This window comes from Cydia splendana, chromosome 19 (genome assembly GCF_910591565.1).
Source record: "Cydia splendana chromosome 19, ilCydSple1.2, whole genome shotgun sequence".
NCBI lineage: Eukaryota > Metazoa > Arthropoda > Insecta > Lepidoptera > Tortricidae > Cydia > Cydia splendana.
The window spans coordinates 3,870,840-4,408,101 of record NC_085978.1 but is presented as its reverse complement, the minus strand read 5'-3'; the positions used below and the strand labels follow the sequence as shown (position 1 = coordinate 4,408,101).

At 39.4% G+C, this 537,262-nt stretch overlaps 20 protein-coding genes, 4 long non-coding RNA genes and 2 other non-coding genes across 28 annotated transcripts; 18 read left to right on the top strand and 8 right to left on the bottom strand.

The window, feature by feature from the left end:
- The first annotated feature begins 6,098 nt into the window (after positions 1 to 6,098).
- On the top strand, positions 6,099 to 16,097 carry LOC134800192 (protein nessun dorma). The gene is made up of 10 exons (XM_063772682.1): positions 6,099 to 6,233; positions 6,307 to 6,487; positions 6,848 to 7,061; positions 7,699 to 7,928; positions 8,882 to 9,042; positions 9,922 to 10,132; positions 10,671 to 10,843; positions 11,436 to 11,543; positions 12,136 to 12,290; positions 13,697 to 16,097. The coding sequence occupies exons 1-10, from the start codon at positions 6,198 to 6,200 to the stop codon at positions 13,791 to 13,793; spliced, it is 1,566 nt and encodes a 521-aa protein (XP_063628752.1). The 5' UTR covers positions 6,099 to 6,197; the 3' UTR covers positions 13,794 to 16,097.
- Positions 16,098 to 20,104: 4,007 nt separating this feature from the next.
- On the top strand, positions 20,105 to 20,719 carry LOC134800357 (uncharacterized). The gene has a single exon (XM_063772857.1). It carries the CDS (start codon positions 20,105 to 20,107, stop codon positions 20,717 to 20,719), a length of 615 nt encoding a protein of 204 aa, XP_063628927.1.
- A 1,209-nt stretch (positions 20,720 to 21,928) lies between these two features.
- LOC134799758 (uncharacterized) lies at positions 21,929 to 22,631 on the top strand. The gene is made up of 2 exons (XR_010145457.1): positions 21,929 to 22,186; positions 22,489 to 22,631. It is a non-coding gene; the product is annotated as an uncharacterized LOC134799758 (long non-coding RNA).
- A 6,315-nt stretch (positions 22,632 to 28,946) lies between these two features.
- LOC134799899 (aldo-keto reductase AKR2E4-like) lies at positions 28,947 to 38,440 on the top strand. Its single transcript, XM_063772334.1, has 7 exons — positions 28,947 to 29,080; positions 31,882 to 31,977; positions 32,177 to 32,344; positions 34,457 to 34,573; positions 35,706 to 35,873; positions 36,318 to 36,518; positions 37,979 to 38,440. Exons 1-7 carry the CDS (start codon positions 29,045 to 29,047, stop codon positions 38,165 to 38,167), a joined length of 975 nt encoding a protein of 324 aa, XP_063628404.1. The 5' UTR covers positions 28,947 to 29,044; the 3' UTR covers positions 38,168 to 38,440.
- Positions 38,441 to 41,871: 3,431 nt separating this feature from the next.
- LOC134800292 (uncharacterized) lies at positions 41,872 to 46,702 on the top strand. The gene is made up of 2 exons (XR_010145525.1): positions 41,872 to 41,949; positions 46,582 to 46,702. It is a non-coding gene; the product is annotated as an uncharacterized LOC134800292 (long non-coding RNA).
- A 5,033-nt stretch (positions 46,703 to 51,735) lies between these two features.
- LOC134799757 (uncharacterized) lies at positions 51,736 to 54,894 on the bottom strand. 2 transcript variants are annotated; one of them, XM_063772167.1, is made up of 4 exons: positions 54,563 to 54,894; positions 54,320 to 54,421; positions 52,640 to 52,925; positions 51,736 to 52,408 (listed from the first exon to the last, which is right to left on the bottom strand). In XM_063772167.1, the coding sequence occupies exons 1-4, from the start codon at positions 54,707 to 54,709 to the stop codon at positions 52,365 to 52,367; spliced, it is 579 nt and encodes a 192-aa protein (XP_063628237.1). In that variant the 5' UTR covers positions 54,710 to 54,894; the 3' UTR covers positions 51,736 to 52,364. The 2 variants fall into 2 exon arrangements, with proteins under 2 accessions (XP_063628237.1, XP_063628236.1); XM_063772166.1 differs by lacking the exon at positions 51,736 to 52,408 and having other exon boundaries at positions 52,490 to 52,925.
- Positions 54,895 to 58,439: 3,545 nt separating this feature from the next.
- LOC134799937 (bleomycin hydrolase) lies at positions 58,440 to 76,285 on the top strand. The gene is made up of 10 exons (XM_063772375.1): positions 58,440 to 58,559; positions 59,893 to 60,007; positions 61,402 to 61,539; positions 64,263 to 64,383; positions 65,125 to 65,252; positions 67,289 to 67,416; positions 67,496 to 67,594; positions 69,201 to 69,321; positions 70,221 to 70,331; positions 74,496 to 76,285. The coding sequence occupies exons 1-10, from the start codon at positions 58,504 to 58,506 to the stop codon at positions 74,616 to 74,618; spliced, it is 1,140 nt and encodes a 379-aa protein (XP_063628445.1). The 5' UTR covers positions 58,440 to 58,503; the 3' UTR covers positions 74,619 to 76,285.
- Positions 76,286 to 79,167: 2,882 nt separating this feature from the next.
- LOC134799906 (uncharacterized protein F58A4.6) lies at positions 79,168 to 81,581 on the bottom strand. Its single transcript, XM_063772343.1, has 3 exons — positions 81,062 to 81,581; positions 80,021 to 80,135; positions 79,168 to 79,489 (listed from the first exon to the last, which is right to left on the bottom strand). The coding sequence occupies exons 1-3, from the start codon at positions 81,415 to 81,417 to the stop codon at positions 79,205 to 79,207; spliced, it is 756 nt and encodes a 251-aa protein (XP_063628413.1). The 5' UTR covers positions 81,418 to 81,581; the 3' UTR covers positions 79,168 to 79,204.
- Positions 81,582 to 81,998: 417 nt separating this feature from the next.
- LOC134799923 (eukaryotic translation initiation factor 3 subunit A-like) lies at positions 81,999 to 107,461 on the top strand. The gene is made up of 22 exons (XM_063772362.1): positions 81,999 to 82,189; positions 82,422 to 82,650; positions 83,212 to 83,386; positions 84,401 to 84,589; positions 86,086 to 86,194; positions 87,055 to 87,259; positions 88,185 to 88,351; positions 88,755 to 88,892; positions 89,374 to 89,578; positions 90,204 to 90,303; positions 90,472 to 90,701; positions 93,004 to 93,196; positions 94,736 to 94,840; positions 96,039 to 96,168; positions 97,822 to 98,024; positions 98,880 to 99,031; positions 99,757 to 100,001; positions 104,360 to 104,429; positions 104,839 to 105,006; positions 105,378 to 105,465; positions 105,642 to 105,981; positions 106,522 to 107,461. The coding sequence occupies exons 1-22, from the start codon at positions 82,141 to 82,143 to the stop codon at positions 106,566 to 106,568; spliced, it is 3,537 nt and encodes a 1,178-aa protein (XP_063628432.1). The 5' UTR covers positions 81,999 to 82,140; the 3' UTR covers positions 106,569 to 107,461.
- Positions 107,462 to 111,229: 3,768 nt separating this feature from the next.
- On the top strand, positions 111,230 to 158,781 carry LOC134799898 (uncharacterized). Its single transcript, XM_063772333.1, has 2 exons — positions 111,230 to 111,393; positions 157,234 to 158,781. Exons 1-2 carry the CDS (start codon positions 111,388 to 111,390, stop codon positions 158,209 to 158,211), a joined length of 984 nt encoding a protein of 327 aa, XP_063628403.1. The 5' UTR covers positions 111,230 to 111,387; the 3' UTR covers positions 158,212 to 158,781.
- Positions 148,289 to 148,392, top strand: LOC134800407 (U6 spliceosomal RNA). The gene has a single exon (XR_010145529.1). It is a non-coding gene; the product is annotated as a U6 spliceosomal RNA (small nuclear RNA).
- Positions 158,782 to 160,669: 1,888 nt separating the features above from the next.
- Positions 160,670 to 173,095, top strand: LOC134799925 (phagocyte signaling-impaired protein). The gene is made up of 14 exons (XM_063772363.1): positions 160,670 to 160,900; positions 160,989 to 161,213; positions 161,678 to 161,871; positions 163,091 to 163,389; positions 163,864 to 164,081; positions 164,347 to 164,516; positions 164,861 to 165,029; positions 165,311 to 165,433; positions 165,763 to 165,932; positions 167,269 to 167,459; positions 168,808 to 168,985; positions 170,234 to 170,357; positions 170,788 to 171,002; positions 171,717 to 173,095. The coding sequence occupies exons 1-14, from the start codon at positions 160,834 to 160,836 to the stop codon at positions 172,068 to 172,070; spliced, it is 2,697 nt and encodes an 898-aa protein (XP_063628433.1). The 5' UTR covers positions 160,670 to 160,833; the 3' UTR covers positions 172,071 to 173,095.
- Positions 173,096 to 179,898: 6,803 nt separating this feature from the next.
- LOC134799945 (uncharacterized) lies at positions 179,899 to 460,815 on the bottom strand. Its single transcript, XR_010145486.1, has 2 exons — positions 460,699 to 460,815; positions 179,899 to 181,912 (listed from the first exon to the last, which is right to left on the bottom strand). It is a non-coding gene; the product is annotated as an uncharacterized LOC134799945 (long non-coding RNA).
- On the bottom strand, positions 186,030 to 231,442 carry LOC134799855 (TBC1 domain family member whacked). The gene is made up of 7 exons (XM_063772254.1): positions 230,846 to 231,442; positions 211,336 to 211,457; positions 209,014 to 209,206; positions 189,223 to 189,406; positions 188,192 to 188,386; positions 187,456 to 187,688; positions 186,030 to 186,145 (listed from the first exon to the last, which is right to left on the bottom strand). Exons 1-7 carry the CDS (start codon positions 230,980 to 230,982, stop codon positions 186,136 to 186,138), a joined length of 1,074 nt encoding a protein of 357 aa, XP_063628324.1. The 5' UTR covers positions 230,983 to 231,442; the 3' UTR covers positions 186,030 to 186,135.
- On the top strand, positions 196,411 to 200,271 carry LOC134799854 (uncharacterized). Its single transcript, XM_063772253.1, has 2 exons — positions 196,411 to 197,327; positions 200,122 to 200,271. The coding sequence occupies exons 1-2, from the start codon at positions 196,556 to 196,558 to the stop codon at positions 200,133 to 200,135; spliced, it is 786 nt and encodes a 261-aa protein (XP_063628323.1). The 5' UTR covers positions 196,411 to 196,555; the 3' UTR covers positions 200,136 to 200,271.
- On the top strand, positions 232,198 to 233,026 carry LOC134799756 (large ribosomal subunit protein uL18m). Its single transcript, XM_063772165.1, has 2 exons — positions 232,198 to 232,447; positions 232,625 to 233,026. Exons 1-2 carry the CDS (start codon positions 232,281 to 232,283, stop codon positions 232,974 to 232,976), a joined length of 519 nt encoding a protein of 172 aa, XP_063628235.1. The 5' UTR covers positions 232,198 to 232,280; the 3' UTR covers positions 232,977 to 233,026.
- On the bottom strand, positions 233,994 to 234,634 carry LOC134799853 (protein mago nashi homolog). Its single transcript, XM_063772252.1, has one exon. It carries the CDS (start codon positions 234,483 to 234,485, stop codon positions 234,045 to 234,047), a length of 441 nt encoding a protein of 146 aa, XP_063628322.1. The 5' UTR covers positions 234,486 to 234,634; the 3' UTR covers positions 233,994 to 234,044.
- Positions 235,353 to 247,468, top strand: LOC134800312 (uncharacterized). Its single transcript, XM_063772812.1, has 6 exons — positions 235,353 to 235,827; positions 237,385 to 237,519; positions 238,206 to 238,515; positions 241,019 to 241,192; positions 241,932 to 242,171; positions 242,796 to 247,468. Exons 1-6 carry the CDS (start codon positions 235,524 to 235,526, stop codon positions 243,967 to 243,969), a joined length of 2,337 nt encoding a protein of 778 aa, XP_063628882.1. The 5' UTR covers positions 235,353 to 235,523; the 3' UTR covers positions 243,970 to 247,468.
- On the top strand, positions 265,119 to 360,347 carry LOC134799922 (uncharacterized). The gene is made up of 24 exons (XM_063772360.1): positions 265,119 to 265,194; positions 303,378 to 303,433; positions 303,776 to 303,957; positions 304,034 to 304,409; positions 325,444 to 325,780; positions 327,761 to 327,916; positions 328,760 to 328,945; positions 329,816 to 329,940; positions 330,625 to 330,784; positions 331,573 to 331,668; positions 332,564 to 332,688; positions 334,551 to 334,692; positions 335,854 to 336,036; positions 338,648 to 338,779; positions 340,267 to 340,404; positions 340,914 to 341,076; positions 343,031 to 345,655; positions 348,039 to 348,143; positions 348,641 to 348,756; positions 348,919 to 349,054; positions 352,241 to 352,342; positions 353,471 to 353,594; positions 354,816 to 354,972; positions 356,307 to 360,347. Exons 2-24 carry the CDS (start codon positions 303,390 to 303,392, stop codon positions 356,394 to 356,396), a joined length of 6,000 nt encoding a protein of 1,999 aa, XP_063628430.1. The 5' UTR covers positions 265,119 to 265,194; positions 303,378 to 303,389; the 3' UTR covers positions 356,397 to 360,347.
- Trnac-gca (transfer RNA cysteine (anticodon GCA)) lies at positions 303,671 to 303,742 on the top strand. The gene has a single exon. It is a non-coding gene; the product is annotated as a tRNA-Cys (tRNA).
- Positions 361,119 to 374,533, bottom strand: LOC134799754 (inositol oxygenase). 2 transcript variants are annotated; one of them, XM_063772163.1, is made up of 7 exons: positions 374,438 to 374,533; positions 366,794 to 366,971; positions 366,003 to 366,211; positions 364,662 to 364,798; positions 363,609 to 363,743; positions 362,773 to 362,868; positions 361,119 to 361,580 (listed from the first exon to the last, which is right to left on the bottom strand). In XM_063772163.1, exons 1-7 carry the CDS (start codon positions 374,447 to 374,449, stop codon positions 361,472 to 361,474), a joined length of 876 nt encoding a protein of 291 aa, XP_063628233.1. In that variant the 5' UTR covers positions 374,450 to 374,533; the 3' UTR covers positions 361,119 to 361,471. The 2 variants fall into 2 exon arrangements, with proteins under 2 accessions (XP_063628233.1, XP_063628234.1); XM_063772164.1 differs by lacking the exon at positions 374,438 to 374,533 and adding an exon at positions 367,514 to 367,556.
- On the bottom strand, positions 385,144 to 390,001 carry LOC134800311 (nucleoside hydrolase-like). The gene is made up of 7 exons (XM_063772811.1): positions 389,877 to 390,001; positions 389,292 to 389,391; positions 387,964 to 388,132; positions 387,116 to 387,223; positions 386,629 to 386,753; positions 385,807 to 386,002; positions 385,144 to 385,286 (listed from the first exon to the last, which is right to left on the bottom strand). Exons 1-7 carry the CDS (start codon positions 389,999 to 390,001, stop codon positions 385,156 to 385,158), a joined length of 954 nt encoding a protein of 317 aa, XP_063628881.1. The 3' UTR covers positions 385,144 to 385,155.
- LOC134799852 (protein suppressor of white apricot) lies at positions 410,013 to 430,357 on the bottom strand. Its single transcript, XM_063772251.1, has 16 exons — positions 430,111 to 430,357; positions 429,371 to 429,540; positions 428,164 to 428,324; positions 427,065 to 427,281; positions 426,537 to 426,598; positions 425,534 to 425,744; positions 422,857 to 422,985; positions 421,200 to 421,350; positions 419,405 to 419,517; positions 417,719 to 417,993; positions 416,922 to 417,210; positions 416,328 to 416,470; positions 412,817 to 412,907; positions 411,570 to 411,618; positions 410,921 to 410,956; positions 410,013 to 410,482 (listed from the first exon to the last, which is right to left on the bottom strand). Exons 1-16 carry the CDS (start codon positions 430,302 to 430,304, stop codon positions 410,038 to 410,040), a joined length of 2,736 nt encoding a protein of 911 aa, XP_063628321.1. The 5' UTR covers positions 430,305 to 430,357; the 3' UTR covers positions 410,013 to 410,037.
- LOC134799926 (eukaryotic translation initiation factor 4E transporter-like) lies at positions 436,962 to 478,271 on the top strand. The gene is made up of 25 exons (XM_063772364.1): positions 436,962 to 437,509; positions 443,579 to 443,750; positions 445,758 to 445,836; positions 446,870 to 447,098; positions 447,770 to 447,896; positions 448,326 to 448,418; positions 448,675 to 448,743; positions 449,208 to 449,307; positions 450,042 to 450,200; positions 452,311 to 452,418; positions 453,348 to 453,459; positions 454,096 to 454,224; positions 454,908 to 455,020; positions 456,205 to 456,288; positions 456,679 to 456,792; positions 457,729 to 457,843; positions 461,987 to 462,108; positions 463,562 to 463,664; positions 466,774 to 466,934; positions 469,058 to 469,162; positions 471,259 to 471,336; positions 471,640 to 471,702; positions 472,770 to 472,785; positions 472,911 to 473,000; positions 473,464 to 478,271. The coding sequence occupies exons 1-25, from the start codon at positions 437,230 to 437,232 to the stop codon at positions 473,646 to 473,648; spliced, it is 3,006 nt and encodes a 1,001-aa protein (XP_063628434.1). The 5' UTR covers positions 436,962 to 437,229; the 3' UTR covers positions 473,649 to 478,271.
- A 206-nt stretch (positions 478,272 to 478,477) lies between these two features.
- On the top strand, positions 478,478 to 520,967 carry LOC134799946 (uncharacterized). Its single transcript, XR_010145487.1, has 2 exons — positions 478,478 to 478,559; positions 519,929 to 520,967. It is a non-coding gene; the product is annotated as an uncharacterized LOC134799946 (long non-coding RNA).
- On the top strand, positions 503,330 to 519,415 carry LOC134799857 (uncharacterized). Its single transcript, XM_063772255.1, has 8 exons — positions 503,330 to 503,507; positions 503,618 to 503,684; positions 503,769 to 512,658; positions 512,895 to 512,995; positions 514,272 to 514,457; positions 514,673 to 516,870; positions 517,431 to 517,838; positions 518,361 to 519,415. Exons 1-8 carry the CDS (start codon positions 503,338 to 503,340, stop codon positions 519,376 to 519,378), a joined length of 13,038 nt encoding a protein of 4,345 aa, XP_063628325.1. The 5' UTR covers positions 503,330 to 503,337; the 3' UTR covers positions 519,379 to 519,415.
- Positions 520,968 to 537,262: the final 16,295 nt, after the last annotated feature.

Here is a 537,262-nt window from a genome sequence, read left to right as displayed (position 1 = left end):
TGTTCAAAGAATACAAATACCAGCGTTTTACCTACCAATAAAACGCTTATTAAACAACTTACTCATTCGAAGCCTAATAAATGAGAGTGGCAACCCTGTTTTTCGTGACTATGTTGGTTGAAGTGCCGTTTTTCAGTACTGGTCACCCTACATTCCCGCCATTTGTTTCCGTTTAAAACCCCACCATGGCAGCCATGACGGATTCTCGAATTGAAATCGAGCTTCATTGCGTCTTATTTACACCAGGCAGCGATAGAAATAGGCTTCGAATGAGTAAGTTGTTTAATAAGCGTTTTATTGGTAGGTAAAACGCTGGTATTAATCAACTGTACGTCATTCGAAGCCTAATAAATGAGACGTGTTTGTTATCGTCTGGTGGGGTTTATTTATGATTTCTAGCCAATGTGATGAAATGATTCTGAAGGTACTTAATATCCCAAGTGATTCCTTGGGCCTATTGGTAAGTATCATGTATGAAAAGCAAAATTATATGAAAAGGTATGCAGTCTTCAGAATCATTATGTTTCACTAGAAAAATAACTGGTAGTAAGTATTACTTGGTATTATTGACTGATATTGAACTGACAGACAAGTGTATAATTATGTATGTTCACTTACTACCTATTATGATTTATACAAAAGAAACCAAGCTAAGGAAAATCATATGCTCTGACGCTTAGTAAAAGACACTTAGCTCAGTTTCTAATCAGGGAAAGCCGGGATAAGCACAACTTGTGAGAAATTAAATGCAGACATCCAGTACAATAAACGGTATTTATTGTCATACTCACAAAAAACCATATAATGCTAAGTTATTCAAAAACATCAGGATTTAGTTAGCACATAATACCTAAATGTTTTATTTTGAGAAAGAAACACTTGTGAGATACATCAATCACTGTTAATATTAGACATATTTTAAACCAATCTCCTTATATTTATAACAGTAATCATTAGCTATCTGTAAGGATAATCACATTATCCCTTCATCCGGCAAACTCCTGCAGACGGCCCAGCGGGAATATGAAACTTTAATTAATTGACAGAAACTATAAATTGATAAACTACTACTACTAACTAGCGGCTCAAAATTGTGTATGCCAGCTGAGGGATTATATAATACAATGACAACGTATTTATACATAAATCTAATTAATATTTACATGTGTTAGCTTCTTTAGCTCATTAGAATTGATTAATTATTACATTCTAGTTTCCTACAATTATTCATAATTACTACTTCTGAGGGGTTAAATTCTTTGTGATTTAATAACTTTGCTACAATAACAATACAGCAATCTAGAGATCATCTCAAGCTAAAACACATTTTAGACTTGGACCATGTCTGTTTACACAAACCAAATGTACAGAAAAATAAACCAACATCATTTTAAAAAATCGCAAAACACCAAAATGGTGTTTGTAAACAAATAAATCAACACGTTATTGTTTATTCTTGAGAAAAACTTAATGATATTTTCATTATATATATATGTAAATGAGGTTATATTTATAATCAGTCATTTTAGTATAAATTATACTATTATATAGGCACAAACGAGGATACCCCAGGTGTTTGGGGCAAATTTATTGGTTGGATTTCACGGCGGTAAAAGCGAGTGAATGTGTCCTGGCTACGCCAGTTACCTTGCGCTAAGATGTCGTCTAGAGGTAGTTGTAGCACCCAGTTTTTGGATGCCACCGCCGGCCGAAGACTCCCTGGGCTAGCTTTAATGCCTGCCTCGTTTAACGTCCGTTTCACCCACCCAGCAATCACTGTACGTGATGCGGGTTTTGGTGGTCCACAGCAAGTAAGAAACAGATTGTCGTTATTACACACACTTCGCCGGTCTGCAGACAATGTAATGACCCGCTTCACCCAGTGAACTGGGTCAATAGTAATGTTGTTTTTATTGCGCAATAGGCGCCAGCCAGATTGCCTTTGCCTCTCATTGTCTGTTTTGGAACCAAACATTGGAAAAAAGGACACTGAATCTTCTTCTATTACACATCGGTTTTGATTTATTGACAACAATGTGAGGTCATGAACCCTACGTCCTGAACATAGCAACAAAAGTGTTGCCGTCCTTTTGGAGCACTGAAATAAGTTATTTTCATCGCAATTATTATTTATGAGATAATTAGTCAAAATATCTGTATCCCAAATTGGTAGTTTATATGTTTCGCGTGGTTTTTGAATAGCTATTGATTTTAGAATTTTCTTTACCAAAATATTTGAGCTTAGCCTGTCTGATACATCGGGATTACATAAAGTAGCAATTGCCGATTTATAAACTAAAATAGTGCGATATGATAACTTATCTTTTTGGTACAAATCAGAGAGAAATCTAGCTAATTGTGACCCACTAGGATCATAAGGAGACGATAAATTATTATCTGAGCACCATTTTAACCATTTACTCCATGCATTTTTATAGGTCTTTAGAGATGATTCGCGCCAACCTGATTGTAAAAGTAATTTTTGTTCTGGAGTCCAGTCTGTTAATTTACAAGTCCACCCCCACATCTCCAGACTTGAAGAGTCATTTCGTGGACTTTCTTGGGGGGCAGACCCGTTAGCGTATCTACTAGGACCCGGTGAAGGCGGTGTATTGTGAAAGGAGGGCTCAGGGATCTGTTCCGTATATCTGGCTTCCAAAATACTTTCTCCCACTTGGGAGCTACAATCAGATAGGTCCCTTTGGCAGAATTCAGGTGAGAAAGTACTTTCGGAATTAGGAACGGCGGAGGGAAGACCCATGCTAGAGGAAAGTCCCAATTTCGGCTGAAAGCATCGTGAAACAGTGCCTTTTGATCCAATATGTCCAGACTGACATACTGTGGTACTACATGAGCTGTTTCTGATGCCATCAGATCGACACGGGGCACTCCCCATTTTTGAAATATGACTCGTGTTACCTCGGGAAGAAGATGCCATTCTGGATCGGTCCTGAGACGAGATATGTGGTCCGCTTCTCCATTGAATCTCCCTGGTATGTGGTGAGCCGTCAGGTAAATGTTGTACCGGTCCAATACTTTGAACACTTTCCTGGTTATGCTCATCAGGCTGGTAGACTTCGTCCCGCCTTCCTTCCTCAAGTACGCTATTGTCGTCTTGTTGTCGCATTGTAACATCACAGACGAATCCTTTAGGTAAGGACCTCGTTCTCGCAAAACGTGGAACACAGCGAGCATTTCCTTTTGATTGGAGTGTAGGAGAGTCTCCTGCGGTGACCATCTGCCCGATAGTTGCAATTTGTCTAGCCGCGCTCCCCACGCCAAGCCTGATGCATCGGTCGCCAGAAAGTGATCGATTGGTGGCTTGTGTAGGGCAGACGGGTAGTTGTGATGTCTCAGCCACCACTTTAATTCTTTTAGACCCTGTTTGGGGACCTGATAGCGGCGAGAGAAATTGTTGGCCGGTAAGCTTAAGGAAAATTGGATTAGCTCTCGATGGTTCAAGCGACCTCGTGGCACTACAAAACTTGCGAAGTTTATAAGACCTATGAGGCTTTGAATTTCTTTTAGTCGAACCGATTGTCGAGACAAAACATGAAGTATTTTCTCTTTCAACGCCGTGCATTTTGCATTTGGGAGGCTTTTTATCCCGTGCCACGGGTCCCATGTGATCCCTAAATATTCTAGACGTCTTTGTGGGGTCAGTATGGACTTCGCATAATTGATCTGCCATCCTAAGGTTTCTAGGAGGTGTACAGCCTCGATTGCTTGTACAGATAAAGTCTGCTTGTCTTGGTGGGCTAACAAAAAATCGTCTAGGTATACTATAACCCTGAGACCCCTTTCTCTTAATTTTTGGGTGACCCAATTCGACAAGCTGGCGAATACCTTCGGTGCCGTGGCCAATCCGAACGGCAATGACGTCATCTGATATATTTTGCCTTTGAACATTATTCGTAAGTATCTTCGATGTGACTCCGCAACGGGGAGATGAAAGTACGCGTTGGATAGGTCGATTTTTACTAACCAATCGTGTGGTTGAATAAAATCTGGTATTCGTTGAATATTTATCAGTCGAAACTTGGACACAATTAGGTAATTGTTCAAATTGCGCAGATTGAAAATCGGACGCATTGTCCCGTCTGATTTGGGGGCCAAAAACATTGGGGATATGTAACTTGGGGATGGCAACACCGGTTCCAGTGCCCCGATTCGTAAAACGTAGTGATTATATTCTCTTTGGCCCCGATTTTTATTAATGATTTTACAGCTAACTTCATTTCGCATGAGAATTTTGTTTGATGCTTGTGATTTATCTTTGGCCAACAAAGAGGCACTTTTTGTTTCAGAGGTAATCGATACCCTCGAATCATTTTTATTAAGGAGTCTGGCGCCTTCATTTGTTCCCAAATATGAATGAATTCTAGAAGGCGACCCGCTATGAAAGTCTGCGCGACCGAGTCAGAATTTTCGCTTGCCTCGAAACCTTTTGTTGTCTCGACGGCCTCTAACGCTAGAATTTGGCATTTGTTCGTCATTTTTCGGGGTACTACGATTTTTATTATATTTCCTATTTTGTTTGCCATCTCGATTTTGCGAAAATCGTTGTGGCATATAATAAGGCGCCTGCTGAGAAGGCGGATTCATGAAATATCCTTGCGGAGGATATTGGTAGTATGGGAAACCATGCGCTGGTGGAGTAGGCAAAGGTTTGCCAAAATAGCCCGTATTAGGACAATTATTTGAGCCCTGCGCGGGCTGTCTAGCACGAGACGGTCCAGCTTGCGCAGCCGGCCAGTTAGACTTTGATGAAGTTTGACTTGGTAACGGCCAAAGGGTTTTCGCAATCCCGCCGTTCTTCTCCAGCTCAGCAGATAGCAATTGTTTATCAAACAACGCTTCGCACGTTGGCGGAATCTTGCGAAGGCCCGCGCGAATGAATTTATCCTTCACATACCTTAAAATACCGTCGCGCCTTTGTTGAATTAAATCTGCTCTATGTCCACATGCCATTTGGAGAAGGTCCACAGAAATTTTATTAAAAGACCCACTGATAAAAATTTCATTAAGTTTCTCTCTTAAAACAGCTACAGTAACATCTTCAGTAGATGTGGAAATCCACGAGAGTAAAGACTCTAACCCAGATTGCAACGATTCCTTTTGTTTAATTAATGCCTGAGTAATGGCGGCAAAGCCCTTCTCAGTAACACTAAGCGAGATATTTCGGTCGTACGGTTTAAATTCATCGTTACACTCGGTTTCGATGAAACCTGGGGTCGAGCTATACGTCTTCTGGACTTCCGCGTATCGCACGTCAGCCCAATCGGGTGCGCCAAAATGCTGGACAGTATTTAAAAAATCAACATGAGCTTGGCATGATTTAGGAACTGTCGGTTCTTTTACAGTAGTACTAAACGGTAAATTAATGCTTAAATCTGCCGATTCAGATGTACCCGCGCCACGTGGTTCATTGTCGGGACAAAGTTCACCGCTGACATTCAAACTGATATTATCGTTCCCATCTTCCGAGCTAAGATTCAACGAGGGCACGGGCATGGGCGGCGGAGCATGTGGGTATACCATTGAGGATAAAAAGCGTTTTACCTCACTCACCTCTTTGGCGAGGTTATGAACCATACCGTCTTCTCGACGTTTCCTTTTTGAAGATTTGTGTGGCGCTCTCCGTTTCCTCTTTGAAGGCCCTGGTATTGACGGATCCACCGATTCCATGCTCGCTTCCGAGCTATCTGACGATGAGGAATTACTCTCGTCGTCGCCCATTGTACGTACTGAAAAACAAAACTAATTAAAATCTATCATACGAACGGTTACACCGTTAAAATGAAGCTCGATTTCAATTCGAGAATCCGTCATGGCTGCCATGGTGGGGTTTTAAACGGAAACAAATGGCGGGAATGTAGGGTGACCAGTACTGAAAAACGGCACTTCAACCAACATAGTCACGAAAAACAGGGTTGCCACTCTCATTAATTAGGCTTCGAATGACGTACAGTTGATTAATATAGTTTGCGCAAGTATTTTTATTAATTTTAACCATTTTATCGAAGTATCCGAACGTGTTCACGTTGACGTTAAATTGGGTTGGGTTGACAGTTACGTTTTTCAAACGAACGGAAAACAGACGAAACGGCTCAAAGGCGGGTTTTGGAATAATTAGAATGAATTAGTGAGCTATTAGAATAATATAATTTAAAACTAATTTCTACAGGCGTTATACTATGTTAATTAAGACTCAAACGGATTCTAATTCAAAAGTAAGTATCTCGTTCATGGATTCGTTTTTTCCCAGTGTTCAAAATGAAACTGAGGTTGTTTTTGTTATTGTAGATGATGTCCGTGTATAATTTCAATCGGAGCGACAGCGAGATCCTTCAAGAGTTGGTGCGCGTGTTCAGCGCGGGCCGCGGGACCGCCCGCGAGCAGTGGAGTGCGCAGGCCGAGCTTATAGTGGAACCCATTGGTTGGGATGCTTTGTGGAAACTGTCGAAACAGTTTTGCAAGAGGTTTGGTAAGTCGATTAATACTCAAAAGTTTTGGTTCTTGTTGCTAAGGAATTTTAAAAGTGCTTCACATAGCTGTATAATTAAATGACAACTTTACACTGTTAGCAGAATCTATAAGTTGAACCACACATTTGTGTTAGGTACAGTGAAAATGCTATGCTTTCTTGGCTAGTTTATCATGCTGTAATAATCGTCTAGTCAAGTGAAATCAATATGCAGCATGCAGAATTTAATAGTTTTTGATTATCTTTTTAACACCATCAAATGTATTTTATGACTGATGCTAAAAATCTTATAAGAAGTTTAGTAGTTACCATGTCTCTACATAACAGAATAATTTCAAATAGCTGATTTGTAATTTTCAGAGGTCAGATTCCCATGCATAGCATATGTGTCAGTGTCATCCGTGGACTTTGAAGCACTGTCGGCATCTGTGGAAGTACTTAGTGTGCAGCATGAAGCTGTGTCACTTCCGGAGACAGTCGAAGATGTGCCGTTGATAGAGCTTTGGCCGACCACTCAGCAAAGGGAGCAGTGCATTAATGATGCTACTACAGCAGAATTTATTGATCTGTTAAGGTAACTTTTAATTGATGATGATGCATTCCTGTTATCCCTCATTAGGGACATAGAGCTTGCAGAAGAATCCTCCATTTGTCACGATCTTGAGCGGCTACTTCCAGCTCTTTCCAGCCGAGTCCAGTAGAGCCAGCCTCTTTCTCAACTGATAGCCTCCATGTAGTACAAGGCCTCCCCGACCGTCTACTGCCGGCCGAATGCCAACGGAGGGAGGAGTAACTTTTACTGGTTACTTATAATTAAGTTTCTAAAAACATCTTATATTCTAAATTGTGATTCAGTTTTAAATTCACCTTTGAGCTAACCCTGGTTGTGACTGTTTTATTTCTATAAATATATATCAGTCTTGTTCCAATTTCTTGTCTTTTAATGCTCTAGTAAAGTTTAGTTAAATATGTATGTATAAGATGATTGCCATGGAATTACCTTATCAGAATACTATCCTTTCCATCCCGATTTGATTAAGCGTTTGCCTTAATTCATCTGTATGGCAAATGAATTCATCTGAATTGCTCTTGTATTACTGCACTGAATACAGACACACAAGTTCATGGTAAACTCTCTTTCTTCATTATTTATTTCTCAACAGTTTGTATCTTTACCTGATAAATTATTGACATAACTATTCATTTCACAGATTCTACTACACCAACATCTGGATGCCTTGGGACGACCAAGACGACAAAGTAGTCCTTCCCAACACCATCGAAGACCGCATGCAACTGTGGATGGACCTGCACAACGGCACCATACCCAACTGTGTTGCTCGCACTATAACTCTGCTGCGGAGCAGTGCGGTTAATGCTTATGAGAAATTGAAGGAGCTGGACTCGTCTATTTGTGACGGGGGATTAACTGATGAAGATGGTAAGCTTCTTTATTATAGCTTGACCAGAAATTTTTAAGCTTTTTTGTAGTTCAAACATTTTCCTGTACAATATTTTTTTAAGACTTCCTCGTAAATGGAGATATCTTCTTGTAGCTATGGAGAAATAAGTGTACGGTCCCTGAAGCACCTGCTGCACCTGTAAACCCACCATCGAGCATCGTAACTTAACAGTTGGGGACCCTCATGGACTGAACATTAGCCCTAGTCTCACCAGCTGAGTGATAACAGAGCCTAAATCAGGACTTTCCGGGTTCCATCCTCAAGAAACCCAAGATATTCTTTTTGGTGACCTAAACCAACCAAAACCCAGAATGTTCTTTTCACCTCAGCAGCTCGAACAAGGGTACTTTGCTTCTTAAAAACAGTGAGCAAAATGCGATTTTGCTCACTGAGTCATTTTGTCTCACTCAGTGAGCAAAATGCGATTTTGCTCACTGAGTTGTCTCATTCAGTGAGCAAAATGCGATTTTGCTCACTGAGTGAGACAACATGACATTCAAGTGACCTTTATAGTCAAATGTCATTTCAACATGCGGGGTCTAATACAAGTTCGATACTTGGGTTCTATTATCTCTGTCCCTCTAGGTATGTTCTCACTGCTTAGGGTGAAAAATGTTGTGTACTACACGAGACCAAAGTTATTTACATCTCGTGCGCTTTTGAATCCCTTACTACGCTCAAGATTCTAAATTAGATTCACTCGCTACGCTCGTGAATCTATTATAGAATCTTTCGCTTGCACGGGACTCAAAATAAGCACTCGAAGAAATATCAAACTTTGATCTCTTGTTGTACAAATAACTATTGTTAACAATATTACGTATCTTGGCTAACAACAATACAATTCAGGTTGCTCTAGGTTCAGCCTGTCGTGTAGGTAATTCTGTGCTACTTACACCTAAATAAATGTAGTTAATACTCATGGTTACAGATTCCCTCCTGCCGCCGTCATACATTTCCCTGTGTGCCGAGATGAGCGCCCGGCTGGACGGGCTCATGTCAAAATGGACGCTATATGAGAACCCACTCATCCGGGAGCAGTACCTTGCTAAAGCGAGGAGCAAGTGGCAGAAACACAAAGCACAAAAGAATGTGAGTATAAAGTTATTGCGAAAAGAAGACTGGTTGCTAAGAAGTTTAAAATTATGGTAATTGTTGCCTCGCACGCATCCGTAAGGCATGGAAACAAAGTTATGAATAGTTGGGTGCACACAGAGCGAGCTTACGCGCAGGGCAATATCCTCGCGCACAAAACGGCCAGCGTAGCGCGCCTCGGCCGAGGCGGCGCGCGCGAGGCACGTGTGTGCGCGAGGATATTGCCCCGCGCGTATGCTCGCTCTGTGTGGACCCAGCTGTTGACAAAACTCCGAAATAATATATTAAGTACATTTTCACTTCTCATGCTCAAAAAGTGCACCTTTATGTCGTGCGTAGACGACATAAAATCGCATTTTATGCTCTAGAGCATAAAGTAAAGTCATCTATTACGACCCTTATTGACTTAGCAATAAAGTTCAAATTCTGCCATACAAACTGCCAGCCCTGCCGGCGCGCCCCCGACCGGCGCTCTCCCGATCGGCGTGCCCCGCGCCTCCGACCGGCCCAAGAACAATTTACTTTAGTCTTGAATAAATACGTTAAAATAACCTAAAATATTTGATTTTTTGTATATTTTCCTCGCAATCGAAGTGAAAAGCAGAGTGTACAACAAGGGCATAAATGTCCATTTTTACCCTCGTCTACTATTCTTAAAAATTGCCTCGCGATAAAATGGGTCACTTTATGCCCTTGTTGTACAATCTACTATTTTACACGGGTTACTTAAAACAAAAATTGCTTACGCGTCGGTTAACCAACGCGTTCAATAGAGTGATTCTTGAGGAAGATTTAGGTGTATAATTTGTTAAGGTTTTGTTTAACCCGTGCGAAGCCGGGGCGGGTCTCTAGTTCATTTATATAATAATTTTCCAGGTGGTAGCTCTCTGGCAAGGCGGCCCAATCTCTGAATTTGAAGAGATGTCCAAATTCCTCCGCTCCCGGGTGTCGAAGGAGCAGAACCTCAGCGTGCTGGTGTCTGCGGAGGAAGGCCTGGCTCTGGAACCCGAAGACATGGTCGTGTGTAGTCCCAACTATGAGCTGCCTGAGATGCCGTTGTCACAAATTTCGCTGTGCAGTTTTAAAGGTAACTTAGGTTTTAAACTAAGTTACAAGGTAAAAGAGCCCGAAAAAACACCTTCACTGATATGTTGCGACTTCAAACTGATGTCTCTTCTCTTTTACCTTGTAACTTATATATATATATATATATATATATATATATATATATATATCGGCGCGCGTCGATACGAGTGGAATAACTGGAAACTGCCGACCTGTGCGTTATTTATACGCTTTAAAGTGGGGCTCCCATACAACAAACGTGATTTTTTTGCCGTTTTTTGCGTAATAGTAGGGAACCCTTCGTGCGCGAGTCCAACTTGCACTTGGCCGGCTTTTTCTTTGAAACTAACGTAAACTGCTATTGTATGGGAGTGGCTTTTTGGGTTCGTGTATCTCTTTGCGTTTTCCAGCTTTGTTGATGGTTTTTTTATTGTTTTAAGCCTTTATAAGTCAGAGGGAATATATTTCCCACCTGATTTTGAACTTTTTTTCAAAGTGATGGGGTTCAATTTTGCATAATTTCTAACACCCGTATGCCTTATAAAGGGTTAACATTGCAGGCGCCACACTCAGAGCGGCAGAGATGCGTACCTGCCTACTGCAGCTAAGCGAAGACTGCCGCCTGCGAGACTTAACCCTCAACTGCGCGCTCGTCAACACTGTCGTAGTCATGCGTGCTGGCACGCTGCACATTGCCAACTGCGCGCTGTCTGACGATTCAGATACTTGTCAGGTATGCTTAACCCTCTACCGTCCTGCATTGGCGCTATAGCTGAGTCAGTCACGAAAATTACCACCCTCAGCGGCAGAGATGCGAACCAGCGTACTGCAGCTAAGCGAAGACTGCCGCCTGCGAGACTTAACCCTCATCTGCGCCGTCGCCAATTGCGCGCTGTCTGACGTATCTGATTCTGATAGTTGCATGTATGTTTATCTCCGTTATAAAAACTATCTTATGTCTTTTTCCATGACTTAAACTATCTCCATACCAAATTTCATCTAAATCGGTCCAGCGGAAGGGGTAACAGACAGAGTTGCTTTCGTGTATGCGTAGGACTTAAGGGACACATAGCCCTACCTACTTCTATTACCTATTTACAAGTTGAAGTCCAATATACTTCAAGTCTGAAAATGCAGCCCATCGATAAGTTCATATCGCCAGGCCAGGCGACAAGCAAAACTCACTAATTACTAAAAAAAATATTAAACAAAAATCAAATATTGAGTACTAATATGGTTCACTGTGGCTATGACCGTGTGGTGGTAATTAGTGAGTTTTGCTTGCCACCTGACGATATGTTACACTGTTTATTTATTTATTTTAGAGTGACTTCGCGCAGGGAATTGTAGCGATGTCCGGCTCAAAAATACTCATCGAGAAGTGTACGTTCGACAACTTCTACTCGGGAATAGTCGTACATAAAGGCGCTCAGGTAATTTCTACAAGCTTTTATAAGTTATAAATTGATTACTTGATTAGCTAATTCATTTAGAATCAGTTTTAGCAAAGGCACGAAACGTCAACCTAATAGAAACAGAAAGTGGCCATTTAAATTTTGTAATAAAGCAACTACGTACGTCGAATTTGGCCTTGGTAGAGCCGTTTTGTTGATAAGATGAATGTCTAACTTAACTAAAGAAAAGTCCACTTAGCTATAAAAGAGCTTTTACAGGCGACAACCATCCTTATTTCTATGGTAACGATTTATCCTCCTAAGGCCCAAGGTTCTACCTCTTCAGTTCGATAAAATTTAAATCCTATTCAATTGGAACAGAGTCGCTTTTGCTTTGTTTCGTTCAATTTTCGAACAACGCAAAATCAACTCTATTTCTTACACCATACAGGTTCAAATTTCAGTGGCAAATTTTGGATTTTCATTTGTATGGCTGGGCAGGCTGGGCCTTAGGAGGATATTTGGCCGCCTTTATATTATCTTCTTGGCGCCGACTGCACTGAAAATACATTTTAAAATTTAATTTTCGAGACCATCATTCGTTTATACCCCACATTTATAACACATTCAGGTGGAGTTAAGAGGCTGCAGCATCAGAAAATGTGGTGTCGGCATCCAGATCTACTCCGGGTCGTCGGTGCTGCTCAACGACACCAGCATCTCTGGATGCTCAGAGCACAGTGTGCGCTGTGAATTAGACAAAACAGCTGCCAAGGATCTTAGCAGGTTAGTACAAACAGCTACACTCTTAACATTGAATAATTTCACGGTCTAGACTCACTTGTTTTAGTCACTCGCGCGACATGTTTCGGAGAGCCTAGGTCTCCTTTCTCAAGCACTGACAGTGCGAGCAGCGTTCACGACGGCCGTGTATCGCGTACTGCGGCTCGCCGCGTCGCACGCTGCGCGCCACTGCACACTGCACTGTGCTGTTTGGTGCACTGTCAGTGCTTGGGAAAGGAGACCTAGGCTCTCCGAAACATGTCGCGCGAGTGACTTAAAACAAGTGAGTCTAAACCGTGAAATTATTCAATGTTAGTATGTCTCACAATAGTTTAAATTCGAGAACACTCTTAAATGTCCATCGGTGGACCTTACGCCTTTTGTAATAAGGTTTACGAACTGTCAGTTAACAGTGTGGGCGATGGTACTTCACCAATTATGTGATATTTGCTATTTCACAATCCATTTTCTGTGTTTGTAGTAACATTTTACAGATGTAGCGCATAATTGTTTTCCATCGTACTTTCTTGGAAACGTTCGTATTTGTCATGCTACTTCAGACAACCTCAGTACCTACTTTTTATATTGAGACTGACTGAAATAGCAAGACACGTTCGTAAATTTCCGTGAAAATACGATGGAAAATAATTATGCATTACATCTGTGATTGGTTGTATAAAGAGTGTAAAGTCTAAGACAAATTCTTGCTTTGACAGCCTAAGTAGATGGCGACGACGTTGACTACACTATGCGGTAACTTGTCAAAAGTTGATATAGTTAGACCAAGAAAAGTCTGCAGCGATTTTGATAGCCCACGCAATGCAAGTATTATTAAACCTCAAACTTTTATGAAATTATGACGTATAAGTAACACTTGCACTCCGTGGGCTATCAAATTCGCTGCAGACTTTTCGTGGTTTAACTCAAATTCAGTCACCACAAGAAATATATAGTGACAGCTACTTCGTCGAAGTCGGGAGATTTATTAAATATTAATATTAATTATAATCCTACACGGTGTCTCACTGCTGGGCCAAAGCCTCCCCCTCGATTTCCATTCGTCTCGGTTTTGACCAATCTCCGACCAGTCGTTACGATATGCGTCCAGGTCATCCCGCCACCTCCGTCTGGGCCTACCAGGGAGGCTACCGCGAAAACCGAAATTCTCAAATTGCGGGGATCTTTCTCTTTTACTCCAACGAAGGCGTAATTAGAGTGACAGAGAAAGATGCCCGCAATTTACAAACTTCGATTTCGCGGTTATAGCCCAGATCCTTGCCCGTCTTGCGGCACCCATACCGTGGTTATTTTGGCCCACCTGTGGGTGCATGCGGCAGACATGGCTGGCCTAATAAATGTTAATATGAAGTAAATACATATTCACTAACAAGTCCTCATTTTCTTTCCAGTATTAAAGAGCTCGAAATAATGCCGAACTGCAGGATTGGTTCCGGCGACATCAAGAAGGAAGTTCTCATCGTTTCACAAGATGGCAACTTATTATAAACCTTATGGAGTGCATATAGGGTGTATTTTCCACCTTTTGCTCGGCCACGGAACGCGCGCTCCAAGCGTCACGCTCTGAGGGGCTACCGCGAAAAACGAAATTCGGAATTTGCGGGGATCTTTCTCTTTTACTCCAATTGAGATTGAGATATTTATTGATAACATAAATAATTTTACACGTCACAAAGCTATATACATTACATAATTATCAATTTATCACTAGATTAAATGAAGGCGTAATTAGAGTAACAGAGAAAGATGCCCGCAATTTTGCGAAACTTCCATTTTCGCGGTAATAGCCCTGAGCATGTCTTTCATTGGCCTTGGATTACCCATTGATATATGTAATAACTATTTTTGGTATAGTAGTGTAGTAAAAAAGGTAGTGGACCCCGCAGTAATTCCTCAGCCAGAAAAAACTTTACAGTATGATAAAGTATCAATAAATAAAAAGTATTGTATAAATTTCCAAAGAATAATAATAATAGAATTAAAGTAAATACCTAAAGTCTTAAATCGTTAATATCTTTTTACGGAAAAATGCTCCGTTCAAACTTTCTTCACCAGACATATTCATGTAACGTATTGCAACAATATATAAAATATCAAAAAAATATCCCAGCAGAAATACCAGTATTAATAAAATAAAAATTTTTGGCGTGTCTTGGACCGGAAAATTGCTCAGTCTAATTTTTTCACTGGAATGCCATTTTATTGCCGTTTTATACCTACAAAATGAAAATCTAAAAAATTTCCACTCAGTTTTTAATAGTTCTATAATACATACATTTCGATACGCTTTTTTTTGGATTTTTTTACCCACTGCGCCAAATTATATTCTAAGATCATATAAGAAGAAAAAATGACAGAGCAATTTTCCGATGAAAATGAGCGTCAAAAAAAGGAAGTATCATATAAAAATATTCTCATGTTTGTCAAAACTTTTAGATTTTTTTCTAGTATCACATACTGATACAAATAACTTATTTTGTAAAATAATTTTGGACTGAGGAATTACTCGGTTCAATATATAATCAGATTTGTGTTTTTACCTAACTTAGGAGTGTTTTTTTTTTGGATATTTATATGTTAGTCTCGGCTCATACTATACAATAACCAAGCTAAATTTCATCGACTGAGAAATTAATGCATGGGTCTCCATACAACAACTTGCTTCATTCACTACACTAATAGGATCCACCCCGTCATAGCCAAAATCGCGAAAAAAAAGTTTGCCGAAAAAAATTAAATTTATTAGGCATGCTGTATGAACTTGAACATGTTTTTCACTTTACCTAACGGTTGAAAACATCTTGTATTGTAGTTATATGTACAAGTATACGGTATTTGTATTTTTTTAGTTAAAAGATACCACTTTATTAATTGTCAATAAGGACGATTTCTGATTGTTTCGGTCAGTAGTGCCTTATTGCCAATAGAGCCAACAGACTATGTACCCTTTTTCTTAAAACTACATAATTGATGGCAGCATGTTTTTACACCACTATGTGGGTTTTGTTTTAATTAATTCTAAATGAACTTAAAATTACGGTTAGCCCTCATACCCCGAATTAATAATAAGCCCGTGCGAATGATCGCACGAGCGCTTTTTCAACGCGAGTTAAAAAAGTGCTTGAATCCGTCCACACGCTAAATGCGATTTAACGACCAACGCTTAAAGTCGAAAATCCAACAACGCTTGATAAAAAGCGCCACCGCCATCGTGTGAACAAATACACATGTTTCCATTTGTGTAATTCAAACGCGAGTTGAAAAAGCGCTCATGAGAATGAGGGCTTAGGGCTAAACTTCACAATGATAGTGATAGCATAGACATGGCATAGACAAATACATATAATGTTTTATTGGCTACGTAGAGAAATTTAAAACTAGGGACCAAGCTAAATGTTAAAATTGCTTTAACAAACTTTGCAATATTTTTTTATGTTACTTGTGTTTAGTTAATAAAACTTTTACGACGATAACTCTTACACGTAGCCAATAACTGAATAAATATGTCTTCCTTTTATAGAATGTGTTTTTTTTTCTTCATGGTATGCCCTCCTAACCGTAACAGGGTGGATTTCAGCACAAAAAATTTCACCATACAAAAAATTAATTTTTTAAAATGTTTAATTTAACACGATTCTAGCTGGGTAAAGTAATGGGGGGCTGTATATTGAGGATATGTATGGTATTTATACAATCATTTGTGGCTTATATTTGAAGTTATCGCTTTCGGAAAATAAAAACGCAAGATGGTGATGACAACCATGGTATGGTAATGACCTAATGACTCTTTTATAGACGGTAATGACACTGCATGTACGGTAATGACGATTTGGGAACTAATTTACATATGTATTAAAAACGTATTAAAAAAACAAAAACTTTTTTTAATTGTAAGACTTTAGAACTTTAATAAACATTACAAATAACATGTTTTTGAACATAAGACTAGCTACATAAATTATTTTTAGAAAATTATAAAAAATACATTTTATTCATATAAATAAATATATAACAAGTATTTTTATTGTATAATTTTAAATAATTTATTTTCCGAAATAGGCAATTTATGTATTCATTTATTTTTTTGGGTTTTTTCAATGTTAAATCATATTAACAATATTGTACTCTTATTATCAGTTTAAACCCGCATCTTCTTTTATCTACTGCATAACTTGGTATTTATGTCATATTATAAAATTACTGGCTTACCAATGAGCTTAATTTTTATGATATATTACTTTTTTTTGATAGTTTGATTCATTGCACAAGTTTGTAGTTTTGTTGTTTTATTAATTAACTTTAAAAATAGCTATAATGATTTAAATCCATATATATGTTGGTTAATAGCTAAACATTAATATATAATCAGTGTTTTATAAGTTGCAAGACCCCTACTTGTAATGCATGTCATAAGTTACAAAATGTTAGGTATTGGGTCCGGTGACTACCCAATGGTATAATTATTAATTGCTGTAATTATATACATCAATTAATATAATATTATCAAAAAACATAAAGCCATCACGATAGTGAGCCAGTACCGTAGCCTATGGTCGCCTAAAACTTAATATATGTTGCTTGTTTAAATACTTTGTTTTAACACGACTAACATGCAATTACAGACTCTAAGTTGCACGATTTACATTATTAGATTATAAAAAAAAAACATTTGTATGTTCTAAGTTCTAAATGACCTAAATTTTGCCTACTTCAGTCAAAATGTTAATTAAAACCTAAGCATCCTCTAGTGTGAAAGAAATAGTTATATCTTCTTCTACATTTATTCTACATTTATAAGGTAGACATTATATAGTGTTAGAAGACATAGAGAACGTTTTTCAAACATACAGCTTAATTTCATAATGAATTGTAGCAAAATAACTAGAAAAGTTTCTGAGAACCGTCATCACCATACACATGAAATCATCACCGGTCGTCATTTTTTCCCGGTGATGATGGGTATGGTGTTGACGATTTGAGAGTTTCTTGTTTTTATTTCTAGAATACGAATAATAGTAGTTAATGTCTATGCTACACAATAAACTTCATGTAGTTTGCCATTCATTTCAGTAATTATTTCTAATATATCATTTGTAACTTTTTTAAACCAAAGCATAACGGTGATGATGCTCTGTTGTGACAAACTACGTTTTACAAATTTGTTCGTAATATTTCTCACGATTCAGTGATGTGACTTTATAGTGAAATCATTTTTGGCATTCTATACTAAAGTGAAAAATAGGGCAAGGACCTTTAGCGGTATTTCGTTGTTCATACACCGAGATAAGCTCACATTGACATTACCATGACGGTGTTGACGAATATTCGTGACAAAATTTTAAATATTTTTAAATGTACTTTCTCGGTGAAGGAATTGGGGGCTATTCATAAATTACGTCATTTCAAATTAGGGGGGGGGGGGGTCTGGACATCGGATGACGGTAGCATGAAGTAGGAGGAAATGGGGTCATTTGAAGCATGATTTTTGGATGATTATAGGGGGGGGGGGGGTCAAAAATCGCCAAAAAACGATGACGTAATTTATGGACAGCCCCTTATTGCATATTTTTTCATGTGTTAAACAACAACATGGAAAAGATATAAGTAAAAGAAAAATCGCCATCGTACGATAGGTATGCTATAATTTTCACTGCAAACAAAAAGGTTCAGATTTTTCCGGTCGACGGTGATGATTTTAGACACATAAAACATTTTATATAAAAAAAACTATTAAGTTATTGGAGATGGTAATTGAAGGAACATGAAGATAATAGTTCTTAAAAACATATAAAAAAGTTGCAACTCGCACAACCTACTAGTTTTTTTTATAAAGACCGAACCATAAGTTTTCGCTGGATTTTGAAATCCACCCGACTGTGTGCACCTTTCCCCCCGCGAAAAATGGCAGAAAGATTTGTACGGTGAGATATCGCTTGGGCCCCTCCCTTCCGATGTGTCGGAAGCCGGTGTTGCTCGAAGTACTGTTGTGATGCCAGGTGCGGCGGAATTTCCTATAATAGTGCCAAGGCTCCAACGTTGTCTGTTCTCTTTGACGGTGCAGCAACTAGTATCACTTCTCTCTCTCCTCTCTTAAAAATCTCTTTGTCAAAAAAGGACAACCATACTGTTGACAAGATGAACTTTAAATCAAAGTGTTACCGTTTTGGCTGGTGTCAAGTTGTATGTTTGCGTAAAAACGTGTATGTGTGCTCTTTTAGGGATGTGAAAAGTCGATTTTAATCATGTTATATATCGATAAACGCTACACAGCGGAACGAAATAACGATTAGTTAAATAAAAGCTTCGATGTCTTCGTTAACGTAACGTAAACGCGAAAATCGAAATTTAGTTATCTGCCTCTATCGCACGAATGCATGAGTGATAGAGAGATTAGATAACGAAATTTCGATTTTCTTGTTTCGCGGTGGGCCATGTGATTGACGTGACGTGTGATGTATCAATGTGGTTTGTTTACTGTATGTGCCACAAAGGTGACATCTACGCAGAGCTTTGCTTCAAAAAAATTTTTTTCATCAAACCCATACGTGTGGGGTATAGGTCTTAAAAAATGATATTGAGGTTTCTAATATCATTTTTTTCTAAAGCCCCCTCCAGTCTATGCGCGTGAATCGCGGGCGAAGCCGCGAACGCGAGTGTGGAGTCGATTTCGCTGTCTGCGAAAATCGACTCCACACTCAATGATAAAACCAAAAAATATATATGATGTACATTACCATGCAAACTTCCACCGAAAATTAGTTTGAAAGAGATCTAGTAAGAAGTTTTTTTTTAATACGTCATAAATCGTAAACCGCAATTTTATTATGTTACTTGCTGCTACGGAACCATTCATGGGCGAGTCCGACTCGCACTTGGCCGCTTTTTCTTTATTGTGGTTATCAGGCGACTTAGTACGGTCACGTTTTTATCCCTTGTCATCATGCCTGTCACGTTCTTACAAGTATGTAAGTGCGAAAGGTACGCGCATAGTGATAGTCGATAAAAATGGAACCGTGCTGAGCCCGCAGATCACGATTTTATCGTCACGTCCCAGCAGGGAACGAAGGGATAGTTTAGGTTTTTAAGTGATTACAATACATAAATACCTACTACAATATGTGTTCCGCAATAATTGAATGTAGAATCTTTATGTAGTTACTGGTGCATACAAACTTAATATACATAACTAGAAATTGAATTATATTATATTATAATATATTCATTATCCATTAGCATTTCAATTATGTTCATTTTAACGAAGATATTGAAGCTTCAATTAATCGCTATTTCGTTCCGCTGTGTAGCGTTTATCGATATATAACATGATTAAAATCGACTTTTCACATCCCTAAAAGAGCACACATACACATACACAGCCTGGGCGCATCAAAAAAGGCAACACTTGATTTGAAGTCCATCTTGTCAATAGTATGGTTGTCCTTTTTTGACAAACGGCATTTTTAAAAGAGCGAGGAGAGAGAAATGATACTAGTTGCTGCGCCGTGAAAGAGAACAGAAAACGTTGGGCCCTTGGTAAGCTCCATCGCACCGATTGACAGCTGTCATTTTCAAATTATGACAGTGGACGGCAATGTAGCCAGTCGATGAAATAACAAAAATGCGGAAGCAGTGCTTTAAAAAGACACAGATTTTTAAGGATTTTCATGGAAATGTGGCGCTCACTGCACACAGCATATTATTCATAATGCAACTTGTAACGCATAAACCTCCCCACCGCAGTCGGTTAACTCGCCTCGCTGCGCAATGCGACCACTTCGTACCATGCAGCCTGCAACGGTATGGTGGAGCGCCTGCACCGCCAGCTTAAGGCGGCCATAATGTGCCACACCAATACTCACTGGACCGAGGTACTACCACTGGTGCTGCTGGGCATCCGCAGCGCCTGGAAAGATGACTTGAAGTCTTCAGCAGCCGAGCTTGTATATGGGGAACCCCTGCGCCTGCCCGGTGAGTTTTTCGCGCCTACGTCGGACATCACAGTAGACTACGCTGACTTTGCATCCAGACTACGAAACCACATCTCGAATTTGAACCCAGTACCAGGATCTCGGCACGTTCAGAGAGCATTCTACGTACCAAAAGACCTGAGTACTGCAGACTATGTATTTCTGCGTCAGGGACCTGCCAAGAGAGCCTTAGATTCCCCATACACAGGTCCATATAAGGTGCTGCGGCGAGGAGACAAGACCTTCAAGATCGACATTAGAGGTAAAGAGAATACAGTAACAATAGATCGACTCAAACCAGCATACATGACCAGAGATGATGACTCCAGAGGTTCCAGCCCAGTCCAAGCTCCAACCACTGCTACACCGGTCCCTGTGGAGCCTGCTACTACCAGGAAGACGCGCTGCGGTCGATCAGTGCGCTTTCCAGATTACTATCGACCGTAGCAAGCAACGGTCTCGGCGGGGGAGTAGTGTGGCGCTCACTGCACACAGCATATTATTCATAATGCAACTTGTAACGCATAAACCTCCCCACCGCAGTCGGTTAACTCGCCTCGCTGCGCGTGCAGTTGGGAATAGCACAGCAGACCACGTGACCGGTTTGGACTATACAGCGGGCGGCGCTCGCGCCGCTACGGCAGTGCAATCTCATCCACGACGGCGAATGCATGTCCCTTTTGCTACCGATCCGCTTTGTACGCGAGTGCAGTGCTTACGCCTATTTTTATGTTATTTCGCTTTATTTCGTGTTCCTTTCTTCTGACTGTAATCTGTGCTTTCTATCTTGTGCCTGTGCTTTCTTCACGCTTGTTTGTTGTGCTTAAACTGTTTAATTATACATAGTGTGTCTACAACGGACTTATTATTTAAACGCCCGGTAGGCACCCTATAGAAAAGGTGCATTATATTACCTCACGCCCTTCATCTACCTCTAAAAAAGCGTAACCACATTCATTTAAATTCAATCTTAAAGGATTCCATTGCAAAAATTCGTTGATAAACACGGAAATATGGGACACTTGACAACACTGGCGCACGTGTGCAGCAGTCTGTAAGCTAGGATCGCACCGTTTTGACGGTTCGGTGCGATAGTGTGGAAGCCCACGCCAGTACGAGCTATTCCTAGAATCACTCCAAGGTCGCGGTGCGGTGCGATAGTCTGTTACGGCCTTTATCTTTAGTTTGAGGTTTAAAGGCCGTAACACACTATCGCACCGCACCAAGGTCATTGTGTGGGGAATCGATAAGTAAGAGCGAGAAAGAGATATCGCTTTCTTGCTCTTACTTATGGGTGCGTCGCACAATGACCTTGGTGCGGTGCGATAGTCTGTTACCACTATTATAGCCATAACACACTATCGCACCGCACCGCGACCGTGGTGCCGCGCACCCATAAGTGAGAGCAAGAAAGAGATATTTCTTTCTCGCTCACACGTACGGGTGCGGCGCCTCGTGCGCCTTCGTGCGGTGCGGTAGTGTGTTACGGCTTTTAAGCCTGCTTTACACCAGGTACGGGTATTGTGTGCAAGCACTTTATTTTAAGGTGCAACACTGCTTGAAATTTAAAAACACTGAGTGTGTCTATGGTTGACAGATACATATATTATTATTTATTATACTCTTTGGTTGACAGTTTCGAAGTTTTCGAACTGTGGCGCCGCTGGTTTTTCTTTTGCACTTTTCGATTAGGATTTTGCTTGAATTTACTTAAAACATTAGTAACATTTTCATTTTATGGAGTTAAAACGGCTAAAAAGCTCAATTATTCTTCTTGTATTCGATTCGGAGGAGAAAGTAAGGAAATTGGTTTTCATGTATATTTGAGACCTTAGATTGCCAGAGCAGGCAGAGCAAGCGTTATAAGTATTTTATTATACACACCATGAGCGTACCAGAGAAAATAGCAGCAGCGTAAGTATTAAGCTCAGATAATATTCAGACAACTGTAGTGTCTGTAGTCTTGTATTAACTAAAGCTCTTGTAGGCCTTAGCCGTAACCCCATTATAAGATTTTAATTCATCGTTTTTATACACAACATATAAATTAGATACAAACACATAAGTATTGCATAATGATTAATAGCGAGAGAGATTCCATACGTGAGAGATTCCATGTCCATACCTCAATGACCATGTCTTCATTTTTTTTCTTTGCCGGGCTAAAAGTAATTTGTATTAACAATCAAATAGTATTTTTGTTATTAATTTTACAGAATTCCTATGCAACTGCTGTCGGGCCCGGCCGTGAAACTTGTTTATACAATAACCTGTAGTGGCGAAAAACATACTCTTGTTTCCATCCCATTTGTCGTCAACAATTTGATTGAGATTAGATTCAAATGGGATTATTCCAAAATATCTGCAAAAAAAATTAAAATAGTATGCAGTTTTTCATCAAAGAGGCTAGTTTGTGAGAAATGTACCACAATCAATGTGGATTTGAGAAGCGATAGATTGAAATATGTGAAGACGGACTTCTGTCCTCCAGAGCGTTGGTCAGACTGGCAATGCATGGCCGAGATAACGCCACAGTTGCTTCCCAATCTCACCGCCTATTATTACACTACATGTGACTACTATATTGCTGCATTGAAAGTGAAAACGGACATGATTTCTTCTAAGTTGTATGAAGACACAGATTTCACTGACTTCAACTTAAGTACCCCTGACGGTAGTGTAGCTGTCCACAAAGCCTGCCTGGCTGCTCACAGCGACGTATTCAAGCGCATGCTGGCTGGAGAATGGCAAGAGACAGAGGAAGGCCAGATAACTTTGGAAGGAGTTACTCTGGTAACTCTGCAACATTTAAAGGACTACATTTACCTGGGTACACTCCCTAATAATGGGCTTAAACCCCTGCTATTGTTAGCAAGATGCTACCTTATTGAAGATCTTCAGGAACGCTGTATTAAAAAACTAGCTCAAACAGCTACTTCGGAAGATTTATACTCGCTACATAAATTTGCCTGTGAGAATAACATACCAGAGTTGACTTTTGCTACTTTGCAGCTGACCAGGGACTCTGTTATTACTAATGCCAATGAGGTTAAAAAGATGAAGTTGAATTAAAGATTATCAGTCTGTCATACTGCCACAAGATGGTGCTCATGATGATTTCACTGCGAGTCAGTTCAGAGTGGAGTCTTACTACCTACTACAATTTATGATTATTGATAATGATAACATAACTTAGTTATAATTATATTTTGACAAGATGTATATTTGGACAATTATAATTATAACTAAGTTATGTTATCAATAATGCGGCTTGCGGATTATGAAAATGAGCATACCAGGATGATGAATGGTGCGCACTTGAAAAATTGATCTCGTTATTTGATAGTTAAAGTAATCATATTTTTGTTAATTTCATGTAAAAATCGTTTGTCAATTGTTTGTCGTTGACCATGTCACTCATTATTATATTTCGTTTCATTAAAAGTCATATTATTAAGTGTAAACCATTTTTTTTATTCATTAGGAACGGGATATTAGACTACAGTTCGTTTTTATAATATTTAGTTTTTGTTGATTATTTTAATTATTTATATAGGTACTTATTATTTTTAATTCTGATTAATAAATTATTTACTCCTACTCACAGAAAACCGCCTATAGTCTATATCTACTAACTATAGTCTGTAGTATGTATCTTTAGGTATTTAAAAAAGAGTAAATAAAATCTACCCTCAAATGGCTTCTTAAGCCAGTTGAGGGTAGATGAAAACATAACATGATCAAATAATATAGGTTAAAGTCAGGTCGTTCAGTGACAAGATTCAGGCGGTTTTGTATTTGGTTTGTTAATCAGTAAATGTTATAACTACCCCAAAATTTACAATTTTTTTGTTTGATTTTATTTAAATACCTAAAGATACAGAGTATAGCTAGGTAGTAGCTATAAAGGACTCATTATGAATGGAATTCATTCAAAGAGGCCATGCACTTTTGCAGCTGGGTGTAGGCCCCGGTTGACGGTAGGTAATAATATACAAGGGAGCAAAGTTGGCGTTTACCTCTCGTGCTTATATTGAGACCGGGGCAATTCGGAAATTGACCCACGAGCGTAAAACGTTAAGTAGAATCTTGAGAGTTGCGAGAGTTCTAACGCACGAGCATAGGGTCCCGTTTTAGCCCTTTGGGTAGGGAACCCTAAAAAAACTGCTTTCCCCGACGTCGTTGCGCTGTGTTATTGTATAACTCGGTAATCATTTACCTACATAGAACAACCTCATTCATGTTTCTGAGTTTCAATTATCATTAGATCAAAAGAAACCTAATGATTAATCGAATCAATTTGTCATAGGTGATTTTTTGTAATAGGTACCATCAGCCGCAAAAGTGCATGGCGACTTAATCAATGAAGTCATTCATAATTTCTCCATGCAATTTCGCAGCTCACTGTACTTTACTTGTTGATCTAATCAACAATTAACCGTTACCGTAACCACCAATAACCTATGTAACCGTACCCGTAAGCGTTATTGTGGCCTCTAATCTTAGGGCTTGTGCACGAATCACGCGATCGATAGGGGGAGGGGCGGTCACGAAAAAATCACGATAGATCACGTTGGGGGAGGGGGGTATAAGGAAACCTCACGTGTATTTTTCTACAGTGAAAGAAACTAAGAAAAATAAAAAAACCTACCACATGAGTAGATACTTTTTCTCGTTTTCGTTAAACATAAATCTTCACTCTGCACTTCAAAATAGCGAGTATATTTAACGAAAATAGAAAAATAAACAAGATTTTCTATATACAATACTATTTATCTTAAAATTAGGTCGAATGAAAAAAAATCAAAAAAATACACGTGAGGTTGTGTGGGTGGAGGGGGGTAGCCAAAAACCTCACCAAATATCACCAAGGGGAGGGGGTGTCAAAAAATAGCCGAAAACACCTCGCGTGATTTGTGCACAGCCCCTTATCGGAAATTTTTAGAAAATCAGGTTTTGTTATTAGGTATGTACCTATATTAGAGGTTGTGTGTTGCTTAGGAATAACTGTATATTTAAGTTGTGTATTTTAAGTGAATATAGGCAATTATAGATATAAGGAGCACTAGACTGTCTAAGATGTTACAGAATTCCTTTACATAGGTAGGTATAGGTACTTTATTAATTACAGAAAATATTAATACCCACTTAACTCATTCTGCCACTATTCAATCGTATAAGAACGTCATGCTCAAATGGTCAGAAAAAATGAATATAACTAACCGAGCGAGTGCGAAGCGTCATGCGATGCGAAGCGAACAACGTCATGCTCTAGTCGTCAGAAAAGATAAATGAATAACTGACCGAGCGAGTAGCCTAAGCAAATTAGAAAAATCTGCGGAAAAAATTCGTGTAGTTTTGAAAATTGGTACAGGCATACCTTGTGGTGTCCAGATAAACATACTAAAAGTCCTCGAGGGTAGGGGGTGTAGAGGGGGGTTGAAGGTACCTTTTTTAGGGTTCCGTACCCAAAGGGTAAAACGGGACCCTATTACTAAGACTTCGCTGTCCGTCCGTCCGTCCGTCCGTCCGTCCGTCCGTCCGTCCGTCCGTCCGTCCGTCCGTCTGTCACCAGGCTGTATCTCACGAACCGTGATAGCTAGACAGTTGAAATTTTCACAGATGATGTATTTCTGTTGCCGCTATAACAACAAATACTAAAAACAGAATAAAATAAAGATTTAAATGGGGCTCCCATACAACAAACGTGATTTTTGACCAAAGTTAAGCAACGTCGGGAGTGGTCAGTACTTGGATGGGTGACCGTTTTTTTTTTGCTTTTTTTTTCGTTTTTTTTTTTGCATTATGGTACGGAACCCTTCGTGCGCGAGTCCGACTCGCACTTGCCCGGTTTTTTTTTCATATTTTTGCTCATATCTCGAATATTTGTACGAATAGCATTATAATTACTTCGGACAAAAATTTTAACATAAAATTTACTACAAATATGGTTATGTTTATTTTTACTCTACAATCAATACTTTAGGAGCTACAGGCTGTTAAATTTAAATAAGTGATAAAAAATAGACGATTTAAGAAAACGTCGTTTTTTTGTAATTGTTCATCATAAATACAATAAAATAAATACAAATACAAATAAATACAAATAAATAAAAAAATAGTTTAGAGTAAGCAAGCTAAGCGACCTGCTGATAAAATAAATAAAAAATAGGCCACGAGCATGTCGGTCCATGCTCAGTGTACGGTTCCGTAGTTACCCGTCTGTCAAAATAGACTATTTTCCAAAACTCAAAAACAGCTATAGTCGCACCAAACAAAGTCTGCAGCGGATTTGATAGCCCACGCAGTGTAAGTTTTATTGTATACGTCATAATTTCATAGAAGTTTGACGTTTAAAATGACACTTGCACTGCGTGGGCTATCAAAATCGCTGCAGACTTTTTACGGTCTGACTATATACCGATTAGGTTCGCTATATTTTTCCTTGAAAGTCTTTACTAAGCTATGTGTTCACGATTTTTTTCATATTTTTTAGACCCATGGTTCAAAAGTTAGGGGCACTAAAGGGTAAACACAACATTTTTTCTTTCAGATCGATTATTTCCGAAAATATTAAGTTGATAAAAAAATGGTTCCTGAAGACCCTTATTCGTTTTAAAAGACCTATCCAACGACACCCCACACTATAGGGTGGAAGCGAAAAAAATTTCATCCCCACTTTAATGTAGGGCAGCCACCCTAATATTTTACCTAGTTTTCATGATTAAATTTGACACGAATATATAAATTAGTTACGCTGACAAAGTCGTAAAATATAAAATAGAAAAAATATTTTTTAGGGTGGCTGCCATACATTAAAGTGGGGATGAAATTTTTTTTGCTTCCACCCTATAATGTGGGGTGTCGTTGGATAGGTCTTTTAAAACGAATAAGGGTCTTCACAAGAACCATTTTTTGATCAACTTAATATTTTCGGAAATAATCGATTAGAAAGAAAATAAGTTGTGTTTTACACTTTAGTTCCCCTAATATTTAAACCATGGGTCAAAAAAATATGAAAAAAATCGTGAAAACATAGCTTAGTAAAGACTTTCAAGGAAAAATATAGCGAACCTAATCGGTATAGCTGTTTTTGAGTTTTTGAAAATAGTCTATTTTGACGGATGGATAACTACGGAACCCTACACTGAGCATGGCCCGACATGCCGTTGGCCGGTTTTTTTATATTTTATCAGCAGGTTGCTTAGCTTGTTTATTCCAAACTAACATTTTTATTTATGATGAAAAATTACGAAAAAACGACGTTTTCTTAAACCGTCTATTTTGTATCTCTTATTTAACTTTAACAGCCTGTAGCTCCTAAAGTATTGATCGCAAAGTAAAAATAAAAATAACCAAATTTGTAGTAAATTCTATTTTAAAACTTTTGTCCGAAGTAATTATAATGCTATTCGTACAGATATTCGAGATATGAGCAAAAATATGAAAAAAGGTACCTTCAACCCCCCTCTACACCCCCAGCACACCCCCTACCCAGGGGCGTATTTTGAAATTTGGCGCCCCGGGCCAATACGTTTTGCCGCCCCAGAAGTCAAGGAAGAAAAACAAAATGCAATCCGGCATGCCGCCCCTGGGGGTTGGCATATGCCGCCCCTGGAGGTTGGCGCCCCGGGCCATGGCCCGGATGGCCCTAGGGTAAATACGCCCCTGCCCCTACCCTCGAGGACTTTTAATATGTTTATCTGGACACCACAAGGTATGCCTGTACCAATTTTCAAAACTACACGAATTATTTCCACAGCTTGCCCAAATTCGGCTTAATTTGACGTGGCTAGAGTGCGAAGCTCGAGCGAAGCGTCTCCGTTTAGCTTGGACATGGATCGGTTGTTCGTTACTCTTTAGGAAACATTTCTCAACTGATTCTCTTAAAACGTTGCTGTAAGTAGTGTAAGTAATAGAATCGGCGTTTGGAATAGGTACCTACACCTCATAGAGCTACTAGTGTATCCGACTATACTCATTCCGCTAGGTTTTATGTGGAATAATGTATTATACTCGAAACGTTAATAGGAGAATAAATAATAAATAAATATTATACTTACCTACATATTAGGACATCCTCACACAAATTGACTATAAGTATAATCCTCACAGTAAGCTCAAGAAGGCTTATATAAAATTCTTATAAGTAAATACGTATAAAACACCCATGACTCGGGAACAAATATCTGCTTACTATACAAATAAATGCCCTTACCGGGATTCGACCCAGGACTATCGGCTTCATTGGCAGGGTCACTAACCGACTAGGCCAGACCGGTCGTCATAGGAGAAATAAAAATTATTATCCTTCGCAATTTTATTATTAGGGTTCCGTACCCAAGGGTAAAAATGGGGACCCTATTACTAAGACTCCACTGTCTGTCTGTCACCAGGCTGTATCTCATGATACCGTGCAAACCGTGATAGCTAGACGGTTGAAACACGGTTTTCACAGATGATGTATTTCTGTTGCCGCTATAAGTAACAACAAATACTAAAAACAAAATATAATTAAATATTTAAGTGGGGCTCCAATACAACAAACGTGATTTTTTTGCGTAATGGTACGGAACCCTTCGTGCGCAAGTCCAACTCGCACTTGGCCGGTTTTTACACGTATCTATAGTTGTTATACGACATGTATCACTATTGACTATTAATCAAACAAGCCATCAGGTTCGTGACCGGTTTCTTGGTTGATAATGTTGATATAATATGTGAGGGCGTTTGCCGCGTTTGCACAACCAGTATACCCGCGGTGCTCTCAAGATGTGGTTCGCGATTCTACTGTGTTTCGGAATTCAGGTATCTACTCGTAAGCTTATCTAGTTTTATATGTTCTGAGTCAATGGCAGAGGTCAAGTTGGTATTTAATAACCAAGATAATGACCAACTTATTTTATTTTATAATTATAGGTATTGATTTCTAACAATTTTGATTCTCGTAGAACTTCTTTGTTTCTGAGTTATCTGCATTCTTATTAAACTAATGAGCTAATTTTAATGAGATTTGGCATGGTCTGGACTTATTTCCCCTGTGGGAGGAAGAGAAAATGACACAGACCAAACCGGGAAAAGGGGGTTGTCATCATAAGTATAGGTAGGTAGACTGCATGAGTTAGGTATTTAGTTTAGAAATAGGTACTTGAGTATTTTCATTTTCTTTGGAATTTTAGGACAAATAATAACAGGTATGTGTTGACTAGGGTGTCTATGATAAAAATCATAGAGCGAAACGCGCGTTATTTCGTAGTCGACATCTAGCGTCCTGTAGCGGAATTTATCAGTAGTGCTAGTTGACAATAGATGTCTCGGCGAACGAAAACTCTAATGCTCAACATTTTTCAGCTAATACCTATTATAACCGGATTAACTGAAATTTTCAATCCCTTCTGCTTATAATATTAGTTGTAAATTGTTTTAGTAGTAGCAGGTAGTAGGTACATTTTTCGTCAGTGACATCTGGTGTCAAGTAGGGGTACTGATAGTCCCACTACTTGACGTTAGATGTCGACTACGAAATAACGCGCGTTTTGGTAAGAAAACTGATGTATGGAGTTACCACTCTTTCTTTACTTATAGTACTCGTATGATAAAAATGCTGAATCCTGTCAGTAAAGTGTTGTTACATATACCAGAAACCCGAGGAGCAACAGACACTTCCAAAAATTGTCATAAATTCATTGTCATTTTACGCTCTTAAGTAATTATAGAATAAAATAAAATTAGGTAGGTATATCCAGGACGATTAAACAACAAAAATGCCTGTAACACAGATGGGCGTGAAGACACTATACTTACGGGTTCCGTTTATGCCATTTGGGCTACGGAAACCTATAAACAACTTAAACATAATTATTGGCAAAAAAATATTATAGCGTCACTGAAAAGATTTCCAGTCAGCTTGGTGTCAAGGTACCTTGATGGTAGTAGGTATTAGGTATAGAAGTTATTGATTCTTGTATTGGATTGTTAGATGTTATTCCGGTTCGTCGCGGGCAATGAACTATACTTAACAGCACATCTCCAATATACGGCGATATTTATATCCCTATTTTGAAAACTTTAAATGGTCAGCTGCAGAAATATCAAAAGTCGGGTTATGTATTCTGAATTGGCTTCTGCATAGATCCTCTTCTTTTGCCTGGCTCCTTCCCATTTACTTGGGGTCGGCCCTTCCAATCATGCGTCGCCAGGTCGGTCGGTCCTGGGCAGGACCGTCTTTACCATAAGGGCACACGGGGCCTGTGCCCAGGGCCCGTGCCCAGGGCCCCCATCCTCGGGGTAGAAGATCATAGTAAAAAATGTTAGTTCAGTTCGCTTTCTTTACTTTCCAAAAGGGCCCCAAATTCTTATGTGCCCAAGGGCCCCAGCATAGTTTAAGACGGCCCTGGTCCTGGGTCGTCTCTGGTCTTAGATTTCCATTCTTCATGTCTTTTCTTACAACTGCCATCCAGGTTGTCAGGGGTCTCCCTGGTCCCCGAGCTGCAACATCATATCCAGGACTTTTTTGGTCATGTGTTCTGATGGTCGTCGCATCACATGGCCATACCATCTTAATCGACTCTACGAGTTCTTCTGCATATATATGCAGATATCTTCTGCATATTATTTTCTTGTCTTTGGATATCCAAAGACAAGAAAATAATAAAGTTCTGTTTTTCAGAAATATATCTAGGATTGCTTTCTGTCCTCTGAAATCTAGATACCGCCCTTTTAAATAGTTCGGTGTTAATAGCGGACAGCTCTAAGTATCTACAATTTGGGTACGAGTATACGTGGGGTATACTTATTAGCTTGAAAAATAAATATTTAACTTATTTCGAGGCAAATAGGTACCTTTATAATAGTGCTTTCAGATTGCTTACTGTTTAAATCCTGATAACAAACCACGAAATGAATTGAAACCATTGAAGAGTAAATATCTTGATAAGATAATAGGTAGATACCATCGCCCACACTGTTAACTGTACATCGGTGGACCTTATGTCTTTTGTAATAAGGTCCACCGTTGTACAGTTAGGAGTGTTGCTGTTTGTACTGTGACAGCTGGCAAATGCAGCGAATGTGAAAGTAGTCGCCGTGTTCGCTTTGTGATACTCTGACGTAACAGTTGCACTCGCGGAGGTAAGTACTCGCCGAAATTGTGCTTTTAAATTACTTTCTTCATTCTTACTGTCACACTGCATACGGTAAGCTGCATTTAGGGTTTGCTTTAATCGAATATTATTGTCATACGTATGACGGTTCTTTTTATATCATAATACGGGACTGCTTCCGGACAACACAGGTTCCATAAAAATTTTACTTAGGTACTAAGTATAGCCATTTCAAAGTATCTACATATAGATAATGTAGTTAGATGATGTATGCTAATGTTATTTACTCAATTGACATGTAGTACTCCTGCTGATTTTTATTTATATGTTTTACAAGTAAGTATGTACCAAAATCTTTTAAACTTGTCATCAACTCGTGTGTTACTCCACCATAGCTGCAAGCGCCCATAGGCAGCAGTGGCCGCTTAACATCAGGCTTGTTTTCCACCGTCGTGGTATAAAAAGGATATCTTCAAGTTACTTATTCAAAATACCCTATTGTTCTAGACCATAATGGCGGGTAAGGCCCCTATCATCGAACTAAACGACGGGAATAAGATTCCAGTCGTGGCTCTTGGCACCGGCAGAGGTACCGCGGCAGATGTAAGTACACTTAATTTACTATACCTATACATAGCTAAATAAAAAAAAATAGACGTCCGACTGCTTGTCACTGTCCCAGTAGGTACAGTACCTAAGCTGCAGAGATAACTGAATATGTATATAATTGTGAAATAAATCTTAAAAAATTAATGAAAGCGTACCTAATAAATGGACTTACTTTGTATAATATTTCCTCCAGGCTCCAATCGACGAAGTTCGTCAAGCAGTGCTCTGGGCTATCGAAGAGGGCTATCGCCACATTGACACTGCTGCCATCTATGAGGACGAGCCGCAAGTAGGACAAGGCATCGCCGACGCCATCGCCAAAGGCTTGGTCAAGAGGGAAGATTTGTTCGTAACCACTAAGGTGAGATTCGATATTTCCTCCAGGCACCTATCGACGATGAAGTTCGTCAAGCAGTGCTCTGGGCTATCGAGGAGGGTTATCGCCGCATAGACACTGCTGCCATCTATGAGGACGAGCCACAAGTAGGACAGGGCATCGCCGACGCCATCGCCAAAGGCTTGGTCAAGAGGGAAGACTTGTTCGTCACCACTAAGGTGAGATTCGATATTTCCTCCAGGCACCTATCGACGAAGTTCGTCAAGCAGTGCTCTGGGCTATCGAGGAGGATTATCGCCACATAGACACTGCTGCCATCTATGAGGACGAGCCGCAAGTAGGACAGGGCATTGCCGACGCCATCGCCAAAGGCTTGGTCAAGAGGGAAGACTTGTTTGTCACCACTAAGGTGAGATTCGATATTTCCTCCAGGCACCTATCGACGAAGTTCGTCAAGCAGTGTTCTGGGCTATCGAGGAGGGTTATCGCCACATAGACACTGCTGCCATCTATGAGGACGAGCCGCAAGTAGGACAGGGCATTGCCGACGCCATTGCCAAAGGCTTGGTCAAGAGGGAAGACTTGTTCGTCACCGCTAAGGTAAGATTCGATAATATTTACTCCAAGGTGCCTAGCCAAGGTGACAATCGCATGCGCTACGACGACGAAACGCTTTGTGTCTCTCTATCACTCTTCCATATTAGTGCCACATTGACAGTTGCGTTTCGCTCGCTACGGAGCGTAAGCGATAGGCATGTTGGCTACACACCCTGAGGAGATGAACATGTTCCACTAGGATCAAAGTGCATTGCAAAATAACTTAAATAACCGTTATCACTTCATCTTCCTGTCATGCCGGCTAAACAAGTAACTTTAGAACTTTACTATATTTCGTAGCAATTTCAGACTGAGATAAATTGTACCTAACTGCCGCCGATGAACGATAATCTACAACGATTTAATGTCATACACACGATCGATAAATCTGCGAAAATCGGTTTGCACCAGAATAACCGCTACAATATATAGTTACGCGTGTAGTCGGCATTAGAGCTATTTTGCGTCAGTTTCGTGAAATAGGTAATTATTGCACACGGTGGCCTCAAACTCGGGCAGTCGTAAAATTTCTGTGAAAAAGCTCACATTTTTATTTTTTGACAGATCGCTGTAATCGTACGTACTTTATTTTTATACGGGGTATTTCATTGAACTGCAGCAAACTGCAGTATAAGATATCAAATGACATCAATTTCACCGAAATCGGCTAACGTAAACCATTGGACGCGCGAGGTTTATGTCAATCGTACATAGACAAACGCCAAACGAAAAGAGAAATGCATCGGGATGACAGATGATACGAAAAGATAGTCTAATAAAACATGGTCTTCTCTTCCCAGAGTGAGACAAGCCTACGTCACAATAACATTGCCACTTTGTATAGCGCTATCGCATATTATCATATAGCGCTGTCGCATGATGACCGTAGGCTTGTGTCACTCAGGTGACCTAGAAAAGACGGGAAGAGAGTACCAGGCGGAGTATATTATTATATCATGATATTCATGATTCATGATTCATGATAGGAAAAGTCACGTGACTATTTCCACATATCCTCCTGAGACTAAATGTACATTACAATGTACATAATCGTGCAATCTAATTTGAATATTTCATGAACCACATAAAGTAGCATTTGTTTTGTTTCATTGTTTTTAAACAAACGAAATTCGTTCCAATTTACTAACAGAATAAGGTTCAAATTAAAATTTTGAAAACTTTATATGCTGGATCTTACGAGGTTATCTAAGTGCCGTTTTCCATTAATGATTGTCATCTTGGTCTTGGCACAGAATAAGTAATAGTACTACCGTACAGAAAGGACACTTCCTACATAACTGAAGTTTGACAGCGATTCAGGGACGAATCGTGCTATCCCTTTCTAATGTATGGCACTATCCCTTTCGGCTATTTAGGGTTGTCAAAATTCAAGTCATTATCTTATCTGTGGTTGAGCACGCAAAAGGACGTCAAGTGGTGCCAACCCTAATAATTGCTCGGAGCAATGCTGAGCCGAACGGAGCCGAGTTTGCCCGAAGTTAATTTAGAGTTAATTAACAATTTGCAAACGTGTTTCAGCTATGGAACGACAGGCACGCCCAGGACCAAGTGGTGCCGGCGCTTCGGGAGTCCCTCAAGAGACTCTGCTTGGACTACGTCGACCTCTACTTGATCCACTTCCCGATAGCACTGAATGTAAGTTTTTTTACTAATTTTGTTTTCGGCAGCGCCGTTTGCTTAGAAAATAACGGTTTTCCTAAACAACGTATGCCACTCTGCGGGCGCAGCACGGTTCCATTTTTATCGCATGTCACCACTATGTGCGTCCCTTTCGCACTTACATACTTGTTAGAACGTGACAGGCATGGTGACAAGCGATAAAAACGCGACCGTGCTACGCCGCCAGGTGTGTAAGCGGGACATCGATATAGCTGCATAGCGCTGTTTCTCTCACACGCCGGGGCGATGTGATGACTCTTTGAACGCCACGCCTATCGTGCGCGGCGCGTAATTGAACCTTGTCGGAATGCACGAAGGTTGATATTGGGCTGTATTAAGCCCCCCATTCACACTCCTTCATTGTAGTCCGCCTCGTCGTCCGCCTCATTATGTAGGACTGTGTATGGGGTCGCGGACTAAGTACCATCCTGCAACACCCAAGTAGGATGCCTCTTGGGTCCTACAAATCCTGCAAGCCCCGCCCACCGCTGCAGTCCGCCGCGCAGGATTGTTTGTGGGTTGACGTCCTGCGCCTGCGTAGCGGACTGCCGTGTTTGACGTATGACAATAGTGCGCGCAATTTTTTCTAAATTTATAAAGAAAATCGCTGTTTGTGGGACCAAAAATCACCCAATCACTTCAACATGGAGGAATAGCCATTGCAACAATTATTACCAATACTTAAGAAATATGACGGAGAAATATGACTCTCTGGCGAATTTTTAGCAGTTTCTTCGCCCACACTCTTTTTTATTCTTTATCCAATAACAAGAGCCCTGTCCTGCGAGCCGGACTACAACGTAGGAGTGTGAATGGGGGGCTTTAGCCGCCCGCGTCAGTTGACGTATTTGTCGGTCAAAGCAGGCGTGGCTCACTCCGCGATTTCGTCGCGTTGCTACAAGTACATGCGGCCCACACCAATTTTGGTGTCTAGTCAGTAGTTACCGCACACCGTTACGGAACGGACGCCTGCTCGCGCTTGCGCCACCTAGCGGTCATGTATGTCGTAATAGATGCGTTTTGTTAGAGAGTAAACCTTCTGTACCTTGGTACATAATATTATTTTTTCTGTAGTCAAAGGGTAAAGCGTAAATTTAACCAATTTCAGGCTGACGGGTCGCCCTCGAACGTCGACTACGTAGAAACGTGGAAGGGCATGGAGGAGGCCAAAAAGCTGGGTCTCGCCAAGTCCATTGGGGTGTCCAACTTCAACAGCTCTCAAGTGGATAGACTGTTCGCGAACAGTCAGGTCAAACCTGCTGTCAATCAAGTAGAGGTATGTACTATATCTAAATAACAGGTAGGTATTAACTTTTTTAAATTACTTCAAGGAAAAATAGAAGAAATCTGCGATTCGGGCAAGATTCGAACTAGCGTCCTTTTAGAACACCGGTCTCTTAGAATGTTTGAATGTTAGAATGTCTTCAAGGAAGGTCTTAAGAATGTTCTATCTTAACGGCACCGAAGTCTCAAGTTATATAATTCACCAGTAACAATGTGCTATGAGATGCCATAAACTATTTTTATCAAGCAAATACGTCTTCAACGGATAGGTACCTACTACACATTTTTTAATTAAAGGAAAATAAAAGAAATAGGTATTAGTTATGTGTAATTTTTTGTTCTGCTTTGTTTTATGTTTAGCTGCATCTTTATGATGTATTATATTCTTTCTTGAGCGTGTTTTCATTACCCAACTCTTAAAAGTCATCAATTTCAGGTGAACCCAACTCTAACGCAGGAGCCCCTAGTGTCCCACTGTCAGAAACTAGGTGTGGCCGTGATGGCATACAGCCCGTTCGGATTCCTCGTCTCCCGTAAAACTGAGGACTCCCCTCCACCCCGCAGCGACGATCCTACACTCGTCGCCATTGCAAATAAATACGGGAAGAGTACCAGTCAAGTTGTGCTGCGGTATCTGGTAAGTTTCTATACAGTCCGTTCGAATTCCTCGTCTTCTGCAAGACTAAGGACTCCCCTCCACCCCGCAGCGACGATCCTACACTCGTCGCCATTGCCAATAAATATGGGAAGAGTACCAGTCAAGTTGTGCTGCGGTATCTGGTAAGTTTCTATACAGTCCGTTCGAATTCCTCGTCTTCTGCAAGACTAAGGACACCCCTCCACCCCGCAGCGATGATCCTACACTCGTCGCCATTGCCAATAAATACGGGAAGAGTACCAGTCAAGCTGTGCTGCGGTATCTGGTAAGTTTCTATACAGTCCGTTCGAATTCCTCGTCTTCTGCAAGACTAAGGACACCCATCCACCCCGCAGCGACGATCCTACACTCGTCGCCATTGCCAATAAATATGGGAAGAGTACCAGTCAAGTTGTGCTGCGGTATCTGGTAAGTTTCTATACACTTAAGCCCGATTTAGACGATGCGAGAACTCGCATGCGAGTTTCATACCATTGCGGGTTTTGATTGGTCGGTTGAATTGGACGTAATCCACAGTCCGCAATGTAACTAAAATCGCATGCGAGTTCGCGCGCCGTCTAAATCAGCCCTAAGTCGGTTGCACCAAACTGTTTGTCATCGTTAAAATCTTCGCTAAATTGTATTGCATGGAAAGTTTCATAGAAAACCGCCAAGGAGCGCCGGGTGACGTTGATCAGTCTGTCAAATGTGGTTGGTGCAACTGGCACTTATACAGTCCGTTCGGATTCCTCTTACTCAAGACCCCAAAATCCTCAAATTCAAACCTATTTGATAAATTAATGTAGTCCCACCTAGGGCTCGCGGTCGCGTCCGGTTTTCGGGTACCCGTTGCCGGGGCCCCGTTCTCGTGCTACACGAAACCGGATTTGTGGCCCATTCGAACCGGGTAGGTAATTAGGATCCGTGTAAGTAATTAAGATCCGTGTACCCGTGTTACCCGTGTGTCCGGATCCACGGATATTAATTACACACGGGTCCGGCCCGTTCTCGACGTAAAGTGACGATGACGATCGATCGCGTTCTTTATAAGAGCGAAGAATCTTATACCTTTAAACGAGCAATTTAACATTTAATAATGATACCTCTTAAATATTTGTTTAAACTCGAACCGGCCGGGGGAGTCGGTGCGCCGGCGCCGTGTATTCAATACCCGAACGGAGCCGAAGTCCGCGGCTCCGGAGCCGAGCGTAGATCCGGAGCCGAACGCACTACACGGGCACGGATCTTGACGGGTTCGTGTAATTCGGAGGCTTAGCACCGCCGGGGCTAAGAACACGGATGCACGGGTTGGCGTGTAGCACGGATATTGGGAGCCCTAGTCCCACCTCAAGTGCCACAATTACGCGTACCTATTCGTACGAATGTGAGTGACAATAACTACCTACCTTTAGTGTTGTCGCTATACTAAAAAAATAATGATATAACTTTTTCTCTAACAGCTCGACCGAGGTCTAATCATCATCCCCAAGTCCACGAACCAGAAGCGGCTGGCGCAGAACCTGGACCTGTTCGACTTCAAGCTGACCGCTGAGGAGGTGGCCGCCATAGGACAGTTCAACAAAAACGTTAGGGTCATCGACCCGAAGACCTGGAAGGATTATCCTAACTACCCTTTTGAGAGGGATTAAGTTTCATTTTAAGTGGAGTCCAGTCTAAGTTAATAAAATTATCTAATGGCTTTTTCCGTCTGTCCGTAAAAATGTCCGTCCAGACAGAGATTTTCATCACATAATTTGTAGTTACTGGTTGAATTAAAACTACAATGAACTTTTCGATTAATATGTAAATGCTATGTCACTTTACGAGTGTACGCGTCAATGTACCTTTGCCTCTTTAGATAGTAGATACTTAATAATGATAAGACATTTTATTTTAAATAAAATATATTCAGTAATAATTAACCTTAACCTTGTTTATATTTATCCTACAATTGACAAAAGCCAGAAGAATATGAGAAAGACGAGAATGATTTATTAATAACTACTGTAAATATTGAAATTCAAATGACAAATTGACCTATTCACTTAAATCGTACTGACATCGACAAACGACATATGAAAAGAGAAACATCGATTGGGATGACTAGATGCTACGAAGTCACGTGACCATTTACATATATTAAAGTTTTGATTGGCGTTTACTATCATCGAATGGCATCTTGGCGACGCCCTCTGGAACTCATTTGTTTAATAATCATGGAATAATCTAGATTCTAATTACTTAGTCCATTTTATCTCGGTCCATCCAGTCCATCTTATATCATATGGTATAGGTAATATAATAGCAGGTAGATTTTAATGCAAGTGCGCATACGTAGTGATTATATTCTCTTTGGTGCGCATGGCCATTATCCGAGAGTTATCCGAGATAAAATCGTTATAAAATCAAGAACAATATAAAAATAGTATTACATTACGATACAAGTGCGAAAAGTAGGAAATACGCAATGAGTGGCGATAAATTGAAACACGACCGAAGCGAACCTTAAATCGACACGTTGCGAATTACCTTTTCTCGCGTGTATTTTACCTACAACGTTTTACGACATACGCACGTATATACAGGATGATTCATGAGACGTGAGCAGGACTAATCCTGCAGACTCAGTAACTGATAATTGATCGATCGCCGTCGTATTTAGGTGAAACAACCACACTTTTTCCTATTTTTTAATTTTTTAGTAAGGACAAATTTAATTCTCTGCAATCATGGTTACCCTACAAGACCTAATTAATAAACATAAAACCTCTTTAAAGTCTTGACCGTAATGACAGCATTTTGATTACGAAGAAAATAAACTGTCAAACTTGAGTGAGATACGAGTTTTCAAAAGTAACCAGACCGTGATGACATTCAATTTGACACAGAATATCGATAGTTTATTATTCTAATTTTAGGGTGACCATGCAAGTCGTAAATAAATTAATACCTTTTTTTTTCAACACGACTAGAAAATTAACGTTAACCTCACTAATACTCATACGAAAAAGTTGCTTATAATTTACGAAATGCGCAGTGTTAGTCCTGCTCACGTCTCCTGAATCACCCTGTATAGTGCTAGTTACCGCCCTAGGGTGGTAAAGGTAGCACCATATGTACTGTAATAGTACATTGTGTATTAAGGGCGGGAAATAAGAAATTACGAACGAGTGTCAATTTTAAGCCCGACGCGAAGCGAGGGCTTAAAATGTTCACGAGTTCGGAATTTCTTTACCGCCCGTGGCACACACAATGTTTTTCATCACACTTGTAAGGAAAAAAAGGAGAATTAATAAAAACAAACTTCTGTATAAAACACTTTTCCGCCCTAGGGCGAAAATTTCAATTTCCCGCCCGCAAGCCCTACGTGTAAATAAGTGTTTTTCATCACACTTGCTCGGAAAAGATTTTTTCCGCCCTAGGGCGAAAAATTCAATTTCCCGCCCGCAAGCCCTACGTGTAAATACATCTTTTCCGAGCAAGTGTGATGAAAAAATTCTTTAAATTCTTTGTAGTATGCTATTGACTGTACGTTATTTACGTTTTATTTATAATCCGTTCCGAAAACAGCTAAATTGACAGTCACCTCATCCTCAACAACTTAATGGCTGCATCGTAAAGATAAATGCATGATATTCAATCACCCTGTGTCATTTCAGGCGATTATTATGTGATCACAATTATCTCAATGCGTTGCAGTGTGTATATATAAGGCGTGGTTGGATGCACTTGCACTTACTGAAAAAGTGATAAACAAGCAACATGTTCAAGAGTTTCCTGATTTTGTTCGTTGCTGTGCTTCTCATCGCCAGCGTAAGTGTTAGTATATACAATTTATTTATTTTAAATTAAAGAAAAAAAACACTAGTCTGTGCGGAAGGAGACGAGTCGTGAAATGCGTAGGATCCAATACATTCTACGATTCTTCTTTTTCCGCACGGATTCTAGTTTGGGCGAGATGCAAACTTGGCTTTGGTACCAACTGAGCTAGTTCATTTTTTTAGCCTAATGTATATAGCTGAAGTTTGGCTGAAGTTAGACTAAGATAAGATAACTCTGCAACGATTGTGACGGCACTGTGCAAGTGTTATTTACACATCATCATTTAATAGAAGTTTGACGTTTAAAATATGACTTGCACAGTATGGGCTATCAAAATCGCACGGGCAAGCACGCATCTTATGATTTTGTATAATATATCATGATGTATAATTGTATACAGTTTTAATACCTAGTTGTTGTATTTAAATATTGTTTTTACTCCCAGGGTCATGCAGAGGAGCAACAGAGTAAGTCTATCAAATTTCTGAAAAATAATTAATATTTAGTTTTATCAAGTTTTATTTAGTTTGATATTCTTTCACTTATCTAGTAACCCATACATAACCCAGCCGGCTTCGTCGAATAATCCGAGTGGCCGACGACCTGCTATACTTACTATAAGTAGTATAGTACCTATAGTACCTCTATTGATGAAAAAATCCTATTCAATAGGAACAGTATTGCTTTTGCTTTGTTCCTTCAATTTTCCAACAACGCAAAATCAATTCTATTTCCTACACCATAGGTTCAAATTTCAGTGGCAAGTTTTAGATTTTTTATTTGTCTGGCTGGGCCTTAGGAGGATATGATAAAAATGCAAAAGTAAATGCTTTTGGGTCTGAGATTTAAATAAATGCGACTTTTTTTTCTAGGTAGCAGCGGTGGTGGCGGTGGTTCGGGAAGTGAGTCTGAGGGCCTACCGCGAACGACGTTCGACGTGTTGCCTCCCTGTCACACTTGCGTACGATTTTACAAGTACGACAGAGAGGCAATACTTCGAATTCTTTCGCGGTAGGCCCTCTGCGGTCTTCATTTTTCAAAACGATGTCGTTGTCCAAATTTTTAACATTAGCGGCAGTACCTAATGCAGTCGGCAGCATAAAATAACACTTGCACAGTCTGTGCTATCAAAAAGGCTGCTTGATCTAACTTTAGTCAAAATTGTAAAAGATAGCCACACATCTTGAATTTCGTCATATTTGGCCCGATCATAATGATTTTTATTACATCTCTGTCTAGCCCTATGGTTGACTGGCAGAGAATGCCTTTAGGCATTAAGTCCGCCATTTGTACATTTTATTTCTATTTTGTGCAATAAAGTTTAAATAAATAAATAAATACTTAAATAAAATTCAGTCGAAATCATAAAAACTGCAGCCATCTTGAATTTCCACATTTTTATTTAATCGTGTCGGAAATTAAAATATAGTTTCTGGCGAACCGCGTCCGCGAGTTCTCAGTTCGCCCTTTGAAGCAAAGTAGGCATATTTTACAGTCTTCTTACATTCTTGTGTTGAAATAGGCGCAGGCGGAAGTGTGGGCGGCGGGTTCGGCGGTAGCTTTGGCGGTAGCGCCGGCGGCAGCGGCGGCTCCAGTGGCGGCACTCAAGGTTTGCTCTTTATCCACCGCTTCTTCAAATCTCCATACTAACGTACTTGGGCGTTTTCAGAAATAAATATCGAAAACCCGATTCTCACAGATCCCGGTGTTTTTGGGTTCTTTCAACTCAGAATCACTAGCATATTCAATTCTGATGATAAAATAAAATGTCCCAAAAATTTGTATGAAAATTGTACATTCCACTACGTCACGCACATACAAGTAAAAAAAAATTTCATACTAAAACGTGACGTAATGGAATGGACATTTTGGGACATCTTTTTTTAATGGTGGGATGGAGAATGCTGTCAATTCTGAGTAGAATGAGCCCAAGAACGTCCAGATGTGAAAGAATCAGGTTTTCAATATTTATTTCTGAAAACGCCCACTTAGTCCTTATTTCCTCTCTAGATATTGACATTATGGAAAGAATCTTTAAAAATTGTACAGTAGGTATAGGTAGTATAAATTATCTCGGATGAATTTTTCGGGTTCGGGTGCTAATCCGTTAAACAAAAGCCTTTGTATCTTTTAAGAGCGCTCTACAAGCACGTGCCAAAGCAACCATTTCGTTTAAAAATTTAAAAAGCAATTATCGTGATAGTATTAAGGTTCAAATTCATGGGACAGCTCGTTGAGAGAACAATCAGGGTGGTCTTGTTTTTGGAGATAACAAAACGTGTTATCTCCGTTATGGGCTATTTTATGAATTTGAACCATATAAATACACTCGGCGTCACGGAAATCGCACACCCACGGATTTTTGTTTCAAGCCGTTATAAACCTTATGTTGTTGAAGGTAAAGTATGAGTGTGTGGGATCATTTTAAAGAGAATTTAACCCTTCATTTAAAAACAATGCAATAGTTACTAAAGAGTAAAAAAAAGGCACCTTTTTTAATAAGAAATAAAAATCGTATATTCATGCAAAAAAATCAACAAATTAAAACACAATAAAATCAACAAATATCGGAATACAAATGCCTAAAACTAAACTTAAAACCTAGTGTTGCCTCCTCTGGCCTTAATGACTGCCTCCATGCGAGCCTTCATGGACCTCACGAGAGACACGACGTATTCTTGAGGAATAGCATCCCACTCTTCAATGACGGCATCTCGAAGCTGTTCCAGGGTCGCAGGTGCAGGATTACGTGACCGCACCTTCCGTTTTAGCTGATCCCAAAGGTGCTCTATAGGATTCAGGTCCGGACTCCTTGCTGGCCACTGCATGACGGTGATCCCAACCTGATCAAGGTAGTCCCGAACAATCAACGCTGTGTGGGAGCGGGCGTTATCCTGCATGAATGTGAATCCAGGACCGACAAATTCGGCGTATGGAACCACATGGTCCTCCAGGATCTCTGTGATGTACCGATGAGCAGTCATGGATCCCTGGCCTCGACCACCACCAGTGCGGGAAACACAAACGAGCTCGGTTTTGCCGGCGAGGGAAATGCCACCCCAGAACATGCAGGATCCTCCTCCGTATCCGACGGTTTCTTCAAGACAGGCCTGTGGATAACGTTCCCCTTGCCTCCTGTACACTTTTCTGCGCCTATCGTTGCAGAACAGGCACACCCTGGTCTCATCGGAGAAGAGGACAGCCTTCCATTGGTCGACCGTCCAATCCTTGTGTTCGCGAGCAAACTCACGTCTGACTCGCCGATGCTCTGCCGTCAATTTGGGACCCGTAGCCGCTCTATGGGGCATGATCTTCTTCTCCCGCAACCTTCTTCTTACTGTAGAGACACTCACCACCGTTCTCCGAACTGCTTGCAGCTGTTGCTGCAGCTGGACAGCGTTGGAGAAACGGTTCCGCAAAGACGTCGACACAATAAAGCGGTCGTCTCTTTCGGAAGTGCAGCGTTGTCCTCCGGATCCAGGCTTCCTGGTGAAGCTTCTAGTCCTCTGGAATCGATGAACTGCTCGGAGAACTCGGAAACGGCTTATGTTGAGTTGCCGAGCAACCGCAGACTGCGTCATTCCTGATTCCACCAGGGCTACTGCTTGAGCTGCTTCTGCTTCCGTGGTATCCATTTTCTTGGGGTGTTTTCTTTCTCCAGCTGTTCCGGTGTGACCTCTGTGAACTCTGGATACCGAATGATCCATATTCCACTTTTACCCCCCCCCTTTTAAACCTATCCAAGGTAACGCAACTAGCGACCCTTACAACGCGTATTGTAGGTGTTCTTTCAGAACGCCGTAATTTCGTGATTATTATTATTTTTCCCAAAAATGCTTTACTCATGTTTTAATGCTTATTAATTGTGCTTTTAAATGATGTAGATGTCGCAGTCGGATCGTATAATCCGCCGTATTACATTACGGCTAGCCGTTTTCAAAAACAGGGGCGTTTTGAAATGCGGCGGTTTAACGATTAGCCGGATTGAATGCGGCTGAATGAGAATCCGCCGGAATGTATTCGGCGCCATACGTTCTTCAACACGGCTAGCCGTAATGTAATACAGCGAGTCATTAGCCGCCGCTTTGACAGTTTTTAGTTCCCATTTTTAACACCCGTGGCGCTGCCTGACAAACGCTGGGGTGTCCATCAAATCTGGAGTTCGTCGGACTGTTTCTTTTCAAAAAACATTTCTTTCGCAACTTAACTAGACGGAGCCCCGCTTCGCGGGGCTCCTATTTGTGAGCGGTTTGCCCTTCGGGCATCTGAAGCTACCTAACGAACCTAACCTACCTACCTATTGATTTAGTGAGACGTCCGTGAAAACATTACACTTTGGGGAAAAAAGCGTAGGTAGGTAAGTAGGTTAGGTTCGTTAGGTAGCTTCAGATGCCCGAAGGGCAAACCGCCCAGAAATAGGAGCCCCGCTTGCGGGGCTCCGTCTATTTAAGTTGCGAAGGAAATGTTTTGGAAAATAAACACATGTAGTGCGGTGGGACCATGGTAAAAATAAATTAAATTGCAAACATTGTCAAACTCCGGTTACGTAGGCGACCGAAAGAACTGGTCACTCTACAATCTAAAATAGTAGTACGATGCGGCTAAACGTTGGCCGCCTTATTGAAGAACGTATCGCAATGACAATCCGGCTAATCGTCGAACCGCCGCATTTCAAAACGCCCCTGTTTTTGATAACGGCTAGCCGTAATGTAATACGGCGGATTATACGATCTGACTACGACATATATATTGTGAGGGTATAATACATATGATAAGAGCTATATTCGCTTAAAACAAAAATCGGTGGGTGTGCGATTTCCGTGACGCCGAGTGTAGAATGGTAAGTTTGCTTTTTAAACGGGCTTGTTCCCGTTACTTATGTCGGGGCTAATATTAGACGTAAGTAGTGTAACCATCACTGCATAAAGGAAACAATACCTTTTGTTTAACAGATTAGGGTCCGAGCCCGAAAAAATCACCTGAGATAATTCATACTATACTTAATCCATATTTCCTATGCTATCCTGGCATTATGGAAAGAAGCTTTTAAAATTTTACAGTAGGTACATCTGTTCTGTGGCCTATTTTATAAAGCTACAAGTTACAATTTACAAGCGGAAGTCTCGTTCTAACACATAGGGTTAGAAAGAGACTTCCGCTTGTAAATTGTAACTTGTAGCTTTATAAAATAGGCCACTGGTGCTCCATTACGAGACCCTGTGCTATAATAAGACATTACGCAACTGGGTCAAACAGATCACTGTGTTATGTCTTTCCTGTAGACATACACAAGAGTTAAGGGCTATAAAGGTTAATTTTCTTATTTAACCCTTATCCACGTGAAAAGGTCCTCCTTTTATTTAGAGAACTATGATAAAATCATTGCTTACACGACCACAACCTGTTAACTATAGCCCACAGGAGAGAAAAATGTGCTGTTCGCGATAACACACTAGTTTTCTCTCCTGTGGGCAATAGTTAACAGCTTGTGGGCATGTAAGCAATGATTTTATCATAGTTCTCTAAATAAAAGGAGGACCTTTTCACGTGGATAAGGGTTAAATAAGAAAATTAACCTTTATAGCCCTTAACTCTTGTGTATGTCTACAGGAAAGACATAACACAGTGATCTGTTTGACCCAACTACGTTGAAAATTTAAAGGGCCATATGTACTGTAAAACTGTACGATACACGTGCGAATAGGTAATTAGCAACTCGTGTCGATATAAAACACTCTCCGGTCGTGTTTTAAAATACGTTACTCGTTGCGTATTTGCTATTTTTCACACTTGTATCGTAAATAATATGATTTAGTATGACTACAATATACTTTACATATACAATTTTGAGTTGTTTCCTCATACTGACTGGTAGAATTGACATGGAAATGACAATTTTTAATGATGATGAATATTTAATAGCATTTGATTTTTAATGTTTAAATACAATAAAGTTTGTGTTTCACTCGGTAGCAAATTTTGTTTAGGCACAAGGCCTTGAAACCCTCGCAACTCGCATCGCTATTAAAGATTCCACTTGCCCTGTCAATACCTAGAATTTTTTAGAATTTTATGGTCTAGATGGCCTGCTCTTTAAGCCAAATCTCATAGAACAAAACTAAAGAAAGGGGCAAGATATGATGGCGCCATCTATGCAAACCTTTGACAGTTGCCAATCCCATTGCAGCGAACTATATTCACTATAATATATGTAAAACTAACAGGTTATATTTCTTTACAGGGTGAAAAGGATGCTGCACTATGGCCCTCTAAAGCACAAGTAACTAACACTTTTTCTTTATGCAGGTAGAAACCATAACCACACTAACACAATGTTTGAAATAAATGTGAAATTTAAAGATTTTGATATTACTTATTTATCACTTACAACGTCACCTGTAGTCTCGAAAATATTCAATCAGCCAAAGTAAATTGCATAATTAAATAATAATGAATTATATCTTCAGTAATGATAGCGATAATGTACCGTTGATAAAGAAAAAAAAAGGAGGAAAAGTTGATGATCATTGATCACAATAAGGTCAGTCAGCGGAACAAAAAAAAAGTAGGTACGTAAACATTACGTTATGGTTCACTTGACAAAATACGGATCACGGTTTCAATTTAAACAAAAAAAATATACGGAACATATTTATTATTATTCTAAAATTTGTAACTTCGTGTCGTATATTCATGTAAATAGATTCAGTAAATCTTTATTTTCTTATCAAATGGGGTAACTATATGCATGAAGGGTAACATTAGTCATTAGACAGCAATTATGAACGTGCGGATAGAGAGTCATATTATGTATTGTTTCCCTTAAATTCCACGACTCTTCTCTTTTTGCACAGACTCTATTAATATAATAGCCGCATTCATATAATAGAGAACTATTTGCCTTGTCTAATATCTGCTGTGTCTAATAACTGTCTCCACGATTAGGTACCTTAAATTTACAATACTACTCGCTTAGTAGGTACTTATTACTTAATGTCTATTATATTTGTAATACCTTGTTACCTTACGCACTTCCAGAAAAATAATTGTACTGAAATATGGAAAGGTACGGTCAGTTTTGGTATCCCTTAAGAATTTATAATTAAAAACAGCTCTCGACTCTACTCTTATGTATTCAAATCAAAACTTACTTATTTATTTGACTTATGTACATTAACTATATCTTAAAGACCATTTGCTGTGTCGCTTAAGCTAACTTCAAACTCGGGTAAATCCATTCGAGCCTCTCAGCAAATATCTACGCTATTACCTTTTCTTAATACCAAAATCGCATAATCTGACAGATGGATTTACCCGAGTTTGAAGCGACTCATTTATTTATTTGTACTAATTAATAAGTTAATAAGCTACAGCAGAATTATCATTCACATAATTATTAAACTTCTCCCTATCATTATGTACTTCTTCGTCATTGAACATCTGGTCCAATTCCACAGGATCTTCGGGGGCATATACTACATTGCCTTTAAAGTCATCGTTATAATCCACTCCATTTGCATTATTGGCTGCCTGGGCCACTGCATAATTATAAAAATGCGGTCTTAAATCCTTATATTTGTCATATAAATTACTATCTAAAGCACTCGGCGCATGGTTTTCATCGGTATCATAATCTTCGTTAACACTGTATCTTTCTCCTTTCGGTGCATCGTCGTAGTCGTTGTTTTCCTTTCGGTCGTTCGTTTCGGCATAATCCTGCACATCGTCTGCATCATCACTGTTCACTCTTGCATCTTCTTCGTTTCTTATAGCTTCACCACTATTCAAGTATATATCTGAATCAGTTTCATCTTCTTTACCATTCACTTCTACATTTTCTGCAGAATCGTAAAAGTTGGAGGCTGATGGTAATTGTTCGTGGCTTCCATCACTTCTTTGCTGTTCAATTTCCGCACTATCATTGGAATCTTCATCCAAATTTTCCGCAGAATCGTAAAAGTTTGACGCTGACGGTAATTGTTCATGGTTGCGATCCCTTTGACGTTTTTGAGTTTCCGCACGATCATTGGAATCTTCTCCGCTTTCTACAACTTTATAACTTGCCTTTACTTCATCAGTTCCTGCTTGACCCACATCTTCAACGTCGATGCTTTCATCATCCAAAGTTGACACGGTAATGACAGCATCGTACGCCTTATCTGGATTGCCCATAAACACAATAACAACGTACTTGTAGCCAGGTCCACCATCAACGATATTCGCTTTTAAGTCATTGTCGAAATCTATTCCAGTGACTCTTACATGGGCTATGGTATCACCTTCTATGGTCGCTGGATACCTTAGAGCCAATGAACCACCAGGCACAGACACTCTAAACTGTTTGGAATTCGTTTGTACTTCTTCGTTACCGATGTCTAGTAGAAACGCGTATGGATACTTGTGATACGGATTAGCAAAGGTCACTGTTTGATGAATAATTAAAGAATACAAAAGTGCGAGAAACATAGCGGATGCTCTGTAACTCTGTATAGTGAGAATGATGGGTTTTACAGTAAATAGGTACTTATATAGATCGATGTCACGCCCGGTGGCTGTTGTTTTTGTGTGACCGTGACTGGCAAGGCACAACTTGTAGGTAGATACAATGGTACATTCAGGAAGAGTGAATTTCCTTATTGTAGTTTAAGATCTATAAGTTTTGTAGCAACGTAGGACTTACCGAAGTTAAGCACCTATTTTGAGGAAACTTTTTTGCTACTGGCGTAGAACATCCGGTCATATTGTGTGTGCTGATTTTCCACATTATTTTAGCGCTTTCCCAGTTGTATTCTGAGTCTGGGTTCTGCTCAGCTACAACATACAGTACTTAGGTACATACCTTATCCAAAAATATATAGCGGATAGACTTCACCTACTTACCATACCTGCCACATTTGACCCTTTAACTCGGAAACCTAGTCAGGTACCTAAATAATTCTTCTTGTATAAGGTTCACTACACCTTACCAAAAAATTTTAGGCGAATATTTTTTGAATTTCTTAGACTTTGGAAAATAAGATAATTATAGGTGCATTGATATGTTAATTGTGATTTGTGTTGTATTGTTTATCGGTAGATGGTCTGGAAGATCTTTAATGATAAGATCGCCTTTTTATCTGTCTCTTTCATTCATGACTTGTTCTTCTTTAATCTTCTTACGGAGGTGTGCCAATAAAGAGTATTCTGTCTACTATCTTGTATTTATGTTCTTGGTGTGTTCACCCTACTCCCGCATGAAGAGAAGACAGGGGGTAGTATAAAACTAAGTAGGTATTTTTGAATATAAAAAAGTACGCAAATCACAGCTTTTATTGCAATGAATAATTCTACAATCGTAAAATATAATTCCATTCGTGTTTGACACCAAACGTCCGTGTATCACAATGCTTAACAACAAATTTCATTTTTGAATCCTTTTTATTGAAAATGTAAGAATCATTTTTGAAGGAATAATATATGTTACTTAAACTTAAAAATGACAGTGTTTGTAGAGGTATCAGTAGGTACATCATTCTACATATATGTATAAAGGAAATACAGATTAGAATTACCACAATATATAGATTTATAGATTTGAATAGGGCAGAAGTACGTTACCGTATGCGGCCACGGACCCACGGCAGGTACCGGGTACCGCGGGCCCTTTGTAGCCAATTATTGTCTAAATTTTATAAAAAATAAATGTAAGTACTTAATCGATTATTTACCATTACAAACTCAATTCGTTACCATAAAAAGCTTTAAAAACTCTAACTAAAGATTATTTTAATAATTTTCTATAAGAAAACCGCATTGCCGCACTGCTGGACAAACACCAACCCCCAGAACAAGCAGGCTTCCGACCTAGCTTCTCGACAAACAGACCACCTGCAACCTGCAAACCATCAATCAAATAATAGAGAAGTCCAATGAGTTCAAAATACCACTCTTGCATTTGTGGATTACAGTAAGGCGTTTTGACAGTGTTAAACACTCTGCCGTATTTTCTGCTATGCGTGAATAACAAATCGATAACACTTATGTTGAACTCATTGAGACCATTTACCGCAATAGTACTGCAAGTATCAAACTGCATGTTCCCGGCCCTAAATTCCGCATCCAAAAAGGAGTCAAACAGGGCGACCCGCTGTCTCCAAAGTTGTTTACCTCTTGCCTACAAGAAATCTTCCAGAAGCTGGCGACCAAGTGGGAAAGAATGGGCATTGACGTTGGCGGAAAAAGGTTGACAAACCTACGTTTCGCTGACGACATTGTGTTATTCTCCCACACTGCACCCCATCTACAGAAAATGCTACAAGACCTTAGCACGGCAAGTCTTGAAGTCGGACTCGAAATGAACAGGACGAAAACCCAGTTAATGACCAATGGCGCGAAACGTGGGGTCACGGTAGATGGGCAGGATACTTATACAATATGTTGACGAATACACCTATCTGGGCCAGATAGCATCCTTCGATAACAGGCAGTCCAAGGAAATCGATCGACGCATCGAAAACGCCTGGAAGAGCTTCTGGTCCATGAAGGTGTTAATGAAGGGCATCCTTCCACTAGCACTAAAACGCAAACTCGTCGACATGTGTATTCTGCCTATCCTAACCTACGGTGCCCAAACTTGGTCATTAACAGAAGTCCAAAAGTCCCGACTCAAGATTTGCCAGCGAGCAATGGAGCGCAGTATACTCGGAGTCCGTATAGAATCGATCGGGTAAGGAACACAGAGCTGCGCTCCAAAACTGGAATCGCAGATGTGGGTGTGAAGGCCGCCAAGCTCAAGTGGGATTGGGCGGGACATATCTGTCGGATGCACCCGGACAGATGGGCTAAAATAGCGACCGAATGGGCACCACAGATCGCCCGAGGCAGAGGCAGACCAAAAATGAGATGGCGAAACGACCTGGACTCATTCTGTGGCGACTGGCGGGAACATGCACAAAGCCGTGACGAGTGGCGAAAGACAGGGGAGGCCTTTGCCCAGCAGTGGGACACAATATAGGCTATAAAAAAAAATATTTATTAGAATTTTAACTGGCCAAAAAGGGTAAAGTGGCCAAAAACGGTACTTCTGCCCTATTTCATAATATTGCCAAGTAATTTAGGTATATATATATATATAGGTTAGGTAGGTAGGTTCTAAACGGTGACCAACAAGCGCTGACAATTGACATTAAGCGTAGGTACCTACTTATAGTAATACTTTTGGATTAACCTTGTCTTTATTTCCTTTAAGTAATTCGTATTCTATATGTAAAGAAGTAAATAAAATTAATATATGTATACATAATTACCATTTCATTTAAAGAAGATAATATTGCACTAATGTTAATAGGTACCTAAGTATATTATAATTATGGCAATTGCTTGAATTTAATATATATCTTAATTCTTTATTAAGTAAATTAGATTTATTGCATGTTTTGATTATGTCATTTCCATAACTATATAGGTAAATAAAATGCTTAGTTATAAAGGATTCAACAACATGGAAGAAAAGCGAAATTTAGCAATAGACAAGCAGATACAAGGGTAACAAGATTCTAGAACATTCAAGATTAAAGATTAGTAGGTATAATTATTTATATACATGTTTAATTAACTGTAATATTGTCAAGAAGTGTATTCACATTTTCTTTAACTTGGCACTCTTTATCCTATTGCAAAATTGTATCACGTACGTGCAGTGCGACTGACTCATATAAGGCGCGGGGGTATTCGCGGCGCATCCGACAAATCTAGGCGCACAGATACAATATGTCCATGTCGGCGGCCGATCGTAAAATCAGGCAAATCGTAATGTTCCTGTGTAATGTTTTGACGGTAGTCATATTAAACCAATAGATAGGTGGTAGGATAGGTTCGTTAGGTTGCCCGAAAGGCAAACTCTAAAAAATAGGACTCTGTCGACTCAGGGAGCAAGACAAAGATTTTCACGTTTAGCGATATGCCTAGGAATTTCACGATCTGCCTGGTCTTACGATCGGTCGTCGACATCCATACCTTTACCTTCTAATCTTCCATCTGGTATCTTCATCGTAGGGTCTCTCGGCTGAACAGGCCCTTCACCATAGCTCCTACACGCCGTAAAACAAAGTCTGACATGATTAGGGCGTTTGTGCACTTCAAATATTAAGTACAATTTTCAAATTAGCAAGGCAGTATATGTAGATAATTTTAATATTTCGCGGCACACTATCGTAGAAACGACCTCATTTGCTTATTCTGATGAGACATAGAGCCCTGTGCTCTTACAGCTTTTTCAAGTAAATTCTCAAGTTTGTTAGTTTGACCCGTCATTTTCTCACCCGCTTCCTTAAAAGCCGCGGCCGTGGAGTCGTTTTTCTGCATAGTTTTCAAATCGTCTAACGCGTTGTTCAAATTGCCGCCATCTTGTGAATTTCCCGCGCGCGGCGTCATCTCGTTGTCACCGGGACCAAGGTCTTGGTTTATAGAGCCAAGTTCAGTCCTGGCTGGGACAGAATCTTTGTCGTAGTTTGTTTGGCCGACGTAACTCTGTTCGCTGGAGTAAGATAAGTTGTCTTTTGCTGATAGTTTAACGCGGAAGAAATTTGTTAAGCTACCGCAGACGCCCTGGAAATTAAAATTTTATTTAAAAAAATAAATGTATATATATTTTACATGGCAATACTCAATCCACAGGGGAATATCCAGGGATATAACCGCGAAATCGAAGTTCGTCAATTGCGGGCATTTTTCTCTGTCACTCTAATTACGTCATAATGAGAGTAAAAGAGAACTATCCCCGCAATTTGCGAATTTGGTTTTTCGCGGTAGGCCCCCAGAGGCATTTGTAAATTTGTACGTAAGTGTAAGGCCAAGCGCGCACCACGACTTTTTGTCGCGCGATAATTTAGTCGCAGAAATGTAACGTATGAGTTTATATGGCAGTGCGCGCATATGCGACAAAAAAATCGCAGCGATTTTAAAATTGTGATTGTGATTTGTCACATTCTTCCGCGACTGCTCGCGACGCGATTGTCGCAAAGTGAATTGCAGCATACGGAGTTGTATGGCCCTGCCCGCACTGCGATAATAAAATCGCACCATTCGCACCCCGGACCTCAGTCGGCACTTCGCTCTCCAAGCCTCAACATGTCGGAACCTGCTTCTCCGATGGAGTCTCAAGATGAGACGCTAGATGTTGACCATTTAATTATGGAAATAGAAGGAGATCACCTTTGTGGTATAAATACTCAAAGTTATACGGCGATCGCATATTAAAGATACGTTTCATGACAAACGACTGGTACGAAATCCATGTTGAGAATGAACAAATCGTCGACTTTTTCATCGCAGTGCGCGCAGTGAATTTTCTGCGATATATTACAGCGCGATCCTAAAATCGTGTCGCAAAAATTAAAATCGTGGTGCGCGCTTGGCCTAACAGGGAGGCAACACGTCGAACGTGGTTCGCGGTAGACCCTCAGCTTTTTTGCCTGTGGCGGTGCAGTGAAAGTCGCATTTTAGGAAATCTACAGAAACTACTCTTTAAATTCACTTCATATTAAAATATGATCGACAGCGCCATCACATGTTCCACAGCGGTATATAGGTACATATTATACAAATAACGGTAGGTACGCACTGGTCGTGAGACTTAACGTTTAAGTTTTTCGTGTGTGGATGGGTATTTACATCGTACGGTCAACAGCAAAAGTAAGCAATAAAAATGTCCTAGATAAGGTAGGTATCTACAGATTATAATTATAATCCTATACTATTAGCCCTAAGATCTCTCTATAATTTGCATTTGAATGCGCTTTCTCTATCATTTCAAGAAGATGGATGCAAAAGAAAGTATTAAGTAAGTACCTAATGCAAAGAGTGTCAAAAGTCGGCTAAACTTTCGCAAATTAGAAAATATACGGAGATAATTATAATTTTTTTTAAGTATACAGGTACCGAAGCCTTTCTTTTTTTTTAATTTTAATTTATGAAAACAAATATTTTAGACACAGGCTTACCTTCAGTCGATTAATTTTCGTTTGCGTAGAATTTAAAATAGAATTTAACTCGTTGAGACCACTACCAGTTTGCTGGATATTTTCATCTAGCATAGCCGTATTCTGAAAAAAAAAACAAAAGGAGTTTAAGACGCAGTAATAACGCTAATTATAATTTTAACAAAATACCTAGAGTTTAATTTAGTGCTAGAATTTTTATATTATAAGCTACTAGCACGTCCGTAACAATAAAGTTAATGTTACCTCACTGATAGTAGTCTTGATATCCACTTCTTCAAATTCCACTATATCCAAGTGTTTATGTTTTTCCAAAAACTCGTCTTTGTCAGGCTTGGGTTGCCCAAACAGTTCCGCCCGAATACATGCATCTTCATATGCCTTTAACGACATTTTCACAACTGATGGTGATGAAAACTAATCTTTTATTTAGGTTGGGACGACTTTTCCAGTCCTTGACCTAAATTTCCGTCTGATGTGTATGCGGAAAAGTCACAGACTGGGATATTATCCATTGGGATGCTTGACGCCTTAAAATAGGCGGGTTACATGTCTAAGTTATTGATTTCTTCGCTTAGATGAGTTTGTTACATGACTTTAGGTAAAGTAATGGATTCTGAATTAATGTTACGTAAGATTCTTGAAAAAATCGTTGCTGCTAACATAGTTTTCGTTCATTCCATTCTCTCGATATTAATTCTAAGTTAAGTATACCGCAGTGGTCCAAAATCGGATCTTGTGTTCAAATTTACCGCTTCAAAGGGAAATCACAGTGTTGCCAGTATTAAGTTGAATACCTTTTCGCTGCTTTTAGTGTTGCTGTCTTCAATCTAAAAATACGTTCTCGACTTCTGTACTTGTTTGAAAAGTCGATTATACAATGGTTTTGCCCTGTTATTTAATATATAATACAAATTTCTACATTGTTAATTTTATAAAAGTTTCCTTTAGTTATATTTGTAACAATTATATTCGAACGCACATTACAAAACGTCAAACAACATTCATCCAATGAAAGCGATGATGCCAAAGAAAAGGATAGATAGTTGAATAATTACGAGAGAGAAAGAGTAAGTTGCTCCATAAATTTTGTGCAACATCACCGGTTTTCTTGTTCCGTTGGTCCGTTATTTAATAAAATATTTACAATTGTTTCAGTGTTTGGTGTTGTTAGACGTTCCTTTGGTTCATATTTGATAAGAAGAAAGTCTACAATGTCGTCAAGTAAGAACGCTCTTATTATTTCATAACCTTGTCTAGGAACTCTAGGACTAATTTTAATTCATTTTGTTTTCTGAAGTTGGCAAAGTAAAGTTAAATATTTAATCTGAATAATCAGTAACTGTTCTCTTACAATGCAGCTTTATTTACCCTACATTTACCTTTGTTTGCGATCCATAAACACTTGTTGTTTTGATTTGAGTTATGTCTTGTCAGCTGATTAGAATTCAGAATGTCAGACTCAGATTCTATAGTCGCCATCAGATATATCGGAGCGGCCAAGGTGTTCACAATATCTGAACACGCACTCTAGCGCTATGACAATAGAAGCGTGTTCAGATATTTGTGAGCGTCTTAGCCGCTCCGATATATCTGATGGCGACGTACCTATTCTTCTTTACAAATCCTTTTGTGACTGAATATTTTTTTTATAATAAAATACCAAGTATAAAACCTGCTTTGTATTCTAATAAATACTGGTTTAACTGAGTTTGATATTTAGGTTTGATACTTTGTTGCATTGTCAAAGGAAAATAAATTTGAGTAAGTAATAGTTTGCTATTTTACTATAAATTATTAAAATCCTTTTTTGAACCTCTCATTATGAGATGAACAGATTGATTTGGACTCAAAGAAAGATTTTTAAGAAATTCTTGTTCTACAGTACATGTGTAAATAAAAATGCTATAAAGATTTTACCAAGTGAGTTTACTTCTCTTTGACAATATAGAAGTGTAGTGAATATAAATAAATATGGAACCATCTTATGAAGGAGATCTGACTGTGCAGCATGTATCGGGTTTGTACTATTGACAAGGAACTTATGGTAACTTTACAGAACTCTTGGCTTTGACTTCAGTAAAAAATACATCTTAATTTGCTTGAGGAGGATATTGGGAAAGGCTTCTCCATACAAACCTAGTCCCCATTTTCCTCTGTGAAAATATCCAATAAATAAAATTAAAAAATATATTATTACACAGATTGATGTATATAATGACTCTCTATTTTTTTAGTAATATAATATTTAGGACTGAAAAACAAAGTCCAAACTAGTCAAAGTATCTATTTTGCATAAGGTAATATACCTTAGTCAGCGGCGGATTTGCAGTTTTGGCCGCCCTAGGCACAAGGCCCTGTAGTCAGGGCTGTCTTAAACTATGCTGGGACCCTTGGGCACATAAGAATTTGGGGCTCTTTTCGAAAGTAAAAAAAGTGAATTAAACTAACAATTTTCTACTATGATCTTCTATTTATTATGGGTAGTCAAATATACTGTTACTGTCTGTCCTTCGGGGCCCCCTGAGGATGGGGGCCCTGAGCACGGGCCCTATGAGCACTTATGGTAAAGACGGTACTGCCTGTAGTAAATACTAGAGCCTGCACCTTTCTCAGCACCCATCATATAGACTGCTGCCCCTAATATCTGGCCGCAAATATGCCACTGATAATCATATTTTCTCCTCTCTAGAACCCCTGAGTGTGGAAACATTGACAGAACTGAGAAACAAGTTCTATGCGGACCCCAAGAATGAGCTGGCTCAGAATGTGTGCACCCGTTTTGACCCGTTCGAGGTGGCTATCAGCAAACGGAGACAGGATAGCCAGCTACATGTGTTTAACATCAAGGTAAGAAGTTAAGACTGATTGGATTTTGTCCCATCACCCACACTGTTAATGGTCCATTGGTATACCTTATTTTATTATAAAAGGCATAAGGTGACCTGATGGTCAGTTTGCTGTTTGTACCATGTTCATATAAATTGAAAGAAGTCAAAACTGACAAAAGTAGAGATGCACCGGATATTCGGATACTATCCGGTATCCGGCCTATCCGGCCATTATTTTAATATCCGGCCGGATACCGGATAGTGACATTGCTTGATTTCGGAGTAAACAAATTGGATTTAAGAAACAGTCACGGTCATAATCGTACTTGTTTATTATTTTAAAACAATTTAAACATTCCACTGACTTGCACGCACACTCATTTCGAACCTAGAAATGTATCCGGGCGAACGTTCACTAGGAAACAGGTCAAACCTGCAGAATGCGCACCTGAAAAACCAAAATGTAGGTACAGGTCCGCTGATCGAATATTCGGTGGCCGGATACCGGATATTCGGCCGATGGTCAGGCCGAATATCTGGTATCCGGTATCCGGCCAAACAACTATCCGTTGCATCTCTAATCAAAAGTATGCAAGGAGAACTGAAAGATTTGACTTTTCATGAATACGAACTATCTGTTATGTTTATCAGGCGTTGAATGATATCAACAGTAGCAGTGTATTTACAGATTCAACCCTCGAATGGGTTGTAAGTTTTTTTCACTGGTACAGTCACCTGCAATAATATTTTACACAACGAAGGCAGCATATCTGACACGATCTTATTTGTAGAGTCATAAGAGCGTGTCACATATTTTTGCGGCCTTCGAAGTGTAACATATTATTGCAGGTGACTGTACTGTTGGAAGCGTAGGTTAGTACAGTTTCAGATAGTACCAGCTTTTTTCAGCGAAAACCGATAACATTTCATTGAACTCATAACTTAACTACATGCTCAATTTGACATAAGAAGCTTTTGTATTCTTGTGATAATAATCTTTGTATGGAATAAGTTTTTTTAGCTGTCTCTGAAATTCATAAACAAAAAGGCATAGAGTAGCAGTACATATTCATAATTTAATACCTACATATAAATGTAGATAAAGAATATTAACAAACATTTTTATTTTAAAGATAGAATCGGAAGGCAAGCCGGTGACGAACCAGGAAAATTCCGGGCGCTGCTGGCTTTTCGCTGCCCTGAACGTCATGCGGCTGCCGTTCTGCAAGAAATACGCCATCGACGACTTCGAGTTCTCGCAGAGGTAACTTGTTTTAGGGGAGGTTATCAGAAGGCAAGCGGGTGACGAACCAGGAGAACTTGGGGCGCTGTTGGATCTTCGCGGCCCTGAATGTCATGCGGCTGCCGTTCTGCAAGAAATACGCCATCGACGACTTCGAGTTCTCGCAGAGGTAAGGGAACCTCTCGCAGAGGTAAGAACCTCTCGCAGAGGTAAGAACCTCTCGCAGAGGTAGGCGAACCTGTTGCAGAGACAAGAAATTAGTCTTTAGGGGGGTTATCATTATCAGAATATAAGTTGCTGTATCAGAAGTGTGTCACTTCACATTTAAGGGCGTTACCACACCCATCGATCCATGTCGACGTCGATCGATCGATCTGTCTTGGTAGAAACTATCCCATCGATCGATTCGTGTGGTAACCTGGTAACACCCTAAGACAATCACAGCAAACAGCAACAATCGGACGCCTTATGTTAAAAAAAAAATACATTTATGTCGAGTGGGGTATCGATCACTCTTGATTTTTAATGATTATTTAGGATCCATAACGATTTATTAGTTAGCAACCATTCTCATTTTAATTTTCGTGGTTTATTTGTTATGCTGTCGCGTTGTTGGTGGTTTATGTTTGTGGTTGATATGTAATTTACCGCAACATATGTCGCCTGTGGTAACTGTTATTATAATATTCCATTGTTTCCTGCATATATCAGTTGTCCTAGTTAAATTTATTGCCTATTGTACAAGCGAGATATGGATGCATACCGCGTCCAGTTACCATCGGATATATATAGGAGCGGTCGAGGTGCTCAGAAATATCTGATCACGCATTCTAACGTCTTGATGATAGAGGCGTGTTCAGATATTTGTGAGCGCCTTGGCCGCTCCCATATATCTGATGGTGATTAGTACATATGTAATGTCTGAGCACACCAGGTGTTCTCAAGGAATAAACGTCTCTTGTTCCCAAATACCAACTTTCATGCATTCCAAAAAGGTTTACGATGTCGCACCGCGCTCAATAGGCGTGGTGTTTAAAAGGGTTAACCTTTAAACTTTATTCCCTAGTGTAGGCAATATTAAAATTGTCAATTCCCTTCGTTCGAAAAAGCGAGTTATTTCGTAGTCGACATCTAGCGTCAAGTAGCGGATCAGTACTGCTAGTTAACAATAGATGTCATGACGAACGAAAACTCTAATGCTCAACAATTTTCAGCTAATATTATAACCAGATTAACCGGAACTCTATTTTCAACTCCTTCTGCTTTTAATATTAGTTGTAAATTGTTTTAGCAGTACTTTTTTTCGTTAGATTAATTTTAAAATTCCACTACTTGACGTTAGATGTAGACTACGAAATAACTCGCGTTTTGGTAAGAAAACTGATGTAAGGAGTTACCACTCTTTCTTTTTACTTATATTTCTCTATGCTTTATATCAAGTCAATGGCGGCGAAAAAGTCAATAGTTTTGTCTATACGTAAACATTTTTTTTCTTGTTCCAGCTACTTGTTCTTTTGGGACAAGATCGAACGGTCCCACTACTGGCTGAACAATATTGTCGCCACCGCGAAGCAGGGCGAGGAGTTGGACGGCCGGCTCGTCAACTTCTTATTAAAGGTAACTTCATTTCAAAAGTTATTTTTTGTCATAAAAATCATTTATTTACATACAAGATCCTATATATAATGGTACTACTAAACGAAGTTAATTTATTTTATAAAGTCGTCTAAAAACTGATATCCTGTAAGATTTAAGAATTGGGTCAAAATTCTTGTCGTTTTTTTTGTTTCTGACCACTCTGTCACGCTTCTATTTTAGTCTTTATCCAATGAATAAGAAAATTTGAGTGTTATTGTGTGTTTTTCTAGCTGTAGATTATAATTCTCTTGAGAAAATTAAATATTTCCCCCCATACAAAAAGCTCCACTCCGTCACATTTTTTGGGGACGAAAAACAAGACAACAACAAGAATTTTAACCCAATTTCGATCTAAATTTAGGCTCTCGCCGCGACCGGAAATGATGATGATGATTTAAAAACTAACTCCATACCAATATTCACATACATACATTGGTTCAGGGGTTACTTAACACAGTTACTTTCGCATTCATATTATTAGTTGTATTTTTGTATTTATTGGAGTGATTTTAAGAAGACGTATGTTCACCTAATAAAAATATTCTGTAACAAAATAGATTCACCTAGAAGAAAATAAGTGTGTTTCTTCTCGCGGCTGTTTAAATATGACACGGTAAATAAATGCATTAGGTATTATTAAGTAATTCAAGTATCATATAAATTCATATAGCACGTTCAAATACTTCAATTACAACGTAACAGTATACACATGTTTCAGATAACACTGATAACAGATATGCTTCACTTTATTTGATGAGCATTAGGTTACTAATTTTCATTTTGTATTTCTTCTACTAATTGATTTTTTTTTATCAGATGTTCACTTATGCAAAAAGTTGTTTTTAGAAATGTTGTGAGTGCACGTATTACAATGTAGTGCATAATTATTTTCCATCGTGTTTTCACGGAAACATACGAACGTGTCTTGCTATTTCAGTCAGTCTCGGTACAAAAAGTACTGAGGTTGACTGAAGTAGCATTACAAATACGAACGTTTCCGAGAAAATGCGCTGGAAACAATTATGCACTTTATTGTACAGTCAACAACAGAGCTATGAATACAGGCAAAGTGTCAAAAATATGTATACAGTACTTTATTGCCTGTACATTAAGGTCGTGTATACATATTTTTGGCACTTTGCCTGTATTCATAGCTCTGTTGTTGACTGTACGAAAAGAAAGGTATATTGGTTACATCAGATAAAATAAATATGATACATCATTACATTAGTACTGTTACTTTCAATTTTAAATCATTTTGAACGGCAACAGAGTTGGATGTATTGTGTTGTTCGATTTTGGAACAAACCGTTAAGGCTCAATATGTATTTGTTCTCTAGAATCACTGAAACAACCATTTATTTGTTCAACAGGACCCAATAAACGACGGCGGGCAATGGGACATGATCGTGAACCTCGTCAACAAATATGGCGTCATGCCTAAGAAGTGCTTCCCCGAATCATTCAGCTCGAGAAAGAGCTTACATATGAACGCGCTCATCAAGACTAAGGTTCGTGGAGACAGGATGACCGAGGCGATAAACATTTCATAAATTGTACTTAAGAAATCGGAAGGGTTGCGAAAGGTCGCGTGTCCTATAGATTAACCACCTTATTAGGGTTCCGTACCCAAAGGGTAAAACGGGACCCTATTACTAAGACTTCGCTGTCCGTCCGTCCGTCCGTCCGTCCGTCCGTCTGTCACCAGGCTGTATCTCACGAACCGTGATAGCTAGACAGTTGAAATTTTCACAGATGATGTATTTCTGTTGCCGCTATAACGACAAATACTAAAAACAGAATAAAATAAAGATTTAAATGGGGCTCCCATACAACAAACGTGATTTTTGACCAAAGTTAAGCAACGTCGGGAGTGGTCAGTACTTGGATGGGTGACCGTTTTTTTTTTTTTGCTTTTTTTTTTGTTTTTTTTTTTTTTTCATTATGGTACGGAACCCTTCGTGCGCGAGTCCGACTCGCACTTGCCCGGTTTTTTCAGAAACGCGCTACAAACCTCAATTAGCTAATAATCGTTTGGCTTTATATATCGCCTTGACTTATGTATTTGTAAGCAAGGGATAAAACATAATTTAACTAAATCAAGTCCGTAAAGTTTTATGAATAAGGGGGTAAGGCTTCAGACACTGGTTCCAACAAATGATACTAGATACAGGAGCGACTACGCATATCACAAAGAAGACAGTAGTTTTGAGACAAAATTATGGCGCATTTTGTAAATTTATAAGTTAGAATTTTACACAGGTGAAGCGCGCCTCCAACGCCGTATCTTAACAACTGTAAACTTTTATATCTTTATAATATACAGGGTGGAAAGGCACGACGATCCTTCCCGGAAGTATTAGGTCGTTTAAGTGATACAGAGACTATTGGTAATGGTAAGAATCGTTAATTGAGTAAAAAATAAAAATTGCAAAAATACTACTTTTTAACTGTGGTGATAACCCTATAGCATGTGCACATGACGGCTAGATTAAGGATCTCCGTCGGGAAAGCTCGGGACTTTACACTTTTTTCCGATCGTTGACAGTATCGCAATGATGTATGAATGACGCATAAATGTCAAATAAATCAAATGCATGCAAAAATATTACAAACAATTTTATTACTTTCTTAGATAATTACTTTTTTCCAATATTTAATACTATCTTCTTTTCACATACGGTGTTCAAATGTACCTCCGTGTATTACAACGCCGCCGCAGCCCGTACCCGAGTATGTCGATGCACATGCGATATAGTGTATGCTCTTCGTCATTTATCCTCCGCAGAAAGCACCAATTAGCCTTTGTCTCATTTCGTCCGCAGTTTCACATTCCGTTTGGTTTGGTACACCATATCTTTTACACAGCCCCACAAATTTAAATAGCCACGAGCATCTAACATTTTTATTTGAAGAATATGACATTCAATAAGTATAGTTCAATGAAAATTTAATGAAGTAGCCCTTGGATTTTGCTCGAAATACCGCAGCACTCGCTCTTCAAGTCTTGGTGCAATGTGAACTACACCTCCTCCCCGTTGGTCGTTTTGGCCCGTTCGTGGTACTATGGGCTCATTATTTGCCACGCGATCAATGGCCCGTAAAATTGACATACGGCTAGTTGGGTGTGGTGGAGGATATCTTTGTCTGTAGCGTCGTAACGTCTCGGCGGCATTATAATTACACTCCCCGTATAACATAAGCAAATTTAGGTAATCGCGGGCTCCCAAGGGCATTTTGGAACTAGGTTTTATCGCGTAATTTGCAATTTGTGGCACATTTAATTTCAAACATCAGACGGTCTGTCTACAAGTCTGTCTATTTCCTACCACGCAAGAAGGTTTGTTAGTTAGGTATTTAAGAAGTATTTATTCTTGATTTATTCTTAGTATTTAATTTTTGCAAGTTCATTTGGTGCAACTAACACAACCTACTTGTTATTTTTAATTATTTTAGATAGTTTCCAATTATTCGAAAATAATTTTGTGAAACGTGTTAAGAAACTAAAACCTTTTTATCAGTCAAGGAAACCAGAGATATTTATAAGACGATTGCGTACTTTTGAGTGGTTGTCAATGTCACCATTTGAACTGTCGTTGTAAACAATGTTGTGGTTAGTATTATTAATATTAAGGAATAACATAACTATTTCATTCAAGTATTGAACAAGTGGAACCACTAAGAAAGCGAAAATCCTGCAATGATTCTTACCGTGCTGTAAGCAGACCTAAAAATGGTTAGATGGCAACAAATTAGCATAATTTCCTGTCGAATACTGATTGTTTACAAGTAAGTTCATTGACCCTGTCACCTGTTAGGGTTAGAACAAAGTAGTTTTTTGCGTGGATGTTTAAAAGGTCATAATTTAGAAACGGTTGCCCATATTAACATAGTTTCTATGGAGAAAATATAGAGCTTAGGCTAAACTATCTCCCATTTCCGGAAAGGATCGTCGTGCCTTTCCACCCTGTATAGGTACTAAATCGAGTTAATTTAACGTAGCTACTGGTAAAAAGTTAACACTAGTCCGATTGTATTTTGGATTTAAATTTGTTTTGACAATGTTTATTTTGACAAATCAAAATTGTATTTTTCTTAATAATAAATTTCATTTGTAGGCGGTCAAAGGATTTTTAATTCAATTAACTTATAATTTCCAGTAACATATATGGGTCCATGAATAGAATACAGTTTTATTATACATAGTCTATAAAGTTGATAATTTCCGTTCCAGCTTCGCGAGTTTGCAAAGGAGCTACGCGACTTAGTGGCCAAGAAGGTGTCTGATGATGACATCCAAGCAGCCATCAACCGACAGATTGGTGTCATCTACCATATCGTTGCCACTTGCCTGGGTACGTTCACATATCATATTTCAATATTTCGTATTACGCTGCGTCTTACGTAAGCGAACAACTCGCGAACGCGACGCGGCGCGGCGCGGCGGGCCCAAGGCGTTCGCGTTCGCAACGAGATCGCCCGTTAGCGTTATAGTACGCTGCGTTATACGTAAAGGAATACTAAAGACTCGCCAAAGAGAATTTGAAATAGAGGAATATTGTAAAAGTACATTATGTAGTCAGTACATTTACTGCCATCTTTCGACACAAATGATTAACACTTTTAGAACGCCATATGACTTTGATCCTTATTTTATCACTGATATGTGTTAAATTTGGTAAATGTCAAAAAGTATCGCCATCTACTCGAGAGTAGGCGAAAGGTATGGCGCCATCACTCGAAAAGATGGCACCATACCTTTGGCCTATCATCGAGTAGATGGCGATACTAGGTAAATTGGTTGTTTGATATTTCCGATTTAGCTAGAACCTCAGAATAAATAATAGTACTAGGTACAGAAGATTCACTCTCTAACAAAACGCGTCTGTTACGATTAGGACAGATATGACCGCTAGGTGGCGACAGCGCCACGCGCGGCTTATGGCTAGCCACCAAAATTGGTGTGGGACGGATGTACTTGTAGCTACCTTGCCTTACCTTGTAGCTACCCTTGGAGTGAGCCGCGCCTGCTAGAACCCTAAATGGCATAACAATCACGGAGCATGACTGTACATAAGGTAACTTTTTGTCGACAGGAACTCCCCCGGCGAAGTTCACCTTCGACTTCTACAATAAGGAGAAGGCGTACAACACGTTCGGCAGCCTCGCCCCCAAGGAGTTCTACGACAAACACGTCAGGCCGCTGTTCGATGTCGACGATAAGGTATAACGATGAATGACTACAGTAAATATACTCCCCCGGAGAAGTTCACCTTCGACTTCTACAATAAGGAGAAGGCGTACAACACGTTCGGCAGCCTCGCCCCCAAGGAGTTCTACGACAAACACGTCAGGCCGCTGTTCGATGTCGACGATAAGGTATAACGATGAATGACTACAGTAAATATACTCCCCCGGAGAAGTTCACCTTCGACTTCTACAATAAGGAGAAGGCGTACAACACGTTCGGCAGCCTCGCCCCCAAGGAGTTCTACGACAAACACGTCAGGCCGCTGTTCGATGTCGACGATAAGGTATAACGATGAATGACTACAGTAAATATACTCCCCCGGAGAAGTTCACCTTCGACTTCTACAATAAGGAGAAGGCGTACAACACGTTCGGCAGCGTCGCCCCCAAGGAGTTCTACGACAAACACGTCAGGCCGCTGTTCGATGTCGACGATAAGGTATAACGATGAATGACTACAGTAAATATACTCCCCCGGAGAAGTTCACCTTCGACTTCTACAATAAGTAGAAGGCGTACAACACGTTCGGCAGCCTCGCCCCCAAGGAGTTCTACGACAAACACGTCAGGCCGCTGTTCGATGTCGACGATAAGGTATAATGATGAATGACTACAGTAAATAGACTCCCCCGGCGAAGTTCACCTTCGACTTCTACAATAAGGAGAAGGCGTACAACACGTTCGGCAGCCTCGCCCCCAAGGAGTTCTACGACAAACACGTCAGGCCGCTGTTCGATGTCGACGATAAGGTATAATCATGACTACAATAAATAGACTCCCCCGGAGAAGTTCACCTTCGACTACTACAATAAGGAGAAGGCGTACAACACGTTCGGCAGCCTCGCCCCCAAGAAGTTCTACGACAAACACGTCAGGCCGCTGTTCGATGTCGACGATAAGGTATAACGATGAATGACTACAGTAAATAGACTCCCCCGGCGAAGTTCACCTTCGACTTCTACAATAAGTAGAAGGCGTACAACACGTTCGGCAGCCTCGCCCCCAAGGAGTTCTACGACAAACACGTCAGGCCGCTGTTCGATGTCGACGATAAGGTATAATCATGACTACAATAAATAGACTCCCCCGGAGAAGTTCACCTTCGACTACTACAATAAGGAGAAGGCGTACAACACGTTCGGCAGCCTCGCCCCCAAGAAGTTCTACGACAAACACGTCAGGCCGCTGTTCGATGTCGACGATAAGGTATAACGATGAATGACTACAGTAAATAGACTCCCCCGGCGAAGTTCACCTTCGACTTCTACAATAAGGAGAAGGCGTACAACACGTTCGGCAGCCTCGCCCCCAAGGAGTTCTACGACAAACACGTCAGGCCGCTGTTCGATGTCGACGATAAGGTATAATGATGAATGACTACCTACAGTATATAGACAAATTAATTTTTCACATCACCTATTCGGAAAAGGGCTTTTTCTTCCCCGCTAGGAGGGATCAAAATAGCACTTTTCTTCCCTGCTAGGAGGGATCAAAGTTGTACTTTTCTGTTCTAGCTTGCTTAAAAATAAGTCGTAGTCATGGAGAGTCGCGAAGTCTACAGCTCACAGAGCCACTAAATAGTAAATAGAATAGGGAGTATTACTGCAATGTTCTGCAGCCAGAGTGCAGCACTTTGTTTAGTAATCCATAGAGTAACTTATACATACTAGGTCTGAAACAGTTTTTTGACAAGTTTTCACTATAACGTTGATGCATCAAGGCGGTTTGTTTACAGGTGGCCTACCGCGAAACGCGAAAATCGAAATTTCTTTATCTGCCTCTCTATCGATCGAATAAGCAAGAGTGATAGAGAGGCAGAAACCGAATTATTTTTTCCTATTTAGAAGTTGAAAAACATTTTTTTTTTGAAACAGGTCTTGTATTTTTTATTATTCCCATATATTTTTTACCTTTCCAATTTATTGCGATAAATTGCTCATTTCCTATCTATTTAACTAGATGTAGTTATACAATTCAACATGTGTCAACAACCCTATTGATGTTATACAGGTGTGTCTGGTGAGCGACCCTCGAGCCAGCAACCCGTTCGGGAGGTTATTCACCCTGCAGTGCCTCGGCAACGTGGTCGGCGGCCGCCAGACCGCCTACAACAACCAGCCCATCGAGACACTCATACAGTGAGTATAGCCGTTTGTCTTTCCGTATATAGTGAGAGTTAAACGAACTCGCACTTGACCGGCTTTTTTTAATTTCCAGAGTGGTGAAGGACAGCATAGCGGGCGGCGAGGCAGTGTGGTTCGGCTGCGAGGTCAGTAAACGCTTTGAGCGGAAGAACGGACTCGAAGACTTAGACGCGTGAGTACTTATTGTTGGTAGTAATGAATAGCACCTATTGTAAGACACTATGTCTGCGCCAATCAATACTTTGCGGGCCAAGTGGTTAATGCCATTATCAAAGAGAATTTGAAATAGAGAGATACTGTCATGGTAAATTATGTAGCTACAGAACATTTACTGCCATCTTTCGACAGAGGATAAAACTTTTAGAACGCCATTTACTTTGATCATTATTCTTTCACTGATATGTGTTAGCTTGTTAAATATTAATGCCATATACTTACTCGAGCGTAGGCTGAAGGTTATGGCGCCATCGCTCGAAAAGATTGCACCATAATTACCTTTAGCCTACAGTGAGTAGATGACGTTAATATTAATATTTAAGGGGCTCCCCGACGCCAATGACCTTCGTTCTGAATCCCTTAGTTTTTTGTAGCTTATCATAGTTATCATATTAACAGCAACGGCTTTAAGCAATATAGTATCCCATATTTACTTCAAAGTCTTCGAGATATTTGGCATCAAAGTTGCACAATTTTAGGCTAAAAAACTGGTTTTCTGGCCATAACTTTTGTGTTAATTAGTTTAAAATTAAAACCCTAGACACATTTTTCGAGACGTCAAAGACGAACCCAAATATGTAGATTTACAGATCCTTAGCAAACTAGATACGAAAAAAGTGTTTTTTTAGACAATGATTAAAAAAATCATAAAAAAATAGGTATTCATTTCTTTCAAAATCCGGTAGACCAAAACGGAGATAAAAGATTGAAGAACCGATAACCGTTTGTCTTATAATTCTATCTGTAGTGCAAAAAAAGGAGATACGATTCAAAATTTGTAAAAAATCGATGAAAACCTCGGTAACAAGTTAACACATATCAGTGAAAGAATAAGGATCAAACTCAAATGGCGTTCTAACAGCGTTAAGTATATTTACAGTGGCTACATAAGTTACTTTGACAATCCGCCTCTATACACTATATTCTCTTTACCATTATTATAATTGCCAACGTAAATCTGTCTGTCTGTTACCTCTTCACGCTTTAACCGCAGAACTAATTAAGATGGTTTGAGTCTCGGGGAAGGACGGTTAGTTTTTATTCCGGAAATCACCCCAAGGGGATGAAAATGGAGTAGAATTTAGAATGGAAGTGTTAAGTTATGAGATAAATTGTCCTCTTATTTGGAAAATGAGCCAGAGGACTATATATTTATTATTAGCTTTAGTAAACTAACATGTAAGGTGCTCGACGCGGTCCCAGTACATGTCATCTTGAAACTTAGGTCATTGTCAATAGAGGTGACAGCAGGGTGTCATCTATTGGGCATTAGCATGTCGAACACTAGTACCACCACCTTAGATCAAGTTAAAATTAACAATAAATGTACCATCATGTTTTCTTTATTGAATAAATGAATTGAATTAAACAGACAAAGTTGCTCGGTTTTCCTAGGATAGCGGTGCCGTCATATAGCGGCCGTCTCCATACAAAATTATACGGCTAAATGTGGATGGTGTAGTATTTTGTATGGAGACGCCCGCTATTTTACGACACCGCTATCTTAGGAAAACAGAGCTTAAGTGACTGCATAATTGATTACAAGTTGATTATTATTGTAGGCATGATTACAAGCTGGTGTTCAACACGGAGGTGCAAATCGGGCTGCAGAAGGCGGACCGACTCCATTATGGGGACTCGTGCATGACGCATGCTATGGTCTTCACCGCTGTTGGAACTGATGTGAGTATTGTCCTAATGTTATATTTTTTAAATAAAGAAATAAATCAAAACCAAAATATTACTTTGCTAATCCGTGAAAACATAACGTGCTAGTCAATCAGTGCTAACCCGTTATACTTACTTGCGTATTTTTTACATGCAATTAATGTTCCCACCCTCCCACCGCAAAAATAAATACACAAATAAATATAACAAGCCACCACCAAAAGAACAATACTCGACACGTGTTTCAACTCTCTACGAGGCATCCTCATTTTTTTGTTCTTGGCTTGTGATGTGGATATGTACTTGTTTGTGTAACTAATTTGTAATTATATTTGATCTTTGTATATTTAATTTTTATAAGTGAGAACCTGTAATTGGCTCTGTAAATATATTGTAGATTTTATAAATGTTTATACCCGTTGGTTTTCCATGTATGTAATAAAAATAAATAAATTAAAAAAAAATTCTCTATCTTAATATGTATAAATTTTTTAACATCATTTGTTTTTGAGATACCGCTATTGGGTTTATGAGAGCAGTAACGTATTTCCATTCTCGTGATTACAGGGGCCCATTTCTCGAACGATATTAGTCTAATATTATTAGTGTGTTGTCATGACAACCCATACGATTTGACAGTTCGTTAACTAATAATATTAGTCTAATATCGTTCGAGAAATGGGCCCCAGAACTGAAATTCAAATTCGATGTATCTGTACTAGTGTTTTTCCAAACAAAATTTCCATAGTTACGGTTTAAACTATCTCAGGGTCCAACCGCGATTTATTAGGCTATATTTTGACGCACAACGAACTCTTAGAAGTACGATTATTAGTGATGATTAATTATGATGAAAACCGAAGGAAGGTACATAGCTATAGGAATTTAAATGGTGTTTATTTCATTGTTTACAGGAAAATGGCAAGCCGACCAAGTTCCGGGTGGAAAACTCGTACAGCGACAAGGAGTACGATAAGGGATACCTCCTGCTCACCGAACCTTGGTTCAGAGAATTCGTTTTCGAGGTAAAATTAATACAGTCTCAATTTCAAAACATAACTCGTAGATAAATATGTTACACGTGTTATAGTTTAGGGGTCGTCCAGAAATCATAATGATTGTTTAGGGGGAGGGGGGCAGGGTAAGAAAAATATGACGAATGATCACGATGGGGGAGGGGGGTTCAGGGAAGATATCACGAGTAATTTTTTTTCAAAGCGCGAAAGCCAAAAACAAAGTTTTCAATTCTTTATTGATAAAAATAGAATTTTACATGTCAGGTAAATACAATGCTTAATGCTAAGTCTAATATTACTCAGAAATTTAATCAGATTAAGAGCGCTCTTACAAGAAAAGTCGAAATAATGCAAAATTGATGATACTAGTCGACGAAATTCAGGAGTTTGCGCTCATTATTAGAAACAATGAGTGCTTGTTCCAGTAAAAGCGTCTTCTTATCTTTATAAATATCGTTGTAAATATTAGAAAAAGGACTTAATAAATTAGTAATGATTTTTTTTCTGATGGTCGTTTCCGAAAAACCCCGTGAAGCACTGAATGGCGAGCTCTTATTTGGAAATGTTGAGAATTTTACTCTGCTAAACCTGGCTATTTTGTATTACTAATACCCTGTACTTTAGGCATATCAAACTATATTTTTCCTACATACCTTTGAGAAAGAGAAAATCAAAGTAAAACGAACTCGATTTTCTCTCCGAAACAAGTGTCAATTCCTACGAAAATCTACTTAATATCGAAGTCATTTTCATACTCAAGCAATCTGCAACGTTTGCTTATACTGTTGGTATACATTAGTGTTTATGAAATTCTACTATAATTTTTTGGCAATTTTTTGAAAACTACTCTATATTACCGATGACGCGCGCTGCGCCAGCTCAGTGCCGCGGCAGAGCTTGTAGAGGCAGGACGTGTGTCGGTCGGCTCCGCACATTTTCAACGGCGACGACGAGGTTTTTTATCATTGTGTGCGGCGGGCGCCGTGTAAAACGCTATACTGTGTGCGTGTAAACCGCAACGAGAGACTTTGATCCTAGCACTGTTTTTATAGTATTATAATTTATAATGGTACAGTTTAATAAACTACCGGACAGGATTAAAAATATTTGAAACGACCTGACATTCTATATGTATTTATTTGACTCAAGATAGTACTCAGGGTCTGATGATGGAGCCGGAAGGTGGTCACCGGTACCAATCAACCATGCAACTAAACCACTTCGTGTTTGGGCTCGTTTGATTCGGCTCAACAAGATCTTTGACTTAAGATAGTACTCAGGGTCTGATGATGGAGCCGGAAGGTGGTCACCAGTACCAATCAACAATGCAACTAAACCACTTCGTGTTTAGGCTCGTTTTATTCGTCTCAACAAGATCTTTGACTTAAGATAGTACTCAGGGTCTGATGATGGAGCCGGAAGGTGGTCACCGGTACCAATCAACCATGCAACTAAACCACTTCGTGTTTAGGCTCGTTTGATTCATCTCAACAAGATCTTTGACACAAGATAGTACTCAGGGTCTGATGATGGAGCCGGAAGGTGGTCACCGGTACCAATCAACCATGCAACTAAACCACTTCGTGTTTGGGCTCGTTTGATTCGGCTCAACAAGATCTTTGACTTAAGATAGTACTCAGGGTCTGATGATGGAGCCGGAAGGTGGTCACCAGTACCAATCAACAATGCAAGTAAACCACTTCGTGTTTAGGCTCGTTTTATTCGTCTCAACAAGATCTTTGACTTAAGATAGTACTCAGGGTCTGATGATGGAGCCGGAAGGTGGTCACCGGTACCAATCAACCATGCAACTAAACCACTTCGTGTTTGGGCTCGTTTGATTCGTCTCAACAAGATCTTTGGCACAAGATAATACTCAGGGTCTGATGATGGAGCCGGAAGGTAGTCACCGGTACCAATCAACCATGCAACTAAACCACTTCGTGTTTAGGCTCGTTTGATTCGTCTCAACAAGATCTTTGACACAAGATAGTACTCAGGGTCTGATGATGGAGCCGGCAGGTGGTCACCGGTACCAATCAACCATGCCACTAAACCACTTCGTGTTTAGGCTCGTTTTATTCGTTTCTATAAGATCTTTGACACAAGATAGTACTCAGGGTCTGATGTTGGAGCCGGAAGGTGGTCACCGGTACCAATCAACCATGCAACTAAACCACTTCGTGTTTAGGCTCGTTTGATTCATCTCAACAAGACCTTGGACACAAGATAGTACTCAGGATCTGATGATGGAGCTGGAAGGTGGCCACGGATACCAGTCTACCATGTAACTGAGCCACTTCGTGTTTGGGCTCGTTTGATTTGTCGCAACAAGATCTTTGACCCAAGGTAGTACTGAGGGTCTGATGATGGATCCGGAAGGTGGTGACCGGTACCAATCAACCATGCAACTAAACCACTTCGTGTTTGGCTTCGTTCGATTCGTCGCAACAAGATCTTTGACACAAGTTAGTACTCAGGGTCTGATGATGGAGCTGGACTGTGGCCACGGGTACCAGTCTACCATGTAACTGAACCACTTCGTGTTTGGGCTCGTTTGATTTGTCGCAACAAGATCTTTGACACAAGGTAGTACTGAGGGTCTGATGATGGATCCGGAAGGTGGTCACCGGTACCAATCAACCATGCAACTAAACCACTTCGTGTTTGGCTTCGTTCGATTCGTCGCAACAAGATCTTTGACACAAGTTAGTACTCAGGGTCTGATGATGGAGCTGGACTGTGGCCACGGGTACCAGTCTACCATGTAACTGAACCACTTCGTGTTTGGGCTCGTTTGATTCGTCGCAATAAGATGTTTGACATAAGATACTACTCAGGGTCTGATGATGGAGCTGATGATGATAGACAGGTACCCGTCGCCACCTTCGCGCTCCATCGTCAGACCCTGAGTACTACCTTGTGTCAAAGATCTTGTTGAGATGAATAAAACGTGCCTAAACACGAAGTGGTTTAGTTGAATGGTTGATTGGTACCGGTGACCACCTTCCGGCTCCAACATCAGACCCTGAGTACTATCTTGTGTCAAAGATCTTGTTTAAACGAATAAAACGAGCCTAAACACGAAGTGGTTTAGTTGCATGGTTGATTGGTACCGGTGACCACCTTCCAGCTCCATCATCAGACTCTGAGTATCACCTAGTGTCAAAGATCTTGTTGAGACGAATCAAACGATCCTAAACACGATGTGGTTTAGTTGCATGGTTGATTGGTAATGGTACCTTCCAGCTCCATTATCAGACCCTGAGTACTGTCTTGTGTCAAAGATCTTGTTGAGACGAATCAAACGAGCCCAAACACGAAGTTGTTTAGTTACATGATAGACTGGTACCCGTGGCCACCTTCCAGCTCCATCATCAGACCCTGTGTATCTTCAGTGTCAAAGATCTTGTTGAGACGAATCAAACGAGCCTAATCATGTTACTACATGGTTGATTGGTATCCGTGACCACCTTAATCATCATCAGATCCTCAGTACCAGTTCGTTTTTAAACCCTCGTTGATACAAACTTTACAACCTATAGGTACCAAATGCAATGACGAAACATGTAAATAAGCGAGTAGGTACCTATAATTTCTTTCGAATATTACTCGATGGCGATTACCTTCATAAGTACGAGTATGGGGCTATTCATAAATTACGTCGTTTCAAATGGGAGGAGTGGGGGGGGGGGGGGTCTGAAGCTTGATTTTTGGATGATTTGAGGGGTGGGGGGGGGGGGGTCAAAAATCGTCAAAAATAGATGACGTAATTTATGAACAGCCCCTATGTACATTTGCACTGCATTTAGTATTTTCGTACTTACCAAATAACAGTTTTAGAACTTTAAAAGTTAAGTACAGTTAGTGTTGTTATGGTTGATTTCAATATGCTTCGCGAAGGATCAAGAATGTTTAATCCATCATTGTAGTGCGAGTGTGGTAGAAGGGATCGGCATACTGAGCTCGCACGGCCTGCCGCAGCGCGTAAAATACCTAAACTCGCTCAACGCCGAAATGTAATAGCGCTCTTAAAAATCTGGTCTATTTTATATGCGTATTTGCTCAATAAAAACATTCATCGCACCAACTTTACTATGCCTGTTTTTGAGAGATAGCATCTTGAATATATACGCAAAAATAGGCCAAATATGATCATTTGTTTTTGTACAGGTGGTGGTAGACAAGAAGTACGTGCCAGCGGAAGTGTTGGAGGTGTTCAAGCAGACGCCGCAAGTCCTGCCGGCCTGGGACCCCATGGGCACCCTGGCGTGCCCCCTGTGCTCTGAGGAATAACCATAACGGCCGTGTGGCAACAATGGTGTACCTGTTGCGGGCGGTTTTTCGTTTACATGATACTATAGCACAATCCACTGTATACATTAGAGATGCCACGAATATTCGGCAACTATTCGGTATTCGGCACTTTGCCGAATATTTGGTTTGCCCCCGAATGTTGCCTTTGACTTTCATTAAAATTAAAGCTGCGTTTTCATTTAGTGTTCTGGGTGCCTCGCCAAGGCGACAATTGCTAGCGCTACGACAAAGAAGCGCTTTGTCTCTCTATCACTCTTCCATATTAGTGCGACAGTGACAGTTGCGTTTCGTTCAGTTTGGAAACACTTGCTTACTTAACGCAATACCAACTGGCGACAGAGATCATAATACCATCTCCTTTACCCTTGTTAAGACCAACCAAGAGTGAAAGCGATGGCATTGTGACCTGACTCGCCACTTAGTTTTGCGGCAAGTATAATAGTGATTGGGAAGAGCAAACATTTGCTCAACATAAAATATTTGCTCAGAACACTAAGTGGCCGTATTAGCTGCTAAAAACCCCAGTAACAGCCGTATTTGAACTCTACATCAAGTAATGATAGGGTATAAAATCGAATGAAACTTTTGGACCACGAAGTATACGTATTATATTCCGTGCAATAGCTTAAATCATCTTATGTTGTGTTCATTATAAATAAGTCTGTATGATGGAGCAGACCACATTGCCCATAATAGTTAAATATTTTCGTTACACCAGGCGGCTTAGCACGGTCGCGTTTTTATCCCTTGTCACCATGCCTGTCATGTTCTAACAAGTATGTAAGTGCGAAAGGGACGCGCATAGTGATAGTCGATAAAAATGGAAACGTGCTGAGCCCGCAGGATAATGTGTTCATATCATGTTTTCACGAATCATGATAGTATGGTATTATGATCCTACAGCAATAGTTAAGTATAGTCTGTCGATTTGTAACTGGCCCCGAGCCGATAATCCTTTGTCTATTGTTAAGTAAAACCGCACGTGCCTCTCTCTACCTCTAAAAAAGGGTCGTGTAATTCTCTACGGTTAGTGAATGCTGGCGAGTCGAACCAGTCTAAAATGTGTCATCCAGATGCGTAACAAAGGCGCGTTATCGGAGAGCGCACCTACACTGGATTTTTGAACATTTGACTAGCCCGCGCTAAGGTGCCAATTGTTAATTAAGACCCTTTTTTGCAGGTAATTAGCACGTGCAGTTTTACTTAACAATAGACAAAGGATTAGCAGTTCGGGGCCAGTTACAAATCGACAGACTATACTAATCTATGCCATTTCCTTGTTTTACAGACCGGATCTTGTATAATGAATGTGAGACCCACAGATGATCAATATTGGATGATACCACATAATTCAGATAATTTAGGTGGCTCAAGTTAAGGCTGCTTGCGACTGATTTTCTATTACTTAAGCTACTTAAGTAAGAATTCATACTTATTAACTAGATTTAGTACCACTTTTAGTACCAAATTAAGCTACTACTAGAAAACTTACCAACCGTCTGTTATATACTGTCTGAATTAAGTGGTAGGCATTATTTTGTTCAAGTTGATCGTCTATTATGGTCCTTGCGGTGCCGTGAATTTTTACTTTTATACAGCAGTGTTTGTAATGACGAGTTGTTACCATAATAAAGATATTAGTATAATTGTTTTTTTATTAATTATCAACCCATTGAGTGCCAATAAAAATGCCTAAATAGGTACCACACCATAGCAGAACACCTATAGTGTTCTAGCATATCTAGACTGTTTAAGAAACATTTATTCACGAGATTAAAATGATTCGATTGATAAACTAATCGGATTACGGTTTTTTTTCCGCATTTTCTTTCAGAAATCGTCGTTTCAGTCGTTTCGTCTGTCATATTGTCGTTTTACCTCTAAGAAGCATTTTCGCTACATACCGGGAAATCCATGTTACCGGTTACGACCGTAGCTCAGCGGTGAATGTGTTAAAAATTAAATGAACGCATTTTTATAATTATGAATCACTTTTATTTACAGCACCAATATAAATAACAGGGGAACGTAGGTACAAATGATTATTTCGAATATCACTATTGAACAAGTTATCAATATTATCTTCGCCAAAGAGAATTTAGAGGAATATTGACAAAGTAAATTATGTAGTCAGTATGCGTGATGGCGCCATACCTTTGGCCTCGAGTAGATGGCGATACTTTTTTAACATTTAACAAATTTAACACATATCTGTGAAAAAATAAGGATCAAAGTCAAATGGCGTTCTAAACATGTTAATCATTTGTGTCGAAAGATGGCAGTAAATGTACTGAATATATAATTTACTTTGACAATATGTATTCCTCTATTTGAAATTCTCTTTTCACTTTGTCTTTTGTCTCTGTCTTTGTCTTCGCCATATGACTAGATTTTCTTTTTCCTTCAATATTCAAGTGATCATCGTTTATAGAACAATACCCTAATGCACTCACGCACGCGCACATAAAGTTCAGAATACCATGTTTATTTTTAGATATTTCACGTAAACCAAAGTGATATTCTTATGTTAAGAAGGCAGGTCTAAAACGTATTAAGGTAGGTACTGTGACTGCAAAAATATTTATGTCGAAATAGGGGTAGATTAATTGGGATCCTATGACAAAAGCTATTTAGGTTTTAGAGAAATTACAGCTTTCGGCCACTTGTATAGATACACTCACGGATTTTAATTATTGAGCCATTTAGAGTTTACATTGGACAGCCCATACCATTAGTATTGTTGGTATAGACCACCAAATTAGCTTGAACAATATGTATATATGCAAAGACATATGTAACTTCGTATAAGACGAATAAAGTCTAAGGAAAAAACGTGCCTCGGAATTCAAGTAAAAGTCATTCTCGAATAGATGGCGCACACACCTTTAGCCTATCCTCAGCTAGATGGCGTGACGACACCGTTTCATATTTAACAATTTTAACACATAGATATCAGTGAATGAACATGGATCAAAATGATATAAAAATAATAAAATCATTTATCCATATATATACATTTTTTGATAACTCTATACGTTTTCATTTTGAGTTTTAGTCGTGTGTCGATAGATGGCAGTAAATTTACAGTGACTACAAAATTTACAATGACAGGACCCCTCTATACTATCTATTCTTTTTGATATATGGATCAACAATTAAAGTCTGAGACCGCACGTCCGTTGTTTTCGCCGGAAAAGTATATAAACCAAATCAATAAAGTATATCGCATAGTGCTTTCATAAATAAGTAAACAAAATCATAATTCAATAAGAAAGATTTATTACAACAGACAGTAAACAGTATATTAAATCAAGAGGCGTATAATAGGGGTTACACCTTTCAGGTGCCTAAGGAAATAATACATTATTATTTTCCTTATTATATAACTGGAATTAAAAATGGGGTATTTGTCATATAAATTTGTTTCAGCGAGTAGCAAGGGAACATGGTGATTTTAAATCTAATAAGGTATATTGGGGTTATTTTGAATACCTACAAATATTAGCAATAATTCATCAATCTGATGTATTCGGCATTTCCTGAATACACATTGTATAAATTTAAGTATGTAATATCCCATTTATAATACAGTTATATTTATTCTTTTCAACACTGAGTACTCATGACATGAACTACTTATAAGACTTTCATTATCGTTTTTCGGATTTAGTGTACATAAAACTAAACAAACATGTCCCTGGGTTAACTTTATTAAAATACTCTTACAGGCAGTGATAATAGTCAGTTTTCATTTATGACAATTCAAGTTAAATACGTATTTCAATCAATACACTGCTTTATATCTCAATTGAGTAGCTTAACTTCAAACTCGGGTAAATCCATCTGTCAGATTATGCGATTTTGGTATTAAGAAAAGGTAATAGGGTAGATATTTGCTGAGAGGGTCGAATGGATTTACCCGAGTTTGAAGTTAAGAGCCCATCAACGTGCACACTAGCACCACTGCTAAATATTAATAATAATCGTGATTATTTAAATTTAACGACAGGTATTTAAAAAAGGGGGTCCGCTACGTACTGTATTGTGTATTTAAGTACCTTTTGAATACATCAAACTGGTTTTTATGTTGCTGGATTCGTCGATCTATGAACTCAAAACAAAAACGGCCGTTTTAACTTTGGACGCATAGATTGATGAATCCAGCAACATAAAAACTAGTTTGATGTATTCAAATACACAATACAGTACGTAGCGGACCCCCTTTTTTAAATACCTGTCGTTAAATTTAAATAATCACGATTATTATTAATATTTAGCAGATGATGTATTTCTGTTGCCGCTATAACAACAAATACTAAAAACAGAATAAAATAAAGATTTAAATGGGGCTCCCATACAACAAACGTGATTTTTGACCAAAGTTAAGCAACGTCGGGCGTGGTCAGTACTTGGATGGGTGACCGTTTTTTTTTTTGCATTTTTTTTCAGTTTTTTTTTTCATTATGGTACGGAGGTTTTTTAAATACCTGTCGTTAAATTTAAATAATCACGATTATTTAGCAGTGGCGCTAGTGTACACGTTGATGGTCTCTTAAGCGATACAATTACACAATTTTACCATTACCTCCACTTTTACCAGAACTATTTTTAATCGCCCTTAGATACTTCAATTTCGCCCAAACGCCTTGGCACATACGCACCAACCTCTTATCATGAGTAAGTCTACCAAATGCGTGGATGTTCCTCACAATATGCCTTGACAGTTTGAGTTTGCCTTTCTGAGCATATGAGAGTGCAGAATACAGCTTGCTTCTAGCTGCTAAGGCGTCATCTCCGAGCATTTGGGAGAGTTTATATTGCCGTATTGATATCCTGCCTGCTTCCTCTGCCTGTAAAAAAAATACAACAATTCGCTTTTATGGTACATTTGGCACAATCAAAAAATCAGAATGAAAGCAAGTCCATCTTGCTTAAATTAACAAAGTGTAGCTGATTGGTCAGATCAGAATCAGAGTCCATACAACAAAATTACAATACAATACCAATACTCTTCATACACCTCAATAAAAGAAAACAGAAATACAAGCAGAGTTAAATTCCATTTTTTTTCAAGGATCTGCTCTCTGGAAGTAAATACTTATGAATTTTAAAGTGAACAAAGGGTTGTGGTTTTCTTTTTTTTTATTACTCAAATACATACACAGCATTACAGTTACAGTAAACCCAAGGCACTGCCACTTATAAATTCGCAGTCCTCTTTAGGTGCTTTCAGAGTAGCCATAATTGTTGGATGCAGCTAATTTGATTACTGTAAAATTTTCCTGAAATATCCGAGAGCTTTTCAAACTTTTTAATTTTCTTTATCAATTTTTTTTTTCAACACAAAGGATGTCATAAACATGAACAGGAAAGCAACTTACACAGTCCTCAAAGTAATCTCCAAGAGCTGAGTAGGCACCTCCGAGGGTGGACAGCCAAGAAAATGCATTCTCTATTTCTACCCTGCTCCACACTAGTTTTAGTATCCTTTCATTCCTGGAATTATTGAAAAATTATAAATAAAGCATCAGCTGGCCTTGGCTGGGGGGAGCTGGAGGAGGGCACGCTGGACTGTGAAAAATGGAAATCCCATCCGAGAGCTTTATGTCCCTAATGAGGGATAACAGGATACCATCATCATCATCATCAATTGCCACAGTGAACATGTCAAAGCAGCGGTCGGCAACCTTTTAGCAGCCAAGGGCCACATAGTAGTTTAATGAAGTTGTCGCGTGCCGTGCTTTGTTAATATTTATGACTTTATTAGACATTGTTGTTTGTCAATATTACATACAAAATAGCCAGAGAGGCTCGTGGGCCGCAAGTGGGAGGTTTGCGGGCCGCTTGTTGCCGACCGAAGTGTTAAAGGGTGGTATTTCACCTGTCCAATTTCTTTGTTCAATGTCAGTGCGTCTCACTCTCTCATTTAAGCAAAATGTGTGACACAGTAAACATTGGACAAAAAAATTAGATAGGTGGAATACCTACCCAAAGGACATGATGTGAGATGAAAAGTCCAGAGTAAAGATTGTTTCTCCCTATTTTGCTTACAATTCAAAAGTCATATATCAAATATCAACATTTATTCAGCAAATAGGCCACAAGGGCACTTTTACATGTCAACATTGAATTTACATACAAGCAAAAATAATAACAAGACATTACCAATTTTATAAAATACCATGTATAGAATTTAGAGAATATACCTACAATTCGTGTGTGGGAAGATATTTGATGAAGATTCTACTCAAAATAGTTATTATTGAATAGATTTAGCCAGTGAGTTTTTATAATAGTAGTAATTAAATAATCTTTTCTGGTTTTATTGTTATATATGTATATATAACAATAAAACCAGAAAAGTACGTTAAAATTTATGCAAAATGTACCTTCAAACAGTGCAAAAAAAAGTTTATTCTTACCATGCGTAATCTATAACTTCTGAGTCAGGTGGCTTCAGAATTAATTTTAATAAGGCTGTCCCATTCTCAGGATTCCCACAACGCTCATTCAAATGATTTACCACATTAGTCCTATACACCGCAGAATTCAAACATTCTCTCACAAATGGCTGCAGAAATAATGCATTTGCAACCAATCTTAGTGACTTGGTTTTGCGATCTCCATCACATCGTTCTACGTCGAATTCCCACGCATCCCCGGATTCTACACCAAGATTATCATAATACTTCTTGTCTGGGAATACGAATAATTCCTCAGACATATAACAAATTGTATAATTACTACGAAATAGGCGAATTTTAGTTACTAATGGCATCTTGACCAGGTTATATTTTTGTCTGATAAGGAAATGATATTTAAATGCTGGTGAGTAGAGATACAGCACTATACGTTATTTTTGTTCTGAAACGATGTCTAGTGTATGTAAAAATTAACGATAAGCAAAAATATTCGTTTTTATATCCAATCCATGAATGAAGTTTCGCGCGTGACTGTCAAAAACATTTGACACTTAATTTGACAATGAATGTACGATTGGATACATGCACAACGGAAGTATCATGATTTGATTTTAGAGAAAGTTCAATAAATTTTTCTATTGTATCAAAAATATCATATTTTTATGTATATATCAATACATAAAAATATTATTAGTATATATTTTTTTATAAAATAACCAAATTTAATTTAATTATATGAAATGAAAAGAATTGTCTCATCGTGCATGGGTGCTTTAAGTAACCGGAAGTCACTCTGTTTCCCTTGCGTAAAATTAGAATGACGCGGAGCTAGTGCGCTTTTTTCCTGTAATTCTATTGGTTGATAGCAAGTACTTTTGACGAACGATATTAGTAATTGGTTGAAATTACACACAAATAGTCTAAAGGAAAACGGAGGAACTGACATATGAAGACAGCCATTTTGTCCTGCAGCCTGTCAGGCCGGTGACTTGGAAAGGAATAATTTACGAATTATTCCCTTTCACCAAGACTAAACGTCCCAGAATTGTGTTAATGAAGTGAAAAGTGCAGTGTAAATCATGGCGCGATACGGTCAAAGACCGGAAAATGCCCTCAAACGGGCCAATGGTGAGTTCAAGTTTCATGCAATCTTACCACGTTGCACGTTATATCTCTGACCCAATCTCTGACCTTTATTTCGTAACAGACCCACCTTCTTAGCATTATCCACACAATTAGTTAAATATGGAAATTCTAATAGCAAATTAGATATAGTTTGACCTTGATTACGGATTTGTTATTAAATAGTTATTAACATAACCAAACTAAAAATGCCTTTCTTCGGCGTCTCATCTCACAGAGTTTATGGACCTGAACAAGCCCGCTCGGGCGCTGGACACCTTGCAAGAGGTGTTCCGCAACAAGAAATGGGCTTACAACTGGTCGGAGTCGGTGCTGGAGCCCATTATGTTCAAGTACCTGGAACTGTGTGTGGACCTCCGCAAGTCGCACATCGCGAAAGAAGGCCTGTTCCAGTACCGGAACATGTTCCAGTCGGTGAACGTTGGATCTTTGGAACAAGTCATTAGGTAAGCTACTGGATGTATTATCTCATATAAATTGGTGTAATTTTCCTGTATGCATTAGGTCATTTTGTAAACATAGTATGTTGGAATGTATTCAATGAATGAACTGCATTAGTGTAAATTCAATCCTAGCCAATTTCATCTACTACATAAATTCAGTTCATAATTAAATAAAAAACAGTATTTAACATGGCTAGCAGCAACCTACATTATTTACTGCTTTTTTTGCACAAAATAAAAGTTGTGTTGTTTTGTTTTATGTTGTTTGTTGAATGTTTTTATTGTTGTTTCTCATGTGCCTAAATATTTTGCTCTCTTTCCTTGGCGCTATAATACACAAGGGATTTTATTTTGTTTTCAACATAGTTTTTTTCTTCAAAGGGTGGTACTCCATCTGTTCAATATCTTTGTCCAATGTTTATTGGCATCTCACATTTTGCTTAATCAGAGAGTGAGACGCATAGTAAGGGAATACCACCCAACGCTACTGATAATTACTAAATCTTCACAATGTGTCTAACAAATATGTACTTTAGAAGTAATACATAAATTCTGTATCCACAGAGGCTATTTACGAATGGCAGAAGAGAGAACGGAGGCCGCCCGGGCGCAATCCACACAGGCTGTCATCGACACTGATGATCTTGACAACCTTGCTACACCTGAGAGCATCCTACTAAGTGCCGTGTCCGGGGAGGATGCGCAGGACCGCTCTGACAGGACTATACTTACTCCATGGGTAGGTATTTTAATATTATTAAACCATAGACAACTTGATTTGGTTTTAATTCTATTTGAGACATTTTGATGAAAGTTTGATTGTTTACTCAAGGACATTCGGATATAGTCTAGCAAAAAAGGATCTGTCCTCAAAAAATTGTCATACAAATCTCTCAAATCCCAGCCATAGACAATGTCAAAACTTCAAAGTCCCAGGTTATATTTTTAATCAGTTTCTTTTTACACTAGTGCCAAACACTCATTGCTTCCTCGGTGAAGCAAGTGAGAGCCCTGACTTAGTATTTTCAGGGCCCATCGGCATGGTATATTATCTCTAGTATAGTATGCCTCTGAAATAAATCCCATTTCTAATAATTCCATTGTTATGAGATGGTAGGCCTCAGAGGCACAGCAAATATGGACTAAACGCGGCAGAATGCACCACTATTATGTATTCTGGGTTCATTTATGTCTCTACAAAATTACATATAATTTTTTAGTTGAGTGGTCGTAAGTTTATTAAAATTGCCAAGGTTCTAAAGATTGTGTATTAAATCTTGGCAATTTTATTTTAACTTTTTTTTTTATCTTAAAAAAACTTAACTTAAGATAATATTTATTTAGATAATATTTCTTGTATCTATTTCCTTCTATAATGCCTAAACTAGTACACAAAATAACTATGTAGGCTAAACAGATCTGAAAAGAGGCAGGAGAAGCATAGTATAATTTATTTCAGCTATGCACAGGAGAAAGTTGCTGCTTGTTGTATGACTGAATCATAAGGCTGGCTTATTTATTAGGTACTAGATGACCCGGCGAACTTCGTTTCACCTACCTATATCTATCTATTTTTTTGCACTTTCTTAATTTTTTCTTTCATAAGACCTTCTCCTGAAAATAACAAACACAACACAATTAGAATCAGCGATATTGGTCAAGCCGTTCACGCGTGGTGCCGTGACCAAGGGAAATAGGGATTTATTTTTATATATATACATATATCACTGTAATTTTTAATGTCATTCACCAGGTGAAATTCCTCTGGGAGTCCTACTGCCAATGCTTGGAGCTGCTCCGTACGAACGCGCACGTGGAAACCCTATACCATGACATCGCGCGTATGGCCTTCCAGTTCTGCCTGAAGTACTCTCGCAAGACTGAGTTCAGGAAGCTCTGTGACAAGCTGAGGAAGCATTTGGAGGATATCTGCAAGCCCACTGTAAGTATCTTACTATAGAGTAGTTCTTAATAACCCGATGAGTGAAATCACATGGAAATCACCCTGCGAGTATTACTAACGCCCCAATTGATGATATCGCCCATCTTACGCAACAAATAAAGTTAGAGCTTAGAGCCCCTTAGCACAGTCTGAAGATGGTTCAAACGAGAAAATCAAAATATGTTACAGTAAGGTGCAAAGGTAAGTGAACCCCTGTAAACAAGTTTCCATGCAGCTGTACTGTACATACAGCTGCCTCCGAAATAAATCCCATTCGTAATATCTCCGTTGTTGCGACATGGTAGGCCTCGGAGGCACATCATTCTGTTGGCTAGACGCGACAGGCCGCCATACTGGCGTTCTGCGTTAATTTATGCCTGCACAAATGAATTAACATTAGAGAAAAGAGTATGATAGATGTATGTATGTATGTCACTTTATTGCACATAAACAGGTTTACATAAAACGGAAAACAACAAAACAAAAATAAAAATGTTATGTACAAAGGCGAACTTATCCCTAAAAGGGATCTCTTCCAGCTAACCTTTGAGAAAATGCGAAAGGATCAAATACTAACAGGTGAAAGACAATTTAATATGGACAAATAGCAATATGAGAATTTTGGATACACATAAAGGAAGACGAGAGCAATAAGTAAAGAGAAAAACTAGTACTACATATTTATAAATACGCATATAAACTATAAACATACCTATATATAAACCTATATATACTTACATATAATACACATATACATATATGTATACATAAGCATATATATATATATATATATATATATATATATATAAAGTATTCAGTTCTTACTACATCAGGAGTCTAAAAACCACAACTTTTTCAACTTCTCCTTGAGTGAGGCAACAGATTGCGATTTCCTGACGTCCACTGGTAGATCGTTTCACAGCTTAACTGAGTAGGCAGTGAAAGACCTACAGTACGCACGCGACTTTTTCGATGGAACGGCTAAAGTCAGATTGGCACTAGATCGCAGACGGTGACCGCTAACAGTAGCCAAAAAACTAAATCTTTCTGAAAGATACGTAGGGAATGCGGGATTAAATAACACGTTAAAGAGTAATGACAGAACATGCACATCCCTACGACGACGTATCGGAAGCCAGCCAAGCTGCGAGCGGAAGGCAGACACGCGATCGTACTTACGCAGCCCAAATATATATCTAATGCAGACATTTTGCAAGCGCTCTAGCTTGTCAAGCAGTTCTTCCCTTAGGTCCAACAAAAGCAATGTCCCCATAATCGAGGAGTGGCAGTAAGAGAGAGCGAGCAAGACAGATTTTAGTAGTAAGAGGAAGAAAGTTTTGCAGTCGCCTTAGAGAGTGCAGCGAAGCAAATAGCTTCCTACTGACCTCCGATATATGCGGCGTCCATGAGAGTGTCTGGTCTAGGTCTATATATCATTTATGTGCATTTTTTTGTTATTAGTATTCCAAATATACTAACAATGATCATAATTCCAGGTGCAAACCGGCAATGTGAGCATCTCCAAGCCGGAGACTCAGCAGCTCAACCTGGAAACCAGGCTGTTCCAGCTGGACAGCGCCATTCAGATGGAGCTTTGGCAGGCAAGTTATACATGAATTACCAATCATCAGTCATAAACCAAAAGGACTTTTTACAATGATGGCATATCTGAGTGTTCTGACCTGTTACTGGGTGACAGGAAACAGTATTAAAATCTACAACCACTTTTACAATAAAAAAAACCGGTGCGAATCGGACTCGCGCAGGAAGGGTTCCGTACCATTACGCAAAAAACGGCAAAAAATCACGTTTGTTGTATGGGAGCCCCACTTAAATGTTTATTTTATTCTGTTTTTAGTATTTGTTATAGCGGCAACGGAAATACATCATCTGTGAAAATTTCAACTGCCTAGTATCACGGTTCATGAGATACAGCCTGGTGACAGACAGACAGACGAACAGACCGACAGACGGACAGCGAAGTCTTAGTAATAGGGTCCCGTTTTACCCTTTGGCTACGGAACCCCCTAAAAATGACTCGGGAACAAACACCCAAATAATGATCAAATGATGACCCACCTCTTAACCAAAAAGAGTTTATCAATATTTTTGACCTATAAAGAGTCCGACATGTTAGTATACAATGTACTATTTAAAGTTACTACCTACTGCTCTCCATACCAAGGGGTAAGTTAAAAGTCCTCTATAATATGAAAAATTGGTTTAATGGTCAAATAACACTAGACCCTACTCATAATGTGGTGTGCCTGCCGGTGAGTAAGGTTGCCAGAGCTCAAGGAGGGTGTGGAGTGTTAGGGTCGGCAACGCGCATGGAACACCTCTGGAGTCGCAGGCGTCCATAGGCTAAGGAGGCTTACCATCATGCGAGCCGTATGCTTGTTTGTAGTATAAAAATAAACCTTTTTATTGATTTATTTAAAAATATTATATTCCTTAACAGGAAGCCTACAAGGCAATTGAGGACATACACAGCCTCATGAACATGTCCAAGAAGACCCCTGTGGCCAAGACCATGGCCAACTACTACGGCAAGCTAGCCCTGGTCTTCTGGAAGGCCGGCCATTGTCTGTTCCATGCTGCAGCTCTACTAAAGCTTTTCCAGCTGTCTCGAGAGATGAAGAAGAACATCACCCAGGAGGAGCTGCAGAAGTGAGTAGACCATGACCATATAAGCTAGCCCTGGTCTTCTGGAAGGCTGGACACTGCCTGTTCCACGCAGCAGCTCTACTAAAGCTTTTCCAGCTGTCTCGAGAGGTGAAGAAGAGCATCACCCAGGAGGAGCTACAGAAGTGAGTAGACCATGACCATATAAGCTAGCCCTGGTCTTCTGGAAGCCTAGCCACGGCCTGTTCCACGCTGCAGCTCTGCTAAAGCTTTTCCAGATGTCTCGAGAGATGAAGAAGAACATCACCCAGGAGGAGCTGCAGAAGTGAGTATATGTCAGCTGCAATAGTATCAGGACAACGCGTGAAAAGTATCTACTAATCTACCATACTACAGTAAAGCTATCATAGTTTGGTAGTTTGTTCAGCACATTGTTTAACATGATACTGAAAGTAGCTGGGTCAAAATTCTTTTCTGACCACTCTGTCATGCTTCTATTTTTGTCTTGTATCAAATAAAAATAAACTTGAGTGCTATAGGATGTCTTTCTAGCTGTAGATTTATAATTATAATTTTCTTGATAAAAATAAAAAACTTAATTTCACCCCATACAAAAAGCTCCTCCACGTCACATTTTTTGGGGACAAAAATCAAGACAACCAAAAGAATTTTGACCCAACTAAATCACTGCATTTCTGCAACTTAGGAGTAGGTGCACATATTTATATCTTATTCAAAAATTTCCTAAATATTCAGAAATGAATTAGTTCTGCAACTTAAAAAATAGTTTATAATTTATTACCCATATAAATTTTACGTTTTCGCGTTTTTCATAGTGTCAAAATATCTCTAACTCGCGTAGGAATCATTAGCACTCATTCCTCAAAACTGATCGAAATATGTCGAGCGCTGATCGAATAATGCGAGGGACTAGTTTTCAAGTAATTTAAACAACTCGTTTGTTTACCAGAATGGCGTGCCGCGTGCTGGTGGCCGTGCTGTCGGTGCCACTGCCCTCGCTGCACCCGGAGTTCGACCGCTTCGTGGAGACGGACAAGAGTCCCGTCGAGAAGGCGCAGCGCCTCGCCGTGCTGCTCGGCCTTGCCCAGCCGCCCACCAGGACCAGCCTGCTTAAAGGTATACCAAATTGCAGTTTTAATTCTAGTTCTCAAGAGACCTGCTTGACAATAATCAGAAAGAAGTTTTATTGTATAACAAATGCCTCTAAGAAATAATTACTTAAAATGCAGTCTTTGGTGTTGTTATATTATGACTAATTTCTTTTTCAAAATGACTTGACGCACAAACAGTTGGGAGCCCCTGATTTGCATAGTGGACTCCTGTGAAGTGACTTCGTGGTCATGATCATTTTTTAAGAGAACTTTTGATTTAGTTCCTTGTAAAAATATCTACAACATTGTCATTTCACAGTACACTACATGGTATCATCACCAGGTACCATTGACACATGTTTCTCTTGAAAATCACATCAATACCATTCAGCGGGGTAAACAGAAACCTAATTGTATTTTGTTCACAGATGTGGTCCGTCTCAACGTGGTGGGACTGGCGTCTCCGCAGCTCCAGCAGCTGTATGCTTGGCTCGAGGTCGAGTTCGATCCTCTGACCATCTGCCACAACGTCAAGGGAGTCATCAAGGCCCTGCAGGAGGAGCCCAGTAAGTAACACTTATTATATATTTATCTTTTAAACCTTTTGTCGTATAATATACGTAAGTAACTTTATTCTAAGACTGAGAAGTTTAAAACTTGACTTGACAGGCTACATAGTTTATTCTTGGATTTCTTGGAAAGTTAAGCTAAGTATTTTAAAAAATACGAAAGGTTACAATTGTCTTTTTTTTTTCAGTTAAAATGTAAATCACAGAATGGAAGAGAGGAAACTAATATCGTGCTGATATGCTAATATTTGCTTTTTAAACAGTTTTAGTACATTACTCAACTAGCCTTGTATAATAAAGAAATAAATAATCGTACTGCTCCAAACATGCTGATATGTCGACCAAATATGAAATAGCACATATGCAGTCTAATTCCATTTTATTAAGGGTTATAAACGAAAAATAAAGGATCCGAACTTGGCCTTGTTCATAGGAACATTTCTTGGGTCAGACATATAATTTATATTTTCTCCAACAGACTCGCCACTGGTGCAATACACGAACGCCCTAAACGACGTAGCGCTAGTGCGGCTCGTCCGCCAAGTGGCCCAGTGCTACGCCTGCGTCCAGTTCCCGCGCCTGCTGCAGCTGGCCGCCACCGACGACCTGTTCCACCTGGAGCGCCTGCTGGTGGACTGCGTGCGCCACAACGACATGCAGATCCGCGTCGACCACGCCAACAAGTCAGTCCGATAACTTACTTACCTCTAAGACCCACGTGCACCATCCCCCTAACCCGGAGTTAACAGGTTAAACCGTTAACCCAGTGTCAAATTGTACTGATAACCATGGTAACTCCAAGGTGAACCAGTTAACCCCGGGTTAGTGGAATGGTGCCAGTGGCGCTTACAGATACAAGCGACGTGGAAAGTACGATGCCCACCGAACGGCCGGAGTCAGCGCGCATTTTACAATTTTTACATTTGTACGGCCGCAAGCCGGTCGGCTCCACGCGAACGCGGCCGGCTCTGGACGGACGTCATCGCTTCTACCATACATAATGTAATGTATAGGCACATTGAAAATGCGCTCCAGCGCGGCTCGACTCCAGCCGGTCGGTGGGAATCGTATAAGATTTGCGAATAGATATATATATACCAGCTCGCGCGCTATACAATATCATTTAATTTTGATTAATACTTGAAGGACGAAGACGAATATCTTAGGTTGGTATTCCACCTGTCCAATTTCTTTGTCCAATGTTAGTGCGTCTCACTCTCTCATTTAGCAAAATGTGAGACGCAATACACATTGCACAAAGAAATTGGACAGGTGGAATACCTGCCTTATGAAACTATGATTGTTTAGGTGCGTGCACTTCGGCGTGGAAGCCGGTGGCGGCGAGTGGTGCTCGGCCGCCGACGAGGCCTGCGGCGGCGCCATCCTGCAGGCCACGCCCGCTGAGGAGGTATGAACTTACATTTTTTTACCTAGCAGACCTCGGATTTACTTTTTAGACTATGGAGTGTTTGTAAAAATGCTACCTCCAGGTTTAACCGGTTAATCCCGGGTTAGTGATTGGTGCAAGTAACCTTAAGAGTAGGAATTTGAGTTGTACTAATATGTAATCTTCCAGGTCCGCGAGCAACTAGTCCGCGCCGCCGAAGTGCTGTCCCGCGCCGTACAGACGCTCTTCCCCGCGCGACGCCGTGCCGAGCGCGAGCGTGCGCGCGCACACATGGTGCAGCACTACCACGAGCACAAGCACGCCGAGCACCAGCGCGTGCTGCAGCGGCACAAGATCATCGAGGAGCGCAAGGAGTACATCGAGCGGCTCAACACCGTGCGCGAGGAGGAGGAGCTCAGGTAACCGAGCACATGGTGCAGCACTACCACGAGCACAAGCACGCCGAGCACCAGCGCGTGCTGCAGCGGCACAAGATCATCGAGGAGCGCAAGGAGTACGTCGAACGGCTCAATACCGTACGCGAGGAGGAGGAGCTCAGGTAACCGAGCACATGGTGCAGCACTACCACGAGCACAAGCACGCCGAGCACCAGCGCGTGCTGCAGCGGCACAAGATCATCGAGGAGCGCAAGGAGTACATCGAGCGGCTCAACACCGTGCGCGAGGAGGAGGAGCTCAGGTAACCGAGCACATGGTGCAGCACTACCACGAGCACAAGCACGCCGAGCACCAGCGCGTGCTGCAGCGGCACAAGATCATCGAGGAGCGCAAGGAGTACGTCGAACGGCTCAATACCGTGCGCGAGGAGGAGGAGCTCAGGTAACCGAGCACATGGTGCAGCACTACCACGAGCACAAGCACGCCGAGCACCAGCGCGTGCTGCAGCGGCACAAGATCATCGAGGAGCGCAAGGAGTACATCGAGCGGCTCAATACCGTGCGCGAGGAGGAGGAGCTCAGGTAACCGAGCACATGGTGCAGCACTACCACGAGCACAAGCACGCCGAGCACCAGCGCGTGCTGCAGCGGCACAAGATCATCGAGGAGCGCAAGGAGTACGTCGAACGGCTCAATACCGTGCGCGAGGAGGAGGAGCTCAGGTAACCGAGCACATGGTGCAGCACTACCACGAGCACAAGCACGCCGAGCACCAGCGCGTGCTGCAGCGGCACAAGATCATCGAGGAGCGCAAGGAGTACATCGAGCGGCTCAACACCGTGCGCGAGGAGGAGGAGCTCAGGTAACCGAGCACATGGTGCAGCACTACCACGAGCACAAGCACGCCGAGCACCAGCGCGTGCTGCAGCGGCACAAGATCATCGAGGAGCGCAAGGAGTACGTCGAACGGCTCAATACCGTGCGCGAGGAGGAGGAGCTCAGGTAACCGAGCACATGGTGCAGCACTACCACGAGCACAAGCACGCCGTGCACCAGCGCGTGCTGCAGCGGCACAAGATCATCGAGGAGCGCAAGGAGTACATCGAGCGGCTCAATACCGTGCGCGAGGAGGAGGAGCTCAGGTAACCGAGCATATGGTGCAGCACTACCACGAGCACAAGCACGCCGAGCACCAGCGCGTGCTGCAGCGGCACAAGATCATCGAGGAGCGCAAGGAGTACATCGAGCGGCTCAATACCGTGCGCGAGGAGGAGGAGCTCAGGTAACCGAGCACATGGTGCAGCACTACCACGAGCACAAGCACGCCGAGCACCAGCGCGTGCTGCAGCGGCACAAGATCATCGAGGAGCGCAAGGAGTACATCGAGCGGCTCAATACCGTGCGTGAGGAGGAGGAGCTCAGGTAACCGAGCACATGGTGCAGCACTACCACGAGCACAAGCACGCCGAGCACCAGCGCGTGCTGCAGCGACACAAGATCATCGAGGAGCGCAAGGAGTACATCGAGCGGCTCAACACCGTGCGCGAGGAGGAGGAGCTCAGGTAACCGAGCACATGGTGCAGCACTACCACGAGCACAAGCACGCCGAGCACCAGCGCGTGCTGCAGCGACACAAGATCATCGAGGAGCGCAAGGAGTACATCGAGCGGCTCAACACCGTGCGCGAGGAGGAGGAGCTCAGGTAACCGAGCACATGGTGCAGCACTACCACGAGCACAAGCACACCGAGCACCAGCGCGTGCTGCAGCGGCACAAGATCATCGAGGAGCGCAAGGAGTACATCGAGCGGCTAAACACCGTGCGCGAGGAGGAGGAGCTCAGGTAACCTGATTGGCATTGGTATAAAAGAGATAGAGAGACTTTGACGCTGTTAAAGTGTAGTAATCATGCGAAAAATATCGCTATGCGTTTTTCCCCGAGCGTGCGAGCAATCAGGGAAGTGATAGAAAATTCCCCGGGGGTCCAATTTGTCTAGTAGTGTTCCGAATGGCCGCTAGTTGGAATCTTGCTCGACACAGTAGAATGTTCTACATTTTGTTCATTTAACAAGTTATCATTTCGTGAACAAAATACAAAGGTTACGTACGAAGTACCTAATACAAAGGTTAAGAATAAATTCACTCTAAATACTAAATTATAATTCTATTACGAGTTATTTTCGTTGTAATTATAGGTTTCTGAGCTATTTGTAAGCATCCATGATAACTTAGCATTTTTATTAATAATGAATTATTGTCTTCGATAACTATTAATGAAATAAAACTATTTAAACGGATTATTATATTGAAGGAATAATTGTTCAGGCGCCAAGAGGAGCAGCTCCGCATCGCCGCGGCGGCCGAGGCGCGGCGCCAGGAGGCGGAGCGCGAGGAGCGCGAGAAGCGCCGCCACGCCTCGGAGCTGGCCGCCGTGCGCGAGCGGCATCTGCGCGAGAGGATCGCGCACATCTCGCAGAGCGACGTCGGCAAGCGCGTGCTGTCCAAGCTTGATGAAGAGGTACACACATACACATACACACTAGATATACACACCCTGAGGATAGACACACATGCTTCAGACCTGCTAGCGATTCATTACCTTCTCGCGCGCGAGTTCATACGAGAAGTCAAATTATGGGGGTCCCTTTGTTTGACATAAAGTTTTAAGTCATAATGTATTGCTTGTCATATTATCATTAGTCCTAATTCTGAAACCGTTAACCTTTTCGGGATTTTTGTAAGGTTATCCTATAAATATGTTTATGGTTTGTTTTGTGGCAATCCTGAAAAGTTACGCGTTTTTACAAAAAACTTGAAAAAACTGATTATGACTAACGAGAATGCGGACAAATAATACATTATAACTTAAAACTTTATGGGAAACAATAGAGACCCCAATACGGTATTATACTGAATTTAAAATAAATTATTTTACACCATGCATGAAATAAAGCACCAGATAATTATTAGAAAAACACATATAGGAGTTATTTTTAAAAACACGTTCTATTTAAAAAATCGGATAGAAATATAAAAAGTAGGTGAGTTGACCGTGACGTCACGATGTAATGTTTCATATAAATTCCATATTAGCAAATCGTTTTGACAGTTCTAAAAAAGTAACAAAGTTGACTAGTAGGAAAATGCCCTATTCATGCTAGACGGTCAGGAATGGTATCATCTACGTGAGAGAATCGCGCACATCTCAATATAAGTTCCAATTTTTTTCCTACAATTGTACACTGCCTCCGAAATAAATCCCATTAGTAATGTCACCGTTGTTACATAATGGTAGGCCTCGGAGGCACATCATTCTGTTGGCTAGACGCGACAGGCCGCCGTACTGGCGTTCTGTGTTAATTTATGCCTGCACAAATATCTGGGCCGATTATTGTCGATTTTTTTTTATTATTGTAGATTTTTTTTGTTGGATTTGGATATTATTTGGCTGATTTGAAGAGCTCATTCAGGGTGGAATAAATACGAAATCCCAACTTAGGACTTGGTAGGTACTAATAAAATGTTTCTGTGGAGTTACAAAAGTACGTAAAGGGGCCCACTGATTAACAGTCCGCCGGACTGTATCGGCCTGGAAGTTAGAACAAAATTTTGACAGTTCCGAACAACTGACAGGCCGATACCGTCCGGCGGACTGTTAATCAGTGGGCCCCTTAACTCAGTGGAAGATTTTATAGGTGAAATTGCGCTTAATTTGTATAAAATACGGAACTACCTATCCACGCAACCTGAAAAAAAATAATCGATAACAAAATATAAATCTGACTGTTACTTGTTGTTAACTTTATGTCAACTACTACTATGGGGTCGTCCATTAATTACATCACACAATTTAGTATTTTTAAACCCCCGCCCGGGAGGGCCCCTTGACCTTCATAGGAAAAAGATAGGTTTTTAATACACGTACTGTCGTCACACTTGGCATGACCTCCCGTCCTCCTGTTGCTGTGACGTAATTTGTGGATGAGCCCTAAAGGTACCAAGAAGATAAGAATTTGGAAAATGTATCCAATTAACAAGTTAATGTATTTAAATGTAGGTGCTGAAGAAAATGGACGCGGAAGCGATCGCCCAACGCGAGGCTGAAGAGTTAATGAAGGAGCGCCGCGAGCTGCAGGCCAGGCTCAAGTCTCAGGAGAAAAAGGTAACTGCCATTCCTAGACCTTAGACCAAAGGGTGGTATTCCACCTATCCAATTTCTTGGTCCAATGTGCATTGCGTCTCACTCTCTCATTATGTAAAATGTTATGGCAGTGGGGAGACACTCCTTTCGTGCAAACTCGGCTCTATTCGGCGCAGCATTGCTCCGAGAATTTATTAGGGTTGGCACCACTTGACGTCCTTTTGCGTGCACGACCACAGATAAGATAAAGACTTTAATTTTAACAACTCTAAATAGCCGAAAGGCATAGGGCCATATATTAGAAAGGAATAGCATGATTGTTCCCTGAATCGCTGTCAAACTTCGGATTTATAGGAAGTGTCCTTTCTGTACGGTAGTACTATTATTTATTCTGTGGTCACGGTGCATACCTGCACATTGCCTCCGAAATAAATCCCATTAGTAATGTCACTGTTGTTACCTAATGGTAGGCCTCGGAGGCACATCATGCTGTTGGCTAAACGCGACAGGACGCTCTATAAGCGTTCTGTGTTCATTTATGCCTGCACATTTTTTTCCGTCTATTACCGAGTGAAGTGAAATAACGTACATTTAGTAACAGCACTAAACTTAGTGTTTTTACTAACCCCCTTATTCATAAACGTTTACTAAAGTTGACAAGCCGATAATAATCGTTTGTCCCTTTCCGACGTATTGGTATGATGGAAAGGGACAAACGATTATTATGTGGCACTTGTGGGATTAAAAAAAAAAAATATCGGCTTGTCAACTTTAGTAAACGTTTATGAATAAGGGGGTTAGTGCGTAGTACCCAATGTTACCGTGTTGTACAGTCAGCAGCAGAAGTTGCTAAGCGGGCCAGGTGTCCAAAATGATCTTAGCGCGACTTTATTGCTAAGAGAATAAGAGCGTGTCAAGGTAATTTTGAATACCTCGCCCGCTTAGCAACTTCTGCTGCTGACTGTATTGAGATATTAGTGAAAATAAACGCATCGCGCTTGCGAGTTGTACCGTCTAAATAAGGGCTGATTGACACGGCGCGCGGACTCGTATGCGATTTTAGTTACATTGAGGACTATTGGTTACATCCAATTCAGCCGACCAATCAAATACCGCAATGTAATGAAACTCGCATGCGAGTTCTCACACCATAAATAGGCCTTAAGCCTTAAGACTCGACACATTTAATACTATAATAAATCTTCCTATATCATCGTAGGTGGACTATTTCGAGCGCGCCAAACGGCTGGAGGAGATCCCTCTGCTGCAGAAGAGTTTAGAAGAGAAGCAGGTCCAGGACAAGGCCTTCTGGGAGCAGCAGGAGAAGGAACGCATACAACAACTTATCGGTAAGTCGACACTTCTGGGAGTACGTTTTCAACCATTATTGACTTAAACAACGGACCACACGACTGACACGTATAACTGACAGTTATTCATCCTTTCTCCGTACATATTCCTTGCTTGAAGCTTTGAATATTACCTAACACAATTTCTTGCTATAAAAAAACCGGCCAAGTGCGAGTCGTACTCATGCATGAAGGGTACCGTACCATTACGCAAAAAACGCACGTTTGTTGTATGGGAGCCCCAGTTAAGTAAGTAAGTAAGTAAGTAAATATTCTTTATTGCACCAATAATTATACATTTTACATACATGTAAAACTACAAAGAAATTTTAACGGAAAAATAGAACCAGGTAACAACAGGCGGTCTTATCGCTAAAGAGCGATCTCTTCCAGACAACCTTTGGGTAGCAGGAAATGTAGAACTCAAACAAAAGTCAACAGGTAGTGCACGGAGCAAAATATGGAGACTATTAAACACAAACACACATATTACAAAACTACTTATATTAGTATTACAACAAAACCTAATACACAAATAAATATACAATATATATATACATAATACATATTTATACTTACATATATACAATATATAAAATTGCAACTTAAGGCAGGCTTTAGTTAAATATTTTATTTTTTTCTGTTTTTAGTATTTTTTATTATAGTGGCAACAGAAATACATCATCTGTGAAAATTTCAACTGTCTAGCTATGACCGGTTCATGAGCACAGCCTGGTGACAAACATACGGACATATAGACAGACAGACGGACAGAGGAGTATTAGTAATAGGGTCCCGTTTTTACCCTTCGGGTACGAAATCCTAAGAAGTGATTGATCACTCAGATTTATAATTAGTTAAATTGGGTTTTCACTTATTGTGGCCTCCGAAATAAATCCCATTGCTAATGTTACCATTGTTACGCAATGGTAGGCCTCGGAGGTAAACCATCATGTCGGCCAGACGCGACAGGACGTTTCTTGGCGTCCTGTGTTAATTTAGCCTACACAAGTTTTTGACTGGTATCGGATAAAAGAAAATATTTTTTAAGGATGTTATTCGGTCCTTGGATTTTTCACGTTAGAGTTAGGTAGAAATATATGACTAATATCAAGTAATCGGAAATGCTAATGCTGACCTTATAGCTTCGACTCCTATCTTTTAGTTGGTGTGATATGGGCCTCACGCATAGAGCATTAAATAACCAGAGTCGCCTTTAAGAGCCTTACCCCTTTGCCGAAAACCTTGCACAATTGTCCAAAGTTTTGTATGGACTGACGTTTATCTGACATGGCTATTTGTACGTTACGTACAAATAGCCATACATTTGACTTGCCCCTCCTCTGCAAAAATCGGCAGACTGATTTGTACAGAAAGTCTGTCACCAAGGCCTCACCAGTTATTAAATGCTCTAAGGCCTCACGTTAGCTATAGATGTAGTAATAATATTCCATCGTTTTTTCACGGAAACGTATGAACGTGTCCTACCATTTCAGTCAGTCTCGGTACAAAAAGTACTGAGGTTGACTGAAGTAGCATGACAAATACAAACGTTTCCGAGAAAATACGATGGAAAACAATTATGCAATACATCTGTAGGACTCCCCGTATTACTTACAAATACAAAATACAAATGCAGGCATTTACTTGCAGAGGCGCGCACCCGCGACGTGGCCACGGCCGAGCGGCTGTCGCGCATGCACGCGCACCGCGACGAGTTCGTGTCGCGGCTGTCGGCCGAGCGCGGCGCCGCGCACCAGCAGCGCCTCAAGGCCTTCGCCGACAAGCTCGCCGCCGAGCGCGCCAAGCGCCGCCGGGAGCGAGCGCAGCAGCGCGCCGAGCAGCGCCGGCAGGAGGTTATTGCTTTACACAGTTACAGTTGCCGGGATATCCATGGGGTTGGCGACTGTCAGAGGTTTGCATAGATGGCGCCATCATAGCTTGCACCTTTTTCTATGAGAATTGGCTTTTAAAGGGCTGGCATTTACGGCATTAAATTCCATTAAAAAAACAAAAATTTGACACATTTCTAGGGGTTAACAGGGCAAGCTATGCTGGCGCCATCTGCTAAATACTTCGACAGGCCAACCCCATTTTGATCACAAGCTCAACGATCCACGTCCATGGAACTCCATTGACTAATTCCGTTGCACCGATAAGGCATTATGCTTGCGCGCGCATATTGTGCATAACGCGGTGCTAATATGTTACTCGTGACACTACAGCTTCCAAAATACCGCGTGGCAAGAAGATCCCTAGCTAATTATCATTTGCCTGAAAACTTTTCGGCCTTAAGGGGCCCACAAATTACTAGTTCGCCGGACGATATCAGCCTGACAGTTAAACGCAAAAGGTGACAGTTCCGAAGAACTGGCAGACTGATATCGTCCGATGAACTGGTAATCTGTGGGCCCCTTTAAACTTTTTTTATATCTCATATACTGAAATTGATATATGTTTAATTTAACCACAGAATAAATAATAGTACTAGGTACAGAAGACTCACTCTCTAACAAAACGCGTCTGTTACGATCAGCACAGATATGGCCGCTAGGTGGCGACAGCGCCACGCGCGGATTATGGCTTTCCCCAAAATTGGGGCGGAACGGATGTATATTTAGCTACCTGTAGCAAAGCGACGAAATCGCGGAGTGAGCCACGCCTGATTTAACTAAATTGTTTAGTAAACTAAACCCGATTTTTCCCTATAGTGGTTGGCAGAGAAGCGTCTCGCAGAGGAGCGCGCGGCGGAGGAGGCGCGCCGCATCAAGGAGGAGGAGGAGCGCAAAGAACGAGAGGAGAGGGAGAGGAAGCTGGCGGAGGAGCAGGCCGCCGCCCGCGAAGAGAAAGAGAAGAAGGAGAGGTAACTACGCTTTTAATATTTTGATATTTGTTAGCGATGAAGAATGGCTATTCTTGCCCGCATGGAGGACGGACGTGATGACATGTTAGAATACCTCGTAGTATTTTATAGTTTACTTTAGCGTATCGAAATAAATATTATAGTTGAGTTCGGAGTTCATACATGAAAAGTACGCAATCATAGTTTGGTATACGAAATCTTAATTAATCCATTACAGTAGAAGTAGAAAAACTATTTTTCAATACCGTCTAATGGAAATTAACAGGGTGCCTAGCCACGATGCCAATCGTTTACAGTTTCGTAGCGAACGAATCGCTAATGTGTCACACACAAATATGGAAGAGTGATTAAGAGAGAAATCACCGTTTCGTTCGCTACGGCGCAAACGTTTGGCATCTTGGCTAGACACTCTGATGTTTTATCTTAAGGGGCCCACTGATCACGGCCTGTCAATTGTTCGGAACTGTCAAAATTTTGTTCTACCTGACAGGCCGATACCGTCCGGCGGACTGTTAATCAGTGGGCCCCTTTATAGTTATCATGTGGGTTGTTGATGTTTTGAAGTGGTTTTGAATTTGAACCATGGAATTACTCTGTTAAAGGAAGTGCTTTTTGCCAGTTTTTTTATTGTGTATACACGACACAAATAACACAATAACAAAACCAAAAACACGAATCTAATAAAAGTAAGTAGTCAAAACCACGTAATCATTATATTGTCTCAGGGAACACCAAGAATACCTAGCCCGCGTGGAGGCCAAGGCCCGCGCCAAGGAGGCCGAGGTGCAGCGCCGCCTCGAGGAGCAGCGCGCCGCCGCCGCCTCCTCCTCCTCCTCCTCCTGGCGGCGCGGCGACCCCCCGCCCGCGGCCGCGCCCCGCGACAAGGACGGCAAGCCCGACGACAAGGACAGCGCCTGGAGGAGCAAGGGAGACGCCAAGGATGACAAGAAGGCGGAGCCGTGGCGCCCAGGTTAGTCCACTATAGGTACTTAAGTAGGACCCTCCGCGAGACAGGGATGGCAAGGAGAGCGCCTGGTGGAGCAAGGGAGACGGCAAGGATGACAAGAAGGCGGAGCCGTGGCGCCCAGGTTAGTCCACTATAGGTACTTAAGTAGGACCCTCCGCGAGACAGGGATGGCAAGGAGAGCGCCTGGTGGAGCAAGGGAGACGGCAAGGATGACAAGAAGGCGGAGCCGTGGCGCCCAGGTTAGTCCACTATAGGTACTTAAGTAGGACCCTCCGCGAGACAGGGATGGCAAGGAGAGCGCCTGGTGGAGCAAGGGAGACGGCAAGGATGATAAGAAGGCGGAGCCGTGGCACCCAGGTTAGTCCACTATAGGTACTTAAGTAGGACCCTCCGCGAGACAGGGATGGCAAGGAGAGCGCCTGGTGGAGCAAGGGAGACGGCAAGGATGACAAGAAGGCGGAGCCGTGGCGCCCAGGTTAGTCCACTATAGGTACTTAAGTAGGACCCTCCGCGAGACAGGGATGGCAAGGAGAGCGCCTGGTGGAGCAAGGGAGACGGCAAGGATGATAAGAAGGCGGAGCCGTGGCACCCAGGTTAGTCCACTATAGGTACTTAAGTAGGACCCTCCGCGAGACAGGGATGGCAAGGAGAGCGCCTGGTGGAGCAAGGGAGACGGCAAGGATGACAAGAAGGCGGAGCCGTGGCGCCCAGGTTAGTCCACTATAGGTACTTAAGTAGGACCCTCCGCGAGACAGGGATGGCAAGGAGAGCGCCTGGTGGAGCAAGGGAGACGGCAAGGATGATAAGAAGGCGGAGCCGTGGCGCCCAGGTTAGGCCCACTTGCACCATTCCACTAACCCGGGGTTAACCGGTTAAACCTGGCATTACCATGGTTACCAGTACAATTTGACACTAGGTTAACGGTTAAACCGCTTAATCCCAGGTCAGTGGAATGGTGCAAGTGGGCCTTAGTCAACTCTAGGTTTGCACTAATTTGGTGTTATTGAACAAACGTAATAAATTATTGTTCACGCATGTTGCTAAGGGTGGTATTCCACCTGTCCAATGTCATTGCGTCTCACTCTCTCATTAAGCAAAATGAGATACAATACACATTTGACAAAGAAATTGGATAGAGTTAGACCGTGAAAAGTCCGCAGCGATTTTGATAGCCCACGCAGTGAAAGTGTCATTTGAAACGTCAAACTTCTATGAAATTATGACGTATAAATAACACTTACACTGCGTGGGCTATCAAATCCGCTGCAGACTTTTCTCGGTGCGACTCTAGGTGGAATACAATCCTAATTGGCCAATAGACTACCCAAACGGCTGAGAAATAATTGGGATATAAATTAGTGTCCGACCGAAGGTTCGGTTTCGGCCAGTTTCGGCCAAAAAATCATGTTTCGGCTGTAGTTTCGGTTTCGGCCAAAAAACGGCCGAACCTTTCGGCCGGGCCGAAACTTACGAAATGGTACTTCGTACTATGAAACTAAACTATGTGACAAATACCAAAAGTTGGGGAATAAGTAGGACAACATTATATATATTAATATGTACCTACATATACTGATTCATGTATAGGTGCAGAAATTAATTGGTTTATTATAAAACACAATTCCACTAATGAGGGCGCCACTAGACGGTCGACGCAGTCTTAAGAGGCTGTTAATACCTATAACGCGCACACTGTCTAATAACTAATTGTATCGGAGTAAATGAGATAGCACTGTCGTATCCCAACAAACAATTAGGCGACACTTAGCACTTATTTTATCACCTAAAGACATATAACGGCTGGAGAATAGCTATATACTCTAAGCTTACAGGCTCTGGTGACATCAAGGTCTTTAAGAAGTCCATGTATAGCTTTAAGATCCACAGCAGCCGTTTTGGCGGCTATAATGGATCTTAAGCAGCTAGTGTTATAGCTCAAAGTGAATTCTACCACCTTAACATCTATATGAGTAATAAGCAGCTGCAATTTTCACTTAAGGTTCTAAACAGGCGATAAAAACTCTTTTATAGCTCCGTTACTCGCAATCGCTTCTTAACTCTCTTGTCTCACTTACAGTCGAAAAGAGAAGTTATGAGTCACTTTTATATATCATGTAGTCGCAGACGGGCGTTATTCAATACCTTAGTACATCTTATAGTGTTAATAGAGTCTTACTTACAACCTAAGCCTATAGCGCCATGTTAATATGACCGATGAATCAATAAGCAAAACAAAAATTGTTAATTAGAACGTAAATACTTAATAAAAATCGATAATTTTACTCAATATAGACATAATGTTAGTATTGTTGTATTTAAAACCGGACTTCACGTATATTGTGTAATTTTGCGAAAATTAAATACGGTGGACCACAATTTAAAAAATATTATATTCAGATAAATATGCAAAGGATCAGAGGCCCTTTAAAATTTTGTTAGTAATACATATAGTTATTGACAGTGTAATTAATTTCGCCATCATAAATCCGCAGATAACACCGGCATCGGTGAACTAAAATAATTATTTGCTTTTATTTATCCGCCATTACATTTCACTTCAAGCTGTCACAGTGCAAGCTTACAAATAATAATACAAAATGGAAACATCTGCAACCAAAGCAGTCAGGGCTAAGGAAAAAATGTGCAATTACCTTCTTGAGTGTTACAAATATTGACTTTAAATGCTAATATACCATCTAAAGCTGAAAGTATCAACTATATAGCTCTACACTACTACTCAAACAGTTAGTAGTCGCTTATTTGGCACCCTTTTAAATCCTAAGTTGTTAATCAACGCTATTACAGCACTACTTTAGCGCTCTTCTACTACAACAGTTTGTAGTCACCTATATGGAACCCATATAGCTCCTAAAGAATTAATTAACACTATTGTAGCTCCACTATACCGCTCTTATGTCTCTTTTTTTATCCCCTAACCCTACTGTAGCACTGTTATAAATCTTACGGTGATAAAATTTGTGCCCAATCCGGGGTTAAAACGGGGTTATAGCCGGCTATAACTCCTATTTTTAGAGTACTAACAACACCTAAAGAGTAAATAGGCGCTTATATAAATCTCTTGTAACCCTTAAATTTAGCGCCTAATGTTAGTTGGGATGTTACTGGGCCTGGGCAAAGGAATAATAAGAAAACTCATCATCTTCCTCGCGTAATCCCGGAATTTTTGCCACGGCTCATGGGAGCCTAGGGTCCAATTGACAACTAGGTAGGCAACTCGTAGGCACTAGTTTTTACGAAAGCGACTGCCATCAGACTGACCTTCAAACCCAGAGAGTAAACTAGGCCTTATCGGGACTAGTCCGGCTTCCTCACGATGTTTTTCCTTCACCGAAAAGCAAATAGTAAATATCAAATGATATTTCGTATATAAGTTCCGAAAAACTCATTGGTACGAGCCGGGGTTTGTACCTGCGACCTTCGGATTCAAAGTCGCACGCTCTTACCGCTAGACCACCAGCGCTCAAGGAAATAGAGTCAGACCAAGAATAGTCTGCAGCGGATTTGGTACCCCACGCAGTTCAAGTGTTATTTGAAACGTCAAACTTCTATGAAATTATGACGTATAAATAACATTTGCACTGCGTGGGTTATCAAATCCGCTGCAGACTTTTTTTGGTCCGACTCTATCTCGCTTTTTAATACAATGGACATTGGTTGGAGTCTGTGCTCAACTACTTATCCTGAAGCCTGAAGCACGGCTTTGACTTCGCATGAATTAAAGTTCGCCTCACTGGGGCACTTCGGACGTTTAGGCCCAGGTGAAGATCGGTACCCGGCCTTGCGATATTGTCAACAAAAAATTTCGCGTTTTTGGTTGACCCTGTATCTGCATGTTGGCTTGACTGGTGAATGAATAGAGTTAGACCAAGAAAGTTCTACAATTATTTTGATAGCATACGCATACGCAGTGCAACTAGTGCAAATGTTATTTATACGTCATAATTTCACAGAAGTTTTGACGTTTAAAATAACACATGCACTGCGTGTGTTATCAAAATCGTTGCAGAATTATCTTGGTCTAACTCTAGTAATTTTCTTAAAAAACTGCTTAAGTAACATCAATTTCAAGGACATTGGGTGTTGACAGCCCCATAATATGTGTGTAAAAGTGGTTTTATGACATTTTTTCAACGATTTTAACAAGTCTAAAAAAGGTTCGGTTTCGGTTTCGGTTTCGGCCGAAACTAGAGCCAAAGCCGAACATTCGGTTTCGGTTTCGGTTTCGGCAAAAAAACATGTTTCGGTCGGACACTAATATAAATACAAGATTTAGGTTTCACATGATGATAAAATTATATGAAATCAATGAAAGAAATGTTAACTATAGTTTATTGTTTCAGCGCGCGCGCGCTCGCCCGGCGCGCGCTCCCCCGAGCGCCGCGCCGCGCCCGCCCGGGACGACAGGGACAGGTAATGTCACTGCTATCTCTGTCCGAAACACTACTCGACTCATCACTATCGTATCAGTTGAAACATGTCCCCTGATGAGTCCATCAAAAGGGCAGTTGCCCTTACCAAGAATTTTCAGAACTGACTTCACTATAACTTCTATATGACGCTAGCTGTAGTAAGAACAAGATATTTATGCGAAGATTTGTAAATTGTAATATAGGATTCTCGCATATAAATACCGACGAAGCGAAAAGAGCTCACTTCTCCACACCCCTGCAGTATATATTCAACTGAGAAGTGAGAACACATCATCTTACGTTTTCAGCCAAAAACTCCACTAATTTCTTGCGCAAATGTAAACGCCAAATATGTTCTTATTTCCATCCTTACATTGTCACATTAAAATTCATGTATGTTCCTCTCCCAGACGCGACGAGCGTGGTCCCCCGCGCGACGAAGGCGCCTGGCGGTCGGCTCGCGACGCACGCGACACGCGCGACACTCGCGAGCCGCGTGACACCCGGGACGTACGCGAGCCGCGTGACGCGAGGGAACCGAGGGACTCCAGGGACACAAGGGAACCGGAACGCGACAGGTAGGCTTCTGTTACACGTGATTTACGTGACTCAACAGGCCCCAAGTCATGGTCAGGAGACAGATACACAATTTGTGTGTTTAATTGTTTGACTCGACGAAGCTCCGCTTCCTTTTTACGACTAGGGATTCCTCCCGGTACTGAGTTTGTATGACGAGAACTGGGGAATCCCGGTTCCGGTATTGTATAGAAAACCAGTACCGAGAGCATTATATTTACGACCTGGCTAATAATAGGTCATGTGATGTGTCTTTGGCTTTTTTCGCGGACCATATTCGAAAAGACTACTATAAATGTTCTGTCGTTCGTTCTTACTGGAGTTCGCTTCGGTTACTTGTAGTGTTTGTATTAATAAAGCTTGTTTGGTGCAGGCCGCGCTACGGCGGGCGCTCCAGCGGGCCCGGCGCCGACGGCGGCAGCTGGCGCCGCGCACCCGCCGACCCCCCACCAGCTCCTTCCGTAAGTCACACACACTAACTAAACACTACGTTAGCGTTACTTTCAACACAATAGAAACAAATTAATGTAAAAATCCAATCCATTACTATAATGTTTACAAAATCTTAAATTCAGCACACTACAAATTAATCTGCTTTTAGAGCTAAGCAACTCTCACACTAATATATATTTTACAGCAGGAACGATCATCAGCCTGGCGTACTAAAGACGCACCACCTCGCGAGGACCGCTACCGCGACGCCCCGCGTGGCGACCGCGACGGCCCGCGCGACCGTGACGGGCTCCGCGACCGCGACGGCTTCCGCGACCGCGGCGGCGACCGCGACCGCTTCCCGCCGCGCCGCGACGATGGACCCCGCGATCGCGACGGCCCGCGACGTGACGACCGAGATGGACCCCGGGACCGTGATGGACCGAGACGGGATGATCGCGACGGGCCGCGGCGAGAGGATCGCGACGGACCGCGACGTGACGACAGGGATAGACGCCCGCCGCCGCCTCGTCGTGAGGAGAAACGTGAGTACACTTATTTTATTTTTGCACAATTTAATTGTAAGTATTCCTATTAATAGGTACTACGAAGTAACGCGAACCAAATCATAAAAAAAATGTATTTACAGTTTAAAAAAGTAACCTTAATTGATTAACAAAGACGATGAAATAACTCGAATTTTCTATTATGATCTCAAATGGACATATACAATTGAACATCGATATATTACCAAATATTATAAACAGAATAGTGAATAAATTCATAAACACGACCATACTCGTTCTTCAAAAGTAAGTGTTTGTCTATTTTTTGTCATTTCTGCCACAGAAAACTAAATTAACAGACATACGAACACGTCTAGGTATATATTTTATGTTTCAAATCTCTATTTCATCATCTCTATGAGCCGCATATTCGGTCATTATTCGGTATTCGGCATATTAATCAATGTTTAATCATAATCATTGATGTTTGGCAACGATTGTAACGATTTTATAAGTCTGTCAGTTCAGTTTTCTGTGCTCCTCTTGACCACCATATTGAGCGTTTTCTCATTGTTACAGCCCGCGACCCCGACGGTGACGACTGGCAACCGGTCACACGCCGCTAAACGCACCCAAGGGTTCAGTATCACCCGAGACCACTTTGCAAACTCTACCCTGTTGTGTACGGTACTAGGTTGAATATTGTATAACTGTCTAAATTTACATTCGCCGATAGTTTTGGCTCTATAGTGTTGTGATTGCTTTAATATTCATGATTTTTGTATTATTTTCACATGTTTAGATGATTTCACATTAGAACGTATCGTACACCGCCAGTGTTACAGTGTAAAATACACGCACATGCATTACAATAGAGTCCATATTCGTAACGTAAAATGGCGTCTTTCTACTTCGGTGCTGGCGCCATCAGTAAGCTTGTAAAGTGTTGTGAGGCTTTAAGCCTTGTCTCTTGTACACCTCTCTTATGTAATAAAACTAATAAAGAACAGATAAATGAGATATATAATTATCTCTTAGTGATAAATGGCGGCATTTGCCAATACACTTAAAATAAACATTAAACACGCATTTATGTCACGTTCGCTACGTGCGTGTTAAAGAAACATGGTTCAAATGTTTTTATATAAATAATAAAAGGGGTAACTTCATATGAATAAAAGTCGTACAGATGTAGTGCATCATTATTTTGCTTCGTATCTTCACGGAGATGTACGAACGTGTCTTGTTATTTCAGTCAGTCTCGGTACAAAAAGTACTGAAGTTGACTGAAGTACCATGACAAATACGAACTTTCCGAGAAAAATCGAAGGAAAACAATTATGCACTACATCTGTATTGACTTGGCTTTAACCCTCACAACGCTATTGCCAATCCAAGTGGTTGTTAAAGGTCTCATACTGAACCCCTTTTTCATGTAATCCGATTCAGACTTATGTTTAATTGTATCAATGCTTTTACTAACGATGTAATAAACATTACGTTGACGTGTTTGGGCATATTTTGTCTTACTTATTTCCTACATAACCCCTTATTATTTACTTCCTAAAACATCCCAAAACTCCTATTTCCTGAACTTCTACGGTACTAGAATGAGTGCTGACTTTTTTTTAAATAAAATCCTGTGTCCTGGTGGATCCTTTATATTAATTAATAGCACTGTCAGCCATGTATAATCTACATCAAAGATGTGTTTATATGATTCGCCTAATTATTATTAGATTAGATATTACAAAGAAGTGCAAGAGTATAAACTTTGACCTCGAATGTACAAGTATTACGACTGTTTTAGGCTGCTGAGCTTGCTAAACACAAATACCTTTTAAATCATCCTATAACATCCAGATGTTAGATCTACATTTCAATTATGTAAATGTTTTGCCCAAACGCTTCAATGTTTCTTTACATCGGACGCATTTACGTTTGGTATAAGGGTTATTTGTTATTTTTACTTCAGTGCCTAATAGTACCTACTTATATGTCATATTTTGTCACAAATTGCTTCATATTTGTATGTTATCCCATAATAAATTGTATTTTGCCGGCCAGATACTATCAGTAAGGCTGATAATGACATTACTTTTAGGGAATTACTAGTAGGTATCAAAGCAACTACGATATAGTGATAACATTCGGTGCGGTTTGGTAATGTCATAATGTAAGACTGACATTCGATTGTTATTTTTGAAATAGCCAGTATAAATAAGTACCTATAGTTCGTTTTTTTTTAGCATTAGAAAGAACTTGAAATAAGGTAAGCAATCTTGACATGTATTTTAATTGAAAAACGCTTTTTAAAAATCAATAACTATTATGAAAGCAGAAGAATATAAATGAACGTATTAGATTCATAATTGTTACATAATTGCCGTGACTTATTTATAAAATGTGTTTTTCAATTAAAAGACACATCAAGATTGTTTACCTTATTTCTAATGCTAAAAAAAACGAACTATAGTAGTGTTTTGAATGAACTGATGTGAAAATTCGAATGAAACAAATTAATGACAAGTCATTTTTACTGATAGTGTAGGGTCCACATATGTATAATTTATGTAACCGATTTAGATACTTTTTTGACGTTTTGCTGATAAGTGAGCATAACCATTATATTCTATGATGCCATGGTAAAAGATGCCGAACTTAAACATGCCGTAGATAGTTCTTAATAAATACATATTATTGGTTCAAATAGTTGTTTTTTTTAATCACCCTAATTTATGATAACTATAAGAGAATAGAGTGCGTTGTGAGAGAATGGATGAAGATTGGAACGTAAAAAGAGCATACCAGCAGGAAGACGTCCTATCGGACGCCCCAGATATCGCTGGTGCGACGTGGTGGAGGCAAGGCAGATCTGCACGAACTTCGAGTCAACAATTGGCGAGAGGTCGCACAGGACCAAAAAAAGTTATACACTCTATTCTGATATTCTCTTTGGTCTTAGTGTGCTTCCTCTCTGTTGTGACCCCATAGTGGAAGCACGGACTCCTGAAAAAAAGCTTCATGACCCCACATTGGGGGCACCAGGGCAGGGAACGTGTTAAAACCGACAAGTTAGCCTGAAAAAATTTGCAAGCCTTCAACTCACGTGAACGCGTGTTGGTAAATTGTATTGTATTGCATGTTGATAATTAGAATAACTGCTTGCTAGTGAATCACCGCCATCAATCCATTCTGAGTTATTACTGTTATTAGACGAAAATGTTAGAGTAACCTTTATTTATTCCTTATAATCCTTAGTTCCTAATCTTAATCATAATGTATAAAATAAAATTTGGTTTTTCAATTCATTTTTGATGCGAGCTTCACTGACTGTATACCCAGCCGTGGAATTGGGCTACTTAATGAATGTCTTCATTGTGTCCATGCACTTTTGCAGCACGTTGTAGGTACACCACACCAGCAGATAAACTTTTTTCTTTAAAAACTGATGAGAAAGTTGGATTTTATCCATAAGGGTGGCAAAGTAATTTGACTAATTTGTTGCAACTTTTGAGTTGTTACCTCGTGTAAGTCGCGGGCAAAAGCTAATAGTGAGTAAAATTAGTGAGTACCTAGTAGCGTAACAGTAATGATAACACGAAGGTAATATATTATATACATTAGTGCTGCTATTAATGATTTTTTCACTTCTCATGCTCAAAAAGTGCACCTTTATGTCGTGCGTAGACGACATAAAATCGCATTTTATGCTCTAGAGCATAAAGTAAAATCATCTATTACGACCCTTATTGACTTAGCAATAAAGTCCAAATTCTGCCATACAAACTGCCAGCCCTGCCGGCGCGCCCCCGACCGGCGCTCTCCCGATCGGCGTGCCCCGCGCCTCCGACCGGCCCAAGAACAATTTTCTTTATTCTTGAATTAGAATTAGATTTTTTGTATATTTTCCTCGCAATCGAAGTGAAAAGCAGAGTGTACAAAAAGGGCATAAATGTCCATTTTTACCCTCGTCTACTATTTTGGTCTTCGCTTCGCTCAGACCAAAAAATTGCCTCGGGTGAAAATGGGTCACTTTATGCCCTTGTTGTACAATCTACTATTTTGTACCCACTTCCTGGTAATAAAGTCTTAAACATATTATAAACTAGCTGTAATTAAACTAGATTTTTATGTTGGTTGTATATTGTACATACATACATATAATCACGCCTATTGTAACATATGAAATTATTATTACCAGACATTAAACCATCTAGAAGGAGCGCACTCCCGTCTCAAATTTCGGCAACGCACTTACAACCCCTATGGTGTGGCGAGTGGCCATGGGCGACGGTAATCGCTTATCATCAGGCGATTCTTCTGCTCGTTTGCTTCATATATTTATATGGAAAAAAAATATATATATATATGACGCCGAGGTGTTATTCAAGTTCTAGCACGGTAGGTACCTACCATAAAACCGGTAACAAATGGTCCAGTATGGCAACTATGACCCCCAAGTTTAACACGTAAATAAGAATCAATACCTACCAATCTTTTTTTTGGTGTTACTTGAGTTTTATCCTTATAATGAAAATGATTTGCCTGAGAATCTACTTTGGAACAATATTCACACCTGAACGCAGATTTTTGAGTTAGTTTGTGTGTTTAAATGTCTGAGATTGTATAATGTCGGCAAATTGTGGGCACTTTCACTTTTTTTCGTAAATCCATTAACTTTTGGGTTATTTCTACTCAGAATCACGAGGACTACCGATTAAAAAAAAATGTGTCCCAAAAAAATGACAGTTTTGTGACTCATATTCACATACGATGCACATATCTACATTTTGTATGGACCGTCACAAAACTGACACCCAAAATTTGTATGAAAAACTGGGGACACTTTTTTTCTTTGTCTTATTCAATAGTAGTACTCGTGATTCTGAGTCTAAATAACCCAAAGTTGATGATTTTTCGAAAAATAGTAAAAAAAAACCCCCATTTTTTCTGAAAACCCTATTGTATGGAGTGTGTGAGATTGTATGCAGACTTCCACTAACAGTGCGCGCGCCCATTGCCTAAACTAGTGCAAACAACTAGTCCTTGGTGAAGGGAAAAACAACATCTGCCTTATGAATGAATTTAGACATAAATATTTGGCGTAACTACATAGGTGGATAGATTATTTATAAATATTTTAGAAGCCTTTCAGACCATTAATAACAATAAATCTACACCTATAAAGCAATCAAAACAAATATATGTATTAGCCATATCAAGTCGAAAGTGGCAGGGCAACCTGGGCAACTGAATCGCTGGCGAGAAAGTTTGCCTTTTCGAGCAGTCGCGAATCCAGCGCCGCCGTGGCACGACGTACGTTCGGATACCAGTGATACTTCGTACCGGCACCGGAACTAAATACTAGTGAAATACTTTACAAATACTCTATTGTTGTTCAGTGAAGTTCGTGAAAAGGAGTATTTTAGTGTCTGTGGAAAAATGAACGTAAGTTTGTTGGTTAACTTTTTAAATGTTGGTTTCAATACTTTCAAGGTTTTCAGCTATTCGGTCGTTCGTTTTGGTCTTTTTACGGTTTCCGTTGTTTTATTAAAAGTCAAATAAGTTTAAAAGCGTTTTTTTAGAAATATCGCTTGTTTCTTGCTTTCAGAGAAAGTTGAATGAACGAAAACTAAAAACAGTGAAAGGAGTTTTATTTTTCGTCTGTTATTCAATCACGCGTGTTATAAAATAATAAAAAAGTAATTAATTCATTTCCTGCTGCATTCTGCACAGGTGAACCGACTGATTCACCGACTGACTGACCGTACTGATTTTAAAGTTGATTATTGAATAATTAACTGTTGTGTTGCTTCAGAGCACTTGTATTAAAGCTGAAGGTTGTTGTGTTATTCAAATGTCGGCTCCTGAAGTTATTAACTATTGGTAATTAAAACTAAAAAACTTTATTAGTACAGGTTCAGTAACAACTCCGCTATTTTAACAAGACATTTTTGCTGTTGCATCTATATTGATCCGGTTCGAAGGACCAACTTTTAGTGTTCGGTTCAGCTTCATGTTTTAATGTTTTTGTACAGTCAGCTGCAAAGAAAAGGGGTGCCCTGCATAGAAGTTTGTATTATGCAAAGGTCGTCCTAAGCCAATAGTATGGCTCACGGTACCTAACGTTGTACTACGTGTACATTTTTTGTGTATGCAATGTATGCATGTTTATATTGTTTATTTAGGTAGTGACTAATATACAGTTCACGATGTTTACTGTTAGGTAAACCATTACAATCTTACATCGACAAACAACAAACGAAAAGAAAAAATGTATCGGGATGATAGATGCTACGAAATGTCACGTGACTTTTTCCATACATTATTTAAGTTTCGACTGGCGTTTTCTATCAACGATTGTCATGTTGGCTAGGTGTTTCTAACGTAACAGATAACCAATAGTATGTGCATTACGATACAAGTGCGAAAAGTAGGAAATTCGCAACGAGTGGAGTGTTTAAAATCGCCACGAGTTGCGAATTACCTTTTCGCACGTGTATTGTACAAGGTTTTACAGTACATATGGCCCTTTTTAAATTTTTGACATAGGCACGTATTGTCCTTAATCCCGCCCTAGGGCGGTAAAGTAGCACCATATGTACTTACTGTAAAAAGCATTTGCTAATCTAGAATGAACTATAAATAGAAGTTTAATCAAATTATTTCTGCGAATATAATTTAAAATCAGTTGAATGCAGTTCGCGACCGTTTGACTCACGGCTGAGTCACGGGTCACCGCCAACCCCGCCACTAAGGAAGCAAATTGTTCGAACGATGACCAAATTATTTAATATTTATCCTTAATTGAATTGTTAAAAAAAAACCGGGCAAGTGCGAGTAGACTCGCGCACGAAGGGTTCCGTACCATAATGCAAACGGCAAAAAAAGGTCACCCATCCAAGTACTGACCCCGCCCGACGTTGCTTAACTTCGGTCAAATATCACGTTTGTTGTATGGGAGCCCCACTTAAATCTTTATTTTATTCTGTTTTTAGTATTTGTTGTTAATAGCGGCAGCAGAAATACATCATCTGTGAAAATTTCAACTGTCTAGCTATCACGGTTCGTGAGATACAGCCTGGTGACAGACGGACGGACGGACGGACAGCGGAGTCTTAGTAATAGGGTCCCGTTTTACCCTTTGGGTACGGAACCCTAACAATGTTAGCGCTAACTCATTAAAATTAAAGTTCTTCAATAATTGACTCTTTTACAGTTTGGTATTACATAATTTATATACATATATATCGTATTGTATATTACTATTTTTAACATAGCAGGTTTTCTAAGTAACTAACAGGTTGTTATCGGTTCATTGCCCTCTAGATCTAACAATCTAAAGAAGCCCCATATAAGATACCTACTTAATGAATTATACATTTTTCAGTAAGGCTTCCATAACGAATTTAAAAACACCCGCTTACTTTATAGAGGGCCCGTGAATATCAAAAATCGTAATTTTTTTGTCCATCTTTATCGATCTCTCTAATACGTATAAGCAAAAGTGATCTCGTCAAGTCAAGAGTTCTCAGATCTCGTACCTGCGAAAGTTTGTTTTATCTGCGGGAGTAACGCTCTGCCTTTCAGACAATAGGGAGTATTACTGCAATGTTCTGCCGCCAGAGTGCAGCACTAATTTGTTTAGTAAACCATAGAGTATATAACTTATACATACTAGGCCTTAAACAGTTTTTGACAAGTTTTCACTATGACCAAAGACATATGTAATCTATTCTTTTTGCTACAAAGACATATGTAACTTCGTATCTATTCTTTTTGCCAAAGACATATGTAACTTCGTATAAGACGAATAAAGTCTAAGGAAAAAACGTGCCTCGGAATTCAAGTAAAAGTCATTCTCGAATAGATGGCGCACACACCTTTAGCCTATCCTCGGCTAGATGGCGTGACGACACCGTTTCATATTTAACAATTTTAACACATAGATATCAGTGAATGAACATGGATCAAAATGATATAAAAATAATAAAATAATTTATCCATATATATACATTTTTTGATAACTTTATACGTTTTCATTTTGAGTTTTAGTCGTGTGTCGATAGATGGCAGTAAATTTACAGTGACTACAAAATTTACAATGACAGGACCCCTCTATACTATCTATTCTTTTTGCTATGACATTGATGCACCAAGGTGGTTTGTTTACAGGTGGCCTACCGCAAACGCGAAAATCGAAATTTCTTTATCTGCCTCTCTATCGATCGAATAAGCAAGAAACCTAACTTTCGATTGTCGTGTTTCACGGTAGGCCATGTGATTGACCTAGTGACGCATGGTGTGTCATTGATGATGTGAATGAGGTTTGTTTACTGTATGTGCTAGTGGTGCCACCAACGCAGAGCTTTGCCTCATATTCCCTATTGTTACAAAGGTGGTATACTATCGACAGTGCGTTCTGCCTCGTTGTATAACAGCTAGCCATGCGTGTAAACATACGAAACCGCATAGGAAGCGGATTCCTGCGCCCGCGCCGGCGCCGCTCGCACACGAAAACGTGACGTTCCGTTATACGTACGTAGATAATACTAAGATGTTAAGATAAGTACCTATGATGGCACTCATCCAAGCAATATAACAGCCAGTTATAGGTGTTTACAATTTTTTTTATAACTTAATAACGTAGGAAATACAGTTGTGTAACATTGTTGCATTGATTATTAAAATAAACACGCTCCATACAAGGATTATCCAACGTTTTTCAGCAATTCGATAATAATACGTTGAATTGCTGATACGTAATACTTCCAATTTATTCGAGTTAAACGGTTTCTTACGTAGTGTTTAGTATTACACCTTCAATACATAAAACATTAACTTAGGAGTCCTTAACCGCTTTAGCATGTAGTACACCAAGCCGCAAAATTGCATGGCCACTTTATGTATGGATTTCATTCAAAAAGTGTCCGTGCACTTTTGGTGCTCGCTGTACCTATATAATGTACATTTATTAATTTTATTATCTTTGCTGATGCCTTTTAGGTAGCCTATTATTACCTACCTAACAGTAAGTCAACTGTATACACACCGCCATAAATGATCCCTATCTCTCGATATAAATTCCTCAATATTTTGTCAACATTTGGTAACTATTTCGTACTGAATTGCCCTTTACATAACGGCGAGTGAAAGGTCGAGCCTTCTGCGGAAACATTTACGGCTATCATTAGAGCAATATTTAGTAAACATTCGGAAGTAGGGTAATCACTGCCTTATGATTATGACTCTGTGTCTGTTTTAGGAATTTATACGTCTTTTATTGCCTAAAATGTGGTTTGGTATACATTTCATATATAGCCTTATAGCGTCAGCCTTACTGTTACATATTTAAACTGTTTTATTATAAGTACATCTCGCGAACGTAAATCATTTTTTGCTGGGTTTTATGGCTGAACATTTTTGAATGTATTTAATGCATCTTGAACACAGTAAATAAACTTATAACTGGCTTACCAATAAGTTATAACGTATTTATTATAAGTAGCTGAATCAATTTTAATGTAACATCTTATGCCATCTTGAACGCAATTGATTCAACTTATAACTGGCTTATTAACGTGTATGCGGTTTACATTTCATAGAATCATGTAAACCCTACTTTATTAAGCTAAATATTCTCACGCTTCCCTGTCTTTATATTTATGAAGTCGCATTATATGTTAAGTATAACCCTCACCAATTCTCCTATTTCAATAGTTATCGCCAACAACATAGAATACAATCTAGATCATCTAAAACAGCGTTACTAGCAAAAATCTTTTTTGGAATGGCACCAAAAATTTATAATAAGCTACCAAAACAGATTTTTAGAATTAATGATTTAAATAAATTTAAAAAAAAATTGTATGATTTCCTAATAACTAAAGCATACTATTCTATTCAAGATTATTTGTCAGACTCAGGAAACTTTATAACCTTTTAATTTGTATTTTTGTGTATGTTTTAAGACTTAGTTTATAATTACACGCTACATGTGCTCTGTAGCTATTTGTGTGCCATGTGGCGAAACATAGTTTTACTATAATCTATGTGTAAGACCTACTGTTGTACATACCTATGTTTAACAAATAAATAATTTGGAATTTGTGTTATAATATTTATATTTATTAGTCAAATAAGTAACACAGCATTACAGTAAAACTAAGGCACTGTGAAACTACAAAATAAAATACAATACAAAGAAACTACAAATAAAAACCAAAGACAAATTAAACAGTAGATTTGGGCGACGAACTTTAATTAAAACTTATTTAACTTTTTATAATTATAACTTATTTATTATATTACGTGTTTCATGTTACGAGTTTCATATTTTTAATTAAGAGCATGGTTTGTTTCCGCACGCAATCCGCACAATTAATATTTATAAGCTGAAAAGGCAACAAAAATGTGGATAAAAACATAATTAGGTACCGTCATTATAGCCAACATTGCCCGCTTTTTTTGAAAAAAACACGAATTTCTCAAAAAAATTATATCACAACACAATATGATTTTATTTTGCTCAGCACGTCCACAGTGATAAAACGCATCTGTTTAATTGAAGAAAAAAAATTTAAATCATGTTTTTACCCACTTTTTTGGCGTTTTAGAGGGCGGGCAAAGGTATCCGGGGTTTGCGCCAACATTGCCCACGTCAATTTGGTGTTCAAATACAGCTCGTATGCTGATGATGTCTAAGGATCATTTAAAGGTTTTGGGCAATCCTAATACCGTCCCCTGTTAATAACTTGGCGATAAGAGTAAAAACTTTTGAATAAATTTGGTGGGCAATGTTGCCTACCCGTTTTTGGCCATTTCCATACAAGACTCACCTAAGCAAAGGCTAGGGTTGTCACTTTAGAGAAAACCTGTTACAATAGTTTAATGGCCTAAAATATGAAGTTTGCTGTATTTTTCATGCGTTAAAGGGATAAAACATGTCATCCTATGTTCACTTGTAATATACCTATAGGTACATAGTAAGAAAGGGCTACGCTGGGACGGTAGGACAGTGCAAAATTATGTACCTGCTTTTGATGTACTTATAAAAAGAGCGAGCTCATCGCCAACAAACTGTCCCGCAGTTTGGCGAATTTTTGTATTGTGGTACGCATATTTTATATTTCCATGTTATTTTCAATAAAAAAAAAATCTAAAAAAAGGATAATAAGACCAATCAAATACAGTATATATTTATAAACTTACTTTAGTATACAAACATAACCTTCTTCTACTTGCGAAGTTGGGTAAATTTATCTAAAGTGACAACCCTGAGCCGTTTTTGTCAAAGGGTTCTGAATTTTTTCTACTTGCATTAATTTTTCAACAATTTTTTGCCTGCCGAAAACCCTATATTTGACAACTCGCTGAAAATTCCCAAGTCTAGTTGTGCACATGTTTGGTATATAGTTTTGTCACAAATTTAACCAATTTTCTGCTAAAAATAGCAGGGTGGCCATAAGTATTTAAAAATTTTCTACATTGACGAATTTGTTTAAAATTGTCGTTTTGGGCAAAGTTTCCCCTGGTGGCAAAGTTGACTATAATGACGGTACCTATTGGAAGTTACGTACTAAAAAGATGTATCGTGAAAATATCCGTCTTTTCCCAATTATATTAGTCTGTATCTTTAGGTATTTAAATAAAATTAAACAAACAATTTGTACATTTTCGGGTAGTTAGAACATTTATTGGTTAACCAACCACATACAAAACCGGCTGGATCTGTCACTCTACGACCTGACTTTAACCTACTTTATTTGGCTTAAGGAACCATTTGAGGGTAGATTTTGTTTACTTTTATTTAAATACCTAAAGATACAGAGTATAAGTACTAGCACGGTCTAGTTTTCCCTATGGATTGATAGTTAATACGAAATACGAGGACAGTCGCCGTGTTTCCTATCGTAAAAAATCTGTCGCGACCGCTGTGCTCCCCTGAATATCTGCGAATGTGAAGATGAGAATGAGGAATGTCTTGTGCATTGTATGTTCCAATTCCAACCGATGAATGTAATAAGCAGTATTGTACAATATACATATTATCCTTCAACGGCTCTAAAAATATTATAAACCACTTAGTCGGATCATGAGAATTGCGAGGACACGAAAGTCGTGACACGCGTCTAAAGTCGTTTGGAGACTTCGCAAATCACGACTGACTGAGGTATTTTTACGGCTTGTTTCAAAATTAAACGGGCTTGTCATGGAATATTTGACTTCTGGGAATAATTTAAGCAACGTTATAGACAGTTTTGAATGATTCGCGGTTAGTTTTACTAGACTTAGGTATAGGTCCATATCCCGGTCGATAGATATATCGACCGGGATATGGACCGTTATTACCTTTAAGTATTGTTTTCAAGCTCCCTATATTTCGACGCAGTTACCTACATGCATCTTGTTCACGGGTATCGGGAGCGCGAAAACAATACAAAAGGTAATCATAATCACGGTCCATAATCCATATCCCGGTCGATATAAGTCTAATGTTTTAGACATTTACATGAGGAGATTATGCGGGCAAAATATTGAAATAAATGGACGCTTTAGGTTATATAGGTACTTTGCTTATACATAAAAGTTATTTTTTTGACATATAATGGACATAATGGGTCAGTATATTACTCGTACTATATGCTATTTCTACCTGCACAGGTTCTTGTAATTGCTATTTAAAAAGTTCAATTTATCGATTATAACAAATTATAATAATTAATAAATAAATAATAAGAGAATGCTTGGCAGGCGGAAATTAATTTTATTAACACGTCTTAATTAAAGTTATTAATTAAATACTGTTTGCGAACGTAAGCTACCTAATAATTAATTTATAATGACAGCTTAGGCATTATCGTTTATTTATTTCAGTGGCCCCGTTCACGTCTCTTTTTAAACCAATATTCTTGAATGCGAGTCCTTAAGCTGCTAGCCTAGCTTAGGCATTAAATTATTCAACTGAATATTTTTGACAGGTCGTGGCATTGAAAATGTTTTGACTATACCAGCCATCTGAGCCATTTTATCTCAAAATTGGTTATCCGCCCAAGTTGAATTTTTATCTTATAAATCTTATAATGTATTTCCATTGGCACAACTCGATAGGTCGCCGGTAGCATCGCCACTTTTCATAAAAGTGGTTTATACGAAAACGTTCCCAACCCGCCTTGCGATTATACAGTCACCTGCAATAGTATGTTACTCTTCTAAGGCCACAAATATATGTGAAACGCTCTTAAGGCTCTACAAATAAGATCGTGTCAGATATTTTTGCGGCCTTCGTTGTGTAACATATTATTACAGGTACATAGTGTAGGGAGGGACCCAAAAAACGTTTCGACGTTGTTTTTTCCGATTCTATAGCGAGAACAGCAAGCTGCATTACTTTCAATCGTATTCCATTAGTATGTGAGAAGATAACGTAAGTATACGTATGTATCGTTTTTATGTCTTGAGAGCATTTTATTTTAAATTCATTATCTCACGTCTGATTTCGCCATTCAGCTCCAGAAATCGCGTGCAAGCAATCTTAATACCCATTTCCGTTAAAACACTAAACAATGTGACTTAAGGAAAAGCAAATCCTAAAATCATATAGGTAGGTAGCAGTTAAGGCCCCGTAGGTTCATGTTCGTCTCTCACTGAGCGTAAGCGTGAGCGAGATACGTGAGATTTAGCGTGCTCGGGACCGCGGATATCATGTTTTTGAATTTTAATTTGTTGTAAGTTTGAACAAAAAAAGTAATCAATCAGTTCCCTTAAAAATAAATTACGCATTTTTGGAAGCAACTCATATTTTTAGCTTATAGGAGTATGCGTGCAAAAATAGTTACAAATTTTTAAAGTGCGATTCAGACCTACGTTCGAAATTATTTTCTATCGACCCTTTTGGGTTCGAATCAAGAAAGTCACTAGAGAAACACCTCAAGATTGCTAATTAAATTTCTGGAAACCGTATTGTAATCTAAAAAAGTGGTACGATTATTCAAAAACTCCGCTCTCTGAACCTATGGCACCTTAACCACAGATAAGCAAATTTATTAAGTGTGTCATTGTCCAATTTGCAAGCGTACAATGGATGATGTAACATCCTAAATTCAGTACTGCCAACTGCCACGTTTTTAGACCAAAAAGATTACTATCCGCCGTTCGCACCATTGTGGGGCTGGTTTTGTCTAATTGTTTTTACTTAGTGATAATTTTATCACTAATTAATTCCCACAATGGATTTTGCATAATTTGTCAACAGAGGATTTTTTGCGCTTTTATGTTGGAAATAAATCTCGGGCTTTGATATTGTAAAAAAAACCAAAAGCATATGACTTAATGTTTTTCAGTTAAATAGATTCTATTTAGACCGGACCTTCAAACTTTTTGTCCCGGGGGTCAATATATACAGGCCTTCGGCTCACCCGCTCAATTCGACGCCCAAATTGTATGGCCCATTCGCTTCATTTCCGCGGGTCAAACAAAAGTCAGACAATTTCCGCTGAACCTTATGTATTTACCTAGGTGATATAATGTGTTAGGTATCCTTTGACATTGCTTATAGATGCAATTTACTAATATAGTACGTAATTTAATTTAATTACTAAATGTTGGTTACATTTAGTAAAATATCACACGTACATTACGTAAGTTAATTATTTGCATAGCGTACAGATTGCTTAACAAAACTAGGGCTTGGAGCAAATAAAAATAGAACTTGAATTAAACACATTCCTTCCGATAGAAACACGCACAAACAAATCAAACTTACGAAACTTACCATCGGACTACAATTATTCCATTAGGCTAAAAATAATTTCTTATTATTCAACTCGTAGTTCGTACAATGGCGTGACCCAGTTAACTTTTCTTACTCCATGCGGCTTACGTTAATTTTCTAATCAATACGACGGCACTCTTTTATTTATAAAGATATGAAATTGCGGCGGTAATATCGATGTTATTTTATTTTAATTGATGCCTAAATTATAAATGTGACGGCTGGTGGGTCACTTAATATGTAGGTTCCTAAATTATTTACTTTGACCCTCGACCGACTGGTCACTTTCATGCATAAAATGTTAGGTAGGATGTTTAATTTACTACTGATTTTAAATGTTACAAAAGCTTTTTATCAAAAAAATCGTTTTTGATATAAGTACAAGCTTTTATCGCTGACTGTACTTTCCTTTAGAGTTCGTATGGCCACTTCCGGCGTTCATCACCGGATCAGCTCGATGGTACCATAAATTGCATTGTCAGATTGTCACCTAACTCACGCAGGTGCTTGTAACTTGGGACAATCGTAATACATTGCCACTCCATTGCAAACTACTCTTATGTGACTATCGTCCCCAAAGAAAATAAAGACAACTTTTGCCATGGTCTAATAAAACATGGTCTTCCATTCCCAGAGTGACACGCGATTACGTCACAATAACATTGCCACTTTATTTCAACATAACATGTTACATGGGTACATTATACCTATGGTTAATAAGTTAAAATATTTCTTTATAATTTTATAATTTTCATTTATATGTATTTTAGCTTAAATTTTACAATAACACGTCATTTTTAATTACTCGTTAGCAATATCTTCCGATTCACGAAAGAAATTTCAGACTTTCGGGTAATTCTGTTTATACTACTGGCAACACAGGATAGCGCTGTGGACATTTGACAATTCGGATCTAGATAACTTCATGCCCTGACCGTCATCCTTGTCGAACGCGTGTTAATTGTTATTTCCTTCTCGCTCAGTGTCAGCAGTCGCAGTGTTTTCCAAACTTTTCACGTCGTAAGCTTGGTAATTAATGTGTAACTGTGAATTAGTTTTTTAAACGTTTGTCTTGTATAGATAAATAAAGTTTAATTTAATACATTAGATTTGTTTTATTTTACTATGTTTCTACATGAATAACTTAAAATGAATGCCGTTAAAATAATTTTCACCGTTGGTTAAAATTCTCCCACATTTCAAAGTTTGAGAACCTGTAAACAGCATGATGACGTAGGCGCGTGTCAGTTAGGTCATACGCGAATCTCGGAATGGAGTACCAGGCGGAGTATATTATTATACCATGACTTTTGCTTTCAATGTTCATGTACCTATAAAAAGCATATATATAATAACACTTTTGAACTCATTATAACTAACCTAATCACCTGTCTTTGTTATCGTCTCCATAAAAGCTACATTAACCTTTTTCACTGTTGTACAATCAAAGCGATGGCTCCTCCTCTAAAACAAAGCATAGTTAGCAGAACAATAGACGTCAAACATGTAATTAACTCATTAAACTCATATATTGCATCTTTATATTCTCTTTATGTAAATTAAGTTCATCCAGCCTTCGTTTCGACACTAGAATACAAGACTCTCTCGTATATTTACTCAGCTGTAAGAAATATATTATGTTGATCCTTTGTCGCTCTAACTCACTTTCAATATGTTTACTTAGTGGAGTCCTCCTACTAAATCTCTTAAAACGAAAAGGTGTTAATAATACGTCTCACAAGTGTAAGAATTTGAATAACAACCAATATAGTTTCTCTGGCAGTAATATTGGCTGATAAATTCGTTCCTTTTAAGGTTGTTTTACATGAGGTAGGTATAACATTAGGTGTAAGAGTCCGTGACATGAATATTTCTGTAAACCCACTTATTTTGCTCCAAAACTAACTCCAATTCAGGCGAGGCTCCTTGAAGATGAAGATGATGACTGATTAAATAAACGACACATGCTCCAAAATCACTATAGGTACCTTATAAAACAAAGTCCCGGCCGCGTCTGTCTGTTTGTGTGTTTGTATGTTCACGATAAACTTAAAAACTACTGAACGGATTTTCATGCGGTTTGCACCTATCAATAGAGTGATTCTTGAGGAAAGTTTAGGTCTTAGAGCATTTAATAACTGGATTGGCCATTAAGAGCTTACCTCTCTGCCGAAAAACTTGCACAATTGTGCAAACTTTTGTATGGACTGACATGGCTATTTGTACGTAACGAACAAATCATGTAGAAATAGCAATACATTTGACGTCCCCTCCCCCACAAAAATCGGCAGACTGTTTCGTAAAGAAAATGACAGCGGTGACATCTCCAGTTACTAAATGCTCTAAGGTTTAGGTGTATACTTTGTTAACCCGTGCGGCCCGGGGCGGGTCGCTAGTATTTGATAAGAACTAAAGGGCTCGACTATTTGTTTTAGATATTTTTGGACGCTTTACAGTTACACTGTTTCAAAACAATTAACTGGTGACCGAAGAGCTGGCGGCTACCTCGCACAACGTATCAGCATTGCGATACAGCGAGGAAATGCCGCCAGCATCCTTGGTACAATGCCTCAAGGGCCTATTTTAGATTTAAGCTAGTTATTAATTTCGTTTAGTAGTACCACTGTATATATATTGTATGTAAATAAATGTTATCATGTTAGTAAACAATATAGGCACCTAACCTACTTTAGTTTACTCGCAAACCCAAACTATCAGACAATAAGTACCGATGTGAACTAATAGTTTCTCTCACAATTCTCACATATCTTCCAGTCTCCACAAAAGAATAGGTATTGTCGCCGTCGCCGCCGTGCAGGTCAGGATCTCGACGACTCAAATAAAAAGCTTCAATTCTTAGAGAACTGATATATTCTTCCAATGTATAGGTACTGGTGCGGTTAAATGCAGAAGTGGTGTGTTATTGGTATGGAGGCTGATGAGAGAGTGATTTGCAATATTTGATCAGTACAAAAAGGAGGTTTAAATTTAGGTGCCTCTAATTGGCCGCGATACAGTGTATGTGGAGCGCTCCTATTGGTGCTTTAGAAAAAGCTTCCGAATACTAGCCGAGCCCGATGGCTGCGTTTAACTAGGTACTCTACTGCATTAGGAATATATTGAGGTTTTATACAAATAACAGTTTGCGTTCGCAACAGGTATCAATCCCAAGTCAAAGTCCGCCTGAGGTCGTCCCCACTTCCGTGCACATTTTCCCCCTCCGTGCGTTGCATTGTTGAGGCTCATTGTTCTGATCTTCGGCTACTTGGGGAGTCAGGCGGCGTCTCATGTGAGCGACTTTAGTTTCATACGAGCTGTATAATTAGAACCATCGTAAACGAGATGGTACCTAATAGTCTGTATAAAAATCTGTGGCAGCCAAGCTTACCACGAGTGCAATTTTCTTATCAGCAATCGTTGGTTCCAATCCATGGCTTGTATTTTTCGGAAATCACCTACAGAATTTGTTATTTTCCACTGGTTTTTGACTTAAGTAGATGTCTTAGATGCATACGAATAGTAGGTATTAGGTACCTATTAAATCTACACAATGTCATGTTGACCGTGAAACTAAGTACCTACAACTGAATATAAATTTGTATAAAATATACAAACGAGTTCAATCGGAAACGCTAATTAGATTGGAAAGATGATGATCCAATTATTCAACACAAGCAATGCTACCATCAAACAACCAATACTTAAAATGCAGCATTTATTCAGGTTAGGTACATTAATCTTTGACTTGTATTTCGTTTTAACAAGGGGACCTAGGATTGTACCCTGAGGCATACTATGCATTTCCTACAGTCGGAACTCATCAACTAAGAGATCACGCACGGAACATCATCTCATCAATAGTCATTGTCACTGTCAGAATGAGAAGCACTGCACACGTATCACTTCCTGCTTTTACCTTGCGAGTACCTTAGGGTATAACAAGTATAACAGGTAGTAGCAATTAACCAGGAGGAAGCGTTTGACAAAGCCGTCCAGTGGCGTGACTAACCGGCATTACATTAGGCAACTGACAACACCCTTATCCTGTTGGCATAAGACCGTGTTTACGTTGCGTAATGATGTGTGTAGTTTTGTTAACGAGTGGAGCGTGCGCATGCGATTAATCGCGCGAATGTGCGTAATTTCTCTTTTGGTGCCGGTCGGACATTTCTTTTTTTCCTTATTAAAACACTAAGAGACAGTTTTGACGGTAAGCAGATAAATATTCCACACAAGTGAAGGGTGTCGTAAAACATGTACACATGTATAATCTATACATAGGTATACTTCAGTAGGCGCAGTCACCTGGAATGTAACGTCTGCACATCACAACACAACGAACCATCAGTATCATCAGCACCTTACGGTCAGATCTTTTTGATAGTTACCTAATAGCCGATATGGAGCTGAGAGTCTGAGACGAAATGGGACTAATCTGATTGGATTGAAGAGAAGAATAGCAGCAACTTTTATGACGTACCGGATGCGGTGACGAAAAGTATACTAGAGTCAGACCGAGAAAAGTCTGCAGCGATTTTGATACCCACGCAGTGCATGTGTCATTTTAAACGTCAAACTTCTATGAAATTATGACGTGTAAATAACACTTGCACTGCGTGGCCTGTGTGGGCTATCGCTGCAGAATTTTCTTGGTCTAACTCTAGAAGTCGTTAAAAGCACGGCACACTATTCAAAAAGACGTCAGATGTTTATAATCTTCAAACAAGAAGGAATTATTGTAGCTGTTATTTCAACTGTTAGTGTGTTAATGTTCATGTACCTATAAAAAGCATATATATAATAACACTTTTGAACTCATTATAACTAACCTAATCACCTGTCTTTGTTATCGTCTCCATAAAAGCTACATTAACCTTTTTCACTGTTGTACAATCAAAGCGATGGCTCCTCCTCTAAAACAAAGCATAGTTAGCAGAACAATAGACGTCAAACATGTAATTAACTCATTAAACTCATATATTGCATCTTTATATTCTCTTTATGTAAATTAAGTTCATCCAGCCTTCGTTTCGACACTAGAATACAAGACTCTCTCGTATATTTACTCAGCTGTAAGAAATATATTATGTTGATCCTTTGTCGCTCTAACTCACTTTCAATATGTTTACTTAGTGGAGTCCTCCTACTAAATCTCTTAAAACGAAAAGGTGTTAATAATACGTCTCACAAGTGTAAGAATTTGAATAACAACCAATATAGTTTCTCTGGCAGTAATATTGGCTGATAAATTCGTTCCTTTTAAGGTTGTTTTACATGAGGTAGGTATAACATTAGGTGTAAGAGTCCGTGACATGAATATTTCTGTAAACCCACTTATTTTGCTCCAAAACTAACTCCAATTCAGGCGAGGCTCCTTGAAGATGAAGATGATGACTGATTAAATAAACGACACATGCTCCAAAATCACTATAGGTACCTTATAAAACAAAGTCCCGGCCGCGTCTGTCTGTTTGTGTGTTTGTATGTTCACGATAAACTTAAAAACTACTGAACGGATTTTCATGCGGTTTGCACCTATCAATAGAGTGATTCTTGAGGAAAGTTTAGGTCTTAGAGCATTTAATAACTGGATTGGCCATTAAGAGCTTACCTCTCTGCCGAAAAACTTGCACAATTGTGCAAACTTTTGTATGGACTGACATGGCTATTTGTACGTAACGAACAAATCATGTAGAAATAGCAATACATTTGACGTCCCCTCCCCCACAAAAATCGGCAGACTGTTTCGTAAAGAAAATGACAGCGGTGACATCTCCAGTTACTAAATGCTCTAAGGTTTAGGTGTATACTTTGTTAACCCGTGCGGCCCGGGGCGGGTCGCTAGTATTTGATAAGAACTAAAGGGCTCGACTATTTGTTTTAGATATTTTTGGACGCTTTACAGTTACACTGTTTCAAAACAATTAACTGGTGACCGAAGAGCTGGCGGCTACCTCGCACAACGTATCAGCATTGCGATACAGCGAGGAAATGCCGCCAGCATCCTTGGTACAATGCCTCAAGGGCCTATTTTAGATTTAAGCTAGTTATTAATTTCGTTTAGTAGTACCACTGTATATATATTGTATGTAAATAAATGTTATCATGTTAGTAAACAATATAGGCACCTAACCTACTTTAGTTTACTCGCAAACCCAAACTATCAGACAATAAGTACCGATGTGAACTAATAGTTTCTCTCACAATTCTCACATATCTTCCAGTCTCCACAAAAGAATAGGTATTGTCGCCGTCGCCGCCGTGCAGGTCAGGATCTCGACGACTCAAATAAAAAGCTTCAATTCTTAGAGAACTGATATATTCTTCCAATGTATAGGTACTGGTGCGGTTAAATGCAGAAGTGGTGTGTTATTGGTATGGAGGCTGATGAGAGAGTGATTTGCAATATTTGATCAGTACAAAAAGGAGGTTTAAATTTAGGTGCCTCTAATTGGCCGCGATACAGTGTATGTGGAGCGCTCCTATTGGTGCTTTAGAAAAAGCTTCCGAATACTAGCCGAGCCCGATGGCTGCGTTTAACTAGGTACTCTACTGCATTAGGAATATATTGAGGTTTTATACAAATAACAGTTTGCGTTCGCAACAGGTATCAATCCCAAGTCAAAGTCCGCCTGAGGTCGTCCCCACTTCCGTGCACATTTTCCCCCTCCGTGCGTTGCATTGTTGAGGCTCATTGTTCTGATCTTCGGCTACTTGGGGAGTCAGGCGGCGTCTCATGTGAGCGACTTTAGTTTCATACGAGCTGTATAATTAGAACCATCGTAAACGAGATGGTACCTAATAGTCTGTATAAAAATCTGTGGCAGCCAAGCTTACCACGAGTGCAATTTTCTTATCAGCAATCGTTGGTTCCAATCCATGGCTTGTATTTTTCGGAAATCACCTACAGAATTTGTTATTTTCCACTGGTTTTTGACTTAAGTAGATGTCTTAGATGCATACGAATAGTAGGTATTAGGTACCTATTAAATCTACACAATGTCATGTTGACCGTGAAACTAAGTACCTACAACTGAATATAAATTTGTATAAAATATACAAACGAGTTCAATCGGAAACGCTAATTAGATTGGAAAGATGATGATCCAATTATTCAACACAAGCAATGCTACCATCAAACAACCAATACTTAAAATGCAGCATTTATTCAGGTTAGGTACATTAATCTTTGACTTGTATTTCGTTTTAACAAGGGGACCTAGGATTGTACCCTGAGGCATACTATGCATTTCCTACAGTCGGAACTCATCAACTAAGAGATCACGCACGGAACATCATCTCATCAATAGTCATTGTCACTGTCAGAATGAGAAGCACTGCACACGTATCACTTCCTGCTTTTACCTTGCGAGTACCTTAGGGTATAACAAGTATAACAGGTAGTAGCAATTAACCAGGAGGAAGCGTTTGACAAAGCCGTCCAGTGGCGTGACTAACCGGCATTACATTAGGCAACTGACAACACCCTTATCCTGTTGGCATAAGACCGTGTTTACGTTGCGTAATGATGTGTGTAGTTTTGTTAACGAGTGGAGCGTGCGCATGCGATTAATCGCGCGAATGTGCGTAATTTCTCTTTTGGTGCCGGTCGGACATTTCTTTTTGTCCTTATTAAAACACTAAGAGACAGTTTTGACGGTAAGCAGATAAATATTCCACACAAGTGAAGGGTGTCGTAAAACATGTACACATGTATAATCTATACATAGGTATACTTCAGTAGGCGCAGTCACCTGGAATGTAACGTCTGCACATCACAACACAACGAACCATCAGTATCATCAGCACCTTACGGTCAGATCTTTTTGATAGTTACCTAATAGCCGATATGGAGCTGAGAGTCTGAGACGAAATGGGACTAATCTGATTGGATTGAAGAGAAGAATAGCAGCAACTTTTATGACGTACCGGATGCGGTGACGAAAAGTATACTAGAGTCAGACCGAGAAAAGTCTGCAGCGATTTTGATACCCACGCAGTGCATGTGTCATTTTAAACGTCAAACTTCTATGAAATTATGACGTGTAAATAACACTTGCACTGCGTGGCCTGTGTGGGCTATCGCTGCAGAATTTTCTTGGTCTAACTCTAGAAGTCGTTAAAAGCACGGCACACTATTCAAAAAGACGTCAGATGTTTATAATCTTCAAACAAGAAGGAATTATTGTAGCTGTTATTTCAACTGTTAGTGTTCCTGTAGCTGTTAAATGTAATTGTGTGATAGACCGTCACTTTACTTATTTTCGAAAGACGCGATGCGAGTCACAAAACATGACGGCGTAGGCTAGACTGCACGGTTCGTTTCAAATTGAAAAACGAAAACACATTTAGAAACTGTAGCACAGCGCAGTTACAGCTCTAATTCTGTGTAGTTACAAACGTAACTATCGAATGGTCATGAAAACAGTCACGCACATCACAAACCGTTATACAAATTCACAGGAAACCGGACAATCTCAGGAATTATCTTGGCATCTTTTCCCAGAGTTGTGTAACATGAGTGTCCGACAATAATTATGCCACTTTCACTGTCGTCCGAATCACAATGGCTCTCGTCAATCCGCCATAATGCAGAACAAAAGAACAAAGACAGGTGACCATTTTTCAAAATGGTGCGTTGCGTAAGATGCGTTCATGTGTTTTGAAGTGTTCAAAACAAATAAATGCAAACTTTGACATTTTCCCATGCTTATTTGTTTTTATTTACACTAGTGCCCTGTTTATCAAAAGCTGTCAAAAAGGGACTTCCACTTGTATTACAAGTTACAAGCTTTTGATAAACAGGGCATAGATCTAGTACCTAACTAAATTCTGGTTCCTATTTAAATATATATTTGTCTGCATATTAGTTCATGCTCTTCTCATAGGTACCTCGAATTAAAAATGTAAAACTTATGACAAATTTACAACTGTATTGATTTTAAACCTTTCTGAGAAATATCGCTAATGTAGGCATCTATAACCTATCATCACGAATTTACCCTATGACATATTTATCATAGAAAATGGCACCTATATAATTGAGAACAACAACACTTAAACAATTATTCAGTCTTCGTTTTGCCTTGGATAGTAGAAACTTTTACGTATCATAACTAAATCGATATAATTAAATCAGCGCGAGACTTTACCGTGATTTTATGTCTACCTTGACCCTGACGGCAACCTACTTTTACGCGGGAAAGTTTTATAATAAGTCAACATTACTAATGGCGCTAAAATATGCGTATCGCCATCTTTCTCGTTAGTTATAAATCGTTTTCTAATGTCGCTGTCGAGAAACCGAAGCATTTCTCCTTGCAAAATACATGGGAGAGATAGTACTTAGCCTGTATGATTTGTGGTGTCGGTCTGAGAAAGGGTAAAAGCTGGCTGTATGCACGATTTGAGAATTCTACTTATCTGTGGCTTTAAACTTTAATGGCGGGTGAATTAAAAAGTTGTCACGAGTTCAGTTCAGCAGACATTATTTACTTTTTGCTTTCACTCACTGTTGCGAATTGGATAATCGAATTTGGTCAATTTAAAGTCGAACGTTTTTAACAGCGAATGTGTCATTGAAAGAATGTAAGAAAAAAAACCTGGTTATTGGTTTTCGTATTCAATTTTGGGACTAACGTTATTTTTAGAGGCTGTGTGGAAAGAGAAGAGTCGTGGAATGTATGGGGCCCAATTCATTCCACGACTTTTCTATTTCCGAACAGACTACCGACAACCATTTTCAAAATCTGATTACAAATGTATAACAATTAACATCTAAGTATTCCTTTGATATCTTACGAATACTTAAAGTATAGGCTTATTTATTTAGTCCTTGAACCTTGTGTATCAAACGAGCTAGCTAGGTACTTTGGCTACAAACGACTTGGATAAAAATAAGAAAACAGGTCCAGTGGCAAAACAAAGCAAAGCGATTTTGTTTTGAACTTGGTAAGCATATCGGGAGTAGCGTAGTCAAACCAGTTCTTTGGCGAGTATGGTTTGATCAGTGCCCAAGTAACACACAAGCAGGATAATAGAGTAAAATTATCATCTTATTCAAATTAAAATTGCATAAATTTTGTGTATAAGCGGTGGAAATTACTAAATTCGGAATAAGAAAATATGTGGGCCTAGTGGGGCCTAAATGCTGAATAAATTTTGCATAGTATCGGTTTTGCATATTAAAGCTGAATAATACTTATTTCTTACACAGTTAGTCAGACATTATTCAGCTTAAAGCATTTGTGGTTACTAAAAGCTGCATAATAGCAGCATTAGCAGCAATTAGCTGTATATATTTTGTGTCGTGAGATATTAAGCAGACAATATTAAGAAAAATGTGATAGTGGCTACTAAATGCTGAAAAGAAGCGTCGGTGAAGACTTTCAACTGTATAAAAGCGGTTGCAGTTTCTGTTTTAATGCTACTTTTTGAATAAAGGTGGACGTTATTACTGGAAGCTGTAATGAAATCCACATATTATTTGTTATTCAGTAGCTGCATATATGGGTTAGTTATGGCTTTTATAGACATAACGTCTGAATAATAAATACTAAAACAACACTTATACTTAAGTTATAGCGATTTTAGTACACATATACTATCTTTTCTTGCTAAAAGCTGCAAAATGAACGCAATGAGCAGCGCTATTCAAACTACTGCTTAGTATTAACAAATGCGCGGTGGAGAGGGTTCCGTAGCTTTATAAGTTTATACACGGTCAACAGTGCTACTTGAGCCTGTTTGCTTTGAGCTTAAGCGTGTTTTTATTTTATTTTGAACGCATCTTGCGTATTTATTCTTTAATCCAACCATTATTTAAAAAATCGAGGTTTAGTTTTCTTAACAATTCTCTTCGATTGGTTATTTTACACAAGATGCATTGTCGTTTTAATGACGTAAAACAATTGCTAGCTACCATCGTAAACACTGTTAACTGACCATTTGCATACCTTACTGCAACGAGATAAAGTTTACCAATGGCCATTTAAGGTTGTTGCTAGTTTGCAAACAAGGTGGCAAATGCTAGTTATTGATATTGTTGTATTAAAAACTTGTAGACTGGACTGGGTATGTGAAAAATAAAATAATCACCCCCATTAAAATATAGCGAAATCGGTTCTCCTGTCGATTTTGAACGGACTGTTTTTAAGTTTCAAGTGGGTCTACTCATACCCATCCCACACTATACTCGTACTCATACCTAAACAATACTGCCCATACCAAACTATACTTGTACTCATACCCGTGATACCCGCTACTAATATGCCCGCACCTTCGCACCTATACCATATTCATATTCATACCATACTCGTAACCACACCATACTCATACTATACACATCTTCGTACTCACTTCGTACATCTTTGCGTATACCTTTACCTACTACATATTTGTCGGAACTGATAACGGAAAAAATAACTGTGTAGTCTGCCGTGCCCCCAGATTTATCATATAACTAAAATATTATATTGCGTTTATAATATTAGTAGGAAGTAGGATTGAATATTGCCCGTGTTACATACCTATAATGTTTCTCATAAAACTAGTGAGGATCTATGTGGTTTTTACCATTTGTGTATAGAACCCTAATATGCTTTAAGATTGCGAAAACAATTACTATTATACTGATGTTATTCAAAACTTGTTGTTCTAAAACCATTATTATCTAACATGTAGCTTAGTAACGCGAATAATGTGAATGCCTATTCAGAAATTTAGCACATAATAGCTGTGGCAGCAGCTTATATTCAGCACAGTCGGACGCCATTACGGTTGCTCATATTCTAACCTCTAAAATTAAATAGGAATTTAAAATGAACTGAAAAACCCATTTATATTCATTTATAAAACTACTTTATCGTAGCATAACTTGTTAAAGTACATTTTCTATCACTAAAACATCTAAACACCGCAAAAAAATTACAAGTTTAAATGTGGAGTACTATACATTTTCTATATTTACTTTCTAAACAGTGCATTATTTACGCGGCGCTTTAAAATTTTAAATAAAATGTATATATATATTAACAGTAAAGTCGCATGCGCAATGAAATTGATGTTATGTAAATGTCGTAGTCAGATCGTATAATCCGCCGTATTACATTACGGCTAGCCGTTATCAAAAACAGGGGCGTTTTGAAATGCGGCGGTTCGACGATTAGCCGGATTGTCATTGTGATACGTTCTTCAATAAGGCGGCCAACGTTTAGCCGCATCGTACTACTATTTTAGATTGTAGAGTGAACAGTTCTTTCGGTCGCCCACGTAACCGGAGTTTGACAATGTTTGCAATTTAATTTATTTTTACCATGGTCCCACCGCACTACATGTGTTTCTTTTCCAAAACATTTCCTTCACAACTTAAATAGACGGAGCCCCGCAAGCGGGGCTCCTATTTCTGGGCGGTTTGCCCTTCGGGCATCTGAAGCTACCTAACGAACCTAACCTACTTACCTACCTACGCTTTTTTCCCCAAAGTGTAATGTTTTCACGGACGTCTCACTAAATCAATAGGTAGGTAGGTTAGGTTCGTTAGGTAGCTTCAGATGCCCGAAGGGCAAACCGCTCAGAAATAGGAGCCCCGCGAAGCGGGGCTCCGTCTAGTTAAGTTGCGAAAGAAATGTTTTTTGAAAAGAAACAGTCCGACGAACTCCATTTTTGATGGACACCCCAGCGTTTGTCAGGCAGCGCCACGGGTGTTAAAAATGGGAACTAAAAACTGTCAAAGCGGCGGCTAATGACTCGCTGTATTACATTACGGCTAGCCGTGTTGAAGAACGTATGGCGCCGAATACATTCCGGCGGATTTTCATTCAGCCGCATTCAATCCGGCTAATCGTTAAACCGCCGCATTTCAAAACGCCCCTGTTTTTGAAAACGGCTAGCCGTAATGTAATACGGCGGATTATACGATCCGACTGCGACATAAACATCAAATCAATACATGGGTAATGTCCTTATTGTGTATTCACTTCAGACACTACACTTTGACACGAGTTCACAAATTAAAATGGAAGACAAATCATACCCAAATAGCTGCATATATTTTCTGTAACAATGCACTTTTGAACCAAAAGCTGCATAACGTGTGTCTAACTGAGTCATTCTATACAAAGCTGGATAACTTTGGTTTAAAAGCGGTATAGAAGCTTTTGACAGCCTCTATACAAGTGTTATTCAGCGATTCAATGTGTGGGCACACACTTATACAGCTATTACATTACTGTTATTCAGTAATAAGCGGCGTGGGCTAGCCCACTTTGCGCCCAAACCTTCTGTATAACGTCTGTATAAGCGCTTATACAGACGTTATACAGCTACCTTATTCAGCATACAGTACGGAATGCTCTATTATTCAAACAATATTCAGCTACTTTGTGTTACTTGGGTGGATACTGGATACTGCTAGCGCCTCAATAATAACTTTATTAAGCATTTTTAGGTTCAATATTAGGTTACGGCCTACCGCCACTAATACTAATCTGTGTTCGACTGCCCTAACTTGTGATGTGTCATTTTAGTACAAAATATGGGTACCTATAGAAAACTGGCAAATCGAACCGTCATTTTAATACCTAGAATGATAAGATTATTTTTAGGATTAGTCAGAAATTTTGTGATGTAGCAGCGCGATGGTTTTCGTTAAAAGTCCAAATATACTTTTGGTGCCGTTGAATCACCGACTGACATTAGACCCGAAGTTATCAAAGCCAACTAATTAAAGCATCAGACTGTAATATGTGCGGTAGCACCTATCGTAGATAATAATATTACAATTTTTAAAAACTGTCTGCCTAGTATTAGGTACGCAGTTCCATTCACTTCGGAAGTGCTAAATTAAGCGACAGGGCGAGGGCAGTTCAGCAACAAGTTCTTGGAAATTACGGACATAAACGGCTGACTGATTACAATGTCGGTCGGCGTCAAAGATATGTTTACACTTTTGCACCTTACTCCATATTGTAAAGGCGACACATGTAAACATATCTTTGACGTCGACTCTATCTACATACAACGTACATAGTCAACATACTATATATGCTCGCTAGTTATTATATATCGTATTTAGGAACAGATAACTTGAGAAATAGCGAGGAAACCATATTTATGGCGAAAATGACACATTCTGCATCACTACATTTTATAAAACAAAGTCCCCCGCCGCGTTAGGTATGTCTGTATGTATGTTCGCGATAAACTCAGAAAAAACTACTGATCGAATTTTTATGCATATGATGGATGCGATGTATAATTTGTTAAGGTTTTATGTAAATCCGTGCAAAGCCGGGACGGGTCCCTAGTATTAAACTTGTTGAAGGAAAAAACACCGCGGACTTAGTACACTAACTCATAATAAATTAAGTACCTTCCTAACAGTCATCCAAATTTTAATTTTATACAGAGTAACATACACAAAATCAATCGATTAAATAATCTATCTTACTATTACCACAGCCATTACAAGTACTTAATAAACACACAATTGACATCATTTTTCCGCTTGACAGAACCTTAAATTGCAAAAAAGTTGAAGGGTTATCCAACCGTGACCGTGACCGAAACCCAACTATGAAATAAAACGTAGGGGCCCTCGTCGAAAATTCGCAATGAAGTTTTTGATCTACTACATATACAGTACATAAAACCGGACAAGTGCGAGTCGGACTCGCCCACCGAGGGTTCCGTACTTTTTAGTATTTTGTTGTTATAGCGGCAAGTCTAGTTCCGGTACCAAGAATGTCATTTCCCGGTTCTAGGCAGGGCCGGAACCGGGATTCCCGGTTCTTCCCGGTTCTCAAGGCGTCTTTTGAATAAATTTAAGAAATTGTTTGTGTTAGCGTATAATCTTTATGAATGACTTATTTTGATATAAATAATTGCCTAAGAATTAATAAATAACTTAATTTATTAAAAAAATACATAATTGGTGTTCCAACCTATTTTACGAAATTAACCGGCACACTTTGCCTCCGCCTGGGCCAAGCCACACGATACCCATACCGTTTTTTTGTCATTCGCTTGTTTCTCTATTCTCAAATTATCGCAACATTTTTATTTCTTACGCTATCAATTTCTTATAATTAATACTTTCCAAGTCGTTTTTGTCTATTATTTTTATTTCTTGGGCGATAATGTTATCATGTGGTTCCACCGCACTGTTTCTTTTCAATAAATATTTAGTTTTCAACTTAGCTAGACGGAGCCTCGCTTCGCGGGGCTCCTATTTCTGGGCGGTTTGCCCTTCGGGCATCTGAAGCTACCTAACGAACCTAACCTACCTAACCTATTAATTTAGTGTGACGTCCATGAAAACATTACACTTTGGGGAAAAAAGTGTAAGTAGGTTAGGTTCGTTAGGTAGCTTCAGATGCCCGAAGGGCAAACCGCCCAGAAATAGGAGATCGCGGGGCTCCGTCTAGCTAAGTTGTAAACTAAATGTTTTTTGAAAAGAAACAGTGCGGTGGGACCATGGTAATATTATCGCCTAAGAAATAAAAAGAATGCGAATAAAACGACTTGGAAAGTATTCATTTTATGAGAAAATTAATTAAAATTAAACCTAAGAAATAAAAATGTTGGGATAAATGTCAGCAGGTCATATTTCATAATAGAGAAACAAGCGAATGACAAAAAAACGGTATGGGTAGAAATTCGGGTGGGGAAAAATGCGACCGGGAACGCTACGCGGAACTAACGCGTTTGGGGCACTGATCTAGCTACTCAGCCACACGGCCGTAGCGTAGTCGATGCACAGCACTATGACGGCACGGCCTGCGTGCACGAATACTTACTTTACTAGGTTAGTTTGTTGGGTTATTTGGGTCCCCCATTTCATAGCACCATTATTAAATGTTATTTAATGTCCCGAGCTAAAGTACTAAAACATTACTATTACTGAATTGGGAATAAATAGTCATATGATGAGAACCGGGAAGTACCGGTACCGGGTCTTCAGTACCGATTCTTTTGACACTATAAAATTCCCGGTAATTTGAGAACCGGGAATTCCCGGGAGCATGCCCTAGCGGCAACAGAAATACATTATCAGTAAAAATGTCAACTGTCTAGTTAGCTATCACGGTACATGAGATACAGCCTGGTGACAGACAGACAGACGGACAGTGGAGTCTTAGTAATAGGGTCCGGTTTTTACCCTGCCCTAATAACAATCATTCACATATTACCTACTACAAGCAACGGACGGAATGTGTGTTTGGGCTAATACTACCTACTTAATAGCCGCTCTACACATGGGATGCGGATTGCGGATCCGCAAGCCTCTGCGCTGCGGTGTGCGAGCGAGACATCGCTATACTCGTGCATAATATTCTCACACACCGGAGAAGCGTACCTACGGACTTGCAGACCCGCATGTGTTGGTTGTAATCACTGAATCACATCTCTTCTTCACTCAGCTGTCAGCTGTAGGCCTAGCACATGATTGGCGCGACACTATCTCGCGGCGAGATAGACTACCCGTCTTTTTCTATGTTAATAAAAGACCGACTGGATTACAACCTTATTAGTTAATTCCTCTCATCTCCGCCTCAGTGGAACTGAAGCTTTATACACCGAGCACCGTTGCCGGCAACTTGTGCACGGTTGAGGCTACCCGGGGGTCGGGTTGAGGTCATTAACGACATTATTTGCAACATGGGATTACTATACCGCTATACATAGATGACGATTGCCTAGAAAACGTTGTAAATAATGTACATAAATGAACAAGAAACCAATCAAACTGCAGTTAGTCGAAGCGGCACTGCGCATTTTCTGCAATCCCATTCATAGTTAATTTAGTGGCATTGAACTGAACGGTAAAATATCTGTTATAACGGTCGATAATCTACTACACGATAAACACTATTTATTAGTATTTATGGTTCAAACGCTAAAATCTTATGAATATCAATTTATTACAGTATTTAAATAATTTTCTGTTTCTGTGTTTCTCAACTTTTTCTTAGACCGTTTACAGGAAAATTTCTCTCATTGCAAATATTGCAATTAAATTATACTGCAAAAATTAAAGTAAAACATTAACACTTTTATCCTAGAAACGATACAACTCGAGGATGAAATGGGTATATTTTGCTTTTACGACGATTTCCTGGAAAATAAACAGAAATATTTAGAACGCCGATTAAGTGTTGCAATTTTATGTTGTGTTCTTGTAATAGAGTAATGCGCCTTGTCACATTGCTCACTTGATGCTGCACAAGGCACACTATACGGTCTAGCATGAGTTGCGTTCTCGCGCGCGACTCCATACATCAAGCGACTTCAAGTATGGACTCGCGCAACGCAACTTATGCTAGACCACTAGGTGTTGGACAAGAAAATTAGGCTTAAGTATGAGGATTAATTTGGCTCTTCAATATATCTTAGGATAAGGAGTCTGAAAGAAACTAATGTTGACCAATTACCACGGCACGATTGCCACGCATGCGCGAAGTCGTGCGCATCCCCATTCGCACGTAACTTCGACACTTCCAAACGCATTACCAAACTTACATAAAGCGGAATTGAGATAATTTGCCTTCTCTTTGCGATAATTATATTGTATACTCAATATTATACGAGTGATGTATTATTTCAAAATGGAAAGGAAAGGGCTTGGAACACGCGCCGGCGTTGTGAAAGGTCAATGCTGTTATTAGCGAAAGTTGTGATATACGATAATAGTTATTTGCTACAAGGACAGATTAAAAGCTTTCCATTCTTTATTCAGACAAACACTAGGTATAAGTTTACAGCTGCAGGATGCCAAGACAATTATACTGTTAATACATAGTCAGTATCATAAAATTTATAAACATGTATAGTAACAGCACCAGTCATGGGACATTTAAGTGGAAATTTGGAGTATTTATGCTATTTCCCTTGTACATGTAAATGGTCTTCCGCTTAGCGTGTTAAAAGATGAAAGCCCTATCCGCCTTTCATGTTTTAGGCGTGTTGTATCAAAGATACTGCAATGAGTTTCCACATAATTAACAAATTAAAACTATGCTTTTTTCTCCAGTCATGGACACCAAAGCTCCAGTACTGGGCCCCCGGTAATGGACGTGGATCCAGTAATGGGCCCCCTATAATGGACATTGCTCTATCAGTATAAAATATTGAAATGGGGAATAAGTTATGGCAAAAAAATAAATTTTTGGTATAAGCTTTTATCGCTGAATGTATTTTTCTTTCCACAGCCAATTATTATTGTATTAGATTCATCGAGACAGTTCTAATAATATACCCAAACACAATTAGTTAGGGTTTATTGCGATAAAGTTCCCATGGCCACCTCCTGTCTCCATCATCAGATCAAGTCCATGTTATCATAATATGTATTGCTTTATCAATTTATCATCCGATTTGCATACTTAATTACGTACTTACACAAAATTTTAACTGAATCGGAAATCGAAAAGTGGGTCAAATTCAGCTACCAAGATTTGACCCACACTAACTAACAAGGCAAGTTAAATAAAAGTTTGGAAAAACGATATTAATTTATCCTAAGTCCGAGAATACCTCCTGGTTGACATATTTCGTAACTACATTTTACTTCTGTATTGTTTAAAACATGAAATTATGGCATGGCAAGCATCATTATGTCAATTGTCCCATCATAGGAGGTATGCAGTTTTACAGCTCCTATATAATGGGATTGGGCCAAATACCACTATTTTTTTACATCTGTGGAGTCACAACATAGTGTGTTGTATATAGGGTTTGCAATCCGGATCCGAAATGTATGAAATTATCCGGATCTGGATCCGGATCCGCGGATATTCCCATACATTTCGGATCCGTCGTGCAAACCCTAGTTGTATACCTTATCTCATGGTAAATGCAATTAACAAAACACATTCTAGTTTTCATCAAGTATTAATTAATTAAAATTTAATAAATTAACTCACCTCTCTTAGCGAAGTTGTTAAGAATTTTTAGTGATATTTTTTTTCAGTGGCACGACAACTTTTGGGTTGACGCACATTTCTTAAAAAATAACCGAATTTAATGAAAATTCAAACATAATCAGCTCTAGGACTCTTATTTATGATAAAAATATATTCAGTGTTTATAAACTACTTTTATATACTTATTTTAGAGGAATTGTGTTTTTTTGTCCCATTACTGGTTCCGTGTCCATTATAGGGTATACTACTATATACACTTTTCGAACTATCTCTAGAATCTTAAATTAAATATACATATGTATTACTCATTTTCATAGAGATTAAAAAAAAAATCCTAATATTAAGTAACATAGGTAGAGTTTAAAAAAATCCTGATACTACGTTGTAGGGACGGCCAATTGTCTGCGAATATGTCTGCGTTTTGGACTGTAGTTGAATTAACATTTATTCCATTGAACAGAAGTCGACAATGACTTCACAAATTTACCTAATCAATGACTTTATATGATTTAGGTATACAACCAGTCCGTCCACTGTCAAACCTTTTTCCAGGTCTTAGGGCCACTTGTGTTCCAGGGTTAGCCAACTAAATCGGAGTTAACCGTTTATACATGGTTAAACTGTACTGTATAAACGGTTAACTCCGAGTTAGTTGGCTAACACTCGAACGCGCAAGTGGCCCTTAGTTGGCTTAGTTACACTAGCTACACCGCACTTATCGGTCCTTTTATTAAGTCTTTACACTTACCTACATAACTCACATTAGAGTCCCTTTTAAACTACAAACCTCAATTACCTAACATGTTCTAAAAAGATAAGCTTCATGTTAAATGAAGTCGTTTAAAAAGTAAATAAACAATAAATGACTGAGCGCCGGTCTTCTTAGATGTCCCTAGCTTGATATACTTAGTTAAGCAACTTACGATACAATAAGATAATGTTGACATACCTAGGCAGTTGAATAGACTATTGACTTACAAAACCGTGGAGTGAAAGCAGTCTGAATTACTATGAATGACTTATGCAAATATATAGTTGCACATCCAGTTTCTCGCCTGCAGAAGGTATACTGGAATAAAATTTATTTTCACCACACCAACTCGGAAAGGCTTACTTTGCACTTCAAAAACTGATAGCAAAGTTGCATTTTATTCACATGTGAGGCAAAGTAATCAAATGCAAATTTTGAGTCGATTTCTTATGTTTGCTTGTAGAATTGAGTTTTAAATGACAATTTTGGATGATAAATATTTAATAACATTCATTTGGATTTGATTTTATTTGATATTTTACATTTAATATTTGCTTCGGATTGGTGTGGTGAAAATTTTTGTGTTTCACTCGGGGGCAAATCTTGTTTAACCCTCGTGCTTTGAAACCCTCGCAACGCTTAAGATTCCATTTTTCGAACCGCTCTTTCGCTTGCTCGGGTATCAATATTAGCACGAGCGGTTAAACAACAACTTTGCCCCCTTGTAAAACAAATAACTATTAAATAACACATATTGACAATTTACATTAAACATAAAATCGATAAAAAATTAAATTAAAAATTAAAACTAATAACATATATAAAACTTACAAATAACAATCTAAACTATATATCATTACAACTAAAATTAAATACAAAAATACTATAAATAAAACTACAAAAACTACAAAAATACTATATATAGGTATACTTATCTGTGAAAATATCTGTGTCAGTAGCTATGGTCTATTAACTATAACTTCCAGAAGTAAGGCTGCAATGGAAACTCAGACAGACAATTATTGAGAATTTCATTGAAATTTATGTAAGAAAAACAGATTAAAAACGAAATACTATATACTTACACCCAAATTATATGGTAATCACCTCACTGAGGAAGTAAGTAGGTAATCAGAAATATCAGAGTCGCCTAATTTTGACTTACAAACGAATACAAGCCTTTACTTAAAATACCACATTGTATGGCAATACGAGTAGGTATCGACTATTATTCCACTCCAGCGATTTAAATCTGTTGTTACAAATTGTAGCTTACAATTTAATTTTTCACCTGCAAGTGAAATGTCTCAAAAATAAATTCAATCTTACCTTCGGCCATCCTGATAAAAGTGTATGTCCCCATACGCGCTTCTCAAACCTTACTGCAAATTGTAATAAAGTTTACGTTATGTCGATGCACAGTCACTACAGTCAGCAGTCAGTTGATAACAAAAACATATATTTACAACATATATTATGTTCAAAGGGAAACGATAATTAGCTCTTTCACTCCGTCAACATAAATCTTTCTGTCCGTCTACACTCAATTACTAGGCCGTCTGCACATTGAATGTGGATCCGCACGCCGCTACAGTGTGTAAGCAGGACATCGCTATATAATTGACAAGATTTCCCACCATTCAGAAACTTGAGAATAATCTAACTACAGTCTGGCAAGCCAACCGTGTCAAGAAAAAGGCACCGAAATTTGAAAAATGTAAGCATAAAGGGTCGATCTTGTATTTAGAATTTCGCACCTGTTTCTATTTACAAAGTTGGCTTGACAGATTATATACGTACATAGCGCTGACTCGCTCACACATCGTACCAGGTGCGCAGTGTGATAACCGCATAAGTACGAACGCTAACATATATTCCCGTTTGCCAGAGAGAGCAAGTTAGAAGCAATTTGCGTTATCGTCAGTAATGGTGACATTTGCATCACAAGCACTAGCCATGAATAAAACCGCTCATCGGTTTCACAACTTCTTTACTGAGGCCCAGTTCGAAACGCTAATGGCAGCGCGTGACATGGCTATTATATTGCTAGCGAAATTGGTGATGTCATTGTCTCCCTGTAAAATTTTGTAACCCGAAACTGTCCAAATTGACCATGTTAAACATATGAAGATGGATATTGAAAAGATACAAGACAGCCATGACGATGCAAGGGATGGTATTAGAGTGCATTGCCATAATAGTAAATGAAAATGATGCCGTGCGAAGTGCAGGAAAAAAAGGTAGGTAGGTTCAACTGATATGAGAGAGAGGAATGTATTTATGAACGAATACCATGGTAAAGCTGCAAAGCAATGTCCATTCCAATTATGAGATCAGAAAATGTTATGTTAAACGTCTTGAATAGGTACGGCAAATGATAAGCGTTGGAGATATGACTTTGTACAACAAGGTAGTTGGGTCATCAAGATAGGAGATGGTTATCCTCTCTAGCTGAGACTCCGAGAGCCGAGAGCGGATACGACTTGAACTCAAACGGTATGTGCTTGTACGCCGTACCGTACATACAGCGCGAAGTTTGATAATCTGTGTTTGTTTGATAAGCTGTGTAAGTACCTCATAAAAATTTAGACTTTATTCGTGAGAAAAAAGCACAGAAAATATGGATTATTTTAAACAACGAACTTTTTGGTAAGCTATATACATAAAATATAGTATATTCGCAGTTTCGCACAGTAAGATATATGACAAAGATAGTAAACCCAATTTTTAGAACTCTGCCCTTTGTCATACTATTTATACACGTACCTTTCTACGGTTCCAAGCCATACTTTTACAGGACCATAACATTTATGGACATCGGTATGGTTCAGTGAACCTAACCCAACCAGTTTTACTGATGCAATTCATTGCTTGCAAGACTTATAAGTGCACAGAGCAACTTTCAGGGCTACTTTTCAATTTTAGACAGCCTTCTTCTAGTACTAATTACAGTCGTTAAATGCTTAGGTTTTTGTACTGGTTGTAGGTTGCATAAACATTGCATGTTTGTTAGATGGCAAGGCAGATAGATTAATACTCGTGAAAACATACATTATGTATTCGTGAATACTAAATTGCTGTTACTTACAAGAGTTACAAGAACTTGCTTTGGCTATAATTTTTCAGGGTTCTTATTCTACATTAAAAACCGGCCAATTGCGAGTCGGACTCGCAAACGAAGGGTTCCGTACCATTATCTATAAAAACTGTCACCCATCCAAGTACTGACCCCGCCCGACGTTGCTTAACTTCGGTCAAAAATCACGTTTGTTGTATGGGAGCCACACTTAAATCTTTATTATATTCTGTTTTTAGTATTTGTTGTTATAGCGGCAACAGAAATACATCATCTGTGAAAATTTCAACTGTCTAGCTATCACGGTTCGTGAGATACAGCCTGGTGACAGACAGACGGACGGACGGACGGACGGACGGACGGACGGACAGCGGAGTCTTAGTAATAGGGTCCCGTTTTACCCTTTTGGTACGGAACCCTAAAAAGGTAAGGGTCGATTTGATTTGATCGGAAACTATTAAGGATTACATAACCTGAAAGTAAGTCGTGTACAGTACAAGCAAGTAGGTACAATCAAAAATATCTGTACTATGCAAACGCTTTGGCAATATTGATAAATTATGATATAATACCTAGTTCGCTACAATACATTTGATAAGGACTGGACCTTCAAATAGTTGCAATTAAGTTAAGTAATAGTTTTAGTGCTATAAAGAGTAAAACAGAACACAGTTACGAGTACTATTACGTTTCTTAAATTACAAGTATTACCTACTACCAACTAATAACCAGTAATAGTAATAACACTGTCCGAAAGTTCCGGTCAACATATTGCTAAGTTTTCACTTTCTTTCGTATGCCACTCACGAAAGTCGCGAGGGGAATGCTAATCATCCGCAAGATCGGCTGCGGACCGGTTCAAAAGGTGTTTTCAAAACATCTTTGCTAAGTATCAAACAATGGTGAGGCTGCGTGTCTAATCGAGATGTTATGGTATGCAGGTTTACACTATACCTAGTAATCCTACATTCTACTACATACCTACTACCTCCTATACTACTACATCCCTCACATACTACATCCTACTAAGGCAATCGGGTTAAAAACATTTCAGGAAAAGGTCCCTTTTGTGGACAAAACAAGGAAAGTTAACGTCTCGTGTACCTACATTTATCACGTTTTTCTTATCTGGGTACAGAAAAAATGTATCCCGCCTGTAACGGACCGGTGTAGGTAAAAAATATGCTTTTTATTCTCTTAACTTTGCGAAATTAACAGGAAAGACCCGAACGAGTTAACCATACAATTAAAATTATGTGTAGGTACCTACCTATGACCCATCGCTTTAGTAAAAAACCGGGCAAGTGCGAGTCGGACTCGCGCACGAAGGGTTCCATACCATAATGCAAAAAAAAGCAAAAAAAACGGTCACCCATCCAAGTACTGACCACTCCCGACGTTGCTTAACTTTGGTCAAAAATCACGTTTGTTGTATGGGAGCCCCATTTAAATCTTTATTTTATTCTGTTTTTAGTATTTGTTGTTATAGCGGCAACAGAAATACATCATCTGTGAAAATTTCAACTGTCTAGCTATCACGGTTCGTGAGATACAGCCTAGTGACAGACGGACGGACGGACGGACGGACGGACGGACAGCGAAGTCTTAGTAATAGGGTCCCGTTTTACCCTTTGGGTACGGAACCCTAAAAACGAGTGTGTGCGAAAGTGAGCCCTTGGCAAAGAGCAGGGACAACGCTCTTATTTTAAGATTTATAATTTTTAAATACCTAGGTCTAAGCACAAAACAAGAGGTGTGTAACTACTGTATTATTCTTACCATGTATTTTTATTCCTCAACGAGGTACGGGTGGTCAAGTGTTCAAGTAAGAGATTTATTTAAAACATAACATATAGCCGGTGAAACAAGTTTGTCAGTAGCAAAAGCTGCGAAATTCAAATTTTCTATGGGACGATTACCCTTCGCGCTCACATTTTTAAATTTTCCGCTTTTCTACTGATGGAAATGGCTTGACAGACTTTAATATTTATATCGATCATAATCATAATATAACAAACACATTACTTAACACTTCCTCATAAGATACATTGCGTATATTTCTTTAAACGGGCTGATTTATTAACTCATAACATAAAGCTGATGAAAGGTAATACGTTAGAATACCTTGGTTTCCATAGAGCGTGAAGTTGTGGTTTACTGGTTTACCGCCAAAGCGAGAACTCACCGGAAGCGGATGTGAAAGATCACTCGAAACTTATTTTACTGATCATAAACCATTTTCTTAATATACTCTGGTAAGTCAACTTTGTCTGGGAGCACTGATTTAAACTTTCACGATTATTAAACATTATCAAAACTACACAACGGGACTTAATCGCGTATTTAATTTTTAAGATTTACCTCCGACGTTTCGAGGACGGCGTTGTCCCCGTGGTCTCGGAGAAGACTGGCTCAAATTGACATCAACATCTTCTAGCCGCGCGAGTTTTTCGAACTACCCGCACTTGGTCTTGTTTATCAGTTTGAACGTTAACGGAAACGAATATCGACAGTCGATAAATCGAATATCGTTAGTGTTGTGTGTCGACAGAGTAACATCCCTAGTGCGCAAAACGTTCAAACTGATAAACAAGACCAAGTGCGGGTAGTTCGAAAAACTCGCGCGGCTATACTCTGTATCTTTAGGTATTTAAATAAAAGTAAACAAAATCTACCCTCAAATGGCTCCTTAAGCCAGTTGAGGGTAGATGAAAACATTACATGATCAAATAATGTAGGTTAAAGTCAGGTCGTTCAGTGACAGATCCAGGTGGTTTTGTTGTGGTGGTTAACCAATAAATTTTATAACTACCCGAAAATGTACAAATTATTTGTTTACTTTTATTTAAATACCTAAAGATACAGAGTATAGAAGATGTTGATGTCAATTTGAGCCAGTCTTCTCCGAGACCACGGGGACAACGCCGTCCTCGAAACGTCGGAGGTAAATCTTAAAACTTAAATACGCGATTAAGTCCCGTTGTGTAGTTTTGATAATGTTGTATGGGAGATCCTTCCCGCCTACATTTTTCAAATTTGTTACCTTTTTCTAATGACAAAGCCAACTTGCCAGAGTATACAACATGCCATTAAAAATTATTGTCGAATCAACGCTCTATTAAGTAAGCATAAAATTAAATCAAATTAATTTACATCAAAGCACAGATTTAATTTATTGTAGCAATCTATTTATCTGCATGCATGCCTGTCACGTTTCGAACTGACCCGCGTTGCCAAACAAACGCCATTTGTTTTGATGTGGCAACATTGGTCATGGCGGGAAAATGCAATATCAAAATGGCTGCCCTAACCTCTAGCATATATAAATTAATCGAAATTCGTCCTTAAATACTGAATAATAACGACGACGTAGTCGGCATTTTTATTTTTGTGTTGTTTAAATTTCTATACAGTCAATGGTGGATGCGGCGGTCTACAAAAGGTGCGATGCAACGTGCATTTCAATGATATTTTTGTTTCAAACCTCGTTAGGTTTCATAAAGTAGGTTTATGTAACGCTTTGTTACGTATGTACTTGGGAATATGGTTTGCAAATGCATTGAATTTTAAATGGGTAAGTAATAGTTTCAAGGCTGAGTTTATTGGCAAACAAACTGCATTTTTAAATATCATTCCCATTTTAGTGGTTATTATATTTAGGTATATGTTTAATCACGATTATCTTGTTCAAATAAATCTTACGCGCATTTTTTAACTGTATGAATAAATACTATATTTTAGAGGCAAAACATTTTCTATGGGTATATTTAGGTAACGTATCATTTAATATAATTATTAATTAATAAAGAAGAGTCGTCCGTCTTAAATGACCTCTGCACTGACTTGACAGCGATAACGTGGTAACGCCACTTTGTAAAATATCACATTAAACAACTGTACCGATATTCGAAACCTAAGAATAATATTGAGAATGGCAACATTGTGTTGTCGGTCGTATTGTCCTTTTCTAGCATATACGTCCCTCTCTCTCTCTCACATTCCCACCACAGAGCAGTTGGTTTTGACAGGTGTTTGACAGTTACCGCCAAAACAAATTTCCAAGTCATTGGCTTGCTGTTTTTCCATCTGGAAGGTCGTGAAGCTAAACTGCTGGTGAGTTTTTGAATTTGTACCCCAGTTTAGCTGACTATATTGAAAAACAGTTTCTAACGGCTTTTGCCGTTCGAAATAAATATTTAAATTTAGTTGTCCGTTAAACTATCTAGCAAATAAAAACGATCCGGAATAGTGATGTGCAAGTGTTTTCAAAGGCTGCCTGCGCGCACCGTGGCTATGCCAATGAAAATACTAAAACACATGTTAGAAAACACATCGAGCTGGTAAAGCGTGCACGTGTCACCATTATAATTTAATTTTATACCTACATTAAGTCTCTTCAGAGTCTTGTTAGTTTAAATATTTGTGTGTGTGTATAATAACGGTTGAAATTATAATACTTAAATGGTGATCTGTGGAGGCATACCCTTCAGTTTTCAAGTGATTTGTGTTTTCGAATACGAAAGGATCGGATAGTTAATACGTGTTACGTAGAACCTACGTATGAAGGTAGAAGCTTATAGACGTGTAGGTTTTATCTGTCCAAGTATCTATCAGCAATTTGTCTTTTTATCCCGTTCCGGGTTAATATAATATTTATTGCAAAATTTATTTTTTGGTAATAAACTTGCTGATAAATAATGTGTACCCGCTTAGGAGTCGACGAAGCTCCGCTTCGCGGAGCTTCTATTTCCGCTCTGAGGGACACAAGGTAACGAACAAACCTACATCGCAAACATTGCATTTATTTTTGTGGAAACTGAGTACTTCGGCAGTACATAAACTTAAATCTGACTAGACATAGAGAGAGATTAGCATGGCTCTGCGCAAGAATGACATGCGAAATCGTGAAGTATTTCACTCTTTATCTACCAACTTATATCTCTCCAACTAGATCTTTGATAAAAAAAAAAAAAAAAAAAAAAAAAAAAAATGTTTAAAATGTAGGTAGGTACCTACTTAAATAAATAACTTAGCAGGTACTTACCGCCTAAAAAGGTTAAGGAAAGAACTCTTGCATGTAGTTGCTATATGTGCTTGTGTTATTTTGGATTTGAATAATTTGATTATTAATTATATACGTAACTACATACAAGAGGGTCAATTCTTAAGCCTACCTACCTACCTACATAAATAGTACACTTGTAAACGTTTCAAATAAAATCGGAAGCCTGTGATTTGGAAAGGCATTAACGATACGGGAATCTTTAGATTGATTCATTGACGAAGACGCATGGTTTGGTTCATATTGTCAAATTATATTAGTTAACTGTAGAGTTAAAGTTTAGTTTTGGCAAATCTGCGCGTCACCGTGAATGACACTCTCTAAAAGTGCCTGTTAAAGCCTGCTTAAAGCCTTTCACCTTGTCGAGCAAGGAACCCGCAACTAAGGGAATATTACCCACAGGGTATTTGATTTGAATGACATTCTTAAACCTACGTCTGTTATGGTTCCACCTGCGTGAGGTGTGCCTAAGAGAATCTTTTATTCGTTCACAAACTAACGTCAAGTTATTTGTGATAAAACCAATATATTATGTACCTATCTAAGCCTGCGCAAGGCTGCCATGTTTCCACCTGCGTAAGGTGTGCCAAAGAATCTTTGATTCGTTCACAAACTGACGTCAAGTTATTGATGGTGATATTATAACCTATGTAAGCCTGCGCAAGGCATGTCAGACATATAAATGATATGGTTATAACACAAGCGAGCGAGTATGCCACAATCAGAAAAATATTACAAAGATGAATTTGTAAATATCTCCTCTTAGAGAAAGTAAAAAGGGTTTAAAATAATGTTTTGGGTAAAAATCAGTCGAAATAGGCAAGGCTTCGTTATTAGAGTTTTCATTTCTGTTTACCAATCTATTCTAAGGGTCCCGAACACCCTGTTGGCTAAACCCAAAATTGGGCTAATTAACTGTGGTAAAAGTGAAAACTACTTACTATTTACAATAACATTTCTAAAATCATAAAAGGTAAAAAATAACCTAAGATTCCAGGCCTATTTCGACTCATTTTTATTTTAAAGATGATAAAATCTTTGCAACCTAATATATAAATAAAATTGTGGTCTGGAGACGCTAAGCCTCATAACTTGGGCGGCATAGATAATACTAAGAAATTTAGTCGCTGAATTTCGACTATAAGCCCAGGCAGAATATTGATAATTAGAATAAGGAGTGGTCAATCCTCCAAGGTCCAGATAATCTGTGGACTCTAATTAAATCAGGCTCGGTAAGCTCACGACACGACAGAGCTTACGATTCCATTCTGAAATAAGCTATGTTTACAATATATATTACTCATAGTGTGAAACAAACAGCCTGCTCAAGGTGTACAAAAGGTCCGTTTAATGGCCCTATGAATATCTAAAAACCTTTGAAGTCTAGGCCTGCTAAGGCAGACTAGAAATAAATACATATGATCCCAATGTAAGAGCAGCTCACAGTTGCATAAATTATATTTGCCTCGAGAGCACTAGTCTTTCAGTTAACATGTTTACGAGTACCTACCTATGTACACGATATGACCAAGGTTACCTACCTATTTAATTATTATATCCCTGACTGCCATGGTATGGGAAATTATTATGTGCTGGCGGTGCTGCACAAGCATGTTTGAAATAAAATATACAAAACTGGCCTAACGGGCGTTTATGAATTATGTATTTTACACCCTTATGTCTGTATTGTGACCCTGGAAGTTTTAAACCAGTAAGTGCTCCCATGCACGGATTAAGTTTATTATAAACTACCCATGCCCTAACCTCAAGGGCAAGTGCTTCTATGCACGGACCAGATACTGTTACCACTTAATTCACTTATCTTGACTTGTCATAGTTTGATACTACACGTTTAACAAATTTAAGAACGTGGAATGTACTCACTACAAAAGGTTTTTAAAAACAGTGACTGAATGGTTTGCACGAAAGGTTCTAGCACAACTTCTGGGCGGTCACGCCTAGGGCATGACCCTCTAGTTCTCAATTTATACAAGAATTATAGCATTGTGATACTGTTCGCTTGCACAATAAAATAGAGAAACAGGAGCACGCCTTGCGAAAAGGCGAAGCTATTTTGAAACGCCAAACTTTCAAAAATGGATTGAAATATATAAATATGTTTTTGGTGTGGAACATGTACACCCAAACAAATGCAGTCATTTATTATATGTTGGCAAAACTCTGCCAAAGTGTTAGTCTATCTGAACAGCGTTACCTGAAGGCATCAATGCACATGAATCTCTTGAAACATGGTGGATTAATTAATTTACACCCCGCCTGTGTCTTGCTCTTACCAAATCCACAAGTTAAGGACCTCAACCTATCTAGGTACCCTTCTTGCCCGAGACCTGAAAAAATGTTCACTATAATCTCATGCAGTCAAGTGTCGGAAAACTAGGTCCACACACTTAGCGCTACTGTGAATATATATCTAAAAAGTCTGTAGACTGCCTTCCAGGAGGCGGAATGCTAATAGATTAGCCTATATAGTAGGCCAGAGATATAGTATTCAAAAGCACACTGATCCAAATCCAGTAATATTATATGTATTTCAAAATATAAAATAATTGACAATTCGGCGTATATTTGATATCAACAAGTTACAATTATCCTTAGTTCATAAGGAGGATAAGTATACATAAATATCAAATAGATTCGACAAAGTGTTGACTCTAGCATTGGATGAAATAGGTCCCTCTTAAAGGGCCTCTGCGCTGTTGGCTTTGGGCCCACGGGTGCCCGGCAAAAGGTCGGGGACCCCATGGTCCGCACAGTTATTGCAAATAATGTATGATCACTAAATAAACACACAAATTTGCATTTTGGTTAAAAACACATATGCGATGAGCTAAGGTTTCGAATTAAGTACCTTATTCTTAATAATTTACACACTGGAAAGAGGAAACTGAATATTCAGAATTAAGCAATGCTATGAATGGTTTACATAAATTAAACCACTTTAGCGTTCAGAACCAATCAAGCTTATGCCTACTAGTAGGCACCAGATAAGGTAAACTACTCTTACTGCATATATAGAAATTAATGAGTACAATTAAGGTCACTTGATGATAGCTAAACATGAATATAAGCAGAATGAGCCTGCACCTTTACAAATATAATTGATAAGGTTCTGTGGCATTTCTATATTAACCATTTGAACGCCAAGAGCACCAAAAAGCGTCATAACTAGGCGTGCCCACATGAGTGTTATGTTATGGCTTAAGCTCTCAAAGTAACCTTCACAATTTTAAGTAAGGTTTGTTTAGGTACATTAGCTCGCGTTCGCGTTAGTAAAGCGTACAAAGGATTAAATGCATTTTATAGCTATAACCAAGTATATAGCTCACACTGACTCACAGTCATTAAAGGAATTCAGTAATTCCCTATGACATTTTAGTAAGTAGGTACCCAATATTAACTTTGTGGGTAGTGATAGTGAATTATAACGAATATTTAAAATATTCGTCTACTTAATCCCCAGGGATTCTGGAAATAAGAAAGGTCTTGTCCTTGTTATATTCCTGCAACTGCTTACTTTACTAGATAATTATTATCAAATTTGTTAATAATTGGGAGTTATAAAATAATAAAAACTACTCGAGTACTTTATGATTTTATTCTTTTCATACTTGAATTAAATCACTCCTTATCACAGATGTTGTATGCTCCTTGAAGAGTAGACTGACTTATCTCATCTTCTTTTACCTAGTTTTCACATACATATAATTAAGTATAGCACCATTGTGGTGACTCATTTTTTCTCTTTGAACATTTATAAGTACATTAAGTACGTATATGAAATGCAAAGTTAGTAACATAATATAATGGTATATCAAATTTTATGCTTTACATAATACCTCTCTCCTCACAGGTGTTAAAATAAAGGGTGTACTACATAATTAATTAAACACTCGTAATATAATAATATTACATATACATAATAAGTACATGTATAATCACATTGGCTTGGCGTCTTCCCACCACCAGGCGATAACAAACACGTCTCAATATTATTCTTAGGTTTCGAATATCGGTACAGTTGTTTAATGACAGCGTTTTACACAAAAATAAAACGCTAATTAAATAACTTACCATATTCGAAACCTAAAGTTTTAATCCTGCCTGGTGTAAATATGTATAATTTTGAGACAATGACTTGGAAATTTGTTTTGGCGGTAACTGTCAAACACCTGTCAAAACCAACTGCTCTGTGGTGGGAATGTGAGAGAGAGAGAGGGACGTATATGCTAGAAAAGGACAATACGACCGACAACACAATGTTGCCATTCTCAATATTATTCTTAGGTTTCGAATATGGTAAGTTATTTAATTAGCGTTTTATTTTTGTGTAAAACGCTGTCATCGTCAGTTTACAACCAAAACTTGCTAATTACCACCACAACTTCATAGCCATATAGTGAACCTTATTAATACCAAAATAAGTGAGCTTTGGTTGATACCAGGCGATATTTTCACCGTTTGACTTTTATGGTGGAGATTCCCCACTCTGTAGCTTGCTAAGAATGTCAAGTCGATACAAAATTAGTTTTGACACTTTTGACGGACTCTACCTATAATAAAGGGCTGCATCCCAGCTGCAACTTGTATGAGAACTACACGGCTACCACGCAGCTGACACACCACTTTGCAGTAAACCTAATTAATTTTGTTATTAAAAAAAATAAGTACTTACGTTAAGTAGTAGGCTCTTATAGTTGATCAAACCAAATTTTCAGTAAATAAGAACAAAAAAGCTATACTTACTCATCCTTTTCTTTTACGACAATGATAGTATAATTCTCTCTGTCTATGTTTGAAACGAGACAGTCCTTTGACAAACTATAGTTAATTTAGCAATATTTTCACATTGGAGAAACTTGAAAAAACGTCCTATAATTACTCTTTTAATCAAAAAATACTTAATACAAGCACTTACCACATTAGAAACGTCAGTAAAAACTATAGATTCGTCTAAACAATGGTGATTACAGCAGTATTCTCACGATGTGTTAAAAAGGCCTTGACAAGGCCCCATAAGTGGTACACACGTAAGACATTACTATTGGTTCGTGATAAGGAGGATAGATTTATAGCTTAAGTACCTATTAGGCAACTAAAAGATTAAATACACAGAAACATTTCAAAAAGCTAAATCGGAAACATTTCAAAAAGCTAAATCGACAAAGATATCTGTTTAATCATTTAACCTGGGGGGCTACCGCGGGGATCTTTCTCTTTTACTCCAATGAAGGCGTAATTAGAGTGACAGAGAAAGATGCCCGCAATTTGCGAAATTCGTTTCGCAGTTATAGCGCTCACAAAATTTCACAAGAATCGGTTGAAAATTGCGACCTTTAGAGGAGAACATCCGGATATACGAAAGTTTTTGCCCAAGCTGAAATGGAGACCTTCTCGGCGGTCAATTACCTAGCTACTCATTTTAAACGATAAAACAAACTATGAAATACCCAATCGTCACTGTCAATACCTTCGCAGTTTGGTTCGCATCAATGATTTGTACCAGATCGGCTCACAAAAAACCCGTCATTTCACTTTCTCACTGATGAGAATAGGTCATTGCATCATCGAACTGAACCTTTGTGAGAATATCTGTCGGAAAAACATTTTAGGCCGCTTATCTAGGCAGTGTGACAAAAATTGTTTTAATTGTCATCCAGTTCACACGTTTTTACAAAACTTTAAGCTTATCTTGATTATTTAAATAGGATTAAATCTTATACCTTTAAACGAGCAATTCTTGTTTATTTATACATTAAAAAAAAACGATCTCTGGTCTGGTCTTATCTCTGGGAAAAGGCGCATTTTTGAGTTTTTACATGTTTTTCGAGTAAAGCTCGGACTCCCAGATATTGAAATTGATACTCGATTTACACAGGCTTAATTTCCCTCAGAGCTCAGTGTCATGGTCATAGATATTTAGCAAATCAATAAAAAACAAATTAGTGGTGTCTCGCCGACAGTCTCGGTTTAGTTAAAGTACATAATGTACACACATAATGGCTTAGCTTAGACTTAGAGTTGCCAGACTTAAGTGCAAGTTAGCGGGTTACATTGATCGTAAAAATAAAACCATTCGTAAAACCGTTGAGAAACTGGGACAGAAAGCTCGTCAAGCTTGCAGAGAACCATATAACACTTTAAACTCTCGCGTTTTGTACACATATTTAATTACACAAACGGGTCTACCGCGATATAATTTCATTGTTTTTACCTTTAATTCCGACGTTTCAGCTTTCCCAACGTTGGGACGTCAGTCTTTCCGTGACCACAGCTGGTGCAACTCAGCTGAAACGTCGGAATTAAAGGTAAAAACAATGAAATTATATCGCGGTAGACCCGTTTGTGTAATTAAATTTGCAGAGAACCGTTGGCTAAGGACAGTGTACGACCAATCACTGAAGATTCTCGAGGGAGGCCTGTGCCGCCTGTGCCCTACTGTGGAAGTGTGGACGTGTATTTTCTGATATGATGATGATGAGATAATAAACAGCTTCCAACAAAACTGCTCGTTATGACTACTGGCGAAAAAAACCGTGGTTAGCATAAAGTTAGCCACATCAGCAACTTGGCCACTTTCTTCAGCTTCGTTGGTCATCCTTTAATTACCAAAGATCCTTAAAACGCAAAACGTGTCGCACGTCCTTTCCTACTTTTCCCAGTAACATTATTCCGTGATGTTAGTATTCCGCGAATACCGTAAAACGCGAAATCACATTACCATTTAACTACACACCTACTCCCATTACCATCTACACGTCTATCCGATCACGAAGTGCTTGTACTCGTACTATTGTTTTCCCGTTGCTTCTTAAACCTCAGAACTAGTACAATGTGAATGTGACCCGTCAAAACAGAAATATGAAAACGGGAGCCAAGTTCAATACCGTACTGCTTCACCAACCAACAAGACACTGCCAAGGTTTAGATAGATCATCAGAAAAATAAGAATAAATTAAAGTTGACTTTAGCACGTTTTCACCAGCAAACAAAATTTGAGGTAGAGATATGGAGATTTTTATTTGCATACCAGGTATTTTATACACATACATGGACCCTGATAAGGGTGTAGTAAAACAGGAAGTTTATAATTGAGTAAGGAGAGGAGAGTAAGAACTTTTAACCTGATGGTACAATATAAAATTGTAGGTACTATTGAACAAAATGAACAGAGCTGCCAAGGATGTTAGGAGTGTATTGGTACCTAAGGCTGTGAATTGTGAAATGTAACTGCATTTAAGTATCCCTTAAACATGTGAACACTTGTATCTATACTTATAGAGTGTGGGCAACATGCTTGCTATATACCGCTACAGTTGCAAGTGTCCATAGAGTACGGTAAGAGCTTATAATCAGGCGTAAAGATTAAAAAACATATTTCAAGATCACTCTCAATACTGGTTCGCTTAAGACTAGTGGGTAAGCGATGTTGCTACCGCGATAGCTCTCAAGACCACGACGTTATGTGGGCAGAACGCATGGAGATGACTGGCGCTTTGCAAAACGTAACATCATGCCGGGTGTCAATGGCCTGAGATACTCATTATCATTACCTGCATTGTTGCTTGTTATATCATTAGGTATGATAAAAAGGTTACTTACTTATTACTTAATTTGTAATGTTTTTTTGATACCTAACTAGAGAAACTACAATGTATCGACACATAAAATCAAGATTTTTTCTGATTCAAGAATCGTAGTCATTTTTAATTTAAATGAAAAATGTTAGTGATTATGTTATGATCTGCTCCTACTTAAAGTTCCGAATCTAAGTTTGATGGGGTGTCTATATATATATACCTATATATTAAAAAGGATTTAGGTTTACGACATTAAAAGGCTTTTAGATGGGTAGTTACTATAGTTAGATGAAGCAATTAACACTTAAGTAATATTAATTAGGTATCGTTATCTGTCGTCATACGCAGGTTATACAATTTAAATTGTAATCAAAACAAGCATAATAATAAAAACAAATATATATACCACATTTCGTAAGCTAAGTGTTGCCGTAAACAAACAACATTCCGTGATAAAATCTCAATAGCGTAATTTGGACTTTACCCACGCTTCAAACAATAAAACACTGAAACATTATGAATAAATTTATACCTATCGAAGTTTTGTGGTCTCTAATAATAGTAATAATAGATACAATCCCACAGCGCGTGAAGAGCGGCCATTATAAGCTGAGAAAGCGGTCGAAGGAATTGGTGCATATTATCAATTGGTCACTGACGTAATGTTGTGTAAGAAGATGATCCTATGGATGTTTTAATTGGATCAGGCGTGGAAAATCGGACCATAATCGATGATCAGACGTGGAAATTAAGGCACCATTGCATCGAATAAAACGGTTTGATTGAGGCCAAGGCTGGCTTAAAATCTTAAGTAAAAGTAAAAATAACAACAACTTACGTTACAATAATAGGGAATTCAGGGAATGATAACATATACAAATAGTGAATTAGAAATCATCAGTTTTAACAGGAAGCAATAAAGTTTCGTTTACATTAAAAATATAATAATAGTCACTATTATTATTACCTACACGTTAAGACTAAGCCACCTACTCATACACCGTTAAGTTTACTGTAGTTTCTCATTTATACGTCTAAACATTCAAACCATAAATACTTATTTATAAATAATTTAAATATTCATAGTCCTTTTTCATCTTTCCAGATAATATGGTGCGTGGTGGGGTTGCTAGCAGTGCTCTGCTCGCCAGCCAGCGGCCACGGTCGCCTCACTGAGCCCCCCTCCCGCGCCACCGCGTGGCGGTTCGGCTTCGACACCCCCCACAACTACAACGACCACGAGCTGTACTGCGGCGGCTTCACGCGGCAGTGGAAGAAGAACGAGGGGAAGTGTGGGGTCTGCGGGGACGCCTGGGACGCCCCCGTGCCCCGCGCCCACGAGCTCGGCGGACGCTTCGGGAAAGGCGTCATCGTACGAAGATATGCCCCTCAAGATCCCATAACAATCAAAGTCGAACTGACCGCCAATCATAACGGCTTCTTCGAATTCAGAGTCTGCGAGGAACCCAAAACCACCACCCAGGAATGCTTAGACAAAAACGTCCTAAAAATCGACGGGAGAGACGGCACCAAATACTACCCGCGCGACGGAAATAAAGTTTACGAGATGAAGTACCGCTTGCCAGAGGGCCTGGAATGCGCGCACTGCGTGTTGCAATGGCGGTATATAGCCGGAAATAACTGGGGTACCTGTGAGAACGGGACCGGGGCAGTGGGTTGCGGGCCGCAGGAGGAATTCAGAGCTTGCGCGGACATAGCTATTGGAGATCGCTTCGTGACTACTACAAGAAGGCCGAGACCGAGCTACGTGCCGCCTGGCAGACGGCCAACCGTGCCAGCGCCGGAAGAAAGCACGTCCAGCAGCGCGTGGTACGGCGTCGTTGTGGCCGTCGTCGCGCTGCTTGTCGCTGTGTCCGTCCTCGCCGGCTTCTACCTGTACTACTACAGAGGAGGCATGAGAATCAAAAGCTTCCTGAAGAAAACCCCTCCGCCCGCGCCTGTCCCGCCCCCGCGACACAAGCGATCCTCCCTTTCAAGAGAACACCCACCGGAACTGACCACACCTAAAGTAGCCACGATCTCCGACTCAGGCTTCGAGACAGTAGATCTCAGAGCGAAGTAGACTTAAAATTATTACCTAACACTGCCTTTAATAGTGATATTTTTAGTGTGAGTGACTGTGTGAATAAGACTATGGTTCAAAGTGAATCTGTGAAGAAATGAGATTTTGATGCAATTCTGATCACTGTCGTGGTTTCCATGTTTACGTGGAAATCTGATGATATTTACCGGTTTTATTAAAACTTGACCATAAACACGCCAATACGCCATACGCCTATATGTATGTTTCCGGTTAGTTACCTATATAATTTATTCTCAGTTCAGGGCTTATTTAAAGATTGAGTCATTTAAAAAGGCTAAAAAAAAAATAGACTAGGACACTCAAATGTAAAGTCACCTTTTGACACGAATAATGTTTTCACTATAAAACACGCAGAAGTTGAAGAAATCATAGTAAATTTCGCCGTATTTCTGGTCAAGTTAAGCCGGTAACAGTAGTGTTCGGTTTTGGACTGACGCCATTGGCAAAGGCTTATAAAATCACTTGATTGATACCTACCGAAATAAATAGTATAAATACACATAGCAATGTGCCGAAGAGAATTTTTAAAAATTGTACAGCTCCCATGAAAAGCCAAACCTTTTACAGTAGTTAATAGTTTCGATTTCTATGACACTTGACATGTGCTTGAAATAGACGCCAATGAGTTGCGTAAATGTGATGTTATCTATGAAAATGAAAACGGACCTTATTGTCGATGGCGCTTACGCCATTATTAACGATGCTCCGATATAAATACATGTGCGGCGTAAGCGCCATCGACAATAAGGTCCCTTTTCATAGATAATGCCCCAAATATAGCGTAAATGTTAAATGAAGCAAGCGTCAACAGTTTGAACAGTTAAGAACATTGAGTAGGTAAAAATCCCTAATCTGAACGGGAACTTTCTAAGTGGAAACTTTCATCAGTTTCTCATCAAAGTTTACAGAAATTTTGAGAATACGTACTGTAACTTACTCATTCCTAAATACACATAGACGCAACTTTAGCTAGAGTCTGTGCGGAAAGAGAAGAGTCGTGGAATGTATGGAGCCCAATATTTTCCACGACTCTTCTCTTTCCGAACAGACTCTAGTCGTTATAAGAAATTGTTTTTTATTCCTTTTAACAATGCCTAAGTTGCACCTTACGTATATGGTCCAAACAACTTGTATTTATTTCGCTCTTTTTATTATTGGTCAACTCGTTAAGCTTGTCTGTTGCTATAGTTGTAACATAAAGACATTTACGTTCTTATGCTCTTAGAATTAGAGTCTAAATTCACTCATCAATAAGAATGCAATGACTATACTAAATGTTCAAGCGAGTAATTATAAGTAGTTTAATATAAAAACTGTGCCAACAATACCAGCTGGCCTTATATAGATCAAGTGTTTTTAAAGCCTGCGCCACGGAGGCTAAAGTACTTGATGTTATGTTAAGTAAGTAGTTTTAATTAGCTGACCTAATTCAATTTTTGTAAATTATATTTATGTTGTTAAATTAAATGAATTTGGGTATTCATGTCACTCATTTCTGCAGCTTACCCCCCTTTACCCCCCGACCCCTGGCGGCGCTTTTGACGTGATGTAAGATGTATTAAAACTACGTGTATCCATAGGTATTGACCGACGGGTCCTTGAAATATCGTTATCCATCTTCTTGGACCGATCAATTGGTTGCTACTAATTAGCTAGCAACTATCTACTTTTGTAGAAGCTTTTTAAGACGATAGTCATAATAGCTCAATAAATAGCTTAAAATTTTCAAAAACCCTGACAAAATTTATGATAGGAGCGCCATCTAGTGCATAGACGCCAACGCCCTAACCGCTACCTATCATCTATTTCGTATCCATTGGATTGGGATCATTGCAAGTTGCAACATACTGGGCAAACTCACTTTGTCAGTAGAAAAAGACGCGAAATTCAAATTTTGTATGGAAGACTGACCTATCGCGCCTATATTTTCTTAAATTTGCCGCCATTTTCTGTTAGAAATGACTTGCCAAACTTTATGTGCCAGAATAAGTTTCACGTGCTGCGTGCTGCGTGACTTTGGTAATCTTGGTATGAAAATATAGTGTACATAATCCTAAGTATAGAGTAATAATTGAGTAAAGTATAAAACTAAAACTTACACTCTGCAAAATGCACCTCTGGATCACAATGGAACTATATCAATGTAGCTACTAGTAGGAATTTCTTAAGATATCATTTTCCTATTTACTTTGACACAGTTCCATATTGGCTTGATGTTGGTCCAGGGTTCCAAGGGCTCATGCCTCAATTAGTAACGGATTTGGCTAACATCAAGCCGTTGTATATATTACGAGAAATGACAATAAATCCTTTTAGATTCTAATAGAAGCAAATTAACTCAGGAAATATTCATTTAATTTCATATGAAACAGTGCTGCCATCTAGTAGATGGCATCTACACGTCCGGCGAGGGAACGAAACTCTTATCTAGTCTATCCAATGAATGGTGGCCTTTAGTATTTATTTTTCCTGGCACCATTTTTACAAAACGTCACTGTCAGAGAATCGACCTAACCAACGACAACAAACGTGCTGTAAAAAGCCAAAAAAGAGCCGAAATATCTTCTTTCACCCCAAAAAAAAGGGCTCTATAAATGAAAAATGGCGGGCCGGCCACAGCACATGCATGACGGTGGAATTGTTGAACGCCGGTTGCGTCCTATTTACGGTAATACGAGTGTGAAAATGAGTGTTATATTTTCAGAGTTCGCTCCCTGGGAGACGGTTGTTTTTCAGGTTATTTTTGTGCTTTCTAGATTGGTTGGACAATGGGAATAACAAGAAGGCCCTCCAGGAGGCGGAGAAGGTGCTTAAAAAGAGTCCTTCGCTGCAAGCGGCGCGGGCTCTGAAGGCCCTGTCGCTTTTTAGGTTAGGAAAATTGCCGGAGGCTCACTCGGTACTGGAGGCGCTGGCGGAGGAGAAGCCTAGCGACGACACCACGCTGCAGGCCATGACGATATGCTACAGGGAATGTCAGCAATGTAAGTTGCGTAAAAATGCTGGTACAGTTAGATACATAACGTAAGAATCGTCTCTTTATGCATGATAGCCTATTACGCCGACTGTACCGTATCATATTCAAGTTATGCTCATAGACTCTGACCATGCTAACTTTGCACAAACTTGGCATTTAACAATACATACATATCCATATAAGCTCCATACTTGATTCATGGAAACTTAGCATGGTCCTATTCTATTATTTAAATTTGACTACCAACAACAAGGTTTGCGTGAAATTTCCTTTAAAAGCCTGGATATTCACACAAAACAAAATCTTCTCAAAATTTGTATCCTAATTAAGATACCTATTAATACACTTATGTAATGGAGCACCTATTATTTAGGATACTGAATCTAATATTTTGTCTCTAAAAAAACTATGCATCTAAAGTTATTTAGACTAATGTGGATTGCTTGATTAAATAATGTATTCATCCCCCAGTGCAAAAAGTTTGCTCCCTGTACGAAGCCGCAGTGAAAGTGGACCCGACGAGCGAGGAGCTGCACTCCCACCTGTTCATGTCCTACGTCCGCGTCGGGGACTACCGGGCGCAGCAGCGGGCAGCCATGACGCTGTACAAGTTTGCGCCTAAGAACCCGTATTACTTTTGGGCTGTCATGAGCATTGTTTTGCAGGTAAGCTATAAATCTCTAATAATATCTCTACTAAAAGTATTGGACCAGTGGCTTTTAAACAATAAGTTAGACTGATGTTACTAGTGATGTGATATGACTTTATAAACTTTGAACTATATAGTACTGGACACTGTGTGACATAGGCTCATCAGCTAAATAGCTGCTCGCCTATAATTATATAATAATAATAATATTTTAAATGCGATAGTAACTCGGTCAAAGCAAGTCAGTCTATTAGATATATATTCTCATGTTGTGTCTATCCCTGAATCCTTATAAATCAAATGATGAAAAACTGTTTTGAAAATAATGTAAGGGTTTTGCCGCCGGTCGCGTGCATCTATCGCGGCCTTAAGGTGTTAAATATGTCTCTAGAATTCATACATACAGATGTAGTGCATGATTATATTCCATCGTATTTTCACGGAAACATACGAACGTGTCTTGCTTTTTCCGTCAGTCTCGGTAGGTACAAAAAGTACTGATGTTGACTGAAGTAGTATAACAAATATGAACGTTTCCAAGAAAATACGATGGAAAACAATTATGCACTACATCTGTACTAATTGGGCATCTTAAAAAATTCCAACTATATTATGAGGACTCGTGGCCTGATTTGTAGCCTCGCTCACTGCGACTGACGATGACGGTGTCTGTGTGTGAATTGCCTAATGAAATTTACGAGTAAGGCATCGTGTAGAAAATGTCACGTAGTGCCATTGTTTTAATTGGAACATTTATTCCTTATAGGTAAATGGTAACAATAAAGTGAGTCACACTTTAACTGCTGTGGTATCGGCATTTTAGATAAGATTCTATGGAATTCGCTAACAATAACAACTAGGCACCGTGCACGAATACGATTTTCCGAATCTTATAGGTACCTATTATATGTATATTCCACTTAATCGGAAACTATATCTGTATCTGTTTGTTACCTTTCACGGCTAAACTACAGGCAGAGCCCGTGGTCCCCTCATTCCCTGGAAGTACTTATTGTATTGTAGTTCGGGCGATTTTCCGCAACTCGACGACTTGCGCCTATTTTGCGTGATACTTGGAAGTACCTAGAAATGATACTTCGAATCAATCACGTCTTCCTTAATTTTCCTGCTGAAAAAGTCTTAAGAACAATTTATTTGTTTCTGATTTTGAATGAACTTATATTATGTAAGCAGCAGCCAGTATACACATAATGGATACATTTTTCTACTTCTAGGCTAAAGAATCGGAAGACGCATCCAAACGCGGCATCCTCCTCGCGCTAGCCCAACGAATGGTCGACAACTTCATCTCCGAAAACAAAATGGAGGCGGAACAAGAAGCTCGCCTCTACATCATGATCCTCGAGCTGCAGGAGAAATGGGAAGACATCTTGAAGTTCATAGAGAGCCCGCTTTATGATAAACTTCTGCCTGGAGCTATCACCCAGGCGGTTATACCTTATTTGAAGAAACTTAAGAGGTGGAAGCCGCTGAATCTTTTGTGCAAGGAGCTGTTGTATGATAATCCTGATAGGTATGTTTATTTTTAATATTTTTCACTATACATCATGATTCTGGTACTGCAGAAGTGGGAGGACATCTTGAAGTTCATAGAGATCCCACTTTATGATAAACTTCTGCCGGGAGCCATTACCCATGCATACAGCCCATACAGGCATTTGTAAAGCGACATCATCATTAAAATTTTCTTAAACTAACATTACCATAAGGATAGATAATGTTGCTTTATAGCGATAAGACCGTCTACTAGCACATTACTATTTACTGTTCCCTGACATATTATTGCCATCAAAAGAAGGATGAAAGGGCTTAGAAGCCGGGATGTGTTTAAAAGTCATTCATTTATTTATGCGCAATATAATCGATTGAAGCCTGAAACGCCAAGCTTAATATTGGGCTGTAGTTGTAGCCGAGCGCGTCAGTTGACATTTTTGGCCGTCAAATATAATAATAATAAAATGTAACCATTTTTTTATTATTATTACAGGTGGGATTACTACGTCCCGTACTTCGAATCAGTATTCCATCTTATGAAGGAGTCAGACAAGAGTGACCGATGTGACGATACTGCGGAAAAGTGCCATGAATTCATCTGTCAGTTGGTGGAGGGCATGGGATCGGGCCGGGTGTTACGGGGGCCTTATTTAGCAAGACTGGAGCTGTGGAAACGGCTGGCTGTGGATGGGAATCCTACTGAGCTTTTAGGCAAGATACCTTACACCCACCTGCGTACCCACCCACCCAAATGTTACAACTGCAATATTTATTTCATAATTTTGAATAGGACATAAAAATCTTATGTTATCGTAAAGAAACAGCAACTAAATTAGTTTTCACAGTAGTATGAGCTAAGTTACACCAACTATTATTTCCAAAAACTTTCGGTACATTGGGTCGTTTGTACAAAATTCTTTCATTGTATGACACACCGTTTTTCGGTCAATACTATCATATATTTTATACATTTTAGGTAGTGGCGTAGCACTATGCGTGCAATACTTACGAGTATTCGCGAATAAGCCATGCGCAGTGCCAGATCTCCGGCCGTACCTGGAAATGATCCCGCAGGGCGAACGCGAGCAGCATTGCCGGGATTTCCTCACGTGTTTAGGCTTCGACGAGGACAGCGAGCCTACCACTGTAAGTGTTACTTTTTGGACGTTCATTAATATTACCTGTTGCCATAGGCAACGATAATTATACCTGAGTTTGCGATCAGCGAGAGGTGAGTCCAATAGTCCAAAAGCTGTCATTTATGTCATGACATGCATAGCTTAAAGCCAAAACTGTAAGAAATATCCTGGTCACAGCACCAAAATGTAAATTATTGTATTTATTTTTCCATCGCAAATCTGCATAGCGAGCGTGATGGACATATTTGGATCGGAAACGATGTTCTTCCCTAAGCCTTAGTCATTTTACAATAACATGTAGGACAATAATATAAGGCAAATATTTTCTTTTCACAAAAGTTTTCTATACAGCCCGACGACATCCAACGCCACATCTCCTGCCTGTCACTATGGCGGCTGACGGCAGCCCCTCTCCCCGCGGCGGATTGTTTATCCCTAGCTGATCGGCTACGGGCGCATTACCTAAGAGCCAACTCGGATGGGTACGCAATACTGGCCGCGCACCACTACATATTTGCTGGTGAGTTTTGCTCTGATTGGTTGATTGTTGCTTTAAGTTTGGAGTATAGACTTTGTTTGAGTCTCTTCAAACTCGGGTAAATCCATTGTCAGATTATGCGATTTTGGTATTATGAAAAGGTAATAGGGTAGATATTTGCTGAGAGGGTCTTTGGAGCAGTGTTTGAAGTCCTTTTGATCCAGGCACATGACGCAATGATTGTCAGCCTTGCGATAGTGGGACAATCACACAGTGGATGGTTTCGTCTCATTTTCTTTACTAACGGCTTATATTTGCTGCAGCAATCGAGTTACAAAGCACAGAGCCTGTGGTGGAAGCTCTATGTCTTCTAGAGCTAGTGCTGCACCGCTCTCCGGCTAACTTCCACGTCAAGCTACTGTTGATCACCCTCTACCATCTCCTAGGTAAGTTATTTTCTGTTGGATTGTTTGTTATATTCATAAATCTTACTACTGTTTATATAATTTTCTTGACATCATGAGATGTCCTCCCTCTAGCGTTATATTTTCACTGAATGTTCCTTTCCTTCCGTGTCACATGTTTAGATTTAAAGTTATAGTCCAGATCTGAACTGTAAGTTATTAATGTAATTCCTGTAAACGTCTGGAACTTGTTTTGTGAGCCAAATAAATAATATAAAATAAAAAGAAATATTGCTACGTCTTTTCATGTCACTAAATAATTATGTTGTAAATATTGTATGGATATGCAAACACGGCTTTCGTTTCGTCAGGGAACGCATTGGCGGCGGACAGTATCTACCAACGCTTAGAAGTGAAGCACATTCAACTAATCTCATTGGGCTGGTTACACTGCGCGCGGCTCGGCGGCGCCGCGGCCTGCGCGAGAGCCCTGCAGCTACTAGCCGACACCAGGGCTTTCCGCGACCACCAACATAAAGACGTAAGTGAGAAAACATATCTACTGGCTTTTAGGAGTACATGCGGCCCACACCAATTTTGGTGTCTAGCAATAGTAGTTGCCGCGCACCGCTACGGAACGGACGCTTGCTCGCGCTTGCGCCACCTAGCGGTCATATCAGTCGTAATAGACGCGTTTTGTTAGAGAGTGAAGCTTCTGTACCTATTACTATTATTTATTCTGTGGTAAAACATAATATTTTTGACACCGTTAATCGCAATACTGCTTTAAAAGGATTATTGTTTTGTGATCGTAAACTATAAATAAACCTGGCGATAAATATTACACATCGGAATTTCGGCTTTGTAGAGCTTTGTCTCTTTCTCTCTTGCTGTTTTCAATTGTCTTTTTCTAAAGTCCGATCTGCAATATTATCACCGGGCAATGTGCGAGGCTAGTTTCTAATACCGGGAATCGTAATACAGGCCTTAAAAGGCGGACTATTGCATTCTACTAGCGTTGCTCGGTGACTTCAAACCTTTACATATTTATTTCACATATATCGTCACGTGACAACCTAACATCACTAATTAGCACCACAAGTTCATAACCATACTGAACTATATTAGTATGAAAATATGGTTGATTTTTGTTTAAATATTTATTATTAAATTAATTGAGTTTCGGTTTTCACCTGCTCGACGATATTACACAATGTTTTTTTGTAGTTTCTAAATGTGCAAAATGCAAGTCTGATACTTTGTTTATCGAGAATGGATAAAATAGTATTTTATACAATCGTGATTTAATAGAGAGCTTTTCAGACGAGATTGAAAAGCTTGATTATATCACTATTGTATGTATACAAAACTTTTTCTATGAGTCAACAAAAATAATAATTTAAACTAGTAGAATTATATAGGTAAACAAACCAAAAGTATACAGCTAAGATACTCGAGCAGCCGCGACACCTTCTCGTAACTCATGAGGCCCTGGTACTTGCTCCGCGCTAAATTAAATTTTTAGACAGTTTTTTTTTCTCGATTTTGGCCACCGTAGCCTATGGAGACTAACAACGCTAAGTGGTTTTCGTGGTTAATGGATGTTGCTATATTAAGGGTGTCACATGCGCGTTTCCGACTTATGAAGCAATTGTTTCTACTATACAACCTAAAATAAATAATTAACTTGAGTCCTTTTGATCGCGGCGAGCTGTGATTTGCCAATTTCATTATAGTTGACTAAACTGTATCGAAATGAATATTATAGTTGAGTTGGGAGCCCATACATTAAAAGTACCCAAATGCAGTTTGGTATAAGAAATCTTAATTCAAGAATTACAGTCGACGAGTAGAAACACGATCGTTTTTTTTTTCAGAGCGTAGAACACTTAACATACGCGTACAAATACGGTACATTCGAGAAGTTAGTGGAGCTGGGTCGCTGGAACAGTGTGCTGCGGCGCTGCGCTTGGGGCGGCGCGGCGGCGCGGGAGCGCGCGCTGCTGGCGCTGCTGGCCGGCCCGCCCGCACCCCTGCACCAGCCGCAGCCGCTACATAAGGAACCTGTGTAAGTACATATATATCCCCCGTATATGGTCTGGCCTAGTGGGTAGTGACCCTGCCTATGAAGCCGATGGTCCCGAGCTCGAATCCTGGTAAGTGCGTTTATTTGTATGATGATACAGATATTTGTTCCTGAGTCATGGATGTTTTCTATGTATTTAAGTATTTATATATTATATATATCTTTGTCTGAGTACCCACAAAACAAGCCTTCTTGAGCTTACCGTGGGGCTTAGTCAATTTGTGTAAAAATGTCCTATAATATTTATTTATTTATATATGTCGGCGCCCGATACTGACACCAGGCAGATCGTGAAATCCCTAGGCATATCGTAAAACGTGAAAATCTGTCTCGTTCCCTGAGTCGACGAAGCCCCGCGTGCGGAGCTCCTATTTCTGGCATCTGAAGCAACCTAACGGATCCTACCTATCTGTTGGTTTAATACGACTACCGTCAAAACATTACACAGGAACATTACGATTTGCCTGATCTTACGATCGGCCGCGGACATATACACTGATAGCGGGGTTTTCCGAAAAAATTGTAGTCATCAACACTTTTTCGAAAAACTATGAGCTTTTGGGTTATTTGGACTCAGAATCACGAGGGCCATTTAGAGAAACAAAGAAAAAAGTGATGCTAATTTTTCATACAAATTTTGGGTAGGTATCAGTTTTATGTCGATCCATACAAAATGTACCTATGTGAAAATGCATCACAAAAGTGTATTTTTTGGGACACTTTTTTTTATCTCTATAGTCCTCGTTATTCTGGGTAGAAATAACTCAAATATTGATGATTATTGAAAAAAAGTAAATGGTACGATCAGTTCCCCTACTAAGTACCCCTTCCTCCTCGCGTTATCCCGGCATTTTGCCACGGCTCATGGGAGCCTGGGGTCCGCTTGACAACTAATCCCATGATTTGACGTAGGCACTATTTTTTACGAAAGCGACTGCCATCTGACCTTCCAACCCAGAGGGGAAACTAGGCCTTATTGGGATTAGTCAGGTTTCCTCACAATGTTTTCCTTCACCGAAAAGCAACTGGAAAATATCAAATGATATTTCGTAAGTACATAAGTTCCGAAAAACTCATTGGTACGAGCCGGGGTTTGAACCCGCGACCTCCGGATTGAAAGTCGCACGCTCTTACCGCTAGGCCATCAGCGCTACTTAAGTACCCATGTCACCATAATTGTATAAAAATCGACTGTACACTTTTAAGTTAAAATGCCCACATACATAAATCGGCAAACCACACAATGTTCGCTATTGACGACAAACGGTCTCTGAGAAAAACGCATTTAACCGATTGAGCACTAAAAACTGACAAATATGATCTGTTTCAGTGACAACCGTGACCTGAGCGTGATAGTGAGCTACGACCCGCCACAATGCCAAGACCCGGACCTGAAAGCCAAGAGCTTTGAGGAGGAGCTCGCGTACCTGAGGCTCAAAGATGGCCTGGTGTCCTCCATAGCGCTGTGCATAGAGCTGGCTGACAGTAGACCTGTTGACGAGAAAAAGGTATGTAATATACTAGCTTTTGCCCGCGACTTCGTCTGCGTGGAATTAGTGACAGCAGCTAAAGTAGGTACATATAGCGCCTGGATAATGCTAATAGCAATCATTCAATTCGCGCATTGCTTACTTCAAATATTAGGCAATTCATTTACTCTTTCAATTCCACCCCCCATTGCACTCTCTTCAGGGATGATTTCTGACATAAAAACTATCCTATGTCCTTCCCCGGGACTCAAACTATACCAAATTTCAACTAAATCGGTTCAGCGGCTTAAGCGTGAAGAAGTAACAGACAGACAGACAGACACACTTTCGCCTTTATAATATTAGTATGTATATGCAGTTTTCTGTCAGATATGGCTTTTATTATAAAGCTTTGAAGAGGAGCTCGCGTACCTGAGGCTCAAAGATGGCCTGGGGCCCGTTTCTCAAAAGCTTGTAACTTGTAATACTCGTACAAGTGGATGTCACTTTTTGACAGCTTTTGTTAGAAATGTTACATTACATGTTGTATTACAAGTTACAAGCTTTTGAGAAACGGGTCCATAGTGCTCTGCATCGAGTTGGTTGACGAGAAAAAGGTATGTAATATCATAATATTGAAGTATGTCTCCTATTCTTGGAGGGGATTGTTGCTGGTGAACTTTTTTACAAATGGTGTAAATTCCCCTGCATAAATTTCCCTGTCGATCTTACCAAATTCGTGTCATATTCTTGTTTTTGCATTTTTTGTACTTGACAAAATAAGAACATAGTTTAACTCATTGACCGTCAAAGGCGTCAACTGACGCGCGTGGCTACAGCCAAATATCAACCTTCGTGCATTTTAATAAGGTTCATGATCGCGACGCGCACGATAGGGGTGGCGTTCAAAGGGTTAAAGTACGAGTAACATAAGGACCCGGGTATGTCCTTAAACTACGTCCAAGTCCACCGGTGAATGGGCAGCAGCATCCCTTAAGTACGGTAAATTATACTGCGATCGCCAACCCGCCTGCCAAGCGTGGCGATTATGGCATTTACCCCCCAGTATGATAAGCATAACCAAACCGCGGCCCCGAGTTTCCGGCGACTCCCGGTGCTCTGGCTATGGTAGCGGTCAGGGCACTGGCAAAGTCAGGGGTGCTAAGAATATCAGGCTTCTGGGGGAGGCCTATGTCCAGCAGTGGACGTCTTTCGACTGATATGATGAACATAAAGACACCATGATTCTTCTGACTATGCCAATAATAACTTTATACATTATTCCAGGCTCACTACGAGGAGTTGACGGCGTGTGTGGGTGCCTTTAGCGAGGCGATGGCGAAATGTCGAGACCTGTACGGCACCAGGCGGCGGTGGCGGGTGTCTGAACCCTTCCCAAGCAGAATTATCGGTAAAATTGCAAAGTTAATTTCGCGACATCTAGCGACGAATATAACCTGTAAATATACCTGTAATGATAGATTTAAGTTTTAATTACTAAATAATAAAAATAATTGGCCAACTATAGAGTTTATCTTAGTTAACTCTGTTCGACTTAGTGTCAGCAGTGTCATTATGAACGTCATAGAATTAAATATAAACGTCATTCCCAGAAAAAAAAGAAGATTATTGTGACATGTACACACTTTGTCATTACAAAGTGCAGAGCTAGCTACGTCCGACTGTAGATAATTTTACTGATTTGCCTTTACGTCGATCATGATGCTAAAGAGAAAACGGACTAGAACTATTTTATTCTTAGTATTTATTAGCATCAGTTATATTCTTAAATTCTGCAAACTTTCATTTGGTAACTTACTAGTAATTTTTTATCATTACAGCATTCGTATCATCACCCGTACCATACCGGGAACTGTACTCCTGCGCACTAACGCTAGTGGGCGAGCTGGCAACGTCGCACACGGCGCGCGCCCACGCACTAGCCGAGGAGGCTGCGCGGGAAATACGCGGCGCGAGTCAACAACTGCAGACTGTGGTGCCTAGAGAGGGATGGGGCATGAGAGAGGCTTTAGAACATCTCAGTGTCTACTTAGAGGTGAGTTTTTAGGTGTAGAAAATATAGGTACGTGGTTAAACGCTAGTGGCAACGACGCACACGAGTCAAAAGCTAAAGATGGTGGTAAGAGTGTAGTCGAACGCTCTAACGCTAGTAGGCGAGCTGGCAACTTTGCGGACAAGTCGATAGTTTGAAAAAATGTGATCGTTTAGAGAGAGGGGGGAGGGGGTAAAAAGCAGGTTGCGTTAAAATCACCAAATATCACCAAGGGGGAGGGGATGGGTCAAAAATAGGCCAAATATGATCACATGATTTCTGGACGACCCCTAACCGGTGAATACAATAGCATCCTATTGGAAATAGTGTCCGAAATAATCAATAATTAATCTTGCTATATTTTTTCTGGATTAATTAGGTTAAAATATAAACATATAGTTCGTTTTTTTTAGCATTAGAAATAAGGTAAACAAGCTTGATGTGTCTTTTAATTGAAAAACAAATTTTAAAAATAACTCACGGCAAATATGTAACAATTATGAATCTAATACGATCAATTATATTCTTCTGCTTTCATTTGTAATAGTTACTGATTTTTTTTAAAGCGTTTTTCAATTAAAAGACGTCTCAAGATCGTTCACCTTCTTTCTAAGCTAAAAAAAACGAACTATAGGTCACAACCATGCGCTGAAAGCGGAATAACCTTATTAATCGAATGAAAAAAAAAAATTCAAAACATTTATTTTTCTTCCACAGTTCATAGGCATAATCACCTTCCTCCTCGGCGTTTGCAACGAGCTCTCAACGCCAACCAACACCAAAAAGTCCAAAAAGAAAACCAGCCAGTCCCCCGACGAGCTCCGGACCTCAGAACTGCTCTCCAACCTCAACCAAGCGGTCCAAGACTCCGTCTCAGACATCGAACAAATCATCGAAGACTGGCCAAAATACACATTCAACTCAACGCTAGAACATGAATTAAAAAAACTCTCACTAGATAAATACCAGTGCCCGGTTCAGAATAAACTTAATAGTGGATTGAAGGATGTTTTGAGCGATTTGGGGAATATACTTAAGAAGAAAGTGAAGTATTTGAAGAGTCTGCAGTGATGTGATATGCATATCTGTTATATTGATATTAGGTATGGCGATGTGATTGTGCGTTTTTAGAGTTTATGGCAAGGTTCATAGAAAATGTCTACAAAGTACAGAGCCAACGCGCATGTGGTAACCCCGTTGTTGTATAAACAGTGTGGAAATAATTAATGGGCCCTGGAGGGAAAGTAGGTACCTCAAAACCTTAAGTTAGCTCATTTTACTTAAAGGGACATTTATTTTATTTTTAAAAAGAAATAAAACTGCATTCAAAGATTTTCTTAAATTCGCTTCCCTTGTCCGGAAATCGAACCGACTAATTAACCTTTTCGACGCCGTGTCAAACAAAAAAGCTGTCACTCGGACGCCACGTCACCCAAGTGTCAAAACTGAAATTGAACTTTATGCATATGGATGTAGGTCTATGTTGCTCTGTGATCTGTGGCCGATTAATCGGTCTTTGGCGTTGAACCTGCGGTGCGGATATATCGGCCATTGGCGTCCAAAAGGTTAATGGGCCCTGGAGGGACGCCCATTATTTTTCCGTACTGTATATATATTTTTGCCACATTCGTAGTGTAAAAAAAATCTAACTTATTTATGAACCTTATTGTTTCAAATTTGCATGCTACAAGTGACAAATCTTTAAGGGGTTAGACTAGGAAAAAAGAATGGTAAACTCCATACATTAAATGTATGGAGAATGTCCATAATGCGAATGTTTCAGCATGTTTTTCTATGAATTTTACTATACTCTGTTTCGTGTTTGCCAAATATCAAGCTGCAAATACAGATAAGTGAACTTCAATATTAGGGCACGTTCATATTTAGCTCATAATCAGCGGCGTAATCTATCTATCTGTATGTTATGTATCTGGGTTGGAAGGTCAGATGGCAGTCGCTTTCGTAAAAACTAGTGCCTACGTCAAATCATGGGATTAGTTGCCAAGCGGACCCCAGGCTCCCATGAGCCGTGGCAAAATGCCGGGATAACGCGAGGAAGAAGAAGAATCAGCGGCGTAATCTCTTGACCAATCAAAGTCGAAGTCGTTTAACACTCAAAACGTCACGTCACGTCACGTTTGACGTTTTTTTTGCTCTTATAACATGAGCAGAATGAATCTCCGTGAATGTGGTGACACCCTTAGGCCCCTTAGGATCACCCCCACCCCAACCTAGCGTCTCCCGAGCGTCGGCGTCTAGTCAAATCTGTGGCAAATTTTCCATAGCGCTGGCTATAGTTCGTTTTTTAGCAAACAAGGTAAGCGATCTTGACAAGTCTTTTAATTGAAAAACGCTTTTTTTTAAATCAGTTACTATTATTTATGAAAGCAGAAGAATATAAATGATCGTATTAGATTCATAATTGTTACATATTTACTGTGACTTACTTTTATAACGTGTTTTTCAATAAAAAGACACATCAAGATTGTTTACCTTTTATCTAATGCTAAAAAAAACGAACTATAGACGCCGGCGCTCAAAAGACGCTAGTGTGGGTTGGCCTTAAATCGCTAAGATTAAGCCAGTATGAACATGCCCTAATTCAGTGTAGATATATCGCTCATATCACTCGCCGGTTTTATTCTAGTTCGATCAAGTGAAGTACTGATCGTGTAAATAATGTAATATTATGGTTTTATATGGCTATTATTTACTAAAATATACACGCTGGCCGTTAGTTACATCTTTGGACCTAATGTGTTGAACATGTTAGCCTTCTGGGTCTTAGGGTGCTATTCTACCTGTCCAATCTCAGTGCGTCTCACTCTCTCATTAAAGCAAAATGTGAGACGCAATACACATTGGATGAAGAAGTTGGATAGGTGGATTACCACCCTTATCTACAAGTATACTCATGGGCATATTTAGAGGAGCGCATCCACAGAATGAATAATAGTACTACAGTAGGTACAGAAAGGAAACTCCCTACAAAACCGAAAATTGACAGCGGTTCAGGGTCGAATCATGCTGTCCCTTTCTAATACATGGCACTATTTCTTTCGGCTATTTAGGCTTGTTAAAATTCAAGCCATCATCTTATCAAAGGGACGTCAAGTTGTGTCAACCCTAATAATTGCTCGGAGCAATGCTGAGCCGAACGGAGCCGAGTTTGCCCGAAGGGAGGAGTTTCGCACCCCTGGCGCAACCTACTTACCTACCTATCAGCCACTGACGTCCACTGCTAGACATAGGCCTCCCCCCATATCATAGACCGCCACTGCTATTAGAGAACGTAAATAAAGGTTTGATAATCCAGTAGGATTACAGATTACAGCATCCGTATGTAATTTCAAAATTAGTAATTAACTTTATTTGCGTTCCTCTAAATTTGTCCATGAGTGTATTTTAACTGAGTGTATTTTGACCCTAATGAATTTGTCTATGGTCAATTTAAAACACGTCAAAGTGCGTTTTTAAATACGCTAGTGAATAAAATACCTTATTTACTGTTTTTGTGTTTTCACTGTATTAGTCAATATTAATAAAATTATATGAGCTTGCATAATAAAATACGCTGCAACGACTTTATACTGCATAGATATATTTTTGCAATTCTATCATAATATTTAAAAAAATGTGATTTTAAGGCGCGTCCACATTAATGTACGCCACTCATTAGGCATATAATACGGGTCTCTATTGTTTCCCAAATAGTTTTAAGTCATAAATGTCATAATCTATTGTTTGTCCGAATTTTCGTTAGTCATAATTGGTTTTTCTCAGAAACGCGTAACTTTTCAGGATTGCCATAAAACAAACCTAACCTATCTATAGAATAACCTTACGAAAATCCTGAAAAGTTAAAGGTTTCAGTTTTATGACTAACGATAATATGACAAACAATACATTATGACTTAAAACTTTATGGGAAACAAAGGGACCCCATATAATACACTGCCAATATGTAATTTAAATATTGCCGCGTATTTTGAATAAATCAGTTGGATTTTGCCTTGTTACTATTATTTACGTATTAAGAGCGCTATTACATTTCGGCGTTGAGCGAGTTTAGGTATTTTACGCGCTGCGGCAGGCCGTGCGAGCTCAGTACGCCGATCCCTTCTACCACACTCGCACTACAATGATGGATTAAACATTCTTGATCCTTCGCGAAGCATATTGAAATCAACCATAACAACACTAACTGTACTTACCTTTTAAAGTTCTAAAACTGTTATTTGGTAAGTACGAAAATACTAAATGCAGTGCAAATGTACATAGGGGCTGTTCATAAATTACGTCATCTATTTTTGACGATTTTTGACCCCCCCCCCCCCCCCCACCCCTCAAATCATCCAAAAATCAAGCTTCGGATGAATCTGTTTCCTCCTACGTCATGTTACCATCATCCGATGTCCAGACCCCCCCCCCCCCCACTCCTCCCATTTGAAACGACGTAATTTATGAATAGCCCCATACTTGTACTTATGAAGGTATATTACTCGAAAGAAATTATAGGTACCTACTCGCTCATTTACATGTTTCGTCATTGCATTTGGTACCTATAGGTTGTAAAGTTTGTATCAACGAGGGTTTAAAAACGAACTGGTACTGAGGATCTGATGATGATTAAGGTGGTCACGGATACCAATCAACCATGTAGTAACATGATTAGGCTCGTTTGATTCGTCTCAACAAGATCTTTGACACTGAAGATACACAGGGTCTGATGATGGAGCTGGAAGGTGGCCACGGGTACCAGTCTATCATGTAACTAAACAACTTCGTGTTTGGGCTCGTTTGATTCGTCTCAACAAGATCTTTGACACAAGACAGTACTCAGGGTCTGATGATGGAGCTGGAAGGTACCATTACCAATCAACCATGCAACTAAACCACATCGTATTTAGGATCGTTTGATTCGTCTCAACAAGATCTTTGACACTAGGTGATACTCAGAGTCTGATGATGGAGCTGGAAGGTGGTCACCGGTACCAATCAACCATGCAACTAAACCACTTCGTGTTTAGGCTCGTTTTATTCGTTTCAACAAGATCTTTGACACAAGATAGTACTCAGGGTCTGATGTTGGAGCCGGAAGGTGGTCACCGGTACCAATCAACCATGCAACTAAACCATTTCGTGTTTAGGCACGTTTTATTCATCTCAACAAGATCTTTGACACAAGGTAGTACTCAGGGTCTGATGATGGAGCGCGAAGGTGGCGACGGGTACCTGTCTATCATCATCAGCTCCATCATCAGACCCTGAGTAGTATCTTGTGTCAAACATCTTATTGCGACGAATCAAATGAGCCCAAACACGAAGTGGTTCAGTTACATGGTAGACTGGTACCCGTGGCCACAGTCCAGCTCCATCATCAGACCCTGAGTACTAACTTGTGTCAAAGATCTTGTTGCGACAAATCAAACGAGCCCAAACACGAAGTGGTTCAGTTACATGGTAGACTGGTACCCGTGGCCACCTTCCAGCTCCATCATCAGATCCTGAGTACTATCTTGTGTCCAAGGTCTTGTTGAGACGAATCAAACGAGCCTAAACACGAAGTGGTTTAGTTGCATGGTTGATTGGTACCGGTGACCACCTTCCGGCTCCAACATCAGACCCTGAGTACTATCTTGTGTCAAAGATCTTATAGAAACGAATAAAACGAGCCTAAACACGAAGTGGTTTAGTGGCATGGTTGATTGGTACCGGTGACCACCTGCCGGCTCCATCATCAGACCCTGAGTACTATCTTGTGTCAAAGATCTTGTTGAGACGAATCAAACGAGCCTAAACACGAAGTGGTTTAGTTGCATGGTTGATTGGTACCGGTGACCACCTTCCGGCTCCATCATCAGACCCTGAGTATTATCTTGTGCCAAAGATCTTGTTGAGACGAATCAAACGAGCCCAAACACGAAGTGGTTTAGTTGCATGGTTGATTGGTACCGGTGACCACCTTCCGGCTCCATCATCAGACCCTGAGTACTATCTTAAGTCAAAGATCTTGTTGAGACGAATAAAACGAGCCTAAACACGAAGTGGTTTAGTTGCATTGTTGATTGGTACTGGTGACCACCTTCCGGCTCCATCATCAGACCCTGAGTACTATCTTAAGTCAAAGATCTTGTTGAGCCGAATCAAACGAGCCCAAACACGAAGTGGTTTAGTTGCATGGTTGATTGGTACCGGTGACCACCTTCCGGCTCCATCATCAGACCCTGAGTACTATCGTGTGTCAAAGATCTTGTTGAGATGAATAAAACGAGCCTAAACACAAAGTGGTTTAGTGGCATGGTTGATTGGTACCGGTGCCCACCTTCCGGCTCCATCATCAGACCCTGAGTACTATCTTGAGTCAAATAAATACATATAGAATGTCAGGTCGTTTCAAATATTTTTAATCCTGTCCGGTAGTTTATTAAACTGTACCATTATAAATTATAATACTATAAAAACGGTGCTAGGATCAAAGTCTCTCGTTGCGGTTTACACGCACACAGTATAGCGTTTTACACGGCGCCCGCCGCACACAATGATAAAAAACCTCGTCGTCGCCGTTGAAAATGTGCGGAGCCGACCGACACACGTCCTGCCTCTACAAGCTCTGCCGCGGCACTGAGCTGGCGCAGCGCGCGTCATCGGTAATATAGAGTAGTTTTCAAAAAATTGCCAAAAAATTATAGTAGAATTTCATAAACACTAATGTATACCAACAGTATAAGCAAACGTTGCAGATTGCTTGAGTATGAAAATGACTTCGATATTAAGTAGATTTTCGTAGGAATTGACACTTGTTTCGGAGAGAAAATCGAGTTCGTTTTACTTTGATTTTCTCTTTCTCAAAGGTATGTAGGAAAAATATAGTTTGATATGCCTAAAGTACAGGGTATTAGTAATACAAAATAGCCAGGTTTAGCAGAGTAAAATTCTCAACATTTCCAAATAAGAGCTCGCCATTCAGTGCTTCACGGGGTTTTTCGGAAACGACCATCAGAAAAAAAATCATTACTAATTTAGTAAGTCCTTTTTCTAATATTTACAACGACATTTATAAAGATAAGAAGACGCTTTTACTGGAACAAGTACTCATTGTTTCTAATAATGAGCGCAAAGTCCTGAATTTCGTCGACTAGTATCATCAATTTTGCATTATTTCGACTTTTCTTGTAAGAGCGCTCTTAAGACATTGACACGCAGAAGTATAACGCGCGATAATATTGATAGTGCAATAGTCCCCTTAAAATACGGGCCAGCACCTATCCTCCTAAGGCCATCATCATCATCATCATCATCAGCCCGTTTCAGTCCACTGCTGGACATAGGCCTCTCCCAAATGCAAAATTTGCCACTGAAATTTGAATTAGGTTCATAGGAAATAGAGTTGATTTTGCGTTGTTTGAAAATTGAACGAAACAGCAAAAGCGTCTGTTTCAATTGAATATGATTTAAATTTCATCGAACTGAAGAAGTACTATAGGTCCTTGGGCCTTAGGAGGCTATATCGAAACACATCCTTATTCCTATGGTAACAAAGGTGTGATACGATACATTTGGCCACTTGGCTGCCATTATTTGCTTGATACGATTAGTTCCTGATTTGCCGGATTTGCGTTTTGCTAGATTCCGGTTTCGCCGGATTTACTTTAGTACAATTACATCACAATCCGACTAAAAGGGAATCAGACGTAACAAGAATCCAGCGATTTGGAAACTAATCGCTAACTATAGTTGGTCAAACCAATTTGTCAGTCAGTAAGAACCAGGAAAACTATACTCATCCTTTTCTTTTGGGTACTAGTACAGTCGAGGTCAAAGATATGTTTACACTTCTTGCCTTAATACAAAGGAGTAAGGTGCAAAAGTGTAAACATATCTTTGACGTCGACTGTACTAGGGTAAGACAAAGATAGTACGATTCTCTCTATGATTGAAATGAGACAGTCCTTTGACGAACTATAAGTTGATTAATGCTGACTGTACGAGATTTACCTTTCGGGCGATAAGTTTGTGTAGACGTGCCATTTTATTTACACAATGTACTGCCATATATTCTATGAACTTTATTTTGCTTGTATTAAGGGTGGTATTCCATCTGCCCGATATCTTAGTCCAACGTCAGTCATTGCGTCTCACCCAAGGCTCGGACGGTTTTTAAGGACTGAATCATGTATTTAGGTAAAAAATTCGTATTATTAGATTGTTCCATTAAAAATGAAATAATAAAAAGAACGGAAAAGAACGTAATAATACCGGTATTTTTTGTATGAAGAAAAAACTGGTTCTGACCCACACCCTCAAAATGTAAGACAAAATACACACTGGACAGATGGAATACCACCATTAAGGTAGAAAATCATACTGTCAACAGAGCTGTCAATCACAGACTACTTTTAAAACATCAGATCTGTAAAATTCGCTTATTATTCTTCCTGTAAATTTTACAGTATACGGAACATGAATATACTTAGCAAGATTACTTGTCTATGTATTTATATGTCAAACTCTTTTCAATATCCAAATAATTGTGAACTTTAAAATAATAACAATAAGAGTTATTCTTTACGTAGTGTAACTTCCTGTATGCCTTCCGATATCGCGTTGTGGATACGTTATGAGTGGATATTACAGTTTTGTATGTAATTATAATTTACACAGTCCGAATTTGTTTTATTTTCCTCTCTTAGAGCTGGTTTACATATTACAAGCTGGGAAATCAGTCAGCCGCGACCACGACCAGTGAAACCTGTGTCGAAACGTCGGTAAATCAAGGTAATTGAATAAAATTCGCGTTAGACCCGTCTATAAATGTGAGTTAATATATTACAAGCTGTAGCTGAGCATTAGCGCAAACGTGGCCAGGATCGGTCAAGGAGGGTAAATAATAAAGAAATAACTTTCATATTATTTATTTACAACACAAATAATGCAGTAAATGAATTTGTCGGTCACAGTACAAAAATATTCATGAAGTCTTTCATACGACGTGCAGTCTGTCAGGAATGTGTGGTGAATTGGAATTATGGAACAATAACTATTTTATAGAGTAGAAGTTGAACATTAATATAATGACACTGTAAAGTAGGTATTTCAATCTCTTATCGGCTACATAGAAATATTTGTAATAGTTGACTATTTTAAAACAGAGGCCAAAATAGGAATAATGAGACCAGAGGGATTTTCACACGATTTTGAACTATCACTTAAATGAGTCTAGCTCGATATTTTTATATTGTCAGATTGCTTGAATATCTTATTAAATTGTACACATTTTAAGATCAATATTCTAGTCTGTAGCTATTTTAAAAATATGTCTTATAGCTAATCGTTGAAATTAGTGAGAATAACAACAAAAATATTAAAATTATAAATATGTTGTTAAAGTTAACATTTAATAAAAAAAATCTCAAACCCAAACATCGAAATTATGCCAGAAATCTGTATAAACAGTTATCACACTCTGAGAATAAAGGGTTTCAAAAAAGTCAATCAAATGTGGCTTTCCATACAGAAGGGTCCTTACGCTACAAGTGCAATATGGACCTTTTTATCTGAAATTCCAACATAAATTCTGTTGAATTTCTCTGACGGAAAGTCGCATATAATTTGAGAAGACTTGTGTAATATAAAATCTATCCTGATTTATCGACTAAAACTTCTTCAAAAAACAAACTTAAATAGTGATTTAACAAAGAATCAATTTTAAAACATTATTTGAAACCATTTCCCAAAAGGTACCTTATGGCGGCTGGCGCTTACGTCGCATAGCACCGCAATAGTATTGGAGGGGTGTTAGTAATAGCGTAAGCGCCAACCGCCGTAAGGTACCTTTACCCGTGGGACGTCACATTTTATTCTCAGTTATGACTATAAGAGCTCAGCTCAAAATATCTTTTTTTGTCAGTTTTTAAATACAAACCGTAACAATTAAGCTAAACTAGAGCAGAAAACATTATGCACCGATACGCGTGTGTGCGTGACTAAACGTAAATCATAGCCTAAGTAGAAATCGTAATAAATAGACAGCAAATTAGTTGCGAAATAGAACGGAGTACCGTTTAAGTCAGATTAGTCAAATTGAATATATAACCCTAAACTAAAATGAATTCTATTCACCTATAAACAGAATTCACTTTAGTATAAGGTGGCCAGTTATTGAAACTTTATAATATACTAAAATGAATTCTGTATATAGGTGAATAGAATTCATTTTTAGTTTAGGGTGGCCAGTTACGGTCGAATTACCCTACAAAGGCAGTTTTAAAATGTATTTATTTTAACCTTTTCGCCGCCACTTCAATGAAGTAATAAAGTGTCATCAACGCCAAGGCACGCACAACCCAAGCACGTACCACGTAATTGCACATAGACAACCCGTATAACATATCAAGTCGTGGCGTGTGGCGCACGAAATGTAATGACTTTATATCAAGTCAATGGCGGCGAAAAGGTTAAAGCAAATTAGTAGCAGTAATTTCGAACCGCGTGGATTCAAAACCATACTGTGATAGAATATAGAATATAATCTGTGTAAGTAAATAAAATATAATAAATTCAGCCATATTTTACCATGTAGGGAAAAACGCCATCACAATAAGCGCAAAATTGCAATAATTCTATATTGCAAGAAAAAGGGATAATGGGGTTGGCAACTGTCAAAGGTTTGCACAGATGGCGCCATCATAGCTTGCCCCTTTTTCTATAAGATTTGACTTAAAGGGCTGGCCTGGATCCTTAAAATTTTATTAAAAAAACAAAAAACTGACACAATTCTAGGGATTGACAGGGCAAGCTATGCTGGCGCCATCTGCTAAATACTTTGACCGGCCAACCCCATTGATAATGCAGTACAGGGACCGTGCGCGTTGGAGGATCTGCCATCTTGTGGCCTAAATCGGAAACTTAAACTTGACACTCACAGTTCACGTTAAGGTAGGTGCTGCCCCCTACAGTTCATGCCCGCTACCTTGCCCATTGTAGGTTTTGCCATCTTGTGGCGCAAATTAGAAACTTAAGCTTGACATTTACATTTCGCGACAATAAACATGGGGGCTCTAGTGCTGCCCCCTACAGTTCAGGCACGCTCCCTGGAATACAACTAAATTCTAAAAATATTGCTTTGTGGATGTATTCATATATATATTTCTATATTAACCGTAGTTATCTATTGGGATAGTCGAGAAAATATTGTCCGATTTCGTAAATAACATTTTGCTGTATAATTGTTTATAAAATATCAAATCTGTCACAATCATTATTCTTGTACACATGGGGGTGATAGGACTCTTAATCTCGGTGCTGCCAAAATTATTATTGATATTTTATGGAATTTCACATTTGGTACCTAAATACTTGTACAAGGTGTAACAAAACAAAAATAGTGGGGATCCGTTTAAGGGCATATTCGGTATCGTGTTCTGATTAGGAAAAAGTCAATGCAATTTTTATTTGACGCGAGAAAGGGTTGACAAGCTATTTGTTTTTTTCTTTAAAAAAAATTCCTCTCGTTTTTTCTAATGGGAACACGATACTGAATATGCCCTTAATAAACGGATCCCCACAATTTTTGTTACACTTGGTAATACTTGTGCGGACAAGTCTGAGCGTAATGAACGCGCGAATGGCAGCTAACTGATATCATTCTAATATCGATTTGACATTAGTGCACGTTCGAATTGGCCTGAAACTTATGAAGATAACTGTGTCGTTTCCATAAGTTTTCCGTCGCTTGCCATAAGGACGCTTTGGCAGGTTATTCGTATGAAGATACAAGCAAATCTCGTCCTTATGGTAAGCGACAAAGTGGGACCTTTGACTAGAGTTCGACACAAATAAGCACAGTATGTATTCGATTGTTAAGTGCCTACTCTGATAATTATAAATCTTGACAGCGCCGAGATTCGAATCCAGGGAAGACTAGAGGCTATCAGGAATGTATACTATGTACTTGACACCCATTTTATTGCCAAACGAATGAAACCTTGTAATAATTACTATTGCACACAAGATTCCAAAAGATGTTTCATTAAAAGGGTGATTTTATGAAATAAAGAAATCTATAGAAGGATTATAAGTATTCATAAGAATGATCTATATTGTGCTTATAGTTTTCAAATATTCTTCATAGGCAATAAAAAAAAATACGACCTTACTTTTATTCGAAATTAGATTGTTCAAGCTGTCGCTAGTGTTGCTACATAACACTTTTAACGCTTATTACGACAAGAAGTGTCATGTGTTAGCAAAAGGGACCTTCATATATTTTTGGGTGACTACTTATTTTTTAGTATAAAAAGTGCACAGAGTTTTTCATGGAATTAAATATATATTTTTAAACATATTAAACTCATTCTTGGTGTGTATGTAACATAACTCACACTATTTTAGAGTAGTGGTTAAAATAAAAAATCTTATTTTAGCAGATTTTGCCCACATTATGTGGTTTTTATGGTAAAAAGCTGAATTTTTCAATAAGAAACTATTTACAAGTCACAATCACGTATTACGTATTAGAAAAGTGCCTTAAGCATATAATTACAGCTGCCCTTGTACTCTGCGCAGAAAGTGTTAATTGACTGGTATAAAATGTACAGGCTATTTAAGCACTAAAGTTATCAATATGTTTCTTAAATTCTTGCGGCAACTCTGGTACAAGGAACTTTATATAACTAATTCACATTTTGTGCATTCAATCATTCATTTTACCGATTAAGGCCAGTAAAGGCCATGGACTCGGATTCGAAGAAAAAAAAAATGGACATGAGTATAAAAAAAGTACAAACAAACAAGTATAGTTAAAAATAGTACAAACTGTTCTCGACCTCTGATCTAAAGCACATGGCGACGACGTTTAAGATCAAAGAAACAGAACCAGAGGTACTAAATCTTTATGGTCTGGTTCTTTCTGTATTCTTTATTTTTAGTAATCTTTCGGCATTTTCGAGTACGATTTTTTATGCTCTATATGTAGCACAACCGAGTTTGAATCCGTGATATTTGGCCACCATCTTGGCCACCACACACAAGTTCATACTCGAGATACAAAGAAATATACAAAAGAGCCGGTATTTAAATTTCAAAGTGAGAAAATTTGCCATAAAGGAAGACTCACACATTTTCTGTAGTAACTTTATTTTATATACTCATAAATGAGTTACCACGTCAGAATTGGATATGTATTGAAATTATTAACCAGCAACAATTTAACAAATTATACCAATCAATTATTTTCTTTACACTAAGTTCTTTACGATAAATCATATTTACATAGATATGTAATTTTAATAATTACAGTACTTATCACAAAAAATTATGAATTATATTATAGGTTTTGCACGATCCTATATTTACACAGTTTGACACAGTCTCCTTTGATAATGGAACAACAATTATAAAAACTGGAAAAATTAGCATTAAATGACCAATGCTGATGATATTAATGAACTCGTAACGCTAAAGTTACTAACATAAAAACAATAGTATGTTTTTTTACTATGACGTACTGTCCATAGGAAATATAGGGTATTTGGCTACTAGTTAAATCAGTTTCTTTTTTCGAACCGTCAAAACGATTTTGCTATTATGGAATTTATATGAAACACTAGCATGTGACGTCACAATCAAATTACCTACTTTTTATAGTTTTATACAGGTTTTAAAATAGAAATTGTGTCTAAAAATAACTGCTGTCTACGTTTCTCTATTAATCTTCTGGTGCTTTATTTTATGCATGGTGTAAAATAATTTATTTTAAATACAGTCAAATACCCTATTATGGAATACACTCATTTGTTTTATGGAACACACTCATTTGTTTCGTGTATAGAAAACGAATGGCGTATAATACTTTATACTTTATAGTAAAAAAAAACAGACTATAATTTTTTTATTAATATTAATAAATAGGTATTAGTGATTACGGTATTCTATTTTAAATACATATCACATAATGCCAATTTTTGCATTTCAAGGTATGTTTGTCTTCGCCAGAGAGACATATTATCTTTCTAAGTGGCGAGTCAGAATGCCATCTCTTTCACTCTTGGTTGGTCGGAACCAGGGTAAAAGAGATAGCATTATAATCGCCAGTTGGTATTGCGTTAAGTATAATCAAAAGTTTCTACACAACGAGAATACCGATCTTGGTTAACTTTAATTTAAAATATATGGGACATTATCTATGAAAAGGGACCTTATTGTCTATGGCGCTTACGCCGCACAGCATCGGGTGGCATTGTTTTTATATCGGAGCATCGTTAATAATGGCGTAAGCGCCATCGACAATAAGGTCCCTTTTCATAGATAAGTCACATATATGAAACGAATACTGAACAAAATATAGCTTTTTATGAGCAATACAAAGTTTACTTAAATTTTATTGCACACATTATACATCATTATTATGTCACAAATACCAAAAAATTCGAGAAAATATAATTTTAATAGTAATAGTCAATTAACAAATTTATTTATAGAGGACTTGAAACGACCCTCTACTTTTAACATTCAAATAATTATTTCCAATATATTTTTTATTTTAATTGCGGTCCGGTAAATAAAAATGTTTTTTTTTTAAATAAGGAACTTGAATATATAAAAAAAAAACTCAATAGAAAAAAGCTTAGCGACTACAAGCAATCCATAAACAAGATAGTATCTTATTTAGAGCCTTTAGACACTATTGTTTTAACGGAAATAACGCGTTAAAAACGTTAACGTGAAAAGTAACTGAAACGTCATACCGTTATCCGAAAGCACTCAGTCACAACACTATCACTATATTCACTATCAATATCATACACTAAGGCCCCGTTCGCACGGCAGCTTTTTCAACGCGCGTTAAAAAAGCGTTTGAATGACACAAATGGATAACCATGTACTTATTCACACGACAGCGGTGGCGCTTTTTATCAAACGTTGTTGGATTTTCGACTTTAAGCCTTGGTCGTTAAATCGAATTTAGAGTGCAGACAGATTCAAGCGCTTTTTTAACGCGCGTTGAAAAAGCTCCCGTGAGAATGGGGGCTAAATAGTTCGCATGTCGCGTCAGGTGCACCGTGGTAGCTCATAGAGTGTTGAATATGTCCCGCGCGTTATTCTTGGAATAACGCCTGTAGGAACAGTCGCTGAATCAGCTGCCACTGGAATGGAAAAATAAGTTGTGCAATATGCAATAAAATAAGCGACAAAACAATCGGAGTGTAAGGGCGGTTTCAGACTTTAGCGTATTTTTCTGCGCGTGTACGGTAGTTTCGGCTTTACGAGCTTACACGCGCGTTATATTTCTCTACATTTGGTTTTTACGAGCTTACAGGCGCGTTTTTGACGTGAGAACGTGTTATAAATCGATGAACGCCGGTAGCATGCACGAAAGTGTCACGTTGTGGACAGATCTCCATGGTAACGTTACGGCCAAAGTATATGCAATTTTTCATCAATGTTTTCTTATCACGCAAAATTATCGTCCGTAAACTGACTTCAAAGACAACCATATTTTTTTCCCTGCATTTGGCCTATACGAGCTCACACGCGTGTACGCGTACGCTCGTATAAAACGCTAGTCTCAGATCGCCCTAAGTAAATAATTAAATAGTCATTGTTTTCAGCAACTGGATCGTGTCCGTAATCCGTGTAGAGGGAGAAGGCCTTTTTTAAATAAAAATAAAGTACACATACAATCCGACAAGAAATATTAAATATATTAAAAACGGGTCACTCACGTATTTTAAGTCGAAAACCGCCGTAAACGCAAGCTCCTGATGATACTCCTCGGTACGGAGTGAAACATGTCGAGCGTTTTTCGACTTAAAATACGTGAGTGACCCGTTTTTAATATATTTAAGTTTTGTTACTAAAATCCGACAAGAAAGTGTAGAAATTAAAAAGTGGCAATGCTGTAGTGGCATCCCTTTCAAATCAATCTAAGAAAACGGGACGACACTACAATATTGACACTTTTTAATTTCTAAACTTTCTTGTCGGACTATAATAGACAAACAATCATTTTGTGTAGTTTGAATAAAGAAAATCTAGAACTCGACAATTTAATAAAAAAATTATAAAGATGTTTTAAATACTAGCCATTACTTTGGAGCAAGAAAGGCAACGAGAAAAAAGTGTGCACGAAGATGTCATGTGTCACAAAAACATTTACATACCTACATATTATTTAAAACACTGGGTAGTGTTACAAGCTTCAATAAGTAGATTAAAACAAACTATTATTAGGTTTATTGAGTCTTATGAAAAGTTTACGGAGCAATAGAAAACCTGTAACTCGACAAAACTAACAAGAATTTTTTTAACCAAACTATATGTGCCATTCTCAACCAAACTATTGGTACTTACTGTCGGTTGTCCATAAGGCGCTATCTCCATGTAGCTTCAACTTGAAATCAACCTTATCGACAACCGTCAACCTTTTGGTTGAAAACGTCACATGTCAACTAACCTCCTATTAGACAGCGCCCGCCGGCGCGCAGTCTGCCTCTGGTGCTCGAACTCAAAGTCTTCCTCCGTCAGCCCCAACCGCTGCATGTGGTACATGAGGTACTCCTCGGCCAGGATGCTCTCCGGCGGGTGGCGGAGCACTTCCAGCGTCTCGCAGAGGCCGGCGGCGCGCTTGCGGACCTTGGCGGGGCCGAGCGCGCCTGCTAGGATCACTAAGGCCGCTTTGAATAGAACCTGGGAAAAAGAAAATATGAGGTTTACAAAAACTATTAAATTGACATTAAAATTAACTTAGCTTCAAACTAAGATAGACTTACTAAACATTTATAAACAGGACAGAAAAAATGTAGCAATTATCATTATTAATGTAGCAGTTTCATACTAAATATATATTATTATTTCATACTTAATACTCATTCATCCTGGTCAAGGCACCAATTGTAATTGTTCCCTTTCTTATATACTGTCTTAAATACTCTCAATTGCCTTTACCTTAGCTCCTTCACAAAGGAAGCAGTCCCAGACACGCAGAGGGCTGTCCTAAGGCAACGTGCGTGTCAGGGCACATAGGAACCACTCCGTAGTGACGACGGACGGACGGGTTCTTTTTTGTACTTATCGCGGTGATTTCCAATCTTACCGGTATATCAAATACTCAAACTAAACTGTGTTATCCTGGTCACGCGGCACCAATTCGTAACTCCCTCTATGCCCTTAAATACCTTTCTTGGCCTTACCTTAACACCCTCACATAGAAAGCAGTCCCAGACACGCAGAAGGCTGTCCCAAGGCAACGTGCGTGTCAGGGCACATAGGAACCATTCCGTAGCGTACAGGACGGGCTCTACTTTGTGCTTGACGAGGTGGCGATGGACGGCGGGGGCCGTGCGGCGAAGGAGCGCGTGCAAGATGTCGCCGTCTCGTTGTAATACCTGGAAATTAGGGGTACTTAGTTGTATACTTTTTATCATATAGGCGGCAAACGAGCAGCTGCAGTTACCGTCGACAACGGACACTTGTAACACCAGAGAGTTTGGGACGGCCTTGAAGACGGGAGTATGCTCTTTTCTTGAACGTTGGAAGGTCGTATCGGTTGAGAAATACCGCGGGCGACAGTTCAATCCACAGTTTAGCTTGCTAGGAAGCTAAACTTGCGTAGGAAGTTTCTTCTTTCTTTCTTTGACGTGGGAATGACTTAATTTTCTATTCCAAGATGTCTAAAATAGCATTGTCCATTCTCTGCTACAAATGCTGACTCAAATATCGGTCCAGACTATACATCCATATGAGACGCATTTCGTAGCGTAAAAACACTTTTTTTTTATGAAATAGGAGGCAAACGAGCAGACGGATCACCTGATGGTAAGCGATTACTGCCGCCCATGGACACCCGCAACACCAGAAGGGTTGCAAGCGCGTTGCCGGCCTGCAACCCTTAACACTGCTTAAATCATCTGTACATTCGTTCGTCTATTTGCCTCTTTGTCACTCGAATATGTGAGAACGATATAGAAAATTCGACTTGACCTAGACAGGTGGCTTGGGTTCGACGACGGTGCTGCCCTTCCACACATTGATGGAATTTTGAAATCCCTTTTCTACCCTTACACAGTGTATTATCTACCCCTTTGCGTATGTATTATGATTGTTTTAATGTTTTTTATATTTTTTATTACTATAGTAAATCGTATGATTTAGTTTTAAATTCAATTTACGATATTCGAGGTAGGCCCAAAGGCCTCAGGATGATGATGAATATCAAACCAACCTCTAAACCAGGGTTATAATAACCACTGAGATATTTGTCGCTGATGCTGACGAGGCACCAGAAGGCCTGGACCGCGGGCATGTGCATGAGCAGGAATGCCGCCACGGGCGCCTGCGCCTGGAAGTAGCCGACCTTCGGGTTGAACACGGAGTACGCCTTCAGGACTGAGAAGAGCTCTTGTTGCCTGAAAAAAAAACATGTTGACTGTAGAGTAATTTTAGGATAGGATTATGCTCCATTTCATGATGCGCACTAAATGTTCTATGCTTTTGTTGTGGGTAATACAAATAAATACCCCAAAACAGGATCCGAACCGTGACCTGCTTCGTAGATAGGGTCACTACAGACTAGGCTAGGAGGCCGTCATGACGCGTCAATATGTATATTCCAGTGTAGGATAACAAGGAGAGGTCAAGGCTCAATTACATAATACTTATCGATCAATCAATCAAAGCATTATTTTCAGGCTACTAAGGCCCATAGATACATAACTTACAAACTTACATATATATACAACTAGCAAAAAGCAGAGCTTTGTAAGGGCTCGCGGAGGTTTTCTACCTTAACGTACCGAACCGGTTGCTGTCCGGTACGCCTGTCTGTTACAGCTTTTACTTTGTCCTTTTAAAACGTGTCCAGACGACAAAATCAAATTGCCAATATCATCCACACGTAATATACAATTTCATAAGTGCTTATTACATCCTACACGGCCGCCCAGTACTTTTTGTAAGGAACCCAACTGGCTTTCCTACATAATGTTGGGTCAGCGAGCCAATGTTCTTGAATTTATTTTTGCGTCCACTCCACACAATTGATCGAAAACCTATCCCGTCTGGACACCTACTGGCGGTAATCACGCTGCTCCGCATATAAACTAACACACACAGTTCCACTAGGTACAGCCAGGGTCCAGCATCAGCTCTATCTTGGGTACTGCTCTTCCAAGTTCTCATTAAGACGTGTCAGATGACCAAAACAGCGTGTGCCCATGTTGCACCAAACCTGAGTTCCACTAGGTACAGCCAGGGTTTAGCATCAGCTCTATCTTGGGTACTAATCTCCTAAGTGCTCATCAAGACGAGTCGGATGGCCAAAACAGTGTGTGCCTATGTTGCAACAAACCTGAGTTCCACTAGGTACTGCCAGGGTTCAGCATGAGTTCTATCTTGGGTACTGTTCTCCCAAGTGCTCATCATGACGAGTCGGATGCCCAAAATAGCGTGTGTCTATGTTGCATCAAACCTGATCGAGTTCCACTAGGTACAGTCAGGGTTCAGCATCAGCTCTATCTTGGGTACTACTTTCCTAAGTTCTCATCAAAACGAGTTGCATGACCAAAACAGCGTGTGCCTATGTTGTATAAAACCCGAGCTCCATTAGGCACTGTCAGGGTTCAGCATCAGCTATCTTGGGTACTGAAAGTACTGATCTACCCAGTGATCATCATGACTAGTCGGATATCCAAAACAGCGTGTGTCTATGTATGTTGCATCAAACCCGAGCTCCACTAGGTACTGCCAGGGTTCGGCATCGGCTCTATCTTGGGTACTACTCTCCTAAGTGCTCATCAAGATGAGTCGGATGACCAAACCATAATGTGCCTTTGTTACACCAAACCTGAGTTCCACTAGGTACTGCCAGGGTACTGGGTCATTTTGCTGAACTGCACGCCGACGTTTCGATTGGCGTGCAGTTCCCATACAAGTTGCAGTCGGGTTGTAGTCCGTCTGTATCGGCCCTAAGTCACTGAAGTTTGTATTAATTATGCTTATCTTTATTTATAATTTTAGCAGTTCCAAGCAATAGTAACACTAAAGGCGCCATTAATTAATTACGTAAGACAATTTTTGCCAGCTTTTGACCCCCTCCCTCCCCTATGTAAGAAATAATAAGAATAGGCTGATCCCGTCCCCCTCCCACCAATATAATTTATTTTCAAAAAAATATTTTTATGAATGTTTATTTGTACCTGTACAAAGGTACTTGAACTCGTTTAAGCTAACTCTGCACCGTGTTTGATAGCATAGAGTGTGGAAATATTATTTTAAACGTCATAATTTCATAGAAATTAAAAAAAATATCGCATCTTTGTGATCTTACTTAAGAACTATGAAAACCCGCTCCCACCCCCTTGTAAGAAAAAATATAAATAATAGAGATTCTTGTCGGCCTTTGTTTAAGAGACTTAGACTGCTAACCTTATATGATATGTATATATTAGAATTAGGGCGTCTTGTACGCAAACTTCCACTGTACTTCAAACTAACGTCCACTAATAGTAAATTAAGAGCAAGGGATGAATTTAAGCTACAGATGCCACTATGTAAGACCTCTTTATTTAGGAAAAACTGTTATGTGATGAGTATTCTTGTGTACAATAAGTTGCCATATGAGATAAGACAATTACCCGACAAATTATTTACTACCAGATTACACAAATGGTTAAAAGATAAATGCTTTTATTCTTTAAAAGATTTTCTGGATTACTCTATTAACTAAATGTATTTTAATTATAGTGACTTTAAATTCATTGTTAAAGAAACTTATAATATATAATATGTAATAATTAAACTCTACTTGACTCTGCATGTAATATTAATGATTTAGTATTGTTTACCTAGTTTTGACATTGTCATAAAGGGTTTTTTTATTTAGCTTTAAGTTTGCATGCCAGATTTGGCTAAACATGTGATACTAAATTAATTTACTTTTGACATCTGTACGCATTTACCATGTTTAAGCAAATAAATATTTCTATTTATTTCTATTTCTATTAATAAGATATGTTCGACCCCCCTCCACCCCAAGATCGTCTTACGTAATAAATTAATGGCGCCAAAACTGTATCTCGAACTGAAAATACCCGATTTAAGTTTGCTAACACAACATGACTGATCATCACATCGTCAGCGTCACAAAACATACGAGTAAATTGACCTCCGCATTAAATATACAGCAAGATTGATTGTTCTAGTAGGTATTCACAAAAACTTAATTGCTAAAATGGGAATCAAACCAAGTGAAGCGAGGTGGGTTGAATCCAAAATTGTACCCACTTTGGTATTCATCGTTGTTAATGGCATAAGCGCCATCGACATTATTGAACTTGAAAACACCACATAGGTATCGTATTGTCTGAATACCCACAACACAAGCCTTCTTAAGTAGTCAATTTGTATTTTAAGAATGTCCAATATTTATTTATTTATTTATTACTAACGCCATCTGTTTGAGAAATAAATAATTAGCATTAGCACGAATGTTAATTCATCATTTTGCCAACAGATGGCGCTAGTAGTAATACAAAGTGTTATTACTTTATTTTATTTTTTTAGGTTTATAAAATGATATTTTTATGTTTGATAACACATCTAGACATGAATTTAAATTACTATGTTAAATTTCAAACCTAACAGTGCAGTAGTTTTTCCGTAAAGTGTACCACAAGAATGCATAGTTCGTCGATTAGTGATAGGGCTCGCTTCGCTCGCCCTAATAATAAAAATCTTAAATACTAAAAAATCATTTTCGTGACGCAGTTTGCTGTTGCGGCGTCACCTGCTTGGGTGTAGGATTCGGCAGATTCCCACGGAACCGCCGAAATATCACACCCTTCGGCCAGAAGTCCGTGCTCCGTGAATACTTATGCCGTGACAGGGTCCAGAGCCAATCGTGTTGTTAAACCCAAAATAATAAAATAATTTAATTTCCCAATTTCGTTGAACAGCCGAGTTGAAGGAAGTTCTCCGTTTTTACTAATTAAGGTATTAACTGGAATATTTCGCGGTTTTGGGCTTGTCAAAGGGCATTCCGGTCCGACCACGGAATTAAATGACGTCTGAAATATTCATGTTGTTACAACTGCGATTTGTGAGTCAGCGCAGAGCCGGTAAATACCACATGGTTATGTCCCGTCACAATAAAAAATATGCAGTTTATTTTATAACTAAGGCTTTATTAATTTATATATGTATAACCTCAGAAGTCCTGAGTTCCTTTTAAAATAACATATTGACATCGAGTTTTGAACAAAATAGAATAAAGAAGGTTCCAAATTCAAATCTTCCAAAATGACTCTAGGACTTAGGAGGATAAATATTTTAGTATATTTTTCTAGATTTCTTCATTGTCGCAAAACACAATGCGCCAAAGTAGCATCTTGTTTTCAATTTAATTAATACAATTTATAAAAGGCATACTATTCGTGTTGTGTTCTTAATTTGGCAACTTTCCTCTAAACTATGTTCTATATTCTAGCCCAAATTTCATTATTCACGATCTATTAATAGAAAAGTCTTAACGTTTCTTAAAACTTCAAACTGATATCAGCTCAATTCCGTACAGCATAGGACACAAATCGCAAAAAACTAAAATTTTTGATATCATACTAATTTCCAATTGCTACGCAACTATTTTAATTGCCAAATTCACAGCAAGAATGCATTGCGGAATGCAATCAGTGTAGTACATTAGTCTTATACTGCAAAAATCGGGCAAGTGCGAGTCGGACTCGCGCACGAAGGGTTCCGTACCATATAAAAAAAAAAAACAAAAAAAAAGCAAAAAAAAAACGGTCACCCATCCAAGTACTGACCACTCCCGACGTTGCTTAACTTTGGTCAAAACTCACGTTTGTTGTATGGGAGCCCCATTTAAATCTTTATTTTATTCTGTTTTTAGTATTTGTTGTTATAGCGGCAACAGAAATACATCATCTGTGAAAATTTCAACTGTCTAGCTATCACGGTTCGTGAGATACAGCCTGGTGACAGACGGACGGACGGACGGACGGACGGACGGACGGACGGACGGACGGACGGACGGACGGACGGACGGACGGACGGACGGACGGACAGCGAAGTCTTAGTAATAGGGTCCCGTTTTACCCTTTGGGTACGGAACCCTAAAAATTAATAACCTTTAGAGATAGTTCTTGCCATTTTATTCTAAACGCTATAGAGATAAAAATAAAGTTGATTTTGCCTGTGCGTCGTAAATGGATTTCAAAGTTTGCGGATTTGATAGTAAAGTTGATAGATATGTTTGGTACGTGTTTATTAACTCGTCAATCAAAATTTAATGGTACTTTCAAAGACACCGTTTTTCGCACTCTTACTTCATAGAGAAATTCGTACAATTCATACATAATTCTTGTATTTCATGTGGTCACGTAAAGCAAAGCAACCGTACTTAACAAGAATAGATAAACTTTTACCATGAACTTTGTCGTGAAACTTATATGTGGTATTATCTATGAAAAGGGACCTTATTGTCGATGGCGCTTACGACACTAACATCGATGAGCACAAAACGTAGTAGTTTAAAATTGGGGATTCTGGCCCAGTTTAGTTATTTTGATTTCCAATTTAGCAATTAAGTTTCTTTGATTACTGGAACATGCAATGTTGCTGTCTATCCAATGCGGAGGTCAATTTATGTTATGTGACGCTGATGAACTTATCAGTCATCGGGTTTAAAGGTCCCTTTGTAGTTTTTTATAAATAACTCGTAAACGGTGACCTGTAGCAAAAATGTTCTGATACATAAGTAATCTCCGTAAAATTGTCTACATTAAATATTCTATACACTTTTTCGCTAGGATCAGTATTTAAAAAAATATTTAAGGTAAAAAGTTAAATATGATCAATTGTTAATATTTTTTGTAAATAACTCGTAAACGGTGGCCTGTACCAAAAAATGTTCTGATACATAAGTAATCTACTTAAAATCTACTCACACCAGAGGATGCTGAAGACCGGAAGCTTAGCTAAAACGCTAGGTTGAAGGAAAAGAAGATTGATCCTAGCGAAAAAGTGTATAGAATATTTAAGGCGCTCTTATACTCGAGTTTTACGTTTTCAAGGGGGTGAAGCAGACGAGTGGTAGAACGGGCAGGCGGGCGCCCCGCGCGGCACACCGCACCATTCCCGCGCAGCACGTCTACGTCCTTATTCTGACGACATCGGTATTCTGAATCGTCAGTTCCGGGATTTTTAGTTCGGCAATTAATATTGAAAAATATTTATTAGTAAATTCGAATTTTAATGAGTACTTAATGAAATTAAAAACCGGACAAGCGCGAGTCGGACTCGCCCACTGAGCCCACCGAGGGTTCCGTACTTTTTAGTATTTGTTGTTATAGCGGCAACAGAAATACATCATCTGTGAAAATTTCAACTGTCTAGCTATCACGGTTCGTGAGATACAGCCTGCTGACAGACGGACGGACGAACGGACGGACAGCGGAGTCTTACTAATAGGGTTCCGTTTTACCCTTTGGGTAGGGAACCCTAAAAATGGTAGGTAAGACGGTGAGGTCGGTGAGTGTACCTAAATAATTATTAATTATATGTATACAATATGAGTGTATACTTGACTGATCATGTTTTTGTAAAAATCGATTTCGACTGGCAAAACATATTAACCGGGCAACCGGGTTTTTTAACCTAATTAGACCCCGCTGAATCCGAAATTGCCGGTTGATTGATCGAATTCTTGACTGGAAGTGAGATAGTTGATATTAAAGGTCCCTTTTTTTAGTTTTTCGTAAATAACTCTTAAACGGTGGCGCATAGCAAATTTTTTCTTAAACATAAGTAATCTGCATTATATTGCCTACAAGAAAGATTCCGTACAATTGTTCGCTAGGATCAATATTCAAAGAGATATTAAGGCGGGAAAGTTAATTATAATCAATTTTTGAAGGTCTCTTTTTTTAGTTTTTCGTAAATAACTCGTAAACGGTGGCCAATATAAAAAAAATGTTAAACGTTAATAATCGACACAACATTTTCAATAAAAAAAGATTTAGTACATTTTTAGCAGGGATCAATATTTAAAAAGATAATAAAGAGGGAAAGTTAATTATAATAAATTCTAAGGTTCCTTGTTTTTATTTTTTCGTTAATAATTTGAAAAGTATGACTCATAGCAAAAACAAATTTTACACAAATAATAAACATAAAATTTCCTACAAGAAACATGTAGAACACTTTTCGCTAGGATCAATATTTAAAAAGACCAAGCATCCGGTAAGTCAATTATAATCAATTTTAAAGTCCCTTTTTAGTTTTTTGTAAATAACTCGTAAACGGTGTCCCATAGCACAATAGGTTTTTATGAATAAATAATCTCCATAAAATTTTCTGCAAAAAACATCTGTTATGTATGCACGTTTGCGTCTGTGTGTGTGGCTGCGCCCACCTTAACCGTTACCGTTAGCTACACAATAAACTAGTGCGAATAGAGCAGCCCGTGGTTTCACTCGTGTCCTCGTACTCATCACTGGCGACGAATCGGTTAAATTCCACGTGTTTCGCGATAAAATAAAATGTCTAGTGCTAATTTCGGTGTGTTGGATACCTTTGATCATAACGTTCAAAGTTGGAACAGCTACAAAGGCCGATTACAGCAGTATTTTATCGCAAATGATATAGATAATGCGAAAGATGCGACGGGAATAAAAAGACGGGCCATATTGCTAACAGCACTCAAGGAAGAAACGTACAAGCTTGCAGCTGATTTGGTCCTGCCAAAGCAACTGGACAGCGTGCCTTATGAAGATATTATAAAACTTCTGGACAACCATTTCACACCTAAGCGGGTTGGATTCGGCGAACGCCACAAATTCTACGCCGCGGTGCAGCAGGCCGGCGAGACTCATACACAATGGGCCGCTCGGCTGCGAGGACTCACCGCTTATTGTAGTTTCAGCAACGTGGAAGAGGCATTACGCGATCGGTTTATCATGGGTTTGCTTCCAGGCCTTGAAAAGGAAAAATTGTATGCGCAAAACATCTCCGTGCTGACGCTAGCGAAAGCGGTCGAGTTCGCCGAAAACATTCGCTGTGCGCGTGCCGGGGCCACCGCAGCTGGTATTACGCCTTCTTCGAGCGACGTTTACAAAATCGCGTCCAATAAACAGCAAAATAAGTCTGACGAGAAAGTGAAGTGTTCAAAATGCGGCTATACTAATCATAAAGTGTCGGAGTGTCGGTTCACTAATTACGTATGCAAAAAGTGCAAAGTGAAGGGTCATTTAGGTAGAATGTGCCCTAGTGTTAAATATTTGGATATTAATTACGATGGCGAGGACGACGACGGTAAGTTGTACAATATTCGTTCTCACAAGGGGAAACCCATGGTCGAAACGGTTTCTATTCTGGGCAAAGACATTCAATTTGAAGTGGATACCGGGGCTGCTGTTTCCGTGATATCTCCAAGTTTTTATAAAACGCATTTCAATAACATTCCATTGTCACCTGCAAAAAAAGGTCTGCATGGATATACCAGTTATAAATTAGCGTGCGCGGGTATGTTGCAGTTGCCAATCACGTATTCTGGTGCTACCCATACGTTGGATGTATATGTCGTATATGACGGTTCGGCCCCGATACTGGGCAGAGATTTTATTTCTAAATTTGAATTGGAATTAGCCCCCATCCATTGTAACAAAATTAATGCCGTTGAACAAAACTTCCCACAGCTGTTTTCGGACAACTTAGGGTGTTTTAATAAATATCGGGTTAAATTAACTTTAAAGGAAGGTTCTCAACCGATATTTTTTAAAGCACGCCCTGTAGCTTTCGCCTTACGGGATAAACTAAGTAAAGAAATCGATAGGTTGGTCGATTTAAAAGTCCTGGTTCCCGTAGAACATTCAGAGTACGCCTCTCCAGTTGTACCCGTACTAAAGCGTAATGGTTCCGTAAGATTGTGCGCGGATTACTCAGTTAGTATCAACAAGCAATTAGTCATTGAACATTATCCCTTACCGACTGCTAACGAGTTATTTGCTAAGTTACATGGAGGACAGAAGTTCTCTAAACTAGATTTATCCATGGCTTACAATCAGCTGATGTTATGCGAGGAATCTCAAAATTTAACCTGTATAAATACACATCGCGGATTATTTAAATATACTCGTTTAATTTTTGGGCTCAGTAGTGCTCCGGCAATTTTCCAACGCGCAATGGACGAACTGCTGGCCGGCATGGAGGGCGTGCTGTGCCTGCTGGACGACGTGCTGGTCACGGGTCGAGACGACCAGGAACATGTGGCCAGGTTAGTTAGTGTTTTACAGAGGTTACAGAACGCAGGCCTGACCTTACAAAAGGAAAAATGTGAATTTTTTAAGAGTGAAGTTAGTTACCTAGGTTATGTAATTAACAAAGACGGGTTGAAAAAATCTGCTGATAAAGTAAAAGCCATTGTTAACGCACCTGTACCTGATAGTGTCAATCAACTTCAATCCTTTTTAGGGTTGGTTAATTATTACAGAAATTTTGTTCCCAGTGCGTCCAGCATTTTGAGTCCCCTGTATGACCTGCTAAAGAAGGGAGTCAAATGGACTTGGACCACTATTCACGAAGAGGCTTTTAATAAAATAAAAACCTGCCTCGCGTCCGACCAAATGCTAGCGCATTACAATCCTGAAGCCCAGTTGGTTTTAACAGCTGATGCGTCACCTCACGGACTAGGTTGTATTTTATCGCTAATTGAGTCGAACGGCCAGGAAAGACCAATTTCCTATGCGTCACGCACCCTGAATGCCGCTGAAAAGCGATATTCTCAAATTCAAAAGGAAGCCACTGCCCTCGTTTTCGCAGTACGTAGATTTCATCAGTATCTGTATGGTAGGTCCAAACCCTTCATATTACGAACCGATCACAAACCTTTAATCACGATATTTGGACCGCACCGGGGAATACCGGAAGTCTCCGCGAATCGCCTGCAGAGATATGCTATTTTTCTAAGTAGTTACAACTACAAAATAGAATTCGTTCGTAGTGCAGACAATAGCGCGGATTACTTGTCTCGGGCTTGCGCGCCAGAAGGGGAGGGGCAGGGGAGCGCGGGGGCAGCAAACTCGTGCTGCGAGCTCGGCGCCGCCGCCGCCTCCACGGACACTAGCGAGCGCGCAGCATATGTGTGTTTCGTGGTAGAAGGTAGCTTGCCAGTAACATTACAAGAATTACGCGACGAAACACGCAAAGATGTAACCTTGAGTCAAGTAATTAAATATACGCAGGAAGGTTGGCCTAAGAAAATAGATAATTTAAAATTAAAGCCATTCCATTTATGTAGTACACAGCTGTCAGTGGAAAATGGATGCTTAATGCGGGGCCATAAGGTCGTGATTCCTGAGAACTTACGGTACAAAGTTTTATCAGAATTACACGCTTCTCATTTAGGGATAGTGAAAACTAAGGCGGAAGCCCGTTCGCGATTCTGGTTCCCAGGTATAGACGAAGCTATCGAAACGTTAATAGGTACTTGCGACATATGTATCCAACTACGGCCGGCACCAGCGCGCGCGCCACTAGCGCATTGGAAATTTCCGCCACAGGCATTTTTCCGTTTACATATTGATTTCTGTGGTCCAATAAATGGTCGGTCATACTTAGTGGTAGTTGACGCTTATACCAAGTGGGTGGAAGTATTTGACATGAATAATTCAACCACTTCCACCGCCGTTATAGAAAAGCTATACGAATACATGTCTAGATATGGCCTGCCTCACACTATTGTAAGTGACAATGGAACGGCTTTTTGTTCACAACAATTTGTTGATTTCTGTTCGTTAAACGGCATATCACATGTGACGTCCCCACCTACCATGCACCTAGCAACGGGCAGGCGGAAAGTTACGTCAAAGTATTTAAAAGGGGATTAAAATCTTGTTTACTTTCGAGCACCAATATCAAAGAAAACAAAATTAAATTACTTAAATATATGTTCGATTATAGAAACTCCATACATTCGACCACAGGGTTCTCGCCTGCACAGCTTGTTTTTGGTCGAAAATTAAGATCTCGACTTGATTTATTAAATCCCGTTATCTTGCCGCCGTCGTCATCGTCTATCGCCTTATCTGATGTTGTTGCAAATAAACAGTCCTTGCAGAATAATAAACAAAACAGGAAAAGTAAACCAGTTTTTAAACAAGGCGATATAGTATTATATAAACAGTTTAAAGGCAATAATAAATGTGTTTGGGGTAAGGGGATAGTTATTAAGAAAATAGGACGAGTCTTATATAAAATAAAAGACATTTCTTCTACTTTAACGGTAAAAAGGCATACAAATCAACTTATGCCACTGAAAGGGACGATTACCAACTGGAATGAAAATGAGTATGACGACATACCTGTACCGCCTGTAACAATGTCGAGGGACGTCGATACACCGCCGCCAGCGCCGTCGCCTCCGCCGCCGCCAGCGCCGTCGCCGCCACTTCCGCCGGCCCAACCTTCGCCGCCTTCTCAGCGGACCCTGCCGCTGTCGCCTCCATCGACGAGTGAGATCCTAGATACTAGGCCGGTTTCTCCACCACTTGACGACGAACACGAGGCTCCATCTACGAGTACACCGTGTAACTCACCATCACCTCCGACGGCTCGTCAGACAGGAAGCCCGTCATATTTCTATGTGGGGGAGAAAAGGGACAATCGAAGACCAGATACTGTCGACCCAGCAGGGCATGAGCATCCGGCTCCACCGATTGCCGGTACCTCGGACGAGGATGAATTCCAAGAAGCGATCGAGGAACCTCGACCAGGCGAGCCTCATAGGGATCCACCACCAGTGGTGAACCCCAGAATAAGATTGCGTAACCGTCCCAAGGTCAATTATAAAATATAGGTCACTAGAATATTGTTATTTTCTAGTTTAGAGATAATATTTATACTAGGGGAAGGAAATGTTATGTATGCACGTTTGCGTCTGTGTGTGTGGCTGCGCCCACCTTAACCGTTACCGTTAGCTACACAATAAACTAGTGCGAATAGAGCAGCCCGTGGTTTCACTCGTGTCCTCGTACTCATCAACATCTGAACACTTTTCTCTAGGATCCATATTTAAAACGATATTAAAGGAAGAAAGTTAATCACATTCAGTTCACAAGTCGCTTTTTTTTTCGTAAATAACTCGTAAACGGTTGCAACGGGGGCAGTTGTAAAAAATATTATACGTAAATATTGAACATAAAATTGTCCACAAAAAAGGTTTTGTACACTTTTTCGCTACGATCAATATTTAATGAGGTATTAAAGGGGGTAAGTTAATTATAATCAATTTCCAGGTCCCTATTTTAAGTTTTTCGTAAATGACTCGTAAACGGTGGCCCATAGCAAAATAGGTTCTTAATGTTAACTAACCCCCCTTGGCTAAAAAGTGGCCTCCATGTTTAAAATTCATTTGTTTACGTAAGATGTCCGTCTTTGGGTCACGAATTTACATGTGTGTACCAAATTTCAACTTAATTGGTCCAGTACTTTTGAAGAAAATGGGCTGTGACAGACGGACAGACAGACAGACAGTCGCAAGAGTGATCCTATAAGGGTTCCGTTTTTTCCTTTTGAGGTACGGGACCCTAAAAACTAAAAAAAGTGACATGTGAATTGATTGTAATGAACTTTCTTCCTTTAATATCGTTTTAAATATTGATCCTAGAGAAAAGTGTTCAGATGTTTTTTGCAGGAAATTTTATGTAGATTATTTATTCATAAAACCTATTTTGCTATGGGACACCGTTTACGAGTTATTTACAAAAAACTAAAAAGGGACTTTAAAATTGATTGTAATTAACTTACCGGCTGCTTTGTCTTTTTAAATATTGATCCTAGCGAAAAGTGTTCTACATGTTTCTTGTAGGAAATTTTATGTTTATTATTTATGTGTGATCAACAGGGTAAAGACCGGTAGTGATCACCGAATCGTAAGAGGCACACTGAATATCAATATTAAACTTGAAAGGTCCAGCCTGATGATGTCTACGCTCCGACCTACTCGAGCCCATGTTCAAAACCCCGAAAGCTTTCAACTCGAGCTCTCGCTTTGCTTGCCTAGAGAACTTGGCTTCAGTGGACGAAATCAACGACGGGCTAGTGGAAACTGTCCACACAGTAGGGTCTAAGTTTTTTAGACCCCGCCGTAAAGATAGACCTCAGAAATTGACCGAGCAAACCTTAAACCTCATGGCTGAACGACGCTCGCTACAGTTGCAGTCTCCCGATGACGCGGAGTCATATAGGCAGCTCAATAGACGTATATCTAAGTCCTTGCGACATGATCTGCGTCTCTTTAATACTAACCGTATTAAAGAGACTATTGAGCGAAACCAAGGCTCCAAAGTGTTCGCAAAGGACAAAGCAACGCAAGCAAAGCAAGGGTCTATTGGGCAAAGCCAGCTGACAAAGCTGAAACGGGAAGATGGCAGCATAGCGTCGAGCAAAGCGGAGGTTTTAGGTGAGATCGAGAGGTTCTATGGACAGTTATACACTTCGATCGCAAAGCCCGTTGACAGCTTGGTAGGAGGTCCAAGAGCCAAGCTGTCCCGACATTATACCGAAGATATCCCGGACATCAGTCTGTACGAGATTAGGATGGCCCTGAAGCAGCTTAAGAACAACAAGGCGCCGGGCAAAGACGAAATCACTTCAGAGCTTCTGAGAGCGGGTGGAACACCGGTACTTAAAGTCCTCCAGAAGCTCTTTAATTCCGCCTTGTCCGAGGGCATAACGCCTGAAACATGGAATAGAGGCGAGGTGGTGTTGTTCTTCAAAAAAGGTGATAACAACCTATTGAAGAACTACAGACCCATCACGCTTCTGAGCCATGTCTATAAGCTGTTTTCAAGGGTCATCACGAACCGTCTCGAACACAGACTTGATGACTTCCAGCCTCCCGAACAAGCCGGTTTCCGAAAAGGCTATAGTACCATAGACCACATCCATACGCTGCTGCAAGTTATACAGAAGACCGAAGAGTATAACTTGCCATTATGCTTAGCGTTTGTGGACTATGAGAAAGCCTTCGATTCGGTGGAAACATGGGCGGTGCTTGTCTCTTCAGCGATGCCATATTGACTATCGGTACATCGAAGTGTTGAAGTGTTTGTATAATAACGCCACCATGTCGGTCCGAGTACAGGAGCAGAGCACGAGGGCGATTCCATTGCAAAGAGGCGTAAGGCAGGGAGACGTTATCTCTCCGAAACTGTTTACTGCCGTAATGGAAGACGCCTTCAAGCTCCTGGAATGGGAAGGACTTGGCATCAACATCAACGGCGAATACATCACTCACCTTCGGTTTGCCGACGATATCGTAGTCATGGCAAAGTCGATGGAGGAACTCAGCATGATGCTCGATGACCTCGACCGAGTTTCACAACGGGTGGGCTTGAAAATGAACATGGACAAGACGAAACTTATGTCAAATGCCAATGTTGTGCCCATCTCAGTCTCTGTTGGGAACTCGGTACTCGAAGTTGTTGACTCGTACATTAGGGTGGATCGAAATTTTTTTTCTTCGATTTTGCCTAAGGCGGAGTTGTAAAAAGATAGTCTAGGGAAACATAATTAAATGTTCGTATGGACACTTTTCGAAATTATTAGTAGAAGTACTGCCGCAAGCCATCTGAAATATTGCCAAAAAAATAAAAATCTTGTTTACAATTTTTGTAGGAAAAATATATTTTATAATGAAATTACAGTTTTTATTGACATTTTACATGCTTATAATATCAAAATACCAAATTAAAACAAACAAATACGTAGTACCTAATCAATTTGCACGTTAGATTTCTTCTGAAATTCAGAGTACAATTATGCAATTTTGTAGTCTTTTTTCGTATTAAATGCAGGCATTACGCGACAAGAATCAAGCTTATTTTGTATCCACCCTTCTCGTTTCTCTAGACCACATACAGCAGTACAAGATTCTGTTACTATTTTTATGCTCCTTTCAGTAGCTTGAGTGTGGCAGGGCATCAAACAGAACTTGGGTAAGATTTTAATTTCCACTAATTTCAAATCAGTAAGGCACTGGGAAATAATATCTGTCTCGAACTGTTTCGTCACTGGTGGTTCAGATACCTGTTTCCAATCAATCAAATCGTAATATTCTTCGGCTCTGAAGTTAAACTTTGGCAATCCAAATACTCTGATAGGCTCAGAGTCTGAAGAGCTTTCTCTGGATTTGATGATACGCTTAAGAGCCAACGCTCGGACATGAAATCTATTATCAGCTAACATGGCTATTAAAATATTTTCACCATGGCCGAAATATCCATTGCGTTGAATTACAGGATCAATCACCTTCTTAAGATTGTTTGGGAGGTATCGTGTCAGCTTAATTGTTTCGTGTAAGTGTTTGGCTCCAATAATACATGACGGTTGAGTTTTTACATTGAACCACATTGGAGCGTATACTTTCAACACAAAATGCGTCAGAATTAACAGGTTTCTTGATGGGGTCTCGGTTGACATATAAAGCCTGAGTATCCTGTTAGCAGTTGTCAGCCATCGTGAATGACAAATTTTCCCTGGATTTCATCACAATTTCCTTATTGGATTGCACGACAGATTTCCAGAAGGTATAACTGATCTGTACTGAGATCGGTGCGGGTCTTAGTAATATCGGGAAGTTGGCATTCTATAGCAGAAAATTGTGTTACAGGAAGTTGTTCGCAGTTATTTAATGCTTTTCCTATTTTGCCAGTAAAACTTCTGGGACCTGTAGTTGTGCCATCAAGATGCTGAAAAAGATGTCTCAAAGGTAACTCATTGGCATGCAGCTGGCAAACTAACCATTGAAGAGGGCGTTCAAGTTTATTTTCGAGTATCCTGATAATACCTCCTCTTACCCCAGTATTAACTGCAGTGCCATCACATCCAACCGCTACAATTTGTTTTATATCCAAGGGTTTTACTTGTAAGTAGGAATGCAAGTTAGTTGCGATAGTTTTTGCGTCACATGCATCAGGTGTTATGTGGCCAATGTATTTGGATCCGGGTTCTCGGAGCAAAGTTATGTGCTCTTCCGTTACAACCCTCCTTCGACCATCGTCAATAACCATTGTTTTGTCTTTGCGTCCGTCAAATGAGATACAAATAAAGGAGTCATCACAGTCAGGAATATTTTGTGTCGCTAAGTTCCTAGTATTTGCACGGGCTCGACGAATCTTGTTCCGATCGATAACATTTGCTGTGTCATTCTCATTTATGAAACCCAGGTCTTGCAAAGTAGCTGAAACAATGGAAGCTCCTGCCCGATCTGAGATCCCGTATCGATCCAATATTTTAGCCACAGCGGGAAAGGCACTATTTGCTGGTTGAATGCTTTCAGACACAGTGGATGAAGATGATACTTCCTCAGTATTTTGTTGATTTTGCCCAGGTAAAATTCTGACCTTTTTTTCTTGAGGTTGACTGTCTACAATTTTACATTTTTCCAAATATAAATCCCATTTACGTTGTTTTTCAATATCATCCAGGTTTTTTTTTGTACTTTTTCTATCTAACGAACCAATCCCCATTTTTCTGTGACTTCTTTGATCAATCAAAAATTCTATCTCTTTTTTAGGTATCCTTCGTGTTTTCTCACAGAAACAGGTTTCTAATAAGTTACACCTACAAGTCGCAATATCAAACAACACGTTACTATCTCTTTGAAATTTACTGAGCTTGTTTTTGAAGGACGCGACATTTTTTCTGCTCTGGTATGATTTAATTATATCACGATATTTACTGTGATAAGCTTTTATTCTTGCTAAGATAGCACGTCGTTCCACTATTGGTATAGATGCTTTCATCCATATGTGTTCGATATCGGTTGCAACAATGTTACTTGTTTCCTTCACCAAATCTTGGAAACGTTTCGTCGAAGATTTAGAAACGTAAATAAAATGTTCCATCATATCACGGTATGTCGGTAAAGTATATTTTGGTAATTCCTTGCCAGTACCAAACACAGGACACACTTTATCACGATTACGCAAACTCATTATTACATTAGGCAATAGAAATTCAAAACAACTAATAACAATACAGTGCAAGACGTTGGCGGATCAAAATTAAAAACGCTGGTAGTATAACATTGATGCTAAAATTAAGTCAAGCTATTATGAGGGTACTTTGATATTTTTTTAGAATAATGCAGCAACAATTTATTTTTAATATATAAAGATGTATTTGATTATTCAGAAAACGTTTTATAAGTGGTATAGTATATTAACAGAGTCCGTGTAACAAGGATATCATGAAGTGAAATTTTTGATATATGAAAATACTTTATTGGGCTTGCGGCAGTAGTTAAAATTATCCAATCTTGCTCATATTCGACATTAGCTTTATTTTGCCATCACATTAACTTTCTGGAGGCCCGCCATTTTGAAATTCGAAAAAAAAAAACTTTTTCATACAAAGGCGATCTACCCTATCGTACATCTACCTAGGACAAGTAGTCCAATTAGGTAGGTCCAACTTCGAGAAAGAGGTCAACCGCCGAATCCAACTCGGTTGGGCAGCGTTCGGGAAACTACGTAATGTCTTTTCGTCCGACATACCTCAGTGCCTCAAGACGAAAGTCTTTAATCAATGTGTGTTACCAGTGATGACTTACGGCTCCGAAACGTGGTCTTTCACTACCGGCCTCATCTCAAAACTCAAAGTCGCTCAACGAGCTATGGAGAGGGCTATGCTCGGAGTTTCTCTACGTGATCGAATCAGAAATTAAGAGATCCGTAGACGAACTAAAGTCACCGACATAGCCCACCGGATTAGCAAGCTGAAGTGGCAATGGGCAGGCCACATTGCACGCAGAGAAGATGGCCGATGGGGTCGAAATGTGCTCGAGTAGAGACCACGGACTAGCAAGCGCAGCGTAGGACGTCCACCCACAAGATGGACAGACGATCTTGTTAAGGTCGCCGGAAGACGCTGGATGCGGGTCGCTTCCAACCGGCACGTATGGAGGTCCAAGGGGGAGGCCTATGTTCAGCAGTGGACGGCTTATGGCTGAGATGATGATGATGATGATGATTTATGTGTAAGATTTGTTTTTGCTATGAGTCATACTTTTCAAATTATTAACGAAAAAATAAAAACAAGGAACCTTAGAATTTATTATAATTAACTTTCCCTCTTTATTATCTTTTTAAATATTGATCCCTGCTAAAAATGTACTGAATCTTTTTTATTGAAAATTTTGTGTAGATTATTAGTTCATTTTTTTTATATTGGCCACCGTTTACGAGTTATTTACGAAAAACTAAAAAAAGGGACCTTTAATATCACATATCTCACTTCCAGTCAAGAATTCGATCAAGCAACCGGCAAATTCGGATTCAGCGGGGTCTAATTAGGTTAAAAAACCCGGTTGCCAAAAAGTAATATGTTTTGTCAGTAGAAATCGATTTTTATAAAAATGTGACCAGTCTAAATTATTCAATTTGATTAATTTTATAGCCTTTTAAAATATGTTTACACAATTTATCAATCGTGACTGAATTCCGGATTGGTTAGATGGGTGTGTGCCTTTGCTGCCCAACTTGTTATAAAATGACAATATGACGGACGAATGTCTGAAATGTCACCGTATTTAAGAATTATTTTGCTTTTCTTCGTAAGTATGTTGAAAAACATTGTGTGTATAACATATTTGCATATTTATACTGTGATTACCCATTTTATGAAACGTCCGCTAAACTAGCACAGGTCCGACGCTGACAGTGGTCACGGGCGTACTGGCGTGAGGAATAGGCGCAAGGTATTGCCGCGTAGGGTGTAATTTAGTAGGCAAAATGTTGAATTCATCAAATGATGAATGAAAAAATTAACGTATCGATAAAAGGACAAGCAATAATGAAGATTTACTTAAAAGCTATCGACTGAAGTAAGTTTCATATACATTTTCGTCCTAGTACTTCTAACATAAGGAAATAAAGACAGTGTTAGGCATGTTTTCAACTTAAGATTCTATCGAGAAAATAATGAGCCGTCGTGTTTCTGACAAGCAATAACGTAGTTCAAGGACTTATACATACTAGAAAATAATGCATGAAATCCTTGTAAAAGTCTGTAAATATGGTGGTGGTAATCAAAGAAACTTAATTGCTAAATTGGAAATCAAAATAACTAAAATGGGCCAGAATCACCAATTTTAAACTACTACGTTTAGTGCTCATCGATGTTAGTGTCGTAAGCGCCATCGACAATAAGGTCCCTTTTCATAGATAATACCACATATACCTACATATAGGCAGGCGACCAGGCGTGGCTCACACGTGTCTCCGCGATTTCGTCGTGTCGCGACAAGTAGGTAGCTACAAGTAAATCCGTCCCACACACCAATTTTGATGGCTAGCCATAGGCCGCGCGTGTACCTAGCGGTCATATCTGTCCTAATCGTAACAGACGCGTTTTGTTAGAGAGTGAATCTTCTGTACTACTTACTTTTTTTGGATGAACATCATCAAACATAATTAACACCCACACGGTAGGGAAGCAGTCGGTACAGGGTCTTCCTGGTATCGTCCATATATTTAGGCTAAGCGTATGCCGAGACGCAGGCGACGCAGTTCACGCAGCGCTGCGCAGAGCAGATTTTGTAAAGTATGGAACGTCCTTGCGCTGCAACGTGCGTATATAGCTAAAGGACGTTCTATACTTTACAAAATCTGCTCAGCGCTGCGCTGCGTGAACTGCGTGGCCTGCGTCTCAGCATACGCTTAGCCTTAGAGCCGCCGGGCGCCGCTAGCAGGTCTTTATACTGCCAGGTGCTTTAAGGACTGGGATTGCTGCTGGTATACTTGGAGTGGTCATAATCTTACCCAGGCCCATCTTCCCTGATGAACATCTCATGGTAGGGGAACTGTCTGTGCAGATCCTTCCTAATCTCGTCCATACATTTAGGGTCGCCGGGCGACGCCAGGTTTTTTTACGGGATGCTTTAAGGAGCCACGCTCTAGGACTGATTTATACCCGGATTGAATTATAAAAGTCTTACCCCGGTCCTTCTTCCCTGATGAACATCTCATGGTAGGGGAACTGTCTGTGCAGGTCCTTCCTGATGTCGTCCATACATTTCGGGTCGCCGGGCGCCGCCAGCAGCTCCTCGTATTCTGTGGGGTGCTTCTTCATGAGGAGTTCACCGCCGCAGAGGTAGAGCCACGCTCTGGGTCGGACTGATGCTGGTATACCTGGAGTACAAATAATAATTATGTTGGTGGTTATTTCTTCTTGTTATTCCATCCCGTTGACTAAGAGACAACAGTGGCACAGTTTGTTAGAAGAAATGTATCACGCTCTCCTAACATGCTGCGGCTCCGGATCCCTTCGTTTGACATAATTATTGAAAGTCATAATGTAATGTTTGTCAGATCATCATTAGTCATAAATGTCATAATTCCGAAACAGATAACTTTTCAGGATTTTCGTAAGGTTGTCCTATTAAGTAGATAGTTTAGGTTAGGTTGGGTTTGTTTTATGGCAATCCTGAAAAGTTCTCGTTTCTGAGAAAAACCTAATTATGACTAACTAAAATGCGGACAAACAGTTGATACCTACATTATGACTTAAAATTGACTTAGAATTGAGACCCTCTGGCTCATTATATGTATAAACTAAAACAGCTTTGATATTAAAGTACCTAACTTAAATGCATAAAATATAACGGGTTTGCGTTTGATTTCAAACGTTTCCTTATACTGACGCCAATTGTTATAATAACTTTCTATTGTCAAGACACAAAGTGGAACGAAGAAATTTCAAATATGTACCTGCAGAAAACCGTTGAATGGCTGCCCTAGGCCTCCTAGGGGAATTTAAAGTCCCAAGGTTTCATTTGTTTACCGATAGAATATTTTTTTACATTTAAATTTACGAAAATATTCAGCAATTATTCGTTTTAGCTCTCTGATGTGCTAAAACTAGAAATAATATAAAGCAATATTTAAACGTAACGTTTTGACTAAAATTTGGCAAGCAGAATAAGTACTTAACCTATATTACATGGATTATGATATTTTATCCCGGGAAGCATCCCTTGAGGTTGTAACATGGGGGATAAAACTATTACGGGACACGTGCAGGCCTAGCAGGATAGGAGCATACATGCAGCCTATCGATTTTTACGCGGGCGAACTCGCGGGCAAAGGCTAGTTATTATAATGATATATTTGACCTCGGATGTACAGGACGTATCTAACATAAGTAGCGCCAGTTTCGCTAAGGAATTTTCTTCAATCATCATATCCGGATAGCTCCAGTCTATTCAAGGTAACCGCAATAGGCAACTAGAGCATACGTGTTATTTTTTTATATAATAAACAAATAACGGATTCATAATAATTAGCTGTGGGAATAGTAAATAAATAACATAGCGGTCTAAAAATATTTATTCCCTAGAATATACTTAGAACTCCACGAAGACTTATGAAAGCTAATGAAGAATCTTAGTTAATTTTCTCTATGTATCTAGAGGTAACAAATGATTGACAGACATTGTTCAAATTGAGGTTGGACAGACACTGAAGTTTTAATAAACCTACCTAATTCATTGTTCCATCGATATCTCTCTTGTCAATTTAATTTCTAAATAGATATTTTCTTCTTATTATATAGGACTTATTTTCCAAATCATCTAAGGTTCGAATATTGTTTGCATTAATGCACTTTTATCGTACTTATATCTTAAATAATATATTTGACCTCGGATGTACAGGACGTATCTAACATAAATAGCGCCACTTTCGCTAATAAATTTTCTTCAATCATCATTTTCTAAAATATATATTGTTCCATGCGTCACTCTCTGAACTATAATGCTACATACCTGTTAGAAAACCACGGTCACGATAGAAGCACGACCATCATATTCCTACCATATCCATAAAGGCCCTTTTGGCATGACCATAAAAATATATAATAAAATCCCAAACGAAATCAAAGAAATAAATAATTATACTAACTTTAAAAATGCATTAAAAACTTACCTAGTAAAAAAAGCGTACTACACATTAAATGATTTTTTAACGAAAATATGGATGAATAACGTTACTGGCAGTACCGGAACAGATAAGAGATAAGTTTGGAAAAAAGGTTCCAAGAGAGACCATATAAATCATACATTAGCCCTTAGGAACTGGCTTAAGCCTATGGTGCATGTTATCTCATAAGAGTCATAAGTTAGTGTTAAGTATATTGCTACACCCTTACAGGGTTCATGTGGAACTATACTAGTAGTTTTTAAGAACTGTATACTAATATGAGTGCAATAAACAATTCTGATTCTGATTCTGATCCTACTGGATAATGTGACATTTCTCACCTTTTCTGCATCTCTCCCGCACTTTCTTGTAGTTCTTGCTCATGAAGGCCTCCCACTTGTTGAGCATGCGCAGCCATTTCTGCTCCCGTTTCAGTATCGTGCTCGGAGACACGGTCCTTTTGCTGTAACAATGAAAACACTGCATTTAGCGGCATGGACAAAAGATCGTTTTTTGTAATCATCGTTATACTATACCAAAAAGAATAGATAGTATAGAAGGGTCCTGTCATTGTAAATTTTGTAGTCACTGTAAATTTACTGCCATCTATCGACACACGACTAAAACTCAAAATGAAAACGTATAAAGTTATCAAAACATGTATATATATGGATAAATGATTTTATTATTTTTATATCATTTTGATCCATGTTCATTCACTGATATCTATGTGTTAAAATTGTTAAATATGAAACGGTGTCGTCACGCCATCTAGCCGAGGATAGGCTAAAGGTGTGTGCGCCATCTATTCGAGAATGACTTTTGCTTCAATTCCGAGGCACGTTTTTTCCTTAGACTTTATTCGTCTTATACGAAGTTACATATGTCTTTGACTACACCTACAGATACAGACTACAGTAAAATTAGACCGAAGAAGGCGAGATCTTCAAAATCTAAACACAACTACTATATACGTAGAAAGTTCAAATTATTTAATTACTAGCTTTTGCCCGCGATTTCGTCTGCGTGGAATTAGTGACAGCAGCTAAAGTAGGTATATTATTATTATTATTAATTCATTTATTCATATAAACAGGGTGACCACTATTTCCTACAACTAAAATTCCCTGACTTTTCCCGGTTTTCCAGGCGTTTTTTCAAGTTTTTCCCTGACCATAATCTTAAATGTAATAAATATAAAATATATAATTGGAATACATTTTTGCGCTTTTGCAGAATTATCTGCTAGCAAATCACAATTTATAAATATTGTTCAATGAAATAATACAAAAACGTAAATAATAAGAAGTAGTATCTGAATAGCTCAGTTGGTAAGAGCGAAAGCATAGTTAGACGGAAGTCGTGGGTTCACATCCTACTTCAGGTGACGTTTTTGTACTGTTTCATTGCATTTAAAAATTGTAATTTGCTATCATACAGTTCTTACAGTTACCCAATAATTCATTTAATTTTTGACCATTATTATTAAAAGCTAGGTATACAGGAAAAACCAATTGAAACAGTAGGTACCTCTGACTACTGAATTTATTGGATATTAAATGTAAGTATCATATAATATAATCGAGCCGCGTGGATCTTTTTTTTTTCATTATTTATTTTGTCTATACCGCCGTGGTAGAGTCAGACCAAGAAAAGTCTGCAGCGGATTTGATAGCCCACGCAGTGCAAGTGTTATTTTAAACGTCAAACTTCTATGAAATTATGACGTATAAATAACACTTGCACTGCGTGGGCTATCAAATGCGCTGCTGACTTTTCTTGGTCCGACTCTAGGATATAGCGTCATAAACGCGTCTTTGCGCAATTATAGACTCTTGCGAAAGATTTTCCACTAATATCTCCTTATTGATGGAAAAGCCACGCTCAGCACTATAAGCGTTTCCGTGGGATAACACCATGACCATTTTTATTAAAGTTTGCATGTCTTTATTTTCCTTTTTTATCAAACCGAGCCAAACATCATCCAGTCGGTGACCATCCTTAATGGAAAATTGTTTCATTGATTTCTCAAATTCAGGTGATTTACAAATATCATTGCAGACCATAGAAGGTAGGATCGTATAGAAGTGGTATACGCGTGCCTCCGTGAGGGACAAAACATACGCAAATGCGACACTGTGATTGGTCGAATTCATTTGTTGCCCACCATAATCCATACTAAATTTACGGTGGGGAACAAATAAAATGTGAGACTGTGACAAGGACACACAATAATAGCTCTTTCGCTGCTACTCCTACTGAAAGATACATAAGACTATCCTGTTCGGTCACTTCTCCCCACCCTCATGCCAGATTCAGTTTTAATACTAGATTCATGTTGCAGACACTTTTGGCGTTATCTGCTTCATATCCTGAAAGTCGGTTATTTTTGACAAATATGTCCAACACTTTATCGAGCCTCTCTCGTCGGAATTCTGCATTGACTGCGATTGCGGGATCGAAACAAGATATTCCCTTAGTCAAAGCATACGAAATAATTTTAGTGGCGCGATCAACAACGCTGACGTTCTCGAGCCAACGTACAGTCGCCATCAGATATATCGGAGCGGCCGAGATGCTCAAAAATATCTGAACACGCACTCTAACGCCTTGACAATAGAGGCGTGTTCAGATATTTGTTAGCGCCTTATCCGCCCCGATATATCTGATGGCGACTGTACGTACTGCACAAAAATTTAATGGGAATGTACTCGAGCCTGAAAACCTTGTATAGTCTTCACGTCGCGCGGGGCTATAGCAGAATAGGTAGTATAGATAACGTAAAAACACTACAACCTTCCATCCCGAGGCTTTCAGTGATTTTTTAAACGCATTGTTGAGATTATGAAGTCCACAACTCCCCATGTTGAGCAGAATTGGGTCACCTGCTTCGCCCTTACTTTTGAGTTTGGACTTTAGGTCTTGCAAAAAAATATTTTATTTACATTAGGGCCATCCATCGAAACCTGCAATATTTTTTTTGTGTCATTGCCATCAGTCGTGGCAAGAAAAGCCTCCAACAAATCAGCAGCAGTTGCGTGCCCCAGAAAAGCTGAGCCGTAATATCTACTTCGGACTTGGTTTTTCTCATTGTCCCAATAACGGAAAAAGATGTCCATCTGCCCTTTCTGAGCAACTTTATTAAGGGATCCGTCAAAGCCTATGGTAACGACATCACAATCAGAACATGCTTCTTTTAATTGTCGAAAAAAATATGGCGTCCGTAGGTATACAACAGTGTAGGCTATTTTTGTTCATTGAAAGCGCATTTTTTTTGCGATATCAGAGTCCGGAATCATCAGAGGAAAGAGATCCACGGCTTGTCCACCGCTCCTTTGTTAGCTATGACTTAGTACTTGATACAAACACCAAATGATTTCAGCCTTCGTAACTTCGTCCTTAATCAGCATTGTCATTATAACACGTTTTTCTTTAATATTAGTGTGATGTGATAGAGTGATCGCATTTACCTACTACAGTAGATATTTATAATGTTTGGAGATGGTAAAATTATAATTTGTTTTTTTATTATGTACTTATATTATGTACAATCGACGTCAAAGATATTTATGTTTACACTTTTGCACCTTACTCCTTTGAAACAAGGCGAAAAATGTAAAGATATCTTTGACGTCGACTGACTTTGACAGAGACAATTTTTATTCCCTGACCTCCATTAAATTTCCCTGACAATTCCCTGACTTTTCCATGACTAGCGAAATTCCCTGACTTTTCCCGGTTTTCCCGGTTTTCCAGAAAGTGGCCACCCTGTATAAACAATTACAATGATACATATATACAATAAATGCGCCAAACTGTAGTAACCAGTTTGTTGGCGCGCCGCCCTCAACTCTTACTTAATATTAAGGTAAATGTTTACAATCGTGACTTATAGCGACCGGATAATGCTAAAGGCCTGCGCAAACCGGCGGAGCGCAGCGCAGATCACTTTAAAATTATCAATGTATTTTCTTCCCTATTTCAATTACCTTCAGGTACAAATTTAAATGCATTGAGACCGACCTCGGAGCATCACGGAGGATTGTTACTCCGCGGCATCGAGGAGCACGCTAGAGGATACCGCGGCGGTAGGCGCCGGCATGCCGCGGCATCCCCCGGCATGCGCCGAGGCCTCCCGATTGCGCTGGAGTAGCGCCGGGACGACGGGGGAGAACTCGTGCACACTAGTCACTAATCCCTTGTGATAGAGTACATCGCGGCGGCATGCCGCGGCATCCCCCGGCCTGCGCCGAAGTGCTCCCTGGTGCGCCAGCCGCCAGCGCTCGGACTGGCGGGGGATTTTACCTCGCCGGTGTGCACTGCGCGGCGTAAATCCTCCTCGGTGATCTGCGCTGCGCTCCGCCGGTTTGCGCTGGCCTTAATAGCAATCATTCAATTCTCGCATTGCTGACTTCAATTATTAGGCAATTCATTAACTCTTTCAATTCCACCCCCCTTTGCACTCTCTTCAGGGATGATTTCCGACATAAAAACTATCCTATGTCCTTCCCCGGGACTCAAACTAACTCTATACCAAATTTCAACTAAATCGGTTCAGCGGCTTAAGAGCGCTATTACATTTCGGCGTTGAGCGAGTTTAGGTATTTTACGCGCTGCGGCAGGCCGTGCGAGCTCAGTATGCCGATCCCTTCTACCACACTCGCACTACAATGATGGATTAAACATTCTTGATCCTTCGCGAAGCATATTGAAATCAACCATAACAACACTAACTGTACTTAACTTTTAAAGTTCTAAAACTGTTATTTGGTAAGTACGAAAATACTAAATGCAGTGCAAATGTACATAGGGGCTGTTCATAAATTACGTCATCTATTTTTGACGATTTTTGACATTCCCCACCCCTCAAATCATCCAAAAATCAAGCTTCGGATGAATCTGTTTCCTCCTACGTCATGTTACCATCATCCGATGTCCAGACCCCCCCCCCCCCCACTCCTCCCATTTGAAACGACGTAATTTATGAATAGCCCCATACTCGTACTTATGAAGGTATATTACTCGAAAGAAATTATAGGTACCTACTCGCTTATTTACATGTTTCGTCATTGCATTTGGTACCTATAGGTTGTAAAGTTTGTATCAACGAGGGTTTAAAAACGAACTGGTACTGAGGATCTGATGATGATTAAGGTGGTCACGGATACCAATCAACCATGTAGTAACATGATTAGGCTCGTTTGATTCGTCTCAACAAGATCTTTGACACTGAAGATACACAGGGTCTGATGATGGAGCTGGAAGGTGGCCACGGGTACCAGTCTATCGTGTAACTAAACAACTTCGTGTTTGGGCTCGTTTGATTCGTCTCAACAAGATCTTTGACACTAGGTGATACTCAGAGTCTGATGATGGAGCTGGAAGGTGGTCACCGGTACCAATCAACCATGCAACTAAACCACTTCGTGTTTAGGCTCGTTTTATTCGTTTCAACAAGATCTTTGACACAAGATAGTACTCAGGGTCTGATGTTGGAGCCGGAAGGTGGTCACCGGTACCAATCAACCATGCAACTAAACCACTTCGTGTTTAGGCACGTTTTATTCATCTCAACAAGATCTTTGACACAAGGTAGTACTCATCAGGGTCTGATGATGGAGCGCGAAGGTGGCGACGGGTACCTGTCTATCATCATCAGCTCCATCATCAGACCCTGAGTAGTATCTTGTGTCAAACATCTTATTGCGACGAATCAAACGAGCCCAAACACGAAGTAGTTCAGTTACATGGTAGACTGGTACCCGTGGCCACAGTCCAGCTCCATCATCAGACCCTGAGTACTAACTTGTGTCAAAGATCTTGTTGCGACGAATCGAACGAAGCCAAACACGAAGTGGTTTAGTTGCATGGTTGATTGGTACCGGTCACCACCTTCCGGATCCATCATCAGACCCTCAGTACTACCTTGTGTCAAAGATCTTGTTGCGACAAATCAAACGAGCCCAAACACGAAGTGGTTCAGTTACATGGTAGACTGGTACCCGTGGCCACCTTCCAGCTCCATCATCAGATCCTGAGTACTATCTTGTGTCCAAGGTCTTGTTGAGACGAATCAAACGAGCCTAAAGACGAAGTGGTTTAGTTGCATGGTTGATTGGTACCGGTGACCACCTTCCGGCTCCATCATCAGACCCTGAGTATTATCTTGTGCCAAAGATCTTGTTGAGACGAATCAAACGAGCCCAAACACGAAGTGGTTTAGTTGCATGGTTGATTGGTACCGGTGACCACCTTCCGGCTCCATCATCAGACCCTGAGTACTATCTTAAGTCAAAGATCTTGTTGAGACGAATAAAACGAGCCTAAACACGAAGTGGTTTAGTTGCATTGTTGATTGGTACTGGTGACCACCTTCCGGCTCCATCATCAGACCCTGAGTACTATCTTAAGTCAAAGATCTTGTTGAGCCGAATCAAACGAGCCCAAACACGAAGTGGTTTAGTTGCATGGTTGATTGGTACCGGTGACCACCTTCCGGCTCCATCATCAGACCCTGATTAGGGTGAGTACTATCTTGAGTCAAATAAATACATATAGAATGTCAGGTCGTTTCAAATATTTTTAATCCTGTCCGGTAGTTTATTAAACTGTACCATTATAAATTATAATACTATAAAAACAGTGCTAGGATCAAAGTCTCTCGTTGCGGTTTACACGCACACAGTATAGCGTTTTACACGGCGCCCGCCGCACACAATGATAAAAAACCTCGTCGTCGCCGTTGAAAATGTGCGGAGCCGACCGACACACGTCCTGCCTCTACAAGCTCTGCCGCGGCACTGAGCTGGCGCAGCGCGCGTCATCGGTAATATAGAGTAGTTTTCAAAAAATTGCCAAAAAATTATAGTAGAATTTCATAAACACTAATGTATACCAACAGTATAAGCAAACGTTGCAGATTGCTTGAGTATGAAAATGACTTCGATATTAAGTAGATTTTCGTAGGAATTGACACTTGTTTCGGAGAGAAAATCGAGTTCGTTTTACTTTGATTTTCTCTTTCTCAAAGGTATGTAGGAAAAATATAGTTTGATATGCCTAAAGTACAGGGTATTAGTAATACAAAATAGCCAGGTTTAGCAGAGTAAAATTCTCAACATTTCCAAATAAGAGCTCGCCATTCAGTGCTTCACGGGGTTTTTCGGAAACGACCATCAGAAAAAAAATCATTACTAATTTAATAAGTCCTTTTTCTAATATTTACAACGATATTTATAAAGATAAGAAGACGCTTTTACTGGAACAAGTACTCATTGTTTCTAATAATGAGCGCAAAGTCCTGAATTTCGTCGACTAGTATCATCAATTTTGCATTATTTCGACTTTTCTTGTAAGAGCGCTCTTAAGCGTGAAGAGGTAACAGACACACTTTCGCCTTTATAATATTAGTATGGATTACTGCACCTTATAAAACAAAGTCCCCCGCTGCGTCTAGCCGTTTGTGTGTATGCATCTTTGTTTGCGATAAACTCAAAAACTACAGAATGGATTTTCATGCGGTTTTCACCTATCAATGGAGTGATTCTTGATATTTACAATTCACTAATCGTGGGTTCGTTACTACGGATGGAGATGATCATTGAGAAAGATGTCTTTCGACAGCGACGTCCGCGTCCTAAGATAACATCAAAGTTGTGTGGTTAAAAATAGAGGGAAACATACTGTGTGGGACCAACTTTAACTGAAAACTGCCTGCCTATTACGGCTATTACGGCTTTGTAGTTTGTAGTCATCTCAAAAACATAAGTCACTAGTAAAGTCACAAATATGAAACATTTTTTTATCGCCCGCGTAAGGGCGTCATCGTCATAACCGTCATAATGTGGATTGTGGACGCATATTATTCAGTGCAAACCTATGAGTAAAGTGCGCATTGTTACCTAAATAAAGCACAGTAAACACTATTGTTATTTAAGCATAGCGATGAATCAAAACAGGTTTTTGAATAGTGCTCAAGCTGGCTAGACAAAACTGGGTGCATGGTAGTTAATTCCTTATATCTACGGAAGTACGGAATTACAAGCATTGTTGATATCTATAGTTCGTTTTCTTTAAGGTTCCGTCACACAGGCGCGTTTTCCGGAGCGTTTTATATGTAAAAGCGACGCGCCCCGCTCACGCCCCGCCCGGAAAACGCGCCTGTGTGACGGAACCTTCAGCATTAGAAAAAGGGTAACATTCCATTTCTGACCGCAGCTACACTACTAGTACGAACGACGTTGCTTAACTTTGGTCAAAAATCACGTTTGTTGTATGGGAGCCCCATTTAAATCTTTATTTTATTCTGTTTTTAGTATTTGTTGTTATAGCGGCAACAGAAATACATCATCTGTGAAAATTTCAACTGTCTAGCTATCACGGTTCGTGAGATACAGCCTGGTGACAGACGGACGGACGGACGGACGGACGGACGGACAGCGAAGTCTTAGTAATAGGGTCCCGTTTTACCCTTTGGGTACGGAACCCTAAAAATGAATTATATTCACCTATAAACCGAATTAATTTTAGTATAAGGTTTCAATAACTGGCCTCTCTTCAATAACTAGCCACCTTTACTAAAATGTTTATAGTTGAATAGAATTCAATTTTAGTTTAGGGTGGCTAGTTACTAAACAGTGGCCAATAATTGACGAATTACCCTACCATCTTCCTGTCATTCTCACAATACTTCCATCTCTGTTGTGTTGATAAATCGGATCTGTCTTTAAAGCCCAATAGATAGATAAATAAAAGTAAAGTACAAGTCCGGCTCGGAAGTATCCTTATGGGGCTAACCTTGGGCCTGAGGACGGCAAACCCACAACTCACTGAGAATTGCACTACGAATTAGAACGACCGGAACTAGGACCGCCCAAAGAGTCCAACCGGGGAGAGTAGAACAGAAGATAGTTTGTGTAATTAAATATGATGTGTACAAAACGCGAGAGTTTAAAGTGTTATAGTAGATAGTGAGTAAAATAAAACCGCGTGGAATAGACAGAGATAAATAAAAGTAAAGTAAAAGTCTGTCTCGGAAGTATCCTTATGGGGCTAACCTTGGGCCTGAGGACGGCAAACCCACAACTCAGTGAGAATTTGCACTACGAATTAGAACGACCGGAACTAGGACCGCCCAACGAATCCTGCCGGGGAGAGTAGAACAGTAGATAGTGAGTAAAATAAAACCGCGCGGAATAGACAGCGATAAATAAAAGTAAAGTAAAAGTCTGTCTCGGAAGTATCCTTATGGGGCTAACCTTGGGCCTGAGGACGGCAAACCCACAACTCACTGAGAATTTGCACTACGAATTAGAACGACCGGAACTAGGACCGCCCAAAGAGTCCAACCGGGGAGAGTAGAACAGAAGATAGTTTGTGTAATTAAATATGTGTACAAAACGCGAGAGTTTAAAGTGTTATATTAGATAGTGAGTAAAATAAAAACGCGCGGAAGAGACAGAGATAAATAAAAGTAAAGTATAAGTCTGTCTCGGAAGTATCCTTATGGGGCTAACCTTGGATCTGAGGTCGGCAAACCCATTACTCAGTGAGAATTGCACTACGAATTAGAACGAGCGGAACTAATGGCGTATTGATTACCCATTGCCAGCGGTATGTGCAAATTGGACACATTGTTCAATGTTAAACTGTATCTGATCGAGTTTCTTGACATTACAATAATAACGTAAAGAAGGGGTGGAAAGCGATAGCGACTTCGTCTATTTATTCAAATTCCACCCTAAATGCATTGGGTAGATGCAAATACGTCAAAAATATGTTTACACTTTTGCACCTTACTCCCTTGTAATAAGGCAAAAAGTGTAAACATATCTTTGACGTCGACTGTACTAAGGCTCTTGCATATTTAAGCGATCAAATCGACGAAGAACGCACTGATTTGTGATTATATCCCTCCCGTATAACAATGCGGGCTACGACTCGATTTTGGCCTGTTCTTCAAATTAGTTATTTACGATAAAAGTGCGAAAAATAGGAAATTCGCAACGAGTGGCGAATTTTAAAAAATGACCGAAGGGAGGGAGGGAGGTGTATCGTACAACGTTTAACAGTACTGCATATGCTGCCCCCTGCTAAGCCAAAGAGCGCTATCTCAAAAGAAAATTCATTGCTAACTTATACTTTAGTTTCTATTACTGAAAATTCCATTTTCATAATCATTTGTTTTTGAGATAGCGCTATTCGGCTTAGGCGGGCAGTATGGCCCTTTAAAACTTCGACGTAGTTACGTAAATATAGCACCGGTGTAGTAATGAATGTAGCACTAGAAGTAGTGTAAATAAAATTACAGTTTTGTTATACATTGTAAATAGGGCAAAAAAATTATGTTTCCTGCTGTGTAAAAACAACTCCAACTGTGAACTAACTACCGGAGTCACTTGAGAAAATAGAGGACCTTGTGACCCACACGTTCTTGAGAAACGTGAAGGAAGCAGGCGCACAATGAATTTCAACCAGATTATCTCTGAAGTACGAGTAGTATTATATAAAGAGAAGAAATTTACCATTTTGATAGCTTGACTATTATTTTAATTTTAGTTAGTCTATGATTTAGCATGCCATATTGTAGTAGACCATACATGCATGTACACGATAGCTACAATGTGTACCTATAATACCCCTATGACACGTAACCATGACAACTGTGTATGTTCAAGTTCAAAATAAATAAATTGAATTGAAAGGAATACTTATGACGAGGAGGAATACTTAAGCTATATGCAAAATTTCGACCCTCAACTTTTGTGACCATCCTATAACAACATTTTGTATTTTTTCTTTTGCAGAATTTTTAGAACTTTAGCGGCAAGAGCGTGCGACTTTCAATCCTGAGGTCGCGGGTTCAAGCCCCGGCTCGTACCAATGAGTTTTTCGGAACATATGTACGAAATATCAATGATATTTACCAGTTGCTTTTCAGTGAAGTAAAACTTCGTGAGGAAACCGGACTAATCTTAATAAGGCCTAGTTTCCCCTCTGGGTTGAAAGATCAGATGGCAGTCGCGTTCGTGAAAACTACAAGTAGTGCCTACGGCAATTCTTGGAATTAGTTGTCAAGCAGACCCCGGCTCCCATGAGCCGAGGCAAAATGCCAGGATAACGCGGTCAGTAAAGGCCTCGTATAACTAAAATGTGTTCTTCTTTAGACTCTTGACTCGTTCCCTAGTGTCGTCACGCTAGACCTAGGTCACCTAGGCCGTTTAGCAAGTAGGCCGAGTTATATCATCGAAAAGCCGCTCCCCGTGACCCTTCGGTCGTTCACACGCCCACTGAATGCTAACTAGTTACTTAGCATCAAGATGTTAGCTTTACTGGTGTGTACATATCTACATGTAAGCACCTATAATCGTTGAAGACACACTTTGGTTATTTTTATTCGTGTTTTTTTTTATCATGGTTACTTTAGAGGACCATATGTACTGTAAAACATTGTACAATACACGTGCGAAAAGGTAATTCTTAACGTTTTACAGTACATATGGCCCTTTGAAATTTCGACATACGCACGTAATAATGCTAGATCCCTGCTCTTAGGGATAAGTTCGCCTTTGTATTACACATTTGTTTCATCTGATTTAACCAATATTCCTTTCTTTTCGTACAATAAAGTGTTTACTTACTTCAATCTTCAATCAATCGGTTCAATCTTTGAAGGGTAATTTTTTAAAATTTCTATATGCAAAACTACAATCGATGGACTCTAGGCTATGTTACTATGCAATTAAATGCATAATGAACATATTCCTGTATCGTATGCAGGTTTCGCAAGGGAATGATTGTTACCGCGATACAAAATTAACATATCGACTTATGCATATGCAAGTTTAGATCGGCCGATAACACGTTACGATAACTACATAACTCACGCTACAAGTAACAATGCATATTGTAGCAAAAAATGACATAGTTTGAACAATAGACAAAGATTATTTATGTACCCTAGTACAAAAAAAATAATTTGTGCGGCCCCATAAATTATACTAGATTGTAAAGCACTAGTGTTTGACAATCCAGTCACCACAAAACCGGAAAAGTGCGAAGCGGACTCGCCCACCGAGGGTTCCGTACTTTTTAGTATTTGTTGTTATAGCAGCAACAGAATTACATTATCTGTGAAAATTACAACTGTCTATCATGGTTCATGAGATACAGCCTGGTGACAGACAGACGGACAGTTGAGTCTTAGTAATTGGGTCCCGTTTTTACCCTTTGGGTACGGAACCCTAAAAAGTATGGCGCCGTACTTACAGCGCTGTCAATTTTGCGACTACAATATTTCACACTACCTAATACGTGTCTTAGTATTCCTTGTATGATGTTAGTAACGGCAAATATGAAATCATAATTGAATTAATTAATTCAAAAGAGCCTGTATGAAATCCAGTGGCTTATGTATTTAACGAATCAACTAGGTAATCAAATTATGAATCATGTTTGCAATTTGAAATAAAACTAAGTTGGTTATTATTTTAGCAAATTAAGTATTTTTAAAATAGCTCTTAATATCAATACATACGGTTAATTTTAAAGTGGTAATTGTACTAATTAGATACAGAGCTTTATACGGGGCAATTGTCGGTGATAACGTGGTTTGGCAATGAGTTCGTTCCAAACTAAATCAAACCTTATAGCGTAAAGACACGACTGATTTTTGAATGTGTGGAAAATATGTAATTTTACCATTTCATATAAATACAGATTTTATTTTAATTGCAGCCTTATAGTTACAGAGCGAAACGATATGCTTCGGAAACGAAACTAAACAAAGATTGTGAATAAGTGAAAATATCGTGCTAGCTTGACTTGAGATTTATTGATTGATCCGAAAGTACAGATGTATGCATAATTATATTCCATCGTATTTTCACGGAAACGTACGAACGTGTCTTGCTATTTCAGTCAGTCTCGGTACAAAATGTACTGAGGTTCACTGAAGTACCATGACAAATACGAACGTTTCCGTGAAAATACATTGGAAAACAATTATACGCACTACATCTGTAGGTATTCGAATATTTAAAGGGGCCCACAGATTACCAGTTCGCCGGTCGATATCAGCCTGTCAGTTGTTCGTTGTTCGGAACTGTCACTTTTTGCGTTTAACTGACACGCTGACGCTGATACCGTCCGGCGAACTGGTAATCTGTGGGCCCCTTATAGTAGATATGCACATTAAGACGTGGACGCGTCCTGAATGGGTTAAAGAAGGATTATATTCATTTTATTCAAAAAACCATCCTCACATTGGGACATTTGATTTGAAGAGAAAGCAACGCGTGTGTCCAGAGTTGAATAACTGTATTAAACCATCACGATCGCTAATACAGTACTTTTAGGGCGAACCCATACCAATAAACCTAGAAAGTACCTGTTGTTTCAAAGAGACAGTTAATTACAAAGGGTTGATCTGTGTTACAAATCAAAACGAAACTATATGAATAATCTACTGTACAAACGTACCCAACAAACTTAGACAGTTTGTAACTTTTTGCGAGTCGAGTTGACCGAACTTTCAACATGTCTGTAAGGTAAACGTACTAGTGCTCGACATGCTAATGCCCAATAGATGACACCTTGCTGTCACCTCTATTGACAATGACTTAAGTTTCAAGATAATATATTATGTACTGGGACCGCGTCGAGCACTAGTACGTTTACCTTATTAGAAGGCAAAATTTATGGTGGTATAAATCATATTAAAAAGAATGAAAGAGATGTTTATATGTGTTATCCGTTTACGAAAGTGCAGTATTCTTCACTGGTGCCTTTTGTTGTTTTCGTGGTCACTTGTGCGGTTTGATGGTGGCACGTTTCGCAAATTTTCTTATTCAGTGATCTAGACATTCTAGACCAGCGGTCGGCAACCTTTTTTTGCGTAGTTTTAGTAACGTAGTTAACGATGAGTAAGATGACGCGGGCCGCACTTTGTTAATATTTATGACTTTATCAGACATTGTCGTTTCTCAATATTACATAGCCAGAGAGGCTCGCAGGCCGCAAGTGAGTTTCACGAGCCGTATGCGGCCCGCGGGCCGCAGGTTGCCGACCGCCGTTCTAGACACATTAGCCTGCACGACACGTCAATCTGTAGTAACTTTGGACTAAATAATAATTATGTTAAATATGTTATAACAGTTGTCCACATGTATAATCTGTAGTCATGTGCAACAATATCTTGCACAACAAAGCGCGCAAAATATGACACGCTCTTATGCCTCTACAAACTTGTGTAGAGCTGGTGTGTGAGGTAGTAAGACTGTATGCACCTGATGCGCGCGGGCGACTGCGCAAGTGCGCAGCGCGCGGCTGCTGGCAGCGCCGCCCGCGCGCAGCGGCCTGCTGCGCCAAGCGCCGCTACACACCGCACTCACGCTGCTCAACTCTGTGCTTAATATGGCACCACACATTGATGTGTTCGCATCCAAGTGGTCACAGCTTGTAAAAGAATGTAAACGAATATTTGAATCGCTGTATTAATTAAGTAGTATAGTGTAGTGAATTTAAAAATTAGGTTAAGTAATGTTGGTTAGTATTTAAGATTGTAATGTATTGGCGAACGCTGTAATTACAATTTTTTTGAATAATAAACAATAATAAACAAACAAGAACGTGACAAATATTTTTGCGCGCATCGTTGTGTACAGGCGACTGTGCAGTCAGCACCAATAGTAGTGAATGAAATTACGCAAAAGTAGGTATTTGCAGTACCGTCTTTACCATAAGGGCATATGGGGCCCGTGCCCAGGGCCCCCATCCTCAGGGCGCCCCGAAGCACAGACAGTGACAGTATATTTTATTACCCATAATAAATAGAAGATCGTAGTAGAAAAATGTTAGTTTAATTAGCTTTCTTTACTTTCCAAAAGGGCCCCAAATTCTTATGTGCCCGGGAGCCCCAGCATAGTTTAAGACGGCCCAGGGTATTTGCCACTACTCGCTCTATCCGCTATAATTGATTTTCTACTGACAGTACACTCTACACTATCAGTACTATCACACAACTTTAGAGAAAAGCAATTCGCGTAACCGTGACCAAAATAAGTGAACGCTCAGAAAGGCACTTTGGCAGGTACCTTATGAGTCTTACGACGGTATGTGATTGTCTAACGACAATCGCACTAAATTCGGAACGATGTTGGAATGTTGGATTACATAAATAAAGTAGGTAACTCCATTTCATTGACGCTTTTCCGGTAATTCCGGTATCGGGGATTAGAAACACGCCAAGAAAAAAAAAGGAAATGTTAATCATCGAGAATTTAATTTACCTTGAAATTGTGCGAGAATATTAGCACCTGCACAAATAAAGTTGGTAGGTAGTTTTACTTTTTACCGAATATCGAACTGATGATGATATGCAAAAGACGCAGAATAATATTTATATGTAACTATATTTCAGTTTATGTAAATAATTGTGGCCAGTTTGGTCCTTCTTCCTCTAAAAGTCTCATTTTTACTTAGGTTTAAAGAACTTTATTTCTCAAAGAAATTTACATTTCGCTTAATGAGATAAATTACATAAAATACAAGTATATTTGAATTACAAGAGCATCAAAACATGAGTAGGAACTCACTATCTTATCTATAAAAAAACTAATATTAAATACTTAAGTTTAGTTTAAGCGTTTCTTGAATAAAGTTTCTCCTATTCTATATTATATTTGGTAGGTAACCTGATGTCAATTGCCGGTTATAGGCATCTTGAGCTAGCAAATTTATTTGGTTAGAAATACAAATTTACTGTTTGCACGGTTCAGGGTCACGCGCCGAATAACACCTATTTATTTTCCATTCGTTCGGTCCTATTCAATACGATGTAGCTACGTAGGACGTAGGTATCACGATTGGAAAATTGCCCTCTGATTGAGCTGCCGTCACGGGGCTCCTGAAGGTCCCATGAATCACAGGACTGTTTTGATGCTCAGGTCATTCATATTGGGATTCAGGAATCTAACTTAAGGATAGTGTCTGTAACGCAACGTTAGCGATGTCAGGCGATTTCGTCGCTTTGCAACAGGTAGCTAAAAGTACATCCGTTCCACACCAATTTTGGTGGCTAGCCATAAGCCGCGCGTGGCGCTGTCGCCACCTAGCGGCCATATCTGTCCTGATCGTAACAGACGCGTTTTGTTAGAGAGTGAGTTTTCTGTACTATTATTTTATTCTGTGGCGATGTGCCATCTCACATATTATTCTATACAATACAACCGTCTTACACATGCGCGTGTCAAACGGACTGGCGTGCCGGGTCTATTAGGCAAATCCGAATCTGAGAGTTTTAGTAGTCTTTAGCGGCCTTTTAATTCTGTAGCTTCAAATACATCATTCACAGTCAATATTATCTAATAGTAAACAAAGCAATGAACTGAACAAGCAATAACGATCGGCATTACCACATTGTGTAACACTTATAAATAAGTACAAGGTAATTAGGGTGGTGTTCCACCTGTACAATTTCTTTGTCCAATCTCAGTGCAATTCTCTCATCAAAGCAAAATGTGAGACGCAATACACATTGAACAAAGAAATTGAATAGGTGGAATACCACCCTTAGAAACAAATCGCACGCACAGTTTCCTTGGCCGTAATATAACAGATGTAATACACTTTCTATTTTCGTAGCTGTGTTATCTCCTTCTATGCAATCTAACATAAGTCTTAATATCAAAGATTTGTGGACGAATTTTTTACTTTCGAAGACCAATGGATTTACAAAAGAATACCTACTTGCATAATGTGTTTTTCATTCTTTGAATATGCAAGTCAGTGCCTGCTAATGTTTATTACATCGTCGGTCCAGATAATGACTTGGTGGATCTTCTTTTTTAGGGTTTCCTATGCATCTCGTGCGTAGGGTTACCGCAGGTTACCAGATACAAATTTGGGATTTCCTGACAAAATTCCTGATTAAGATGAAAGATCAAATACAGGATTTCACTCTTCCAGCTTCATAGTCAAGGTAACTACCAATTAAAGGCTAACAGGCTGTTGCCAAAGCTATTTTTACACCAATTAATAAATAGTTTTAAACACATTTGCACCAATTATTAATTTTTGCACACATCCAACAGAATGTAACGATAATTAAAATCACACATTTCCTTCAACTAGCCTCGCACGAAAAACCGCGATTGATAACAATCCGCCATTACGAGTGGGAAATTGAGAAACATTAGTTTTTCCTGTATTATGTGTATTGTGTTACAATTACAGGGTTTCTACTTTGCTCGGTTGTGTTCAGTTTTCTTGTGCATTATGTTTTTTTGCACTTGAGACATGCTTTGTTAGGTTGGATTGAAATATGACATGTAAGTGACTTGTTTATTGCACGATAAAGAAATCAATGAAATTGGAGATTGTACAGTCACCTGCAATAATATATTACACAATGAAGGCCGCAAAAATATCTGACACGATCTTATTTGTAGAGCCATAAGAGAGACATATTTTTGCGGCTTTCGAAGAGTAACATATTATTATTGCAGGTGACTACATTTTTAGCATAATAGGTGTTTATTTTTTTTATTTACTGTCTAATCTTTTGTTTACTTTTTAACAAGGCCTTGATTCGCCCCTGGGTTAGGTCAGTTTGTAGTCCTTTTTATAAAAACTAGTACCTACTCCAATTCTTGGGATTTGTTGCCAAGCGGACCCAGGCTTGCATGAGCCGTAACAAAAAGCTGGGACAATACTAGGAAGATGATAAATCTTTAATTGAAATTATTATTTTATCCTCTAAGACCTAATAGAAAAAAAATATATATTCTTACTTAAGTAAGATATTATAATTATTTTATTCATATCATAATTTTTAATATTTTTATTTTATTTTATGGAGTTCTCAAAAAAGGAGTGTACAGTGTACAGGTTATTAAAGGGTTGTTAACGTGCCTGTAACATCTCTGAAGTTGCATGCTCCCATAGACTACATATATGGGGCATTATCTATGAAAAGGGAGCTTATTGTCGATGGCGCTTACGCCGCACAGCGTCGCGCAGCATTGTATTTATATCGGAGCATCGTTAACAATGGCGTAAACGCCATCGACAATAAGGTCCCCTTTCATAGATTACATCACATATGGTGAATGCTTATCAGGTGGGCCGTACCATTGTTCACCAACATGGTATGTATATTAAAAAGAATTAGGTATAGTCGTTTTAACACTATATTATTGATAGTTTTTTATTTAAAAGATCCTATACTGATCTTTTGCAATAACTCCATAGGATGAGTCATTTGTTTTGCCAGTCACTGATAGCACAGGTGGCCCGATTATCAACGCTATTGGAAATATGATTCCCAGTTTAGTCACACTGAAAATAAGGCACATCATCAATATCTAATAATTTGCCTATGATGATTTTTTATTAGAATCAGAAGCATTGACATATAATGTCTAACGTCGGGCCTTACGGGCACTAAAAATGGTACTAGTTCAGCGGTGTTACTCACAAATTTCAGCCAATCGTGCAGTCTAACGCAACTAGTTGCGACCAATAGCGCGCGTAATGCGAACTCATCAACCAATCGCGCGCGTGATGCGAACTCATCAACCAATCGCGTTGTAGTGGTGTCACACCGCCGTATGGGTCCCTGTCATGTTACAGTGTAAGTTCCTAACACAGTAGAAATCCTACCTATTTCCAACATGTCATGCCTCATTATTATTGCCCGTAAAGGACTGCCTTTTCACTGGCTTGGCTAGATATCTATGTCAATGATCAGAAGTGTATGGAATATTACTCATGGAAGTTGTAAACTATGATAGACTCTGACCATGCTAACTTTGCACAAATTTGGCAGTAAGAATTCATACATATCCCCTTCCAGCTCGAAACTGAATGTAACATTTGGCATGAAAACTTATCATGGTCTGACTCTATGTGATCTGTCAAAGTTTTATCTGAAAAAATAATTCAGTGTATTGTATTATGGGCATTAGGTATTTCCTGTTTTTCAAATACACAGATAAGAGAATTCACAAAATCAATGACATTATTGTTTTGTCTGAAAATCAAGATTGTATTTTAGTTTAGACCAGTGGTGGGCAAACTTTCTTCATGGGGGGCCAGAAAGTTAAGAAAATTTAAGTGGAGGGCCAGAATTGAAGCCAAAATTTATTTTGATTTGTGATAAATTGATAATCGTGGGCCAATGCCACAAATGATAATTATTTCATAGGACTGGAGGCGGGCCGGATAAAATCCATTCGCGGGCCGCAGATGGCCCGCGGGCCGTACTTTGCCCACCACTGGTTTAGACAACATACATTTTCTTACTTTCAAATTAAGTTGCCTAAAACACAAGTAGTGTATCTAAATAGATAAGATGAGAATAGCATAACTGGGTCAGAGATAATTGATTAGTGTCTTTGATAAGTCCAGAAGGTAAACATATATAAACAGAAGAAATTATTCATAGCTTTTCATTTGACAATAGTTCAATAGGTCTAGAAAAAATAGTTTAAAATATATATTCATCAGTCAATGTTTGTTATTTGTTATCTATCCTCATATTGTTTAAAGCTGGATTGCATACCTATCTAATAATTTTGCACAAAGAAAATTTTATTATTCAAAGACCAAGGTAATTTCAAAAGTAAGAAATGAGTATGTAATTTCTCTGCTGACCATACACTTTCACATTTATTGTAATTAGAGTGAGAGTCTGCATGTATTGTTATTCAAATAAAACCAACAAAAACACTACTGTTTTTTTTTTCAATTACGTACGGGCCATGGCTTTTCTAGTCAAACAGATGTGCATAATATGCATGCAGTGTTATGACTCACTAGTTATAATTGGTTAAGAATGTAAACATTACTTACGGCTCTGGACTGTATTGAGCACCTCCGAAAAACCCATGCCTGTCAGGCTGGGTGGTCACCGAGGAACATATAGAAGTGGTGTCCGCCTGCTCGCTCCGATCCCCTCCGGCACTTTTAACACTTTTCTGGAGCGACATATCCAAATCTGTTCCAATTCAACTGCACTATCTAGCACCCACTATCATCACGCACGCCGCGTACACCCGCTTCTACCGACGGTCGAGTGGGCGGACGAATTAATTGCAAAACACGTAACTGTTTCTGGTGTTAACACCCGCTGACGAAACCACAGCAAACACTCGTTTCACATTGACAATACGATAGAGAAAGAACTGAAATCACGTTCACAGCGCGAATTGTTTCGACGCACAACCATAACTGTAGTAAATATGGCAACGATACGTGCTTACGATGAACACAAACCAATATTTTTCTTATCAAAATTCAACAAAGTGTGGGTGGGCCAGAAATATGTGAGGGTACAGATAAAACATAGCCTCCTAGTAGCATACGTCACATTTGCTAGTGTTGTACCAAATGATTTCGTTATTAACGTCGTTATAACCCATTTATAACCTGCTATAACGGTTATTTTAGTAATAAAAGTACATTATTGTCGAGGCTCGGAAGTAGCTACTTGCAGGCTGAGGATTCGTTTTAAACGGACGACCTTGGGAGTCCGTTTAATTGAATCCGAAGCCAGCAAGTAGCCTTCCAGCCGAGTCATATATAGTGCTTTTCTCAAAAATGGTGGAAGAAATATAAATATCATAGAAATATTTTACAAAAGCAACGTTGTTACGTATATATTTTCACAGAAGAAAGCCCTTGCCGCCTTTTTATTTTTTTAATAAAAAAATAGAAGTGTATTTTTCTGCCGAAAATACGCCAACCTATTTGAGACAACTAAATAGTCGCGGCACTAATCATCTGTTTGGCTGTTCAAAGGGCCTGTGCCTTCAATTGATATGGCCATTTCAACTTTTTAAAAGTTTGGAACTCGACAAATAATGGAATTTGTATGCGACATTGCAGTCCCAAAATCGAGACTGCAATGTTTTTAACTTTTTAATTTTTGACTGACCATAAACTAAGCGCTTCGCGACCTATTTTTTAGACGGCAAAGTCGAATTTGCCGTCCATTTTTGAGAAAAATTTATTAGACTGGCAACATTTTGCTACAATTCTGTTCAAGTTGACACTAATCACGCTATCTTTAAATCTCAATATATATTTAGAAACAATGGACTGTAATCCATTGTAATAAGGTTGTTTTCTTCTTGTTTCTATTCAACAAAATAATTAGATTCAATAGTGCAATTATTTTACTTAATTTTCTTATGTCAAAAATAAACTAGGTTATGTTTTCCTTTCCTGTGTTTTCAATTAATTTACATTGAATAAATAGATTACATACTAAAATACGTTACCTAAAATGAACTCTATAAGAAAGCTCTGCTTGGTTACTCCTTTCGCAAGGAATGCGTCATCTGCTCCAGCGGAATTCGTAAACAGAAACCCTAGAAACCTAGAGAGGATTCGGGTAGCTCGCAAACCTGATGGATATCACTTAGATAACCCTGGCAGAAAATTTTGGCACAAGTAAGAACGTTGTCGTTCTTAAATGAATAGCTTCTTAGTAAAGCTTAATGTAATATAGACTTGAGAGTATAACAACTAGAAAATAAGAAGGGACACAACATAGTGATTGTATGTGTAAGAGTCCTGAAAATTATTTTCTGTCCTCTGAAGTCTCATAATATAATATTATTGTTACAGATTGATTCTCACCTCGAGTAACCGCTCAATAACAGCACAGTTGGTCCATTACCTCAACGGTCCTGTTGTTGAAGTAAAATCCTCTGACTGGGCACTCCAAAAGCAACTTTATAGCACAAAAGATATGTGTGCTTACATCAGTGTTGGCCAAGTCTTTGCTCAGAGGTGCTTAGAGGCAGGCATCTCTGAAATGTACTGTGACATTGAAGTCACAAAAGGAGGGAAGATAGAGAGACTTATCAAAGAGGTTAAGAATGGGGGCATCAAGTTGAAAGAGCCTGAAATTTATAAGAAGCCTCATCCTTGGGATAAACATAGGCCTGAAAAACCATGGAATGTTACTGAAGAGTAGTTTTAAAGTGTAATTATTAGTGTAGAAATATATTTGTTAGATTTATTGCAGTGTTGTTTTGCTCTTTCAGTCAGACTTATCAGAATCAAAATTGAATATTTGGTTTAACAGAGCCACTCAGCATACAATAACTTCTTAATTGTTGGTGCTGACTTGGAGTGTAGAAAAATAAATAATTATATTTTCTGTGGTATTTATATGCAGATACAGGCCTGCTCATATTTTGATTGATGAACAAGAGTTGAAGGAAGTGGTAGAGTTGATGTCATGAAACCTACAATTTCCAATCCTACATTGTACAATGAAGGTCAATATAGGGAAGACCATCTATAAGCACTTTTGTTGCTTTTAAATAACTCATATGTGTTTGTACACATAGGTACTCCACTTACAGAAGCTTGGGAGAACAGAAGTAAATTATAAACTGAAAAATATAGTACTGATTTATGGATATTTCTACTAGAAATAAAAACATATTAAAATATTTTCAGAATATAATTTAATTTGTTCTAATACTTCTAATAGCTGAAGTAAAGCTCTTCCTTTCTATGTGTGAGCACGTACAGTACAAATACAAGAGTTCTTGCCTTAGACAGTCTTCCCAGCAATAAATGTTATATGCCAGTCTGACCCACCTTATAGTAAATTGAAATCTACTTTGTTGGTAGGCAGGCATCTACATTTGAATTGTAATTCAGGATGAAATCTACTGCCGACTTTGTTAAATTATTTTTATATCTCAGCAGACAAGCAAAGTTTTACACAATGATGGTTTTGCAGTCTTTGCCGCCCTAGGCCCCAGGTCCTGTAGCCGCCCCCTTTCTCACCTACCTATCATATAGAATATATTTTGAGTTAAATATAAGTTAATAATTTTTTGTCACAATTTGCCGCCCTAGGCCTGGGCCTACTGGGCCTTAGGGCAAATCCACCACTGGTTTTACAGACTTTCAATTGATAGGTATGTGTGGTTGCAAAATCTGCTATAAGCAGGAATTAGTAATAAACACAACTAAAAGTGGTTTACATATTTATTAAGTCATTTAGCAGTTAATCTTAAAGTTACAATTATATAGGCTTAATCTTAAAATGAAGTCCAATGAGAGAAAACACAAGGCATTTCAAATCCTGCACAAGGTAATAGAAGCCGCGGAGACCTTCTGGGTCGCGGGACTGGTTAACATCCAGCAGAGACCCAGTTTTCGACGTGGTGAACGAGATATGCTCCTCTCCGATCACAATCTCTAACTCCTGCCTACCAACACGATCGGGTTGGGGCCACAAACGGTCGTCTTCGTGCATTATTTCGGAATCCACAATTATTCTCTTCAGTTCCTCCATTACACAGGGGTGTAGATATGCCTCTTTTCGGATCATTGTATCGTTCTTGTAATTAGAATTGTTGGCATAGCGCAGTTTGCCATCGGGCCGGAACTCAAACTCGAGGAATTCATGACCAAATTTTCCCCTGTGACCGACGTAATACCGTATGTAAAAGTCTGTCGACATTCTCTACGGATCTGGCACACTAAAAGAACAAATTCTATAAGCGAAATGTTACTTTTTACACTCCTTTGATAAATAAAACAGGGTTATGTTTGTGTCAGCGATGTGAAAGCGGGTGAACTCCGCCAAGTTGCCACAGATAAAGGAAACGCTACCTATGCTTTTTTTATCCTTGGCCAACGAAGTAGAACAAAGTGTTCTCTAAACGTAAATATAATACCTCTAAATATATTTATCCATTTTCTATATTAAAAATACTAAATATTTAAAAAGGTTTAATTTAAAATAGTAATGTGTTTTCAACATGAATCTAGGATATACCTGGATCTGGCATGAGTGGTGGGGGTAACTGACAGAACGGGATAGTCTTATGTATCTTTCAGTAGGAGTAGCAGAGAAAGCGGTATTATTGCTTGTCCTTGTCACAGTCTCACTTTTTGTTTGTTCCCCACCTTTTTATTAGTATGGAGAATGGTGGGCAACAAATGAATTCGACCAATCACAGTGTCGCATTTGCATATGTTTTGTCCCTCACGGAGGCACGCGTATACCACTTCTATGCGATCCTACCTTCTATGGTTTTCAACAATTTAAAAATAAGAAATTACTAAGCAACAAAACGCAGTCAACTTTATATTTCCATTTAACAAATGACCTAAAATTTAGACCCTATTTGTAATCTAAAGAATACAATAAAATAAGTAATAATTTATACGGTTTCTGATTTCATAATAAAAATATTCAAGATCGCTAATTTACAATGTGTAACTTAATAAGATACTACATTGACGCGTCATTAAAAAATGGCGGAACATATCATGGCGCCTTTATTCTCATAGCTAACTGAGCAAAATGTAGTTATCTCTTTCTAACATATAGTAAACCGCATTGGCACTGGGTCCGCTTGTGATCAATATGTCCACGTGACCTCTCGTTAGTCAGTCGAGACTCGCGTAATTGCAAATGCAAAATGTCTGAAGGAACGCTTGTGTTAAAAATGAAGTCATAATATTTTGTTAACAGTTTGTGTTCTAGTGTAAAATGCCTGCGTCAATTGGTGTTAATTTACGTGTGACGGGCCATTGTAGCCAAGGCGGGAGAAAGTATATGGAAGATTTGTTTTCCGTTGCGTATCAACAAACCGAGGACGAGAGAGATTTGGAGTATGCCTTCTTTGGAATTTACGATGGGCACGGCGGGAGCGAGGCCGCAGCTTTCGCGAAGGAGCACTTGATGGACTCTATTGTGAAGCAGCGTCAGTTCTGGTCGGACAACGATGAGGACGTGCTGAAAGCTATCAGGAATGGTTACATGCTGACCCACTTGAACATGTGGAAAGAGCTAGGTAAACGTCCAAGTGCGAGGTTATTCTTTACTTATTTTGGTGTTTCTACACTACCATTGCGCAAGTATTGCTGCCAATGCTTCCCATGAGAATCCTAGGTGATTGTAAAGAATTATTTGCGTGACCTTGTAAAGGCGGGAGTTTTTTGTCTTGAGTGGTTTGACATTGGGTCAACAAAAGATGTTAAAATGGTCGTTAGGCGATGTTTTTGTTTGTGTGGGTCTGTTAGATAACATTATGTACTATGCATACAAGTATTTACAGATTTTGGGATGTAGTTTCCTGCTTATGTAAGTGGGATTACCAAAGTGAAAGCCGTCACGCCAGTTTGTTATTATATTGGCCCAAGATCCCATTACCAAAATTGATACCCACTTTTGTGAAAGTTGCAAAGGCTGTAAAACATTTAGTGCCCAAGACTAACCTAGTTTTGCAATACTGTGCCACTTATGAGGTTCAGAACAATATTCTTTATTCTAGAGCAAAGGGAAACCAACTCAAAACTTATCATAACTATGAGACAAATGATGGTATATTGCTATAGTGATCTCTTTATTACATCTTTTGGGTAATAGGCCTGATGACAAATTTTGAAATCCCTTTTATTATTGTCGGTACACTTGTATTGGTTCCGAAAAACACAATATTTCAGCTATACTCATAAGATTTAACATAAATAATTGCATTTTATTATAGCTAGTTTAAAACTCGCGCGAAAACGCCTCGCACGACATTTGTGACGTCACTATTTAGTTGGTGGTAGGGTGGTAGACATTGTTTACATACTTACAGTTACGAATTTCACTTGAATCCGAATGATATTGTTATTTCAGCACCATATATTACGATTAGGGATGATAAATACATTACAAAAATTTATCACAATAACTCATTTTAGACAAAAACTCTCACACGGTTGCAATTTAAGATGAATTATTTAGATACAAGTAAATTTTGAGTGAAAATCACCGAGCGCCGGTTTTACTTTTTAATTTTTCATTTTTTCTAGTTACGACAGCCAACATGGCAATGATAGTTCCATTCAGCCAAATAATTTAAAAAGTTTGTTTGTGAAATATCGTATTATTTAGCATTTTATTTAGATAATAACAAATAGATATCTCCTTTATATCGTGTAATAATATTTTTTGGACGTAATAAATGTTTAGTGGCGAAATAACATTTTTTTTGCACCTTCGAACTCTTTGGTGAGAACGTATGGATTTCGGTCAATGAGGTTGTCTATGTTGATCTAAGAAATATGTTATAGATTGATGACGTCACTGTTTGGAACGCTTCTGATTGGCGTTTCAGTAATAATGGCCGATTGGAGAATTTTGCAGTTTTATTTTATTGAATATATTAATAATCCTTCAGTTTATACTGAAATTGGGCCATTTTTTAGAATCATATTAACATATATGTTTCTTTGAAACCATTATTTCCGTGATTCTTTGCTACTTGCAACAGGCCTATTGCAAGTAGAGAACGGCCAAAAAAGAACCAATATGAAGATTTCTTGTATGCGTAACTTATATGTTTAATTTGTATTTACAGAGAAATGGCCAAAGACTGTGACAGGATTACCAAGCACTGCTGGCACAACGGCCAGTGTAGCTTTTATAAGGCGAGGGAAAATATACATAGGCCATGTTGGGGATTCTGCAATTGTTCTTGGTTACCAGAAAGAAGGTATGTATTGATATTTATGATGATGATGATATCCTGTTATCCCTCATTAGGGACATAGGGCTCTCAGAAGGGATTTCCATTTTTCGCTGTCCAGCACAGCCTCCTCCAGTTCTGCCCAGCCGAGGCCAACTGGTGCAGTCTCCTTTTCCACTGTATGCCTCCAGGTTGTATGTGGGTTGATATTTATAAATATAATAATAAAAAAGCCTTTTATGTTCGGTTTAAAATGATACACAAGTTACACTTAGTAATGACCAGAACCGTTTCTGAGGTAAATGTGTCTTTCCGATCTTGCTATTTGTTTCAGTCTTGTGCCCTCTATAGCCAGTTTGGGCCCGCTGTATTGACAATTTCACCCGATTTTGATATTTATAGCAATCCATTTGATTCCTGTAGCTGCTGAATTAAGTGTATATCCACTTATTAGAGAAATATAGATGTCTATTACTTATATTTTAGCATAATTCATTTACATGAGAGATATGGTTGTACATGTTAGTAAACAGGAAACAAGATAATATTCTTTCTATTATTAAAATAAGAATAGGATCAACACTCTTTCTATGAATTTACATGCATAAAATATGTGTATTTACACAACAAAAACACTGTGAAATGTATTTTACTGAAGCAATAAATAAAACGATTTAACTCTGTTTCTAAATGATTATACATATTTCTTGCAGGGAGCGAGGAATGGGCCGCCAAGCCCTTAACATCGGACCACAAACCCGAATCCACCGCGGAAATGGAACGTATCCAAAAATGTGGTGGCAAAGTGGTCTCCAAAGCGGGTGTTCCAAGAGTTGTATGGAACAGACCCCGCCAGGGCCACAAAGGACCTATCAAGAAGAATACCCCAATGGATGAGATCCCATTCTTGGCTGTGGCCAGGTCCTTGGGTGACCTATGGAGTTATAACACACAGAATGATGAGTTCATAGTCAGTCCGGACCCAGATGTGGGAGTACTGACGATAGACCCTACTAAATTTAGGTAAGGAATGTAAGGATAGTGTAAATCAATAAACAACACAGTTATGAGGAAAGCCACGGCTGTTTCTCCATACAAACATAGTCCCCGATATGGACATTACTAGGGGCATAGCTATGGTTGATATGATATACAACAAATTGTGTCAAAATATTTTCAATAATGTTAATATCCAGAGAGGAAAACAAGGACTTTGTTTGTATGAAAAGGCGATTTCGCGCGGGTCCTTCACTTTCGTTTTAACTGATCATATCATTCTATAAGCTAGCCTTTGTCCTGTTCTGAGGCATGCCATCACTTATGATGATGTACCTGAGTTCTACTTATATTCAAACCTATGAGTTTTATTAACTTCACATTTTCCCTCCAAACATAATAATGCTTGTGGGGATTTCTCTAACACATAGTTGTCTGGGTTTAAATAACAGGATAATTTTATAAATATTGCCTGGCCCCTAGATGGGCTACTAAATATGACATATTTGGAAAAACCTGGACAAATGACAGGCCTAGTTTGATACAGGCAAATTTGTCTGCCTTTTTTTTTGTCTAAAATATTATGTATGTATGTAAATAAGTTAACACAAAAAAAAACAACTGCAATACCAAAAATACATTACAACAGTAAAAGGTACGATAATTATATACACAGGCAAACCCTAAAAGTGTTCTTGAAACACATCATGAAATTCATGAAACTTGGTCTGAAGTAAACATTACTTTGATGACATGAAATAAAACACCACTAATACCCTTTTTCATTCCAAACAAATCAGTTGTTAGCTGTGAACAAATCAACATATACATATATGTTTACTATACATATTACTATAGTATATACTTCCCTTATTATCTTAAAAATATATTATTTTCCTTATTACCTGGAAAACCAATAAATGTTGTAATAATGTATAATATACACTGCTATTTTCCATTGGCAGAATTCTACATACATAAGTGTTTTAAAACTAGAATTTCCGCTTCCTAAACAGGTTATATTGGATTAACTTATATAAAGATTATTTAAATCCTAACATTGTCCACATTTTACAAACGTGTTGTTTTGGTTCTATTTCAATATCAGAGTTGAGTCTGAATATATTATTTGTACCTTGGAATATTTTAATTATAATAACTCACCACATAATAGTTATTTACGATACAAGTGCGGAAAAGAGGAAATTCGATACGAGTGGCGACAACACGACCGAAGGGAGTGTTTTAAATCGACACGAGTTGCGAATTACCTATTCGCATGTGTATCGTACAACGTTTTACAGTACATATGGCATATGGCCCTTTAAACTTTTGACATACGCACGAAAAGTGCTATTTTACGCACTAGTGCGGGAAAATAGGACCATATGTACTGTAAAACTATTTTGTTTCCAAATATTACAATTCATATTATTTATAGCTTCAGCCTATTTCAAATAGTCTTAGGCTCTGAGGTGTTTTTAGGGTTCCATACCCAAAGGGTAAAAACGGTACAATATTACTAAGACTCCACTGTCCGTCTGTCACCAGGCTGTAACTCATGAACTGTGATAGCTAGACAGTTGTAATTTCATACATTTCACAGATGATGTATTTCTGTTGCCGCTACAACAACAAATACTAAAAACAGAATAAAATACATATTTAAGACGAAACAGGAGCTGAGTTTTAAATATTTTAGGTAAATATACCCATCTCGCTAACGGAAGCGGCACCTAAAAGTAGTGCGATAAGGACAAGGCGAAAAATCCTGCGTAAAAATCTCAAAAATCGAGGTTTCGTACTCCTCTGTTTCCTCCTCCAAAACTTAACCAATCGTAACCAAATTTGGAAATCTAAATGATTATGAAATTATCTGTGTCGGACCGTTTTGCTTTTTTGGCTAATTGATATCAGTTTTGAATGCCACGCCTCTCATTGCGGCATAGTCAATTAGGCCATTTTGGCCATTTTTGAAGGGCTCTAGCGCCTTAAAAAACAAAAATATCAAAAAAAGGAAAACGGTCCGACACAGATATTGACAATATTAATCTGTGTTGAAAAAATCATTGCTCTAGCTTCAAAAACCACGGAGGAAAACAAGGAGTACGTTTGTATGGAGAAATGACCACTCCCGTTGGCTCTTAAGTGGGGCTCCCATACAACAAACGTGATTTTTTGCCGTTTATTGCGTAATGGTACGGATCCCTTCGTGCGCGAGTCCGACTCGCACTTGGCCGGTTTTTTTTAACTCTTCAAAAAGGTTTTCCTTCTCAATTATTTAGGGTCTTTATGTTATTTCATTTATGTATGTATGATATGATACCATAAGGATGATGAGATCCTGGAGAGGTCTAGGGTACTCTTCTCACATTATAGGCACACATTTGGGTATTTTTCATAGTATATCATGCATGTAGTGAGTCCTTGAAATATAACATTTGAACTAGTGTTGAAGACCAAAAAATTTTCTGTTATGTAAATCTGTTTTTTTTTTGTTTAAAATTATTATACTCACGTTTTGTTCCAGGTGCCTAATATTCGGAACAGACGGTCTATGGAACATGATATCACCGGAGGGTGCTGTGAGCCTAGTGCAGGCGACGGAGAGACACAACGAGGCAGCACTTGTTGGTGGCTCTGCTAACCAGCCGAGAGACTGGCTGAACCCGTCCAAGAGCTTAGTTGACCATGCTCTTGAGAGGTAAATTTTACATTTACAACAATTATTCTATTGTTATTTCTATTAGTGATAAGTAAAGAAAATTGCTGGTAAGATAATATCAACAAAACATCCGGCATAGAAATACAAAGTACAGATGTATTGCATAATTGAGTCGCTTAAATTCAAACTCGGGTAAATCCATCTGTCAGATTATGCGATTTTGGTATTAAGAAAAGGTAATAGGGTAGAGATTTGCTGAGAGGGTCGAATGGATTTACCCGAGTTTGAAGTTAAGCGACACAATTGTTTTCCTACGTATTATCACGGAAACGTACGAACGTGTCTTGCTATTTCAGTCAGTCTCGGTACAAAAGGTACTGAGGTGACTTGACTGAAGTAGCATGACAAATACGAACGTTTCCGAGAAAATACGATGGATTACAATTATGCACTACATCTGTACAAGATATTGTATAGGTTTATCATTATTCGTTCCTTCTGTACCAAATGGGATGAAAGGAATGGATGCTTCACTAATCTATTATAAAGTGCTTGTAGTCTTTGAGTTGTCGCCTTTAGGAATTAGGCATTGATTCATGGAAAAAGGCTTTTCAACACACCACACAAAACGACTGTATGTATTGAAACTGTCAATGGCATTTTTCATTCGTGTTTCGTGGCCAATATGGCAAAAATTGAGCCCTTGTAGTTTCTACAAACATCAACAGACACATCAAGACTTACTTTCTTAATAAAAGTAACTTGTTTCCGTCTCCAGATGGTCGAATACGCGTATGCGCGCCGACAACACGTCCGTGGTGACGCTCATGCTGGACCCGCCCGGGCCGCCGCGCGCCACCGTGCTGCGCGCGCGCAGCAAGCCCGCGGCGGCGCCCGCGCCGGCGCCGCCGCCGGAGGAACCCGACACGAGGGCGGTGCCGCAGAACGGGCTCACCATCATGACGAGATACTCGGATGTCGACAGCAATAAGCCTGCAATGCCGGAGACCACAGAGAGGTTAGTATTTCACAACTCGGCCATGCTGACACGTTTCACCACCTCGGTGCCTGAGCCGCCGGTCTCATCGGATGAACCCGTAAGAAAGCTATGCCGCAGAACGGGATCACCATCATCCATCATGACTAGATACTCCAATGTAATAAGCCGGCTACCCCTGAGACCTAATCGATTTTTTTAAATTTTCGGCTTTTATAGAGACATTTTTTCATTTTCTTTTTTTTTAATAATATTAATTAAAGTAAAGTAATAATGTCAAAAGTATATTTGTTTCGATTTGACTACAAGCACAAGAAGACTATTTCTTACACTCGGCCATTCTGACCACAGAGAGGTCAGTATTTCACAACCCGGCCATCCTGACACGCAACACGTCCTTACGTTGTAGCAGTTTTTGTAACAAGTGTCGCGAGTGCTTCCATAGAAAGGCTAATTATTGAAAAGTCTACCACGCTTACATTTTATTAAGTTTCTTGTCGTTTGTCGGTTACTGTGTTTTGCTTTATATTACTGACACACTCTGCCATCCTGACATACAACGCGTCTTTGCATTTGTTTGTGCATAGCAGCATTTGTGCGACAGTTGAAAGTGTAATGTTATGCTAATCAAAATCATTGTTTTAGTAGCAGAACACCGTTACCTCCGTGTGCAACCCTCGACGGGCGCTTCTCAACCGGTAGCGACGAACGCGGCGAGAAGCGCGAGCAAGACAGTGACGCGATCGCCAACTACGGGAACCCCGCCGAGTCCTACTTCATGGCCCGCCTTCTCCAGCGGTCCAGGTTAGTTAACACCTTGTCCTCGGTCACGAAGGAGTTGGCCGGCGAGAGGAGGGAGGAACCCGAACCGGAGCCGGCCACGGTGCTTCCGGAGCCCGAGGCGGAGAAGACGCTGCCGCCCGACGTGCCCGTCGACCCGCCGTCGCCCGCGGCCGAGGAGCCGAAGACCGACGGCGACGACGTCAGTATACAGATCAACGAGGTGTCCTCCAGCTCGCCGACGGAGGGCCCGCCGCGGCCGCGCGGCCGGCGACCGAAGGCGGAGGCGAGGCGCGACGCGGCGCCGCCGTCGACCAACGACCGCGTGCTGCGCTCGCACGACGCCGAGGCCGCGCCGCGCCCGCAGACCCGGCAGGCGGGCGTCCGGGCCCGGCCCGCCGCCGCCGCCGCGCCGCCCGCCGACCGCGTCGTCATCCTCACCCGCCGCGCCCCGCCCGCGCCCGCCGCGCCGCCCGACCGCGCGCCGCCGCGCAAGCCGCCCGCCGAGCCCGAGCCGCGCGCCACGCGCTCCGCCGCGCCCCACGAGCCCCGCGCGCCCGCGGCGGGAAACTCGGCGCGCGCCCCGGGCCCGGCGCGGCGGGCCCCGGCGGCGCGGCGCCCCGCCCCCGCCCCGGCGCGCCCCCGCCCCCGCCCGCGCGGCTGCTGCAAGGAGAACCGCGCCCGCCCCCCGCCCGCGCCCGGCGCCGCGCCCGCCTCGCGCCGCTCCCCGCGCACCGCGGATAGCGCGCCCGACGCCGAGGTGCACTCCACCACGCCGTCCGGCGCCGACGACTGCCTGCGCGCGCGCGCGCTGCGCTCGCGCAACGACGCGGCGGAGCCGGCGCCGCCGGGCAAGGCGGGCAAGCGGCGCGCGGCGGCGGAGGACGGCGTGGCGCACAAGGCGCCGCGGCTGGACGCGAGCAAGGCGCGGCTCTCCGCGGGGGAGCGCGTGGCGCGCGCGCTCAACAAGCGCGCGTCGGGCCCGTGGGCGCCGGCGCTGGCGCTGCGCAACCGCCTGCGCCGGCGGCTCGCCAAGTGACTAGTGTAGTGTGTCGCGGTCACCTGCGAGTGCGGGGATAACGGTGCCTTCTAGTACTGCCAAAGTACTCTTTGACTTTTCATATTTTATCGCCCCGGCCGGGCGGGATCCAAAGACGACCGCGTCGTTTCCGGTCAAACTTCTGTTGTTGATTTTTATTTTTAGCGATCCGCTCTCGGGGCCGCGGTCGACGCCGCGCGGCGAACGATAGTACAAAGAGTATATTGAATATAAACGTAAGTTTAACTCGTGGACCAGGCGGAATGAATTAGCCCCGATAGATATTTATTTTATGCGTATTTACGGCCGATATCGTCCTGCATTTATCTTTAAGCGTGTGAAAATTAAATTTTCATCACCGAGGCTACATGTAACTTCACCGAACCTTATGATGCGCGAGTCAGATATATAGTTACACCATTATTTTCGAGATGTCGCGACGGGGGAACCTTTCGCAATGATATAATTATATTTACCCTTAATTATAATAGTTAAATTATGCATACTATACCAAGAGTGCTTTTCTCAAATAATGTAGTAAATTTAATAAGAGTGCTATATATAATATTTATATATTTGAAGTGTACCGAAAAATGTACAGTTTGAAACTAAATTTTCGTATTGACATATAAAAGGCAATTTTTAGTTTTGAAGAAACTTAGTTATTGGAGTTATTCTTTTAGGAAAAGAATTCTTTTATGTACTTCCTTACTAGCTTTATCCTTTAGTGATGAGAGTAGCTAGTTTAACTTAAAATGGCATCTTATTTTGTTACGGAATTCTTATTAAGATAGACATGTTAGACATATCCATGTAACTTGTATTTGTCTTAATGCGCCTTCCATATTGTTACATAGAATTGTGTTTTCAGTTAGGACCTAGACCAATAGAGAAAAATAAGAGGAATTATTGGTTTAAGTTAAATAAAGAGAAAAAAGTAGAAACATTTAATTTAACCAGCTTTAACAACATTGGTTAATATTTTAGGAGTACCTATAAATTTTTAATTTAAAACTTAATGTATATTAATGAATTTGAGTGTAAAACTTATGTGTTGTTACATTACAAAACCAATCTACTTTTTTCTCTTAACTTTATCCAGTATATTAGCTTACTCATACGGTTAACAGTATATATATTTCCATAAATAATAAAATAACTCATGATTCTTATGAAAAACTATAAAGGTGCACCACAGTTAACTTTTGTGGAGCAACACTGCAATAAATGGTGATGGCGTCTCGTGAATATATATTTTTTTGCTCATTAATGTTTTAAATGTAACATCTTTTATTTAACCATTGTTAAGTCAACACTCGGCAGTCCACGAGATTGATTGTAAACTTCTATCGCTTTACTATCACTTATTTCGCTTCTAAAGACGTTTTGAAACAAGCACAAGAAGACTATTTCTCACACTCGGCCATCCTGACCACAGAAAGGTCAGTATTTCACAGCCCGGCCGTTCTGACACGCAACACGTCCTTACGTTGTAGAAGTTTTTGTAACGGGTTCTCGCGAGTGCCATAGAAAGGCTAATTACTGAATAACGCCTACGCCACATTCTATTACTCTATTACTATCATTATCACCGTACGTCTAGCTCTACGAGCACACTTGATATTGACGAATAATATAATTTTACTTTCCCTACCTTAATACTGGCTGAATTGTCCCATTGGATCTGTCCAATGGGAGATGCCATTGTTTTAAGCGAAGCGTGCAAGATGGTAACATTATATAATTTACCTAGTTGCCGCAGCACAGTGTTGCTCCAGAAAAAATAACTTCAGTGTGGATGCACCTATGAGCAGCTTATTGCAGATTTTTAAAAACATTTGTTTATGTAAATATATTCACTGTCAACCCACTCATCTGATTTATGTTATAATAAGTATCGATAATTATGTGATGATAAACCATTGATGTTTTCCAAAACCAAAACAGTTACGTTACGTTTGCGTACCGCAATTTTGTTGACTATACGTTTATGAATATTTGTAACATTTGACTAACCAACATGTTAATGGACTGAGCGTTCTGTATTTTTTAATGATGAATTTTATTGTGTAACAGGGTTGCAGTGACGCACCGATTTCAAATCGTATACTAAATTTTTGCAAAATTTTAACTTTATCAAGTGAATATTGAATGCACGTACACGTTTAAGCAGTTACAAAAACGCGTTATGTTTAGTTTTTTTTTTACCCGGCCAAGCTTTTTGTACTATCATGGTCTAAGATAACAGATAGCTGCTATACAGGGTGGCTAACATAAATAACTGAATTCCCGTTGCCAGGGAGGTTTTGAGATTATACTGAGCAACTTTTACTATTGGCACAAACTTTTGGCCGGTCCATTTTCTGTGGGAGGGTATTTTTTTTTGTTCGCGATTTCGGGGTTGGGTTGGTCCTATAGTAAAAGTTGCTTAGTATAATCCCAAAACCTCCCTCTCAACGGGAATGCAGTTATTTTTTACCCACCGTGTATGTAGTCTGAAAGACTAATTTGTCCGTAGAAAAAGGTACAATATTAAAAATTTGTATGGAAGAACTACTTCATGCGCCTAATTTTTTTTTAAATTGTAGCCTTTTTCTACTGACAAAATTGATTTGCCAGCTTTTAAAAGCAGCATCCCACAGTGTGGACGCATTAAAATCCGATTTTGAGCGTTTTGCGACTGCTTAGTACTGTGAGAAGTTTCACAAGCAACGTATGTTTTTTCCAAGAGATAGAAAGATTTGTTTTGCCAAAAGCAATATCATATGTGGACCAACTACATCTACAACTTATACGCCAATTAATAAATGTTCAAATAAAACTCAACTTTATAAAAGTAATAATGTGTGTGAAACGTAAATAGGGATGTGTCGATCTTTTATTAATCGATTACCACGAATTGTCGATTAGTATTTTCGTTGTGTGAATATAATCGATCAATCGAACCAACATCGAGCGTCCCTAGTAAATCTGTCGTCCTGGCAACCCAAAACAGCTGTGCGTAGGAGTACCTCAAAGGAAGTAAAATGTAATAAGAAAATGTGCCTCAATCGTTACCGACTTCACAAAAAAACATAGGTAAATAAAACTAGTGTTCTTTGATAAATCAGATATGTATTTTTATTAAAAGAAGTAAAGATTATGCATTGTAAATTAGCTGTAAAAGAAGATTTAATATAATTTGTTAAGCTTATTGTCGAAGATGTTTTAGAAAAGTTGAAGTTCGTCACTTGACCGTTAGCTTACGTTTTTTGTTAATTACATTTGTGCTTAATTTGATTGTGTTTGGTTAGGTCTGTGACGGAGTGTTAAGTTTACAAAATATAAATATCAATTTTGTAAAACATGGAGGGTAATGATGCCTTGGAGCCGTAAGGATTGGCAATGCTAATATTGAGAAGAAGCTAAAACAAATTTTATAACTATACATATTAGTTAAAGGTAAAGGATTATTGTAGATTTTATTTTTTGATTTGAATAAAGTTTGTACGAAATAGAATGTGAAGTTTTTACTTGATTTTACACCCGTCTTACCTTTTCATACAATCTGAGCCTTTTTCTACTGAAAATTTGTCCCTCGTGCCTTGAAACCCTCGCAACGCTCAAGATTCTACTTTTTGTGAATGAATGAAGAGTTGAAGAATAATTTCTACACCGTTACTTAGGTATAGAGATGAAAATGGCGAAAGATTCATGTTGTTTCTTTCGAAACTTTGTATCTTTCCTATAAAATACATGTAACTTTCGAAAAAAACAAAACTGACGTTTGTCTGACAAATACAATCATACACGTATAATACCTGTTTTATACTGTGTATTTTACATGTTTATTTAATAATGACTTGTCTTGTCAATCTGTCATGCCTTTGACGCAAAATTGACTTCACGTTCATGTCACATAGAGCATAGATTAACGATTCCAATTTATAAGTATTTCGTCATAATTGATAATTTCAACCTCTTTAGTTAACTGATATCGAAATATAGTCTGAGCGGAATGAAAAGTCACCTGTTTGTATGAGAGCCAATACGTTCCGAGTCACTATTCATAATATAATATAATAATGCGAAAAATACAATGTATTTTACACGTAAAAAACTTAAACTTGCGAAAAATTCAATCGAAGATCCGCAAGGAAAGATACTGTATTTTATTGAAAAATACAGGGGCCTAAGGCCCCGGGCCTTTGAAAGATACATGTATCTTTCATGTAATTTTCATCGCTACTTAGGTATAAGTGTGTTAATGCCATGTCTGAGGCTTTGCTACGTGATTGTTAGTGATAGAAAGCTGCAATTTGACGCTACGATGGAATCAACGGCATAAATTGACGTCAAAGATATGTAAAATTTTCGCTTTATTGCAAAAGGGGTCCTTAACCCCTATAAAAATCTAAACATATTTGACCTCGACTATACATAAAGCAATTATGATAGCACACGTAGTGCATGTGTTATTTTAAACGTCAAACTTCTATGAAATTATGACGTATAAATAACACTTGCACTGCGTGGGCTATCAAAATTGCTGCAAACTTTTCTTGGTCTAACTTCTAAACTTCTAAAGTCATGAGTAGTCATAACCCATGCTTTACTGACTGTCGTAGATGAGTAATAGACATCGTAAATTTTATAGCATTTTCGGTGCAGCGGAGTGGTGTTAACGGAATTAGTATAAACAATTCTAACCCTAATGATTATATAATTAGCATTAATTACGTTATATTTACCATTTCAGTTGGAATTATCTATACCAATTCCGTTAACACCACTCCGCTGGATCAAAAATGCTATAAAATTTACGATGTCCGGTAATAGCAAGTAATAGTTATGTAGCGTACTTTACGTTTTGCTTAACATCGCACCCCAATGAATAGGTAGGTACCTAAATAGGCGTAAATAAATGCAACTTTAAAAAAAGGATCCTATTTATAGTCAAGTTGTATTTACGTTCATTAAATATACACTAATTACGCTCGATTTGCGTCGTAAAGGCGCCAAAGGGAACATTTATTTAGTTACGCAGGTAGGGCAATGAATCCGGAAGCATCAGCCTCCCCTATCATGAATGGCACTGGAATGGAACCCTCCCCACGCCGCGGCGCCACCCCGGCCGGCTAGGTTATAGTTAACAGCGCCCGACAACAGACGTGTGCGCGATTACGCGACTTTATAACGCCATTTGTTTATTTTTATTTAAAAAAAGGTACAGTGACGTATTTCAGCGGTAAATATAGTGTTGTGCTCTTTGTGCTTAAAATATTGTGCGTAAAAACGGTTAAAAAACGCATTTTACGCGCGAAACGCCGCGTTATCGATCGCTCTGCACGAGATAATGCGTTTTGCTGTTGTTTACTTCGATGCTGCACTTTCTAGGCCCGTTTTGCCTGCTATTTGCGTCTGTTATAAGTAATTGGCTAATCGGTATTGATTGTGAGAGTTTACGTTTTGAAGAGAGTGATAGGTTACAATGTTTTTAACAAACTGCGTCTTTTACATCTAAATAATGTTGTTGATAAAGGATATTGGCTACAACAGGATTACAGGATAAATACAAATTTTAATATTGTTTTGTTGAAGTTGTATCGCATTCCAGATTCAAAAAAGACTACCACTACCAGTTGTTATCAAGAGTAGGTATTATTATGGTATTGTACCGAAATTCGACAATTAAGTTTGGAAGGACCGTGTGGGGTCATTAAATATGTAAATTTTTGCCGGCGCGGCTTGTTTCGGGCGATAACTTACACTGGTCCATAAAAGCAGCTACTATTTGGCGCCAATGGTATTGATATTTAGGTTCGGTGACCGTTAAATTAGTGATAATCATGGTATTTGCAAACTAGCTCTTATTTCTATGTAAGTAAGGTGCTTTGTAGGATTGATGCTTAAGCAAAACTGATTTCTGCTACTTTTCCTCTATGTATATCGACTGCAGTATAATAATCATAAAATATGATTGATTAACCTTTGCATTCGCACCCTATCTAATAATTTAGTAAGTATATAGGTAGGAAGTTTAACCATCTAGTACTCACCTCGTTTATAAATGGGAATTTTTGTTTGGACTTAGGTTTTAGGTAACATTGTACCTACTTCATTAGAAGACATCTGTTTATTTTACCTGTTAATCAATTATAGTTTTTGTGAACTCGATTTATGAAAGATTAACCGTACCACTAGTGGTTAGATCTTATTTTAGAATATGTACTTCGCTAGCTCGGCTCACGACAACCTTTTCCATCGAACAAATTAATTTTGCTATTAATAAAATATTATAAGATTACACGTAGGTGCTTAATTAATCACAGCAACTTGCCTACCTTTATACAAGAGGGGGCCTATTTGACTGAAGGAAGAGAGAAGAAAAGTTCATTCAAATTTTTGTATCAATTCGACAGGTGACCTTCTAGTCTGTCGTCTTCTCCAATCAAATAGCCAAAAATATGTCTACAATCATAAGTCCTCCCTGTCCAGTGATATCGGCTGCCCTTTGGCAAGTCAGGTCACGGTCTAGATACCGTGACGCAAACCTTACACGGACTGATTAGTGCACACAAAGCGCACTCGTTCTCCATTTGTTTGTAGTTTAGTAACAAGTATATATATACTTAGCTGAATATTCGAGATTGTCTCATATAAGAACAATTGGAACGCCTTCGACAGGACGATTATTTCGTATTTTAATATACTTACATAACCCATTATAGCCTGAATTATTTTATGCCGCAGAATTGGAATATTTCCTAGTTGATCTTGAAGTCATTTCAGGTCATAAAGCATTTTATCATTCTTCCATACAAAATATTGGTACCATATAGCACCCCTAGTCTATAATGAGTATAATGGGTTATTACTATTAACTCTGTCATCGAGGGAATTACCGGTAAACTGGGGTTACTTTGCTTCGTAGGGTTACATTGATCACCGATTTTTAAAGATAATGAATTCGTCTCTGAACGTTTTCATCTCATATTTCTACTTAGGTTGCCAATCAGGCAATCACGTCATAAAATTTCTCACGTTCCCTATTCCTCAAAAATTGATGATCAATGTTACCCCGCGAATCAAAGTAAACCTAGTTTATAATACCTACCGCAAACATAATAAATCTAAATTGGTGTAGGTATATATTAGGTACTCGTAGGTATCAGATTTCACGAGTAGCAATTAACTGTAGCAAGTCCGATAGATATGGAAGTACCTATTTACTTAATTTTCGAATTTCTCTTGCTGCCAAGCATGGACCCTTATGAAGTTCCTGCTGAGGTTTATATGAGAGAATAAAATACCATAAATAGCAGTGTGCATACGTTATTGATTTGTTTGAGTTTTTTCTTCCATTGTTATAAATATATTTGCATAGAAATACGGCATTTGAATAATAGCATAATAGTTATAACGGAACGAAGATATTCGAATAACATTAGATCATAGTATGGAGTTCTAAGCGGTATCCAGACGGGACTGATCAAATCGATCGATTTGATCAGAAATGAAATTGGCGTCAATCTCCAATTTTAGATTTGTGGAGATATTAGAGCCCTCTAAAGTCTAAATTGAAAAAATGCCCCAGAATGAAAATACTGGCCTCACAAATTGGTACCTATTCTTGCGTCCGCACCTCATATTATCGGTAATATCGGTCATTATCGGCGGTTGAATTCGGCGAGCCAAATTGGAGTTGGCGTCCGCACCTCCTGATTCGATCGGACAATTTAATCAGATTGGCGAAAATTTACTAATTTGGATACGCCTTTAAACTATAGTTGGGACTTGGGTGGATTTACGGTACTCTATCAAGAACACCTTCATTTTTGGGGGCCATGAGTTGCTTACCATTTTTCTGGCCAACCAAATTACACATTACACTCAATTTTAAATTACTGTCTCAGATTTACTTAAAGCCATCATAATATCTCTGTAATTTTAGTCCCAGTGAAAGGCTTATTCATATGCGTGAAGCATTAAAAAGTCGTAATAAAATCATGGACTACTTGCCAAATGTCTTAGAAAAGAAATGTTAGAAAGTGCGTTAATTTGATTTCTGTGCATTATTTTAGTGGTAGTGTAGTTACATAGTGCGTTTGGTATGAAATAGGCGCCGCTCGATTGTTGTTAATTTTTATAATTTTCTTTGTTTGTGATTTTATAGACCGTGCTATCCCACTGTTGGCAAAAGGCTTCCTTGATACAAGTGTCCATTACTCGTTATTCAGTTTTGCCAATTGTGTTATCTCTGAAAAAGAAATTGTGTTGGTGAGGTTAACGTTCTTTAAATAACGAAACGTTATTCAAAAGTATTTAATATTTTTTTAAAGTGTAGTTTTTTTATGTGCTTCAAAGATAAACAGTCGTAAATTAAAGTCTTTGACAATGCGACATACAGATGATTTTTAATTTCTAAATATAAACTTCCTAAGTAAGAAAGTAGGCCTATTCGCAGTGTGCGTAGCCATTTGTAACAGATTGCATCATGGGATGTGTCGTCGGCGTGGCGTCCAAATCGGTAATATCCTAGTCATTTATCACACTACATATAATAGTCCCGGCGTTATTACTTTGTTTTGTAGCGACGAGGGTGTGAAAGATAATGCATTTACTGCTTTCTTCCAAAGCTTATCAGAAAGTGACGAAACTATCCTGACTTATAAAAACTCTAAGTACTTCCTGAAACCTCTGGAGATCTACGGATCACCGGTTCTTTAAGAGCCTAGCCAAGATGCCGATCGTACATCGCCAAGAAGAAATGTATTGGGATATTCGATCAGGATGACAGACTATGAAAAGCTCGTGACCATTCCATTTAAGTTTCGATTGGCGCTTTCTTCGAGCAACACCGGCTTCCGACACATCGGAAGGGAGGGGCCCAAGCGATATCTCACCGTACATGGTATAATAATATACTCCGCCTGGTACTCCATACCGAGATTCGCGTATGACCTAACTGACACGCGCCTACGTCATCATGCTGTTTACACTATTGTATTCTGAGAGATGAGAAGTCGGATTTGTCGCTCGACCGATCCGCAATTTGTACTGAGCGAGCAAAATCGATAAATCCAACAATTACATGAGACTAAAATATAATAATTGTGTTTGAATGTAATTAAACGTATGATATGTAAAAAAACAAAATTACATGTGAAATGTAACACTTTCTTTTTGTAAATTTGACGTCCCCGACCTCTTTTTATAACAAAAAACCGAGAAAACAGGCATTTTTGTGCAGTAGTGTTCACGCGCGCGTCTGGACTCGGTCTAGTGAAAAATCCAAGTGCAACTAGTTTTATTACCCGCGCTAGATTAGATTGACGCGCTAATCTTGTACCTCGGCAGAGGGGAAATAGTGCGAATGCCGCCTCCCTTCTTTTTATCAATGACTAGCGACCCACCCCGGCTTTACACGGGTTAATAAATTATACACTTAAGCCTTCCTCAAGAATCACTCTATCAATAGGTGAAAACCGCATGAAAATCCGTTCAGTAGTTTTTGAGTTTATCGCGACCATACATACCTACACACAAACAGACAGACGCGGCGGGGGACTTTATTTTATAAGGTTTAGTGATTGTCATCTTGGATCTTGGCTAGGCCCCCAGGAGGATAGGCAACGCAAACAGCAGCCGACTGTACTTGTGTAACAGCAGGATTGAGAAAGTCGCAATCATTTATTTGTGCGTCATTACGTTGAGCTTGAGTCTTAATATCTTTCATATGTGCAATGTGTGTGTGTGTGTGTTTATGTTTTTATTACATATCTATTTGTGAGTTCCTGTAATTGGCTCTATATTTCTATTTAAGATTCCATTGTCATTTAGTTAGCTGTTGGATCTCCTTATGTAAATAAATAAATAAATTACCTCAGCCGCTCGATTTCTATTGTTGACGCTCATTATACGTACGGTGACCACAAAAATAACAGTTTTCAGGATAGGTCTCGTATCCAATAGTTGAATAGTAAATGAAGGTTTCTGACTTTGAACAAGTGCCGTTGTTCCATATTATATTCTACATATATGTATTCAAATGAGGTATATTTGAGTAAAATTACGTATAAGCAGTAAAATCTATTTAAGGGAGCTATTAAGGAATTACCGCCTTAACACGTATTTATTCTTAATCTCAATAGGGAATATTACGCAAAACTCTGCGTAGAGGGCGTCACTCGCATACTCACAGCTAAAACTCGAAAATCGATAATTCGGTTTCTGGCTCTCTATCACTCTTGCTTATTCGATTGATAGAGAGGCAGAAAACGAAATTTCGATTTTTGCGTTTCGCGGTAGGCCACCTGTAAACAAACCGCCTTGATGCATCAATGTCATAGTGAAAACCTGTCAAAAAACTGTTTAAGGCCTAGTATGTATAAGTTACTCTATGCTTTTACTCTATGTTTAGTGCTGCACTCTGGCGGCAGAACATTGCAGTAATACTCCCTATTGGTTGAGGTGTCCGCCTCTAATAACCGGCCAAGTTCGAGTCGTAATCGCTCAACAAGGTTTCATGAAACTAGGAAGGAACTCAAGTACGGTGGTGGACTGGTGGTACTAGGGCTTGACATGCTAATGCCCAATAGATAACACCCTGTTGTCACCTCTATTGACAATGACTTAAGTTTCAAGATGAGTACTGGGACCGCGTTGAGCAGTACCACAATATCTGCATATTTTTTGTGGAATTCCATTCCATATCGTTCTCGGGTGTCATAGGTCTTAAATTGCGAGTCCAAACCAGATCTCTAATTTAATATTCAAGATATTTTTATTAGTGTAAGTGATAGAGGAACATGAATATTTATCACAGTCGCGTGGTCACCCCCTGATTAGAAACCATTCGTAGTTCAGTTGTTTTTGCACAGACCGACTGGCTGTTTGACAATCCTCCTTGGGTTAAGAAAAACTTCATAGCTTTTTAATTGTCTTTTATTTAATATAAATTTAAAGTTTAAGTACGTGTAAATTTAGCCCAAAATTGTAACCTACGATCTCTTCAAAACGTTGTGGTTTAAAGGGAATAATAATAGTAGGTATTTTAAGACTGATTAAAACAGCATTTAACTAAAAACTCCAAAGAATGATTGTGATAAACCAGTGATATACCTAATAGTGATAAATACATAGTGCAAAGTTACGTCGTAAGTCGTAATTAATATGTGAGTTGAAGTGAGTTAGTGGATAAAACCAGCCCAAAATTCATAATCATGGGTAAGTAAACATATTTTTTATATGTAAGTATGTATATTTATAAAAAAAACTTTTTTTAAACCAGGATAACTGCCGTCCTGAACGAAACAAGATCAATACTTTATTCTCGAGATTAAGTTAGATGGGTACTTATTTACTGTGTGTGTTCTAGAACACCTTCCACCTTCGTGTGTATGTGGGTGTGTTTACATTTTAACCCTTTTTGTTGATCTATTGAGTTGAGTCAATTGAAAATGACATCCCAGCACCAGCACAGATTCGACAAGGACGGCTGACTCATGCAGATAGATGTCAACAAACTGCGGCCCTATTCTGATTACAATCTGTGATTTCAAATTTTAATTATCTTTTTGAGATCACGTCTGTCATTAATATTAAGTAGGTATGTAGGTAAGCTAGTGTTTTAATAGAAAGAACACTATTAGTCGTAAATCCGTTAGACTCCAATCACACTAAATTTGCATCCTGAATACCTACTTATCGCAGATAATACGCCGTTGATCCAACAAAATGGATTGAGATTTTCAGGCAACTGTGGGGCCTGTATCTATATACCTTAAAACTAGCTTACATATTATACAATAGGCATATCTTAAAAACTAAAATTAAACACACACTAAGTAAGGCCACAGAATAAATAATAGTACTAGGTACAGAAGGCTCACTGTCTAACAAAACGCGTCTGTTACGATCAGGACAGATATGGCCGCTAGGTGGCGACAGCGCCACGCGCGGCTTATGGCTAGCCACCAAAATTGGGGTGGAACGGATGTACTTTTAGCTACCTGTAGCAAAGCGACGAAATTGCGGAGTGAGCCACGCCTGCTAAGGCTGATGCGATTCAATAAACGTTCTGCAAACACAGTGAAAACGTCGGCGTGTCTTGAATCCCGCCGACCGGAAAGCCCACGTGCTGACCCGGATCGCCCGCGCACCTTTCGCGCCAATGCCGATTGTTACAATTGTGCACTCAACTTTATAATGACGCAAGTACGCAAAGCAAGTGACAGCAAAGCATTTGGTATTTCAAATAGATTTGCTCTATACCTTTTTTAAGAAAAATACAAATTTTGATATAAGTGTGTATAAAAGAACCACTCTAGAAAACCTGATTTAAAAAAAGGCCGCATCCAAATCATGATGCCACAGACACACAAACATAAGTAGCGGTCACACAATCCTCTTTTTGCGTCGGGGGTTGAATAGATTTTTGTCAGAAGAATATTGACAAAGATAAGGGCTCGATAAGACAGTGTTTTGAGCTCAGGATTTCGGTCCATTTATAGAAAAAAGTCCTCAGGAGTTCGACCTTTTAAAGAAAAAACTCCTAACTTTCTCTGTATGAAATACTTTATGGAAAAACTTTTAGCAACGAAAACTAGTACCAATGTCAAGTTTAATGTAATTTAAACATGTCGTTTTAAAATGAGAGCATTAAATTTGGATTATACGAGGTTTATGCCATTATTGTTTCTTCCTATTCGCGATTCTGCACAACATAAATTCCACACAGCTGAGTTTGATCACATGCGTAATGCTTCACAGTCATTATTTCTACGCAATCTTGTTTTTGCCTTTTCGTGATTCTGCTCAATATGAATTCCACACAACTTAGGGGTTATAGGGGTAATTAATAAAAACCCGAAAAAAAAGGCATATATTTCTATGATACTTATTTTAATGTAATAAGTGTGCCGTACGCTATGTAGGTCATTATATAATAATTATGAATGTACCCTCTAGAAGCGGAGAATTAAAAAATATGTGTGAAGTATAACGCGTGCGATTAAATTCAGTTGTGTGGAATTCATATTGAGCAGAATCACGAAAAGGCAAAAACAAGATTGCGTAGAATTAATGACTGTGAAGTATAACGCATGTGATCAAACTCAGCTGTGTGGAATTTATTTTGTGCAGAATCGCGAATAGGAAGAAACAATAATGGCATAAACCTCGTATAATCCTTTTGATTGTATGGGAACGGCTTTTTGGCGGTGCGATGGGTTTCTGTGATCGAGAAAAGGCCGCGGCCTTACTATAAAGCCATTTATCACTTACGACGTTGTGTCTTTCAGAGTGACTTAGCCTTCTGTGGCACGCTATATATTATATTGCTATCTAATCCGAAGTAATTTGTAAATATGAAAGTGTTGTTTTGCCTTTATTTATTGAGCCTAAGTGTAAACAGTTTATGGTGTTGGTGGATTGAAGTATTGATGAAACAAATGTTATACAAAGTAGTAGCTAGTTTGTTAGTGCACAACACCTTGCACTTTGTGACTATGCGCTGAAACTTGGCACAGTTGATTCTAAGCTGGTCATGAGCAGATACAGACCGGGAGACCTCGAGATCCACGTCTCATTTAGTGGGGGGGAGGGGGGAAGTTGGACGCCGCCGCGCTTCACTTGGAGCAACATTTCTCTAAAACTGTACCTATTAGGGCATGTGATATATCATTTTCGGATAAATTAAGGATGAGGAATTTATTTTTGGAACCAAAACAATGCACTTTCTAACAAAAAAAAACATAAAGTAGAAAAGACAAAAAAACGTATCTTGGATTTTTTCATAATTACCAATTTTTTTTAAAGTGTAGTAGGAATCTGAAAACAAAAAATATAGTTGTAAAGCTACTCTTATTATGTTTAAGAAAATATATAGTTTATTATACAAAACTGTTGTTACATGGGAGATAAAAAATAATATTAAGCGTGGGTCAGAGTGATCTCAATACAAAATATTATTAATGTGGGAAAGTTACTTATAATTTGTTCTACAATCGTTTATTTTTTTAGTTTTTCGTAAATAACTCGTAAACGGTAGCCCACAGCAAAAAAAAATCTTTTACGTAAATAATCTGTTTCAGATTTCTTATAAAATAAGTGCTAATTTTTTTTGCTAAGATCAATATTTAAAAAAAATATTGAAGGGAGAAAATAAATACTAAGGTCCCCTTTTTTAGTCATTCCTAAATAACTCGTAAAGGATGGCCATTAGCAAAAAATATTTTAATAGTTACATGAATAATTAGCATAAAATTTCCTACAAAAAAGGTTATTCAAACTTTTTCGCTAGGATCAATATTTAAAAAGGGGACCTTAGAATTTATTTTCTCTCTTTAATATCGTTTTTAATATTGATCCTAGCGAAAAAGTTAGATGACCTTATTTGTAGGAAATTTTATGTACCTAAATTATTCATGTACTAAAAAATTTTTTGCTATTGGCCATCGTTTACGAATTATTTACGAATGACTAAAAAAGGGGACCTAAGTATTTATTTTCTTCCTTCAATATTTTTTTTAATATTGATGGTAGCGAAAAAAAGTAGCACTTATTTTATAAGAAATCTGAAACAGATTATTTACGTAAAAGATATTTTTTTGCTGTGGGCTACCGTTTACGAGTTATTTACGAAAAACAAGAAAAATAAACGATTGTAGAACAAATTATAAGTAACTTTCCCACATTCATAATATTTTGTATTGAGATCACTCTGACCCACGCTTAATATTATTTTTTATCTCCCATTTATCAACAGTTTTGTATAATAAACTATATATTTTCTTAAACGTAACAAGTGTAGCTTTACGACTGTATTTTTTGTTTTCAGATTCCTGCTACACTTTAAAAAAAATTGGTAATTATGAAAAAATCAAAAATACGTTTTTTAGTCTTTTCTACTTTATGCTTTTTTTTTGTTAGAAAGTGCATTGTTTTTGTTCCAAAACTAGATTCCTCATCCTTAATTTATCCGAAAATGATATATTACATGCCCTAATAGGTATAGTTTTAGAGAAATGTTGCTCCAAGTGAAGCGCGGCAGCGTCGAACTTCCCCCCCCCCACTAAATGAGAGGTGGCTCTCGACGTGTACCGGTCTGATTCTGCTCAAGACCAGCTAACATTCAACTGTGCCAAGTTTCAGCGCATAGTCTCAAAGTGCAAGGTCCCCATACCAACGGTGTGCAGTAACAAAGTTTGCAACAATTTTGATAGCACACGCACGTTTGTCGTTTAAAATCTATCAAAATCGTTGCAGATTTCTCTTGGTTCAACTCTAGGTAGGTACAGTCAACTGTAAAAATATGGGTGTACAAATCATCTCAAAAATATGTCCCATAATTCTTTATATCAGTGAATTAAGGACTACTTATGGGACATATTTTTGAGTAAGTTGTCTACACCCATATTTTTACAGTTGACTGTACGTATTTCCATCATTATATTTCAATCGTTGTCCCAGCTTTTTACCACGGCTTGGGCTGCCTTTCCACTGAGGCAGAAATGAGTGGAGATGAGGAGACGTGGGGAAATCAACCAATAGCATGTAATCCACAGCTCTTGTCCGCTCCGATTTTCGTTATTTTCGAATTAATAGGTAGGTACATAAGTTCCGAAAACTCATTCATAGTGTACGAGACGGAGGTTCGACCCCGCGAGCTCTTGATTGACTGTAGACAACCTAACCCCATTCCACGTATTAAATAATACCGGATTTAACTCATTTGATCTGGTTTACTCAGATTACTTACCTAAATAACTTGAGTTTAGCATTTTTTGTCGCAATAACTAGTGTTTAATTACTGTTATTAGCAGCTATTTACACCTAATTGAGGAAGCATAAACATATCAATCAATTTAGTATCACTCAGACTTGATTGACAAATCCAAATGCGATTACGAAACTTAATCGCGGCAAAAAATGGCTTAACAACGCTCAGTTTGCACGTAAGTAGTTTGATGATTGATGAAGTATCAGCATCATTGTTACATTTGGGTCAAGATTTATTTAGCATCTTTTTGACCGAAGCGTTAGCGAAGATTGAAGAGCGCGAAATGTAAACCTAACCTTTGAATTAATTACCTACTAAAATAATTTTGGAGTTTAAAAATTAAGATCACTAAGATCAGTAGACGCCAATTCCTGGGAATAGTTGCCAAGTGGACCCCGGCTCTCATGAGCCGTGGCAAAATGCCGGGACAACGCGAGAAAGATGAGATGATGCTGAAGAACATTGCAGATGTCAACTTTAGTGTTCTTTAACCTTTAGTAACCGTTTATAACGGAAACACGGCTTAGTACTTTTAGTAGCTGAGCTGGTAGCATCAAGATAATAGAGGAAAACCGATTACGATATAAGCTGCCAGAAGCAGCTTATTTTCCGTTAGTTGCTGCCACGTCCAATTCCTAGTCTGGCTAGCAGCCAAGCTATTATCGAGGCTGTCTGTGAACTTTGCGGTAAAAAATGTTATCGATCGGACTTTCTTGTCTCCACTTGTTCTTTTTTCGGGACATTGTGACAATTAGATTTGTATCAAAGAATATAATACATTTGGATCGTATATCGTCAGTCAACTCGCGAGATTTTTTTTTTGCGATTTGAGATTTTAGTGAAAGCTTTATTGATTGACCTCACATCACTGAATACAAGGATTGAAAAAGAGATTTTTTTTTTAATGTCCCTGTAACATGACCGTTACCAGCTGTATATATGAGAATTAACAAAGTATCGGAAAGTTTCTTAACCTTAACATTTGCGCAAATCTCTAATATAACCACATATATGATTGCGTCGCACCCACACGCCGTCCAAAAGCAGTGTTGCCAGATGAAATCTGAAATATTCAGTAGAAAAAAAATCGGTTTAGCAGTAGATAGGAGAAAAAAGCAGTAGATTTAAAAAGTGATGTCTGAAATAGGTAAAATTGAACAAAAAAAAATTATGCTCTGACCTCACCAACCTCCCATAGAAAATTTGTTTTATTTTTTCCTTTTTAGACCCCATTCGCACGGGAGCTTTTTCACCGCGCGTTAAAAAAGCGTTTGAGTGACACAAATGGATAATCATGTGTAACTGGTCAAGCAAATCTTGTCAGTAAAAAAAAGGCGCGAAATTCTAATTTTCTATGGGAAGATATCTCTTCGCGCCTACATTTTTCAAATTTGCCGCCTTTTTCTACTGACAATATCTGCTTGACCAAGTATATGTATTCACACGAAGGCGGTTTTTAAGCGCGGCGCTTTTTTATCGAGCACTCTGTTCACTAGACGACACGATACGACGGTATAAAGTAACTAGATGATCCGGTCACGACGAATAATCATTCGTTTTTGAAAAATCAGTAGCTCAGCAGCAAAAAGCAGTAGATCAGTACATATTTTTAAAATCAGATAGATCTACTGCTTAATCAGTAGATCTGGCAACACTGTCCAAAAGATAGTACGATGATGGATCGCCCGTGGGCAGTCATAACATAACGAATCGGAGCGCATTGTCCCGACGCCTTTTGTTCTATGTTGGCATGACGAATGTTGTGAATGAAATGGATCGATGGTCTAATTCTTTATGGTGTCTGAAAAATTTGGGATTTTGGTAGGTTCTTTGATAATTAATAAAAGTCAAATAATGCTACGCCGGCTCTAACCCTAATACACTACACCTCTACCCGAGAAGATTGCAATCCCTCCTCAATTGGAAGAGGTTATCCCATAAGAAATCTGCTTGTTAAAAAAATTAATTCATACGGAACCACATTAATTTAATGTTACCTACTCATTTTTTGCTGCTATTATTTAATGTCGTTTGCTTGTTGTTTGATAACTAATTAGGCAACTTGTTTATGTTTTAATATGTCACTGTCAGCGAAATCTCCCACGCAGAGATATGATCAACATGTCAAATACAAATTTATTTTTTCGCATGATATAGCGCCAGGGCGCCAAATTTTGGTCTCATAATTTAAGAAGAGGCGAGAAGATTGAATGATGACTGAATAAAATTACATGCAAAAATAAAAATGTCTCTGGAGATAAGTTAGAATAGATAAGAGTATCGGTTAACAGTCGTTGATAAAGTGTCGAGTTAGCTAAATAAAAATTCAAATAGGTTTGATACCTATAACATACTATAGCGGCCGTAGGTGACCGGATCCTTATATTCATATCTGGAAGAACAACTAATTATAAGTACCAAAAGAAAATAAACTTATACATACACAGAAAACCAACCGATTTATTTAAACAAAATTTATGTTTTTTTATCCACCTGCACGAAGTTATTGTAAATAATGTGTTGATGTGATACAGATATTATGTTTTGCAACACAGGTTTGCAAAGGAAGTCGAGATTAGAATCTATGCATGTAAAAATAAGGTCCTAATTTCCATGGATTATTTTCACGATCTAACCGACATTGACATAGTTTTGTGAGATAACTGAATTTTAAGTTGAATTTCTTTTGTTTTTTTGAGAAACAAAAACGAAATGGTACGAGTGGGTATGTAGGTAATAAACGGGTACCTATACATATCCTTTTTTTAACACCCAATAATAAGCATGTAAAAGTAATGACTATTTTCATCACACATGGCATGTCGGATCACCCACATGCATCGATAGTTGCACAATGTGCGGATCAGCGATACAATCATGTAGCGCCGTGGGTGGCTGGAGATTATATGGCTTTCATTGGCCACCGCTTCAAGTCTAATCCATCTAGGATTGCCATATGTAATTAAAAACGGAGATATCCTGACAAAATTAATGTTTTCATCAGGCACACATGTCATGTCCGATCACCCACATGTATTGCATTGCACAATGTGAGGATCAGCGATACAATCGACACACGCTGTGGGTGGTTGGAGAATTTGGAGATATGGCATCTTTTATTCGCCGCAGACTTGCATGGTGCATCCCGTTTGGTAACTGTACTTACCTATACCAGGGGTGCAAAACTCCTCCCTTCGGGCAAACTCGGCTCCGTTCGGCTCAGCATTGCTCCGAGCAATTATTAGGGTTGACACATCTTGACGTCCCTTTGCGTACGCGACCACTCGTACGTTGCGTACTATTACTTATTCTGTGCCTATACCTAACCACGTCGCGTTGTCAAGAGAGAATGTTAATAGAAACGTAGAAACTTGCATAATTTTGACTTATGCTAACATGAGGTCACTTGGCCATACTTTCCTTACTTAATGACAATCCCACACGATCTGACTTTTACTGTATGTTTGTCGATATCAGTGCCAAAGACGCCAAAGTACCTATAAACCTCTATTTTCCACAGATTGCCTATTTTAGGACCAGTTTATTGTGTAATTAAATGGGTATATCCACTATTCAGTATTTAACCTACATTCAATAGACCCAATAGAATTACCTATAATTTGGTGAAACTCAAAATTAATAAGTCTTTACTTTTGCACTATTTGACTTAAATACGATAAATGCCTAGTCCGGCTGGGTGTAAATATATTTTTATAATAATACACGAATAAAAAAATATACTCTGCAAATCAATCAACGTTACTCAAATTGCGAAAAGTTTCAAAAATTTTTTAAAAGTTCTCGGAAATATCAGGAAAATTGTACCTAGGTATGGGAAATTATGAAAACTTTCATTTTGAAAACTGAAATTACATATGATATAAATATTCCGAAATTTTTCTGTGAAATTTCGCAATGTTGGAAAATTTCCGACTGCTCATCGATAAGTGAACACTGTTTATTGTTAATAATTATTATCTCACTTTATTTACCTACTAAAAAGATGCAGTCCCTGGTGATAGTGGTGATGCAGGCGTCCATAGGCTACAGTGACCACTGCCAGACGGGCCGTATGCTTGTTTGCCACCGATGTGGTATAAAAAAAGTTGTTAATAGCTAGTTGAATTAATAGCAAATATATTCAATGTATTCGTACTGCGAAACCGTTGCAACCGTAGTCAAGTAGGCTTATCACTCCCACTCGCTAAGGCTGTGTCCGTGGATACGCGTAGCGAGATTAGTTAATTTGAGGTAGGCCACTAAGGTACCTGTGCCTAAGAAGTAGAAGTTATTGGTTCTTAAGCTTGCCTTTCTTTTATAAGTGTGAATGGGTTAATTTTTTCCCTTGTTCGATAATACCATATTCAAAACTTCCAGAAACTAAAAAAAAAACGTTTCTTTTGAGGCGCAGGTACTTTATATTTGCATAGTGCATACTGACCGCTGCTTAACCGTTTTCACTATTTGCTTTCAACACACTGGAACATACTCAGTCCGTAAATTGATAGGTAAATTAGTCACCTGACTCTAGGCCACTTTAGGGAGTCACGTGGCTAATTCCATACCTTAATCAATCAAATTTATTTGCTATAAGCAGGCGTGGCTCACTCCGCGATTTCGTCGCTTTGCAACAGGTAGCTAAAAGTACATCCGTTCCACACCAATTTTGGTGGCTAGCCATAAGCCGCGCGTGGCGCTGTCGCCACCTAGCGGCCATATCTGTCCTGATCGTAACAGACGCGTTTTGTTAGAGAGTGAGTCTTCTGTACCTAGTACTATTATTTATTCTGTGCTATAAGTAAGCACAGTTGCATGCATGCAAATACAGTTCATTTCACTTATAACAAGTCACAACAAAAGATATACAAAGAATAAAACTAGATAAAATAACACAAGTAAAACAAACAGAAGAAAAAAAACAGTAGGTATACGTACAATTTAAATATGGATGGAAAATGTCAGGTTAATTTAATACATTAGCAAAATATTCGTCGATCGAATAATAACCTACATTATTTTACTTTCGATTGGCAATTTATACAGACCCCCATCCTAATAACGCAACACTCGAACACAACCGTCTCGTCGGTTAGTTAAAGTACTTAGTACAGTACACCTCACATCCACAGCCCGTCCGCGCGCGGTGCGCGTTACCTTATCAGTGATAGCGTGCAGATTTTAGATGCTGTTAGTGTTCAAAACTATCCATCCCACTGCCGCGTAACGTTATCCACTGTCCGCTCCCGCTCCGCCTGCCCAGACCCCCATCCTAATAACGCAACACTCGAAATCAACCGACTCGCCTGTTAGTAGGTAGTGTGTTAGTTCAGTACACCTCGCATCCGCGACCGTCCGCGCTCGATACCTTATCAGTGATAACGGAGTGATTTCAGGTGATTTTAGTGATTGTGTTTATAGTGTTTTAAAATTGGAATGCCATTTTGTGTTTTGACGGGATAGAGGTATGATTTTTGAGTTTGGTATGTTTTTTGATGAATAAGTGATACGTGATACCTGTGTTAATATGTATTTTGAATTGATTATAAAGGTTTCATATGCGTAAGGGATTAAGCTTTGATATGTGGTGGTCAAAATTCGTGGGTTCAAATCTCGGTTGTGTACTGTATAGGACAGAAAAAATCCTTCTCGAAAAAAATGCAAAAAGTTGACTAAATATTCGGCCATGATCTTTATCAAACACAGGCAAGAAGTTAAGGGGCCCACTGATTAACAGTCCGCCGGACGGTATCGGCCTGTCAGTTGTTCGGAACTGTCAAAATTTTGTTCTAACTGACAGGCCGATACCGTTAATCGGACTGTTAATCAGTGGGCCCCTTTAGAGTTAGATCAAGCTAAGTTGGTAGCGACTTTGGCAGCCCAGACGGTGCAAGTGTTATTTTAAAACGTAAAACTTCTATGAGATTATGACTTTTAAATAACTACTCTATACCTAAATACTTAAATACTTTCTAGGTTAACCGGTCCAAACTGTTTTAGGTATTTTAGACAAATTGAACGAGCAAAGAAGTCAGATATTAAAATAATGACCGGATAGGCCGGATACCGGATAGTAACCGAATATCCGGTGCATCTCTAATATATACCTACAAGAATTGCTCGTCCCTTTATACAAGTACGGCTACCACCAGTTTTGACATTGACAGATACGCTCGCGTCTACGTAAATTACTTTCTATACATCACGCTTGCACTAATATGCGAGTACGAGCGAGATGTACAGAAAGTAAATTACGTAGACGTGAGCGTTATGTGAATGTTAAAACTGATGGTAGACGTACAGGCTGACATTTCAAAAATGGAAAATCGAATGTCAGTCCTAAGTACTCATCGAAAATAGAACACATATTTGAAGTGCCGTATGTGGGAAATATATATCCCTTAGCCTGGTAAAGGGTTAAAGGAAAGGTATAGGTAAGATGTGACATTCTTACGTCATTTCATGTTACTGAAGTCACCACTTCAGGACAATGCCCTATTGAACTTATCTCAGCATTATCTATTGATATCATTAGCAAGGTATATTGTTACTAGTCTTTCATAAACAATATCCGATAACATACCATTAAAGAATAACATAGGTATCATACTAAAAGTATGCAGTTGTATTAAATTGTAGTTTTAGTGTACTTCAGTAAACCTTTAATAGAAATGAGTATACATACATATATCTATCCCTAAAACGAGTTACAGATGTAGTGCATAATAGTTTTCCATCGTATATTCTCGGAAACGTTCGTATTTGTCATTCTACTTCAGTCACTCTCAGTACTTTTTGTACCGAGCGAGACCGACTGAAATAGCAGGACACCTTCGTACGTTTCCGTGAAAATACGATGGAAAATAAGTGTGTACGCTCCTTTAAGTTCGCAAGAGGTGTCAAATTTAAGCAGTAATATATCATCGGTGGAAGCGAGATACAGCCTTGAATGGAGATAGATAGTGATCTAAGCTCGCTCGGAAGATTTATGCTCAAACTACCGGATTTGTGATGAGGGCTAAAGGTCAGAGTGACCTGTTTTGCTACTTTTTGGACAAAGCGTGTGTGTAAATAAATATTTAAGTGTTTTGTACCTATTAATAACTGGGTAGTGTTTAAGGTAAGTAAAAATTAAAACGAAAATGTTACTTTGCTAATCCGCGAAAAGATAACGTGCTAGTCAATCAGTGCTAACCCGTTATACTTATACTTGCGTATTTTTACATGCAATTAATATTCCCACCCTCCCACCGCAAAAATAAATACGCAAATAAATATAACAAACCACCACCAAAAGAATAATCCTCGACACGTGTTTCGCCTCTCTACGAGGAATCCTCAGGAGTTGTTGACGGTCTGACGCCCGGCAACGGAATGACCTGTCTAGCATGGTCGGCCATATTTATACCTTGACCACTCCCCCTACTGTGCAAGTGTGAGTGAGATGGGAAAATTCGTAATAACGGCGATGACGCAAAATTCAATTGTTCGTTAAGAATCATGCCCCTATTGTTGTACCTAATTATTTCCAGTTGTTCCAGAACACCCAAACGCAATCCCTTTTCGCAAACATGTAAAATATCAAAAGAATGATTCTCAGATAAAGTGTGACCTGTATCTAATAAGTGCGTTGCAAAATTGGACTTCTCTGGATGGTTATGTCTATATGACGCAACATGCTCTTTATACCTAGTAGTGAAATTACGGCCCGTTTGCCCCACATACACCTTATTGCAATCGTCACAGGTAAGCTTATAAACTCCAGACTTTTTCCCATTCTCGATCTTATCTTTGCCATTGCAAAGCTTTGAGTACAAAGTCTTATTTGTCTTAAAGGCCACAGGAATGTCGTTAGACTTTAAAATTTTTGTAAATTGCATCAGACAACTTGCCAAAATAAGTTATGCTCGCTTGATATTTCTTAATCGGTTGAGAGGATCGTCCTGCATAAAACATAGTGTTGACTATACTATTCCGCTTTTTTCTGATGATACCATCCACAACAGACTTATCGTAACCATTTGAAACTGCTAAGTGATGAATATTATTTAATTCAATCTGATAATGACATTCCTGTGGCCTTTAAGACAAATAACACTTTGTACTCAAAGCTTTGCAATGGCAAAGATAAGATCGAGAATGGGGAAAAGTCTGGAGTTTATAAGCTTACCTGTGACGATTGCAATAAGGTGTATGTGGGGCAAACGGGCCGTAATTTCACTACTAGGTATAAAGAGCATGTTGCGTCATAACCACACATAACCATCCAGAGAAGTCCAATTTTGCAAAGCACTTATTAGATACAGGTCACACTTTATCTGAGAATCATTCTTTTGATATTTTACATGTTTGCGAAAAGGGATTGCGTTTGGGTGTTCTGGAAGAACTGGAAATAATTAGGTACAACAATAGGGGCATGATTCTTAACGAACAATTGAATGTTGCGTCATCGCCGTTATTACGAATTTTCCCATCTCACTCACACTTGCACAGTAGGGGAGTGGTCAAGGTATAAATATGGCCGACCATGCTAGACAGGTCATTCCGTTGCCGGGCGTCAGACCGTCAACAACTCCTGAGGATGCCTCGTAGAGAGGCGAAACACATGTCGAGGATTATTCTTTTGGTGGTGGTTTGTTATATTTATTTGCGTATTTATTTTTGCGGTGGGAGGGTGGGAATATTAATTGCATGTAAAAATACGCAAGTAAGTATAACGGGTTAGCACTGATTGACTAGCACGTTATCTTTTCGCGGATTAGCAAAGTAATATTTTCGTTTTAATTAATATGGATTTCCGCAAAGTAACGCCTGATTCTATTCACTATTTTTAAGGTAAGTACTACCAAAATACCAACTGTACCCTGTCGGACCGCCGATGGTGAATGAAACGCGAAAAACTTTGGCTGTACAGTATATAATACAATATTTACCTACACTCACAGCTCACAGAAAACTCACAGAATATATACAAATAAAAAGCTATTTACCCATAAAAACTACAGATGATGTGCAAATTATACATTTGTCGCTCATTGACAAGGAAAAACTATTCATATACTTAAACAAAAGACGCGAGCTGGTAGCGGCATCCGTGCCGGCTAGGCTGCCAGGCTGCCAGCACGCGCGCAGCATAAGGCCGGAGCCCCACTGCTGCGCACGCTACATCCACGGCCCACGTTTTAATACAAACCGTGGGCAAGCCCACGAAATTTTGTATAGGAACGTGGGTCGTGTACATAGCGTGCGCAGCAGTGGCGTTCCGGCCTAAAGGTTGGTAGGTTCCGTCGCCTACACCAACTAACTCAGTCTACGCTAGTCTACGGTCTGCAAGCCACAATCATATCTAAAGATGGCACTGGCACTCGTGGCCAATGATGATAATGATGTGTTTATAAAGGTCCTTCCTGAAACAGGTAATTGTGTAAGTAGTTATAAATTAACGGTAGTACGAGTACTTACTTAGGGGCTGTCCATAAATTACGTCATCGATTTTTGACGATTTTTGACCGCCCCCCCCCCCTATAATCATCCAAAAATCATGCTTCAAATGACCCCATTTCCTCCTACTTCATGCTACCGTCATCCGATGTCCAGACCCCCCCTCCCCCTAATTTGAAATGACGTAATTTATGAATAGCCCCTTAGCAGATAATGCCATTTAATTACCTGCTAGTACAGTCAGACTGACCCTGATCTGCAACTAACAAACATTTTACACCAAGAATGAATTCGATATTCGTATGTAAGTAGCATAAAGTATCATTTAATATCTCAATAAAAATACGATAAAAGCGGTATCCTACTTCAAAAACATTTCCGCCTTATCAACACGCCAATTTACTTAAAATACAAATGTTTTCGCGAAACAAACACCTGCTTTTTTATCTCAAAATGTGGAAGTTTAAAATACGATATTTATTTTAAGTGAATGAGTTTTTATTATCTCAAAAGGCAGTAATGGCTGCAGGATCGATATCGAAAACGTTATTGTTGCTTTTATAAATACTGGATACACTTCATACACTTATAAAGTGAACAACATACAAATAATACCAAGTCAGAGAAACAAGGGAGCAAAATGACATATTTACTGCGTAAGCAAAGGATACTATAATGTAGAATCCTGAGCGTAGAGAGGGATTCAAGTGTTAACGCCCAAAGTGGAAATAATTACTGCTTGAAATAATAAATGAGAGAGCTTAGACTACTTTACACATCACTGGTTATCTGAATTTTGGTTTGTATTGACATATTTTACACGATACTGCGACAAAATACTTCAGCCTGCGATACGGTACTGCGGTACGGCACTCTAAAGTTTATCATTGTCAACAGACCGAAAGACGAAAGTAATCTAGCTAAGATAACGGCGCAAGGTTAAGTTTCGGCTCGTTATCATAAGATCACTTTCATGTTATTCATAACCTACTATTATAACGTTTGAATAAAAAAAGGTTTACTCATATCATAACAATGTGTACATTACGTCTTTCAGAATCGGTTAAAAATGTAGGTAGCCTAAAGGATGGCGATGGCGCTCACGCTAGAACGGTCCGGGCCGAGACTTCCGAAACTTCTTCTATGACGGGTGATCGGTGACCTCGTGGTGTTTTCTATACAAAACTGAGGTGTCGGACGCCTCGGCCCGGACTCGGACCGTTCTAGCATAAATTACCCTTAAGTTATGTTACTTAAGTCATAAAAACGATTCGATTGACATTATCTCCCAGAAGCAGGAGTGGTATGGTGTTTTGGCGCTGTACACACTACACAAACTCTCGTACTTGAATACTACATTTAGACTATCGCTAATGAAAGTTTAGAATAAATTAGAAAATTAGAAAGGTAGGTACGATTTTGCTACTATGGGATTTATATGAAACACTAGCATGTGACGTCACAATCAAATTACCTACTCTTTATAGTTTTATACGGTTTTTAAAATAGAAATTGTCTCTAAAAATAACTGCTGATGCTGTCTACGTTTCTCTATTAATCTTCTGGTGCTTTATTTCATGCATGGTGTAAAATAATTTATTTTAAATACAGTCAAATACACTATTGCATAATAGTTATTGCAATAGATCATGCGAACACGCAAGCACACTTTAACATAACTAACGTTTTATAACAGTGTTAATTTAAGACAATAAAACGTAAATTGCATATCCACTGATTATTCACAACATCTCGTATCTCAATAAAATATACATCGTAAAAATGACATTATTGTTTATGCAATAAAGTTCACATAAGAAAACAGCGCAGAAATCCGTATGACGTTTTGAAAATTAGAAATAAACATTGCGGTTTAAACATTGGTGCGTTTTATTACAACACAGTAATATTCCGGGCGTGTGATGGACACTGTTATCCATGTGATAGAGCAACTGTCACTTTTTAGTTCCACGCGAATGAAAGAGTCAGACTGTACGAATATCGCACTGTCTCGTCGATAACGGCGACCATCACAAACTTTTGCACTTAAATGATAGACGCCTTGACTTGAATATTTAAGTGAATTAAGTGTTGTAAATGCTACAATTATTAATAGTAAATGCAGTTAATGATTATTGATGTCGCACCCTAGGATTTAATAGACCAGCCTTAATTATGATACAAAAGATGATGTGGTTATTTATTACAGTCAGGTGTAAAAATATGGGTGTAAACGACTTAGTCAAAAATATGTCCCATATATTTCCTAATTCGCTGACATATTTTAATTAGACATACACATCATTTAAATCAGCTGTCGGCAACCTTTTAGCAGCCAAGGGCCACATAGTAGTTAACGGAGGTGACGCGGGCCGTACTTTGTTAATATTTATGACTTTATGAGACATTGTCGTGTCGTTTGTCACTATTACCAAAACTATTACGTACAAAATAGCTAAGGCGCCTCTCGTGAGTGAAGTGACAGATTCGCGAGCCGCATGCGGCCCGCGGGCCGCAGGTTGCCGACCGCAGATTTAAATGATAAAAATACGGTAAAAACATATCTCTTCAATTATTTTTATAATTAAGCCCATCCAAAAGCGACTTCGATGAACTGTCATAGGGATCATCGTTTGACGCGCCAGAATAACTCATTTATGGCCGCAGGAGTCGGCCCTAAACGCTGGCGCGATAACTTCACTTGATATTCAAAATAATTGTCTCAAAAATATATCAAACCTTATAACAATTATTTATATCTGTTACGCCGGCTCCGTTAGCAAGTTGTTTAGTTAGGCAAGCCGTCGCATCCGGCGAATCTAGAACGATTACTTGCGATTTTGCAAGCGTCGCGTCGCCCACGCATGCTACCTTCATGCGGCCTACCTTACCTTGCGAACATGCCGAATACCAGCGACAGCTTCGTATATTGGTAAAGTAAAGTGACATAATGATTCTGCTCGGTTGTGACTTACCCATTAACGTAGTGATTATAATATATGCTCTTTGCTCATAGATGTAAGTAAATTGAGGTAGATATGGTACCAGGCGCACGATTGTGAGCCATTAAATATAGGTTCCGGAACCTATATTTAGTTAGGCGTATGGGTGACGCCAACCTGTCAAGCTGTCAAAATCGTTGGATCAATTTTTAATTTTGTCAACTATGAACGTCACACGTCTACATAAATAAAAGGTCATTGTCTTTGCTACCCATTGTAATTTATGACGTCGTTATTTACGATACAAGTGCGGAAATGGGAGTGTTTTAAATCGATACGAGTTGCGAATTGCATTTTCGCACGTGTATCGTACAACGTTTTACAGTACAATATCTGGGAGACCGAGCTTTGCTCGGAACACATATAAAAACTCAATAATGCGCATTTTCCCAGAGATATAAGACCTATAGCTAGATCGATTTTTCGCCCCCGAAAACCCCCATATAGCAAATTTCATCGAAATCGTTAGAGCCGTTTCCGAGATCCCCGAAATAAATATAAATACATAAACAAGAATTGCTCGTTTAAAGGTATAAGATATGGCCCTTGAAACTTTTCACATATACAGGGTGATTCAGGAGACGTGAGCAGGACTAATACTGCGCATTTCGTAGATTATAAGCAACACTTTCGTATCAGTATTAGTGAGGTTAACGTTAATTTTCTAGTCGTGTTGAAAAAAAAAGTTATTAATTTATTTACGACATGCGTGGTCACCCTAAAATTAGAATACTAAACTACCGATATTCTGTGTCAAATTGAATGTCACCACTGTCATCGCGGTCTGGTTACTTTTGAAAACTCGTATCTCACTCAAGTTTGACAGTTTATTTTCTTCGTAATCAAAAATTAAAGAGGTTTTATGCTTATTCATTATAGGTCTTGTAGGGTGACCATGATTGTAGAGGATTAAATTTGCCCTCACCAAAAAGTTAAAAAATAGGAAAAAATCTGGCTGTTTCACCTAAATACGACGGTGATCGATCAATTATCAGTTACTGAGTGTGCAGGATTAGTCCTGCTCACGTCTCATGAATCACCCTGTATAGTGATAGTGCTCTTTCTCCTTTGAAAGTAGGACCATAATGTACTGTAAAAGTAATTTTAGATGTAGATCAGGATCACCATATGAAAATTTAAAACTTAAAAACCTCAACGCAATTTTGATAAAATTCGTTTAAGACCCAGCGCTGGAAAACATGCTTTCTTTCTATAAGTATATGAAAAAAAAACCGCATCCAAATCGGTTTACTAAAATGATGGAATTTCATTATCTTATACAAGTATATATGTTATACAAAGGCGTAGTATAAAACTAAAGAGTTTATTGAAAAATAAAAGAAAGATAAGATAATGTTAACAAAGGATTTACCGGAATGATTTGTTGTGTAGATAGGTACAGTGGATATTGTCACTTCAAAAGATACAATAATATTGTCAATACCCCCATTAATGCCATTATACTTATGTAGGTACTTTCCGTTAACCTGTCGTAGTGTCGTCTACCCAGGCCGGAGATCTCCGGCCAATTGTTCGTTACCCTTGTCTCCCGCTCCCCACACGCGCCGGAGACCCCGTATTTGTTCTGTAATGATTCGGGTTCTTGAATTCGATGTTAGATAAAACAATTGGTGACAGTTAACTTTATACTATATTTATTGAATACAACTAAAACCTTAAATATTAAAATATGGTGAAATAGACACAGTGTACGATATTGCTAAAATAACTAAGAGATTCTCGTCAACGACCAGGGGTTACACAAAAGTATAAATCATAAAAACGAATATAAATGAAGATAAAAACTAAAACACTAAATGTAAACAAAAACAAAAAAATAAAAAGAAACAAAAAAAAAAGAGTTCGCTTTCGTAGGAAGCGAACCCGGGCCACTTGCTCAGCAGCCGAGCGCTCCAGCCTCAAGTCCAAATCGTCTCGTGACAACTGTAGCGAAATTATGGATGGTATTCTCAGCAATGCTATTCCGGGAGTTTTTATAATTTCCATAAATTATTATCCCGACAGAAAGGGCGTTCCCGTATGCTGTGAACAAAGTGTCGCACAGTGAGTGTGAATAACACTTTTATATTTAAAAAACTTCTATAATCACAAAGTGACATCAATTAAGCTAAATGATCAGCCGGTACACTTACCCCGTGACTATCTCTGGCACTCACACGCACAAATATCACAACAAACTCCCACCGATACTATTATGGCGTAATATGTCCGTAAAACTGCGTGTTTTAATTAATCGCCGTCTTATTAACGGCGTAACATTTCCTTTGTCTGTGTTATTTTTCCATTTTGCCGGTCGTCCGTGTTTTTTCGCGACACCCTCAATTTCGAGATCTAAATTACCGTGTCACTTGTTTACATGTTGTCAACCCGCTGACCACTAGTCTACTGCTAGTTGCGGAAAGATGGCGTTACTATGTAATAAGTGACTTATGCCGCTACTACTTGCCGTGATGCGTACGCGTATATAGCGCATGCATCACATATCCCCTCACCTCTGAAGAATCCGACTGGATTCACCCAATGCGTTTTAAATCGCTAACGTGCCAGGTTCCCAAATTTTTCCCTTTAAGACCTTGAAGTCTATAGACATCGTTGGAAACCTTATTCGCAATGACAGCTTTTTCAAATTTAGGTGCTAACTTGCCCATAAAGCTTTTGTCCGCACATGACAGATGTTTGGTACGCTTCAACACGAGATCACCTTCTTTATAGTCACACGTCCGTCGCCGGAGGTTGTAACGCCTGGCATTGGCTTCATAAGATTTCGTCATGTTTTCGCGAACATCTTCATATATTTTGTTACGTAGGTTAAGATTTCTCTGAAACCGCTCTTGGTTAATAGTTATGTGATCGTTAGGCTCAAAGTTATACGCTTTCGACCCTTGTATCGCCGTCTCCCGACCAAAAAAAAGATAGGCCGGAGTTCTTTCCGTCACTTCATGTACAGCCGTGTTCACTGCGTGGGAAATGTGAGATATATACCTATCCCATTCTCTGTGATTATCTTCAACATAGGAGGCGATCGCCACTCCAATCACCTTATTCACACGCTCAGTTGGATTTGCTTGCGGGTGGTAATACGGTGTATACCAAAGTTTTGCTCCATAGCCGGACACTAGGTCTTTGAATTCATTCGACACGAACTGTTTCCCATTGTCACAAATTATCACATCAGGTACTCCGTACACTAAGAAAATTTTTTCTTCTAAAATTCGCGAAATCGCTGATGCCTTTCCATTTCTTAAAGGGAATAAAAAACAAAATTTGCTAAACCAGCACGTAATGACCAAAAGCATGGTATTGCCGCTCTTTGACCTTGGAAAGGGCCCCATCAGGTCCATAGAGACCATTTGAAAAGGCTCTGTTACTTCTCGCTGTCTGCCCATTAAACCAGACGGTTTCATCTGGGAATATTTGTACTTTGCGCACACTTCACATTTCCGTACATGGTCTTTAACATCTTTGATTAACGTCGGCCAGAAGTAGTGCTGCCTGACTCGATTTACAGACTTCTTAACACCAAAATGTCCTGCAGTCGGATCATCATGACATTCTCTCATAATCTGTTGTCTAAGTTTCTCTGGTATGACAAGCTTCCAATCGTAATTTTCGTCTGGGAATTGTTTTAGCTTGACACATCTCCATAGCTGTCCTTGGTTGATCTCCCACTCTGGTCCATTAGTCCCCCCGATGACTTTGGCCTCTTCCGACCTGTACCAGTCGTCTTTATCTTGTGGCGTAATTTCCAGAAGGTCGATATCCTCCGTAATAGCTCTCGACAAGGCATCAGGCACAGTGTTAAACTTTCCTTTGCGATGGACAATTTCATAATCGAATTGCTGTAAGCGCATGGCCCACCTCGCTAGTCGACCATGAGGGTCCTTATTGCGATGCAACCACTGGAGAGCGCTATGGTCCGAGATGACCTTGAAATGAGTTCCTTCAATATAAGGGCGAAACTGTTCAACCGCATGCAGGACACTTAACAGCTCTCGCTCGGATGCCGAATACCTACATTCCCTTTCCGTCAATTTCCTACTAGTGTAAGCGATGGGTGTTTCCATACCCTCAATTTCTTGAATTAACACTCCACCAGTGCCCCTATTGGAAGCATCACACTGAACCGAAAAAGATTTTGTGAAATCCGGTACTCTTAGCACTGGCGCAGAGGTGAGAGCCGTTTTCAGACTAAGGAATGCCTGTTGCGCTTCCGCGTTCCACAGAATCTGCTTTCCCTTCTTTCCTCCTTTCGTCAAGTCATGCAGTGGGGCCGCCACAATGGCAAAGTTTGGGACGAAGCGCCGATACCAGCTGGTCAAGCCAATGAAGCGCTTCAACTCTGAATAAGTAGAGGGCCTAGGATAATCCAGAATGGCTCTAACCTTGTCTGGATCTGTTCGAAGACCCTCCTTGTCGACGATATACCCTAAATACTTCAGTGATGGTCTCGCGAAAGCACACTTATCAAGATTTATGGTCAGACCTGCCTCTTTCAGCTTGTCCTTTACAAGGGCCAGCGACGATAAATGCTCTTCAAAATTACCATTACAAACCACTATATCGTCCAGATAGGTAAATATTTTACCTTCACACTCGGGTGGAAACAGCCGATCCATCAGGCGCTGTTGAGTTTGAGAAGCGTTGCAGAGGCCGAAAGGCATGACCTTAAATTGATAAAGACCCTTACCCGCGAGGCCAAAAGCAGTTTTTTCTTTACTAGAGTCTTCTAAAGGTATCTGCCAAAACGCAGAACGTAAATCGATAGTTGACAAAAACTGTGCGTTCTTTAAGCTGTCTAAAATAGTTGTCACCCTCGGCAACGGGTAAGAGTCCTTTACTGTCACTTTATTTAATTGACGGCTGTCAAGACACAACCGATTTTTACCCGATGCCTTTTTTACTAACAGAATTGGAGAACGCCAAGAGCTGAACGAAGGTTCAATTACGTCGTCATCGAGCATATCCTGAATCTCCTTCTCCAGTTCCCTCATAATAGGCGGAGCGAAAGGATACTGTCGCTGGCTGGTAGGTAAGCTATCTCCTGTGTCAATCCTATGACTAATAAGCGATGTCCTCCCTAATCCCTTTCCTATGTCCCTACCCTTCTCTTCTAGTAGAATACCTAAACGCTGTTTTTGGCTGTCATTTAACTCCTCTCGCGAAACCACTGAACTTACAACTGCTATTTCCGATATTTCCGTAGCCAACTTCTGCTCCGCCACTGTCAACCCAAAAGCGTCCCAAAAACTAATACCTAACACGATTTCATGTTTTGAAGGGTCCATGACAAAAAAGGGAACCACCCTGAACTCTCCTCGAAACTGTATCGGCAGATGGACTACAGTATCAATCGTAAGAACGGATGCATCAGCCATAGATATATCCTGCACGGGCACCTTTTGTGCCGTCAAACCTAGGCTTGTCATTTTAGCGCAAAAGTCTGGAGAGATTACCGAAATTGCGGCTCCGCAGTCCAATAGAGCCAGGAATTGCTGGTTCAAAATCCTTATATCCGCATAGTACCGTCTATCCCTATCACTGCGCTGTATGTTGCAAACTTCGCCAGTCCTAAAATATCTAGAGACAGTATTTAGCCATTGCTGCCAGTCATCCGGTACAGAATGACTTACTTTTGCGGGGTCGAATCGGCAGGCATCGACTCCGACTGACCGTTTCCCTCATTCGCCTTACTGCAAGGACACTTCTGTACAGTATTTCCAAAACGGCCGCATTTATAACAGAAGAGCCGTTGCCTTGGTAAGTTGCACTCCCTAAATCTGTGACCCGGACTCCTGCAATTCCAGCACTTCGACTGCGCAGATCTACCGACAACTTTATTGTCTATAGCTGCCACCTCTTTGTGCTCCTGCTGCATGGCACTCAAGGTACCCTTGTACGCTAAATCACGCTCCAGAGACAAGTTATCCGTGGTTGGCTCCTTAAACCCTTCACAACGAATCTTGGTTCGTTCAATCACCCTTAGTACTGACGTCAATCCTGCTACCGAATCAAAAGTGTCACGGCAAATTTCTTTCTGGTAGTAAGGCTGCAGGTTCTTCCTTAGAATCACCAACTTTTGTGATTCCGTAAGCGGCATGGGTAAACGGTTAAACATATTCTGCATGATTGATAAATATATGACAACCCTCTCCTGCTTACTTTGAGTTCGCCGCTTAATTTCCTCCAAGAGCTCATCCTGATAATTTGGTGCCTGGAAAGTATCAACCAGGAGGTCCACCAGCTCCGACCAATTAGAAACCACACCCCTGTTTGCTCTAAACCATATGAGAGCTTCATCTTCAAACAGATCAACGGCATAACGAAACAAATCATCGTCGTCTGCATTACGAGCCTCTTTGAGCTCCGCAACCCTCTCCAGAAATGCATTGATGCTCACAGTGTCCCTACCGCTAAACTTGACTCCCCAATCTTTAATTGGGACTAACTTCCTCCTTTGACATTCCGGATCCCATGTCGACGATCTCTGTAATCCCTGCGAAGCCGAAGCAACCTTCGGAACTTCACCCCGACTTCCCGATTGTACTTCCTTATGAATATTGCCCTTCTCAAAGCTGGCACGACTTGCTATAACTGCCGATGCGGAACAAGATTCAGTGCCCGGTGGAACTACTGCGTCACCCACACGGTGTTGATGGCCTCCAATTACTTTTGACCCCGATTTGCTAGAAGGCTGTCCTATACCTAAACTTCCTAATATCTTCACCGCTTCCTCCCCCAATGTCCTGTGTAACATGGCCTTGTCCTGCTCCGAGATGACGGCCTCGTCCTCTGCCTCCTCCTCCTTCAGCCCCTCTAATGACACCGCAGCTTCATCAATATCCTCAAGCAAATCCAAGTGACTTTCCGTGTCAGCTACAGCTAAGGGTACTATCAACTTTGCGCGGTTAGCCAGATGTGTCAACCGGGACTGTAACCGCCTGATCAGTGCAAGATCTGGGCTGTCTGACAACTCCGAAATAAGTGTTACCAGAGATGACAGTTTGTTCCTGCAAGAGAGAATTTCCTTACCCGGATCTTCAAGACATCCAGCGGGAACTTTAATAGAGATAGAGGCTTCCCCGGATGCCTCCCGTTTTAACATTGCCCGAAGAAATTTTCGCATAGTCGCTACAGTTTCACAATCCGAGACACCCCGACATGCCAACTCAAACTCCAGCTCATCCTTATGCAGGGCGTTGACGTCCATTATCTCTTAACTCTAATCTCTAACTTAATACTAACAAAGCAAAACCTGTTACAAAAAATAACTTTTGCTGCCAACTGTCACCACGGACTGATCTAAACCACCGAATACCTGTTAGGCGCCAATGTAATGATTCGGGTTCTTGAATTCGATGTTAGATAAAACAATTGGTGACAGTTAACTTTATACTATATTTATTGAATACAACTAAAACCTTAAATATTAAAATATGGTGAAATAGACACAGTGTACGATATTGCTAAAATAGCTAAGAGATTCTCGTCAACGACCAGGGGTTACACAAAAGTATAAATCATAAAAACGAATATAAATGAAGATAAAAACTAAAACACTAAATGTAAACAAAAACAAAAAAATAAAAAGAAACAAAAAAAAAAGAGTTCGCTTTCGTAGGAAGCGAACCCGGGCCACTTGCTCAGCAGCCGAGCGCTCCAGCCTCAAGTCCAAATCGTCTCGTGACAACTGTAGCGAAATTATGGATGGTATTCTCAGCAATGCTATTCCGGGAGTTTTTATAATTTCCATAAATTATTATCCCGACAGAAAGGGCGTTCCCGTATGCTGTGAACAAAGTGTCGCACAGTGAGTGTGAATAACACTTTTATATTTAAAAAACTTCTATAATCACAAAGTGACATCAATTAAGCTAAATGATCAGCCGGTACACTTACCCCGTGACTATCTCTGGCACTCACACGCACAAATATCACAACAAACTCCCACCGATACTATTATGGCGTAATATGTCCGTAAAACTGCGTGTTTTAATTAATCGCCGTCTTATTAACGGCGTAACATTTCCTTTGTCTGTGTTATTTTTCCATTTTGCCGGTCGTCCGTGTTTTTTCGCGACACCCTCAATTTCGAGATCTAAATTACCGTGTCACTTGTTTACATGTTGTCAACCCGCTGACCACTAGTCTACTGCTAGTTGCGGAAAGATGGCGTTACTATGTAATAAGTGACTTATGCCGCTACTACTTGCCGTGATGCGTACGCGTATATAGCGCATGCATCACAGTTCTTTTTGCAACCGAGATATGTAATTGCAGGTGAAAAACAGCTTTAATTTCATTTATAAAAACCTGCTTTTCGACTGGGGTTAAAATGGCCGGAGATCTCCGGTGTAACAAATACGGGGTACAAAATAATTGACGGAGAACTTCGGCCGGGGTAGATAGAGGAGGGGTGCTTTTTTTATAGCTTGGTAGACGACAGGTTAAATGATAAACCAAAGCTGAGCAAGGCAAACACATTAGCGGCAAGTGTGGCGACGGCACGGTAGGTACCTAGTGTACCTAGTGTAGTGTGTGTGTGTGGCAGTGTGGCTTTCTTCTCACCCCTACCTAAGTGAGTCAGCGGCGGTACGTCCCCATAAGGGTGTGACGTGTTTACATGACTCAAAACAACTTTATTTTGTTTCGAAACTCAACGCTTATCTCTCTCCTAAGATCTAATCCTATCATCATATTTCAAGTGCTGCCGGTTTTTAGCCCCGTCTCGCTAAGGGAGCCCCGGGATCCTCTAAGTACTTAAAGCAATTTTATCGCAACAATTGGCGCTGGCACTAGTTTTTATAAAAGCGACCTAGTGCCTAAAGTCTCTAGAGTTAGACCAAGAAAAGTCAGCAGCGATTTTGATAGCGCTAGCGCACACCGTGCAAGTGTTATTTATACGTCATAATTACATAGATGTTTGACGTTTAAAATAACACTTGCACTGCGTGGGCTATCAAAATCTCTGCAGACTTTTCTTGATCTAACTCTAAGTATGACCTATTATAATACCTCGCAAAATTAACACCCCGTAGAACGTGTTTATTTAAAAGTGCGTTTGCGTTTTAAGGGGCCCACTGATTAACAGTCCGCCGATAAGTTTCGCCGGACGGTATCGGCCTGTCAGTTGTTTGGAACTGTCAAAATTTTGTTCTAACTGTGGTATTAGACCTGTACAATTTATTTGTCCAATATCAGTGCATCTCACTCACTCATTAAAGCAGAATGTGAGACGCAATACACATTGGACAAAGAAATTGGATAGGTGGAATACCACCCTTAAGGCCGGTGCAGACGGACTGCAACCCGACTGCAACTTGTATGGGAACTGCACGCCGACGTTGCAGTTGGCGTACAGTTCCTATACAAATTGCAGCCCGTCTACACGGCCAGATTCGAACTTTAAGATACGTCAATAAATAGATATAGAAACGATATGAATTAGATATATCAGTGTCAAATGTGACGTTTCTTCAAACAAAACCGTCTCTTTTGACACTGACACATCTAATCTATATCGTTTCTAGATCTATTAATAGGGAATATTAGGCAAAGCTCTGCGTAGGTGGCACCTTTGTGGCACATACAGTAAACAAACCACATTGACACATGGCCTACCGCGAAACAAGAAAATCGCAATTTCGTTATCTATTAATCTCTCTATCACTCTTGCATATTCGAGCGATAAAGAGGCAGATAACTGAATTTCGATTTTCGCCTCGGAGTAATTAACAATGGAGCCGCCATTAAGGTGGTTCTCCTTATGCGAATTTCATACAATTTTATTGGTCAATTTTCTCTTAATACGTAGATTTACAGCACTTACAACCTTGATGTTTAGGTAGTGCATAATCGTCTGTCGTCGCCAAGTTAAAAATAATGACCAATTATTCAATATTTTTAATTAAAAACCATTTGAAAAATGCGAAGATTTTAGTTAAGCGCTTGTTTGTGTGAGTGATCTTTACACTATCCATGTAAAACAAGATGGCGAGATTCAGTTTAATAATAACCAACATAGATGTCACTTTAACACAGGTGACCTAACTAAGTAGTGTCTAATTTACTCAATAGATGGTAATAACGTAAGGGTATATAATTCACAAAATATGTTGTAATAGTTTAGCTTACAAACCATTTCCGTTAAAATTTGATCCCTACATTAGTACATGTAACTACCTAATCGGAGGTCAGGCCAGATTTGCTTTCTAAGGGTTTCTAGGAATTTTCGTTAATCAATTATCAGTTCAAAACTGGGATTGGTAGTAAGGTGATAATTTTTCAATGATTTTAAATAAAAATTATATATTCATAAATTATAAATGAATTTTCATTGATTTTACAAATTTATAAGATCATAACATTTATAATAAATTATTATTAAGTCCGCGAGAGTGTGAAGGGTACTTATTCCATAGATAAGCTGTGCGTTTTTCTGCATACGTTTTTTTAAACTACCTACCTACCGCTCTATTTTTTTCCCGTTCACCGTAAATTAGACTATTGTACGCAAGAGTATTGTGGTTGTGGTTTACTCGCTGGATTTATTTATACGGACGCCTAAACTAAAACTCATTAACAGGCTTTTATTAGGTCGACCTGTATGTAACTAACTATGTACTTAATGGAATCTAAGGTAACTAATTTAACCATCTTCCAAGGATTGTAGCGTCATGAAAATTGGCAGCTGTATGTAGTTCTGATGACAATACAATAATATGGTACTGTCGAACTGATCTGATGATGGAGACAGGAGGTGGCCATAGGAACTCTCGACCTGTATGTAACTAACTATGTAATGGAATCTAAGGTAACTAATTTAACCATCTTCCAAGGATCGTAGCGTCATGAAAATTTACAGCTGTATGTAGTTCTGCGGGCTCAGCACGGTTCCATTTTTATCGACTATCACTATGCGCGTCCCTTTCGCACTTACATACTTGTTAGAACGTGACAGGCATGGTGACAAGGGATAAAAACACGACCGTGCTAAGCCGCCTGATGACAATACAATAATATGGTACTGTCGAACTGATCTGATGATGGAGACAGGAGGTGGCCATAGGAACTCTGTGATGAAACAACGCAACCTAATTGTGTTAGGGGTTTTTAGAATTTATAATGAGTATTAGTTGTCTGTCGTAAGAAAAGTATAGTCAGCGATAAAAGCTTGTACCAAAAATGAAATTTTTGCCATAAACTTATTTTACATTTTCGGTAAGTACCTAATACATGTCAAGTCATTACGGTAATTAGTTTCTACGTAAGCATTTTTTGTCTTCGGTACCTACCTGCTCTGCTATTATTATTATTATTTTAAAAAGTTTAAGAGAACATGTCGACATTCGTACTTTTTTGGAAAGCTGAGGAACTCATTTCTGTATTTTGTACGCAAAGTGTCATACTTTTTTTTAAAGTAATGCCTTAAAATGTTACAAAGTTTGGGGAAAATTACAAAAACATTGTGACTTCAAATCCTTTTTTTTTGAGAATTTTGGAAAGTTTTGGCAATCTTTTTTTATTTCACGTAATCAGTAGTTTATTGGCTATTAGGTGAATGTTTTTTTACGTCCAAATTTGAGTAGTTTTTTCACAATTACCACTTTTTAGTCGAAAGGCGGGTTTTGTAAACAAAAAACTAAAAACTCATATAACTTGAAAACCAATGAGTTTTGACCCCTGGTTGACTGGACTTAAATCATTGCAAATGACCCATAGAATAACCCCTTTCAAGGAATACGGCGAAGACTAAGACTCCGCTGTCCGTTTGATCGTCCGTCCGTCTTCCGTTGTCGTCCGACAGTTGAAATTTTCATACAAATTATGTATTTAATATTATAGGACATTTATAGGACATTTTTACACAAATTGACTAAGCCCCACGGTAAGCTCAAGAAGGCTTGTGTTGTGGGTACCTACTCAGACAACGATATATATAATATATAAATACTTAAATACGTAGAAAACAACCATGACTCAGGAACAAATATCTGTATCATCATACAAATAAATGCCCTTACCAGGATTCGAACCCGGGACCATCGGCTTCATAGGCAGGGTCACTACCCACTAGGCCAGACCACACCACCATTCCGGGTATTTCTGTTGCCGTTATAACAACAAATACTAAAAACAGAATATAATAAATACTTAAGTGGGTCCCATACAACAAACGTGATTCTTTTTCCGTTTTTTGCTTAAGGCCGGCGCCCCACTTCTGCGCACGCTACATCCACGGCCCACGTTTTAATACAAACCGTGGGCAAGCCCACGAAATTTTGTATATGGTCTAAGATCCCACATATATGGTCGACCTTCACCAATACGTCTGATGGATGAAACTTATATTTTATGAAAGAAAATATGTTCCAGAACATAAATAAATAGGGTTGCCTAAAGAAATATGGTCATGGCTATTTTTAATAAATTTTTGAAAAAACATTTTTTCGTCAAATTTCACCGATTTGTCTGACGATCGAGATAAGTTTCAATGGAAAGTATACAACTTGTACAACATAAATCAACTAGGTTGCCTATCTTTTTCCGATCACTATTATGTGGTTGCCGTGTTTAAAGAGGTGATTTTATATCGATAATTGCACTCATCTGTCTGAAGCTTGAATTATACATCAAAATGATGGTAATTTTATTGCAAATAGAATGGTATAGGGTTGCCTGCAAAAATCCGGTCAAAAATAAGGGTTGCCAGGCTTTTAAATAAAATAAGAAGGAAGGACTTTTAGCGATAACTCATAAACGGCTTAACTAAGCAAGTTTGTTTTAATTTTATTTGAATGAGTTCTTTAGGCACTATTTTCATGATTTTTTTCATATTTTTTGGACCAATGGTTCAAAAGTTAGAAGGAAAAGCCATTTTTTTTCTTTCTAAACGATTGTTTCCGAAATGATTCACTTTATCAAAAAATGTTGTTTATATACCCCTATTTATTTTGAATGGTCTATCCAACGACACCCCACACTATAAGTTTGAAACGATAAAAAAATTGTCACACACATTTTGTTTCTTTCAAAGCGATTATTTCCGAAAATATTCACTTAATCAAAAAATGTTCTTCCAAAACCCCTATTAATTTTGGAAGACCTATCCAACGACACCCCACACCATAGGGTTGAAACGAAAAAAAAAATCCTCACATACATTTTGTTTCTTTCGAAGCGATTATTTCCAAAAATATTCACTTTAGCAAAAAAAAATTTTTGAAGAACCTTATTCATTTTAAAATTCATATCAAATGACATATCACAACATAGGTATCAACCGAAGAAAAATAAAAAAATGTATGTATCCATTTTTTTCGCTTCAATCCCATAGTGTGACATGTCGTTGGATAAATATGCAAACAATATAATATATATAAACAAAAAATATGAAAAAAATCATGAAAATAGTGCCTAAAAAACTCATTCAAATAAAATTAAAACAAACTTGATCAGTTAAGCCGTTTATGAGTTATCGATAAAGTCTTCCCTTCTTATTTTATTTAAAATCCTGGCAACCCTTATTTGTGACCGGATTTTCGCAGGCAACCCTATACCATTGTATTTGCAATAAAATTGCCATCATTTTGATGTATAATTCAAGCGTCAGATAGATGAGTGCAATTATCGATATAAAATCACCTCTTTAAACACGGCAACCACATAATAGTGACCGGAAAAAGATAGGCAACCTAGTTTATTTATGTTGTACAAGTTGTATACTTTCCATTGAAACTTATTTCGTTCGTCAGACAAATCGGTGAAATTTGACGAAAAAAAATTTTTTTTCAAAAGTTTATTAAAAATAGCCTTGACCATATTTCTTTAGGCAACCCTATTTACGGGTCATCCATTAATTACGTCACACGAATTTCTAGGTTTTTTTACCCCTCCCCCCCTCCTTGTCACACTTGGTCACATTTGGCAAACCCCTCCCCCCTGGTGTGACGTCACATCAACGAAATCGGCAAATATTTATTTAATATTTTATCAAAATATTTTTGACAAAAGAAATATTAGTAATTTTATAACCCAAAACTGATTAAGAAATAAAATTAAACGAATAAAAACGATTATCGTTTCTAAGACTTGTTATTTAAATGTATATTGGCGTATAAAATAATTTAAATAAATTTTCGGTTACTGATGAAGTTAAAGTGACGTCACAAAGTTTGTGACTCCTCCCCCTTGTCACAACATGTCACATTTTCTTGACCCACTCCCTCCTCCTAAACGTGTGATGTAATTAATGGATGACCCCTTATTTATGTTCTGGAACATATTTTCTTTCATATTTTCATAGTTTCATCCGTCAGACAGGTTGGTGAAGGTCGACCATATATGTGGGATCTCCTACTAATAGGAACGTGGGTCGTGTACATAGCGTGCGCAGCAGTGGGGCGGCGGCCTAATGGTACGGAACCCTTCGTGCGCGAGTATAAATATGTATAGGAATATATAATATAATCGATAAACGTTTATGGTTTGTCACGATGTGTGACATTCGTATTTAATTCTTTATATTTTTTTGCACCTGGTCCTGTCCTGCAAACTGCATCATGCATATCTACTTCAGATTCTTTTTGACTAGGCTAGGCCGATCATCATTGTTTATTGTGTATTGCATTTCCATGTTGCTACATAAAGGTGTTACAATACAATTTCGAGTACAGTGACATGGACCCTGTAAGGGCACAGCAATTCTTATTCTAAAATAACAAATTAATTCTAGGCATGTCAAACAAATTAAAATAGGTAATAACAAACATTAAAATATATAATAATATGTACATACAGTCGACGTCAAAGATATGTTTACATGTTTGCACCTTACTCCCTTGTAATAAACCGAAAAATGTAAACATATCAAAGACGTCGACTGTACATAGAAAAATTCGCCCTTGCCGCCGTGACCTAGCAGAGGACGCTGGTTCGATTCCACCCCGGGGCACTGGAGGCCTTGGTCACTTTTTCTTAAGCCGCGTCTCGATATCGCGCGGCGGCCGCGCAAGCATTGTTCGACCGCGGCAAATCTGTATTTTGGCTCGCGAGACATTTTTGGCACCATCTTGAATTATAGCGCGGCAGCCGCGCGCGGCAAGCAATCCGACGATCGACCAGTTTGTACTCAGGAACCATGGACGTACGTCGTCGTGCAGCTGCCGCTTTAATAATTATTTATCATATTGTTCACAAGAAACCAAAACGGAAAGTTCGATGGTGGTAACAACATGGTGGTAACTAGTGGGAATAACCTCCAAGTTACATATGAATGTAAAATTTCAGCTCAATCGGAAATCGGGAAGTAACAGGCCTATTCGGATTTCGAGATAATCACAAGATCTTGCAACGATTTAGAGATCAACTAGATCTACATTAGATATCGACTAGATGTGACTTGGATATCTAAGTCATAACTTGTCGAAATCGTTCAAGAGGACCTCCAGAATCGCGGAAACGTCAAAGGTCATTGGGCGTTTTTGACCCGCTTTATGAACTTTCCCGTACAGAGACCAAACTAGTTTTAAAATAGAGAATTTAATCTCACTTTTTTAAATATGTAATTTTTTTTATGTATCAACCGGCAGAAAAAAGTTATTCAACAGTATGTGTACGAGATAGTGTTAGGGTCAGTTGCACCAAACTGTTCGTACCGTTAAAGAGTTCGCTAATTTTTGATGTATGGAAAGTTTCATAGTAAGGCGCCGGGGCGCGCCGGCTGACGTTGATCAGTCTGTCAAATGTGGTTGGTGCAACTGGCCCTTAGTGTTGTGTGTTGTTATTGGAAGAAATAGTATTCAAAACTATTACTGCTCGTGTATACAAGGCCATCGCACTACCGTCGGAAGGGTTTAGGCGGAGTATGTCACTTTCTTACGAGGTCACTTTCGAGCTAGGTCACTTTCTGAGGACGTCACTGTCTGAGGACGTCACATTCTGGGTTTGTCACTTTCTGTGGTCGTCACATTCTGAGTACGTCACTTTCTGAGAACGCCACTTTCTGAAGACGTCACATTCGGAGTTCGTCACTTTCTGAGTACGTCACTTTTTTAGCATGCACGTGCACCGTGCGCCTGCACGAACAATGGATACCAGAAATTATATTAGCGGTACGGTATAAGGCCACTTTTATGTATGACATACAGAATGTTTTTTCAGTGACCATTGAAGGGAAATACGAATCTATAGACGATAACAGGAAACTGTCGTTGCCGTTTGGATTCAGACGCCCGTTATCCTCTATAGATTCATATTTTCCTTCAATGGCGACTGAAAAAACAACCTGTATATGTCATACATAAAAGCGGCCGTATGCCGTACAGCTGATTGCTGGTATCCATTGTTCGTGTAAGTATACGCTTAAATCTTAGTATAAAAAAGTGACGTACTCAGAAAGTAACGCCCACGAAAAGTGGCGTTGTTTTTTTAGAACTTGATTTTATTTTTGTTCCTATTGATATTAAACAATATAACAACAGCAACGTAATCTAACAGCAGCTATTCAAAGTATATTTGAAATAATTCCAATAGTTCTGACTTAATTCATTGCAAAAATGCTATAATGATGAGAAATGATTTTTATTTTTTTCTCAATTCTCCCATGTCTTGCAAGAATGCGACTCATACCAGTGGGTAGCAGATACATTTACCTACATACCTAGCCCTATTTCGTTTGTGTACGCTGTGGGTCATATGTCCGAACAAAACGCCCAATGACCTTTGACATATCTACCTTACAAATATCTTTAAATTATCCGTATTGTAACTTGTTGAAGTCTAGTAGAAATCTAATTCATTTTCCGAATCGAGCCGTAAGCCTAAATTTAGCTTTCAAGATTTGACCTAGATACACTAACTAACATACATAGTAACAGGGCAAATTTAATTAATTGTTTTTTTTTTTATATAAGTTTTAGTGTTTTGTTATAAAGTTGTATAAATGTTATTAAATAAATAAATAAGCTTATTAATTGTAAATAATATAAAAACTTAAGTATAGTAATTTCATTTTAAGTAACTTTAAAACTATTCCAGTCTCAACTAGATTTTCTTAAAATTTATTATCCTCATTCCTTATTAGTTAATATTATCTATTTTGATCCTTTTTAGCTGATCATCAAACACAAACATCCGCTACCGATATCCTGCCTACGGGAGTGAACTCCTAAATATCACCTGGCCACAACAGAACCAGTGAAAATGAAAAAAATAAGTACCTATTTGTAAATATACTCAAATTTGGTAAAATCATATGTTGTTTTTTTTTAATTTAATAGTACAATAAGAAAATACTTTTATTTTCTTTAGTTTACTGTGTTGTAATTAAGTTATGATTACTTAAACATTACCCAGGGCCTAAAATGAATAAAGTATGGAATAATGTTTCGCCCTGAAAAACTCTGAAATATACTTTGTAGCATGTGGTATGTATAATGAATGATTTATTTATTTGAAACAATATACCCTGTATTGTATTAATCCTTGGCAGTGCTTTTAACAATTTGTTCGAAAATGTGCGGCAATAATGACGTTTATTAAAAGTCAGAATCTTATTAGTGTCATAAATAAGAAAGATAATCAGAAAGGTCGAAGAAGGTTACCTCAGGAGCTACTAACACATACAGGCTGCTCCAAAGTAAAAAATCGTAATTAGTTAATTTCTTCGTAACCACTACCACTACACCGGTTGTTATGATACTGTCTACTGGCTCTAAATACCCTAATGCATGTGTACGTTTCCGTTTTGTCCCATGGCCATACATACAATATTGTCCATGGTATCAGTCAGTATGTGCCCTACATATACATATCCAAACCCAAACAGGCGACGCATGACATAATTATTTAAAAACAAGTATTTCGGTCTTAGCGGCCATTCACGCCATTTTTGAGGCAAATCTCAAGAGCTCGCGGAGTGCACTGAATACGCTTAGCCCGCACTTGATCAATCAACATTACGAAGTTTTTAATTTTTTCAAGATAAGTAAATATTTAAAAAAACTATGAAATTTAAGTGTAGAAAAATACCTAGTCAGCATACTATTATACAATAAATATGTAGGTAGGTACTTATTTGGCGAAGCTAATGACAATTGTCACAAGAAACATGACAATTGTTACGAAGTTTCGACACAGAACTCATTTCCTGTTAAGAATTACCCAAAATTCTTTTAAATTTTGTAAGACCCTTTTTTTGTAAGACCGATCCAAATCGTACCGACATCATGGTGACCCTAATCGTCATCAAGTTGGGGATACCAATTAATATTCAAAGTTACTACAATTTCTACCATATTCAATTTACTGTTTTTTTTGTTGCGCACATGCTTGGCTTAATCAGTTAATAATATTAACATCATAATAATTAACAAATTACTTAAAAGATATCAGAACTGTAATTAGAATATAGCACTAAAATAGTATAAGAAGGTAATGAATTTCAGTAGTATATTGATATAATTTCTATCACAATGGTATCTTTTTAACATTGGCAACATGTGCGAGTGAGACACAGGGCTCAGGTTTTTCTATCTCATGTGGACCGTTTTCTCTAGTCTGGTACGAACAACATTCTGTCTCGGTGATAAGGTTCAAATTAGTATGGCAAAAAAACTGACAACTCGCTCCAGTTTAAACAATATAACTTCATGGTTTGACGTACCTACTTAGTGGAATCTACAATTTCCATACAAATGTGGCTTTCCATTCAGACAATGCAATGGTCCTTATGTTTCATGTGCAATAAGAACCTTTTTATAAGAATTTCAGTTGGAAAGGACCTTATTGCACTTGAAGTATAAGGACCCATTTGTAATGGAAAGCCACAAATATTTGGAGGATTTTTTTACTATCAGGATTGAATATGCCAGTGATTTTGAGCTGGAAGAACTAGATAAACAAATTATTATAATATATAGGGTCTGTGAGACTCAGGTCTATTTTTTTTTTTTTGGAAAAAGCTCTTTTGGACCATTTGGAAACACTCATCATTCATTGCGGTGTGAAAACAAACATTGTAGAAAGTATGTAATCGTGACCTTTGAAATTTACAATTTGGAATGTAGGTAGCTTAAAATCGGACCAAGCTAACGCCTCGGCCAGGAGCCACGAAACGTACGCTACGTGCATATAATGTGGGTATTGCTTATGTAGGTAGTATAACAAATGTATGGCAGTCGAAGGCAGCGTCGAGCAAAAAAGAATAATAAAGGTCTGCATACGGTCACGAATTTATTGTATGGACCTCTATATACCTCACCGATAATTGCATGTGATTTCCGTTCCATTCCGGTATTTGTAGCAAGGTCTGTCGAGGCCTTACAGAATATACCGTCCGTGACCATAGACAATCCGCCCATTCTGGTGCTAAATTCAGTTCGTCTGGATGCGCCTTTACCTTAAATTAATCTTGCAAAAAAATTCATCTCTTACACCGCGCCATCTAGTTTACACTTTTGTCCCTAGTTAGCTAATGAGAGTAATCAGAAAAGCCATCTTCTGTACTAGCGACCTCTAGTCTGTTTTGGCTTAATGGTCACAAGACTGACACTGGGGGATATGGTAGTGTGCGTGAATGCATGAAATTGCAATATTTTGCAGTTTTGTCAGATTTTGATGAAATGAGACACTGTTGAGTGGAATATATTTCGATTTAGACGTAATATTTTTTATTGTTTGCGCCAATATTAACACATCTTAGAAAATTGTTTGGGTTTTGAAAGAAATAGTGATAATCCGCAATTTGTGCACAATCACGCCATCTTTTGGTGGCTAGTCGGCAGGACAGCCCTACACATCCACCTTAACAGGCGTTCCCCTCTGTCGAAAATAGGCGGCCAATGGTCAACAACTTGTCAACCATATGTATGGACTGACGTTTATCTGACATGACGTACCTATACATTTGATGTGCCCCTCCCCCGCAAAAAACGGCAGACTATTTTGTACCGAAAATTTTAGACATGGCGTCTCCGTTGGTTATATCCTCTAAGATTTTCGCGTTTACCGAGGCCCTTGTTAACAAACCTCCTTGATACATCAATGCCATATTTTATTGTCTGTGAAAACTTGTCAAAAAACAGTTTAAGGCATAGTATGTATTAAGTTAGTCTATGAATTTACTGAGTCGGTAGTGCTGCACTCTGGCGTCAGAATATTGCAGTAATATCCCCTATTGACGTATCTCAAAGTTCGAATCGGGTAGTGTATCGGCCCTTAATTCACAGTGTACGTAACATTTAAATGCAGCTTATGCAGCCATTTGCTTATGTAGGCGTTTAATGAATTTCACATGACAATCATAAATATTTACTCGAGACACTTGCAAATACATTGTAAATGATATCATAGCGGAAGGGTTCAACGACTGGGCCGTTTTTGTATCGATGCAAAGGGTGGGTGTGGGTGGTGGGGGTGGTGTAAGGCACAAGAGGATGCAGCAGATGGCAGCCTAATCGATTAGGCCGTTATAGGTTATTTTTGGAGGGCTCTATTGCTTAAGAAATAAATGAATAATAAATATTATAGTTCTTTTTCACACAAGTTGACTAAGCCCCACGGTAAGCTCAAGGAGGCTTGTGTTGTGTGTACTCAGACAACGATATATATAATATATGTATAAATACTTAAATACATAGAAAACAACCATGACCAGGAACAAATATCTGTGTCAAAATAAATGCCCTTACCGGAATTCGAACCCGGAACCATCGGCTTCATAGGCAGGGTTACTATATTATTATATTATATCCACTAGGCCAGACCTGTCATCGTACAAATACCTACAAAAATAACAAAGAAAGCAAAACAGTCCGAGACAGATAATTAAAAATAAAAACTGTGTTGAATAAATCATAGATGAAAGAGTTGAGTACGTTTGCAAGGAGAAATTACCACTCCTCTTGCCTCTTAACCTTGTCTTTTTTCTTTGCCTTTGTAAGTAAAAGAGAATCCTGCTTCGGTTTTTGCGCAAGACCCCAGACAGAACACAGTTTCTGTGCCCCAGCAATAGAGCGAGGCCCTGGGCGACAACACTGTTCGTAACAATCGCAAGTCGCAACACTCGCAACGCTCTAAGACTGCCGCTGAGAGGATGACAATTTTTACCAACGGACCCCACAACAAGTTTCCACAATAAGAACAATCGTGCCCATAAGGTCTAGTTTCCTTTTTGGGTCGAAAACTTATATTAATAAAATTCTCACCAGATTTTAGCTACAGAATCATTGATTCTATCTTTAAAGCCCACGTTCACAGAGTTGATCAGTTTATCAGAGGTAAACTTTCCCTTCTTTTTTCTCTTTATCATATAAAGATACCTAAACCCTCCGTTATTTTTCATATAACAAGGAGTAGGATACCAAAACCGCTCCAACCTTTGCATTGGACCGTCCAATATTTTTGCAATTTTTGTCGCACCAAATGCGATGTCATTTCGGCGGCTCAGAAGTCTGAGAACGGACGGTGGCAATGGGCGTGCTGCTGAGGAAACCCAAGGTCAGTAGAGTGTGGTTTCCACCTTTTAACTGCCTCGAGACCTTCGGTCCTTTGATTAAAGAAGGCCAAGCTCTGTAGGGCTTGGTGTCAAATCATGTCATCCTTATGTTCAGGTGACAAAGGCTTACATATATTTAAGTGAAATCCGAAAGCATTTTACGTCGGACACTAAAATTATACCACATCGGTGGCAAACAAGCATACGGCACGCCTGATGGTAAGCAGTCACCGTAGCTTATGGACGCCTGCAACTCCAGAGGTGCTACATGCGCGTTCCCGACCTTTTAAAAACAACTAACTTAACTGTTAACTTTGTGTTCACTTAAATTTTCCAACTACTATATCATATCAGCTCCTGAACGGCTAAAATCAACCCTAGTAGCATTTTCGTTGGGGCCCACGGTGCCAACGGTAGGGAAAACGTTGGGATGAGGTTCGTTCCGTAGCCAACATTAATTTTGTATTGGCCCACCATCGCATTTACCAACATTCGCTGTGGCACAGATGCCCAACAATGGGCCTTTGTGTATTTTGGTACCGTTGGCTAAACAACGATAATATTCGTTGGCCCAATGATGACATATATCGCATTTACCAACATTGGCAGTGGCAGTGATGCCCAACAATGGGCCTTTGTGTATTTTGCTACCGTTCGCTAAACAACGATAACATTCGTTGGCCCAATGGTGACGAATACCGCATTTACCAACATTGGCTGTGGCACGGATGCCCAACAATGGGCCTTTGTGTATTTTGGTAACGTTGGCTAGTCAAGGATATCATCCGATGGCCCAATGATGACAAATATCGCATTTACCAACATTGGCTGTAGCATTGATGCCCAACAATGGGCCTTTGTGTATTTTGGTAACGTTGGCTAATCAACGATATCATCCGATGGCCCAATGATAACAAATATCGCATTTACCAACATTGGCTGTGGCACTGATACCCAACAATGGGCCTTTGTTTATTTTGGTAACGTTGGCTAATCGACGATATCATCCGATGGCCCAATGATGACAAAAATCGCATTTACCAACATTGGCTGTGGCACTGATGCCCAACAATGGGCCTTTGTTTATTTTGGTAACATTGGCTAATCAACGATATCATCCGATGGCCCAATGACGACAAATATCACATTTACCAACATTGGCTGTAGCATTGATGCCCAACAACGGGCCTTTGTTTATTTTGGTAACGTTGGCTAATCAACGATATCATCCGATGGCCCAATGACGACAAATATCGCATTTACCAACATTGACTGTAGCATTGATGCCCAACAATAGGCCTTTGTGTATTTTGGTAACGTTGGCTAATCAACGATATCATCCGATGGCCCAATGATGACAAATATCGCATTTACCAACATTGACTGTGGCACTGATGACCAACAATGGGCCTTTGTTTATTTTGGTAACGTTGGCTAATCAACGATATCATACGATGGCCCAATGACGACAAATATCGCATTTACCAACATTGGCTGTAGCATTGAGGCCCAACAATGGGCCTTTGTGTATTTTGCTACCGTTCGCTAAACAACGATAACATTCGTTGGCCCAATGGTTACGAATACCGCATTTACCAACATTGGCTGTGGCACGGATGCCCAACAATGGGCCTTTGTGTATTTTGGTACCGGTGGCTAAACAACGATAATATTCGTTGGCCCAGTGAGCACAAATATCGCATTTACCAACATTGGCTGTGGTACTGATGCCCAACAATACCAATTGAGTTTGCTTGTGGCGTCACTAGATGGCGTTACTGTCTCCAAACATCGAAGTTATAGTTATTTTCTCGATTATTCCGGATATAATCATAATATTTTTTAAAAGTAACTTATAAATCTAATAGCTATAACTATAAAATTTATACATAAATTTAAAAAATTGTATTTTACCAACATTTTCTCAATTTAAATCTCAAAAAACATAAATCTCGCTTACGAAGTTTCGAAGTGCGGTTAGTATATATACAAATTAGAGTGTATAGTAAGTGTACTTGCTTCGGCAGTACATAAGGTAAGTACCCCTATTAACGAGCCCATTAAAATCGGCATTGATTACCGCGGTATGTACAAATAGGCGTTTTATAAGAAAGCCTATTGACTTTTTTAAAATTGAAGTACACACAAATAAAGCCTTCTCTATTGACTGTCGAATAAGTATAGCACTATTAAAGAAACACAAAGTAAACAATTCGAAAACCGTAAACTAACTCATCGGGGGCGAAGGATTTGAATGCTCCATACTAACGCGCAACACCTCAAGTAAGCAAACGCGTATTTTATTTAGAGATTTTCATAGTAATGGTGAATATTATAGATAGACTAAGACTTTATATCAATTCTCAATTATGATATGTATGGTTCCCAAATCCTCAATTTGTAAATATTTGCTGGCCAATATAGTAAAAAACAGGAAATTAAAAACCTCGGTGTTGGGTTCCATTTTTTGGTGTGGTTCCTAATTTCGAGGTATACCTCGGTAATAGCGGAAACGGTATTTTAAGTTCGAAGGGTTATATATTCTTATGTAAATACATATTTCCTTAACTCTTGATGTTATTGAAATATTTAACCGTCTATAAAGCTAAAGAGCTATTAACGTGGTATGAAATCTATTCAAGAACTCTTAATTTTAACTACAGTTTTAAGCACTTAACTGGAGGTTTCCCTAGAAACCATTATATGAGAATCTTGTTTAAATATTGATATAAAAACAAAAGCATGGCTGTCAAGTCTGTTTTATACAATGTTTCGTAATATTTAGTATCTTCCATTTTGATTGTGTTCAAAATATACGCGATCTTTATTTATTTTTATCAGTCGTAAATGAGTTTTACAATAATGTGAATTAAACCGTTTAGCGATGGTTACAAAAGACATCACTCGGTAATAAGATTTATGGGAACCCAATACCGACCCACCTACAACTTTGGTCGGAAATAAATAGGTTCATAATATAATTATTATAAAACCTATTGTATTATTTTAATTACAACAAAAAATACACCAACATACAATCGCAATCCAACGCGGCAACGCAGCGAGCGTGATGGGCACCTTTGCGTCGGGGGCGGCCCGGGACGGGATTCAGTAGGTTGTTTATTTTATACATATTTAGTTTATATTTATATTCAAGTTAAGTTTTTAATTAATTTAAAATTATGTTTGGATTATGTGTTATTACTTATTAATAAAAGATGCAGTACATCCAATATTAATTTATTTTAATAAGTATTCGATTTCACATATTTTGTATCACTGGATCAATTTGATGTTGATGGGCATTTATTTGTGTGATGAACACAGATATTTGTTCCTGTCATGGGTGTTTTCTATGTAGGTATATAATATATAATGTATGCCCAGCAGTGGAACGTATATAGGCTGAATTATTATTTTTATTTTATAAATTTGCATTTATTTATATACGTATGTATATCGTCGCCTAGTATCCATTGTTGAAGCTTTGCATAGTTTGGGGCTATGTCGATCTGTGTAAGATGTCCCCTTATATTTATTTATTTTATGTTGTTTTATGTAAATACTTGTATACAGCATGTATTATTGATACGACCACATATATATTATTATCAAAGTGTAGTTAGTAGGTGTAAGTAGACTCAAAGGAATTCACTTTCATAATAATTATATTTTACTAATAAAAATCCTCTTATTTTTCCTTATAGACTTACCTAAAAATATATTAATTGAATCTTATGATTGGACTGATTAAATATAACCCCTACTATTTATTTAACTACTATTGTCAAATAAATATAAGTAGGTATATAAAGAAGGAACTAAACATGCGATGGGTTTATCTACCCTCGTAGAAAGGAACCCTTATCCGCGGTATTTGGGTATCAATGATCAATTACCACGGTAATAGGCGATTTCGACGTTTTAAGTTTAATAATTATTTTTTCTATATAACTGGCGAAAACAAGTCCAAAAACGAATGAAATATAAATTTCGATGTACAAATTATCATAAAAAAATATGTCTTTGTTCATACAGAGCCAGCTTATGTTTCATTTTTGGCTGTCTTTGTAAAAGTTGCTTAACCCCCTCGTTAATAGGGGTACTTACCTTATACTAAAATTGGAACGATACAGAGAAGATTAACAACAACTGCTGCCTAGCCTAGGGCCTTCATGTGGATACAACCAATGCCTACCGTAGTGTAATTGTAATATTTATCAGCAAAGGCCCAACGTCGTATTACACAACCACTTACTTAACGTAGGGTAACTGTAGGACTCGTAAACAAAAGCCCATTACATAATTAGACTGTAGGCACACTATAAATTACACAACTATTTACCTACGGTAGTATTGTAAGAATCCTACACAAGGCCCAACGTTAAAGTTACAATGTTGGCCCTTTGTGGGACAAGCTGTGTTGGGCCTTCAACCTGGTGCACGACTACCTACCGACCTACCTGACTTGCCGTTGGGTAATTGTTGAATTTGCAAACAGAAGCACAACGAAAAAATTGCCCTTTTTTATTTTTTTGCAGTTGGCCCTACAGCAAGCCATACGGCCAAATGTAACAATTAACCAACCATCAAACAAATGTGTATAGGCCCAACCACGGCCCAACCAAAACCACCACCGTTGAATAATTGTATGATTTATTTAAATAGGCCCAACGAAAAAATTACTCTAATGGCCCTCTGTTGGGAATCTTCGGGAGGGCCTTTGTCGAGGGCCCTCCAGCAAATCGTACGGCCAAATGTAACAATTAACCAACCATCAAACAAATGTGTATAGGCCCAACCACGGCCCAACCAAAACCACCACCGTTGAATAATTGTATGATTTATTTAAATAGGCCCAACGAAAAAATTACTCTTATGGCCCTCTGTTGGGAATCTTCGGGAGGGCCTTTGTCGAGGGCCCTCCAGCAAATCGTACGGCCAAATATAACGGTTGCCCAACTAATACGTAAACAAAGGCCCAACAAAATCCCTACAAGAAAATGCTATTAGGGAAACGTCGCTCATGACCAACTCTTGACAATGGCATTTTAGTCAAAAGGGAATCGAAGGTCAGTACCTACGTAGGTAAATACATACAATCCCTAATGGACCATGAATATTGTGGGAAACTAAATTTTATTGTTGTCTGGTATGACTGGTATGTATACCAATATAACTACATATTTATTGTTCTATAAAATTTGGTCGTATTTGTAGTTTTTAAAGGTTAACTTTTTCAGTCGCAACTAACTCTCTCATTTTAAGATAAAAAGCTGAAATAGCCTTTATACATTCAACTTGGCATGAACATTTAAGTACCTAACATAGGTACAAAAAACCGGACAAGTGCGAGTCGGACTCGCACACCGGGGGTTCCGTACTTTTTAGTATTTGTTGTTATAGCGGCAACTGAAATACATCATCTGTGAAAATTTCAACTGTCTAGCTATCACGGTTCATGAGATACATGCGGTGACTGACAGACGGACAGTGGAGTCTTAGTAATATTGTCCCGTTTTTACCATTTGGGTATGGAAGTACGGAACCCTATAAAGCTGTATAGTCAGACCGTAAAAAGTCTGCAGCGATTTTGATAGCCCACGCAGTGCAAGTGTTATTTTAAACGTCAAACTTCTATGAAATTATGACGTATAAATGACACTTGCACTGCGTGGGCTATCAAATCCGCTGCAGGCTTTTTTTGGTGCGACCCTAAGTGCATTATCTTTTACCATCGTATTTTCACGGAAACGCACGAACGTGTTATGGAACGGAAACGTTCGTATCTGTCATGCTATCTCAGAACAAAAAGTACTGAGCTACTGAGGTTGACTGAAGTAGCATGACAGATACGAACGTTTCCGAGAAAGTACGATGGCAAAAGATTATGCACTAATACCTATATCTGTATGACTATGTCCAGAAGGTATCATATATTCCTGGTCAGGCTTTATTAGTTTTTCTATCGTCTACCTACGTCTACGCTATCGTCTACGGACTCCTCACATAACATAACTGACACTGACATAACCAACACCTATAGGTAGAATGGCTATTTTTTTCTAAAATATTTTCTGTACAAATATGGTACAAATACACATACAACCTTTACCTTAACAAAGTGACATTGTCAAGGGAATTGTCAATTCTGTTATCGTTTATCTGTCATTACATTCATTTGATGCATTATACATAAACCAGTGAATTATCATTTTATTTACTAATAGTTTTGTGGAAATATTTCCAAAACTAACGCCGGCACAAGGATTAAACTAAACAGTTATCTTCAATTTGTGGTTTCAACAAACAGAATAATATACCCACATTATTTCTTCTAAGAAAGTGTAGTATTTCGCATTCATTTGGTGTGCTGTACGAATTGTACGATTGTTTGCCACCACAGTACAATAGATCAGCATGTCGCTATGGTCTGGAGTAACGAGAAGACGGGAATACCAGTTTATAGTGGTACTATATTTTATTTAATACCGAATAGTATTTGTTTAATGAATAGAGTTCCCTGTCCTCCTAAGGCCCTACCTACCTACCTATAGTTCTTCAGTTCGATGAAATCTAAATCATATTCAATTGGAACAGAGTCGCTTTTGCTTTGTTTCGTTCAATTTTCAAACAACGCAAAATCAAACTCTATTCTATGTCCTACATTATAGGTTCCTAATTTCAGTGGCAAATTTTGGATTTTTCATTTGTATGGCTGGGCCTTAAGAGGCTATACTGTACAGTACCTGCAATAATATGTTACTCTTCGAAGGCAGCAAAAATATGTGATACGCTCTTATGGCTCTACAAATAAGATCATGTCAGATATTTTTGCGGCCTTTGTTATGTAACATTATTGCAGGTAACTGTACACTATAAGCGCAATCTCAGCGTATGTATGTCCAAAATCTTCCCCTGAGTTACGTAAACGTATGGAATTTTCTTAACTCAACGGAAAAGTCCATTTTTTGTCCCAAATCTCTCCAATTCAAAATTACCCATTTTTCAAAAACTGACATTAAAAACTACACCAAAATAAAAATCAGCCCTTCTAGAACATGTCTATGCAATGTCATCAGATTTCATGACAGACTTCCGACTAACAGCCTAACATGACTCCTTGGGTTCCCCTATCTTTGGCATAATTTTTTTTTGTAATAATTCTATTGTGCATAATACCTTTAGGCATAACATACTGTTAGCATAAACTCACTTGGTACTGGATTGTTGCGCATACATACTCTACGCATAATTTTTATTGATCGAAGTATCTTTTGGCATAAATTTAATGTCCGAATCGAGACCTGGTATCTGTTTCATTTCGCATAATTTTATTTGTAATAATTTGTTTTTGCATAATACGCCATTAAGCATAAAGTACTACAAGCATAAAATCTTATGGCATAGAAATGTTTTGCATACTTGCCAGAATCATATATGTTATAGGCCGAATATTTTTTGGCGGAAATTAATTCGCCAAATTTTTCCCAATTCGCAACTATTATTTTCTCATAATTTCATTTCTGGCAACAGTTTGTTTTCGTGGGGCCGCAGTTCTAACCTAACCTAACCCACTTTTCTGGCAACAGTTTGTTTTCGTGGGGTCGCAGTTCTAACCTAACCTAACCCACTTTTCAGGCAACACTTTGTTTTCGTGGGGTCGCAGTTCTAACCTAACCTAACCCACTTTTCAGGCAACAGTTTGTTTTCGTGGGGTCGCAGTTCTAACCTAACCTAACCCACTTTTCTGGCAACAGTTCGTTTTCTTGGGTGTCGCAGTTCTAACCTAACCCACTTTTCAGACATCAGTTCGTTTTCTTGGTGGACGCAGTTTTAACCTAACCTAACCCACTTTTCTGGCAACAGTTTGTTTTCGGGGGGTTGCAGTTCTAACCTAACCTAACCCACTTTTCAGGCAACAGTTTGTTTTCGTGGGGTCGCAGTTCTAACCTAACCTAACCCACTTTTCTGGCAACAGTTTGTTTTCGTGGGGTCGCAGTTCTAACCTAACCTAACCCACTTTTCTGGCAACAGCTTGTTTTCGTGGGGTCGCAGTTCTAACCTAACCTAACCCACTTTTCAGGCAACAGTTCGTTTTCGTGGGGTTCCAGTTCTAACCTAACCTAACCCACTTTTCAGGCAACAGTTTGTTTTTGTGGGGTCGCAGTTCTAACCTAACCTAACCCACTTTTCTGGCAACAGTTCGTTTTCTTGGGGGTCGCAGTTCTTACCTAACCTAACCCACTTTTCAGACAACAGTTCGTTTTCTTGGGGGACGCAGTTTTAACCTAACCTAAAACTTTTCTGGCAACAGTTTGTTTTCATTTGTTTTGTGAGCTAAAAATATGTATACATCCAAAATGACAATAATATGTTCCCACCCAAAGTTACAATACAATACAATAATAATGTTTTTCTTTTTACGAATTATAACCGTAGGCAGAGCTTTTAGTTACGGCTCTGCGTTAATGAGTCAGTCAGCTACATATTTAGGTGTTTTATGCATTGTTAAATATAAATTAGACTTGGATTTTATACAATCTGACGCTTTCTTTAATTTTAACATTCGTCGAAAAACATTCTGCCAAATGTAGCTTATGACAGATGGGTTAGGTCATACAAGTTATACCAAATAGAAATAATCTAAATACGTTTTCTTCGATGTAAATATTCGCCTAAATCCTATTATGCTAAACAGATTATGAAAATCACATTTCGGACATTTAAACAAATGCAAAATAAAATTATTCGTATCAAAATTCGGCCATGATAGTAGTAGTCTATTTAAGATTCGGACTTGCAAACATTCGGGCTATTGCATATTATACAAACTGAAGCTTTCTGCAAATTTAACATTCGTCGAAAAATATTTCTGCCAAATGGGTTATGCCAGATGCGTTTCGGGTCACGGAAGTTATGCCAAATAGACGGAACCCGACTCCTTGAACTATAGTGTAAATAACATTATTTGCGGTATTTGACGTCTGTCACTCACAACAGCAATACTACGTAAAATGTTTTGCACATCGAAATCACAAAGGAAAACAACTGCACTGCGAACGTTTACGTTCTACGTCTTTTTTTTGATGAATCGGTAGTCGTCTAAGTAAATCGATATGAATTTTTCATTTTTCTTTTAATAAAAATAAGGAAAAGGTGGATAATTAACTGTAAATATGGATATATTTATCGTCACTTAACAGACAACAAATTTGACACAGAAATAACATAAATAAACTTTAAAATAGATCCCCAGTTAGTTTCAATTTTGACAATGGGTGCGACCTACTCGGTCGGTGTATTAAATACACCGACCGACCGGTAGCTTGCGGGAAAACCATATAATTCTAGCTTTATTTAAATCTCAAATAAAAATTCATTATACGTCACAATTCGATACCTCAGTCTACGTGCCATCCAATCGTAATCGCTTGCTGTGACAATCGATTTGCGTTAGTTACATCTCTATATACGTCAGTCATAATGTGTCAAATACCGCAAATAATGTTATTTACACTATAGTCGAAGTTGCAGTAGTAGTAGGTACCTACATCTGTCTATGGCACATTCATTCCTCTCTCTGTGACCTCTAACCTAGATATATACTCGTATGAATAACCTATGTAAGTACTTACTTTATTTATCGAACTCCACGCTTATACTAAAATGCTGTTTAAACTTGTTTCAGATCGAGGAGGTTATGCAGAAGAAGGCGCCAGGGGTGCCTAGCAGTTCCACAAACCAGTAAGTACGAGTACAATATTTACATTCAAATATTTAATAAAATTAGCTTATAAATAACAAAGTACTTTCGAAAAATTTACGATACACAATGTAAGACTTTAAATAATGTGATGATGATGAGACATACTCACCGCGCCATCTGTTGTGAAAGTATGATATTATTTAGTTCACGTTAACGTATGCAGATGGCGTGCCGCTTATCGCAACGTGTACGCTATTTTCAACACAGTTCTCATCGGGGATATAGCTCAGTGGTAGAGCATTCGACTGCAGATCGAGAGGTCCCCGGTTCAAACCCGGGTGTCCCCTTGAAACAACATTTTTGTTTTTATTTTTTTCTAGACTTCCTCAACCAACTGCCAGTTCCCAAGTGACGAGGAAAGGGTTTTCGGCGAATTTCTTCAGGACTACATTCAGCTCTCGCGTGAAGGCGGTACCGACCGCTTCTTCAACTACTCTCCAAGAAACCATCAAAATAGGCAGCGCGGAGACCAAACCTATAACTAGAAATAGACCAAGGACAGGTACATAAACAGAAATAATCATTATCGATTTCAATATTTTTAAAGAACAAATTAAAATGTAATCTTTTTTTTTTAGTACCCCCGCCGGAACAATCAACACTAAAAAGGAGTACATTTCGTACTAAGACAGCTTCTAAGCGACTTGAAAAGCCTAGTGATCCGGAGCGGCCATTGGTCCGAGGGCACCTGACTCCCGATCCTGGGGGATCCGAGAAACAGGACTTGAAAAGTCCCAATGTAGTCCTGCAAATAGTCAGACAATCGAGCAAACCGCTAGCGGCAAAACCACCTCAAAAGATAGAAAAAAGTGACAGCATTTTACCGCCATCTTTAAAACATCGAGCTCCGGAAAAACCTAAATCAAAAATCAAAACTATCAACAACAATAATGTCTGGACTAATGCAAACGATACTAAAATTGTTGGAAAGAAACTGCTGGTGCATTCCTTAAGGTAAGACTAGTAAGTTATTTATAAAATGAAAATATAAGTTCAGTGGTCGAGTAAGTTTTGCGACATTCGCGCCAAAATACTTCCATCGGATAAAGGTATAAATTCCATAAATGCATAAAACACGCCACGCTAAAATACACTCTATTTCAAACACACAAAGTTAAGAATCGCAGGACCGATATAACGGTGTTTACGCGGTATGTGCGCAGTGTGCACGTGTTTGAATAACATTTTTTACGTTATTGCTATCGCATTCGCACCCGCATACATTTTTTCCTCAACACCATTCAGAAGAACACGTTTGTCTATTGCTGTCCTTCTTACACCTGTGGAATGTTTTCGTCATGGTATAACCCGACCGAATTGACACGACTATTTTAAAGGAGGCTGTTATTACTTTGCGGTACGTTTGAAACGAGTGGTATAATAATTGAAAGGGAAGATAGTTCTTTTTCATTGAATTCAGAGCGAGAGGGAGCGGCATGGGCAAGTTAACAGCAAGTTTGTTTGATTCGGTTGGGCCGCGGATGCCATCCGGTCGGCCGGGTGTGTTGTGCTTTCTTTTTTCGAACTTTTAAAAAGTTAATCCAAGTAATGTTTACAAAATTAACTTTGGAATAATCGGTGAAACATGGTGCGTTTTTAGTGTTGTGAAGTGTCAACGTGTGTTGGGATTAATTGCTAAGTCGGTCGGAGTACAGTGGTTAACATGGATTGGAGTTGTTATTTGGTTCTACTTCGTCTTGTTTTATTTAAGTTGGAGAGAAGACTTCTTGTCGTGCAATTCATGCATGTCAGTGTGTCATGCGGGTTGTGAAAGTGATAAATTGTTTCGCTGCTAAGACCAGCCTTCAAATTTAACGATTTAAGTTTCTTTTTTACTCTTCTTCATGGTAATGACAAGTCAATTGAAGCTGTTCAATTATTTAGCCTAGGCATCCAATTTAAATTGCCATTAAGCAGAACAGCCTTGACTAATGGTGTATTACTTAATAGCTGTTGTGTGTATTTTAATGATCTACACTGCACTATTAAGAATCATGCTAACTTCCTGTACCTACCTACTTAATAGGTATAAAGATAGGTCGGTATGTGGATATGGCCTCTGCAAACGACACGTTCCTAGCCAAATTGGCGGCCTGGGTTAAATCTTAATAACTAAGGTTAATGTACTAAAAATTTTAACCAAAACTTTCTACCTTTTCCCTCACTTAAAACGCTGATTTTTGGTAGATTAAAACTGAAATAAGATAAGATGAATTAGAATAATGCAACCAATGCAGGAACCGATGTGAGTATTAGATGCCTCATTTAAAATAAAATAAGGCATATTTTCAAACGTCATGAAACACTGACGGACCTATACTGTAGGATCTGTAATACTTACAATCTGACATTCAAAGAATGTATTGATGTCTTCTAATACCTATGTAATTCATCAAACGTATTTGGTGTAGGTGTTAACCTACCGTACGTGCGTAGAATTAATTGTTCTATGCAAACTGCGATATCTTCATTACAATCTGTGTTAAAAACAAGTAAACAATGTCTACGTGTGCATTGTAACATCTGTGTCAAACTTGTTCAATACAACGTACCTAGCTATTGTTGTTTTTCAATATGCGACCTTGAATTTAAAAATGGTTGCCTATTCGGACCTTATAATTTCTACATTTTATGCCGGCTGTACACACTCGGCGAGGAACCCAGAGACAGGCTGAGAACGAGTGTGTACTGTACATACATACTGCGTCCTTCTTGTCTCGCTCTTACTCGTCGCGTCTCGTCCTCCGATTGGGTCGGAGGGGTGCCAAAAATCACGGCGAGAGGCTCTCGACGAGTGTGTACAGCCGGCATTACAAATTAGGAATTTGACGAATCGTTACGCACACCGCCACGGTTGCCTAACCTTCAGTTTTCGTCTGAAAAACAGCTGATTCGATCTGGTGGTTTGTAACCGAGGTCAAAAATATCACTGAATATACCTATACAATACCCACTTTCTTAAAGAACGTCATTGTATAAATACAATTTAACGAAAAACGACTTAGGCAAAAAGAATATAACCACTACGTTACAGTACCTACCTGCCTAAGAACAAGTTTCAAACATGTGAGACAAATACATGGAGGCTTGGAGACGTAATTTTCCTTAATTAGGAATCGAGTCTTCGACCTCTGAATTAGCCTCCACAGCCAATATAAACTGAATGAATGGCTTTATGATTCAGATAAAATTGCCTAAAAAAAGTTATGGACTAACCTTACAAAATGAACATTCCCCCGCAGTAAGCTCATTTAGGCTTATGTTGTGGATACTAGACGACGCTATTGTTAACTAAATACCTCCTCATTACTCCTCAATACATAGAAAACATCCATGAGTCAGGAATAAAATATCCGTGGTCAACACGCAAATGAATGCTCTTACTGAGATTTAAACACAAAACCACCAGCTTTGCATTCAGGAATCGTTTCCTGTTGATTATGCAAAAGTAGCAGCCAAGAAGTAAAAATGTACTTATTGATAAAAAAAGAAATAGCTTTTTTGTAATTTCAAATAAACAGTTGATACATACAAATTCTGTGTAAATCAAGTACGAGAAGTCAATGTTCAACGAAAAACAATAATATTTACGACCTACCTCTCTGGAGTCATGTTTCCTTTGAGCGTTTAATTCTTTTGGGAATCGGTTGTTTGCTTTCTGTAGCAGTTCATTATAACGTTTCAACGAGAGACAGTAATCGGATATCGGAAGTTCGTAATGAGCTCATAACTTAACGGTCGCCTACTAAGATAAATGTTTGTTGAAAAATGCGGCTTCCTGACCTGCCCTAAATTATGAGTTTTATGACAGCCGAGAATAGAATATGACACATAGAAAATGATGCAATGCTGCTATTTACTGTTTAACGAGAAATTAAGGAAATATACGCGAAATCACAATGCTGACATTGTTTGGAAGGAAAGAAGTACAATATTAAAGTGATAGGAGAAAAGAAATTGTGAAAAGCACTGCTGATGCAGAAACAGCAGACACATTAAAATTTGGCGACGATTTAAATATAACGGAGAGTATAACAACACCACAATAACAAGTGACATAGTTGGACCTTCTTTTGTTATATTGACAAACAACTACCCTTACCTGAGAACCTCAGACAATAATATTTCGTTTCGTCCTATGGCATTGTTATTATGTCTTACATTATGTTACATTACATCACATATTGTACAAAGTATATTTAGGTTTCTCTTCTCAAGTGGCTTTAATATCTTTGTTGTTAAAAGTGCCTAAAAGACTAAGAAATACTACTCCTATTAAATAGTTTTTTATAGTTTTGTGTTGTTAATACTTATAGACGATTTAACGGTAGGGAACTAAACTACATATGGATTACAAAATCCATCTTAAATAATTAAGGCGCGGTGTGTAGTAAAATGTGCTTTTTTATCACCATATTTACAGACTTTTACAAGGATTTCATGGATTATTTTCTAGTATGTATAACTTCAGTCCTTGAACTACGTTATTGCTTGTCAGAAACACGACGGCTCCTTATTTTCTCGATAGAATCTCAAGTTGAAAACATGCCTAACACTGTCTTTATTTCCTTATGTTAGAAGTACTACGACGAAAATGTATATGAAACTTACTTCAGTCGATAGCTTTTAAGTAAATCTTCATTATTGCTTGTGCTTTTATCGATACGTTAATTTTTTCATTCATCATTTTATGAATTCAACATTTTGCCTACTAAAATGCACCCTACGCGGCAATACCTTGCGATCATTCCTCACGCCAGTACGCCCGTGACCACTGTCAGCGTCGGACCTATGCTGGTTTAGCGGACGTTTCATAAAATGGGTAATCACAGTATAATTATGCAAATATGTTATACACACAATGTTTTTTAACATACTTACAAAGAAAAGCAAAATAATTCTTAAATACGGTGACATTTCAGACATTCGTCCGTCATATTGTCATTTTATAACAAGTTGGGCAGCAAAGGCACACACCCATCTAACCAATCCGGAATTCAGTCACGATTGATAAATTGTGTAAACATATTTTAAAAGGCTATTAAATTCAAATATGTGGGAGTGTTTAGTGTATGGTGGTAACCATTTCAACACTTTTAGTTTCCGAGATCTGCGTCCTACATGCGTTTTTGTGGAAGTGGTCGAAAAATGGCTATAATGGTTTTGTGTTTAATTTGATTAGGTATTTACATTCTAAGGAAAATAAGTGTAAGTACAATTGATCACTCTAAACTTTTATCGTAATAAAAAAAATGCGAGAGTGTCATGGGACAATCGGTTGAAACGAAGTTAAGAAAGAGTCGTGACGGAAACTCGTGACGGAAAACTCTTATACTTTTTTTCGCCTAGCCTCCATCCGCCAAGTCCGTACCGTGCGATATAGAACTTTGTTCCAAAAAATGTTTTATAGCCATTTTTTATAAAGTTGTTTTTATACCACATTGGTGGCAAGCAATCATCATACGACCCGCATTTACCCTAGCCTATGGACGCCTGCAACTACAGGGATGAGACACATCATGCCAAATGTTGATTGATTTTGTGATATAGTCCTAATATATAAAATAAAGCTGATAAAGGAATACAAGACAAGTAACATTTCCGTTTTGTTGAAAATATAATTTACATGTATCTCAAGAAAATTTTAAAAATTAGCGGAAATACTTCGTGTAGTTTTGAAAATTGGTATAATTATACCGTGTGATGTCCAGATAGACATACTAAAAGTCCTCGAGGGTAGGGGGTCTTGGAGGGTGTAGCGGGGGTTGAAGATACCTTTTTTTTTTTAATTTTGCTCATATCTCGAATATCTGTACGAATAGCATTATAATTACTTCGGACAAAAGTAAAATATAAACTTTTCTACAAATGTAGTTATTTTTATTTTTACGTTACATCAATACTTTAGGAGCTACAGGTTGTTAAAGTTAACAAAGAGATAAAAAAGACGAATTAAGAAAACGTCGTTTTTTCGTAATTGTTCATCATAAATCATTTTTTGTGTTTAGAATAAGCAAGCTTAGCGACCTGCTGATGAAACAAAAAAAACGGTCAAGAGCATGTCGGGCCATAATCATTAATCAGTATGGGTTCCGAAGTTACCCGTACGTCAAAATAGTCTGATTGAGTGATTGCAAAAACTCAAAAACGGCTGGAGCGTTCAGGTTTGCTACATTTTTCCTTGAAAGTATACTAAGCACTTTCACGATTTTTTCATATTTTTTGGACACATGGTTCAAAAGTTGGGGGAACTAGGGGGGAAAACACCACTTTTTTTCTTTCATATCGATTATTTCACTAGCGTGCGTAAAGCACCATACCCAAAGGTATCATACTACATTCATTGAATGCTGGCTATAATCTGTTTTTCAAAAAACACAATTTGACCGAATCATTAGCTTTGCTAGTATTCTTCCTTATTTTCACTACCTACTTTCCCGAAATTGACTGCTAGAGTTAGACCAAGTCTGCAACGATTTTGATAGCATAGGCAGTGCATGTGTTATTCATAATTTCATAGAAGTTTGACGTTTAAAATAACACTTGCACTGCGTGTGCAATCAAAATCGTTGCAGACTTTTCTTGGTCTAACTCTATTACATTTTTAAGGTCTATTAGTAAGTACTAGTTTTTGTCTCATAATAATTTGGCATCATTTGATTAGATTCTCAGTTTGTCGCGGTATACACTCATATTGTTTATAATTAATAATTATTTACACTCACCGTCTTACCTACCATTTTTAATTTCATTAAGTACTCATCAAAATACGAATTTGGTAAGAAATCTTATTCAATATTAAATGCCGGAAAAAATCCCGGAACTGACAATTCAGAATACCGATGTCGTCAGAATAAGGACGTAGAAGTGCTGCGCGGGAATGGTGCGCCGCGCGGGGCGCCCGCCTGCCCGTTCTACCACTCGTCTGCTTCACCCCCTTGAAAACGTAAAACTCGAGTATACGAGCGCCTTAACGATGATGAGTTGACGAAGCCCGTTGCGGATTTTATCGCTGTAGTTTTTTGTGATGATGCCTGTAGCTGATTGTAAATTTGTGTTTACCTGACGAAGCCTGCGTTGCGGATATAAAAGTATGGTCTTTGAATAAATAAGCTGATTTGAATAATTAAAAAATATCACTTAACAGATCTGTCAAAACGGTAGGTCTGTTAATTCTCTAACGGTTTATGGAATAAAGAAACCGGGCATAAGTTATTACTTGTAAACTTTCTTCACTTAAATATAACAAATGAGCTGGATACGATAGCAATTCTTTGACCAAGTGCCTCGCCAAGGGCGACGCAGCTCCTTACAAAGCGATAATTTTACGGCACCATTACTCATGCAAGAACAGTGGCTCTGTGATATTTAATTTGGTGGGGTTAAATGTACGAGTCATACGTGCACATGGTAAACAGATGGGGTAACCGATGGATTGTTTTGTAGCTCTTTTCTATATGCGTTGGTTGATTATTGATGCATATATTTAGGTTGAAGACCTTATTACATACTTACCTCTAGGAGTGAGAAACTTGGATTAGAGAGAAATCTCTATGAGCGAGAAAAATATTCTGGCCCCTTGAACACTCGCTTTTCAGGTTTGGCTTTATTTCGAATAGGGATTGCAATCCGGTCCGGCGGATCCGGTAATCCGGCCGGATCCGGCACTTTTTAGGAGCTACCGGATCCGGTTGAAATCACCGGATCCGGACCGGATCCATGTAGATAGCAAAAAAAAACCGGGCAAGTGCGAGTCGGACTCGCGCACGAAGGGTTCCGTACCATAATGCAAAAAAAAAACGAAAAAAAAAAGCAAAAAAAAACGGTCAGCCATCCAAGTACTGACTACTCCCGACGTTGCTTAACTTTGGTAAAAAATCACGTTTGTTGTATGGGAGCCCCATTTAAATCTTTATTTTATTCTGTTTTTAGTATTTGTTGTTATAGCGGCAACAGAAATACATCATCTGTGAAAATTTCAACTGTCTAGCTATCACGGTTCGTGAGATACAGCCTGGTGACAGACAGACGGACGGACGGACGGACGGACGGACGGACGGACGGACGGACGGACGGTCGGACGGACGGACGGACGGTCGGACGGACGGACGGACAGCGAAGTCTTAGTAATAGGGTCCCGTTTTACCCTTTGGGTACGGAACCCTAAAAAGACCGCACACAGCACCCACTGTGCGTTTTAGGTGAGATAAAGGCTACGGATGGAAGAAAGAAGTTAAACAGAATAAAGAACGAATGAAAAAGTCAAGATTTAGTAAAATAAGAAGATATGTATTTAATATGACGATAATTGAGAACAGAAGAGGATTTCTTCTTCTTTCATGTTGGTGGCACGAATCGGCACGATACGACGATTACTTAAATACTTAGAAGTATACTATAGAAGTAATATGGTCCTGGGTTTGAATCCCGGTAAGGGCATTTATGTGTGTGATGAACACAGATATTTGTTATTTGTTCCCAAGTCATAGGTGTTTTCTATGTATATAAGCATGTATTTATCAATATACTATACGTATTTACTTATATCGTCGCCTAGTAGTACTACCTAGCTAGCTAGTACCCATAGTACTGTTTGTTGCTACGAGCTTTGCTTGGTTTGGGGCTAATGGATGTCAGCGTTACAAATAATTCCGTCAAAGAACAGTTACGAAAACTTGTTCTTTCAAGGAGTTCCAATTCCCATCCCATAATTATCGCATTAACAGGCTTTGGAATCGAATCAAATCTATAATTTTATTGTAAACGTAAATTTGAGCAGAATGTGAATGATTATATATAATAAAATTAATAAATGACTTAAATTTCACATTTTTTTTTAAATTGAGATTGACATTGTAACACTAAAGTAGTTTCTTATTAACTTCAAATTGTTGTTTTATGAATACATTTGTAAAAATACCCTTTGTTTCTCATATAACGCATAAAACTTGAGAAATATGTCATTTAATTAACTTTAATATCCTTACACCTAACCGGATCCGGTCCGGCCGGATCCGGCCGGAATGTGGTCAAAATCCGGCCGGATCCGGCCGGATTGAAAATCAATCCGGTTTGCAATCCCTAATTTCGAAGTTAAATAAGGATGGATAACGAATATACCATTTTAAGAAGGATATGACCTATTAATTGGAGATTTGGGTTATGTTCCATTTTCTTTAAGCTGTCTTAATTTGCTTTTATGGATGGATAGAAGAGTTTGTTCAAGTCTTGAATGTTGACTTAACGTTCGACGAACATTGTTATCTAATTTGTTATTCTCCGCACAGACAACGGTAGAAAGTATCGTGATTGGAACGTCCCGTCCGTCCATCACATTTCCAATAAGTTCATCGCATCAATGAACTTTGACTTGAAATAACTAACACGAATTATTTTTGACGTTGAACATCGAAAGTTTCTGCTTTCTACTATCGAGTGGTGGGCTCCAAAGCAATTTTATAAAAGTATAAACTCCTTGCAAAGGATTACCTACTTATCTGGCTAAATTAACGAGGCACATGAAGCAGTTTTTGCCCGAGAAAGTTTGTTTGGATTGGACGAATATAAGCGAATACAAAGAGTCTTGTATACCTTTCACTTGCTCAGAGTATTTGTGATGACCGTCAATGGCGTCAATAAAAGTAAGAAGAAGTAATAAATAAGACCAATTCACCAAGCTATCCAAGTTTTGCTCATGCTTGGCATCGGAGCAGATAGAACATTTATGTACTTTGAGCCACAAAAGCTAAGAAAAAGAACGATTGGGAGTATCATTTTAAAACTCTTTGGCAAAGATCTCACGTTCAAGATAAGCTTCTGATTACTTCACATCCATTCGTATTTAGTTTCGGAGTATTCCGTAATATTACGTCAATTATGAGACATCATACATAACATTCATTCATTCGGCTGTCTTCGTGTTGCAGTGTAATTATCTGATTACTCTGTAGCTGATTAATTGCACTAATTACATTCCACACCTGCGGCGGTGTAGAAGTGCATGCTTGCAGTTACTTGTGGCGATTCTCAATTGACACCTGACACTGAAATTTTCCTGTAATTTCTGATTTGATAAGTAGGTAAAATTTAACGTAAAAAAGCCTACAAAAAGAGGGCAGCACCCGTCGTGCACCTAGCGAATAACAGCAACAACATCTTTAGGTTATATAAAAATGCAGTATGTCTATTTTAATGACCCGTGGTGAGTGAGTACACAATTTTACGTCTTCCGGTCAGGTGCACAAGGAAACTGTAAATGCAATTTACAGCCCCGGTGACGTAAAATTGTTTACACGTACACTGGAATCTAGTTAAGAACTAACGGCAACCGAGAAGGAGGGCTAGACTTGCCTTAACCACATACACATTGCTCCAGTGATACATTCATAAATTACTCATACAAAACGTAAGCAATTACCAAGTGTTCTTAACTGTTTTTCCTCATAAAAGTACTTGTTATTAAGACCAGACGATCATATCTGTAGTAGGTACATATTATAGCGAATATGCATTGTTACTTGAACAATTAATACCTACTTGTGTTTTATAATGAGCCGCTGGCGCCACAATGTCATTCCTACACGCCGGTGCCACGCAATGTAAATAGTTGCCTGTCTCTTATAGTTAGCAGAGGGCTTTAATGCAGAAATGTAAGTGAATTTAGCACTTTGTATGCAAGCGAAAACGTCTATTTCAAACCTGTTTTGTGGTATTCAACGCCAAGTAATAGATACGCGAAGGTATATAGCTGGCAAGGGATAAACAAGTCATCGAACTTGAATATTTTAAGTTTACTTTAAGGGCACATCAAAAAGAGTTCTTGAGTAGATTTTCCAAAACCTTTGGCTAGTAAGAGAAGACCGTTTTAATTCTGAGTAATCAAAATTGTATCTGCTGAATTCGCCGCCATTTTTAAAACAGCAAGACGTCGATACTTGAAGAGCAATCTAAAATATTCTGAATAAAAGTACTTAAGAGAGGACTTCCGTTATCCGTTGGGCAATGAGGGTGGGTAACTTCAAATAATCGAACCGAAATTAAGAATCGAACGTCCGTTACAGCAAGACGCCATTATTAAAGCAGGAAACTAAATTTCGAAGCTGGAGCCCTTTAAAATAAAATTTGGTGATAAATGTATGTGATGTTTGCGTGGTTTTGATGCTCATGCTTCAGAAAAACAGTTGTAAGATAATTGTAGATACTTTTGTACAATGTTTTCACTGTAGCTTCGAACATAACAAGATTACACTGAAATACCATACCGTTGATAGTATAATATTCTTCTATATCAATTAATTACCAAGCCTAAACACTTATGAAAAGTCTAAGGTCAATTGCACTCGGACTGGTTCTACAGAGAAAGTGTTACCAACTAAACGGCAGTGCACGTGCAACGGGACTTTCTGCGAGAGATCGTTTCCCATTCCCATGGCTCGAGTGCGAGACACGCGAATGATTGATCTATTTTATAATGAATCGGTAGGAAGAGAGATGGGAGACGATAACGGTTATTAAATCGATAAGTCAATGTAAGATAAGAAAACGCAATTTATGTTATAACAGCGACCCACCCCGGCTTCGCACGGGTTACACAAAACCTTAACAAATTATACACCTAAACCTTCCTCAAGAATCAATCCTATTGATTGGTGAAAACCGCATGAAAATCCGTTCAGTAGTTTTCGAGTTTATTGCGAACATATATACATACAGACAGACGCGGTGGGGGACTTTGTTTTATAAAATGTAGTGATAAGAATCTGAAATTAGAAATAAAATTTTGACTCCTAAAGGGGTGTTTCAAAAGAACTCTTCCGTGAAAAGGATAATTCTGAAGATCAACAATCTAATCAACAAAACCAAAATAAATACGATAAGGTAATTTGCGACATACGACGACCTTGTGGATAAGAAGGTTGGAACTTCCTCAAATATGTAATCGATGAGTTTTTAACAACTATCAGCTGTAACTGTAACTTTTCAATGTAGACTGAACTTACACATATGACTCATGCAAGTCTCACGCGAAGTAAAGAACCAAAATACATGCTATTTATTTAGTTCAGTCGGAATGCATAAACGGCAAAACAGACAGATGAGATGAGACAGCTATAACCTGGATTAACTGGACTGGATTGGACTAACATAAATGATATTTTTTATCCCACAAATGATCTGAAGCAACGTGTAGGAGTAACAGGTGGGGTGTCCGTTAAACCGCTTCTAGGGGTACTGTCATGGCCTGAGGCCATACAATAAATAATAATCCTAATTAGTTTATATTGACAGTGCTCAGAAATTACAATCGCAATTTCATGCTCAACGCTCTTGATAATAAGACAGGCCACTCTACTTAACCTGCGCTATGTCACACCCAATTTACGACAGTCAATGTAATTGAGCAGAAATGTAGCTAGTGAAACTAAACTAAAAATAAATGAAGAACAGGCGTAGGTATAGTCAGCCAAGAAAGTGGTTTACCATCACTTTTCGACTCTATCATCTGATTGATAGAGTCGAAAGGTGGTAAACCACTTTCTTGACTGACCGTACTATGCTGCTATAAAACAGCATACTCGTAATTTGTAGCTATTTTTAGCTGATTCAAACACATTTCTAAATTTCTAATATTATGACATTTATAAGTACCTATTGCAGGTTTTTTTTAATTGTTCCCTTGTGGGCTTGTGGTACCACAGGAGTGGAATAAACTAGTGGCTTTATGAGATGTAGATCTCGCCAGCCCCCTTTTCTCTGCCATTTTGAAACATTTCCTAAAACCAAATCGACAAATAAAATCCATATCATTTCTGTCAAAAATTTTCACTGGGATCGGTTAAGAAATGCGACCTGGGGAGAAGAATAGCTGAAAAGATTTTTCCCCGAGTTGAATCGATGACGCTTCGCTCGCGCTTTGTGATCTCTCGGTCAATAAGAATCAAGGCACGAACTACATCCAAACGATGGGCGCGTTTACCTTTACCATCATGATTGGCACGCGACGGGGCAGACCGTCCTTTATAGGCCGTGGCGGGTCGACCACCTTACTTCTATTGCTCTAAGTTCAGGGCTATATCTATTTTATATGGTCTGGTATTGCAACTGTATCAATCAATGCTTTAGGAGCAGTGTTATATGTTTTTCATTTTTTTTATGTGAATAGAAGAGGTAGAAAATATATTTGAGAATCAGTCTTATCAGTCAACGTGAAAAGTCCCTTGGTATGAAATGAGGATGAGAGAAAATCTGGGTTTATTGAAATGAAAAACCGGGCAAGTGCGAGTCGGACTCGCGCACGAAGGGTTCCGTACCATAATGCAAAAAAAAAAACAAAAAAAAGCAAAAAAAAAAACGGTCACCCATCCAAATACTGACCACTCCCGACGTTGCTTAACTTTGGTCAAAAATCACGTTTGTTGTATGGGAGCCCCATTTAAATCTTTATTTTATTCTGTTTTTAGTATTTGTTGTTATAGCGGCAACAGAAATACATCATCTGTGAAAATTTCAACTGTCTAGCTATCACGGTTCGTGAGATACAGCCTGGTGACAGACGGACGGACGGACGGACGGACGGACGGACAGCGAAGTCTTAGTAATAGGGTCCCGTTTTACCCTTTGGGTACGGAACCCTAAAAATGTTGTGCATTGGAGGGCGCCAAGTCCACTGGTCCCAGTCCATTATGTTTCTCAAAACCCTTATTGTCCACAAAAGTCTTCCATGTTCCAACCCCAATAATAGGAAAAAATGTCTGCTTATTAACTCAACTTTCACTAATTAAGTAGTAATAGCATTAATTAACACCTGCGCCAATTTATTAGTTTGCCGATCACACCACAGGCTTCCTTACTGAGCTGTGGCAAAAAAAAGTCGCCATAACTAAATAGACAGAAGACAGATGATGATAATATTTTGAGTTCGCATGCAAAGATTTGTTATGTATTGAACCAGTGAGACACAGCATGGCCTGGCACTGGCATGTTTTAATACAATCTATTGCGGTGTTGATTTCACATCATCGACCGCATCGGAAATTCGGAACATTCGGAATGCATTCCGACTACTTAGTAGACTCGGAACTCTTTAGTAACTTTTACATCCGCGCCCCTTCGTAAACAAAAAAAAAAATGGTTTCACATTTTAGTTTTATTTCTAATGTTTCGGCCAAACTAGCCACAGACTGGATTGGATCCCACAGAATGAGACTCGGAGCAGAGGAAGATCAAAACGGAGTTGGCGGGGCGACCTAGATTCATTTTATGAAATGCACACTGCATTGGAGAGGACAGGAGAGGACTAAATGGCGGAAGAGAGGGGAGGCCTTTGCCCAGCAGTGGGACACTCTTAATATAGGCCAGTAAAAGTGTTTTGTTAAAATTTGGGTTTATTTAAAAATAACTTATCCATGTGACATCATAGGCAAATGGTTTGCCTGTGGTTTGAAACTGAATTAACTTAAGCCGTTTTTAGGGAATATTAGGCAAAGCTCTGCGTAGGTGGCACCCTTTGTGGCACATACAGTAAACAAACCACATTGACACATCACACGCCACGTCACATGGCCTACCGCGAAACAAGAAAATCGAAATTTCGTTATCTAATCTCTCTATCACTCTTGCATATTCGAGCGATAAAGAGGCAGATAACTAAATCTCGATTTTCGCGTTTACCGGTAGGCCCTTGTGTAGTCAAGTCAAATATACTTTATTCATGTAGGCCTAGTAACAAGCACTTATGAAGTAAACCGCCTTGATGCATCAATGTCATATTTTATTGTCTGTGAAAACTTGTCAAAAAACAGTTTAAGGCACAGTATGTATAAGTTAGTCTATGAATTTACTAGAGTCGAGTCGGTAGTGCTGCACTCTGGGGGCAGAACATTGCAGTAATATCCCCTATTGATATCCAGTTCGTTTAGATTTTCAGTTTTCTCCATAGATTATGTGTATGAATATTTATGCTCGTTTCAAATATAGAATATTAACCATAGACAACAGACCAGCTTCCATATCGGCAGCGGGCGACCTCCCGCGGCCACGGCTGGGCGTTCACCCTGTATCCGTGTCAGTACTGCGTACTGCGTTTAAAAACAAACTATCAAATCAAAAAAGGAATTACCATTTTGGACCCACTTGAGACGTATAAAGATCGAGATTGATTTTAAATTGACTGAAAACTTAATGCGTAACGGTCGTAAAGCTTAGTGTGTTCTTTTTTCGAATGATCGCGTCCAATCAAAGTGGCATTGGCATTCCCAGCGATTCGTTCCCATTGGTTGCTTTTCGCGCGCTTTTACGTTTTGTTTACATGCTTTAAAATAACCTGTTTTTATCTCTTGTTAACTTTTCATTCAACATCGATCAATGTCCCTTGTGTGTGTGAAGGTTACACATACGTATAACTTATCGCGATCGCGTTATCTAGCCATTGTAAATGATTTAAATAATAACTCGATAAATGTCGACCTTGGGCGTGTCGAATTGTTATGAGTGCACGTTTCGTTTGTATTACCGTTAGCGCACACCATAAGTCTCCGTACAATTTCCATTGTTATTATTCAAATCTCAAGTTTACATTTCACGTACTTAAATCGGGTATGGGTACTATGGTATTTTGAATAACAAGTGCCTTTTTATTATAAGTACTTACATTACAAACCGTATTATAATTTCAGTATGTAGTCTATATGCAGCATAATATATAAACCTATTTTCCACTGAAACGTCAAAAGTTACCTACTAGGAAGCGAATTTTAAGGAATATATTCGTCTGTGTCCAGGGTATTAAATGCTACAATACATAGGTAAGTATTCAACTGACTTTCAAAACGGTTCTACACGAAAACAACTAGTCGAGTGGAAGATATTAAAATTTTTTACTTGTATACAGTTAAGTTTTTGCTAGAAATTACTTTGCCGCACCCACTTGCATGTTTTGGACACCGTTACTCGAACGACTGGCAGAATAGGGAACGAAACATCAAATTAACGATTATTGTCTTTGGTCACGCGCGCACACCCTTCATGCTAGATCATGTGGGTTTCAGGCATTGTTTTGAAAGTAAAATTAATAATATCTATGCCCAATATGGTCCCTTTTAACAAAAAGAAGAATTCACACTCTCGGTTTGAAATTCTGGATTTGGATTGAAGATTTGAAGCGTTATTACCAAGATGACATCGACAACCGCCAAACGAAAAAAAAATGTATTAAGAATGATAGATGTTAAGAAAAATCACGTCACTATTTCAGTACATTATTTAAGTTTCAATTGCCGTTTTCTATCAACAATTGTCATCTTGGCTAGGCCCCCAACTTGGTCATTGACAACATGACAACCTACGAGACGTAAAACTACACGGTGAATTCAGATGGATTTTTGATCAGTTTGTAGCTTCTGCCTTTATAAGCAACCAAGCAAATTTTAAAGTCAAGATATAAGTGCGACATAATATAGTAGAAATTAAATAAAATGGAACTTAAAAAAATCAGTACTAAATTGTTGCCATGTTTAAGAATTTACGTCAAAAATATGACAGTTACGTACGAAGTGGCGCCCTCAATAATTTTCAACAGTTTGTTGTCGGACTACACTTGGGATCTGGAAATATAGAGCTGATCAAGCTCGAGGATTCGAGTTAAATTGTTGCTGATCAAAAGTCACAAGCCTTCAAGGCTGGATTATTCTCAGAAGGCTAATTTCACAGCACCTACACACCAGCCATTGTACATATTGTACGATACCCACATTGTAGATGGTATACCTTTTACATCATTGTATACAAATGCAATTTTTGCATCACGTTATGGTAGTGGACGTACGAGCTCCTTACTCGGTTAGGTTGTATGCAGCACGATGCTTATCGTATAAATATAGCATGTAACATACACACATATATATATATATATATATATATATATATATATATATATATATTAATTACGCCTATTTTCCGGAGGGGCAGGCAGAGACCACGGATTTCCACTTGCTACGATCCTGACAAACACAGGTACAAATATACCAAATACTTAGTTGATATGAGCAGCAATGGCGGCGCATCATAAATATTGACATTAAACTTCTTGGAAACTCGTTATTTTTACAATAATCCATAACCCCTTTTTGATCCCATTCGTCCTTGAATCTGAGAACAAAGAACTTTAAAACGCTATCTATGTTAGTAACAAATGAACAAAGCAATAAAAAGCCCCTAGGTGTGCCCTATTAGCATAGGACAGGGGAGCGTCCGTTGGGGGACTAGCGAATAGGGTTGCCAGCGCAGAAATCAATATCCTGATTTAAATTCGTTTTTTTTATAAAAAAAAACAAACGAATTGATAACCTCCCCCTTTTTTTGGTGTCGGTTAAAATTACTTATATCCAGTGATCATACATTTTCCAGCATTTTTGGTGCAGCAGAGTGGTTAACGGAATTGGTAAATTGGTATAGATAATTTCAACTGAAATGGTAAATTAAGGTTAATATTAACGTAATTAACGCTAATTAATCATTAGGGTTGAAATTATTTATACCAATTCCGTTAACACCACTCCGCTGCACCAAATCGATTCGCGTGGTGTTAACGGAATTGGTATAGATAATTTCAATTGAAATGGTAAATTAAGGTTAATTTCAACGTAATAAACGCTAATTAATCATTAGGGTTGAAATTATTTATACCAATTCCGTTAACAACACTTCGTGCACCAAAAACGCTGGAAAATGTACGATCCCTGCTGATATCCATGATTGACCATAGTCCTTGCTGGTGGATATAACATTTACTGTGAATAATATCTTAATTTATTCCTTGCTTTAGGACACATAGTACTTAAAACCTAATTGGTACCTACTTTATATGGTTCATATTGTTCATAAATACTGTCTTTTAAACAGTCTGAAAAGTCGACATAGCTCAAGGGGTCAAATAACAACTTTGCCCTCTTATACCTAATGAAAATAACTATTTATCTACCCATAGAGTGTGTCTTACAAAGTTTCAATCTAATTCTTGGGTAGGTACTTACATACCCACTTTAGAATGAAGTAATAGTTATTTGTACAACAAGAGATCAAAGTTTGAGATTTCTTCGAGTGCTTATTTTGAGTCCCGTGCAAGCGAAAGATTCTATAATAGATTCACGAGCGTAGCGAGTGAATCTAATTTAGAATCTTGAGCGTAGTAAGGGATTCAAAAGCGCACGAGATGTAAATAACTTTGATCTCGTGTAGTACACAAAATTTTTCACCCTAAGCAGTGAGAACATACCTAGAGGGACAGAGATAATAGAACCCAAGTATATCGAATTAGACCCCGCATGTTGAAATGACTATAAAGGTCACTTGAATGTCATTTTGTCTCACTCAATGAGCAAAATCGCATTTTGCTCACTGAGTGAGACAAAATGACTCAGTGAGCAAAATCGCATTTTGCTCACTGTTTTTAAGAAGCAAAACAAGGGTGTTCGAGCTGCTGAGGTGAAAAAGATATTGCCTGACTGACAAATCCTGGTGTCTCGTAACCCTACTGGAACTTAACTGACACAGGAAGGGTAATTGAAATTTAAATGCATTTTGCGTTTCGATCGCTGCATTTGTTATGCTCGTATGAAAACGATTGCGTTTGATAGCTTTTTCGACGGCAAACAATCTGCTTTTGAACGCCAAGAAAACCAAATGCATCAAGTTTACGCTACCTAACGTCAAGCAGGTAAATAACAGCAAGATTAAAATAAAAGGTGATACGCTGGAATTTGAGGATCGAACTGTTTTCCTGGGAGTCACTCTAGACTCCAAACTGCAATGGCATGCACATATAGGCACTCTAGCCGGAAAACTTAGTTCAGCAGCCTATGCAGTGAGGAGAATCAAACAGCTAACAAACGTAGAGACGGCCAGGCTGGTATACTTTAGTTACTTCCATAGTGTTATGTCTTATGGAATTCTGTTGTGGGGAAAAGCGGCAGATATTCAGACAATATTTGTGCTGCAAAAACGAGCTGTACGTTCCATCTATGGACTGGGCGCTCGAGTATCCCTAAGAGAGAAATTCAAAGAAGTTAACATTCTTACCGTTGCATCTCAATACATACTAGAGAATATTATGTATGTTCGGAAAAACATCCACGAATTCAAGGTTAACAGTGATATCCATAACTATAACACTAGAAACAAACATAAGCTTGCTGTGCCCGCCCACCGCCTCCGTAAGGTTAGTACGTCTTTCGTCGGGAACTGTACACGTTTTTATAACAAAGTCCCCACTGATGTAGTGAATTTACCACTTCACAAATTTAAGTCGCACATTAAGCGCTCCTTGTTAAGTAAGGCGTACTACACTGTAAATGATTTTATAAACGATAGAGATGCCTTTAAGCAGGTAGCTTAATTTCATTAGTATAATAAGAGCTAAATAAATATTGTTTTTTTTTACATTGTGAATTAAATATGCTAGTGTCCAGTAGAATTGACACATGAGACAATGATGTTCTCGCTTGATTAAATTGTTTAATTTAATTTTAGTTTTGGACACTTGGAGACCTTATACATCTCTAAGTATTTATTTATTTATTTTATTTTTATTTTTGATTGTACATACCTATATTTTTAATGTTTCTGACACTTAGAGACCTTTACATCTCTAAGTCAACTTAGGCTAGTAATTATGTGAAGCTATACTGTCTTTTTATGTAACATACGAGCACAAAATGCCGTGTCTTACTGTTACATGTTATTACTATTTTAATATTATTATAGGCCGGAAGCTTGAACATGTCATGCTCGCTTAAAAGTCTTTACTTACGGTGGCGTCGTTGATCGGGTCGCCACTTTCCCGAATGAAGGTTGAGGGAGGCGATGGCTGAGATACGCGTCATACTCGTGAACGGGTGCTGTTTGTGGAGACTGGTCTGTTTAAGCTAACACAAGCTATTATACTTAGTAACTTTATTTTTATTAATTAATTACAGTGAGACGCCTCATTCTGCTCTCGTATGTTTCTTTTCTCTTAATGAATGTATTAATTATACAGGATATTGACTCTTGGAGACCCTATACATCTCTAAGGATAACTTGATAAACTATATAATCTTATAGTTCTGACACCTAGAGACATTTACACCTCTAAATATTATAGATTTTTTTTTTGTGTTTTGTATCTGTATTTTTTATGTAATTCGACATTAAGAGACCATATACATCTCTTAGTAATTGTAATACGTTAGATTGAATTGTTAGTTTTATTTTATAAAATTGTTGATGTTATTATTTTTGCTTATATGTAAATTCAATGATGACGTGTAAAAGTGCCCTTGTGGCCTATTTGCTGAATAAATGTTGATGTTTGATGTTTGATGTTTGATGTTTGATGTTTTAACTCTATCGTCTATGAAATAAGGCATATTTTAAATCAATGAATATGAGTACCTACCCATAGTTGAAGCAAAGACATATGTAACTTCGTATAAGACGAATAAAGTCTACGGAAAAAACGTGCCTCGGAATTCAAGCAAAAGTCATTCTCGAATAGATGGCGCACACACCTTTAGCCTATCCTCGGCTAGATGGCGTGACGACACCGTTTCATATTTAACAATTTTAACACATAGATATCAGTGAATGAACAGGGATCAATATGATATAAAAATAATAAAATCATTTATCCATATATATACATTTTTTGATAACTTTATACGTTTTTATTTTGAGTTTTAGTCGTGTGTCGATAGATGGCAGTAAATTTACAGTGACTACAAAATTTACAATGACAGGACCCCTCTATACTATCTATTCTTTTTGGTTGAAGTTAACAAACTATTATTTACTTACAAAAATCAATAGCTTTTATTTTATAAAGATGGATTAGTTACTGCAACGTACAATTTAACTAACTAACTACAGTAGTAAGTAAGCGTGTTTAGAATACCTACTAAAGTTTATAATTGTCTAGGATTAAAGTATTTAATAGCTTAGTGACCTAACTCATGTCAACTCTTATTCTCAAAAGTGCATGCTCTGATATTTTTGACGGCTACGTTACCAGGGGCGTATTTTGAAATTTGGCGCCCCGGGCCAATAACATCTAGCGACTTTCACCAAGGAGGAGTTTTGGCCGAAGGGTGTCAAGTTCCGGCGGTTCCGCGGCCGGCTCCCTGACACTGCGGGGTTGCGAACTGCATCGCAGCCATAATTGTGTGTTTTTAGTTTTAAGATATATTTTGTAATAATTAATATGTATGCTAGTTTTAAGGTATTTATCTATGGGCCAATAGTTGCCTGAAAATAAATATTTTCATTCATTTTCATTCATTCATTCATTCAATACGTTTTGCCGCCCCAGAAGTCCAGGAAGAAAAACAAAATGCAATCCGCCAGGGGCGGCATATGCCGCCCCTGGGGGTTGGCGCCCCGGGTCATGGCCCGGATGGCCCTAGGGTAAATACGCCCCTGTACGTTACACGTAGTGCCTTGTCATGTTTTGGAATGGCAAATCCAGTCTGTCAAGTCTGTGTCTGTATGTATTGCGTCTTTTCGTTGTATTTGGTTGCTTGTATTCGTCTACCTAGTGGTATATATGTGACCAGATCATCGATTTTGATCATTTCATGATCTTAGAATTGATCACTTCATGATATGGTTAGGTTAAAAAGGGTTGGTTATTTCATGATGTCGCCAACCGATCATTTCACGAATGATTGGCACATGATGAAATGATCAATTCTAAAGATCTGGCTACGACATATACATATTTCTAATGTCATCCAAATTTGTTTTAATCGTTATCTAATCGACCATGTGGAATAATTACCTATCTGTAATTACCACCTGATAATCTATTTATAGATAAACTGTGTACCGAGTTACCGACATTACCGACGCTAATTCGAACCGCGAGCCGTTGACACAAAAAAACTTACTCGACAACGAACGAACGAAACATGATATAAAAAGTGTTCAAGATGATGAAATTCAAATCACTATTCCGTAGAGGACCAAGCCAGGGGAAGCAAGAACCTGCACTGAAAGGCGCTCCTTCCGTTTCAAGTCTCGATTCAAAGCATCATAAGGTTGCGCCAACGAGGGACAAGACTTTAAAGATCTTTGGGTCGAAAGAGAAGCTTCATAAAGCGCATAAGAAGAATTTAGGGAACAATAATGCTGTAGTGGAAGAAGGGGAGGGGGAATTTGAAGATGCGCGGGGGTCGTATGACAGTGCTGAGGAGCTGTCGCGGGGGTCGCAGGAGTGCGTGAGCTTGCCGGTGATGCTGAATGCGGAGATGCCCGGCTTCCAGGAGGTGGAGCTGCGACCGAGATTGCCGTCTGAGGTATGTTTTATTACTTACTATACATATTTTTTTGGCCTTTGGTCTCCGATTGGTACACTACGCTGCGTGGAGCTTCATCACGTTTTTTAAGTTTTTTCTCTTTTGCTTTCCCATACAATTTAATACTACGCATCGTATGGCATTGTAGGGCGTCAACCGGAAACCTATTGGAGCAAGTTAATTGTGAATTTCCATCAGAGAAGGGTCCTTTTAATAGTGATGTACCGACTATTGATTTGGCCGACTAGCCGACTAATCGGCGCTCGAATGGCCGATTAGTCGGCCGACTAGTCGGCTAGTCGGCCAGATCATTAGTTTCGTATAAGTTCTGGTGAAAAACAATAGTTTTGCTCCTTTGGTTGCACTATTCATCATATTAGCTTGGCTAAAACGTGTTCTACAGGTGATTCGGTCAAAATGTGTTTTTTGAAAAACAAATTATAGCCAGCATTCGATGAATGTAGTATGATACCTTTGGGTCCGCTGCTTTACGCACACTAGTGTCCCATGCCCTCCCCCTGACGCAACCCCCCCTTTTAGCATGAAATATGTCCCGCTTGACAGTTTTTTTATGTTTTGGGGAAAGTATACAATATAGGAAAAAAGTGTCAATGAAAGAAATATCGCTATTAAATTATTAACAAAAAAGGTTATATTCATTTTTTTTATATGACGCACCATATTGATGTTATGGCTAGATGAACTTCGACAAAATTTAACCGTTGAAAAACTTGTTGAAGATCAATATATTATATAACATAGTACGTGATAGTACTAAAACAAATTTTACACGGAGAATAATTTTGCAAGCTTATTTTCCGTATAACATTTCTTTCAGTACTATCACGTACTATGTTATATTGAACTTCAACAAGTTAATACATGAATATGGTGAGTCTTACCAAAAAGTTGCATGTAACCTTTTTGTTTAAAATTTATTAAGGATTATTTCTTACCTTGACACTTTATTCCTAACTCTAATACTTTACTCAAAAATTTAAAATAACCGTCACCCGGGACATATTTCATGCTAAAAGGGGGGGTTGCGTCAGAGGGAGGGCATGGGACACTAGTGTGCGTAAAGCACCATACCCATAGATAGGTATCATACTACATTCATTGAATGCTGGCTATAATTTGTTTGTCTTCCCCATACATTAGAACACAACTTGACCGAATCAAGGTTCAAAGACCTGTCAAAAGAATCCTCGTTCAATTTCTGTCTTTCTTTTATTTTGCGATCCTGAAGCAGACCGTCAGTACAGCTTGTAGGAGGTATTTCCAAGGCTCTATTTCCCTTACCAGTTAAGAACCTATCCCCTGTGGTCATCAGCGTTTTTACGAGCAACGTGCCCTGTCTAAGTCTCTGAATTTTGCAACAACATTAATAGTTTCAAACGGTCAATTATATGAACTAAAGTTTTCGTATGCACCCTGAATAGGTATTTTAGTAAAATAGACATCAAACATATGGTAAATATTGACTGTTCATTTCTTTTTTTCTGTTTTTCTTTCACTAATAAAGTGCCGAGTAATCGGCCTTTTTTGCCGACTAGTCGCCGACTAATCGCCGACTACAAATGTGGCCGGATAGTCGGCTTTCCCGACTAGTCGGTACATCCCTCTCCTTTATGCTTCATGTACAATAAGAACCTTTCTATCAGAATTTCTGTTGGAATTTCAGATAAAAGGACCTTATAGTACTTGAAGCATAGGAACCCTTCTATGATGGAAAGCCACAATTTATTAGATTGTGGGTTAAAGCTGTAAATTAGCGCTTTTATTGACTACGCACATGAATTGTTCCATTTACTTGAATTAATTTTAGCAACCTATGAAGCTATACTGGGTTATTTTCGTTGTTTTTATCAAAAGGCCTAATTTTGATAAAAACAATGCGATATTTCAATTTTGTAAATAGAAAAGTATTTTTTAAGTACCTACTCCCTTTTTTATAACTACTTATATCTATCCCAACAGGCATCACTTGCGTCAGGTGCCCGAGAACTGGAAACGCTTCGTCGGGAACTGGAAGCATGCGTCATGGAACGCGCTCAACTTCAGGCAAGGGTCGAGGAGTTGGTCGAAAGATGCAGCGAGACAGAACGGCTACGCTCCCAGCTGGAAAGACTCAAGGTGAGACAACTATCCGAGTATACACAGGTATTGATCTAGAGGCAAGCGTCATGGAACGCGCTCAACTTCAGGCAAGGGTCGAGGAGTTGGTCGAAAGATGCAGCGAGACAGAACGGCTACGCTCCCAGCTGGAAAGACTCAAGGTGAGACAACTATCCGAGTATACACAGGTATTGATCTAGAGGCAAGCGTCATGGAACGCGCTCAACTTCAGGCAAGGGTCGAGGAGTTGGTAGAAAGATGTAGCGAGACAGAACGGCTACGCTCCCACCTGGAAAGGCGGTGAGACAACTATCCGAGTATACACAGGTATTGAACTAGAAGCAAGCGTCATGGAACGCGCTCAACTTCAGGCAAGGGTCGAGGAGTTGGTCGAAAGATGCAGCGACGCTCCCAGCTGGAAAGGATCAAGGTGAGACAACTATCCGAGTATACACAGGTATTGAACTAGAGGCAAGCGTTATGGAACGCGCTCAACTCCAAGCAAGGATCGAGGAGTTGGTCGAAAGAGCCAGCGAGACAGAACGGCTACGCTCCGAACTGGAAAGGCTTAAGGTGAGAAATCCATCCAGACAAGAAGATGCTGCAAGCCAATTTCTACTACGCTAGCTTTAATTCTCAACAGAAGAACTCCAAGTGAGGACCTAGCTACGAATAGAGAGATGCAGCGAGACATCACTACAGTGTCAGCATAGATCTGGTGGCATGGGTGTCACATGCAACCCTTTAAAATGTCATACCAACGCTCCAATAACTCCTTTTTAGATTAACCCTCTACGTAGTCTCTTGAGAAAACCATTTTGTAAGTTTCCTCCACATTAGTTTACATCATTACCTTTCCAGATGGCAGAAGCGGAGCGAGAAGCGGCGATGGAGCGTTTAGCGGACGAGAACGGAGCGTTGCGTGCGCGGCTGCGCGGCGTGGCGCACTCGCCGCTGTCAGACAGCGAGAAGAGGCAGCTGCTGTTAGCGCCGGCTCCCAGGAGGATGCACTCATCGGCGCCTGCATCTATCGCTCTCGCACACAACGTAAGTGGAAAAGAAGCATTCAACCATTATGAGTGCCATTTACGACCGCCAAGCCATGAGACGTCATCAGAACTTTGGCTTCGTAGCATTCAAATTCAAATAGAAACGTTCGTAAGCGACGCTCTGATGGAATGCGGTAAAGCCTTTAACCTTCAGAGACCTGTATTTTGAATCACTGCTGAGGCCTACCCAAACCTAAATAAATGATTTAGTTTAGTCTATAGGTATTAGAGATTAGAGCTAAGCGATTGCGAATCTACACATCTCTCTTCCCCGTGTTTTGGTCTAAATATTTGTCCTTTTCAGCACGGTAATTTTTTGACAGTCATAATTTCACTGTAAAACATTCTTTTGCATTCGTTTCATAAACATCGGAATTCTAGTGCGGAATAACATCCTTTACCGGCCAGAAGACACGCTTCTTTGAATAACGACTTAAATACTGACACAGTAGTATTGAAGACTTGACAGAGGGACGTTTATTGTAGATTGATTCTAGCAAAATTAAGCTGACTAAAATTTAAATGGTACTTTGATGGAAGAACAAACAAAACAAGTGTAATAAATATCTATAATGTAGGCGTATCTAAATTTTACCCTAATACTAACGTGATGTGTTTTGTTGCTATGTGCAGGATAGGAAGGGACAACTTGTTAACATTTGCCTGCTTTTTCTGCTCATCCCGTTTCCCAAAATGACGTTTGATGCAGTTTTCAGGCGGTAGTCAAAAGACCGTCAGCGTTAAGTGTTTAAACTGTTTCGGTGTTTCCGTAGTGGTCCGTTTTTGGTTTATTCCGGCAATGGCAACATACGCATAAGCAAAGTGGACATTTTGGCTGCGCCGTGATTTGAGGATGTTTTTGTTTTAGGGCGAGGGCGACAGCGGGGACGCGAGCACCCCCGAATGGGACAAACATTCTTCTTCATCGCTCAGTGAGGTGTCGGTCGCCTGCCTTCAGGATCGCATATTGCAGATGGAAGAGCACCACTATAGGTAAGTTGGAAGGTATACAATTTTTGCCGAATCTTAAGGATGGTATTCCATTGAATAATTTTACGGTTTAGACTCACTTGTTTTTAGTCACTCGCGCGACATGTGACTAAAAACAAGTGAGTCTAAACCGTAAAATTATTCAATGTTAGTATGTCTCACAACAGTTTAAATTCGATTGATGGTATTCCACTTGCCCTATTTCTTTGCCCAGTGTCTCTCACTCTCTGATTAAGCAAAATGTGAGACGCAAATACACATTGGACAAACCACCCACCATCCTAACCACCCTAAGACCCTTAATCAACTTTAGCATTTGATTCTAATAGTCGTTATGCCGAAACTTGGACTTCGCTTTTTGTAAGAACGACTTTTTTGTAATAAAACCCTGGTCCTTTCTAGAGACGCCTTATTTTTTTGCAACAGAAATTTTAGTAATTTGTACCGATATTTGTCCCTATTATTGAGTAAAAAAAAATACACATTCCATTATCACCTCAAAACTAACTCTATACCTACTCGGCTCAAAGACTTTGAAGTTCTTTGAATACAGAGCCTGTGAAAACTTAGTCGTATAATTCTTCTAATTTAGACTTATAATCCTCTAGTTTTTATCAAGTCTAGTTGTTGAATGCTGCCCATTCTGACAACCTTTTCGACTAACTATAATAAATCTTTCCATTTCAGTACAAGCGAAGAGCTCCAAGCGACACTAGCAGAACTAGCCGACTTACAAACACAGTTGGCCGACGCACACGCCGACAACGAGCGGCTGGCCGACGAGAAGCAAGTGCTGCTCGAGTCGCTGTGTCGGCAGACCGAGAAGTTGGAGGACAGTCGCACTAAGGTACGAACACACAAGAGCCAGTAGCCGAGCTAGCCGACCTACAGACACTGCTGGCCGACGACACGCCGACAATTTTAATAATAACGAGCGGCTGGCCGACGAGAAGCAAGTGCTGCTCGAGTCGCTGTGTCGGCAGACCGAGAAGTTGGAGGACAGTCGAACTAAGGTACGAACATACAAGACCCACTAGCCGAGCTAGCCGACCTGCAGACACTGCTGGCCGACGACACGCCGACAATTTTAATAATAACGAGCGGCTGGCCGACGAGAAGCAAGTGCTGCTCGAGTCGCTGTGTCGGCAGACCGAGAAGTTGGAGGACAGTCGAACTAAGGTACGAACATACAAGACCCACTAGCCGAGCTAGCCGACCTGCAGACACTGCTGGCCGACGACACGCCGACAATTTTAATAATAACGAGCGGCTGGCCGACGAGAAGCAAGTGCTGCTCGAGTCGCTGTGTCGGCAGACCGAGAAGTTGGAGGACAGTCGAACTAAGGTACGAACATACAAGACCCACTAGCCGAGCTAGCCGACCTGCAGACACCGCTGGCCGACGACACGCCAACGAGCGGCTGGCCGACGAGAAGCAAGTGCAGACCGAGAAGTTGGAGGACAGTCGCACTAAGGTATGGTTACGTTCTACTGCGTCACTCTTTAAAACTTGATATTATGGCATTTAAATTCACCAAACACGCTTTTTTGCGATAGGTAGTTAAGTTTTGACAAACGAACTAAACATTATTATAAAAAGCATCATTGGTGAATAACTTGAAATCTATTTTCTAGGTGGACACTCTTCAGGAAATGCTGCTTCGCGAAGGCGTGGAACCTGAGGCACTGGTTTCTGGAGACACCGACCAGCAACTGCTGGCAGTTCTCAAGGTATCTCGAATTTCGAACTTCTTTTTACCACATAGATATTTATACATAGAGGTAGATTTCGAAATCAGTGTCTTCGTGACACGTGAGGTCAATGTTTTGTGCACCAAGGCTCTCCATTCTGCACGATTTTCCGCGGTCCTAATAATAGGCGCCTGTGTAGATCCCTGGGGGCTATTCATAAATTACGTCATTTCAAATTAGGGCGGGGGGGTCTGGACATCGGATGATGGTAGCATGACGTAGGAGGAAACGGTATTCGAAGCATGATTTTTGGATGATTTTAGGGGGGGTCAAAAATCCTCAAAAAACGATGACGTAATTTATGAACAGCCCCCTGGCAGGTATTCTTTACAATATCTACTCCAAAGAAATCAGCGTGCAAAGTTGTATTTTACCTGTTTACAGCGGTGATGTGAAAAATTTAGTGTTTCACTTGGGACTCCCGGTAGTAAAGTTTTTTCATCTTGTGTCTTGAAACCTTGGCTATGCTCAAGACCACTTTTATGATTTTAACAATAATACGAGAGGTAAACAATAAGTTCCCTTGTCAAAAATAAAACTGGTAAAAATTTAATGTTACGCACTATGAAAGGACCGATAGGACCTCTTAATCAGCTATCAGCTCAACCTTTTGCAGAAGAACATAGAAGAAGAAAGAAAATAGTTTAGAACTATTTCATTCCATACTTCCCTAGAGTTAGATTTATGATTTCTTTGAATGTTACTGCCGAAGTCACCGAAGTGTCAAAACTGAAATTGAACTTTATGCATATGCACGTAGGTCTATGTTGCTCTGTGGTCTGTAACCGATTAATAGGGCTTTGGCAGTGCGGATATATCGGTCATTGGCGTCCAAAAAGTTACATTAATAATATTATTTGATGACTGTTTCCAGGTGTCCCAGGAAGAGCGTAGACTGCTAATAACCAAACAAGAGCAGCTGGAAGCAGAGTTATCCGAGACCAAGACGTCCCTGGACGAGAAAGCCAAAGAAAACGAATCGCTCGCTGAGAGAGTCAGGTAAGTTATTATTATTTATAACCTCGTCTGTCTGTCTGTATGGTCGCGACACAGACAAGACATCCTCCAGACTGAGCATAGTAGCGCTACCCCCTCTGCCACAAATATACGGTAGTTTTACTCCATTTTCGAATCAAAGTGTCTTTGTGTGACGCCCGTGACTTTGAACGGACCAATCACGACACGGGACTCGCTCACCTCGTCCCCCGCACCCTAGTATTTTTGGCAGCATCGGTTTCATGAAATAATTGCTCTAAACTCCGTCTAGAGGATTCCTAGTCTATGGGTCGCGATAAACTCAAAAACTACTGTTTACGGGTTTACACCATCAATAGAGTGATTCTTGAGGAAGGTTTAGGTGTATAATTTGTAAATAGTAGGTATAGTGATATCGGTTAATTATTCTTAAATACAGTACAAAGCCTGTACCAACGAACGTCTCTTTTTGGCCCAGTGGTTGACTGGTAGAGAATGGCTTAAGGCATTAAGTCCACCATTTGTACTCATTATTTTATGTGCAATAAAGTATAAATAAATAAAAATAAAGGTGTAAATTGGTTGAACTACCCGGCCCGGCTTCGCACTTCAAAGGTCACCATTTTCGATCCGTGTAATACCGAAGTGAGCTCATCTGTTCTGTTTTCCTGTTCCTCGCAAATAGTTTACCTTAAAAAATGTCTCTAAAAACAGCTTCTCGCTCCATCGCTTCCTGGCCGCTCCAAGGAGGAAAAAGTGATCAAAAACTTTAGTGAGGATGACATTGAATACGTAATACATAATATAATTTCTTGTTTTGTTTTTTTGGTTCCGTACCCAAAGGGTAAAAACGGGACCCTATTACTAGGACTCCACTGTCGCTCTGTCCGTCTGTCTGTCACCAGGCTATCTCTCAAGAACCGTGATAGCTAGTCAGTTTAAATTTTCACAGATGATGTATTTCTGTTGCCGCTATAACAACAAATACTAAAAACAACACACTTTTTTTTTTGGGCAGTCATTTAAAAAGTACGGAATCCTCGGTGGGCGAGTCGGACTCGCGCTTGTCCGGCTTTTTTATAATACAATGCTACATCTTATACTTACCAATAATACAGAAAAATAAAATGAAAAACGGCCCAGTGAGTGCGCGTTGCACTCTATGTACATTGCTACTTGGGGGCTGTCCATAAATTACGTCATCGATATTTGACGATTTTTGACCCCCCCCTATAATCATCCAAAAATCATGCTTCAAATGACCCCATTTCCTCCTACTTCATGCTACCGTCATCCGATGTCCAGACCCTCCCCCCTTAATTTAAAATGACGTAATTTATGAATAGCCCCTTGCATGCTATTGTATAGCAAAATATGTCTTTGTACTGGATATTTTCTATTTACTTACCACCTATTACTGTAAGTACCATATTTTATGCGAATAAAGAACTTTTACTTTACTACATTTGTTACATAGGCAAAAGATAAAAAAATCTTTCTGTGATAACGTCAGGAGATACTCTAAGTCCATTTACCGATTAATTAAGACAAAAAACACCAAAAAAATACGATTTTTGTATAGGAGTAAGGGGCTGTCCATAAATTACGTCATCGATTTTTGACCCCCCCCCCCCCCCCCTATAATCATCCAAAAATCATGTTTCAAATGACCCCATTTCCTCCTACTTCATGCTACCGTCATCCGATGTCCAGACCCCCCCCCCCCTAATTTGAAATGACGTAATTTATGAATAGCCCCTAAGGAGTCCTCAGATATTTTTAATTTATGTTTTTTTTTTCTTGTGCATGAGAGGAAGCCTCTGCCCAGCAGTGGGACGTATATAGGCTGAAATTATTTACTTAAATGTTATTTTTTATTGTTACAGAACGTTAGAAAGCACAGTAGAACGTTGCGAGGCGGAGCGACTACAGTGGGAGCACGAGGCGGGCGCGGCGCGCGAGCTGGCCGGCGCGAGGCAGGTACAGCTCACGTCGCTCGGGGAACTGCTGGAGCAGGCTAAAGCTAAGGTCAGGCTTATAGTTCCCTTGCTTTTCTTAATGTGAAATTGGGAAAGAAATGTTAACAGTGGCGGATTTGGCCTAAGGCCAAGTAGGCCCGGGCGGCAAAAAATTAGGGGCGGCAAATTGTGACAAAAATTAGCTGATGATATCAAAAAATAACTTAAAATGTAGTCAATGGCTACAGGGTCTGGGGCCTAGGGTGGCAAAGACTGCAAATCCGCCACTGAATGTGAATAGTATTTATTTAACAAGGCATTCAGTTAAGTTCTAACAGTGATACGTATGTTTTCACTTAGGAACCTCAACATTTTGAATGTCAAAGACGGTCACATACGCGAATAATTACAGTTTTATGTAACGCATTTCAATAAGGTTTACGATGGCGCGTTACGTATAATAGGCGCGGTGTTTAAAGGGTTTAATTATTCAATTCGACATTCAAGAAACAATTTTGATTATATAATTATAATTTATCGATACAGAATCTTACGGTATAAGTTCTATAAGGTGTATGCAGAAAATATTGAAAAAATTCAGAAGAAGTTTGTTTGATTCCTCACCTTTAAATTTAAGCTATCTATGGATAACTATTCTATGTCATGCAAAAAATTCCATCTTGTCCCTTTATTTAAGAGACGATCGGCAAATGACGTAAGTTTATTAATGAAAATTGCCCAAGGTATAGTCGATTCTCCGGATCTTGTGAGCAAAGTACAATTCTATATACATGTCTCGCAACTGCGCAGAAGACCCTTGCTTCGCATCCCTTTTTCTCGCAATAATATTCGTAAAAAATGTTTCTTCCCTCGTACAATTAGGTTATTTAATGAACTTAAGGATATGCCCGATGTAGATTTGTTTCACAGCAAGATTAATAATGTTAAAAATATTGTTGTCAATAGATAGTTACCGTTACCCGACTTAAGTTTGCGTTCATAGTTTATCAGGAATATTCCTATATAGTGTAATATTCTGCTAATTTGAGACCTTTATATTTATGTTATTTAGCATTATATATGTGGAAGCTTGTAATTTGCATATAGTAGATAAGTCTATTAACCTATGTATATTAGGCGGGAAGCATCCCGAATAAAATAAAATAAAAATAAAAAATAAAATAAAATATTTGCGCTTCTAGCTTATTTTTAAATGTAAACGTGTCCTCAGTTGGCGGAGCGCGCCGGCGCGGCGGAGGGCTGCGCGGAGGCGGAGGCGGCGGCGGCGGCGGCGCGGCGCGAGGCCGACGCGGCCGCGGCGCGCGCGCACACGCTGCACGAGCGCCTCGCGCACGCGCAGCGGCAACTGGATCGTGCGCACAGCGACGCTAGGAAACTGCACGACGACGCGCTAGTGAGTCGTCTCACTAATGGCTTTGCCGGCTATAAAGCCTTTTGATCCCCGTTGCCATAGAGAAATATAAGTAAGACAAGAGTGCCGATGTATGGAGTATACATCAGTTTTGGCACCAAAAATATTAGTATTTTCATAGTCGACATCTAGCATCGAGTAGCGGAATTATCAGTACTTTAAGTAGTAGTAGTAGTAGTACTGTCAAGTGACAATAGATGGTAGCACCGACCGAAAAGTCTTATGTTGTTAAGATTAGAGTTTCCTGTCAGTGCTACCATCTATTGTCACTTGACAGTACTACTACTACTACTTAAAGTACTGATAATTCCGCTACTCGATGCTAGATGTCGACTATGAAAATACTAATATTTTTGGTGCCAAAACTGATGTATGGAGTGAGCACTCTTGTCTTACTTATATTTCTCTATGCCATTGCTCCACTGCCCCATTGCCAAAAGCTGAATTGACATATAATAAATAAATATCTAATATTTATCTATACAAGTATGTATATCGTCGCCTAGTACCCATAGTACAAGCTTTGCTTAGTTTGGGGCTAGGTTTGATCTGTGTAAGATGTCCCCTAATATTTATTTATTATTATTTATTTAAAGAAAGCCATATTACTAGTCTGACATAGGAAATAACTTTTCTCAAAAATGGACGGCAAAGTCGACTTTGCCGTTTAAAAAATAGGTTGCGAAGCGCGTAGTTTATGGTCAGTCAAAAATTAAAAAGTTAAAAACATTGCAGTCTCGATTTTGGGACTGCAATGTTGCATACAAATTCCATTATCTGTCGAGTTCCAAACTTTTTAAAAGTTGAAATGGCCATATCAAATGAAGGCACAGGCCCATTAAACAGCCAAACAGATGATTAGTACCGCGACTATTTAGCTGTCTCAAATAGGTTGGCGTATTTTCGGCAGAAAAATACACTTCTATTTTTTATTAAAAAAATAAAAAGGCGGCAAAGCTAATTTTTTCAATTGTTTCTACTTTTTTCTGTGAAAATATATACGTAAGAAAGTTGCTTTTGTAAAATATTTCTATGATATTTATATTTCTTGCACCATTTTTGAGAAAAGTACTATATATGACTCGGCTGGAAGGCTACTTGCTGGCTTCGGATTCAATTAAACGGACTCCCAAGGTCGTCCGTTTAAAACGAATCCTCAGCCTGCAAGTAGCTACTTCCGAGCCTCGACAATAATGTACTATTGCCCGGGCTGAACGGAGACGCTTCGCGCTCTTTCAATAAAATACCACTAATACTCTTCACAAATTTATCAAACTACATTTTATAGTTGACCGAAGCGAAGCGAAGGTCTACGTTTTGACTCGGGCATTTTGCTTTCGTATGTCCGGATGTTCTCCTCTACAGGTCGCAATTCTTAACCGATTCTCGTGAAATTTTGTGACCGAATTTTATGACTAAATAAAATTTTTTTGTCAATCCGGTTTTTGGAAATTTTTAAAAATGGCGGAGTCGTGATACCTGGCGCCTAAACAAATAGTCGTATCGATATCATAAGACTTTTTTCTTTTTGAAACATGTTTACAGAGTTAATAGCAAAAAATGCAGAAAAAAATTATCGCTGGTTTAGGCGGTATTTAGATATTTAATTTTAACTAATTTTAATTTGAGAAGGAGTAGCTAAATTTCGTCAACCCATCTAAGAACTATTTGGCTCAGTTTGTAAACGTTCGCTTTTTCTGTTTGCACAGAGGGTCTGGGTTCGATCCCCAGTAATTGTATGCTGGGATATTATAACTTTTTGTATTTTTTTACACATCAATTTCGTATTGTTTTTCTTTAATTTACTATACACCGTGTTTTTATTGAATTCCGTTAACTTCGGGGTATAGTTAAGTACGTTTATAAGAACTAAATGGCATAGTTAATTTTCAAAAAAAAAATTTTTTTTGTTTTCTTTTTTGTATTTTTTTTTTTTTAAAGTAATTAAATGTAGCATATAGCGTTGTTGTAACACGGGCATTACATTTAACTCAACCAAACAATTGAAATCTGTGACATATCAATGTCATTTCGTACATCAATCGACCGAGATTGTACTTAAGTTTAGTAGCAAATGTATGAACTCATTCTAAACACTAATCAATATGTAAGCCGGCCCTAAGGCAAGTGTACACGCTTGTAGAGGCCTTATAGTAAAAAAATAAATTATGGATTATCTCCGAAATGGACTTAATTAGAACATCGGTGTCTTTGAGAAAGTTACTTGATTTAAGCTCAGGAATGCACCCTTGAAATTAACGGAAATCAAAAAAAACACGGTGTATTTAAAGCTCTTAGCACCATGTTATTTCAAGCTCTGCTCGCGAGGTCTACAGCTCACAGAGCCACTAGTTATAACATTGTGGTTCATCATCTCAGCCATAAGACGACCACTGCTGAACATAGGCCTCCCCCTTTTTATGGGGGATGAATGCCATAATCGCCACGCTTGGCAGGCGGGTTGGCGATCGCAGTCGAGTACACCGAATTTGAGGGACGCTGCTGCCCGCCCACCGGTGGTCTTGGACGTAGTTTAAGGACATACCCGGGTCATAACATTGTGGTTATTATTTATTTATTTGTACAATTCCAGGTTTCCCGCAATAACGCCAAGTCGACGATCTCAGAGCTGGAATTCCAGCTAGAACAGCTACGGCAAGAAAAAGCGGCGCTTCAAGCCGAGCTGCAGACTGCTCAGGACGCCACCGCTGAATTACAAATACAGGTGATTAACCCTTTGAACGTTTTCGTGCGCGGCGGTCATCGTGAACCCTTTGGAATGCACGAAATTTGATATTAGGCTGTAGCGGCGCGCGTCAGTTGACGTTTTTGGAGGTTAGGACGTAAAATTGTCCTTCGCCAACTCTACCTTACTAACTTAGACACGCCCTATTCGACTGATTATCTTTGTAAATCATGTTTAAGCATGAATGGTCCATCTCATCCAGAATGTCTTTTCACAAAAAAGGCCCTCGACTGTACATGACTCCTTTTCAGAATTAGAATTAGAATCAAATATTTTATTCGTGATAAACTTAAAACTAAAATGACATACAAAAATGAACTAAAAAATAAAATTAATAATATTAAAGAAAAAGTAAAACCAACTTTAAAAAGGATAACTTAAAATATCATCACGTTTTATATGCGGTAGCAACTGATATGTTTGAAGTCGGTGCCAAGCTAACTATATACATTCAATAAAAAAACCAAATCGGTTCAAAAATGACGGAGTAGGTACTGAGGTAACATACAAAAAAAAAATACGGTCGAATTGATAACCTCTTCCTTTATTGAACTCGGTTAAAAAATACAAGTAGCTATTAGGTATGCATAAAATAGTTTTTCACTTCTCATGCTCAAAAAGTGCACCTTTATGTCGTGCGTAGACGACATAAAATCGCATTTTATGCTCTAGAGCATAAAAGTAAAATTTTCTTCTAAGACTAAGGTAATCGGTCTCAACAGCCAAACAGTTAAAACATATTGCACAATTTTACTGAGCAATAAAATTGTGTAGATGACAAAACTTGTTATATTATTTTATTTTTGCTACAATTTATTAGAAATCCGTATTTTCTGTCATTAAATTTAGTAAATCACATAAAATAGGAGTCGATTATCGTTCAAAAATGCTCCGAAATGTTTGACTTGGCAGAAAACCAAGCGTCTGAAACTCTGATCACATGTTGAAAATTAAAAAAAAAAATTAAAAAGTTAGTTGGCGGGAATTGGTTATGTATTATGTTCTTTCGCTTCACGACAATTTCGTGGTGTAAACTGCCGTTTGTTTTATTTTCCTCGCAATCGAAGTGAAAAGCAGAGTGTACAACAAGGGCATAAATGTCCATTTTTACCCTCGTCTACTATTTTGGTCTTTGCTTCGCTCAGACCAAAAAAATTGCCTCGGGTAAAAATGGGTCACTTTATGCCCTTGTTGTATAATCTACTATTTTAAGTCATGATTAAAAAACACGAAAAGGACTCGACTAGTAACAATTGTTTTTTCTAATCTTCGTCTCTTAGGCCAAGACCGACATCGACATTCAAGTCTATTATTTGTATGCCATTGCTTGACAAAGTCCTCCCCTTTCTTCAATCTCTCATCGCGGTTTGATGCATTCTAGTCGCTACGAAATGTGACCAAGTCGTGTCTCCGTGTATTCAAGTTATATACAGACAGATCTTAACCTTGAACTTTCATTTGTACAGGTCCAAGTAGCGAGCGAAGAGAAACTAGCGTTAATGAGCAGAGCGGGTGAAGCGTTGGCGCATGCGGCCGAAGCGGAGAGGCAGCTCACGGACGCCCGGGCACGGAACGCGCAGCTCGCGAGGGAAAGGGAGAGAGACGTAAGTAAACACATGCCAAAGGTCGGTGGAGGCGTGTGCGTAGACCTCCACGAGCGCGGTGTAATGTATGAAATCTTTGTAAAAGATGCCACACAACCCGCGTAGCGTGTGCGTGCGATGCGTGTGACGTTTGTTATGAAAATGAATACATTACAAAGAACACATACACGCAGAAGACTGGTCTAGGTTTTTACTTTTTTTAACCGGTCAGTGTCAATAAATTCATCGTTTGTTAAAATCACAGGTTAAAATAATTTGGCAAACTAAGGTGAGAAAGCCGGTAAAGTTTCATTGATATATGTATTTAATATTTTTATTTTTATATTTTTGTTATATTAATCCTTGATAAATTAGCATGTAGGGCAATTCGCCAGTGAAAGCTTGCATTGTGTTCAATAAATTAAATTAAATTAAATTGAGGCGTGTAAAGTCGTTCACCCACATGCTATTTCATGACTTTTTCTGTTGACAAGTTTCTCGGATTACATAATTGCACATTTTCATGTCAGGAAGCCGAGTGGAAGCAGTTCCAATCCGACCTGCTGATGACGGTGCGCGTGGCCAACGACTTCAAGACGGAGGCGCAGCGCGAGCTGGAGCGGCTCGTGTCCGACAACAAGGCCGCCCGGGACCGGATACGGGCGCTCGAGGACCAGATACATTCGCTCAAAGGTACGTTGTACAATCGCCCTAAGAGCTGTTTACCACTGACGTCCAGCTTTTTCCGCGTGAGCGTTTTCCAAAAAAATGTACATTTCATACATGAAAAAATGTGTCCTAAGATTTCCTTTCCAGATCGTCACATTTTTGTATGATTTTTTTTTATTTGTATGATCGTGACGCACTGGAAAAATATTTTTTCATACACATTTTTAGGGTTCCGTACCCAAAGGGTAAAACGGGACCCTATTACTAAGACTCCGCTGTCCGTCCGTCCGTCCGTCCGTCTTGTCACCAGGCTGTATCTCACGAACCGTGATAGCTAGACAGTTGAAATTTTCACAGATGATGTATTTCTGTTGCCGCTATAACAACAAATACTAAAAACAGAATAAAATAAAGATTTAAGTGAGGCTCACATACAACAAACGTGATTTTTGACCGAAGTTAAGCGACGTCGGGCGGGGTAAGTACTTGGATGGGTGACCGTTTTTTTTTGCCGTTTTTTGCATTATGGTACGGAACCCTTCGTGCGCGAGTCCGACTCGCACTTGCCCGGTTTTTTTCATGTATGAGGCGTGAATGTACAAATGATTCTGAGTAAAATGAACCCAAGAAGTCAATATTTTGAAGACATGAATGAAATTTTTTTTTTTTTTAGAAATCGCTCGGGTACGGTTTTAGCAGGATCCCGTTTTACTAGTATAGGTGCTAATATAGTAACTTTCACACGAGGATTCTGTATGCGGAATCCTGCATGCATACTACAGAAAACTGGATCCTGCAAAGAACCGTTCCCGCAAAAAACTGGACGTCAGTGTGAAACTGCTCTAAGATATATTGTGGAGTGCCCTTATGCTGTTAAATTCGAAGCACGAATGTTTTCTTGGACTTGGACAATAAATGTGACGTCCCACGGGTAAAGGTACCTTATGGCGGTTGGCGCTTACGCTAATATTAACGCCGCTCCAATAGTATTGCGGCGCTATGCGACGTAAGCGCCAGCCGCCATAAGGTACCTTTTGTCGTGGAACGTCACAAATAATTCTTGTTATACATAATTAATTGTAAATTTAGAAAAATAAATTTTCATATATTTTCACATAAAACGTAGGTAGTTGTGTGAACAATGTAATTATTTTTGTATAGTTTTCTTGGTTTTTATTCTTTGTTGGTTTTATTATAGTTTTAGATGTTAGTGCATGTTAAATGGTGTAAAACATAGGTAAGATTAGAATGGGTTTTATGTAATATTTACTTGTAAATAGGAAACAACACGACTTGCATGGTAGGGTTTAAACAATCTAAAGGAACATACATAAATAATAATATAATACAAAAAAACATCAGTGAAATTAACTAACGTTGCTGTAACTGTGATGATTTTCGGAAAATATTCTCGAGTTTAATTTTTTAATATACCAATTGTATAAATTAGCTAATCATTAGAAAACAGATGAAGATAGAAAATATTATTTTGGCTAGTCCTTTAGTTTCATTTAAGTACTCTAACTAAGCTACTAAAGCATCACTGCAAATTATTGAGGCATAAAGCATTTTATATATAAAAAAAAAAACAATTAAAAACGTCTTTGTACCGTTAGTTAATATTGCTGTACAAAACGTTATCAAAAATTGTGCTCGGATGTTTTTGAGCACCTTGTTCTCTTCGATATATTTAATATTGATAGTGAATGTTTCGTGGTCGCCACAGTTACAGCATAAGTACTAATTAAGTGTAAAGCTTGCGATGTAGTCGTCACAAACTAACCGACTTACATCATTGTACCGTGTACTACATATCGTCGCTATACTTACTCAACCTCGTATCTGTAACACTCATTTGATGACAAAAACACCCGTATTCGGAATGAAAGAAAAGCGACATTTCCATCAAATGATTGTTGCAGATATGAGGTTGAGTAAGTATAACGACGATATATACCTAATCTATTTGTACATACAGGTGTTAACAGATCAGTCTCGATGGATAGCGTCATCTACTCAGATGACGACAAATCTAGCGAGTTCAGAGACTCCCAAAGCGATATATCTAACAAAGACATATTCAGTAATATCAGAACGAGGTATCTATCCAGAGTACATAGCGTGTCTGACTCTAGTTTGAAAGATACGAGCATAGTCAATCAGGCGTTCTATAAATCCAGTGTTCCCGAGGCAAAGAATGAAGGAATCAAAATTGAAATTGACAATGTTACGACGGATGAAACAAATGATGAAGATAAAGGTTATTTAGACGAACACGACACTTTTAAAAATGCTGAAGATATAAAAGATAGTAAGCTAAAGAGGCAAGATGCTGTTGATGCAGCTGTGGATAAAATTAAGAGGCAAGACGCTATGGATATTGCTGCTGAACAGATAAAAAGGCAAGATGCATTTAATAATGCAGATGAGCCAGAAATATTTGTAGAATGTATAGTTCCTATTGTTGCTAATGATAATCCCAAAGATAAGACCAAATCTGAATCCTTTGAAGTTAAACCTAGAGATGGTACTATGTTTAGTACAAACCTAAAAGGCGTTTATAATGGTAAACCAAAAGCTTACAGTCTAGATAATCTGCATAATCATGGTGAATTTAGAACATCATTAAATGAGGCTACTAGTATAGAGTTTTTAGGTGCTAATAATTATAGTGAGACGTCACTATTTACTGAAGGCTCTGATAGCGTGTTCCTTTCACCTCTTGAGAAAAACAATACATTTGTAAGTGATCACGTAGACCAAACACCGGAACCTAAAACATGTAACGTCTTAGATAAAACAGTATATAAGGAAAGTAACAATAATATACCAGTCGTCAAAGCAGCATCTATTCTTCCTTTCCCATATCCTAATGATATAAAAACATCTCCAACTAATCCGTTTGTACCATTTATTCAAGACGTTATCCCTAAAGTTACTGAAGTTAAAGAAAAGAATATCGCTAACAAATCAGATTCCATTTCAGACCCAAAAATAGTTCCTGAAGACCCTGTTGCAAAAGAGTTTAAGAAAGCTAATGATGACCTTAAATTGACATTTCGCTCGGCGATTGAACGAATTATTAAAAATGGTAGAACAGCGAAAAGGCCTTCGAAGGATATAGACACAGATAAACATGTACAAATTATTGCCGCTGTAAGTAAGAATACAGGAAAAGCAGATAATCAGAGGTGTGACTCTCCTGAAATAGTTAAAATTGAGTTAAACAACAATACGCATGAAAAGGAAAGGGATTTAGATATGATACATTCAAATGTGCCAAAAACATCTAAACTTGTAGAAACAAAATGTTCTAAACATAAAAACCCATTTATAGAAGTTACAAATGAGCCAGCCCCAAATAATTCTGAGCTCGGAGCAACAGTTGATGATAATATTAGTTACCATTTAAAAATAAACACTCTTAGTGATACTTCTTTTGAAAAAGCTCCAGATGCTACTGTCGCTTGTAAAAGTAATCCTACTTTTGAAAATAAGCATCAAAGAATAAAAGGCTTCTTAACTCCAATAAAAATCGTCGATGGTAATATTAGTTTGCAAAGCAGTAATGCGTCATCCCCAATCGTAATAAGTCCAGTCTTAATACAACCAATCTTCTTTAGACCAAATGTCACGCCTGTAGAAGTTAAACAAGAAAGCAAAAAAGCAACAGTTTATTTCGATGATACAGACCAAGTTCGGGCTAATGAGGAAAAGGCTCCTAAAGGTCCATTAAAGGGCGATGACAGTCAAAAGAAAAAGGGACTATATCAAAAGAATTCAAAGTCAAAATTGCCTTTTCTGTCTTGGAAAACGTTTGGATCTAATGAAAGCATATCAGACTCTAAATTATCCCCGACCAAAGTCAAACCTTCTGAAGTTAAAAGCGTCGCTAAGTTGCCTATAAAGCCAAATTTTCTTATTGACAATAAATATTATCAGCCAGTACAGAATGTTCCTTTTCGCATCAATACTTCTCAGTCTCTGGCTTCAACTAGAGTAGATCCTAAGAGAACAGAGAATACTAATCCATTTTTACCACTGTCACATCGAAGACAGTCGTCGGAACTGTCAACAGAAAACTATTACGAGGAAATAGGAGAACCAACCATACCAATTATTGTCGAAAATAACGTTGCTGACGATGACAAAATTAACAAAAATCTTGCCAAAACCGAGCTAGCTAACATCCCAAGAGAAGACATATTAGTTGTACCAAGAAGACCTAAAAGACCTAAGAAAGAGAAGCGTGTCAATCCAAAAATAATACTTACACAAGAAAACGAAGAACCTACTGATATTCGTAAGGAGATGGCTCAAATAACCAAATCCGTAATATCACTATCCAGGTCACCAAGTGCAAAAGAATTGACTAAAAAGCCTATGAGTCCTATAAGTGAAATTGTTCATAATCTAGAAAAAGCCCCAGCGTCTGACGCTCCTAGAAAACTGTCTTTACAAGGTCAGAAAGCGCCTACAATTGAGCCTAACTTCGGTTCTTTGCCTCGCGAAAAAAAGACGTACCACTGGAAGACACTGGAGCACAAAAGACTCTCGCACCCGATCAGGTCTCTGAATGACCCGCTGCCGGCGCGACCGCTACGTAAGTGCAGGCTTCACCGTCCAGTGTGATGTCAATAACTGGGTCTGCTGTCCTTATTAGTGGAAAGTCTTTAAAATCAACAACTTTCGGGTTAAACGCTAGGCCTAAATAACATGTATTTTCTAGAACAATCCCGTAAGGCCCAGTGTTCTACTTATAGTACTAATTACTTAAGTGTTTTCCATCATTTTCAAAAGCATTTATTTTAATTGTTTCGTTCTATTTTAAACCCAAAGAAATTAATTATCTTTATCTATATCCGATTTCAAAACAACTTCTAATATTTCTTGTATTATGGACCATCACGAAAGCCTTCTAAGCTTTGTCTACCCTCCTAAAATCCCCACCATAAAAAAAAATGGCAGTTGGATTTGAAATCAATAGTGAAAGAAATATAAATAGTCGAACTTCTTTTGTTTTGAATACGAGCCAAACAAATACAACTCTGTTCGAATTGAAAATGGTTTTTTGAAGTAAGTATTACGTGTAGGAACGTGAGCCTTACGAAGCTATGCCAATGCCAAATGCTCTGTTGCGGCTGATTTTTAAGATCTGGCCGCTAATAAGGACCATACATATTTCCAAACTGCCAAGGATACATCCCTCCTTTGGTCAGTTTGAAATACCCTACCCGTAAATTACTCGTATGTGAGAAGTAACGTCGAGTGTCGTGTTGTTTGGACTCATGCGGTGGTGGGTGGTGGCGGTCTGTGTGTAGTGTGTCGCAGGCTTTAGTTTTAAGTTGTTATATTTTTGCCCAGAACTGTCTCATTTCAAACACAGACAGAGTTTTATCTTTTTGTTACGCTAGTGCTAGCACTCAAAAGAAAGGGATGAGTATAATTTTCCTGGTTCATACTGACTGACTAGTTGTGTTTGCTATAATTGATTTGTATTTTATAAGCCTGCACAGAGTGACGTGTTGGCTTCACCATTCGCACAAATGTTTAAAAACTGCAGGATCAGTTTTTTCTTCACCACGTGTTCTTAAAGAAGGTAGAGGTTGAAATTAGAGATGCACCGGATATTCGGTTACTATCCGGTATCCGGCCTATCCGGCCATGAATTGAACATCCGATACCGGATAGTGGCCTACTATCCGGCCGGATACCGTATAGTAACATTGCTTGATTTCGGAGTAAACAAAATTGGAATAAGAAACAGTCACGGTTATTATCGTACGGTTTATTATTTTAAAACAATTTAAACATTCCACTCACTTGCACGCGCACTCATTTCGAACTTAGTCCGCGCGAACGTTCACTACGAAACAGGTCAAAACCTGCATAGTGTGCACCTGAAAACCGAAATGTAGGTATAGTTCCGCCGGCCGAATATTCGGCGGCCGGATACCGAATATTCGGCCGATGGTCAGGCCGAATATTCGGTATCCGGTATCCGGCCAAACAACTATCCGTTGCATCTCTAGTTGAAATCACCAGTGCTCAATGCAGTGTTACCAATTCATTTGTGAATTTGTGATTTAGTTAAAACTAAATATATAAATGTGTTTGAATCCGATAATTTTAGTAAAAAACAACATAGGTAGGTACGAAAGCAGTTAATGCGGCTGCATGTTAACTGTATAAACTGTACATTCGAAGACTGAATAAGGTTTACTTGCAGGATTACTTTAAAATACTTAGATCACATTAGCAATTTAGCACAGAATAGTTTAAGTTCGCTTGTATCGCTTAGCTTAAGCACTGTTGATTCAGGCTTATATTTGGTGGCAGTAACTGTTGTTTTAGTACACACACAATAATAAAATGCACTTTAGCATTGTACTTTTGTTTTCAGCGTCTTAAGATTTTCTTTAGTTTAGTAAGTTCTAAAGAAAAATGATAAATTATGCAACAAGTCATAATTCCGTGTTTTTGTTATATCTGAATTAATGTTTTGTTTTAACAATAACATTACTAATAAAAAAGAATCGTCCACACACAAAAAGTTCGGCCGAATACTGTCTTTGCCTTTTAGTGCGTATTTGGAAATAGGAATTCAGAGGCTTTACTGTGAAATCCTTAAAGTGTCTTAGGTCGAGGCGTTCTTAGCATTACTGCACATCTTGGTATTCCTGAGAACGCCTCGGTAATATGCCAAAGCCAAAGGCTCCCTTACCGTGCCATGCCGATAGTGATGGACGCCGGGCCTTATTCAAGGAATATAGATAAATTCGAAATGGAAATTTCGCAGGAAGTATAATTCTAGTGCGCGTTGAATGTAAATACTATCGTCTGAAGATCGGCCGAACCTAAACAATTGTCGAGAAAATTACCTCAGCATTCCTAAACCTTATTGCAACTGGATAAGGTTTACAATGGTCAGTTGTGTAGCTGTTACAGCTAGTGATGGTGTAGTTAATACTAGTATATTTGTACAGCGATGCCGCCCAGAACAGAGGAGCCTCCGCCTCCCCCGCCGCTGCTGACCAGCGCTTCGCTGCAAGACATCATGGCGACTGCCGCCTCACATCGACGGACCAAGGGTAATTTCAAAAGTTTTTAAAGATAAGACTAGTACTAAGTACTAGAACTGATTTTAGTAAGGCACATGCCTTCGGAACTAGCTTTATCTGTTAAGAAAACGTACACCAATTGCAAAACAGAGATCCGACCACGTTTTCCTAGAAAGAAGCCTTTGAACGGCATACTCTTTCCCTGATAAACCAACGAACCTGCTTTTACATTGAACATTCTTTTTCTTTTCGTCTCGAGGTTACTTTTTCATACGATGGATGCATGCCTAGTAGGCATGAGCATTCATTTCTCTTTTTTCCGCTCTCAATTTCTAAGTTGCCTTGTTGAAATGTTTTTAATGACTTAGAAAAATACCTAATTATTCGTTACGCAAAAGTTACAAAACAGTTTAAAAGTGAAATGAAATCTTTCGAAGAAGAACGGCTTTGGCAAAGCTTTCGAAATGGTCTCGTGCTGGATGTTATTGGTTAAATTCATATGCCTAATCGTGTATGATTTGTTTCAGGCGTGTCTCGCCAAGACTCCCGGCTTTCGGTGAAATCACTCATCGAGAGTATAGAGAACGCGGCTAAAGCCGCCAAGCAGTCGCCAGCCACAACCCCCGTTACGGAGTGGCCTACGGTGAGTTCCTATTAAACCCCCACCCCGTTGGGACGAAAAATCGACCGACTTCACACGAACCGTTTATGTCATCATTTTAAAGATTTACAAGAAAACTCACACGATTTACAAGTGATTGCACATTTAAAAGAAAAGTAAAACAAATTGATTTCTCGAATCCAGGTCCCCCCGCCACCAGCAGCAGCCCCTACCGCCCCGGTGAAGAACGGGCTCGCGGAGCCGGCGCCGCCCGGCAACGGCCTCAACTACGCCAAGCCCCCCGCGCCGCGCGCCGCCCGCGTCTCGCCCGTCTCTACCGGTAAGTGCACGAGCGTAGTCATAGGCCTGCTCGGCTGGCCTCCATAGCCAAACCATTCATTGTAAGTAAGTATAGTCAGGCCGACTTTGTCAGTAGAAAACGCAACATGCAAAATTACGCTTGAAGTTGAACCGCTGAACCGATTTGGACAAAACTTGATATGGAGATAGTTTGGGCCCCGAGAAAGGACATAGGGTAGTTTTTATCAATCATCATCATCCCACGCAGACGAAGTCGCGGGCGGAAGCTAGTGAAATATAAATTGATCAAGCCTATATTTTCAAATTTGGCGCCTTTTCTACTGACAAAACTGTCTTGCCAGAGTATATTAACCCCTTTATTCATAAACGCGCTACAAGCCCCAATTAGTTAATTTATGTTTTATCCCTTTCTTACAAATACACAAATCAAATTGACAGATTAAGACAAATGATTATTAGCTCCTTTAGGCTTTCAGCGCATTTATGAATAAGGGGGTAGATGTGTAAAATCTAAGACAAATTCGTGTTTCAAATTTGACAACAAATCTGGATGGCGCTGTATGGATCCGTACATTATGCGGTAACCCTGGTTGTTAAATATTGACGGCAAGCAATTCAGTTAAACATAATTCGCTGCCCCAATATTACAGGGTTCTATGTTTCACTTTTATCGAACTGAAATTTGAACATTGTCATAGTGACATTAAGTCGAATTTCAACTATCTTGAAAATGTAACATACAACCCTGTATTATTGGGGCAGCGATATGGCACCATACAACACCATTTTCAATTGTGAAACTCGGGGCATGATTTTTTCCGTAGAATTTACACATTTTATACAATGAATAACTATTAAAAAATATAAATAACTCGTGTAACTTTGTATTTTTGTCCCTAATGTCAATTATACGGGATAGATTGCCAAAAACTAGCCACCCACAATAGTTTTCCAATTTAGTGATCTCCGTGAACAAAATTGGTGGCAAATGAGGGGAAAAAGTAGCTGAATTAGATTACTTTAGTGACCAGTTACTGGCAATTTATTTAATATGTGCATCCATAGTAAATGTATCTATAGGTGAATAACTATGTCTAATATTTTTTTTATATAATTTTAAATGTCCTCCCCCGTCGCATGACGTATTCTGCTTTTTATTCTTACAGCATGGAGGAATGAGAGAGGCGCTTAATGCCAACCTTGCCATCTCTTTCTAACTTGTGTGTGTTCGCAACTATTTATTAACTTTTAATGCATGCGCATTCATACAAATATCTGTGTTTAATATATAAAAATGGTGCTCGAAAATACGTAAAATAAAGGCTTAATTTTTTTATTCAACGTTGCATTTTCTAACCTTGATTCCTTTGTTATTTATAAAGAACTAATTACAATTAATATATTATAGTTCCAAAGCTAACAAAAGCATGGCTTATAAAAAAGATGCTGAGTTAAGTTAAACTGATTTTATACTCCATTTATTAAAATGACACTTCGATTGGCCAATCTACTATAGTAAGAACGAAGGATTTCTTACATTGACCTGCCATTTGCCATCTCTATCGCTATCGCACGCACACAATTATTGCTGTCCCTCTCGTACAGTGGCATTGATCACCGGCATCATGGGCGGAACAGCAATATAACATGCGTGTGATAGAGATAATAAATGGTGGGTTAACCCTTAAATGCATCATTTTTTCTTTTTGCCCGAAATTAATATATGTATCACATAATTGTTTGCCGATTCTAGGAAAAATAGTAAAAAAAAATATAACTTCGATTTTCACTGCGAAATCAGTGTTAGAAGTTGAATTGGCTAAATCATATTTATGTAAATATGTAATTTTCAGTAATAGATATATGAATTTATTTACTACCATTAGAAAGGTACACTATTTGTGATAAACCTATGATAAAGTTTTTAAATATAAAATAATTACAAACCCCGAAAACACCGTTCAAAATCACATACTAAAAAATATCAACTTCTGGATTTTTTCAAGCTTTCCGACTTTTCGTCTTCAAACAAATGGAATTTTTATAAATTAAAAATATTGCGTCATTTTAACCCTTAAATCATCACCCTACTACTTGACGTTTGGTATAAAGGTGCGTTCAAGAACGTAAGCCTTTTTTTAAATCTGTGAGCTGTCTAATGCTTTGTAGACATTTGGCAACACTATGCATTTAAGGGTTAAATATACGAAATTCTTCGTGCTTTGCGTCATTACTTTAAAATCCGATCTGTCAGATTATGTACTGAAATGATTGGACTGGGCTTATTGGGTAGGTAGTAAGATTCTAATCGAGATGTCAGTTTGAAATCTGGGTTATGAAAACAGAGAATAAAAAATATTTTTTGGGATATTTGTGTTTGTTGTTTTGGATATGGTGTCACTGCAGTTATATTTTGATCAAATGTTGTCATTGTTGATCAATAATGTAGCTAAGAGCTGATGAAAATGTTTGATCGTGGATTTTTCAATGATAGTTGATTATTTGCCAACATTTTACAATATTTCACTATGTGGGATAAAGTTCTTTGTGATCGTCGTAGAAAAATATATCGTCAACGTAGTGAATAAAGAATCGGGAGTAATTATAATTGCTTATTTTAAGTATGAGAATTTTTATTGTGACCTACCTTCGACATTAGTGATGTCATATGTAGAAGTACCTATGTACCTAACTGGCATTTAATCTCCTATCATTTAACGATAAGAAGCCTGGTGGCAAAGTTATATTTCTAGTAAACAAACTTAATTACTTCAATAAGTTATATGTTAAGGCTCTGTTTAAACGATGAAAGACAGAGCCGGAATAATTCTGTTAAGAATTAATGTATTTTACATTTATATTTGACCTAAAATTAATACATAGATTTCGTTTAAAAAATAGACAAAATTATTTTTCGCTTACATAAGTAAAGAAAACAGTATCAGCAGTAAATACTATAAGTAGTGCAAAATAATTTGGAGTCGCAATTTTGACGGTTAAAGTAATTTACTGAGCCGTCCTGCGCCATCTACTTTAACTGCCAACATTGATGTTACATTATTCTGCATTATTTCACTCACTTAATTCATTTTTATCTATGGCTGTAGCCTGTAGTCAATAAAAAAACTCAGCCTTAAAACTGTAATGCCCTGTTTGCCACCTGGTTGTATTGTTCCGCTTTGTACCGTGTCTAACCCGCGGGCAGAGGGCGCGGCGAGCGCCAACATCCCGGACGAGCAGCGCGCGCTCTCGCTGCAGCAGAAGGCCATCGAGAGCTTCGTGCGCCGCAACAGCTACGGGGACATATGTGAGTCGCAAGCGGAGAAGTTTCACTACACAACTAGTTTGGACTCATTAACTTCGTTGAACCCACCCTAACCTACCTACATCTATCTACCAGCCTACCTTCCCCAGCCATCTACTTACCCTAACCTACCTACTATCTACGTATCTACCGACCTATATAGTTCGTTTTTTTAGCATTAGAAAGAAGGTAAGCGATCTTGACATGTCTTTTAATTGAAAAACTCTTTTTAAAAATCAGTAAACTTATGAAAGCAGAAGAATATAAATGATCGTATTAGATTTATTCGTGCTCTTGTGTTGGAGGCCAAGACTCATTTTGGGTCACCGCGCCAACCAACTAAGTAAGTATTAGATTCATAATTGTTACATATTTGCCGTGACTTATTTTTAAAACGTGTTTTTCAATAAAAAGACACATCAAGATTGTTTACCTTATTTCTAATGCCAAAAAAACGAACTATAGTATGAATTATCTGAGATGATTTTTTCGCTTAAAACCCTAAGCTGTTAAACAAAAGGCATTGTTTATTTTGTGCCCCGCGGTGGCTACCGAATTTCTCCTTAGTGAGAAGGATCAAGGCCCTTTAAAAGGCAATTTTAGCGTTGAGGTGAAAAAAATCATCTCAGATAATTCAAACTTTACCTATCTCCCAAATTCCGACCAACCTACCTACCTAAATTTGCCGTATTTTTCAAATTCAGTTCAATAAAAAATACTTGAACTCCTTGCTTTGAAATTGCGATTTTGATGGTGAAATAAATATTATAGGACAATTTCAATGTATTTTTTAAATGGAACAAATCGAATGGTACCTAGATTTTGAAACTTTTGGGTCTTTTATTTTTTTATCATTTCCATATATTTTTCTAGTATCCAACTTACTCGTATTGTGATAAATTACTCATTTTCTATCTATTTACCTAGTTTTCGTTATAAAATTCAACACGTGCCATCCCTATTAAACATGGCAATAATGGAAGACGAAAATAATGAATGAATGAATAGCTTTTAAATTTTTTATTGTAAGAACATTTCTTGATGTGTATTATTGAGCGGCATCGTCTTTTAGACTAAGCTCGATAAATAAAGATAAAAAAAATTGGCAATAATGTCAATAATTATATCCAGGTGAACGAAAGGACCCGCTCAACGCGCTACAAGTGAAGAACGGCGGTTCCAAGAGGAACGCGCTTCTCAAGTGGTGCCAACAGAAGACGGCCGGATATAGTAACATCGACATCACTAATTTCAGGTAACGGTGCAGCTGATTTTCATATTGGTTGACTTATAACATAATATTTGGACGCAACAACTGATAAAACTTGCAACACCTTATTACTATTACTACTTTCAAAATTTTACAAACTAGTGAGCTGTAGCCCTCCCGAATCCCCATGGATCAGCCATTTTAGAATAGGCCTGTTGCAAGTAACAAAGAATCACGGAAATAATGGTTTCAAAGAAACATATATTATGTTAATATGATTCTAAAAAATGGCCCAATCTTAGTATAAACTGAAGGATTATTAATATATTCAATAAAATAAAACTGTAAAATTCTCCAATCGGCCATTATTACTGAAACGCCAATCAGAAGCGTTCTAAACAGTGACGTCATCAATCCATAACATATTTCTTAGAGCAACATAGACAACCTCATTGACCGAAATCCATACGTTCTCACCAAAGAGTTCGGAGGGGCAAAAAAAAATGTTATTTCGCCACTAAACATTTATTACGTCCAAAAAATATTATTACACGATATAAAAGAGATATCTATTTGTTATTATCTAAATAAAATGCTAAATAATACGATATTTCACCAACAAACTTTTTTAATTATTTGGCTGAATGGAACTATCATTGCCATGTTGGCTGTCGTAACTAGAAAAAATGAAAAATTAAAAAGTAAAACCGGCACTCGGTGATTTTCACTCAAAATTTACATGTATCTAAATAATTAATCTTAAATTGCAACCGTGTGAGAGTTTTTGTGTAAAATGAGTTATTGTGATAAATTTGTGTAATGTATTTATGACCCTAATCGTAATATATGGTGCTGAATTAACAATATCATTCGGATTCAAGGGAAATTCGTAACTGTAAGTATGTAAACAATGTCTACCACCCTACCACCAACTAAATGGTGACGTCACAAATGTCGTGCGAGGCGTTTTCGCGCGAGTTTTAAACTAGCTATAATAAAATGCAATTATTTATGTTAAATCTTATGAGTATAGCTGAAATATTGTGTTTTTCGGAACCAATACAAGTGTACCGACAATAATAAAACGGATTTCAAAATTTGTCATCAGGCCTATTGTCGAACTCGCGATCTGTAGACGAGAATCTTCGGACATACATTACGAAAGCATTATTGCCCAAGTTGATACGGAGATTAGCTTCGGTCGGATTTAATAAAGGATCGGTTTTCTGCTAATTAAAGTACGTACACGTTATATCTTGTCAACAGTTCATCGTGGAATGACGGCATGGCGTTATGTGCCTTGCTACATTCCTACCTCGGCGAAGCGCGCATCCCTTACGCGGCGTTATCACCGCACGACCAGCGCACCAACTTCAGCGTGGCCTGTGCGGCCGCTGAGGCCGTCGGTATACCGACCACGCTGGTATGTACTGTATTGTAGCCAGTTTACTGGTGTAGTTAGAGCGCTCTCGTCGCTATGCTATAGTGAACAGCTCATCGGAACGACAGCATGGCGTTATGCGCCTTGCTACACTCTTACCTCGGCGAAGCGCGCATCCCTTACGCGGCGTTATCACCGCACGACCAGCGCACCAACTTCAGCGTGGCCTGTGCGGCCGCTGAGGCCGTCGGTATACCGACCACGCTGGTATGTACTGTGTTGTTGTCACCAGTTACTGGTGTAGTTAGAGCGCTCTCGTCGCTATGATATAGTGAACAGCTCATCGGAACGACGGCATGGCGCTGTGCGTGCTCCTACACTCTTACCTCGGCGAAGCGCGCATCCCTTAGGTACGCGGCGTTATCACGACGAGCAGACCAGCCGCACGACCAGCGCACCAACTTCAGCGTGGCCTGTGCGGCCGCTGAAGCTGTTGGCATACCGACCACGCTGGTAAGTAACGGATCCCTTTGTTTGACATAATTATTGAAAGTCATAAATGTCATAATGTAAATATTGTCAGATTATCATTAGTCATAATTCTGAAACCGTTAACTTTTCAGGGTTTTCGTAAGGTTATCTTATAGATAGAATCCTGAAAAGTTACGCGTTTCTGAGGGAAACCATATTATGAGTAACGAAAATGCGGACAAACTATACATTATGACTATGACTTAAAACTTTATGGGAAACAATAGAGACCCGGTATGCAATCTCCATAAGTCCATACTATCTAAATCCAAGCTTCTATTCTATGTTATGTATTCATCCATTAAATCCAAGGGTTGCAGTAGGGCCGAGATCGGACACGATTTAATTGTGTCTTTAAAGCGAACCAGAGGGCCGAAAGGTTGACGGTGAGTATTGAGGCCCCGCGAAGGCCGTCCGATCTCGGCATGCTTTTTATCCCTGTCACGACGCCTTTTTGCGAATGTAGATTAGATCCGCAAATTTTTCGCGTCTTGTTCCCCTATTTTGGTCGGCATTTTGTCCCGCGACAAAGAGATTAGAGAATGATAATACAGCCATTGTCGCCTCCTCGTTGTTGGTTCGCGGTTGTGTCCGTCTGGTCCGTTAATACACACTTTTTCTATTGACCGTCACAAAACTGACACACAAAACTTGTATGAAAAACTGAGAACACCTATTTCTTTGTTTAAATCAATATTCCTCGTAATTCTGTAGTCGACATAACCCAAAGTTTAAAAATAAAGTTAATGGTATACTTTTTATTTGAAAACCCCCAGGTATACATATAGTATGCTACCTAGCTACTAAGTTTGGAGTGGGCTTAACATAGGTAACATTCTTTCCAGAATATACAAGACATGATCCAGCAGGAGCGACCCGACTGGCAGCAGGTAATGGCTTACGTGACCAGCATCTACAAACACTTCGAAACGTAACTTAACACCTTATTCCTTACACTCTAGAATTCATAATCATTCAACACACTACGCGCAGTTGTGACTTTTAGACACGTACATAATTACGAGTAGAGTTAGACCAAGATAAGTCTGCAGCGATTTTGATAGCCCAGACTATGCAAGTGTTATTTTAAACGTCACACTTCTATGAAATTATGACGTATAAGGTCACATCACAGTCTGTCCTGTCAAAATAGTTGCAGAGTTATCCTGGTTAACTCTATCTTATATGTACAGAAACTTCGAAATGCAACTTTATACCATAAGACTATTGATTTGGAGCTTATATCCGGTCGCATCATCACCATTTTAGGTGTCATGAAAAAAATACTAGGTCTTGTCAGAGGTAAACCAGTCTTATACTGGATATAACTCTGTAGTAAAAATGTTTAGATTAGTGTATTGTTACATATAGGCACGTGTGACAATTTAAATGAAAACAGTTTTGAAATGGTAAGTAAAGTTACATGATTTTTGCCTAGAAGCATTCAATTTATTTTGGTTATTATTCGCAATGGAATCTCAAAAACGCGGTGGTTTTAAAAAAATTACGCAATTACAGAAATTCTGTAAATAAAATACTACGATTGAAATAGTATATGAATTCATTAATTTATACATTCAGTATTTGAATGTTGAATCATTTTATTCGATTACGTACGAATTCCGCGATGATATCAATATTTTTCTAAATTAGTTTCTGAAGTAACTTCACATGCCATTTTAAAACGAACTTTTGTGAAATAAAAAGTGCTGTGAGAAGGTTGTATTGACATTCCTACACTACGAAGTTATCCTCCTAAGGCCCAGCCATACAAATGAAAAATGCAAAATTTGCCACAGAAATTTGAACCATTAGTGTAGGAAATAGAGTTAATTTTGCGTTGTTTAAAAGCTGAACGAAACAAAGCAAAAGCAACTCTGTAGCAATCGAATATGATTTAAATTTCATTGAACTGAATAAGTGCTATAGGTAGGACCTTGGGCCTTAGGAGGGTATGTACGGTTCCCACCGACCGGGCTGGAGTCTGGCTGCGCCGGAGCGCCTATTCAATGTGCCTATGCATTATGTATGGCAGAAGCGATGGGATCCGACCGGAGCCGTCCGCCCGCAGGCAGCCGACCGGCGCCCGTTCGGTGGGATACATTAGTGTGATATGCAGCAGTTGCCGAGTGGCTTCTTATTGCCTTACTTATAATGAAACTGAGAAGAGTAATTGTTGATGTCACCTTGCGAACCTCACTGTCCGTTGAAAAGGACGAAATTTCTAACTTCGTATAACTTTTTCATGTCATACTATTTTGAATCCGTCGCGGTTATCTCGCAAACGGGGTTCCGCCGGCAGTTGCGGTGTGTGAGCAATACAGCAATATGTATGTTTGTACGTATATAAACTTATATAATACATATAAGTATGTATGTAGCTCTGCACGCAACCGAAGCGGCGTTTGGGGTCCGCATTCAATGGCAAATCTTATTTCTTACAATTTCTATATACATATGTTAGTACTCTAATTCCTTGATTGTAGCGACACTAAACTGGAGAGATGATATCAACAATTGTAAATACTCTAAATGGCCTTGAAAGCGTGATATTGAGAAGAAGTGAGGAATTATTGTGAATTGTGACGTCCGTCTTTCCATGCTAGAAGACTGATTGGTTAACTAAGATTAGAACGAGGTTAGACTATCTAGGAGTATGGGTTTTGTGATTAGATTATTAGCAAACATCGGAGAGATTTCGCTGTAATATTGTCTTTGACATGTAAGAGCGTTTTTACATTGTCTGATCCGATATCGGATGTCGACTACGACCGTAAAGTAAAATGTAAAAAAGTGCCTTTCGGGTCGGACAGTGTAGATAGGACGTAATTTTTGAGTAAAGTTTTTTTTTAATAAATGAAAAACTGTATATTAATCTTTTAAACACATTTTTGCTCATAATCTGTTCTACAAAACCATTTACTGGAATTCAAGTAGAATTGATATTGGATTGATGGCCTTAAGATTGCATTTAGTATATTTTTCCACTATTATAGTAATGTATCTTAGTAGGTAATATTCCAATATATTATATATTTAGCTATAATCCGGCTAATTCCATGTATCGATTATGTATCAAAGATAATTAATTGTAAAGGAGGACAATCTTAAGAAAAATCCGTGCAATAAATTTGACAGCTGAAGTAGATGGCGCTGCACGGCTCCGTACATTAACACATTCACTGCCCCCAACGCACATGTGCGTCCACCGTCATACAAGTTTGTTCCTAGGCCACGCCCCCTGGCAGTGAATGCGTTAAACGGTAAATCTGTCAAAAGTTGACCTTTTTTTGACATTTAGCTACGTTACCACAAAACATGGCGATGCGAAGTGTCATCTAGTTAAGCTGTCAAAATCAGTGCCGTGATTTTTTTCTTAGACTATACTATACGACGCTGACTTTACAAATGTACAGTCAGCGTCGTATAGTAGGTAGCATCCAAAGTATTCATATAGTTCGGTACGCCGTACAAATTATATGGTGTACCGAATTATTTGAATATTTTTGGATGCTACCTACTTTACGACGCTGACTGTACTCCCTTTCTACTATCAAAAAATCTTTGCTTTGTATGTGAGTATATAATATAATCATCTTTGTTGTCAATGCTATCATTTTGTTATTTCATCATTCAAAATCTAAAAATCAACCTGGGCTTACCTAACCTAAAATATTTTTTTAGTCTTCAACATCCTATTTTTTTTGACGAAACAAAATGATAGCGTTGATACATATTCCTTAATATTTTCTAAGATATTGCTAGTAAAGATAAAGTCATATTTTGCCTATGCTTTACGCCAATATACATATGTAGGTATTTTTATAATCGCTTCACCATTGTACATGTATTTTTCTATTACTCTTAGATATACGTAAGTTTATTATGTCTTTCATTATTGTGTATTCGTATTTTGTATCTGTATCTTGTTATGAAATATCTAACCTATAAATTATACCTTAAGTCGCGAATTACGGTTGAATTTCGCATACTGCGTGCGTACATAAGTTAATGACACAGCTAGAACCTAATATAGACCTTAAATATATCTTCCACAGAGTTTATTCATAACTCATCTTTAATATCCGTGTTCGTGTACAAAATACGGTTAATTTATAAAATTGGACTTGACCAATCACAGATGAGTTTTTATCGAACATAAAATGCTGTGATTTGATTGGTTGAAATGGATTCTTTTAGAATTATTTTAAAATTAATTTAGCAAGTACGAGTGAATGTTTTTATTATTATGAAGTTTTATTGAATGCGCATGACTGGATTGATTTTGCCGATTGTATTTTATTGTGAACGTGATATTTTTAAGAATTGAACATCAACGGGCGATTTTTACAAGTTCGAACCTTAATTTCAATTGCACGTCTAAAATGCAAATATATATACATACCTTGTGAAATAAGTGTATGTTCTCTATTAACGGAATATTTCTTAACCCTTTATAAGGCATAAGGGTGTCAAGAATTATGCAAAATTGAACCCTATCACTTTGAAATAAAGTTCAAAATCAGGTGGGAAATATATTTCTTCTGTCTTATAAAGGCTTAAAATTGTTAGCAATCATTATTTTGCGAAAATACTTAATATTTGTCGTCATCAAAACAGTTCAATAGCTTGAAGAAAGCTTATTATTAATTCTAGAAAATATTACCTATTTTTGAAGTTTTTCGGTAATTGGGAAAACTTAAGATTTAGTTCGATCTCTGTTGAAAATATGAACAATCTTCCTGTAAGAAGATAATTTAATTATTATGAGGGTAATATTACTTGGTTACCTTTGTTTGTTGAATGTATTCAGAACTATTAATTATCTATTTTGATATGATTGTACCTGTGTAAATATAGCCTAATTAAAGTTCCTTATTTATAAACTTTGTGTTTTTATCCTTTAAATTAACAACCATGCTAAGTTTTCATATCAAGTATAGCGTTATATCATGGACGGAATATATTCACGGTGGCTAAAAAATAAAGACTTGCATTCCCGTTCCCAGGGAGGTATAGGGATTATACAGCGAAACTTTTACTATGGGACCAACCCCGAAATCGCGAAAAATATGTACCCTCCCGCCTCCTTTCGCGATTTCGGGATTGGGGCCATAGTACCTAAAAGTTGCTCTGTATAATCCCAAAACCTCCCTGGCAACAGAAATACAGTTATTTTTAGCCATCCTGTATAGACGAAGATCTCATTACATTTTTACTTCGAAAAACGGTCCACATGACTGTCCCTTATCTGACACACATTGCTGAAAGTTATCCCTTCTCCATAAATATACCAGACCGCACTTTTAATAGGTACTAGTACATACTACCCAATACATAAGTTCCCGCTATTAAAAAAAATCTATTCTTGCGCGGCATAGTCAAAATAGGTCTGAGTCTACGTAGCTACACAGTATAGAAATAGTGACACTGCCCCACTTTGTTGCTGCTGAGTCGGTGCAGTGTCTTATACGGAATTAACCCTTTAACAGGCTAAGGGACATATATTTCACACATACGGCACTTCAAATATGTGTTCTATTATCGATGAGTAGGACTGACATTCGATTGTCATTTTTGAAATGTCAGCCTGGTAAAGGGTTAAATAATAAATCATCGGGTAGTTTATTGAAGTAGGAAATCAAAAACCACAAAGATGAAATGCATTCCCATATTTATTTATAATAGGTGGCAACCAATCTCACTAATTGCAAAAAAAATAAATTAACAAAAACCAACAACCTTGTTTTGGCACTACCGTACGGTTCAATATGGCTCTGAACTTGTGATAGTAATTAGTGAGTTTTGGTTATATCATACATCGTAAGGTTGGGTTTTGACAGGTGTATTTAGAGCCACCCCACACTAGCGTCTCCCGAGCGTCGCCGTTTAGTCTCTATGGCTGCTGCTAGACGCTACGTTGGCGCAACTGCGCGGCGACGCCATTATCCATAGCGCTGACAGACGCTAGTGTGGGATGGGGATGGCCCTTAGTCAGACACGTTTTGGTCTACCACTCGAGGACTCCGGGCATATATTTCTCGATGAGCTTTTCGTAGTAGGGCCACAGCGCGTCGATGTCGGGCACGCCGGCACTTTTCGTGTAAAGGTCGTATTTGCTGTAAAAAATGTCAAAATGTAGTAAACCCTTGATGCGGATAAGTAAATAAGTGGTATGGAGGTATTGAAGGTTAACTTGATTCTAAAACCAATAAGAGAAAAACCGGCCAAGTGCGAGTCGGACTCGCGCACGAAGAGTTCCATACCATTACGCAAAAAACTGCAAATAAAAACACATTTATTGTATGGGATCCCCACTTAAACATTTATTTTATTTGGTTTTTAGTATTTGTTGCTATAGCGGCAACAGAAATACATCATCTGTGAAAATTTCAACTGCCTAGCTATCACGGTTCATAAGATAAGCCTGCTGACAGACAGACTGACGGACAGACAGACAGACAGACGGACAGACTGATAGATAGCGGAGTCTTAGTAATAGGGTCCCGTTTTACCCTTTGGGTACGGAACCCTAAAAAGAACGTGTATCATTTAGGATAGGACACACGCTGCCGACTGGTTAAGACCGAGTTTTGAATGCTGGATGTAATTAGATATAGTTCATTTTTTTTTAGCATTAGAAAGAACTTGAAAGAAGGTAAGCGATCTTGACATGTCTTTTAATTGAAAAACGCTTTTTAAAAATCAGTAACTATTACTTATGAAAGCAGAAGAATATAAATGATCGTATTAGATTCATAATTGTTACATATTTCCCGTGACTTATTTTTAAAAAGTGTTTTTCAATTAAAAGACACGTCAAGATTGTTTAGGGTTATTCCCTAGAATACTACTTAACTAGAATGAGACTCTTCTATTTTAGTTTTTACACTTATACCGGTAAAACTGTTTTAATATTTTTTAATCACTTTTAAAGCAGTTTACTGAATCACTAACTGACACATAATTATTTATTACAGCACGCTACATTTATACTATTTATACTGTTTTTATTAGTATTTAATTCTAACAATATTATGGTGGTAACTACTGGGAAAAAAAATCCCACCTTTTACCAGTGGTAACTACTGGGAATAAAAATTCCCAGTAGTTACCACCAAGCCGAGTTGGTGGTAGGTAACTAGTGGGAATTTTTTTCCCAGTAGTTACCAGTGGTAAAAGGCGAGACAAAAAATTCCCAGTAGTTACCACTGGTAAGAACTTGGTGGTAACTAGTGGGAATAACCCATTGTTTACCTTATTTCTAATGCTAAAAAAACGAACTATAGTAAATAATTATAGGGTACTCACTTAAACTCCAGGACAGCATCGAGGATCTGCTTATCGCTCTCTTTGAGGAGGTGCTGGTAGTCACCGCCCGCGTGCCACGGGTAGAACGAGTGGTACCTAAACGATATATATTCAAATTATTATTTGCTGAGCAACATATCAGTCATCATAGGCCTTTTCGTCTATTGCAGACGATTTATGGTGTAACACCGGAGAAACACCGTTTTTGGTGGCTGAATAGACCGATGCGAGACCGACATGGTCTACCACAGGTCTACACATATCAGTATCGCCCATATAATTAACACTTTCGGTGTCGGGCGCCCCGTGTCTCATTTTCACATGGAGAAAAAATTACACACCTTATTAGTGGCCCGTCAGGTGGTTATGTGTTTGATCATGTCATGGAACATAGACAGGCGTATGGAGCCTAACGGCTCGGCACGCAGACAGGCAAGCACGGCAGGCTCCGCACGCCTCAGCCTGTTCCATGGCATGATCAAACTCAAAAACCACCTGACAGGGCACTAATAAGGTGTGTATTCTTTTTCTCCATATGAAAATGAGTGGTTGAAATATTTTAAATTCCAGTATTTGGCCAGCACCACCTATACTCTGTATATCATCAACTATTTAAATAAAAGTAAACAAAATTTACCCTCAAATGGCACCTTAAGCCAGTTGAGGATAGATGAAAACATTACACGATCAAATAATGTAGGTTAAAGTCAGGTCGTTGAGTGACAGATCCAGGCGGTTTTGTATTTGGTTGGTTAACCAATAAATGTTATGACCTAACTACCCGAAAATGTGCAAATTGTTAGTTTACTTTTATTTAAATAGTATACTATTATTACCTGATCATGTAGAGCCCCTCCTTGGGGAACTTGCACTTGTTGTGTTTCAGCATGTGGTACAGGTACTCGTCGTGTCCCCACGACATCATCAGCTTCTCCAGACCGCACTTCGGCGAGTACATGCCGCACTCGGTACTGAAAAGGTGAAGGTTTAATATTTAAGAACAAGTGTTAATTTAGATGTTATTATTTTTGCTTGTATGTAAATTCAATGTTGACGTGTAAAAGTGCCCTTGTGGCCTATTTGCTGAATAAATGTTGATGTTTGATGGGGCGGTAATTCTTAGGTCAGTCGAAGCAAGAACGACAACGGTCGATTCGTAAGTAAGGTACTCTACCTACTTATTCTCTCCCATTCGGGACGGGGCGGAAAAGTCAGGTGCGTTTGTTAGTGTCAGGTAAGTATTGGTAAAACGACGGACGCTTACGGGCATCCGCTAGCTGGCGTGGATGCGCGCAGGGGGCGCTCCCACGCGGGTGCCATTGTAGGTAAATTTTGTCGTATTCGCACGCGTCCGCATCATTTACGACGCGGCCACGATATTACGCGACTGGCAACGGCGGCAGCGACAACCATAGGTGGGAACGAAAGGTCCTATATCGCTGTGTATCGCTCCAACCTATGGTCATCGCTGCCGCCTTCGCAAGTCGCTCAATGTCGTGGCCGAGCCGTTAGCGTTACTCATATTATTTCGTGCAACCGAGCCAGCTAGTGGATGCCCTAAAGCAGCGGTCGGCAACCTTTTAGCAGCCAAGGGGCACATAGTAGTTAACGAAGTTACGCGGGCCGCACTTTGTTAATATTTATGACTTTATCAAACATTGTCATTTGTCAATATTACCTACATACAAAATAGCCAGGGGGGCTCGCGGGCCACAAGTGAGAGGGCCACCTGTTGCAAACCGCTGCCCTAAAGGGATTACATAATTTACATAGATAGAAACCTACTTGAATTATAAAGAATGCTGCGACATATCTCTAAGAACATGGTAGTGATGTCTCCACTCCTCATCGTAGTTTATCACGTGCATGCATGAGATGGAAGAACTCACTTGTATTTAGGGTCGTAGGAATCAGGGTTATCCTTGAAGCTGTCATCTCCGTAGACGATGCTCTTGCCCCACTTGCAGCCGACGGGGAAGGTGTCGCCAACCACGCACCATTGAGGTTCGCCGTAGAACGCCATAACCTGATGAGAAAAACATTTTAGGGACTTCCAATTCCTTAGTTGCCAAGCGGACTCCAGGCTCCCATGAGCCGTGGCAAAATGCCGGGACAACGCGAGGAAGATATATAATAACGTTTTAGGTACTTCCTTTCTGCATAGTCCTCGCTAAGGGAATCAGCTATACATCTATGTTCTTCCCGTCTATCGGAATAATAGGCTGCTAAAGGGGTTTATGGGGTCGCTTGTGAAAATAGTGGAACATAAAGGCAAACTTTTAAAAATAGGAGCTCGCAATATTTGTGTAGTATATAGTCGGCCTTGTCTTTCTCATTCGAAGACGCGATACACATTGCCTCATTTTCTTACCACCTTCAACCTTCAGCATCCAGTACCATTTTACCGAGTACAAGTACGCCAGCTCTATATCTACGCTATGCGTGGAATGAGCAGGGCCTTAGTGTATTCCCATTGTCACACACCTTGCCCATATCAAGGATTAGCCCGATCAGATGCATCCACTCCTTATCCTGATGCTCCTGGCGGATACGCTCGGCAGTCTGGAACGCGTGCACGACATTCAACAGGTCGGATTCAGGGTCTTATTACAGCACATACCTTGCCCGCATCATGTATGAGACTGATCAGATGCATCCACTCCTTATCCGGGTGCTCCTGGCGGATACGCTCGGCCATCTGGAACGCGTGCACGACTTTCAGCAAGTCTGATTTAGGGTCTTATTACAGCACATCTTCTTCTTCCTCAGCGAGTATGCGCCCAGTGTTGGGCATACGCCTCTCCAAATCTCCTCCAAGCAGCCCGATTTGCTGATTCTCTCCTCCAGAGTGGGCCTGCAATCTTTTTGATGTCATCCTCCCATCTTTTTGGAGGTCTGTGATCTGGTATTTTTGAACGAGGCCTCCACGCTAGAACACGCTTGCTCCATCTCCTATCATCTCTGCGACATACGTGCCCGGCCCAGGCCCATTTCAGAGTAGAAAAATCCGTCAGCCGATGTCTACTACTTTGGTCCGTCGCCGGATCTCCTCGTTTCGGATTCTATCGCAAGAGAGATATATTACAGCACATACCTTGCCCGCATCATGGATCAGCCCGATGAGATGCATCCACGTCTTATCCGGGTGCTCCTGGCGGATACGCTCGGCCCTCTGGAAGGCGTGCACGATGTTCGGCAGATCGGAGTCAGGATCTTATTACAGTACACACCTTGCCCGCATCATGGATCAGCCCGATGAGATGCATCCACTCCTTATCCGGGTGCTCCTGGCGGATACGCTCGGCCGTCTGGAAGGCATGCACGATGTTCGGCAGGTCGGAGTCAGGATCTGATTGGTCCACTAGCTCGTTCAGCTTAATTAGAGCGTCCTTTATGGTGGACTTGAAGGTGTTGAATTTCAGCCATTTTTCCATCTTCTCTGTAAGATAAATTAATTTTATGAATATGGTTCGGTTTAGTTTGGTTGTCATTGTCACCCTTAGAGCATTTAATAACTGGAGTCGCCTTTAAGAGCTAACCTTCTGCCGAAAAACTTGCACAATTATGCAAACTTTTGTATGGACTGACATGGCTATTTGTACGTTACGTACAAATCATGTAGAAATAGCAATACATTTGACGTCCCCTCCCCCGCAAAAATCGGCAGACTGTTTTGTTAAGAAAATGACAGCGATGACATCTCCAGTTACTAAATGCTCTAAGTTGTCACCTAATTGTGGATTGCTAATGTAAAATTCAAAATTTTACTGTCCTGTACTTTGTACAGTCAACTGTAAAAATATGGGTGTAGCCAACTTATTCAAAAATATGTCCCATAGTTCTTAATTCGCTGACATAAGAGCTATGGGACATATTTTTGAGATGATTTGTGCACCCATATTTTTACAGTCGACTGTACGTATTCGAAAACTCGCAATTTTTTCCACATCAACGGGAGATCAACACGATACGTCAAATGTCGCTTGTCAAATACCCCTCATATGATGATAAGGTAACTTACTCTTGACAAAGTCCACATTTTGATAGGTGTGCATGTCGTAGTAGGTCAAGCGCACGCGCCTCCTGATGGGGTCATTGTCGTCGATGGTGTAGTCGCGGAACGCCTCCACGGGCTTCCCGTCGAACACCTTCTCCGGGCGGAAGAGCTGCGACGGGTCGATAATGCCCACTGGTCCTTGCTGCAACGAAAGAGCTTTATGTTCATACGCAGTTTAATGCCGCTACTCCCTCTATTTCAACGCCAGACCAGCAAAATTTATGAAAAAAACATTTTTTTTGTTGTTGTTGCATAACAATTTATTTTGTTAATATTTTTTTTTAAATTAACTAAGCTATTTAGTGTTCTTAAACGTATTGTAACACGGTGTATCAGGTAGGTACTTTGAAGAAAAAAAAACTAAAGTTGGGGTCGTTGCTTGATTGTTCATTTTTTGGTGACTTCAGCCTACATGATCTCGGAGTAATTAACAATGGAGCCGCCATTGACAGGCGTTCCCCTCTGTCGAAAATAGGCGGCCAATGGTCAACCACATGTCAACCATATGTATGGACTGACGTTTATCTGACATGACGTACCTATACATTTGATGTGCCCCTCCCCCGCAAAAAACGGCAGACTATTTTGTACCGAAAATTTTACACATGGCGTCTCCGTTGGTTATATCCTCTAAGTACATGATGCCAAAAAAGGGATTTAATAAAATACTATGATTTTACTTACGTCTCTAGACATGTTTCGTTTGCTTGTTCAATGACAATGAGTGCGCCCAGAAAAGCGCGGACTTTAAATAGTTTAAATGCTTTAAACAGCAACTGATAACAGGTCAATAGGTGATGATACGAAGGCCAATGTCAATTCTTATCACTTCAAATGTACCTACTTATATTAGCAAACTGTTGCACAATCCATTTCTAACTTTCTAGCATTATTTTCATTTTAGCGCCGTCTGTGACAGACTATAGGAGAACGCAAGCTTCACTAATGGAAAATCCTGTTATAAATAATTAGAGTTATAGACCAAGCCAAGTTGGTAGCGATGTTGATAGCACACACGGTGAAAGTGTTATTTTAAACGTAAACTTCTATGGGGGTAAAGCAGCACCATATGTACTGTAAAATTACAGATAACATCATAGTACTTATTTAGTACCTCTTTTTAAGTAAATTATTACCTGTGTTAAGAGGTACTGCTCTTATATGAAGTTATTTTGTTTCTTTCTTCATAGAGTTAATTTTAAGTACAGGAACTACTTATTACCCAATATTTACACCGAAAACGAGTAGATTAACGCCTTTGAAAACAACCAATTATCCAATTAAATAGATTCGCAATAAAAATACATAACAACGATAGTGACAAGGTTATCAAGGGTTAAGTTCATAGCGTCCAACATGTGATGTGATTTGAGTTCACCCAACGCATAATAGGTAAATAATATAAATATGTAATTAGACGCCACCTGTGTGGACACCCTAGCCCCGTCTCATCTCCACGTCTCCACGGCACTACTGCAAAAGCCGGCGCGGCGGCAGAGGCGGCCGAAAAATTAAAAAAGGCCAAATATAAGGGTCTCGGCCCCGAATACGTTTTCGTACCTTTCGGTGTCGAGACCCTTGGCCCGTGGGGTCCGAACGCGTCTACGCTATTTAAGGATTTATCCAAAAGGATAGCAGACGCCACTGGTGATCGTAGAGCTGGCAGCTTCCTCGCACAAAGAATAAGTATTGCGATACAGCGGGGAAATGCTGCCAGCATCTACGGCACCATTCCGCGGGATAGTTTGTAATTATTTATTTTTAGATTAGTTTTATTTATTTTTAGATTTAGTTTTTAAGTTTTTAGGTTACCCATATAACCATTCCAGTCGCAGAATCACAAAGTGGTAACTAAATGTCAGATGTGTCGTAACAGAGTCCACACAATGTGTCTAGAATTGTTTCGAAACAAAGTGTCGTCGCCGTGTCTACACTTTTCCGTAACAAGGTGTCGACACATTTGTGTGCACTTTGCGTGCGGTTTGCGACTAAATCTGACAGCAAATTTGTGACAGCAAATGTCAATATAAAATACCTCTTGAAAACCAAGGTTTGTCAAACTACTATTAGTGTCTCGTGTGCTCGTAATTCTAGTAAGTCATCATGGGCAATGCAAATGATAATAATCGACCGAAACCATATAAACACCCAACACCCGTCAACCTTTTACAGAAAAGTTTTTAAAGAAATTCAATAAGCTACTTAGGTCAGGCAACGAATGCTCCAAAAGTTGTAGAGGGAAATGCTCGGAACACAATTTTTGACTCCGTAACTCGGTTTGACAAGTTAGGAGGTGAACATATCAAAAGTCCCCGGCCGTAGCCCTTGAGCGGGGGGGAGAGAGGGGGCTTTGAAGGTCCCATTTTCCCGTTTTTCGATTATATCTCGGAAACTATGCATCTCAGCGACATGGCCACTTATACAAAATGAAAGTTTATTTAATTTGTTACAAGTTTATTCAATCAATTTTTTCGATATGTTGAATAGTTTTTGAGATATCCGCTCTTGAAAGTTTATTTAGGGCTCTCAATTTCATCTTGATATATCTATATCAGTGAAGGTGCTAGGCCGTGTTTGGTATCGTTTTCGTATAAATCTGGGGTGCTGAATCCATTTAAGATATCACATTGACACCATTCCACAAAATAAAAATAAATCTTTTTAGGGTTCCGTACCTCAAAAGGAAAAAACGGAACCCTTATAGGATCACTCGTGCGTCTGTATGTATGTCCGTCTGAATACACAAAATAGTTCTTTACCTATAGATGACAGGAAAACCTATTAGAAATGTGCAGTCAAACGCGAGTCGGACTTAATGTACGGAACCCTTAATATGCGAGTCCGACTCGCACTTGGCCGGTTTTTTTTAAACTCTTCTTGACGCTTAACCGCTGAACCGATTTCGTTGAAATTTGGTATAGAAATAGTTTGCGTCCCGGAACAGGACATAGGATAGATCTTATAACCAAAATCATCTTTTGAAGGTGTGAAAAGTGGCGTGGAAATTTGTACGGGAAATCAATAACCGCTGAACCGATTTATATGAAATTTGGGATGGTCTACATCTTTGATTTAGTTAAAAATGATGAAAAAACATGACTTCAAACCTAAACTTAAACAGTATTAACTTCAAGAAGTCAATTCTGAATTCCCCCCTACACCTCATTTCACACCTTTAAAGGATGATTTTTGAGATAACTTATTATATCCTGTCTCGGGACTCAAAATATATGTGTACCAAATTTAAATTAAAACTGTTCAGCAGTTTAAGCGTGAAGAGGAGTTTAAAAGAAAGTATTTTAATAAGTTTATATGTTTTTACTTCGGAATGGTGTCAATGTGATACCTTAACTAAATTTGGTACTGCGAATTTATACGAAAACGATACCAAACATGGCCTCGTAGCTTTACTGTTGTAGAAGTCAAAATAAAATTGAGAGCCCTAAATTCTTATTACTTGGCCAAACTTGTGTAGAAGGAAAAGGTAAAATAAAAGTCTTCGGCAGGAATATAAGACACAAATATATTTTTTTTTGCGTTACTATTTCATTCATCAAATATAAACATACCTTGATTATACTATTCTAGTGAGATCCTCATAGATAAACAAAAACATTTACTTAAAAAATTACAAGGTCGAAATGTCACGGAACTTGTGAGAGTAATATGTGAAAAATAAAAACTTTTATGACAAAAAAAATCTGGACACAATTTAAGAATCATCCAATTGCGTCGAGGAATCATCTGTATTTTTGCTTGTTTCATTACCTCCTCGCTTCTTTTTTGTCCTTTGTATTCTGTAGCAATTTGTTAGATCTGAAAATAAAGATAACTTGCGTCGTCACGGATGTCGATTTATAGGTTTTAGGGAGTGCAGAATTCGAAAACGATGATCATTTTATAATCCAAGATGGCGGCTACGTATTTTGTCATAAAAGTGGAATCCAAAATAGACATCATTTTCGAAATCTGCGCCCCCTAAAACCTATAAAACGATATCCATGACGACTTTTATGACATAGTGCATTGCCGCCATTTTGAAATTGAAAATGTTATCATTTTCGAAATCTGCGCCCCCTAAAACCTATAAAACGACATCCATGGCGACTTTTATGACATAGTGCATGGCCGCCGTCTTGGAATCCAAAATAGTCATCATTTTCGAAATCTGGGCCCCCTAAAACCTATAAAACGATATCCATGACGACTTTTATGACAGTGCATTGCCGCCATTTTTAAATTGAAAATGTTATCATTTTCGAAATCTGCGCCCCCCAAAACCTATAAAACGACACCCATGACGACTTTTATGACATAGTGCATGGCCGCCATTTTGGATTCCAAAATGGTCATCATTTTCGAAAGCGCGGCCCCCTAAAACCTATAAAATGACATACATGACGACTTTTATGACATAGTGCATGGCCGCCATCTTGGAATCCAAAATGGTCATCATTTTCGAAATCTGCGCCCCCTAAAACCTATAAAACGACACCCATGACGACTTTTATGACATAGTGCAAGGCCGCCATTTTGGAATCCAAAATGGTTATCATTTTCTAAATCTGCGCCCCCCAAAACCTATAAAACGACACCCATGACGACTTTTATGACATAGTGCATGGCCGCCATTTTGGATTTCAAAATGGTCATCATTTTCTAAATCGGGGCCCCCTAAAACCTATAAAACGACATCCATGACGACTTTCATGACATAGTGCATGGCCGCCATCTTGGAATCCAAAATGGTCATCATTTTCGAAATCTGCGCCCCCTAAAACCTATAAAACGACACCCATGACGACTTCTATGGCATAGTGCATGGCCGCCATTTTGGATTCCAAAATGGTCATCATTTTCAAAATTGGGGCCCCCTAAAACGTATAAATCGACATCCATGACGACTTTTATGACACAGTGCATGGCCGCCATTTCGGATTCCAAAATGGTCATTATTTTCGAAATCGGCACTCCCTAAAACCTATATATCGACACGCATCTCGACTTTTATGACAAAGTGTTTTGCTACCATCTGCATGCAAGACATTTCTATTATTTTTACGTACAAAAATGGCCCCCTGTCAACTTTCAATCGAGATTTAATCGATAATTTATTCGATTAATATTCAGATTAATTCAATCTCAATCTATGTTAGGTCGACTAAACTAATCGCGATTAAAATTTGAGAATTAACTTTTTTTATTCCATTAATTAGTCGAATAAACAGTTAATCGATTAATGCCCATCTCTGACCACGGCATTTTTACACTTTGAGAATATCTGAAAACAAATCAACACAAGGAGCCATTTTGCATATCCAGTAACATACCAGTAACTTTGTTATTACTTTTGACAGCGCGTGTCATGTGTCAACACAGAGTCGACACAAAGTCGAAACATTGCAACTACTTTGTGACTGCAATATTTCTCAGCCTTAAACCATATTTATGCATCATAATTAACAAGTTTCGTAGTATGTAAAGCGTTATTTCTGTTATTTAAGTATAGTATACGCATCGAAGTACTAAAAATGCTTCAAATAATATAGTTATGAACACAGGCACTGAGAAGTAAACAATTTCATTTCCGGCTAAACTAAAACAATGTGGTGGCGCGTTGATTATATTACACTTAGTTTATCAAATCACTCGAGCAGTTTAATTCCCCATAATAATTTAAGTCCTATTGTAATATAAATGCAAACAATATATAATTACGTCTTGTAATCCGTTTTAGAGATGGCGTATTAATGTCACTTATTTTTATTTAAGTATTTTTCCATCTGACAGTTTCCATTTGACAGGAACAAAATGAACGAATGAACGAATGATTTTGGCATAAAGTAGTCGCAAACCCGAAACAATGTGTGCACACGGCGACCACACTTTATGTCACTTTGTGTCATGTGTCGACCCTTCCCCATTTCTGGTAACTGTGTCGACACGGCGACGACTCTGCGACTGGAATTGTGACCGAAACAGACGGTGTCGACACAAGATGTGTCAACACCGCGTCGTAACGGCGACTGGAAATGGTTGTATGGGTAGTTATTTTATTATGTTTTACTTATGGTATTATTTTGTTTCTAGGTATTAAGTTTGTATGCACTAATATTAAATATTAGTTATTTACGATAAAAAGTCCGAAAAATAGGAAATTCGACGTAATTACGTAATGTGCTTATTATAGCACACAGGGTGTCGTAATGGAGCACCAGATGTACTCTGTAATAGTACATTACGATATAAACCGCAAAAAATAGGAAATTCGCGACGATTGGCTATAAATTAAAACACGTCCGAAGGAAGTGTTTTAAATCGACACGAGTTGCGAATTAACTATTACAGTACATTTTTGACATAGTTACGTAACGGAAATTTTTGAGAAGCCCTGACAATTCAAAGAGTTAAATGATAGAAACTGTGTGGAACGAATGTAAGGGCTCATTTCTTAGATGATGCGAGAACTCGCATGCGAGTGTCATTACATTGCGGTTTTTGATCGGTCGTTTGAATTGGACGTAACCAAAAGTCCGCAATGAATCTAAATCGCATGCGAGTTCGCCCGCCGTCTAAATCAGCCCTAAGGGGCTGTCCATAAATTACGTCATCGATTTTTGACGATTTTTGACCCCCCCCCCCCCCCCCCTATAATCATCCAAAAATCATGCTTCAAATGACCCCATTTCCTCCTACTTCATGCTACCGTCATCCGATGTCCAGACCCCCCCCCCTAATTTGAAATGACGTAATTTATGAATAGCCCCTAAGGGAGTCCATACATTCCATGCTATTAATTTATTACGTACCTAAGGGCCACTTAATGGGTTAATGGGTTAAACCTGGAGTTGCCATGGTTACCAGTACAATTTGACACTGGGTTAACGGTTTAACCGGTTAACCCCGGGTTAGTGGGATGGTGCAAGTGGGCCTAAGACGATTTAGGGGGGGGGGGGTCGAACATATCTTATTTTTTCTAACAAGGGGCCCTCCCCTTTAGGGGGTTTCATAGTTCTTACATAAGATCACAAATATGCATAATTTTTCCAATTTCTATGAAACGACGCTTAAAATGATACTTCCACATTCTATGCTATCAAGCACGGTGCAGAGTTAGACGTACCAAAAATGTTTTTTTTGTAAAATAAACACTAACAAACCAAACGTGTATTAATTGTTCCTTTACATTCTTACGTAATATAGGGGGGAGGTGGTCAACCTATTCTTTTCTTAAAAAGAAGGAAAAAAAAGAAAGAAAAGAAGGAAAAGAAGGAAGAAGGAGGGGGTCAAAAACTGCCAAAAATCGTCTTCTGTAATAAAATTTGACGACCGGTCTGGCCTAGTGGGTAGTGACCCTGCCTGTGAAGGGCATTTATTTGTGTGATAAACACAGATATTTGTTCCTGAGTCATGAGTGTTTTCTATGTATTTAAGTATTTATAAATAAATATGTATATGTATATTATATATTGTCTACGTACCCACAACACAAGCCTTATTGAGCGTACTGCAGTAGGACTTAGTCAATTTGTGTAATAATGTCCTATACTTATTTATTTATTTATTTAAATGAATGGCGCCTACAAAAAAATAACAAATGAAACTTACGGTAGTAGCCATCTTGTGTCTGCTTCTTCACAGGACAACAATGATCAGATCCGGCGTCGCGTGGATCTTTAAATGCGATCGCAAATGACGTTGTTTTATTCCCTCAGCTTGCCTTCCTTTCAAGTCAGTACAAAAAGCGCTGCCGGATTTGTCGGAACTCGGAACTTGAAGAATACCTACTTCCATCTTTATCTCTCTTGTAATATTGATGTGACAAAGATAGATGTCCTCAAGCTCTCAGATTTCGTCATAGTTACGTTGGTTCTGAAGAACGGACTGGCCTTAGCTCGTTAAGAGCGCTCTTACAAGAAAAGTCGAAATAATGCAAAATTGATGATACTAGTCGACAAAATTCAGGACTTTGCGCTCATTATTAGAAACAATGAGTACTTGTTCCAGTAAAAGCGTCTTCTTATCTTTATAAATATCGTTGTAAATATTAGAAAAAGGACTTATTAAATTAGTAATGATTTTTTTTCTGATGGTCGTTTCCGAAAAACCCCGTGAAGCACTGAATGGCGAGCTCTTATTTGGAAATGTTGAGAATTTTACTCTGCTAAACCTGGCTATTTTGTATTACTAATACCCTGTACTTTAGGCATATCAAACTATATTTTTCCTACATACCTTTGAGAAAGAGAAAATCAAAGTAAAACGAACTCGATTTTCTCTCCGAAACAAGTGTCAATTCCTACGAAAATCTACTTAATATCCAAGTCATTTTCATACTCAAGCAATCTGCAACGTTTGCTTATACTGTTGGTATACATTAGTGTTTATGAAATTCTACTATAATTTTTTGGCAATTTTTTGAAAACTACTCTATATTACCGATGACGCGCGCTGCGCCAGCTCAGTGCCGCGGCAGAGCTTGTAGAGGCAGGACGTGTGTCGGTCGGCTCCGCACATTTTCAACGGCGACGACGAGGTTTTTTATCATTGTGTGCGGCGGGCGCCGTGTAAAACGCTATACTGTGTGCGTGTAAACCGCAACGAGAGACTTTGATCCTAGCACTGTTTTTATAGTATTATAATTTATAATGGTACAGTTTAAACTACCGGACAGGATTAAAAATATTTGAAACGACCTGACATTCTATATGTATTTATTTGACTCAAGATAGTACTCAGGGTCTGATGATGGAGCCGGAAGGTGGTCACCGGTACCAATCAACCATGCAACTAAACCACTTCGTGTTTGGGCTCGTTTGATTCGGCTCAACAAGATCTTTGACTTAAGATAGTACTCAGTGTCTGATGATGGAGCCGGAAGGTGGTCACCAGTACCAATCAACAATGCAACTAAACCACTTCGTGTTTAGGCTCGTTTTATACGTCACAACAAGATCTTTGACTTAAGATAGTACTCAGGGTCTGATGATGGAGCCGGAAGGTGGTCACCGGTACCAATCAACCATGCAACTAAACCACTTCGTGTTTGGGCTCGTTTGATTCGTCTCAACAAGATCTTTGACACAAGATAGTACTCAGGGTCTGATGATGGAGCCGGCAGGTGGTCACCGGTACCAATCAACCATGCCACTAAACCACTTCGTGTTTAGGCTAGTTTTATTCGTTTCTATAAGATCTTTGACACAAGATAGTACTCAGGGTCTGATGTTGGAGCCGGAAGGTGGTCACCGGTACCAATCAACCATGCAACTAAACCACTTCGTGTTTAGGCTCGTTTGATTCGTCTCAACAAGACCTTGGACACAAGATAGTACTCAGGATATGATGATGGAGCTGGAAGGTGGCCACGGGTACCAGTCTACCATGTAACTGAACCACTTCGTGTTTGGGCTCGTTTGATTTGTCGCAACAAGATCTTTGACACAAGGTAGTACTGAGGGTCTGATGATGGATCCGGAAGGTGGTGACCGGTACCAATCAACCATGCAACTAAACCACTTCGTGTTTGGCTTCGTTCGATTCGTCGCAACAAGATCTTTGACACAAGTTAGTACTCAGGGTCTGATGATGGAGCTGGACTGTGGCCACGGGTACCAGTCTACCATGTAACTGAACCACTTCGTGTTTGGGCTCGTTTGATTTGTCGCAACAAGATCTTTGACACAAGGTAGTACTGAGGGTCTGATGATGGATCCGGAAGGTGGTCACCGGTACCAATCAACCATGCAACTAAACCACTTCGTGTTTGGCTTCGTTCGATTCGTCGCAACAAGATCTTTGACACAAGTTAGTACTCAGGGTCTGATGATGGAGCTGGACTGTGGCCACGGGTACCAGTCTACCATGTAACTGAACCACTTCGTGTTTGGGCTCGTTTGATTCGTCGCAATAAGATGTTTGACACAAGATACTACTCAGGGTCTGATGATGGAGCTGATGATGATAGACAGGTACCCGTCGCCACCTTCGCGCTCCATCATCAGAACCTGAGTACTACCTTGTGTCAAAGATCTTGTTGAGATGAATAAAACGTGCCTAAACACGAAATGGTTTAGTTGCATGGTTGATTGGTACCGGTGACCACCTTCCGGCTCCAACATCAGACCCTGAGTACTATCTTGTGTCAAAGATCTTGTTGAAACGAATAAAACGAGCCTAAACACGAAGTGGTTTAGTTGCATGGTTGATTGGTACCGGTGACCACCTTCCAGCTCCATCATCAGACTCTGGGTATCACCTAGTGTCAAAGATCTTGTTGAGACGAATCAAACGATCCTAAACACGATGTGGTTTAGTTGCATGGTTGATTGGTAATGGTACCTTCCAGCTCCATCATCAGACCCTGAGTACTGTCTTGTGTCAAAGATCTTGTTGAGACGAATCAAACGAGCCCAAACACGAAGTTGTTTAGTTACATGATAGACTGGTACCCGTGGCCACCTTCCAGCTCCATCATCAGACCCTGTGTATCTTCAGTGTCAAAGATCTTGTTGAGACGAATCAAACGAGCCTAATCATGTTACTACATGGTTGATTGGTATCCGTGACCACCTTAATCATCATCAGATCCTCAGTACCAGTTCGTTTTTAAACCCTCGTTGATACAAACTTTACAACCTATAGGTACCAAATGCAATGACGAAACATGTAAATAAGCGAGTAGGTACCTATAATTTCTTTCGAGTAATATCATCATAAGTACGAGTATGGGGCTATTCATAAATTACGTCGTTTCAAATGGGAGGAGTGGGGGGGGTCTGGACATCGGATGATGGTAACATGACGTAGGAGGAAACAGATTCATCCGAAGCTTGATTTTTGGATTATTTGAGGGGTGGGGGGGGTCAAAAATCGTCAAAAATAGATGACGTAATTTATGAACAGCCCCTATGTACATTTGCACTGCATTTAGTATTTTCGTACTTACCAAATAACAGTTTTAGAACTTTAAAAGTTAAGTACAGTTAGTGTTGTTATGGTTGATTTCAATATGCTTCGCGAAGGATCAAGAATGTTTAATCCATCATTGTAGTGCGAGTGTGGTAGAAGGGATCGGCGTACTGAGCTCGCACGGCCTGCCGCAGCGCGTAAAATACCTAAACTCGCTCAACGCCGAAATGTAATAGCGCTCTTAATGATCGGGAATGCTTGGTCTGATAATAAGTCAACTGGTGTCAAAGGTCGCGTTATCACTAATTACGTATATTGCCAAACAAGTGGCAAATTGCTTATAATAATATTATCATATCGTGTGACCTTAGCACGTGAGTGTTTTAAAAAAGGCTTTTTGCAGTACTATGTGGGTATATAAGTTATCGTTTTGGAACAATTTTTTAGTTTTCCAACGTGGGTATTGAAGATATGCCATGTACCTATATGATTAAACGTGAAAGATCAGATGCATCAGGATCAAAAGTCAATGTAGATGGAGTAATTGCTCGCTTTGCTGTATCCCAGCCGATGGCATTCCGATCCGGTTCGAAGGACCACATATTGTGTGTATTTGATTTGATCGCGATTCGCGTTCAAGATACCTCTATTCATTCTCTAGGTATTCATTCTCAGATTGCCTTGTTGTCCCAACACAACTATTATAGATAGGATCCAGCCGATAGTGGGTGAGCAAACGGGAGTTTTTTAAATACAATCTTTGAAAAATCTTTTTATGCAGAGTTTTTTTCCTAAAGGTTAGAATTTAGAAGGCAGAAACTAAATAATTTGTAAAGACGTATCGTGTTTACCATCGGGTAACGAATACCCTAAACTTCTCTACCCAAATATTCATATTCATATTCATTTAATCCATTGTTCTCATGCTCATCAGAACAATAGGTCTTACATTTTAGTCTTCGCAGGTGCATGACACCCTGCTAGGGCATACAATACAGGACATGTTACTTAAATAAGTAACTAAACTTAAGAGCATTTTAGGTGCTAAGTACGATTTTTTTAAGATAAGCAATTGAAATTTGGGTATAAATGGATTTGTTATACAGTTTCCATTCTGATATTTGACTCCCCATTCTATAAATAACGATACTTTTGCCTACATTGTTAATTGAAAGTACTCTCAAAAATACTATAAAAATGTACACGAAAAGTAGATTGTTAACCAAGGGATGAAAGATTACAATCTACTATTGTAACTGCATATTTATTTCTGGAGCCCCGTGTGTGTGGGCATGCTTGGATATGGGCCCCATATGCCCTTATGGTGATAGAGTATTCTAGAAAAACAAATAGATAAACGCCATGGAATGGAAAACAACCAACTACTGGAAACTAGATTCACCATGATAATGTCGCATGATGGTCGCGAATGCCATAACAACGATAACATATCGAGGGGTTATCTAAACCATAAAGCAAGTATAAGTATCATGCGATGTCCTCAAGTTCATCAAATAAAAACATAACTACTACGTTGTCATTTGTAATGTAAGTTATGGTTTAGTTAGGTATGGTCATCATCTTCTTCCTCGCGCTATCCCGGCATTTTTCCACGGCTCATGGGAGCTTGGGGTCCGCTTGGCAACTAATTGGCGTAGGCGCTAGTTCTTACGAAAGCGATTGCCATCTGACCTTCCAACCCAAAGGGTAAACTAGGCCTTATTGGGATTAGTCCGGTTTCCTCACGATGTTTTCCTACACCGAAAAGCAACTGCTGATATTTCGTACAATAAGTTCCAAAAAACTCATTGGTACGAGCCGGGGTTTGAACCCGCGACCTGCGGATTGAAAGTTGCACGCTCTTACCGCTAGGCCACCAGCGCTTCAGTAGGTACTTTATTATGAGGAATGTTATGAAAGTGAAGGAAGCGAAAGAGGTTAAGAAGGTGGTGGCACTGGTGCTTGACGCGGTCCCAGTACATGTCATCTTGAAACTTAAAGTCATTGTCAATAGAGGTGACATCAGGGTGTCATCTATTGGGCATTAGCATGTCGAGCACTAGTACCACACCTTATGTCAGGATCGTATAGCAAGTGGAAATCCGTAGTCTGTGCTCTGCCTACCCCTCCGAGAAATAGGCGTGATTATATGTACTTATGTATGTATTATTCATCTATTCTTTTTTTTTTATTGAGAAACAAACAGTTTTAAAATAAACATATGAGCAACTTAGCTAGTATGTAGCTACAAATTGATTTCGTTATAGACCTATAGTTTCCTAATTTACAAATATCGAGGTACAATTGAAAAAATTATAATACTATATTATATTATATTATACTATACTATACTATATATTTTACAGAGAGTGTGGTTAAAAAAATAAATCTTAAAACATAAACAGTAAGGCCAGGCGTGGCTCACTCCGCGATTTCGTCGCTTTGCTACAGGTAGCTTAGTACATTCGTTCCGCCCCAATTTTGAGGAAAGCCATAAGCCGCGCGTGGCGCTGTCGCCACCTAGCGGCCATATCTGTCCTGATCGTAACAGACGCGTTTTGTTAGAGAGTGAGTCTTCTGTACCTGGTACTATTATTTATTCTGTGGTAAGGCCGATATTTGCAGTTTTGCACACATTATTGCGTCAAAAAGATAATCTCAAAAAGATTTAAGATTATTATTCATTCTCTTTATTCATTTCTCATCTTAAGTTAGGTTATTTTATAATATGAATATAAAAGTAAAATATAAAAACACTTACAAAACAATAAAAATTAATATAAACACATTATAAAAAACCTAACCTAGGGTGCCGCCAGCAGCGGGGCAAGGCCCAAGCTACCGGTGGTCAGGGCTGCAGAGAGAGGAACCGGCGGACTATCCGCGCCGTGTCCAAGATCACCGCCTTCTGCATCTGACCCTTGATCCAACCACCTAGCGAGAGTCTCTCAAGGTGTTGGTCGAGACTCTTCGCTATTAGACCGTTTACTGAAACGACTATCGGGACGATGATCGTCGAATCAACATCCCACATGGCGGTTATCTCGTGAGCCAAGTCTAGGTACTTACTGGACTTGTCCTTCTCGGCCTTCACGAGATTCTCATCATGGGGGATGGTGATGTCAACGAGCACGGCCCGACGTTGCGATCGATCTATTATCACAATATCAGGCTTATTGGCTACAATAGTCCTGTCAGTGATGATAGATCGATCCCAATAGAGCGTGGCACGACCATTCTCGAGAACAGGCGCAGGTAAGTACTTGTAGTACGGTACTTCGCGGTCCACAAGGTCATATAGAAGAGCAAGTTGCTGGTGAATAATCCTGGCTACGAGATTATGTCTGTGCAAGTACTCGCCGTTAGCAAGATGAGAGCAACCGGAAATGATATGCCTGAGTGACTCTCCGGGACGGCGGCATGCCCGACAGATGTCGACCGTACCGTCCTTCAGGATATATTTCCGATAGTTGTTCGTCATCATCACTTCGTCCGCAATTGCACAGGCAAAACCCTCGGTTTCTCCGAAGAGGTCCCCGAATCGTAACCAGTTCACCGACGCGAGCAGGTCCACATCGGGTCCCGTGAGGGCCTTGTAGAACCGCCCGTGTAGCACCTTACTCTCCCATGCCGCCTTGCGATCCGCAGTACTTAGTACCACAGGTTTGCGCCAGTTCTCGTTTGCCAAGGAAAGCGGGGTGAGGTTCCTATCTACTGCCACCACATCACGATGCATCCCACACTCGTTGTTAAGGAAATAGTTCCTGAGATTGTACACCTCGTGGTTGTGGAGATCCTTGGCGTTTAGGAAGCCTCGGCCTCCACACTTCCGTGGGATGTACAATCTCATAACTGACGAGCGTGGGTGTAGCATGCGATGTGCGGTGAGCAGTGATCGGACCCTCCGATCCAGGGCGTCCAGCTCGGTCTGAGTCCACCTTAGTATGCCAAAGGAGTATGTGAGTAGGGGCATTACCCAGGCGTTGAAGGCGCGCACTTTGTTGCCTCCTGACAAAAGACTGTTAAGGACTTTTGTGAGCCGACTGAAAAAGCGCTCCTTCACCGACCGTCTAATACCCTCGTCCTCAATACCCAACGACTGTGACATACCAAGGTATTTATAGGTTTCTGATTCAGAGATAGATCTGAAAGACATTGTCTCAGAAAGTTGTAAATTTGTTGAATTTACAACCCTCCCCCGCTGTACATGCATAACCGCACATTTATCGACACCAAACTCCATGTGGATGGCACTACTGAAGACTTCGGTGGTTTTCAGTAGCCCCAACAAGTCTTGGCTATTTGGTGCAAATAATTTGAGGTCATCCATGTACAGAAGGTGAGAAATGACTTCACCCTCTCTCCGAAGCCGGCAACCTAGTCCCAAATCCTTCAGCAGGGTGCTGAGGGGATTCAAAGCTAGGCAGAACCACAGGGGACTCAGACTGTCGCCCTGAAAGATTCCTCGCTCAATCCTTATAAAATCCTGCGGGCCAGGGCGGTCATCCCGGCCTCCTGGTTGACGAAGGACTGTGGTCCACTGTCTCATACACGCGCTTAGGAAGGCTCTCAAAGCTGCATCAACTTTATACAGCTCTAAGACCCTCCCCAACCATGAATGAGGCACCGAATCATAGGCCTTCTTGTAGTCAATCCAAGCGGCCGAGAGGGCACCCTTATTCCGCCGGATTTGTTGGCAGATGGTCATGTCTATGAGGAGGAGCTCTTTAGTATCACGGGACCCAACCCTACATCCATTTTGAGCGGAAGCCAGAATATTGTTTGCGACAATGTGCGCGTTGATTTTTGCTCTCAAAATGGATGTAAGGAGCTTGTAGAGTGTAGGCAAGCATGTGATGGGTCTGTAGTTCTTCGCTTCCGTGGTACTACCGGACTTATAGAGCAGGAAGGTGACACCAGTTGTTAAGGAAGGTGGGAGAGAACCAAGCTCGAGGGCTTGTTGAAATTGTGCTGCCAAGCAGGAGTGCGAGCATCGGAACCACTTTAGCCAGAAGTTGTGCAATCCATCCGGCCCAGGACTTTTCCAGTTCTGGGCCGTGCGGATGGCACAACTGACGTCATCGGGGCTGATGGTGACTGCCCCCATAGGTTCGATGGACTCGCACTCACGCTCGACAACACTCATCCAACCCCCCTCGGTGTGTCCGACAGGCACCGACCAGATGCTACGCCAGAAGTCGGTCATGGCAGTAGCATCCGGCGGCTGCGTGTCGGGCGCACGAAGGTTGGCTTCCTCCCACCTTCGGTACACCTTCCTTTGGTCACTTTGAAAAAGGCGATTCTGCTGAAATCGATCCACACGCTCTCTGTAGCGGCGAATACGGTTTGCCCATGCATAGACTTTCTGCTTTAGAAAGTCGATGCGCTCTGTGACATTGGCCATGTAGTCGCAGGGCCTGATATCCGTCCCCGCGAACGCCTGGTTCACAAAGCGCATTATTATTATTATTATTTTTCCTATTTTAGATTTAAGCTAGTTATTAATTTAGTTTAGTAATACCACTGTATATATATTGTATGTAAATAAATGATTTTAAAAAATCTCAAAAATATTAACATTTAATATTAATATTTATTTTAATTCTATCGTATGTTAAAATAGTTATTTGTTTTACAAGGGGGCAAAGTTGTTGTTTAACCGCTCGTGCTAATATTGATACCCGAGCAAGCGAAAGATTCCAAAATTGAACCACGAGCGTAGCGATAGTGGTTCGAGAAGTGGAATCTTGAGCGTTGCGTTGCGAGGATTTCAATGCACGAGGGTTAAACAAATTTTTCCACCGAGTGAAACACAAAATTTTTCACCACGTCAACGCGAGGAAAATACCAAGTATACCAACTGTAAAAACATCAAACAAAATGAAATGAAATCAAATCCAAATGAATGTTATTAAATATTTATCATCCGAAATCATCATTTAAAAGTCCATTCCATCAGCCAACATGACAACTCAAAATTTGCATAATATTACTTTTATCACATGTGGATAAATACAACTTTCTTATCAGTTTTTGAACTGCAAAATTTAAGTAAGCCTTTCCGAGCTGGTGTGGTGAAAAAATATTTATTAGGTAGGGGTTACCTAAGTATTCTTGTCTAGACAGCTGTGTCACCTACCTAACATTCCTAACAATATAAACAAAAAACATCAAATTGAGAATCAACATCTTTTTTTAATGTCGGGTAAAACAAACTTTTCACTTATTGTCCATTCAATAAATACCTATATCAGGTTACTGTAAAATAAAATAAATTAAATATTAGGGGACATCTTACAAAGACCAACCTAGCCCCAAACTAAGCAAAGCTTGTATACTATGGGTGCTAGGCGACGATATACATACTTATACTTATATTGATAAATAGAAATACATACTTATATGTACAGTCGCCATCAGATATATCGGAGCGGCCAAGGTGCTCACAAATATCGGAACACGCCTCTATTGTCAGGGCGTTAGAGCGCGTGTTCAGATATTGTGAACACCTTGGCCGCTCCGATATATCTGATGGCGACTGTACATAGAACACACCCATGATTCAGGAACAAATACCTGTGCACATCACACAAATAAATGCCCTTACCGGGATTCGAACGCAGGACCATCGGCTTCACAGGTAGGGTCACTATATACCCAGGGGCGTATTTACCCTAGCCCACTATTTAGGCCAGACCGGTCGTCATTGCGTTACAATCTTCAATAATGTAGGTACATATGTATAATGTATATTATAGTGCATAAATGTTTTCCATCGTATTTTCTCGGGAACGTTCGTATTTGTCATGCTAGTTCAGTCAATGTCAGTACTTTTTGTACCGAGATTGACTGAGAAACGTTCGTAAGTTTCCGAGAAAATACGATGGAAAATATAGTTATTTGTACAACAAGAGATCAAAGTTTGATATTTCTTCGAGTGCTTATTTTGAGTCCCGTGCAAGCGAAAGATTCTATAATAGATTCACGAGCGTAGCGAGTGAATCTAATTTAGAATCTTGAGCGTAGTAAGGGATTCAAAAGCGCACGAGATGTAAATAACTTTGATCTCGTGTAGTACACAAAATTTTTCACCCTAAGCAGTGAGAACATACCTAGAGGGACAGAGATAATAGAACCCAAGTATATCGAAATTTTATTAGACCCCGCATGTTGAAATGACATTTGACTATAAAGGTCACTTGCATGACATTTTGTCTCACTCAGTGAGCAAAATGCGATTTTGCTCACTCATTTTGTTTCACTCAGTGAGCAAAATGCGATTTTGCTCACTGGGTGAGACAAAATGACTTAGTGAGCAAAATCGCATTTTGCTCACTGTTTTTAAGAAGCAAAGTAGCCTTGTTCGAGCTGCTGAGGTGAAAATAAAATTATGCACTACATCTGTCGGTATTCAATTATTTCACTTCGGCAGCAAAAACGGAATACAAGTAAGTTTGATACTTTCTCGAGTTAATTTCATGGAAAACTCTGACGTTCGCCTTTTCCTCCGACGTGAAGTTGTTAATAAGCACGCCTCTTTGGTCGCCTGAAAAAAAAGGTACGGTTTATTTTATTAGATGACTATTCCCTAAACCAAAGAGAATAGAGAGTATTCTATACGGGTTATTGTCATAGTAAATTTTGTAGTCACAGTAAATTTACTGCCATCTTTCGATACAGGATTCAAGTAGCGGTACTGCTAAATCCGCTACTCGACGCTAGATGTCGACTGCGAAAACAATAAGTGTTTTGGTAACAGAACTGATCTGTGGAGGTAGCACTCTATGCTTAGGTACTTATTTCTCTATGACCTGACAAATCAATGAGCTCTAAACGAGCAATTCTTGTTTATATATATATATATACATTTCTGGGATCTCGGAAACGGCTCTAACGATTTCGATGAAATTTGCTATAGGTACCTATAGGGGTTTTCGGGGTCGAAAAATCGATCTAGCTAGGTCATATCTCTGGGAAAACGCGCATTTTTGAGTTTTTATATGTTTTCCGAGCCAAGCTCGGTCTCCCAGATATTATTTCTTTATCTATGATAAAACTCAACTTACCACACAACACAACACTATTATTAGCATACTGAATTTCAGTGACTAAGTCCTCGTTGAGCGCCGTAGCCACAACCAGGGGGTCCAACGGGTACCAGAACTGTGCTTGTTCGGCTGAGTTTAGTGATATCCTTTCAAAAGTGTTGAGGGCTCGAATCTTTACAGTTGGTAGACTGCCTAAGACGTTTCTGCGCCATTCCTAAAATAAAGAAAATGGATAGAAGCATTTTTTAACATTTTGGACGCCAATGACCGATGTATCCGCACCGCAGGTCCAACGCCAAAGACGGATTAATCGGTCACAGACCACAGAGGAACATAGAGGTACATGCATATGCATAAAGTTCAATTTCAGTTTGGACACTTCGGTAACGTGGCGTCCCAGTGACAGCTTTTGTGTTTGACACGGCGTCGAAAAGGTTTTTTAATAGGGGATTGAGGGCAGCTATCAAGTTTACCAACAAGTTTAATGCGCCTAGGTCTTTCCAATCGGTTTTTGCCGATTCCTCGTCGATTTATGTGGGGAGACCCTTAGGGCTCATTTAGACGATGCGAGAACTCGCATGCGAGTTTCATTACATTGCGGGTTTTGATCGGTCGGTTGAATTGGATGTCACCAACAGTCCGCAATGTAACTAAAATCGCATGCGAGTTCGCGCGCCGTCTAAATCAGCCTTTATTCTTATTTAACATGGACGCACTCGTCAACTTAGTTTTTGCAAACTAAGAAAGTCATTATCGCTTCTTGAGGGTTTACAAGTCTTCTCCCCGTGAGAATGTCCAGATGTGAGTATTACATGACACTTGGACTACTGAGCTACTCACCGTGGTGATATTAATTTGACTTCGGTAATAGACGATGGTGACTTTACCCGGCGTCGCCGCCTTCGCCACCGCGTAGTAAGCTTCCACGTCTTGCTCTACGTTAAATTTTGGTGTTGATGCTTCGCCTGCAATAGGTAAGAAGGTTTAATAGTCACAAGGAACCATACAATCGATTACGCACTTATTTTAAAACGATTTGATGAGGTGACATGCGATGAAATTCATGAATTATTGCTGAAGCGACTTCCACATGTAATTATTTTTTCTGACCCTCGGCCGGAAACCTCGGCTTCGCCTCACCCGACAATTACATACGTGTCATCTGAGAGATTTCTTGCTTTACTGCCCTAGATTGGTATGTAAAATACTATAAAACTCTGGACTACAGTCAATAACTCTTTGGTTTTAATTTAGGAACTTCATCGTCATGTTTTAACCCATGGTTTAAATGACACAAAAGAAAGTATTATGCTTTGGTTTAACTTACGTCCATCAGCCAAATACAGTGTTTTCACTCTGCTCAGGAATGTGGGATCTAAACGAATGGCCAGAGCAATGTTGGTGAAAGATCCTACTGCTACCACCTTCACTTCACCTGCAATCAGTTCAGTCAAATTACTAGTCTGGTTCCTTTATATTCCACGATTATCATTTTCTTTCAGCACAGATAATAATTCAATAAGTACCTATAGAGCATATTTCACAACTCGCGGCCACGTTAAATAGAATAAGGGCTCAGACTGCGCGCGAACTCGCACGCGATTTTAGTTATATTGCGGACCATTGCATTGAGGTTACATCAAGTCAGCCGACCGATCAAATAACGCAATGTAATGAAACTCGCATGCGAGTTCTCGCACCATCTAAATGAGCCTTACGTAAAGTTTCTCTGTATTAGAGAGATATGTTGATCGCAACGAGCAGTGTCCACGTTGAATAAATGTGTACAAACGTAGGGAAGCGGCTTCAGTGAACAATCCCTTGGAAGTTTCAGGCCACGCTGCACGCCCCACTGGACTCTGATAGTCGCTCGCTACTGTTGCCATACCCGTAAATAAGCGCTTGGATATCAACTCAGAATCTCACCTGGCTATTTATTGTCATCTCGATGAAAGCGAGCGCGGTCGTGCTGGTATGGGCTACATACGTCTGGGCTGTGTGTCTCCCTAGTCCCTTCCATGTACATACGTAGGTAAAGGTCTCACTCGGATATTTCTTGGTCAACTCTATGAGTGTGAGCGCCGTATGCCCCGGACTTGCTCGTATGAGCTATATACGTCTGGGCTGCGTGTCTCCCTAGTCCCTTCCATGTACATAGGTAGGTAAAGGTCTCACCCGGATATTTTTTGGTCAATTCTATGAGTGCGAGCGCGGCATGCCCCGGTCGTGCTGGTAAGGGCCGTATGCGTCTGGGTGGCAAGTCTCCAAGGCCGTCGGTGCCGAAAAAATCGTCCGATGGTACATCGATTGTCAGGGCGTTCTTGCTGCCTCTGTAGATTGGCACCTGAGCGGGTGAAATGGGGAATGGATATATAAAATGAGTGATAACAATTAGAGACCCCACTCTAGCGTCTCCGGAGCGTCCGCGTCTAGTCAACTCTATGGATGCTGCTCGACTCACACTCCTACCTTGTAGTCCGCCTCGCAGGACTACGGCGTATTAGGATATAGCTCACACACCCTCCTACATTGTAGTTCGCCTTGCAGGACTACGGAGCAAGAAATAGCTCACACACGGTACTGTTTTGCCGTCCATCATCAGTACTGCTTCGTTTCTCACAAGTGTCGGTCTACTTACTCTTGAAAATGTTACGTGCAATTAAAAAAAAAGAATATAGCTCTTCTGCTATGTATTTTCTTGTTATAGGATAAAAATAAAAAAGAGTGTGGGAAAAGAAACTGCAAAAAAATCGCCAGAGAGCGTCATATTTCTTAATTATTGGTAATAATTGTTGCAATGCCTATTCCTCCATTGTTTGTTGGAGTGATTGGGTGATTTCTGGTCCCAAAAACAGCGATTTTCTTTATAAATTTCAAATAATGGCGCGCATTGTTGTCATACGTCAAACGCGGTAGTCCGCAACGTAGGACGACAACCCACACACAATCCTACGCGGCGGACTACAGCGGTGGGCGGGGCTTGCAGGATTTGTAGGACCCAAGAGGCATCCTACTTGGTGTTGTAGGACGACACGTAGTCCGCGACCCCCATACACAATCCTACCCAATGAGGCGGACTACAAGATAGGAGTGTGAATGGGGGGCTTAACTGCGCATCATTTTCAACAGCGCTGAAGTCAGCGCTAAGTAGCAAAAACTTATTTTTAAGAGCCCATGAACGTGCTCACTAGCGCCACGTCTGCTAAATAATTGTAATTATTTAAATTTAACGATAGATATTTAAAAAAGGGGGCCCGGCCGCTATGTACTGTATTTTGTATTGTACTGCTATGTACAGTATGTTAAATTGAAATAATCAGAATTATTTACCAGTGACGCTAGTGAGCACGTTGATTGGCTGTTAAAGTTTTTTTAACTCAGTATTAACACATATCTACCCGGGTGGATCATCTTTTTAGTAACAGGTATTTCCACTGTTAAAATGTTGACCAATAACTTTCGGACCCGTTTTATTGTTTCGCGATAAAATTGTAGGTAGTTACATCTCGCCTCTTAGCGACGTTCAGGATTCTCTGAGTGTTGACGAATGCCTGGTCTTCGGGCACGTTGCCGTGGGTGGTCGTAATAGCCAGCACCTGCGGACTGAAACACATTTGTGGCTTTCCACCAGAGGTAGGGTCCTTATGCTTTATATGCATAAGGAACCTTTCCTCTAACTAGTAAAATGTGAATTTGTAATAATGTGTATAATTTAACTTGCAATGTTTGTATGTGGATTTGACCATTTTTACCCAAACATATGTTTGGGTAAAAATATGCGTATGTTCGGGTAAAATCTTACAAATTAAATTAGACACACATGTCATTATTCCATTGAGCTGAACCTCACATATGTACATAGATATGTAAGTTGGGGGACAATACATAAATTGCATCATCTAGCTAATATTAGCCATAGGAACTCTGTAATGGAACTAATGGTCGATCGCAATCTAACTGTGTTTGAGTTTGTTAGATTGTCTCTATGAGTACCTATTAGTTGCCTGTCGAAAGAAAAGTACAGTCAGCGATATAAGCTTAGTAAGTATCAAAAATATTTTTTTTAACTGATGAATGTGTTAACGTACCCATTGAAATATTGTTCATAGAGCAACGCTTCAAAGATAGCAATAGCGTCGTCGGCTCCACCGTCATGGTCGATCACCAGCTTTGTCTCTCCGATGGCCTGCGCACTGAAAGGGTCACATTGCATTTTAAGTGAGCTAAAAGGCCCTTTTAGGGCCCTCGGGATACTAGCGTCACCTAAGCGTCAGCGTCTAGTCAACTCTATCTACCTAAATGTATGCTGCTCGACGCAACATTGGCGCAACTGTGCACCGACGCCATTTTCCATAGCGCTGACTAGACGCGGACGCTCAAACCAAAAGACGCTAGTGTGGGGTGGCCTTTAACCAGGGACAGGAACCGGTTACCTTAACCGGGGTTTTTCATAGGGTTATGTTAGAGGTGTTTATAAAAACCCCTACCATAACGGTAACCGCTTAATAAGGTAACACTTTGATTCGGTAACCGTATCAGATCGAGTTAACCTCTGTTACCGGTAACCGAAATAAAAACCCAGTCTATTCAGTTACCTCATTATGAGGTTTTTGACCAGTTCAAACGATTGTAATCTTTACGCACACTTAAATTCAACTTATTATTGAATAACCGAGGTTGGCATGGGCGGTCTATGAAGCCTCCAGCACAAACAAGGTTTTTTGCATTTCCTTTGTTTATCTTTATACCTACCTGTGTGGTGTGTTCTTATTATAAATATTATTATATTATAACTAAAATAATTAAAATAAATAAATTAAATAAGTTTAATAAATTAAATAAATTAAATAAATTAAATAAATTAAATAAATTAAATAAATTAAATAAATTAAATAAATTAAATAAATTAAATAAATTAAATAAATTAAATAAATTAAATAAATTAAATAAATTAAATAAATTAAATAAATTAAATAAATTAAATAAATTAAATAAATTAAATAAATTAAATAAATTAAATAAATTAAATAAATTAAATAAATTAAATAAATTAAATAAATTAAATAAATTAAATAAATTAAATAAATTAAATAAATTAAATAAATTAAATAAATTAAATAAATTAAATAAATTAAATAAATTAAATAATTTAAATAAATTAAATAATTTAAATAAATTAAATAATTTAAATAAATAAAATAAATAAAATAAATTAAATAAATTAAATAAATTAAATAAATTAAATAAATTAAATAAATTAAATATATTAAATAAATTAAATAAATTAAATAAATTAAATAAATTAAATAAATTAAATAAATTAAATAAATTAAATAAATTAAATAAATTAAATAAATTAAATAAATTAAATAAATTAAATAAATTAAATAAATTAAATAAATTAAATAAATTAAATAAAATAAATAAATTAAATATATTAAATATATTAAATAAATTAAATAAATTAAATAAATTAAATAAATTAAATAAATTAAATAAATTAAATAAATTAAATAAATTAAATAAATTAAATAAATTAAATAAATTAAATAAATTAAATAAATTAAATAAATTAAATAAATTAAATAAATATAATAAATAAATTAAATTTAATAAATAAAGTCATTAAAATCAACAAAATATAAATAAAGTAAATAAAATAAACAATTTTTTTAGTATTTTTTTTAGTTCTGACGGCACATCACTAAAACTACTTTAATGTAGCAAACCAGTAAGCAACCGATAATAAAGGTTACCATAACTGAATGAAAACCTGTTAAAAACCCTTAACAAAAACCCTATCGCGATGGGGTTTTGAGATTAACTCGGTTAAAGGTTAGGGTTACCGTTTCAATAAGGTTACCATTACAATCAGGTAACAGTATGATAGGGTTACCGAATGATACGGTAACCGAATCGATTGGGTTACCGAATTGATAGGATTAAGCGTAAAGAGGGGTTTTCCGGTCCTTGCCTTTAACACGCCGCCTATCATGCGCCTATGGTGATGGCCATCACGACATCACTTCGCGCGATATACCTCGGGGACAACGCCGTCCTCGAAACGTCGGAGGTAAATTTTAAAACTTAACTAGTAGTTCGCCCCGAACTGAGAACTCGCGGTTTGCCAAAGATTAAGTATATAAAGTCAGTCCATGAAAAGTCTGCAGCGGATTTGATAGCCCACGCAGTGGACGTGTTATTTTAAACGTCAAACTTCTATGAAATGATGACGTATAAATGACACTTGCACTGCGTGGGCTATCAAATCCGCTGCAGACTTTTGTTGGTCTAACCATAGAGCGATTGACTTTGTTGCACCTACTTACTCGTATAGTTCGACATAAAATAGTAGTAAATAATTTTCAAGAAAAAAAAACGACTTCTATGGGGGCCGGTGAAAGATTATAGACGGTGCACTATGTAGAAAAGGAGGTAAAACCACCCACTTTTCTAGTAGGTAGCATTTCGTTTCTGTAAGGGTCGCAGTTTTAGCCTCACGAACCCACTTCTCTGATAGCAGTTCGGTTCTGTGAGGATTGCAGTTCGAACCTAACCAACACCCCTTTTCTAGTAGCATTTCGTTTCTGTAAGGCTCGCAGTTCTAACCTAATCTAACCCACTTTTTTCGGTTCTGTGAGGATCGCAGTTCAAACCTAACCTAAGGGGTCATCCATTAATTACGTCACACGAATTTCTAGGTTTTTTACCCCTCCCCCCTCCTTGTCACACTCTGGTCACATTTGGCAAATCCCCTCCCCCCTGGTGTGACGTCACATTTCTTCAACGAAATCGGCAAATATTAGTAATTTTATAACCCAAAACTGATTAAGAAATAAAATTAAACGAATAAATTCGATTATCGTTTCAAAAACGTGACGTCACAAAGTTTGTGACTCCTCCTACCCCTTGTCACAACATGTCACATTTTCTTGACCCCTCCCTCCCCCTAAACGTGTGATGTAATTAATAGATGACCCCTAACCAACTTAACGGCGCGTACGGTGCGGTGTACGGGGGTTTGAGCGGGAGGGGCTAGTAAGTTTGGCATCATTATACTTTATACCTACACTTGATGGTAGGTAATCAAAGTGGTTTATTTAGCTTAGGTATCAGTGGTTTTCCAGGTCAAAGGTCCGAGTCCAGGTCCGGGTCCAGGACCAGGTCCAGGTCGAGGTCCAGGTCTAGGTCTTGGTCCAGGTCCAAGTCCAGGTCCATGTCCGGGTTCAGGTCCAAATAAGAGCCCGGATCCGGGTCAGGTCTGGCTCCAGGGCCAGCTCCGTCAAAATCGAAATTCGAAATTGCCAATAAACGTGTAGTCATTGAAGAGTTCTGTTCTGATCATCATCAGCAGTTCCACTTCATCAAATGCGACAGTTTTTAATGAAAATTCTTGATTTTCTGAAGAAAATACACAATTCTCTATACGCATGCCTTTAAGATTTGAGGAGTTCCCTCGATTCCTCATGGATACCATTATCAGACCTCGAGCTTGACAAAAATGTGGCTTAAAAACTTAACTTGCTTAACAAACATAACGAAGAGGACAAATCGCCAAACGTGAACTATGCGTCGTTGAAGAGTTCGGTTCTGATCATCATCAGCAGTTCCACTTCATCAAATGCGACAGTTTTTAATGAAAATGCTTGATTTTCTGATGAAAATACAAAAATCTCTATACGCATGCCCTTAAGACTTGAGGAATTCCCTCGATTCCTCGTGGATCCCATCATCAGAACTCGAGCTTGACAAAAATGTGGCTTAAAAACGTAACTTGCTCCTACTTAACAAACATAACGAAGAGGACAAATCGCCAAACGTGAACTACGCTTCGTTGAAGAGTTCCGTCCTGATCATCATCAGCAGTTCCACTTCATCAAATGTCACTTTTTTTAATGTATATGCTTGATTTGTTGCTAAAACACATAAATCACTATATGTATGCCTTTAAGATTTGAGGAGATCCCTTAATTCCTCATGGATCCTTTCATCAGAACTGGGTTTTCACATTGGGAATTGTTACATACAATCAAAATCGGTCCAGTAATGACGGAGATATGGAGTAACAAGCATAAAAAAAATCACAACCGAATCTCCTCCTTTTGAGATTTGGAAGTCGGTTAATAAATGAGGGCGCCACTTTCCACGTAGCTGTCACATTTTTGACGTAAAATGCTTACACATGGCAACAATTTGTAGTCTGTCAAGCCATTTCCGTCAGTAGAAAAAAGCGGCTAAAAAATATAGGCGCGAAGGGTTATTGTCCTATAGAAAATTTGAATATTGCGCCTTTTTCTACTGACAAACTTGTTTGACCGACTATAGTATGAAAATTTTAGAGTTCCATTTTATTTTATTTCTACTATTTTATGTCCCACTATCACTATAGGCGGAAATGGATCAAAAATCGCGTGGATATATTACAAGGTCTGTGGAGCCCTTGACTGATACTGTCTCTGTGGTAAGCCGAAATATTTCCTGTAAAATGTCAAATAGTTCAAATACCTGTATTATGTTTATTTTTATCTTGCTAATTATTTCAAAATGGTAAATTTAAAAACGATATTATAAAAGTGCAAGCCGAGCACTTTCATTTGATACCAAACTCGACCATACTTTCTTGCAAAAAGATGACCAGAATAGCAAGACCCCTCACAAATAGCTTTTTAGCCTTCTAAGCTCTTCTAGCTCAATAACCCCTTGATCGAGCTTGCTCATAATTTAATGACTAAAATATAATGCCCTCAACTACACATTTACCCAATTTAATTTAAATTAGAACAAATTTACTTAATTTCTTGAGTATCAAACTATCCTCTGATAGTTCAGCTTAAAAACATCGAAATGCCGGGACGTGCCCCTAGCCAGCCGCGTGACCCAAGTAGAATGTAAGAACTTCGTTCGCTTCGCTCGCTCGTTCGATTATACGCGAATAAGTCCCGTGAGTAAATATAATGTGTAAAAATCCGGAAAGTTTAAGAGCCAACGGGAGTGGTCATTTCTCCATACAAACGTACTCCTCGTTTTCCTCCGTGGTTTTTGAAGCTAGAGCAATGATTTTTTCAACACAGATTAATATTGTCAATATCTGTGTCGGACCGTTTTGCTTTTTTTGATATTTTTGTTTTTTAAGGCGCTAGAGCCCTTCAAAAATGGCCAAAATGGCCTAATTGACTATGCCGCAATGAGAGGCGTGGGCATTCAAAACTGATATCAATTAGCCAAAAAAGCAAAACGGTCCGACACAGATAATTTCATAATCATTTAGATTTCCAAATTTGGTTACGATTGGTTATGTTTTGGAGGAGGAAACCGAGGAGTACGAAACCTAATTTTTGAGATTTTTACGCAGGATTTTTCGCCTTGTCCTTATCGCACTACTTTTAGGTGCCGCTTCCGTTAGCGAGACGGGTATATTTACCTAAAATATTTAAAACTCAGCTCCTGTTTCGTCTTAAATCAGTCATATACAGGTGACCTTAGCCATTGGACAAACCCTGAAATCCCAGGTAGGGTTACTTCTCAGAAATGCTCTAACGGTAAAAATTTTTTAATTAGAACAAAAGATAAAAAAATAAATTTTCCAACAAAAGTTATTTCCAATAATCGACAACAAAAAGAAACATACTTTATTATTATTAATCATTGGCAGTGCTTTTGACAATTTGTTTGAAAATGTGCGGCAATGATGACATTTGTCAAAAGTCAGAATCTTATTAATGTCATAAATAAAAAAGATAATCAAAACGGTCGAAGAAGGTTTCATACTATTTATTACCTCAGGAGCTCCTAGTGAGTATTATATTCTTTGCTCAGGAGCTACTATAACACATACATGTTGCTCCAAAGTAAAAAAATCGTAATTTGTTTTTGAATTTGAACCCAGTTTTTTTTATTCTAATTCTAAAATATCAAACATATTCACCTAAAGCAGATGGAAATCCACAGAGCAGTCTTCATTTTCGAGCGACGTCCAATCCTTCAATATCTTCCTGGGCTCTTTAACGTTGAAAGATCTGAGGTCATGGTCATGTGCTTTAAAGACAGTAAATGAAGACTAGTTTCAATTGACATAAGAAAATACAGACGTGTAAGTTGCACAAACTTCTCAAAATATAACCGGAAATATTCTTTAGATGCGCAATTTTGATTTCCGAATCTTTCCATGTACAAACTTTTGCTATTTGATACACTTGCCATCAGTAAAAAAAATTAAATAAAAAAATGCTTTTATTTCAGACGAATAAGTGTCCATAGGTTGTTAGTAACAAAGAAAATCATTAAATAACTATTTTAATACCTAAACTTAAATGAAGCGAGGACCAGTGGCTGATTAGCAGTATTAGCACAGCAGCAGGTATACAGCGATGTACAGTACTCACGGAATACATAAAAAAAGATCCGATCATCATCATATACAGGGTGTACCAATTTTTATACGGAAAATAAGATACAATATTCGCAACTGTACCTATTACTATGAGGAACTTTTGTCATGTGAGCAACAAAAAAAATCGTAAGTGTACCACACTAATAAAGTTCAGTTCGGCACGATACACGATATAAACCAGGATTTTTTGTGATTTCAGAGATGCTGCTGTGTAGTAAATAAAGTTAATCATAGAAATGAGTATCTACCTACATATAGACATTTTCCGGACGTTTAGCATAAATACTGAGCTATTTAAAAATCTAATATTTAAGTAAATAATTTCGACGACCGGTCTGGCCTAGTGGGTAGTGACCCTGCCTATGAAGCCGATGGTCCCGGGTTCGAATCCTGGTAAGGGCATTTATTTGTATGATGATACCGATATTTGTTCCTGAGTCATGGTTGTTTTCTATGTATTTAAGTATTTATATATTATATACCCATATCGTTGTTTGAGTACCCACAACACAAGCCTTCTTGAGCTTACCGTGGGGCTTAGTCAATGTGTGTAAGAAATGACGACCCATAAAAAAAAAGTAATAAAAATAAACAAAAACATGTTTCAACTATTATTTTTAAATTAAGTTCAACCAAGAGACTTGAAGGAACTGTTATATCCCATGAAACGGATGACGGAGAAAGGTATACAATCGCATGAAGTCTTAAGTCCTCCTATTGTTCAGAATACAAATTAAATATTATCTTCAATGTACGCCATTATCATTGTAATTGACGTTGCTTGTGACATAACAAAATTCGCAATAAGTACATTGCGTCGTAGAATAAACTCTAAAGTGTACTAAAAATCAAAACACAAGTTATTTTAAAAGTCCCAGAACAAAATGTTGCCTGTTGGTCAGTTTGAGGAGTACAGCCTACAGTTAAATTTTTTGCACGTGTTACAGGCCACACCCGGTGGCTAAATTAACAGTCTTTATTACAAATTTGGCTCTAGTCAAAGTATGTTTAAGTACCACACTAAATGTGCTGTTTCCGGAGATTTATTTTCGTTAATAATGATGTAATTGCCTAAGAACTCTTTTTCACACGGAGCAACACAATACAAATGACAAACCACTATTTTTGAATATGACTTCATTTAACCTTTTGGACGCCAATGACCGATATATCCACACCGCAGGTTCAACGCCTAAGACTGATTAATCGGTCAGAGACCACAGAGCAACATAGACCTACGTGCATATGCATAAAGTTCAATTTCAGTTTTGACACTTCGGTGACGTGGCGTCCGCGTCCGCGTGACAGCTTTTGTGTTTGACACGGCGTCGAAAAGGTTAATATAGATTCACTCATACAAAATGACACTTAACGTCACGTCACGCTCTCGAATTAAATTTAAACTGTAGAGTAAAACGTAGTGATTATATTGTCTTTGATTCTGACTGTGAATATGTGTGACTGTGTGAAATTGTGATAGACGGAGTTGAAATAACGCAGCACCATAATAAAATTATTAATTGTACTTAAATATACACTATGTATAAGTCGTTAATGGAATAGTAAAATGTATCTTTATCTATCACGTTTGTCACGACACTGTAAAACACGGTTTAACCAAAGAGAATAGAGTGTATAGGGGCGAATTGTAAAAGTAAATTTACTGCCATCTTTCGACATAAGATTAAAACTGTTCGAACGTCATTTGACTTTGATCCTTATTCTTTCACTGATATGTGTTAACTTGTTTTTCAATATTAATGCCATCTACTCGACACTAGGCCAAAGGTATGGTGCAATCTCTCAACTCTCTTTCGAGCGATGGCGCCATAACCTTCAGCCTACTCTCGAGTAAACTCTAAATCATAATTCGATTCCAAAAAATGTTGCCACTGCAATAATTTGTTTGTAAAATAGTAAATTCCTTTTTATAAATAAATACGCTAAGATAATTTATTTATTGGTAATTTTACGCCTACGATTTAAAAAAGTACTTTTATTTACTTATTTTTACATAAATACAAGACGCGCTAGTAAAACGTGGCAACATTTTCTTACTTTTTTTGGAATTTAATTATGGTTTAGAGGGGTTATTCCCACTAGTTACCACCAAGTTGTTACCAGTGGTAACTACTGGGAATTTTTTTCCCACCTTTTACCACTGGTAACTACTGGGAATAAAAATTCCCAGTAGTTACCACCAACTCGGTTTAGTGGTAACTACTGGGAATTTTTATTCCCAGTAGTTACCACCAAAATTTTGTTAGAGTTAAATACTAATAAAAACACTATAAATAGTGTAGTATAAATATATAGAGTACCTAATTTAATAAATAATTATAAGTCGATTAGTGTTTTAGTAAACTCCCTTAAAAGTGACCAAAAATATTGAAACAGTTCAACCGGTACTAGTACAAAAACTATGATATATGTACTTAAGGATAAATTTAATAATCCATTTAGATGATTTTTCAAGTGATTTTATTAGGTAATTCAAAATAACTCTATTTATACTATTCATACCTACTGTTTTTATTAGTATTTAACACTAACAAAGTTTTGGTGGTAACTACTGGGAATAAAAATTCCCAGTAGTTACCACTAACCCGAGTTGGTGTGGTGGTAACTACTGGGAATTTTTATTCCCAGTAGTTACCAGTGGTAAAAGGTGGGAAAAAAATTCCCAGTAGTTACCACTGGTAAAAACTTGGTGGTAACTAGTGGGAATAACCCGTTTAGAGCAGCGGTCGGCAACCAGCGGCCCGCGAACCTCTCACTTGCGGCCCGCGAGCCTGTCTATTTTGTATAAAATATTGACAAACGTCAATGTCTGATAAAGTCATAAATATTAACAAAGTGCGGCCCGCGTCAACTTCGGTAACTGGGTGGATTTCAAAATCCTGCGAAAACTTATGGTTCGGTCTTTATAAAAAAAACTAGTAGGTTGTGCGAGTTGCAAATTTTTTATATGTTTTTAAGAACTATTATCTTCATGTTCCTTCAATTACCATCTCCAATAACTTAATAGTTTTTTTTATATAAAATGTTTTATGTGTCTAAAGTCATCACCGTCTACCGGAAAAATCTGAACCTTTTTGTTTGCAGTGCAAATTATAGCATACCTATCGTACGATTGCGATTTTTCTTTTACTTATATCTTTTCCATGTTTTTAAAAAAAAAAATTACCGGCGCCGCCGTCTTAGACGGACGTGTGTGTTTAGCTACGGATCGCTTGGAATTTACTAGAATCAATTCATACTAAAACATACTGTGTGCGCGTGTGTTAAAGTGCATTATTGCCTGGCATTATTCGTGATTGTGTAAATAATGGCGAATGTTAATTTATTCCGCTCACCGAATAAGCAATTTGGTTCGAATCCCGAACTTCAATCAGAAAAACAGGACCCTGTTCCTTCTCATAGTGGTCAGCAGCGAAAAAGGAAACATTTGGATGGTTGCGATATGGACTTATCAAACCTAGAATCAGAAATCAAGAACATGTTTGCCGACATCAAATCGGAATTAAAATCACTGCGCTCGGAAAACAGCACGATTAATAACTCAATTTCTGAATTAAAGACACAGCAACAAGAAATTTTGTCCGAGTTTAATCATATGAAGACCTCCTTTGAATTTGCTGATGAGAAACAACGCGAGCACGAGAGACAAATGGCAGAACTAACCTCAAAAGTGTCCGACTTAGAAAATAAGCATTCCGACTATGAGGCACTGAACAACAAATACGATCACTTACTTCTGGACCTGGATAGACAACAACAATATGCTCGTATTCAAAATCTCGAAATTACCGGCATGCCAGAATCAAAAAACGAAAACCTGCCGAATCTTATCATATCGATTGCCAAACACGCTGGAGTAGAAATAATCCAAAGCGACATCGAACACGTCACCAGAGTACGTGCGATGACACCTCGAGAGGGCCGGCCCAGGGCCATCGTAGTCAAATTGAGGAATCGTACACACAAAAATAACATCCTTGCAGGCTTGCGAAGGACCCGCGGCATCTCCACGTCAGACATCGACCTCCAGGGAGAATCTCGTAGACTTTATGTGAACGAGCATCTTACACCATCACGGAAACAAGTACTCAAAGAGTGCAAGACTGCGGCAAAGAATCGAGGATACGAGTACGTTTGGGTTCGAGAATGCAACATTTACGCCAGGAAGTCAGACGGAGCTCCGGTCCTAGCAGTCGAATCACTCAAAGATTTAAAGAAGTTGTTATGAAATATGACTGATTTACTTATAGTTTTAACATTACTTTTGCTGTGCCACTTACACCCTTCATATATTGTACACTTATTTCACCAAACTACTTACCTACAATATTTTCTAAGAATCACCTCAGATAACACTTACACTCACACACACTATTTTCACATCTCCAATTCCACTATTGTATCCACATATTCGCCACTTAATCGTCTGTTTATCATAATATTATACTCCAAATTGCATTTCTACGGAAAGTGTAATATTTCAAATATGCAAAATATAATAACACTTTTATTAATCGTGATTTTACGCCATTCGTTAACATGTATACAACATTTTTTAATTCCTCTAGTTCTCACAGTATACATAAACAGAGTGGTCCGCGCGGTTTCTATCATTGAACTAAACCTTATTTCGTTGCAAAACCTATTTTCCTGTTTAATTATCTATCATGCATCGAAACAATCACAGATCTGCATTTGCAACAATTGGGCATACAATACCACGAATGTGCTTACCTGTGTTACTGTTACATGTGTCTTATTGAAATCTCAACGTATAGAAAAAGTTGTTTACGTCTCTGAGCCAACTGCATTGATGTGTTTCGTGCCTACAGCGTTGTATGGTTGTAATAAGTTGTTATTTTCATGGGTTTTTGTGTATGCATTGTACATAATCGTCCTTGTACTACAATATTGCTCGCATATACTGTCGTGTATCTAAACATATATTACCAAAATGTGCGCGGTTTGCGCACAAAAACGACAGATTTTTACAGAAATATATTATTACGTAACTACGATATTTTAATAATAACCGAAACATGGCTTCATGCAGGTATACTTGATAGCGAACTATGTAACTCTAAGTACGACATTTTTAGACTGGATAGAGATTTAGGTCTGATGAATGTAACTATGGGTGGAGGAGTCATGGTATGCGCTCGTCGCGAACTAGGAGTTACGTTACGAGTGGAGAGGGCAACTCCACCTACAGAACTACTATGGGTAACGGTACCTTCCAATGCATTTGGTTCAAAAAATAATATTCATATAGCAGCAGTATATTTACCACCCAACTATCGCACACTACCCAAAGATGTTAAGAACGTACTTGAAGCAGTAGCCCAAGTGCACCGCCAAAATACTGAGGATTATTATATGATCGTTGGCGACTTCAATCTGCCCTGCATACAATGGACTAGTGATGGACCAACTTATTTAAAAAAAGGTTCTGCTGAAATTCAGAGAGCCGGTACTGAACTTATAGAGGAATTCTCATATCTTGGCTTAGAACAACGGAATAAAATTACGAATATAAGCGGGAACACACTTGACCTTGTATTTAGCAATTTTTCATTAAGCATTAATAGCATACTTAATCCAATCTTAAAAGAGGACAAAGCTCATCCTTGCTTTTCTATCGTGCCTTACGACTTACAGATCTTACCTTTAAGAGAAAAATATACCACAAAAATATTATATTATAAAGGTGACTTTGAAAAAATAAACAATTATATTCGCGAAGTAGACTGGTACCAACTGCTTGCTCCTTTCAATTCATTAAACTCAGCTGTAGAATGCTTCTACAAAAAAATACGTGAATGTATTAATCTATTTATTCCCAAAGTACAGTCTAATCTCAACTCTAAGCAGTACCCATCCTGGTATAGTAAAAATTTGATAAGTTTAATACGACGCAAATGGAAGGCCCATAGAAAATGGAAACGTTATCATAATGACCTTGATTACCTAGAATTCTCCTATTTGAGACGAAAAATCAATAAATTGGAAGTTAAGGATTATAATGATTTCATATTATTGGCTCAAAAACAAATTAAAGTTAACCCAAAAAAAATATGGAGCTACATAAAATCAATGCGTGGTTGCTCCTCATATCCTAAAACCATGACGTATAAAAACGAATCTCTTTGTGATGGGACTAATATCTGTAATGGCTTTATCGATTTTTTCAAAACTATGTACGTGGAACCGAGTGATAACTATGACTTAAGAAGTCTAAATGTCCCCACTATGGGTGATGAGCACACAATCGGCAGGGTTACCGTTTCCACTAGCACTGTGGCCGCGTTACTGAGTAAGGTTGACACTACTAAATCTGCAGGTCCTGATAATATTGCGCCATACTTTATACGTAACACGAGTAAAGCTCTTAGTATTCCATTATCGATATTAATAAATCGCTCTTTATCAGAGGGCATATTTCCCGATAAATGGAAGGAGGCCAATGTTGTCCCAATACATAAAAAATCATCAAAAACAAATATTGAAAACTACCGTCCCATTTCAATATTAAACATATTTAGTAAAATTTTCGAGAAAATAGTTTACGATCACATTTATCCTACAATAATGCAAGGCATCAGTTCTAACCAACATGGTTTTCTTAGGCGACGATCTACAATTACTAATCTTACCGAATTTACTAATTATGTCCTAAGTAACATGGAGAGAGGTGGACAGGTTGACGTGGTGTACACTGATTTCGAGAAAGCCTTCGACCGAGTAGACCACGTCATCCTGTTGGCCAAGTTAGAAAAATTAGGCATACATGGCTGCCTACTAAGATGGATAAAATCGTACCTCTCTAACAGGTCACAGTTCGTCACTATTGGTGGTTACAGATCAAATCATATTTATGTCCCATCTGGCGTCCCTCAGGGATCACATTTAGGACCCTTATTTTATAATGCATATATATTTGATATTTACACTTGTATAGACTCACCTGTTCAACATCTGTTATATGCAGATGATAAAAAGATATTTATTAAAATCAAAGATGCCTCTGACTGTAATATTTTACAAAAAACATTAGATTCTCTCTCACAATACTACAACAGAAATAAAATAACGGTTAATGCATCTAAATGTCAAGTAATCACTTTTTCTAGAAAGCCATCACCAATTCATGCTTGCTACACTATAAACAAAACCAGCTTAGAAAGAGTTCAATCAATAAGAGACCTAGGAGTCTTATTAGATAGTAAAATGTTGATGTCAGATCACATTGACAATATAATAAACAAAGCTTACAAGAACCTGGGTTTCGTGATGAGAGTCTGTAAGGCATTTAACGACCCTGACTGTATAAAAATGGTTTATTTTACCTATGTACGTAGTGTTCTGGAGTACGCATCCAATGTATGGTCTCCTAATTACATTACCTACAAATCAAGAATTGAAAGACTGCAACAGAGGTTCTTACGATACCTGAATTACCGTACTAAACAGCCATCCATAAGTTATAAGATTAGTTGCAAGCGGTATAATATAATGAGCCTAGAGGATAGGAGGGTATTGCTCGATATGGGTTTACTATTTGATATAGTCAAAGGTGATGTGGATTGTCCTAACCTTATAGCTGAGATCAAATACTTCACACCTAAGGTAAATACTAGGCACCAACGTCTTCTTAGTTTACCTAACTATCATACTAATTATGGCAGGAATTCAGTATTATATAGAATTTCAAAAACGTACAACAATCAGTTCAGCGATGTCGATCCATTTGTGCACAATAATAAAAAAACATTTAAAAATGCGATTGCGAAAAAAATTCATAACAATCAAGTGGAGGAATGAATAACAAACACACGCATACGTACACACACACACACACACACACACACACACACACACACACACACACACACACGCACACACACACAAAATTTGTAATACCTACTATACCTAGTACCTAAGCAAATCCGTAATATTTTCTTTTGTATCTGTTAGGGAGACCTGTTATTGGCTTTATGATTGTATCCTAGTTATAAGTTTATATTGTTTGTTAACGCTGTTGGTCTTCTAATAAAATAAAATAAAATAAAAAAATAAAATGTTGTTGTTAAACACATGAAAAAATATGCAATAATTCCTTCACCGAGAAAGTACATTTAAAAATATTTAAAATTTTGTCACGAATATTCGTCAACACCGTCATGGTAATGTCAATGTGAGCTTATCTCCGTGTATGAACAACGAAATACCGCTAAAGGTCCTTGCCCTATTTTTCACTTTAATATAGAATGCCAAAAATGATTTCACTATAAAGTCACATCATTGAATCGTGAGAAATATTACGAACAAATTTGTAAAACGTAGTTTGTCACAACAGAGCATCATCACCGTTATGCTTTGGTTTAAAAAAGTTACAAATGATATATTAGAAATAATTATTGAAATGAATGGCAAACTACATGAAGTTTATTGTGTAGCATAGACATTAACTACTATTATTCGTATTCTAGAAATAAAAACAAGAAACTCTCAAATCGTCAACACCATACCCATCATCACCGGGAAAAAATGACGACCGGTGATGATTTCATGTGTATGGTGATGACGGTTCTCAGAAACTTTTCTAGTTATTTTGCTATAATTCATTATGAAATTAAGCTGTATGTTTGAAAAACGTTCTCTATGTCTTCTAACACTATATAATGTCTACCTTATAAATGTAGAATAAATGTAGAAGAAGATATGACTATTTTTTTCAGACTAGAGGATGGTTAGTTTTAAATAACATTTTGACTGAAGTAGGCAAAATTTAGGTCACTTAGAACTTAGAACATACAAATGTTTATTTTTATTATCTAATAATGTAAATCGTGCAACTTAGAGTCTGTTATTGCATGTTAGTCGTGTTAAAACAAAGTATTTAAACAAGCAACATATATTAAGTTTTAAGCGACCATAGGCTACGGTACTGGCTCACTATCGTAATGGCCTTATGTTTTTTGATAATATTATATTAATTGATGTATATAATTACAGCAATTAATAATTATACCATTGGGTAGTCACCGGACCCGATACCTAACATTTTGTAACTTATGACATGCATTACAAGTAGGGGTCTTGCACACTGATTATATATTAATGTTTAGCTATTAAACGATATATATATGGATTTAAATCATTATAGCTATTTTTAAAGTTAATTTATAAAACAACAAAAATACAAACTTATGCAATGAATCAAATTATCAAAAAAAAAGTAATATATCATAAAAATTAAGCTCACTGATAAGCCAGCAATTTTATAATATGATATAAATACCAAGTTATGCAGTAGATAAAAGAAGATGCGGGTTTAAACTGATAATAAGAGTACAATATTGTTAATATGATTTAACATTGAAAAAACCCAAAAAAATTAATGAATACATAAATTGCCTATTTTGGAATATAAATTATTTAAAATTATACAATATAAATACTTGTGATATATTTATTTATATGAATAAAATGTATTTTTTATAATTTTCTAAAAATAATTTATGTAGCTAGTCTTATGTTCAAAAACATGTTATTTGTAATGTTAATTAAAGTTCTAAAGCCTTACAATTAAAAAAAGATTTTGTTTTTTAATACGTTTTTAATACATATATAAATTAGTTCCCAAATCGTCATTACCGTACATGCAGTGTCATTACCGTCTACAAAAGAGTCATTACCATACCATGATTGTCATCACCATCTTGCGTTTTTATTTTCCGAAAGCGATAACTTCAAATATAAGCCACAAATGATTGTATAAATACCATAAATATCCTCAATATACAGCCCCCTATTACTTTACCCAGCTAGAATTGTGTTAAATTAAACATTAAAAAAAAATATTTTTTTGTATGGTGAAATTTTTGGTGATGAAATCCACCCAACTACTATTTGGCCCTTGGCTGCTAAAAGGTTGCCGACCGCTGGTTTAGAGTATAGCTTGCGTTAATTTTAAGGCTGCTATTTAACTGATCACCAGATTTAGTAAAATTTAATACCAAAAAAATATATTTTACCACCCTAAAATAATGAATGATCACCAAAATTATAACACCATTTTAATGTGAAATGATTACCAATTTTATTACACTTTACTATCCTTTTAAAGGAAATGACACCAAACTAATCATTATTAACCCAAAAATACTAAATGATTACCAAATTTCAAACCCCATTTTAATGTGAAATGATAACCAAATTTTTACATCTTGCTATCGTATTAAAGAAAATGACACCAAAATAATCATTGTAAACGCAAAAATCTTAAATGACCACCAAAATTAGAACTCCATTTTAATGTAAAATTATAACCAAATTTTTAAATCTTGATATCATATTAAAGCAAATGACTCCAAAATAATCATTGTAAACCCAAAAATAGTAAATGACCACCAAAATTGTAACCACATTTTAATTAAATATGTGCAAATATTTACTATAACTATCGTTATCCTATTAAATTAATTAATCCACATCGTCACCTTTTTCTAGTAGCATTTTATTTCTGTAACAGTCGCAGTTCTAACCTAACCTAACCCACTTTTAATAAACTAAACAAAATTACTAGCCCCTCCCGCTCAACCCCCCGTACCCCGCACCGCATACCTACCTTACCTAATCTACTTTTCTAGTAGCATTTCTTTTCTGCAAGGGTCGCAGTTCAAACCTAACCTAACCCAATTTTCTAGTAGCATTTCTTTTCTGCAAGGTTCGCAGTTCAAACCTAACCTAACCCACTTTTCTAGTAGCATTTCGTTTCTGTATGGGTCGCAGTTCAAACCTAACCTAACCCACTTTTCTAGTAGCATTTCTTTTCTGCAAGGGTCGCAGTTCAAACCTACCCTAACCCACTTTTCTAGTAGCATTTCTTTTCTGTAAGGGTCGCAGTTCAAACCTAACCTATCCCACTTTTCTAGTAGCATTTCTTTTCTGTAAGGGTCGCAGTTCAAACCCCTAACCTAACCCACTTTTCTAGTAGTATTTCTTTTCTGTAAAGGTCGCAGTTCAAACCTAACCTAACCCATTTTTCTAGTAGCATTTGGTTTCTGTAAGGGTCGCAGTTCAAACCTAACCTAACCCACTTTTCTAGTAGCATTTCGTTTCTAGAAGAATGATTATTTTGGATTCATTTCCTTTAATAGGATAGCAAACCTAACCCACTTTTCTAGTAGCATTTCGTTTCTGTACGGGTCGCAGTTCAAACCTAACTCTAACACACTTTTCTAGTAGCATTTCGTATCTGTATGGGTAGCAGTTGAAACTTAACCTAGCCCACTTTTTTAGTAGCATTTCGGTTCTGTGAGGATCGCAGTTCTAACCTAACCTAACCCACTTTTATAGTAGCATTTCGTTTCTGTAAAGGTCGCAGTTCAAACCTAACCTAACCTACTTTTCTAGTACCATTTCGTTTCTGTAAGGGTCGCAGTGCTAACCTAACCCACTTAACTGATAGCAGTTTGACTTCCTTTTCTAGTAGCATAACGAAATGCTACTAGAAAAGTAGATTAGGTAAGGTAGGTATGCGGTGCGGGGTACGGGGGGTTGAGCGGGAGGGGCTAGTAATTTTGGCATCAGTTACTTTATTTGGTAATATGTATACATTTTTTGATAATCATAGTGGTTTATTTAGGTGAAAATATCGCATTAATTTGGTCTTCAAGATTTGGTGATCATTAATGATTTTTGGTGATCATTCAATATATTTGGTATTTGAATACAATTTGAAGTGCAGTCGTAATTAAAATGGTGGTACTTTTGTATTTTTAGGCCTTATTTTTTTGGTGTTCAGTAATTTTTTTTGGTAAGCATGATTTTTTTATTTAGGGTACCATAGTATTTTTTGGTGGTCATTATATTTGTAGCCTAATTTTAATATTTAACAAGTTTCATTAAAATTCAAGCCTTTATCTTATCTGAGGTCGTGCACGCAAAGGGACGTCAAGTTGTGTCAACCCTAATAATTGCTCGGAGCAATGCTGAACCGAACATGGCCGAGCGGAGCCGAGTTTGCCCGAAGGGAGGAGTTTCGGGTTATATCGAGGTTTCCACAAATCAAACAGAAGCAACTTACAATTAAATTACTTTATTATAAATATATTTTACATAATAAACAAGGCATATATATTTATCTTATACACTATGACAGCAACGAAAATGAACACTGTTGTGATACCTTAAGGGTTATAACGATTTGTACTTTATTTAGTTACAAATGGTCTAACTACTAATGAAATAAGACACAGATAAGGGGTCATCCATAATTACAGACACGAATTTCATGATTTTTGACCTCTCCCCCTCCTCCTTGTCACACCTGGTCCCATTTGGCAACCCCCTCCCCCCTGGTGTGACGTCACATTTGAATGAAGTATTATAAAGTTGGTCAAGCAGATCTTGTCAGTAGAAAAAGGCGGCAAATTTGAAAAATGTAGGCGCGAAGGGCTATCGTCTCATAGAAAATTTAAAATTCGCGCCTTTTTCTACTGACAAGATTTGCTTGACCATCTATATTATTTTAATAAAGAATAGGGAACCGATTATGAATTAAAAAATCACGAATAAATACGATATATCGTTGCAAAAACTAGTTATTTAGCTGTACAGTCAACTGTAAAAATATGGGTGTAGCCAACTTATTCAAAAATATGTCCCATAGTTCTTAATTCGTGACATAAGAGCTATGGGACATATTTTTGAGATGATTTGTGCACCCATATTTTTACAGTTGTCTGTACCGCGAATATAAAAAAATCAAAACACTTCCGGCTACGTTGTCTGTACCGCGAATATAAAAAAATCAAAACACTTCCGGCTACAAGTGAAGTTAAAGTGACGTGACGAAGTTTGTGACTTCTTGACCCCCTCCCTCCTAAACGTGTGACGTATTTAATGGATGACCCCTAAATAGATAACACTTAACGCAATGAGATAATTGGAATGGGATGATTATTATTTACTACACATGTTGAATATTATAAATAAAAATTTAAATATGTTATAATATTCAGCATTATCTATATAATGAGCAATTTATCACATTAAATTGGACACTAAAAATATGGAATTTTTAAAAAGAAATGAGAACTCAAAACTTTAAAAATTTAAGTATATTTTATTTTCAAAGTTGAAAAAAATGGTAAGTACCATTAATTTTTAAATTTTATTGATAAATTAAAATTTTATTAAAAAATAAACTGTATCATTAATGAGACAATCGCATAATAATGGTTAGTGTTCGTTTTATGTACTTGCAATGGTGTTCTGTATCTTACAGTTGGACATAAAAAGTAATTTTAGCACGAACTGAATGAAATATGTCTTTTATTGTATACTTACAAATATTTATTCTAGTAATATATAATCTGAAAAGAACAGAAAATAATATTAGTGGAGTCACATAAAATTCGCTCGTCTACTCTTTTGAACTGATAAAATAACAAATAATAATCCCGGAAAAAGTATCCACTCCGTTACCATAATGCTCAAAATCGTTTAGAAAAAAAATCTACTAATACTGTATTATTTGAATAAACTACGTAATATTGTATATAAAAAGGTTAGGATATTGGTACATTAAAATAATAATTTTACGATGTCGAAATCGAATAGTTTAAAAGACGAAAACTCTAGCGGCCTAACATAAAAAAAATGTCACTCAGAATCATTGGTATGAGAAAACATAATTGAATTTATTTATTTTAATATCGAATGGAACAAAATCAACCCTGTGCCATTTAATAATTATTCATATTTCATGGGTATTAAGACCGTGGGACGCTAGAGGTTTTAAAAGTACTAAAATGTAACTAAGACCATACCTAGTCGTCTCTACTAATACTCGAGGCAGAATCCTCTTCGCTATCGCTCGACCACTCCCCCTCACTGTACTCCCTATCTTCCTTCTTCTTCTTTTTCCTTCTATGTTCCTTCTGTTCGCTCTCTTCCTTCCTCTTATACTCTTTTTCTTCGTCACTAGAAGACTCTTTTTCAATTTTCTTTTTCCGTCTATAGCGTTCGTCTTCGCTTGAAGATTCGTTCTTTTTCCTTCTGTATCGTTCTTCGTCAGAAGATGGTTGCCGCTGCTGCTGTGTTTCCAGATTTTGGCATAGTTCTTTAGTGGGGGAAGTGGTGCGCAGTACTTTGAGAGTGTTGGATAAGTCGATGTTTGGGGGTAGTTCGTGGACTACCTCCTCCTCTACTTCTCGCTTTTTCTTCTTCTTGCTCTTGGCTTTCTTGTCCTTTTTACGTTTTTTCTTCTTAGAACTGGAATATAGAGAAATATTAATAGATAACATAAGTACTAACATTATATGAAGTTTGAATTTTTTTTTTTATTGTCATGTCCACGTTGCCAGTCATCATCATCTTCCTCGCGTTGTCCCGGCATTTTGCCACGGCTCATGGGAGCCTGGGGTCCGCTTGACAACTAATCCCAAGAATTGGCATAGGCACTAGTTTTTACGAAAGCCACTCATGTCCACGTTACCAATATCCATACTAATATTTTATCAACGGAAGTAAATATATCTGTGTTTTTACCTTCTCTGCTGAAACGGTATTTAAGTAATTTTTCATGTTAGCAAAGGCTACTTTGTTTTTGTATATCTACCCCATGAGAAAGGAAATGAGACACCGAATCCCAAGGAGCCGCAGGAATCGCTAATACAAAAATATTTAGAGGGCTTTTTGATGAAAACTTACCTATCTATATCTGATTCTTCATTTTCTTCTGAAGATCTGAAACAATTAGCAAAATAAATAACTTAAATAAGTTATCGTAAATAATCGTAATAATAGGGAGTATTACTGCAATGTTCTGCCGCCAGAGTGCAGCACTAATTTGTTTAGTAAACCATAGAGTAACTTATACATACTAGGCCTTAAGCAGTTTTTTGACAAGTTTTCACTATGACATTGATGCATCAAGGTGGTTTGTTTGCAGGTGGCTTACCATGAAACGCGAAAATCGAAATTAGTTTATCTGCTTCTCTATCGATCGAATAGGCAAGAGTGATAGAGAGGCAGAAACCGAACTTACGATTGTCATGTTTCATGGTAGGTTGTGTGTTGTGTACGTGATTGACCTAGTGACGCATGATGTGTCATTGATGATGTCAATGAGGTTTGTTTACTGTATGTGCTAGTGGTGCCACCTACGCAGAGCTTTGCCTAATATTCCCTATTGTTTGCAGTGACAGTGACACGACAACAGAACGACGCTCAAGTTTAAGCCTAAGGTTGATATTCCATCTTGGTCCAATTTCATTGCGTCTCAATCTTTCATTAAGCAAAATGTGAGACAAAATACACATTGGACAAAAAAATTGTACAGGTGGAATACCACACTTACCTATATTTTCTGCGCTTCTTCCGATGGCCCTTTTCGTCGTCGTCGTTTTCTGAAAAAAAAATAATGGGCGAACGTTACGTAAACGTAAACTTTAAAATTGTGACTATACCCCCCTTATTCATAAACCTTTACTAAAGTTGACAAGCCGATAATAATCGTTTGTCCCTTTCCAACGTATTGGTATGTTGGAAAGGGACAAACGATTATTATCGGCTTGTCAACTTTAGGTAAACGTTTATGAATAGGGGGTAAATGTGTGCAGCAGAAGAAAGTTTGCTCCCATACAATAATCAGGGACACACCATTTTTGTATGGCAGCATACTTTGTTCTGCTGCGTTACCGTACAAAATTTAATTTTCATCTGATCAAGTTCTTCATTTTAATGTTTTTATGTATACTTATGGATCTAATAACGCCCGTGTAACCAAAAAAGTTAAAAAAAAAAAACAAGATTGTTTTAAAAATCGATTTTTGTTTGCCAGGGAGTCTAGGGACACTAAATCAGTGTTTTAAAGGTTAATACACCCAAATTTGTTTGTCACCCACAAGATGGACAGACGATCTTGTTAAGGTCGCCGGAAGACGCTGGATGCGGGTCGCTTCCAACCGGCACGTATGGAGGTCCAAGGGGGAGGCCTATGTTCAGCAGTGGACGTCTTATGGCTGAGATGATGATGATGACACCCAAATTTAAATTACTGGCAGGGATAAAAAAATCCTGCATGTGTGTTTGTCAAGTTTTGTTGTTACGGGGTCTGATTTTATAAGAATAATATTTGTATTATAATGTAACTAGCAACCCGCCCCAGCTTCGCAAGGATTATCAAATTATACACTTAAATCTTCCGCAAGAATCAGTCTATCGTAGGTGAAAACCGCATGAAAATCCGTTCAGTAGTTTTTCAGTTAATCGCGAACAAACACACAAACGCGGCGGGGGACTATGTTTTATAAGGTGTAGTCTGTAGTGACGTACCATTGTAGTTCGGGCGATTTTTCCGCAACTCGACGTACTGCGCCTATTTTGCGTGATAGGGGGTGGGCTAGTCCTGCCAGCCCAGCTCCTCGAGGAATCCTATCAAACCTTTGATGTTGAGTAGGACCTCGGGGAGGTCTCTCGGGGATCCGAGATGTTTTGCCATGTATGGGGCCAATCCGCTGCATTCCAACACCACGTGAGAGGCTGTTCCTTCTTTCTCCATGCATCCACGGCATAGGCGACTGTCTGTGACACCTAGTGACGTACCATATCTGGAGCGGTGCCGTCTCTTCTCACGGCGCCGGCGTTTCTCCTCCTCCTCTTCTTTCTTCTTTCGAAGGGATTCTAGCGTGTCCACCTAAAAGCAACAACAATATATTATACAATGTACGTACATTTTTGCTACATCGCTCCCCAATATTACAGGGTTCTATGTTTCACTTTTATTGAACTGAAATTTAACATTGTCATAGTGACATTAAGTCGAATTTCAACTATCTTGAAAATGTAACATAGAACCCTGTAATATTGGGCAGCGATATGTAAGTTGCTTGTAGCGATACTACTTTGGACGACCGGTCTGGCCTAGTGGGTAGTGAACCTGCCTGCGAAGCCGATGGTCCTGGGTTTGAATCCCGGTAAGGGCATTTATTTGTGTGATGAACACAAATATTTGTCCCCGAGTCATGGGTGTTTTCCTGTCGCCTAGCACCCATAGTACAAGCTTTGCTTAGTTTGGGGCTAGGTTGATCTGCGTAAGATGTCCCCTAATATTTATTTATTTACTATTCAAGGCCAAATATAATCTTGTCAGGCAGGCTCTAATAGTACAAACAGTAACACTCCTAAGAGTCTCCTCCAGATATATCGACGCGCATTCGGCAAATTCCGAAAGGAAAAAGCTTTATGGCATAAAACTTTTTCCTGTACACCGGTGGACCTTATTACAAAAGGCATAAGCACAGGGCGGACACGCCATACATCAAAAATCATTTGCGTTTATATGTGTGCGCGGCACGTCTGTACACGCGTCATTGTGTATGTGCGGGTAAGTCGCTTTATTGAGAGGAAGCCAGAAGTCCGCCAGATTCATGTCGCGGCCAGTCGCGGGGCGAGGTAATGCGAGTCGCGCCGGGGCGGTGCGTGGCCGTTCTGTATGATAATACTATTACTTATTCTGAGGCATAAGGTCCATCGATGTACAGTTAACAGTGTGGGCGATGGTGTATGTATGTACCCAAGTAACACACAAGCAGGATAATAGAGTAAAATTATCATCTTATTCAAATTAAGATTGCATAAATTTTGTGTATAAGCGGTGGAAATTACTAAATTCGGAATAAGAAAATATGTGGGCCTAGTGGGGCCTATATACCAATAAATGCTGAATAAATTTTGCATAGTATCGGTTTTGCATATTAAATCTGAATAATACTTATTTCTTACACAGTTAGTCAGACATTATTCAGCTTAAAGCATTTGTGGTTACTAAAAGCTGCATAATAGCAGCATTAGCAGCAATTAGCTGTATATATTTTGTGTCGTGAGATATTAAGCAGACAATATTAAGAAAAATGTGATAGTGGCTACTAAATGCTGAAAAGAAGCGTCGGTGAAGACTTTCAACTGTATAAAAGCGGTTGCAGTTTCTGTTTTAATGCTAGTTTTTGAATAAAGGTGGACGCTATTACTGGAAGCTCTAATGAAATCCACATATTATTTGTTATTCAGTAGCTGCATATATGGGTTAGTTATGGCTTTTATAGACAAAACGTCTGAATAATAAATACTAAAACAACACTTATACTTAAGTTATAGCGATTTTAGTACACATATACTATCTTTTCTTGCTAAAAGCTACAAAATGAACGCAATGAGCAGCGCTATTCAAACTACTGCTTAGTATCAACAAATGCGCGGTGGAGAGGGTTCCGTAGCTTTATAAGTTTATACACGGTCAACAGTGCTACTTGAGCCTGTTTGCTTTGAGCTTGAGCGTGTTTTTATTTTATTTTGAACGCATCTTGCGTATTTATTCTTTAATCCAACCATTATTTAAAAAATCGAGGTTTAGTTTTCTTAACAATTCTCTTCGATTGGTTATTTTACACAAGATGCATTGTCGTTTTAATGACGTAAAACAATTGCTAGCTACCATCGTAAACACTGTTAACTGACCATTTGCATACCTTACTGCAACGAGATAAAGTTTACCAATGGCCATTTAAGGTTGTTGCTAGTTGGCAAACAAGGTGGCAAATGCTAGTTATTGATATTGTTGCATTAAAAACTTGTAGACTGGACTGGGTATGAGAAAAATTAAATAATCACCCCCATTAAAATATAGCGAAATCGATTCTCCACAATCGATAAATTGATTTTGAACAGACTGTTTTTAGGTTTCAAGTGGGTCTACTCATACCCATCCCACACTATACTCGTACTCATACCTAAACAATACTGCCCATACCAAACTATACTTGTACTCATACCCGTGATACCCGCTACTAATATACCCGCACCTTCGCACCTATACCATATTCATATTCATACCATACTCGTAACCACACCATACTCATACTATACACATCTTCGTACTCACTTCGTACATCTTTGCGTATACCTTTACCTACTACATATTTGTCGGAACTGATAACGGAAAAAATAACTGTGTAGTCTGCCGTGCCCCCAGATTTATCATATAACTTAAATATTATATCGCGTTTATAATATTAGTAGGAAGTAGGATTGAATATTGCCCGTGTTACATATCTATAATGTTTCTCATCAAACTAGTGAGGATCTATGTGGTTTTTACTATTTGTGTACAGAACCCTAATAGGCTTTAAGATTAAGAAAACAATTACTATTATACTGATGTTATTCAAAACTTGTTGTTCTAAAACCATTATTATCTAACATGTAGCTTAGTAACGCGAATAATGTGAATGCTTATTCAGAAATTTAGCACAAAATACCTGTGGCAGCAGCTTATATTCAGCACAGTCGGACGCCATTACGGTTGCTTATATTCTAACCTCTACAATTATATAGGAATTGAAAATCCCATTTTTATTCATTTATAAAACTAGTTTTATCGTAGCATAACTTGTTAAAGTACATTTTCTATCACTAAAACATCTAAACACCGCAAAAAAAAGTACAAATTTAAAAGTGGAGTAGTAAATTTTCTATATTTACTTTTTAAACAGTGCATTATTTACGCGGCGCTTTAAAATTTTAAATAAAATGTATATATATATTAACAGTAAAGTCGCATGCGCAATGAAATTGATGTTATGTAAACATCAAATCAATATATGGGTAATGTCCTCCTTATTTTGTATTCACTTCCGACACTACACTTTGACACGAGTTCACAAATTAAAATGGAAGACAAATCATACACAAATAGCTGAATATATTTTCTGTAACAATGCACTTTTGAACCAAAAGCTGCATAACGTGTGACTAACTGAGTCATTCTATACAAAGCTGGATAACTTTGGTTTAAAAGCGGTATAGAAGCTTTTGACAGCCTCTATACAAGTGTTATTCAGCGATTGAATGTGTGGGCACACACTTATACAGCTATTACATTACTGTTATTCAGTAATAAGCGGCGTGGGCTAGCCCATTTTGCGCCCAAACCTTCTGTATAACGTTTGTATAAGCGCTTATACAGACGTTATACAGCTACCTTATTCAGCATACAGTACGGAATGCTCTATTATTCAAACAATATTCAGCTACTTTTGTGTTACTTGGGTAGTGGTACCATGGCGCTGGCGAGTGAGCAGGCGGGCAGCGCGGCGGCGGCGGCGGGGTGCGCGGGGTCGACGCCCACGCGGCGCAGGAACTCCGCGGCGCGCGCGCGCCGGGACCGCTGCTTCTCCCGAGACGCCGACCCTTCCACCTCCACTACAACAGAAAATACTCATTTGAGATGTAACAAACAAATGTGTATTGCGAAAATATTCACGTGTGCATTATCCGTCTTTTAACATGTAAACGAAATATGTCGCAAACTGTATCCTCTATAATTTTATAATAGATGTTTTAGCATCATTGGAACTATCCGGTCCCTACCGTGCGCGTTGGAGGGTCTACCATCTTGTGGCCTGAGTCGGAAACATATATACACATGTACATTGCCAAAGCAAGTGCTACCATCTACCGATCTCGTCGGTACGTTTCCTTGTTCATAGCAGGTTCTGCCATCTTGTGGGCTACATCGGAAGCATAAACGATACATTTACGCCTTGCGCCAAAAAAATTACGGCTCCTATGCTGCCCCCTATAGTTCATGCACGGAGCCTATTATGAGTGGAACTGATTTTTTGTAAAAGATTATTGATAAGTGATAACTTACTTTTAGTATCCGAATAGTCCCCAGTCAAATCAATCAAATCGTCATCATTGTCTTCCAAAGATATAACTTCATCAACCTCATTCTTCTTCACACTCTCCTTATCTCTTTTCCTCTCCTTGTCCACACTCCGATCTCCCTTTCTCTCCCTACTTTCCGATTTGGCTGTTTTGCTGGGTTTCCGCTTGTCTCTTTTGACTGGACTATCTCTTTCTCTTGGTTTCTCTATTTTCTTTTCTGGGGTTAAGGATTTCTCTTTCCGTGGCTGTGGTATTTCTGGTTTAGGGATAATCTGAAAATAAAAGAAAATGTTAAGCCCAAAACAAAGAGAATTTAAATAGAGGTGTATTTGTCAAAGTAAATTTTGTAGTCACAGTAAGTTTACTACCATGATCAAAACTTTTAGAACGCCATTTGACTTTGATCCTTATTCTTTCACTGATATGTGTTAAATTTGTTAAATATCAAAGGGTGCGCCATATACTCGAGACTAGGCCAAAGGTATGGCACTATCTTTTCGAGTAATAATTTACTTTGACAATACGCCACTATACTAAAATCAATACGCCTCTCTATGTCCAAAAGATAAATGAAAAATTGTTTATGCCTTTCGAAAAACCCTTACATGCGTTTAAGTGGCATAACTTTTTTAGGAATTAAAATAAATCTACAATCATTTAACAAAAACAAAAGGTATTATTTTTAAAATGTACTCCCTAGCACAAACGCAAACGTTTGTTAAATATGCCAACAATATGCTATGTATTTTTGGCTTATTCCGTATATCTACTACTACTCACCCTCTCTGGCTGCACCAAAACCGGCTGCATGCTATCCTCCTTCCTCTCCACAACGGGCATCTTTGGAGGCTCCTGCGAGGCCTTCTGGGCCTCCATTTTATACACCACCGCCTGCGGTATCTGGTTGACGGGAGTCTGTGGTTTGGGCGATTCCGGTTTTTCAGTCTTTTCGGTTTTCTCTGTTTCCTCGTCGGAACTGGACTCGTAGGGGAGAGCCGGTTTTGGGAGTATCGGATCCGGTTCTTTTAACTTCTTTATTGAGAATGATACTGGTGCTGCAATAAAGAATAATACCGTTAACCGGGGTGAATAGGGATGGCTGGGGTGAATAGGGACAAAACATTAAATGTGATTTACCTGACAATTTACCTTAGGGGTCGTCCAGAAATCATGTGATGATATTTGGCCTATTTTTGACCCCCCCTCCCCCTTGGTGATATTTGGTGATTTTAACACAACCCGTTCCCCGCCCTGCCACAAGATCACGTGATAATTATGATGCGGGGTACCCTTAGACGGTAAGCAAGTCTAATGTCGTTTCTACTGCATTGCGTATATGCTCAAGATACTATCTCTCAAAAACAATTAAGCATCGTAAAAATCTGCTTATCACTTATATACATATGTACATACTTTCATAATATATGTATTTATGTATTTATTTGATGGCAATGGCGGATGATTGTGGAAAAACGTCTCATAGCTCCCTCAAATTGTGCCAGTTCTAAAACTCCCGCTTTGAAAATAAATTACACGTGATATCTTCTCTGATTCCCCCATCGTGATCATTCGTGATATTTTTCTTGTCTTTCTTTCTTTCATACAAAATCTACTATTATTTCCAACCGAATGATACAATTTGTATGGGTATTCCAAAAGAAATGACGGTATATCAATATTACGGAATAATCTTACACAAATCGACTGAATCCCATAGTAAGTATAATTTCCTCATGTCTGCGCGCGACACATACTCACAACTGTGGGGGTTAAATAGCTCAAACCCGATCAACAACACTCACGGCCCTATTCAAACTTTGGGATACGTCAGTTAATAGATCTAGAAACGATATGTCAGTGGCAAAGGTGACGTTTCTTCAAACAAAAACGTCACTTTTGAAACTGACACATCTAATCCATATATCGTTTCTAGATCTATTAATTGACGTACTTAAAGATCGAATCGGGCAGTTACTCCGTTATTTCTGTTATAGAGAGGTAAATAATTTAATATGAGGTAATATAATAATATTATTAAAAAAAAGTGCTCGAGTGGAGACCACGGACTAGCAAGCGCAGCGTAGGACGTCCACCCACAAGATGGACAGACGAACTTGTTAAGGTCGCCGGAAGACGCTGGATGCGGGTCGCTTCCAACCGGTACGAATGGAGGTTCAAGGGGGAGGCCTATGTTCAGCAGTGGACGTCTTATGGCTGAGATGATGATGATGATTAAAAAAAGTGAATTGAGGGCAAAAATATACACCTGTGGTCATAGATGTAAATAAATTGAGGTAGATATGGTACCAGGCGCACGATCGTGAGCCATTAAATATAGGTTCCGGAACCTATATTTAGTTAGTCGTATGGGTGACGCCAACCTGTCAAGTTGACAAAATCGTTGGATCAAATTTTAGTTTTGTCAACTATGAACGTCACACGTCTACATAAATAAAAGGTCATTGCCTGTGGTCCTCTTAGGCTCCTCCTTCCCCGTCCCATTCGCCCCTCCTCGCTTCTGTTGCATCAGCCGCGTGTAATACGGGTGGTAAATGTGATCCGGCTCCAGAAACGTAAACCTGTTGATGAGAAGAATATTTGTAATGTCGGCTGTACACACTCGTCGAGAGCCTCTCGTCGAGAGTCTCAACACCGCTCCCATCCAATCGGAGAACTGCGAGACGAGACGAGGAAGAGCGCGACGAGAAGGGAACAGTATGTACACACTCGTTCTCGGCCTGTCTCGGGGTCTCTCGACGAGTGTGTATAGCCCGCATAAACCTTATGCACGCCAAGAACTATACATGCGTAAAATGGTACTTTCACAATCCACACATCGTGAACTTTATTGCAAGGACATGCGTTCCGGCAATAGTAAGGTAACGGCGGTATTCCATCTGTCCAATTTCTTTATCCAATGTGTATTTTGTCTCACATGAGATAATGAGAGAGTGAGACGCAATGACATTGGACCAAGATATTTGACAGATGGAATACCACCCTTACCTGGGGTTATTCTTAGCACACACGATCTCATCTCCATTTCGCGCGACGTAGGCCGCCATCTTGTCGATCACTTGCACGTCCTCGGACGGAGTTATTATTAGAGGCTGCTGCGGTTATCACACTGAGCGAGACAGCGTTATGCAAGTATAGCGATGTCCCACTCGCTTACCCGAGTGGAGGGTTCGTATAAGAACAAACGCTACCTCGGGTCGTTCTTGGCGCGCACGATCTCGGCAAACTCGTCGCCATTCCGCGCGACGTAGGCGGCCATCTTGTCGATCACTTACACGTCCTCGGGCGGAGTTATTATTAGAGGCTGCCGCGGTTATCAAACTGAGCGAGACAGCTCTATGCAAGTATATCGATGTCCCACTCGCAAACCCGAGTGGAGGGTCCGTATAAGAACGAACGCTACCTCGGGTCGTTCTTGGCGCGCACGATCTCGGCAAACTCGTCGCCATTCCGCGCGACGTAGGCGGCCATCTTGTCGATCACTTGCACGTCATCGGGCGGCGTGATTATTAGAGGCTGCTGCGGTTATCATACTGAGCAAGACAGCTCTATGCAAGTATAGCGATGTCTCGCATACCCGAGTGGAGGGTCCGTATAAGAATAAACGCTACCTCGGATCGTTCTTGGCGCGCACGATCTCTGCAAACTCGTCACCATTTCGCGCGACGTAGGCCGCCATCTTGTCGATCACTTGCACGTCCTCGGACGGAGTTATTATTAGAGGCTGCTGCGGTTATCACACTGAGCGAGACAGCGCTATGCAAGTATAGCGATGTCCCACTCGCTTACCCGAGTGGAGGGTCCGTATAAGAACAAACGCTACCTCGGGTCGTTCTTGGCGCGCACGATCTCGGCAAACTCGTCGCCATTCCGCGCGACGTAGGCGGCCATCTTGTCGATCACTTGCACGTCATCGGGCGGCGTGATTATTAGAGGCTACTGCGGTTATCATACTGAGCAAGACAGCTCTATGCAAGTATAGCGATGTCTCGCATACCCGAGTGGAGGGTCCGTATAAGAATAAACGCTACCTCGGATCGTTCTTGGCGCGCACGATCTCTGCAAACTCGTCACCATTTCGCGCGACGTAGGCCGCCATCTTGTCGATCACTTGCACGTCCTCGGACGGAGTTATTATTAGAGGCTGCTGCGGTTATCACACTGAGCGAGACAGCGCTATGCAAATATAGCGATGTCCCACTCGCATACCCGAGTGGAGGGTCCGTATAAGAACAAACGCTACCTCGGGTCGTTCTTGGCGCGAACGATCTCGGCAAACTCGTCGCCATTCCGCGCGACGTAGGCGGCCATCTTGTCGATCACCACTTGCACATCCTCGGGAGGAGTTATTATTAGGGGTTTCTCTTTGCCGTCCGATGAGGACGAGTCGTAATCTGATGACAAAATATATTCGTTTGCTACATTATGTCTAGTTAAGTAGTTTTACCGAGTAGTTAACCGAGTGGGAAATTGACAACAGTTGTCATTAGAAAATGGCGTGAATTTAAAATTTTACATGTTGATAAAACCTTAGCGCAGACTTTTTTCAAATCAAATATGCAGCATTTTCTACTGACAATACTTGCCAACTTTGAAAAAGTTATGCCAACGACGACCCGCTCAATATTTAAAACATTTCAAACTTTATGTACATATAAAGCCTGACCAGTTATATATGATCATTGTCAAGGGGGCGCTGTTATTCTCATGTATAAGGTGACAGTTCAGTACCCTATGAAAAAAATAGTTACAGTGAAATTCCGCAACATGTCAGATGTGTCTGCGGTACTGTGAGATGATGGACGAAAGTTGATTGTGATATTTGTGATCTGATTTTCCTAAATTGCGTAAATACATTATGTATTCTGTAATCTGATGTGTACAGTGATTTGGTCTCGACTGTAATGCTGTATATTATGTTTTCAAATAAATAAATAACTAAATAAATGGCGCGTGATCATATATTCCTGGTCAGGCTTTACAGACACAACGTGTCTTGCTATTTCAGTCAGTCTTGGTACAAAAAGTATTGACGTTGACTGAAGTAGCATGACAAATACGAAGGAAAACAATTACGCACTACATCTGCAAATGTTCGAAGACTTAATAGATGTATGTATGTAATCAGTAGTATTAGTAGTATTGTGGTGCGCGTGCCGCGACCGCTGCAGGGGACCATCGAGTGCGCCGACTTCTGGCCTCAATTTCACCACGGTGACAGGTGCGACAATTGTAAAATCACTGTTGCTGACGTCACAGGCATCCATGGGCTACGGTTACCACTTACCATCGGGCGGGCCGTATTCCTGTTTGGCACCATCATTGTATTATTTAAAATTATTATATCGGAAAAAAACAGATATTTCTTTTGCGAAGTTTCTGACAATTGTCAAGATTTAGAAAGAATTGTAGGTAATTCTTGACAGGTAATGAGTTATATGTCGGAATTTCGTGACAATTGTAGTGTTTCTTGTGACAATTGTCATAAACTTAGCAAGAGAAATATCTGTTTTTATCCGATATAATAAAGTTTTTTTTTAATAAAACAATGATGGTGGCAAACAGGAATACGGCCCGCCCAATGGTAAGCGGTAACCGTAGCCCATGGATGCCTGTGACGTCAGCAACAGTGATGTTTTACAATTGTCGCACCTGTCACCGTGGTGAAATTGGAGCCTGGCCGAAAGGTGTCGTGTTTCGGAGGTTCCGGGGCAAACTGCCGAATCCGACACAGGACCAGACGATGCAACGGAGCCACGCTGTTTTGTCGACTAAATAGTGTTTAGTTTTAAGTTTATAAAATACATATGTATGTTAGTCTGTAAGGTATTTGTAATATGGGCCTTGTTGCCTGATTTCAATTACTAAATAAATAAATAAATTAGTTCTATTTGAGTTACCAGAAGCATCGCTATCCGAGTCAGTGTTATAGTTCTTCATGAGACTGAGGCCGGTGGACTTGGCGCCGACGGGCCGCGTGGGCGGCGCGCTGGGCGGCGCGGGCGGCGCGGGCGGCGCGGGAGGAGACTCTGAAATTGACACTAGATTGAAACAAGGGGCTAATAAGTATAGGTTTATATAATTTTCGTACCTAACTAAAATTCAGTAATATATAGTTTTAAGTAGTGCATTGGTAAACACTCTGGAAAGTTTGCAATGGATAGACGGTTTCAGGGTTGATCCGTCTGTTGTCGCTTAGCTTTTTGATAAAGATAGTTAAAGGTTTTTACTCGTGACGATCACAAAACATGTACGAACATGTACAGACAACAACAGCAAGGAAAGAAGAAATCAATAAGTGTGCATCACGAAATTGATCCAACTCAGCATAATGCTAGCTATAAATTAGCTTCGTCTTCCGTAGGGCCCATTCGGTGATGCCACGACAGATGACACATACATATTAAAACCTTGCAAAGATACGGATAGATAAGATAGATTTTGAATAACATAACATCCATACCTTTCAGATCGAAGGCGGAAACAAGCCAATATAAACTTAAACGCTGTGTGCACGACTATTTTAACATTATAAATATTATAATAGATTTACGTAGTTACTGAGAGTAGAGTAAGTAGCAGTGGCGGCGCGTCCATAAAAGCCGATTCCCACCGACTTGCCTGTTTTTGGACGTTTGAGCAGAGTTGTAAAGGAAATATGTAAGCCAAATTAGCCCTGGCTTGCCAATGGATATGTTTGACGCGCCGCCACTGGTAAGTAGGTAATCATCCTGAAGAGTGTTTTGACTTTCAGTACGAGCTCAATTTAGGGCGTCCGCTAGCTGCCGCGATTGCACGGAGCGGCTTAACGAAAATTAGTATGAGCGTTGCTTAGAGTGGTATTCCACCTATGCAATTTCTTTGTCCAATTAAAGCAAAATGTGAGGCGCAATACACATTGGACAAAAAAATAGGGAATATTACGCAAAGCTCTGCGTAGGTGGCACCTTTGTGGCACATACAGTAAACAAACCACATTGACACATCACACGTCACGTCAATCACATGGCCTACCGCGAAACAAGAAAATCGAAATTTCGTTATCTAATCTCTCTATCACTCTTGCATATTCGAGCGATTAACCCTTCGAGTGGCATTGTCCTCCTCGAGGTCTCTACGGTAAGTGGCGGTGGCCGCGAGACGGACAGACATAACAAGCCGGTTGAGCGGCGCAGCCATTTTGGAAAAATATACGTCAAGTGGCGGGGCCTCAACGGGTGATCATCGCGAATTTGGCGCGTGTTAGAAATATGACAGTTTCCCAAAAAAAATCTATGAATGATATATACAAACTATATATCACTGAATTCAGCATAAAATGGGTTATTTGATTGTATACCAATGAATTCTATTCTATTTATGTGAAGTATGCTAGACTTGTTCTAATTTCATATTACCAATTTTTTTCTACTTTCATGTAAAAATACGTATAGTTACGAAATAAAACAATTGATTGTAGAAAAAGCAGTCTTTATGACAAAACAATACATTTAACACGATTCACACAGTTTATTCCACTTTTTATCAGTGCGTATTCCGTTTGAATGTTCGCGGCTCGACGACGGTCGGCGCGTAATGGGCTAGGTGGGGCAGGAACATCACGTCATTTCTAACAAACTTTGTTTTACGCGGGAATTCGACCGTTAGGGAATACCATCCTTGTTTATTGACGAATGCATCTTGCAAGAGTGAGCAAGCAAGGCATAGTTTTAACGGTTTTATTTTAGGCGCGAAATGCAGCGTCGCACAGAGGCCGCGAGACGGTCTCTGCCAATTACGGGCTTGTTATGACCGAACCTTCTCGCGGCCTCTGCCACGCCGAGGCATATTTAAAAAAACCGGGCAAGTGCGAGACGGACTCGCGCACGAAGGGTTCCGTACCATAATGCAAAAAAAAAAACAAAAAAAAAGCAAAAAAAAAACGGTCACCCATCCAAATACTGACCACTCCCGACGTTGCTTAACTTTGGTCAAAAATCACGTTTGTTGTATGGGAGCCCCATTTAAATCTTTATTTTATTCTGTTTTTAGTATTTGTTGTTATAGCGGCAACAGAAATACATCATCTGTGAAAATTTCAACTATCTAGCTATCACGGTTCGTGAGATACAGCCTGGTGACAGACGGACGGACGGACGGACGGACGGACGGACGGACGGACAGCGAAGTCTTAGTAATAGGGTCCCGTTTTACCCTTTGGGTACGGAACCCTAAAAATGGCCGCGCCATTTGTCCTACCGTTCAACCGGAGGTGCTGCCACCCGAAGGGTTAAGAGGCAGATAACTAAATTTAGATTTAGATCCGTATTGCTGCACTCTGGCGGCAGAACATTGCAGCAATATCCCCTATTGGATAGGTGGAATACCACCCTAAGTGGCGCGGACGCGTGCGACGCATTTTACCTATAATGAATAATAAATAATAATAATAAACACTATAAATCACATTATGGTTGCGATTTATTACGCAACCCCCCAATAATGGCCCCGCGTGCGTGCGCTCGCTCCGTGCACCCGCGCTAGCTAGCAGACGCAATTAACATCGATTCAAAACAGGAATATCATAATAATAATTACCATGTTCCCTAGTGTACATGACGGGCGCCCTAGATATCACAGGCCTGTGTCTCGGAGGCAGAGGTTCAGTGCCCGGTGGAGCCACTTCTCCGGGGGCCAGCTCCGGAGTGTAGTTGTCGTCCAGGGTAGCTTCCCCTCGCATCTTCGAGACCAGCATCGTGTAGTCGCAGTCGGCAGACGGGCGGTAGTGGATGCTTGGGATGGATGGTGCCTGAGAGAATTTTATTGAACTAATAAATGAAATGTTTGAAAACCATAACATAACTGGGGCATCCCACAAAAAGGTCGACTTTCTTGGGAACGTGAAGCGTGGCAGCTACCTTAATAGCCTGTAGAAATCTGTATTATACAGGGTTGCTAAAAAATAACTGCATTCCACAGACAAGACATCCGCCAGACTGAGCATAGTAGCTCTACCCCCTCTGCCACAAATACGGTAGTTTTACTCCATTTTCAAGTCGAAAGTGTCTTTGTGTGACGTCCGTGTCTTTGAACGGACCAATCACGGCACGGGAACTCGCTCACCTCGTCCCCCGCACCCCCGTATTTTTGGCAGCATCGGTTTCATGTAATAATTGCTCTAAACTCCGTCTAGAGGATTCCTAGTCTATGCTGCATTCCCGTTGCCAGGGAGGTTTTGGGATTATACTGAGCAACTTTTACTATGGGACCAAACCCGAAATCGCGAAAAAAAAATTACCCTCCCATAAATGGACCACCATGTATGAAACAGCCAAATTTTTTTCGTGATTTCGGGGTTGGTCCCATAGTAAAAGTTGCTCAATATAATCCCAAAATCTCCCTGGCAACGGGAATGCAGTTATTTTTTAGTTACTCTGTATACCGTTAAATGTAAAAAGTTAAGTTTTTCACATTCTTGACACTTTTCTAGAATGCTTCAATCACGGATTTCGTAAACAAAGTCGGTAAAATATCAATATAACATATAACCTAGTATATTGTTACTAAACAAGTAACGTTTTTTCTATAGTTATTTACTTACAGATTCAATGACCGTTGACGCCAAGCTGGGATGCAGGTATTCATCAGTTTCAGGCTGTTTTTCTGTAAAATGAAATAAATTGTTTAATTATTCATTAACATCACCGTAAAAGTTCACGTTCACGTTTAAACATTTCATATTTATATAAAATGCAATAATATTTCGATGTAACGAACCATATGTCGAGGCGATACAGTTTTTAATGTTTTTATCTATGAGTTTATTTACTTATGAGTATGTGTGTAATACTGTATAAGTGTCTGGCAAACTTTATAAATAACAAATACCTGCTTGACACAGCTCAAATCTCAATACTCGATTTTTACCGCAAAATTAAGATGCAAGGATTTTTTATTGTAATTTAATGTTTGAATAGTGGCTTGGCTTTTTTTTTTAATACCATGTTGGTGGCAAACAAGCATACGGCCCGCCTGATGGTAAGCAGTCACCTGCAACTCCAGAGGTGTCGGACGTCGTTAGAGGTGGAAGGTGGAGGAGGTGTGTGGAAGAGGTCATTGGTTGACTTACCTTCAACAACTTCCGGTGCCTTCTCCGGCCACTTCCCAGCCTTCACAAGCGCCACCAGGGCCAGATAGTAAGGCCGCAGCGGCGCCCCCATGTCAAGAAACCGGAACTGCGGGTTGTCACCCTGCTTCGCCTTGATAAGGATCTCCATCTGGGCGCCCTGGGACGCGATGAAGTTTGCTGTCTTCTCAATTATTGTGTTTTGCTTGAGAGAGTCAGGCTAAAAAAAGAATATAAAGGACATGATTTTTACATGATAATTGCGAAAATGGGACTTAACCGCGAATAATTAAGGTTGGTTTTAGCCAATTCAACAATGCCATCCTCAAAACGTGAGGTTAACATTTTCGGTGCAGGACGACACGTAGGAAATTTCCAGTAGAAAAAGAACATCTTGGCAGTGAATGTGTTAATGTTTAAATTGGATTACGATTAAGTCATCATGTTATAGTTAATCTAATACCTTTAAATGAGCAATTTTTGTTTATTTATATGTATATATTACATATTCATATTTCGGGGATCTCCGAAACGGTTCTAACGATTTCGGTGAAAATTGCTACACGGGGGTTTTCGGGGGCGATAAATCGATCTAGCTAGGTCTTAAATATCTCTGGGAAAACGCGCAAATTTTACTTTTTAGGGTTCCGTACCCAAAGGGTAAAACGGGACCCTATTACTAAGACTTCGCTGTCCGTCCGTCCGTCCGTCCGTCCGTCCGTCTGTCACCAGGCTGTATCTCACGAACCGTGATAGCTAGACAGTTGAAATTTTCACAGATGATGTATTTCTGTTGCCGCTATAACAACAAATACTAAAAACAGAATAAAATAAAGATTTAAATGGGGCTCCCAGCTCCCATACAACAAACGTGATTTTTGACCAAAGTTAAGCAACGTCGGGAGTGGTCAGTACTTGGATGGGTGACCGTTTTTTTTTTTGCTTTTTTTTCGTTTTTTTTTTTTGCATTATGGTACGGAACCCTTCGTGCGCGAGTCCGACTCGCACTTGCCCGGTTTTTATATGTTTTCTCTCAGATATTATTTAATAATGTTTTACACAATCGTCAAATTTTAAATCAATGTCATAAAGTATTTCTTACCAATAGTATATCCGGAGCAAACAGAGCCCTGTATGATGGGGTCGGCACAAAAGGCTCATCAACTTCTACAGGTGTAGTCGGGGCTGGGGTTGCTGCTGGAGTGTCGTAGTTGAATCCGACCTGCCCATAGCCGGCAGCGTGAAGACGCTTCAATTCTTCCTCTGTTGAAAATAGAGAATTGGTTAAGGCTTGTCTTGAGGGAGAAGTATCACCTAGGTTTGGTTATTATCATGGACAAAATATATATATATATATATATATATATATATATATACTTATTTTGTCTTAATATACATATGTGAAGGCACATAAAGCTACACTAGCATACACAACATGGTCACAAATTTGACAGCTTAAATATATGGCAATGTACTATGATTTTTAAACATGTTACTACTTCCTTTGAATTCTTATAATGACAAAGTGTATAATAAAACATTGCGAATATAAATAATACCCAAATTATACCTTAATGTTATAGATATAAGATATAGTTTTTTTAAGACAAGAGTGTTGTATTTCGCCAACAAACTGTCAAGCAGCATTGTAATTGTGTATAATACAGTAAAATTATACATTTAGCGTTTGCGTCAATTCCGGTAGTTCTGATTTTTTGCAGACTTATTTATGATGATGGTCCAATGAATAATCCAAGTTGGTGACCTCAAGCGCCAAACGCAACTTTGTTAAAAGTCGAAAAACCTGCGAAAATTTCGGTTTTTGTTTAGTTTTGGGCGATTCTAACCCTAAAGGACTAGTTTTTGATAGTACCTTCCTTAGACGTTTTTAAAGAAGACTAAATTTGCTACAATACGAGATTAGAACTGTCTCTGTAGATTGAATAGTTTCCGAAATAAAGGCTTTCAAAATTTAGATTTTTTTTGAAATTGAGCTTGTAATGAGTGAGTGCAGTGAGTATGCACTTTTGACTCAGGCGATGCCGCTTGGCAGGATTGTTCCTAAGGTCAAACAAAGCAAACTTGGATTATTAATTGGGCCAACATCATAAATAAGTCTGCGAAAAATCAGAACTACCGGATTTGACGCAGAAGACCCATGTTACAAAATTCTACAATTTCACTGGATTATTAATACTTTTGTTAAAAAAAAAACAGGTCACTGATAAAGATGATTTATGACAGTAACTTTTTATTTACTGATGACAACAAGTTTTTTTGAAAAACAGCACATATAATCTAATAAACACCTTTATACATCTCCTCCTCGTCCTCATCAGTATGCAGCGCTCGGTAGCGTTCCTCATCGCACAGCTGCTCCACTTCCTGCTCGTTCCGAGTGAGCTCGACGCGCCAGTCGAAGCCACCCGGCGGCGCCTCCAGCGACGCCACGTCATGCAGCGCGCCTCGGGCATCATACCTGTCCACATTTAGATACAAGTTATGAGGGGTTCAAATTGTGATGCGGTTCTTTTATTACTAGGGATGTTTTTTGTTTAATGTTATTGAGGAAAAAAAATACCTTATTTTTTAAGTCTTTTATATTTAAGATATTTTAAGGCATAAGGTACTTGGGCAGTTTTAATAATCAGCCAGAAAATGATTATAATTATATATTTACAGAGATCATAGAACAATAGAGCACAGTTTCAGACACAATTATCATCCGGTTGTATGTAATTACTACCAAAACCTATCAAGGATTCTGGATGAAAGAAAACAAAAACAATGTCATAACCTCAAAACTTTTTCATAACTGTCCGTTGGGTAATATACGTACGCAATTATACCTGTGCAAGTAATACATACCGCTGAAGAGTGTCACCATAACATTATGCGACGCAGCAGCCGCCCGCTGCGAGATCTTCAACCCGCCAGCTTCAAAATCCTCTGCGAAAATCTTAAAGATCTTCCAATATTAAGTATTTTCCAACACATTGCAATCGCTTTATAGTTTTTAGCCACAGTTATAGTAAAAAACAGATCGAACCTGTCGATTTTCAACGTTTCATCCCCCATCCACGGTATGAGGTGTTTGCCTTGATCAATGTGCAGGGCTTTTTCATCGTCCCTGAACAATTTGCACGAGTAGCCGAACACGAAAAGCTCTTCTTTCTTCTCCTTGAACTCACTTTTCCGTAATATACCGGAATCACTGACACTACCAGTCCACTTTATCGACATTTTATAAATTTATTTCATTTAGATTTTAGAAAACGCTTGAACTCAAGTCTACAACATTTGGCAGGCAATAGGGCGTTTTTTAACAATAACCTACATATCAAACAAGACAGCTAAAAAACTAATAAATAGCAACGGTCATTGTGAGCTACAGTGACTAAATGAATATTAATTTAAGCCTTTAAGGATATACGAAATTAAAAGAAAAACAAATTATGATAATTCATTTTTATTATAAAATGCTTTTGGTTTTGGAAAAAAAAAATGAATTTGCAGACCATCTTGCAAAACGTCTCAATTATGTCACATTTTCAATGTTGCCAAGTCTAATAATTAGCACTCGGCCCGGAACTCGGAAGCATTCTTTGCTCGGAAGCATTGAAATAAGAATTTACTAAAAGAAAAAGACATGGATTGAATTTAATGTTTAAGGCAAGGCAATCCTATATACTTGTTATTTAATACAAATGCACTAATTTAAAAAAGCATTGAAAGCTTCAGCGTAATAATATCAAGCATAATTAAGATTTTTGAGATTATCAACATGCTGCATTTAATTTTATTTTTCAAATAATTTATTGAAGCTATTTACTTGATTTATGTAATTATTAAAAAAGATCTTTCCATTGTTTTCAATTTTATACTTCAAAGAAAGGAATAGGCCGTTTTCAATCAAAAAAACTAAACAATGGCAACTGGATATAAACCGACCAATATTAAGAGTACCACGCATCGGCATGACAGCAAAGCTCAATCGTAGCTATACAATTTCGTTGCGCAATAGAGGTCTCAAAAGGCATATGGCGGACGTTTTATATATTTTTGCATCTAAAACTGATAAATTCTTTTAGTTATGAGTATCTTGTGACCGCTAGAGCGTATTTGTTAAATTTAGCTGATAAACGTTAGTTTTTAATGTGTAAATAAGTTTATTGTACCTAGAGTCTTGTAAATATTGATAGTATTTTCGTGCGTGGACGTGTTGTTCCGTATTGTTTAGTGAAAAACGAAAAGTCTGTGATATAAACATTATATTAGGTGATAGATTAATTTCCGGAACACTTTGTAAATATTGTACAGTTATTTTAGAATTTTAGTAGTTTAATTGAGAGAAGACTGAGAAGCAAGTGAGATTACCGAGCGATGTCAGCTGTGGGCCTGTTGTCTTTGAAAGAGAATCCTACCGATGAAAGCCCCAAGGATGGCTCCAATGACGAAGGTAAATATTTTGCTACTCATTCCATCATTTCCCATCACCAAATCACCTTAGTCCGACTTTATTTTAGTTATTTTTGCATCACACCTTAGATTTGTTTTTATACCGTTTTTTTTACAATACACATCAAAAATGAATAAGAATACATTTTAGGAATTCTAGTAAACCAAGTCTTGCGTTTGATGTGTATCATATATTGTTTCTATTATCTTATTAGCATATAGGAAGTCATCTGCAAGTAGGTCAATCTGCAAAAAGTGGCACCACATAACTGTTGTTTTATTCTTATTATAATTTTAGAAGTTGAGGCTTCTAGAGCTTACTATCGTCTAGTTCTTGGTCACTGAATAGTTATTAGTTACCTGCTATGCCTTTTCAATCTTTTCATTTATAGTTATTTATTATGAGTTGGCAAAGTCACTGCATTGCATCAATATGGTGGGTTTGCCATAATTAAACTGGAGTTTGATTTGCAATCACTTTAATTTAAAAAATAGTGATAAGAATTGCAAATCTGAAAGGTACAGATATTTGGAAGAAAATGTGATCTGATATAAGAATTACAGTTAAAGGAATGTCAATAGGTTTCACTTTGTTTAGAATTGAATGAATTGCTTGTTATGCTTTTCTGTAAACAGTTAAACAATAATAAACAATAACCCTAAATTAACAAATTAAAATATAAATCAATGGATTCTGCCCGTATAGTTTACAATTACTGCATACTATAACTATTCAAACTATTGAGTTACAAGCCTGTTTTCAAACAGTTGGTATCAGCAAAGACATATATAACTTCGTATAAGACGAATAAAGTCTAAGGAAAAAACGTGCCTCGGAATTCAAGTAAAAGTCATTCTCAAATAGATGCCGCACACACCTTTAGCCTATCCTCGGCTAGATGGCGTGACAACACCGTTTCATATTTAACAATTTTAACACATAGGTAACAGTGAATGAACATGGATTAAAATGATATAAAAATAATAAAATCAGTTATCCATATAAATATATACATTTTTTGATAACTTTATACGTTTTCATTTTGAGTTTTAGTCATGTGTCGATAGATGGCAGTAAATTTACAGTGACTAGAAAATTTACAATGACAGGACCCCTCTATACTATCTATTCTTTTTGGTATCGGGTAGAGATGCAGCCAATAAACTAGAATAACTATAGTAGTCTGACTAGAGATCCTAAACGACCCAACAGGAATTGTGCCATGAGCAACTTAATTGTACAGTGGTGCGCATGCTGACAATGTCAAATACTGCAATGGCGCGTAAGAAGTTTTGCATATGGAATTTTATTTTAGGCAATCAAAACAATCATAACTTTGTTTTCAACAGCACGAAATTATGTATTGGGCAGTATTCTAAATTTATAGAGAAGGGATAACTTTTAGTTAAATGTGTCAAATAAGTGTCAGTCATATGGACCATTTTACAAAATCAAAAATGTACCAATAGCTTCGTCTATATATATTCTGTCGCTGAATGCAGCAGATTATACTCTGCCACTTGTCACTCAAAACCTAACAAGCTTCCGGCGACCTATGATCAAGCATTTCTATGCATGTATTATAAACCTTATTCAAAGCGAGTATGTTTAAATTTAGCAGTTTGATTTACTATTTGTAGCTCGAGCACTTTTCTGCAACTCAAAGACTGGCATCTATTTTGCATGACGGGGTGGGATGTAGGCTAGTCCTGCCAGCCCAACTCCTCAAGGAATCCTATCAAACCTTTGATGTTGAGTAGGACCTCGGAGCGATATCTCAGAGTTCTGAGATGTATTGCCCTGTATGGAGCCACTGTCTCTTCTGCCTCAGTACACCCTTGGCATAGGGTCTTTATTTTACTATTTGTTGATGCTCTTTATACTTGTCAAATTGCAAAAATCCTAATCTAGTTATCTAAATTGTGTTAAAACTAATATATTCAAAACAGACTTGATAACAACACTCCAGGTGACCACACAATTGCAAATACCCTTTAAGAAGTTGCTTGAAAATACGCATTTGGTGAAAAGATATACCTACACCAGATTTTATCGTGTACAGTCTTATGTACGAAATATCATTTGATATTTACCATTCGCTTTTCGGTGAAGGAAAACATCGTGAGGAAACCCGATAAGGCCTAGTTTACCCTCTGGGTTGGAAGGTCAGATGGCATTCGCTTTCGTAAAAACTAGTGCCTTGGTAATGGGATTAGGTAGTTGTCAAGCGGACCCCAGGCTCTCATGAGCCGTGGCAAAAATGCCGGTATAACGCGAGGAAGAAGAAGGAATCAATAATAAGTTAAAATCGATTTGCAGATTTTATTACATTGTTAGTTAGACAAGTAATAATTAAAGTGTTCTAAACACTAAACTAGTTCGAAGGTTAAACCTGCATACTCTACTCTTACTAAGGATAAGGACACTAGAATTGATGTAAACTGAACAGTGTATAAATACCTACATATAGCTCATCAAAGGGGAGCCGTGACCTTCAATCTCCATTGCACCCCTGCAGAGGGGATCGAGTTGCGTAACGTCGATATGAAATGTATCCACTCGAGCTCTATGCGTCGTATATACCATCTGACTATTATTATATCTTATTAAAACCAGATAAGGTCTAGAATCGTTACGTAGTTTCGGAATAGTGCAAACGGAATTTGACTGGACTTATGCGATAAACGCAGCGTTACAATCAACAGTGATTTTAAATTATTTAATAATTTAATTTTTCTTTAGATTTTTTTTTTTAATTTTTATTTAGTATAAATTTCGATACCAACAGTATAAAATATATCTCAAATTGACCTATGGATTTTACGGATAGCCGGACAGTATGTTAGTTTTTTCCTGATACAGGTATAGCATACTTAATAGGAAGTCCATTTAGCCTTATATTTTAGTACGATTTTCATCAAAATCAACTAAGAAGTTCTCATACTACCAATTAGTAGGTACTACAGTGACACAAACTACACAAACGACCCTACTTCGCGAATTCCTTTTGACTTTGCCGCAATCGGATTAAAAACAAGTGTTGTATTCGTAACGCGTCGTTATCGTGGGTGTAGTAATTTGCTACTTAATAGGAAGTCCCTTTAGCCTTATATTTTAGTATGATTTTCATCAAAATCAACTAAGAAGTTCTCATACTACCAATTAGTAGGTACTACAGTGACACAAACTACACAAACGACCCTACTTCGCGAATTCCTTTTGACTTTGCCGCAATCGGATTAAAAACAAGTGTTGTATTCGTAACGCGTTGTTATCGTGGGTGTAGTAATTTGCTACGTAGTTTCTTATCCGTGCCAGACCTACATCAACACGTAAATACACGTAGCAGCCACGTAACACCGACTTACGATTGCCGTGCTAAAACAAAAAGTTGTCTCCATATGAGTTTCATAATGACGTACGACCTTTATGACTTTCCGATGCAGTGTAGGGTATTATGCCGCGTTAAACCGAAAACTTATACCTATCTACATAACAGTTCCATAATGACATAAGACCTTTTTGACTTACGGTCAGTGGTATAGGCGTAGTAAGAAATCGAAGTCAGGGGAAAATGAATTTTATGTTTATACTGTAAAGCTTTTTCTACTTTGTGCGCATATTATTATATAGCGTAGTTTTATCCTACTTGCAAGTAATAAAAAAAATTGGTACCTAGGCAATAAAATAATATAGGTAGAGTAATGCGCGTTAGATTTTAACTACTAATAGCCCGTGTGATGGTAAGCGGTTGCCGAAGCTAATGGCTTGTAACTGTAACTCCAGGTTTCTATAGATTAGATATAGATATATATATAAATATTTGGGAACCATTTTACACAGATCTCTCTAGTCTAGACCCAAAATAAGCAAACCTATACATATACGTATTATAGATACGAATAAATGTCCCATAAAAAATAGATAGGGATTATTCGGGTAATTCCAAATAGTCCAAAATAAATCCGATAATCACCCTTAATTCCATCAAGTTAGACTTCATTTTCGGAACTGCCCGACAATATTATAGTATTCGAAATGACCTGAATACACCACACTTAAAAATATCCATAACTCAGCAACAACTCTTTGTGCTAAGTTAATCAGTAATCAGGTAATCACGTAAATAGATATACTTACGAGGATTCGAACCCAGGACCAGCATCGCAATAACGGTCTAAAACGGCAGTTTGTCACTGTCATTGCAGCGAATTTAAAATTAAAATGGTGGCGGCGTACTAGCGAAATATTCGCTTGCATTCTGCATTCTTGGCAGCTGCGGTACGTAAAAACTACGTTGTTTACGCTTGCCTGTTCACGGTAGATCGATAACTATTTACACGCTTCAAACTTGTCCACGTAGTGGATTCTAATACCCTATTATAAACGAGCAATTCTTGTTTATTTATGTATATATTTCGGGGATCTCGGAAACGGCTCTAACGATTTCGATAAAATTTGCTATATATATATATATATATATATATATATATATATATATGGGGGTTTTCGGAGGCGATAAATCGATCTATCTAGGTCTTATCTCTGGAAAAACGCGCATTTTTGAGTTTTTATACGTTTTCCGAGCAAAGCTCGGTCTCCCAGATATTCACCTTTACTCGTAATTTGTCATCATACCTATATCGCAAATTCAAGATTCAAGGCCTTTGCCTGCCTATCATGTATATATTCGGCGATAGCCGATATAGTTGTTTTGACCTGGTGCAATCAGTGCATTGGAGTGTTGATTTCGTGCGTGTTATCGAGAACGTCACGCATGATAAAACAAATATCATATAAAACACATAGGTAGCTGAATCCCCCAATGCGCAATGTCGCGATATCGCGTCACGCGATTTCATACAAAATGTGGGAGAAATCAAAAACGCTTGGGAGTTAGTGGTTGACCTTTAGGCGTATTATTAATATGGCATAATAACTGTAGCTTTCTGCATGATAGCTAGATTATTTTGTATACAATGTTTTTGGGAGTAATAAATACATCGAAAATGAATAAGGTTGCAGTACTTTCTGATTTGAGAATAATTGGGAACATTCCCGCGTAATGTCACTACAATGAGCAATTAAAACACCTAACTACCCTTAAATTCAACTATACGACTTTCTAAACTATCGTTTTATATCTCAAATGTTTTCTATTGAAGCAATATATTCAGTCAATGTCACAAAATTACCACAGCTCGGATGTGGTCGAACAGGAACACTAACCAATAACATACTTTATTTCCTTTGCAATAAGGTTTATGAATGGTAAATTAACTGCATTAACTAAGCTGCCCGTAGCAACGAGACATGAAGGCAAGATTGTAACAAACAACTTCGAAACCAGTTTATTTTTCTTAAATACGGGTACGTCTATATTTTTATCACAAAATGGCGGGTAGTTCGAGCTATTTCTCTATTCGTCGTTCGCTCGGCTTCAGTCTCTGAGACGATTTCGTGCGCATCGCGACACCCGCCTTTCCGAATTTTTGACTATTTTCCATCTTACCGTGACACCTACGTAGTGACAAACGTGATTATACGTACCGCGTACATCTTGTCTCTTAGACACCGTAGTCTAAGCTTTTTAATTTTTAATCGTGTTGTTTTTATTTCAATTTTATTCTAAGTTAAGTTAGTTTTAAGTTTAGTCCGCCATCTTGTGACGCTTTCAAAATAACGATCAAAACGCGCGTCGGTCGTAAGATGGTCAGTAAGGAGCCGCCATTGCAGCCAGTGGAAGCTAAGAGTAAGAGGAGAAGACGTAGAGCGGGCAACAGAGCTGGGAAGAGGCGTTCTAGGAAGACTACAGTTGCCGTCGCGGCTGTGGCGACGTTGCCTTCGGAGAAATACTCGAGCCCCGTCAAGTGTGCTGTTCACGCGTTCCTGATGAGATACCAGAGTGCGCTGCGGAAGGTGCCGGCTCATCTGCCGCCGCGGGTCCACGCGGGGCCGCCTTCGAAGCGGGTTAAACGCGTTTCTTGGAGTAAGTTACCGTTTATTAACACCTTTGTCTCCGTGTTACATTGTATGGGAACATGGTGAAATTTCTACAATGTGACGCTGTACGCAGCGTACTATGTTGGCCGAAAACCAAGGCCGAACATAATTTTTATGCATCTAATGAAGATTAAGTATTTATTTTCAAGTATTTTTAGGCTATTTGTTTGATCCGTGAAACCTTATTCATCAATTTACGACTGTAATCTTAACTTAAGTAATTAGATCGGTCTCAATTTTGAACGTTTTTGGCTATAACTATAATATCTATAATATGTATTGTTTTGTGCGATCCTTACAAAAAATAAAGCATTGTCTTGCATGATTTACGTACACAATAAAGTTCTCTAATAGTACCTTGTAACAAACACCATACACCGAAATTGTTCATTTAATGTAGAAGTGTAATATAATATGCCACGGATCGAATTAGGTGGAGCAGATGAGAGGTGTAGAATGGAATCTTAGTGACACGATATTTCACAAGTAAAAGCCTATGGTGACCTTTTGACCTTTGTAAACGCTTCATAAAGCTAAGTTTACTCCCATCATAACCTAACGTTAGCCAAACTTCCAAGCGATCAAGGTGACTCAAGTTAGATACAATTTCCTATCCGCCAGCGATTGTCTAACTTTTTATAACCTTCGTTTCTGGCCGCTTATTCTCATTGCTACGCTATCGGAGGCGAGTCTTAGTTCTTAGACTTCTTAGCTAAACCAGTGTAATACCAGGCGTGGCTCACTCCGCGATTTCGTCGCGTCGCAACAAGGAGCTACAAGTACATCCGTCCCACACCAATTTTGGTGGCTAGCCATAGGCCGCGCGTGGCGCTTGCGCCACCTAGCGGTCATATCTGTCCTAATCGAAACAGACGCGTTTTGTTAGAGAGTGAATCTTTTCTGTGTAATACCTTGTGAATTTATCCTATGATTAAGACTTCAAAACCCGTAACTGCATAAGTAGTCTGTTCCCACGGCTCTGCGTGGGGACAGACTACTTATGACTTAGGGGACGCGTGGGGTTTCTGTCATTAGTCATTAGCTCTTTAATCTCATTCTTTTGGAGTTAGGGCCTCCGCTATAATAGCCGGCGCGGGTGCACGGAGCGGGCGGGTGCCATTGTAGACAAAATCCGTCGCACGCGTCCGCGCCAGCAAGCGGACGCCCTTAGATTTTCGACAAATTAATATTTGAGACTAAGGGCCTAAGGCATTCCATACTTCGTCAAAATAGTTTCATTACTTTAGTTGCGAAAAGGTTTTAGTGTTCCTTCTTTGTCCTAAAAAAATAAACTTCTATGGCTTTGCAAAAACAACATTGGACTTGGAACAGTAGGATAGTCAATCCGTGGTCACTTCAAACCAGGTTTATTTCATACTTTTGGTCTGCGGTGTATAGTATACTGAGGGCCTACCGCGAACCACAGTCGACGTGTTGCCTCCCTGTCACACTTACGTACGAATTTACAAGTGCGACAGTCGCTCGAGTGTTCGCAAGCAATAAGAATATAACATTTGAACGGTAGTTTTGTTTTGTCTGGCGTCTAGTGGCGGAGTTGCATAAAGTGCATTTTAAACCGATTCATTCCGGTTTGAAATTGGTGTTCTTGCGAATCACGTTTTGCTGAGGTTGAGGTTGTTCTGTTTAATGACAAATATTTTTTATACACTTAAGGAGCCCACAGATTACCAGCCCCAATTTCACCACGGTGACAGGTGCGACAATTGTAAAACATCACTGTTGCTGACGTCACAGGCATCCATGGGCTACGGTTACCGCTTACCATCGGGCGGGCCGTATTCCTGTTTGCCACCATCATTGTTTTATTAAAAAAAACTTTATTATATCGGAAGAAAACAGATATTTCTCTTGCTAAGTTTATGACAATTGTCACAAGAAACACTACAATTGTCACGAAATTCCGACATATAACTCACTAGCTTTTGCCCGCGGCTTCGCACGCGCAGGAGAGTTTTTTTAATAATCTATGTACTTTAATGGTTTTAGGTATTTTGAATGTAAACAAACCGTTTAAGATGATAATTATTTTAAAAACGGTGTTTGTGTACTGTTCAATTATTAGAAGGTATTTGTAATCTTATAATTTTGTAGCTCAAAAAATTTACTTTAAGGGATTGAATTCTCAAAAGTCTGGATCACGTGTGGCTGTAAATCAGCGTGTATGTTACAACCGTCTATGCTATCTTCGTAATTAGCATTCCCCACCAGGGGCCATAGTTCACGTCGGCTACGTTATATTTTAATTTTGATCCCATTTTTGTAATCTTTGTAATTAGCGTCCCACAAAACCATGGAAATGATACCCATATTGATATTTTGAAATTTCAACCCCATTGCACCCCCACCAGGGGGATGATTGTTCACTTCGGCTACGTTAATTTTAATTTTGATGCCATTTTTGTTATTAGCGGCTCAAAATACTATGAAAACGACACCCATATTGATATTTTGAGATATCAACCCTATTGGGGACTTTTCCCCCTCTTAGGGGTTCAATTTAAAAAAAACCTGAAACACGTGTTTACTCATTTATCTTTAGGAATACTCCTGTGAAATTTGGAATAAAATAGTCTAACTAATCCCACAAAACCATGGAAATGATACCCATATTGATATTTTGAAATTTCAACCCCATTGCACCCCCACCAGGGGATGATTGTTCACTTCGGCTACGTTAATTTTAATTTTGATGCCATTTTTGTTATTAGCGTCTCAAAATACTATGAAAACGATACCCATATTGATATTTTGAGATATCAACCCTATTGGGGACTTTTCCCCCTCTTAGGGGTTCAATTTTCAAAAAACCTGAAACACGTGTTTACTTATTTATCTTTAGGAATACTCCTGTAAAATTTGGAATAAAATAGTCTAACTAATCTTGTTTCCCCATACAAACTTTGGACCCCCATTTCACTCCTTTAAGGGATGAATTTTGAAAAATCCTTTCTTAGTGCACCCCTAGACCTTACAAGGAATCTAGTTGCCAAATTTGGACTTTCTAGTCCCAGCGGTTTGGGCTGTGCGTTGATTTAAGTCAGTCAGTCAGTCAGTCAGGTCTTTCACGTTTATATATTTAGATTACCTGTCAAGAATTACCTACAATTCTTCTAAATCTTGACAATAGTCAGAAACTTCGCAAAAGAAATATCTGTTTTTTTTTCGATATATAATAAAGTTTTTTTTAATAAAACAATGATGGTGGCAAACAGGAATACGGCCCGCCCGATGGTAAGTGGTAACCGTAGCCCATGGATGCCTGTGACGTCAGCAACAGTGATTTTACAATTGTCGCACCTGTCACCGTGGTGAAATTGGGGCCTGTTCGCCGGACGATATCAGCCTGTCAGTTGGAACTGTCACCTTTTGCTTTTAACTGACAGGCTGATATCGTCCGGCGAAATGGTAATCTGTGGGCCCCTTAAGGTTTGTTACTACCTTGCCGTACGGTCAAGCAAAGCAAGACTCTGATCTCTGAGCCGCTTTGTTCAAGTCGACATCAGATATATCGGAGCGGCAATAGCAATCACAAATATCTGAACATACCTCTATGGTCAAGACCTCAAGACGTTAGAGTGCGTGTTCGGATATTTTTGAGCGCCTCGGCGGCTCCGATACATCTGATGGTGACAGTTGTCACAGTGACAATACGAGATTCCTAGCGGATTTCATATTCATTTTCACCGCACAAAGATACGAAGTGGCTCAGAAATTAAATTCCTTGATTGTACAACCGTGGCCCCGTCATATGGAGCCGCAGCCAATACGAAGAGTCCCTTTTTACAAAGTAATGTTAGGGGCACAGCGACCGAGCGGATGCTATCCGTGCCCGTGTCATAGGATATACGCAGAGATTTACTTCTATAATTAATAACTAGCCACAGAGTGGGTGCCACAATGTAAACGCCGGCAGGGTCGACCTAAGAGGAGATGGCGGGACGACCTGGACACATTTCTCAGCAACTGGACGGATGCTGCAGTAAATCGGGAGGATTGGAAGTCTAGGGGGAGGCCTTTGCCCAGCAGTGGGACACCTTACAGGCTCGTTAATAAAAAAAAATTGCACAGTTATACAATTCTAAAAAGTATGTTTATAAAGATAAACTGTTTTAACTAACAGGCAAGTTTAGTTATTGGGTTTAACGCTCAAGAATCTCATTGTTAGAAATGCAAAATACTACTCGTTTGTGAACAAGTGCGTTCACTTGCTTCTCGTACCCATAACAATCCGAGCCCTTGTGGCCGACTAGCACGGGAAACGGTGCAAGATAACAATATGAAGACAATCATTTCACTATGATTGTGTGCGAACGCGTTTCCGTGCTATTTTTGCGTCGCTAATTATTGGCTGTGTATTACAGTCAGAATAGTCGAAAGTCATAAATGAATTTTGTCTCGTTATTAAATGGAGCAGACTCAGAGTCGCGTTTCTCGGGGCGTGAAACCGTCCAACGCTCGATATTCTAATATTTAGATATTATTCACAGAGAATGTTATTCTATTTATGAACTACTTTATTATTAATCAAAATGCATGAAAGTTTATGTCAATCACCTTTCACCTTACCTTTTTACATAAATCAATATGTGTAGGTATAATTAATTATCGAGTTACAGTAAGGTCACTGAATATTTGTCAACATGCTGATTGTTTTCTCTTTTTACCATATTTAATTGATTAAATTATGTAAATAAATAAATAATGGCTTTCTTCATGTGAAAAGGTCGACAAGAAAACTAAAATGAAAAAATGTAAACAAATAAATTCACCTTTGTGTAAGATAATCATTATAATATAGATAGAAGATGACAATAATAGCTAAATGCCGCACGGTCCTTTCAATATTTTTCAAACTTAAACCTATTCAATGTTTGGTTAACACTCATGGCTACATCACATACTTTAGAAGGACAAGACAAGACATATATCTATCATTTATATTTCATTTAATTAGTGCTCATACCTATAGGCACTAAATTCTGATCATAAAATTATAATCGCCGCAAAAAAATGGGTAACGCCGACAATAATTTCGCAAAAAAACTAGCCCAGAGCATATTAAAATTAGGGGTCACTTAGGCACATTTACACTCCCATAATCCCATCAAAAGAATGAAGCATTATTAATAAAGCTCTAGTTTATTACAAACCACCCCTCAACGGTCAAAACGAAGGGTTGAAGCAATTTGCATCCATATTTGTTCCGGAACCGGTCACTTTCATCGTTAACAATAAAAGGTCGTAAGTCACTGACAGTTAGTATAAAAATATTACGTTTTCGGTCAAGCTAATTGCCACAATAGGGCAGAATGATCGTACAATGTATGACGGTTGGTGTATATATACTTAATGGTATTAGTAAGCGACACATGCGTATTGGTTGCATTTAGGTGGGTCATTGTAATGAAAAGTTATCTTTTAGGGTAATTCGCCTGTAACTGGCCACTTTTAGTAACTGATAAATAGAATTCATTTTAGTAATAGGTGGCCAGTTATTGAAATGTTATACTAAAATGAATTCGGTTTATAGGGGAATAAAATTCATTTTTAGTTTAGGGCGGCCAGTTATTAAAAGTGGCCAGTTACTGGCGAATTACCCTACCTATTAGAAAAAATAAGTTGAGAGCTATACAAAAATATTCACCATCGAGACCAAATGCTCCTGATTGGTTTTAGCGATTCACGGTGACGTGATAGGCAGGGGTTTTATCTGCTATTTGTGAGCATATATAAAACCCCAATATACTTAACTATTGCAAAATATGATAATAGGTAGGTACTTTTAATGTATACAGGCTTGATAAAACACGATTTGTGTGCACTGAAGACGGATGTCGGCACGCGAGGATATTCATGTGTCGCGGTGAACCGTAGCTGAAAGAAATATCAGCATGTGAATCATTTCTATGGACTTCTTGAGAAGGCTTTACCTTGCTCGAAGGGCCTTCCTACTTTCATAATAGCGATGGTCCGTTACTCTTTCAATATTGCGTTTCCGAGTACCATAACATTATTCTTCTTTTTTTGTGACCAGGTCACGACGAGAGCGGGTCGATGAGCGGCGGCGGCGACCCGGCGGTGCTCGCCGTCGGGCCGGCGCGGCGGCCGCTCACCTACACCCGGGAGCAACTGTTACGGCTGCGGCACTCGCCGCTCGTCAAGAAGGGGCTCGACGTGCCGCTGGCGGGCTGCGACGCGCTCGCGCTGTGAGTACCTGCCTTTCATCATCATCATCATATCAGCGCAGCCCAGGCTAGAGATGGGCATCTCTTCTAGTACTCCACTTGTCCCGGTCCTGAGCTAATCGCATCCAGAAGTGACCCGCAATTTTCCGGATGTCGTCCACCCAACGAGCCAACGGACGCCAGGCGCTTCTTTCATCTGAAAGCGGCCACCATTTTGTTAACATTTTAGTCCACCTGCTATCACTCTGCCTAGCAACATGTCCCGCCCAATTCCATTTTAGTTTGATAATGACGAAACCTGCCTTTACGGGCCTTTACGTATGCTACTGTTTGGCTGTTCAAAACATGAACTTAATATTGACAGCTTAAGTTGAATGTAGGGATGCAATGACAAAGCATACTAAAGGTCGTACAGCAACAGAATGGAGTTGATAATAATGATAATGTTCTAGCTCCGATTGCGCTGTCTATGTCTGTATCTGTAGCAGGGATGTAACGGATGTGGTTTATCGGAACCGAAAACGGAAACAGATGTTTTCAATTTAGTTTAACGGAACCGAAAACGGAAACGGAACCGAAAACGGAAACGGAACCGAAAACGGAACCGGAACCAGAATCGGAGCCTATTAAAAACAAAAATTCCAAATATTAATCAGCCTTTATTATGCAAGGCCTTTATTTTGGATTGGAATTGCACCACTTTTGATTTTTTAGCAGTCTCTTTAAGGGTCATTTGTTTTTTCGCCTCTTGAAGCTTGTCTTTGGATGTCGAAGGCTGTGTATTTAACTATTTATCTTTTCAACTTCTGATTGGTTAAATTGATCATATTCTGCAACATGCATACACTTCAAATTACTTTTTAACGATGTAGTCGTTTTCCCCTTTCTAGAATAAACCTTCAGCACAGAATAAATAATAGTACTAGGTACAGAAGACTCACTCTCTAACAAAACGCGTCTGTTACGATCAGCATAGATATGGCCGCTAGGTGGCGACAGCGCCACGCGCGGCTTATGGCAAACCCCAAAATTGGGGCCGAACGGATGTACTTTTAGCTACCTGTAGCAAAGCGACGAAATCGCGGAGTGAGCCACGCCTGCCTTCAGACAAAGTTTACACTTAGCCGTGTCCCCACTAACTTCATCAAAATAGTTCCAAATCGAACTTGATTTCGGCTTCATTGTGCGTTTTTTTACACACTAACATTCACCACACACACTACACACAGTCAGTAGTCAGTACACAACAGAACACATACGATTTTAATTTTAATAACACGAATAAAACAAAGTATACAAACAAACAACAAATTAGCGTAGCACGTGGCAAGCGGGGCGATGAGCGAATGACTGGTATGAACCTGTTTGTTTTTGATGTACGCCGCCGCCGCGCGAAGCATTGACATCCGTTATAACTTCCGTTTCAAACATAACGGAACCGGAACAGAAACGGATGTGTAATACCAAACGGAAGTTCCGCCTTAACGGAAACAGAAACGGAGCTCCGTAACATCCCTGATCTGTAGGTGTTTAAATAAAAGTAAACAAACAATTTGTACATTCTCGGGTAGTTATAACATTTATTGGTTAACTGACCAAATACAAAACCTTCTGGATCAGTCACTGAACGACCAGACTTTAACCTACATTATTTGATCATGTAATGTTTTCATCTACCCTCAACTGTCTTAAGGAGGCATTTCAGGGTAGATTTTGTTTACTTTTATTTAAATACCTGAAGATACAGAGTATAATTATGTCATTGCAGATGACTATCGCGGAGGGAGTTCTGCCCAAAGAACTTTGTATTCCGGCAGTTTCTTTGGGAACTTCGGTTATCTGTGTCGACGGTAGTGATTCATCATTCTCTGAGGTTTTCACCCAGAGAGGTATAGACTCAATAAAACTGCGGAAAAAGACACAGATAATTGGCGTCCCTAAATATCGCAGCGAAACCCTGAGACTTCAAAAAAATATGTAAATAAAATTTGTAAAGGGGCATGAATTAAACGCTGTTTTTCTTTTCAGGGTGTTGAAAAAGAGGTCCGACTCGCCTAACGAAGATGATCGAGGGGCCAGAGGCGATGCACCAGCTGAAAACCACAAGGTATGTTCTCTATTATACTTATTTTGATACCATATTAGTGACAATCAAGTATACAGCTATCTGGTAGAAAGCGGTAATCATTAAAGGGGCTCACTGATCACCAGTCCGCTGGACGATATCAGCCTGTCAGTTAAATGCAAAAGGTGACAGTTCCGAACAACTGACAGGCTGATATCGTCCGGCAGAACTGGTAATCTGTGGGCCCCTTAATATGAACTATATGGAATAGCAACTTCAGGGATCTCACTCGCTGTCCTCCACAGTACACAGGGGCGTATTTTGAAATTTGGCGCCCCGGGCCAATACGTTTTGCCGCCCCAGAAGTCAAGGAAGAAAAACAAAATACAATCCGGCATGCCGCCCCTGGGGGTAGGCATATGCCGCCCCTGGAGGTTGGCGCCCCGGGCCATGGCCCGGATGGCCCTAGGGTAAATACGCCCCTGACAGTACAATAAATAGATTTGAGAAACCTGCCCCGGTGTCAGAGTTACAGTGTTCAACGTCATTGTTTAAAGCCCCACGGTACAAGAACTTGCATGCAATATTCGGTACAGTATGGCCGATACAACTTGTATGGGAATTGCACGCTCACGTTGCAGCCGGCGTGCAGTTCCCATACAAATTGCTGTCGGGTTGCAGTCTGTCTGTACCGGCCCTAGTGAATGGATTCGGTCGATCGACCAAATACAGCAATGTAACGAAAATCGCATGCAAGTTCTTGAACCGTCTAAATGGGGCTTTATAGTAGTAGCACAGAATAAATAATAACACCAGGTACAGAAGACTCACTCTCTAACAAAACGCGTCTGTTACGATCAGGACAGATATGGCCGCTAGGTGGCGACAGCGCTACTCGCGGTTTATGGCTAGCCACCAAAATTGGTGTGGAACGGATGTACTTTTAGCTACCTGTAGCAAAGCGACAAAATCGCGGAGTGAGCCACGCCTGGTAGTAGTAGCTAATACCATATACCAGCAATAGGTAACAAAATGTAGCATTTAAAGCTTTTGTCTGATATCTCAATTATTCCAGGGAGTGTACGGTCGCGAACGCGAGCGAGAGCGTCGTTCCGCCGACCCTCGCGAGCGCGTCCGTAAGGAGAGCGAGCCGAGCAGCGGTATAGTCCTGTCTCCTCAACGGCGCTCCTTCACGAGTGGTTGTGGGGCGCCTGCTGCCGCTGCGGCTCCTCCGCCGCATGTCGCTAGGACGAGGCCGGAGTCCCCGCTGTGCCCCGCGCCCGCTCAAGCCAAGCCTGAACCAGGTATAGTGTTAACATAGTGCTGCCAACGACGTTCCTGCACGAGTGGCTGTGGGGCGCCTGCCGCGGCGGCCCCGCCTCCGCATGTGGCTAGGACGAGGCCGGAGTCCCCGCTGTGCCCCGCGCCCGCTCAAGCCAAGCCTGAACCAGGTATAGTGTTAACATAGTGCTGCCAACGACGTTCCTGCACGAGTGGCTGTGGGGCGCCTGCCGCGGCGGCCCCGCCTCCGCATGTGGCTAGGACGAGGCCGGAGTACCCGCTGTGCCCCGCGCCTGCTCAAGCCAAGCCTGAACCAGGTAGATACCATTACCAGCTCACAATTACCAATTTTATTTTCTTCACAGGCGGAGGAATTATGGATTAGTTCATATTATTCCACTGTGGGTTAAATCTTTTCATTTTTCCTTAGAAGCATGGCCTTTTCAATTCTTCGTAACGAATTATTATTGCGAATGAACTGTAACGGATGTATTGTTACTTAAAAGGCCTATATAAACGTTAATTTGGCAAATACAGGTGTTGCATGCCTCAAGACTCGGCATAGCATTGTATAGTATTGCCAACATTTTTCCATATAGGCTATAGTTGTTATCCCAGTCAGACAGAGTTGTAAAATATTACTTTAACACCTGTTTTCTGGATACTGGAAATATTAACGCCATATTTTTTACAGCGGGTCGGCGTATCGGCTCCGGGCGAATCATGGTGCGAGACGTACCGCATGCGGGCTGGGAGGAGGGCGAGTACCGGCCCAGCGAACCCTACCGGCCTCGCGAACAACACCGGCCCAACGGCGAAAGGTACGAACAACTACCAGCAGGGGCGTATTTACCCTAGGGCCATCCGGGCCATGGCCCGGGGCGCCAACCCCCAGGGGCGGCATATGGCGTCCCTGGCGGATTGCATTTTGTTTTTCTTCCTTGACTTCTGGGGCGGCGAAACGTATTGGCCCGGGGCGACAAAATTCAAAATACGCCCCTGACTACCAGTAGGGGGTAGGGGGAGGCTAGGGACTTTGACGAATCATGGTGCGGGACGTACCACATTCAGGTTGATTCGGAGTATAGATATTTATTTAATCATTTGACCGCTAAAGACCGGTTCCGCAGAGTGCTCAATGTCATGTTTTTAACAAACCTTTTCTTTTTAATTATGAATTTATTATTATTTTATTTAACAGGTCAAAATAATCCAACCTAAAAAATACATAGAAATTTCTTATGTTGCAGGTTCGAGCGACGTTCGTTTACCCGTGACTCCTACTCCTCTGATATTAAGAGGGAAAGGGAAGACCGATTCAACAACGAAAAACAGAGAGAGAGGTAAGATGTTCAACTTTGTTGATTTAAGGCCTCCCCGCACTATCGTCTCCAGAGCGTTGGGGTCTCGCCGACCCTATGGCTGCTGCTCGACGCAACGTTGGCACAACTGCGCAGCGACACCATTTTTCATAGCGCTGACTAGACGCTGACGCTCAAAAGACGCTTGTGTGAGGTCTCTCTTATATGACCGAATGTTCATTGCTGTTAAAAAAATCTTCTGTGCCTTCAATTTCTTCAACTTACGTTTGTTTCACAGGGAAGACAACCGCAGATCAGGTGGTCGCTATTCTCAACGACGTTTTGAGAAAGAAGATGAACCAGAGTGGTGAGTAAACTTTTCAATCAAAAATGAGTTGCCCTAACCTAGCTTTTATGAGACAAAATAAAAAAGGCCAGTTGGATCATTACATTGACTCTCAGTCATCGCAGTTTGCTTACATGTATGAAAAGTTTGAAAGTCCTTTATAGCAGAGGTTTGTGTAATGTGACTCCCTTTACATGTTCTATTTTTTGGACCCCTTTTAACTGCACGTAGCACTGAAATCTAGAGCCGGCAAGGTAAGCTTAAATTATACACTGAAATAGATGTCATATGGCATATATGACATCTAGTATATATACTAATCAACAGTGACCAAGTCCTTATCTTTTTCATTATTATATGACATCTATTTTAGTTTATAATTCATGTGTGACTGCTTAAATAACGCAAATCAAAAAATATTTCTGAAATAATATGATTTGTTTTCTAGTGGTAAGTTTAAATGTTATGTCTACATATGTGTGCAGGTTTAGTGGAGGGCCGACATCTCAACACGACACCATCGAGCTCCGCGGTTTCGACGAGCCCACTAAAAAAAACGGCTCGACGAGCGGCAAAGAGACTGAGGTATATACATATTGTAAAACGGTATTTGACTGTATTTAAAATAAATTATTTTACACCATGCAAGAAATAAAGCACCAAAAGATCAATATAGAAACGTAGACAGCAGTTATTTTAAGACACTATTTTTGTTTTAAAACCCGTATAAAACTATAAAAAGTAGGTGATTTGATTCTGACATCACATGCTAGTGTTTCATATAAATTCCATAGTAGCATAATCGTTTTGACAGTTCGAAAAAAGAAACTGATTTGACTAGTAGTCAAATATCCTATTATACAACCGTAGAAGTTTCGGATATACGCTAGTTTATAATAAACTAGCTTCTACCCGCGACTTCGTCTGCGTGGAATGATGATGATTGATAAAAACTACCCTGATGTCCTTTCTCGGGGCCCAAACTACATCCATACCAAGTTTTGTCAAAATCGGTTCAGCTGTTTAGGCGTGAAGACAGACAGACAGAGACATTTTCGCATTTATAATATTAATATTTATTTGTGCAGTGCATTAACCTTTTGAACGCTATATGTCATAAACAAAAACTTCACTCACACGCCAAGGTCATGGGCGCAAGGGAGCTAATGTAAACCTTACTTGAAAGTGTGAAGGTTACTTTGACAGCGTACGCCATAACGCCTATAGTTGTTCATAGCGCTGTGGGCACGACTAGTTACGTTGACTTTAGATATTCTTGGTTCAAAAGGTTATATGTCTCACTATTCCTATGTCTACAGAAATGGAACAACAACAGCGGTGCTAGATCGCCCGGCCCCGAGCGAAGCGAGCGTAACGAGCGAAACGAGCGCCCCGAGCGAGGCGAGCGGCTCGAGCGGTGGCGGAGCGAGTCCACGTCTGAACCTGCACCGATTGAAGACTCCAATGACACTAGCAATGTGAGTTTATTAATTGGTAAATGTGTACATGGCGCCCACCAGGCCCCAGGATTTTAACTAGAGATGCGCAAAACGCTTCACTGAGGTGAATAGATTGATTCATATCTTTCGCTCGCCGTGATATATATATCACTAATTTCGCTCAGTGGATCTGTAGACTATATTGTTCACGAGTGAGTAGAGAGAGATATGTCAATTAATCAGATACACACAGCCATAACTGCGACCAAGATGGCGAATCACACGATACGATCCCGCCATGCTTTCCCGACACCCTCCGAATTCTTCCGAACCGCTCCGAAATCTATTCGCATAGTCTCACTCGCTCCTCACGCTCGGCCGGCTCATTCGAATCATGAGTGGGAAAGAGCGAACAAGGAACACTGAGCGACTGAGTTACTGAGCGACTTAAATCATCAGTGATTGAGTTCAATCAAAAGATATAGTTCATTTAAATCACTCACTCGTGAACGACACGTTTAATTTTAACACATTGACCAAAGGAGCGAAATCTCTTATGGTAGAACAGTAGTAAAAGTGTCCAACAGTCAGCTGTATATAATAGTCCCAAATCTCTCCAGAGTAGCGCTAGAGTAGCTAAGGACCTATACGGTTACCATCAGTTTGTCACTGACATAAACGCCGTCGAGAACGTAATTTACTTTCTATACATCTCGCTCGCACTCGCATATTAGTGCAAACGGGACGTATAGAAAGTAAATTACGTTCTCGACGGCGTTTACGTCAGTGACAAACTGATGGTAACCGTACTAGACGTAGGCGTTATTGACGGAGTGAAGTGCGCTGTCAATGATTTGAATTTTTGTTATCAAATATTGTAGGTACCACTGACTTAATATTAGAAATAGAAACAGAGCGGAACAAAAACGTCAACAAAATGTGGGTCAGAATGACATTAGCGGCAAATTTGCATTGATGATAAAAACGCTTACGTAAATTTTGAGTCAAGATAAATGTTTTGTACGGAAAAGAACTTACTGTCGTAAGCATTAAGTGTCAAATTTGTAAACATTAGTACCAACACTGTTAAAACTTTAAGTCCGATGGCACTAAACGTAACGTCACCATTGTATTTACGTCAAACAACGTCAAACGAGAATAATGAACGAATGGAGTCCCTTTGGTACATTTTAATAGGTATTACTGAACAGAAAAACCAAAGTAATAAATGAAACAAATTAAATTTTATCGGGAGTTCAAATAAAATTAATTCATGGTAACAACCCGTGTAAGTTATCATAAAACAAAATTATTTTTAATAAGTACGTCTTTAAATACTATTTTCCTTGTGCACGGGGACATTTAGGTCGCTACTGGTACTGATTGGTTATGGTCTTTATCAAAAAAATCCTATGGTTGTCACTGTGTTCAGACAGGTTTAGCATTTACAGTTATTCGATGTAAGCCTTTATTGGTCGTGTATATGTCGGAAACAGGGAAATGGGCCGAATACACAAGTGCCGTTTTGCCTTGTTTAAAACTGCATCACCCCTATCTCTTGCTATAATAGCAGTCCACTCTGCACGTCGCATAGGTTTTCTTGGAAATCTTGAATTTAAACATAATATTATATCTTACGAATTTTATATAAAAATAAAAAAGTATTGACCTCACATCGACTCATTAGATTTTTGTTCCTTCACATCCCTTCTATGGTACTAACAAAATAATTTATTCAAAACCATGAAATTACCACCAGATTACATAAATTATGTAATGCTATCCAAAGAACTAACCGAAAGAAATACATTCCATGCTTTTTCCTTGTTTTATCATTGTTATTTTTGCATATTTTTACGGCCATTTTACGACATTGTTGACAACTTCACATTTGAGCGGTCCATACAAGACTAAACGAAAAAGTAACGTGTGATCTGTTTTAACGTTACTTTTGCGGGGCCATTTTTTGCGGCTGATTGGGTATCCAGTTCTTATTCTATATCAATGGTAGGTACGGACACTTTTTGACACATGGAGATAGTTTGCCTTACCTTTACCTTCCATACATTGACCGCCAAAGACGTCAACTGACAGTCTGTTACAGTTTGGCAAACATTGAAAGCGGTAGTAACGTGACGTTTCTTTGCAGGATAAGGATTCAGGGGTGGAGTCCAAGGCGGAGGAGCCGGCGGGCTCGCAGCCCGACTTCAACCTCGACGAGTTCCTCAAGCTGGACTCCATACCCGACGTGCTCACGGTATGTCATGACCTTTTTGCACCAGGGCCAGTTGCACCAACCACATTTGACAGACTGATCAACGTCAGCCGGCGCGCCCCGGCGCTTTACTATGAAACTTTCCATACATAAAAATTTTGCGAACTCTTAACGATACGAACAGTTTGGTGCAACCGACCCTTTATGTGGTAATACTGTTTAAGCTCTGGTTTCCTAGGATAGCGGTGCCGTAATATAGCGGCCGTTTCCATAAAAAATACTACGACATCGACATCCATATTTGGCCGTATTCTTTTGTATGGAGACGGTCGCTATATCACGGCACCGCTATCCTAGGAAAACCGAGCTTTAGCATTTTTTTAATGCTGTTGAGAGTGTGGAACTGGTTTACGTATGTTTTTTCTCCACACCAGCTGGTAAAGGCTCTCTTGATTGTTCAAAAACTAATGAAAAAAGTTGCGTTTTATCCACAAGAGTGGAAAAATAAATTAATGCAAAGTTTGAGGTATTTCCTTATATTGGTAGAATTGACTTTTTTAAATGATGATTTTGAATGATAAATATTTAATAAAATACATTTGTATTTGATTTGATATTTTACAGTTAGTATTTTCCTCTGGTTGGTGTGGTGAAAAACTTTGTGTTTCACTTGGTGCCAAAATTGTTTAACCCTCGTGCCTTGAAACCCTTGCAACGCTCAAGATTCCACTTTTCGAACCCATGGCTACGCTCGTGATTCAAATTTGGGATCTTTCGCTTGCTCGGGTATCAAAATTAGCACGAGCGGTAAAACAAATAACTTGGTACACGGCGGAAAATAGTTGATAACTCGAGATATAAAATTGAAGAAATTTGAACTTAAAATAGAATCACATAAGGTTCAAATTCCTTAAACATTTTCCCGCCCGTTATCCCGCCGTGTACGGTACAAATATACGATGTGTTTTCAGAATGGCGGCGGTGAGAGCGAAGGCGGCAGTAGATTCAGCCGCTGGTTCCGCCGCGAAAGTCCCACCAACGACTCGCGCCATTACGAGAGGCTACTCACTAATATGGTCGACGGTAACTTGTTTATATTTTTATAAATCTTTCTTTATCTGCTTTCCGTTCCACCCGTGCACTTTAGTTATGTCGGTTTATTAAATTCGTGAATTGAAGAGAAAATGGTCTTCCTGAACTACAGAATGCGCCTTTCGCGTGCCTTTCTTCAGATGTAGTGCATAATTGTTTTCCTTCGTATTTTCACGGAAACGTACGATCGTGTGTTGCTATTTCAGTCAGTCTCGGTACAAAAAGTACTGACGTTGACTAAAGTAGCATGACGAACGTTTCCGAGAAAATACGAAGGAAAACAATTAAGCACTACATCTGTAGGCTTTACGAATTTGCAATCGGCAATCGGAAATTGCCGGAATCGGTAGCGGCGCTGTCAAATTTGCAAATGTTGTTAAAGTTAAATCGATTGTTTACACTGTAAACTTTACAGTGTCAGACAAATTGTTAGAACTAAGTTTCTATAAGGAAAAAGTATGTCTCAAACTGGCCACATTTTTTATTACTTTTAATATGACAACACTAAAACAACTGTCCTTCCATAACAACGATGAATTGACCATGATGTAAAATTTACTTGAAGCTAAAATATAAGTTTCGCATCTTTTCAAAGCTGTGTTTTATTAATACACTTATCTTTTCTAGACCTAGATAACCCTGCGAGGCCGCCGGCCAGCGAGCCGAGCCACATGTTCGCGCCGATCTCCCCCGCCGCGCCGCCCTCGCTGCTGGACCTGCTGCGCCGCGCCAACGCCAACTCGGACCCGAGGCCTGGTGTGTACACGTTATATTATATCTCGGCCCGGCCACCTAGACTAAGCTACCTTTGAAGAAATATATCATTTCAAATAAAACACGCTAGCCCTGTAAGTAGTACCGAGCTACTAACAATGACGATGTATGCAGCTCGGGTGCGCGCGACTCACCTTTCGCCCCTTGCACCTCGCACGATTACCTTGTCTGGACGGTTTCGTCGAATGACTGTATTGTTTTATGTACTCTGCAACGAGGTAGGAGTTAGTCCTTATTGCTGCACCCTGCTACACATTTGGTGCTGTCCAATACATTTTTACCGTGGCATTAACTTCGCATGTTAATCCTTTGACCGATAAAGACATAAATTGACGAGCGCGGCTTCAGCCCAATATCAACCTTCGTCCATTCCGACAAGGTCACGCACGTCATGAAGCGTGACATGATAGGCATACAAAACGTTAAATATGTGCCTGACGGGATCGCCATGTGAGGTCGGACGTTGAATCAAACAAGTAGGTTCGAGTTTGGACGTATAATGGCTTAAATAACACGTACATGCACTTATATCTATGTGTTAAGGCTATGCTTGTGTGTGGGTGAGGCATAGAGCATACTATACTATTATAGATTGGACCGCGTTGGTTCCATATCGGATCCGGGGTGGTGGAATGAAACTAATTGGTTTTTATGTAATGTTGTAGAGATGAACAACGTGGGCGGCAAGATCCACAGTCTGGAGGAGCTGGAGGCGCGCCTGCGGCCGCCGCAGCCCGCGCCGCACCCCGACCACGACCTGTCCGCCTTCAAGCGACTTGTGAGTATATTACTAATGATTTGGATCCACAGAGCATAGAATACTAGAGAAAGGGCACCCGCCGTTGGCCGCATCGCAGTTGTTAGCTCAATGAGCATACACTGCCGCTAGTTCACCGTCAGGTGTTACCGAGTGTGCACGAATGCTAAGACACAGAAAATATTCCGTTTTTATCCAAAATGCCGAGTAGTGCATTGATTCATTTCCACTCCAATGGAATCACTTTTCACATGTAAATATGATAAGTACGATTTATTTCTAACGAAACAATGAATTCAACGTAATATTCCGACTTTCATCCTAATAAACTGTCCTTTCAACTCACTTCAACAATATTCAACATATTGCATTACATTGCTGCTGAACAAGTTACATTATTGCAGAACCAAGTGTTTACGCTGCAATGAATACGGTACAAAACGATAAACTCAATGACAAATTGTCTCATAGTACAGGGGACCTGCCGCGAACCACTTAGTCAAACTTCGTTCATTCGTTCGTCTATTTGCATCGTTATAACTCTTGCATATTAGAGCGAGATGCGCGAATGACTTGTGCTTTGTGTGGGGGTAAAGAACTTGCGACAGGCGAACTCAATACAAGTCGGCCGGCATGTCCGATCCTTATTTTCATATATCTGTGTTTGGATCGAACAAGTGTCCTGTTTTATAGTAAAACATTTTTGCACTGAGCTTGTTCACTTACCTGTACTAACAATGGCATTGTTTTATTACCATCCAATTATCTGCTTTTGTTCTCGTAGGCGCCAAACAGTTTACTTACAAAATAAGTTATAAGTACATTGTATGTATATTGAATTTTTAACCTTATTCCTTGTTGAATGGGGTTAAAATGGTCTAAAAAGATAATATCATATTCAATATTTTGTAAAGTCATATCCACCTTAGCCACGACAGGGAAGTAGTGTGGTGCAAAATGCAAAAAAAGTTATGTTAGCCATTATTTAGTTAGTGTATTTTGTAGTCTATTGTTTAAAGAAATAGAGTCGTTAATCTATACTAACATTTCAAGGCGGTTATAATCTGCTGTTACTACGAGGTAGTTATCCTAATTTGTGGTTTACCACTCAATGGTATTGTATTATTGAGACTCTTTGAGTAAACTAGCTCAGTTCAAAAGATTTACACTATACCATAAGTTAATATGTTGTCATTTGTGTACAGCTGGCGCAGGTGTCGGGCGGGCACGCCGTGCCGGCCGCCGAGCAGCAGCAGCGGCCGCCGCCGCAGCCCATGAGCCTATTACAGGTAATATAAAACAACGAAAACCATATTATATATACTATACATTACGTGTGAAAATGCCGGGAATAAGACCTTATTTTATATATTTTATTAATCAATCACAAAACCATAGAGAAATATAAGTATAGAAAGGGTAACTCCATTCATCAGTTTTCTTACCAAGACGCGAGTTGTTTCGTAGTCGACATCTAACTTGAAGTAGTGGTACTATCAAGTTACCCGATGACATCTGGTGGGCCAGCTTGGCGTGTCCATGGACCATTTATCTCTGAGTTAAAGTTAGAAATCTAGAATACTGCTGACGATCTTGTATTTGCAAAATAACTATTCTACAAATAATTGGATGAAAACACTGATGGAAAAAATACTTTTATAATTTAAATAAATTTCCAGATGTTGAACAAGAGCATGGAACAACAACAACAACAACAGCAGCAACAGAAAGCGCCGCCGGCGCAGCCGCACATCCCGCAGGAGTTGCTTTACAAACTGCTGCAAGTGCAACAGGTATGACATTGTGCGACTTAAGGTCTTGATGTCGCACGCCCAAGATCTAGGAAACTAAGGTGGTGCGGTGACCCATTGAAAATCAGAAGTATAGAAGTATAAGGTCGAGTCGAATGCTACAGAACCAGTCTAAAATGTGTCATCGAGATGCGTAACAAAGGCGCGTTATCGGTAGCGCACCTACAGCCTTTAGCGTTGGACTATCCCGCGCTCAGGTACCAATTAGAATAATTGAGACCCTTTTTTGCAGGTAAGCAAAACGTGCGGTTTTACTTGACAATAGACAAAGGATTAGCCGTCCGGGGCCAGTTCCGAATCGACGGACTATACTATAGTATATTGTGATACAAGTGTGCTACGTTGGTCATTACACACGAGGCGATATTGTGCGTGCGAGCTGCAAGCGAACGCGCAATAAGAAAGCCGATGTGTGTAATGACCAATGTACAAGCGTTTCATACGACGTTTTTCAACATTAAGTAAAATAACAATATCCGACTTTCAAATGTAAAGTTCGTGAGTTACAGTAACATTAATATTACGGTTTAACTCGCGCACGTCATTTTTAGGGTTCCGTACTCAAAGAATAAAAACGGGACCCTATTACTAAGACTCCGCTGTCCGTCGGTCCGTCCGTCCGTCCGTCCGCCCGTCTGTCACCAGGCTGTACTCATGAACCGTGATAGCTAAGGCAGTTGAAATTTTCACAGATGATGTATTTCTGTTGCCGCTATAACAACAAATAATAAAAAGTACGGAACTCTCGGTGGGCGAGTCCGACTCGCACTTGTCCGGTTTTTTGTAGTCATTCGCGCGACCCGTCTCCATTTCTAAGCACTAGCTGTGACTGTGGGACCTGGGCTAAAATGTAGACCTAGGTTATCTGAAACATTGACGTAAAATTGGTGAGATTGATTTGACGTTTGTTGTCGGCAGCACCAGCACCAGCAACAGCAGCAGAGCGAGATGCTGCCCCCCGCGCCGGCGCCCGGCCCCTCCCCCGCCGACCGCGAGCTGCTGCAGCGCCCCGAGGCGCAGGCCATCATACACGGTATGTATACTGCTGCCCCCCCACTCCCGGCCCCTCCCCCGCCGACCGCGAGCTGCTGCAGCGCCCCGAGGCGCAGGCCATCATACACGGTATGTATACTGCTGCCCCCCCCACGCCCGGCCCCTCCCCCGCCGACCGCGAGCTGCTGCAGCGCCCCGAGGCGCAGGCCATCATACACGGTATGTATACTGCTGCCCCCCCCACTCCCGGCCCCTCCCCCGCCGACCGCGAGCTGCTGCAGCGCCCCGAGGCGCAGGCCATCATACACGGTATGTATACTGCTGCCCCCCCACGCCCGGCCCCTCCCCCGCCGACCGCGAGCTGCTGCAGCGCCCCGAGGCGCAGGCCATCATACACGGTATGTATACTGCTGCCCCCCCTCGCCCGGCCCCTCCCCCGCCGACCGCGAGCTGCTGCAGCGCCCCGAGGCGCAGGCCATCATACACGGTATGTATACTGCTGCCCCCCCACTCCCGGCCCCTCCCCCGCCGACCGCGAGCTGCTGCAGCGCCCCGAGGCGCAGGCCATCATACACGGTATGTATACTGCTGCCCCCCCACGCCCGGCCCCTCCCCCGCCGACCGCGAGCTGCTGCAGCGCCCCGAGGCGCAGGCCATCATACACGGTATGTATACTGCTGCCCCCCCACGCCCGGCCCCTCCCCCGCCGACCGCGAGCTGCTGCAGCGCCCCGAGGCGCAGGCCATCATACACGGTATGTATACTGCTGCCCCCCCACTCCCGGCCCCTCCCCCGCCGACCGCGAGCTGCTGCAGCGCCCCGAGGCGCAGGCCATCATACACGGTATGTATACTGCTGCCCCCCCACTCCCGGCCCCTCCCCCGCCGACCGCGAGCTGCTGCAGCGCCCCGAGGCGCAGGCCATCATACACGGTATGTATACTGCTGCCCCCCCCCGCCCGGCCCCGCCCCCGCCGACCGCGAGCGGCTGCAGCGCCCCGAGGCGCAGGCCATCATACACGGTATGTATACTGCTGCCCCCCCACTCCCGGCCCCTCCCCCGCCGACCGCGAGCTGCTGCAGCGCCCCGAGGCGCAGGCCATCATACACGGTATGTATACTGCTGCCCCCCCACTCCCGGCCCCTCCCCCGCCGACCGCGAGCTGCTGCAGCGCCCCGAGGCGCAGGCCATCATACACGGTATGTATACTGCTGCCCCCCCACTCCCGGCCCCTCCCCCGCCGACCGCGAGCTGCTGCAGCGCCCCGAGGCGCAGGCCATCATACACGGTATGTATACTGCTGCCCCCCCACTCCCGGCCCCGCCCCCGCCGACCGCGAGCTGCTGCAGCGCCCCGAGGCGCAGGCCATCATACACGGTATGTATACTGCTGCCCCCCCCACTCCCGGCCCCTCCCCCGCCGACCGCGAGCTGCTGCAGCGCCCCGAGGCGCAGGCCATCATACACGGTATGTATACTGCTGCCCCCCCACTCCCGGCCCCTCCCCCGCCGACCGCGAGCTGCTGCAGCGCCCCGAGGCGCAGGCCATCATACACGGTATGTATACTGCTGCCCCCCCACGCCCGGCCCCACCCCCGCCGACCGCGAGCTGCTGCAGCGCCCCGAGGCGCAGGCCATCATACACGGTATGTATACTGCTGCCCCCCCCACTCCCGGCCCCTCCCCCCCCGACCGCGAGCTGCTGCAGCGCCCCCAGGCGCAGGCCATCATACACGGTATGTATACTGCTGCCCCCCCACTCCCGGCCCCTCCCCCGCCGACCGCGAGCTGCTGCAGCGCCCCGAGGCGCAGGCTATCATACACGGTATGTATACTGCTGCCCCCCCACTCCCGGCCCCTCCCCCGCCGACCGCGAGCTGCTGCAGCGCCCCGAGGCGCAGGCCATCATACACGGTATGTATACTGCTGCCCCCCCACGCCCGGCCCCTCCCCCGCCGACCGCGAGCTGCTGCAGCGCCCCGAGGCGCAGGCCATCATACACGGTATGTATACTGCTGCACGCCCGGCCCCTCCCCCGCCGACCGCGAGCTGCTGCAGCGCCCCGAGGCGCAGGCCATCATACACGGTATGTATACTGCTGCCCCCCCACGCCCGGCCCCTCCCCCGCCGACCGCGAGCTGCTGCAGCGCCCCGAGGCGCAGGCCATCATACACGGTATGTATACTGCTGCCCCCCCACGCCCGGCCCCTCCCCCGCCGACCGCGAGCTGCTGCAGCGCCCCGAGGCGCAGGCCATCATACACGGTATGTATACTGCTGCCCCCCCCACGCCCGGCCCCTCCCCCGCCGACCGCGAGCTGCTGCAGCGCCCCGAGGCGCAGGCCATCATACACGGTATGTATACTGCTGCCCCCCCCCGCCCGGCCCCGCCCCCGCCGACCGCGAGCTGCTGCAGCGCCCCGAGGCGCCGGCCATCATACACGGTATGTATACTGCTGCCCCCCCCACGCCCGGCCCCTCCCCCGCCGACCGCGAGCTGCTGCAGCGCCCCGAGGCGCAGGCCATCATACACGGTATGTATACTGCTGCCCCCCCACGCCCGGCCCCGCCCCCCCCGACCGCGAGCTGCGGCAGCGCCCCGAGGCGCAGGCCCTCATACACGGTATGTATACTGCTGCCCCCCCCACGCCCGGCCCCTCCCCCGCCGACCGCGAGCTGCTGCAGCGCCCCGAGGCGCAGGCCATCATACACGGTATGTATACTGCTGCCCCCCCACGCCCGGCCCCTCCCCCGCCGACCGCGAGCTGCTGCAGCGCCCCGAGGCGCAGGCCATCATACACGGTATGTATAGAGACCCTGCGCGTTGGAGGGTCTGCCATCTTGTGGCATGAATCGGAAACATATGTGCACATTTACATTGCCAAAGCAAGTGCTACCATCTACCTTTCTCGCCGGTACGTTTCCTTGTACATAGTAGGTTCTGCCATCTTGTGGGCTACATCGGAAGCATAAACGACACATTTACGCCTCGCGCCAAAAATCTGACGGCTCCTATGCTGCCCCCTGTAGTTCATGCACGGGGCCTATAGTTTGGCCCGGGACTGTCTCATTTCAAACAGACAGAAACCATCATACTGTCTTTGTCTTACGCTACTGGTACCTCTGTCGTACTAGCACCCAAAAGAAACTCAAAGAAAGGGACGAGTAAAGTTTTCCTGGCCCCAATTTCACCACGGTGACAGGTGCGACAATTGTAAAATCACTGTTGCTGACGTCACAGGCATCCATGGGCTACGGTTACCAGTTACCATCGGGCGGGCCGTATTCCTGTTTGCCACCATCATTGTTTTATTTAAAAAAACTTTATTATATCGAAAAAAAAAACAGATATTTCTCTTGCTAAGTTTATGACAATTGTCACAAGAAATTCCGACATATAACTCATTACCTGTCAATGTACCTGTATTATTTAAAAAAACTTTATTATATCGGGAAAAAATAGATACTTCTTTTGCGAAGTTTCTGACAATTGTCAAGATTTAGAAGAATTGTAGGTAATTCTTGACAGGTAATGAGTTATATGTCGGAATTTCTTGTGACAATTGTCATAAACTTAGCAAGAGAAATATCTGTTTTTTTTTCGATATAATAAAGTTTTTTTAAATAAAACAATGATGGTGGCAAACAGGAATACGGCCGGCCCGATGGTAAGCGGTAACCGTAGCCCATGGATGCCTGTGACGTCAGCAACAGTGATGTTTTACAATTGTCGCACCTGTCCCCGTGGTGAAATTGGAGCCTGGTTCTTACTGACTGACAAGTTGTGTTTGCCAAACTATTTGCGCAGCAGCGGCGGACTGAAATGCAGCCTCCATAAAAAAAAGTCTACTCTCGAGTAGATGGCATTAATATTAATATCTAACAAGTTAACACATATCAGTGAAAAAATAATGATCAAAGTCAAATGGCGTTCTAACAGTTTTAATCGTCTGTCGAAAGATGGCAGAAAATGAACTGTAGCTACATAATTTACCACGACAGTAACTCTCTATTTCAAATTCTCTTTGCTCCCCTACAATGCTCATTCCCTATACCGAAAAAATCACGTTTGAATTTAAGAGTTTTCACGCTCTTATTAAATTACTTCGTAATTGTTGAACAGTGAAGTTAAGGTTGTATATCTAGAACTGGATAAATAACTATATCTATACTGCATTTTTGTAGGTCTGAAAGCGGGCGAGATAACGGTGCAGCATTTAATGCAGCAGTTAGGAAATCCAGGCCTGCAGTCGCGCCATCGTGAGGTGCTACTCACTATACTGCGGCTTCATCAACAGCAAAGACAGGTAAGACCCTTTCATAACTTCCAAATATGTGACGTTCCACGGCAAAAGGTACCTTATGGCGGCTGGCGCTTACGTCGCATAGCGCCGCAATAATATTGGAGCGGCGTTAATAATAGCGTAAGCGCCAACCGCCATAAGGTTCCGTTACCCGTGGGACGTCACTTATGAGTACAGAATAAATAATAGTACTAGGTACAGAAGACTCGCTCTCTAACAAAACGCGTCTGTTACGATTAGGACAGATATGACCGCAAGGTGGCGACAGCGCCACGCGCGGCCTGTGGCTAGCCACCAAAATTGGTGTGGGACGGATGTACTTGTAGCTACTTTTTGCGACGCGACGAAATCGCGGAGTGAGCCACGCCTGGTATGAGTTCTTATTCCTTCCTGCCGGCCTAGCCAAGGCTACAACCGCTATCGCTTCGACAACGAAAAGCATTATGTCTCTCTATCACTCTTCCATATTAGTGTGACAGTGACAGTTGCGTTTCGATCGCTACGGAGCGTAAGCGATTGGCATCTTGGCTACGCGGCCTGTTGCGCACATCTCTGCTTTTGCTCCAGACTAGTCATCTTCCTCGCGTTGTCCCGGCTTTTTGCCACGGCTCATGGGAGCCTGGGGTCCGCTTGACAACTAATCCCGAGAATTGGCGTAGGCACTAGTTTTTACGAAAGTGACTGCCATCTGACCTTCCAACCCAGAGGGGAAACTAGGCCTTGTATTCTATATCTCACGATGTATTGCCATATTGTTAGGGGCTGTCCATAAATTACGTCATCGTTTTTGACGATTTTCGACCCCCCCCCAAAATCCTCATCCAAAAATCATGCTTCGAATGACCCCGTTTCCTCCTACGTCATGCTACCATCATCCGATGTCCAGACCCCCCCCCCCCTAATTTGAAATGACGTAATTTATGAATAGCCCCTATAGAAGCGTTTCGTCAGTAAAGTGCGGGTGTCAGACTTGGACCATCATTTGTGACTTTTGTATTGATTTAACACAATGGGTCCTATACAGACATTTGATCCTCAATACAAACCTGATCGATTGATACCATTCATAAAAAAACCGGGCAAGTGCGAGTCGGACTCGCGCACGAAGGGTTCCGTACCATAATGCAAAAAAAAAGCAAAAAAAAAAAAACGGTCACCCATCCAAATACTGACCACTCCCGACGTTGCTTAACTTTGGTCAAAAATCACGTTTGTTGTATGGGAGCCCCATTTAAATCTTTATTTTATTCTGTTTTTAGTATTTGTTGTTATAGCGGCAACAGAAATACATCATCTGTGAAAATTTCAACTGTCTAGCTATCACGGTTCGTGAGATACAGCCTGGTGACAGACGGACGGACGGACGGACGGACAGCGAAGTCTTAGTAATAGGGTCCCGTTTTACCCTTTGGGTACGGAACCCTAAAAATTGTCAAATACCTTATTCTGTTTGCAGCAACAGATGGGCGGGTCTCCGCTGCCGGGCGTGGGCGCGGCGCCGCACCTGGTGGTGCCGCCGCTGCACCAGCCCCTGCGCCTGTCGCCGCTGCCGCATCCGAGTACGTACAGTTGTTGTGTCTCAACCATAGAGGGTCATTGCGCTAGTTTCCGTCCATGCTCTAGTTTTCGTCCACTTGACGGATTAGCAAATAATATATTTCTTTTTTATATTACTTGTGAAATATCATTTTAATGTAGATAGATAGATATATTGGTTAGACATTAAGGATTGCAATAAGTCCAAATTAGTGCAGTAATGTTGGTTTATTATATTCAAATTTCGTCAAGTGGACGAAAACTAGCGCAATGACCCTACTCGATTCACATAAAAACAGTACCGCGTCGCGAGACCGCTTGTAACCGTAAGCGATAGCGTTTAACATAAATCCTACATACACATCAAAGATAATTGATTTGCACAAATGTCATTTTGACCCCTTTATTTTAAAGTTTACCAAAAATTCGTAATTGTAATAAAGTTTTGAAAGATAAACTTACCTTGTTAATATGTATACGTCGATATTACAATATTTTGTATGTAAAATTATTATTTTGATATACAGGGCCGTTTTTTGAACAACTAGCCACATTGTGCGAGGTTATTAGGTAGGCCATACTGAACACCTTCTTCTACGGGATCAACTCCGATATCATAAAACATTTTTGGCCGTTTCATACATTTTGGTCGAGTGGATGTCGACGTTTTCTATGGGGAGGCCATTTTTTTTTGGGATTTCGGGGTTGGTCCCATAGAAAAAGTTGTTCAGTATGGCCTACCTAATCACCTCGCACAATATGGCTAGTTGTTCTAAAAACGCCCCGTATACCGGGTGTGGCCTGTAATATGAGCAAAAAATTAAACTGTAGGCTGTACTCCTCATACTGACCAACATTTGTTCAGCGACTTTTAAAAATACCTTGTGGTTTGATTTTTAATACACTTTAAAGTTTATTCTAACACGCAATGTATTGCGTATTTTGTTATGTTTAAGGCGTGACAAGCAACGTCAATCGCAATGATATGGCATGGCGATGACGTCCATTGAAGATAATATTTATTTTGTATGAAAGTATGAATGTAGGGAGTCTAAATACTTCATAATGTTTAATAGTTGTTGAACAAACGTGTCACCGTTTGAGGAGTACAATCTATGTTTTAATTATTTGCTCGTGTTACAGGCCACACCCGGTATAATACGTATTCCGCTATATGCTTATTAGTGTTAATCAAAATTTTAATTGGCCTATTAACGACCTGGTAATGAATATAACTAACCCCGGACGCAGCGTTTTGCGTGTCCCCCATAATGCCGACCAGCCCCAACACGCTGGCCGTGCACCACCCAGGTACCACGCGCTATTGGTGTCCGTGTCCGTGTGTTCCAGATGTTAAAATTGCCGAAAGTTTCCAAAAAGTTAAGGGAATAGGGAGTATTACTGCAATGTCCGCCGCCAGAGTGCAACACTAGCTCCTAGTAAACCAGAGAGTAACTTATACACACTGTGCCTTAATCTGTTTTTTTTGACAAGTTTTCACAGACAATAAAATACCGGGCCTACCGGGTAACGCGAAAATCGAAATTTAGTCATCTGCCTCTTTATCGCTCGAATAAGCAAGAGTGATAGAGAGGTTAAATAACGAAATTTCGATTTTCTTGTTTTGCGGTAGACCCCCAGATTGGGATGGATAGTGGTAGTGGCGCCTCCTACGCAGAGTTTCGCGTAATATTCTCTATTTCAGGGAAATAAATAATTTTAATTTTATACCTCATGCAAAAATACGAAGGTTCCGAAGTGCAAAAATTTGCGGAATGAGAAAATTTCGCAATTTCGGAAACCTTTCGACAGCACATCAGTATCCATGTGTTATAGAAGCCATTGTATTTAAACTTGTATGTACAAATAGCAACACTTAATTGTCCATCGGTGGACCTTATGCCTTTTTCACATCACCTAATCAGAAAATGGATTTTTCTTCCCTGCTAGGAGGGATCAAAGTGGCATTTTTCTGTTCAAGGACATTTCATTGCCAGTATTAAATATTAATATAATTAACTATGGACATCGTATGTACAGCCTGACAAAAAAGAGTAGAAATTAAAAAGTGGCAACACTGTAGTGTCAACACTAAGATTTTTTTATTTTCCTCATAGTTGATGTGAAAAGCAGTATGTGTTACACGGTATCAAAATTATTTCGTCTTGGGCGTTAACACTTGAATCCCTCATTACGCTCAGGATTCAATGTACGCCCTTGACGGAAATATATCATTTTGATCCCTTGTAACACAAACTACTATTGTAATAAGGTTTACGAACTGTCAGTTAAATAACAATGTGGGCGATTGTACGCACACCATTTTTTAATACATTTTTATGTTTTTCATGATATCGATTCTTAGGATTGATAGAAGATATAAAAGAAAGTGTCGCAAAATTCCCAATAAATGTTCTATCCTTCAATTGCGTTTCCGTCACAAAAAAATCTACGGAAAATGGTAACGGAATGGAAATAAAATATCTTGGGAATATCTTTAGGATCAATAGAGATAGAGTGGTTCTCGGCAGAAAAAACATAAACATTAAAAAAAGTGGTGTTGAATAACTTTAAATAAAACGCCCTATAGGCCAGGCTACATGCGTAGGCATCACGTTGCCCACGACTTGTGAGAACTGAACGGGGAAACGTGCTGCATATGCGTCCGGTGTGCACTGGCCTTATGGACTATGGTGTCATTGTTGGCATGTATTGGTGTTGTAGTGTGTTGTTGTTCTTCTATGGCCAAGGAATTTGTTTGCTCTGCCACTTCGTATCTTGTAGGCATAGGCCTTAAAGGCAATAAGTACCTAACATATATTCCGTAGCGTTTATAATGATTGGCACTGTGACAAGGCACGAAATGGCAGATATAGATGGTCAAGCAAATCTTGTCAGTAAAAAAAGGCGCGAAATTCAAATTTTCTATGAGACGATATCCCTTCGCGCCTACATTTTTCAAATTTGCCGCCTTTTTCTACTGACAAGATCTGCTTGACCAAGTATATATCACAAATCCTTGACTGTATGCCGCTTAGAAGTCTGTTCTGTGATGTGTGCTTATGTTAACAACTCAAATGTAAGCTGTTGTCAATAAAATGTAACCATTTCTAATAAGATTTTTGAATTCAGGCGTGCCAGCCCGCATCCCGTCCCCACGCGAGCTCGCCGCCCACACCCAGTGCATCATGCAGAGCGCCCTCATCAAGAAGAAGCTAGAGGAACAGCGCGAGAACTACCGCCGCCGACACGACCCGCCCAAGGGCACTCCCATCTCGTTCACGCCCACATCCGTGAGTATACAGCCCTCTCACTCTACCCGTGTCACTAACAGTGCATCATGCAGAGCGCCCTCATCAAGAAGAAGCTAGAGGAACAGCGCGAGAACTACCGCCGCCGACACGACCCGCCCAAGGGCACTCCCATCTCGTTCACACCCACATCCGTGAGTATACAGCTCCCTCACTCTACCCGTGTCACTAACAGTGCATCATGCAGAGCGCCCTCATCAAGAAGAAGCTAGAGGAACAGCGCGAGAACTACCGCCGCCGACACGACCCGCCCAAGGGCACTCCCATCTCGTTCACACCCACATCCGTGAGTATACAGCTCCCTCACTCTACCCGTGTCACTAACAGTGCATCATGCAGAGCGCCCTCATCAAGAAGAAGCTAGAGGAACAGCGCGAGAACTACCGCCGCCGACACGACCCGCCCAAGGGCACTCCCATCTCGTTCACACCCACATCCGTGAGTATACAGCTCCCTCACTCTACCCGTGTCACTAACAGTGCATCATGCAGAGCGCCCTCATCAAGAAGAAGCTAGAGGAACAGCGCGAGAACTACCGCCGCCGACACGACCCGCCCAAGGGCACTCCCATCTCGTTCACACCCACACCCGTGAGTATACAGGTCTCTCACTCTACCCGTGTCACTAACAGTGCATCATACAGAGCGCCCTCATCAAGAAGAAGCTAGAGGAACAGCGCGAGAACTACCGCCGCCGACACGACCCGCCCAAGGGCACTCCCATCTCGTTCACACCCACATCCGTGAGTATACAGCTCCCTCACTCTACCTGTGTTACTAACAGTGCATCATGCAGAGCGCCCTCATCAAGAAGAAGCTAGAGGAACAGCGCGAGAACTACCGCCGGCGACACGACCCGCCCAAGGGCACTCCCATCTCGTTCACACCCACATCCGTGAGTATACAGTCCTCTCACACTACCCGTGTCACTAACAGTGCATCATGCAGAGCGCCCTCATCAGGAAGAAGCTAGAGGAACAGCGCGAGAACTACCGCCGCCGACACGACCCGCCCAAGGGCACTCTCATCTCGTTCACACCCACATCCGTGAGTATACAACCCTCTCACTCTACCCGTGTCACTAACAGTGCATCATGCAGAGCGCCCTCATCAAGAAGAAGCTAGAGGAACAGCGCGAGAACTACCGCCGCCGACACGACCCGCCCAAGGGCACTCCCATCTCGTTCACACCCACATCCGTGAGTATACAGCCCTCTCACTCTACCCGTCTCACTAACACTGCATCATGCAGAGCGCCCTCATCAAGAAAAAGCTAGAGGAACAGCGCGAGAACTACCGCCGCCGACACGACCCGCCCAAGGGCACTACCATCTCGTTCACACCCACATCCGTGAGTATACAGCCCTCTCACTCTACCCATGTCACTAACAGTGCATCATGCAGAGCGCCCTCATCAAGAAGAAACTAGAGGAACAGCGCGAGAACTACCGCCGCCGACACGACCCGCCCAAGGGCACTACCATCTCGTTCACACCCACATCCGTGAGTATACAGCTCCCTCACTCTACCCGTGTCACTAACAGTGCATCATGCAGAGCGCCCTCATCAGAAGAAGCTAGAGGAACAGCGCGAGAACTACCGCCACCGACACGACCCGCCTAAGGGCACTCCCATCTCGTTCACACCCACATCCGTGAGTATACAGCCCTCTCACCCTCCCGTCGAGTAGCTAGGATACAGGTACTACTGATACTGACCCGATCCGCCTGACGGTGCTCCTATCTCGTTCACACACACATCCGTGAGTATACAGCTCTCGCACTCTACCTGACCGAGCGGCCATGTATGATTTCGAGGAATTGGTTACGTTACGAAACTAATGGGAACGGGAGTCGTTTTTAGGGTTTTCTGGGGTTGCACTTTACATTGGTTTAAGATTGTGTTCATAAACTTTTAAATGAAAATCGACGTTATTTTTTGTTTTTTCCTTGTAATTTTTATTCTATTCTATTCTAAAACAAATGACAGCTGATACGATAATTTTCCAATTTTTATTTGCAAATTTCTTATACTTGCTGCAGAGCAAGTCCTGTTATTTAACATTAAAAGGTAACATAAATTAATGTAAGTTAATTATTTGTGCAGGTATTACGTAAAATGACCGCAGATAAGGAGTCCGACGCGCCGAGCCCCAAGCAGCAGCAGTGGGCGCAGCCGCCTAAGATGCCGCAAGGACGGCCCATCGTCAAGGTATACATATTGACAACTAGCGAACCTTCGATCACTTTCATTACTAGAAGGTAGGATCCTATAGAAGTGGTATACGCGTGCCTCCGTGAGGGACAAAACATACGCGATGCGACACTATGATTGGTCTAATTTATTTGTTGCCCACCATAATCCATACTAAATTTACGGTGGGGAACAAATAAAATGTGAGACTGTGACTAGGACAAACAATAATAACTCTTTCGCTGCTACTCCTACCGAAAGATACATAAGACTATCCCGTTTGGTCATTTCCCCCCACCCATCATGCCAGATCCAGTTATATACTAGATTCATGCTTTCATTACTAGTGAGTCTGTGAGCTGTAGACCTCACCAACCCCAATGGTTACGCCATTTTGGAAAAAATCCTATAGGTAACTGTGGACCAAAGATATATACCGGGTGTCCCTAGCCATTGGACAAAGTCGAAATGTACATATGCATTAGGGTATTTAGAACCAGTATACAAAGTATCATAACAATCGGTGTAGCGGTTACGAAGAAATTTACAAATTACGATAATTTATTTATTTATTTATTAAATTATTTTTTACTTTGGAGCAACCTGTATGTGTTAGTAGCTCCTGAGGTAATAAATAGCATGAAACCTTCTTCGACAGTTTTGATTATCTTTTTTATTTATGACATTAATGAGATTCGGAATTTTGACAAATGTCATCATTGCCGCACATTTTTAAACAAATTGTCAAAAGCACTGCCAATGATTAATACAGTATGTTTCTTTTTGTTGTCGATTATTGGAAATAACTTTTGTTTGAAAATGTATTTTTTTATCTTTTGTTCTAATTAAAAAAATATTACCGTTAGAGCATTTCTGAGAAGTAACCCTACGTGGGATTTCAGGGTTTGTCCAATGGCTAAGGTCACCCTGTATAAATATAACTCCGTATAAGATAAATAAAGTTTAAGAAAAAAACGTGCCTCCGAAAATCAAGAAAAAATTATGCTGGAAAAGATGGGGCCATACCTTTGGCCTATACTCGTGTAGATGGCGACACCGTTTGCTATTTAACAATTTTAACACATATCTTCGCACAATAGGGGATATTACTGCAATGTTCTGCCGCCAGAGTGCAGCACTACCGACTCAGTAAATTCATAGACTAACTTATACATACTGTGCCTTAAACTGTTTTTTGACAAGTTTTCACAGACAATGAAATACGACATTGATGCATCAAGGCGGTTTGTTAACAAGGGCCTACCGGTAAACGCGAAAATCGAAATTTAGTTATCTGCCCCTTTATCGCTCGAATATGCATGAGTGATAGAGAGATTAGATAACGAAATTTCGATTTTCTTGTTTCGCGGTAGGCCATGTGATTGACGTGTGTCAATGTGGTTTGTTTACTGTATGTGCCACCTACGCAGAGCTTTGCCTGATATTCCCTATTTCAAAATATTTTCACTAGCACTGCCGATGTCAAACACGATTGTTGCTAGAATAACGTTCCATGATGGATTTTCAGAATAAGTTTGTATTTTCTGAATGTTTTTAAGTTTTAAGATTTACCTCCGACGTTTCGAGGACGGCGTTGTCCCCGTGGTCTCGGAGAAGACTGGCTCAAGTTGACATCAACATCTTCTAGCCGCGCGAGTTTTTCGAACTACCCGCACTTGGTCTTGTTTATCAGTTTGAACGTTTTGCGCACTAGGGATGTCACTCTGTCGACACACAACACTAACGATATTCGATTTATCGACTGTCGATATTCGTTTCCGCTTACATTTACTAATGACTGGATTCCATGTGGATGAGATCTTAAAACCCTCGTCCCGATTAAAATTGCAATGTTTTTTGATTTCAATGGCTTCCCGCACTTTTCTACTGTAGAAATGGCGATCCGTGGAGAGGATTTTAGGGTTATGCAGCTCAATCCAGTGGTTTGGTCCTGACTCCAGCAAACAACGCCGTCCTCGAAACGTCGGAGGTAAATCTTAAAACTTAAATACGCGATTAAGTCCCGTTGTGCAGTTTGATAATGTTTAATAATCGTGAAAGTTTAAATCAGTGTTTTGTAATAAAGTTGTAAGAAATAAATTAAATTGTGACAGGGCAACCAGAGCGGAGCAGCGCCACCTATGGGATACGCGCCGTCACCGGCAGACTACCAACACCATTATCAACAGCAGGTAGTTTCATTTTTGCATTATGTTTTACCCCCTTTGTCTATGATTAATATTTAATACACGTCAAAATAACAGCTACGGAGAAACGATTATAACGTCATTTTAGATGCGACAGACGTTTATGAAGAACGGCCTTAGACCGTACAACAGCAGCCCACCATTAAAAAGGCCGAGCGGGGCGAGTACCGTTACAAGTCGAGCATAAAATGACTATATGTTTCTATTATATGTACATAGTTTTTGCTTCGATAGAGACGAAAATATAGAGAAATTGCTCAATTTGTAAAACCTTTTGATCGTTTACAGCAAATGTCGGGCAGCGTACGTCAGTTCCTGCATCCGCAACAGAGGCAGCAAGTACCCAATGCGGTGAGTTTCAATATTTTCATAACAGCAGGCGTGGCTCACTCCGCGATTTCGTCGCGTCGCTACAAGTACATGCGTCTCACACCAATGTTGGTGTCTAGCAGTAGTAGTTGCCGCGCACCACTACGGACGCCTACTCGCGCTTGCGCCACCTTGCGGTCATATCTGTCGTAATAGATAGACGCGTTTTGTTAGAGAGTGAACCTTCTGTACCTAGTACTATTATTTATTCTGTGTTAAATGGGAGTTTAATTATCTATATGTCACGTGTCCACAAACGCCGACCACCATTTTGTCTCATTTGAGTGACGTCACTGTACCGAGCTGTAGCGATGTTATTTTCATGCTATCAAAGCTATACGAATATTAATAAATATATTTGAAAAAACATGTGGAATAGCCTATTATATTATGTTTGTGCACTGACGAGCATAAAATATGGGTCACGTGGACTTGAAAATACGGTTGTTTTGGCAAACACGATAACGACGAATGCTGTTTTTTGGCGTGATATTGACAGAGTAAAGCGTCTCTTAACACCAAGCAAAGATATATGTAACTCCGTATAAGATAAATAAAGTTTCAGAAAAAAAACGTGCCTCGGAAATCAAGAAAAAGTCATTCTCGAATAGATGGCGCCATACCTTTGGCCTATTCTCGGCTAGATGGCGTTGTAGACACCGTTTGATATTTAACAATTTTAACACATTTCAGTGAAAGAACATGGGTCAATATGGAACAATAAAAATTAAAAATCATTTATCCGTATACATTTTTTGATTAATTTATACATTTTCAATTTTATTTTAAGTTTTAATCGTGTGTCGATAGATGGCAGTAAATGTACCGTGACTACAAAATTGACTATGGGAATAGCCCTCCATACTAATGCGAGATCTCGCATACGAGTTTCATTACATTGCGTTATTTGATCTGTCGGCTGAGTTGATGTTACCTCAATGGTCCGCAGTGTAGGTAACTAAAATCGCATGCGAGTTCGCGCGCCGTCTAAATGAGCCCTAATGCTCTTGTGCTGCGGTGCTAATTAATGAATTTTGTTATGATTGCAGCTAAACAATATGAACAACATGAACAATATGAACAACATGACCCGCGGCATCGCCGGGGGCACCACTCTGCACCAATTGCTAGTCCAGTCTCATCAGAGGAGTCTCAACGGTAAATATTATATTTATAACAGCTAAACAATATGAACAACATGAACAATATGACCCGCGGCATCGCCGGCGGCACCACTCTGCACCATTTGCTAGTCCAGTCTCATCAGAGGAGTCTCAACGGTAATTATTATATTTGTGATACTTTACATTTTATGAATTATCATCATTTTCTTACCGTTGTCCCGTATTTTTGCCACGATTCCCTAAGATACCTCAAGAATTAGAAGAAATCCTAATATTTGCGCCAATTTTTAACGTATAAAGGCGTAATTTTAAACAAAAAAATGGGTAAATTTAAGTTTGGTCTCCTCGTTACAGTTCCTCACAGAAAAACAAGTGGTAAATATAAAATGACATTTTAGCACAAATAACACCTAGACCTAGACCCTACTGATAGTGTTGTGTTCCTGCCGGTGAATAAGGTTGCCAGAGCTCAACGAGGGTGCGGGGTGTTAGGGTCCGCAACCCGCATGTAACGCCTGTAGAGTTTCAGGCGTCTATAGGCTACGGTGACCGCTTACCATAAGGCGGGCCGTATGCTTGTTTCGTAATTTGTTTTAATTTTTTTTTTGTGTTTTAACAGAACTAGGCGGTGTAGGCGTGGGCGGCACGGGCGGCGGCGACAACCAGCTGGCGCGCTGGTTCTCGCCCGAGCTGCTGGCGCGCGCCTCGGCCGGCAAGCTGCCCTCCGTGCACGTGCCCAACGCGCTCTCCCTGGAGGACCTCGAGCGCCACCACCACTCGCCGGCGCCGCCGCTGCGCAACTGAACGCTCTATGGATATATTCTTTTTTAAAGCGACGGCGTAGGTTCTTCAGACGGTGTGAAATGTTGAGGCTAAAAAATTAAGAGTAAGGGTCGGTTGCACCAAACTGTTTGTCATCGCTAAATTTTATTGTATTGGAAGTTTTATAGTAAAACGTCGCGGCGCGCCCGGTGACGGTCAGTCTGTCAAGTGCGGGTGATGCAACTGGCACTAAGAGTCAGACCGAGCTAACGCGCAGACGCTGTGGAAAATGCCACGATAAACGTCAAAATTCCTATATTCATTGAGTTATTATTACTGTAGAGAAGCCACACCAAACATTAGAAATTGTCGCAATCTGTACCACGCGAACAAAACGCCGTAAGCGCCGTAATATTTATGGCGCGTACGCGTTTAAACGCGAGATTCACGCTCCACTTATATGGTTAGATGTCAAAACAATATCAACTCATGACGCAAAATACTGGTTCTATACGTTAGTAATAAAGTAATAATAGTTCAATGATGATATTAGAGTTGGAGCAAGCGAATTCTGCATGATATTTGTAATGGCAAGGTGTGGCAATGTCATCATTAGAATTGTGTCATTCTCGAGAACGTGCTTCCGTTTACTGTGGCAAATATTCTCGAGCGAGAACGTTTCCCATACTAACCGGAGAACGTTCTTAGGCGCCAACTTAAATCATTAATGTCAAATTTCTATGAAAATGTGACGTTAATATAATGACACTTTCACTTTCTTCTGTTCAAATCAGTGCAAAGTTAGGTTGGACGGACTCTATGGCGTTTATAGTGTAAATTCCACACTTTGGAAATCAAAACATCTGTACAAAGTTACCTTATAGTCTGAGCAACTATTCTGTATTTAGAGATAGTCAGAAAATACAAAAAATATTCGTGAACGGTTATAGATATTTCCAGTTGGGACGTTGAAAACAGTAATATATCTATGTTTATTGGTCACTATAGTTGCACAGACTATAATTAGCAAAACAGTAGCGACATCTGGAGTATGAAATGTAAACCAATCTTGATACCATGTGCATGGATAGTGGTTATTATACTCTATATTAGGGTGGTATTCTATCTGTGCAATATCTTTGTCCAATGTGTATTGCGTCTCACATTTTACTTTAATGAGAGAGTGAGACACAATAACATTGGACAGGTGGAATACCACCCTTAGACAAAACTCATTTGTAATCCGCTGTTCGAACTGAGTTATTCATCGCCCGAAACTCATTAGGTTGATGTATGAAGGCCACGAGAAACGTAATTTAAGGTACTATTTCAATCGATTCATCAAGTTTCATTTCACACAAAACCTAAATAACTGGTATTACTTTGATTAACCTCTCGAATGCCGGAACGCGGATCCACGTTAGTAGGTATTGAACTCGAATTATTAATTAATTAGAATTCAATACCTACTGCGCGGATCCACGTTCCGGCATTCAAGAGGTTTGGAAATATATCTCACAAAATAGTCTTAATACTGCACAGTTAATTAATTGCTCAAGCTTCTTTGGAGTATTTGGACTGACACAATTGAAATAGTACCCTAAAAACACTTAAAAATGTAAAGTAAATTATTTGTGACTAACTTAAGTTTTATAAACTGGTTCCTTTATGTCATCCCCGGGCGCTGCCAGTCAGATCCGATTATTAACTGATTGTTCTAACACGGCCATCCTGACATCCGGGTTGTCCCTGCATGCACCTTTTTGTCTGGCCATTTTATTGTATCATATCTTAAAGTACCTACTTACAGAGATCACCTATAGCAAAAATGTATTGATTGTATATGAAAGTCTAAGATAGATCTTATGCCTTTTGTAATAAGGTCCACCGATGGACAGTGAAGAGTGTTGCTGTTTGTACAAGGCCATCTATTTCAGTGGTCAAACTTCGAGGACACGTTTTTTTCTTGGACTTGACATGTCTTTAATCAATAACTCTGCCTATTGCATGAAAAGCTGGTATTTTCATGCTGTGGATTGGATAACGAAATGGCTAACATACGTCTTACGAAATAAAAGTATTTTTCACCCATGATGCACCAAATCCCAGTTTATAATGTTGACTAATTTGACGTATGACGTATTACAACCAGTATCACCAGTGTTTTTTTAGAAAAACGGACACGTTAGATTATATACATAGTTTGCCGGAACTTCAATAGATAAATACATATAATATGTCAAATAATGTAACAAAGTGCATTATGACTAAAATCTCGTTGGCAATTTCTCGGCGATATTTTGACAAAATGGCAGCTAATATCAAAACACTTGTCAAATGGACAACTGAAATCTGGGTGGATGCAAAAATTCAAATTTATGTCCTGTCAATATAAATTTCAGGTTATGAAAATAATATCATCATTGCAGTGAAAGGAAAATAATGTTGAAGTTTTGACAGTCTGTAACTATTATGGTCAAATTATGTCATTGATACCTGAAATGTTATGAAATTATTGACAGTATTGTAAAACATGTTACCTGATAGAAATTCCCACGTCTATTACATTAATATAACTTTTGTCTACATGATAGACTGTTTATAAAAAAATATGGTAGAAAATAATTTTACTGTGAATATATATTTACATTTTCTGCCATTTTTGAAATATGTATAAAGAAAAATATAATATTTATAAAGTTTATTCATGTAGACCCGAGTTTTTTGATTGATGGACTGAATACGTGTTATTAAACAAAACAATAATAGGTAGGTACTTTGCCACTTAAAATTACAAAAAAAAAATACAGTTACCGCTATTGTTTAAAAAGGTATTCTATAAGACATGATTTGAATTTCTACATAATTATGTTTTAAAACAGTGACGGTTGTTAGGGCAGACACTGTCAACAAATAATGTCAATACGTTATGTCGTTCCAATATGTAGATCGAATCACTAAAAGCGTAGCCACTACATGTCTGCCCTTTTCACAACGCAACTGACTTCTAACTCATGTAATAGAATAAAGATTATGCCTCTTTCTTTCGTACATTTCAAGGACGGAAAGAGACAAATGATTATCATGGAATGGTAGCTGTAGTCCGAGGTAGCAGCTGAGGGGTTAACTTTTTGATGTATTTCTTTGTATAGTGAGTTTACTCGTAGATTCTGGTATCGTATAACGTATTATTTAGCCCCGTGTCAGCTCCCTTATTTTGACTATTATTACAGTTGGACGCAGTCAATAATACTGATGATATTTCGGCTTAAAAATAAGCTAGAAATGCCGTCTTAGTTCACATGTAACCTAGCCTATAATATGACGATATATTTCATCATTATTATTGAACGTTTGACCCTGACTTATCTGTATTTAAAATGGGAGATATACTTAGAAATGTAAAAACAGCGCCACCCGATATGTGACTAAAAGAAAGAATGAGTGGAACTAGATAATGTATGCCGCCGACAAGCGAATTGATTGGAAAACTAAATAATTAAACAAGCTATTAGTTAAGTAAAAAAATATCTACGTAATACTTCTGTGACATGTTTGTATTGGAAATTATTTGAAGATATTGATGGCTAAGTGAATTATTTAGTTTTTCATATGTGCTTGATTATTTGACCCGGCGGTGACACTTCACGGAGTATCGCGGGAAAGATTGGGTAGTTGACAAATGCGAATGATGAACTGTTTGAGTGAACGGAACGAGTGAATGATAACGAATGAACGGAAATATAGTATGCAGAATAATATATATTGTATAATGTTTATGTATGTCTACGGTTGTGTTTGTTAGCATTTTTGTTACTACGTCATTTATGAGAGGAGAAGATTTTCGTTTACGATGGATGTCGTGTGTTCATTTCGTTAAGAACATTTTTGTAAAGGATTTTGGAGCGTCCCCAAATGTAAAAGACTAGCATTTGAGTTTTGGGATTCCACGAACTACGGATAGTATATTTTTTTAAACGTTTTACGTATTCCACTGTACGACGTTTTAGCGATTTGTGGAGTTTTTTGCAATATATCCCAATCAAGTATTTTAGTATGGTCTTGACAATCCTCACGTCAACGTTAAAGTTTAAATTAAACATCCAAAAATTACTTTAAAGTTTAGATTTTAAATTTATCGCTGTACAAACTTCTCCAAACTTCATACTCAAAATGGTTTAGGGTCTTTAGGCTTAGGACGGTAGGGTGGATTGTCAAGATACATTATCATTGATTGGTCATTTAATTTTCGAACAAAATGAGACCTGAGCACGTCAATTAGATATCATTTCATGACCCTGGATTATACCGTCCCAGTGTCAAATAAATTGGCTCAACAAAGCAATATTGCGTATACCTTTTCGCCTTATGCCTTGTGTGTACCGGTGTAAATATATCCCCGTTTGAACGGCTTGCTCAGATGGGGAGCTCAGATTTGGAATAGTGTAGCAGGTTTCAGATGTATTATGGACTGTGTGAAGCAATCATGGACTGGTTACGAAGACCGCGCAGACGCATTAGATGCGCCGAGCGATTTTGGTAGTAATGAATAGTGGCGAAATTTCAGTTTGTGTCGCGTCCCGTGATGCGGTCGCTTACGTATTACAACTTAAAAAAATGTCTCCTGTAAGCTTTAAATTATTGATTAAAGAAAATTTGAAAGTTTGTGTTTGTTTTATTTCACTGCGCGAACTCGTATCTGGCACGGATTCGGTGGTAATGAAGAGGAGGTAAAGAGAGAGGTGCAGAAGACTCACTCTCTAACAAAACGCGTCTGTTACGATCAGCACAGATATGGCCGCTAGGTGGCGACAGCGCCACGCGCGGCTTATGGCAAACCCCAAAATTGGGGCGGAACGGATGTACTTTTAGGTGTGCTACTCTGCAGCGGCGCCACCATAATGAATACCAATGAATTATATGGTGAAATGATGTACCTAAAAGGTACATCATGTACGTATAATGTTTATGGCTATACCTGTGATAGAAAACGAAATAATCGACATTGAAAGTGGCGCCGCTGGGGAGCATACTCCCCAGCGGCGCCACACAGTACTCATAGATAGAAATGATATTAGCTATTTTTTTCTTATGTAAATTGATGTACTAATGCTGTTTATTACGTACCTATTGAAAAAAAGAATTATTTTGCATTGATTAGTGATTTTATTTACATTTTAATTCCGCGTTCCACCTAAACGGTATGGGTTGTAAGACAGGCGCGCGGGTGAGCGAGATGGAGATAGAATTTCTTCCCGCCGGACCGCGCTCCCGCGGCCCGCTCCGATTTTCAATAGTAAATATTTTTGTTCTTGCTTTCGTTATGTTTCTGTGTCTGTACTTCTATATCAAAAGGAAAATTATATTAAGTACGTTGTATATTTTTATATTAAAAGTATATAATTAAATAACATTTTCTGTATTAATGATAGTTTCAGATAATAATTCTATCTTGTTTCATTGCGATTTTCAGTAGTCGGGTTTTAGTTTTTGAACTTATTTTTAACAATAATATTTTTGTTTTGGCTTTCGTTATGTTCATGTGTATGTAAAAAGAAAAATAGTTATTGGTTTTACAAAGGGGCAAAGTGTGGTTTAACCGCTCGTTTTCAAGCTAAAGCATGGTTTCAAAGCATGAGCGTTAAAGCCGGTAAACAAAATTTGCCCCCGAGTGAAATACAAAATTTTTCACCACACCAACCCGAAGCAAATATTAAATGTAAAATATCAAACAAAATCAAACCAAATCAAATTCAAACAAAATAAATGAATGTTATTAAATTATTTCATCGAAAATCATCATTTAAAAGTCAATTCTACCAGTAAACATAAGAAAACTACTCGAAATTTTCATTTGATTACTTTGCCTCACACGTGAATTACTGATAGCAAAGTGCAACTTTGCTATCCGTTTTTGACTCGTTTTTGAAGTGCAAAGTAAGTCTTTCCGAGGTGGTGTGGTGAAAATTAAATTACCTAATGCCAATTTTGAGTTGTTAACTTATACGTTACGTATAATATGTAGTCTTCGGTTACCGCGATTTTTACTCAGGAAATAAAACTATTAAAACGGATTATATCGCGTATAGTAAAAGTCAATTATACCAGCCTATAAATTTGATAGCGCACGCAGTGCAAGTGTTATTTATATGTCATAATTTCATAGAAGTTTGACGTTTTAAATAACACCTGCACTGCTTGGGCTATCAAAATCGCTGCAGACTTTTTGGTCTAACTCTATTGAACTTGTTAACTTATGCTGGCTGGTAGAATTGACTTTTAATGATTATAATGAACGATAAATATATAAAAAAAAAGTCATTTATACATATTTGATTTGGTTTGATTTTGACGACAGGTCTGGCCTAATGGGTTGTGACCCTGTCTGTGAAGCCGATGGTCATGGGTTCGAATCCCAGTAAGGGCGTTTATTTGTGTGATGAGCACAGATATTTTTTTCTGAGTCATGGATATTCATTCATGGGTATTCAGTGAGTACGTGTGTGTGTGTGTGTGTGTATATATATATATATATATATATATGTATATCGTGGTCTGAGTACCCACAATACAAGCCTTCTTGAGCTTACTGTGGGGATTTGTCAATTTGTGTAAAAATGTCCTATGATATTTATTTATTTATTTCTTTGATATTTTATATTTAGTATTTTCGTCGGGTTGGTGTGGTGAAAAATGTTGTGTCGCGAAAACCCTCGCAACGCTTAAGATTCGATTATTCGAACCAATAATTCGCTATTTTTATATAATTTTGGAATCTTTCGCTTGCTCGGGTATCAATATTAGCACGAGCGGTTAAACAACACTTTGCCCCCTTGTAAAACCAATAACTATTTTTCTTTTTACATACACATGAACATAACGAAAGTCAAAATAATGTTATTTTCTCAAACATGCAATGAAATGTCGTCACTCCGGGCGTTATATCAGGCTTCGAAGTATCACGTTTAGGGCGGAGCAACTCCAGAGAACTGTAAAGGAACTTCATACAAAATTTAAGGCCTAGGCCGGGAAGTAATTTTTTTTTTTAATTTCCATTTCACAGATATGTGTGACACACCATCGTGGCATTCAGCCATTAAAGTGATGACACACTATCGCACCGCTTTAAAAAAAAAACTATAGGCAGTTTATGGTTTATGGTACGATTTCTTTTTTTTTTTAAATCTTTATAGGGCTGTATCTCCTAAACCGTGCGCCGCAGCGCAAAAATAATAAAATGTTCGTTCCTCTGTAAGAAACCCTTAATTAATATTAAAAAAAACCACAAAAAAGAAAAAAATAATAACAAAAAAACTTTATAATGCTGTATCTCCTAAACCGTACGTCGTAGCGCAAAAATAATCAAATTTTCGTTCCCCTTTAGGAAACCCCTTAATAACATTTAAAAAAACACAAGAAAAGAAAAAAAAGAAAAAAAAAAAGCAAAAATTTTTTTTATAGGACTGTATCTCCTAAACCATGCGTCGTAGCGCAAAAATAATAAAATGTTCGTTCCTCTGTAAGAAACCCTTAATTAATATTAAAAAAAAAAAACAAGAAAAGTAAAAAAAGAAAAAAAAAAGCAAAAAAAATATTTATAGGGCTGTATCTCCTAAACCATGCGTCGTAGCGCAAAAATAATAAAATGTTCGTTCCTCTGTAAGAAACCCTTAATTAATATTTAAAAAAAATCACAAAAAATAAAAAAATAATAAAAACAAAAAAAAACTTTATAATTAGTGTCCGACCGAAAGTTCGGTTTCGGTTTCGGTTTCGGCCAGTTTCGGCCAAAAAATCATGTTTCGGCTGTAGTTTCGGTTTCGGCCAAAAAACGGCCGAACCTTTCGGCCGGGCCGAAACTTACGAAATGGCACTTCGGAAAAAGACCAAAAGTTGGGGAATAAGTAGGACAACAATAGTAATAACCTACGTTTACTGATTCATGTATAGGTATATTATAAAACACAATTCCACCAATAAGGGCGCCACTGGACGGTCGACGCAGTCTTATGAGGCTGTCAATACCTATAATGCGCACACTGTCTATTGCACACATTGTATCGGAGTGAATGAGATAGCACTATCGCACGTAGCCGTTGGCCGAGTATCAGCTCGGCCCGAGTCGAACGATGTATTTTTCGCTCTTATTCAGTCACTTTCCTATCTACCTCTAATGGCAAATTTTAAGCGAGGCTAAAGGCTACGCTCAAGTAGTGCTGCAAAGATGATTTTCTGACTATTGATTAAAACGAAGAAAAAACCCTTAAAAGTGTCCCCAGTACAGTTTTTCATACGAATGCTCGACCTTAGCCTCACTTTTTACCTCAATTTACCATTTGGTTTGTGTTCCACATGTCCTCTACTTCAACTTAGCCGTTCGCCTCGCTGCGCCATGCTCGGCCTGCGCGTCTCGCTTTTTAATACAATGGACATTGGTTGGAGTCTGTGCTCAACTACTTATCTTGAAGCCTGAAGCACGGCTTTTACTTCGCATGAAAGTTCGCCTCACTGGGGCACTTCGGACTTTTAGGCCCAGGTGAAGATCGGTACCCGGCCTTGCGATTATCATCATTCACTTGCCCTTATCCCATTTATTTGGGGTCGGCGCAGCATGTCTTTTTCTTCCATACCTCTCTCTCGCCCGTCATCTCATCATTCACTTACGTTCGTTTCATATCATCTCTCACACTGACAGTCCATCCACCTTTTTCTCGGTTTTCCACTCCCGTTACTTCCCTTGCGATATTGTTAACAAAAAATTTCGCGCTCGCTGCGCTCGCGTTTTCGGTTGGTTTTTTGGTTGACCCTGTATCTGATCTACATGTTAGCTTGACTGGTGAATGAATAGAGTTAGACCAAGAAAATTCTGCAATGATTTTGATAGCATACGCAGTGCTACTAGTGCAAATGTTATTTATACGTCATAATTTCATAGAAATTTTGACGTTTAAAATAACACTCGCACTGCGTGTGTTATCTAAATCGTTGCAGAATTATCTTGGTCTAACTCTAGTAATTTTCTTAAAAAACTGCTTAAGTAACATCAATTTCAAGGACATTGGGTGTTGACAGCCCCATAATATTTGTGTAAAAGCGGTTTTATGACATTTTTTTAACGATTTTATCAAGTCTACAAAAGGTTCGGTTTCGGTTTCGGCCGAAACTAGAGCCAAAGCCGAACATTCGGTTTCGGTTTCGGTTTCGGCAAAAAAACATGTTTCGGTCGGACACTATTTATAATGCTGTTATCTCCTAAACCGTACGTCGTAGCGCAAAAATAATCAAATTTTCGTTCCCCTTTAGGAAACCCCTTAATAACATTTAAAAAAACACAAGAAAAGAAAAAAAAGAAAAAAAAAGGAAAAAAATTTTTTCTAGGTCTGTATCTCCTAAACCATGCGTTGTAGCGCAAAAATAATAAAATGTTCGTTCCTCTGTAAGAAACCCGTAATTAATATTAAAAAAAAAACAAAAAAAAAGATAAAAAAAAAAAAATACTTTATAATGCTCTTAAACCGTGCGTCGTAGCGCAAAAATAATAAAATTTTCGTTCCCCTTATGAACCCCACGCACTGAATAACCTATCACATTAGGACATGAAACAATCATCATCATCAATTTTTATTATTATTTCATTGCATGTTTAAGAAAAGCACTATACATACCTCGGCGTGAAAAGGGGTTGTCGGCCTCATAACTATCCGGCCTCACTACGTTCGGCCGTCTATATGCATTCGGCCGGCAACCCCTTACTTCCCAGCCTCTGTAGTAATGTACTATTAATTATATACTTTTAAATATAAAAAATACAACGTACTTAATATAATTTTCCTTTTGATAGTAGAAGTACAGACAGAAACATAACGAAAGCAAAAACAATAGTTATTTGTACAACAAGAGATCAAAGTTTGATATTTCTTCGAGTGCTTATTTTGAGTCCCGTGCAAGCGAAAGATTCTATAATATAGAATTTAGAATCTTGAGCGTAGTAAGGGATTCAAAAGCGCACGAGATGTAAATAACTTTGATCTCGTGTAGTACACAAAATTTTTCACCCTAAACAGTGAGAACATTCCTAGAGGGACAGAGATAATAGAACCCAAGTATATCAAACTTGTATTAGACCCCGCATGTTGAAATGACATTTGACTATAAAGTAAGCTTGAATGTCATTTTGTCTCACTCAGTGAGCAAAATCGCATTTTGCTCACTGAGTGAGACAAAATGAATCAGTGAGCAAAATCGCATTTTGCTCACTGTTTTTAAGAAGCAAAGTACCCTTGTTCGAGCTGCTGAGGTGAAATAGTTATTTGTTTTACAAGGGGGCAAAGTTGTTGTTTAACCGCTCGTGCTAATATTGATATCCGAGCGAGCGAAAGATCCCAAAGTTGAACCACGAGCGTAGCGAGTGGTTCGAAAATGGAATCTTGAGCGTTGCGAGGGTTTCAAAGCACGAGGGTTAAACAAAATTTGCCTCCGAGTGAAACACAACATTTTTCACCACACCAACCCGAAGCAAATATTTAAAGTAAAATATCAAACAAAATCAAACCAAATCAAATCCAAATGAATGGTTTTAAATATTGATCATCCAAAATCATCATTTAAAAGTCAATTCTACCAGCAAACATAAGAAAACAACTCAAAATTTGCTTTTGATTACTTTGCCTCACATGTGAATAAAATGCAACTTTGCTATCAGTTTTTGAAGTGCAAAGTAAGCCTTTCCGAGCTGGTGTGGTGAAAAAATATTTATTATTGAAAATCGGAGCGGGCCGCGGGAGCGCGGTCCGGCGGGAAGAATTTCTATCTCCATCTCGCTCACCCGCGCGCCTCTCTTACAACTCATACCGTTTAGGTGGAACGCGGAATTAAAATGTAAATAAAATCACTAATCAATGCAAAATAATTCTTTTTTTCAATAGGTACGTAATAAACAGCATTAGTACATCAATTTACATAAGAAAAAAATAGCTAATATCTTTTCTATCTATGAGTACTGTGTGGCGCCGCTGGGGAGTATGCTCCCCAGCGGCGCCACTTTCTTTGTCGATTATTTCGTTTCCTATCACAGGTACAGCCATAAACATTATACGTACATGATGTACCTTTTAGGTACATCATTTCACTATATAATTCATTGGTATTCATTATGGTGGCGCCGCTGCAGAGTAGCACACACTTTTAGCTACCTGTAGCAAAGCGACGAAATCGCGGAGTGAGCCACGCCTGATTTAGCTTGTGATAGTTGATACGGACGCCCACACTTAACTGTACATCGGTGGACCTTATGCCTTATGTAATAAGGTCCACTGATGTACAGTTAGGAGTGTTGCTGTGTGTACCTCACAAAATTCCTGATATTCCGTTTTCCTACTTCACTACATAACATAACTATGACATTCAAGGATAACAGTCATACAATAACCCCCTTATTCATAAACGTTTACTAAAGTTGATAAGCCGATAATAATCGTTTCTCTTTCCATCATACCAATACGTTGGAAGAAAAGCTAAGAAGAAGCTACTTTCGGCGTATCTAATAGGAATGGAGGTTTCTCCGTGAGCATTTTGTCCCGTGAATATGAAAAAAAAAACCGGGCAAGTGCGAGTCGGGCTCGCGCACGAAGATTCCGTACCATAATGAAAAAAAAAAGCAAAAAAAAAACGGTCACCCATCCAAGTACTGACCACGCCCGACGTTGCTTAACTTTGGTCAAAAATCACGTTTGTTGTATGGGAGCCCCATTTAAATCTTTATTTTATTCTGTTTTTAGTATTTGTTGTTATAGCGGCAACAGAAATACATCATCTGTGAAAGTTTCAACTGTCTAGCTATCACGGTTCGTGAGATACAGCCTCGTGACAGACAGACGGACGGACAGCGAAGTCTTAGTAATAGGGTCCCGTTTTACCTTTTGGGTACGGAACCCTAATGATTTTTACCCATTGACGTATATATATCTAAGACTATGAAGTATTTGAACAAATTAAATTATTTTCAGAAAATATTTTTAATTTGTTTTTATCAAGTAGAAACACTACTATATAAATTATAAACTGAAATAAATGTCATATACTAAGAAAAAGTGACCAAGGCCTCCAGTGCCCCAGGCTGGAATCGAACCAGCGTCCTCTGCTATCGCGGCAGGTGCCTGAACCACTCGGCCACCGGGCCACAGCGACATTAGTCAAATTTTCCAAGTATATGCACTTCCTACTGAAGGCTTGTGGCGCCCCCTGGCCATCTCTAAGGTAGAACAGTATGGTTCGAACCTTCTATCTGGATCATTCTCATGATGATACCGAGCTAGCGAGAGAGATGGCGCTGCCAATCAATACTATGAAGTATTTGAACAAATTAAATTATTTTCAGAAAATATTTTTAATTTGTTTTTATCAAGTAGAAACACTACTATATAAATTATAAACTGAAATAAATGTCATATACTAAGAAAAAGTGACCAAGGCCTCCAGTGCCCCAGGCTGGAATCGAACCAGCGTCCTCTGAGCGTGGTTCGATTCCAGCCTGGGGCACTGGAGGCCTTGGTCACTTTTTCTTAGTATATGACATTTATTTCAGTTTATATATCTAAGAACTGGCCGTACGGGGTTAAAAAACCGGGCAAGTGCGAGTCCGACTCGCGCACGAAGGGTTCCGTATCATAATGCAAAAAAAAAACCGGAGAAGTGCGAGTCGGACTCGCCCTCCGAGGGTTCCGTACTTTTTAGTATTTGTTGTTATAGCGGCAACAGAAATATATCATCTGTGAAAATTTCATCTGTCTAGCTATCACGGTTCATGAGATACAGCCTGGTGACAGACGGACGGACAGCGGAGTCTTAGTAATAGGGTCCCGTTTAACCCTTTGGGTACGGAACCCTAAAAAGCAAAAACCAAACGGTCACCCATCCAAGTACTGACCACGCCCGACGTTGCTTAACTTTGGTCAAAAATCACGTTTGTTGTATGGGAGCCCCATTTATATCTTTATTTTATTCTGTTTTTAGTATTTGTTGTTATAGCGGCAACAGAAATACATCATCTGTGAAAGTTTCAACTGTCTAGCTATCACGGTTCGTGAGATACAGCCTGGTGACAGACAGACGGACGGACAGCGAAGTCTTAGTAATAGGGTCCCGTTTTACCCTTTGGGTACGGAACCCTAAAAAATGGTACTAGTTCAGCGGTGTCACTCACGAATTCGAGCCAATCGTGCAGTCTAACGCAACCAATAGTGCGCGTGATACGAACTCATCAACCAATCGCGCGCGTGATGCGAACTCATCAACTAATCGCGTTGTAGCGGTGTCACACCGCTGTACTGGCCCCTGTCATGCCTCATTATTATTGCCCGCAGTGTTGCCAACTTGGCATAAATGATGCCAGATCTGGCATAATTTCACTCACTTTGGCCCCAAAATTTTCCATTTAGCATCTGGCATATTTTTTAGCATAATTTAGTCTAAGCCAAGTTTGCACCAACTTGGCAGCAACAATATGCGCCATCGCCTTATGTGGTTCATATTTTCATATGAATTTTGACTGTTGTGGGCGGATGGACGTCGACGGACTATATATGAATATTTTTTTTTAAATGGCAAATAAATTCAGTTAAATTGACCTCTGATTTTTTCGTGGATTTGACATATTTGAGTTCCGTTTTGCAGATTTGATCAGACAATTTAATCAGGTTGGCCGACAATTGTCCTATCTGAGGGGCTACCGCGAAAACCGAAATTCGCAAATTGCGGGGATCTTTCTCTTTTACTCCAATGAAGGCGTAATTAGAATGACAGAGAAAAATGCCCGCAATTTGCGAACTTCGATTTTCGCGGTTATAGCCCTGGACTGGCCTTCACTGATCTTGTAGGTATTTACCTACATAAATTTACAGAGGGCCTACCACGAACGTCGATAATGAAAATTTAGAGCAACTACCTCTTTTACTCCAATTAAGGCGTAATTAGATTGACAGAGATAGTTGCTGGAAATTTTCGATTTTCAATGTTCGCGGTTATACGCCTGAAATGGAGAAGCTTTTGCTCGCATTTTGAGCTCACTTGGTCAATAATAAGGCTGGCCACAGACGTACGGAATGACAGGTGCAAACGAGACATGTATAGTTATGTGTATAGCGACGTCCCGTTCACAGACTTCACACCTGACCGTCCGGAAACCGAATGAAAATTCCGTGCGTCTGTGGCCAGCCTATATTGCCCATCAACAGCAGACTCGTAACCGTCGTAACTATATTCTGTCAAGCCATTCCCTTAGTAAATAAAAATCACAAATTTAAAAAAAAGGAGGCGCGAAGGATTATCACCCCATAGAAAATTTGAATTTCTCGCCTTTTTCTACTGGCAAAGTACGGTGTTTTTTAGTGAATATTTTTAGACACCATATTATTTTAAGTGTCTATTTTCAAGTGACATTTTAGCATTTTTTTTAGCATATTTCAAAAAACTTTGGCATAATCTAGACATTAGACTAGCATTTTTTCAAAATCCGAGTTGGCAACACTGATTGCCCGTAAGGCCAGTCCCTGGATATCTATGTCAATGTTTTTACCCACATAGATTTGGAGAAGTTGTTAAGGGTGGTATTCCATCTGTCCAATATCTTAGTCCATTGTGCATTGCGTCTCTCTCACTCTCTCATTAAGCAAAATATTAGACAAAATACAGATTGGACAGAATGGACAGGTGGAATACCACCTTAATAAACTGCAGTCAAGTCAAGAAAATGTCATGGCAACATCTATTAAGGGGCCCACTGATTAACAGTCCGCCGGACGATATCGGCCTGTCAGTTGTTCGGAACTGTCAAAATTTTGTTCTAACTGACAGGCCGATACCGTCCGGCGGACTGTTAATCAGTGGGCCCCTTTAAAAGCGACACAAGCGAATGTCGAGACGAGTTGTTTCAGGGGTTTACAAGTTCCCATAACACAAACTAGATGGCGCCAGTAGTATTGAAATAAACTTGGTGTAAGTATTTTTTGCTATATAATAGGGCGTATTGCGAACGTTTGAACTAGGGCTTCCAAATACCGGACTTCTCACAATACCGGTATTAATACCGAAACTGTCTTCATCAATACCGGGATCCCGGGATCCCGGTATTGAATATAAATTGCTTTAAAAAAATATAGTTTTATTAAAAAGGGGAATTAAAAAGGGTTACTGTAACACCAGATATGTCCTAAAAGCTTTTAGAACAATAAACAATCAATGTCGCCATCTGCATTAATTTTATTTCACACTCCAGGTTGGCAATAATTTTATTCAACTGGTTGACTTCACCAGTCACATTTTTAGTCCAACAATTTCCGCCTAAATTAGTTTGCCATACTACAGTTCCTTGTTCCTTTTAATTAAAAATTTAAATTTTAAGTACTAACTATATTAATCTCACTGTCAGTGTCAGGATTCATCCACCACCAATCATCAAATATTTATCTGACGTTCAGGCAACGATCTTATTTCAATAATAAAATAAGGGCTAGATGCAAGTTAGATGCGTCTGACGTGTAGTAAAAGCTTCTTAATACAGCCGAATATGACCATTCTAATGGATATAAACGGTTTATACTGCAAATTTTCCTTGTTTTTAAAAATACCGGGATCCCGGTATTGCATTTAAAAATACCGGTATTGAAAAATACGTTTAAAAAGACGGGATCCCGGTATTTCGGGATCCCGGGATCCCGGTATTGGAAGCCCTAGTTTGAACCTTGAATTGAGTTGATGTCGTGTCGAAACTTAGCTTTTCCGACAATAGCAAAGTTCTTACTAGCCCCGATGCAGAGTTCATCGAATGAAAAACAAAAATCATATTTATTTTAATGTTTTATAAACATGTAGAGTTAGACCAAGCTATTTCAAACTTCTATGAAATTATGACGTTTAAATAACACTTGCACAGTCTGGGTTATCAAAATCGCTGCTAACTTAGTCTAACTCTAGTAATAATGTAGGTACCTAATGTTCAATGTTGTTTATTTTGAATGTATAGTAAAATTTCACGTGATGTTTATTGTTAAAAAAGTGGATTAAAAAAAAAACATTGTCAAAATCATTTTTCCGTTCTCCGGCCGGAAAACATCAACTTTCGGCCCGCTGCACGAGGGCGGGATCAAATGGGAATACACCGTTTTATCAGAGTTGATATCAAAAGCTTGCAAAAAGAAGGTTTTACTATAGTTTAGATATGTGGATTACAAACAATGATATATTTGTTAATTCTCCTCATCTCCGCGTCAGTGGAAAGGCAGACTTACATCGGTCTGTGTTCTGTGAGTCTGTATGCATTTGTACACTGTGAAAGCAGAGAAGGAAGATTAGTCATGCGCTGAGAAACTTTCTAAAGACACTCTGTAAGAGGAAATGTAGGCCCGGATTTAGTGACCTAGGGGGATTAGAGATGCAACGGATAGTTGGTTGGCCGATGGGTAGGCCGGATATCCGGTATCCGGCCGCCGAAACTATAACTACATTTCGGTATTTCAGGTGCGCAACTGTGCAGGTTTTGGTATTTACTTTAATATTTTTAATTTTAATTTGACCTGTTTCCTAGTGAACATTCGCGCGGACGCATTTCTAGGTTCGAAATGAGTGCATGCGCGTGCAAGTCAGTGGAATGTTTAAATTGTTTTATAATAATAAACGAGTAGGATTATTGTGACCGTGACTGTTTCTTAAATCCAATTTTGTTTACTCCGAAATCAAGCAATGTTACTATCCGGTATCCGGCCGGATAGTAGGTCACTATCCGGTATCCGGCTGAATATTAAAATAATGGCCGGATACCGGATAGTAACCGAATATCCGGCGCATCTCTAATAGGCACTTGGAATTTAGACGGGCCCCCTAGCAATTCTTCTGGCCAAGCACGCCTGTTTGTTCCGCCTGTCTATTTTCTGTGACATTTATGCACTGTCTATGCAACCATCTCAAAGCCATTGTTAGGTTGCCTAGGCCCGAGGCCCGGGCCTTGTGGGCCTAGGCGGAAATCCGGCCCTGAGGGAGCGTTTATAGTAATTGTCGAAATTCCGGGACTGATGTGCTCCGTGAGTCCAGGACCAAACTTCCTAACTCCGGAACTGTCTTCCGATTGGACTTGGAACTCTACTTTGACTTGTTCCAGTTTTTCCATTTATAAACCAGATTTTTTCCTCTGAATAACTCTTTTCTCGTTCTCGCTGCAGAGGATAAAAAGTGTAAAAAATGCTCTAAGCATGAGTCGCAAAGTCGAGTCTTTCGTTACTTTCAGCATTATAATTTCTAAGATTCTTTGTGACAACACATGCAATGGTCGCAAAGAATCTATGTGAAATCTTTAAAGAATCACAATAACGGTATGTTCACACGGATCTTGATCATATGCTGATGCTGCCCTTCTCTGCCCTTCTACGATCAAACAAGCCATCGTGGGAGACTCAATCGTAGACAGCTATTTGGTAGTAGGTAAATACTGTTTTATTAAGCCAGGCAAAGTTTGGCTTCCGGCAGGCAACGTTAAAAGTAATAATTTGAAATATGCATTAAATTAACTAACTATACAGGGTGATTTCGGGGTCGTGGAGCAAGCGAGCCAGACATCATACAGAATTCAAAGATGAGCCTAATGATGTTGTTAATTATTGTTTATCACCAATAATGATGATTATTTTCCAGATGACAAGTAGGAAAAAACTTTTTTGCATACAATTTGGTCACCCTACTCAATGTGACGTCTTGTCGCTTTCCATACAGCGTATGTCAAAAGTCATAGGGTGACCATAATTACTTTGTATAACATTAATTTTACTTGAAGAATAAGAAAAAAATAACTAATTCTATTTTAATCAAATACTAATACCATATGATAATGTGGATCATTTACAGAGTCAGAAAAAGTGGTTCTGGCTCACGACCCCGAAATCACCCTGTATAGGTGGCCTATCATCGTTTCTAAGTACCGCGCTATTTAATATATGTTACATAGGTATTATAATATACCTACTGTTTTGCCCAGCAGTGTCATGACGCCACATTAAGAAGGCTCATGATATTATTGGGTGTTAGGTAAATTAAACAAGAATTTATATATTATAATTCTGTATTTATATAATTTAAGTACATAAACTTTTTTCCATAATGAGTGGTATAAAGATACGAGGAAGATTGAATAACCAACTTACCTGCTTCAAAAGTGCTTTGGTAAGGGGCTGTCCATAAATTACGTCATCTATTTTTGACCCCCCCACCCCTAACTTCATCCAAAAATCATGCTTCGAATGACCCCGTTTCCTCCTACGTCATGCTACCATCATCCGATGTCCAGACCCCCCCCCCCCCTCATTTGAAATGACGTCATTTATGAATAGCCCCTAAGTAGGTACGCGTAATAGATTTAGGACCATTAGGTAAATTCAAAAGTAGGTACTTACAAACCATTAATTACATGTCCTACATGTTTAAGTATTATGACATTAATTCATTTGCCTACGAGTTAATAGAAAGTTTCTTCCTTTAAGTAGGTACCTATAGTTCGTTTTTTTTAGCATTAGAAATAAGGTAAACAATCTTGATGTCTTTTAAATGAAAAACACGTTTTAAAAATAAGTTACGGCAAATATGTAACAATTATGAATCTATAATACGATCATTTATAGTCTTCTACTTTCATAAGTAATAGTTACTGATTTTTATAAAGCGTTTTTCAATTAAAAGACATGTCAAGATCGCTTACCTTCTTTGAAGTTCTTTCTAATGCTAAAAAAAAACGAACTATACATGACATCGTTGCTGATGATACACGAATTAGCTGAAAAACAACATCTAGGTATGTATACGGGTTGGAGAACTGTGTTGTGATGTGATGTAGAGAAACACCTTCATTGCGATTGCCATAAATAGCCCACTCTTTGGCATCGAGATATAAAATCAAACCCTTCAACCGAAAACTATAACATAACGACTCTATACGTACGAACGAACTGATTAGAACTTCGATGAGCTCTAACGTAAATAATTACTAGATATTAGGTACTTATCTCCGAACGGAGCAAGCGACTACAGCTCAAGGCAACCTCTAGCGGACTGACTAAAATAAAAAAGCTTATCGCTTTCGCCTCCCACAGCGCATATTACACATGCGCAGTTAGGCGAAGCGATCAATAAGTATTCCATGTATTTCACGTAGGTACTGTAAGCAGTTACCTATAATATAGGCCCTATTCCTATATCATTGAAGTTTATCAGGCCTTTTATCAATGCCACACGTACCTACTGTGCTGTGGATTTTATTTTATATGTCGCTCGCATACCTAGATAGGCGATAGTTGATAGATAGAAGTGATACAACATTGATACAATATCAGGCGTGGCTCACTCCGCGTTTTCGTCGCTTTGCTACAGGTAGCTAAAAGTACATCCGTTCCGCCCCAATTTTGGGGAAAGCCATAAGCCGCGCGTGGCGCTGTCGCCACCTTGCGGCCATATCTGTGCTGATCGTAACAGACGCGTTTTGTTAGAGAGTGAGTCTTCTGTACCTAGTACTATTATTTATTCTGTGACAATATTTCTTTTAAGTGAACTAGGCTTAAGCTAGCAAATCGTGCATTGAGTTTTCTTCTTAATAGGTAGATCACAAAAACCAAATGTCTATTATTCAAATATAAATACCTAGGTCACACAAAGGGTCACCAATACATGACAGTAGTGAAAATACGGTCGCGCAAAAGTGCAGTGGAGGCGACATTATTTATTCTATCGATGTAGGTACTAGGTACTTATGTATTGTAATTACTTAGCTATGTTATCTACTATAACTGTTATTAATTAATGAGGAATGACGAGGGTGCCCGCGTAAGTAGGTACTTAATTAGACCACTACCACACCCCGGACACTGGCGATCAAATGTATGAAACAAACGCGTTCCTACGCACACAGTCTAAGCTCGTGTAGGTGAACGCGTACCATGCTTGTGTGAGTGAGACGTGCTAGGGTTCCCGCCATTTTGTTGACAAGTTCGATGACCTCAATGACCCAAAACTCATTGCGCGAATTAGGAAGAAATAAGAATCATATTATGCTGTAAGGTATCTAAGCTCGATTTATACAATAGTTTCCTATTTTGAATCAGTATAAACGAAGTAACAAAATTTTTGTAAGGAAATTCAGGCCACCGAAAATATTACGTACGTTGAAAACATGATTTTTTGTTCATATAGATATTGTGTTGTTTTCAGTGTGATCTGATAGGTTTAGGTCTAAAACAGATAGGGTAAAAGAAATACTAAACATAAGTACCTATTGTAAGTTGGTATTCTACTAAAACATAAAACACTTTAAAAATAACTGGGTATGTACTTGCCTTGATTCATACAATGGGAATCTGTGGAACTTTCTTTTAGTTTTGTCGTTTATAGAGCTTAAACAACCGTACACAGCACCAGAGCCGGATTAAGCATGTCGGGGCCCCTAGGCAGTGCGAAGCTCGGGGCCCCCTACAGTAAATTCTGCACACAGCACATTCAGTACAGGGAAAAAAAAGTTTGCGTTTTTAATTTCAATCTTCAGGCGTCGGCCGAGCCGATCCAAATCGAACGATGTCTGTTTCGCGCTTATTGCGTGGACATAAAGCTATTCTATTGGTTTTTGCCGATTCCGCGTCGCGTCAAGTGTGGGGAGAGCCCTTTAGGCTTAAGGCCAATTCCCAGTGGAATACTAAAGATGAGAGCTTCAGCGTCACTTTCTTATCTATCTCTAATTTACTAGCTAAAAGCTAAGCTCAACTAGTGCCGCAAAGTTGATTTTCTCAATAGTTAATATTTCGAGAGGCTGAACAGCCATTGTCCGACCATAAGACCAAACGCCGAGCTACATGATTAGAATCAACCTAATAATAAAGAATTACTTAAATTACTAGAGTTAGACCAAGATAAGCCTGCAACAATATTGATAGCAATCGCAGTGCAAGTGTTATTTTAAACGTCAAAACTTCTATGATATTATGACGTATAAATAACACTTGCACTGTGTATGCTATCAAAATCATTGTAGACTTTTCATGGTCTAGGTACCTCTATTAATTCACCAGTCAAGCTAACATGTAGATACAGGGTAAATTAAAGAAGCAAAAATAAACGCGAGCGCAGCGAGCGCGAAATTTTTTGACAATATCGCAAATTGTGAAACCGTGTTAAAAGGCCGGGTATCGATCTTCATTTGGGCCTAAAAGTCCGAAGTGTCCCAATGAGGCGAGCTTTCATGCAAAGTCAAAGCCGTGCTTCATCAGGCTTCAGGATAAATAGTTCAGCACAGACACGAACCAATGTCCTTTGTATTAAAAAGTGAGACCGCAGGCCGAGCTTGGCGCAGCGACGCCAAAGGCTAAGCTGAAGTAGAGGAGATGTGGAACACAATAAACCAATGGTAAATTGAGGCTGAAGGTCGAGCATTCCTTTGAAAAACTGGGAACACTTTCGTCTTCTTTCTTTTTCTTTGTTTTAATCAATCTAGTCCTCGTGATTCTGACTCGAAATAATAATAATAATAAGTTGTTGGTTGTTCGAAATTTTTTTCGAACTATTTTCCCTGAAAACCTCAAATTACAACTTTACAACAGGTACCTACGCAGAATGCGCCTCGTAAACTTTTACGTATTGCTTCAATTTTATTACAGTATTTCATTAATTTAAAGAATGGATCAAAAAAAAAACAATAATTTGTTATTCATTATTATAAGAATAAAAAATTTACTCATGAATGTTGAGCCTATGGAACAAAGTTTTATTTGGTGCGCGCTGAGCCGCCAGGGCCCCCTAGCCGAGGCGGGGCCCCCAAGCCGAGGCGGGGCCCCTAGGCAGTTGCCTACTTTGACTTAGGGTTAATCCGGCCCTGCACAGCACAACACACGCCCATTACAAAAGGATTTGTAAATATTTGTTTAATATTTTACATGGCCTCCGCTCTGCGCACCGCGTCGTTGCGTCCTTGCCAGCCGGTAACTGAGAGGTAACCGAGAGCGGGTGGGCGGCACTTTCAACGGGAGGCAGGGAGTGTCCATACTGTACGTTAGTACTATAGTACAGTATAATAAACTGTGCCACTACACAGGAGGCAAAATTTCCAGTTCCAGTATTCAATATTTTCCCTGATTTATTACTAAATTGAGAAAGGTATGTTGAGATGGTTTGGACTTCCTAATGATTTCGTGTCTTCAAACCTGGGCTTAGTTATCTTTTTGTCTTATCTAATAGGTACAAGGAATAAGGTAGGTACCTCTCTTATTAGTCACTAGCGCCCCGCCCCGGCTTCGCACGGGTTAACAAATTACCTACCTACTTACACCTAAACCTTCCTCAAGAATCACTCTATCTTCGTGCCGCCCAATGTACATTAGGATGTACACTCAGCTTCGATGGAATGTCAACCTTAATTAAAAACAAAGTAGGTAGCATTTCATTTGTCTTGTTAATTTTTCGAACAAATGAAATTCAACCTAATTGAAAATACAACAAGATTCTAACTTCCTTGGCTATAATTTTGTATGATGGGACGGCACGAGGCTATTGATAGGTGAAAACTGTACGAAAATCCGTCCAGTACTTTGAGTTTTTCGCGAACAAACATACAAACACAGACGCGGCGGGGGACTTTGTTTAATAAGGTGTAGCGATTTAGAGGAGTATCTACCAAGAGCGTTGCACGCAAAATATATTTATAATTATTATACAGTAGTACCCAGTTGTTTCATAGGTAGGTAATCATTACAGCTTCATATCAAAGTCCGAGGAGAGAAAGATGTGACAGGGGTCGAAGGTCGAGGTCGAGGGTCAAAGAAACAAGTTTATGACTGATAATCTTTCTTATCACAGAACTCTAGGCACCTACAAGTGTTATTTATTATATTGTTATTGCGTTGCGTTTATTTAACTATCAAACTCGTAAGCAATCAGTGATGCTGATATTTTTACGGAGTCGCTTGAAAAATACTTACTTATCGATTAATAAACTAACTGCCAGAACACGGACCAAGTACTTTCCACTTCCCTTTTCTCTCTGGTTGGTATTCCAGTAATTGGACAGGTGGAATACCAACCTAACACAAGAAAAATAGCTAGGAGAAAACCATGAGAAAACTCAGCGGTAATAACGAATTCCTGACATTCTATTCTACAACTCATTTTCTATTGCGTAGTGCCTCGTAGGAACCTTTCAAAGGTTGTCGGTAGGTACACGTGATGGTATGATGTAACTTGTAACATTTGGTAGGTAAGTTTTGTACCATTGGTACCAATATAAATCACAATTCAAATGAACACCTGCTATAGGATTATACGACCTTCGAGTTTCATAATTCATAACTGATCTTCATGATTTTTTTTTCATGTCTTCTTCTGATGAATATTTTCATTTCCTTGTTTACCTAGACGCTAAGAAATTGCTAAGAAAACACGTAGCGTATGTATGTAGGTACGTTTGTTATGCAGTAAAAGTAAAACGGGGTCGCGAATAGCTACGTAATCGTAAATTAAAATCAATTTAAGCACGTCGCGAAACACTATCTTCTGCGTTTGCAATTCACTTGACACACGTATGACGTTTGCTCTGTCAATTTGTATTTTTGTCGACCAACCTGAACTTGTACCGTGCTGGCAGGAATACTGAAACAAAAGACGTCAACGGAAAAAGTGAACGCTTCGAGAACATTCGCGTCAACTGTTCGCAAGGAAATATTATTAGCTGATCGGCCGGCAGCGCAACGTGCTCCCTTGCCGCGAGCCGTCCCGCGAATAATAAGAATCGGTAGTGTGGCGCTGCCGACGAAGCCCGAGCGGTGGGGCGTGGGTTGCCGACCGCGGCCGCGCCGCGCGTCAATCCAGTCGCCATCCTGGCCGCGAGAGAACAGCAAAAAGGAATCGACCAGCTGCACACAAAATGTGCAGCCATCATTATACCTAACCGACGCGCGGAGTGATTAGGATTAGTTTCTTTTATATTGTTATTTTTTTAAACAGGTTAGTGCAAGTTTGAATACTCGTTATAATCAATGAATAAGCAAGAAACGATCAAACGGATTAAATTGTACAATGGCGTCGCATATGTAGATGCCTACGCAGTGCAGGTTTAGACTGGATCGAGTAGTTAGCACATCAAACACAAATAGTTAATAGGTAACGGATACATGTATAAACGTTGTTTGTGCATATCTACTAGTGAAATTCTATAAATTACCCAGTTTTGATTTAATAATTCAGTTTTACGTTGAAAGCGTTAGCGCCAAAGAATATGAATTCGTAGACAGCACAAAGATTGCACAGCATTACGTAATGGCATAGGCGTGCGCATTTAATCAATATTTTTTAGGTCGGTACGATATTATCTAAATACCTAGTATTCTAAATAGACCACATAGGTATCATCATGGCTTTTATGCGTTTTATTATATTTCGGCAGTTACTCGAGTGGACTAATATACGAGAAGTTACTTCTTAAATGTATTAAAATGTTTTGGAATATAAGGTACGTTTAAGGTAAAATAATTTACCAATTCAATGCTGCTGTAGGGTTTTTTTTTATTTGCCGCCTTTTTTTAAGTACTTCTTTATTTCATGTTTGATGTCCTATGCATATTATTAATACTACTTAAATAATTATTAAGTGTAGCATAAAATATATTAATTACTGAATAATTTACCATGATACCACACATGCCACTTTCCAAACAATTGTGTAAAAACAAAATCCTACAGAAGAGTTGACAGTCTCCGTACCGTGTCTCATCACGTTGCCTTTTTTACTAGGTGTGCGCATCCGGTTTCATTCGAAATACTTTTACACAAAATTATTTACATTGTTATAATTATAAATAACGAAAATATTAAAATAAATACAAATATATTTCTTCACACCCATTTCGTTATAAACTTCAAGCAACCAGCCAGGTAGCAGTGTTCTTTGTTTGAAATCGAGTTTAGAAGAGGGGCCGCGTGCGACGCCATTTTGAATTCACTCTACGATACGAAGCCGGAGGCGACGGAACTCGATCGACACTTGAGCGCTGGCGTCCATTTTGTGTCAAACCGAAGTCTGAACAATGATTGTTATATTAAAATGTTGTATTTAACTCATAAACCAAGTTTAAACAGTTAAAAAAAAAGTGTATTTGTGTTGTGAAAAAGAGATCGAGTGTAAGAAGGTATGCGAGTTTATTAATTTATGTTCGATCGGTGTTTATAATGGCGCCACGGCGTCGATATTTTTTGTCGAGCAAGACGTTTATTATATTATTGCAAATATTATAGACTAGTTAGTTCAGCACTTGTGATAAATGCGTTACTTATTTAGTAATTTGATGTCTTACTAAACATAATATCACGCGGAAGTGTTTTAGCTGTTGTGATTGTAGATATTTGTCGGAGTGTATCTATTTGTCTATTGCCGTGATATTTCGAGAAACTTCTTTCTTTGGTCGGTCGTAATGATGGGTGCTTTGAACGTGGGTAGGTACTTACATTTTAATTTTATTACGCATCAAAAAGCTAAGATTCTGCGAATGATTTTATCTTACCGTCTACTTCTCCCTATTAGGTAAGAAGCACGACAAAATCATCCAGCAGAGATTTACTTAATTTAGTCCAGGTACATTAGGTACCAATGAGTTTTTCGGAGGTCAGATGGCAGTCGCTTTCGTAAAAACTAGTGCCTACGTCAATTCTTGGGATTAGTTGTCAAGCGAACCCCAGGCTCCCATGAGCCGTGGCAAAAATGCCGGGATAACGCGAGGAAGATGATTGATGATGACATTAGATGTGCAGCAATGGGTGTCGTCAGCATATTAGATACCTACATAGTCAGTTGATTACCTACGTACAGTTTATTATTGTACTTCGTGCCTTAAATAAATTACCTACCTATGCCTAGACGAAACATAGAAGAGTACCTAGGTATCTACAGCGAGCTGCAAATGAGTGCACTTTTGCACGTTTTAATTTCCTTGGCCAATGTTTGGCTGTCATTTGAAGCAAGTCGAGGTAGGTATCGGCCGGCGGTGAACGGTGATCAACGAGTAGAGAGATTGTCTTTGCGGGCGAGTCTTTTGTCAAAAGAACTTGCTATGGGTATGAACAGTGATTAACGAATAATATATGCATCTTACTCGCTGCGTAGTGGCGACGCACAAGTGACTGCTGGTCGCCGGCGACCACTAGTAACACGGGTTCAAATAGAAGCGTTCACACTGCGAGCAACTGTCGAGACCACAAATTTGTATCCGTCTCTCTCTCTCGAGCATAGTTATGAAGAGCACAATATGTTTTAGTGATGCTTGCGCTCGGCTTGGTCTCCTGGGCCTAGTTGCCTATGTTTTGGTCGCCAAGAGACCGAGTCGCCTGCGACTAGTCGACAGTGCGTTACGGCTTTAAGGCTCGGAAGTGGTTCAATATGTAACCAGTAGACTGCCGGCTATGGGACGTTAGTGATCAGTATAATGACAGATCTCAGCTGTCAAATACTATGATGGCTCCTGTACACGATGGGCCAGCGCCAGCCACTCCAAGGGACGCATTTATGCGTTAGAGGGAGCAAGTGATATTGCTATCTCATTCTACCGCATGGCTGCGTCCCTTGGAGTGGCCGGCGCTGGTCCATCGTGTAGAGGAGCCATGAGATATCGTCGTCTTCCCATAAAAAATCAGGTTTTACCCCCGCTATGCGTTGTCATAGCTTGTATTTCTGTTTCACACCACGCACTTCGGACATATGCAATGCATATTCTCATGCGCCGTCACTGGCTTTACAGTTTTATTTTAAGGGGCCCACTGATTAACAGTCCGCCGGACGGTATCGGCCTGTCAGTTGTTCAGAACTGTCAAAATTTTGTTCTAACTGACAGGCCGATACCGTCCGGCGTACTGTTAATCAGTGGGCCCCTTGGTCTTGGGTTTATATTAGTTACCTACTTCCAACTAAAAATACCACATGCTTATTATGTTAAAATTGGGCCCTGGATCGTCGGTACTGTTTGCTCAAGTCTTTAGGAAAAGGCGACAAGAAATCGGTCTGGCATTTATCACCGCAAGGTCTTTTCTGCCTACACTATGGAAAGTAAAATTGCTCTTGCATACGGCGCCTGTAACATGCGCATGTTGGGGTATTTGTGCAGGTTATAGGCATCGGTAACATGTAAACAACGTGCTACTATGCATGTTGAGCATGCGCTAGCGTGCGCAGTGCGCAAGTAACTAGCGTGATCTGCAATACTGGAGCAAGTAAAGTTGTGGGATGATAAAAATAACATGCGCATGCATATTGAAGCCGTGTATGAGCAAGAACAAGCGAGTAACTAGTGCATCTAGATTGAAAATATTCGCGCATGTAGCTTGCGCCTTGCGCCCCAACATGCACTCTATGCAAGATCAATTATTTTGGGGAATTGAATACTGATCACATGGGCAGTGTGTGCTTGAGACCATTCTTATACCGATTGGCCATCCCACGTGAGGACTTTGTGCTGCTGTCTTTTCGGCTGATATGATGATATATTGCCTACATTATGAAGGCCCAGCGAGACATGATATCATATATCGTCATCTGTCGCAGATCTGTATTTACTATGTCATGGACTGGTTGCCGATTTTATATCCATGGTTTACCCATTGCATTTATTTCTCACTATTCATAAAATTACTAATAGACCGGATGGTATGTTAAAACTTATAAAAATACCTCGTGTTATTTGAACGTCTAGCCGAATGCGTCGGTAGCGTCAGTCTGGTATTATCACTCCCAGATGCATCGACCTGCAAAAGAGCATACTGACATTACTGACTTTATGAATGGAATACATTAGATAAAGTGGGTATGCACTTTTGTCACATCTATTTGTTTTTTGAAGCCACAAGGCAACATAACTTTTAGGTTTATGAATTACTCCAAGTGTCCTTAGGAGTAATTTGTTTGTGATTAATGATAACGTCACTTTTTAAATGCTTTACATTTTTGCCTTCTTCACCGTTAGTATGTGTGTCATCAGCAATGGTTTCAATTCATTCGGGTCTCGGGTTAACCACTACACAGATCTCTCTTCTCCAGGCCGATTTCGGCCACAGCGACTGCATTATATTATGCCTAGGAGCGGGAACTGAGCTGGTCCGCTCGCTCGTGCGCCCTCATGTGACTGCAGTACCCAATCTTCGTCTGCAGTCCTTGTGTTGTGTAGTTTTTGCCACTTTCATATGGGCAATCAATGGAGGTCGGTTTATCGCTTCGTTTTTCATTAATTATTCAAGTACATAATTTTTGATGCAGGTTGTTTTAAATGGTCAGCCTCGGCGACGTCTGAGGTTAATAACTGTTTAAGTTTAGGCAGGCGTGGCTCACTCCGCGATTTTGTCGCGTCGCTACAAGTACATGCGGCCCACACCAATTTTGGTGTCTAGCAGTAGTAATTGCCGCGCACCGCTACGGAACGGACGCGTGCTCGCGCTTGTGCCACCTTGCGGTCATATCTGTCTGTTTTGTTAGAGAGTGAACCTTCTGTACCTAGTACTATTATTTATTCTGTGGTTTTATGTTCTAAGTCACGTTTGGTTTGGTATTATTTGGACATACATGTTTGTGTGAGTTACATGCGCCACACGCCAGATCAAAGCCATCAGTAGGACCAAGCTAACTCTGCTTAGATTCGCAATGACAATGTGCGGATGATGTCAACAAAAAAGTCAAATTTCTATTAGAAATATGCCTTTTATAATGACATTTACACACTTTTCTGTCAAAGTCGGTGCAGAGTTAGCTAGGTCTAACTAACCTACCTTTAAATAACATGTTAGGTAAAATTGTAACTAAGTAGTAAATTGCCATGCGACAATTTATTTCAAATACTGGTGTTTGTTACAAGTTTACAAGGTATACAATATACATATACTATATAGGTAATCGAATTCTGAAAAATACCACCCGTAAATCAAAATCTAACTGAATCAAAAGCTGAAATTTAATTTAGCAACGTTAAAAGTTACTATATATTTTTCTTAGGATAAGAGCAAAAATACTAAATCATCATTCTCTTGCCCGTGTCCCATTCACTTGGGGTCGGCGCAGCATGTCTTTCACTTCCATACCTCTCTGTCGCCCGTCATCTCAAAAATACTAAAAATAGGTATTAAAATACTACAAATGGGTATTAAATATATTGTACCGATAAACTGCAATGCTACGACGTACTTCGTTAGACTTACTTATATAACCGCTGAAAAACTGACGTGTTATTGATATTAAGCCGTCCAGACCGTTAACAAACTATATAATATATAATGTACAATTGTTAGATAGGTTAATTACCTCTAGTTTTCAAGTAGAAATGGGCGAGCTCATGAGCTGTATGTATTTTTTTCAATAGATTCACGTTCTGTTTTTGTAGGAATTGTAGGGATTTCAAATATCAACCATTCTACATCGTAGTGTTAACCTTACTAGTCTAGTGGTATACTGTCCGTTCGAATCGAAAGTCATTTTTATCCTATCCAATTCCTTAATACCCATTATGCTAATGAAAATTAATATTAGAATGAAAACTGCCATGACGTACAAAAGTAAATTGACCAAAAACGAATATACTTATATTACAAATGCTTTTTATTTTTATGTTATGTAAATTATTTTTTGCGATGGAATTTCTTTGTATCAGTCAAAATAACTATTTGATTACTAATCTGATATGTTTCAGCTGCCAAAATGGATTCCGAGTACGACAAAAAGTTTGAGGAGATGAAGCAGTACATCCCGTTCCTGGAAAAAATGATCAAAAGACTGGAAAGTACAAGCAGTGGTTCTGTGAATCCCAGGCAGGCTCAGCTTGATAAAATACGATCTCTGAGAGATCTCTTATTGGATAAGAAGAAAAGGTTATTACATGTTTTTGTTTAAACATGTCGTTTTATTACGAATCCGTTTTTGCTTGCATTTTGTGATAGATAATGTGGTGATAAATTAAATCATAATTATTTTATTTTAGGATGAAAATGGACAACTTGTTAAAGTGTGAACAAGTTCTTATTAATTTGTACGCTAAAGTCGAACAGGTATGTCAAGTTAAATTTTTATGTAAATATGATATTTTTTATTGTTCTTGTAGCAAATATATAACTAATATAATTTAATTCCAGGGGGACACTTTACCAGGAATTAAGCCCGCGTCTGAAGCCATTGTTTCTACTGACAAGACGGACTTAAATTTAGCTCGAAGTAAACTTAAAACTGTAACAGCGAAATCTCATGATCCGGATACACTGCCCGAAATAGCGCGGGCTACCGAAACTGAAGTCGGATGTTCTGGCACCAAAGAACCAGCATTGTTCCAGCGGAGGCCAAATAAGGGCTCACTATCCCCGACTAAGAATCCTTCCAGTGAGAAATCGCCATATAAATCTAGCTCTAAACGAAACTACACACGAGTTTTACAATCCCCGGAACGAAGTGGAAGACAAAGACTCTGGTCACCATCGGAGGGGCCTCCTCGTGATGAAAATCTATTTAGTAGGAGATCACCTCCAAGACCATCACGTAGACACTCGCCTTCTTATCATAAACGTGAAAGAAAGAAATCATCCAAAGAATCTCATTCTCGCAAGTCTAAGGATTTAAATATAACTTTAAAAGTCCCAGAAGAACGTTTGAATTCTTTGAATACAAAAGATATATTATCAAGGATAATTAATTGCAGCGAACGTGATGTTGATATTGCGACCCTACGTGAACTCAGAACGCAAATACTTGGGGAATTGCAACAGACGGGAGCAAATGAAGACATATCAGACTTAATTTTAAAGTCGTACAAGAATAAAAAGAACAAAAAGAGCCAATCGAAAAACAAAGTTGATGTTGAAGAAGGAGAATTATCCGACAGTGAGAGTGAAGCCATAGAAAACATTTATGGCAATTTAGTTGTAGTTGAAAAAGACAAAACTAAAGATGTGTCTTCTAACCAGAACAAATCTAGCACGGAACAAGACCAAGTGTCTCGTAAAATACAAATTTGTCTTGTTATAAATTCGGATAAAGAAGAAACGTCACTTGAATCGAGCAGTATTAAAAATGCTACCGGTAACCAGAAAATATGTGACCTAACCGATTTCGAAATGTTCGATGACAATAATTGTGGTACCAAAGAAACCGATCCTATTAGACCGAAACCACGTGAACCAGCCTACTCTACAAAAAATAAAGATGTAGTCGAATCCGCTAGCCAAAAAACAAGTACATCATTGTCACCAGTAAAAACGAACGATATTAATTCCACAGATATAATTTCTATCAATGATGTTGATATTGAAAAGGACGGGAAAGTAAATTACACTGGTAATATAGATATGAATAACTTTGATATACAGGACAATTCAAATATTAGTTCTTTAAATGAGGATCCTAAATCTGCACCGGAACCAGTTCCTGCTCCTTTCAAAGTCAATTTCTACAATTCTAACAATTCCGATTCTACTGAAATTAATGCAGCAGCTCTCAATGCCGAAAATTCGAAAGAAAAATCTTCAGGTGTATCTAAGGATAAACTTTCAGAACCCAAGCAATCTCTTGATAAGCCGGAAGTGGTACTGTCACCATCTAAAGACAAAGGTCAGGTAGAGTCCATGGAAAAGAATAATGAAATTACAAAAAGTACAACTAATGACGTTATTACGACAAGTACACCCAGTACGGAATCTATGCCGAAGCCGGACCCTGAAATTCCTTTACTGAATGAGCCTACAGTACAGCCTGCAAAGAAAGATATAGTATCTGAAATCGATATTTTACAAGCATTGAAAAACGAGATATTAAGTGATACCATATCCCTACCTTGTGCTGAAGCTATAACACCAGCTTTGCATCAGCCAAAGGTTACTAAAGTTTCTAATGCGCAGGAGGAACTTCCGAAAAAGAGAATTTCGATAGAAAACTATAAGAAAAAGTCGGTGCCTACAAATAAACCTTCACTTTTTGTAAAAAACCCTAGGACTTCGTCAGAGTCGAAAAAAGAAGCCATGAAACTACAATCTTTGAAATTAACTGAGAAAGAAGTCGAAAGGTTTAATTTGATCTCTAAAATAGCACTAAGCGACGACTCTGACGACGAAAGAGATACAGGCTTAAAATCGCCCGACGATATGGACCTTGCTCCAAAGTCCCCTGATATGGATATAACCGACGATACACCTGTATCCCCACCTGTTATAATACCTGCAGATCCTGTGAAAATGGTTGTTGTAAACGCAAAGGCTGATGTTGATATGCGACAATTACCCCCGATAATGTCTCCAGATACGATGAGCCCGTTCGCGCCGTCGACTCCAATTCAAACTAAGAGCGATGTTAATCTCGAGGGACGAAAACCTGTGGATAAACCAGAAGTAAAAAAGCCTGTAGCTCCAGTAGATCCACGAGTCAGAAAGGATGCTTTGCTACCTACGCCTCCTGTTGCCTACCCTAATATGACTCCATCCCGAAATCCTAGCGTAGCACCCAATATGACACCAAATAGGGCGCCGAATATGACACCAAGCAGAACACCGAATATGACCCCTAATTCTAGGACATTCGATTTCAATCCAAATCGTCCATTCAATGCCGATGACAATGGTCGCAAGCACGTGTATGCACCCATGTATTCAGCTCAAGAACACTCCGGGCGAAGTCCCGCCGATATATCTAACTGGGAAATGTCGAATGCTGATAGAGAAACCAATTCTGGTACAAAATGGGAAGATCGAAACTCGAGAAGCAATCGTCCACAAAGAGAAGACGGACCGAGGTCGCGTTATAACGATTCTAATTACGACATGGGTTCGAACCGCTCTAGAAATGATAGAAGTAGTAGAGATGAATATCACAGACAGGAAGGTCCACAGCAGTCAAACTATTATTCAAGATCCGACTGTCCAAGTACTCCTACACCTTCATTTGGCAGAGGCGATGCTCCTTCAACCCCGTCTCATTACTTTGGCAGATCGGAGTGTCCACGGACACCGAGTCATCCATTTGGTAGATCCGAATCTTCCAATCACTCATTTGGAATGTCAGACTCTCCACGTACACCGAGTCACCCATTTGGACGTTCAGAGGCTCCTATGACGCCAAGTCATCCTTTCGGAAGATCTGACGCACCTATGACGCCAAGTCACCCCTTTGGAAGATCAGAAGCGCCTTTGACTCCCAGTCATCCATTTGGAAGGTCTGAAGCGCCTATGACGCCCAGTCACCCGTTCGGACGATCTGATTACTCATATCCAAATCCGAGCCCAAAATACGGAAAAAGTCCGCATGATCCGAGATTGAATCGAAACTACGATAATGAATCAAATAGTAGTAGAAAAGATACTGGATCTTATAATGATCGTAATAGATATCATAGAAACGATCCGAGAAACTTTAATAGAGAACAAAGTGTGCCCAGAAACGAGCCAAAACCTTATACTCCAGACCAGACTTATAGAAGAGATCAAATGTCACGACGCGAACCTAGTGTTGGACGCGCAATGCCATGTGAAAATGATAGAGAACGCTTGTACTCAAGAGATAGAAGTCGCGGTCCTGATAATTCTAGGACCTATGCTGAGGTAGGTTCGAGACGCACATTCCAACGTGAGCCTAGTGCCGGCCGGTCTATGCCTGACAACCGCGCGAGAGCGTCCAGTGTCGGAAGAAGTGTTAGAAATGAATTGTCAGTCGAATCACACGCGGGACGTGCATTTACAATTGACACAAGCGTTAATAGCACTTTTCAGAAATTCCTTGACTCGCACAGAAGTAACGATTGTAATCTTGATGCCCGCAGACAACGCGCTTCGAGCGTAGGACGATCTTTGATCCGTGAGCCCAGTGTAGGTCGAACTTTGCCGGGTAATTCTTTCCTTAGAATGGAAGACAATAACAGAGATAGATTTAAGAGAGCTCAAAGTGTAGGTAGAGAATTATCTACTTCAAGACCTGAAAAGAGCTTTAAAGATGTGAAAGCGGAATTCGAGTCGTACAGGAATAACGACCGTAAATGGAATAAAGATTCACAGCCAACAAAGCCTAAAGAGAGCACAAATTCTCGTGATCCTCGTATTCGAAGGGACAGCTATGATATACAACCGAATACTAAGCATAGTTTGAACAAAACACAAGGCAGAGAAACCTATGATAAGACGAAAAAGTTTAACTACAGGGACCCCAGACAGCGCAAAGAGCAGAAACTGAATGAGAGGTCTAGTTACCAGTATGATAGAAAACGCGCGGAATCCCGCGACAGACACAGTTACGGTATTTCAAGTGATACTGGAATCAAAGCTCCGACCATCAGTTCAGTAAAAAATTTCAAAATTCCGAAAATAAAACGACCTGAACCTGATCCAGAACCGACCGATGTCACTCAAGACGTACCCGACAAAATCAATGTTAAGAAATCATCCTCGTCATCGGCAGTGAAAGACGTAAAACAAAAAACCACTGTAGAGGTCAAGGTTGATAAAAAAATAAAAGAGGGTAAAAAGAAATCCGACCAAGTGGCCAACAAAAAGAAAGACAATAATAAAAATACTGTAACTGCCAAGACTAATAAAAAGGCGGATAATGACGAGAAAAATGATATGAACACAAAGTCTGAAAAACGGGTTACAAGACGGTCTGGGCGAAAGAACGAGGAAACTCAGTCATCTGTGCCATCAGAAGAAGAGATTATTCAAACACGTCCGCGCAGAATCAAGAAAGTAATTTATGATTCTGATTCTGATGAATCAGTAGGCAAAACCAACGTTCTTAGTAAAAATGCTTCTCCTAAAAAGTATTCGGCTAAAACTAATAGAAATTCTGTACAGTTCGACAAAAATGATGTACCCCAAGAGGAAAGTACTGAAAAGGCAATTCAGGAAAATCCCAATAAAAGCGAGAGTTCAAATGAAGTCATCGAACCTGAAGATGATAAAGAGAAGCTGGATAGTACTTTTGGTCTTGATGGAATGGATCTCTTTCCCGATAGTATTATCAGCGATCCTGTTCTAGACAATATCAATTCACTTATAGCAGATCTAGACAATGACCTAGCTACTTCTAAAACCGGAGAGACGTGTAATGACCTCTTCAATGATATTAGCATCGAAAATATGTTAGAAAAAATGACTAGCAGTCCACTTAAGAAAGAAACTAAAAAAACAATAGAAGAAAACGCTGTAATGAAAGATCCTTTCGATACTCTTAAAACTGAAACTAATAAAATCGAGTGTGAAAAGAATGATCTGTTCGATACTCTTAAAACTGAAATGAAAAAAACCGAGTGTGAAAAGTCTGTGAACATCGTTGGTGATAAGAAAGAAGGAAGTTCTAATCAAACTACTGACGAGCACACCGGCCGGTCTGGTTTGATTCCGGGGCAGACAGAATCGCCAAGTGATTCTCAACCCAAAATTATAAGTCAAATGCAGGATAAAAATGATATTGAACCCGTCGTGTCCACATCAGTAAATGAAGAAGAATCTTCTAAGAATAACCAAAGCTCTGAAAATGAGAAAAACCTGGATGGTCAGTCGACGCCAGATAGCACGAATGAAGCCGAAAATATGAGTCAAAACTACTCTGAACCAACAGGAGACAAACCAGACAGTACTATTGAAAAACAATGTGAAATGAATTCTGATATTACATCTACTCATGATGCGGAGAACAAGCCAGCCAAAGAGAATATCGAGATTCCTAAGGAGCCCGCTTCACAAATGGACTCCATTGGCAGTCTGCTGTCAATCTTACAAGACAAGTCAAAAATAAAAGAATTGCTTAGTATGCTTGGAGATCAATCTGGCGAAAATGAGAAAATTAAAAAGAAGCTTGAGAAACTAAGTGAAATTGTTTCTGATGAAGAAGATACAAATTATGATAAAATTGAGGACACAACAAGCATTAAGACTTCAGAAAATAAAAATGAAATGGAACAAGTTGAGCAAGATAACGCAGAGGATGTAACAAAACAAAAACCAATAGATGATACAATTCTAAAACAGGACGATGCTGAGTCTGATAAACCCAAAGAAACAGAGACATGCAAGATGGCAGATAGCGAGCCAAATAATCAGACAGATATTGAAAATAAAGAAAAAACGATAGCAAGTGTTGATAACTTATCCGGAAATGTGAGTGAAGATAAAACTGTGACAATCCAAGGAGTAACTGATTCAGCAGAAAATAATCAAGATCTTGAACAAAAAGATGATTCGAATGATGCCTTAAACGACGCTAATTCTGGACTGGAAGACAATGAGGAAGAGGGCGTTAAAAAACCAGATAACATAAAAACCCGAAAAAAGGTTGTAAGGAAAGGACAAAAGCGATTTAAAGCTGGTAAGTTTAAAAAGGGTAAGCCAGTCAAGAGAGTTGATGAGGAAAAACGCGTGACTCGCTCTGAAGCCGCTGGATTACTGATGAAGCCTAAACAGAAAAAACCCTCAAGAGAACTGAGACAATTGCAGGAATCTATTAAGGAAATGTTTGTGAGTGATGCAATGTTGAATGCTACTGGTATACGGATGTGTCGTCTAGCTAAAATGATAGACGAAAAAACTGAAAAGAGCGACGACCTAGAATTTAGCCAGCCCGAAGTCAGTCACTCAGAACTAAGCAAACCAGAACCCAGAGTTGTTTTAGAAAAGGTCAAACACATCGAAGACAACGAAACTGTTATAGAGAAGCCGATGCGTAAGAAACCTGGACCGAAGCCTAAAGCGAAACCTGCCATTGTTAGCCCGGACGAGAAAAAGAATAAAGATGAGAAACCTGTAGTGAAATACAAACCTGGCCCTAAATCCAAGACGAAAATTCCGCAGACAGATAATGATCCTTACGATTTCGAAACAGACTCCATAAACGAAAGTAAATCGAGCGAGAAAGGTGTAGATAGTGGTTCTGACTCTGAAAATGAATCATTGGCATCTTCAAAGAGTTTTGGCAGCACAGAGTTGCTAGTAGAATTAAAGAAAAAACCAAAACGCAAGAGAGGTGGATGGCAATCTGGTGTTATTAAACCTAAAAAGAAGAGGAAAGTTGAAGTAAAGCGCGCTCAGTCGCCGCCTCCGAAACCAGCTCCCCCGTTAAAACGATCTTATACGATACCAGATTATGGTTGCTTCACTGATAAAAACTATTGCTTCTCTAAGAATGCTTCCGAATACCAGTGCCGTTTGTGTGAATCAACACATAGTTGGAAAGACATAGTGTTCCATTATAAAAAGCATCATCCGCATTCTGAAATCCCACTTTCCCGTATGAGCCCAGATATAGCGAGAGAAGCCATCGAGCAGTGTGGAGACATCGACTTTGCTGCGATCAGTAAAATACCCACCGAGAAATATACTTGCAGGTTTTGTTTCATAGAGTTTGGTAAAAGGAGGGCCGTATTAGAATCATTCTTCTGGCACGTAGTTAGTATGCATACAGGCGAATACAAGCAATTATGTTCTGAATGTATAAATGTAGAGAAGTGCCCATTTAACTTGGATATTCCACCTCCACCGAAGGACATTAAAGGTCAACTCATAGGATATATTTGTGGCAAATGCAATTACACCCAGATATCCCTCGAGAACCTAAAAATGCACGTTATTCATCGTCATAATGATACAGAAACGGAGGTATACAGCATAAACTTCGCTGTAATGACAAAGAGTACTATCAACAGTCTAATTAAACGCATAGCGCATGTGGAAGGCACACCTCGAACCACAAGGAGCACGCGATCAAACCTGAGTTATACTGAAGCCAGTGACGACAGAAGCGAAATAACAGAAAGCGAGCTTGAGGCGGCGCGGCCCGCAAAGAAATCTGACGTACCAGTGGCGGAAAAACCTAAAAGGTACTCATTTAATTCGAAGATTTCCTTTGAAAATGATGATAATGCGAGCGACATGTCCAATTTTGCCAACACGGATTCCAGTGTGGTTAAAGCCGAACAAGATGAGGACGACGATATGGATGATTTCGCAGAAGACTCTGCAGTCAACGAAGATACTGATCAGATCGATGAGAACCAGGGAGTTTCCAGTGATATAATGGATTACCCGCATTTCAAAATAAACTATACAGATGCTGGCAACAAAGAGTACGTTTGCTGTATTAATGGCAAGGACAATCATTATAAGACGGGTCTATTAATATCCATGAAGAAGCATGTGCAGCTCAAGCACTCTGAAATCTGGGACGGCTACTGTTTTGTGTGCAAAGTCATCGTGACGTCACAAGGTGAACACAAATTCAGCGAGTGCTTAACGCACTACCTGGACAGCCATATCGATAACTTCCCCGTTCTTGAAAAAGTTGTAGAACCTGTTGAAAAGCATGTGACTCCTGCAGCGACACCTGAACCCATAGAGAGAGCACCGACACCCTACATCAACGTTCGACCGTTGGCAGAATTGGTTAACCCCGTCGAACCGGCTGTGGAAGCGCCAGTGTTGCCTGTTATAGAAACCGTCGTCAGCCTTCTACCAGTCGCGCCACCAACGGTAGAACCGCCACGTCCTAGCCCGACTTACCCAGTAATTAGAAAAGAGACTGAACCGCCCAAAGAGTACAAATACGAAGAAGCTCAAGCGGAAATCATGTCCAAAAAGCACAGAGTCGTTCTCGACGCCATGATGACTCCAGGCAAATTAGTTCAGATCTTTAAATGCGCCGGTCGCTTCTGCTCCTTCACTACGGACTCTGCTGAAGACGCGTTGTTACACGCATCGACTCACCAGCGAGTCGGCGGGACGAACGCATTGCTGTGCGCATATTGTGACTTCGATTCATCTGGGAACTCTATAGACTTGGTGTCTCATGTTTTCAAGACCCACGGGAAGTGCAGAGTGGTTTGTGGGCTATGTTTCTACCGGGGAGCGGTGAGCCAGCTGGTCGCGTCGCATATAATCCGGGTGCATGGGTCGACGCCTGATCGCCGCTGCGTGCTGAAGACCACCAGCGCACCGGCGCTCTGCGAACCCCCTGAGGAAAATATGTCACGGGATAGTGCTGTTCCGCTCTACGTTTGTAAACAAAGTGAGTACCAATCGACCATTTTGATGAGGCCTGTAATTAGTCTATTATATATCAATCATAATTGCGATGTTTTGACATGGCCACGACTTACAATAGCATGTTGAAAATTTACTAGTTCAAGAATTCTTTTAGTTGTTATTACAATATAACGACCGGTCAATTTATGTAGCGATACGGCCAATTCACCTAGCTTTATATTTTGACAGTCTAAATATTTTATTGATCATCGTTTTCAGCTGAAAACAACGAGCCATGTGGATTTAAAACCGTGACACACGCCAAGTTTTGGGAGCATCTAACACAAAGACACGAAAACGCCCCTGGATTCATCTGCTACGTATGTATTCGGAAAATATATATATTCGCTTAAAGTTTAATAGCTTCTGGAGGACAGCTGTACTCTTGAAAATGTATCTTTATCTGCGTACCCTTCATAAGTAACTATACACTATACAGACTTGTTTATTTGCACCGGCATTCAACTGGGACTTTATATTTGTTAAATATGAACAGACAATTGACTTTACTCTGATTATTATTGTAGACCACACAAGTATGTACAATATTTTCTTTAAAAACGTGTAACGACACGCAGTTTATAATAATTATTATTATTATTTCTTTAAGCAGGCATGCAGTTGTGACAACTGATATTGCCTGTATCAAATCTGTAGCCCTAGTGAAAAAGGGTACAAGTCACGCGCAGCTCAGGTGTAAAAGGGCATAAGTGTTACGTGGAACTTACGCCCTTTTACAACTGCGCTGCCCGAGACTTGTACCCTTGTTCACTAGGGCCACAGAAATATTCCCATGTTTTTAGAGAAAATATTGATACACGATATACATGGATGCATGCATGTCTATTAATATGCCGTACCTATGTATTATCTCGCTGCTTGTAGATCAGTCACAAGTTAATTTCACACCTCAGGTACTAATACAATTCGTTATAGTATGATTATCTGAGAAGGATCAAGCCCATTAAAAAGATAATTTTAGCGTTCAAATTGAACCATATAAGTTCAAATTCATGTAAAAGCATTCTGTACGGATATGATGGTCGTTCTTGTCTACGTGACAGCGTGATAAAACGGTGTCCGTCACTTTCTATCACATGGTATGAAAAAGTGACAGTTATTTTATCACGAGGATAAAGATGAATAAAGCCATCCATAATACGCCGGCTGAGCACACTTTAGTGTAATGCAGTACGACAGGTAAGAAGAATATTCAGAGGTAACAAAAAGTTGTTACTTACATAAATTTGAGCCATTGTGTAGACCGCTAAAATTGCCTTTTAAACGGGCTTGATCCTTTTCACTAATGAGAAATTAGGTAGCCACCGCGGTCCGCGGTGCACAAAAGAAACGATGCTTTTTGTTTAACAGCTTAGGGTTTGAGGCCAATAAATCAATTCAGATAATTCATACTACACCTTGTAACAAGAACTCCGACGATAATAACCTTTCGTTCCTTTGATTATTTATACGCCGAGTTTTTGCGATCATCTGCATCATACCAATGCTTACAGGATAACTCTTGACAGCAAAAAAATATTGTCATGTTACCATAATCTAATTAAAATCTATTAAGCATATATTAAATCTTTCCAGGTCTGCAGGGATTCGTGTCCCGACGCTACAGCTCTAATACTCCATCTGAAGACTCACGGCATGAGGTTGTACCACTGCACTCTGTGCGTGCACGGAGCGGACAACGAACCCGAGCTGCTGGCACATGCGTCTGCCAAGCATCCGGGCAAGAACCCGCAGGCTTACATCAGGACTATTCTGGGCATGGTACGTTTTCCTATTACTTCTATCTTCCGACAACTATATCTGAGTTGTTCGGGCGCGTTTGGCTTGGCGCTATTCCGATAAAAATGTGGACGCTTTTATACAGCATGGACACAAAACATTCGGACTGGACTCGGACTAAGCATGATGTTGCAAATAGCAAGTTGTTGTTATAAATGTAAACTTCGGTCTTAACATTAGTTTTCCTTTGCTTTCAGGGCGGGAACTTAAAGATCTTGCCTCTGGTAGAACTCAAGAAGGCTGCCCTAGATCCTGAGAGTATAACACCCAACCAGGGCAAAGAGAACCCAGTGAAAGAGGCTGAGCGGTCCATCGAGCTGGAAAAACTCATCGGTCCCCTGCTTGACATGCCTACCACTGAACCAGAGAAGGAGCCTGAAGCCGCCACACCTATTTCAGAAGTCCTGCCAGAAGATAACATCGTGGACGACGCTATCTCGAACCTTCTGGAGGACCCGGCCACAGCAGCCATGGCTACTTTAATACCAGTGCCTCCAAATCTGCCACTCACAGTTGAAGCTCCGCCAAGACCTGTCACGCCAGCTCCAGAAACCAATATATCAAAGCAGCTAACCCCAGTCCTGAAAGAAGAACCCATGGATACCACACCGGAGAAGAATGATTCGGACGTGATCTGCCTGGACAGCGACGAGGAAGATTCCAAACGAGGCATCATCAATCTTTCAGATGGAATCATTAATTTATCGGATGACGAAAAGGTCGTCGATGAACAAAACCCTTCAACATCAGCACAAGCTGGCAATGACCCATCAAATATCTTCAGATGCAGGAAATGTAATAGGGTCTCGAAATCCTTTGCCGGCTTCAAGAAACATTCTTATCATTGCTGGAAGGCAGGCGAAAAGTGTAAATGTGCTCTCTGTCCCTTCGAGGCGGGCAAAGTTGGCCCTTTCCTGAAACACCACAACGAGTCCCACAACACCCCTGCCCGTTTAAAATGCCCGATGTGCCCCCATACAGATGGCTCCATGTATCTGCTCAAGAAACATCTAAGAGTGGCCCACGATGTTGGGATTCGGGACGCTTTCGGGACCGACAGTCAATACGTCCTCGCAAAGAAAGACACGGGTAAAGCCAAAGCTGTAAAGCGCAAATCGTCGGGCACAGCCGTCGGGCCTCAGCCCAAGCAGAAGCGGTATGGACCTTCGGATATAGACAAGCTTCCTATAAACCCTATACTGGACGAATCTGTTTTCTGCGATATATGCGAGTTTAACACTAAAGTCCGTTTGAACATGGTGAGGCATCTACAACAACATGCAACACAACAACCCGTCGCACAGACGGCACCAGTCAACCCGGTGCCGCATTTAGAAACCAACGAGTTCCACTTTGACAAGATGGTCAACCTGGCTTCCAGTTCGATAGCGAATAGAGCCCCTGAGAAATCTCAAAAAGAACCGACTCCTACACTCATGATACCCCATGATAAGGCGTCTAGGCTTCCGCGATATGTGCCTGAACGATACCGATTTACTTGCGGTGCGACCGGCTGCACATACATCTCCGTAGACGAAGCCATGTTGAAATACCACTGGGAAACTCTACACTCCGGAACAAATGATTACCACTGTGTCCACTGCCCACCGCACCAATCCTTGGACAAATCTAGACCTTTAACAGCATCAAGGATTATAGCTCATCTGAAAATGCATGACATACGTTTATATGCATGCTCTGTGTGTCCATACTACCATTATAAAAGACAACTTTTGGAAAAGCATTTGGCCGAGACGCACAATAGCGGTAACGTGCTAGTAGTTAGGGAGGAGAGTTCCCAGTCCGCCCCTACTGCCCCCACGACTGCGCCAACCATGGACCTGAAACCTTGGCAATGCGGCCTGTGCAAGTTCAAGAGCATGCTCCGACCTGAGGTCGCCGACCACTGTTCTAAAATGCATCAGTCCAAAATGCAATACAAGTGCGCTTACTGCCCATTCAGGACATCAACTCCGGAGAATGTTACTAAACATCAAACAACTGCACATCCAAATAGGGAGCCTGAAATATTCCACTTCTACTACAGAGAAGGCAGCATTCCTAATGGTCCAGATGGAATGCCCCATTGGCAGAAGCAAAGACAGAAGACCGGTTTGGATACAGTGAAGGCTGAGGCTGATCCGCCACCAGCACCAACTGACACAATTCTTCCTGAAATTCAGCCTCCGACTGCTCAAGTGAACCTCAACTTGGTGAAACAGGAGATTGACCCCGATGCTCCCATGCAGGCCTCGATAGAGGAGTTATGTAAGAAATACGGAGAGTTCTGTGAGCCCAATGGTCTGAACTACAAGTGTTCTTTGTGTAAAGTTGTTGTCGAGGACAGTAAGGAAGCTATGGAGTCCCACTTGTATGAAGAGCTTCAGTACAGGAAGTGAGTAATTCCCAAAATTTATTATATGCCTAGTCAAAATTGTTTTTGTTTGAAAAGTGATATACAGACGATTGATGTGTAACCATAACATGTAGTTATATATGTTTATAACGTGATCATTCATTATTGCATTTGACGAACGGAGCGTGGCGATTTTTGCGCGTTCTAAAATTTTATAGCATTTTTGTTTTCTGCAAAAATGCATCCACATCGCAGTAAATTTTTGTGCAACACGCTAACATTAGTTAACATACTTAGGCCCACTTGCACCATTCCACTAACCCGGGATTAAGCGGTTAAACCGTTAACCTAATGTCAAACTGTACTGGTAACTATGGTAACGCCAGGTTTAACCGGTTTTACCCAGGTTAGTGGAATGGTACAAGTGGCTCTTAGTTACTTATTGTTACAGTGTTGCTCCACAAAAGTTAACTGTGGTGTGGATGAACCAAAGCATCATAAAAATAATTTTCTTTTAAAAATAACTTGTTCTTACATAGCATGGCGTCTATTTCTATTCGACTTGAATTTAAACATAGGTATTACGCATAATTTTTCAGATGGGGTTGCCGCCTATGTTCATACAAAGCGTTCCATCAAACTGGACTGAAAGAACACGTGTGGTCGGAACACAACAGGCACAACGTGGAACCCCTTGAGCTAGCCGTCGACGTCAACGTTGAATCCTGGGTCTCCCAGCAACTAGTCTACCAAGAAGATCTCGTCAAGAAAAACCGGGACAAACTAGCTCAACAGAAAATGCAAGATGAACGCCCTGTAGTTCCAACTACTTCTAAAACAGTAGAAGTTCAAAACACAAACAACCTCAGTATGGAGAAATTAGAGAAAATCTTCGGGTCTCTTGGGGTACCGATCAACATGCAGTATTGCTGCCCAAAATGCCTGTTCAAAACGGCCGATGATAAAATAATTCAGGAGCATTTAGAGGCAGAATTGACCAGAATAAGGTGACATTTGAAATTGCTTTGCATTTATTGCTTGTGAAGTTAGGCTTGAAACCATACATTTTGCTTACTTACAGTGCAAAGTGCAAGTCTTCTAGTTATTTTTTATCGGAATGGTCTAAATAGTATAATAATTTTCACTATAGAATGATTTTATTCATGATTTTAATGTAAATAACACAATACATATTTAACAATTAAACTCTCGCGTTTTGTACGCATATTAAATTTTGCTGGTGCAACTCAGCTGAAACGCCGGAATTTAAGGTAAAATCAATGAAAGTATATCGCAGTAGACCCGTTTGTGTAATTAAATACAATACATATTTTTTGATATCATTTATTTATTATATTAATGTATTGAATTTAAGTGTTAATCCCAAGAAATGCTCGCAGCTCCATGTCGGACATAACAAACATTCCTTGTCATTCATTCAAGTATCAAGCTGTGTATTTGTTAAATCACGACCAACTCTCGGCCATCACAGATCAGCAGCTTATCATAACGCTTTAATTCTCTTCTAGATGGTGCTGTAGCAACTGCCCCAACCACTTCTCCACCTACCACGAGGCGCAGTTCCATTGCAAGAGTGTCCACCCCGGCCTGAACGCACGCCCTATAGAGGCCGCTAGAGACCCCGCCATACGCTCCGCCTGGGTCGCCGCAGTCATCAGAGTCCAAAAACTCAGCATGAACTGCATGCCGGTCACCGTCATCTCTGAACCTCAAAGCCAAGAAGAAACTAACGATGACGAAAACTCCCTACTTGAAATAAGATATGAGGAAGATGTCCCGATCCCCGATGAAGGAAATCCGACACAAAGACGCTTTTCAGACAGTAGCGATGAAGACAGTCTAGTCATAGACGAACAGGCAGCTAAGAAATCTGGTTCTGGTGGCAAATGCGACCACTGTGACTTCTCAACCAAATACACACACGTTTTAGACGCTCACACGCTTCGCCATTACAATCTAAAACCATTCACTTGCTCTTACTGCAATTATAACAACTATAACAAAATTGTGCACCAACATATGAGCACAGCACACCCTAATCAACCACAAGTGCTCAAAAAAACTGAGAAACCGACCGGACCACCTTTAAACCTAAACTTAACTAAACTGGGGAAAAAACCAGGGTCCGCTAAAAAGCCAGAGGACGCTAATTTAGTGTGTTTAATTTGTGAAAAGTTGCTAACTGAAGCCGATTCAAAAACCCATATCCATGATCAAAATTCGCCAGTGTTCGCCAGAAGAGGTGACATAGTTGTGAAGTGCAGTGAGTGTTTAAAACTATTCCTAGACGTCGTTAATATGCAGCAGCATTTCACGCTCACACATCCAGATATGCCGATCAAGTACGCTTACTACAAGACAGATCACGATACTCGAAGTTTCGTCTACTGTTCGCATTGTAACCAGAGATTCACATACATGATTGACTTGAAAGCTCATCATAATCAAGTGCACAGTGCTTTGAAATTGAAATACACGAAATTCGTGCCTGGTGATGAGGGCGAAAGTGTCTTAAAAGCGTTATAGGCCAGGATTAGAAAATTCGAGTCTTGGTATTGCGAGACTAATCTACCAATCCATCCTATACAACATTGCCTTTCTGCTGTTGATACTGATTGTGCTACAGAAATTAATGAACCAATTAATCCTTAGTGAAGTAATGAAAACATCTTTAGTGAATTATTATAACAAAACCATCCTAAATATTTAGTGTGATAAATTAAAAACGCTTCAAGTGAAAGTGACTAGTGTAAGAGACTTATTGAAAGTGAATTATTTCTAGTTTTCTATACGCCGTAATTTAACGGGTTAATCTGTGATTTCAACAAGATAGTTGTAGTTAATTATAAGTTAAAATAGTATAGCGAGTCATACTGACACTATTTATGTTGTCTAACAAAAGGTAACTTATTGTTGTATGTTAACCTTTTGGACGCCAATGACCGATATATCCGCACCGCAGGTTCAACGCCAAAGACCCATTAATCGGTCACATACCACAAGAGCAACATAGACCTACGTGCATATGCATAAAGTTGAATTTCGGTTTTGACACTTCGGTGACGTGTCGTCTGAGTGACAGCTTTTGTGTTTGACACGGCGTCGAAAAGGTTAAAAGTGTTACAGCCATGAAAAACAATCGCATTTAATGAGTATGTTACATGCTACAATCTGGTACCTTTTGATTTAAATATCACATTTAAATACCTACTACGGAACGTGTATTCGTTTCTATATGCAGAGGCATCCCGCAAGAATGTCGCTTACGTAATGCTTTTGCCTTGCGCGTGGCAGCGATTTCAATCAAAGCCGTAAAACATGAGATACTGCAAATTTGTTAGACATGTTATGAGATATTACTAGACCCAATATCGCTTAGCATTCTCGGAATTATTGGAAGGTTGGCGTTACGTAACCGATATTCTCGTGGACTGGCCCAAACAGTGTCTACTTTTTGTTAGGTTACTGTCCAGGGCCGCTTCATTTGTGGTCGCGAACAACCTGTGACAAAGACTCCCGAGGTTTCAGAAATTATAGCGCACGTAAAACCGTAGTAGTTAAATAGTGTTAATTATATATTATGTGTTGTCATTAAGAGTAGCCTTGATGGGGTAAAGAAGATTTTTGTTTATTTTTTGTTTTATTTTGTTAACGACACCAGAATGTGTAAAGACTGGTATTCTCCTTACAGAGTCTTACAGCTAGATGGCTAAAAATTCTGACCTAAATAGTGTCGCCATCTAGGATTATTTTTTTTCAGAGGAATCCATCTTTGTAAGGAGATTAGCAGACTTTATGGTTCTCTGGTCATTCACAAGGCTTAGCTGGGAACCGACCTGATTCATAACTTTCAAAGCAAATGATTAAATGACAGTTTTGTTGTTGGATTATTGTTGCGAAAAACAATTAAGATGAATATTGTCTTTACTAGAAATGGAAACGTTTGTAATATTGTGGTCTGGTTCATGTTTAACGCTGTTGTTATTCTTGTCAGTTTCCAGTTTAAGTAATCCAATGTGTAAAAAACTGAAAATGAAGACTATGTAGGTATGTTGATTACTCGCCAAATACCTTCTCTGTAACAGACTGGTAAATATAAGCTCTTATAATTATAACGCTCTTTTTATTCCTCTTGCGCTCTGCGCGCGTATGCCGAGGAATTTATACAAATCCCTGCTTGCCTCTCGCACCCTCTGGGAGTCTGGGCACCGAAAAGTTGTGAAAAAGCAATTCACCCTTTTTCAAAGGCTGTTTATAAAGTAGCCCGCGTTATAAAACACATATCTATCTATTGACATTCTACGAGAGAACTCCAAACACAAACATACCCACATAACATACAGGCGTAATATATCATACATTCTAAATCACACAAAGACTAAAATAGATGGCGCTTCCCTTTCACTCTACTGCTCGTAGGTGTTCGTGCGCTCGCTTTCGGATGATACCTAATGTTAAAAGTTCACAGACATTACGATAGGTGGCAGAAAATAAAGGCTTGGTTTAGATGAAGAGACGAATGATGCGAGCATTTGGTCCAAAGAGCAAAGTATGTAATTTGCTCGTTGGTCTGGCTTACCCACGGAATGAATTGGTCACAGCACACAGTGCGTTTGATGTTCTCCGATTCGGTAAAGAAAAATAAATGGCCCTGTAATATGCCGTTTCTTCTTGACTTGGAAGGTCAGATGATGGCAATTCTTGGGATTAGTTGCCAATAATGTGTGAAAAATTATGAGATTTAAGAACGTATTAGGTACCACTTTCAGTCTTCCATAAATAAATAGATGTGTTGTACGTACGTACGTTGGTATGCATATTAGTATCTTTAATATTCCAAAACCTATTATCCAACTAGTGACTCTGAGCTGTAGAAATCCCAGGCTTTTCCCACGATTTTGGAAAATTTTCAAAAATAAAATCGACCAAAACAAACTCCATAATTAAGCTCATGGTCTAACTTAGACTAAGATCCCACATATATGGTCGACCTTCACCAATCTGTCTGACGGATGAAACTATGAAAATATGAAAAAAATATGATCCAGAACATAAATAAATAGGGTTGCCTAAAGAAATATGGTCAAGGGTTTTTTTGATAAATTTTTGAAAAAAAAAATTTTCGGCAAATTTCACCGATTTGTCTGACGAACGAAATAAGTTTCAATGGAAAATATACAACTTGTACAACATAAATCATCTAGGTTGCCTATCTATTTCCGGTCACTATTATGTGGTTGCCGTGTTTAAAGAAGTGATTTTATATCAATAATTGCACTCATCTGTCTGAGGCTTGAATTATACATCAAAATGATGGTAATTTTATTGCAAATACAATGGTATAGGGTTGCCTGCGAAAATCCGGTCACTAATAAGGGTTGCCAGGCATTTTAATTAAAATAAGAAGGGAAGACTTAGCGATATGTAACTCATAAACGGCTTAACTAATCAAGTTTGTTTTAATTTTATTTGATTGAGTTGTTTAAGCACTATTTGCATGATTTTTTTCATAATTTTTGGACAGATGGTTCAAAAGTTAGAAGGAAAAACCTTTTTTTTTCTTTCTAAACGATTATTTCCGAAATGATTCACTTTATCAAGAAATGTTGTTTAAAGACACCTATTTATTTTGAAAGGCCTATCCAACGACACCCCACACTATGAGGTTGAAACGGTAAAAAAATTGTCACACACATTTTGTTCTTTCAAAGCGATTATTTCCGAAAATATTCACTTTATCAAAAAATGTTCTTCTAAAACCCCTATTCATTTTGAAAGACCTTTCCAACAACATCCCATACCATAGGGTTGACACGAAAAAAAAATTCTCACATACATTTTGTTTCTTTCGAGGCGATTATTTCCTAAAATATTCACTTTATCAAAAAATGTTTTTTTCAAGAACCCTATTTTTTTTTAAATTCATATCAAATGACATCTTACAACATAGGTATCAAACGAAAAAAAAAGAAAGAAATGTATGTGACCATTTTTTTCGCTTCAACCCTATAATGTGCCATGTCGTTGGATAGGTCTTTTGAAATAAATACGGTTTTTTAGAAAAAAATTTTTGATACATTGAATATTTTAGGAAATAATCGCAACAACATTTCTTGATACAGTGAATCATTTCGGAAATAATCGTTTAGAAAGAAAAAAAAAGATTTTCCTTCTAACTTTTGAACCATCTGTCCAAGTAAAATGAAAAAAATCATGAAAATAGTGCTTATAAAAACTCAATCAAATAAAATTAAAACAAACTTGATCAGTTAAGGCGTTTATGAGTTATCGCTAAAAGTCTTCCATTCTTATTTTAATTAAAAGCCTGGCAACCCTTATTTGTAACCGGATTTTCGCAGGCAACCCTATACCATTGTATTTGCAATAAAATTATCATCATTTTGATGTATAATTCAAGCGTCAGACAGATGAGTGCAATTATCGATATAAAATCACCTCTTTAAACACGGCAACCACATAATAGTGACCGGAAAAAGATAGGCAACCTAGATGATTTATGTTGTACAAGTTGTATACTTTCCATTGAAATTTATTTCGTTCGTCAGACAAATCGGTAAAATTTGCCGAAAAAAATGTTTTTCAAATTTTTTTTTAAAATGGCCTTGACCATATTTCTTTAGGCAACCCTATTTACGTTCTGGAACATATTTTCTTTCATATTTTCATAGTTTCATCCGTCAGACAAATTGGTGAAGGTCGGCCATATGTGGGATATCCTACTATCACAAACATCTCACACTTCACGAAGATCGGTTGAAAAATAGGAGACCTTAGGGCCGATACAGACGGATTGCAATCCGACTGCAATTTATATGGGAACTGCACGCTAACTGCACGCCGACTGCATAGTTTCGATCCAATTTGATGTTGGGTTGCAGTCCGCTTGTACCGGCTCTTAAGTTACTGTACCGGACCGATATAGGTACTAAAACATTTTTGGCCAAGCTTCGTTTTCGTTTGGTCAAAAAAGACTTTCAAACTAACTGTGGAGTTGGGAGAAAACTTTACCTTTCAAGCGGTTGATTCGTCGTTCTACATCTCAGATGACCACAAATGCACATTGCAAGTTTTATTTATACCGAAATGTTATTCCAATCCCTTGACTGAACGCAGAAGAGTCGAGTCAAACCTTCAATACCCGTGCTCAATACAAACTATTGGAAGTACTGGAGATTGCTTCGCCGAGAAAAGCACATCCCTTATTATGTTCTGTCGACTGGGATAACGGTACAGATGAGGTAACTTTATACAATATTTTTTGACTATGACAAATCTCTAGCTAGTTGAAAATTTTTGAGACTGGTAGGTAAATCCTGATTCAAAGATTGCATAAAGTACACTGCTGTCAGCCACGTTTATATAATTTGGGAATATTTCCTTTGTCTAATCCCTTCTGTCCTCAGTTACCCCACTAGACGGTTAATGATGAGCCATGCCTAAACAATAACAGCTGTCTCATCGGTGACGAGATAGCGAAAACTGTTCGACTATAGTCTTTCGCCAGAAACATAGTAGATACCTATGCGTAAAAAGTAGGTATATGATATACGGTGTAGAATTTTAGTGTAGATAGCCTTTTCACAAGTAAATGCAATGGGATCCGTGCCGCATACGCAAGCAGTGTGAATCGGCCGTAAATCGGTCTATGAGCGTTCGACTCGAAAAGTAAACAAGGAAAATACTTACACGGTTGCAGAATTTCAACGCTCTGAAAACGTACGTTTCACGACGAGTCGACGTTCCGATGGCGGCCATTTTGTCAGAACGTGACGCGAATTTGAGACAAAATGGCATCGCGTAGTGAGATTGCACTCTTTTAAGAATTCGATACGATAAAAAGGTGGCATGGAAACTGTAAGATGTAGCAGATTGTTACAATAGGTATGTACTCAAGTCCGGTAGTACATAAGCGACCGGTTTGCCTGATAATACTCAGAGAAAATCGTATCTATGTATACCTACATTCCGTAATGTGACGGCGTTCGGAACTGCGAGCAAAATTGTGACTGGAAAAAACGGTGGCGACGTAAAATGTCCACCAGTTAAAAGTAACGGTTACCTATCCTCCTAAGGCCCAAGATCCTACCTATACTTATTCAGTTCGATGAAATTTAAATCATATTCGTTTCGTTCAATTTTCAAATAAAGCCAAAATCAACTCTATTCCCTGCACTAAACGTTCAAATTTCAGTGGCAAATTCTGGATTTTTCATTTGTATGGCTGGGCCTTTAGGAGGCTATTGTAATGATTGCATGGGTGGACACTATTTTCTCAACTATTCTAAAGAAAATTCTACCTATACTTTCCGGTAATTCCGGTTAAGTTGTTCTTGATTTTGACTCTTGAAACAATGGGGTTGGCAACTGTCAAGGTTTGCATCGATCCATCATCATAGCTTGCCCCTTTTTCTATGAGATTTGGCTTAAAGGGCTGGCATCCCGGGTATAAAATTCCGTTAAAAAACAAACATTTTACACAATTCTAGGGATTGACAGCTAGGGCAAGCTATGCTGGTGTCATCTCCTAAATACTTCGACCGGCAAAGTCTAAGACAAATTGGTGTCCTTAGTTTGACAGCCAAACTAGATGGCGTTGTGGTATGTATCTAATGGTCTTGAATTGAGCAATCTTAGGATAATGGCCGTTATTATTACTTTAGCTCTGCGCCTTTATCTTCCATCCTTCGAGCAACACCGGCTTCCGACACATCTTCCATCCGATGACCACCATTTACCTACGTATAGTCTAAACATATATTCTTATATTCCTAATGCTTTACGTACCTAACTGGCATTCATTAGCTTATCTTACAATAACTCGTTACTCGAGAATGGCTGTTATAATACTTGTATAATACCAAATACCAACATGTACCTAATTAGAATCAAAAACTAGTCCTATAGCGTTATAATCGCCCAAATCAATCTATCCATAATCTATCGGGTTTTTCGATTTTTAGCTAAGTTGCGCTTGGCACTCGAGGTCACAATGCACAAACTTGGATTATTCATTGAGCCAACATCATAAACAAGTAATGTAAAAAATCAGAACTACCGGATTTGACGCAAAATGAACCACGTTACAAGAGTCGACAAAGTTACTGGATTATCTGGAGCGATCTTGGGGGCACCCAAGACGAGACAAAGGTGAAAAGGCAGTGCATATATTTTCTCGGCACGTTTCGTACATATTTTAAACATCAACAGCTTTTTTAGCCTAATCCAGCGGTTCTCAATCTTTTTTTTGACGGAACCCTTTTGGAAAGCAAAATACTTGATGGAACCCTACAATAAAACAAAAGTTTTTAGAAGTGTGGTTTTTGCATAGTAAAATTTTTCGAGGCGACTAAAGCATAGTGTTCTAAATTTTTGCGGAACCCCTGCAGGGGTGTCGCGGAACCCTAGGGTTCCGCGGAACACACTTAGAGTATGGCTGGCCTAATCTAATTCGTCCTGTGATCCAATTCGCCTCGGTCTACCCTAACTTCCATTCATTAGCTAACAATAACTCGTTTTCCGAGAATGGCTGTATACCAACATGTAATTACTGAAAGCCCGACGAATGCACTTCAAGCGCCACCGATTACCTGCCACTAGATGCCGCTATTCCCGCTTTATGACTATTGAACTTCACCTTACCTTGTGTAGTGTAGAGTTCATAACATTCCCTTACTTATACCTATTTCTAATGCTTTGCGTAATTGACATTTATTAGCTCACAATAACTCGTTTTTCGAGAATGGCTGTATACCAAGTTGGTATTACCAACATGTAATTACCTTACCTTGTGTAGTGTAGTTCATAATAATCCCTTAGAAAAGCGTAGAACTTGGCATGAAAACTCAGTGTGGTTGGCCTCAGATGCTCTTGATCGCTAGCATGACTTGCGTTTCACGCGCGACTCCGTAAGTACTTGAAGTCGCTCTTGCTCTTGACGTAGGTAGCGTAAACACCCCAATAATCGACATGTTGAGACCCAATTTTCGACTCCTCGCTGTCAACTTTATTGCTATGACATTATAGAATAGAATATCTTTATTGTTCTCATGTTGGTGTAGTCTTAGTATTGATTGAAAATGTCGATTAGTGGATCTGTGTCGGGCACTGGAGCCTCTACTGGATGAGTCACGTTAGACCGGGTTGAGTCCGGGCCGGAGCTTCCGGCGCATCGTTTTCTATGGAAAGCATCCCGTGATCGCCGGTCATGTCATAGAAAAGTAAGCGCCGGAAGCTCTGGCCTGGAAACGGCCCGGTCTAACGTGAGTCATCCTTTATGGAGTCGCGCGCGACAACGCAAGTCATGCATCTAGGGTGAGTTATCTGTGACAGCAACCCAAGCCAGCGTCTTGAAACCACTCGGAACCTACGAGTCTTAATTAGATTGGCTTGCTTTGCACTCACTTTGCAGTTTGTAATCTTTTGTTAAGATTACTTAGCTATGAAAATTTTCTTTAGATTTTTGCTTTGCTGCAGTCTTGAAAAGGTTGAAAGCATTTCGTTTTTAGGGTTCCGTACCTAAAGGGTAAAACGGGACCCTATTACTAAGACTCCACTGTCCGTCTGTCTGTCACTAGGCTGTACCTACCTCATTTAACCGTGATAGACATCGTGTCAGATAGCTATTAGACAGTTGAAATTTTCACAAATGATGTATTTTTGGTACCGCTATAACAACAAATACTAAAAATTCAATTTGTACGGAACCCTCGGTGGGCGAGTCCGACTCGCACTTGTCCGGTTTTTAATAGGAGCTATGAAGATTTAAGTTTTAGTGGAATATCTATTACCTACCTACTGGAATGAAGCAAACTTTTATGGCAAAAAGCGGTAAAGATAACTTAAGGTCCGACTAATTGTAAGTTAACTTTGCAACAACATTCTAGCGATAGTGTGGAGTGTCACCAAAGATGTCAAATTACAGGCAAATTCACATGAAAATGTCACAGCAAAGTCATTGCAGACTTAGCTTAGACAAGCGGTTCTCAGACTTTACTTAAAGGAACCCTTTTAATTGGAAAGCGATATATTTGGCGGAGCCCCAAATAATTTTTTTTCGTTCGTCACTGTGGACTGGTCCTGGTGGTAGGTATAGAACACTGTGGACTATCTATAGAAGAGCTGGTTTTTTTCTTATTATTACAAGTATCCTCGCGGAGCACACTTTGAGAATGGCTGGCTAATGGCTTACAGGCGGACTCTATGAAGGTTTGAGTTACAAAAGATTGAGTTTCATTGGAATAAGTACTCAGAAGAATAGTGTTTACTTAATGCAAAGAGCGGGATACGTACAGCCGCCATCAGATATATCGGAGCGGCCAAGGCGCTCACAAATATCTGAACACACCTGTCAAGGCGTTAGAGTGCGTGTTCAGATATTATTGAGCACCCAGGCCGCTCCGATATGCCTGATGGCGACAGTGCCATCAGAATCTTACTAGTCTCTGGTGCCAAGGACTAGACCACCCCCCAATGGAATTATTGGAATCCTTTCCCCAACGGCTGCTAAGTGCCATCTACAGTGAGCAATTAGTAGTTTTAACACAGAATAAATAATAGTACTACCGTCATCATCATCATCATCATCATCATATCAGCCAGAGGACGTCCACTGTTGGACATAGGCCTCCCCCAAAGAGTGCCACAATGACCGGTCTTGCACCACCTGCATCCAGCGGTCTCCCGCGACCTTTACCAGGTCGTCAGTCCACCTTGTGGGGGGGTCTACCCACGCTGCGCCTTCCGGTACGTACATAAGTTGCGCCTATCTGTACTACCGTACAGAAAGGAAACTTCCTACAAAACCGAAGTTTTACAGCGGTTCAGGGTCGAATCATGCTGTCCCTTTCTATATGGCACTATCCCTTTCGGCTATTTAGGGTTGTCAAAATTCAAGTCATTATCTTATCTGTGGTCGTGCACGCAAAGGGACGTCAAGTTGTGTCATCCCTAATAATTGCTCGGAGTAATGCTGAGCCGAACGGAGCCGAGTTTGCCCGAAGCGAGGAGTTTCGCACCCCTGGTTTTAATTCCATTAGGACAACTAGAACGTCCCAAGATTAACTTAGCTCAAGGGAAAGTTTCAAAGTAATAATTTGTGGTTATAGTCTAATGTCAGGTTGCCTAACTAACTACTTAACTTACCACATTCATGTAGTTTAGGTTAAATCCAGTACCTAAGTGCTAGTACAGGTACAGTCGCCATCAGATATATCGGAGCTGCCAAGGTGCTCAAAAATATCTAAACACGCGCTCTAGCGCCTTGACAATAGAGGCGTGTTCAGATATTTGTGAGTGCCTCGGCCGCTCCGATATATCTGATGGCGACTGTACGTAACAATTACTTTGTAGTGCGCAGATAAACCTACTTAGTACCTAAATGCATTAAAACAGTGGTTCCTAACCTTTTCATTCCGCTCACCCCTATGACTAACTAGGGAGCTTGATTTTACCCCTCCTCCCAACGGTAATAAAAATAAAACGTGTACGTTTGTTGTATTGTTTTATTAGGTTAGCTTAATACCCCCGTAAAATACCAGTTTTACCTCCACGGGCGTAATTAACCCCAGGTTAGGAACCACTGGATTAAAACTTAGTGATTATGCTGGCGTGTGATGTTAACTTGTTACTTAGTGCCTTAGTGTTATTACATTTGCTCTGTTAGTGTCATTTACGTGTTATGGTTCTAATTAAGCTAATTGTAATATGCAGTGCCCTTAGAGAGGTTATTACCAGTGGCGATGGCGTAGGTAGGCGTGGGCGAAGTGGGCCTTCGCCCACTTATTCGCTATAGTTTTCCTTGAAAGTTTTTAGTAAGCTTTACTTAAATGATTTTTTTTCATAATTTTTGGACCCATGGTTCATATAGTTACTTAAAATATTATGTTTATAGTTCTTGAACCACCCTATTAGTTTTAAACGACCTATCCAGCGACACCCCCCAGCATAGGGTTGAGTGAAAAAAAAACACCCCCACTTTACGTGTAGGGGACCTCCCCTACACATAAAGTGGCCCACAAAGTGGTAAAATTTAATCTAAAAAAACAAATCGTTTTAAGGGTATACATACCTACCTAATCGGCATGATTTACTTACACCTATGTCCATGCCAAATTGCAGCTTTCTAACTCTAAAGACCACCGAGCAAAGCCGCGGACAGACAGACAAACGGACATGGCGAAACCCCGAAACTATAAGGATTCCTAGATGACTACGGAACCCTAAAAACTGCACTGGCCATTTCCCCAGAGAAAAGCTAAGTTTGTAAAATGCTCCGCGCCAAATCAAATCAAACCTAGATTAGGGGGTATTCTACCCGTCCAAATTCTTTGTCCAATGTGTATTTGCATCTCACATCTTGCTTAGTGAGAGAGTGAGACGCAATGCACATTGAGCCAAGGTATCGGTCAGGTGGAATACCACCCTTAGAGCGTATTCACATTATCCGATCCGATAACGGATGTCGGAAGGAAGTAAAATGTAGATATCATTATCATCATCATCTCAGCCATAAGACGTCCACTGCTGAACATAGGCCTCCCCCTTGGACCTCCATACGTGCCGGTTGGAAGCGACCCGCGTCCAGCGTCTTCCGGCGACCTTAACAAGATCGTCTGTCCATCTTGTGGGTGGACGTCCTACGCTGCGCTTGCTGTATTGTAAAATGTAGATATATTATTATGTATTTCTCTGTATTTATTTATGCATTTAATAAATCATTATTACTGTAAAACGATAAATAACGCAAAAACGGCGGACTTAATGCCAATGGCACTCTCCTGCAGCTGTTTTTGTCATAGGCACCTTCCGACATCCGATATCGGAAAGGCGCTTCCGATAAATTCAGCCATGTCGGAGCCCCCCGACAGCTGTCAGACCGATAATATTTGTTTGTGTGCGTATGTGTAGGCATAATGTTTATTGTAGTGTGCGTTACCGCTAAAGACGGCGCCCGGGCTGTGGGGGCGCAGCCTGACTACGGGCAAAAAGAATAGATAGTATAGAGGGGTCCTGTCATTGTAAATTTTGTAGTCACTGTAAATTTACTGCCATCTATCGACACACGACTAAAACTGAAAATGAAAACGTATAAAGTTATCAAAAAATGTATATATATGGATAAATGATTTTATTATTTTTATATCTTTTTGATCCATATTCATTCACTGATATCTATGTGTTAAAATTGTTAAATATGAAACGGTGTCGTCACGCCATCTAGCCGAGGATAGGCTAAAGGTGTGTGCGCCATCTATTCGAGAATGACTTTTGCTTGAATTCCGAGGCACGTTTTTTCCTTAGACTTTATTCGTCTTATACGAAGTTACATATGTCTTTGCTACGGGGATGTAGGATCCTACATCCGATATCGGATCGGACAATGTGAAAACGCTCTAAGGTAGGTACCGTTGTCAGTGCCTCCGATTTAAAATACGACTGAATAGATCAACTGGAATCGCGGGAAATATTTACGTTATAGACCGAGAGCGCGTTATTATAAACTTGAGGTCACTTGTTATATAGATAAATCCATGGTCTAATAAAACATGGTCTTCCATTCCCAGAGTGACACGCGATTACGTCACAATAACATTGCCACTTTATTTCAACATAACATGTTACATGGGTACATTATACCTATGGTTAATAAGTTAAAATATTTCTTTATAATTTTATAATTTTCATTTATATGTATTTTAGCTTAAATTTTACAATAACACGTCATTTTTAATTACTCGTTAGCAATATCTTCCGATTCACGAAAGAAATTTCAGACTTTCGGGTAATTCTGTTTATACTACTGGCAACACAGGATAGCGCTCTGGACATTTGACAACTCGGATCTAGATAACTTCAGGCCCTGACCGTCATCCTTGTCGAACGCGTGTTAATTGTTATTTCCTTCTCGCTCAGTGTCAGCAGTCGCAGTGTTTTCCAAACTTTTCACGTCGTAAGCTTGGTAATTAATGTGTAACTGTGAATTAGTTTTTTAAACGTTTGTCTTGTATAGATAAATAAAGTTTAATTTAATACATTAGATTTGTTTTATTTTACTATGTTTCTACATAAATAACTTAAAATTAATGCCGTTAAAATAATTTTCACCGTTGGTTAAAATTCTCCCACATTTCAAAGTTTGAGAACCTGTAAACAGCATGATGACGTAGGCGCGTGTCAGTTAGGTCATACGCGAATCTCGGAATGGAGTACCAGGCGGAGTATATTATTATACCATGGATAAATCTAAATTAATTTCTTATTGAGTAGTGACATTTTTTTTATTTCTTTTTTAGTAATTAAAACTTAAATCTATCATTGCAGGTTTTACCTAATGCGATAGATAAGCGACAAACCAATTATCAGAGTTATTGCCAATATAAATAAAACTTAACTTAATATTAACATAGTGGCGTTTGTGAAGTCATTCAGGGAGCACGTAAATATGTCTAACCCCAACGTAACTTTATTGACAGTGCGAATAGCCCTCGTTAGGGGAGCTTCCTTTAGAAGTTTTGTGCGAGCAACGGGTACGGCCAGCAGCGGCGGCCGGCGGCGGCGCCACACTCTACTAACGATATCAAAATTTTAAAAGAAGTCATCTTATTATCATTGCGTAACTTATTTGAAAAATGCAAATTTTGCTATTTATTTATTGAGCAATTTAGGGTCCTACACTGAGAAAAAAAATCGTTTAAATCAATTGACATGCGACACAACTGAAAACCGCCGTGTCGCCAAAATAATTTTTAGCTTGTAAGATTTTACTATTGTATGTATGTTAGTTTGTAAGGTATGTATCTATGGGCCTTAGTTGCCTGATAATAAATGATATTTGATTTGATTTGATTTTGATTTGAAATTGCATTCACGTTTAACGCTTTAAACAGTTCCATATGAGCCTGTCGAACCAAGCAGTAAAGTTTACTGTTTGTACGTTACGTACGAACGGACGTACAATAATTGATATTGTAATAGCAGTTAATCTTAATGAAATCTTTTTATTGTGTGTTCGATAGATCATATTTTTTTCAGTGTAGCTAGATTGGTTGTTCAATACTTACACTATGGAAATTCCAATTTACCTAGAATTCTAAATGGCTCAACAATCGCGGAGCGTGACTGTAAGTAACTAAGTAAGTAACTCGATGATATGAGAATTCTAGGCGCGGAACGCAGGCCTACAAGATTCAGACGTAATCCGAACCAATATTTAATCGCCGTAGTTAGGTATTGAGGAGTGCAAGCCAAACAGAGCTTGAGTTAAGGGTTTACACGAGTCTGTATTCAGTTCTGAATGGGCATGGCCGAATATTGAATTTACCGTTCGTAAGGCAAACAAATAAAAAATAAAAAGGCCTTTGGCATGGGGATCACAGTAACTTTTTGATCAGTTTTCAAGTTTGGAATAGCTCTCTCAACAGTCTCGATATCAGTCTGACCCTTGGAAGAGGGTGAAGAGGACAAAGGGGGTGGGGGGAGATGACCGAACGTTATTGCCTACTTCCCTACTTAGAAAAAGTCTTAAATGCCACGTCTTGTTTTTCCCTACCAAAGCTTGGTGGGCGATAATGAACCCGTCTAAATTACGTAGGTTGTTTTTGGTATGTGAGCTGAAATATTAAAACGTGTTTTTAATTTCATCGCATTGCTTATGTTTTCTGCCCTTCACGGGCGCACACGTGTGGCAACTCTGTAGTACCTAAATATAGAGTTAGACCAAGAAAAGTCTGCAGCGATTTTGATAGCATACGCAATGTAAGTGTTATTTATAGGTACGTCACAATTTCATAGAAGTGTGACGTTTAAAATAACACACTGTGTTTAAAATAACAAGAATTTAACACAATTCTAGGGATTGACTAGGCAAGCTAGGCTGGCGCCATCTGCTAAATACCGCATTACATCCGGATTGGCGGGAACGTACAAACGATAGGGTTGAGTGGAGGAAAGGAGGGGAGGCCTTTGCCCAGAAGTGGGACACTAAATTAGGCTAACAAAAAAAAAAGTGTATACAGTGTATCAGCGAGTCAATTAAGTAACAGCCTAAAGTAAACGAACAGCACAAACCTTTTAGACTCGTTTGGCCATTAACGTATATATCTATGGAGTGGCCTTACGGGCACTAAAAATGGTACTAGTTTAGCGGTGTGACTCACGAATTCCAGCCAATCGTGCATTCTAACGCAACTTGTTGCGACCAATAGCGTGCGTGATGCGAACTCATCAAGCAATCGCGCGCGTGATGCGAACTCATCAACCAATCGCGTAGTACCGGTGTCACACCGCTGTACTGGCCCCTGTCATGCCTCATTATTATTGTCCGTAAGGCCAGTCCCTAGATATCTATGTCAATGCGTTTGGCACCAATGAAAACACTACACTTTTACACATGAACTGATATTTAGAACCTCAATGGGGAATAGAAGCCCGGCTCGACTCAAACGGAGCGTAACATTTGAAACCTTTCTGCGCAAAATAAAATATTCAGACTGCAACTGCACGAAGTTCTAACTATTTAAAAAAAAGCTGCGCAAAAAGTAGTGAAACTTTTCCGTCTTTTTGCACCAGCTGCCCCGGACACGGACAACCTCTGACTCGGAAATGTAATTTTAATATCACTTCAACTCTTCTAGTTGTTATGTTTGATGTTGTGTTCTAGAAGTGGCTATAAATGTTATTATTTTATTTTTGGAATAAAACGTAAATAATTTAAATACAGAGAAAGCTAACTGCGCAGAGTTTTTAGTGACAAAGTGTGGAGCCACCATACACATCATAATTTTTATGATAATATAACTTAATATAGAAAAGTAAAATAAGATGAAAAGTCGCCCGTATTGCTTCGGCATATCACGAAAAACCGTTTCATTTTTACCCCAACCACAGAATAAATAATAGTACTAGGTACAGAAGACTCACTCTCTATCAAAACGCGTCTGTTACGATGGACAGATATGGCCGCTAGGTGGCGACAGCGCCACGCGCGGCTTATGGCTAGCCACCAAAATTGGTGTGGAACGGATGTACTTTTAGCTAGGTACCTGTAGCAAAGCGACGAAATCGCGGAGTGAGCCACGCCTGGTCGTGCGTAAGTGTGACAAGGAGGCAACACGTCGAACGTGGTTCGCGGTAGGCCCTCAGGTACTTATTAGGTGCATGTTCCACACTATATATATATAGGTACTTTGCTGAGACAATAGTGTACCGGTATACCGTTTTTAACTTTTGTAGCTTTTCCCTGAAGGTGGAAAAACAAGCCTCACTTCATCCCGTTTCGTTGACTAGCGTCGGGTAGTTAGGGTTTTGAGACAAATGAGCCCATAGGAGCTAACACCAGAGGAGTTGCAAGTGTGTTGCCGGTGTTTAAGATGGGCGCTCTTTTCTTGAAGGTAGTATCTGTCCGGACACACCGCGAGCGGCAGTTTAAGGGGCCCACTGATTAACATCAGTCCGCCGGATGGTATCGGCCTGTCAGTTGTTCGGAACTGTCAAAATTTTGTTCAAACTGACAGGCCGATACCGTCCGGCGGACTGTTAATCAGTGGGCCCCTTTATTCCACAGTTTAAAGCTGATGTGTGTGTGAAGTGGTCTATGGAACACCTAGGCATTTTATTAATTCTGTACAGTAGGTACCCCTAGTGTAAGTTTCATTCGATAGCGATTTTGAGTTTCCAAAACGACCCGCTTGGCGCGCTTTTCTAAATCCTATTCAAAAATTGACATAACGCAAACGCGAACGCTCGCCACGCTATCGAATGAATCTTATGCGGGCTGTACACACTCGTCGAGAGACCCCGAGTCAGGCAGAGAACGAGTGTGTACATGCTGCTCCCTTCTCGTCTCGCTCTTCCTTGTCGCGCCTCCCGCTTCTCAGATTGGATCGGAGCAGTGCCGAGAATCTCGGTGAGAGGCTCTCGACGAGTGTGAAGCCGACATGGGGTTCAGATTGCCGATAAAATAGTAGGTAACTAGGTACATAGGTATAATATTATATAAATGTTGTGTATGGACAGATCGATAAATCATCATCATAAAATCGCACCCCCGAATAATTAATCAAATTGAAACGCTCTGCCCACCTATTCACTGAACACAAAAAACTCAATGAATTGACACACATTTCGCATTATGCGCTTTAAATTTGAGATAACCAAATAATAAAGACTCTTAATGGTGTTTTTAATTATTAATAATAAATTATTCTATTCTATTTTGTTGTCCTCTGCTAAAACGCTGCTCGTACAAGGAAGCGAATACAATAGAGGGTATTACTGCAATGTTCTGCCGCCAGAGTGCAGCATTAAGCTGGCTAGTAAACCATAGAGTAACTTAAACATACTGTGGCCTAAACTGTTTTTTGACAAGTTTTCACAGACTATAAAATATGACATTGATGCATCAAGGCGGTTTGTTAATAAGGGCCTACCGGGAAACCCGAAGATCGAAATTTAGTTATCTGCCTCTTTATCGCTCGAATAGCATATGCAAGATATGCAAGAGTGATAGAGAGGCCACAAATATTTCACAATCTGACTAAACGAAAATCCGACGAAACAAGAATCCGGCGAATCTGGAACTAAGTAAGTAGGTAATTAATAAAAAAAATATCCGTTAAGTATAGAACTAAATAAAAGCATAACGCCATCTAGTAAGCTCTCTGAGCTGGCCCCAATTTCACACCGGTGACAGGTGCGACAATTGTAAAACATCAATTTTGCTGACGTCACAGGCATCCATGGGCTACGGTTACCGCTTACCATCGGGCAGGCCGTATTCCTGTTTGCCACCATCATTGTATAAAAAAAAACATTATTATATCGAAAAAAAAACAAATACATATTTCTCTTTCTAAGTTTATGACAATTGTCACAAGAAACACGACAATTGTCACGAAATTCCGACATATAACTCATTTCCTGTCAAGAATTACCTACAATTCTTCTAAATCTTGACAATTGTCAGAAACTTCGCAAGAGAAATATCTGTTTTTTTTCCGATATAAGTAATAAAGTTTTTTTAAATAATACAATGATGGTGGCAAACAGGAATACGGCCCGCCGCATGGTAAGTGGTAATCGTAGCCCATGGATGCCTGTGACGTCAGCAACAGTGATGGTTTACAATTGTCGCACCTGTCACCGATGTGAAATTGATGGGGCCTGGGAGTATTAAAAGATGAAGAACCAAGAAGGGAGCGAGCGAGCGAGAACGTGAGGCGTTTTTATAGAAATTAATAGTCTATAACATTCACTCGTCTCTGATTTAAAACAAAGCTGCCAGCATCAAGCGACATATTCATCCATCAATTGCGCCTGGCCGCAAATCATCGGCCATTTTGAGCGGCCATTGGAACGGCGCCATTTTGAATCGCCGGCCATTTCGGGACGTGAC

Excerpts from the sequence above, each read along its gene's own strand:
- LOC134799923 (XM_063772362.1), top strand. The coding sequence starts at position 82,141 with ATGGCGCGATACGGTCAAAGACCGGAAAATGCCCTCAAACGGGCCAAT. Across the intron at positions 84,590-86,085 it reads AGGATATCTGCAAGCCCACT|GTGCAAACCGGCAATGTGAG; the intron begins GTAAGTATCTTA and ends TCATAATTCCAG. Across the intron at positions 88,352-88,754 it reads CAGGACCAGCCTGCTTAAAG|ATGTGGTCCGTCTCAACGTG; the intron begins GTATACCAAATT and ends TTTTGTTCACAG.
- LOC134800192 (XM_063772682.1), top strand. The coding sequence starts at position 6,198 with ATGTTAATTAAGACTCAAACGGATTCTAATTCAAAA. Across the intron at positions 6,488-6,847 it reads ACAGTTTTGCAAGAGGTTTG|AGGTCAGATTCCCATGCATA; the intron begins GTAAGTCGATTA and ends TGTAATTTTCAG. Across the intron at positions 11,544-12,135 it reads TCGTACATAAAGGCGCTCAG|GTGGAGTTAAGAGGCTGCAG; the intron begins GTAATTTCTACA and ends TAACACATTCAG.
- LOC134799857 (XM_063772255.1), top strand. The coding sequence starts at position 503,338 with ATGGATTCCGAGTACGACAAAAAGTTTGAGGAGATGAAGCAGTACATC. Across the intron at positions 512,659-512,894 it reads GCTCTACGTTTGTAAACAAA|CTGAAAACAACGAGCCATGT; the intron begins GTGAGTACCAAT and ends CATCGTTTTCAG. Across the intron at positions 514,458-514,672 it reads TCAGGACTATTCTGGGCATG|GGCGGGAACTTAAAGATCTT; the intron begins GTACGTTTTCCT and ends CTTTGCTTTCAG.
- LOC134799757 (XM_063772166.1), bottom strand. The coding sequence starts at position 54,709 with ATGTCGTTAAAGGCATATGAAGATGCATGTATTCGGGCGGAACTGTTT. Across the intron at positions 54,422-54,562 it reads TCAAGACTACTATCAGTGAG|AATACGGCTATGCTAGATGA; the intron begins GTAACATTAACT and ends TTTTTTTTTCAG. Across the intron at positions 52,926-54,319 it reads CGAAAATTAATCGACTGAAG|GGCGTCTGCGGTAGCTTAAC; the intron begins GTAAGCCTGTGT and ends TTTAATTTCCAG.
- LOC134799906 (XM_063772343.1), bottom strand. The coding sequence starts at position 81,417 with ATGCCATTAGTAACTAAAATTCGCCTATTTCGTAGTAATTATACAATT. Across the intron at positions 80,136-81,061 it reads GAAGTTATAGATTACGCATG|GAATGAAAGGATACTAAAAC; the intron begins GTAAGAATAAAC and ends CAATAATTCCAG. Across the intron at positions 79,490-80,020 it reads GAGATTACTTTGAGGACTGT|GCAGAGGAAGCAGGCAGGAT; the intron begins GTAAGTTGCTTT and ends TTTTTTTTACAG.
- LOC134799852 (XM_063772251.1), bottom strand. The coding sequence starts at position 430,304 with ATGTCGATAAAGTGGACTGGTAGTGTCAGTGATTCCGGTATATTACGG. Across the intron at positions 428,325-429,370 it reads CGAGGAGGAGATGTATAAAG|AGGAAGAATTGAAGCGTCTT; the intron begins GTGTTTATTAGA and ends TATTTTCAACAG. Across the intron at positions 421,351-422,856 it reads CTCGGATAGCGATGCTTCTG|ATTACGACTCGTCCTCATCG; the intron begins GTAACTCAAATA and ends TTTTGTCATCAG.
- LOC134800311 (XM_063772811.1), bottom strand. The coding sequence starts at position 390,001 with ATGCAATGTGACCCTTTCAGTGCGCAGGCCATCGGAGAGACAAAGCTG. Across the intron at positions 388,133-389,291 it reads ACGTCGCTAAGAGGCGAGAT|GTGCCAATCTACAGAGGCAG; the intron begins GTAACTACCTAC and ends TCACCCGCTCAG. Across the intron at positions 386,754-387,115 it reads ACTGTATTTGGCTGATGGAC|GCGAAGCATCAACACCAAAA; the intron begins GTAAGTTAAACC and ends TACCTATTGCAG.
- LOC134799854 (XM_063772253.1), top strand. The coding sequence starts at position 196,556 with ATGTCTAGTGCTAATTTCGGTGTGTTGGATACCTTTGATCATAACGTT.
- LOC134799925 (XM_063772363.1), top strand. The coding sequence starts at position 160,834 with ATGGCGGGCCGGCCACAGCACATGCATGACGGTGGAATTGTTGAACGC. Across the intron at positions 163,390-163,863 it reads TTGTATGATAATCCTGATAG|GTGGGATTACTACGTCCCGT; the intron begins GTATGTTTATTT and ends TTATTATTACAG. Across the intron at positions 171,003-171,716 it reads ATCTCAGTGTCTACTTAGAG|TTCATAGGCATAATCACCTT; the intron begins GTGAGTTTTTAG and ends TTTCTTCCACAG.
- LOC134799926 (XM_063772364.1), top strand. The coding sequence starts at position 437,230 with ATGGTCAGTAAGGAGCCGCCATTGCAGCCAGTGGAAGCTAAGAGTAAG. Across the intron at positions 443,751-445,757 it reads GGCTGCGACGCGCTCGCGCT|GGTGTTGAAAAAGAGGTCCG; the intron begins GTGAGTACCTGC and ends TTTTCTTTTCAG. Across the intron at positions 471,337-471,639 it reads AACACCATTATCAACAGCAG|CAAATGTCGGGCAGCGTACG; the intron begins GTAGTTTCATTT and ends GATCGTTTACAG.
- LOC134799922 (XM_063772360.1), top strand. The coding sequence starts at position 303,390 with ATGCAGAAGAAGGCGCCAGGGGTGCCTAGCAGTTCCACAAACCA. Across the intron at positions 336,037-338,647 it reads AACTGCACGACGACGCGCTA|GTTTCCCGCAATAACGCCAA; the intron begins GTGAGTCGTCTC and ends GTACAATTCCAG. Across the intron at positions 348,757-348,918 it reads CCGTTACGGAGTGGCCTACG|GTCCCCCCGCCACCAGCAGC; the intron begins GTGAGTTCCTAT and ends TCTCGAATCCAG.
- LOC134799937 (XM_063772375.1), top strand. The coding sequence starts at position 58,504 with ATGCGGCTGCCGTTCTGCAAGAAATACGCCATCGACGACTTCGAGTTC. Across the intron at positions 61,540-64,262 it reads ACGCGCTCATCAAGACTAAG|CTTCGCGAGTTTGCAAAGGA; the intron begins GTTCGTGGAGAC and ends TTTCCGTTCCAG. Across the intron at positions 69,322-70,220 it reads TCACCGCTGTTGGAACTGAT|GAAAATGGCAAGCCGACCAA; the intron begins GTGAGTATTGTC and ends CATTGTTTACAG.
- LOC134799853 (XM_063772252.1), bottom strand. The coding sequence starts at position 234,485 with ATGTCGACAGACTTTTACATACGGTATTACGTCGGTCACAGGGGAAAA.
- LOC134799899 (XM_063772334.1), top strand. The coding sequence starts at position 29,045 with ATGTGGTTCGCGATTCTACTGTGTTTCGGAATTCAG. Across the intron at positions 32,345-34,456 it reads ATTTGTTCGTAACCACTAAG|CTATGGAACGACAGGCACGC; the intron begins GTGAGATTCGAT and ends AACGTGTTTCAG. Across the intron at positions 34,574-35,705 it reads ACTTCCCGATAGCACTGAAT|GCTGACGGGTCGCCCTCGAA; the intron begins GTAAGTTTTTTT and ends AACCAATTTCAG.
- LOC134799756 (XM_063772165.1), top strand. The coding sequence starts at position 232,281 with ATGAACTCTATAAGAAAGCTCTGCTTGGTTACTCCTTTCGCAAGGAAT. Across the intron at positions 232,448-232,624 it reads GGCAGAAAATTTTGGCACAA|ATTGATTCTCACCTCGAGTA; the intron begins GTAAGAACGTTG and ends TTATTGTTACAG.
- LOC134800357 (XM_063772857.1), top strand. The coding sequence starts at position 20,105 with ATGGTGGAGCGCCTGCACCGCCAGCTTAAGGCGGCCATAATGTGCCAC.
- LOC134799754 (XM_063772163.1), bottom strand. Across the intron at positions 363,744-364,661 it reads TCCTACGACCCTAAATACAA|TACCGAGTGCGGCATGTACT; the intron begins GTGAGTTCTTCC and ends TCACCTTTTCAG. Across the intron at positions 362,869-363,608 it reads GAGGGGCTCTACATGATCAG|GTACCACTCGTTCTACCCGT; the intron begins GTAATAATAGTA and ends TATATCGTTTAG.
- LOC134800312 (XM_063772812.1), top strand. The coding sequence starts at position 235,524 with ATGCCTGCGTCAATTGGTGTTAATTTACGTGTGACGGGCCATTGTAGC. Across the intron at positions 238,516-241,018 it reads ATAGACCCTACTAAATTTAG|GTGCCTAATATTCGGAACAG; the intron begins GTAAGGAATGTA and ends GTTTTGTTCCAG. Across the intron at positions 241,193-241,931 it reads GTTGACCATGCTCTTGAGAG|ATGGTCGAATACGCGTATGC; the intron begins GTAAATTTTACA and ends TTCCGTCTCCAG.
- LOC134799855 (XM_063772254.1), bottom strand. The coding sequence starts at position 230,982 with ATGTCGCTCCAGAAAAGTGTTAAAAGTGCCGGAGGGGATCGGAGCGAG. Across the intron at positions 189,407-209,013 it reads ATCAGGGAAGAAGGACCGGG|GCAACAAGAGCTCTTCTCAG; the intron begins GTAAGACTTTTA and ends TTTTTTTTTCAG. Across the intron at positions 188,387-189,222 it reads ATTATAACCCTGGTTTAGAG|GTATTACAACGAGACGGCGA; the intron begins GTTGGTTTGATA and ends CCTAATTTCCAG.